Source organism: Brassica napus, chromosome C4 (genome assembly GCF_020379485.1).
Source record: "Brassica napus cultivar Da-Ae chromosome C4, Da-Ae, whole genome shotgun sequence".
NCBI classification, from domain to species: Eukaryota; Viridiplantae; Streptophyta; class Magnoliopsida; order Brassicales; family Brassicaceae; genus Brassica; species Brassica napus.
This window is the reverse complement of record NC_063447.1, coordinates 59086894-59607526: the sequence shown is the minus strand read 5'-3', so window position 1 is coordinate 59607526 and position 520633 is coordinate 59086894. Positions and strand designations below refer to the sequence as shown.

Below are 520633 nucleotides of genomic sequence, written 5' to 3'. Positions count from 1 at the left end.
ATAAAATAACATATTTATCTCAACTCACAAATTTATCTTAAACATAAAAAATTATATATATATATATATATATATATATATACATATTATTTAAATTAAATATTTAAATGATGTCACATACATGTATATAATGATAATATTTATCACTAAGTTTATTTCTGTTCTACAAATAAATATTAGTCTTGAATATTAATCTCTTAAAATTAGTATATCTAAATTTATAAATTTTTAAATATCAGTTAGAATTGGATGAAAAACTGTTATTACTAAAAAAATCTTTTTACATCGCATCCTTAAGAAAAAGGCACATCTTTCATTTAAGTTCGATATCTACAAAATCTTTCAAAAAAGTGAATTAAAGTTGGGACATTTTGAATATAATAAGAGAGTGCGAGGAATAAATCATACATACTGATCAAAGGAGGTTTGTGGTTTAATTTTTCATTCATACTACTATGTTAATTGTTTTTGTTTGAGTTTGTATATAGTTTCTTGAAATATTGTGTAGTTATATTTTTATCAGGTTTAATTGAGTATTTTATAAAAAAATAATTTGCTTGATGGTTGTTGTAAATATTAAATATTAATTTTTAATTTTTCTCTTTAGAACATATTGTAGGTTATTATAAAGTATGCATACAATTTTTGAATCAAAATATAAGTAGCAAAATTAACACACTAAAGATGAAATTATTTGGTATTTTTTTTAATGTTGCAATCCATTTTTCCTATTATTAGGTGTGACGCAGAATTGTTTTTATATATTCTAATTTTCCTTAAATTTCCCTTTAGAGTTTCTAATAATGTTTTATAGATTATTGTGGTATTTTATTGAGGGTGATTAGTTTTCCTACAGTCTTTGAATAGTTTTAAAGTACATCATACATGGTTAATTTAAGCTGGTTTATTTAATCTTTATATTCTGAAATGGATCTTTGTGACCCAAGTTTTACAAACATTATCAGCCCATACATGGTTAATTTAAGCTGGTTTATTTAATCTTTATATTCTGAAATGGATCTTTGTGACCCAAGTTTTACAAACATTATCAGCGTTTTAGGTTTCAACCCTTGAGTCGAATTTGTATATACAATTCGAGCGCATGGTTGTGGGTTGTTTAAAGTGCATGGTTTTGTTATGGAGCGCAACCGTTAGGATTATCGTCGGTGATCATTCCAAAAAGCGTTTCATGTTACGATGAGTACAACACCTAATTTTCACTCACGTAATTATATCCTAAACTTGGATTACAACTCTGACTTCTTATCGGATAAGTCTGACCTTCACAATATTTTAAGAACCTATATTACATCTTATTCACCATCGTCACAAGAGCACCTCTTCCCAGGCCGCCACCTTACTTCTCACCGTGTCCGGCTTCTTTCTTTTTCTCTCTGCCATCTCCAACATCTTTCGTTTTCTATCTTCTCTGTCGTCAAAAACTTCTTCCTTCTTCTTGCCACCCTCTGTTTTCTTCTCTCAAACTTCACTTCAATCTTTCCCTCTTAGTTCCTGTAGCCGGGACTTCTTTTTTTTACGGCGAGAGGGGTGGCACTGTCATCTATTTGACCGGAAGAAAAGGTTGATGGTCCGTTTGAGCTATTGGCGAGAAAAGGCACAAGTTCTTTAACATCCATCGTTCCTTTGACAGTTACCATGTCTTTGGCTGCATCATAGCCACCGTTTCGACCCCTGGCTCACATATGTAATAATAGTTTATTAGCATTAAAAGTTACTTTTAGCTTTAACTTGGATAAGAAATAAACAAACAATCAACTCTCATTTACACAACATATACAATTCAGACACATATGTTGTCGATATGTTTTGATGGCACGTTCAAGAAAGAAAACCATGAAACAAAAATAACAGCATACAAAAAGAAAAATAGGTCAACCATATTAAACTTTTGTAGCTGAGAAAACTAAATAATTAAGTGTAAGCTTAGATATAGGATGATAAACGACAATTCGGACTTTCCTACAAAAAAGTTTGAAAATGATACTCACCATGTACTTTTGTCGATCAGGAAGCATTCCCATTTTAATTTGTCAGTTTTGATGCATCACAATGCTCCTTCAGCCAATCTCTTGAATCCGGATTGCTGTGACAAACTGCTTTCACAGTAAATACTGTCAGGAATTTGAGCAGCCTTCATGATTAGAACCAACGCTTTCTTATCTTCCTCAGAAAGTTCTGTCAACTGCATAGTCAAGTATCTCAAAATGCAAATACGAAATGTAATACTTGAGTTTTTGGTATAGTTTAAAACAAAGAAATCAAAGTAATGTGACAAAATTATAACCTTTGTTTCGAGGGTGAAAATTATAACATTAACTACGGCCTTGGTGTTCACTTGACATCGTCAACAAAAAATAAACACTCTTTTGTAAGATAAGAAGTTTATATAAAAAAAACCTTGGCTTAGCAATGGACATGTCACAAATTTCTCATTTTTGTTGTTAATCAATATATCATGGATTACATAAGAGATGACCCGAAATTAAAAAGAAATAACTGATAAAAAAACCAATAAAATATATTGTACATCTGCCTTATTATGTCAAATCGAGTAGTGTGGTTTTCTAGATTAGAGAAACCAAATTAGCTTCAAGATGTGCAAAGCTCTTCCAATTTCAATGTATGATTTGGACCAAAAAAAAGAATCCTGTCACTGAAAAATTATGTACCTATAAACACACAAATTCCAGAGAAAATCACCTTTTCAAATAGGATGACTTGACATACTTCCCGTAGCCAGTAGCAAGCTTAAGAATCTAGCTTGAACCTGAGCATCTGAGGAGGATCAAAGAGAGAACAACTTTTATTGAACTAAATGAATAGAGAGCCTAGACTTGTAAAAGAAGCTAGAGAAGGATCCAAATGGGAAAATGATAAGTTACCTAGAAAAGTAGTCATGTACCAAACGTCAAGACCATTGGAATTGAAATATGCCATTGACTCTTCTACTGAGGTGGACGGTGACGGTAGTACCACACCGTCAGCATTAAACGCCCACCGTCCCTTCTTCCAGTAAGCACATGATAAGAAGGTGCTCATGCCTATTCATTAGTTCATCCAATCTATCAAGACAACACCAGCCAGTAAAAATCATTACAAATCCACAATAATCGAAAAAACTTAAATAAGACAACAATTAGTTGATCCTAATTGGATCACATTTATGTATTATGATATTATCTATTCATATTCCAAAAAGAGACAACTATAACTCTAGAAGGAGCATTGAATTATTCAGAAGACTCATATAAGACGTACCGAAGCAAGAATCAGAATTGTGAAGAAGTTGAGGTATTGTGAGGGACTAAGTGTGATAATAAACAGTCTTTGATCTGATATACATGTTTAGCAATGAATCTATTATCATCACCAAACATGTCTCCAGTTCTTCCATTTTTCTGGCAGAGAGACTGGCTGCATAGAGACAGCAATTAGCAATCTCTTGCTGCTAAAGTGTCCACATCAAATTGAATAATCCACCAATCAGAAAGACTTAATTAGCCACGTCACAAGAGCTTTCTCCTTAAAACAAAAATTAGTCTTTTTTTGGGCTCAGTTTACATTTTTAAATGTCTCAATTCAAGCCCAAGCTTACTTTAGTCCCGAAAGCGTTGGTTTTCATCTTCTCCGACTCTTCCATCTGCACTTCGCCGTTCTGCCGTTACGGTAACCCTACTTCTTTACTGGTTTCGTTCCACCTCCCCCTCTTATCCTTTTATATAAAGCGCTTCATCTGATCTATACTCCAACCCTAATTGAAAATCTCCACCGAAGAAAGCTACAGCCACAGAGCGCCATGAAATCCCTGGAAGTCTCCCGTCTCCACCGACAAGTCTCCTATCGCTGTGTATATCAACGACGTCCCGGGAACAGCCGATTGCAAAAGGTGGGACATTTAGTCTATACCAATGTCCCTAACCGCTGATTAAAGTTTTCCATTTCAACATACATTTTTTTTCTTGACGCACAGAAGCCCAAAATCCAAGACAACTGGGAGCGTCGATCATGGACGTTCATGTTCATGCTCATGCTCCATCGCGGATTTACTAATGATGTAACTCTGTAAGTCATGAGTTTGAGATTACCATTTACTTCCACCGTTCCACGTATTGTACAACCTGACGTCCTTAGTTTACATGAAGGTTATTTCGTTAGAGGACACAAAACATCGGCATCTTCCCAGATCAAACCAGTCACATATGGTTCACAATAGTACATAAGTTTAAGCTTCACAGCATCGCCAATTGGTCTAGGTAAGAATATGTTTACCACCCTCGAGGACAATTTGCATCAATTATCTTTTTTCATAGTTTGTGTCGATCTTTTAGCTAGAGAGAAACACTGACGGAATGATTTTTATCACATGTCTTAACTTTTGGATGAATCCTGACCTATTTTTATTTTCTCCTTTACTGATTACTCTAGAATCTGGTTTACATACGTTTGTTCTATATTTGGGTCCTGATGTTGCTTTATTCACCATAAAACCAAATGACATGCATGCGAGTAGATTTAAAAAGTGTTATATATGTCACAATTCATTTAAAGAGAAGTCCTTCGTGGCTTAATAAACCTAGCATATTGCCACAGGGTCAGATAGAAACCATCCTTTGGGGTTTAGAAACAGCTTATGGAAAACTCCATCTTTACTGTATCTCAAAGGCAGCTAAAAATTCCATTTGCCCAACTTTTTACGGATAATTCAAACTTATTTGATGTTTGCTAACAAATCTTCTTCCTGTTTTTGCTTTATTTAGGTGGGAGTTAACTAACGGAGTGTAGATTTCGGAATAACTCTGACACATAGAGAAAAAACAATTTAGCAGCAGGAGATTGCTAATTGCTGTCTCTATGCAGTCAGTCTCTCTGCCCGAAAAATGGAAGAACTGGAGACATGTTTGGTGATGATAATAGATTCATTGCTAAACATGTATATCAGATCAAAGGCTGTTTATTATCACACTTAGTCACTCACAATACCTCAACTTCTTCACAATTCTGATTCTTGCTTCGGTACGTCTTATATGAGTCTTCTGAATAATTCAATGCTCCTTCCAGAGTTATAGTTGTCTCTTTTTGGAATATGAATAGATAATATCATAGTACATAAATGTGATCCAATTAGGATCAACTAATTGTTGTCTTATTTAAGTTTTTTCGATTATTGTGGATTTGTAATGATTTTTACAGGAAGAAGATTTGTTAGCAAACATCAAATAAGTTTGAATTATCCGTAAAAAGTTGGGCAAATGGAATTTTTAGCTGCCTTTGAGATACAGTAAAGATGGAGTTTTCCATAAGCTGTTTCTAAACCCCAAAGGATGGTTTCTATCTGACCCTGTGGCAATATGCTAGGTTTATTAAGACACGAAGGACTTCTCTTTAAATGAATTGTGACATATATAACACTTTTTAAATCTACTCGCATGCATGTCATTTGGTTTTATGGTGAATAAAGCAACATCAAGACCCAAATATAGAACAAACGTATGTAAACTAGATTCTAGAGTAATCAGTAAAGGAGAAAATAAAAATAGGTCAGGATTCATCCAAAAGTTAAGACATGTGATAAAAATCATTCCGTCAGTGTTTCTCTCTAGCTAGAAGATCGACACAAACTATGAAAAAAGATAATTGATGCAAATTGTCCTCGAGGGTGGTAAACATATTCTTACCTAGACCAATTGGCGATGCTGTGAAGCTTAAACCTATGTGCTATTGTGAACCATATGTGACTGGTTTGATCTGGGAAGATGCCGATGTTTTGTGTCCTCTAAAGAAATAACCTTCATGTAAACTAAGGACGTCAGGTTGTACAATACGTGGAACGGTACGGTGGAAGTAAATGGTAATCTCAAACTCATGACTTACAGAGTTACATCATTAGTAAATCCGCGATGGAGCATGAGCATGAGCATGAGCATGAACATGAACGTCCATGATCGACGCTCCCAGTTGTCTTGGATTTTGGGCTTCTGTGCGTCAAGAAAAAAAATGTATGTTGAAATGGAAAACTTTAATCAGCGGTTAGGGACATTGGTATAGACTAAATGTCCCACCTTTTGCAATCGGCTGTTCCCGGGACGTCGTTGATATACACAGCGATAGGAGATTTGTCGGTGGAGACGGGAGACTTCCAGGGATTTCATGGCGCTCTGTGGCTGTAGCTTTCTTCGGTGGAGATTTTCAATTAAGGTTGGAGTATCGATCAGATGAAGCGCTTTATATAAAAGGAGAAGAGGGGGAGGTGGAACGAAACCAGTAAAGAAGTATTTGAGATCATAACATATTGGTGTGGAAAGAAACCACTACAAATGATTTAAGATCATAACATATTGTTGAAGAGTGGGTTACCGTAACGGCAGAACGGCGAAGTGCAGATGGAAGAGTTGGAGAAGATGAAAACCAACGCTTCTGGGACTAAAGTAAGCTTGGGCTTGAATTGAGACATTTAAAAAAGTAAACTGAGCCCAAAAAAAAGACCAATTTTTGTTTTAAGGAGAAAACTCTTGTGACGTGGCTAATTAAGTCTTTCTGATTGGTGGATTATTTAATCTGATGTGGACACTTTAGCTGTTGAGATTATTCTTCTTTTAGTATTGTATATATATACACACGGGTCCTTATTGATAATAACTGTGATAACATTATACAACTAGTTTTTAGCAACAAAAAAAAAACATTAGACAACTAGTTAGATTAGGCATAAACCTATCTGTTGGTGGAGTCAAGAATGTTTACCCTGTTTCTTTTATTAACGGGTTATGCAGCACTGTGTATTGTTAGTGTTTGGTGTGATTATATTTTACTTGTGCATCAAGAAAAGAAGAGCTGTTAAGCAGAATGACATAGGTGAGACCGTGAGAGCTTAATCTTTTCAAGCTAAAAGATCGGTTATCGATTTCCATCAGCTTTAATCAAACAAGCAACTGATGATTTTGATTAGAGCTTATTTATTGGAGTTGGAGGGTTTGGTCAAGTTTGCAAAGGAGCCTTGAGGGACAAGACAAAGATAGCTGTGAAACGAGGGTCTCCAAATCTTGCCAAGGTCTAGTGGAGTTCAAGACAGAGATCGAAACACTGTCTCAGTTCAGACACATGCATTTGGTTTCTTTGATAGGGTATTTTTTTTGTCAACTTCTTTGATAAGGTATTGCGAAGAAATTGATGAGATGATCATTGTGTATGAGTATATGCACAAGGGAACGCTTAAGGACCATTTGTATGAGTCTGATAACCCTAGATTGAGTTGGAGACAGAGGCTTGAGATGTGCTGGTGCAGCTAGAGGGCTTCATTATCTCCACACAGGCTCCACAAAAGCGGTCATACACCGCAATGTGAAGTCAGCTAACATTCTCTTGGATGAGAATTTCACAGCCAAAGTTGTGGACTTTGGATTGTCAAGACTGGTCCGGATCTTGACCAGACACATGTGAGTACTGCGGTTAAAGGAAGCTTTGGTTATCTTGATCCGGAGTATTTGACCAGACAACAACTGACTGCGAAGTCTGATGTTTACTCTTTTGGTGTCATTGATCATTCTCTTCCGAGAGAGAAAGTGAATTTGATTGAATGGGCGATGAAGTATGTGAAGAAAGGGAAGGTGGAAGAGATCATGGACCCGTTTCTTGATCAAAAGAAACTACTATAGTGTTGTTTGTACATGAGGGAGAAGGATAGACCACAATACTTATTTTTTTCAGACCCATTGTTATATGAAACTGTATACATTGGAAAGTCCTAAACAGATTATTGTACTTTCTATTGTTACATACTATTTATTTGCATAACAGTTCTTTGGTGATTTGTTTAAAATGCTTTAAACTTCACTACATTGTGGAAACCCAAGTATTTCAGTAGGTGTTTAGGGTATGTGTAGCTGCAATATTATCAATTAAGGCATGGATCGTGTGCTACCGTGCCTTACTTTCAAATTTTGGTGAATTTAAGATAATTTATTTCATCAATCGGCGTATTAGTTGAACAGACAGATAAAAACACTAGCTAAATTAAGAAGAAGTAAAAAATAAAGAACACTAGCTATAGAACCTGTTGAAATAGGTCAACTTACAACCTGAATTATCCAGAGGAGTGAAGGTAAATTATAACATGGCCATGATGAATGCATGGTCCAGTTGTAAGAGCATCATGAAAGGTAGAATTGTTGAATTGGATATCTAAATAATAATATATCAATATTTTCTGAAAAATCTTTTAGATAATTAATTTTTTTTTTCTTTGAAAAATGTGTTAATAAAAAAATGATGCTTCGTAGTTTCTAAAATTGTCTATTTTAGAGTTTCTATAATTGAAGTTTTAAGGTGTTCTTTTTCAAAAACAAAACTTCATATTTAACTCAAAACTAGACCCTGATCCGTGCGCCAGCGCGGTTATGAATTTTCGGTTTTTGATTATTTAATTTATTAAATGATCTATTTGTAATATTTGATCATATTATGTTCACTAAATAAATATTTTTTTGCATCTTAAACTATCTATTTTTTGACGAATGTGCGATATCATATAAAAATTAAGTATATAGAGTTAATTAGAAAATTGTAAAAACATAATTTTTTCTTTCGTGTGCGATATCATATAAACAATGACCCGCCCAGTTAACAGAAATCATGATTTTTTTCATGCGTGATTTTTTTTATTTGAATCATTTCGTAAAAAATATATTAATTGTACATATTTTAATTAGAATATTTTAAATATCTTTACTTTTTTATTTGAAATGCAACTCGATATTTTTTAAAAACAATTATAACAAAACCTTTGAAAATATTTTTAGACGTTTTTGAAAAATCTGAAAATTAACATTTTAAATTATAATTATCCTAAAATATGATTAGTTTTGATGTAAAAGAAAACTAAAATTATGTCAAAATAATTATATTCAATGATAATAACAATTTAAATTGAATTTTTTTAAAAAAATATATGTATACAAAAAATATTGTTAGAAAGAAATATTCATTCATCTCTCAAATATAAAATGAAAATATTATAATTAAATAATAAAAATTATAAATAAAAGTCATAAATTTAGCAAATGAAAAATTAGTTATATTATGCTAAAATTTTGTTTAAATTTATACTACCGATAGGAGCAAATACCATATAATTTTTTTAAAAACATATCTATTCTTAAATATTTTTTGAATAAATAATAATTTTTAAATTTAATCAATTGAAAAATTATACTCGTACGATTATGTGGGTTAAAATCTAGTTTTATTGATGCATGTTTTCTTAAATATTTTTTGAATAAATAATAATTTTTAAATTTAATCAATTGAAAAATAATACCCGTACGATTATGTGGGTTAAAATCTAGTTTTATTGATGCATGTTATATATTAGTGCTGCAAGTTTTAGATAACATTTTAATGATGCACGTTTTGAAAAATCTCCATTATTAAAATTATGCACGTAAAGATAACTTATGAGTTTTCACGTAAAGATAACTTATGAGTTTTTTTTTTTGATTAAATGACATTACGTCCAAATTCATTTAATGATATTTTATTAATGTAACTGAAAAAGACAATCAATAAAATAGTTAGTTTAAATTCATTTAAGTATATTTCAGTAATGTAACTAAAAAGAGAAGAAATAAAATAGGTAATTTAAATTCATTTAATGATAATTCATTAATGTAACTGGAAAAGACAAACAAAAAATAGGAAGTTTAATTAATGAAGTAAGGACATTTTCAAATGGGTACTTCTCTTTTAATAATATAGATTATTTGTAATTTATGCTATGGTCCTTATATTTATCATAATTAATATAAATCTATAAAACCTTTATAAATCACTAGCACATATATAAAAATACCATAAAATATTAATTAATAAAATCTTATACTAAAAACATAAAAATAAAAATAGAAATAATTAATTAAATATTTAAGTACAAGAAAAATACCACATTATTACATAAAATTATTTTTGTAATGCTCCATCTTTGGTTACACAAAAAAAATTTGGAAAATATTTTAGAAGTTCTAGAGCAAATTTACTAGACTATTAGTTTTATTGTAATATTCAAATTTGTGTAATAATTATGTCTTCATGTATCTTTTTTTTTTTTAAATTATTAAGTTTATTTTGTAATATTCTTGTTATCTAATTCTAGTTTTAAAATATTATAAATTTGTTTGGACAATATTTTAGAAGTTCTAGAACAAATTTACTAGATTATTAGTGTTGTTGTAATATTCAAATTTGTGTAATAATTATGTTTTCATGTATCTTTTTTAAAAAATTATTAAGTTTATTTTGTAATATTCTTGTTATCTAATTCTAGTTTTAAAATATTTTAAATCTTATTTCAATTTTTTTATTTAATTCTATGTGTAAAATTTAAATTTATAAAAATAAATTTGAAATACTTAAGATATACAAAAGTATTAAAGATTAAAACGATAAATGAAAAAAATATTTAAGAATTATAAATGTGATGTGTAATTAATTATAAAGACCAAATGCAAATAAAAATATGAAATTTCACTACTCAAAACTCTAAATTTGAAGTTTTGAAGTTCATTTTTGGAGAGCGGATAAAATGCCCACCCCTATGAGCCTGTAATTAGTATGTGTACTTTAAACCTAGAAAATATTAAATTGGTAGCAAGTTTGGAAAATTTGTACATTATTTCCCAAAAGCTTGATCTCTTGTTTTCCGAAGTAGGCATTTTGACTATAGATCAATCTATGAATAATCTATAGTTTGCATTTTGAACATTAAAACTTGAATTCTTCTTTAGGGTTTTGTTTTACTTCTGTTTGTTGCTTGGAAGCAAGAACAAGAGGAAGTGATAAAAAGAGAGCCAAATCAAAACATACTTGTATTTTTTCTGTTTGTAATTCCTTTAAATGTAAAATGGTTTTACATTATTGTTTCCTGGATTCCCTTTCAAAGTATTTAAAAATAACAAAGGATTTTCCATATTCACAAAAACGAATTACAAAACATTTGGTCCTCTTCTATCAAAGTAATATAAGACCTAAAATGTCATATACCTGAGGTTATGTTTGGCAAAAGATGACGAGGTGAGAGATGCTTCAATCATCTTCGTTGGTCTCAAAAGATGTGATGAACTTCATTTTCCCCATCAGACTACACAACAGACATTAATCTTTTTTTCATCATGTACGCGTAAAGAAATCATTGACATCTAGATATCGATCTCCATGAGCAACTGCATCTTCGGGTTCTGGCATGAAGAGACTCGTTGATGACGCCTGCACAAGGAAATTAACACAAGTTCAGTCCTCATCCATATCTTGAGAATATGGCTCTGAGCTAGGGCCCATGTTACACCACAACATTACGGTAAATTCAAAAGAAGACTTACCTTGGTATCAAGAACCATATCTCCGTTACTGTCGGCTATGAGGCTAGCACCATGAGCTTTTAGCCATTCAGAACACTCCTCCATACCATCATTCTCCTTTTCACCAGTACCTTCGCTTGAAGTACCAGCAAAGCCCAGCACTTGGGCTAAGTATGAAACCGGGATACTAGGACGACAACTCCGTGAGATAAACGTCACTGCCTTATAACGCATCTTCTCCACATAGAGATCTGCAAACAAAACATAAAAATTATACATCTATCCAATTGTTCAAACATATCAAAATAGTTCTCATAAGTGATATGTCCCCTTACCCATGAGGCAACTGTTCATGTTTGGCGCAGTCTTGTAGAGTCTGAAGAACATAACATAGTTTCCCGATGTAACGGCTGCACGAACTGAGAGAGCATGTCTAACTGCTTCATCACCCTTAGCTTCTTTGGATAATCTACAAAATAGATTCAGATATCACATAATCACTCAATCTCATGCATACAAACCCGATTAAAAGGAGTAATCTCTTCACATTGGTAGGTAGAGAGATGCAAAAGAAAAGTGGAAGCACTAACCTGGACATAGATGATAGCAGTTCTCGATTGTTGTTCGAGTGTAAGGTAATATAGAGTAGACTGTACGCAGCAAATTCCAGAGTGCATCCTTCTATACCTTCCGCATAAAGGATTTTCAGCTGTGACAGGCACTGTAACAACAACAACAAAAAAACAATTAAGTAAGACTACAAATACCCTGAGATTTATGTTAAGTCTCATCAGGAATATACAATAGATGTATCCTACAAGGCTAGATTCCATCAGTGGTTAGAACTCTTTTGATTAGGAGAATAGATACAATTGTTTACAATACCGAATCAGATCTAGACAATCTGAATGGTTACCTGATTATACTCAGTTAAATCCCCAGCTTCCAAAGCAAATCTAGCATGTGTTTCATAGACCTGCAATAGAACATTGATCATAGAAACATCATAAACATGCTCAATGCTCAGCATCATTTGAAACTCAATAGTATACCTTCGCTGTTAGATGATTGTGTATCCGCTGTACTGTGAGGTCCTGGCGAATTGACTTTAGCTGATCACATTTATAAAGATAATTCTTTGGAGAATCCTGAACCATTGACAGAGCTTTCTCCAGTACATCCTCTGGTCTTACCTGCAAAGCACAAATGAGTCGGTTAAAAATATCAGTCAGTGTGTCAAAAAGATTAATAGGTATATAGTGATACTTACGGTGGTAGGATCCGGTGCAGAAGTAAGACGGAGATAACGTTTCTCAATTTCCTGGCAAGTTCCTTTAACGGTTAGTGCATCCCAGTCCATGTCTTCCACAGCTCTGCTGCCACAACTTTCATCTAAAACTTCGCCAAGTCTCAATGCAGTGCCCCTTCTAACATTTGAAATTTTAGGTTTAGGAATATCATTCCCTCGGCTGTGCCCTTGAACTTTCTCAAAACGCTTGGAACGACTATCACGCCGCTTCTTTTCATCGGCAGAACTAGCAAGTGACATTGCGCTGGAATAGTAAGGCGTCAGTTCCTTCTCGCTATCACTAGATTCCTCATCGTCAATGGCACCACCAGCAAAACGCTGTCGCTTCACAGGCCGCTGGAAACTCTTTTTTGCAGAATTTTGCGCAAAGTAAGTGGGCTTGGAGCCAGTGACAGCGTCCACCTTTTGAAAAGTCTCAGAGCTCTGCAAATATTTTTTTTATCAGAACCATTCAGAGAATGCCTAGCAAATAACAAGGAGATAATGTTTACCTTTTTGTTATTTACATTTGGGTGATTCCAACCTCCAAACTTAACACCACTGGTGAAAGTTGAAGCTGGCTTCACAAATGGTTTGGATTCCACTATCGGCTCCCATCTGCTTTTGGGCCGTCTTGTTGGGCTCTTATTTTGTAACGAAGATATAGGAGCGGAGCTCGACCTGCAGCGCAGTGTAAGACTTAGTAGCAAATCATATGAAGTAAATGTTCCAAACATACAATAAAGAAGAACAAAGATCATGCAGGCTGGAGGTAAGGAAGAAAAGTAGGGGCATACTCAGTGTTAGTCACATCTGTGTTCAGGACAGTTGAGAGAGGCTCAATATCCCAGTCCCGGGTATTAATAGTACCATCATTTGTAGCTTGGGTTATGATCTAGAAATATAAAAGAAGTATCAGCATGCAAAGCAACACGAAATTAACATAGTATTGTAATAATAGCAAATTGATTTATTCTTGTTCATGAAAACATCTTTAACCATACTACATTTACCTTCTTCAGGGCGGCCTGGCAAGATGCCTTTTCTTTATCATCTTTGCAGCGTGCAAAAGCTCTCTCGACAAACCCACAAAGAGCTTTTGGGAAGGTTCCAGGCTACAAGCAAACATGATATTATTTACTCAATACACCAATTTACAGTGACCAACATTTAATATCTACGTCACCTGCTAGGTAATCAAAGTTCAAGAATTTAAATGGGGGTATTACCTCAGGCATTGCAGAGGTATGACCTTTCGGATTTGACATTGAAACACTAACATACGCAGGTGTTTGGGTTGCACCGGCTGGTGATCTCTCTTTGTTCATTTTGGTATAACCTGATGGCAAGTTTGAAGCAATTCTAGGGTTAGTTGGAATCTGTATTTTGCTTACCCTTTGAGTATCCACTGACGGTGTAGTCTGAGTAGGCTGGCGATAGCCTAACGGTGCCTGATGAATGGAAGCCTGGGAGTTCAGTTCTTGAGGATATGTAGCCCTCTGATGACCCTGAATAGGGGTCTCATATAAGGGTTTCGTCTCCAGAGGACTCTGGTAATGATTTTGTGGAGGAACAGGATAATGAGCTTGCTGACTTGGTGTTTGATGCATCCAGTAAGCATTATTAGAGGCACTAACCGCTGCAGCAGGCTGAGAGCATAGAAAAAAGACTGCTTAGTATTCTAATAAAAAGAGAGCAATCCGTGACCATGTCTAAAACAATATGCACATAAAATTTCTAGTAACTGACTCAAACTAAGCTTAAGAACACAAATTTGTTATACTCCCTTTTGAAAGTAAATCTGAACCTGCTGAGGTGGCGGCTGGGACGAGTCAGTTTCCTGCCTCCAATTTTGGGCATAAGACGGAGCAGGCTGACCATTTGAAGCAGGCATTTCACTAGCAACACCACCAGCAACTGGAAAGCTCTGACTAAATGCACTAGTGGCAGGCAAGTTTTCCGTGCCCGGGGCACATGGGACTTCTGTTTGACTGTAATAGCCTGGCCACTGTTGGTAGTTCTGTTGATAATGTACAGGTGTTGCGGTTGCAGTAGTGGCGCTATGAATGTTAGCAGCGTCAGGAGTATAGTTTTGATAAGGGTTTGATGTATAGTTTCCCTGGTTTGATGATGTAGGAGTCTGATTGACGTAACCTCCAGCTGTCTGGCTGTTATAAGCTGTACTCTGGTAACCTCCGGTAGTAGTCTGATAATCAGCAGGATTGTAGTAAGTTCCTGAATAACTTGCAGTCCCAGCATAAGATCCTGGATTCTGAAATGAGGAATAAGGAGCACCTGTGTTTTGATACGCCCCTACAGGCTGAGTGTATGGCTGGCTAGGTTGCTGCTGCTGATAGCAGCCACTGTAGTAATTTGTATATCCAGTGTTTGAGTAGTTTTGCAGGTCGGAAGGGGTCTGGTAAGGCGTATAAGCACTGTAATCTTGAGCGACGTTTACAGTCCCAGACGTCGATGAGGATGTCTCTTGCACGTTCCCTGTAGCAGGCACTGGAGGCTGTGGATGGTAATAGTTAGAGTTTGAATAGTTCCCATTCTGCTGCACAACCTGATTATCTACGCTATGTGTTGTCCATGAGGCAGCGTCAGACCCAGTTGAGTATTGATATGGCGATGTCTGCACTTGGCTTCCTTCAACACCATATCGTTTCTGCGGAAAACAAAAACAAAAATAAAAAGCATTAATAGTGGCAAGACTAAATATTTATCCTCCATATGGCAGTTAGAGCTGATTAACCCCGGTCTCTTATTTGGGGTTCTTAACTCATGATTTGATACTTTTTGGCTAACAGACATCTGTTACATCTCATATTTAAGAGACAATTCTTAGTTAAAAACTAAGAAAAAGAGACCGGGGTTAATCATGGCCTAAGTTTCTTTAGTGAAAAGAAACATAGACAAGCAACAAAGAGAAAGGTCATCTTAGACTCAAGACTATATCTAAAACTCAGAGATGTTAAAAGCCTCAAATCTGATAATAAAGTCACATTGCATAAACATACTAATAGGGCCAAAGATTGCCCTAACCGTTACAATTAAATGGAGAACTAACAAACGCAAACTAATGTAACATGGAGGATCAATAAAGCCTATATAGAGTAGCAAACAATCACCAAATCCAATTCAGGCAGCAACATTAGTAGCCTAATGCATGTAAAGGAATGATCTTTAATTGGAAAAAGGTAAAGCTTTTTTAATACCTCAATGGGGTTAGGGTCAAGTGGAGCCACGGTCTGAGTGTTCCCTCCTTGATTCATTACACAACCCTCCTGCATCATATCCCCATTCAATCAAACTCACAATACATGCATACAACAAACAAAAAAAAAAAAAAAAAACTAATTTATGAACGATTTGTACCAGTGAAGAATCGATTTGTGTCTTCTTCGTTCGCCGGGGGAAGAATCGAGTATATGTAGAGCAGGTGATTTGAGATTTAAACGAAAACAAGATAACGAATTGAACCAGAAAAAAAAAACAAAACGAAAAAGCAAGAGCACACGGCAAAGAGAGAGAGAGAGATGAGATTTCGAATCTATGGAGATTACAGAACACGGAGAGATAATCGAGGGATCTTGCCGAAAAGAAAATTAATATGTTTCTGCTGGAGAGACGATGGTTAATCAATTTTTAACGATAGCTTAGCGCTGTCAGGTCGGGTCGGGTCTTTTTATTATGCCTCAAATTTGGAAGTATATCTTTTTTTAAAATGGGAAAAAATCATTATTAGTCAAAAAAATATGATTTTGCCATTTTTTTATTAAAAGAAAACAATGAATATAGACGATATTGATGTACAGTATACAGTTAATTTATATATTTTTATAAGATTTTCTAGTAAATGTTAGGTTAAATATTACTGATGAAGTTTAGACAAATCACTTAAGGGTATGATGAATCTTGTAGTAACACACATCTAATTAATTAAGTCTAGATAAATTAATTAATGTGCATATAATAGTTCATTTTTGGTCTAACGAACAGATTATAGAGGTGTTTAGATCTCCTATAAGCTTTATGAAAGACTGACCAATAACATGATAAATGGATATTAAAAAAAATTGTTTTGTAGGAGATTTTAGCCGATAGTTTCTCGGCTCTATGTTTAGAAAGACCCAAAGCCCTTTGTTAAGATTTATTTAATCTATATCTTTAAATGAAAAAACAGCTCAAACTCATAATGAAAAAAGTGTTCTAATCAAAACTTACATTTTACGACTTTTTGATGAGAGGATTCACCAACCTCGAATCCACCCTTCAACTCGTAGAGCTAGAGAGTCTTGTAGACGATTGAGATCCATGGTCGTCTTCTACGTAACTAACCTTCGACGATCTTAAAGAACAAACCAGGGCCGTCTAATACGTGCATGTGGAGCGGTTGAATAGGGTCCGAATATAAGAATAAAATTTTTAAAGAAATTTTCAACAATCTTATTATATAAAGTTTGGTTCTTCAAAATTACTAATTAACATGACGATGACACATGGCAATTAAAAATTTAAGATGATGACACTAATAATATAAATATAATAAGATAATAACACAAAAGAATTATTTAATAGTAATTTTTCTTTTTTTTAAATACTAAACAAAGATAATAATAGCAAAAGATTATTTGATGGTTTTTAGTTGACAATAATTTCCTTTTTCTAATTTTTTTCCCTTTTTACAATTCCTAAACAAAAAATATGTATAATAATTTACTTAATACTAATTTTCGTTTTGTAAAATCATTTTTAAAATACTAAATAAAGATAACAACAAAAGATTATTTGATAGTTTTTTTAGTTGACAATAATTTCATTTTCATAATTTTGTTTTCCTTTTTACAATTCCTAAAAAAATATGTATAATAATTTACTTAATACTAATTTTCGTTTTCTAAAATAAAAAAAAAATATAATTGTGAAAATTTGGTTTGATAGTAATTATCCGTTTATAAAATCTTCTACAAAAGAAAATTGTTAAAGAGTGCTTAATTGTAGTTTTCTTTTTTTTTCTTCAAATCTGAAAAAAGTAAAATAAGTATTTCAAATATTTTCAATAAGACTATTTTTGAAAAAAATATATTTACTATTTTATAACTGAAATTTTTATTTAATTTGCTATCATGCATTATCAAGAAAACAATGAATTCAGAAGGTTATTTAACACTAAATCAGTTAAAAATATTAAAAGGTAAGAAATTTGAAAAAATAATAATGAACTTTTAGGAAGGAATATCTCATACTTAATAAAGGTAATTTAAAAAAAAATCTTTTATAACTTTTTATTCAAATTGATTTTTTATTATATAGGAAAATACAATCAAGGTTGTGTGCTTCATTCTCTTCTTGAAAAGCTTGGAGATGAACTATGTGAAGGAATTATTATCGACATCTTCTATTTATAATGTGCAAGATTGGAGTAAGAACTATAAAGTCTCCGATCATAAATTTCAAATAAGAGTGATTGAGAGAACAACAACTGCATATGTGTGAAACAACCATTACCTCAAATACTCTGTGAAAAAATCTTTTATAACTTTTTATTCAAATTGATTTTTTATTATATAGGAAAATACAATCAAAGTTGTGTGCTTCATTCTCTTCTTGAAAAGTTTGGAGATGAACTATCTGAATGAATTATTATCGATATCTTCTATTTATAATGTGCAAGATTGCAGTAAGAACTATAAAGTCTCTGATCATAAATTTCAAATAAGAGTGATTGAGAAAACAACAACTGCATATGTGTGAAACAATCATTACCTCAAATACTCTGTGAAATTTTTTTGACTTCAACTACAAAGATTTTGCTCAACTTAAAGATACAAGAAACTATTAATTAGATGATAATATTCATGCATTTATATAAATATATATAACTTTTTTGTTACAAATGTGTAATTAGTATATCAATAATATGAAAAAGCTGATGTTCAAATAGTTACTCTAACTTAATTGTTAAGGAGGTATTTTTCTATAAATAACTGCAACACTTTTCTCTATGAATTATTAATCCAATTCTATTAAGCAATTTCAGTTTTTTTTTTTTTTTTTTCTACAAAAACTCTATTCTATATAGTGAAATTGAAATACAAGCAACATTGTGAGCTGGACAAGTAGAACTATTTGAAGGTATATATCGCTGTGAAATGTGATAATATTGTTATTATCATGAAAGTCTTTTATCAAGAGATATCAAGGTGTAATTTTTTTATCAGCATCTTCTGAACTAAATTCTAATAAAAAATTTGGATGTTTATTTTAATAGTTAACTCTAATTAGTTGAAAAAATTTAATATACAATTTTTTATTATTTCTATTAGTTTCAGCTATGATGATGGTTGTTTGGTTAATCTTGGCCATATGATTGAAAATCCTTAAATGAATAATGAAGTTTATGAAGCTCGATATTAGTTAACATATATATATTTATGTTAACTTATATGAGTTAACTATATTTAGTTAACATAAATTTTTTTTTAAAATTAATTATTTATTTATATATTTATTAGAGTCCTAAATTCCATATTCATAAAAGCTACCACACCTCCTCAATTTTAAACTCTTAGTCTAGATTAGTTAACCTTAGGATTATAAGTGTTTTTTTTCTTTTTAAAAGTGAGAATAAAAGTGGAATTAAGAATAAAGTATTTTTGGTAATTTCCCGTATAATATTGTCACTAACTAGATTGACCTTATTTAGCTTTCAATTTTTTTCATTTTAATTTTTACTTTGGTTGAGTTTGGTTTAAATTTTTAGGTATGAGTGTTTTCTCTAGCCTTAAATACAAAGTTGATAACAATTTACCTATTCACCATGATTATAAATACAAATACAAATAGGAATTTATGTGTGTAAATGGGTTTGTAATTATAAAATAAATATCTCACAGCTTATGCAAACAAAAAAAATCCTCAATCTATAATAAAATGATTTATTATTTTTATGTTTTTACTAAAACATCAAACAAAACTCGTTGCAACGCACGGGCCTTATCTAGTATATACATAAATTATAGTCTAAAACTTCAAAATTTAAATACAGTACAGACTAATTTAGAGTTTATAATTTATAAAAAAAATGTTAAACATATATAAATAGAACTATTAATTTCTAAAGCTATTTCATTATGCTTTAAATATATCGTTACTATTTTTGAACATGGTCCAAAAAATAATTGAGACGGCCTGGAACAAACTCATGATGGCATTACATATACAGACAATTGAGATCTACGAATACGATCTGGAGATTTTTTTAGAAGACTAGTTTGAACCTTAAACCATAATCTTCTCTTTGATTTGGAACTAGCTTTTGTTAAATACAAAATGGCATAAAATATTCTTCATATCATGGCTCAAATTATGAGCACAATATAATTAACCCATGCGTTTAACTATTAGCCTAGACATCGATCGGTGGTACTCCTGAAGTTTTAAAAGTAATATGTACATGATCGTATGATAATACAACCAATCTTTTCACCAAATTATTATCCACCAAGAGATTTAAGAGGTACATCATGATCACTTAAAAGGAGAATTTGCATAGTTATACTCTTTTGTTTTTTTTATTGAATTTTTACTAGTTTTTTAATAAATAATTTAAACAGATTAACATTTTAATAAGACAATTGTTTTCAAAGAAGAGTATTATAAAACCAGAAACATTCAACAAAACAAATTCACATAAAATGCATATAAGTAGATAAATATCATTTGTTTACAGAAATAATATTTTTTTATTTTTTTTTCTTTCTCATCTCTTTCTTTTTATTTTCAATATTTTTTGTGTATATAAAAATTTGTTATTATTTATATTTATATTTATTTCTATTATAATTATATTTATATTTATTTCTATTATAATTATATTTATTATTATAACGATATCTTAAGCTGGTTATGGACTCCTATTAAAAGCAATTATTGTTGACAGTCCTTCGTGAGTCGTGAAACATGTGTTGGTTGCAAACTTGCAATTAACGAGCAGAGTCCATAAATACACACATGTCACCAACGATACGATTCATCGCCTTTATTCTCAAATCAGATCCCAAGACTTTACCGGTTATCTCTCTCTCGCTCATTCTTTTTGTTCTTCTTACATCCTCTTTCTCTCTCTCTTTTTTTTTTTCCATTTTTAATTGCCCACGTATGATTGTAAGAAGATTTGTTTTGTTTTGTTTCTGCAAACTAATCTACATATATATAGTACACTTTTACTTTTGTAAACTCTTTTTGAGCAACACTTTTCTAAATTTTTACAAAAAAAGGACCTTTCTTGCTAACCATTAACACTCTAATTTCATCATTATCATGGTATATGTGATTATCTTGGACCATTTTGGTGTTCTTGCTATGTATTAAAATAGGCAATAATGTTATCATGATATTAGTGTACTGCCAATAAAGCTTGACACATTTCATTGGATTTGGATATATATTGTGAGGCTGATGTTTGAGACTTATTTGTTATCACCGTTTTTCTTTTCATCATTTATGATTTCTTTAGTTTATATTTAAATTGGTAGCAATTATATTATTTTAAGATGAATTTTGACTTTTTTAATCAATTGAATATCTTTTAAGATATTGTATTGATATATAAAAATATATTAATTTACTTTCCTCTTTTTATTATAGGATTTAAAAATTCGAAATGGGAAAGATGTACCGGAAGCTGGCACTTCGCGGTGGTGAAGGGGGGCGTGAATGGGACGACGATGTATACGAGGGTGTAAAGAAAGTGTATGTTGGGCAAGATCTCTCACGTATCACTTACATCAAATTCGAGTACGTGAAGGAAGACGGTGAAGTGGTAACACGTGAATATGGGACAATAACTCAAGACCCTAGAGAGGTTCTCTAGTGCATTTACTCTTCATTCTTCACATTCTTAGTTTTCTACATCAATAGTTTTAAAGAAATACCATATAATAGCACTAAAATATATTTCTATTCTAAAAAATATTACATAAAGAGAAAAATTCTCAAATAGTATCAATTAAAGTTAATGTGCATCTGGAGTTATAACATGAAAGTAAGTAAGTAACAATAGTATAAACGCATTTTCACGTGCAGTTTATAATTGAGTATCCGGATGAACACATCACAGCAGTGGAGGGAAGCTACAACAAAGTGGCTCTTATAGCCACGGAGGTGATCACGTCTCTCGTCTTCAAGACCTCAAAGGGTAGAACGTCTCCAACGTTTGGTCCAAACTTGTTCGGAGTTGTTAATGGTACAAAGTTCAAGTTTGAGGACGAGGGAAAGAAGATCGTAGGTTTCCATGGACGGTCGGATAATGCTATTGACGCTCTAGGAGTTTACCTTGTACTAGACTCTCTGACCACGCCTTTCCCTCTTTACAAGTTGGATGCTCAAGGTGGTACAGAGGGACGTGTTTGGGACGATGGCTCTTTCGATGGCGTTAGGGCAGTGCGCGTTTGTCAAGATGATCATCGTATCACTTACTTAGAGTTCGAGTATGACAAAGGTGGGAAGTCAGAGAAACTTCACCATGGGGTGAAAGGAGGAACATCATCTGAGGTAATTTCTATTAGTTCTTTTACACGATTGGTTCAATAATCTCAAAAAGCTATATATTTATATGTGAAAATGTAAAACCACAAATATTAAGTACCAAATAGTTGGTGATCTAGTGATTCTGAAAATTTATCATACAGTTTCTCAAAATTAAAATAAATAAAAATAATTAAAAAAAGGAAGAAAAAGAGTAGAGATTATATAGTCTTTTGATATAAAAAAAAAAACTCATATGCCATGTTTCACTTAGTTAATGTGTTAATTCTTAATTCTGTAAAAAATAATTAAATATGATTGCATGCTCAAATATAACTATTTTCATTTTTTAAGAAGCCCACATTAACTAAGTTAGTTGCTTGTTGCCTCAGACCAATTTGAGAGAGATGATTTACACCATAAATATTTACTTACTTAAGTTTTGATTCTTGTTCCAGTTTGTGCTTGATTGCCCGAATGAATACATCAAGTCGGTGGAAGTAACCTATGATGAGCCAAAACTTTTCCAAAATACCGTCATCACGTCACTTACCTTCCAAACATCAAGTGGGAGAACATCATTCTTTGGGTATAAAGTGGGTAAGAAGTTTGTTCTTGAGCAAAAGGATCATCGACTTGTTGGATTCCATGGAAAAGAAGGTGACGCTATTGATGCTCTAGGAGCATATTTTGCACCTATTCAAGCTCCTACTCCTTTGATTCCAACCAAGAAACTACCGTCGGTAGGCGGCAACGGAGGAGTTAAATGGGATGATGGTGTTTTCGACGGTGTAAGGAAGATATCTATAGGACAATGTTACGACGTTGTATCTTATGTCAAGTTTGATTACATTAAGGGAACAGAGTTGGTATCTGGAGATGAACATGGGGAGACATTACCAGAAGCTTCAGAGGTCATTTTTGAAAACAACAAGATTTTTTCTTGTTTAAATTATGCTTCGCTAAATTATATTTACATTTTATCTTTGTTATTCTTGAGTTTGTTCAGTTAGTCCTTGAGGATGATGAATATCTCTTGAGCTTGGGAGGCTACATTGATAAGAGTCGCGGAGCCATTCGTTATATCGATGCAGTCAAGACAAACAAAAGGGACTCAGGTGAGTCTGAATTGAATTACGGTGAGAAGTTCACTCTCGGGGAAAATGGCAACAAGATCGTCGGGTTTTATGGACAAGCTAGTGATGTTCTCCACAGTATTGGAGTCTATGTCGTGCCCATCACCTCCGCCGAGTGAAAAGGCCTTCTATTATCTTAACAAAACAAAACCAGCCAGTTATATTGATTGAATAAAATTGTTAATAAGGCTGGTGTGTGTTTTATTTATTTCGCTACTTTCATTGTTGTTTTATCCCTACAAGTTCCTTTCTGTTCTGCTAGATGAATGAAGAGAAAACTTGAGTAGTGATTGTTCAATTAGAAATAAAAATAAAAGTTGGAAATTTACATCTTCCGAAGCTTCAAAAACTAGAATCAGTCAGTTCTGCCATAGCTGGTATATCCCATAAAATCAAGATTTAGTTGAGAAACTTGCCATATAAGCTATTGATATTGAAATGAGCAACGGTCGATTCGCTGATTACTAAAATTAGTAAACATTTAAACTTTGACTAAACATATATATGAATCTTTTCAAACATAAAGAAAAGTAGAAATCAATTCAAAAATTCGAGAAATAAATGATAATATATGTTATATTATATGTTCTTCAAACTAATTCGTATATACGAGTTATGAATTTTTATTTTTTTTTGACTAAAGGTTTTCAATTAAAAACATAAACGATTACAAGGTAAGGTTACAAAACCTTAGAGTTTGGTAAAGTTTGCATGAAACACATTTCATGATAAGATAAGTCTCAAACCAAATGCTATTAGGCCGAAACTAGACAGAACCAAATAAATGAAAGAGAGTAGCTAATGAGAAGATCCACGACCACGTCGGCCACATTTACCTTTCCCTTGCATTGTCTTCCATTCCAAGTCTTGAAATTTGATAGGAAGTTTTGTCTCTCTCCCACCCCTTGTCAAGCTGAGAGAGTTCATATGCTCTGATTCAACTTCATCCACTTCTTCTAGCACAGTGAAACGAGAAGGACTCTCAAATTCACTAACTTGAAGTGATGTGGTTAAAGGATCAACAATGGATGGTGTTTGGACTTCCTTGTTGATAATGTTTGATGGAATTGAATCCATAATGGCTTCGGTAATGGGAGTAGATTGAGAATCTACTAATGGAGATAAAGTGTTGTTTGATGTACCTTGACAATCCACATAAACATCAGAAGAAACCGTAAAGAGAGGAGGAGCTACCTCCAAATCAGATTGCAAGGGTTGGCTTATTTCAGCGGCTGAAACTACAGAAGGGACATTGAGCTCTTTCATTTGATGAAGTAGAGGAATATCATGTGAAACAGCAGTCATGGAAGCACCATTAATCAATGGGTTGTTTAGATAGGGAGCTGCTGAAGAGGAAGTATCCTTTTCTCTTTTCTGTAAGATGAGATCAATATCCACAACAGGAACCTCATCATTAATTTCATCCTTTTCTTTTTGCTGCAAGTTTGGATCATGTTGAGGCTTAGAAGAGAGAAGACATCTCTTCGCTTTATGGCCTAAGTTTCCACATTTTTCACAAGTTGATGGAATCCACGTATAGTCCACACTAACCAAGAAAATACTGCTCTGTTTATCATCAAGGGCAATAAGCTTCGGAAAAACCTTATCCAACTCCATTTCTACTAACACTTTAGCTTCTCCCATACTAGTAGGATCCAGACGAAGCTTATGGGTAAGAATAGGCTCTCCAAGACCTGAGGCGACGTGGCTTATTCCTAATCTGGAGTAGCAGCAGTCGGGTATGTTCTTCAAGGTGACCCAAACTGGAAGAGTGGAGATTTCTGGAATTTTGAAAGAACCCTCTGGGATCCACGGAAGTACAAAGAGTAAACAATCATCAATATGCCAAACTCCTCTCTGAATGATCCATTGACGAGTGGGTTGGTGAGGGATATGGAACATAAAAGATGAATCCCCAACCTTCTTACAAGTAATCTTACAACTCCTGCCCCAAATCTTGTTTACTACAGCATGTACAAGACCGCCCGGAGGTAAAGAACACCTATGGAACTTTCCTATGATATATTCATCCTTATTCTCAGGTCCTAGTCTAAGCACTTTAGAAGGGATAGATACTTCTGGTGTACCATCAAGTCTGTAAGTTGGCGTAGCTGCCCGATAGAGATTACGCGATTGAGGACTTAGTCTTGCAGCCCACGGGAATCTTAAAGTTCCATCAGCTTTGAGTTAAGGAGGTGGCAGCTTCTCTATCAGAGGCTGCAGAGAACGAGATGATTGCTTGCCCTTCAATGGCTTGTTCAAAATCTCATCATTAAGCGATGGCCACATAGCCGCTAACTGGATCCCAACAATAGCAGGACGGAGTGCTTGGTTCTGGTGGGGTAGCAGGAGGCTTGAAGTAAAGAGGCTTAGCCCATGAACCCAAAGACGGAACAAAACTCACGGGATCCGGAGGAGCAATGGGAGATGAGGAAGACTGAAGCGGGACCGTGATTGACAAAAGAGCATTTGTGCAAACCGTAGAAGCATTTTCCATTGTTGCACTTATGCCAGAGTCATGAGAAGCAGAGGCGGTAGCACCAGTATCAGGAGGAGATTGATTGTCACAGGTCATCACATCACTTCCATGAGGACCTGTACCATTGACACAATCAGAAACGCAAGGAACCGTACCATTGGGACCTTCTGGAACCGTAGACGGAGTACTCACAGGTAATTCCGGCGACGAATAGGGAGGAGATTACGGAGATGACGTAAGGAGAGGAACTGCAACTAAATCCGAAGTGAGAGATGGATTCGTATTTAAGTACTAAATAGTTGGTGATTTAGTGAATCTGAAAGTTTCTTAGTTGCTAGCTAGTTGCCTCGCCCTATTTGAGAGTGATGATTTACACCTTAAATATTTATTTTCTTGAGCTTCGATTCTTGTTTCAGCTTGTGGTTGTTACCCGAATGAATACATCAAGTCGGTGGAAGTTAATGGTGAGCATCATTCCTGAAGGTTCAAGTCATCTATTGCCTCACCAAAGATCAGAAGTGGAGTTGAAGTGGAGTTCACCAGCCATCTAGAACCCACTACAAAGAAACATCAACATGGACAACAACAACTTGGTGTTAGAACAGATGGCCATCATAGATTACTTGACAAGAAAATCAGGTGGAGCTGAGTGGAATGCTATGGATCAGCCCAAGGCGTGGAGTTAGAACAGTTACCTTCTGGTTGGGAAGCTATGGATCAGCTACTATATAGAGTTAGAGCAGTTACCTTCAGTTGGAACAATACCTTCTGGTTTGGAAGCTATGGATCAGCTACTATATGGAGTTAGAACAGATACCTTCAGTTGGGAAGCTTTGAATCAGCCCATAGCATGTGTGCTTGTACCTGGTTGATGAAGTTTAAGGAAGCCAGCAAATGGTGATTTACAATCTGGCCACATATATGCAAGGACACAAGGAGTATTCAACTAGGGATTTTCTTGGCTGAGCAATCACATGATGGTGGCAGATCATGGAGTTGCAACGTCCCCCTACATGTTGAAAGCTTAGAGAGTGACAATGCACAGACTGGTTGAGAAGCAGCTGGTGTGAGGGATTCAAGTGTTCAGTACTCCTCACCAGCATTCCAGAAATGTTTACAAGGTACCTATTGAGCTCATGAGAAAAGGCAGGCTTGGATTCAACCCTAAATGGAAGCAAGAAGCTAGAAAAAAGGGGGAGACAAGCTCTGGTCATAAGAAGAAGCTCAAAGGCTGTTTTAAGTGTGAAGCAAGGAAGGCATTGGAGTCTGCTTGCCATTGAAGTAAGGCCATGATCCAGAGTTTATGAGTCCCTCAACATCATCATAAGGCTCATAAACTCACTGGCCAATCCCTAGGCTGAGAAGCTTGTACTCTTTTCCTAAGTGTGGTTTTATCCCAAAGGGTTTTCTATGCTTAGGTTTTTAATGAGGCAAGTACTCTCAGTTCCAAGCTTGCCCAAAGATCTCCTATGGTCAAGTTTGAGGGGAGTGTTGACATGAAGCAGAATTAAGCTAAAGACTTATAAGGTTTTATAAGGCTTTATAAGGCTTTATAAGGATTATCCAGACTTGAGAATTAAGCTGCCAGACTTGAGAAGTAAGCTACCAGACTTGAGACTTGAGTGTCAGACTTGAGTGCCTAAGAGTGAAATTCATGCAACTTCAACTTGAGAGGCAAATTTGAATTCAAATTAGGTTCTGACCTTTGGAGAGAGATGCTGGACAAGTGGGGATTAAAATAACATGTTGGAGGGAAGAGAGATGGTTGTTAGGAGCTGTCACTATCACATTGGAAGCTCTCATGCATCTCAGCCATCCAATTCAAATTAATTCAGATCCTCTCATCCCAACCATTCATTTTGAATCCAGATCTATCTATCTTTGTCTTCTTCCTCTCATTTGTCTATTGTGTGTGTTAGCTATAAAGAGCTCTCATTGTAATCAATTATAATCTAAGCTGAAAGAGGGGAGTTCCCCTTTCTTCTTCACCATTCCCTTCTCTCTTGGTTACTGTCAATCTCTATAATCTCTTGATACTCATACTCTCTTATTCTCAACTTAATTTACTCTTCATCACTTATCTCTTTGTTTACTCTGTTCCTCATTGTCTTTTACTCTCATATTAATCATCTTTTCTTACATGGTATCAGAACTTTAAGCTCCTGAACCTCACAAAAGCTTCCGCAAATCTAATTCATTCTCAGTTCATCTTCATCTGAGTCTGGTACAACCTTTTGTCCAGCGGTCCAAAGGTTTTCCAAGAAGGAAGAACCCACAACCAGCTCTAAGGCAAGGTGTATACAAGTTTCTAAGCCTCAAGAACCCTCATCAAGCTCAACCAGTTCAGTCTACCACTCATTTGTCTTGAAGATTCTTGAGCACACTCTTTTATCCAGCGGTCTATTGTTTTCCAAAGTTTCCAATCTCTTTTCCCCTGTCAAATATGGTGAAGAAACCACTTGAAAGCAAAAGTTTATGGAGTAGTTTGCCTAGCAAAGCTTCAAAACTACCTTGTACAAGTGGTTCTCTTTCTCTATCCAAGAAGAGAGCTTCCAAGAAGGTGGCGACTCTCAAGCATGAAGAAAGGAGGAGACTTTGGTGTGATGGATACAAGAAGGAGGTCATGTACTTAAAGAGAATGAGTTGGAGTTCAACTCAACATCTCAGATCCAACAAATTGTCATGACCCATGTGTATTGGAGGTTCATTGAACCAACTCAGGTTCCTTGGTTGTAAGTTAAACCTCTCCTTCTTGATATGAGTTTGGGATAATGGTTCTGGTTGTGTTGAGTGGTGTGTTTAGTATACTTGGGACATGTTCAAGTTGCTAGAGTTGTTGAACCTAGTTCATGTCTCAAGATACTTAAGTTGTGTAAGGTCTAGGCGAGTTGTCTAGAACATATTTTGTGTCTTGTTGCATTGCTAGAAGTCTAGGAGAGTTTCATGGTCTTGTAATGCATCTATATGTTGTTTCTAGTCTTGTTTGCATCCATATGTTGTTTCTGGTTCTGTGATGCATTCATGAACTGCTTGGGATGATTAGATGAGTTATCTAGTCCATGTTTTGACATTTAATTAATCATGTTGTTACATAAATGGTCATTAAAAATAGCCTAAATGCCTTGTAATTGATGAGTTATCATACCTGAGCATTTAGTGAATAGTTTGCATGAATTTGAACTGAATGAGTTGTTTAAATTCTATCTATTGCATTTTCTTAAAATATTGGGATCAGGATTGGTGAGTTACCAAGGTCTGATCCTAGTGCGTGTGGTCTGATTCTTGCTGGAGTTTGAATGATGTTTCAGGTACACAAGTGTTGTTCTCTGTCCACCATCAAATCAAGACAAAGACGAAGACTTTGCCCATGCTGTTCAGAGCCTACACATGTGTACATTCCTGTATGATCCAGAGCCTACACAGTGTGTATATTCCTGACCATAGAGAGATTGTTTGTGTGAGGAGTCCAGATGGTAATAAGTCGTGGCTGAGATAGAATATGGCTGAGCTTTGAAGATACTTCAGGAAGGAGTATTGATGGAGAGGCAGACCAGTGTTTGATCAGCCATCCACCAGGCTGAATCTCCTCATGAATTGCAAGAACCGGTTGACTTAAGCGCAGACCGTTTGGTTATTGAGCTCCTGGTTCAAAAGACTTACAAGAGGCAGGGGAGAAGAGATCAAGGGAGGAACCAGTAAGCTTAAGCGCAGCTGTTAGGGTGATGCGCTCCTGGTTTCAAGACTCAGTGTTGCTCACTTCCAAGCTTGGTCCTTCACTCATTTTCTCCAGATCAAGCTTGAGGAGGGGTAATGGTGAGCAATCCTGAAGGTCCAAGTCATATGTTGCCTTAGTTACCTCTAAAGGCATTGGAGCAGAGACCAAGGGTGGATCAGTTGGCTTAAGCGCATGTGTTGGTACTGTTGTGCTCCTGGTTTAGGTTCAATATTGCGCACTTTCCAAGCTTGGTCCTTCACTTATACTCTCTGGAGCAAGCTTGAGGAGGGGTAATGGTGAGCATCATTCCTGAAGGTTCAAGTCGTCCATTGCCTCACCAGAGATTAGAAGTGGAGTTGAAGTGGAGTTCACCAGCCATCTAGAACCCACTACAAAGAAACATCAACATGGACATCAACAACTTGGTGTTAGAACAGATGGCCATCATAGACTACTTGACAAGAAAATCAGGTGGAGCTGAGTGGAATGCTATGGATCAGCCCAAGGCGTGGAGTTAGAACAGTTACCTTCTGGTTGGGAAGCTATGGATCAGCTACTATATAGAGTTAGAGTAGTTACCTTCAGTTGGAACAATACCTTCTGGTTGGGAAGCTATGGATCAGCTACTATATGGAATTAGAACAGATACCTTCAGTTGGGAAGCTTTGAATCAGCCCATAGCATTGTGCTTGTACCTGGTTGATGAAGTTTAAGGAAGCCAGCAAATGGTGATTTACAATCTGGCCACATATATGCAAGGACACAAGGAGTATTCAACTAGGGATTTTCTTGGCTGAGCAATCACATGATGGTGGCAGATCATGGAGTTGCAACGTCCCCTACATGTTGAAAGCTTCAAGAGTGACAATGCACAGACTGGTTGAGAAGCAGCTGGTGTGAGGGATTCAAGTGTTCAGTACTCCTCACCAGCATTCCAGAAATGTTTACAAGGTACCTATTGAGCTCATGAGAAAAGGCAGGCTTGGATTCAACCCTAAATGGAAGCAAGAAGCTAGAAGAAAGGGGGAGACAAGCTCTGGTCATAAGAAGAAGCTCAAAGGCTGTTTTAAGTGTGAAGCAAGGAAGGCATTGGAGTCTGCTTGCCATTGAAGTAAGGCCATGATCCAGAGTTTATGAGTCCCTCAACATCATCATAAGGCTCATAAACTCACTGGCTAATCCTTAGGCTAAGAGGCTTGTACTCTTTTCCAAAGTGTGGTTTTATCCCAAAGGGTTTTCTATGCTTAGGTTTTTAGTGAGACAAGTACTCTCAGTTCCAAGCTTGCCCAAAGATCTCCTATGGTCAAGTTTGAGGGGAGTGTTGACATGAAGCAGAATTAAGCTAAAGACTTATAAGGTTTTATAAGGTTTTATAAGGCTTTATAAGGATTATCCAGACTTGAGAATTAAGCTGCCAGACTTGAGAAGTAAGCTACCAGACTTGAGAAGTAAGCTGCCAGACTTGAGATTTGAGTGCCAGACTTGAGTGCCTAAGAGTGAAATTCGTGCAACTTTAACTTGAGAGGCAAATTTGAATTCAAATTAGGTTCTGGCCTTTGGAGAGAGATGCTGGACAAGTGGGGATTAAAATAACATGTTGGAGGGAACAGAGATGGTTGTTAGGAGCTGTCACTATCACATTGGAAGCTTTCATGCATCTCGGCCATCTAATTCAAATTAATTCAGATCCTCTCATCCCAACCATTCATTTTGAATCCAGATCTATCTATCTTTGTCTTCTTCCTCTCATTTGTCTATTGTGTGTGTTAGCTATAAAGAGCTCTCATTGTAATCAATTATAATCTAAGCTGAAAGAGAGGAGTTCCCCTTTCTTCTTCACCATTCTCTTCTCTCTTGGTTACTGTCAATCTCTATAATCTCTTGATACTCATACTCTCTTATTCTCAACTTAATTTACTCTTCATCATTTATCTCTCTGTTTATTCTGTTCACTCTGTTCCTCATTGTCTTTTACTCTCATATTAATCATCTTTTCTTACAGAAGTAACCTATGATAAGCCAAACTTTTTTCAAAATACCGTCATCACGTCACTTACCTTCCAAACATCAAGTGGGAGAACATCATTCTTTGGGTATAAAGTGGGTAAAAAGTTTGTCCTGGAACAAAAGGATCTTAGACTTGTGGGATTCCATGGAAGAGAAGGCGACGCTATTGATGCTCTTGGAGCCTATTTTGCACCTATTCCTACTCCTGTTCCTGTGATTCCAGCCACAAAACTACCAGCGGTAGGTGGAAATGGAGGAGTTGCATGGGATGATGGTGTTTATGACGGTGTAAAGAAGATATACGTAGGACAAGGTAACGATGGTGTGTCCTTTGTCAAGTTTGAGTATGTTAAAGGGACAAACTTGGTATCTGGAGATGACCATGGGAAGAAGACAATACTCGGAGCTGAAGAGGTCATTTCCATAACCAATCAAGAGAAATTTTATTTTAACTACTTACACTAAGTTTTTCACACTTAACTTTGTTATTTTTGAGCACTTTCAGTTTGTGTTAGAAGATGGTGAATACCTCACGGTTTTGGAAGGCTGCTACGATAAGATCTTTGGAGTGGAGGAACCCATGATTATCTCTCTTCAGTTCAAGACAAACAAAAGGGAATCAGTTCAGTTTGGAATGGATGCCGGTGAGAAGTTCTCACTCGGGGAGAAAGGCCACAAGATTGTCGGATTCCATGGACAAGCTAGTGATGTTCTTCACAGTGTTGGAGTCACTATTGTGCCCATCACCACCAACAAGTGAAATATCTATTTTATGAGTAAAACTGAATGAACTTTTAATCAGATTGTCCTGTGTTCCCTTGATGCTGCTACTCTCATTGTACTTTTAAGGGTAGTTACTTTAAATAATAATCCTACCGGTTCTTTTCTATTCCGCAAGATGAATGGAGAGAAAATGTTTACAAACATGAACCTGTAGTTCATTATGAAGCTCTATAAATGATTTTCTGATCAAATTAAGGTTATATATATACAGTTTATATTTCAGGGAAAAAAAGAAATTCTATGGGGGACTTACATATTTTGCAATGGGTTAGAAAGAAAAATAAATAAAAGAATTTAGTTTATTGTCTTGAATTTCCAAAACTCTATCGAAGGCGTGTATTATATTGGTTGAAAGGAACCGTTTAGATTAGGTTTTTGGAATTATATTGTTACATTAACCTTAAACATACAAGAGTACTGGGTGTTTTGCACGGGCATAATCATCTTACGAATACTTATTATTTTATGTCTTATTAATCCAAAAATCGGCATTATAAAACTCTAATTGGTGAACATGTTGAAGGAAGAAAATTATGGTGAATTCTTTGTTATTTAAAATTTATACCAATTATGTTGAAATTTTAGTCAAATTATTGAAAGGTAGATCCCATTTTTTTCTTCTAAATTCTTCTAAATTCCCCATGGAGGTATGAATTTATAAGAAAAAAATCTCCCTATGCAATTTTGATAAGAAACAAATTGAACAAAAATTCATATTTTTTTTTTATTTTTTCAATTCCTCAAATGAAAATTTTATTTTATTTTATTTTTATTTTTTTCATTCTTCTAGTGGTCACCAACTGAAACTATAGTGTTTCAAGGATTAAACTTAAATTGGTTTAAAGTAAAAGTAAGAAAATTTGTTTTGAACTCAGTCACAAGTTAAAATATTATTTATGATTTTAAATAGTTAAATCAAACATCAAATCTATACTATTATTTATGAAGTGATTTAGCTTATTTGTCATGATTTCTATGATTTTAGGTAATTTTGCTTATTTGTCATGTTTTAATTAAGTTTAAGCTGAGTCATTAATTTATTAATAGTTTTTAGTTGAGTCCATAATTTATTAATACTATTTTATTGACGTGTTGTTAGAGATAGTTATATTATATAAATTAATAAATTATGAACTCAACTAAAAACTATTAATAAATTAATGACTCAGCTTAAACCTAATTAAAACATGACAAAATAAGCAAAATTACCTAAAATCATGAAAATCATGACAAATAAGCTAAATCACTTCATAAATAATAGTATAGATACACAACTAGTAAACCTATCTCAACTAGGAATTGGAATGTATCTGTAATGGCTTTATACTTATTTTTATCTATATATATATCCTTATCTCTAACATTTACAGTACTAAAATCAGGAGTAATTGAAGTGAAGATTTGGAAAATTCATTCAAGTTGTTAACTTTGTTTCCGTTTGATGATTAGTGTCTCGAATCCATCGATGTTAATCGAATCAGTGTCCCTTTTGTCAGGTGTTTCTTCTTATTTGTAAGATATTTTCCTTCAGCATGAAATTCATTCTCGCCTTCTTGCTTTAAATGACATTGAACTCTTCTTATACTCTTCCTTAGAACTTCTGCTTCAAATGCTCTCTGATAACTTTTTCAAAGGAAAGCTCTCTAATTAGGATTCATTGACCTCAAACTGACCTACTCATGAGTTCGCCTTGTAGACAAGCCAGTTCCACAACCACGTGTAAAGGATATCAAAGAAGATCGCCACATTCCTACAATCATGCCTCAATCCCTATAATTAACTCTATCATTAGTTTTAATATTTTTTAATTTTGATAAACTCGATACGCCTATACCGACCGCCCACTCCTAACGCAATTCTTAAAATGAGTTTTAATATTCTGTAATTACCACCATAATATTCTCTTATAATTAATTAGGATATTGCCCAACTATATATATGTACCATATGGACATTGAATAAGATATATAAGTACAATAATTCTTCCAAGCTATCTCTCATCACATTATTGGAAGATCCACTTTTCCTTTCAATCTTTCTAGAGTTGTTCTACTCTAGCGGCATGAAATCTTTAAAGACACCACACGTGTTTGTCAGTTTTAATCGTCCCTTATGTAGTGGGTGTGTTTATTTGTAATATTTAGGAGTGGACAAACGTAAGTTTCGATGAAAAATAAAGGGTTCCCATAACTATAACTAGCTATTGTCTATTTTATTTAGGGCATGATTAACCTCGGTCTCTTATCTGGAATTTTAACTTATGATTTGATACTTTTTTTTTTTTAACATTTTTCGACTAAGAGACGGTTCTTATATCTCTTATTTAAGAGACGTTTCTTAACTTTCTTAGTTAAAATCTAAAAAACAAATTAATAACCTTGTCTTACCCGAAGCTAAGAATCTCAGTTCAGTTCGATGGTGTAAAGTTATCTACTCTTTTTTTTGGTTTGTTCATAAGTTGGGATTCAATCATTCATGAAAGAAGCTTGTTTAATTAAAAACTTTACCCAACTATAATATATATATCAGAACATTTCCATTAGAAAGATGATTGATAACATCTCCAAACTATAATAATAACAGAAAGTGAATATCTAAAAATTTGAAAAACAAATCTAATCGTTTTTATTTCAAATATTTTTAGATAATTAATATATCTAATGGTTTTTAAAAATTTCTCACTCGTTACCTTGCAACCGATCTTCTCTTGGGAAATCAATCACTCAAAAAATAGTGGATTAGTTGAGCAACGAGTGAAAAATCATTATTTAATAGTTGTCTTTTTATTTTGAAACACGATTATTTAATAGTTGTCAATATCAGATATTTGTGGCCACATCTTCAAATCGCGATACTGATTCATCGAACAATATAAAATAAAATAAAAAATATATATATCTGAGGTTAGTAAACTGACACATCCGATCCTATCAATCAATAAAGATCAAACGGAGCTAATTATTTTATATAATGACAACGTTGTTTTTTTTTGCTGCGAAAAAAAAAACGACAACGTTGTATGAGTTTTTCAAATTAAGAAAGGATTTCAAAAGTGATAATTGTTGAATACGAGTTTGGTAGATCGAATGATAATGAAATGAACTCGATTTTGTGGGTCTTAGACGTTTTATTCACAATATGAGATAAACGAACGAGATTACAAAGAGATTAAGGAAAGATGGAAAGGTCGGAGCTTTGTTGAAAGACTCCGACGGAAACACTAAGCTGAGCGATCGATCGTAAACCCTAGATCTTGCCGTCAGTGTCTTAGCGTCTGTTTTCGGATACCTTCTCTTTCCCTTTTCTTGTTCTTTTATAGCCCTCGTGTGCTTTTCCTCCATTCGCCCTAAGACTCGTTCGTCCTAGAGGTAAAGGTCCGGGCCCATAACTTGACGAGCCTTTGGGCCGGAAAAAACCTGCCGCGTTGAGCTCAGCCGGTCGAACGATCGTTTCAGCCGATTGAGTCGACCGCTAAACTGATCTTTGTCGTACGGTCGACAGTGATGGGCCAAATCTTTATTATTCAGTGGGTCTTGTAGAGAGATGCAACCTATTAGTTTACAAAATCATTACTCACTGTTATGTTTAAAATCCATGTCTATAACATTAGATGTGGCATTTACAAGATCTGAAAGTTATATCATATGATCATTTGAGAAGAGAAATTGTGTGGTTATTCTCTAGCTTTTTATTAGACTTTAACTTTTCACTGGATTTTTTGTTAGAAAACTTTTTAACAGAGCAATAAAGATGTTTGAGAAAAGCAACAGACAATAACACGGATTTTCAAAAAGTCTTATGAAATCCTGAAACACACAACATCGAAAGCCACATCAAATGCATAGTAAAGTTATAAACCCTTTATCATTAGAGATAATTTGCGTTCCTATATACAGACATAACCATAATTAGCGATCTACTAAGACGGTGACCAAAATAATTTCATTTACAATTTTACCCCTCTAGCCTATAACATGATTCATGTGCACTGTCTGTTAAGTGTCAGTCTAGGAAGTCGCAAATCATGTATTTATCTAGCAAATGAACCAATTGATTTAACTCTTCTATTTTCTCTAAAAAACGTAAACATTAGGTAAATAAATCATGCTAATAATTTAAATTTGATATCAACCGATTTAAAAATATACTCCCTCCGGATTTGAATATATGATGTTTAAGGTTGTGCACACATATTAAGAGAAATTAAATACTTACTTATATCAAATACTTTTTGGTTTTACTTTTAGTTAGTTTAAAGATTTATTTGAATCCCAATAAAATTCAACCACTTAAATTTTTTACATTTTATTTTAAAAGCAAAATGCATTAATGAAAAGTAGAACATCATACATTTATATACAAGAAAAAAAAACTAAAACATCATATATTCAAATCCGGAGGGAGTAATATTTAAATCTTCACTATTAAATCTGTTAAGAACATAATAATAAAATTTAACGTGTTACATTGATAGATAACTGATAATCAATTACTACATCCAAATTATTTTATGTTCTGATGTAGAATTAACATGTAATATATATGTTACCGTGTAAAACAAAATATTATATCTATGTTAATATGTATGTTTATTATATGTGTTACATGAGAAGTAACAGTTAATGCATATGTTAACAGCTACTCTACTTTTTAAATGATACATCAAATATTAACAACCTACAATAACGATTATTGCATGTTAACTTTGATGTTTTATTCATTAATTTAAATTTTAGTAACTAACTTATCTATTACAGGTTAAATAATATATTAGATTAATAACTAATACTAAATTATAAAGATTGTTATTATGTTATTGATTGTTTAACACGCTACAGATACCACTTACCTCGATAATCAAATAAGTATCTTACCAGATATTATATAGTGTTAACATTTTTTTAATTTTATCACATTTCTATAAATATATGATAATACATGTGTTCTAACTATGATTCACAACAAATTCAAACATAAGAAAATTACTGACCTTCACCATCAAGGGAATCATTATCATGAAATTCACTGGTTTTTATCAAGATCTGGTGTTTAATCATCTTTGAATTTTGCTAGATTTTAAGAAAATTAACATCTAAAATTTTATGTATTATTAAAAAATGAAAATATTTGAGAGAGCGAGAAAGTGAATAGGAAAAAGAAATAAAAAAAAAAAAAAACAATGAGAATCAGAAGAAAAAAGTGAAGATAAAAAGAAAGGAAAGAAAGAGATGAAGAAAAAAAACGAAAGAGATATAGATTAGACCATCTCCAATGTATTATGCTATTTTCACCTCTAAAATAGAGGAACTCTATAATAGAGATGAAATATGCTCCAATGTATTCCTCTAGAATAGCAATCTCTAAATATAGAGTAAAAAATAGAGGAATGCTATTTCTTCTTCTATAAATAGAGGAAAAAATATAAATCTCTATTATAGAGGAAGAAATAGAGGTGAATTGTAGCAATTTTACCTTTAAATGCTACTAGAACCTGATCCGCACGCCAGCGCGGATATGAATTTTCAGTAAATTTTTTTTTGCATCTTATATTCATTAAGTAAATTTTTTTTTTGCATCTTAAACTATCTATTTTTTTACGAATGTGTAATATGATATTAAAAAATGAGAATAGAGTTAATTAGATAATTTTAAAAACAGAAATTTTTCTTTCGTGTGCGATATCATATAAATAATGATCCGCCCAGTTAACAAAAATCATGATTATTTTATGTGTATTTTTTTTTTGACCATTTCCTTAAAACTATATTAAATTTTACATATTTTAATTAGAATATTTTTAATATCTTTACCTTTTTATTTGAAATGCAACTCAATATTTTTTTAACAATTATAACAAAATATTTAAAAAACTATTTTTAGAATTTGTTTGAAAAATATGAAAATTACATTTTAAATTAAAATTATCCTAAAATATGATAAGTTTTGATGTAAACGAAAACTCAAATTATGTCAAAAATAATGATATTCAATGATAATAACAATTTTAATTGATTATTTTTTAAAAAATACATTTACAAAAATATTGTTTGAAAGAAAATTCATTTATCTTTCAAATATAAAATGAAAATATTATAATTAAATAATAAAAATATAAATAAAAACCATAAATTTAGCAAATGACAACTGAGTTATATTATGCTAAAATTTTCTTTCTGACAATTTATCAAATGACAAATGAGTTATGAGTAAATAATACCATATAATTTTTAAAAACATAGCTGTTCTTAAATATTTTTTGAATAAATAATTATTTTTAAATTTAATCAACTGAAAATAATATCTGTACAATTGTGTGAGTCAAATTCTAGTTTTATTGATGCATGTTATATATTAGTGTTGCATGTTTTAGGTAACATTTTAATGATGAACGTTTTTAAAAATCTCCATTATTAAAATTATGCACGTAAGGATAACTCATGAGTTTTTTTGGTTGATTAAATGACATTATGTCCAAATTTATTTAAGGATATTTCATTAAGGTAACTGAAAAAGACAAACAATAAAATAGGAAGTTTAAATTCATTTAAGCATATTTCATTAATGTAACTGAAAAGACAAGTAATAAATTAGGGAGTTTTATTCGTTTTAGGATATTTCATTAATGCAACTGAAAAAGACAAGCAAAAAAAAAGAAGTTTAATTAATGAAGTAAGAACATTTTCAAATGGGTACTTCTCTTTTAATAATATAGATTATAGAGGTGAAAATAGCAATGGGTTGGAGATGCTCTTAGAACAAAAAGAAAAAGAGTAGAGATGAAATGAAATGAGTGGAGCGGAAGCCATCCAGCTGGCAACTTACAACCTCCAATGCCTCTCTCCTCGCCTGACACGTTTTTCTACTCCATGTTGCGACAGTGTACGGAACTGGAACATTCATCATCACGCCGGAGTATAATCGTCTTTTCGTGTGTAAAATGGTATGAATCAAACCTTAGTGTCAATCAATGTCTAGTTCACTAATATGGACCTCATTTGGGTATATATAGTTAATTGTCTCTAACACGAATATAATTATTTTTTATTTTTTCTCTTTCTTCTTAAAAGAAAACTTATCTCTTTCTTTCTATTTTTAGTATTTTTGTGGATATAAACTTTTTGTTCTTATTTATATTTATACAATAAATTCTATTTATTATTGTAGCAATATATTGAGCTGGTTTTGGAGTATGGACTCCTAGCAAAAGCAATCACTGCAATTGTGACAGTCCTTCGTAATCGTGAACCATGTGGTAGTTGCAATTCACGAGAACTGTAGAAAAATACACACATTTGAATATACATAAGGTTCAGGGTTCATTGCCTTTCGTTCTCAATGAGATCTCAAGGATTTACACACTTACACATATTTCAATATATTTTACTTGTTATGGACTCTTATCAAAAACAATTATTGCAATTGTTGACAGTCCTTCGTGAGTCGTGAAACATGTGTTGGTTGCAAGTCACGAGAAGGGTCAATAAATACACACATGTAATCAACCATAAGGTTCATCGCCTTCATTCTCAATCAGATCTCAAGAATTTACCGGTGATCTCTCTCGCTCTCTCTCTTTCTTTTTGTACTTCATGTAGCTGACATCCTCTCTCTCTCTTTTTTCTTTTTTTCTTTTTCCATTTTTGGTAGTCCGCTTATGATTACCATTAACATCAAATACCATTAGTCTTATCTTATACTAATAATTAACTACATAACCTTACCTGTGTAAAACGTTTACAAGAATATCACTGAATATCTTGAGATCGTTTCACCGAAAATTTAAGAGAAGTGGGAGGAGTGTTTAGTGCAGGATATATATCTCAACAAATAGTGAGAAGCCTGTAATGCGTTTTCTTTTTTGAATGAAGAAGATAGATTAATGTGTTTAGCCGTTTGGACAACTGTGAATACGCATTTTCAGTCAGCTATGTGGGGGCTTTGTTCGATACTATTATTCAACTTCATCGTTATTAAGCTTATAAAATCACACTATATATAAATATTAGAATATGCTACAATGTTATCATGATATTACTGTACTACCAAAAAAAATTGGCATACTTTACTTTTTATCACCGTTATTTCCTCGGTATATGTATGATTTCATTTGTCTATGTTAACATTGGTAGGCATTAGTAGAGGTTTTTAAATGAATTTTGGATTATTATTTAAATCATACTTTAACATTTTCTAAAACATTAAATCGATATAATAATCTATCTTCCTCATTTTATTACAGGATTTGAAGATTCAAAATGGGGAGGATGTACCAGAAGATGGCTCTTTGCGGTGGTGAAGGTGGGAGTGAATGGGACGACGGTGTATACGAGGGTGTAAAGAAAGTGTATGTTGGGCAAGATCTCTCACGTATCACTTACGTCAAATTCGAATACGTGAAGGAAGACGGCGAAGTTGTAACACGTGAATATGGGAAAACAACTCAAGACGCTAAAGAGGTTCTCCACTGCATTTACTCTCCATTTTTCACATTCTTAGTTTCTTTTTCGTGTATTTAATTTCTTGATTGAACAAATAACATTTTCAAGTGCAGTTTGTAATTGAATATCCGGATGAACACATCACAGCGGTGGAGGGAAGCCACAACAAAGTGGCTCTGATAGCCACGGAAGTGATCACGTCCCTTGTCTTCAAGACATCAAAGGGTAGAACGTCTCCAACGTTTGGTCCAAACTTGTTTGGAGTTGTCAATGGTACAAAGTTCAATTTCGAGGACGAGGGAAAGAAGATTGTAGGTTTCCACGGACGGTCGGATAAAGCTGTCGACGCTCTTGGAGTTTACCTTGAACTAGACTCTCTGACCACGCCTTTCCCTATTTACAAGCTGGAAGCCCAAGGTGGTAAAGAGGGGAGTGTTTGGGACGATGGTTGTTTCGACGGTGTTAGGAAGGTGCGTGTTGGTCAAGATGATTGTCGTATCACTTATTTGGAGTTTGAGTACGTGAAAGGTGCGAGGTTTGAGACACGACACCATGGGGTGAAAGGAGAAACCCAATCTGAGGTATTCTCTACTAGGAATTATATACATGATTGGCCTAATAATTTTCAAAAAAGAAGTTATAGGTCATGTTAGATCGATGTTAATTCGGGTTATTTGTGAAATAGTATAACAACCAAAAGTTTAGTACCAATAAGTTGGTGATCTAGTAGTTCTGAAAATTCACATGGTTGTTAGTTTGGAAATGATGATTGATATAATACTATTAGTGAGTATGAAGTATCTCCCTCATACTTCCAAAGCAGGTTCTATTTTTGGGATAATTCATTTATCGATAATTAGTTTTAAGTTGTAAACCATAAGAGTTAATATGATATTAGAGTTTCTAAATCTAGGGACCTGTAACATTAATTTCAATTGATATGAAGTTGAAGGTCTATAAAACTTGAAATTTCCCAGCTTCATAATGATTCATGGTTTACAAAATAAAAGTGATAAATATTAAATTGTAAATTTCAAAAAATAATTATGTTTATTAAATTTCTATTGGCTTAAAGTCACTGAAAAATAGTTAATCACAAAATATATAATAAAAATTTAATATTTTTTTTAATGGGTGAAAACTTTAAACCATGAATCATTTTGAAACTGATGAGTATATTGTAGTTAGATCCGTGTGTTTGGATTTCTTAAGATAAAATCCTTTTGAATTTTGCTTCTTGTTGCAGTTTTTTTTTTTTTTTTTTGTCATCAACTTATACAGTCTCTTGTTGCAGTTTGTGGTAAATTTTATAAATGAACACATCACATTGGTGGAAGCAACCTATGATAACCCGAAGCTTTTCCGCAATACCGTCATTACCTCACTTAAGTTTGAAACATCAACGGGCAGAACAGCAATCTTTGGGTATGAAGTTGGTAAGAAGTTTGTGCTGGGGCAAAATGGGGGTAGGCTTCTCGGATTCCATGGTAAGGAAGGTGAAGCTATCGATGCTCTTGGAGCTTACTTTGAAGACATTCCTGTTCCCACTCCCCCTCCAGTGATAGGAGATTCATGGGGTGATTATGGTATCTACGATGGTGTGAAGAAGATAAAAATAGGACTCTATGAGGAAGGTATAGCCTTTGTCAAGTTTGTGTACATTAAAGGCAATGGCCTTGTAACTGGTGATGACCATGGGAAGATAACTTCACTTGGAGCTGAAGAGGTCATTTTCTAAAACAACAACTAGAGTTTTGTTTCAAATATACTTTACCTTTAACATTTTCACTTACTATCTTTGTTTAACCATTGAGCCTTTTGCAGATTGTGCTTGAGAATGGTGAATATCTCACAGGCATAGAAGGCTACTATAGACCTATACCTCGTGCACCATTTGGAAAGACTGTGTCTATTAAGTTCAAGACGAACAAAAGGGAGACACCTCTCTATGGATTGGATTCTGGTGAGAAGTACTCGTTTGAGGAGAAAGGCCACAAGATCACAGCGTTCCATGGACGAGCTACCACCGATGTTATCTACAGTATCGAAGCCGTTTCCAGGCCAATCTAACTGATAATCTGCTAGTCACATCTACTGAATTTCAGTAAGAGATTGGTGTCTGTGTTTCCCCGTTATGAATAAATAAATTTCAGTGAAGAGATTGACATGTGTCTCTTTATGAATAATAATATTACTTTCAATATGTTGGTGTGTAAACTCAATAATTTTGCTATTCTTGTTTCTTTTGAAACCCTTAAAATATAATTTACCTATACTTTGTGTAGTCTTTGTTGACTCTTTTATTAAAGAACAAACACTAATTATTTTGTTACAGAAATATCACACAAAATTATCCATATTCTGTGTACAATAATCTTTATTCTCTTTTAATAAAAGAGCAAACACTAAAAAGTTTTTGTAACAAAAACATCATACAAGAACTTTTTTTTAATAAAACAGAAGTATACTTATAAAATAACCTTTAGTTTTCCAATTTATTTACAGTCATATGCCACAGAGAATTTAATTAGTTTCACCATAAAATAATTTGTCTTTTCCACATTCCCTAAAATAACTCTACGACCTACAAATAAGGATTCCACATCGATTTATTTTTTTTTGAGTGACCATTATATTAAAAAACAAAGAAAAGCCTTAGACATCGATTTTGTTTTTTTTTTGAACGACCACATCGATTTTGTTAATTCAACTACACCATGTTTTCCTTTACCACCATAGTTTCCCTGCAATATAAAAAAAATAAGTTCAGTTCAAAAAAAAAAAATAAAAAAAATAAGCACAATCATAACGTCTATTTGAAAACAAATTTTTTAATTTTTTTAAAAAAATTCACCATCATCTAATGTCTAATGATTTTATATATGCAATTCATAAAGACATTCCAATCTAAAAACAAAGATATAATTATAATTAGTTTATAAATCCAATTTCACAACGAATAAAAACAGAATACATTTAAATTCAAAACGAACAACAAAATTCAGCAAATCTGCAAATTTCCCTATTTATTTGGTACAAATCAAAATATCATAAACAAAATCATCAATTTAGAATCCAGTATATTATAATTTCCCTATAACTAATAACATTTACGCCTATTATAAAGTAGATAAGCACAAAATTGTTTCCTTTTTACGCATACACTTGTAGAACAAGCACGAGATCTTATCATTTCTTTTTTCAAATCATAACCACTAAGTATTTAATTTAGAGAAAACTGAATATATGATGGCACCCAAAATTCAAACTAACACTAATAAAATCTTAGTCTATCCTATATTATGGACTTTTAACGTTAAAACAGAATCAACAAAATATTTTTTTCATTTATTTTGGCATAATCTGATTGTCTTTATTGTAACCGTCTTTCTCACAGAGAAAGATGGAGATCGGGATGTTTTTGTTTAAATTTTCTTTTCTATTTTTTTCATAATACAAACGGTCTTTTCCATGTAAAAAAAAAGATTTGGATTAGTGGGCCATTTGAACAGATATTTTAAAAAATTTAATTAGATCAATACAAATATGGCTCAGCTTAAATTACCTTATCTAAGTTGGGTTTTTAATTTTTTTCAAAAGTTTAGCTCACATATATTTATGAAATGACTCAATATTGTTGTCATAGTGTAATCAAATGCAAGTTTGCTTTTTTTTTTCTAAAGCAAAAACTATTAGAGAAATTATGTTACAGAAATAGAAATATTTTTATTATGTGCAGTATTTTTGTCATCATTTTATTATAATTTTTCTAGCTTATATAATGGTGCAAAAAAAAAATTAATTACATTAAGTAAACAAAAGAAAACACCCGCCCGGTCGGGCGGGTCTAGCTCAAGTTATTCATTAAACAATAATCTGCTAACATATTCTCAAACTACTGCAACTGCTTCATTTCTACCTGCTGTTCAATCAAACAGCATATTCAAATCTTGTGCTCCCTGTACAGACTATGACTGAGACACTCTCCAACAATGCGTATATGCAAATCTACTTTATTAAAACAGATAGTTTTCCAATTTATTTATAGTCATATGCCACTGAGAATTTAATTAGTTTCACCATAAAATAGTTTGTCTTTTCCACATTTTCTAAAATAACTCTACGACCTACAAATAAGGATTCCACATCGATTTGTTTTTTTTAGCGACCATTATATTAAAAAACGAAGAAAAGCCTTAGACATCGATTTTGTTTTTTTTTTGAACGATCACATCGATTTTGTTAATTCAACTACACCATGTTTTCCTTTACCACCATAGTTCCCCTGCAATATAAAAAAATAAGCACAATCATAACGTCTGTTTGAAAACAAATTATTTAATTTTTTAAAAAAAATTCACCACCATCTAACGTCTAATGATTTTATATATGCAATTCATAAAGACATTTCAATCTAAAAACAAAGATATAATTATAATTAGTTTATAAATCCAATTTCACAACAAATAAAAACAGAATACATTTAAATTCAAAACGACCAACAAAATCCAGCAAATCTGCAAATTTCCCTATTTATTTGGTACAAATCAAAATATCATAAACAAAATCATCAATTTAGAATCCAGTATATTATAATTTCCCTATAACTAATAACATTTACGCCTATTATAAAGTAGATAAGCACAAAATTGTTTCCTTTTTACGCCTACACTTGTAGAACAAGCACGAGATCTTATCATTTCTTTTTTCAAATCATAACCACTAAGTATTTAAAGAAAACTGAATATATGATGGCACCCAAAATTCAAACTAACACTAATAAAATCTTAGTCTATCCTATATTATGGACTTTTAACGTTAAAACAGAATCAACAAAATGTTTTTTTCATTTATTTCGGCATAATCTGATTGTCTCCATTGTGACCGCCTTTCTCACAGAGAAAGATGGAGATCGGGATGTTTTTTTTTAAATTTCCTTTTCTATTTTTTTCATAATACAAACGGTCTTTTCCATGTAAAAAAAAAGATTTGGATTAGTTGGGCCATTTGAACAGATATTTTAAAAAAATTAATTAGATCAATACAAATATGGCTCAGCTTAAATTACCTTATCTAAGTTGGGTTTTTAATTTTTTTCAAAAATTTAGCTCACATATATTTATGAAATGACTCAATATTGTTGTCATAGTGTAATCAAATGCACGTTTGCTTTTTTTTTAAAAAAAAAACAAAAACTATTAGAGAAATTATGTTACAGAAATAGAAATATTTTTATTATGTGCAAAATTTTTGTCATCATTTTATTATAATTTTTCTAGCTTATATAATGGTGCAAAAAAAAAATTAATTACATTAAGTAAACAAAAGAAAACACCCGTCCGGTCGGGCGGGTCTAGCTCTAGTTATTCATTAAACAATAATCTGCTAACATATTCTCAAACTACTACAACTGCTTCATTTCTACCTGCTGTTCAATCAAACAGCATATTCAAATCTTGTGCTCCTTGTACAGACTATGACTGAGACACTCTCCAACAATGCGTATATGCAAATGCAGGTTTAAAAGCAAAACAAAACCGATAGATAGATAGATTACAACCTACATCAGTAGTACTTTCGATATCTTCCTCACATAAACGACTAAAGACTAAACCGATAGTCCTGCTGATACATAAACCAACCCAGCACCGGAAGCTACGAGCCATCCAACACTGCTGTCCCGGCTTGCGAGAAGTATGGTTAGTGCTGTCATCTGCGTGGTGGTTTTCCACTTTCCCAAGTTGTTAACCGCAACGGCCTGTGAGCATCAAACAAACACACAAAAAAAGCTCTTACATACTACAATACTAGAGATAGATGCCGGTGGTCTAACATTACCTCTAAAAGCTTTCCATTTTGAGATGCAGCCCATTCTCTCACTGCGGACATTGTAATCTACATAAAGACAAATGCATCATACAGTTAAGGATATGCCATTTACTACTATTAAGGAGAAAACAATCAATTTTCTCTGCAAAAGAATATTAAAGAGAATACAATCCAATTTTCTAACCTCTCTACCAATGATTGCAATAGACGGTACCGTTAGTAACCATGGGAGTGGTCCTAACACAGCAACGTCGATAGGTTTTGTACACAGTAAGATGAGTGTAGCTGCGACCATAAGCTGAAGACACACGATATAAATCAGAATCTAACAATAAACCTCACGTCCACTAAAAACAAAGCTTGTGATTAGAAAAGACCTTATCTGCAACAGGATCCAAAAACGCTCCAAACGCAGAACCTAACTTAATCTGAAACGCACACCGTCAAGATTGCAACTTAAACACAGAGACAAAAAAAAAAAAAAAAAAAAAAGAAGTGCCTTGCGTGCAAGATAGCCGTCATGCCCGTCAGTAACGGCTGCTGCAACGAAGATGCTTGTGGTGGCAGTTGCTCCCCACCAACCACCAACCATCAACGTAAAACGCTAAAAGCAACAACAACAACACAAAGGTCAACACTTTAACATGAAAACACAATCCCAAAAAGAGCTTACAACAAGACAAAGGTGAAAACTTTAACATGAAAAAACACAATCCCAAAAGAACTAGACAACAAAAAGGTGAAGACTTTAACATGAAAAACACAATCAATCCCGAAAAGACTACAACTTTAGAAGTGTAGAGAGGCCTACTTGCGACTAGAAGCGGGACGGCAGCTACACGACAAATGGTTAAGATGGTGGGCAATGTAAGAACTTTGGAGGAAGAGTTGTCGTCACTGAAACTGTTCTGACCCGCCGTGACTGCGTCGTCTTGACCCACGAGGGCTGATCGGGTAGGGGGCGATGGTGGGTGTTTCTCTGATGAAGAGGAGGAATAAAGAGGGTGTTACGCGGTGGTGGTGACGACATCGCTGAACCCTAAAAAGGTTAGAGCTTTATGGGAGGAGGAGGAGTAACGGGGAGCGAAAACGCGGCGTGAGGAAGCAAGGCTGGATCTGAGCATTGGCTGGATTTGAGCTTTTTGATTTTTGGTTCAGTAATTTTGGCTCAAAGGTTAATATCGAAGAAGCTAAAATAGATAAAACTATGCACTGTTTTGAAAATCAGACTGACTCGACCGACACTAACCGGTTCAACCAGGTTTTCTATTTTTTTCTAGCTAATTAAAAATATTAATATAAAATTCTATAACTGATTAATATAAATAATAATAAAAATTTATATTAGATAATTATCAAAAGATTAATATGATTTGTTATACTAAAATCTCAGGGAAAAAATATTTTTCACTTGAATTTCTTAAAACTAGAGTTCGCGAACCGGACTATTGATTTTAACGAGTTTTACTGGTTTTGATGGTTTACTATAAAAATCTAACTTTTGAAATACTTGAAACCGACGAGATAAATGAGTTACGGTTCAATCGGTTCAATCAAATATTTCGGTTCGGTTTTCAAAACATTAATATTGATAAAACCTATATTTTCACCCAAAAATACAGATATTTTATATAAAAAATATAAAGTTCGTTTTGAAAAGAAAAACTAATTTTATTATTTTCTTAGTGAATTCGAAAATAATTTTTGTTTGGCTATAGGAACAATTAAAAATCTTGCCTTTTTCTCTCTCTCTCTCTCTCTCTCTCTCTCTCTCTCTCTGAGTCTTCACACTGTAACTTCATCTTCATCTCCAAACTTTCAATCGCGTAATGATGATCAAGCAAGTTAAGTAGCCTAGCTTACTAATACTACTCCACCGGATCTCACGACCGTTTTTTCAACTCTCACCGGAGAGATCTCGTCCTCCGTCTCATTAACGATGATCACAGACGCCGTGAATCCTCTCTCCGCATCCGACCACAAAAGGTATCTTCTTCTTCTCCGTAGCTACTACATTGCCTAGATGATGACCTTGATTAGTTATCTCTGTGGTGTAATCCCTTAGTAAAGCCATCAACTTTTTAATGTCTCAATGGATTGTTGTAATAAAAGCTAACAAAAAAACTAACGGAGATTCTTGTCTGAATTTATGTTAGTTTGATTTTTGATTGGGTTTTTATTAAACAGGGATGCTTATGGATTTTCTGTGAGGCCTCAGCATGTGCAAAGATACCGAGAACATGTCAAAATCTACCAGGTTCTTGTATCTCCACGTCTTTTTTAATTTTCTACTCTAGATACCTTCTTACTTACACATGTTTTAGTTCATACATTATCCTTGTCTTAAATTTTGGTGATCCCATATTATAAGTTGTGAAAGATATCAGAAAACTTAAATTTTAGTAATCTCAAATTGCTTGAGATGTCTAAAGGCTCACACTATGTAGTAGTAGTGATAAGTCATTTTTGGTTTCTTTTTTTTTTTTAATTGGTGGAAGCACTTTGTCTTTCCTTGATTTTGTTTCACCTTGAATCTCTAACGCAGGAGGAAGAAGAGGAGAGGTCGGACAGGTGGAACAGTTTCCTCGAAGATCATGGATCATCTGAAGAAAAATATCTGTCACCAGGTCCTGATTTAACTCCCGGAGATGAGAAGAAAGTGCTGAGATCTCAGATATGGACTGAGGTCAGGCCATCTCTTCGAGCAATTGAGGGCTTGATGAGTGCTCGTGTAAAAAAGAAAGACCATTCTTCAAATGGCGAGCGAGGAGCTCAAAGATCGAATCCAGTTCAGGATGATTCTTCAGATAGCACATGTGTCTCCTCCAGCATGCCTGCTGCTGATGCAAAGTCCCAAGTATCTGCATTCCCTTGGAAAGAAGAACTCCAAGTACTTGTTCGCGGTGGTGCTCCTATGGCTCTGAGGGGTGAGGTAATACTTTCTTTTTTCATTCTGCACTCTTGTCATGATATTTAATTATTTCATGCTCAACAAAGTGTGTATACAAAATTTCCAGCTCTGGCAAGCATTTGCGGGAGTTAAGAAACGCCGGGTCGAGAACTATTACCAAAGTCTGCTAGCTGCTGATGGTCTAGGAAAGGACATAGAGCTGCAGGATGAGAAAAGTTCAAGTGCAGACCCACTCGCTGCTGTGGAGAAATGGAAAGGACAGATAGAGAAGGTTAGCAACTATATTATCCTCTTGTGGACTCCTGTTGGTGTTGGTTCTTTTTTCTCAAGTGGTTGTTTGTTTCAAGTACAGGATTTACCTCGGACATTTCCAGGGCATCCTGCCCTAGATGATGATGGGAGAAATGCTCTGAGGAGATTGCTAACTGCTTATGCTAGGCATAATCCCTCTGTTGGATACTGTCAGGTATGTATATTCTAAGTTTGGTGACATGCTTACAAAATGATCATCTACCTGTAATGTATTGTCTTGAAATTAAAAAAAAAAAAACATGTGCAGGCTATGAATTTCTTTGCTGGACTTTTATTACTTCTGATGCCCGAAGAGAATGCTTTTTGGTATGTTCAGAAACTACTCTGCGACTATTAATACTGTGTGAAGTGTAAGCTAACTAAGCATTACTTTTAATGTTGAGGTCGCTGATAGGAATCATTGATGACTACTTCAATCATTATTACTCTGAAGAGATGATCGAGTCACAGGTAAGAATACTAGCTGAATGTTTTTTTGCACAATGCTGTCTTATCTTTGGGTTGTTCATTGTTCCTAGATTCTTTCTTATTTTAGGTTGACCAACGAGTTCTGGAGGAGTTGGTTCGAGAGAGATTTCCTAAAATGGGTTAAGTTTCTTCATTGTCTTGTTTTCATCTTATACCAAAGATGGTCGCAGGTTGGTTGCTAATGCTCTTTGTTATATACTTAAATTTGCAGTTCAACATCTAGATTATCTTGGAGTGCAGGTGGCTTGTGTTACAGCGCCATGGTTTCTTTCCATCTTCATCAATATGCTTCCATGGGAAAGTGGTCAGGTTCCAAACCTTGATCTTGCCAGATTTTTTATTGATCATTATGAAAGATTTTGTTTGTTTTAACAGTTCTCAGAGTGTGGGATGTGCTTCTGTTTGAAGGAAACCGTGTAATGCTTTTCAGAACAGCACTTGCATTGATGGAGTTTTATGGTACTCGGTTAAACCTCAGTCAGTGTCCATAAATGTGATTTAAGTCTTATGTGACTTACTAAACATAACCAGTAAACACAGGTCCTACACTAATTACAACCAAGGACGCTGGAGATGCGATTACTCTGCTTCAATCAATGACTGGCTCAACGTTTGATAGCAGTCAGCTCGTCTTCACTGCTTGCATGGGTTACCAAGATGTAAACGAATGTAGGTTGCAGGAGTTAAGAAGCAAGCACAGGCCAGCTGTGATGGCTGCATTTGAGGAAAGATTAAAGGGGCTTCAAGCTTGGAGGGATTCGAAAGACCTCCTCGCAAGCAAATTATATAATTCTAAGCAAGATCCAAAATCAGTTTTGTTAAATTTCAGCAAAGCCTCGCTGTCTCGTTCTGAATCAGGATCCAGCAGTAACGCAGACGATGTCTTGATTTGTCTGACTGGGGATGGAGAGATTGATTATTTTCAAGACCTTCAAGGACAGGTAACTTTGTGTCATTCTTTATGTTTAACTTATAATTAATGATAACATTTCTCCCACCTTTTAATGTTTTTCACTTGAAAGAGTTTCAACAACTTCTCTAGGTTCTTCGGTTGAAGGGTGAACTCTGCAATTTGGTTGAGGAGAAACGATCTGCTTTACTAAGGTTAGTATATGACTTTGGAGATTCAAATCACGCCTGAACTTTTATATTTATCTCCTCATTATTCCTCTGATCACTTCATATGTAATGGTAGAGCTGAAGAGTTGGAGGTTGCTCTCATGGAGATGGTCAAACAAGACAATCGGCGTCACCTGAATGCTAAGGTATTCTCTCATTTTTTATTTATTTATTTATTTAAAAACTATGCTGTCATGAATAAGGACAATGCTTGCTCCTTGTATTTTTTGGTTTGGGGGGTAGATTGAGCAGTTAGAGCAAGGGGTGAGAGAGCTTCGAAAGCTTGTTTCTGATAAGAAGGATCAAGAAGCTGCTATGATACAGGTTTGCATTTCAGATTAATATGTGCTCTCTTCTAGCTAGCGCAAATTCAATGTATGATGCTGACCACTTGAGAGAATAATAATGAAGGTGTTGATGGGGATGGAGCAAGAACATAAGGTAACGGAAGGTGCACGGAGAGCTGCTGAGCAGGATGCAGCAGCGCAGAGACATGCTGCCCAAGTGCTTCAGGTAAAATGGCTTTGACTAGTATTCCATTTTTGCTCAAGTCTGATAACCCAACAACAATGGTGTTAGGACAAATATGAGGAAGCTGTTGCTGGGCTTGCTGAGATGGAGGAGAGGGCAGTAATGGCAGAGTCAATGTTGGAGGCGACTTTGCAGTATCATAAAGCACAACCTTCACCACGGTATGTTTTATCATACACCTACAAATATTAATTATATTTAATTTCTAAAAGCGTGGAATCCCAGACAAAACATTAAGAAATAATATATATATGCAAATCGTCATTATCGATCCAATCATCAACTAAACATAAGCTCTTTATGCCTCTCTTACTGTTTTTATTTATGGGAATAATGTTTGGGGTTTCCTAGCTCTTGCCCTTGCAAAAGAATACTCTCTCCGTTTTTTAATATAAGTCGTTTTAGAAAAACTTTTATGTTTCAAATTATATGACGTTTTCGGTATTTTATGTAAAATTTATTAACACTTAATATTATACGACCAATGATAATATACCTTTTATTTTATTATTGGTTGATTTGTGGTTAGATAAATAATTAAAGATGTTTTTGTTTAGAAAATATAAAAAATTAATGATTTTCTTAATCTATGTGCATAGTTCTAAAACGACCTATATTAAAAATGGGAGGGAATATATTATTTAGGTAGAGGCCCTTCATCTGGTTGCTGAATGAAATATTATCATCACATCACCGAGCGTCAATGATTGACATGGTGATTTTGTTAACTGTGCAAGCTTCATCTTCACTCTGAGTATCATGAGAACTTCCGCTGGCTACACAGTAACCTGGCCGTTTAGGTTGAGGTATAAATACTGCTTCACTTCCGAGCATCAAAACTACTGACGACATCATTGGTCTATCCTCTACATGTTCTTGAACACACAAGAGGCCAATTTGTAAGCATCTTAAGATTTCACGTGGCCTGAACGTTGGTGATGAAGAATCTACGGCCGTGTCTAGTATCCCCAGACGTTGATTTTCATTCCATTGCCTCCACACCTGGTTCGTTCGGATCTTAATTTTCTTATTAATATGGGGTCAGAAAATCGAATAAGACGAGTGGTGTTTCAAAAGCTTACGTACATATCCCAGAAGATTAAGATTACCATCCGAGTGGCAGAAGCCTTTATTCCTCTTGCCACTTATAATTTCAAGAAGCAAGACCCCAAAACTGAACACATCTGACTTCATCGAGAATGTCCCGTTCATCGCATATTCTGGAGACATGTAGCCACTGCATAACAATTATATATAAAAAGCTATCAGGTAGCTCTTTTGTTTCAAAAATATATATATATGTACTATATATGATGCTTTTAAGTGCTTACTAAGTTCCGACCACCTTCCTCGTGTTAGCTTCCGTCTCATCCCGTCCAAAGATCCTAGCCATTCCGAAGTCTGAAATTTTTGGAACCATATCTTTGTCAAGCAAGACATTGCTTGCTTTCAAATCCCTATGGATGATTCTAAACCGTGAGTCTTGGTGAAGATACAGAAGCCCTCGGGCAATACCATTGATGATATCAAATCTCATTTGCCAATTTAACATACAGCTTCTGGTTTTATCTGCACTTCGTTCACAAACATTAACATATTTCCGAAAGACATCAACGGTATAAACTATAAGTCGTGACACTAACCAAAGATATGAGAATCGAGGCTTAGATTCTCCAAGTACTCGTATATTAATATTTTTTCGCCCGCGTAAACGCAACAGCCAAGAAGTCTCACAAGGTTGACATGCTGAAGCCTTGCTATTAGCCTAACTTCGTTCATGAACTCATCGGTACCTTGAGCTGACATTTCCGATAGTCTCTTCACCGCAATTTCTTGCCCGTCACTTAACCTTCCCTGCAGGTGACATATTTAAATTATCACTTATACAAAACCAACAGAGCAAAGAAGAAACTGTTCTAGTTAGGCTATTGATTTCAAATAAAACGTAGGAGCGTATTTAAGAGTACTTTTTATTTTATTTTATAACTAGATTTGGACCCGTGTGTTGCAACGGGCTTTATTTGATATTTTAATTTAATAAAAAATATTAAAAAATTAATTTTTTTTTAAATTGTTTTTTCATATGTTATGTGAAATTTATTTTATAGTTAAGAACTCGTTTACACACATAAGTTTCAGTTAATATTTGTTAGAGTTAGAAAAAACATCCAAACGTAGAAATTTAAACCGGATCCAACCCAAAATAATAATTATAATGAAATAAAAAGGAATTTAGAAGTTAAATAATGCCAAGAAGCAATGACAACATTATACACTTTCTTATGTACTAATTTAATGTTTTATTAAACTTATCTGATGTTAAATAATTTTCTTGATTCATTATTTATTAATGATATATTTTCATAATTACATTTTAATTTAAATGAATTATGAACTAATGCATATCAAACATGTGTTTGATTTTCGTATAACCAAACACATAAATACCAATCACGACAACATCCTAAGTTTTGATTTTTTTTTAAATTTAATAGCTTTAACATCATACTCGTTATCAAATTATTATTTTTTAAATACTATTAAGTAGGTATGTTTACTTTTGTTAGGATTTTTTAAAAAGGAAAAAAAATATTTTCTAAATCTTGTTTTTATTTAAAATTAAAAAAAGAAAAACTATCAAATACTTTTTTATATTTTTTTAGGATTATAGAAAAGGAAAAGTACTATCATATAAACTTTTACAATTATCTTATGTTTTGAATTTCAGAAAAATCTTATTGCTATCAAATAATTATTTCTAGTTATTATTAAATAATTTTAAATTATGATTTTTACGGTTCATATCAATACTATTTTTACACTTCATTTTTAATTAAATAATTTTTAGTATCATGTTCATCATCAAATTTTCTATACTATCAAATAACTTCTTACAATTCTCTTATGGTTAGGAATTAAAAAATAAGATACAAATCTCTTTTGTTTAGAATTTTCTTTTTAAAGGAAAAGAACTATCAAATATATTTTTTACAGTTTTAGGGTGTTAGAAAAGAAAATTAAAACTACATAATCTGTTATAATTATTTTTTTCTAGGATTTAGAAAATAAAAATACTATCAAATAATTATTTCCAGCAAATATTAACTATTTTTAAAAGTTGCTATTTTCAAAACTCGTTTTCTCAATATCACTAATATTTTAAATTAAATATTTTCAGTATCATATTATTTTCAAAATTCGTTTTCTAAATATCACTAATATTTTAATTAGATATTTCAGTATCATATTTATCATTAAATTTAAAAAGTAAAAATTAATTTTACAATTCTATTTGGTCAGGATTTAAAAGGAAAAAAAATCTTATTTGGTTAAGATTAAAAGAGGAAAAAATTATTTTTCAAATTTCTTTTATTTAGGATTTTAGGAAAAAAAATTATTTTCACATAATGATAGAATTTTATTAATACATACACAATGTTTTTTTTGTACAAATATTACAATCATATCGGGTAAAATATTTGAAGTTATTTTTGGTTTATAATTTTAAACACAAATTATCTATTAAAAATAAAAGTTAGTTATTTATAAGAAATGAGTTACTTTAAATTTTTTTAAAAAGGAAAATTCCAACTATAATTTGTTCTTGTTTTTTAAGAGTTTTATACAACTTATTTTTAGTTAATTATATTTTGTCTTATACATACAAACATATATTTCTCATATTTACACATACGTATGTACGATAAAAACATAATAATAAAAAAAAACTTGTGTTAGCGTCATAACATGTAAAAATGATGATAAAAAAAATTGAGTTGTTTAGAGAAATTAAAAGAAAATACTCAGATAATATTTTTATTGTCAATACTATTTTTTGTGAAAATAATATGAGGAACTTTAAACCTAAATATAGATGTGAAAATAATATTTATTTTGGTTTATATTTTTGTAGCATACATTTATCGGTTAAAAAGGAAAGTTAGTTATTTATATGAAAATAATAAGAGTACTTTTACATTTTTTTACTTAAGTTTTAAAAAAAGGAATATCACTTATTTTATAGTTATTTTTTCTATTTGATTTTTATTAAATAATTTCTTGTACTTGTAAGTTTTTATAATTCGTTTTTATTTAAAATTTTTTTAAAAAACTTAATATTTTATCTTATAATATCTTTCTTTAGTATCTTTAAAGATGAAAATATACAAAATATTTAAAAAGAAAAAAATACTTTCAAATAGCTTTTTACAATTATTCTTTTTTTATAGAATTTTCAAAAATTAAATTTACTATCAAATATTTTTAAAATATTATAAAAAGAGCCATTCAAATATAATTGTAAAAGGCTATGTAATAGTAATTTTTATTTTCTTAACTCCTAAAAAGAATAATAAACTATATTTTTGTAATAATTTTCTTTTTCTAATATCCAAAAAAATGTAATAATAATTTTTTTTTCTACATCTTTTTAAATCCTAATAAAAGAGAATTGTAACATATTTTTGACACATGTCACATTCTTAATAAATTAATTGACACATGTCGCAATCATGTTAATTAGCAACTTTGAAAAACCAAGCTTTATATAATAAGATGTGTTAACTTTCTTTTAAATTTATCCACAAAACTAATCCAAGTTAACTATTTTTTTAAACAAAATTAACATTTTCTTTGTATAAACTTGTTTATATTTAAATTAACCTAATTTATCTCTTATTGACTTCTTATTTGATAATCAGTTTTTTTTTCTCGTTTATATTTATTTATTTTTAAATTAATTCTACATATTTTTATCTAAAGTACCGACATTTTGTAGGTCCTAGTTTTATATACATTTATATTATTGTAGTATTTCGTGAATATAAATCGGTTTCTTTCTTCCTCTTTTTTTGAAAAAATTGTGTTTACTTATATTGCAAAATGTTTTGGTTATAGATCATATTCATTATTTATACCTTGTAGACAACACCAAAACCACCTTTTCCAACTTTGTTAGAATCGGAGAAATGTTCCGTGGCTGCGACAACAACATCAAACTCCATCAATGGAAGTTCCAAATCTTCTATTTCGTCCTCTCCAGACAAATTTATCTTCCGTCTTGGTAACACCACCTCGTTCATTAGAACTTGGTTTCCCACTATTGGAACACAAAAAAAAAGGGATCAGAAGAAAGAAAACGAGTATACAGAAAAACAAAAACGCATTTATTTACCAATAATAGTTGCTGCAGCATCTGCTTTTGCTTGCTTCTGTCTCCTCTTCCAAAAGCAGAAGACGATAACAATCAGAATAAGCATAAGGCTGACCCCACCGATACTCCAACCTATGATTCCGTCTCTCTTCTCACCCGAGGAAAAATCTGCAAGGATATTCGTGTCAAAAAAAGGTTTGAAAAAGCCAATTAAGCTGACCAACTCGGCATGTTAAGATTCACCTAGATCATCAGCAGCAGGCACTTTAATATAAAGAACAAGGCCGCCTTGGAGGTAAGTCCGTATATCAAAGAGGTCTCCGGTCCAAGTCACACAACCCAGTCCATCATTTCCAAACGCAAACGAGGTACAGTTACAATCGCTAAGACACCTATCTTCACATCGAATCCACAGACGCCGTCTTAGTATCCGGCAACTTGGTGTTGTTAAGCTGCAAAAACCCATGATATTCTTCACAGTTAAGCTGCGTCTTCCTAAATGCCTATCCTCTCACCCCGCTCGGCCCATTCAGTGGCGTTTCGTGGTAGGAAGCCTCTGATACAGTTACAGTGAGGTGACGTGTTTAGGTCACAGTAAGTGTTTGGCCCACCACATACAGAGTAAACATCGCAGATTCCCTGGAGTATAAAATGCAGGGACCGCTCCCATGCCCATGATGGCGGGCTCCACGTGAATCGCATGAGTATCTGGTCTCTCATTATCAATCTCGAGTAGATGCTACTGCTGGTCATTCGGAAACGGTACGAGACCTCCTCGCTGTTCTCCGTATAATTATAAACCATGTAATCCGATCTTTGCATCTCTGGTATGCCACTAAACTCGATTCCATCCCAGGGACCGCTCCTTTGCAATATCAAATCTTGATACATGATTAAAAACTCTGGCAATCCCCTTTGAATGTCGAGTTTGAACGTGAAATTCCCGCTCGTCGGATCATCCTGAGCTCTCCATTCTGTAAGGAACCTGTTGCGCCTTGTTTTGAGGTCGTAACCTAGTTTCATCTCCGGAAGTAAAGTATCTGTCGGAAAATCGAAACTCTGCCACAATAATTTACTTGGGTCGTCGTGTCTCAGGACGAAGTTTCCATTGGAGAGAAGCTCGGCTATCACCGGCGCATCGCCGATAGGAAGACTCGTCGACCAAACAGTTTTATTCGACTGACCTATCAGGACGAGATTGTTGCGAGAGATTTCGAGCGTTCCAGTGGAAGTAAGAAGTGGGTTGTCTCTGTTGGCGACCCATCCGTAGGTTTTCTCTGTGACTTTCTTATACCATATTCCGAGATACCAACGCGAACGTGCCGAGGGTTTGAAAAAACCAAGCTCGAAGACTCCACCGGGAGATACAAGTGTTCTGTTGCTTGAGATTGTCAGAGACTCTGATGACGACAACGTGCTGATGTCCATCGAGCGGGCCGGACGAAACAGAATGAAGACTAGCACTAAGAATGATAAGGTGTAAGAATTGTGGTAAATGTTCTGTACCACCCCTCTCATCTCTCTCGCACCACTTTCTTTCTTTCTAAACGTTTTTGAAACACTTCCTTTAGCAGGAAATTTCGAAATTTAAATTATTATCATCACCAACATAGCACAGGCACTACAAGAAAACATCAAGGATTCTGAGGGAAAAAATCGTCGGAATTTCGTCGGAATATCGTTATTCCGACGCAATTCCGACGAAACACGTCGTCGGAAATAATTCCTCGGAATTTCTTTTTTCCTCTGAAATCCCTCGGAATTTTCCGACGTAATTCCGAGGAAATAAATTTCCGAGGAAATTCCGAGGATCCCTTGTTTGTCGGAAAAGTCCTCGGAATATACCGAGGTAGAACTTCGTCGGGATAATTCCTCGGAAGTTCATCGATCGATGCGTGTTTGGACATATATACATCGATCGATAGGAGTATACCGACGGACTTTTTCCTCGGTTTATTCCGAGGAACTATTCCCTCGGTATATTCCGAGGGATCCGTTCCTCGGAATTTTCCGAGGGAGTTGTCCCTCGGAAAATTCCGAGGGAAATGTCCCTCGCTATATTTTTTTAAAAAAACGGATCGATCGATGTAGTGAAAAATATAATTAATTTCCTCGGAATGTAAAAAATATTAATTTTTTTGAAAAAATAAAATTTCTGAAATTTAAATTCGAAAATATGAAATTAAAAGTAAAATTGAAATCATACTAATTAATATTCAAAGTTTCACAAATAAAAATAAAACATTCCGAGATTGGGGAAAAAAAAACTACGGGTCTGGCACGTCCGGGAACACCTCGTTCGGGTACATCCTCTGCATCATCTCCATCATTTGCTGGTTCAGCCTCCTCTGTGCCTCATAGCCCGCCTGTTGAGCCGCCATCTGGGTCTCCAACAAAGATATTCGATCATCTTTGTCCTTCAACTGAGCCGTAAGTACTTCTGGATCAACAAAGGGCGGTGGTGCAGAAGAAGGAGGAACCGACCGGGTGCGACGACCCAAACCGAACAAACGTCCCTTCTTCTTTGGAACCGACTGAATAGAAAAAAGCCAAATTTAGAAATTTAAACCAAGAAATAAATGAATTGAACTTAAAAAAAAAAGAACTTACGGATTCAACGATTTCGTTGATTCGAAACCGGGACAAGTTGGTCGAAGCCGTCGAAGCGTCATCCTCGGTTTGAAGCTGAGACACTTCGTCTACCACCTGAGTTTGGACCAGGTCGACCACGTCCCTCACAAGACCGTCATCAATCTGGCCGGTCTTCTTGTTGGTATACGCCCTCCTCATTAGGGCGAGATCATCGACCGGCTCGCCATCATTTTCTTCCGCCTTGAAAAAAAACATAAAATTAAAGAAACATTAGAAATTAGAAGAAATGCACAATAAATTTAAATTCTGAAACTCAAATAATTGAAGAAAAAGCGGTTGAACTTACCATGCGATCTCCGAGAGTGGCAATAGATTGAGCACCCAAGTTATGCTTGTAGATGCCCTTCCCTTTACGGTCGCTCCTGCGGTTGGTGGAGTTGGTGGAAGAAGTTTCTTTCGTCTCCTCCTTATCCCAATGCGCACACAACTCCTTCCAGACCGTGTCGTTCATCGACTTTGGGACCTTTTAATTAAAAAAAAAAGAAAAAGTTTAATAAATTAAAAAATAGTTTAATAAATTAAAAAATTGTTTAATAAATTAAATCGAACCTTATTGATTTCCCACTTCTTCTTCCACTCGTGGATCTGCTTCCCATAGTTGTCCATTACTTTATGGACGAAGTGGTGATAGATAAAGAGCGTCTCATCGGAATTCCAGTTGAACTCTTGCTGAAAAAAAAACACAATTAGTAGAAAATTTATATTAAAGATTAAAAATATAAGTAAAAAATTAGAATACTTACCGCAAACTGACGAAACCACAGAACCTGCTTGTCGGTTGGGAAGTGAGTGAAAGTCGGATGTCCACTGTCGAGGGCCGAGTACATCATACGGTTGATCCATGCGCTGATCCCGTTCCCGGATCGGTTGAACCTTATTAAAAGAACAAATGGTTAATAATGAATCCAAATTTAAAGAAAAAAAAATGTTTAATTATCATGTTTGACCCCGTCCATGTGGATACGGAGTGAGATACGGAAGATGGTCACGACCGGGCTGTTGAACCAACTCCGCAACCCTCATCACTCCCGGAGGACCCGGAGGAACATGAGCGGATGCAGCAGCGGGAGCGAGAGGAGCATGAGCGGGTGCAGCAGAGGAAGGAGAATCCTGAAAATGGCTGGAATCCCGAGACTGGCTCCCCGTACCACCACGACCACGACGCTGTCGAGGCCGGGTCTGATCATCATGAGACCTGTAAATTAAAAAAATATATTTAATAAATACAGAAATATATAAATTAATTTTTTTTATTAAAAAAAAATCTCAAATAATTTAATCACAGAAAAAGATTTATATATATTAAATTTTTTTAATAAATATATAAAAATAACTATAATAAACAAAAAATAGTTTTAATAAATAAAAATTGTTTAATAATTAAAATGTTTTGTAAAATCCAAAAAATCGAATTTATATAGAATTTTTTTTTTGTAAAATCCAAAAAATCGAATTTATATAGAAAAATCGTTTTGTAAAATACAAAAATCGATTTTATATACAAAAATCGATTTTATAAATACAAAAAATAAAAAAATTATAAAAAAATTCTAAATCAATTCAACAAAACAAATTATTCAACCAAATCACAATTCTAAACCTATTATACAACCAAATCACAATCCTAACCAATCACCCTAACAAAAATCTATCAAAACTACACAAAAACCTAACAAATAGAACCTAAGAGAGTGGGATAGGGTCCTTACATGATTTGTGTAAGAGAAGAGGGAGATCGCCGGAGATATCGTCGGATTTCAGGGGGAAATCGCCGGAGAGAAAGAGAGGAGTCGCGCAGAGGAAGAAGAGAGAAATGGGGAAGAAGAAGGGGCTCGTGGTTATAAAACCTAGGGTCCGACGGACATTATCCGTCGGAATTCCGTCGGAATTCTAATTTCAATTTTCGCGAAATATTTGCCCGGTAAAATGAAAATATTCCGAGGAAATTCCGACAGATAGTAAAATATCCGTCGGAATTTCCTCGGAATATTCCGAGGAAATACCGAGGAACTAGTGTTTGGGGTTTCAAAACATCAATTTTTTTTGCCGTATTTCATTTCTTATACAATTGTAATGCATACCATTGAGGATTCTTTGTATACATGAGCATAAACCATGAAATAACAAATTTCAAAACTAATTGAAAGTATTCCCTTTACCGTTCGTTAAAAGGTATAAGTGTTTCTCTTATGTTGCGAGATTTCGTTCATACAATCGGAAAAGTGTTAATTATACGGTAAGGAACAAATTTTTGACTTCATAATGAACGTAAGACACTTAATAAGGGTTATATAGGTGTTATTCAAACGGCAAAACGTTGTTTTCGGTTTAAAAACCCTATTTCCTCGGAATTTCCTCGGATTATTCCGAGGGAACTCCGACGAAACCCTCTTCTTCCTCGAAATTTCCTCGGAATATTCCGAGGAAATTCCGACGAACTAGTGTTTGGGGTTTCAAAACGTAATTTTTTTTTAAAAAAACGCATCGATCGATGCGTTTTTGAACAAAAACAAATCGATCGATTACTAAGATGGCCCGGGCCGTAAGATTGTGATCGATCGATGAGAGTATCCCATCGATCTATCGACAATCTGAATTGTTCCTCGGAATTTCCTCGGAAAATCTTGTATGTTTTTTTAAAAATGCATCGATCGATGCGTTATAGAACAAAAACGCATCGATCGATTACTAGGATGGACCGGGCCGTAAGATTGTGATCGATCGATGAGATTAACCCATCGATCTATCGACAATCTGAATTGTTCCTCGGAATTTCATCGGAAAATCTTGTATGTTTTTTAAAAATGCATCGATCGATGCGTTATAGAACAAAAACGCATCGATCGATTACTAGGATGGACGGGGCCGTAAGATTGTGATCGATCGATGAGAGTAACCCATCGATCTATCGACAATCTGAATTGTTCCTCGGAATTTCCTCGGAAAATCTTGTATGTTTTTTTAAAAATGCATCGATCGATGCGTTATAGAACAAAAACGCATCGATCGATTACTAGGATGGACCGGGCCGTAAGATTGTGATCGATCGATGAGAGTATCCCATCGATCGATCGACAATCTGAATTGTTCCTCGGAATTTCCTCGGAAAATCTTGTATGTTTTTTTAAAAACGCATCGATCGATGCGTTATAGAACAAAAACGCATCGATCGATTACCAAGATGGCCCGGGCCGTAAGAATGTGATCGATCGATGCGTTATAGAAACAAAACGCATCGATCGATGCGTGTTCGGAAAACAGAATTATAAGGCAAAACCCGACCTTTTTTGGATCTAAACCTTAGAACTCTCATCCCCTCCGATTTCCCCTATAATTCGCCCCCCCTTTCTCTCTCTATAATCATCCGATTTGAACAATTTTGGGCTCTATTCCACTTGATTTTTCGAGCTCTACCTGATTCCTACACTCGTCTTCACCCTAAGACAGGTATACTCCGCGAATCTCCACATTCTGAAATCGTGTTCTTGAGCAATTTTTTGGGTTTTGTGAATTTCTTATTTCCGTGTTGATTCCTTGATCAAATATGCATGAAACAGATGTTTAAACATGGAATAGAACACAATTGTCTGTGATCAACGAGTTTGGAACATGATTTGAGATGATTTAGGGATAGAGAATTTTTTTCAATTTCGTTTTTTTTTATCACAACTCGATTTCGCTTTTCATTTTCATGTTCAGCTTTGCCTTCTTAATTGATTATAACCATGTTGAGAGCAATGATTCTATTTTGTAGAGAATGAAGCGCACGAAAACATCAGCAAAGAAAAACACACAAGAAGCGGGTTCGTCACAGCTGGAGAAGCAAAGGCCAAAGAAGTGGGATAAGTCTGATACCACCCACTACAACAACATGAAGAAGGTAGCCGTTCCGGCTACACAACTAGCATGTCCTGAGACGATGACAATATTGGGAATCAAAGCAGACATTGAAGGACTGTTCCAGAACATGGGTCTAGGCCAACTATGCAACCTCAAGGAACCCACTTATCCGGAGTTGGTACGCCAGTTCATAGCATCCGCATACGTCACCCGTCCCGATGATAGCCATCAGGAAGGTTTTCTGGCATTCGTAGTGCAGAAAGTATACTATGAGGTATCTTTCACAGACCTCTGCGGACTATTTGGATTGAGTGCGGGGGAGAGGACATATGGTCTTTATTGGACTTCAGAGCTGTTGAACTTCTGGGAAACGATTGGCACAGGGGTTTATAGATCTTCTCAGGCAAAGGAGTCACTTATCCGGAGCCCAGTACTGAGATATGCGACACGCCTCATTGGCTCATTGCTATACGGGACAACCACAGCCGCATCAGTCACGCAATGGGAGTTGTGCCTCCTGTACCAAGGTGTGAGGCATTTGCTACCGGCATTTGGAAACTCTACATTCCCACCTGCTACTGCCTTCAACATGGGAGCGGTGCTGGCCGCAAACTTAGCAGGATACAAGGGGAAAGTAACCAAATCCAAGAGCAATGCATGTGGATTTGGTGCAGTGATTACTCGGATCCTTAGACATGTGGGTGTAGACTGTGAGAACCACCAGGTAGCACTGGACAGATCGAACAACATTGCTTGGAACTACCTGGATGTCATTTCTCTAGTAAGTAAGGAGTTCATAGCTGGTCCCCACTCGAGGATCGATCGGGATGGTCCTTACGTCTACGTATTCCAGGACCGAGCGAAGAAAACACTCTACTGCCACCTGCCTCAGATCGGCCTGACTGCTCTACTTTCAGAGGCTGCAGTTGAGTTCCTACCCCCTGCTACCGCACTAGTAGACAAGCCATCCTTCTTCACGCCAAAATATCAGACCAAAGGCAAGGGCGTGGTTGATGAAGAAGGACAAGATGAGGCTGCACAAGCCATTCCAGATGATTCACAACCCCATCAGCTACTCCCATCAGACTCCAGCCAGTACAAGCTGCAAGAGCTTCCACCGAACGCCACTTCGCGCCAGCAACAACATTGGAGAGATCAGAGCATAAAGACAAACAACGACATGCTACACAAGATCTGGGCTGCCATTTCACGTATCAGGCCGTGTCGTTGCCAAAAGGATGATGTAGTTCATCGGGACAACTCTCCATCCAGCTCTGGTTCGGGTTCGAGTGGTACACACAGGGTAAGAAAGAGGTCCAAGAGACCCAACGATGCAGGAACATCTGGAGCAGGAGACGAGGAGTAGGAGCTATCACCGGCTATTTTATTTTCTTTTTATTCTAACGTTTTATGGTCTTATTTTCTGTTAATTTTGAACTGAGTTTTTTTTTAGGTTTCTTAATTATGAGTTCGTATTTCTTTTACATGGTTTCTTTGTTTTATTTGGTTGTGTTTTGTGTAGCTTTTAATTCGTATTCAGCTTTGCCTTGCTAGATAAACCAAATAACTATTATCCGAGGAAAGAGGTTATATCAAGTGTTCCTCGGAATTTCCTCGGTATTTCTTAAAAAAAAAAAAAAATAAGTTCAATGGTAGTCTGTTTCCGAGTCATCATCACCAGATGAATCTGAATCTGGATCTTGGTGAAACTCTCCAATTACTGGTTCATCCTCTACGTGAACGACGGCTTCCTCTCCAAAGTCGGTTAAATCGACTACAAGGCCAACTCCAGCTAAATCTTCTGCTGCACTACAGTTGCCGGATGTGCTTGGTTGTAGTGGGTCTTCCAGCTCAGAACTTCCCTGAACTCGGCCTCTCGGGTTGAGTCTTGTAACAGTAACCCATGGATCATCTCTGTTCCTTACCCGGGGGTACTTGATATAACAAACCTGTAACATTTAGAAAAATTATAAATTAATACACATGATGATGAATCATTCTGAATAATTAACATTTAATTACCTGATCGGCCTGGGAAGCAAGAATGAAAGGATCATAATATTGCAGCTTTCGCCTCGAATTTACTGATGTAACACCAAATGCATCTGTTCTCACACCTCGATCTGGGGTGTTGTCGTGCCAATCACAATAGAAAACAGTACAGCGCAATCCAACCATGCCCAAATACTTGATTTCCAAAATCTCATGTATGTGTCCGTAGTATACATCATCTCCTGATGCAGAACAAACGCCAGCATCATAAGTCGTACTCGAACGTCTCCTCTTCTGAGTTGTGAATGCATATCCTCGAGTACAAAATCTCGGATATGACTTCACAACAAAGTTTGGTCCAACGACCATCTCACGTATCCAATCGTCAAATGTTTCACCTCTGGCCAAACCAGCAGACACCTATTAATAGCACATATATATATATATATATCAATAAATGTGAATTAGTATAAATATGTGATAAAATATATTTTAATTTGTTTAAAGCACTCACATAAGTAAACATCCATCCAGTAAATTCTCTCTGCTTCATTTCTTCTAGTTCGTCCTCTGTGGCGTATCTATACTCGAACCGCTTTTCTGCCATGAAAATCCTGTATATGATGACAATAATGTAATTAATTAAGATTTAAATTTCAACTTGTTAAAATAAAAATTTGTAAGCTCATTTATTTACCTCTCATATTGAAGAACGTCTTCGCAGTTGGTGAGCAAATATGTTTGCAAATGACTGCGCTCCTGCTCAGTAAGTCGACGGTCCTTTGGTTTTCCGCTAAGTCGTCCAACGTCTGTGAAAATGTCTGGAACCGTAACATGATATGTTGCCCGTTCGCCTCTATCATCATGCCGAGCAGGTCTTCTGTTTTTGGTCTGAACTTCTGCTGGAAAGTAGTACTCGGCAAAGTTTGAAGTTTCTTCATTGATCATCTGTGCGACTATAGAACCTTCCACCCTACTTAAATTTTTCACCATCTTCTTCAAATGGAACATATACCGCTCATACAGATACATCCATCTATACTGCACAGGACCACCAAGTTCCAATTCTCTTGCCAGGTGAATAACAAGATGCTCCATAACATCAAAAAATGAGGGAGGAAATATCTTCTCAAGGTTGCACTGAATCACGGCTATGTTAGTCTTCAAATTTTCAATACCTTCAAGAGTCACTGATCTCGTGCATAAATCGCGGAAGAAACCACTTATCCCTGCAATTGCTTCATGAACATTTCGTGGTAATATTTCCTTGAAGGCGAACGGAAGGAGGCGCTGCATCATTACATGGCAATCGTGGCTTTTCAAGCCAGTAAACTTTCCTTCCTTTCTGTCGATACAGTTACGCAAATTTGATGCGTAACCGTCTGGAAATTCCACATCGTTTGAAATCCAATCAAAGAACGCATCTTTTCCCGCTGCATCAAGTCGGTATATGGGAAAAGGAGCCCTACCATTCTCATCAACATGAAGTTCTGAACGAGCACATATATCGACTAAATCCAGTCTTGACTTCAAATTATCCTTTGTTTTACCTTGAACATTAAGGATCGTGTTCATGAGATTGTCAAAAAAGTTCTTCTCAATATGCATGACATCTAAATTATGCCTTAGCAGATGATCCTCCCAGTATGGCAGATCCCAGAAAATACTTTTTTTGTGCCAGTTATGTAGTTCTCCAACAGCATCTACCGGAAAACGCTCATGTCCACCGACTTCTGGCGTCCTTTCTGCACCAAAATCTCTTAGTTGTATCTTCAAATCTTTCCCACAAATTTCCGGAGGTGGACTGTCAAACACCCTCTTGTTCTTCGTAAACAAATTCCTACTCCTACGATATGGATGATCAGGTGGTAGGAATCTCCTGTGACAGTCAAACCAACACGTTTTCCTTCCGTGCTTTAGTTGGAAAGCATCAGTGTTATCTTGACAATATGGACATGATAGCCTTCCATGCGTTGTCCATCCAGACAACATACCATATGCTGGAAAATCACTTATTGTCCACATTAGTACTGCCCGCATTTGAAAGTTTTCTTTACACGAAACATCGTATGTTTCAGCACCTTGAGCCCATAGTTGTTGCAACTCATATATTAGTGGCTGAAGAAACACATCAAGTGATCTCTTAGGATGCTCTGGTCCGGGAACGAGAATCGAGAGAAACAAAAACTCTCGTCGCAAGCACAAGTTTGGGGGGAGGTTGTATGGTGTAAGAATGACGGGCCATAGAGAATACTGTCTTCCACTCTTGCCAAACGGACTGAAACCATCAGTACATAATCCAAGGTAGACATTTCTTCTCTCATACGCAAAGTCGGGATACTTTGATTGGAAATGCTTCCACGCTTTTGCATCTGAAGGATGTCTGATCTCACCATCTGTTGAGTGCTCCGCATGCCATCTCATTGGTTGCGCTGTGCGTTCAGACAGATACAACCTCTGCAACCTTTCCGTCAAAGGTAAATACCACATCCTTTTATATGGCACTGGAACTCTTCCAATTGTATCTTTATAACGAGGCTTTCCACAAAATTTGCATGTAACCCGCTGTTCATCCACCCTCCAATAAATCATGCAGTTGTCGCTGCATACATCTATTACCTGATACGATAAACCAAGACCAGCTACGAGTTTCTGAACCTCGTAGTATGAACCAGGAGCTACATTATCCTCGGGTAGAATACCTTTTACAAAATCAGCAATCGCATCCACACAGTCTTCAGCCAAATTATAATCTGTTTTAATGCCCATCAATCTTGTAGCAGATGATAAAGCTGAATGACCATCTCTGCAACCTTCGTACAATGGTTGCTTTCCAGCATCCAACATATCATAAAATCTCCTAGCTTCTGCATTGGGTAAATCTTCCCCTCTAAAATGATCATTTACCATCTGCTCAGTACCTACACCATAATCTACATCCGTTCTAATTGGTTCTTCTAATCTAACCGCTGGCTGAGGTTCACTAGTACTACCATGTTCATAATCAGTTTCCCCATGATGATACCAAATTTTGTAACTTCGTGTAAACCCACTCAAATATAGATGAGTCCAAACATCCCACTCTTTAATAACCTTTCTATTTTTACAATTAGAGCAAGGACATCTTAACATACCTGTTTTTGCTTCCGGTTGTCGGTGAACTAACCCCATGAATTCAGTTATACCTCGTTGGTATTCTTCCGTAAGCAATCTCGTGTTCGGATCCAAATGAGGTCGATCGATCCAAGAACGAAAATAATTTGAAGAAGACATATTTTTTATGAATCAAATTCGTGTGTAAATAGAGTAAGAGGGAGGATGAAGATATGAAGTGACTGAAGAGGAAGAGGAGTGCTTGTATTTATAGTTTAAATCCTGCCGACATACCGAGGAAATTCCGACGGAATTCCGACGGACAAAACTAGTTCGTCGGAATTTCCTCGGAATTTTGTAAAATCCCCCAACGGCTCTCCAACGGCTATAATATTTCCTCGGAATTCATCGGTTTTTTCCGAGGAACAGAGTTTTCCTCGGAATTTCCTCGGAATATTCCGACAGACTGTAGTTTCCTCGGAATTCCGTCGGTATATTCCGAGGAAATTCCGAGGAAACCCAATTTTGTGTTTCCTCGGAATTTCCTCGGAATATATCCTCGGAAATTCCTTGGTATATTCCGAGGATTTCATTTTCCGTCGGAATGTCCGTCAGAATATTGCTGTTTTCTTGTAGTGAGGCAAGCAAAATAATTCGTCAAAACTACTTTTATATCTACACGTCATTAGTTCTTGAAAAGATAATCTACACGTGATCGTCGTGGTGCTGTCTTCTAACGATTTAATGGGAAGATTAAATGATCTTTTGACTTGAGGAAACGAATCAACTAGAGCTTATACGTTGTTGGTTCTTAACCAAAAGAAAAGAGTAGAGTTTGGTTTTAACTTGACCAAAACTTCTGTCGCCGCCGGTCTACATTACATTTACCTTATTTTTTCCATTAGTTATTAGAAACTGTTAATTTTCATTTTAAATTGTTTTCAAAGTTTACCAATGATATATGATTAAGTGTCTCTTCTCATGCTTACCTTCTTTTATACATTCATCATGTTCAGTTTATGCAGACGTATCATGTTTTATATTAGGATTGTGGCATCTAGGCGTATCTCCTTTACGCAAAATGTGACATATGGAGAGAGAGTTAAAACTGCTGTTGGTGTCTTTGCTAAAAAAAATGCAATGGGTTTGCTACTTCTGCTTCTCTTTCAATGACTGTCTGTTTGTATAGTGCTTTTATGATGTTAGCAAGAGGTGCTGGATTATTTTTTCCGTGTCAGGAAGGTTATCATTCTTCTGGAAACTTGTGGACACTACTTCGATCGAGGTTCTTCAAAGAAAAGACTTGATCAGTTCTTGATACGTTTCCAGAGATACGTACTGAGCAAGGGTCATCTTCCCCTGGATATTGAATTTGACTTGCAGGTTAGTCTTTTAACATGAGATTACAAGTCGATCCTATGTTCCCTTGACCCGTTACGCGACTATTGATGAGGTGAACGCAGCTATACTGCAGCTGGAAGAGCGTGAACATGCTTATGCAGCAGACACAACGCGTCCAGGCATCTCTTCTAACGGTAAAGGTGCGGTAATAGATGGTGAAGCTCACAAACAACAAACGAAACAGATGCTGATCCCGAGTGATTGCTCGCTTGTGCAGAGCACAAAACAGAAAGAAGCTGCGGATTTGGAAGAGAAACAAGACATAAAGAGGTTAGTACTAGCTCGAGTACAATGAGAGAGACGAAGAGGAAGCTAATGGGTTAGGGACACAAGTACTGAATTGGGCACCTGGAGGAGGCAGAGGATCCCGTCACCGGTTTGTTTACCATCAACGAGGTGGTGGTTCGTATCATTCTCGAAGAAAGTTAGTTGAGGTTCGGTGAATTGCTTTCGTGGCATATGTATATGGGACGAATTATTAAAAATATAAAATAGAACTAATCAATGTGAACGTTTCTTGAATACTTTAGTACAGTTTCTAGTGATTTATTAGTGAGATTAGTAAGCACACCATCATCAAAAGCAACAATTCTTACCAAACATATTTGAACTAGGATAACACATGCGCTTTGCGCAGGATGAATTTATTTATATATATTATTGATAGTTTCTTTTATATATTTGATCATTTTATTTATATATATAAAATATTTTTTGTTGTTATTATATAATTTCTTTCCAATGGATCGGATCAATTTTTATTAAAAATAATGGAACAAAACTATAATTAATACATCATGGGTTGATCGGATTGGACATTAAACAAATTATGACATAAAAACCTTATTTTTTCTATCGAACACATTCTTGAAAAAAGTGAACAGTATTGTTTTCACAGTTGAATTATTTTGACTTTTATCTTCCATATGGTTTTGAAAGCTTTCAAATCAACCATCGAATTGATACATGTCATTTTAATGTTTTTAGTCGTATACTTAAGGAAAACTTACATTTTTGTAATTTAAAGTCGTTTTAAAAAATTCAAAATATAACATATAAGAAAAAATCTAACATATAAGAAAAATATAACATATAAGGTGTCCTCATTTTTGTATTATAAAGTCGTTTAAAAAAACATATAAGGTTTCCTCATTTTTGTAATTTAAAGTCATTTTAAAAAATTCAAATATAACATATAAGAAAAAATCTAACTTTTTTATTATATGGTTAATGTGATTGTTTATTTTTTTTTTAATAATATAAAATTAAACAAAATGAAGAAAGATGCAAAAATTGTTATCAAATCTTTATTATTTATAATCATTAATTGTCATATATATGTAAATCATATTAGGTAATTTCGTAGTTTTTATTTAGGGAAATAATACACACTTCTTATATTTTAGGTTAATATAATGTTCTCTAGTGTACATTAAACAAATTATGACATAAAAACCTTATTTTTTCCCTCGAACACATTCTTGAAAAAGTGAACAGTATTGTTTTCACAGTTAAATTATTTTGACATTTATCTTACATATGGTTTTGAAAGCTTTCAAATAAACCATCAAACTGATACATGTCATTTTAATGTTTTTAGTCGTATACTTAAAAAAACTTACATTTTTGTAATTTAAAGTCGTTTTAAAAAATTCAAAATATAACATATAAGAAAAAATCTAACATATAAGAAAAAATCTAACATATAAGAAAAATATAACATATAAGGTGTCCTCATTTTTGTATTTTAAAGTCGTTTTAAAAAAAAATATAACATATAAGGTTTCCTCATTTTTGTAATTTAAAGTCATTTTAAAAAATTCAAAATATAACATATAAGAAAAAATCTAATTTTTTTTATTATATGGTTAATGTGATTGTTTATTTTTTAATAATATAAAATTAAACAAAAATGAAGAAGGATGCAAAAATTGTTATCAAATATTTATTATTCATAATCATTAATTGTCACATATATGTAAATCATATTAGGTAATTCTGTAGCTTTTATTTAAGGAAATAATACAAACTTCTTACATTTTAGGTTAATATAATGTTTTCTAGTGGACATTAAACAAATTATGACATAAAAACCTTATTTTTTTCATCGAACACATTCTTGAAAAAAAGTGAACGGTATTGTTTCCACAGTTAAATTATTTTGACTTTTATCTTCCATATGGTTTTGAAAGCTTTCAAATCAACCATCGAATTGATACATGTCATTTTGATGTTTTTAGTCATATACTTAAGGAAAACTTACATTTTTGTAATTTAAAGTCGTTTTAAAAAAATTCAAAATATAACATATAAGAAAATTCTAACATATAAGAAAAAATATACCAAATAAGATGTCCTCATTTTTGTATTTTAAAGTCGTTTTAAAAAAAATATAACATATAAGGTTTCCTCATTTTTGTAATTTTAAAGTCATTTTAAAAAATTCAAAATATAACATATAAGAAAATATCTAATTTTTTTATTATATGGTTAATGTGATTGTTTAATTTTTTTTCATAATATAAATTTAAACAAAAATGAAGAAGGATGCAAAAATTGTTATCAAATCTTTATTATTCATAATCATTAATTGCCATATATATGTAAATCATATTAGGTAATTCGGTAGCTTTTATTTAAGGAAATAATACACACTTCCTATATTTTAGGTTAATATAATGTTCTCTAGTATTATATAATTATGGAATAATGTGACACCATTAGATTAAACTATACTTTATATTAGATGCTTTAGAATTCTTTGAAATGGAATTTAGAAGGCATTTAGTGTGCCACCTATGATTTAAGATTTTTTTTAATTATTACAAAATTAAGGTTCTAATTTTTCAAATGCTTCTCAATTAATATATAGGGGATTATCAAACTTAAAAATGTAAAAACAAAATCAAATATAAGGGCATCTGCAATCCTTCTTTGCTAAAACCATTGTTTTCTTTTTTGGCACATTCATCTCTACATTGGATAATATTACATTTTCCAGTTTTGTTTGTGGTTTTGGTGGTGATACTCCTTTATGAGCAGTTTTACTCTTGTTATTATAATAGTCAAAACATAATATTAGTTTTAATATTAAAAATATAAAATTAAGGTTTTTGGTAAAACATTTGGTTAGAGTTTTTTTTTTTTGCATATTTATAGGTAACAAAACTTAATAATAAAAAACAACAAAATCGTTTTTATCAGTGAGATTCCTCCACAGTAAAAATTAAAAAATTTCATATTTTTCATTCAAATTTATATGAAATAAGTACTAATTATAATAATATAATTTTTTTTATTTCACACTACCGAAGAAAAACAGTAAAAGACGAACAATATATTATTATTTGTTATTTGTTATTTATATTGGTAACATAATACATTTTGTTATGCCACAAACGCTAACAACAATTAATAATATTATTATTTTTCCTTTGGATGTATTATTATAAATATTATTTGAGTTCCAATGGAGATAAAAAATCAGGGTAAACAACTATTCTTTTTATTCTTTTGATAAAAGCAAAAGCAACGCTCAAATCCCATCATCCCCCCGCATGAACCAATTCCATTCCTTTTTCTGGCACATTCAGCTATACAATCCTCCTTGTTACATTTTCCATTTTTCTGTTTGTAGTCTTCGAAGCAAGGATGTGGTACTCCTTTCTGACCAATCGTCGTTGCTCCTGTTACTATAATAGTTAAAACATAATTTTAGTGTTTGTATTTACGATAGAAAATTAATGTTTTTGGTAAAACATATGCTTAAAAAGTGTCTTTTTTTGCATATTTATAGGGAAAAAAAAAATTAAAGTATAAACATTTTCTTTTTTTAATCATTGATTATTCTGGAAACTTTGCTAAACTCAACATTACATAATTCAGTATACAAATTATATCAGTATATAAAATAATATGCTATCAGAATAACTTTAATTTTAAATGATTATTGAATATAATAATAAAATTGTAAATATAAATACCAACCTAACAGAGTAACGGTGAGCATAATGAGCCCAATAAGCGAAGGTTGAAAAGCATTTTTCATCTTAGATAATGAACTAAGGGTGTTTTAAAATTATAAAGACAGAGAAGTATATTTATAGATGAATAAAAAATTAAAACATATCTAATTTAAGCTATGTATCTTCTAAAATTACGATATAAAAAGATCTAATTTGACCAAGACTCTTTTTCAAAATTTCTAGTTTTTTTTTTAGAAATAAATTTTTTTGACTTGGTCATTTTAAATTTATTTAAAATATTTTTCGCTATATAATTAAAAAAAAAATTAGATACACTTTTTGTCTTTGTTATTACTTCCAGAGTTACTTTCCACTTCAAGCACATTTTTGCCTCGTGAAAAGTCTACTATGTCCTCCAACTTAGCTATCTTTCTCGACTCTCGATCCATTACCAGAAAAAGAATCAATTTTTAACACGATTTTCCCAAAACTCAAAATTCCAATCTCGGAATCCCTAACCTAATCCAGCTTAAATCTATTTTTTTTTTATCTCCTCCACTACTGGCAATGGTTCTTGTCGAAAAGATCTGGATTTGTTTTCCTCTTCTCCTTTTTGTGGAACTGATCTTTTCTAGATATGAATTTGATAACGATTGAGTGAAGAAGGAGAGGCAAACAATTTCAGTGAGAAGGTGAAAGCAGCGAAAGATGAGATTTAGGTGATGGAGAATGAGCTGAAGACTGTGACTGAAAAGATGGACAAAGCTTACTCAATCATTTGTGATAGGAAGCAAAGGTCACATTACAAATACACATACTTTTGAGCATGTTCTTGTGATGGATTTCTTGGGATATAGCAAACATTTTTGTTGTTCATACAGAACCCGTGATTTTACCAAGGCTGTAATGTCTTGAGAAAAAGTTAGAGACTTGGCTACATAAAAGAACATAGAAGAGCTTGAGGCGCTCCGATGCCGTGGTTGTGAGTATCGACGTCAACACCTCGTCTGTCCACAACAGATATCAGTGTGTCCACAACTCTGAAGTCTCTGTCCAGCACCCTTTCGTCTACATCAGCACCACATATCTTCATCTTGTGTAAGTTTTCTTCGCCTATGGTTCTTTGTAACATTTTTTGTTCTTGGAACAACATTTTAACTGTTTTATTTTCTTTCAATCCAACCAATTTTGTGAACATATATGTACATACCCTTCCATCCACATATTCTTTGTCCATGTTTCTCATGTCCAACGTTAATCCATTCATGTTTTTTATATCTGTGTTTTTTGTATCAATGTTAAAATATAAAATATACTTTATAATGGATGTTAAAATATAGAAAATAAAAAATTATAGTTAATTGTATTATCAAAAAAATTATAATATCTTGATATAAAAAAATGCAAAATAAACATAAAAGGGTAAAATAAAAAATTTAAGGGTAAAATAGTCATAAAATCTTCTCAAAAATAGAAAATGTGTTACTCAAGCGGAAAGTGTCTTTAGATATTAAGAAAAAGATAAAAATGCCTTATAGTGTAATAAACTCTGTTCTTTGGAATATCATTTTGCCACATTGATGTTTTCCATATGTATGCAGAAGTCATTTTCATAATCATACATTATTTTATCACATGTTATCCTAATAGGAAATGGTAAGCATCAGTGCTTTCTCCTGTAGATTGTAATTGGCTTTGTAATGTTCTTTTTGAAATTATTTTCTTATGTTTGGTACTTTAACAAAGAGAGCATGACCGCCTTCGAAGTAAGTTCGGATATCAACGAGGTCTCCGGTCCAAGTCACACAACCCAGTCCATCTTTTCCAAACGCAAACGAAGTACAGTTACAATCGCTAAGACACCTCTCTTTACATGTCTTCACATCAATTCTCCGATCCACAGTCGCTGTCTTAGTATCCGGCCACTTCGTATTGTTTAGCGCAAAAAAACCATGCTCACCTTCACAGTTAAGCTGCTTCTTCCTCACACACCCAAATATTGAACTGCCTATCCTCTCATCCCGCTCTGCCCATTCTGTGTCGTTATTTGGAACAAACCCTCTAAGACAGTTACAGTGAGGTAACGTGTTTAGGTCGCAGTAAGTATTCGGCCCACCACAAGCAGTGTAAACATCGCAGATACCCGTGAATAAAAAATCCACGGACCGCTTCCATTCCGATGATGTCGAGGTCCACGTGACTCGCTCGAGCATCCAGTCTCGTAGATGCTATGGTTGGTCATACGGAAGCTGTAAGCGTTATCCGTAAAATTGGAAACCATGTAATCTGATCCTCGCATCGCTAGTATGCCGCTAAACTCGATTCCATTCCAGGGACCGCTCCTTGCCTCTACCCATCCATGATTCATACGAAGAATAAATTCAGGCAATCCCCATTGAGTTTCGAGGTTGAACGTGAAGTTCCCGCTCGCCGGATCATCCGAACTTCTCCATTCTGTAAGGAACCAGTTGCGCTCCTTTTTGTGGTCGATACCTAGCTTCATCTCCGGAAGTAAAGTATCTGTAGGAAAATCGAAACTCTGCCACAAGAATTCACTAGGGTCGTCGTTGTCGGAGTGTCTCAGTACAAAGTTTCCGTTGGGAAGAACCTCTGCCGTCACCGGCGCATCTCCGCTAGTAAGATTCGTCGACCAAACAGTTTTATTGAACTGATCTAGCAGGTGAAGATTGTTACCAGAGATTTTGAGGGTACCAATGGATGTAGAGAGAGGGTTGTCTCTGTTGGCGACCCATGCGTACGTCTTCTCTGAGACTTTCTTATACCTTATTCCGAGATAGCAACGCGGAAGTGCCGAGGGTTTGAAGAAACCAAGCTCGAAGGCTCCGCCGGGAGATACAAGTGTTCTGTTGCTTGAGATTGTGAGAGACTCTGAAGACGACAATCTATTGGCGGCACTGATCGAGAGTGCCGGACGAAACAGAATCAGGACAAAAAATACGAGCAAGGACGAGACGCTGTAAGCATCGTTGTAAATGTTTTCTACACCTTTCATCTTTCTTTCTTTCTTTTTTTCTTTCTTTCTTTCTTTTTATATTTATAAACTTAAGATCTTATGAACCTAGCACATGCAAGCGACATATCACTATTTGTTAAGCGACTTTCATCCCATCAATTAATTCATTTCCACAAACTTGTATTATTCGTCGTCAACTACTTTTATATCTACACGTTATTAGTTCCCAACATAGCATGCGAAAACAAAAAACATAGCATGCGGTGTTCTTGAAAAGATATCTACACGTTATGGTGGTGTTGTCTCATTCGATACATTCAAAGTATAACGACAAGTTTCGGAAATTTTCTTCTAACGATCTATGGGAAGATTAAATATGATCATTGGACTAGAGGAAACGAACCAACTAGAGTTTACGTTGGTTCTTTTTTCTTTTAACACTGAATATTTCATTATGGTGGAGTCCAATTGGACAAAAGTGAGGGAGAACCCCTAAGTTACATGACATAGAATTTAAAGGAAAGCAAATAAGACTATGAAAGAAACGAAACAAAAACCGAAATGAGCTGGAGTACCAGTAGGTACTTGGAAGAGTTCAACACAGATAACTCAGAATAAGGTTATGAAATGACTTGAGGTGTAAGTCAGTAACCTTTTACGCAAAACGGGTGTTAAGTGTTTCTCGTTGATTATTCTGGAAAACTTTGCTAAACTCAACATTATAGAATTTGATATAAAAATTAGATCAGTACATTACATAATATGATATCAGAATAAATTTAATTTTAAACTATTATTGAATATAGTAATAAAATTGTAAATATAAATACAAACCGAACAGAAGAACTGTGACCATAATGAAACCAATAAGCGAAGGTTGAAAAGCATTTTTCATCTTAGCTAATGAACTAAATGTGTTTTTAAACTACATAGACAAAGAAATATATTTATAGATGAATAAAAAATTGAAACATATCTAATTTAAGCTACGTATCTCCTAAAATTCCGATATAAAAGGATTGAATTTGACCAAAACTCTTTTTCAAAATTTCTAGTTTTTTTTATAGATAAATTTATTTAAAATATTTCTCGATATACACATAAAAACAACCAATCGTCAAAGCTATGTGAGGAGCTATACACAAAGTGTGAAGACGACATGGACCACTTACAAGCTCTCCGACTCCCTTCCATGGCTAAATTCAGTGCACTATGAGCAGAGGTTAACCAAGGTAATAATATATACACACCAAAATCAGATTTGGAAAAACAAGTATTTGAGGATTTTACATCAAACAGTTAATGCTACTTGTGTGCAGATGATGGGCAAAGCACGGTCTTTGTTCATCAAATAATACAATAACAGGCTGTTCAACTGGCTGGTTGCGTTCTCTTTAGTAAAGGTAGTGGTGGAACGGTTCATTATAAAGTTCATTTTGTTAGAAATGGCGGCATGGATACTCTTATATTCTTGAGACATTACCAAGTATGTTCTGTACAGCAGAATCTCTTTTCTACAACCCAGTATGGCATTTCATTGTTGGGACTTGGGATACTGTTGTGTATAGTCATGTTCTCGACTTAGATAGGTAACAACAAATTTTGACTACAAACCCGGTGGATTGGCTAACATTCGCGACATAGATCGAGGTGTTCTAGAGATTACATAAGGATTTTGAGGATGTGAGCATGTCTCATATTCTTCGAAGTAGGAATGATCGGACGGACGCGTTAGCAAAAACATTATCTTGTTTTTCTTTATCACAATTAAAAATTCAATTCAGTTATTTGGGTAGTGGGGCCTTCTTAACCGTTTGGGCTGAATACGTTTTCTTTTTAATTAATCAAATCGTTCAAATGGTTGAATATGATGGTTGGGCACAATTAGATGTTGGACTTCATTTTAGCGGTCATCTTTTTATGATAAAGTTTTGATGATGTTCAAATCGGCAATTCTTCCAGTGACGAAGCTATTAGCGACAATTCATTGAACAACTCAAATACACATGATTTCTCACGTCAAACAACAAAAATAGGATCATGAGTAAATGATAAAAGTATTAAAAATATAATGAAGTGATAGATAGATAGATAATATAATAAAACTTTATTATTTTTTCTTTTAAATAATAAGTACTAATTATAATATAATAGTTTTTAATTTATGCTACCGAAGAAAAAAAGGTGAAAAACGACCGTCATATCAATATTTGTTACTTTTATTTATATTTGGTAACAAAATACATTTTATTATGCCACAAACACTAACACCAATTAATAATATTTTTTTGTCATTTGGTAAAGGCGTGTATTATTATAAATATTATTTGCGTTCCAATGTAGATAAGAAATCAGAGTGAACAAGGATTCCTTTTATTCTTCGGTTGGTAAGTGCAAATGCAACTCTCCTGTTCTAGGGCGCCCGCGCATAGACCATGCCCATTCCTTTTTCTGGTACATTCAGCTTTACAATCGTCTTTATTACAATTTCCAATTTTCTCTCTGTATTCCTCTAGACAATAAGGAGGTAATTTATCTGGTGGTCCTCCTTTCTGAGCAATCGTCATTATTCCTGTTATTATAATAGTTAAAACATAACTTTAGTCTTCGTATTTAAAATAGAAAATTAATTTTTTTGGGCATATTTATAGGAAAAAACTTAAAGTATGAACATCTTCTTTCTTAATCATTGATTATTCTGGAAAACTTTGCTAAACTCAACATTATAGAATTCAATATAAAAAATATATCAGTACATTACATAATATGATATCAGAATAAATTTAATTTTAAACTATTATTGAATATAGTAATAAAATTGTAAATATAAATACAAACCGATCAGAAGAACTGTGACCATAATGAAAGCAATAAGATACAACTAGGCTCCTGTTGCAGTTTGGCGGAATCTCTTGATATGCAACCTCCTGTTTTGCCAGAGGATGGTACAACTAGGCTCACAGCAGGGGATGAAGCCTCATCATCTACTGCCGTAAAAGATACATCTGTCCCCGAGCCTATTTGGGACGACGAAGACACCAAGACATTTTATGAGTGCTTGCCTGATCTGAGGTCAATTCTTGTTTATGGTCTAAATTTTCTAGTTCATTACAACGTTTACTCTTCTTTTTCAGTTTTCAATTTGTCATATGCCCTTGTTCTCTAGGGCATTTGTTTCTGCAGTCTTGTTGGGAGAAGCAGAGACTAAATCAAGTGAGCAATCTTCAAATGCAAAAGAGAAATTATCTGTGAGTAGATTTCAAACTACATCTTATTCTCACTCCTCTCTTAGGATATAAGAAGACATTTACTGTTGCTTCTATGTGAGAACGTGGATGGTGTTTCTTTCTAATAGACGATGAATTAATTAAGTGCACTTGGTCGATAATGCATGGTTCAATTGTCTATCACAGAATGGAATGCTTTGCTCTTGAAAGATTTCGTGCTGCATATTTGGGCATTTTGAAAAACTAAAATGCATAGTTTTATTGTATAAATCCCTACACTTATGAGTTCATGCTTTTTATTGTGATTGATCGTAGGAGTCTAGCTCTGAAGTTGTCAAACAACTGAAGACACAGCTGAAGTTCTTGATGATTCTGGTACTATGCCTGATGGATTGAACATTGAGCAGCCAAAAGAGAAGGACGAAGTAGATAAAGAAAAGGCTAAGAGCATCTTTATCGGGCGTATGTAGGGGGTTTCCTATGTTTTAAAAAAAATCAAAAATACAAATAAATGGAAAACACGTCTCTTATTTTGGCTTAACAAGAGACGTTTCTAGGGAACACGTGTAGGCAAAATGAGAGGAGAGAGGGGGAGCGTGTTCTCGTTTCGTCATTTCTCTCTCTCGAAACGTCTCCATTTTCGTATCGGAGGAGATCGGAGAAGACGATTGGCGAGTCAACACTCCTCGAAAGCGGAAGCTGAGATCCGATTCCGCCGCGGAGGTTGCAGTAACCGAGGTCTCGACGCGATGAAATGGAAATCTCATCGACGATGTGCTGTTTCAAGCCCAAGGACGCCTATAACGGTAATTTCTAGCGATTAAGACTTGTTTAGTTACGAATGGAATCAATCCGATTGAAGTTCTTATTGGATGTATCATCATCATTAGATCGAATTATTGCTGGAATTTTATAATTTGATTTATTACTGATTATACGATTGCAGGAGGTTGAGAAAGAATCTAATGGAAAGCTATTTGATTGTTTAGATGTTAAATCGAAGTGGAATCCTAGAGGTATACATGAAACTTCAGTGTCGTAATTATTTCAATGCTCTCAGTTTTGTTGATGTACAAGTGTAATGCACAGATGATGATCAAATGAAAGCTGTGAAGGAGGCATTGCACGTTTCCAAGGCACCATCAACTGTTGTTTTCCGTGAGGACGAGCAAAGACTGTTTTAGAGTTTGTAAAAGCTTGCACGGAACAGAAGAAGGCTGGGAGTTTGTACATATGTGGCTGCCCTGGAACTGGGAAGTCATTGTCGATGGAGAAAGTTAGACAACAGACTCAAGACTGGGCAAAGCAGGTGATCAATCTTGTCTCTTTATCTTATGGACTTGTGAATCTATATATCAACATAAAAGACTGATGTTCGTTTATGAGTTATTTTAGGAAGGCTTGCCTTGCTTGGAAACAGTGTCTGTTAATTGCACGTCATTGACCAAAACAATAGATATATTCTCAAGGTAAGACCTTATGCAATTGATTTACATCCAAGTTCTTGGTTTCATATCGGTATAGTTGTTTATTGGGTTGTTTTGGATTCAGATACTTGGTGAAAACGAGACAGGGAAGAAAGCTATTGCCTCCTCTTCACCTCTACAACAACTTCAGATTATGTTTTCTCAAAAGCAACAATCACCTAGCTCAAAGATGATGTAGGTTCTTTTTCATTTATGTGGTTGCTGCGATCTGATCACCTGCTCAGATTGTTGTTTTTGCTGTTCTATAATTTTTTCTAAGAACCCATAGTTAAGAAACTTGCAATAAACCACCTAAATATTCAAATCTCTTTCTAAGTCTCTTAACTCACTTTTACACTTTAAAAACTATTAAAAATTAACTAAGAGACCCTTTAAAGGGTTTAGGATAATGATGCTCTTAAGGATGCTAAGAAGGAAAAAAGGGAAAGAAAAGGATAGTGAGAAGGAGAAAGGCGAGAGCCTTGACGTGGCTAACTTCGAAAGATTGTTACAGCGACTTCCTGGTTGCGTAAGCCGTGATCTTATTGACCAATTAACGGTAAGGGCCCTTGAAATGGTTTGATCTTTGATGCTGTTTTGGTTGAACGTCTTTTTGCTCCGTTGTTTACATCCACGGTTTTATTTCCAGGTGGAATATTGTTATTTGAATTCCAAGACAAACTGAAAAAAACTTGTCAAAGCGTTATTTAATGTCCCTAGGACATCTCTGGAGTTGATAGCATACTATTCGCGTATGGTTGCAACACTAGCAACGTGCATCTATTCACCTGAATCCACTTATCGGACCCACCCCATAAAAAATGTTCACTTCCCAATTTCTTTTGCAGGCTTGCTTAGATGATTTTTCTCATCATAACATTGATGTTGCTTGCAATCTTTTGGAGACATGTGGCCGTTTCCTCTATCGGTCTCCTGAAACCACACTCAGGATGACTAATATGCCTGAAAAATGTCAAGAACTTAGATCCTCGCCAAAGCACTCTTGTGGAAAATGCCTACTACCTTTGTAAACTACCTGAAAGATCAGCACGAATTTCTAATGTTCGTCCACCATTGCATCACGTATTTACTAATCTCCAGCGACATCGTCCGTTAATTTCGAATAGTATTCCCTTGTTTAATTGTATTGGCGACTTTGTTTTTTCTAATACTTTCATTCAAAATTCTGCAGTATATATATTCGGAAATTGCTATTCTCAGATCTTGATAAAGATTCAATTACGAATGTACTGAAGCAACTGCGGAAGCTTCAATGGAGTGAATGTGAGCAATACATCTTAAGAGTGCTTTATGAAAGTTTATAAGGGAGAGTATGGTCAGATTCACTTAATTGCTTCTCTGACTTCTGGTCTGAGTCGCCATCATGAGGAGTTTGCGGTGGCTATTGTTGATGAGGTATGTTCTGTCCACTGTATCTAATAGGCTAATACATATTGATTTTCTTTCTGTGCTATCCGGATCTCTTACTCCTGCAAGTTCTTAAAATTCAGAAATCTTTTTGAGTTTTACTGGAGGAAAGTACTCTGTGGGGGATATTTATAAAAATTGGTTTCCAACTATTACTTTAGATGGTGTTGCATAAATGGTTTCTCCCTGATTGCATGGTTAGTATGACATCTGTTTTTTTGAAGTAACGTGCTACATTGAAGGTACTGGAGTTGAATGACTATGGGGCACAACAGAAGCGACTGGCCTATTTGAGATTCTTAGGGGAGCTGTACAACTACGAGCACGTAGACTCATCTGTGATATTCGAGACGCTTTAGTTGATTCTTTCATATGGTTGAGGTAAGTTAGCCACAGGCTCTTTCAGAGTTCAACCCTATAAGAAATTCTAAATGCTCGTCTTGTGTCTTGTGTGTGAAGGATAATAATCATAAGTGCATGCTTGCTTTCTTTTATACATCCCTCATGTTCAGTTTTATATTAGGATTGTGGTATCTAGGCGTATCTCATTTACGCAAATGTGACATATGGAGAGAGAGTTAAAACTGTTGTTGGTGTCTTTGCTAAAAAAATGCAACGGGTTTGCTACTTCTGCTCTTCTCTTTCAATGATTGACTGTTGTATAATGCTTTTATGATGTCAGCAGAAGATTTTTTTTCCGTGTCAGGATGGTTATCATTCTTCTGGAAACTTGTGGACACTACTTCGATCGAGGTTCTTCAAAGAAAAGGCTTGATCAGTTCTTGATACATTTCCAGAGATACGTACTGAGCAAGGGTCATCTTCCCCTGGATATTGAATTTGACTTGCAGGTTAGTCTTTTAACATGAGATCACAAGTCCATCCTATATTCCCTTGGGGGGTCTGACAAATTAATGTGTCTTCTTGAGTAATGATTTTCGTGTAAGGCAGAAGGTGGTAACCGTAGATCCTGAGGAACAAGCCGACTTTGATCAAGAACTCAAGGCTTTACTTCAGGCAAGTGCAGATTTTTTGACCTTTTTTTTTATTGATGCATCTGAAAGGTGAAGCAAGACATGTGAATCTATAATGTGAACATGTTTAAAATGTTTTTGTGGGTGTGTTAGGAGAACATAGAGCAAAGAAAGCTAGAACTACGTGGTAGACCTCCATTGAACATGACGATACCGATGAGTGTTTTCGAAGGATCTGGAAAAGACCACCATCATTTTATAGGTGAAAACGGTGAGGAATGGAGAGCCAAGGGAAGTTCAAGTGAAGGGAGGAAACAAACAACAAACAAAACAGATGCTGATCCCGAGTGATTGCTCGAGCACAAGACATAAAGAAGCTGCTGATTTGGAAGAGAAGCAAGATATAAAGAGGTTATTACTCGAGTACAATGAGAGAGACGAAGAGGAAGCTAATGGGTTAGGGACACAAGTACAGAAGTTTTTCTTTTGTTTTTCAAATGTACTGGCGTGACTTCAAGGAAAAAAAAAAGCATTTATATGGTTTGGAGTTCGACCATGAAGATTCTTCTATCATATTTTCATATGTGACATAATTTTGGTAACTTTGACCAATTCTCTTCTTCTACTTGGGTCACAAAACAATAATGCAAAGAAAGCATTACTTGCTTATGACGTACACACCATCGTTTCTAACTCACAAGCCCATGTTTTGATCTAGCTCATGTACTTAAATTATCTTAGCAAGCGTATTCATATATATAAGTAATAGTCTATTCGAAAAAAATCCAAAATCAATGCATTAAAAGTCAATATGTTCCAACTGCAAGGGAGTCCTTAAATGTACGTCATATCATAGTCATTATTTTAGAGCTACTATTCTGCTGGTCTTCAGTTTTTTAATTGTGGTCATGAACGAAAGAGACCTAATGGATGAAGAAATAAGGAGAATCCAATAATATACATTGACTTGACTATTCAGTGAAAGAAAAATTCAGTTATTATACCAAAATCTTCATCAAGCATTGACAATCTGAGATCAGACGAATCAATTAGTAATTCATACTCATATTAGACGAATCAATTAGTAATTCATACTTGTAATATGAGATGGTCCTGCAGTTTTGCTGGCTGATTATATTATTTAAAGATTATGTCTTAGTTTTCTAATATTGACCATATAATTAAATTAAATAAGTTTCGTGTCAGATTATAAGCAGAAATAAAAATTATTTATTACATAGTTTTAAAATGTGGTGTGATTGATTAATGTAGTTATACAGGTTTGTTCGTGATTACAAAAAGGTTTTTATTCGAGCTAGTTGTTGGCAATGGCAACACTATTTCAAGTTTTACATATTAAACTTGTATTATTTGTTATGATTATTCGAAACTAGCTATATTATTTTAATCAAGTTGTTACAAACCAACCTTGAAAATTTGGTCTAAATTATACATAAATTTCAATTTTTTAAAAACTACCTTTAAATATTGGAAAATCGATGGTCTTGTCCTGTTTATTGGAATTCCGCTATGCTTTTGATATACACCATCCCGAGCCACAGCAGAATGTGTTTCTAACCTTTAATAAATTCATCTTTTAACAGGTTTATTTTTACCAATTTGTAAGTATTTCTCAAATATGGGTTTGCTTTTTTCTATAGTTGGATTTGTCTTTGTCTATGCATGGATTTGTCTTTACGCTGCGGCCTCTAAAGGTGGGTATGTAGTCCTCAATGGATTAATTTTCGATAATTAATATAAGCAAATTGTTGACAGAAAAATAAACAAAATGCAAGACAAAGTGTGAAATTATAAGAGTAGTTGCCATTCATTCAGCATTACGTATTACGAGTTTTGCTTTTTGCCACCCTACTTGTTAAGAATCGAAACGAACTGATAAGACGAAGAAAGATGTTCCCAGATATATTCTTTGACTCTTTTTGTTTTTCATTAGTCTTACTCTAAATACAGGACACTGCGTAGAAAAAAAAGAAAAATTGAAAAAAATAGACATTCTCAACTTTTGTTTATCCATTTAGGACTTTTGATATTTTTGGTCATTTTGTAGATGTTTTATTCTTCTGTAAAAAAAAATAGTAAACTAAAATTAAAAAAAAAAAAAATGAAAACTATTGAAACAAAAAACTGCGTCATTGAAAGTTAAACTGACATACTGTAAAAGTCAAATTAAGGGAAAAAGAAATATTCGATAATTCATTTCCCACATTGATCAAGTTGTAGACAAGTACAACTAACGCCGATATTAATTTTCATCCCGGCTACTGTACTATAGTTTTTAAATTGTGGGACGATGTCATTATCGTGGGAGATTCACCAGATTTATGAGAAGGAATCCTGTAGTTTTTGTGACAACCTGTATAAACTTTCCCAAACTAATATAGTATTTGAATTAGCGGTTGAAATAAACAATAAATCTGAAATATAAGAATTTTAGAGAATTTGATCAAGTATTTGTGTTTGAATTTTATTTCTTATTAAAAATAATAATATATAAGCTATAATTTATATATTAGAGGTACATTATCTTATTTTCAATCAAACATCATTTACTACCAAAAAATGTAAAGTAAGTATATATATGATTAACAAATACAACCTCATTTAGGTTTGGAACAATCAAACTATTAAGTATGTGAAGCTATAAACACCTTATTTCATGAAAATTTTGGTACCTTAAGAACTCATATTCAATAACTTATAAGGTGATTCCAACTTCTACACCTAATTGTCTGTTGTATATGCCTTTTTGGTTAACACCTATTACCCTACTTCGGTTTACTATGTTTATTGGGAAAAACCTACTCTGGTTTGCAATGTGAATGCTTGTCCAAAATAATTGATAGGTGCTAGTTGCATTCATCAATAATTCATATGACTAACGTCAACCGAATCCATTCATCAATCACTATTCATATGGTGTCTTTTACACCTAGATATTGTATAAACAGATTGTGACTTAAACAGTCTGTTTACATAACTAATTACTACTCTTACAAAATGTCGACAAAACAAATTTACGACTAAGTTTATAAAATAAAGGTCCTGATGATAGGCTAATCGCTTTTTAGTGTTAATTTATCTGATAAGCTCATAATTGTTATTAATACATTGTAGATTCTCTTAGACATTTAAATTTGTTAATATGTTAAAAATTACCTTATATCTGTATTTTTCAGTCAACCCTTCTAACCGTAGTCCCCACCCACCTATATATTTTCTATATGATTCCATAAATGTAAAAGTTTTACCTTTCTTTTCTTCTCCATCCTAATATAGTCAACATCCTTTCAAAATTTTCTACGTCATGTTTCTAGGTATTAAATTCTTTAGCAGGATAATCATCCACTCCATGCATTGAATTAATTGCCATTTCCATAATATAAAATCTATATAAATATTTGTAAAAAGATAAAGCATAGCTTCTACGTCCAACCTTCCCCGCTCTAACTCTATTTACTCTACAAGTCAACGTCAACAACAACAACAACGTTCTTTGCCCTCTCTCTCTCTCTCTCTCTCTCTCTCTCTCTCTCTCTCTCTCTCTCTCTCTCTCTCTCTCTCTCTCTCTCTCCTTCTTTCACGCACACTTCGTGGCTAATATATTCCAACCAGAAGCAACCCTCTCGAACACACACTTCTCTCCTAAAACACACAAAAAATGGTGGCTGCAACTCCCGGCGGCTCAATGAAGAGCTTAACCATCCAAATCCTAACCGGAAGATGGTTTATGTTCTTTGGGAGTCTCTGGATCATGTCGGCGGCTGGAGCCACTTACATGTTCAGTCTCTATTCAGGCGATATCAAGAAAACCTTAGGCTACGACCAAACCACACTTAACCTCCTCAGTTTCTTCAAAGATCTAGGAGCCAACGTTGGAGTCCTAGCAGGTCTAATCAACGAGGTGACTCCTCCTTGGTTCATCCTCATAATAGGAGCTGTACTTAACTTCTTTGGCTACTTCATGATTTGGCTAGCCGTCACAAAACGAATCTCGAAGCCTCAAGTTTGGCATATGTGTCTCTATATCTGCGTTGGAGCCAACTCACAGTCGTTTGCTAATACTGGATCGCTTGTCACGTGCGTTAAGAACTTCCCGGAGTCACGTGGTGTTGTCTTGGGGATTCTTAAGGGGTATGTTGGTCTTAGTGGCGCCATTATTACACAGCTCTACCATGCCTTTTATGGAGAAGACACCAAATCTCTCATCTTGATGATTGGTAAGTACAACTTTTAAATAAATTTATCAAACGATGTGGTTAATCATATGAAACAGATAAAAACAGAGTTCAATGATTATTATCAATGTTCCAAAAATTGTTAAGCTGTAATTAGATGATTTATAAAACATTAGTTCCTAGACGAGCGTTCATATTTAGAAAAATCATTTTATTTATGACTGATTTACTGATTATTTAAGAGTTTAAACACTATACAGATTTTTTTTAAACACTGGATATTATTATACGCTCTTGATTAACCCATTGGATAGAATATGATTTGAAGAAAAGGGAAAAACAGAAACTAAGAAACTTTTTTTTTTTTGAATAATGAATAAATCCTTGTATTGAAAACCAGACTAATTGTACGAGTTATTGTATTATATATAGGTTGGTTACCTGCAGCAGTCTCGTTTGCTTTCTTGAGGACAATAAGGAATATGAAAGTGGTGAGACAGACAAATGAGCTAAAGGTGTTTTATAACTTCCTCTACATATCTCTCGGGCTCGCCACATTTCTCATGGTGGCCATCATCACCGACAAACTCTCCGGCTTTACACGGAGTGAGTATGGAGGCAGCGCAGCCGTGGTGATCATCTTGCTTGTTTTACCGATCATAGTTGTCGTATGGGAAGAAAAGAAGCTTTGGTCGGATAAACAAGTCGCCTTAAACGATCCAGCACCGATCAATATCGTCACGGAGAAACCAAACCTAGACTCATCCGAAGTCAAAGATGATAATGAAAGGCCAACGGAGGCGGAGAGTGTTAAAACGGCGTCGTGTTGGACGACTATGTTTATCCCACCGGAGAGAGGAGATGACTATACTATCTTGCAAGCGTTGTTTAGTGTGGACATGTTGATTTTGTTCTTAGCGACCATTTGTGGCGTGGGAGGGACTTTGACGGCTATAGACAACTTGGGTCAAATTGGAGGCTCATTGGGTTATCCAAAGAGAAGTGTAAGCACGTTTGTGTCACTCGTAAGCATATGGAACTACTTTGGTCGTGTAGTTTCAGGTGTGGTCTCTGAGATCTTCTTGATCAAATATAGATTCCCAAGGCCTTTGATGCTCACACTGATCCTCCTCTTGTCCTGCGCCGGTCACCTTCTTATTGCTTTTAACGTCCCTGGTGGACTCTACGTCGCATCGGTCATCATAGGGTTTTGTTTTGGTGCGCAATGGCCGTTACTATTTGCTATCATCTCCGAGATTTTCGGGCTTAAGTACTACTCTACATTGTATAACTTCGGTTCGGTCGCAAGCCCGATCGGGTCTTACTTGCTAAACGTACGGGTGGCGGGTTATTTGTACGATGTGGAGGCCGAGAAGCAGAACAATGCGTTAAAGATACCTAGAATTGATGGGAGAGATTTGACTTGCACAGGCACAGCTTGTTTTAAATTGTCTTTTATTATAATTACTACGGTAACTTTGTTTGGTGTATTGGTCTCGATGATTTTGGTGATCCGGACCAGGAAGTTCTACAAGAGTGATATCTACAAGAAGTTTAGAGAAAAAGCGTTGGCCACCGAGATGGAAATGGCGGCGGCGGCGCCAGCAAGATCGACGGTGGAGGAAGCAAAAAAAGGATAATGTTAATAGCAAAGTCTTAGGCAAAGAAAAAAAAACGTCTTAGGCAAAGGAGGGGAAAGTTTTTAAGTAGATGATTGTTAAAGGTATGCTCGATAAGAAAATATGGTTAAGTGGTTTCTAAAACATATTATATGTTCAGTACTATGTAAGGCTTTTGGAAAGCAGTACTTTATTCATCGTTTTGTGTGTTTTAGGAGATTTGGATAGTAGTGAAAGGATAAAATTTGGAGATAGGTAATGGTCATGGGTCAACTAATGAGTTAGACTTATGAGTTTGTGAGCCACAAGTGACATATTTGAATAAATCATTAAAGGATAAAGAACTAAATTATTGCAAGTGGTTGTTGGCTCACCTGTGTTTATACGACTTGGACTTTATTGTCGGTCTACACTTGCGTGATGTAAATCTAGAACGAGTGCGTCGCATTGATTTGTGAAGAGTTAAAAAGTAAGCGAGACCAATTTTTTTTTAAAACGTCCAACATTTCTAGAATTTTATATATTCAAATGTTAGAACTCTCGAAACGTTAAGTTAGTGGTTACTGGAACTTTTCCAATACTATACATACATCAAGGTATTTTACGGGAACTTAAATACCTAAATTCCAAAATAAGAGGTAGGCGAAGTAGTACCTTCTCACTACAATAAAACACAAGCTTAACGACGAAAATTAACGAGGAACAGTAATCCTCGTAGAATTATGTTGAGTTTACGAAAAAATTACGTGGAAAAGTAAAATCAGCGTTATATCCTCGCAAAGTTACGACGAAACCGTTTCGTCGTAAAGTCGGTGTAAAGTGACGTGGCTTTTACGAGGAAATACACTTTTCTCGTAAATTCGATGTAAAATTAGCATGTTCTTTACGAGAAAATAATTTACGTGTACTTAGCGAGGAAATTTTAGTTGTAACACGTTTTTTTCGGCCACCTAACTAATTTTTGTCGTAAATTCCTAGGAAAATTACAACTACCAGATTCGAAAGTTTCCTATAAATATGGACGTTTTAACATCATTTTAAACACACCAAAAAACAAAACGTGAAAGAAAAAATGGCGGGCTCCAGGAATATTTTCGAGTTGCGGAAGTGGATGTAAATGCATAAAGATGCTAACGGGAGAGTGACGAAAGAATACCTTGAGGGGCTGGAGACATTTATGCATCAAGCAGATTCAACACCGCTCGCCCAAGAAAGTGGTAAGATGTTATGTCCTTGTCGAAAATGCAACAATTCGAAATTGGCAAACCGTGAAAATGTTTGGAAGCATTTAATAAATAGAGGTTTCACGCCAAATTACTATATCTGGTTTCAACATGGAGAAGGTTATAATTATGATCAGAATGAAGCTAGTAGTAAAAATAGCAATTTCCAGGAAGAACCGGTTGATCATCATTTGCATAATGAACATAGTTACCATCAGGAGGAGATGGTAGATTATGATAGGGTTCATGATATGGTAGCTGATGCATTCGTAGCTAATGATGAAGATGAAGAACCTAATATAGATGCAAAAAAGTTTTATGAAATGTTAAACGCGGCGAATCAGCCACTTTACAGTGGTTGTAGAGAAGGTCTCTCTAAATTGTCGTTGGCTGCTAGAATGATGAATATTAAAACTGATCACAATCTACCTGAAAGTTGCATGAATGAATGGGCAGACTTGTTTAAAGAGTATTTACCGGAAGATAATGTGTCTGCTGATTCTTATTATGAGATTCAGAAACTGGTTTATAGTCTTGGGTTGCCTTCGGAGATGATAGATGTTTGCATCGACAACTGCATGATCTACTGGGGAGATGATGAAAAGTTAGAAGAATGTCGATTCTGCAAAAAGCCACGATTCAAGCCGCAAGGACGGGGATGTAATAGGGTACCGTACCAAAGGATGTGGTACCTACTAATTACAGACAGATTGAAAAGATTGTACCAATCAGAGCAGACTGCTGGAAAGATGAGATGGCATGCCGAGCATACTCAGACAGATGGTGAGATGACTCATCCATCAGATGCAAGAGCCTGGAAACATTTTAACAAAGTACATCCGGATTTCGCTAGCAATAGCCGGAATGTGTATCTCGGATTATGCACAGATGGATTTAGTCCATTCGGAATGTCAGGGAGATAATATTCATTGTGGCCAGTCTTTCTTACGCCATACAACCTGCCATCGGAGCTGTGCATGCAACGGGAGTTGCTATTCTTGACCATATTAATACCTGGTCTGAACCATCCAAAAAGGTCTCTGGATGTTTTCCTACAACCATTGATAAAAGAGTTGAAGGATTTGTGGTCAACAGGGGTGAGGACGTATGACTGCTCAACGAAGACGAATTTTACGATGCGAGCGATGCTTTTGTGGACCATAAGTGACTTTCCTGCCTATGGGAGGTTGTCTGGATGGACTACACATGGGAGATTAGCTTGTCCTATTGTAATGTAACGACAGATGCGTTTCAACTGAAGAATGGTAGGAAGACAAGTTAGTTCGATTGTCACCGTCGATTTCTTCCCATTGGCCATCCGTACCGAAGAAAAAAGAATTTGTTTACGCACAAAAGGGTTGTGAGAGACACTCCTCCTCCATATCTAACTGGAGAACAAATTGAAGCGCAAATTGACTACTACGGAGCTAACGAAACAGTTCGTTGTGGTGGTAATTAGCATGTCCCTCGTAATATGCCTGATTCTTACGGTGTTCATCACAACTGGCACAAGAAGAGTATATTTTGGAAGTTGCCATATTGGAAGGATCTTCTTCTGCACCACAACCTCGATGTGATGCATATAGAGAAGAATTTCTTTGAGAACATCATGAATACAATATTGAATGTCCCAGGGAAGACAAAAGACAACATAAAATCGAGGTTGGACTTGCCGGATATTTGCTCAAGAAGTGAGTTACATATAAAAAGCAATGGACAAGTTCCCGTTCCGATATTCAGATTATCTTCAGAAAAAAAGTCGGTATTGTTCAAGTGGGTGGCATCAGAAGTGAACTTCCCCGATAGGTATGTTTCAAATCTCTCTAGATGTGTTGAAAAGGATCAAAAGTTCTTCGGGATGAAGAGTCATGATTGTCATGTCTTTATGCAATGACTACTGCCCTTTGCATTTGCAGAGCTACTTCTAACAAACGTACATGAAGCACTTGCAGGTAGTATATTATAGCGCAGTAATTTTATAATGGTTTAGTTTGCAATAATATATGACTAAAGAAGAAGTTGTGGAACAGCTTCAGGAGAACATTCCCATCTTATTGTGTCAAAAGTACGTACCCGGAGAAGAGCTCCAAGAAGATATGATGACGGTGGTGTTGCGCCAACATATGCAGTTGCTGGTGTTTCAGACATCTTTAGCCAGATTGGGCGACTTGGTAGGAAATCAAAAGAGGTTTGGTGGTCGAGTGAACAAGACGCTCATAGTGCACACACCTATATTCTACTCAATTGCGAGGATCCATTGATGCGTTATTTTGAAAGGTAACATATATGGACACTTCTAAACACATATAAGAATGTAATTGCGAAAGATTAATTAATATAAAATGTGATTTATAAGCCTATTTGTTTCTCAAGTCGAAGAAACATTTTCAGGTATATCCACAAGTGACGTAGACAAAAGGAAAGATCAACACTTTATTAAGTGGTTGAAGAATCAAGTATTAACTCAAACTCTTAATTTTTTTCTGGTCGATCAAACTCTTTTTCATACATGATCTGTATTTCAACATTCTCTTTATTTTTGCAGGTTGATTATGACGACGATGCAGATTACCATAAGTGGTTACACGAAGTAATTCAATCTCCACTTGTAAAGGTCACCACATCACAGATGTATTTCACACGAGACTATACTTTTCACACATATGAGTATGGTAGACAGCGGACAACCAATAACTATGGAATATGTGTGAAAGAGGAAACAGATTTCTACGGGATCTTGACAGAGATTATTGAATTCAAATTCCCAGGGATATTGAAGCTGAAATGCGTCCTCTTCAAATGTGAATGGTTCAACCCCGTCGTCAACAGAGGCGTTCGGTTTAACAAATTCGGTGTAGTTGATGTCAACGGTGGACGAAGGTACAACAAATTCGAGCCTTTCATCTTAGCTTCACAAGCAGACCAAGTTAGCTTCCTTCCATACCCTCGGATGAGAGATTTTGGCATAAATTGGTTAGCCGTGATCAAAGTTACACCTCGAGGATGAATCATCAGTGGAGAAGAACCACCATTGCTAGAAAAACAGATAAATGAAGTCGAAGAACCTGAACAAGAAATTGATGACATCCTTCTCATTGATCCGTATAATCACGAGTACGAAGATCTTACCGACGATGCCATGGACGAAGCTGTTGAAGACGAGTTTAATAAAAATGATGATGTTTCTAGTGATGACGAGAATGTCGATGTATCCGATTGATGTATTTGATTTTCTGTAAGGTAATGGGTGTTTGTTTTAGAAATAAGATATATTGAGATTATAAGTTAAGGAATTGTGGTTTTAGAATTTGGGGTTTGGAATGGAAAGCATAGATTGAGGTTAAAGAATAGATTGAGGTTAAAGGTAAGATGGGTTTGGGGTTTGGAATATATGAAGTAGAAGATAAGGAAGATGGGGTTTGGGGTTTTGGGTTTTGGATTTTAGGGATTTAAACATAATCCTCGTTATTTCCTCGTATACTAACGAGGAACTTACGACGAACCTTAAAAATAAAGAACGCGGGACTTGTTAATTCCACGTAAGGAGAAATCATCGTAAACAACTCGTAAGCTAACAAGGAAATAACGACGAAATAAAAAAATAAAGAACGCGGTGCTCGGTAATTCCACGTAAGAGGGAATCGTCGTAAATACTTCGTAATCGTGGCCTTGCTAATTCCTCGTAGAATAAAAACTAGAAAAAAAAGAGAAGAGAAGAAAGATATTGGAATCACATGTGGCGAGACCTACGTAAGTCTAGCTCACATGTGTTCCAATATCTTTCTTCCACTCTTTATTTCGTCACAAATTCCTCTCCACTTCCTCTCGATTTCGTAGCAATGGTAAGTCTCTCTAATTCCTCTCTAATTTGATTAGTTTAGGATATATTAGGTGGTTAGTGTATGGAATTTAGATAATTATAGGTTTACGGATTTTATGTTAATTAGTGTTGATTAGGTGGTTAGTGTAGGGAATTTAGATAGGTTTATAGAATTTGTTAATTACTGTTGATGTTAATTTTAAAAATTAAAATTTTTTTTCCAGACGATTCGAAAGAACAGACTTACTCCCCATTACAGAGAGATGTTCGGTGAGCCTGGTAGTCGTTTAGACCCGTCTTCTTCAGCTCCCGGTTCTTCGGGTCCGGAGACTGTCCCCGAGAGTCAGTCTTCTCAGAGATCCTCTCGGTCGCCTTCTTCTAGTGCACCTCATGTGCCTCTTCCAATGGCTCCTCCGACGATGCCTCCTCATGTGCCTCCTCCGATGGCTCCTCCGATGCCCGCCGAGATTCATCCCGATTTGATGGTGCCTCCGAGTGCTCCTTACTCGCAGTACACTGTCGAGGACCTTCTCCGTCAGCCAGGCAGAGAAGGTTTACCAGTCATAGACCCCGACCGACCAGACGAAACTTTGTCGTATGTTACATTAATTTTTTTTCAATTTTTTTCAATTCTTTTATAACACTAATAAATAATTTATACTTTTAATTTGTTTTTTCAGGTTTGGGGTTGACAATTGTCTTGCATCAGACGTAACCGACACGATCAAAGATTACTTCTCCATGCCACATCCGAACTGGAGAAAGACGCCGATCTACGTCAGAAAGACGTGGTTCAAAATTTACGCTGTAAGTTACTTTTAATTAATTATATGTACTTTTATTTTTTCATGATTTATATTTTTTTTAAACTAATTATGAATTTAATTTTTTTTTGCAGCAAAAATATCATTGGTCCATGGGGGTCACTGAGAGGGTGAGGAAACAGTTTTACGCGAAGGCGAAAGTTCGCTTGTTGGACACGGTCTCCAACTGAAAGGGTGACTGGATCGTGAAGGGATATGAGCGTGGCAAACCCGCTGAGCTCACCACAGATGTGTGGGATGGTCTCATCCGTTATTGGCGGGATCTTGAGTCCATCAGAATCACCTATTCTTGCTCTGCCTCCCGTAACACGGTAGATGAGCACGGCGACGGGCCGATGCTTCACTCTACGGGCCGAAAACCCCACGCTGGTGTCCGTTTGGAAATGGAAATTAAATATTTTATTTAATTAAATTTTTAATATATATATATATATATATTAAAAATCTTCAAGAGAGGATCCACAAGAATAAAGCGGGCCAATTTCTAGATGGCAAGTCCGAGCAAATCTTCAACGACTTGGTTGCTCAGGTTGACGACCGCCAGACCCAGCTGCCCCAGCAGTCCACCGACGGATTACCCGTCATTTTTTCCACACATGAAGTGGATAAAATTTACGAGGAGGCAAATTTTTTTAATTTTTAATTTTTTTTATTATTCATTTAATTTAACTTTAAATTTTTACAAACAATATTTATTTTTTTGTTTTTTAGGTTGTCCCTAAGAAAAATGGACGTACGTTGGGGATTGGTTCCGTCAACGATGTTCCGAGAGCGACATCGTCTTATGCTCAGACACAGGAAGATGAAGTCACTGCGCTGCGTAGAGAGTCCGAGCAGCTGCGTAGAGAGTCCGCTCAGCTGCGTAATGAGATGGACTCGACGCGATCTGCGTTCACAGCTCGTATGGGTGGACTCGAGGGCTTCTTGAACGTTGTAGCGGCCACAAATCCGGAATGGGAGTCATTGTTGAGGAACTTGCGACGACAAAATCTCATTCCAGGCGAGTCATCATCCGACACACATCCCGAGGCGGATGTAGAGAGGAGTGATGAATTCTATCGGGCGATGAACGACTCTTAGTTTTTTTTCGGTTGTTGAAATATAAATTCAAAACTTATTTCTATATAAAATATTTTGGTATTAATTTTTTTTTTAAATTTTAATTTAATTAATAAATTAAATAATTTTAATTATTTTTTAAATTATATTTTGAAATTCTGTAAAATAAAAAAATGAAGTAAATTCGTAGCTAATTTACGACCTATTTACGTGGAAACTTTACGAGGAAATGACGAGAAACAATAAACGAGTATTTTACGAGGAAACGTTAACGAGGATATGACGAGGAAAGATAAACGAGCACTTTACGAGGAAATACTTTCGTGGTTGTTACGTGCACTTTACGAGGAAAATCTTTCGAGATATTTATGTGTAGTTTACGAGGAACACGTTTCGAGGTATTTACGAGGAATCTAGCGACCTCCTTACGTGGAATATTTACGTGGTCTTTACGACGAAATGATTACTTCGTCTTTACGATGAAATATTTTTCTCGCTAATTTACGACGAATTGGCGAGGAAATATGTGTTACAACGAACGAGTAACGACGAAACGTGTTTACTCGCTAATTCTTCGTAAAGCCTCTTTTACGACGAACTCACGAAGAAAACCGCCCTCGTTAAACTTATGTTTTCTTGTAGTGTCTTAAAGACATTTTTTTTTGCTTACAAATACCCAACACTGTTTTGTTAATAATTAGTTTTAACATCCTATGTGGAAAATCATTTATAAAAGATGCTACTTTTACAAGTGTCCCTGAAATATTGACATTTATAATTACAATTTGTCGACAAGAAAGAAAAACTATATGAAATGTAAGCTACAAAACTGGAAGCATTCATTGCAATGCGAGAATTGGGGCGTTCCAAGAAACTCCAGCTGGAATAACAGGGGGCAGAAAGCAACGATGCATATCGTATCCAAATTAAATAAAAAAAACTACTACAAGAAATCTAACTTCTATAAAACAGCCATGGCTAAAATAAGAGATGCCAGCTATGCATTGGTCTCTGAATCTCTGATTGTTATTAAAGTTTGAGTTTGACTCTTTAAACATGGCGTTTACATAATTCATATTCTTACATTTCTATTAAAAATCCGTTAACTCTACAACATTCATCTTATCGTATATTAAAATTTGAATGTACGGCTAGACCAATTCAATAATATGAACTAGGTGATAATCCGCACACCATGTGCGGGATAAAATTTATCTTTAAATTATTATCTTATATACATTTATTAATTTATATTAGCATAATATAATATATATTTTCTCTAACTGCGTAATTATAAAACAATTTTTCTAAAGTATAGCATATTTATATTTCAAATTTCTTAGGTATTATAAAAATAATATTTTCAGTGTTAAATTATATAACAAAGTAGCGTATGTGTTACATATTTATATTTATATAATTAGAATTAGTATTGGACATGCAAATTATAAATCAAATAATTATATTTTTAAAAGTATAACCATATTTATAGATAATATATGAACTACAAATATATGGGTTACAGGTTTGTTTTAAATTAGACCCTATATGTGAAATTAGATAAGTTGTTAGCATGCTTACTCTAAACGTTAAGAGTGATGTACGTAAGCACAAAACTTGTTACCTAATCTATATAGAACCACATCAATAGATCATAGAGAACAAATTAGCTGATAAGTTTATAATGAGAAAACAATTGAAAAGTTTAACGAACGATGTATACTGAAAATAATTTAGTAGGAGATGAAAATATACTGGTATATTGTTCAATACCTTTCCAGTTTGTAGATTGTAGATTATGATTTATGAATGTCTACTAGGGAAAGTAACGGTCTACTTGGAAGAGTAAGGACTATGATATTCGTCGATTCAATGCTTTGGTAAGATTAGATATTTTCATGAGTTTGGAAAAATAATAAATGCAAATGTTTAAAAATTGGGCCGGAAACTTAAATCTTTTTTTTGTCAACGGCCGGGAAACTTAACCAGATTACTATTTATGTTAGTTTAGTACTCCCTACGTTCTATCATTATTGTCGTTTTAAACTTGAACACATAAGGTGCAATTGGATTAGCATTTTTTGGAATATAACTGTTTGGAATACCTTATTCTTTAACATTCCAAAATAAAACTACTATTTACCTGGAATAGAAAATAAACTTCATTCCATTAATTCTCGTGGAATAAATGGAAACAAGTAGAATGTAGTTGTAAAAGATTCAGGATAAAAAATGATCGTGAATGATATGGAATGGAATTAATACAAATAAATCAATAATTATTTTAGTTTAGTTAAGATGTTATATGTTCGCAAAATGTAGATTTATTAAGATTTTAAAATTCAAAACTCTTGTAGATTTTTATGCACAAAATAATAGCAACCTCTTATTTCCTATTTAACACCAAATCGTATGTTCTAACATCATATCGTATGTTCATTATGAAACCAACTAATAAAAAGTATCTCTCTCTTACGGGCATGTCTCTGTTCATCATTGTTATATTATATATATTTTTTTTTTTTGAAAATATACGAAACACTGTAAAAGGTTGTTTTATATATATATCATATATTAGTAGGCTAGTTTTATTTCATATATTAAGAATACTCTTAATAATTTGATCTAAATTCTAGTTACTTTCATTCCATTATGTTCCTCTGAAAGGTTACCATTTATGTTGCAAAATGTTTTCCATCGACTACTCATTCCATTTAGTAACTTCCTTCATTCCAGTTGTTGACGTTCCACTTTATTTAATTCCTTTGGTTCAGGGTATTCCTAAATTCTGTAACCAGTTACAGCCACAGATTAAGAAAATATTAAGTTTTGTATATTTAATAGATAAAAACATCATTACCAATACACTTAATCACATTTCAACCAATAGAAAAATAGATTGAAATATATATCAATAAATTTTATATTGAAATTATAAAACGATATCTATTTTGAAACAAAAGATTTACCATACAATGACAACTAATCTGAAACTGAGAGATTATATTCTAAGGCTGCTACTGGATTGACTATTTTTGGAATGGAATTCTTTGGAAATGATCAATTCAATAAAAAAATTTTACCATTTAACATGAATGAAATGGAATGCTCATTCCATGAATTCCAAAAAAAATTAACCAAAATACAAAGCAAAACATTCCAAAACAATTTTGATAAGGATTAAATGGAATGAATCCATTCCATTTTTCTACTGCATTTCATTCATCTTATTCAATTCATCTTATTCCATTCCTCTCTATTCCATGTATTCTTTTTTTGATATGTCAGTTACAGCCTAACTGAATCATTTTTTCTTAAAAAAAAAATATTATTTCAAGTGTGATTTATTATGATATTACATATATAAATTTTTTACATAAAAAATTCTACCACCGACAATACTATCTGTTTTATGAAGATCCACGTCTGACGGCATTATCTAAATCGCCATATAAAAATCTACACCCAACCAAGTTTACATGCTCTTGTAAGATTTTCTTCTATTAATATTGTTTTAACAAATCACCTTTCCTGAGATTTGAAATCCAAATTTTTTGATGTAAAAGTGAACTTTCAATCAAACTACTAGATTAAATAGCTTCCAAAGATATATTTATTAAATGTCCAATTTGAAATTTTTTGGGTTTGACAAGAGTTTAAGACCCAACCCAACCACATATCCGGTTAGACTTAGCAATGGTAAATGCCCAACATGGAAAACCTAAATCAGGGAGAATAGGCTTTGTTATTTCTACCTGAGACCAATAACGGTTAGCTAAACAAAAATGGATTACGGATCTGACTGGTTTTCCGTTGTCAACATTTTACAACAATTGTACAAAACCGTACAAATCGTTTTACACCGCTTCAAATCTCTCAAAATCAAAAGATGGTTCCAGCTAGTGTTTGCGGTTGCAGGAGATTACGGAAAGGTAAATTTTTTCTTATTTTCTTTAAAATTATGTAAATATAAAATAGATAGTTATAAATATTTTTTATAAATACTAATATATAATTTTAATACTATGATTTTGTATATAATTTTTATTTTAGTATAGTAATATGATTTATAAATATAATTTTTATATTTATTATAATAATATGATTTATAAATATAATTTTTATATTTATTATAATAATATGATTTATAAATATAATTTTTATATTTACTATTTCATTATTGAGTTTTAAAATTATCACTTTGTAATTAATTTTTTTTGTTTATTAAGTAATTTTTTATTAATTTATTTTTGCATATGTGGGTAAACAAGTCAAAAGTGACCCACAACACAACAATTTTTTCGAACATTGTATCAGTCATGTGAAACACTTTTAATAACGCTTGAACTACAACCATCCGCTTACGTAAACTCTTGCACCCGTAATCACTGCGTTTGAACCAGCCAGACCCTAAGTATAGCAAAATAGAAACACGTTGGTCATAATCCTCTATATGTGTAATGTGTTCGTGTGTGTGAAATAGCTGGTATGTTTAGATAAAAAACTTTATAAGTTGCATTAAATTTTGTTATCTAAGAGTAGCAAAAAAATAGCAAAAGGATAGTGTATAAAAAAAATTATATTCATTATCACTGTTACACTCGTCTAAGAAACAGTATATTGGGTTTTATTGGATATCACTAGAGTAATATGGAGTAAAATAAATAGGTGAAAAATAGAGAAAAACAAAAAGGTGGAAAAAAAAGAGAGAAAAAGCGTAAATGAGAGGAAAGTTATTACTCTAGCAAAATGTAGAGTAAAAATGTGTGTATATTTCTCACCATCTAAATAGTATCTAGAGTAAAAATGTAAAAGTGATTTTCCACCTGATTGGTAAACTTTGAGTGGACTTTGGAGTAAATTAAATTTTAGAGTAATAATTTACTCTAAAAATACTTTCCAGTCACACACATTATTTTCGCGTACAGAGGTGAAAGCCATACTTTTCTTTTACTGGATGCAAGATAATTAATATTAATAAAAGTAATGAATAAAACTTAGAAAGGTAGAGCATCGAACCTATGTCCTTCGGAAAAGAAGGTTTTTTTTTCGGTAAAATGTTAAACATTATACCAATTTTCAAATTTTTGACAGAAGTTACAAAGAGAAGAACTAGTAACAGAAAACTGAAAATAAACTAAACAGCACAACTACAAGGGTAAAGACAAAGCCAAAAAACGATAGAAGAACAAAGCCTATTGACTAGCTAAACAACGAGACGAGCTAAGACCAAAGAAACCGAGCCAGATCGAGGTCGAGTACCGGGCACCACGAGCTACCGAGAGAAAGGTGCCCTCAAACCTTGATGCAACGGCTCCTGCATCTTCCGAAAACACTACCCAAACCTGAAACGGACAGAGAATCCAAGCACGAAAACACATCCAAACCACCCGACAGAGATACCTCCGACAGCACGAGAGAGAACCGCCTAGCGACGATGCTGTCGTTCGGAGGGACAATCTGAAGTTTGCCATCTCCATCTCATCCCGCCGTGAACGGTTCGATTTTCAAACTGCCGCTTCGCCAAAACAGCAAGATCCACACCACCAAATGGGCTTTGAATAATAACCCGCTTACCTTATTTAGAGTGAAGAGCATGAGCGGCACCTCGGACACAAGAAGTAGCAAAAACCGGTGACCCGGAGTTACTGCGCTGAAACGCAGAGAGAAGAGAATCAGACCAGCTACATGCGCCGCCACACGCGCCGCCATGCCCACGCACGTTGCCACAGAGCAAGCCGGAGCCGGAGAGACCAACACCGTCGCGCCCACACGCGCCCACCATCGATCACTAGCAGAAGGAGGAAATAAAGAGCTCGAGATCCGCGAATCCTCGAGCCCAACATGACACTGACCCACCGTTACACCACCACCACCGCGCAACCAAACCGATGGAGCACACCACGAGTAGATCGGGTTTCTCAAGGCCGCTACGCTATCACTCAACCCAACGCGCATCCAAGCAGGAAAACTTCATCTGGATAGAGGCTTACCCTAGCCTTAGAGAACACAACAGAGGAGGAGCAGCACCGTCCTCTAACGCTGCCACACACCACAAACTGACCTAGGTGAAGGGAAGACTCCAGATCTACGCCAGACGCGAAGCTTGGACACGCCTCAGAAGCCGGAGAACGCCAAGGACCGACGAAGAGGGAGAGACGGAGAAAAAAAATGAAAAAGAAGGCCGCCTGGAGAGGCACGACGACCGCCGGAAAACGAAGGAGGAGCGGCGGCTTGACCTAGTTTTAAGGAGATAGGTTAGAGAGAAATTTAATGAGAGAGAAAGTCCCTCGTGTATTAATTTTTTTTTTTTTTTTTTTTTTTAAGAAGTTGTAGGTGCAACATAGCTAATAAGCCAATTCAAGCTCATATGTCCAATCTTAAAGGTTAACTTTCTGAGTATGATTAACTTTCTGAAGACTACTAATATAAAATGCCATAAAATCTATAAAATAACATCATATTCAAAAATTATACTAGTTTTTATATGTCCAAGCAATTGCCTATACAAATCTTTCATGTCCTAATTTTAAATCTGGAAGTAGCGTCATATTGTTGTAATGTTTATACATCCGGACTCAAAAATATTTTTAGTATATTCAAAACTTTAGTTATAAAATTATTTAAATAAACAATTAAATAAATAAAACACAAATAGATAAAATAATATTATATTATAGTGTATATATTTTGTTTGTTTTATTTTTCGTTTTTATTGAGACATCACTGACAAAACTACAACAGACAATCACAGATTAAAAAAAAAAATTGTATAATAAAACAATTGTCAGGAAAAGCATAATCGTGTTAAATAATAGTTTCCGTTAGTAATTTTTTTTTTTTTGTCAAATTGAAATATCATTCAAAGTTCAAAGTCAAAAGACTTAGGATCCACGTAAACTGAAAAAAAGCACACCAATAGGTGCAAGAGAAATAAAAAACCAATAAAACTCCCAAGGGAGCATAACGTAAAGCTTGACGACCATAAGACAGTGATGACGTCAAGTTCTCCCTTTCTAGTGATGCTGAACCAGAGATGTTATCTAGTTGATGATGCCTCCATGAGAATACGAGCTTCAAGCCACGCCGGACCTCTGTAAGCAACATATGATTGTGATCTAGAGTCCCTTGTCAATTTGGCTTCGAATCATGACTTATTCTTGTTCTGTTTTTTTCATGTATAGTTCGACTTTGACGCTTCATGTAAGCCAAAACTTTCTTAACTAAGCACGTTTAATTAGGATCGTTAAAAAGGAAACTTCAATGAGCATTTTCTTGTCCTAAATAAGAAATTTTACATAAATTTTATACATTTGTCTTCAAGGAAACTTATACGACAGTCGAACAGGTATAACATCTAAATTATGAAATTGTCAAGTCGTATTACTTAATCTGGAGTCTAGCTAAGACTACGTAAATACAATTCTAGTTTTTGTCAAAATAAAAATACAATTCTAGTTACGTAAGAAGAATTGTAAACTATTTGTTGAAATATTGAATATTATTTATTTTTATTAATTTGTCCAACTTGCAGAAAATTAGATCTGCTAATCTATGTAAATGCATGTACAAATTAAATCTCAATTTAATTGAAAGTTAAATCTGAATATTATTTATTGTTCTTTGTCCAACTTGCAGAAAAAACAAGGCAGCGTCACGTTTTTGGAGATGACTGGCAATCATTTTAAATTGGATGATGATGTGGATAAGTAATACAAAATCCAAAGAAGAAACCATTTGGGATTTTATGATTGAAAAATTGCAACTACGGGTCAAAGCAAAGATGGACACATGATTTTACACCACAACCTTACCAGAGAGGGTCAATGCATAGGAACTTAAGATCGATATGGAATGGCAAAGTCAATATGATTTGAGTTGACTCCAATTATCGATCTCTAATATATAATGCATTCATTTTATCAATTGTCTATGAAACGGTTTAAGTATAATTTTATTTAATCTGAAAGAGTAAAAAGTTTTTACTAAAAACCACTGTTCCTTTGAAGTTCCAACTCGTAAGAGAGAGAAATTTAAGATTTTTTTTTAAGGTAAACAAAGAATATAACATATTAAAAAGAATAGTGTATGCTAAAAGCCAAAATCCATAACATGAAAAGAAAAAAAATACCCTAAAGCTATATACACTTGTAATAGAAAATCAAGGTTTGGTAATGAATTTACTGTGTGATGTTTACATTATATCGCTTACGTTAAAAATAATTACTATGTCGAAAACCGCCGTCGAAAACCAATAAAGTTTTATTACTAACATTAGTCTTCTTTTTTATGTTTAGTTATTATTAACATTAGTCTAAAGGCATCTTTATCAATGACATTTTGCCAAAATTTTCAATGTAGAATAATAAAGTTTGAAAAAGAAGAGAGAAAAAATGGGAAGAAATATTTATCTTTTGATAAACTCTACAAAAATGATAAAAGATTTGAAAGTCATATACATTACTAGATTAGGATGATATAAACTAGTATAAAGTTTCTCCGATTCAACTCTCCAATACTAAATTAAAATTGAATTGTACGAGGCATTACCGTATTGGCTATATTCATAAAGTATTGTTTGTTGCTTATAAAAAGAAAATTGATTAGAATAAGAGTAAGTACTAATTGTCGGACCGTCACTTTAAGTCATATCGAAATTGACAATCAGGGCCATTGTACCAGTATGGTGCTTTTTCCATCAAAAATGGAAGTAACGCAAAATATTTTTTAATCAACTTATAAAGCTTAAATACCGTTAGTGTCGTCACTTTTTTAGTCACGTTGGGTGTCCAATCCATTCGACACAACCCACTGATCATATCTATACTTTTTTGAAGTATTTTTTTTATTCGAGTTTTCACGTTAAAAGTTTTTGTTAATATCGTTTATATTCTAAATGCATTTTTATATATATTTTATTACACAATTAAAGATGAATATTATATTAATAATATCTTTTTTTTAAAGAAAAAAATATTTTTTATATATTGTGTTGTTATCTTAATGATTTTGTGTATATATTTTATTATATAATTAAAAACGAATTTCAATAATATCATATTTTTAGAAAAGAAGCTAATTTTTATATATTGTGTTGTTATCTTGAAATAATATTTTTCTATTATAAAATTTTAAAATTAAGATATACAACAGTTCATAAACAAATATTAGTTAAGCAAAAACATTTGCATAAATAAATTTTCTAAAATATTTTTAATATGTGAGTGTGTTTAATGATAAACTTTGTCATATATAAATAGTTTGATGTTTGATTTATTTTTTTGAAAACATAAATAATCACTTACCATACTAATTTGATTTAAACTAATAAATTATAGTAAGAAGATTATGTCCGTATACGCGGACAAAACACCTAATTTTATATATTAACCAAAGAAAGGAGGTCACATTTGTTTCAAAAAAAGTCTTGTCCTAGTCAAACAAACGTACTTCTTTCAGTACTGGTTAAGTTTAAGTTCATAATTTAGATCGGATTTAAAGTACTTCCAAATTTATTTTTTGAATAAAATTTTAATATCCTGAAATAGATCAAACTGATTCCCTTAAAAAAATGTAGAAAATATTTTGATTTCATTAGGTCGTATGAACTGAAGAAAGCATAACACTTTCATTAGTTCCTTAAACTGTCGTAAATTGTTAGTAAATATCTAAATGCAAATCTGAACGTTTTGAATTGCGACAATTTTGCTGGTTTCCAAAACCCAAAAATAAAATCCAAACTTTTTCATTTAAATGGGTATATATATATATATTAGAATGTAAAGCATATTGCCGAAAAGGAGAAAATATAAAAAAAAATCACATATTAAAAACACCCATATAAGTATAAAACGTTGAACTATATAAATCAACATTATTCGTAAATGATTAATCAAACTAGTTTGGGTTATAAAAATATTTTTATTCCTACAGCCTCTTGTCAAAATCTACAATTCTTAATCATCTAGATAAGAAATATTACATTTACGCAATGAAGATGTGTAGGAAATGTTAAGAGGATAGTTTTTTTGTTTTGATAAATATGTGAATTTATCATTAGAAATGAAGCTGATTTGTACCAAAAAAAAGTTATGTAGATAAGCCGATCGATTGGTGCCAAAAAAGATAAAAACATTAAAGGACTTTCATGTTGGGATACGAGATCAGTAGATCACCTACCACTACTAAAAATTGCTATAGCTGGCTGCCCAGCTCCTTTCATAGTACACACGATTAAACATATAGAAAAATTTCAATTACAACCCCAAACAAAAATATTTGTTTTCACGTCAAATAACTCATTTTGTAAGCGGTCATCGATCAGGATTAGGGACGGACCGAGAGTTTTATTTTTCATGGGCACTTAGTGTAATATATATCTAGTTAAGGGACATATAAATAAAATTTGGACTAATTGCTTAAGGAAAAATAAAAAAAAAAGAAGGTGGGGCATGTGTCACACCTTTGTTCAACCTACTTACGCGCCCCTGATCAGGGATTAAGTAGTTTTATTTTTCTTGAGAAAGGATTGATTAGTTTTTTGGGTCAACAAGAATTGTGTAACTTATTTGCTTATATAATTGTATACGTAATACGGAGGTGATATTATTATAAACCCATATGACCAGTTCAGATTTCATTCCCGTTAATGCGTGGCCACTTTTTTTTTTAATGCGTGGCCACTTTTTCTTATTGCCAAAAGTATCCATGTTTCGTTAATTAATTACGCCAGAAGTTATGAAGGAACTGTCAAGAATAATAACAGACTTCCGTAAGTGTGGTAAGATTTTTTTCCTAGCCTTGATTCACAAAACGTTATCTACCAGTCGAACAATATCATTGGACTATACCACTTCGTTTATTTCTCTTTTTGAAATAATATCTTTCTTTAGATAAAAAAGAAAAAGAAATAATATCTTTAAAAAAAATATTTACTTCTATTAATCAACCCAATAATCAAAAATATAAATGTCGATTACAAGCTTAAATTGAATAACACAATACTAATTCAAACAATATTAGCATAAAAAGGAATTCATTCTGCATGTATATTATAATATGTTGGAAGATAATATTTGGTTAGTTATAAACATTGACATTCGTAATAACAGCCAAAAAATCATTATCTGCTCATTGTAAAAAGTCATAACGATATGCAATAATGATGAATGCGGCCTCATCACCAAACTTTCGGTCTTTTTCATAACGACCGAACATTTTATTTGATTTTTGTAATTGAATTTTAAGGTATGCGATTAGAAATGGTCGTTCACACGGCGCTACAAGTCCCACAAAGCCTATTCATCTCAATTCTTTTTTTTAACTCACCACAAGTCTTAACCTTTGAATTAGTCAAAAGTCTTCGTTTCCCTGAGTTCTTAATAATTAATTACGGCTTACACTTGTTTGACTTTCTTTTGTATTCTTTGCGAAGAAATAACAGCGCATGTATATATTTATTTTGTTTTATTTTATTGCAACATGTGTATATATATAGACAGAACAGGAACAAAAGCCATATCACTTTCTTCTCATTTTCCCCTTATAGAGATAAGACTTGTGAAACCCTAAAAGCTGATATACATATCAGAAACTTAAAGAGGTTTAGCTAGTGAAAGTAATTAATGGCAATAAAAGAGAGATCATTAGAGGAGACACCAACATGGGCTGTTGCTGTTGTTTGCTTCGTTATTCTTTTCATCTCCATCTTGATCGAATATTTCTTGCACTTTATTGGTCATGTACGTATATTTCTTCTTCTCTTTTCCGTCTTTATATTGTCCAAATCTTCATTTTTTTTTCTTTTTTTCTCTTCTCCAGATTATAAGAAAATATACAATAATTTCATTATAGAAGGCCTCCAAAGCTTATTACATAATTCTTTTATCTTAGAAAATCAAAATTTAGTTGGACGTTGCTCGTATAATCTCAACTTTTTCTTTTATCATTGTAGTGGTTTAAGAAGAAGCATAAGAAAGCTTTGTGTGAAGCTCTTGAAAAGGTTAAAGCAGGCAAGTTTAGTTATTCTTCTATAAAGATTATTATAATGAATTCGGATATGTCATTTTATATCACAATCTGATCAATCTTTCCCTATTTGTTTTTCAAACTAACTTTTTTTTTTTGGTTTGCGATGAAAATAGAACTGATGCTACTGGGATTCATATCTCTTCTACTTGTTGTGTTACAAACACCAGTCTCCGAAATTTGCATCCCAAATAGAGCTGCTGCGACTTGGCATCCTTGTAGTAGGGCACAAGAGCTGGCTAAATATGGTCAAGATTATATCGACGATGGTCGCAAAATTCTTGAAGACTATGACTCCAACGACTTTTATAGTCCTCGTCGAAGTTTAGCCACCAAGGGTTATGACAAATGCGCAGAAAAGGCATGTTTTAATTACTGATTATTTTGTATCTTTTTAACGTTTCCTCCTTTTATTTAACAACTACTATCGGAATCTTATTATTATTTTATTGGTTTTGAATTATTATTTTCAGGGGAAAGTAGCATTAGTATCCGCGTACGGTATCCACCAGCTGCATATATTCATCTTTGTGCTCGCTGTTTTTCATGTTCTCTACTGTATTACAACCTATGCTTTGGGGAAGACCAAGGTGCATGATCTTTTCATACATTTTCACAAGTGCATATACACAAGTGCATATAATGTACTTATGCGTTTAGTTTTGTGATATGTAAATATGTAATATGCAGATGAAGAAATGGAAATCATGGGAGAAAGAGACCAAAACAATTGAATACCAATATGCCAATGGTATGTTTAGCCATTAATTATCTCATCGCCATAGAGTTTCTTTTGGCAGTAATATCCAAAGGAAATAAAAGCAAAACTCAGTCTATAAAGAAAATGAATATTGGTCGGATAAAATATGTTCGTGGGTGCTTGACTTTGGCAACTTACATGATCAAGTTGGTTTATTTAATTGATTAGTTGTTTTTTATTGACTTAATAATCGGACTTATCAGTGGAATATTCCGATGACACAACTTTTGTTTGACTCATGAATAAACAATTTAACGAAAGAAAGTACCCTCACTTTTTAAATTAACCATATATATGTGTACTGTCCTCTAGTATTTAACTGATTGATTAAATATTGTAGATCCAGAGAGGTTCAGATTTGCAAGAGATACATCGTTTGGACGTAGACATTTGAATGTATGGAGCAAGTCTTCTGTTACCCTCTGGATGGTAAGTTTTCAATTTATATATTTTATTTTTAAAAGTTCTATATTATTTTTTGCATTTTAAATTTGGTTAACAATAATAACAAAACTTATGGATAAATGGGGGGTATGCAGACTTGTTTCTTCAGACAGTTCTTTGGATCAGTGACAAAGGTCGATTATCTTACACTAAGACATGGGTTTATCATGGTAAATAATATTACTAATTACTATATATATTATATATTGTTTAATTCCATAATCGAATTTTTAATTGAAAAAAACATATTAATCGAGTAAGGGATGATTGGTGCAGGCACATTTGCCAGCAGGAAGTGAAGCTCGTTTCGATTTCCAAAAATACATTCAAAGATCTTTGGAAGAAGATTTCAAGGTTGTTGTCGGTATAAGGTCAGTTTCTCTATATAAATTCATTAATATTTTTTTCAATAATCTAGTTTTCCATAATATTATAAATATCTGATTAAATTACTTGTTAACAACATCTTTGTGTGTGAATGAAAATGCAGCCCACTGATATGGTGCATCGCTGTCCTGTTCATATTGACTAATACACATGGTTGGTCCTAAATCTTTATCATTTCATTGAACTAATCATACAAATTATATGTCGACGAAAATGACATATATTAACTTTCATTTCTTTTTGGAAATTATAATAGGATGGGCTTCCTATCTTTGGCTGCCTTTCATCCCTTTGCTTGTAAGTAATTATATACACATTACTTCAAATTCAAAATTTTGAACTGGTGTATTATGCTCAGTTGGTTTTGTTTGGCAGTTGTGATTGTGAACATATATTAATGATATTGATTAAATGGTTGGTATGTTTAATGAATTGAAGGTGATATTAGTAGTAGGAGCAAAACTTCAAGTAATAATATCAAAATTAGGACTAAGGATTCAAGATAAAGGAGATGTGGTTAAAGGAGCTCCTGTGGTTGAACCGGGTGATGATCTCTTTTGGTTTGGTCGTCCTCGTTTCATTCTCTTCCTCATTCACTTGGTTCTTTTCACGGTATAATTGGTTTACCCACCCATATGTATTTATTTATATATGTATTTCCTCTTTCTTTTAATTATAATTTTCCTAAAAACAATTGTTTTGCGTATTTTTTTACAGAATGCATTTCAACTGGCTTTCTTCGTTTGGAGCACTGTGAGCAACAATCCATCTCTTTTCAAATAACCAAATAAAATTCATGTTAAAAAGGTGTTTTCATTAAATTAATTGATGGCGGTTTTGTTATTAATTTTGCAGTACGAGTTCACACTTAAAAATTGCTTCCACCACAAAACGGAAGATATTACAATCAGGATCGTCATGGGGTCTGTTAATTTCCCCAACTAGCTATTTATAATATATACAACACTAATATATATTAAGTATGTTTTGTACCTTTACACTAAACTTTTCTTGTTGCATACGACAGGGTGTTAATACAAGTTCTATGCAGCTACATCACTCTACCTCTCTATGCTCTCGTGACTCAGGTATAGTCTAAGTTTCTAAACGTTTTGTTTGATACAGTTATGTACAACATATATTGCTAAACGTGACTCAGATAGCTAAATTGCTAAACGTAGTAGTATGCAAATATTCATATGATTGCTTTCTTCTCATAAAAACTACTCCCTCCGTTTTTTAAAGATTGATGTTTTGATTTTTCACACATATTAAAAAAACACATTAATCATGCATTGTTTTTAAAATTTATCAAATTTCAATGCTTTTTAACCAATAGTTTTTTCAATAAGTTCAATTAATTTTATTGAAATTTGCAATTTTTGTATAAGAAACATAGAAAAATTATCTTTGTGAAACAAATGCTTTTTCTACAACTTATATCTTAATTAAACAGAGGGAGTAACTTTTAGCAATGAGTGGTTAAATTCAATCTAATATATTCTCTCCGTTTATGAATAAGTGTCACTTTGACATTTTTAACACATATTAAGAAAATGACGAAAATATATGTAAGTTGTTATTAATTATACCTCTCTGACCAATATTATTTGAGATAAATAAAATTATTTATAAAATCAATGCAGTTTTCAATTAATTTTTATCTGAAAGTAAGTATAATTTGCATTAGAATTGTAAAGTGACACTTTTTTTAACAAGAAAAAAAATTAAAATGACACTTATTATGAAACATAAGGAGTATATAAGATCATTAGGGCATAACTTATTTTCAGTGTGGCCTTTCTGATCTGCCATTTGAATTTTGATATAATGTCAACATTTTAGACGTTTTCTTACTCCAAATTATTGTCGATAGTAGATTGATACTTGTTCAATTCTCATATATTTTATTATTACATATCAACTTGATATACGATTCTCTAACACTAAACCGTGATTACAGATGGGAACTTCAATGAGGCCGACTATTTTCAACGACAGGGTAGCCAATGCATTGAAAAAATGGCACAACACGGCCAAGAAACATACCAAACATGGACATTCTGGGTCCAACACACCTAGCCGCCCTACCACGCCAACACATGACATGTCACCAGTGCATCTCCTACACAACTACCATAACCGCAGCCTTGACCAGCAAACTAGCTTCACTGCCTCTCCTTCTCCTCCTAGATTCTCTGATTACGGCGGCCAAGGCCATCAACGTTTCTTTGATCCTGAATCTCAGAGTGTCTCTTGCCAACATGAGATCACAGATTCCGAAAACACCAATAGTCAGCATCCACATGCTGACACCACAAGTCCTGTTAGAGAAGAGAGAGAGCATGTCAGGGTTGATCTGCCAGAGTTTACTTTCAAGAAATGATATGAGTTATATACTTTACTTGCTGTTTACTCTTTGTAAATGATTTAAAGTTTCGAATGGCATCTTCTCTCTCTTTTCTTGTTTATATGATCAATTTTGATGTCAGCATTTGAATAATATTAAAACGTTTCATATTCATATTAACAGACAATTTATCACCAAATTTTCTAAACTTTCTTAGAACATTTTGGGTTTTGGATGTAGCCCAATTCTTCTCCATTAACCTGATCAAGCTAGAGCAAACAATTTCAAACAGAAGTTAGAAAACAATTAAGCAGTGATATTGTAACCAGAATTCAAGGGCTTCAAGCACACAACAACTAAATGGGCCAACATTAACTAATATCTACATAAAAGATATGGACATCTTAAGCCCGTCATGTCTTTGTATTGAGGCAAGCACATGTCTTTTATAGTTCTATGTAAAATTCTCACATATCATATCACATCACATAGATCGCTAACGGCCTGACTATATTCGAATTAGTAACGGTTGGAATTAACTATTGTTAAAATGCCGAGCGTGGCTCTCGGTTGTTGAAAATACTTTGACTGACATATCAGACAACTACATTCATCATTCCCTAATGTCCAATCACAAGCGAAACAGAGACTAGTGTGGTCCATCTTCTTTAGTGATTATTACAAATATTTGTTCATAATTAATAAAGTTGATTCCCAGAGCAAAAAATAAAACATTATTTCTCTCTCTATTTCCTTTTTAGTTTTCGTAATTAATTTCTTTTAGATGAAATTTCAAATTTATTCATCCTTATAGGGAGCTAACATTTCAAGAAAGAATGGTATGACTATTTTACTCTATTAGACTATGATCGGTAAAGAAAGAGACTAAAAAAAGGTGCCAAAACTAAAATGTGTGAGAAAACCACTGCTGTAAGAGACATGCATACTTGTGACCGGGCTTGTACTTGAGTGATGAGATTCGATTTCGCATGGCCTTGTCAATTACAGTGCACATAGAATTTGTTGTCATCCAACTTGTATGGTTTTCATAATTACTTTTTTTTTTTTTTCATAATTACTTTACCACCCAAGATTTTATTAAAATGGATAGATGTTCAACGAAGTGGTATGATTTTTCTACAAGTCTATATAAAGTATATTTTGAGAGTAGAAAGAGTATAATTGCTCGTTTCAGAAAACATATGACTTTTATAGTTAAATTATTTTCTTTGCACTTCTATGAATGAACACGTATATGCTTATTGATACGTATATACGCTGTTTTATATTAAGAAGAGAAAATTTTCTTTACAAAAAGAAAAAGTTCAGGCTATATACATAATACATTGCAATGTGATTGTGTCATACAGTCTCGCACGTGGTTGGATGTATGCTTGGAATAGTCAAAGGCGCTGCAGGCTAAACTTTTCCTAGGGTTTCTTCCTCCTAGTATTTAATAACTACATTTCTGTTTTAATATGCATTTCCTATTTCTCAGATGTTATATCATCCATGATTAGTTAATTAGTCAGAGATATAATAGTAGTTGAATATCTCAGTGATCACGACAAACAACTAAGTTAACTAATGAAGCCCCTTCATGTTTGTATTGTAGTACTATTTTTCATTAATTCAATTCTCTAAAAGTATCATTTTCCTTACAACTAATCAAAGTCATTTTGTAATTAATAAGGTTTTTTTTTTTGGTCAAGTAATTAATAAGATCTTTAAAAGATAAACGGTACCTGCAAAGTCTATTTTTGCAACATGTATTAATCTTTGGCAATTAAAACACGAAGAATCAAACGACTGTGTGATTGATTTTGTATCTTTTTACATTATATATGGCTTAATACTAATGGCTAGAATTAGTATTATGTGTATCGTACATGTGATTAAAAAAATTTGATAAGTGTTTTTTTTTGTCAAGTATGTGAATTTACTTGTGAAAGAAATAACAAGGAGATACAAGATAAACTTGAATCTAGTACTGCTAATGAAGCACAATCTACTTAAGGATCCCAAACAGATAAAAAGACCCTTAAGTACAAGATTAGGTCTAATCTAATTCCTAAGAAAGAGATTAAAGCTAAATGAGTCGGTAGATATTGCAGAAAGAGTTTTGGCCACCCGTAATAAGCTATAACGCCGGGATATCAATTGCTACGCAGTCATTGGAACAGTTTGAACGGAAAGGTCCCGAGGGACACTCGACCACACGACAGGCGGAAGCGGTTGGCTTCCCGGCCCGGCCATTAGAGGATACGACCAGTCAAACCAAACCAGAGGCATGGAAGGAGGCGACTGTGACTCCCAAAAGATGTAGAATCCACTAGCGCTGATGAACAAAGACTCTTGAAGATGCAGACAGCAAGATACCTGTGATAAATTGTTAATAAATTTACATATATATGGCTTATGTACGATTGTTCAAAAATGAAAATTAAGGCTTATTTACGTATTACCGGCTAGAACTTGATATTATATGTATATGGTTAGGGCTGGACATTTTATCCGTTAATTTGATTCGATTCGTTATTCATCTCGATTCGATCCGAAAATTCCGGATATCCATAAACTTTCGAAGCACAGCAAATACTAAAAATCAATATCCGTTAAAATCGAAACAAATCACAAATATTAATTTTTTGGGAAGCGGATATCCGATCCGATCCGGAAATATATATAAATACATTTATATCTTGATTATATTTAAAGTTTTTAATGTAGAAAATTATATAATTATTATTCTAACATATGATTTGATAAATTCTATTCACATTACTTATATAAAAGTATTACAAAAAAGGAAGAAAACACATTTATGACAATTATAATTTTTTTCTTAAGTTTTTTATTATTATAATTGTTAACTAAGTTCAAAAAAATTTACAAAATATGTAGATTCACTACTTCTTTTAATTTTTATCATATATATCATGCAAAAAAAATATTTTACAAAACAAATTTATATCAAAATTTTAAGATTATTTGTATTAATCAAAACATATGAGATATCCATAAGTATTCGTAAATATCCGCAAATATCTATTTATTTTCCGGATATCCGTTTTTCCGAATACTCGTATTTTTCCGAAGTAAAGCAAATTGAAAAATTAGATATCCGTGACATACGAATTAAATCACAAATACCTTCAAAAACTCGGATATCCGATCCGTGCCTAGGCCTATATAGGGTACATGCATGTGACGTACTTTCCTTTTGATTTATTAAAGCTATTTAAATAGTATTAAGTCAGTTCAAAGAGCTTTAATACTTGATATTATGTATATTTTTTTGGGTCAAACATACTTGATATTATGTATATCGGACGCTTTACTGAGATTTTATTTATATTTAAATAGTATTTATAATTTAAATCTGTTCCAATAGCTTTACTTGTTTGAATGGTTTGTTTGATTATAATAATTCTCACTCAGATAACTATGATTAATTTCAGTGGATTTCAAGGGATATAAATCTAGGTTGTCTAGAATTAAAATGATGGGAATAAGGAACTTAGCCTATTTATAATTAACAAAAAAAAATTCACAAGTAAATATAGACCAAAATAGTACTCTATTTGTAGTTATTAAATTCCAAATTCTTGAACCTTAATTGATTATATTATCTCTACCTAATTAGTCTATATCTTTATTAAAACCTATAATGTGGCAATTTTCAAAGTGAGATCAACAAACCAGATGCAATCATTGCAGCACATCACGGAATCAAATTCAGAAATGTGTGATGCATTTTCGTGCATTTTTACAATTGTGCGATTGAACCACAATTTATAAGTACAAAATAAGTCATAAGGGTAAGTCACAAGTTTATATTCTACATTTACATATTACAAAAACGATATGATTGAGAGATACAAAAGAATCTGAACCGTACGGGAATGTAATAATTAGCTATCGATATAATTTAACAATTTCATAGCCAACTAAACTACATTGATGTGAATACAGAAGGGATCCTCGTAAGAAATGCTGTGATAAGACAAACATTTGTACTAGAAAATACGAATCGAAAGACTAGATCGGAATCAGAGGGTCACCTAAATATCTATCAGTGGAAATGTGGAATATACTGAAGACCACAAGAAGCATATGTCTCTATACAGTTTCATCAGCTACCTTGTAATCTTCTGCACATGATTGGATGGAGCAATTAACAGCGACTTCTAAAAAACAAGCTCAACACAATTTAATTAACTGGTACTAAAACATAAGTATATATATACTAGATTTTGATGCTTGCTTGGAAAGTGCGAAAGTTATTTCTTCAAAAAAAATTTATAAGAAGCAAAAATTTGATAATTATAAAATTATGTGTTTAAAGTTTGTAACTTATAATACATTTATTGTTGTGTTGACCTGACCCGTATCTATATGATATTCGCTAAATCCGGTGATCCGTATATAAACCACCACTATTTAAGAATTCGATAAATTTTGGATTAAATCCAAAACCCGTTATTAACCTATCACCTAGCACTGATTGACTCATGAAAACTAAGATATATCTAATGATATATAAAAAACATTAATTAAATAAACTATTTAATTTATGATTTTTTATTTTAAAATTTTATTACTATAAATCATTAAAAATACAGAAGACCAAAATATATTGATTGGTTTTCATTATTGATAATTTATTATAAATTTATCCTTTTAATTTTAATAGAAAAGATGGCACCAAGAAACAATAAAATTTTGTTTTTTTTTTTTTTTTTTTTTTTTTTTTTTTGTCAGCACAATAAAATTTTGTTTATTGGGATAAATCATTACTATTTTGATCATCAGATTCATGAAACACGGTTAGAGAAAATGATATGTTAGTATAATATATTTATATGAAAATATGCTTGGCTCCTCATACACCATCCACGGAGATCCTCGAGATGTAGATGTAGATATATATATATATATATATATATATATATGAAAAAATTTTAAATAGATTTTTAGGATGATTTCTTTTTAATAATGTAGATATATATATATATATGAAAATATGCTTGGCTCCTCATATGCCATCCACGGAGATCCTCGAGATGGTCGATGAGCTTAGTGTATGGCATACAGGGAGCCAGGCATATATATAAATACATCAACATGTGCTTCTATGTATATACATATCATGATGCATAAACGTGTATGTATTGAAACTAATTGCCTACAAGAGATCGTTGTCTAGTTCTATTTTTAAGTAAAGCTATCTCCACCTGAACATGCATGAACATATACAAGTAATAATATGGAGGTATATAAACAAGCTAAAACATGGACTGTGATGATTTGCATGTACGGAAATGGAATTGAAGAGATCTTTTGCTCTCTCTCTAGATCTCTCTCTCTCTCGCACTATTTCTCTATCAGGAGGAATTAAGGTTAGGGTTCTTAAAAGAGACAATAAGAATCAACAAACAAAATATATGGGGTGAGATTGGAGATGCAGAGAGAAAAAGATGGAAGCAATAGATGTTGAAGGTGATTTAGAGAGGAGGAGAAAAGGTTTATATGAAATAATTAAGACTGAGGTGGCGAGATAGACAAGAGGAAAGCAAATTAAAAGAGAGGTGTTTGGGTCAAAAAAAGAAGATAAAAATAACAGATGAAAATGAAAAAAAAAAGTAAAAAAGCAAAGGGAAAAAGACAGACCCACAAGAAACCCTAAGGAAAGGGCAAGAATGAAGGGATAAAGGCAAAATGCTAAAATTAGGGCATAAATATTTATTTTTTGGTTAATTTGTTTAGTCTTTTGAGAGTGAAACAAGGATTACATGTGGGGTTGCTTCAGCATCTCATCCTCTCACCACCTCTCTAAATATAGACATCCATGACAGTCATACACATCACCATCCAGATCACACATGCATGAGCCTAAGAGTGGCATCATGGTGGTAGGTATGATTAAGTTAGGGAGGAAATTTCGCAGGACATGATTAAAGGGAGAGGAGAGAGATAAATATAAGAACCCTAAAAGAGGAGAGAGTGTGTTTGAAATCTCATTTTCTGAGTCTGGTGGTCTTAGAAAAGCTAAAGGTTGCTTTTCTATTCTCTGAAGCTCATTTTGTCTGCAAGTGTTTGGATACACATGGATTCCTCTATCTCCTTCACTTTTTTCCAAACTCCAATTTTTATTATTATTATCATTTCGACTCCGAATATTATTCGTTTTGTTATTAGCTATCTCTTCTCTATTTACATGTCTTTCATATATTGGCTATATTCATATTCTTACATATAAAGGGCTATTATTAACCGGGGAATATGGTACACCGCATATCTGTTGTCAATGTAATAATGTAACAACAAACCATGAAAAGAAATTAAGGGACACGACCCATAATCTTGCAACTAATTAATATTTGTTATAATATATACAACTATTTAATCAGAGGACATTGCCTATAAGAAAGTATAGAGAGAAGTGAAGTAATTGTTTAAACTTTAAACTAAGATTCTCTCTTTGACTCTTCTGTTTAGACTAAGGAACAAATCCATAGTGTTTACTACACAATCCTTGCTGTACTTTTGCCTACCCACCAATTATCACATGTCTATCTAAATAAATGCATGCGCAAGCACCCTTGTATTATATATTTTCTTAGTTGTTGTGTGTCTATGTCTGAGTTGTACGTAGATTTATTCGCTCACACGTATCTATGGAATGAATAGTGGTAAGTTTGTGGACCATTTGCATCATGTGCATTATGTGAATCTTTCTCAAATATTTGGGTTTAGTAGATACGTTGCATTCAAACAAAAAGAGAGAGTTGCATTCATGTTAGAAGTCAAGTACTAGTGTGTGTACACCATTCTACAAAGACTTGGGAATAACATAAGATTTTGTACGAACCAGAAAATGTTTCTCCTCGAAATGTTAATTTGTTTTCAGTAATTGTTCAAAATACAAGTATTGGTGTTTTACAGGTTCGCGTAATTGATTTTGTAATGTCATGATGTGAATGGCGACCGCATTAAGTTTGATTGTTATTAGCTATCGCATTAATCCTGCAACGCTTAATAAATGTATCTACAAACGAAAGAATGTTTTTATTATTGTTCGGCGGCTGCGTCTGTGTTGTTCTATGCTAATTACTTATGGCGTCATGGCAGACGCATGGACTAGCCGCGTGCCACACGCTTGTTCTTAGTATAAAAATCCTATATATTATGAACCTAAAATGATATGACCTAACATTCGAAGTAAAAAAAAATGTTTTAATTTAATACATGGGAAGAACATATACGTATGCGTCATTTGTCCGTGATTATTTTCTTAGATAATATTTAAAGAGATAGTAGAAGTAGTTTTGTTTTGTGGTTACGCATTAATGATTATTTCTCGTACATACGATGCGTTTAATTTTCTTTAACTATGTTGTTTAAGCCAATAGATATAAGCGTAGGAGATGGTGAGTCTGTCAAATAGTCAGACCACTTCAGTAGTATATAAAACAGTCATCTCGAGATTAAAGACAAGAGTAGGTGCAATTCTTTTTTATGACCCTAGCTAGCTCGTGCTTTAACTTTATTTTGACCCCTTTGATCTTTTGTTGGCCCATGAGGCAATGTTCATTTCTTTTGGTCGACATGACTATTTAAATTTTCATTCATGTTTAACATAATGTTCTTTTTTTCCTCTTTTTGAGGTTTTTCATAATGTGTTAACTCTATTTTTGAGTTTAATGCATTGAGAGCTAATGATGAGTGAAACCCCCGCCAATTTTGATGATTCGCTTTTATATTGTTTAAATTTTTTTTTTTTGAAAATATCTAATCTATTAAAACAGGAGTACAAATAGTATTTAACCCTGAGTTTTCCTCAATAATTACAGGAGAATGCCACTAAAATTAAAACAGAATCGTTTCATATACAATCATTAATAACCCTTTCCTTCGGTGGCCAATCCATTGTGCTAATCCAATTCGTTCGCCAGCCCATCAATTTGCCAACTTTGTTACCAATAAATTAGTTTAGGTTAGGCTTATTATAACTTTATGGCCCAGATAATATTGACTATTTATAAAATTCAAAACCAAATCAACAAAACATATGACCAATTTTTTATCTGTTAGCTAACTCATCACAAATGAAACGATTGATCTAAGTTTACGAAAACATGAAATTTGTAATTGATATGAGATTATGTGTTTTCAGTAACCAATACATGAGTAGTCGATTTCTTAACATTATTTATATCGTTTTTGATTTATGAAGACCAACATTGGGTAGCTGATTTAATGGTTTAGGTATTTTATGGTTTAGCTGAATTCTGATATGATTATATTTAATGAGTATAAAATCGAAACTAACCATAATTTTTTCCTTGCAAAACTCAACATCTTTCAAAACATCATTCCTGCTTCTACGCAATATCAATTAGCTGGAGAATATCATAACTAAATATTCCTTTTTGAAAAACAAAACAATATGACGATTTTGTTTTCTACGCAGTCGCGCATATCAATTAACTACTGAGATCATTATATTATGTGTTTAACAAAGTATATAGGAAAAAGTGAATGGATCTGTAATCATTTAAAAACATATATTTGGTTGGATTTTGCGAGTAAATCATAACTAACCAAATCATTTTTAGTTACTCGAATTTAACATGCCCTTTCCAGTCCCAAGTATATATATATCTCTTATATGTATTGTCAAACGCATCACAAAAAAAAAAATCTCAACCTAAACATGTCTATTGTGACGGCTTTTACTCCTCTCACAAAATGTTATGTGCATATGTAAAAAAATATGTAATATGATAAATGTAACATTAAATATACTAGGTCTTTTAACCGCGCTACGCGCGGTTTACACTCTTAATTTATATATTTTACACATGTAAAAAATATTTTATTTTGATAATAAACGTATAACTTTTCAAGTTTCCAATAACTTTTGACAATAATATTTTAATAAAAATATTCTTAAAATTTGTAACTTATACTATTAAAACTGAAATACAAATAGAACTATCTTTCTTTTCAACAAACTATTACATTAATTATATTTCTATTTTTCACTCAGTTTAATAATTTCATTAATTATAGAAGAATTTTCATGTTTACCACTTTCTTGGTATCATTATTCATGCTACCACCACTAAATAGACATTTTTTAAAATATTTTTTTCATTAAGTAGCAAAAGACTTTTCTACCTTTGTTTTATATATATATATATTTAACAAATAATTATTTAAATAAATAATAATAAAAATAAACTTTTAATATTTTCGAGTTATACTTTTTCAAATTCAAATTTTATATATAAAAAATGATATTTTTCAAAATTTCTTTTTGAAAATCAAAAATTATTTTTGAAACTATTTTTTAAATTTTTTTTATTTGTTAAATATTTATTTATATATTTATTAGAATCCTAAATTTCACATTCCAAAAATCCTACCCCACCCCTCCATTTTAAAACCTAAGTCTAGATTAGTTAACCCTAGGGTTATAATATTTTTATTAGTTTACATAACTCAAACACATGTTTATGTGAATAAAATAATAGCTTAAATAAAAGTAATAAATATGTAATACAATTATTGTCACTTAATTTTTCACTCCAATTAACTATTTTACTAAATAAAAAATTCTTTATATTTCACTTAATTTAGTGAAACATATAAAAAATCTTTTTATTAGTTTACAAATCAGTAAGGCATGAACATTGGATACCCATTCAGATACGGGATATTCCTTCTCGGTATGTTTTTTTAATTTGGAATTAGATCCCGCTTGGATATTTTAAATTTATGTGTGGTTTCCAGTTGGGTCCTTCCGGGTCTGGATAAGTTCGGTTTTAATGTATAGAAGAAACTTAAAAATATTTAAATAACCAATGTATCTAAAACGGGTTTAGATATTTGTATCAAAACTAACTATATTACTTGATTTAATTCAGATCTTTTGAATACAATTAGTTATATGCCGATACATTTAAAATATATAACACCAGTTATGAATAACAAATATCAATGTATACAAAAGTAAGAACCAATATATAACACCAGTTGTGAATAACAAATATCAATGTATACAAAAGTAAGAACCAATATCAGAATGGCCGTGCGGATCAAGCTCTAGTATATTATTATTAGCTAATTAAAATGCTTAGAAAACTTGAAATATGTATCTTTTGACACAAACTTTTCTAAAAACACATATATTTCTGAAACAAAAGAGTTAACTCAAAACATATATCTTACGATTACAACTGGTTTTTCCAAAAAAAAACTTATATTGATTCAAAGTTAACACATATTAAAATTTTAAGTATATATTTTATACAAATATACTATTGTTAGGTCCTCTTAGATGAAGAACCTGTGATTGTGATGCTCTTACGCTTTTTTAACAGCTTTAGAATTGCTGATGAAGCACGTTTGTTGATGTTTCATTGCTTCCTTTTTTCAACTATCTCTATCTCTTGATTGATTTGTAACTCCATTAGCTCATCCAATAAATTTGTTTGCCAGACTCTATTACTGAAACATGGAAATTGTATGGGACAACGCCCAGAAGAATAAAGAGAAATGCAGCACCTGCAAGCATTTCCTGAAGATGTCTAGATTAGACGCATTGACGGATTTGATACTTTCTTGTGATTTTTTTTCATCACGTTAACATCAAGAAATTGTTTTTTGAAAAAAAGAGAACAATAACCCAGACTTGCCTAGAACTAACGCTTGGATCTACCGTTTGAATATGGCTTTTCGAAAGTAAAACACCGTGTAGCACCCTTCCATCAATGATGGTTTCTATAGTGCAACCTAAAGCGACGTTCTCACTAACCATGGCTTGAAAATCAATTTCATTGATCAATCTAGCCTATGCTCAAAGGGATATTCTCTCTTTCCTGCAATAAAACTATATACAACAACTGAGTGATTCCAATTCCGGCTTAAGAGTTCCGTGTTAACACACTTTGATCAAGGCTAGCTCTGGCAACACTGACGTGACCAGATCGAGGTGCTTCCCTGAAGTTTCCAATTTCTTCCATACAAACCTATCTGGAAAACATGACCAGAAACTATATGAAGACATAGATACGAACACGTTAAAGAAGATGTGACTCAAGAATGCTTTTCGGACCTGTATCAAGGATGTGAACACATGAAAGGTAATAGTTATCCAATATGAACACTGCAGGAGAGATAATAGTTATCAATATGAACACCAGAGGTTTCATGTAAAGCGAGTTTATTGAAACAACATGTCAACAATAAAGACATAGACTTTTAATAATTTGAGTTCTATATTCAAATATATCCAATAACGTAAAAGTTTAAGGAAAAAACACCAAATAAATGCAATAAGAGGCGCCCTCGTAACCATACCTGAGTGCAAAGAACATGGAAACCATTGGAATCTACCATCTCCCTCCCACTTACATCTCTTTCATCAAATGCTTGAACTATCTTTACTTCCACTTTAATGATCAGTTTGTTCATCTCAAAAAAGCCATTTTCATGAACCTTTTTGAGAGACTCAGCCGTTGGCCTTCCCCATGATAGGGCATGAACGAAAACTAATTGGGCACAATTCTGTAAAACTTATGTAAGAAAAATTAATTTAAACAATCAGATATATAAGATATTTACCATGTGTTCTTAGGATTTTTTTGGCTGATTGGTTTAACAAAATGAAGGCAAGAACAACGCATCAAGACAGGTTTTCTAAGATTACATACCTATGCAGATGTAGTTCGGAGAAAGTAACCTTTGCAGATGTAGGATCAATATAATTGATGAAAGAAAATATGAACATAAATCCAAAAGGTCAAAAAGAGTCAATAAACCAAACCAAATATATGAAAAGATACTTAATCTCGCCACCATCATCTTCGGCAACCTTGTTGTCTGACACATCCCGTCACTGCCGCTCAAAAGCCTACATTATCTATCTTTAGCCGAGAACAAATTCACGGGCGAGATCTTGGAGCTCTTCTCCGGAGCTTGTGATTCTAAGAGTTTTGCTTGGGAAAAAAAATTAATTTGATGGTTTATAGATGATCCAGGAAGATGCAATATACATACAGTTACAATAAAGAAGGGAATTAAAAACGTAGATGAAACAATTAAAGAGACGGAATGAGATGAGACGAAGGAGGAAGCGAAAAGGCCAGAAGTTGTATACTTTACTGCGATAAAAACTGAAGAAAGAAGGAGGCTTTTGGAGATGGGACAGCTGGCTATTTACTATTGGTCTGAATTTCCAATCCTACGTGGACGCGCTTAGAAGGCTTGATATCCTGCTTTTAGTATTGTTAGATGTTTTATATTGAACAAAATTACATCCGCGCGGATGCGCGGATCAAAGGCTAGTATTGTTTAAAATTGCAATTTCATATTATGATGTATTTGACATACTTATGTTTTTTGTTTCTTTTCAAAATTTAACAACATATTTGAAAAGTTATTTTCATATTAGTTTTTTTTTGGTGAACACATCTCATTTAATATTCTAGTGTCCATTGTCTATAAAATTTGAATCATCCATCCAATGTACGGTTAATTATGTTCTCCTCTCATCATTTTGTTGCGAGATTGAAGATTCAAAATCCTGGTCCGATCAGTTGGCCCGATTAAGACCAGTAATTCAATAAGGCCAACATCCGGCCCACTTTCAAATGATTGATGCAAACGTAGACCCACCTAACCCCTTTAATTAATTATACGAGGGTTATAAGTTACATTTAAAAACAAAAGGACAATATTGTTAACTGTATAGAAATTAGAGGATTGTTTTGCAGTTTCAATGGTTTTGTTGAATCAGACAAACAATTACTATCCATCCATACGTGCGAGCTAGGAGACAGGCACGTGTGAACGATGACGTGAACACAAAACATAGAGAAACTTAGAGCGTCCGCAACGGGGGTTCATCCCGAATCCTTAACGCTAAAGCATATGTTAGTTTTAATATAATAATAATATTTAGGCTAATAAACGTAAGGATTGGTCCGTAATTAGGAGGTTTAAGGACTTGATCCTTGTGGTACGTGGCCGAATTTGAGTGGATCGATCGTTAAAGCTGGAGATTTATTAGTTCTTTAGAATCAGTCTTCTTCTTTCCCTCAGCGATCGTCGGAGAGATATTTTCCCGTCGAAGAAAATGAAGATTGACGATAACGAAGGCGTCTCAGCTTCCAGCTAGCACCTGGTCTTCGCTTACTACGTCACTGGACACGGCTTCGGTCACACCACCCGCGTCGTCGAGGTTTTCCTTCTCACCCTCTCTCTCTCTGCATCATTCTTATCTGTGACTACTGCGTTAGTTCGATCGTGGCTAATTTGTGGCAATTCAGGTTGTCCCGTCACTTGATCGCGGCCGGGCACGACGTTCATGTCGTCACCGGCGCGCCTGATTTCCGAGATTCAGTCTCCTAGGCTTAAGATTCGAAAGGTTTCTATCGATCATTTACTTGCTTACTCTTTCAATTGTTTACTGGAAACATAAGGATATATTGATTAATTGGCGATTGTTAGGTTCTTTTGGACTGTGGAGCTGTGCAAGCTGATGCTCTGACTGTAGATCGCCATGCCTCCTTAGAAAAGGTTTTAACTAATGTGATCACATGTAAATGATTATTGGTCTTATCTTGATTGCAATTTCCAGTTTATGAGCTTTACACTTTTTTTGTGATGCTGCCACTTCCACAGTATGTGGAAACAACTGTGGTTCCTCGAGCTGAAATCTTGAAAACAGAAGTGGAGTGGCTTCATTCTATCAAAACTGATTTCGTGGTAATTAACTTTTTCTTTTCATACAATCTCTCGGCCCATCGTTAACTTATCTTGGACTTTTGCTTTGTAAAATTCACCTGGAGAATTTTTCACGTTTGTTAAACACAGGTGTCTGATGTTGTCTCCGTAGCGTGCCGTGCAGCGGCTGATGCTGGCATACGTTCTGTCTGTGTCACCAATTTCAGGTGACGATTTTTAATATCCTACTTTCAGTTTTGGTGTATCTTGTTTGGCCTCCTGAGGTCTTGAGCGTGTTGTAGTCCACGTTCACAACCTAGCTTTTGTTATCAAGTGTTCAACTCCCCTGTTTTAGAAGAAAATGTTTATAGTAAAAATATAGTTACAAATTGATTTTCTGCCATGATCGAATTGAATAGCGCAAATTGGTTTCATACTCAGCTTGATCTTTGAAGTTAGACTTTCCATTGATTCATGATTGACCAAAAATTTGATGCTGAATGGTTGAGCTAGGATTCAATGTAGGTGACACCATTGCACACATCAATTTTAATTACAATCCTTAACTATTCAAAAAGTAAAAAAACAAAAAAAATTAATATTCTAATCCTAAGGATTCGACCTCCCAGCCTCACCGTTGCGCATGCTCTTATTGTCTTCCTCTTCTTCTTCTTTTGGTCTGCACCTTTAGTAGCGTGAGAGCTCAAGAGGAAAAAAAAAAGATGGCTTTTTGAATCAAATGAGAGGAGGAAGGAACACATCAGGAGAGACCCAATTCGTTATTGACGAGAGATCAATCACCGATTCGCCTCCGTCTTCATATAGGGAGGGTCCTATGAGCTCCTCTGTTTCTTATACTCTGTTTTGGTATTGTGAGGTGCTTATGAAATCAAAGTTTTGATCTTCTTAGGTGTTTAATTGTTTCGCTTAATTGTATTATAGATTCATTTATCGTGAGACACTTCTGCATACACAAGACTTGGGTGCTTCCATAGCCATGGTGAGGTCAATGAAAGAGTGCGGCTCGCCTATCGCTGATGAGATGATGGGAGACATCAAGAGCTCCTTAGGGGTGATCCTAAACTCCCGGAGCCCTTGGAGCAGATCCGGTAGTGCAACAACTGCAACAACTACGCGTGGTGACAGCAGCAGCTATTTTACGACGGTGTTCAAGTCCGCTAAGGAGAAAGCCAGTAACATCAAATGGCCGCAGCTTGACTTCAAGGTGGAGTCTAGCCCCAATGTGGAAGAAGAAGAAGAAGAAGAAGTCTTGAGTAAAGGTGAACATATGGTGGAGATTGGAGAATGCAATGTTTGTGGAGTTTAAGGCTGGTAAAGAAGAGAGTCTCAAGGCATGGCTTGGAGATGTGGATGTTGGTGGAACTGCTGCTGAGAGGATTTAGACTAAAGTATTGGAATTTTGTAGCCCCTTAATGGATTCAACTTGAACAATATATACTTCTCCCAAACTATCTCTGCTGGGCTTTGAAGTCGGGTTTTGTGGTGTCAAGGACCGTGCTTAACCAACTCCGCTACCAATTCTTTACTGTTTTTCTATGTAAAACATATTTTTAACATGTTTTGTGTGGTGTCAGGTGACCCCACTCCTCTTCAAGTGGGTCCGCCCCTGCCTTCGCACCATAGACACTAGGCCTGGGCAAAATAACTGGAACCGAAGAACCGAACCGGAACTGAACCGAAATACCCGAAACCGGAACCGAACCAATACCCGAACGGTTCCTATATTTTTATATCCGAAATAACCGAACCGAACCGGAACCGAACCGAGAACCGAACGGGTACCCAAATATATAAAAATATTAATTATATATACATATAACATCATTAAATATATATTTAAAATTTAAAATTCTATTAAAAGTATCTGAAAATAGTTGATGATAACTAAATTATTATAAAGTATCCAAACTACCCGAAAGTATCCGAAAGTATCCGGATAGTTTTATCCGAAATATCCAAAGTAATCCAAAATATCCAAATTTTTTATGTAAATCATCTTAATTATTTGATATTTTACCCTAAATAACTGATATTTTATCCAAATTATCTGAACTACCCGAACTATCCGAACCCGAACCGGATCCAAATGAGAACCGCACTTTTTCCGGATATTTTCCGGTTCCTACATTTACTATCCGAACCGAACCGAACCCGAAACTATCCGAACCGAACCGAACCGAAAATAGGTCAAGTACTAAATGGATCCTCTAGCCCCTATCCGAACTACCCGAAACCCGAAATACCCGAACCGAACCGAACCGATACCCGAAATGCCCAGGCCTAATAGACACATCAATGTTGTGCTTAGTGGCAATCTATGTCCCGAACAAAATCATCCCTAGAAGACAAAATATAGGATGATAACGAGTTGTAAACAGATAATTCATACAAAAGAGGCAAAACACAGTACACTGAACTGAATCAATGATCAATGTATCGTATCCCTCTATACAAAATGTTTGTGAGACAAAAAAAACAACAGCAAACCATGTGGAAATTGAGGTATATGTCGATGGAAGCGGAGAATCAACGAAGGGAGATCAAATGTGCACATGCTCCTGAGTTATTGATCTTGCACGTGATGTGATTCTGTTCTTGCGACTGTGAGATGTTTTCTTTGAATACTATACGTACAGTTATTTCAACGTCAAATCAGCAATACCAAAAATATTACTCTCATGCTAAATCTTAGTTATTTTTCATGACCATAACAAGAAAAGATCTCATTCTAATTCCTATGTAACATATTTTTGGTTAGTTTTCCTTCCGGAAATAGATAAACAGATCCCTCAAACTGAGTATTTTGTTTGTTTTAAATTTAAAAACATACACATGATCCGAGTCAGTGCTGAGATATTGCATTAATAATTTAAATTATCTCGGTAAGCAAAATATGGGTTGCCTACCAAAAATAAACAAAATCAAAATCAGTTTTTTATTTGAACTGCCAAAAAACGACCCTTTGATTCTGCTAATGAGCCATAATTTTTATATTTGGCGTAAATTAATGACATATTCTTCTCAAAAAGTAAGGACGAAACAATCAAATTATAAATTTAAAAATTGGTATCGAGCCAAAAATTTAAAATAGTGTGTTAAAAAGAAAACAAAATATAATTATGGTGCTTAACCTCAACCAAGTTATGATACCATAGTAACATCATTATTTCGAACCATTAGAGTAGAACACATGCCAAATATAGTAATTATATGTAAGTTTGAAAAATTATATACTAGTATTTAAGAAAAGATTACCTTATATAAAAAAAATTATTGTTAATAATTCAAAGCTGACTTGTAAAATTGAAAAGGTATACAGAGGAGAAAAAGCCGCTCTGTCTCCCTCCTTCCCCCTTGTTCGTTCTCTTCCACTCATCCTCTCTATATCCTCCACATCTCTCTCGTTATCTCTCTCATGACTCTCTTCTGATCTTGAGGCTCATTATCATTTGGATCCAAGGCAACATCTTCAGGTAACACCAAAGTCTAAGAACTATAAATTGTCACGTTTATGATTTTATTACAAGGTAAAGAGATCATGTTTGAACATAGAACATATATAGACTGTTTACTCTAGAGGTTGATTGTTTCTCATTTCCGTTTTTTATATATATATATATATTTTCTTGCATGAATCATTCAGATTTCATTAGGAAAAAATGAATCACGTACCTTCTGATCAGAGCTTTTACATTGAAAGCGAGGATGAAGACGACAGGAAAGATTACGCAGAAGAAGAAGAAGATGGTCACAGCCATTCTGATTCCTCTGATGCTAATGATGAACATCACACGCAGAATAAGCCTAACTCATACACTACGGCTTGGCCACAGAGTTACAGGTCTATCTCTATCCTAACATGCAGATTCTTGGTTGATTTTGTAACAAAAAGGGTTATTAATTAATGTGCATTATTTATTTTGATGTTTTGTGTGTTCTTGTTAATGTTTTGTAGGCAGTCCATTGATCTTTACAGTAGTGTACCGTCTCCAAGTATCGGTTTTCTTGGGAACAACTCGATGACGAGATTCGGAAGCTCTTTCTTGTCTTCTTCCCTGATAAGAAGACACACTCCTGAATCTCTACCTGTTGTTACAAAGCCTCTGCTCGAAGCAGAAGAACAAGCACCACCACCACCTAAACACAGGCTTAGCTCTCATGGCTTGCTCCCTCCTGTTCCTTCTAGGAGAAGTTCCATGCGAAAGGAAGAGAGAGTGTCTCATGAAGTTCCCATGTCACGCAATAGCTCATATGGACAAGCTGTTATGAATGGTGAGTTTCTTTTTTAGCAAATATAATTAATGCTTGTGTGTTATTGGAATATGAAATATATTCGGATACTCTTTGTTTAGATTCTTTCACACTCTGATATGTGTGTATGTGCCTAAGACCTTTGTCTTTTCAAAATTAGAGAAAAGTACAAAACACCAGCCACCTCTGTTGTCCTATAGCACATGGAAGCACATGAACGAAACTGTTAAGACCAAAAACGTCTAGGTTCAAATTAAAAACATGTATGATTGTAATCACTCTTTAATAAACTGATGACATCATCTTGTGTAACATGTGGGTCATGTGCTTACAGGATTGAATGTTCTATGTGGAGTTGGGATACTCTCAACGCCTTATGCTGCTAAAGAAGGAGGATGGTTAGGATTAGGGATACTGTTTATATATGGTCTTCTTTCTTTCTACACTGGAATCCTCCTGCGTTATTGCCTTGACAGTGAGTCTGACCTTGAGACATATCCTGATATTGGCCAAGCTGCGTTTGGTACCACTGGTCGTATCTTTGTCTCGGTAAGTGGCTAAAACCTTTTTTTATTAATATATCCTATGAATTTATAACATGTTTCGTCAAGTATAGCAATAAAATACTCCTTTGCGATGAAGAGTTAATTAAAGTTGAGATTATTAGGTAGCTTACCACTTCAATAGTGGAATTTGGTATCATTATTTTTCATTTTATAATAATTTTTTTCTTTTTCTTTTATTGCAGATAGTACTCTACTTGGAGCTATATGTAAGTGCTTTCATTTGTCCAGCAAATGGGGCTATAATTTATACATAGAAATCACTAGACTCTCTTTTTTTTTTTTGTCAAGAAACGTACATAATCAAAGAGATTCCAAGTGGTGTCTACGTATGCAGAATCCATGACCCCATGTTGTGAAACACGTTAGCACAGGGCCCCATAGATTTCTCCCACTAGCTCGTTCTAGATTTGGCACTACCTGAAACTTTTTAAAACTTTTCTCTTTGATTTCTATTTGTTCCTTCTTAAAGTTGCTTTTGACGTCACTAAAGCAGCAAAAGTATTTATATTTTAGATTGAATGGTCCTCAAAAGGTACTAGTGAGAAATGATTAGTTCAGTAGTATTTTTTTCTGACAGTTTAGTTTAGAAGTAAACTAGTTCTGCTCTGGTAACTGCTTATAGATTCTTTCATAATATTTTTGTTGCACCATAAAAGGTAAATGTGATATCATAAAACTCACCTTTTACTTCAATGGAAGTGAGTATATAACGTTGAACATCTGCAGAGTTACATCTTGCTGTTCTGTGTGGAATATATAATATTATATTATTGTACTGTTATTGCAGGCGTGTTGTGTGGAATATATAATATTGGAGAGTGATAATTTGTCTTCATTATATCCAAATGCTGCTTTGAGTATTGGAGGATTTGAGTTAGATGCCCGCCATCTATTTGCATTGCTGACCACTATAGCTGTTCTCCCCACCGTTTGGCTCAGAGATCTCAGCTTACTAAGTTATATCTCAGGTAGAGCTTAGGAGATACTTATAGTCACGTCTAGAGATGTTTTTGACCTTATGATTCTATTAAATCTTGCAGCTGGAGGGGTGATTGCATCGGTGCTAGTGGTTTTAAGTTTGTTTTGGATCGGTTTGGTAGATGACGTTGGAATCCACAGCAAAGGAACTACACTGAACTTGTCAACTTTACCTGTAGCTATAGGGCTCTATGGTTACTGCTACTCAGGACATGCTGTTTTCCCCAATATTTATACTTCTATGGCCAATCCAAATCAATACCCTTCTGCTCTCTTGACATGGTAAGCCTTATGACACTTTTAATAAGTTCTTAACAATCCATTTTATGTCACATATGCAAGCATTTTGGTGATACCACAATGATTTGATAATTGTTTTTGCAGCTTTACTATTTGTACTCTGATGTATGCTGGTGTTGCTTTTATGGGTTATACAATGTTTGGAGAAGCAACAGAATCACAGTTTACTCTCAACTTGCCTCAAGATTTGGTTGCAACTAAGATAGCTGTGTGGACTACGGTAAGTAGTACTTATTCTACGTTGGTTATGATCACATGAGAGCTAAAACTGTTTTGTCTTAACTGTTTCACAGGTGGTCAATCCATTTACTAAATATCCTTTGCAAGATAAATTACTCAGCTATAATTTTATTTTATTGTCTAAAAAACTGACCATCTTTTTGTGCCCCCTTAACAAAAGGAAAGCACATATGCTTTGACCTTATCTCCAGTAGCACTGAGTCTGGAGGAACTGATACCATCAAGGCATAACAAGTCACATTGGTACGCCATTGCCATTAGAACCGCATTGGTCTTCTCTACTCTTCTTGTTGGTCTTGCAATACCTTTCTTTGGTAAGATCCTCTCCACCATTTTGATTGTAATGCTCATATACATCGGAATCAAGTTGACAATGAAACATCTTGCAGGTCTTGTCATGTCATTGATTGGATCATTGTTGACAATGCTTGTCGTAAGCTATCTTTCCCTTCTCTGCTGGTTTGACTACAAGTGAAAATCTTAAGTTTTTTGTATACATATTTTGTTTTCTGCAGACGCTAATACTTCCACCGGCTTGTTTCTTGAGCATAGTACGGAGAAAAGTTACCAGGACACAGGTAATAATGTTCTTAGCAATTCTGAATTTATACCAGCTTATCATAACACCATTGTTTTGTGGATCCATTGACGCTGTTTTATTTTGTTTTGTAGATGATGCTATGTGTCTTAATCATCGTAGTAGGAGCAATATCTTCTGTCATTGGCTCATATTCAGCTCTCTCTCAGATCATTGAGAAACTAAGCAGCTGAACATAGTCTCTATTCTTTTTTCCAACAAACTCTTATACCCACTTTTGTCTTTTGTTTTCCATATAGCAAACTCATTCTTGCATACACATGGTTTGAAAAGAATACATTAATGATGTATTTGATTAATAAAGATTTGGCTACTTTTAAATTATGTCTCAATATACAAAACTAACTCTTCTATGTAAAATCTTTTTGCTTAGCCATCAAAATCCAAATCCAAATCTTTCTCTACAACACCATCATTTGAAAACCTGCAACTAGTCCTTCTACTCTTGAGAATCAACTCCGAACTCTTCATCAACTGAATATACTTCTTCCTCACAGCCAACACGGGATGCGGCTCCACGCTAGCTTTGTCTCTATAAGGCTCTCTGAGAATAGCTGTACAAGTCTTGTTCTTCATAGACAAGTAAAAGATCTGCGGATGCCTCTCAAAGGCCTTGTGAACCTTCTGAGGCAACCCAAACCACTTCTTGAGGCACAAAAGCTTCTTCCTCTCTGCGGAATGATCGACGAAGAGGCAGAGCAGCTCATGAAGAAACCCAACGACTCTCTTCTCAGCAACGTCACTGCTCGGATCCAAACGAGAGTAATCATCGTACGGTGATACGTAAGGAAGCCGTTGAAACTCTTTTAGCCAATCTTCGATCTTGACTCTCAATCTACAACCTTTTGACGGAAACAGAGGAAACTCAATCTCAGAACAGAGTAGTCCTCTGTTCTCAGAACAGAGTAGTCCTCTGTTCTCAGAACAGAGTAGTCCTCTGTTCTTGATTGCGTTCTTCTGTAAAAAAGACAGAACCTTTTCTCCGTTACTACACTCCACGGATAAACCCTTAACTCCGTCTTCCATATCAACAAACCTAAACGAAGAATCAAGACACATCATGTAATCATCAGGCAAACCAAGATACCATTTCATCCCTTGAACAATACTCAAAGGCAAGGCATTGTCTTTACTCATCAGAATCAGCTTCCTCAACCTACCACGCAAGTCCTCAGCTGAGTCTTGGTACACTCGTCTCTCTTCCCTGTCGAGCTCAGCAGCTTCTGGCGTCAATCTAAACCAGGGGAGGTTGTGCTCGGGACCAACGAACTCCTCGAAGACACTAGGAAACTGTCGTAAGAACTTTGTGACTTTGGTTGATAGGTCGAACTGGTGGGTCTTCTTGGAGACGGAGGAGATTGGGATGCAGCTGTTGGGGTCGCTGGTGATGCAGTTCTTGAGAGCGATGACGGATTTGAGCTGAGGGGAACGGAGGATGTGCTCTATGTTGTCGAAGTAGTGGTCTTTCTTCCATTTCATGTAGACATCGACGTAGGTGCGGATCTGTGTGGAGGAGGAAGGTAGGGTTTTGAGGGTTTGGGCACGGCGGCTGATGAAGAGCATTGGGGAAGAAAGGTAGTTTTGGCGACTTGTCGAATGTGAAACCAGTTAAAACCACTAGTTTAAAAAGCTTGTCCTAATGAAATGTGTTGTTGTAATAAACCCTAACTATTACTACCATTTTTTTTTTGGATTTTTTCGGATTTAATTTCGTAATCTCATTCGGGTTTTAAATATTTGAATCGACTTTATTAGTAAATAATATCTTAATTTTATATATTTTAGAATGTTTAAAAACTATATTTTATGCAAACTCGAAGTTTGGTTCAGTTATTTTAAGAGTTAAATCAAAATAAACATAAAATAAGTATTTGAATTTAATTTCTGGAAAGTTAATTTAAATATTAATTCATATCTTTAGGTGTTATTGGATATTAAAAATTCTAAAAAAACTGAAACTCCTAGTTAAAAAAAAAAACGAATCTAAAAAACTACTTATTAAGATTTTGAAAAGTTATCTCAATTACTAATTCATATCTGTTTTTTTTTTTCTTACAAATCAGATAAAATAACTCGTAATACTAGAAAACCCCATTTTACAAAATCCATTCCATTTTCTTTATAACTTGTATTAGATACAGATACAGATACAGATACAGATTTGTTTTGATCCGGATCTTGTGTTCAGTTACAAACGCATCTCTACTGAAAAGATTATAATGGCAGTGTAATAAAATATTAGGCATATAACACACACGTTTTGAATTTGAGTTGTTTGTTCTCTACTTCTCTATCAAGAATCAAAGAGAAGTAACAAGTTTAGGAGACCAAGTAGGCAGATTAGGACAACCATTAACCCCAATTAAAACTTCAACAAATCTTCTCTTAACCCTCTCTCTCCTTGTCGCCTCAAACGCATCTTTAGGCGCCAAGCTCTTCATCAACGGCACATCACTAGAAACCTCCTCCTCCGAACTCTCCACTATCCTCTCTAACATCTCTGAAACCTCACTCATCGTTGGCCTAGACTTCGGCTTCACCATCAAACACCGGTTCGCAACCGCAGCTAGCTTCAAAGCAGATTTGAGGTAGTAGTTTCCTTCTAGCCTTGGGTCGATGATCATCTTGAACTTCTTGATATCAGCCAAGTGCGGTCTGATCCAGTCCAAGATGTTCTGCTCGTTTCTTGGTCGGTTTCTGTCGAACGGCCGTCTCCCTGTGATGAGCTCGTACAGGAAGATTCCGTAGCTCCACACGTCGCTCTTGGCCGTGAGGTGTCCTGTTTGGATGTACTCCGGAGCTGCATAACCAATGGTCCCTACAACCTGATGGTGGATTGTTTTGAACAATCAGATACTAAAACGCAAACAAACATGTCAAGGCTTTACTTACCGCGGTTGAGACATGACTGATTCCATCAGAAGGTCCCATTCTAGCTAGTCCGAAGTCAGATAGCTTTGCGTTCCAATTCTCATCAAGAAGAATGTTTGAAGATTTGAAGTCTCTAAAGATAATCTGCATTATAAGATGAATATAGCTTATAAGAAAAGAAAGATTAATTTAAAGGGCGTGTGTGATCAAAGAGACCTGAAACTCCAAGCCGTGATGAAGATAAGCGAGTCCACGAGCAGTGTCTTGAGCAATCTTCATTCTAGTAGACCAAGGGAGAGGAGTGAGTACAAAACGGTTAGATAAATGGTCTTGAACGCTTCTGTTCGGTACGTATTCGTAAACAAGCAGCCGTTGGATCCCTCTCTCATCGTCTTCAGCGCAGTAACCGATCAGCTTCACGAGATTCGGATGCTCCGCTACTCCCAACACGTTCACTTCTGTCACCCATTCTTTATGCCCCTGTAAGCCTCTTCTGCTGAGCTGTTTCACTGCGATTTCGATCTTTTTACGAGGGTCTTCAGGGCTTTGAATGATGCCGCGGAACACGCCACCAAAGCCGCCTTCGCCGATCATCAAGGACCTGCTGAAGTTGTTGGTAGCGGTTTTGAGGTCATCGAGGGGGAATGCTTTGAGGTTGTTAATGTGTGTCTCAGAGAGGACGTGTAAGGAAGTAGTAGTAGTGGTAGTACTTGTTTGTGAGTTAAACTCAGACCCCCCTGATCCTCCTCTGGCGATGGAAGAAGATTGTATTGAATCACATTTTTTAGTCTTGACTTCATCCTGAGATTTGTCTTTGCTGAAGTGGAAACATTTCATTGTCTTTGAGGAAACCAATCGCCTCACTGTAATGATAAAAGACACACGAAACCAAGTCAACAATGAAAGACACGTTGAGAAATGATCTAACGAAGAAGACAATAGCAAATCAAGCAAGTTGAGTTCCTATGTTCCAACACAAATCCAAACCATGTTGAGAAAGAAACCTGATGTAGAAGTATTCATGAGGAGGAATGGAATGTTGTGATTGGGATCTTCATGTTCATGATTGAGAGATCTTTAAAGCAACTTTTAGAGAGAGAGAGAAGAAAGAAGAAGAAGAAGAAGACGAGCTCACCATGATCTCATAGGGAAGTCAAATAGGCATTGGCAGCTGGATTTGCCGCTTACCAACCCATATACGCTTTTTTATTTTTTTTGTCTTCAAGCCTCTTGCTTGCTCACCATTGTAATAGTGAAATTCGATAACACGTTGTTTCCTTCATTTTTTTTGGTTATTTATTCACACCCCATAACCTCTAGTCGTAGCCGTTAAGGTAAGGGCTTAAATGATAACTTAATGACATCTCCGTTTCTTATTCTATTTCAAAGAAGCTTCCTTCTGGGCCGGCCGTAACGTACATTCGTTATAGTTCTAAACTACACGTCATACACGCACTATACCATATCTGAATGATACAATGACATCATTAGTAAAAACAATTGTTGATGTAACGACTCAAAATAGTTACCTTTTGAATTAATGTAGTTGGAACAAGGTGGTGGTCCTCCAAAGCTAAAAAAACATTGATGAGGTGAGGAAAAGCGTTACATTTCAATAACATTGGAGGGTGAGAAGAGACATACATTTAACTAAAGTTTTCTTCCGACTAAGTGTCAGTCAGTCATCTATTTGAGAATCCACCCAACAGATAAAGAAGAGACCACTCACACACCTAAACTTGCAATCATCTTAACATCTTCCTACCTACTCTATATCCCTTGGCGACCTTACACTTGTTCTTCAACTTCCAAGACAACAACAGTGTCATCATAAGTCTTTCTATATATACTTCATATGGCAAGAGCGTAATCCTTAGTTATCTGCATACAAATACATAATATTGAAATCTCAAAACCAGTTTCTACAGCCAGAGAATAAAGTGAAACTGGGTTTCATACAGATTCGGTTAGCATCCCAAACAATTCATTTACCTCTTTTTTACTGCCATCACTTTCACTACTCCACCTCACTGTACTCAACTACTGCATCGTATGTTTCCATCGTGAGGCTACTCTCAGCGAAACATCTGAAAAATAATTGTAAAACGTTCTCATCAGAAATGAACGTCAAACCAAAAGGTATCAGTTCCATAATCAAACGCCGGTTATACTGACAAGCCACTGCCCTTCTAGATTGCTCTACTCCAGTATGTAGCCCCTATGTGTTTTTGTTTACTACAACTCAATCCGTAGTTACTTGATCCTTACCTCAGTTCATGCCAAAAGGTATCCTCCTTATCACCCAAGAATATTCCAAGAGAGGAGGAGACTTGGTCTTCCACTAGTATCCCTCCTCCCTGCCCTGATTGTCCATTATTCTCTCTCTCAAGCCTTTTGATGAAAAGGGCAGATGCAAAATGAACAATGATTGAAGGATCAGGATCTCCAAGGACTGCCTGAAGCTCTCTTCTCATCCACGGTTCGATTCTTTCAGTTATCCTTGCCTTAGTGTGATCATCATTCACCTGCACAATTACAAAGATTACACACCAAGAGTGCAATCATCGACCATAGCACATAGAAACTTACCACTAGTAAGCTTGACCTAGAATGCAAGCGAGCAGCTCGTAGTTGTCTATCGTATATGCTGCATTAGAGCAAAACGAAACTAGTTAGAAACTCGAAAACAAACTGAACACAATTGCGAGAAGTAAATATCAAACCAACCTAGCTCGCCAGCGAAGCTTCCTCTCCAAGATAACATGATCAGGAACCGAACCAGGCCGTCCAAAAGATCTCCTCCACGGCAATGGCCTTGACCTTCTCGAGCTAGAGCTCTCCAACACATCCGTTGACCTAGGAATCGTCCTAACAAACAAGCAAATCAAAAAGATGCAAACTTTGAGATGATCACAGAGAGAGAGAGAACAGAAACCTCCGGCGACCGGAAGGGATGATATTCCGACGATGATAAGTCACTGTCTGGCGATCACGGAGAAGCGGTAAGCGCTCCTCGCGGAATGTTCTAGAAGCGAGATCGTTAACGACGAGCCAGGAGTCGAAACGAGCGTTGCAGAGAGGGCAGGTTCTCTTGACGCCGCTCCACTTGCGGATGCAACCGAGGCAGTACCCGTGCCTGCACGACGGGATCACGGCGGCGCGTCGGTGGGTTAGGTTTTCAAGGCATATCGAACATGATTGCTCTTTTAAGGCGGCGAGGATTGCTCTTTCCGGGAAGTTCTGACCGATTCTAGGAAGAGAGTTCCTTTTCTCGATGGAACGTGACGGTGAGGTCGTCGGCGTTGGGGACGGAGGTGGAGGCGGGTTCCGCATGACCACCGGTGAGTTTCTCTTTTTGCTCCCGTGATTTGGGTTTGTTCGGCTCTAAAGGGATTTGGATTCAGTTAGATAACCGGTTTATTTCGGTTCGCTTTGACGACAAGATTGCTTGTTGTTGTTACAAAATGAAAAGAGATTTTGGGGCCTTTTTGTAAATTCCGACCCGATTCGGATTCCGGTAGATAACCGGTTTATTCCGGTTCGTTTTGTTGACAGGATTGCTTTGTTAGACCATCTCCATCCATTAGGACCCATTAGAGGTCCTAATGCTTAAATTAAGAATATATAATGTGACTTACAAGTTTAGGACCTTACTTAGGGGAGATAATTTTCTTTTCCTCCATTGGGAGAATCCCTATGGGGTTCTTAAAAAAAATTTTAAATAAAATGATTTAAAATAAAAATATACATAAAACTTTTAAAAGAAATTACATAAAAGTATATTAAAAATACAAATACAAATCGTAAACGAGAAAACGCTGATTAGTTGAAATCTTGATTTGTTCCAAATTTTTGCCAGATATTCTCTACCAAATCAGCTTTCAATCGTTGATGTATTTTGTTATCACGTATTTGATTCCGACTGCTCATCATATTCATCACAATACAAAATCCTTTTGCTTGATCTCCCACATGTTCTGAAAGTCAACACACAACTTCCCTTCTGCTTCAGAAGTCTTACCCTTACTCACAGCCGCTTTACTTTTGCCCTTCGCAGCTTTGACACCAGCAGGCCGAGCCGTTGGTTCATCTCCTCCAAGGCTACATGGCACTGACGTTGATGACTGTGGTGATTGATCATCAAGCTTTCTTCTCTTAGAGCTCACATTCTCTTTACTCGCCAGACCTCCACACCATTTTTGATCATGCCTCAACTCCAACCATGCATGCTCAAGTGTGAATTTGCTCTTATAATCATTGAAGAAAATGTCATGAGCCATCTTCAGTACATCATCCTCACTCTGGCCACTCGATTTTTGTTTGGTTGCAGCATCATAGCAACCAACAAACTTGCACACGCCCTCATTAATCTTTGATATCTTGCATATTTCCATTATCTTATCCATTCATCCATGTGCATTTTGATCATATAGACTAGGATTTAGCCATGTTTAGGTTACATTTTGCATACATGAGTCTCTATCAGGTGTTGGAGTGCCACATGGAGTTCTTGGGGCTATTTGGATGCATTTAGAGCTCAAATGAGGTGAAATATGTGATCATTGGACGAGCAGAGCAGGGGAGCGAGGTTCCGCAGCGACGTCATGAGGTCGCTCCAAAGCACCTCTCAGAACGACCTAGCTGGAGCGACCCCGTGAAGTCGCTCGCCATATTCACCCCGTGAAGCAACTTGCCCAGAGCGACACGCCGAGGTCGCTCGCATCTCACACCCCTCTCGGAGCGACCTCCCAAAGCGACACCCCGAGGTCGCTCGCGTCTCTATGGCGAGATGACACGAAGCGAAGCCCGGAGCGACCTCTCAGAGCGACCCACTGAGGTCGCTCCCGAAGGCCAGAGCGACCTCTCGGAGCGACATGCCGAGGTCGCTCCGCGTCTGTTGTTGGGTCGATTTTCTATTTTACTTAAGGGCCTTTTGGTCATTTCATTATGCACGTTTTTATTTTCTAAACCTATGTTTTAATACTCTGGAAGCCACCAGGAGGGATCTATCTTTTGATCTGTTGAGAAATACACAAAAACTCTCTTGAGAAGTTCATCTCTTGGATTTTGATTGTTATGTTCTTGTGTTATTGTTGATTTCTTATCTATTTCTCTACATGATTTATCTTAAATCCAATATGGGTTTAAGAAGAATCATGGAGATTAGTGTGTAATCACCTTTTGAATTCATGGGTTAGGGAGATTAAGGGTGATTAGGTTAGTTCTAGGATGTTTTACTGTAGATCATTCTTGTTCCTTGCTAGTAGAGTATTCATAATGCATCTTCTGAGTTGGTCACTCAAAAGTTGATCAATAGACATTTTCCACCCAAAAGGTGTTTGATGAAATGTCTGAGACAACTCTCCTAGGCTTTTAGTATACTTTGCCAAAGACATTTGTTGTTAAAGATGCTAAGATAGCTAATAGACTTGTTAGTAATGATTGCTTTCATATTATTCAACCAAAGACATTTGATGTTTGAGATATGTTAGCAAATGAGCATTCATCTAGACATAGAGTTTGCTTAGAATTGTGTCTAGGCTTAATGTTGATAGTTTGATTGATCATTTGTCATCCTTAGTTCGATACTTGATCACCCAAGGTCTAATCCCTATGCTCATGAGTTCTCTTTTCCCTTAGTCAAGAAAGTATCATTCTGTTATTGTTTTCTAGTATTAGTAGTAGTTTAAAACCCATCTAAATCATTGGTTGCACTTAGATTAAGTGAGTACTTGCATTCTCAGTGCTTTGATATCCCTCAGAACAGGTTCGACAATCATTTATACTACAACATTTGTCTTAGGAGCCTTGAAAACTCCTAACATCAATCTTCCCCCACCTCGATTTACAGCAAGTTGTGTCTCTCTTTTGGTAACCGGCAAGCTGTGGACTTGAACCAAAATAAGCAGCAATTCGTTTCCAAAACGCAATTGCTTTCTGCTCATTTCCCACGACAGGATCTTTGGACGTGTTTAACCAAGCAGAAATGAGCACCTTGTCTTCAGTTGGTGACCATTTCCGCCTTTCTTTACGGCCAGACAAGATGACTTCATCTTCGTTTGCATCTTCAGGCCATCCAGAGACTTCAATACTTGGTTCACGGGAGAGATAGGAGAAGGAGGGGTTTGGTTGTTGACTGTTTAGGAGATTTTGAAAGCCACAAGGTTCACTAAATGGATCCATAGCGAAGGAGGAGAAACTAAAAAAAAAGAAATATAGCTTCTTCTGATAATAGAAGAGATATGAATTCCACAGAAATGAAAGAAATATGAATTGAGAAAGGGAAAGTTAGTCACTTTTTAAAGCAAACTTAATGAGAGTATGAGATTTATTCGTGTAAATGCTCATCAATGTATCTACCTAATTATAAAACAACCAAAACACCTCAAAAATCCATTTAATTCTAACGTAAACAATGCCAATAAATGTATCTACTCCTAAAGACCATTTAATTCCAACCTAAACAATGTCTAACACTCATTAAAGGATTGTCTCTACTTACCTATGAACTTAAAGATAGATGGTTTGACGTCTTTGTGTGACCTCTGTATCTTGCTGCTCCCTGCAAGACCTTTGTCTTCCACGCTCTCATTTACTGTCTCTTTGCTCTCATTTACTGTCTCCCACGCAGCTCCAACTGTGTTTAAAATCAAAACACAAGACACTTCTTAGTTCACAATTAAGACAATGAAGATTTTAATCAATCAACTGTTTTGAATCAACACAAAAATCTACTCAAACTTCTAACTCAAGAAAAACTCTTATAAAATTTTAAATCATCAAATAAAACAGCGTAAAGGAATGACCTTTGTCGGATTGGACCACCAATACCGTATCCACAGTTGTCGGAAGATACTCTCTTCATCATCATAGTCCGTTCCTCGCGACTTCAAACCACCACTTCCCCATCAATATTTCCTGATAGACAGAGGCAAATCTCATAATCCAAACAAAATTTTGGAAAATAATCGACAAAGGGATTCAATTCACATAAACAAAAATAAAAAAGAAACCGAACCTTTGTGCTGATTGGATGGATGAGTCCGGAGGAGAACATCGACGAAGTGGGTGAAACGAATCAAACGTTTTCTCCGTTGGAGATTTTGACAGAATCGACGAGGAAGGAAGACCCAGTGATAGGAGACGATATCACACAAGAAAACGACATAATCACAGACAAAAAAAACGGATCAATCATGGTCAAGGAAATTTCGAGAGAGAGAAGAGGAAAAGATGTCGATGACATCGAAGATGAAAAATAAAAATAAAAGACAAACCGTAAACGAGACCTTTCGTCTTAATGACCCAACCAACCCCTTGCTGCCACGTCTGGGATCTTTACCACTCCTTAAATCACCTAATAAAGGAGCGCTCCTACCTAATAAAACCATTTATGATTTAATTTTTTCCCTTAATTACTTTAGTGCCTCCTCTAAGATCTACTGATGGAGTTGCTCTTACGGTCTTGTATCTTCTTGGTTTTGCACTTCCTTAAAAATGATTTGCTTTTTTTTTCTAGGTGAGGTTCAAAGCCTGCGATTCCTGAGGTATTTAGTCTCTTCTCTCTTCTCTCTTCTTCTTCTTCATCTCTTTGTATGCTTATTTACTCTTCTAGTCTAGATTTGTTGGTCCACAACCAATTGGTAAAGAGAGAGAGAGAGAAAATTGTGTTATGAGACGGCAAATGAGGGACTTCTATGCTTGGCAGGATTATACATTGGGTTTCGGCCTTAGATTCTGGCTATTTTACTTTATTGCCAGTGTTTCAGTTAGTGTAATTTCCTTCAAATAAACATTACAAAACGATTCTTTGCTTCCAACACTGCTTGTGGGTATTTAGGGTTGGTTTGGAGAATTATAATGTAACTGTTTCTTTCTTTTCCAGATGGAATCTGTCAAAGACAAAAGGAGCTTGGAGATGAATATATTTGATCTAAATTTCTGCATATAACTGTGGCAGTATCCCAATGTACTTGAAGCTGTCATTAGGTTTAGGAGTTGTTTTTTATAGGCCATTAGATAGGCCGGCCCATGAGTTGGTGCATATATATTTTACAAGTCGGAAGGAAAACCCTAATAAAGCTAAGCTAGAGATCGAGATCGAGAACTTGAGCTTGTAAAAAAAAAAGGGTATAAATGATGAGTAAGGCGGCGCCTGAGTATGCGAATGCTAAAACGGCGGTGTGGTGGGAAATGCACATCCTCACGTCCTGCAAGGCCTCTCTTCCACTGGAATCTTTCTTCAACACACCAGTTTGTTATTAATCCTCCTGAATTTATTTATTTTATAAAGAGTTTGGTTTCTTCAACTGTCCCTTGCCTTTATTCATACAGGGAGGGTAGGCATATGTATTTATATGGATTTGACGCTTTTCAGAGTGCGTAATCCACCACCAGCTACATTAATGCTCATATCTGATGAACTGGAACACACGTCTCCCTTCCTTTCTGCAGATCAACAAAGGTGTTACTACAACCTTGTTCTGGCACGTACATATACTCCTCCGAGTATGTCATGTCTGTACCATACTGCAGAGTGGCTCTGGCAAACCCTACTGGCTAGGTCTCAGGCGATAACAAGTTATGATCTTCGCAAGTGCACTGCTTCGGGTGACTCTGCCTCGTCGTTTCTTTGCGATGCATGCTACTTTACTGACCTAAGCGTTACAGATTTCACCAGACATCTCTCCTCTGAAGAACATAAACGACGAGTAAGTTCATCCCTCATCAACTCTCTTGCTTGATTGATTGATTCTATCAGTTTGCATTTTTCATTGTCTAACTATTTGAGAGTTTCTCAACATGAGATTTGTAACATCCCGAGTTGTGATATGTGAAAATGCTTAAGAGAATTGATTTGACTACCTATATCACCAAAGTTGACTTACCTTTTCCGGAACACATCCTGAAAGAACTCCAAAGTTAAGCGTGCTTGAGCTGGAGTAGTGGAAGGATGGGTGACCTATCGGGAAGTGATTCGCGATAGCGTGCGAGTGAGGCCAAAGCATGGGAAAAGGCCGGGTGGTGATTGCAGGGTCAGTAAACAATGATTTCGAGCGTTTGGAAAATTAACGGACCAACCGTCAGATGGGATGGGGCTCACGGGCCAAGAGAGCGGGCGTGGGTGGCCCCTTAACCGTGGGCGGGTCGGAGCGTTACAAGATTCTTACTATCAAGTCTAGTCCCCACGACGAGGACGAGGATTCATTGGCAAAGGCAAGTTTTAATCGATGAAAATTGGTTTTAATTGGTTTTCACAGTCCAAGACATCATGTCTCCAAAATACTCATTTCTTCAATACACATGTTGCAGATTTCAAAGCGAAAACGTTCGAGGAAAGCATTCCGGACGACTCATGTACTTCTTTTTAATAGGCGTCCCTCCCGGCGTGGCCGCCGATGATAGTGTTAAGCCTTCAACAAAGAGAAATTGTTGCACAAATGATAGAAATCGTTATTTATTTATTTATTTACCTTTGTTCGAGAGATGATGGAGGACTCTTTGAAGTAATTTTAATTTGGTTTGCAATGGATAATATATGTATATAAAATAACTGATTGATAAATTACACCTCAATTTCTTGGAATGGTTTGCCCTAATGATACAAACTGTTCAACAGTGGTCTGGTTTTTTTTTTTTTTGAAACACACAGTGGTCTGGTTCTGTCAAAGAAGGATACTTGGAACTGGACCTTCTGGTGAGAACTTTTGACTTTTTGAGCGAAAATAGCTTCTGCAAAAGAAAACAATATGTCCAAAAATACCTTCCTATAAATCCTGATATGCAGGTTCTTTTGGCAGAATATTTTTCATGGGGAACAGGTTCAGCCAAGGATAATACCTAGTTTCTCTTCGCTCTGCTCTAAAGTAGGGATGGCAATCAAGGACCTGGACCGCGGACCTGGCCCGTAAAGGCTTGCTGCGGGGCGGGATTGGGCCTCCATTTGGTAAGCCCGCAAAATTACGGGCCTCGCGGGACGGGTTCAAAGCGGGACGGGTCGAAAGCGGGATGGGTCGAAAGCGGGATGGGTCGAAAGCGGGATGGGTCAAAAGCGGGATGGGCTTAACCTGCGGGATTTTGAAGACCCGAACCCTAAGTCCCCATTTTTGTTTTCGCCTAAAACATTGTGAGAGAGAGAGAGAGAGAGAGAGAGAGAGAGAGAGAGAGAGAGAGAGAGAGAGAGAGAGAGAGAGAGAGAGAGAGAGAGAGAGAGAGCGATTCGACGTTATGTAGCTCTGGTGATGGTGGTTTCAGGGTCGATGATGCTTCCGGTCTCCCAAGCGCCTTCGATCTGCACCGGTGGATCTTCTTCGAGTCATCATAAGAAGTTTGGAAACTAACTTTCCACCGAAGAAGAATATCTAGTTCTCGCCATGGGTTCTTCATAGTTTTGCCTATATGTATTTGTTCACATTATCATACATTTTGGAGTTTTAGGTTTCAATATATCTTTAACTGACTTCTATTATTCTTATTTGCAGAAGATGAAGTTGATGGTGAAGAAGAGAAATTTCCATCTTTTTGTCGCTTGTTGGTAATAAAGATTAAGAACAAGAAGTGTGATTGGTGTTTTCTTTTTATTTGTTTTTGGGATTAGCATCTTTGATTTAGTGTTGGTTTTATTTAATTTTGGATCTAGAAAACTAAAGCATTTGTTATGAACTTATGAGTTATAATATTTAGATTTAGCAACTAAAGTATTGTTTATTTTTAAAATGTATGGAGTCTAACAAAAGTAAATAAACTAGTGTTTTGATCCAACTAAAATCTTAAACTAACAAGTGTATTGCCTTATCCAGTTCAATCCTCGACTAAACTCACTTACTGATGAGTCAAGAAACTGATAAAGCGTCCTGAATCATGTCTTGAAGCGTTTAGGAGCCATATGTCCGTTTGTAATTTTATGTCCCGCGGGCCGATCCGCAAAGGCCTACATGTTTTGCGGTACGGGTTTGGTCAGCCATTTTGAGGACCGCAGCCCGCGCGGGCCTGATCCGCCGTGACCCGCTCGAAGACGAGCCCGCTGCGGTACAGGACGGGACGGGACGGATCAACCTGTTTGACATTCCTACTCTAAAGGAAACGCGGATATTTTTTGTAAATCCGAACCGGTTGGATTCTAGTGAACCGTTTTGGTTTAAGCCAGATAACCGTTTAATTTCGGTTCGGTTCGGCAAAACATGTGAGTTTGCTCTAAGAGAAAAGCGGATCCTTTTTTGGGCTTTTAGTAAACCCGAGCCGACTTGATTCAGCTAAATAACCGGATGATTTCTGTTCGGTTCGGCAAAACATGTGAGTTTGCTCTAAGAGAAAATTGGATCCTTTTTGGGCTTTTAGTAAACCCGAGCCGACTTGATTCAGCTAAATAACTGGATGATTTCGGTTCGGTTCGGCAAAACATGTGAGTTTGCTCTAAGAGAAAAGCGGGTCTCTTTTTGGGCTTTTAGTAAACCCGAGCCGACTTGATTCAGCTAAATAACCGGATGATTTCGTTCGGTTTGTTCGGTTCAATTGCTTGTTTGCTTTGATGGAGAAGCTCATACTTTTCTCTAAGGTGAGATTCAAAATTGATTCAACTCATTTTGCTCTTAATGAAAACAATGCTACAGTTGCTGAGGTACGTCTATTGTTGTCTTCTTCTTCATCTCATTTAGTTTTCTAGATTTGTTTTTTCTTTGGGTCAAAATGTTAAAATTTATAACTATTTTCTGAGTTTTACATGTTGCAAGACCAACTTATTACAATAGGAAGTAAGAAAACTGAAAAATAACATTAGCTAAACGGTCAATAAACCAGATAGCACCAGCATAAGAACACTCAAAGAAGAGATGCTGGTGAGATTCAACTTGAGAAGAACACAACACACACATATCAGGAACAACTGGTCCCCCAAGAGATTAATCTCAATCTTTAGTGGGAAGTCTCCTTAACATAGACAACCAGGTGATAAAGGAGCAGCGGGAAATTTCTTCCCTGAACCAGACTACTTCATGCCACTCAACCGTTGGAGAGCGTTGACGCAATATGTTCCAAGTGACTAAAGAAGAAAAAGTGGCACTGAATCCACCTGTATGAAACCTCCACAAGTAAGTGTATGTGGCTGATGGAACCACTCTAGTTGATAGCACAATTTGCAGTGTCACTGCATTATCACTTCTCACACAAACATTGGTAAATAGAAGAAGAAAAAACGAAATTTATTTTACTAGCTGCTTTATTTTTCACCATTTATTTTCAATGTGTGTTTGCATCTATTTCTATCCCATTTTTGCAATTCCCTTTATGTAACATTCATGCTACTATGTGATTTGTTACATCGTTGATTAAATCATATATTTCTTTTTGATTAAAAAAAATTTCCGATTTCTTAAGTGTGGAAAATCTAATAGAATATGAGGAGGACATAAATTAAATACACGAATTTGAATAAAAAGATTTCACCTTGAATGTATTATGAACCAATAATCCAAAGTATCATCATGAATGTGGAATGTATTAAACACACGAATTTGAACCATGAAATTCAACCTTCAACGAGCCTTTGATCGTTTAGAATGTTATCACAAGTGAAAGAAAATAAATTATATATATGAAAATGAACAACCAAATTCCCAATACACTCATAAAAAAGTCTGATAAATATCTAATCTATCATAATAATATTTCACTACAAAAATTTGTTGGAAATTATTTGTCATTTGTGTTCCTTTATTGTAAAAATGATGGTTTTGGGTTTTTGAACTCTAAGATATTCACAAGTTTGTGACTAACCCATTATTGCTAATATTAAACAAGTTATCTTGAAATGTAAGGTTTTGTCAAGATTCTAAGCTGACAAATCTAAACAATCTTTTTAATCAAGTGGAGATAACATAATGATAGAAATGAAATTTGGAAACCGTAAACGTATTAGCTTGGATTTAAATCTTGTCATGAACTAAATTTGTACACCAAATTTGTCATGACCTCATCATTGCTTATGTTAAACGTAACAGTTCACTCGTGAACATGCACAATGGACCCAACGAGAGTTTCATGATGACGAATACAAGGCAAAGGCGAGTCCCCAGAAGACCACAGTGACCAAAGGTATGCTCATATTTTCTTATAACTTGATGCCACTTATCACAACTCATCTTGTCCTGGGTGTGTGAACTTGAGGTAAATTTAAGATAATATATTCTTTCTATTATTATTATAATCCTATTGACTGTAATATTTGTATTTTTTTGGGGTGATTGAAGGATAACCAAGAAGTTACTGGAACTCCCACAGATCGAGCTCTATTTAAATGGGCCATACATGTTATATTTCTAATTTGTTCTTTCATTGTATATAAGTTGTATTAACAACTAATTATTATGAAACCTCGCAGCTGGAAAAGGATATGAATTCCACTTACAGCCGGTCCAACTCTAAGATCATAAAAGGCCCATGCAACAAAAAGGGTTTCTAAAAGGCTAAATATCCTTCTCTAGAATCTAAAGGGATAGTTCGAGCCCATGGCGGTGCGTTAGACAGTGTATGTATTTCATTTTTATCATTCTACTTTTTGAGTTCTGTTTTTTTTTTCTGGATCTACCTGTAATAAACTTTATATTTCTTTCTTAGGGACATGGCATTAAGATTCATTGGAAGGGTAAAGCTGAGTTTATTTTGGATAAATGCACACTATATCAATTGTTTATAAGAAAACTAACCTTTTTCTTTTGATCTCACATGAAAACGTCTTCCGAAGAACAAGAATTTGAGAAGCTTACTCGAGAGGCTGAAATCCTATAAAGTTGAGATCCTTATGTAATTAAGGAGGATGATAAAGAAGAAGATACTTAATTAGTAACTCATTGAGTCTTGGGGATGTTAATTAAAGCATTAAGTCTTGAGAGTTTTTTTAGTTGTACTACATTTGAAAGTGTAAGATATGCTGAAAGAGTTGAAATCTTTTTGGAGTTCAAAACAATAGAAAAATGTCGTCTCTTGTTATGCAGTGTTTACGTTCCAATTGATCCTCATATTTTTAGTGGTAAGTCTATCATTGCATAAATTATCAATATATATGATCGATTGTTAGATACAACAACAATTAGCATGTTCTTGTTTGAATCTCAATACTGGATTGTGAGGTATGATTTTCTAGCCAAGCCACTGCATTACATCCATCATGTTCTTTCGCCATCTTAGAAGGGAGGAGCAAGTGTATTCCTTGTGCATTGTAAAAACGTTCGTTGTCTTTTTTTTTGTTAAGATCTTTATTTGTGTGTTAAAATAAGATAAGTGTTAATCATGTATCATGGCGAAATATCTCTAAGAAAAATGGTGTTGAAAGAGAAGGAACTTAAGAAAGTTCAATCGCTAGTGGTAATAATTTTCATTTTTTCGTGGGTTCATCAAATTGTATTGTTTATTTTATAAGAAAATATGTATCTTTTTCTTTCGATCTTAAAGAAAAAATATGTTGCCAAGGAGGAGATGTTGAGAAGCTTAGCTTTGGAATCTTCAATGCTCAATTCCATTTTTCTCTAGGTCCAAATTCGTAGGATTTCTTTATAATTCTTTACAACGTGATCATGTAATATGTAGTATAATGCCATATGTAAATGAATTGTTTATCCCTTATATTTTCATACAATAAAAAATGGTTCTTTCATTTCAGTACAACATTTTGACAAAAAACTATACCTACACTATATTATGCATTTGAAAATCAAATGATTCTTTTCTTTTTCATGGTGTATATATTACTTTTTTTTTCTTTACATGTAACAATAAATAGATAGATAACGAGTTAGTTGTTAAAAAAAAGGAGAAATGACCTCAAATTACGTGTTCTCGTTCCCAAACTAGCTCACAGGGGTACAACCATTTCAGTTCCATATGATTTGTGCATGAATCCAGTTGAAACTTATAGGAGCCTACACAGTTGGTGATGCTAGAAGATGGTAGTTGGTGTTGACATCATGATGATAGTATGATTTTATTGGTGGAACCGAGATAAACCGGATAAAAAGATTATTATATAGATTACCAGTGACGATTTAGCCGGTTGAACCGGCCGGTTTGTTGTTTCCAAAAGAGAGAGGGTTGGGCGAGAGTAGGAGGCGGAAGGGAGAAAAAAAAAAATGCGGAGCACACCACCGTTGGCGACGACGGAGATATCTCCAGCGGCTTTGATCAACTACAACCGCTTCTCCTCCTCCTCTTCAGGAATCTCTCACTTCTCTCCTCCGAGAAACCACTCGTCTCTCTTCCTCCTCTCCCCGACGGGCTCTGTTTCTCACACTCCGTCTTCAAAATCAGGTTTCTGATCCACTTTTAGGCTTTGAGAACTCAAGAGTTGGACCCACCATTCAAAGTAGGGAACTTTTTGATGTTTTTGATTCAAAGTTGCTCTCTTTATGTATATGTTTGTATGGTCTTTTTTTTTTAATTAGGAGTAAAGGTTTGATTTTTCATCAGTGGATGATAAAGTTATATTCTTTATGGATATGTTTGTGTATTAGGAGAACATGATTGGGTTTTGATTCATAAAGTTGCTCTCTTTGTGTGTGTAGTAGGAGTATGCAATGCAAGTCAAATAGCTGATCTTTTCCCAGCGGTTTCACCTGAGATCGTTGTACGGGAAGCGAGGTTGGAGGATTGCTGGGAAGTGGCTGAGACTCATTGCAGCTCCTTCTTCCCTGGATACTCGTTCCCTCTTGATATTGTCCTGAGAGTCGATAGGTTGATGGCGATGATAATGGGGTTCTCTGTTCCACCAGGGTGCCAGAGGATCTGCTTAGTCGCTGTGATAGGTAGCTCGGTTGATGAAACCATCTGCATCGGTAGCCAAGGTTTCAAGATTGGTGCTTTCGATGCAAAGATTAGTCTTAGCAAAGGCTATGTAGCTGGGATCTTGACTGTTGATACCGTCGCGGATTACCTTCCAAGGAAAGGTCCTCTCCGCCAGAGAAGGTTTGCTTGGTGGTGGTGGTTGGAACGGTTGGTTGATACTCTTGGTTTTGTTCATTCATATATTGCCCCTTTGTGTTTCAGGACGGGGATTGCTTACATATCGAACGTGGCGGTTAGAGAGAGTTTTCGGCGCAAGGGGATAGCAAAGAGACTCATATGGAAAGCAGAGGCTTTAGCTAAGAGCTGGGGGTGTCGAGCTGTTGGACTTCACTGTGAGCTCAGCAACTTAGGAGCCACTAAACTTTATAAAGATCAAGGTTACAGAAGCATCAAGATCCCTGAAGGAGCGAGTTGGCCACAGCCAAAGACATCTCCTGACACCAGGTTTAACTTCATGATGAAGCTTTTGAACAACAACACTGCCCAGACTCTTGAACAGTTCCGGTAATAGGGATAAACAAACAACAATGCTCTCATTATGTAAATATGTTGGTGGGTCTTAAGTTTTGGAAGTCTTGCAGTCACTGTCTATAATACTTTCCAGCAAATTAAATACGCTTTTTAAAGTTATAATACGCTTTTGAAATGTACAGAGTTTTTCTTCAAAATTTCTTAAGTCGTGGCAGTCATTTTGTTACATTTACATACAATACATCAGTTACTAACTTGAACAAACAGAAATTAAAAGTTTTCTAGAAAGAGATCCACCAAAGACACGTTTCAGTAGAACTTATCTACATGAAAAAAATACAAAAAGTAGTTAAGCTCATATTAATCCAAAACCACTACAAATTATATAGAACTAGTAGGTTATATATGTATATATATTGAAGTTCTAGTATTGTATTTGTTCTTAACAAACACAATTTTTCATACCCACCAAAAGTCACAGATGCGATTGCAATATAAATTTTATTCGATACGTTGTTCTACAAGAACAAGAGATGAGAAATTGCCGTTAAAACAAAACAAAACAAAAACTCTAAATTCCACTTCATTTGAGGATTATGACCACTTATACTCTAACTTGGGAGTTTCTTTACCATGTGTAAAGTAAATTCCATCTTCTCTAGCATCCCAAAAATTCTTCTTGCCGTAATGAACTATGAAACCACCACCTTCATATGCTCTAAAGCTTGCCTGATGAATGAAACCCTGTCCCTGCGCTAAGGTACAATCGAATTTGGTCTTGAAGATACTGTCATTAAAACTAAAATCAAAGGTTTGTCCAGGCTTCAAATCGTGGACGCCTAGAAAGTCATCTTTTGATGAACAATCGACCCTGAGAATATTGTTGGGACCAAGAGAGTTTTTGACGTGTACGGAGTTTTTCTCCATCAATCCCGCATTATTTAACCCCACGCACAATGTAATGATAAGCAAAAAGCACCAGAGACGACTCATGTTTCCGTAGTATCTTTTTTATGCAATTGAAAGATAAAATGTGCCAGTTTATAGAGACCATGGGCTGTCATTTAAAGTAGTAAATATATTATGGTTATTAATTTGTGTCGTAACTGTAGTGTATCCATTTTTCTGGTCAAAGAATCCAAATAGAAATGGAATTTTGTTATATAAAATTATACGTTCTGGTCAGAGTCTTACATGTTCATTTTTCCTAAATAAAACTTCCTTTTATTTGTATTATTTGATCAGGAAGAAAGAATATAATAATACTCTTTCTATTTCAAAAGATGTATACTTTTGAGTTTTTACACATGTATATTAATAAAATATATTGAATTTATTACAATTTTTTTTGTTGTGAAATTTTGAAAACGGAGGGAGTACAATTAAAAAATACATAGTTTCTATTTGTTATGAAATATATTAGTAGTTGACAAAAAAAAACGAAATATATTAGTAGTATAATCTTTCATTAAATACCATATTTGATCTTAAAATATTTATGATTCATCTCTAATAGACTGGTAAAAAAAATTGGCTGACATTTTTGTTCTTTTTTGTAAAATGAATCTTGAGAATTAAAGTGGTATCTTGACATGTGATTCAAAAAAAAAAAAAGTGGTCTCTTGACAAGGAGGCGATTTGATTTCTCCCAAAAGAATTATCAGTGATATGTGACAAAGAAGAAATGAGCTAAGACAAGCTTCCTTTTGTATACTTCTCCATAATCTTAGGTTAAAACACTTTCTTCTACATTTCTTACAACCACATTGGCCTAAATAAACTCTGTTATTGAAGCTTCTAGTGCTCTGTTTTATTGAAAAAACTTGCGATCGCATTTATGTAGTTTTACTTCAAATTACCATCTTTCCCAATAAAATAGAATGCGTATATGTCACAAAATGTATATATCTTTATCATCAAGACTTGATACCAAGAATGCCAACAGGAAAAGTATATACAGTATTCCAAAACCAATCAAAGTTCAGATTTGCCAAAAAAAAATTCATATCATACATCTAATATTGGCCTTCCATGCTCATGAACATGAATGGATCGTCAAAAAAAAAAAAGAACATGAATGGATCAGTTCAAGTTGTTCAGAAACCTAGTGCAAATGCTTCGAGAACAGAGTGTTCTAGGCATTATATATATACTTCCTTATCCTCTAGCTTAAAACGAGGGATATTAATCTAGGAGATTTGACAGAATGAATAAAACTGAAGTGATGGTAAAAGTCAAATCCAATTTTCTTCCAGTTTACTCTTTGATTTTTCATCATATATTTTCCTTAAAAACTCTACAGAATTGTTAAAATTATTAACCATTTAGACATGACATCAGCAGATGACACGAAGAACAACTCGAGTTGCTATATTAAGACAAAGAAGAGAAGAAGATAAGTTTTCACAAAAGGGGTATTATCATCTAAACTATTGGGACCGTTCTACTATCGCTGTTGCTGTTCTCATTCTCCTCATTTTCACCGGACATTTCCTCAAGTGACTTCCCTTTAGATTCAGGCACCAAGAAAGTAAACAGAATGCCCAAGAAGTTAACCACACCTAACACGATAAGAGAGTTCTTGACCCCAATCCCTGGAGGGTATCCTGCGTCCGTCTTGGCCTTGTCTGGACTTTGTGCCAAGTACAAGAACCCGAAAGCACCAACCATCGCACCTAACTTTCCTGATGCTGCAGAGATACCATGGCACGTGGATCTGAACCGGGCCGGGAAGATCTCGGCCGGTACAACGAAGGTTGTAGCATTAGGTCCAAAGTTGGCGAAAAAGAATGTTAATGAGTACATGACAACGAATCCGATTCGGTTCTCCTTGTGAGTCCAGTGGTTGTAAGGAATAGCCAGAGCAAACATAAAGACCGTCATGAAGAAGAATCCCATTAGCTGAATGGCAAATCTTCCAATGACGTCGATGAAAGCAACTGTGAACCAGTAGCCTGGTACCGTGCTGCACAAGGCAATTAGGGTTTGAGCACGCGCGATCTTGAACACTTCTTGAATCGCGTTCATGGTTTGCGCCGGAGGGATCCATCCGATTGCGCTGAAAATATCTTTTTGAAATAGGTTTTGACTGTAGAAAGCGATGTCGAGGAGGAACCAGGTTGATGTTGTGCCTAGCAAATGAAGTCCATGGCGTTTCATGAATTCAAAGGCTTTGGACTTGTCCTTTGAGATCTCTTCTACTTTCTGTTGTTCTGCCTCTATCTCAACTTGGAGAACCCTAGACATGTCTGAAGCAGCTTGCTTTGCGTCTTTAGCAACCAAAGCTGTGTACCTTGCTGTCTCCGGCATCTTTGACCTAGAATAATAAGTCATTGCAGCTGGGATAGCACCAACCATCAAGATTATACGCCACACAAAATCTGCTTGGGATACCGTGGACCCCAAGGCATCATCCGCATAGGCCGGGGCAGGGAACTTAGCTTCAAAAGCAGAGGAGATAATAATAGCGAAGATTCCACCAGCCATGATCCCAAACCCTTGCATGGCGAAAACCGCAGCGATAAACGCCCCACGAGTCTTCTTGTTAGCGTATTCAGACATGATCGTTGCAGACAAAGGGTAGTCACCACCAATCCCAAACCCTAGCCAAAACCTAAAAAAGCAGAGCGTGGCCATCACTGCTTTTGGCTCGTGTCCGAAAGAGAGACCGGATGCTATAGAGCAGATGACCATGACCATCAACGTCATACCATAAACTTTCTTCCTCCCGAGCTTGTCACCAAGCCACCCAAAGAAGAGCTGGCCAGCGAGGGTTCCACAGAAGGCAACGCCGTTAACGGCAGCAGCAACGTTTGGAGGGAGAGTTCCAGGCTTCGGGGAGCCTGGTACGTGGTAGTATATGCGGCCGAGGAGCTTCGTCACAAGAGAGATGCAGAAGAGGTCGTAAGCATCGGTGAAGAATCCCATTCCGGCAATTATAATCGCCGTAAAGTGGTACCATTGTGTCTTCGCTACATCAAGTGCATTCAGCACTTGTAATTGATCCCTTGCCATTATTCTTCACCTCTGTAATTTCATCATCAAAAACTTAATATTAGTAACATATTTGGGCGTTATAAGATCGACTTATGAATCATATAGAACGATTGTACGAAACATGTGGGATATATGTCTAACTTAGAAAGAAACCGTTCTGAATGTAGTACCAAATTTTTGTTTTTTATCAATTATAAAAACCACTTGACCAAAATATTTTAAATATTACCATACTAAAGGTAATCATATATATAATTGAATGATTGTAGATTTTCAAATAGTAGTATAAATATATCTTTCATTTACTTGTATGTCCAAAACAAGAAAGAGTTTGTTACAAACATTAAAGCATTTACCTAACTTGGAACTACGTTAGGCAATTTGAAAAGCAAATAGAATGAAACAGTTAAACCCGCTTGAATTTCATGTAAGATTAAAATTACTATGGATTTTATTTTGGCTTTTTCATATCGTTGATATTCACAATTACAAGCCATAAAGTATGTTGACGTCGATCGAGTCAGATAGAAAAAGTAAGGTGTGTTGACCAAAAGTGAGGTAACTTGCAATTTTAAGGCATTAGCATAGCAAACTACATGTTTATATTTTGCTAGAAAAGTTATGAAGTAACGTCAAGTAATTTTTATATAGACGTACTTTTAAGCATTTATAAAATATAAAAACAAATAAAAGAAAATTAAGTGATATTTAAGTCAAAAGTGTTTTAAAGGTGTAAACGATATTATATGGACATGAATATAATTTTGTGTAACTTGTATTCAAATAATTGATTCCTAATTTATCAACTCTAAAAAAAATTCAAAATAATAATTCATTTCCTATTATTTTTGTTTCTTGACGTCGACATAATCTATATTTCGGTCTATATATGAATTTTCAACGAATTCTATTTTGTATTTATTCTAGTTACCCACAAACGTTGACTTGTGATATCTGAATCTGAACAAGAGGAGACAAACATGGATGTGAGAGTAGGATAGCGAGTTGTATTAATTGCGGACACACTTATATTTTTTCTCTTATTGAAAAAATCTTTTTAAAATTTTATTTTTGTTATTAGTTTGTTAGTGAATAATTTGATCCATGCATTAAAAATATCTTCTGTTCATGAGGGAAAAAATCCGGCAAATACTTTTCAAGAAAACGTATCCTAAATATATTTTTTTTCGTAAAAACGTATCCTAATTAATGATCCAAGATAATTGGAAAGACACAATTTTATTTAAAAAATCTATAATAAGAGAAAACACAAACAAATGAAATTAAGATTGTACTAAAATCACTACTGACAAAAGACCAAACCGAGATAGAAGAGGCAGAGGGAGACAACAACATAACCAAAAACAATATCGTCCTAACTCCTAACTAACATCATTTTGCATCCATACAAGAAAATATAATAAAATAGGAGTTCATCAAACTATACATAAACATCCAGAAATATAATTGGAAAGAAAGACTTACATGATGAGTATACAACAATCTTCTTTCTGTGTAGGTGGGATTTGATCTGCTCAAGTGTTTGAAGTATATACCAGAAGAGTATAGAGAAAGAGAGGTTCTTAAGTTCTCTTTATTTCAGGGAGATGTAGAGAGAGATGGAGAGGAAGTGAAACGAGCGCTGAAGCTGCCAATGAACACGGACAGAGTGCATACGTTTTGAAACGCATTTATAAGCGACTCTATACGAGATATTCCATTTTCTGTTTCGGTATATTCTCTATCCAACGACGCCGTTTCGGTTATCTTCAAGAGTCTTCATTTCTTTTTTTACCAACTTTTATTTTACTTTCGTTTTTTTGGGGTCAATGTTTTAGTTTTACTTCGTTTAATTATTAGGACAGGCTGCTTATGTGTTTGCTGTAATTATTCTTTTATTAACTAAAAACAGCTGTTCCATTATACTCTCTCTGTTCCATATTATAGGTAGTTTTAGTTAAAAACACTAATATTAAAAAATTGTTGCTTTTGTAAAAAAAAATAATTAATAAATTCAACATATTATAAAAAAGCTAGCATTATTTAATTGGTTACACAATATCCAATAAAGAAAAAATGTACATTGAAATATGAAAATTACTTATATTGTGAAACAAATATTTTTTTTGCTAAAACTACTTATAATATAAAACAGAGGGAGTAATAAATAGCAAGTTTTTGTTTCCTTACACGTAGTTGACCATGACTTGTTTTTACATATACGGAGCTTTAAAATGCTTGGAAAACGGAAATAATTTAAATTTTGGGCTCATCGCCACCATTTAATGCAATCACTAGCTACATATTCCCTTGCATACGGTATAGGCAGATATAAATTTCAAGTACAAATAAACTAGTCAAATCAGGTAAATAAAAACAAAATGGATACAATAATTAGTATAATAAAATGGATCCAATTAGCAGCGTGGTCAAAGTTTGATAACTTGTTAAAAATGTATATTATGCTTGTCAAATTCGAGATTACCAATTAATTGAAACATAAACTATTATCAAAAAAATAACACGCTATCTTAAAAGATTTTAATAATATATTTGATTTAAATAAAAATAAACCAAGTGACGTGACCAGAATAATTTAGAAGAAGAAGACAAGATTGACACAACAGTTGCAATCTTCGCAACTTATACCCACAGAAAATTGTGGGAAATTGTTTAGTGACTTTTTGATATGTACGCAACTTTTAGTACAAGCGAAGAAGCAGTAACTGCATCATATGTATATCTACAGACACAGACTCCAATGTCAATAGTATTTAATAGTGTAATATTATTGGGTGTCAGGGTAAGGCTCACGACTTGTGGCATGGTCTGTTTTTTTCTTTTTTTTTCGTAGTCTGATAAGTAAGAGACTTTAATGCACTTCCAGGAATATAAAGTGTATCTTGCTTTAGCCCAGCGAGTTAGTTTCTTTTCCGTGATCCAACAAGTCCTTTTTATGGCATATATCAATTTCCATCAAGAGGCAGAATTCTCCGATGTTAGTTTGGTCATTGGAATCACGTAGCTAATCCCTTTCGATTACGTAGCAAAAAACAAAAACTAGGTTGAAATTGTAACGCATACTAAATTTTATGTCAGAAGATCATATAAACACAACAAATTACCTACAAATGTGTGAGCTACATATTTTGTTTGTGCTACAGATTTTCAAGATTCTTTTCTGGCGTTTTTTTACACTAAATAAGTTGTTTTGTGTATTTTTTTTAATCCGACTGAGCCGGGACTTAACCAGCAATCTTATAGTAGGCATGATTAAGAAATCAAACTGATAAAGGAATTAGTACAAAATAGAAAAAAATAAGGAAATCTGGAACTAGAAACCAAAACAACCTGATAGACGAAACTTTAGCGGTCGACGATCCAAGACCACCGCATCCGCTGAAAATAAGCGGCCGCAGTAAAACTCCGTGTCACAAAAACCATCACCAGAGTCTATCAAGTAAAAGTTACGTACATGCATCTCTCTCACGGTAAAAAATGATATCTATATTCAAATTTTGTAAAAAAAAGAAGTGTTCGATTAATGATTGTGAGCCCAAAGACAAAAACATGTTTACGAAACGAACAAATGTATGTTCATTACCTTGTTTATTGCTTATAAATTATTAGTAATATTTTAGACATTTGGTGAAAATTCATTTCAATTAATTTAATTTTGACAGTGATATATTAGTAGCCTAGTAGGACCCGACGATAGTATTGTATCCTTCGTTTTCCTTCCCGCTAAAGACGTGACAACGAAAACAAAATTTAAAATTGATAGCTTGACGTACATCACATAGTTTACAAATCAAATGGTGATGTCTTTGGTATTGACATCCTACGTCCATTTGTTGAAATGTCATTGCTTGTAAAGCTGACTTCTAAGTCCACAATTCCATCGCTCACATTGGACGGATCCTTTATTAAGAAAGGTTTAATCAGTTAATCACACTATTATTTTTATGACTAAATTAATCACACATTATTATGTCAATTATATGTCTGTTAGATTTTTTAAATGTAATAATTATTTATTTATCTGCAAACACACATGGACACCTTGTAAGCGAATCTTAGTTACTCTAGGAATTATCAAAAAAAGGAGAAATAAGAAAAACTGATAAAAGTTTGTTTAAAAAAAACTGATAGAAGTAAAGATAAGAAGGAAAAAATAAATTTTATGTGAGTTTTAATTTAGTCCACACCTAAATTATCTGAATTGCTGATAACTTTTCTAAATTTTAATGTCAGGTTACAGCAATAATAGAGTTGACGGGGATATGGTCAACTCTTTATGGCCCATATAACTAGGAGAGAAGGCGGATGCGTGCATGTGGTGATATTAATGACAAATTTATAGGGAATATTTCAATTTAGTAATTTGAAAATTTGGAAAGATTTATTTTAATTAATTTTAAATTATTTTAAATGAATTATACATGTTGCTGCGATTTAGTGACAACAATTATTTTTGAACAATGATCATAAGTCATAACCAGTTAATTTTGTTTAAGTCCAAATAATCTTTGTTTTGTAATGTAGACATAGTGGATCACTGATGACAAAATGTTTTTGTTCTGGAGACATAGTAAATCACTGATGACAAAATAGTTTTGTTCTGGAGACATAGTGAATCACTGATGACAAAACCTTCAAGTAAATAATTATAATTATTTGGTAAAGTGTTGACTCAAACGTTATTTTGTACTACTGGACAATGGCAAAAGGATTACCAAGCCCATTTTTCAAAGCCTAAACAAAATAATACTTGTACAACTATTGTTAAACGTGTAAAGGGAAAACATCTCAATCCCTACCAGTTAGTCCATTTAGATGATGTTCAAACAAGTACTGAGAATTTTATTTTTGAGAAGAGAAAAAAACTTTTTTTTTCTAAAATAAAGTAAAAATAAAAATAAAGTAAAAATACTTTAACTCTATTCTATTTTTCATTCTATAATGGATGATGAACAAAAAAAAATAGATTACTCCATTTAAGGAGTAAACATTTAAGGAGTAAACTCTATTATGCAATGAGATTTGAAGTTGGTTTGGAGAAATCCTTACTCTATTTTCACTTTTACTCAATTTTAAAGGAAAAAAATGGAATAAGATTGGAAATGCCTTCAGCTTATCACGTTTGGCGTGTCTTCCTCCTATGTTTTTCATAGAGCAGTAACTTTCTCCTTTGGAATTATGGCATCTCCAACGACTAACATCATTTTAGTGTCAAAACCACACTATTTTAGTGTAATTTCAATACTAAAATCAAGGTCTTTTCCAACCATAACACTAAACTTCACACTAAAACTATTTTATAATATTATGTGTATTAAGTTTTTTATTTATCATTTATTTAGTAATAAAATAAATGAATAGTATTTTGGTGGGATGAATACTGTTTTAGTGTGGTGAATAGTGTAACACCAAATTTAGTGTCAAATTTTAGTGTTGCACTAAAATAGTGTAATTTTTGCAGTTTCATTGAAAATGATTTGGTGCAAAAATCACACTAAAATAGTGTTTTGGAGTTCCATTGAAAATGGCCTTAAATTGCTTTATGATACAATATACGTTGGGAAACTCGTCACGTACCTATGCAGCATATGTGCGAAGAATGATGGTCTCTTTGCTCTAAGCCTCTAACATGGCGTAAAACTTTACCTCACGCAAACTTGGCATATAATATCAATACCAAACTCACGAAAATTCTTACTAAATTTTAGTTTTTGAATCCAAATGAATAAAAAGACTTGGAATTCAAAATGTTCTGTAATAGTAAACTGAAAGGCAGAGAAATCGTTGTGTGAATATTAAGGGCGACGAAAATGACTGATAGAGGCGGAAAAGTTGACAGTATTATGGTTGGGAGTTATTGTTCGACGTTTTTAACAAGAATAATACTTAAACTTTATAATATATATGCATATACGATTATGTACGAGACCATCTCCGATGAGACTTCTATTTTTTCTTCTATGATTTATACCAAAATAGAATAACTTTTTTATAGTGTAATTTTTGCTTTAATGGTGTTACTTTATAATAGAGTTACTCTATAATAGAATGAAATATATATCATAGAGTGAAGTATAGAGAAATGTCACTTTCTCATTTTAAATATAGAGTAAAATATGACATTTCTCTATAATATAGTAATTTTATTATAGGATAATACTATTGGAGAAAAAATTACACTATAAGAAAAAATAGACTGCCACTGTAGATGTCCTGAGGTTGGCGAAAAAGCCCGATAGTTCAGTTTACACACCCAACTTTTTCTTAGCGTATAGAACCTTACTTTTTGCTTAAACTCAAAATTGCTTATTCATCGACCGTTCATGGCATCAAAAAGGTGACGTGACGGAGTCGAAATTTCACGTATAATAGTTATTCGGCCTCCTGATTTTTTTTTTTTTTTTTTTTTTTTGATAATCCAGGGGTTCTCCGCTTCGCGGGTCAGTCTCCTGGGCCCGGTCAGGCAGCGGTCCACCTCACCCGGGAGAGCTTTACCTAGGCTGGATCGAACCCAGTACCGCTTTGGTGTCCAGAAGAAGCAGAGTAGTTTCCGCATGGGAGGAATCGAACCCGGATAGTGGTTGTCACCACAGGCCCGTCCTGCCACTTGGACTACTTCGTCCGGACGGCCTCCTGATTTTGCAATGTTTTATAAGTTTGTTTTTGGGAGAAGTAGCCTAAATAGAACTAGTGAAACTTTTTTTTGAACTGCAGAACTAGTGAAAACTACTTAAAATTTGTACCACTAAACAAAAAAAAGAAGAGAAGGCATATATAGTGTTTCAGAAAAAAAAGAAGAACAAGAGAAGGCATAGATATACAATCGTTTTTCGTTTTGTTAAATTGCTTTATCTAAAACGTGGAAACACCCATGAAAAATTGGAAAAAAAAATACACCTGCGTGGAACCTGACCAAACATAGAGATCCAACTTTGTCAAGTAATTCAACTTAGCTTCAAACGAAGTGACTGGATTTGATTTCGGACCAACCTATCACTAAGAGTAGGAGAGGAGATGGAGTTATAAATGATTTGAAGGTTTGATTTCTCCAAATATTGTTAATAGCAAACTGCCATGCTATGAGGACGAGAGTCCGAGTAGTATGTAACAGCATATCTAATATAAGTACTATAGAATATAAAACACAAACTTTTCTATAAAGAATACTTATATTTTCTATATTATTTTAGTTCTTTAATTTGTTGAGACTCACGAGTATGTAATTTCCGTCTTCCTAAGTTACAATAACTTTAGTTTTCAACAATATAATTTTGAATACTTAAATTTTTTTTCATAAATACATTAAATAATACTGTATGTTCTTATTAATTATTTAACTTTCTTATAGTTATAATTTTATCCCACATGGCGCTGAATACATTATCGACATAATACAATATACATGCCATAATGTTTTCGTCAAAATGTAATGTCATCATTGAAACTTAGTATTAAATATGATCTTTTAGCCTCCCATGATTCCAAAGTCCGAAACCCGCTCATGTTGGCATCCATGTGATTGCAGGGGAATAAAGAAAAGCCCAATTTTGTTTATCTATCTATTTATTTTGTTATTAGTGGAACTTCCAATACCAAAGGCCATTGTTTAAAGAAAAGGTTCGTTTAACATAAATAAAAGTAAAGTGGAGGCTTCATGATTCTTCCAAACATCTCATAGCCTCAATACTTTTACAGTTTTATATAGAAAGACATGTTGTTACAGCAAAGTGAAAAGACATGGAATATTGCTTTCCTTGAAACTTCATTCATACTCTTGTTGAATTTTCTTTATATCATGTTAAGTATACCAGTACGTGGGTTCACAGTAGAAAGGCATTCTTAAACTTCATCAAGTGGCAAAACTTTAGTGCGACAAAATTGAATATTTGACAAAATTAACTTTTGTTCTTGAGAAACGCATGCTTGGACTTCATCAACTAACAATAGCAAAACTTTAGTCTGTAGTGGGACAAAATTGAATATTTGACATCATTAAGTTTTGTTTTTGAGAATTCTAATGTGTCGACTAGCCACCAGTATGGTATTAAAAACAACGTTTCTTCACAATAAATACACTATACTCCCCCTTTTCATAAATTATGTTATTTTTACATATTTACTTCAATGAATAAAATGATTAAAATATATTTATTTCTTAATAATTATAACTATTTAGCCAAGAATGTTTGAAATAAATAAAATTTTATTGTCACCATTTAAAACCAAAATATATCACTAATGTTTGAATATGTGATATAAAACGGTTGGATACAAATGAAACTGGGAAATATCAATGGAATTGATCTCTCCTTTAATACTTTAAGAAATAACAAGAAGATTTATTAACTCAAATAAATTTCAGAGACTCGATATTAATAGGAAATTAATTAATCTTAAAGTTATATGTCCTCAGTAAAATATCATGTTTGGATCCGTTAACACCGAGTAAACAAATTGGACAATATTGTGCACATCCAATTCGTTAGAGGCTCAGAGCATTAAAACAACCTCTATTGGTGTCTCTTAAGGCAGGTTCTAAAGAAAAAAAGAAAAAAAAAAAAAATGAAAAAGGATAAAGGATAAAAGAGCAAGAACCAGTGTCTGTTTTAGGATTTTTATAAGTGTTAAAAACCCTTATGTGACCGTGTCACGTTCTTATTCGACCTCCCATTTATGTCTTTCTCTTTCCTCCTCCAATCTAGATCACTCCATTTTCTCACACGTAATTGGCATGCCGTTTAAAACGAAACTATTGATGTGGTAACCAGAGCAACTTTGCTTTTAGATTTGTCGTATAACAAAACCCTAAAAATAACATTGAAAAAGCGTAAAAAGACCCTAATAATAGGAAGTCCAATGGCAATGAATTTCAAAGTGACTTTAATCGGAAGAGCTTTTTTCTTCCTCAGCCAGCTAGCCTCTCGATCTTTTCATGACTCTGGTGTTGTAATTAATCACCCGAAAATATCTCTTCTTTTATCGTGACAAAAGGTAATTAATTAACTGGCTTCGAAATATCTAGATCTCCTTTTCCCGTGACGATTTTTTTCTTAATCCTTTTAAGCAATAGTTAATTTGTATTGAGAAGATGAAGTTTGGAGAGACGTTCACGGAATATCTACATGGAGAAGAGGAGTGGTTCCTAGAAAAATATCGTTATGTTGAATATAAGAAACTCAAGAAAGTACTAAAGAAATGCAAGACATGTAACTCCACAAGATCTGATGATGAACACATCATCTCATCGGCTACCTCTTTGTCTGATTCATGCCAATACCAATCTTGTCCTTGTATGTATAACTTCTCTCTCTTTGCCCTCTCTTGTCGTAAAAAAAAACAATTTATAATGGGTTGTTTTCACTCATATCTAGTCTGTTAGAATACTCTACGATAATGGAAATGGAAGTGTATGATTTAAATATTTTAAAATATATTGCATATTAATATAGATCAAGGTTTATGATGGGTTGTTTCCACTCTTATCTAGTCTTAGTGTCGAGTGTTTTTTTCCTATAATTATTTGGGTGCATGGTTAATGTAAAAGGTGATATGTTCCAATTCAGGGTGTGATCAGATGTTCTTTGAGGAACTGATGAAGGAAGCTTACGACATAGCAGGATGCTTCAAGTCAAGAGTCAGGCATCTTCTCCATCTTCATGTAGCCACTGGGATGCAAAGATACATGATGCGTCTACGCCGATGCTTCACGGACGAAAAACAAGCTTTAATCCATGAGGGTCATATCTTGATTCAATACATAACAATGAATGCTATCGCCATCCGTAAAATCCTAAAGAAATATGACAAGGTTACCATTATTGCATAAATGAAAAATGTATTTTAGAAAAAAGACATGATCGTGAAACAGGTTTAAAATGATTTTTCAGGTGCATGGCTCAGAGAATGGGAAGAATTTTAAGTTGAAAATGCGAGCAGAGCGCATAGAGCTCTTGCACTCACCCTGGCTTATAGAACTTGGAGCCTTTTATCTCAACTCTGGTCTTGACAAAGTTGGAAACTTCAAGAACTCTTTTGGCCGCGTCTCATGTGAAAATATAAACGAAGATCAACCAGTGATGAAACTCATGCTGCCTAACTCAATAGAGCTTGAGTTTGATCTAGTTTGCGCAATATGTCTGGTAACAAAGAAAATAATACTAATAGTTTTACATGTTTGAATCATTTTCTCACTTTGAGCTGAATCATAAATATATTTTTGTGGACTGATTTGGCAGGAAACGGTTTTCAATCCCTATGCTTTGAAGTGCGGTCACATATTTTGTAAAGCGTGTGCATGCTCGTCTGCTTCTGTAATGATTTTCCAAGGCGTTAAGGCAGCACCACAATGTTCCAAATGTCCTATATGCAGAGAGGTTTGTTAATATATATTCTTCCAACATTAAACATTTTCTTCTCTCAAGCTTTTGTTTCCATTATCTATACTTAGAAATTGATTGTTACATGTGGTATGCAGGTTGGAGTTTATGCGGAAGCGGTTCACATGATCGAGCTCCACCTTCTGTTAAAGATACGGTGAGACAAATCTCTAATTTAGATAGCACCAAACCAGTAACTAAACAAATGACAGTATTAGTTTTTTTTTTTTTTTTTTTTGTAAAGACAGTATTAGTTTCTATTAATTAATATGAGTATTGACAAATTTGTGTTCTCTGTACATAATATTTTTGTAGAAGCAAAGAGTATTGGAAGGAGAGGATGATGGGGGAACGGTCTGAGATGGTGAAGCAGTCGAAGATGTTTTGGAACGAGCAGACGATGCAAATGATTGGTTTCTAGTTGTTTACTTCCACAATAATCATAACATATTCAAAAGTTAATTATAAAAAATGGTGATGAGAAAAAGAGCTAAGAAAATTATTCTTCTAAAGACGTTAATTATAGTTTGAAGTTTTTTTTTTCCTTTGATAAGATTTAAATGAAGTTGTATTTGATTTTTTTATGATGTTATTAGATACTTTATGATAATTTATGCCTAATAAATTAACCAAACATGAATAACTTTTACATATAAGTTGAGTTTTTTGGAGTTTACTTTTGACATTTGTACCAAATTTCGAGTTTAAGTGCTGTAAATAAGAAAAGATTAGGAAAAAAAAACGAACCAAACTTAGGACTTGGTTGGTAGAGCATTATCATTATCATTATGTTCTATATTATCCAATCAATAAATTTTAGAAAAACATTTAGAGAAGCACCTACTAAATGCTAATGCTTTTCAAATGCTCTCTGGCCAATGTTCTCATATGAAACTTTTAGAAGAGCATTTGAATTTATAATTTATAAAATTAAGAAAAATATATAATTAATTCATGTAATTTATTTAATAATATCATAAAATTATATTTATATCCAGAAAATAGAAATTTGATTTCTAAAATTAATTTGCAATAAAAATATTTTTTTTAAAAATAATGTTTCACATTTAAAATAAATTAAATTATATAAATTATATTTTAATTAAATGTGAAATACTATTTTTAAAAATAGATATTTTAATTATAAAATTTATTTTAAAATAATATTTTCGATATAAACATATTTTTAATTATTAAATAAAATAAATAAATTTTATATATTTTTAATTTTATATGTTAATATATTTATATTTATATATACTAGAAATATATTAATTAAAAATAAATATATTATATATATTATATACTAATTTTTATAATAATTTTAAATAATATACTCATGCTGCTATATCAATCATCTTATTAAACAATTTAGTAAAATCATACAGTTCCAGCATATTGGTTATATAGCATACTGCTACTGCTAATGCTAATGGTCTATACCAATCAAGGCGTTAAACGGCAAGAGGAATCATATCAAAGAGGGGCTGCTAACTAATACAAGAGAGATAAAACTGAAGCTTCTGTTATAAAAAGGTCCAAACTAATGTTGCAGAAAGTAAAACCTGTATAATTACAAAAGAACCTTCATATTTGTCTTAAATCCCCGATTGTCATCCATAGCTTTTTCTTCATCGTCATTCCCCCCACCCCCATTTTTTTTTTTCTTTTTTTTGATTACCAAAAAAAAAAAATTCAAGATTTTTCACAAGAATCTATAGGATCAACACAGTTCATGTGGACATATCACGTTTCTTCGAGCTGTGTCGAGTTAATGGCCCTGTTTAGTGGTTTATGTTTTCGTTGTCGGCATGAAACATAGAGAAACAGAGACAAGAAGGAACATCAAAACTAATTTTTTAAATTAGGCAAAAAAAAAACATTTTGAATGGGAAACACATGCTCTGGTCCGAATCTGAACCCTAATGGATTCCTTCAGTCCGTTAGTGCCGCTGTTTGACGGAACAATAAACCAGACGAGAGCCTTAAGAGCAGCCAGGACGAAAGCAGCAAGAAGAAGAGCGTTAACGGCGGCAGACAACGACGCTTCTTCCGCCTTGGATCCAGCTCCACCGGCGGTACAAACTCCTAGAACACCACCTCCTCCGGTGAAAATGGCCAGCAAAGAAGCACCAAATAGTGACGTGAAGCCGAAGAAAGAGGCGCACATGAAACGCATGGAGAGCGCGGGTCTACAGATAGACTCAGTGCTCGGGAGAAAAACAGAGAATCTCAAGGAAATCTATAGCGTGGGAAGGAAGTTAGGTCAAGGACAATTCGGGACCACGTTTCTTTTGCGTGGACAAGAAGTCAGGTCAAGAACTCGCTTGCAAAACGATCGCCAAGAGGAAACTGACGACCCCTGAGGACGTTGAAGACGTTAGAAGAGAGATTCAGATAATGCATCACTTGTCTGGACACCCTAACGTGATTCAGATCGTTGGCGCGTATGAAGACGCAGTAGCAGTTCATGTCGTGATGGAGATTTGTGCAGGTGGAGAGCTCTTCGACAGGATTAGACAGAGAGGTCACTACACAGAGAGAAAAGCTGCTGAGCTTGCAAGGGCCATTGTTGGTGTTATCGAAGCTTGTCACTCACTAGGTGTGATGCATCGTGATCTCAAAACTTTTGATTTTGGTCTCTCTGTCTTCTTTAAACCAGGTCTATGCCTAATGCCTAATGCCTAATATCCTTCCTTTAGGTTTAGTATCTAAATCTCATGTGTCTGATTCTTTGTCATAACAGGAGAAACATTCACTGATGTAGTTGGGAGCCCTTATTATGTGGCTCCAGAAGTTTTGAATAAGAAGCGTTTTTATTAGTCATGAATGTGATGTTTGGAGTGCTGGGGTTATTATATACATCTTACTAAGTGGTGTCCCTCCGTTTTGGGATGGTAAGAGAGTTTGTGATTCATGCTTGAAGTATTTTCAAATGGTACTATATACTGATTGAACTGTTATGATATGTCAGAAATGGAACAAGGCATCTTTGAGCAAGTTTTGAAAGGTGGCCTTGACTTTGTATCAGAACCATGGCCTAGTGTATCAGAAAGCGCAAAAGATTTGGTCCGTAGGATGCTGATCAGAGACCCTAAGAAACGAATGAAAGTTGGGGGCTAAGACAAATGTTTCATCCGATCTTGTCTAAAACCTATCCTTGTTAATTAGCACATAGATACTTACAAATACTGTAATGATAATTATGTTGCAGGTCATCCTTGGGCCAGAGTGGATGGTGTGGCTCTTGATAAACCTATTGATTCTGCTGTCCTCACTCGTTTGACACAGTTTTCAGCCATGAACAAGCTCAATAAAATTGCTGTCAAGGTGAACAACTGAGAACATTTCTATATGCCAGGACTTAATATTTTTACCAGTTTATCTTGACGTCAGAGCCGATTTTGGTATAACCAACTGAAACATTAGCTTTTGACCCCCAAATTTTTTTTGATATAATATATATGAATATAAGCCTCCAAATTGTCAGAATTTGTTTTGCCTAAATTCTTACTAAATTGTTTTAAGGCTTCAAAATCTCAGAGCCAACCTTGCTTGACGTGACTTCTTGTGATGTTTATATTGATCAGGTGATAGCAGAAAGTTTGTCAGAGGAGGAGATAGCGGGATTGAAAGAAATGTTTAAGATGATAGATGCAGACAATAGTGGACACATCACTCCAGAAGAACTCAAGAAAGGTTTAGATAGAGTTGGCGCTAACCTTAAAGATTCAGAAATATTATGACTAATGCAAGCAGTAAGCTCTACTCGCCTTAGACTATATGATGTACAAAACTATCAAATAATATGGAGAATACATTTTCAGGCGGATATAGATAATAGTGGTACTATAGACTATGGAGAGTTTATAGCAGCGATGGTGCAATTAAACAAAATAGAGAAAGAAGACCATATGTTCACTGCTTTCTCTTAATTTGATCAAGATGGAAGTGGTTATATAACTAGAGACGAGCTCCAGCAAGCTTGCAGGCAATTCGGCTTAGCGGATGTTCATCTTGACGACATTTTAAGTGAAGTTGATAAAGATAATGTAAGTAAAAGATTTGGTCTTGCTTTCAGTAATCACTTAGAACCACCGTTGTTGTTTAAATGGTTCCATAATTGAATGTGTGTGTTGGTTTTTGGTCAGGATGGAAGAATAGACTACAGTGAGTTCGTGGAGATGATGCAAGACACTGGATTTGGCAAAATGGGTTTAGTGGTGAGTTGAAGAAAAAAAAAACATCTCAATTTCCACCATTTTTTATAAGCTTTTTAATTTGATTTAAGCATAACTATTTGTGGATATATGTATGGGCTTAGCATTAATTAGTTTTCTTGAGCAGATTCTTCCTTCTTTCATATTTCTTATTCTCCCACGAGTTAACTAGGAGAAAGCTATAGAAATTTCATATTCATTTTCTGTGTTATATTCTTAGTAGGTCAATGTAATTTATGTAAATCTACTCTAGAAAATCTTTAACGTATAATGTTCACTATGTTACAATCAGATTATAATACATGTTTTAAAATTTTGTTGCTGTTGCATGTTTTCATGCCAGACAAAGAAAATTTGGAAATTTTTGTTATTATGACAAAGTTATTGAAGTGAAAACATGATGAACCAACTCGGAATTGAGTGATCCAACAAAGGTTATGGCATGTCCGACTGTCTAATGTTTGTATAACGCCCCGACCCGCCCACAGCTAATGGGCCACCCACGCCCGCTCTCTCGGCCTGTGGGCCCCATCCCGTCTGACGGTCGATCCGTTAATTTTCCAAGGCTTGGAATCATTGTTTACTGACCCTGCAATCACCACCCGACCTTTCCCCGTGCTTTGGTCTCACTCGCACGCTATTGCGAATCACTTCCCGATAGGTCACCCATCCTTCCACTACTCCAGCTCAAGCACGCTTAACTCTAGAGTTCTTTCAGGATGTGCTCCGGAAAAGGTAAGTCAACTTTGGTGACATAGATAGCCAAATCAATTCTCTTAAGTCTTTCCATATACCACAACTCGGGATGTTACAATTCACCCCCTCTCAAAGAACGCAACGTCCTCGTAGCACCCCACGACAGGTCTCAAGACGCCTCTCGGGTCAGAACCGAGATGACTAACCAGCTCTGATACCACTTATAACGCCCCGACCCGCCCACGGCTAATGGGCCATCCACGCCCGCTCTCTCGGCCCGTGGGCCCCATTCCGTCTGACGGTCGGTCCGTTAATTTTTCAAGGCTTGGAATCATTGTTTACTGACCCTACAATCACCACCCGACCTTTCCCCGTGCTTTGGCCTCACTCGCACGCTATTGCGAATCACTTCCCGATAGGTCACCCATCCTTCCACTACTCCAGCTCAAGCACGCTTAACTTTACAGTTATTTCAGGATATACTCCGGAAAAGGTAAGTCAACTTTGGTGACATAGGTAGCCAAATCAATTCTCTTAACCCTTTCCATATACCACAACTCGGGATGTTACAGTTTGTCCCACCTTGGAGTTCTTTGGAAACCATTTTTCTGCTCGGTTCATGTTTGGCTCACTCTCAAGAACATTCCAAATTAACGGTTCTCTTTGAAGCGACTAGAATATAATTTTACATACAGTATAATCAATACCTTATTTACATAGTGAACCGATAATAATTAACAGACTGGAGTTAAGCATAAGAAGCTACCATTCATACTTATAAAAAATTAATACCTCTTCTAGGTCAAATAAATAAATAATCTCCTCTTATTTTTGACATTGAAAATAATAAATGTTATCTTTAAGATCCCGTCTAAGTAGTGAAAGCAGCTATGAAGTAAGCAGATACTTTGACGTGTTCCGTCTTTTAGTTTCAACTGGAAAAGGTCGCAACACATATTTAGGCCACATTGTTATGGGTGCATCTCCAAAACATCACACGTGGTACATGATACACTGCAAGAACCACACGTGTCAAATAACCATCTCTTTATTTACTGACCTTCACTTCTTCCTAATCAACCCTTCTCTCTCCTTTTCTTCTTCAAGAATCCAAAAAACAAATGGGCTCAGAGACTTTCCTGGAAGTGATTCTAGCGATTCTTCTCCCTCCCGTCGGCGTTTTCCTCCGATATGGTTGTGGGGTAAGCAGTAATATTCTAATTGCACTCATTAGTTTAATTACTATCTTGTTTCTCGTAATTAATTACTAAATGATCTAATGAATGTAGGTAGAGTTCTGGATATGTTTGCTGTTGACTGTGTTGGGTTACATCCCTGGGATCATTTATGCTATCTACGTTCTTGTGGTATGATCACCAAATGAATTATCTTCGTGTACAGTTTTCATATGAGTTAGCCTTTGCGGTTTCTCATCACTCTTGTAATAAAACCTCTTGCCTTCTCCCTAAATAATAAATTCTATTGTTTTCCTTCTCTCTCTTTTTTTTTTGTTATGGCTTTTTCTTATAAGATCTGCAATGTATCTACTGTTATGAGCTTCGGATTGGTCTAGCAAATCTTATTCTTAACATTTCTCGATTTGATTTAATCATATAATAGCCAATTGTATGCTCTAATTCCCTATAATGTACAAAATGTACAAGTAGTGGCAGTGTACATAGCAAAAATTTGCTAACAACTGAAGTAACAAGAGAATGTGAAAAGATTTAATTCCAGGCCAACTTGAAATCCTTATCAATAATTTAAAGATGTTATTACTTTTTATAGCAACTTATATATCGTAATTTTAAACTTCAATAACAAAAAATTTGTCATTTTCCTTAGATAAAATATTTGTAACAAATCACCGCCTGCAACTTTTGACTTATCCCCTACAAGAAACACTGACTCACTAGTCTAATGCCCCCGATTCCTTGCAACTCACTCAATACCAAAACATCTCATTATTACACGTTTCACTTTCTCGTGTTCTCAAGTCTCGACTTGTATCTTCTACTTCTCTTTGCAGCATTTGGGGTTTGTATTTCTCTTTATCTCCGTCTTTCTCCTGCTGTAACAATAAGTTAGCTTCTCCTTCATCACCCGAGGATATACTTGCTAAGTTTTGTATAAACATATTTTCTTTCGAAGCATACCGAGTCGAAGGTAACCTCAAACCAGATGATGCTGATGATGTCGTATTCTTACCTGTATATCCTGAATACAATGACTTCGTGATAGATTTTGATCCAGATCTCTTCAAAACCCATTATTTTTTTGTGTGTTTACCTTGCTTCTCCCTTCAAAATCAAACAAGAAGATGTAAAACTTTTTGAGGCCATTGATCTTTCCCCTCCTGAAGAGAATATGAAGAATGAAATCATGTTCCCACAGAGTTCAGTCGCAACAAGTTTCTTCTCAGGTTTAGCTTGTCGAGGAGGAGTCCAAGATTTGGAGATTGAAGATGAAGGATGATACACTTGTGGTTGAGGCATGCAAAGAGGACTTCCCTAAGAGAATTTAAGGAGAAAAAAATGTTTTGCCGTTATTTAAGCTTTTAATTACTCAATTGATTTTGGATAATATTCTTCAGTATATTTAAAAACAAATCAACTGCCTTGAATGTAATTTATGCACCATTGTTTCTAATACATAATGATGCATATGGACAATTGTAACAGTGGAGATCAAAGTGATGAGAAAAAAGTCTGTTACCATTCGAGTTTTTAAAATTCATAAAGAAGCTTTGATGACAAAACTTTCTTCCTTCTTTCAAATAGTGTGTTATCATATCTAACATGAACCGATTACAACCAACTAAACTGGAAATAAATAACCGAAGTTCAAACTAACACAACTGAAAAGACCCAATCAGTTCTCTGTCATGTCGAGTACCAACAACAACTACTAATGTATTTGAGTTATAAAAGCTTTGAAAAAGGTGAGGTGAAGAAGTGAATGCAGCTTCAAGGGTTCCAGGAAGGTAATCCTCAAATCCTAATGTTTTGTCACTACCCACAACAAATCCTCACCATTCACAGTTTTCCTCTTCTCTTTCTGGCACTTATCACTCGCCCTGATTATCACAAAAAAAAAAAAACATATAACATCCACTTATCAAACACAAGACCAGCAAAAGAGTCGAAAGCACAGAGTTTGTGCATTTAAAAAAAAACTTCAGATAGCAAAAATGGAGCTAAAGCCAAAGCTTTATCTAGACCATGACAAACGATGTCGTGATAAAAAACCATACTCTTTTATGTCTTAAAATAAAACAAAACAGATTCGAAAGATTCTATCTTCCTTATCCACCTAAGATGGTAATAAATCCCAAAATTCAGACAAAGTTGAAGACTTTCTAACCTAAAACCAATCAGAGAATCCAAATTCAAAACTTTGATGTGCGTTTATAAGAAAGATTCAAAGGAGAAGAAAGAAAGAAACATACTCGCTGGTGATGAACTCAGAGACGCATTCCTGGACAGTGTCTTTAGCGTCTTCTTTACCGATTTCCGTTGGGGAGGCAACGCCCTCTTCATGATCCTGCTTATATTAGCTATTGGAAGGTATTGTCCTGCTCCTTAACCCAGCCGCCGCTTTCTCCGCCTGCCGAGACTCGAAGGCGGATCCGCCATTTACTTTGCAGAGAGGGGCCCTTGGGATAGTGGAAAGAAACCCTAGTAGACCTTTAGGGCTTTATTAGGAAGAAGTTTGGTTTCTTGAAGTGAAAATTATCATTACACACTTCCAATGGTTCATGTATATTTCATTACAAAAAAAAAAAAAAACACACTTAATAATGTGGAATTAACACAAGCAATTCGATCACGTGGGATTTTTATTGTGTACAGTAATTTGTAGTATAAAAAAGTTAAACAATTATTTAACGTCAATTGAGGAAAAATAACGAAAATGGATACGATTTTTTTTGTTTCTCTTAAAAATACGCAGAAAATAATATATATTGAGTTTGTAAAGATATGTAAACGATTAACATCTTATATAGTTAGTTTTTCTTGTTGTTTTTGTTGATAGAGTTTTTTTTCTTAACTTTGCTGATCGTATCCATTATCAAAAGAATCTGTGATCTAATATGTTTTATCCGAATCACACATCTCTAATTTTGTTTAATGTGTGAATACTGTAAAATTATGGTAATTCACTAAAAAATAAATATTAAAAATTTTGTTGTTTTATACGACATAACAATGAAACAATTAAATTAGGGTTGGGCTAATAAACCGAATCCGAAAACCTGAACCGAATCCGATCCGATAAAAATGAATCCGAACCGATCCGAACCCGACATAAATACTGAATGTATCTTGTTTTGTGGTATTTCGGGTTATGGATATTATCTGAACCGAACCCGAATCTAAATGGATATCCGATAGAACCCGAAACATTCAAAACTTTGAAAAGATCTTGTACCAAACATGATCTCAATTTTTAATATGTATCCAGAATACACTAAGAAATATTGAACATCTAAAATACTTATCTGTTACATGAAGGTTGGTGGTTCTATTACATGAAGGTTGGTGGTCGAAGATGGCCGTAGAATCTTGAAGTATTTAGATTTAGATTTTATTTTCGTTAAACAATGTTTTTCATTTCATGAGAACTTGGTTTTCGTTTTATGTTTTTATTTATTTGGTTTTTTTTATCAGTAAATATGTTTACTTTTCGTTTGATTTTGAATGATCACGGTTGATGTTCCTTATTTTTGAATCGATTTTACTTAAGTTTTGGTTACAAAATAAGTACAAATCAGGTATTTTAAAACTGAAGAACCGATTTTACTCATGTTTTGGTTATAAAATAGGTAAAAATCAGGTACTTTTAACCGAAAAACCGATTGGGACCCGAACCCGAAAGTATATTGGGTTGTACCGGTTTTTTGAAGATTTACTAACCCCGACCCGAATCCGATAGAACCTGAACCGGTCCCGAACCAAACTTTCATATAATCCGAATGGGGCTGATTTTGATAAATCCGAAAACCAAAACTCAATTGGATAAAACCGAAATTCGATTGGGATCCCGAATGTCCAGACCTAAATTAAATAATAAAAATATTGATCAAAACAGAAGTTCGGATCACAAATATTTTTAAAATCTCGGATATTCTACGTAGTAGCGAAACAAATTAAATAACAAAAAATTGATTAAAACAACAGCTATGGTATATTAAGACTCAGATTATGGAAAACAAGCATAGCTAGCAAACATTGTCACTAGTATATACAGAAACAAAAAGGGAAGAAAAATGGTATCTAATAATTGTCCTTACATTGGTATTCTCTACGCTTTTGAATTCTGATCTAATTGTCAATATGAGGAAATTATTCAAAAGTAAAATTACTTGTAAAAACATTAATCCAGATAAGCATCAGGAACCGTTACTCTCCATCCATTATGATATATGGTTCTACTGGTACTGATGATGGTCTACTTTTATCGTTGTCAAAGCTTGAATATCGACTATAAAAATTTCAAGAAAAACGGTATAACTTGTCAAAGCTTATCCATAGTTTTATAAATGTCGAAGGGGTGTATTTCAAACCCGTTAGTCAAGGTTTTCGACTTTGAATTTGCAAGCGTTCACCGACTACACCGACTCTACAAATTGGACTCGGATTCCTAAAGATGAGCATATCAAATATATCACAACACTGCAAAGGTAGAAAGGGGAAGCAAAATGTCGTCCGAATGTCCTGGTAAAATTTTAAATTGTTACGGCTTTACTTAAGCAGACTAACCGCTCCTTTTGCACCATGCGCGTGTAACAAAAAATGGTACACCTAACTCAATAGACACCACGGTGTGCTTTGAGACTAAAACGTTATTTTTGCCTCTTTGTTAATTAGTAGAAACCAAGTCCATGTAATATGAAAATACCAACGATTAATCTAATTATGCTCTTAAGTTGGACAAATTCGATAAGACGTCTGGCTGTTTCTTATTCGAAGTTTAAATAACGATTTTTTGTTCAAAAAAAAAATAACGATTTATTTGTTTTCATTCTTCTAGAAAATAATTAAGTTTATGATATAAATCTTGAGGACAATAAGAATTTGAAGTCTCTTCTATGAAATCGGTTTATATAGAGATATATTGTATGGCCAAGCCATATTGGTGATTTTTCCCCTCTCCATGTTGATGTTTCATTTATAATTTCAACTAGATTTTGACCAGCGCTTCGAAAGCGCGGGTTCTTCTTTGGATTATAAACAAAATTTGTGAATTAGTATTTTAGAATTGGCGTACATTATTCTCTTACAAAGTCATTATATCGAAGAAGGGCACTTGTTTAAAATTATATAATTCGTGAATTTGTTTATATAATATTTTGTATGTACACTATTATATAACTCTTTTTAGTCTTAGATGTTTCACCGGATCCGAAAAACCATACCAAAATCAACAAAAAAATATAGTTGGGTTTGGATCAAGGGCAAAGTACATATTTGATTTTTTCTCCGACTTGCGGTCTTTGTTCGATTCCTAGTTCTATCTGAGATCCATTTGGGTATTCAAAATATATTAGTTTATATAATATTTGTATGTACACTATTGTATAATTCTTTTTAGTCTTAGATATTTCACCGGGTCCGAAAAACCAAACCAAAATCAATCAAGAAATATAGTTGTGGTTTGGGTTTGGATTTAGGGCAAAGTACATATTTGATTTTTTCGTCGACTTGCGGTCTTTATTCGATTCCTAGTCCTATCCGAGACCCAGTTGGGTATTCAAAGTATATTAAATGTTTTAAGTATATTAGGTATATTTGATTTTTTCATATATGTATTTGGTATTTCGATTGTGTTTTCAGTATTATGAATATTTTTTTAAGTTTCAGATCCAGATTTCCGATTATAGTTTCGGGTAAAATTCAAGTTTTTTTGGGTATGAAGAAATGTTTTTAGGTATCTTAGGTTCCTCATGTCATATTTACCGTAAAATTTGGGTTTTTTTAGGAATTTAAATATTTTTCAGGTATTTATTTGTGTTTTCGGATTTTTTTTGTGTTTCAGTATTTTTTTAATTTTTGGGTACTTCGAATATTTTTCGAGTCCTAAAAACCCCAAGCCAATTTGGACCGTTACGTACCCAAAAACTATAGGTATTTTGTAGGTATTTGAATTATGGACTTTGATCCCAAAGAAATCGACCCGAATCCGAACCAGAAAATTTTAAATACTTAGATCAAAAGGAACCGATCCGTACCCAACCAAAAGACCCGATGCCCATACCTACTCTCTCACGTTATATTTTGTGTGCATTTTATAAGAGTTACATTTGTTGAACTTGTGAGCCTTAAGATTTACTTGGTTGATTTTGGCTAATTTAGTAGTATAGATTTGTAAATTTTTTAATAATTTTTAATTAGATATATTTTGGCTAATTTAGTTCAGTTATAATAATTTTTTAAGCGCGGATCAAAATTCTGATAACTGAACTAGATTTTGGCTAATTTAGTAGTATACAATGTTCATATCTCTTAAGTTGGACAAATTCGATAAGACGTCTGGCTGTTTCTTATTCGAAGTTTAAATAACGATTTTTTGTTCAAAAAAAAAAATAACGATTTATTTGTTTTCATTCTTCTAGAAAATAATTAAGTTTATGATATAAATCTTGAGGACAATAAGAATTTGAAGTCTCTTCTATGAAATCGGTTTATATAGAGATATATTGTATCCATATTGGTGATTTTTCCCCTCTCCATGTTGATGTTTCATTTATAATTTCAATAGGTTACTTTTACCTAATATAACCTGGGAGGCGTGGTCTAGGGGCATATTATTTTGATTAATTCAATAAAAATCGAGAGATTGACTTATTTAGCTCTAAAATATCAAATGTAAGTTACAAACCGATCTATCTAATGTGGTTGCTTTGAGTGCTTGCAGTTGCAGGGAAGAACTCATGGCCGGAGCTTGTGTTGGAATATACTCCGAGATTATAGGAGCTAAGGTTGGGTTGTTGAGTTCTGTTACGATTGTATAGGGACTTAGTTGATAAGAGATCCTTCTCTACTTGTATATATACATGTAATGTGACTCAACGTGATATACATAAATATTCTCAGCATTTGCTTTCTTCTCTGTTCCTCTATATGGTATCAGAGCACGAACCTTTTTTTTTTTCTAAAGAACCCTAAACCGAATCGACAATGTCGACAACCCCGACTGGATCTCCTCCCACGAACCCGATAACAACGGTAGTGAGGAGGACGATTTCACCATACGACTTGCACTCTGCGGACAATTCTGGAGCTGTGATTTCACATCCTCTGTTGGTCACGATGTAATTTCTCGTTTCCGTGAATAATTTCGGTTCTCGTTACCCGAACGGTTACTAATGTCTAAAGTTATAATTAAATAAATGTTTGTATAACGTAATAGTTGCAAGTAAATAAAATTCATTCATTCCTATTTATAGTACTTAAGAAAGTTTGGGTACTTGGGATCAACAATTGATGTTATATCTAATATCATCTAGTTGCTTCATTTACCATCATATATGATAAATATTGATGTGTAGTGCCTTAAAACAGCTAACGGCTACCATTGATGTTATATGCGGGATTCAGTGATCAAAAGAGAGAATTCAGGTGTCAATGTAGTCGTGATTTTGGATGGAAGTCCAGTGACTGGAGACCTCAGGTGCGACCGCGTAAGGGTTTGTGTTGATGGAAATCGTATCGTCGTCCAAGTCCCTACCGCTGGCTAGAATTGTATACGAACATTATGTGTAATATAGACTTAAGTATGTAGACAATGTGTAGCTGGTTGGTACGATAATAATGTAGTTTGCATCACCTGCTTAAATAGTTTGGGTGTTTGTTTCACTCAGTATTACTTATGACTTATGTCTCAGTTATATCTGTAAACCAAGTAATTTCGGTGTTCGTTCACCAAATATTACTTACGTCCCAAAGTTATATCTATAAAGCAAGTGATCTGATATCCTATGAAAATCAATAATGTAATATTCTTCTAGTATTAAGTCTTAGGGTGAGCAGAGGGTTAATTAAAACGCTAAATCATCCTCAAGTCCTGCTGCGCTCATCGAGATGAAAGAGAACGAAAAAATATTGTGGAAGATGATTTTAGAGAATATATTTATATGAATGATTGATTAAAAGAAATGTTTTTTTTTTTTCGGTAACCGCGGGTTTCCGGCGACCGTGGTCAACCGACTATTCCCGCGAGGCCCACGGCACTCCACGTATTCTTGGGATTTAATCTTAGCTCGGGTGGCCAACGCGAGTCGAACCTGCGGGAAACATATTGTTTCTGGGCCTCAACTACCTCTAGGCCAATCGCGTTGGTTATTAAAAGAAATGTTCAAAATGTATAAGCGTTTCTTCTGAGAAAATTTACAAAATTATAAACTTTAGCTATGTAAACAGAATCCATTAAGCATTGGGAATATTCTCTTCACCTAATTCTTTTTCTTTCAACATTATCTATGCTTTTGAAATTTTAACTTGTTGTCGATGGATATGCTTAGAGAAATTTTCAAAATAAAATTACTTGTAAGAACATTAATCAAGATAAGCTAGCATCAGGAACCGGTGACTGTCCATCCAATATAATATATGGTTCTACCAGTACTGATATAATATATCGACAATTTTTAAGAAAACGGTATAACTTTCAAAGCTTATAGGTTTATAAATGTCAAAGGACTGTATTTCAAACCCGTTAGTCAAGGTTTTCGACTTTGAATACACAAGCACTCACCTACTACACCGACACTGACATTGACGTCTCTGATTCTATAAATTGGACTCAGATTCCTAAAGACGAGCATAACAAATACATCACAGCACTGCAAAGATAAAAAAAAAGGGGTAGCAACATGTCGTCCGAATGTGCTGGTAATTTTGGTTATTGTATATAATTTGATAGTGTTACGGCTTTAAATCAATTCTCTTTTATATTGCTTATTCCCGGCCCATTCAAATCAAGTCGAAAATCATTTCCGGATTTATCTCCTTTTGATACTAACCTAATTGTCTATAGGTTGAGCAGACTAACCGTACCCTTTTAACCTTTCTCACCATGCACGTGTAACAAGGAATGGTCGACCTAACTCAATAGACAAAACCATGTGCATTGAAACTAAAACGTTACTTGTTCTTCTTGCTAAATAGTAGAAACCAATTCCATGCAATATTTACCAACGATTAATCTAGTTGGCCAAATTCAAATGGACGTCATGTCTATTCGCTTCTTAGTAGAAGTTTAAACAAAATTTCTTTGTTTTCAATCGTCTAGAAAATAATTAAATTTATCATAAATGTCGTAGGAGCTGATACAAATCTTGAGAATAATATGAATTTGAAGTCTCTTCTATAAAATCCGTTAATATATAGATATTGTATGGCCAAGCCATGCTGATTTTTTTTTCCCCTCGCCATGCATGTTGGTGTTTCATTTATAACTTCAAAATGTTACTTTTACCGAATATGACCTGGGAGGCATCAGGCATGGTCTAGGGATCATATTGTTTTAATTAGTTCCACGGAAATCAATCTTGAGATGGACTTATTGATCTCTAAAATGCAAATAAATTACTAGACGATCTATATATCTAATGTGGTTGCTTTGAGTGCGTACAGGGAAGAACTCATGGCCAGAGCTTTTGGGAACAAATGGAGACTATGCGGCTTCCGTGATAGAAAGAGAGAACTCGAGAGTCGATGCAATGGTGATCTTGGATGGAACTCCAGTGACTGGAGACTTCAGGTGCGACCGGGTCAGGGTTAGGGTTAATAGAAACCGTATCGTCGTCCAGGTCCCTACGACCGGCTAGACTTGTCTTGTTTACCGACCACGCTGTTATTATGTCTATTTAGTATCAGTAAAATAAAACTATATATGTAATTTCTCGTTTACATGAATAATTTGGGTTTTCGTTACCCGAGAGGTTACCGTTGTTCAAAATTATAAATAAATCTCTGTATAACGTAATGGTTTAAAGTGAATAAAATGCATGTCCTATTTGTTTCAAATTTTTATTTTATACCATGTTGATGATGAAATATTCATATAGTTAAAAATTTATTTATATATTTTCAAAAGTTTCACAAAACTAAATCTTTATGATAAAATAGTCCTTGTTTCTTTCATATTTTTTCCCTCCTTTCACTTTTGTAAAACCATCTCTAGTGGCACTTCATGTTTTTACCTTTTTCATATTTTTATTTCAATAATATTTCTTTGAATTTTATTTTTTTGAATTTTGAAGAATGGAACATTAGGAGTGATTGGTAGTTGCGTAGGTGCTGTCCACAACCCTATTTATTTCTACAACACCAAATTTCACAAATCAAACTGATTCAATCACTAGTGTTCTGAAAAAGATGATAATTTTCTTTGGACCATCGTCAACAAGTCTCCACGAGGCTTAAAACATGATAAATGTAATTCTATGTAAATGGTACAGATTGCAGTGAATATAGGCATCAAAGCAAAACCAACATGGATCAATCAAATCATCATCTCTATTCTTTCTTCACTTGTTAACTGAAATTCTTCTTCTGCGTCCAAAAAAATTGGTTGTAACGGGCAGAGAGCTTCCGATGACAAAAGCAAGGAGCATGCCCGAGAAGATGCTATATAAGTTATAAGGGTGTAAGGAAGGAGGAGCAATGTGTTTTACTCTGACCGTTCCCTGCTCCGACCATTCTTGTTGTACATCGGAAGAAGCCAACTAGACCCGTGTTTCCTCTTTCCATAACACCGCCAATAAAGCACACACAATGCAATAATGCAGACTATAGGAATCGCCCATCTATTCACCCAAAAAAACAACACAGAATTAGACAAGCAGAGAGGTTGAGAGAAGTTTTGTGAGGACTTGTTTGTTACCTGTCCAAGTCGAGAACGGGACTATACACAACAGTCTCCCAAGTCCCAACGATGAAATGCCAGACCGGGTTGTAGAAAAGAGATTCCGCTGTCCAGAACATCCTTGTGTACGTCTCCAAGAATATGAAGAGTATCCATGCCGCCATTTCCAACAAAATGAACTTTATAATGAACCGTCCCACCACTACCGTTACCAGAGAGAACGCAACCAGCCAGTTGAACAGCCTGTTATTGTATTCTTTGATGAACAATGACCGTGCCTTCCCCATCATCTGCAACACATACCGTTCAAATGTAAAAATCCTCACCTACTTGTTCTTTCCAAATCTGATTACGGTGTGTGTTTGTATAACTAACTATTACTACCTTGGTTAACCTCTGCTCATAGCTTTGTTTCGAAGGACCGACACATTGGTGTTCAAAACTCTGGTTGCAGTACACGAAACCTGCGTTGAATTTCGCCATGGAAGGGAGCCGGAGAGCTTGCAAGTGGTCCATGTCGTCTTCACACTTTGTGTACAGCGCCTCGCAGAGCTTTGACGATTGGTATTCATTTGCAAGAACAAAATTCTTATATACCTGCAGTGGGGTACAAAGATTGATTGTTCAGGAATCATCCTTTTCGTCTCATTCTCATCCATCCACTAAGGATTTTGATTCATCATACCTCTTGCATCTGTTCATCCAACTGATCCACAGATTTCTTCGCATGCTGTCTTCCGAAATGCTGAGCGTCAAACGCTTTGATAGCTTCGTTATGTGCTGTTTCATGTGCACTTTGGAGATACTCTTCGGACATAGGTAGCCGCAGTTTCACCATCCTCTCATTGTACAGCTTCACACATCTCTCAACGATATCTTTATTGAATATCTCAACTAGTGACCCTGTTGATGGAATCTCTCCTTTATTTAGCGCATCCAGTATCTGCAAATTAGAGAGAAAATTAAAACTGGAACCATAAAAGTGACATACATGTAACAAGTGTGAATCTCAAAGACACACACACACACACACACCTGTTCCAGGAAAGAAATAAACTCCTTTCCATTTAATGCTTTCCCCTGCACTATCTTTGGGCGGAGGATACTAGCAACGAGCTTTTTCAATTGGTCACGCCTTGCCACATAGGTAGGGTCCAGTTCCTCATCCTTCAGATCACACAGCTTCGTCCGCATGAGGTGAGGCTACATAACAAATACAAGGAGAAAAGTTATATTGCAAAGTACTTTTAGAGATAACAACAATACTTTCAAACATGTAAATGATTTTTTTAACCTGTGGTAAGCTGAAGGCAGTGCTGTTGTCACCCATAATCGCCAAGGAATCCCGGATCCGGTTAACCTGAACAAAGGGTGGATAACTTCTGAGACACTAATGATGATTACTACTACTGGCACAACGCAGAAGAAATAAGAACACACCTGATCAATGTTTTTGTTACCTGAAAAAAACATAACAAACAAAAAACAATCAGTTACGCTGCTGCCTGAGAAATGGTTTCAGTTAAAAAGAATGGAAAAGGAACTCTGACCATCTTCATTAGGGACGTGTTTGAGAGCTTCATCCACCATTTCCTTCACCGACTTACCTTCTGCATGAAGTTGGAGTAGCGTTAATCATGACAAGCTCACATTGAAATGGAAACAAAATACATAGAGTTATGCATGTTTTCACACAGTGCACTCACGCAGAAAATCACGCTGGATAAGCCACAGGAGCTTTGACGGTTCAAAAGCAACGTCTTGTCCCTACATGATACAGCAGATCAGAAACAAAAGTTTTGAAGAAGATTAAGAGTAACAGAATCAGCGTTAAGGAAAGTACCTTTACTCTAATCAATCGAGTAGCATGAGCCAATGGAAATAGAAGCTTAGTCAGTCAGTATCCATAAAGACATTATTATTATTATTAAGAAAAGAGGAAGTGCAGAGTACTATTAACCAAACCTTCCGTAAAATTCTTCTGCTAACTCAACAGCAAAGGAGAGCCTAGAAATATCAGCTTCGCGGATCTGATGAGAACTAATATCAGAAAAAGACAAATGTATATGAACTTATTTAAAACACTAGTTACTACTCTATGTTACACAATCCTTATTTGTACACTTTCAGAAATTAAATGATTGTATCTATGATTGCTACCTAGTCTATAGATCATTACGTATAATGTTTCTAGAATCATAAGCAATCTGAACAAAGACAGAGGCAGGACAAACTTACGGTTTCAGGCAGATTATAGATAAGCACAGAACTCATAACTGTTGCCAGAGCAAATATTCTGAAAAAAAAATTGATTAAATATTCAGAGCTTCATCAAACAAATGTCTAAATTTTCGAGAGAAAAAAAATGAAATGAAAGGGTACCGATCGTCATAAACATTTGACTTTCCAACACTTTCAAATCCTTCAGTGTCAAGGTAAATAATTGAAGTTTTAACTCCGTCAATCTCTAGCTCTAGTGGTGTTCCCCACACCCAGATACCTGTTTACAAAACAATTAAGTTGGATCCCAACAAAAAAAAAAAAAGTTAAAACCTTTCAATAGCAAACAAAGCATATACCTTTTGTTTTTGTATCACGCATGTGTCCAACACCAAAACCTGTTTAATAAATGAAAGTAATGCAAGTTAAATTTGCAAAAAAAAAAAAAATGATTATTCACAATGTCACACAAGTGTTTGAGATAAGAAGCACCTTCATAACAAGAAAGGGAAAGAAGCTGATTGAGTAGAAAAGATTTTCCAGAACGGTATGGGCCAATCACCTAATGTTTTGAAAAAAAAAAACAGATTAGATTCAGAAAAAAAAAGTAATATAGACAAGCAGTCAAACAAACATCAGACTCTCTGACGTACCGCAACAGCAGCAATAGGAGTAGTGATTCTGCTAATTGCTTCCAAACCTTCTCTACTAAGCCGAAGCTTTGTATGATTCGGATCAGGCTCCACTATAGGAAAACTGCATTAGGCAGCAACGAACCAGTTGGTATTAATCACTGATAATCAATCAAAAGCTATGTAAAAAATATATATATATTTTGCTGACAATGAACTGCTACTAGTCTACACAAAGGATAACAATGTCTTGCAGCAATGTGGCCAAAACAGACCTAACACTACTAGTAGCAATGGACAAAAAGAGGAAAATAAAATTAAATAGATTATCAACAGGACACAAACAAAAAAAAAACATTTATTTCCATCAGATTGCAATGAAAAAGAAAAAAAAACCATACGACAGATCCAAAGGTTCCATTCATTCCGACCAAAGAACAATGCGGTCGGATAATCCAGAAACCGAACAAAGCTAGGAACTTTAACACGTTATCACATATACAAATCTAAGAGAGGAGATGACACACTTACGCCTGGTGAAAATTCTCAATCGAGAGAGACGTTTGCAACAAGAGGCAGAGAGACAGTAAGAAAACAAACGCCCGATCCATGATCTTTGACCCGATTACAGAACACGACCCGTTATTTAAATAAACCCAATTGCTGGCTGTTTCAATTCAAACTCGTGGGGGAAGGGATCTCGGAGGAGGGGGGAGATGGGTGTACGTTAAGAACCCGTGCACTCGCAGCAGAGACAGGAGGGAAACAGGTTGCACCAGATCTTAGTTTAGGTTGTGGAACACTAGATTAATACTTTTTAGATATGATGATTTATATGCCTAGTTAGTTTACGGTTTTACCCTTTTATGTCCAAGTTGTGCTGACTTCGATTCGGAGGGTTAAATCGTAGTTTCGTAGACATGCTTACGTAAATAATACTTTATACGCTAATGTTTAAAAGTCCATTAATTTTGTATTACTGTGTTCGTGTTATCAACTCGAATTAAAACTAGCACAATGTTTATAGCAACATGAACAATTGTTACTTGCCTTATATCCGCTTGATCCGTACTCGCCTCGATTTTTTAGTACTTGTCGTTGCCACGTCAAATATCAAATCGTTGAGTTTTGCTATTTGCAAGTACAAACCAAGTAACAAGTATCACCAAAAAAATTACGATTTACCTTGATATTACTCATTACTTGTTTTACGACCGAAAAAATAATAACTAAACCATAAAAACCAAAACTCTAAACAAATATTTCTTTGTTGTAAGAAGTAAACAATACTTTCTTATCGAATTCCATCTTTTTTTTATATTAGGTGCAAATATTTTATCTAAAATAATTCTCGTGTTTTTACCGAGTCAAGTAAATAAAACAAACTTTCATAACCTTTTCTCGTAAAATATTATCTATCAAGTAATTTTTAGAAACTTAGAAATATATCCAAATAAATAATAAATATTTGTAAGTAACAAGTAATCGAACAAGACAAATAACTTGCAAGTAACATATTTTTAGACAAGTACTCGAAATAACAAGTTCTCGTTTCCGACAAATCAAGTACAAGTCCAAAAATTCATTACTCGTTCAATGCCAGCCAAATATCAAATATACTTAAGAAAGTAAGTACCCGTCTTGCGTCCATCCCTACTAGCAAGTTGATGTCAACTATGAATCTATGATAATAAATTTTCAAGAATAGTTTTTGTGAGGCAACTAAAAAGTCATCACCAGTTTACAGTAATCCAGAATTGGATAAGTATGAAATATGTGTTTCAAAAAAAAAAGGATAAGTATGAAATAATGTTAACATCATCAAAATATGATTATTCTGTTCCTTTTTGGACTTTATTATTGTAACGGGGAATATGAATATAAAAATTATATCAAAATATGTTTGCACTTTCCCATACATATTAAATTTTATTATAAATATATTATTTTTTACTTCTTTAAATTTTAAATTAATATTAAAAATGTGTTTTGAAAATTTATGATTTATAACTAAAAATGCATAGAAGACTTATAACAGATTATTCTTGGAAATACAAAACAATACTATGAATGTAACGGAAAATTTGATTAATTAGTTATATGAATATGAAGACCTATCCATGTTCTGATAGCATTAGCGAACAGAGAACACAGTAGTATATTGGTTTTGTAACATACGTGCCAAGACTGCACTTGGGACCATATGTTATGTACTATTTAAGCGTCTCGAAGTTCACGTAAAATCAATAATATTCAAGAAATCTTTAGGTTAGATGTTTTATAAGAGTCTAGTGATTAGGCGGGCACCTAAACCATTTTTTAGTACCTAGACTGATTTTTAAAAATCATTTCGTTTAGGTTGATTTACCGAATAGACGGAGGATAAACCGATCTTTTATAACACTGGGTAAATATATATGAATGTAAGGGAAGATTAAAAGATGAAATCCAAAAAGACTCATTTTAGTATATATTTACATATATAGGTGATGATGCCTCGAGAAGAACTGTTCTCTAGCCAAGACTCTAACATGCTTCAGATACGAACCAATCTCCATCTCTCCCCTTCTACTAGCTTCTTCCAAATTACACAGCACATCTTCAATAGCCTTATCTGCCGCCAAGCTCTCCACCAACAGTTTCTTCTCTTCTTCCATTTCAAACATCTCTTCGACTCCCACGTCCTTGGACGTCGCTTTCATCAGCTTGGGATAGTTCCTCTCCACCCATATAGCCAACACATCTGTGTCCTCTTCTAGCTTCAGAACATTCTCTTTAAGTGTCTCCCTCTCTGTCTCAAGGTCGCTGATGATCGTTCTAACCGATTCTGATCTTTGCTTCACTTCCTTCTGGAGTCTCCAGAGGCTTTCAATCTCTTCCTCTGATATTGACATGATTGCCAACACGTCGTAGTGGAGACTCGTGACTAACCTGTCTAGAGCTTCGGGTCTTGAAACCGACCGAGTCTTGGTCGGGATAGAGTCTGTCTGAACAAACGGGTGGTCATTAGCAAGAACTCTCCTGAGGTTTCGAACGAAGTTGAGGAGATTGCACGGTGGGTACTCCCAAGTCTCGATGTAGTTAGAGTTTGTGTAACCAGAGGAGCTGACGAATGGGTGGTTGGTCCGAACCGGAGTCATCGAATCAGGAGGGATCACAAAGACAAGAGGAGGAGTCAACGGGTAGTTCTCGTGAACCCAAATGGTCAACTGTACAGCTGTGCTTTGCTGAGGAGTACGTAGAGAGCCATCCAGACGAAAGAGTTGAACTGTGGTTCCGTTGTTGTGGTTGAAAGTATCAGTAGAGAGGTCGAAGTTTGAGAAGTCTTGGAGGAACGAAGTTAGATGCTTTCTTATGACCCATTTCTGGTCTGGATCGGTGTAGGACAGAGCAAATGGACCAGTTGCAAGAAGAGCCTTCTCTATGAATTTTAGTGGAGAAGATGATGATGATGATGATGCCATTGAGGCCAAAGATGGGTTGGTTCTTGCTATTTTATGATGTTCTTGAGTTCCTGAGTTTTATTGTTTTATATTATGAAAATTACTTCAGATTTTGTTGGTTGGTCAAAGCTTAGAGAACAAGGGATAGTGATTGTTGTGTTGTTTCTTGGAAGTTTACTTTGGTCTTTATCCTTTGTTTTCTTAGATTATATCTCTGTCACTGAATCAGTCATGTGTTTAGTTTATTCTATATATTGGCTTGGTCCACCTTTTGTAATTAAATTCTAACAACAATCATTTTAGAATCACTTGACGTTGACTATATAGCTGAAGATTGCCAAGTCTTTTATGTATTTTTAAAGAACGTTAGTTATTTTTGTTCAAACCAAGCTACAGTCACAGCAGTGAAACTATGAAGATGAAATTATATATTACATCCGATAATGGTAAGTTATATCATTCACCATCTTGATATATTCAGCCTCAGGATATGCACCTATCCTCATCTCATGCTTTTCCTTATTCCGGAGCATGTGTTTCTTTTCTTCGTCCCATTGTCCAGATAGGTGGTCCTTTTTCTTCCACAGATGCTTCACTTTTCGTTTGGAATCGCTATATAGATCCCTTGCGCATTGCCTAATCTGCAGTTTGTCTTCCCAGTCTTTTTGAATCTCTCTGATCAGCTTCTTTAGAATCTAGGTAGTTTGCAGACATTTTCTCATTGGTTAGTCTATTGAAATTATGTAGAGATTAATAAGGCTTAATCTCTAAAAATAGTGCACGTGGGGAGTTTCAATAAAACTAAGTAATATATAAAAGATTTAGGTCAATTTATGGTCAATTGGTTTTAGGTTGGATGTCTCAAATGAAACTTGGGATATTCTTACTTTTATTTCCAGCTCCACAGATTTTCTCAAATTGTCACAACTTGTAGGGTTACAAACCAGTGTACAAGTTAAAACAGCTTTGTCTTTACACTTGTTTTTCTCTTTAACCTCATTTAGGAGACCCTGTATAGATCTTCTGCTCTCACTCCTTGGCATTTTTCTTTGAATGTAGTAGAGCTAATGATATGGAAAGACAAAATATTAAAAGGCCACTTATGATACTTGTAAGCACACAATAGTACTAGTAGTACCTCACGGCTAACTTCTCTGAAATCACGTATTGCTTCACAGTCCAGCTTCTGGCATTGTTCATCTTCCAAGCTTTCAACGCTGTTGGACATCGAGAATTGTACGCTCTAAATGTCCAAAGCAAGTGTAAGGAAAAAGTGTGTTAGTTATATGACTGATTTGTGTTATAATGACATTTGTTTATTTGGAGTATCATTACATGATCAATGGTTTCTTCTGTTGTAGGTATCTTGTCAAGAGCCTCATGTAGTTTCTTTACCAGATTGTTGCACCAGTCAGTGAAAGCTTCAGCCGAGGAACAGAGACTGTCGGCACGCCTTCTCTCATTGTATAGGCTCTGAAACTGTGACTGGCCGCACAAAAAGATAAAGCATTTTTAATGTTTTTGGTGGTATGTTTCAGGGCTTACATGTCTTGAAAACTTACATCTGATTCTGTGTACTTTTGGCTTGTGTGGAGATAATCTTGTTCCACCTTCTTGAGTCGTTTCTCAGCTTCTAAGTTATGTTTCTTCAGTTTGTTGCCTGTATAATCCATAGCCTCTTTTCTGTTTGTCGTGTTTGTGAATGCTATTAACAAAAAGTCTCTTTGATAGTATCTTTACTTTGCAAGTATTATGTTCTTATATAATCACATTATCTGAGTATTAAACGGATTAATGAGGATCTTGCTCCCCACGCCAAGGAAGTATATAATTTCGTCAACGAAACTATTAATAATTTCTATACATATGCAAAGTACGTGACATTATAGGTTTACTTCTTTAATAATGTAGTAACAACAACTCAATAGAAGCCAGCTCATTCTCTTCTCAAATGATATTATGAGTGTCTCAAAAACATATAATAATGACTAAAGTAATGTTTAACCCCACAAAGCAACCAACTAGTTGGATCAGACTTTCTGTCTTTCTGATAAGTCATTTCTGATCTGGATCAGTGTAGGCCTGGGCAAAAAGACCAGTGGGCTGATGATGTTGATGTTGATGTTGATGATGATGATTTTGAGGATAAATCTGGTTGTGCTATTTGTGATGTTCTTGGTTTTAAACTTCATTTTATTGTTTTCACAATGAAAGGACTTGAGATATGTTGAGTCAAGCTTAGGGAATAACGGATAGTGACTGTTCTGTATTATTGTGTGGAAGTTTATGTTTTTGGAAGAATGGTCTAACTACATTGTCTTTATTACTTAATCTAAAGCTAAAAGATTATTGTGAACTAGATGAAATGGACCACATTGTTAGCTAGGTGGTCCAGTTTTACGAACTCTGATAATGTGCTTCTCTAGATTCCTCTTTTTTTTTTTTTCTATATCAGCTTTATGCCTCGCCATTACATTTGAATTGTCTTCGCTTTGGTATTTTCTCATTTCAGCTTTTTCCTCTACAAATCTTTATCATCTTTCATTTGTGAAAACCTAAAAAAAAATAGACAATTTCCATGCAAGGCCATTAGCTGTGACAAGAATTTTCATTGTTTTTCCTCTGCTAAGACTTGAGACTGTACAATAAGCAGTGAAACTATATGCAGGTGAAATATTGGTGAACTATTTAGGAAAAGGTGAAAAACTCCTAGCACCAGATTAAAATATTACAACCCATCATTGTAAATAATGATGTATTTAGCCTCATGATGTTACCTAACCTCTTCTTTCTATGTTCATATACTCTCAGTTCCTATAAGCTAAACTTCTTCTTGAGCCTCCCATACTAGATCAGCAAATCAAATATATAGGAGCATTTTATCTTCTCAAAGGATTCTGAATGTCTTATTAAAAACAATAGGTGCAACAATTATTGTTTAATTATTATAATCCATTAGTCTCACAAAAGCAAAGACAGTCACCGAGTCTGATCACAGTCTCCTTTACACCAAAAAGACAAGGGGAGACACACTGTGATTCACCAGTTCATACCCTTAAATATCAAAAAAACTATTAAGGGGCTCAGAACACTCCTATCTCTCACAACACCTCTCTTAGAGGCTTTTTATGTAATTATAACAAAAGCTTCCACACAATCTTCAAACACCAAAGACTATGGAACCACCTACCGATGCACTCAACATATCTACCGTTTCCTGCTTCTCCTCTCCACGAACATAAGTAGACAGCCACTTTGATTTAACATACTCAGCTCTCCTCCACGGTGGCACATGAAGTCCTTTCTTCTTCAAACTCTGCTTTGCCGCTTTAGATAGAAGCATGATGATCCTCTGCAACCGATCCGCTTTGCCTACAAAAATACAAGGAATAGTTTGCAGGATCGACTTGTAGGTCTTGGTCGCACGAGCAATCTCGAAGTTGGACTTGAAATCAATGTCGATCAACAGTCTTTCGCTTTCCATAATCACATCCACATACTCATACTCCCCTGTAGGATAGGAAGGAGTCTTCTCCCAACGAGATTTGCATATAGCCGCATCGTAACCTAACCTCACCAACACACTGACCAGGTTCTTCAAGCAAGATTGGTCTTTACGGTTACTTGTCTCCACAATCTTGGTCACGTCAGCCATTACATTCCTCTCGCTGATGCTCGTACATAGAACCAAACTCTACAAAAACGAATCTGGATCCATCAGGTTTCTGCTTTACCCTTTATTAAGCAAAAACCTAGAGAACATACCTTGAGCCTCACGCAAGCTTCACCAGACGAACACTTGACATCATCCGACCATTCGGATTCATCGCCGGAGCTCTCTGTTCCACTCCCGGTAAAGCAGCTACACCGGCTACGACCGCACCTCTGTTTCTCCTCCTCCTCCTTGTTATCCTCGATGAAGTTCACAACCATCTTCGCCAAGCAGACGGAACTAGGCTCGAAATCTCCGGAGTTGCCTCTAGAAAGCGGCGGCGCGTCGAACTCGCCGACGGTGGCGTTCTTGATACTGAACTGACGCTCGAAGAGACGCTTCAAACGCGACTTCGGCATTTGCTTCATCGTCGGTAGATCTTCCGACAAGTCGATCGGTTGGATCTTCGTGTGAAACGGCATTACTATGGTTTCGAACTTGAGCCAAAATATAAATATATAAGAAAAAGAGGAGAAAGATTGCTTTATTCTGAAGTCTTTAGATACGGTAATAAAGTCTCCGAGATACGCGACGACGCGAGAACGTTAGAGCTTTATGCTTTTTGTGATCATTAGTTTTGAAGAAAAACTGAATTTTCGAAAACGGAAAAAAAAAACAGAACAAAATCTTTCTGATCTGAAACTAACGAAGAAGAAGACAAAGGATAAGGCTTTGTGTTCGGTTTTTATAAAGAGGAAGGATATAGTTCACACGTGGTTGTCCTACGTGTCAAAATTAGTAACTTTGAGACGGTCAGGAGCACGTGTCGTGAGATTAAGGGAGTTGGTTCTTCGTAAGTGACAAAGATCCGGACGTGTCTGCGACTCCACTTGTGCCGGAGTCTGTTAACGGATCCATCCGGAATAAGTTGATGAGAAGATGACGGAAATGCCCCTCCGTAGTTTTAGTACGTACTTTTTGCTCTGTACGAAAGTATATTCGCCTATTTTTAGTACAGTATATCCGTATACCGTAACTTGTCGTAGGGGTTGCTAATCTCATCGTTTAATTTTCTTTTCAATCTAGAAGCTTAAACGAGATACTAATTAGTTGAAAAAAAAAACGATATACTAAGGTGATCATTGTTTCAATTAGTTTCTGGTTTTAGTTCTTCATTTTTAGATTTTGGTTTTTGGTTTTTACCTTTTTGATTTTCAGCTTTTGGTTTTGGTTTTGGTTTTTGGTTTTTAGATTTAGGTTTCGCTATATTCTTAGTTTTTTTTTATAAAATAAGCAATACATTGTTTTAAAATAATAATTTAAAAAAAAATACCATTAAAATTTATTAAAATATAGTGGCTGTTATTTAAAATAAAAAATTACCATGTTTTAAATTATTATGTTTTTAAGTGTTATACTTAAATATAATTAATAAAATATCTATAAATTATCAAATTAAATATTTTAAAATTTTGAAAATATTTATAAATTTTATTACATGAAATATTTTTCGTTTTTTAGAACTTGAATGGCTATTTTTCAAATTAATATAATATATTTTATTAATAAAATATTTTAAATTTTATAATTTTTAGTTGTCGTTTAGTATGTATATTAAATTATTCAATAATTTATATATAGATATTAATAATTAATTGGTTACAACTAATACTAAAATTATCTATATTTATTTACATATATGGAACACAAAAATTATTTTACATTAATGTTAAATGATAAAAAAATTGTATGGAAATTTTATCTTTTTGAAAATATTATTTACTTAATTATTAATTAATTAAAATATAGTATTTTATACAAAGTAAACAAAATTCGTTTTTATATTAAAAACTCACAAAAGTTAGTTTTTGGCTTTTCTTCACAAAATGGTTGAAATTTTGAAAAACTAGTTTCCCTAAATTTTAGGGAAACTATTTGTTAAAAAACTTGATTGGCAAGTGAAATGATTTTTATAAAAACAAAAATTTAAAACTAAAACTTGATTGGATAAAAAATGGTTTTTACAAAAGCAAAAACCAAAAACTAAAACAAAAACTACGAACAATCAACCTCTAATTGATACGCAATCAAACACATTTATTTTCTCGTCAAAAAGGTATGTAACAATTAATTATAGTCAGGTTTATTTTTTAATATTAAAAGAAGGAATAAAGCAATGCAGTTAAATGAAGAAAACAAAAAAGTGTCAAATAAAAATGTTCAAACGATTGTTGTATTTTATTTTCTCTTTTTTTAAGAAAATTATTTTCTCTTTTGCTCCTTGATTTTTATCCATTTGACAAAAAAAATGTTTTATCCTTAAACACACAGATTTTCTTAAAATATATTCCCTAAACATTATTTGTGAAGTGATTTTACACATGTCATTTCTACAATCATTTTCACTAAACAAATATGACATGACATACTAAAATTGATGACATGACATATAATTAAAAATGACATAGACAACTTCATTTAATGTCAACTTCAATTTTTGGTAACTTTTGATAATAAGGTAATAACTCATAAATCATCATTAAAATAAATTTATTCATTAAATAATACGATAAAGGAAATATAAAATATTTTTAAATTTCGAAATATTATTAAAATATTTTTATAATAATAATTTTTTATTATTAAATAATATTTTCAAAATTTTATACATTCTTTTTTTTAAAAAAAAATTAAAATTTTAATTGTAGTATCATTTGTTTTTTTGATATCTACAAATCTAAGAAATTCCTTTTAGTTTTATATTTTTATAATTATAAAAAAACTTATATCAATTTTACTTTACACAATTTAATTTAATATATCTTAACCAAAATAAATAAATTAAAATCTATCTAAATTATAATTTTAAATATAACTTAAATATAATTTTAAATAAATAAAATTATTTATTTTATCTTAATTCTACGTTTAATTAAATTAGTATTTAGTATTTATATTAAAATATTATTTTAAATATAATAAAATCTAAAATATTAACAAATTTTTATTTTTAAATAAATTTAAATTTAAAACTTTATCGCTGCACATGGTGCAGGAAAACATCTAGTTAAACTTAAATAAATAAAAACCTGGGCTCTTAACTTGTAAGAAAAAAGTCAAAAAGCATCTCGCCTTTCCTTTTTTTTTCTATAATCATCCCTTGACCTGCATAAAGGTTTTCATAAGTAGATACCAAGCTAACTTGTATAAGTAAACCTAGCTACCATTTTATATCGTCAGTATATTCAGTTTCAGCGCTAATCTAAGACCCAATAAGCATTGGGCTTTTAAGTTTTAACAATACCTATAGCTCAAATATCGGCCCAGGCCCATCTGCCCGTAAACTAACTCACTCGGGTCGGGTCGGTCTACGTCGACGAGTCTCGTCTCTCCTCCGCGACGCTTTAAGCCCTAAAAGTCAACTCCCACTTCACTATCATCCTCTCCATTTCCCTTTCTGTATGCTTAGAGAATGACGAAGGTCTACGGAACAGGCGCGTACGACTTCAAGCGCCACAGAGTCGCCGAGTACCCGCTCGAGTCCACCACTCTCCCGAGCTCCTCGATCACCCTATCCGAGATCCAGCAGGAAAGATTAACGAAGATCGCCGAGGAGAGCTGGACCAGGACCGGAGGAGGCAAACCGTTCGATCCGGATGTCGTCAAGGAGATTTACGCGGCGGAGCTGAAGGTCGCCGGCGGCGGAAGGAAGCCCGTTCCGCTGCAGCGGGTGATGGTTCTCGAGGTGAGCCAGTACTTGGAGAACTACCTGTGGCCTAATTTCGATCCCGAGGCGGCCTCTTTCGAGCATGTTATGTCGATGATTCTTATGATTAACGAGAAGGTAGTAAGGCTTTTTTTTTGGCTCTCTCGCTGATTGCTGATGATGAGAACTTTAACTTGCGATTTGTATAGTTCAGGGAGAATGTGGCGGCTTGGATTTGCTTTCATGATCGTGAAGATCTTTTCAAGAAGTTTCTTCAGAAGGTTCTTCGACTTAAAGAGGTTTGAGATCTTCTTCTTTACAATGTGGGGCTTTGTTGTAGATTATTTGTATATTCATATTGTTTTTTGGCTTACTATTGTAGGGGAGAGGGTTGACTATTGCTGAGAAGACAAATTATTTGGTCTTCATGATCAATGCTTTTCAGGTTTGTTTCTGTTTCTTGAATTTTCTTTCTTTTTTTTTCAATATAGGTAGGAAGTATTTTAGATTGATGCTGCACATGGCTCAAGTCGTATTTCACGCGGGCTATATATTGTTTTGACGTTTATTTTTAATATCTGTAACTTCGTGATGTTGCAGAGTTTGGAAGATGGGGTGGTTAATAAGACTGTTCTAAGTCTAGCAGGATTACAGTCTTGGCACAGTTTGTCTTATGGACGTTTCCAGGTAGGGGATTGGTTCAGGCAAATTTTGTTAAGGATGATTGTGTATTTTTGTAGTTGCTTTGATGTCATTATTTGATTCTCGCAATTGTAGATGGACCTCTGCCTTCAACCGGATCTAATAAAAAAGTGGAAGAGGTCATCGAAGAAATGGGCAGCTGAGGCTATGTCAAAGGGGGAGCAGTTTGATCCATCTTCATCACCTGAAGCAAATTTTGTTCGAGGCCTAATAGAAGAATTCGTCGAGGTAAGAAGCATGTTGTTATTAGGCTGAAGTTGTTTATGTTTACCAATTATTTTCGCATAGTTGTGAAAAATTCATGATTTTTTTTTTTCATCCAGGTGCTTGATCACGGTGTTTTTGCGGATGAGATTGATGATACTGCTGTTTCTCAATTGGTCGATGATTCTTCCGTCTTATACTGCGAGAGATTCATGGAATTTCTCATTGATATGCTGAACCAACTTCCAACAAGAAGGTATTAATATTTCGCACCAGGGCCTCTATGTAGTAGGTCAAAACCTGTATTCTGCATTCTAGGTGTTTTTGTTTGGTCCTGATGATATCTCCGTTATTAATCTTGATACGCTGTGTCCATTTCTGTATCATTCAGTTACTGGACCTTATTTTTTCTTACTCCATCTCGTCGTCTTGATTTTTACAGATACTTAAGACCTCTTGTGGCGGATATAGCAGTTGTTGCCAAGTGTCGACTGAGTGTCCTATACAAACATGAAAAGGGGAAGCTTTTCGCCCAATTAGTTGACTTGTTACAGTTTTACGAAAAGTTTGAGATTAAGGATCATGATGGAACACAATTAACTGATGATGAAGCACTTCAATTTCATTACGATCTTTTTATGGCGTTTCAGCTACTTGCCTTTAAGAAAATACCTAAGGTATTTCCTGGTATCCATGGTTAATTAGATAGATAGTTTTGCTTACTATGTTACTGATGGAATTCGAAGCCTTCAATCTGCTGTCTTCTTTGTTCTCTAATAATAATTGGGTTGTCTTCTCCATGTTCTCAGTTTTTTGTTATATTGTTTGTTTCAGTTGCGAGATGTGTCTTTGGCTAACATTGGTTCGGTTCACAAGAGTTCTGATCTTAGGAGGAGATTGTCTGCGCTTTCTCTTGAAGATTTAAGGGATGTTGTCTGCTCAAAGGTATTATATCTGGAAGGCTTATTCTTGTAGGTTCACTTGTGAAATTAATCATTATGGAATCTTGCTGCTGGTGGCTTTAGTTTACTTTTTCATACATTTATGTTCCTTTACAATTTAACTTACGACCTCGCCACCTAAATCGTTCTCATTTTCGTATGCTTTTGTACAGCTCAAACTGGTTTCAAGACATGATCCTTGGGCAGATAGTAAGGATTTTCTGACTGAGGTCGTGGTCTCCTCTTTTGAGAAGCAACAGTCTCAGAAAGAAGCCATAAACGCTCTGCCTTTGTACCCAAATGAGCAAATCATGTGAGACGAAAGTGTTATTCCAAGCATTAACTATTCTGGGGAAGGTTGCCTTGCTCTTCCAAAGCTTAATCTTCAGTTTCTAACACTCCATGATTACCTCCTTAGAAACGTCAATCTCTTCCGTCTAGAATCTACTTACGAGATTCGTGAAGATATACAGGAAGCTGTACCACATCTACTTGCACACATAAATAACGAGGGAGAAACTGCTTTTCGTGGTTGGTCACGAATGGCCGTCCCGATTAACGGATTCAAAATCGCTCAGGTGAAACAGCCTAATATTGGAGAAGAGAAGCCAGCTTCTGTGACTGCAGAAGTTACCTTCAGCATCAAGAGTTACAGAACACAGATAAGATCTGAGTGGAATTCCATTAAAGAGCATGATGTACTGTTTTTGCTTTGTATACGCCCTTCATTTGAGCCGTTAGGTGTAGAGGAAGCTGCTAAAGCTACAGTACCGCAGAGACTCGGGCTTCAGTATGTTCGTGGTTGTGAAGTCATCGATATCCGTGACGAGGAAGGCAATCTGATGAATGATTTTTCTGGAAAAGTTAAACGGGATGAATGGAAGCCCCCAAAAGGTGATATGAGGACTGTGACTGTCGCTTTAGATGCTGCACAGTAGCACATAGATGTTACAGAGATTGCTGAAAAAGGTGCTGAGGATGTGTATGGCACATTTAATGTGCTAATGAGGAGGAAACCAAAAGAGAACAACTTCAAGGCTATTCTGGAATCTATCAGAGATCTCATGAATGAATATTGTATTGTACCGGATTGGTTGCATAACGTTTTTCTTGGGTATGGCAACCCTTCTGCTGCACAGTGGCCTAATATGCCAAACCTCTTGAAAACCGTGGACTTCAAAGATACTTTCCTTGATGCAAATCATCTCAGTGAAAGTTTTCCAGATTATGAGGTTAGTAATTATTTTCTGTGGTATACGATGTGATCTAGAACAGCCTCTTTTTCCATGTCTCTCACAAGTCGTGCACCGCAGGTATCTTTCGTAAATGCTGATGGTGCTGAAGTTCTGGATCCAAGGCCTCCGTTTCGAATCACTCTTCCAAAGACACTAAAAGGGAATGCTTATGCTCTTTCTGGAAATAAGATATCTGAAGTAAATCCATCAGAAAATGTTGATATGGTGGATGTGTCCCCGAAGGAGAAACTTATTGTCGAGGCATACACCCCACCAGACCCAGGGCCTTATCCTCAGGACCAGCCGAAGCAGAACTCAGTTAAATTCACACCTACGCAGGTACTACTAATTTCTATATCCTCAGCAGTACACCTATTTGATTAGGACCATTTGGTTACTATGTAATTGTGCTGGCTATGCTCATCAGCTTTGTTATTCGTGACATATTTTTAATATTGAGAAAATTGATCACTGTAGAATTCACATATATTACAGAACAATCAAGTCAAATAGAATGCTACTCATCATCTTTATGCGGCCTCATTGTGTTTTATATCTGAAATTTATTAACCTGTATAAACTTTTGTGCATTCTCGTTCGAATGAATAGTAAAGCATTTGGCTTAGTCTCGTCTCTTTGATCTAGTTAAGAATCACATGATATTCTATTTTAATCGGAGAAAGTTTTACCTGAAGTTCCAAAAGTATTTTTATCACCTCAATGGTGGGACCTTTTCTCTCTACTGGTTGATAAAATATTCCAAAACATATGGCTTGGATTCAAGATGAATAGTTTTTAGTTGCAATTTTTAATCAAACCATACTTATTATTGTCCTGTAGGTTGGAGCGATCATTTCTGGTATTCAGCCTGGGCTCACTATGGTGGTTGGTCCACCGGGTACCGGAAAGACTGATACAGCTGTGCAAATCTTAAATGTGCTATATCATAACTGTCCTTCACAAAGGACCTTAATTATCACTCATTCAAATCAGGCTTTGAATGATCTTTTCGAGAAGATAATGGAGGTACATTGGCGTCTCTGTTTTTTTTTTGTTATATGGAGTAATGGTTTAACAGGTTCTGACCGACAAATGTTACATGGGTTTGTTTTTTCAGAGGGATGTGCCAGCGCGGTATCTACTCCGTCTAGGTCAAGGTGAACAAGAGCTTGCCACCGATCTTGACTTTAGCAGACAAGGCCGTGTCAATGCCATGCTTGTTCGACGTTTAGAACTGCTCAGCGAGGTTGAAAGATTAGCAAGATCACTTCAACTTCCAGAGGATGTAGGTTATACATGTGAAACAGCTGGGTATTTCTGGTTGCTTCATGTCTACTCGCGTTGGGAGCTATTTCTTGCTGCTTGTGGTGGAAATGAAAACAACCCATCGTTTGTTCAAGATCGCTTCCCGTTCAAAGAATTCTTCTCAGACGCGCCTAAACCTGTTTTTAGCGGGGAGTCATTTGAGAAAGACATGAGGGCAGCTAAAGGTTGTTTCACTCATCTCAAGACCGTGTTCCATGAGCTAGAAGAGTGTAGGGCCTTCGAACTACTCAAATCAACTGCTGATAGAGCAAATTACCTGATGACCAAACAAGCAAAGATTGTAGCAATGACGTGTACTCATGCGGCATTAAAGAGGAGAGATTTTCTTAAGCTGGGATTCAAGTATGATAACTTACTGATGGAAGAAAGTGCTCAGATTTTGGAAATCGAGACTTTCATACCAATGTTACTTCAGAGGCAAGAAGATGGCCATTCACGACTCAAGCGCTGTATATTGATTGGTGATCACCACCAGCTGCCTCCCGTGGTGAAGAACATGGCTTTCCAGAAATACAGTCACATGGATCAGAGTCTGTTTACGAGGTTTGTTCGTTTTGGTATTCCATATATCGAGCTTAATGCTCAAGGAAGAGCGAGGCCAAGCTTAGCCAAACTCTACAACTGGAGATACAGAGACTTGGGAGACCTTTCCATTGTTAAGGAAGCACCCATCTTTCATAGAGCAAATGCTGGTTTCTCATATGAGTATCAGTTGATTAATGTGCCTGACTACGAAGGGAAAGGAGAGTCAACACCATCTCCATGGTTTTATCAAAATCAAGGAGAAGCTGAATATATCGTCAGTGTCTATATATACATGAGATTGCTAGGATATCCTGCTAATAAGATATCGATATTGACGACGTATAATGGGCAGAAGCTCTTAATCCGTGATGTTATCAACCGTCGCTGTGTTCCTTATTCTTTCATCGGCCCGCCTAGCAAGGTAAACTATCCTTCTCGTGTGTTAATGCATTGTGTGTGTGCAATGCTTCCATATCTATTTTGGTGTTTTGATCGTCTTGGTTTTGTTGTTTCCTCAGGTGACTACAGTGGATAAGTTCCAAGGACAACAGAATGACTTTATTTTGCTGTCTCTTGTACGGACACGCTTTGTTGGACATCTACGTGACGTAAGAAGGTTGGTAGTTGCAATGTCACGTGTTCTGCCGCCGCTCTCTGTTTGAACAATGCTATGAGCTGCAACCAACGTTTCAGCTTCTTCTGAGAAGACCCGATAGGCTCGGGCTCAACCTGAGTGAGAACACATCAGCGTATACAGATCGTGCGGTGGAGGAAGTTGGAAATCCTTACCTCGTTCATGATGTTGAAGAGATGGCACACATAGTTCACGATAGGATGAACGAGTTCTACAAGGTAACCGACGCAAAACTTGCTTGGATAACTAATTTTTGTTTGTTTGGAAAGTCGTTTGCTTCATGTTTGTGTGTGTTTTTTTCTGTTGGGGACAGGCACAAGGGGTGTACGAGCAATACCAGAATCACACGCCACAAATTGAAGACGGTAATCACATGGAGAGTGATACAGTTGTTAGCGAAGATGGTGAATCTGAGAAGAAGATGCAGCCAGAGGTAGATGGTGTAGTTGACGAATCATCAAAGGAGACGGTTAGCATGGAGGTGGACAATGGAGTTAGCAGTGAGAATGGGAAAGCTTGATGAGAATTAGAGCAGATCAAACCTTGAGTTTTCCTTTCACGTAACTGGTAAAATCACTAAACACCTCGAATGCATACTGATTTCTATTTCTCTATATATAGAGGATCAATCTACGATAATGTTTTGTTGGTGATGAGATAGAGCATTATAAATTTTATGGATATGGAGTCACTGAGCGGTATATCACAGTCGTTGCTTAGAAACTCGTATAGAATCTGATAGACATGTTTAAATGTTGAGACAAGGATGAAATCAAGCTTCTCGCCTGTCATCCAAGCCAGTTTAAGAGTTGTGTTATTGCTCAAGTCTTGGGACTAACTTGGCAAGCCCAAAACAAACGAAAAATTTGACCACGGATTCAACATGCGCGCCCTTGTTTGTCCTTTTTAACACAGATCTTGGTTTATCTCTTTCAATCAAACACAAGGGAGCATCATGTCTATAAACATTACAATCCCATAGACACAAATAGCTTTTCACTCTTTGAAGTCATCCTTGTCATCTTCCGGAATCGGTTGGTTTCTCCAGAACACAGCTAATCCACTCCCACCGAGCTGCATAATGCAATGGACCATGGTTACAACAATGCCACTAAACATAAACTACACATTGGTTCAAAGAACAATGCCTATGAAGACTTACCGCCATACAGACAACACTCACTGCAGAAGGAACAGCGACCAGAGGATTTTTGAAATGCTTTTGTGCAAGCAAGAACCCCAGCGCTGAACTCTGCAGTTATGCACAAAACAATAAAAGTTTCTTAAATAAGGAGCTTCTAACCAAAACAAACGGCAATATATTACATTGGTGTATAAGAATTTAACTTACTTGCATTCCACATTCTATAGAAATGGTGCGGGAAGTGGACTCGCCGAAAGAGAACTTTGAAATCCAATAGCCAATAGCAAAGGCTGCAGCATGAAGGAGTGCTACTGGGAGTATGAGCTGACCTCCTTGCGTTTTCAAAACCTCTGAAACTTGTCCAATCTTTTTTCACAAGAGTCAAATACTACTTTCACTCCTAAAACATTCAATTTTGTAGTTATATGGAATTTTACTTACAGGGCTAGCACAGAGAAGAGTGGTGAGAATGACTCCTATTAGAGGTGTCACTGTTATAATCTTCGACGTAAACTTAGGAAAGAACTCATTAGCCAGAACTGTCACACAATGCATACAAAAAAGACTTTAGTCCCTAAGGAATCATAGGCAAATTCATTGTTCTAGAAACACTGAGCTCAATACTTTACCTCCAACTATAGTAGGCACCAACACTACTTGAAAAGTGCTAAGAGCTAGTCCCTAATGTCAAAAAATCCTTTGTTATGGCAGGATGCAACTATCTTGTTATACAATTCTACTTTGCTAATTTCTAGTCACAAAGAAAAACTCACGGCAGCATCAACGGGAACAAGCTGGCCAGCAAGAAGCTTAGTGAGAAGAGGAGTCATTATAATAGCTCCGATTGTTGAACACCTATAAAATTAGAGAACATATTATTGAGAGTCCTTTCAAGAACTAAAAAAACAAGTGAAGAAAAAGAGTATACGTTGTCATGAGTACAGAGAGTGCTACGTTGCCCTTGGAAATGTAGGTGGCAACGTTTGACGCCTGTCCTCCAGGGCAGCATGAGACCAGGATAAGACCAGTTGCAAGAGGTGCTGAAAGCTTAAGATTCTACTATGATAAAAGGTTTAGTATTAGGTGGCTCCTCAACAATCATCAACAAACAAAAAAAAGGGAAGCAATACCATTGCAATGAGGAAACCTAACACTGGCTTGATCATATACTGTGCAAGAAAACCAACACCCACCTGCAAGAGGAGTCCAAATGTTAACATAAAGAGAGTAGATACACAGTTGGTCATAGGGTCTCACCGTCCAGGGGTTACGTAAACATCTTCTGAAATCTTCAAAGGTAAGCGTTAATCCCATGGACAGCATGAGAAATCCAAGACCAAGAGTGAAGAGGTCTGTTTCCAACCATGTAACCTACATAAAAGACACTTAATCTAATTAGATTGACATAAAGATTAAACAAAAATAAGAAGCATGGAAGAAAGCATACCAAAGATGGCTTGAAGATGCCAACAAGTGTTCCCAAAATAACCTGCACACCAACAAACAAAAGAAAGCATCACAGTCACTCCACCATTTTGAGATATCAAACGCATATAGAGTTTCATCAAAAGGTACCCAAAGTGGGAAAAGGGTGGTCAAAAGCTCAATAGTCTTCTCGTACTGGCTAATCTCCTTAGGAGTGCTTTCAGGTGCATCACCTGACAAATCTGCAGCAGCATTGCAAACAACTCGGCTGCTCCTGTAAAGTTTACAACGAACATGTTAAACAAGAAGCTAACTTGAACTTGACGCACATCTAACCAGGGCCGTCCCTGAGCCATGCTATGTGAAAGGCCCCAAAAAGAAAAATTTTAGACCTTCGAATTTGTAAAAAAAAAATTTTTACATAGACACAGACACACATGTTCCTAAAATCTTAGAGCCGGCCCATCTAACTAAAAAAATTACATCAATGGATGAACTTTATTTAGTCCCCAATAAAGTACCTGGAGGAAGCTGACTCGAGAGCAAAGACAGAGCGTAACGGTCTACAACTGTTCTGAATCCTTAAACTTACTCCAGCTTTACCAACGGGAAACAACTTGAGAGAATCTGAAATAAACACAGAGAAATGGATTCATCAGCAACAAAAAAAGCCAGAGACTTTGTGTTAGATTAAAGAATCTCTGATGTTATTATATACCAGGTGAAGTTTGAGCTCTCCTCATAAGAGTTACAGGAACCCATGATGTGCAATGACTTAATCTGCCATCTGTTGGCAGAATTCTGGAGATAGAGGCCATGGAGAGGGTTTAAGGATCACAGAGAAAGAGAAGAAAATGAAATAAAGAAGATGACTCCAAAGAAGCAGGAGGAAAATGTTTTTTTTTTTTGGAGCCTTGTGTGATTTGGTGGAAGATGACAAGAGCCACACATTTTTTTTTAACTCAATCTGCACAAAATATCTCAAGAAAAATATTTAAATCTTTTACCATATTGGGATTAACGAAGAGTGTGCTTGTCACATCGGAGTTGTCTGCCTTCCCGCCGGACTTTATGCCGTTTTGGAGATGACACGTAAGATGATTATCATTTACCAATCACCCCCAATCTGGTCTGTATTAAATTAGCATTTGAAATGATTATTCACAATAATAAATAAATATATTCAAATATTAGTTTTTTTGAAAAAAAATTCAAAATATTATTAACCGAATCCAAAATGAATTTGCATTTAAAATGATTTTTTTTAGAAAATTATTTTTAAAAAAATTTCCTAATAAAAAATATGATTAACCAAACCTAACTCGAACATATATCAATCCAATCCAAATATAACCCGAACGTCCATGTGAACTACACTTTGGCGTGGCAGCCCTGATTTGTATTTGGCTCTACCTACATTTTTTTAGTTTCAGTTCCTTTTTCAAATATATACAACATATATCAGAAGAAAATTCAACAACCAAGAGTAGTTTGATTATTTTTATAACATTTGTTCAAACTGGAGAGTGAAAATGAAGTTTTTGTTACAAGTCACACAAATCACAAGCCAATAATATTAAAAAAAAAAAACAAAGATCAGATGTTGGAACCAAGCAAAGTGAGGAGAAAGTCCTTGTAGTCACCGGAAACATCACCAATAATAGCGTTATCCATGCTTGTATTGTACATATTGAAGTACTCTCCTCTTGCTTTCATCAGATCAATCTCTGCACGCGTCACAATCCCTCTCGTCAACGAATCTTCATCTGTTCCAAACCCTTCAATGGAGTCTCTTACAACCTGTAAAACATAAACAAAAACAACACAAAAGTCAAAAAGGAAAGAAGATAAACGCCTTTGTTGTCTACTTGAGTAACATCTGCTCAAATGTTTTTGAAGTACCTTTGCAAAGTGTTTCTCAGGGAACTCAATGCACAAGATCACCATCTGTAATAGACTTTTCAGATCAGCATCTCCCGGACATCCATCAACATCCTGTCCATATAACAACACAACATCAAGCATCAAGTAAAGAATTAAATATAACATCTTTAAAAACAATAACCAAGAGATTCGGGGCCGAAACCCGTAATCCTCCCAGTGCCGTAACCACAACATGTAATATTAGTTTTGTTCCAACAGTCGAACTTCCGACACAATGGCTAGGGTCCTTTTCAGTCGAGATAACATATACACGTAACATAAATGAAAGCCAAACTCACCTTATCTAATGTGTTCTCATAACTCTGCTTGTAAGCAACAAAGGTTGCTCTAAGCTGGTAGATACTGCGAGTTCCTAATATGTAGAGGACATGATCATGATCTAGTTTCTTCGCTGTGATCGCTTCACGCAGCATACCGGCCTCAATAGTAGCTACTTCTGTATCAGCCATATCTTTGTCATATCTAAAAGAAGTTGCCAAGGTCACCAGTACCTGTGCTCATGTTTTACCATGCAGACCATCAAGACTTTAGCTTCTCATGACAACAATCAAAACTCAAAAGAAGGTATACCTTTGCAAGAGGGAAAGGAACAGAGGAAGCAATGTGTTCTTCAAGAGATAAGTCGAAGAGAGAACAGTAAGCTTTCCTCACAGCAATCAAATGGTTAGGAGAAGTTGTGCAAGAGATCTCTACGATGATCTTAAGTTTCTCTATGCTTTTCTTCTTCCCGTTCAAGACGTTGTTAGCAAGCCTTGCGTCTCTCTCTGCTGGATCATAAGTCCATAAAACCACAGCTTTCTGCAAATAAATCACAAGCTTTCATGTTATAGAAGACACAATCAATCTTTAATCACAATGTTATTGAATGTTTTTTCAAAAAAAAAAAAAATGTTATTGAATGTTTTAGTACCATGAAATCACCAGAGAGCTCAGAGGTGAGAACATCGATAAGATCTTTGCCGTAAATCTCTCTGTAACTCTCTCTGATTCTCTTTCTTTGGCTCTTGTTTCTTTTTCCTAAGACGCGTATGATCGCCTTCTCGTCTGTTCCCCATCCTACAAAGACAGACAATACATATTGTTTTGAGATAGCCGCACACGCAAAACGCAGAGACTGACGGTAACGTACCGCGGAAAGCTTGGTTGAGAGTTTCGGAATCTTGAGCTGCGGAAGGAACTTCGTCTGGTACTCTAATGGTGGCCATTTGAGAGATGTTTCTCTGGTTTTCTCTTTTAGTTTCTTTATCTCTCTTGTTTTGTCTGAATCCGTTATTTACTTCGGTGTAATTATGTAATAAGGGAATCTTGCTGGACGAAAATACCCCCGAGGACGTTACTGTAATAATAGCTTTTGTTTGTTCTGTTTGAACTGTGAACTGTAACAATATTTCGAACTTCGAAAAAGACGTTGAATACGAGGGTCCAGTATTAATTATATATTACTTAGTAGTCACTATTTCTATAACTATTTTCATAATCTATCTATTACTTACCAGTTACCACTTAACCCACAAAGGAGCTCCTTAAGATAATGTTTTGATTATGAACAATTTCTTAGTCTAATAATCTAATTAATGATTCGTTAATGTTTGTAATTAAAGTTTGAATCCATAAAATATCATTTATCATCATTTATATAGATTAATGAAAATAAAATTACTAAAAGTTGATTTAGTGCAACTAATTATATAGTGAAATTATCTTCGAATCGTCCATTGCAAAATAGTGTGCTGTAAATATTTTATTCTCATGCAATTTAAATATGAAAGCCAGTTAAAAAAAAATCGTTGATTTTGGTTTATACATTTAAATATAAAGCCATAAAAAATTGTGATTTAATCATTTACATAAAGTATAACTAAATAATTAATTTTTAAAAAAATCTATTAAATTTTCACTTTAGTGTAAATTTAATATAAGCCCAATGTGTATGCACATTCATCAGAAAGAAAATATGGATATTTTGTGTTTGTATAAACTATGTTCTCCTTGTTTTTATCTTCTTCCATTTTGCCACCAAACACTTAGATTAGATAGGCTATAATGTCTAACCTAAATTTTTCATATTTAATGATATTCACATTCCGGCCAAAAAAACTAATCTTACCGTTTCATAATAGTTGATGTTTTAGAAGATGGTTGTTGTTTCAAAATAGATGAAGTTTTGGTATATTTATATTATTTTTAATTTTATTAAAAAATGTGTAACTAACTAGATTTTGCAGTCAATTTTTTTAATTGGTTGAACGATTTTAAAATTATATTTGTAAAGTTATTTTTTGGAGGAAAATAAATTTCTTAATTTTATGAATCAAAACATTATGTATTTGTGAAAAAAAAATGGAGTATGTTGTAAGTCAACAACACGTCTGTCTCTGTGACATATGCGTATATAACTAAAAGATTTAAGAAGATAGAAATGACGGGATCATATGACTGACGAATAAGTTTAACCAAATCAAATCAAAAGAGATAGCGAAACGCAAATCATATATAGACACTGCTGTTCTGTCCCCTCTAAATTATTGCGAAGTCGTCTCTTCGTGTTAAACGTGATCTTTTTTATGGGCACGTCTGCAAACGACACACCATGTCTTTAGCTATATATTTGGTTGACCAAATATTTCTTTTGAGATAGGGACACATGAAGGTATGACAAAAATAATGTAATTGTAATTTGTACAACCCCGATGACAGGCATGCAGCAATAACTTTTTATTTTATTTTATTTTAAACACCATGTGACTGTATGATGCTTGTTGGAGTACATTAAAAACGTAATCACTTACTAGTCTCGCCAAGGAAACGTGATGGAGGCTTCTTATCTACTCCTTTGAATCGTTGAGAGACAGTCTGGACATAATGAGAACGCATCAAACTTTTGTTAAAGAATACATTAATATTAGTTTAAGAGACCTGTGCGTACTGCAATTCCCCTGATCATGCTCTACCTCACTGTCCAAAGAAGGTTAGGCAGGAGGACCAAGGAAAAAAGACTAGGCGTAGAAGATCAAAAGACAAAAGGACTGAGGCAGGTGTTAGTTACAACTCTATTTCGCCTCATTCTGCCCCTCCAAAAAATCAGGAGCAGCCTCGAGTTCAGAAGTCTTTGGGCGGTGGAGGTGAGCTCAAGTGGATCCCAACGAACTCCCCTGCCAACCAAGCCATTACTTCAGGTTCTCTACAGGTGGAGGTTGCTACGAACTCCAAGCTCGGAACAGCAACTGATAGGGTAATTGGCGAGACTAGGCACTATTCCGATTGCGCAAAGAGAGCTGCCAAGGAGTAGCTCCCGCTCTGATCAGTCTGACGTCCAACCGGACTCCTCAGACGTGGAGTCCTCTGACTCAGAACTTGAAGAAGGCGAGTTCAGCAAGCATGAACCAGATTTTGAAGTCGTGCGGAACAGGAAAAGATTCTCAGATCAGAAAGGGAAATGGGCAAGGGGTCCCAAAATCAATTAATTTATGTCGACAGACATTTTTTGCTGGAATGTACGCGGTCTTAATAAATTCAATCACCGCAACGGATTACGTAAATGGTTTCGGAAAAATAATCCTCTTTTTGGTGGTCTGCTCGAGACTCATGTCAAGCAGCCTAAAATGCAAAAATTTGTTTTGGATATCTTCCCGGGGTGGTCTTCTGTTGATAACTACGTTTTTTCGCCTCTGGGTAAAATTTGGCTAATATGGCACCCGTCTATTTTGGTCACAGTTATTTTGAAATCTCTTCAGATGGTCACTGTTGATGTTACTTGGCCCTCTCTTCAATCAAACCTCATCATTTCGATCATCTACGCTTCGAATGATGCGGCAGAAAGGACCTTGCTATGGTCTGAACTTCTGGATCTCGCTACTACCCACGGACTGGGCTCCAAGGCATGGTTAATTCTTGGAGATTTTAACCAGATAAGAGACCCTCTTGAACACTCGATCCCTGCGACTCTAAATATGGATAAGAGGATAAGAGATTTCAACCAATGCTTGTTTGATATAAATGTGGAGGACCAGAACTTCAGAGGAAACACTTTCACTTGGTGGAATAAGCGCAAGAGCTATCCAATAGCTATAAAGCTAGACCGCTGCCTTGTAAATGGAGAGTGGCACTCAGTTTTCCCTGCTTCGGTTGCTCTCTTCGGTAATCCTGATTTCTCGGACCATGCAGTCATTACAGTCTCTCTTGAGCCTGGTCAGCAAAGGGATAAGAAGCCGTTTAGATTCTACAACTTTCTCATCCAGAGCCCAGACTTCCTCGACATGATCGCTGAGTACTGTACTCTTTCAACGTCATAGGTTCTGCGATGTTCAAAGTCTCTAGAAATCTCAAACTACTAAAGCAAAGCATCGGAACCTATAGTCATCAAAACTTCTCTGGTATTGAAAAAAAGACAGCTGCTGCGCACGAGATTCTTTTGGGGGCTCAATCAGCCATGCTTGCTGATCCAACAACAGATAATGCTTCCTTTGAGCTCCAAGCTCTGAGTGCTTGGGAAGAACTATCGGCTACAGAGACGGCGTTCTTTTATCAACGGTCCCGCATCACTTGGTTATCTCTTAGTGATGGGAACTCTCGTCTATTTCATAGGTATGCTGCTTCTCGTCAAGCTCTTAACCATATTCACTACTTAATCTCTGATTCAGGGAAGCGTATTGAGTCTCAAGAGGGTATTCAACAGCTCTGCGTAAACTACTTCTCTGATCTCCTTGGTAGCCCGGTCTCTGCCCTGATGTTTATCCAAAGTGACCTCGGCCTCCTGTTTGACTTCAAGTGGTCAAGCAGATTAAGATTTTTGAAAAAAAATTCTCCGGTGAGGACGTCAGGAACGCTTTCTTCTCTCTGTCGAGAAATAAAACCGGTGGCCCTGATGGTTACTCCTCTGAATTCTTCACAGCAATATGGTCTGTTATTGATCCCGGAGTTACTGAGGCAGTCCTCAAATTCTTCAGCTCTGGAACGCTCCTCAAGCAGTGGAACTCAACCTCTTTGGTTCTTATACCGAAGAAACTGAATGCCTCGACAACTGCTGATTTCAGACCTATATCTTGTCTCAATACGGTCTACAAAGTAATTTCTAAAATGTTGGCTTCTAGACTCAAGGAAATTCTCCCTCTGATGATTTCAAAATCTCAGTTGGCGTTCATTCCCGGTTGTCTTCTAGCGGAGAATGTTTTGCTGGCCACGAATCTTGTGAATGGCTATGACAGCCGTTCCCTATCACCCCGTGGTATGCTTAAAATCGACCTGAGGAAGGCTTTTGACTGCGTCAGGTGGGATTTCACCCTAGCATCACTACGAGCCTTAGCTATCCCGGAGAGTTACATTCAACTGATCTCAGAATGCCTCACCTCGCCCTCCTTTTTTGTCTCCGTCAATGGGGTTTCAGGGGGGTTCTTTAAAAGCACCAAGGGGATCCGGCAGGGTGATCCCCTATCACCGTATCTCTTTGTCTTGGCTATGGAATGTCTGTCTCGGCTTCTCATGTCTCGCTACGAGATTGGTTGCTATTGGCTATCACCCCGGAACTGAGAATCTAAAGATCTCACATTTTATGTTTGCGGATGATGTCATGGTTTTCTTTAACGGGAGCAGCGACAGCTTGCATGGGATCTCGGAGTGTCTTTGATGACTTTGCTTCCTGGTCGGGACTGGAAATGAACCCTTCTAAAACTGAGCTCTTTACGTCGGGTCTCGATCAAGGCGAATCAATAGCTATCTCCAGATATGGATTCACCTCCAGTGCTCTCCCCATCCGGTATCTTGGGCTGCCACTGATGAGCCGAAAGCTTAAGATTGGGGAGTATGCGCCGTTGATTAACAAGATAACCCTCAGCTTTCAATCATGGTCAGTTAAGTTCCTATCCTTTGCTAAAAGACTGCAATTACTGAAAACAGTTATATTTGGGACTGTAAATTTTTGGGCCTCTGCTTTCATGCTACGGAAGGGCTGTATAAAGCAGATTAAGACATTATGCTTCCGGTTTCTATGGTCGGGAAACATTGAAAAGCGTGGATTAGCAAAAATTTCTTGGACCACGGTTTGCTTGCCAAAAACAAAGGGAGGCTTAGGCGTAAGAAGCTTTTTGGAGTGGAACAAAGTCTTGTGCTTAAAGTTCATCTGGATCCTCCTGTCAAAAACCCCTTCTCTTTGGTCTGATTGGCATTGGAACAAGCACCTGCAGGAACGCTCCTTTTGGACCATCGAGAGCCGTCAACTATAGACTCTTGGGCTTGGAGAAGGCTACTGAAGCTCCGCGATCTGGCTCTTCAGTTTTGCAAAGTGTCGCTAGGTAACGGGAAGGGCGCAAGTTTTTGGTTCGATGCTTGGTCTCCTCTCGGTCAGCTCATTACACACATCGGACCGCAAGCCCTAGAGCTCTACGGTTGAGACGGGACGCTGTAGTAGCATATGCGCTTCAAGACTCAACTTGGATTCTTCCACAACCAAGATCACAACAGGAAGTGGACCTTCACTCTTATCTTACAATCATTTCTCTGCCTCTGTCCCCTGATATTGATGATAGCTATGAATGGATTGCTAGTGATTCTCCTTTGTGTGCTTTCAGGTCCTCAACGACATGGAACATTTTAAGGCCAAGACAAGAGGAAGTGGACTGGCATGATGTTGTATGGTTCAAGGGAGCGATACCCAAGCACTCTTTCACGATGTGGGTGGCCAACTACGACAGACTGCTTACTAGGAGCAGGCTAGCGGCTTGGGGAATGGCCATCGCTATGGACTGCCCCTTCTGTTCGAGGAGCATAGAAACCAGAGATCACTTGTTCCTGCGATGTGAGTACAACCTTGATGTTTGGAGAGAGGTCTTCATCAGATGTCATCCTCCGGTGTCTAACCTTTACGGATTGGTCAGAACTCTTATCTTGGATAAGAGCTGCTGGGGCCTGCAAAGCTGAAACTCATGCAGAAGCTTGCTACTCAAACGGTCATCTTTCATCTTTGGAAACAAAGAAACAATTTGATCCATAACCAAATCTCACTCCCGCCTGCATCAGTGTTCTATTTTGTTGATAAGGAGATGAGAAACATTATTTCAGCTAGGAAGCATAGGAAGCAATTCCAATCGCTCATGGCCTCCTGGCTGAAATAATCATTTAGGTGTTAATGTTATTATCAAATATTGATTCATCTTGTTTTTTATTTTTTTTTGGCAAGATGAAACAAACTTAAGATTTTGCTCTCGTAAAATCTTCTTTTCATTATAATGATATTTATAATTTTGAAAAAAAATATTAGTTTAAGAGAAGAAGAGCTTGCCATGATCTTCGAACCCTGTTTTGTTCATTTATGTGAAAGATTTTATGCTCTTTAAAACTTTGTCCCACGTGTACCAAATGATTCAATATTTATTCTCTGTCTTAATTTTTTTTTCCAGGAATCATAATATAACAAACGAAGCTAACTCATGAATGCTGGTTTGATCACTCTTTTCTGATTTAACATCCAATAACGTTATACATGCAAACTCTACAAAATAATCGTTTCATCTGTTTATTCATTAATTGTAATTGTTATCTGATGTTCGTTTAAGATGGAGTGAATCGCACGTAGTTGACTTTTACTAGTCTTATATTATTGATTATCTGAGATTCGACCGATTCAAAATCACATGGATCTTAACCTTCTGTATCGTATCTTATATTATCTGCCAGAACTTATGCAGATATCACTTATGATTAGTTAATGTTGTAACTTTCCTAATGCAAGTTTAGATCACGATGCATAAAATATGTAGTCTAGTGTTGTGTGATAATGTAATCACTGAGGTGCAATACAAACTCAATCTAGTACATTGTTTTGACAAAAAAATAAATAAATAAAAAATATACCTCTCCCAGGTATAGAAGACAATACATACAAATGAAAACAGTTAAAACTTCATCCTCTTTTTCAAAACCCCGTTTGGTATTTTACATAGCAAAATAAAGTTATTCAAAGATAAATCGTAAGAATGTGTCACGTTTTACCTAACTTCTTAAATCTATTTTTTAATTCAAACTGTTCATACTACATAAAACATATGTATCTCTATTCTCTAACTATTTTATATAATATAGTAAAGTATTATTTTAATTTTTTTTTTGAAATGACTATAGATTTTAGATAAAAAAAACATATTATATTTTACTACATTAGTTTGAAACGCAAAGAAAATACTTAATTATAGATATAATGATATATGTATATACTTAAGACCGTTTTATGTAATGGTCAAACTTAAAAGAATCAGTTAAAACAAAAAGAAAACAGTAAGTTTTAATTTGTCTTGGACTACTGTAATTCAATTTATGCTTGCAAAACAGTTGTTAAAACTTAAAAGATGTAAATAATAAATTTCGTGGGCGTTACTTCTTGTTGCAACAATGCACCTAGCGTTTGTCTTAAATCTGAACACAAAACTATTAAACTAAACAAATACTTATTGTTGTACCGAAAACACCCTTGTCTCTCTAATCCGCATCATATAAAATTACTTGTGTCTCTTCAATAGCTCTCCACAAAAACCAAATCAAAGCTACAGAAATAACATCAAGATAAATGGCTCACACTCTCGATCTCGAAAGCATTGTTGAAGCATTCTCAGGTACTTTTTAAAAATCAGTTTTAGTAAACCAGTGGATGTCAAAATTGTGAGAAAACCAAGAAAGATTTTGAGGTTTAATTACTTATTTTGGATATCATCATATAGGAAAAAATGTAGGAATGGGAGTTGATGAGAAGGCATTGATAAGTACACTGGGGAATTCACACAAGGATCATCGAAAGTTGTTTAGGAAAGCAAGCAAAAGTTTCTTTGTGGAAGATGAAGAAAGAGCTTTTGAGAAGTGCCATGATCAATTTGTCAAACATCTCAAGCTTGAGTTCTCTCGCTTCAATGTCAGTTTCTTCAATCCTTTACATCTTTCATTTTCTGGCTTTTCTATTTATATTAACATTTTGTTACTATATATATTCTAGTTTTTGTTTTGGCAAAAGTTATTACTATTACTATTATAATTTGGTGAAAAGGTTATTACTATTTAAATCTATTTAGTTTTGTTTTCTTAACCATTTCTACTTGTTTTGTATCCAGTAACAAATTAATCATTGTTTTATCTAATTAAACAAACCATTTGTTCAGTTTAATTATAGACTAACTTTTTTAAAAAAAAATTGTCAAATTTACCTAAATATTAATTAGTATTTTTTCATTTGTATTGACTGATATTCTGTGAAGAAACTATTTAGTGTGTGATTGGTTAGAGATGTAGATGTTTGTTACTTGATGAAGAAGTTATCCCTTTACTCTCAAGAACTTTGATCAAATACTCTGTGAAGTGTCATATACTTTGATCTCAAGATCTATTGGCAATGATATTTGATCAACTATTAGTATTTGTCCTTTCACGTTTCCTAAGGAAGTCCTAAGACACTCCTTATGAAGAAAAAAAGGTAAACCTTATCACTCGATGGAAACGATGAACGTTTAGTCTATGATATGTAGAATGCGGTGGTCATGTGGTCGATGCATCCATGGGAGAGAGACGCGAGGGTGGTGAAGAAAGCACTAAAGAAAGGAGATGAATGTTACAGCCTCATCGTGGAGGTGGCATGCACTCGCTCCTCTGAGGATCTCCTAGGCGCACGCAAAGCTTATCACTCACTCTTCGACCAGTCAATGGAAGAAGACATTGCCTCTAACATCCACGGCTCTCGCCGCAAGGTCAGTAGTAACATTCTTTCTTACCATACACCCTCCCACACCTGATCTCTCTTCTTACTCACTGTCTCTTTGTGTGTGTTGTGCAGCTGCTTGTAGGCCTCGTGAGTGCTTACAGATACGAAGGGAACAAGGTGAAGGATGATTCAGCCAAATCTGACGCTAAGATTCTGGCCGAGGCGGTGGCTTCTCCTGGAGAGAAAGCTATAGAGAATGATGAGGTTGTTAGGATTCTGAGCACAAGAAGCAAACTTCATCTCCAACAACTCTACAAACACTTTAACCAAATCAAAGGCTCTGATCTTCTTGTGGTAACATACATATGACTCCTTACACTTATTATAATATTTATAATTTATGTAACAACATGTATAAATTTTCTAATGGGTCAAGAAAATCTTGTCGCTTGATCATTAGGGTGTATCTGACTCTTCACTCCTCAATGATGCATTGCTTTGTTTGCTCAAACCCTCTGTGTACTTCAGCAAGGTAATAAACTTATATGTTTTTTTTTTTGTAACACGATAAACTTATTTGGTTACACATGTACTTTCATATATAAGCTTCTAATATTCCTTTTTAATAACGATAAAATAGTGTTTAAATAAAGTCTCTCTTCTTTGGTGTTAGATTTTGAATGCGTCTTTGAACAAAGATGCGGACAAGGGTACCAAGAAATGGTTGACAAGAGTGTTCGTTACGAGAGCGGATCATAGTGATGAGATGAAGGATATCGCAGAAGAGTACAATCAGCGCTACGGTGAGACCTTAGCCCAAAATATTCAAGAGAAGATTAGAGGAAACTACAGAGATTTCTTGCTGACACTGCTATCCAAATCGAACTGATCTCGGTCGAGAAAGTATTCTCAAGACTTTTTGTTACTAATCTTGTGATTTCCTTTTGGTTTTGTGTTTCTATTCCAACATTTACGTTTTCTATACCCTTTTGATTTGATAATAAAGAGTTCTTGTCGTTGGTGGCATGATTCAGTGAGAGAAGAAGAGTGTGTTCATGTTAAACTCAGTTTTCATGTCTTATGTTCACATTTCCAATATATGAAAACATAACACTTTTATGCACATGAATATCTGTTAAAAAATGGTTAGAGACAAAACATAGATTGGTTTTGCACCCCTAAAACGATCATGAGTAACACATGTTGGGGAAAAAAACATCATGAGTTGCAGAATATTAAAAACTTGTGAAGTGTCTAATCATTGTATAAAAGAAAATATGTTATATAGGAGAACACTTTTGAGGGCATCCAAAATGACATATGAAGGGTGATAAATAGTCTGATCGCATTTACAATTTGTATCTCCAACCAATAATAAAGTTACAATCTTATTTTTTTTATTATATAAAAGCTATATCTAAATAATCATACAATTTCTTTTTTATAAATTTTCGATAGAAATAAAAAATTGTCTATATAGAATTTCTTACAGCCCACATACTATTTTGGTTACTGTACTAAAATAGAAATTCATATATATATTTTCCTAAAATATACTACATGATCATGTTATCAGACCGGCTCTCCTAGGCATGGGCGTTCGGTACCCGTTCGGGTTCGGGTCGAGTGCTTCGGGTTTTTGGATGGAGAGCTACATAACCTGTTCGGATAATTTTATACTTCGGATCGGGTTCGAGTTTTTAAGGTTCGAGTTCAAATTATTTCGGGTATAACCGAACTGTGTAACAAATAAAAAAAATTCTATGTATCCTTGATTTGACTTTGTAAGACCAGAAACAATATTGTTGAAGTTAGAAGATTGAACAACTTATAAGATTTATGATCTTTCTGATTTGTTATTACGTTGAGGAACATGAGTCTGTATTTTTTCGTGTAATTTCTATTTGTATTATCTTGAATAAATCAAAATAAGAAATATCAAAATCAAACAAATCAAACATGAATAATCATGAATGTTTGAGCTCATGCATGTGTAAAGAGCAAAGAGAAAACAAATCGCAAATCCTATTTGTAATCAAACATAAATCAAAATCGCAAAGTATATTGATGATTCATATATGTAATCGGTCATAAAATGAGTTTAAGTATGCAATGAACATATACGTTGAAAAAGAAGAAAACAGAAAGATGAATGAGATTGAAAGATGTAAGTTTAGGGTTAGTACTATATATATTCGGGTACTTCGGGTAATTGGTTCGGGTATCGGATATAACCAATCGGATACGAGTATCCGGACTGGTTGAATCCTAAACCCGTTCGTTTTTTTTTAACTTCGGTTTGGTTTTCGGTTCGGGTTCGGGTTTCGGTTAATATGCCCACGCCTAGGCTCTCCAACCAAATGCCTAATAATTTCAAATGAATTATGTAAACCGGATGACGGTATGAATTCTGGTTTACAGTTTTGGCATAATGCGTTCGTCAAAAGATACAAAAGGCACCACGTGGTGAATAAAAGTCCCCCACCGAATCTTCCTCTGACGTGCACGAAATGATTCCCATTTTGTACCTTTTTTATATTCTCTAAAACTTTCTCTCAAAAGCCATTGGTGTCTTCTCTGCAATCAATCACAGATCCGTTTTGTTTCTTACATCATCAAAATGAATGGCTTCTCTGATCTCACTCCTTCCGACAGGTACACTTTTTAATGTTTCTTGATCCTACTTTCACTCAATGATAACTTATATATCTAGGCATGATCTGTGTCTTGTGTCTTGGTCTCCAAGATTGAGCTATTACCACTTTTCTCCTAATATTATCAAGACCAAACTGAAAGCTAGATGATAGATATAACAATGGTTGTAATTATTTTTTCTGCAAATTTTGTCAATCCTTTTTAAAATTTGATATCCAAAGTTTGATCCTTATGATGAGATCTCTCAGGGGTTTTGATCTATATGTTGTTATTTTGTTCAACTTTGTTGTGAAGCAGCAAACCATCGCTTGCACATCTTGCTCCTTTAGAAGCCATTCTGTTTGACGTTGATGGAACACTCTGTGACTCTGATCCCATCCACCTTATCGCCTTCCAAGAACTGCTCCAACAGGTTATTAATTCCTTTTTGAATAATATCTTCAGCTTTGGAACCTTTATTATATAATACTTACTTACACTCAAGTTCTTGTCTCAAAATGTTGCTTTCTTGAATCACTCGCAGATTGGTTTTAACAATGGTGTCCCAATCGAGGAGAAGTTCTTTATTGCCAACATTGCTGGAAAACACAACTCTGAGATTGCTCTCGTTCTCTTCCCTGATGATGTTGCTAAAGGGTTAAAGTTTTGTGAGGACAAGGAAGCTCTCTTCCGCAAGTAAGTCACGTTTCTGTCTTAAAAATTGCTTCACTATTGATATGGGTGGTCGGTGGTCCTAAGGTGCTAAAGGGTTAAAGTCTAATCATGGGTGCATAATTGTACTAAATTAAATAAATGGCAAATTGGTTATTTAACCCGAGAACATTATAGGTGAAACATAGGCCAATAGCTTTCAAAATTTTGAAATTAATTTACATAGAAATAGGTCTCTAAATTTGTAAAAAAAATATTTTATAAAAACTTTTACTAAATTGTTTATAGCTCCCAAAAATCACTCGGAATGTCCTTGACTATAAGTTAACTTTGTTTTTGGTTTAGACTAGTAGCAGAAAAGGTAAAGCCACTTGACGGACTTCTAAAACTTACCAAATGGATCGAAGACCGTGGACTGAAACGAGCTGCTGTCACAAACGCTCCAAAAGAAAACGCAGAGCTCATCATATCGAAACTTGGTCTAACTGATTTCTTCCAGGCAGTGATTCTCGGCTCTGAGTGTGAGTTTCCCAAACCACACCCGGGGCCTTACTTGAAGGCCCTCGAAGTGCTTAACGTGTCCAAGGAGCATACGCTAGTGTTCGAGGACTCGGTCTCTGGGATCAAAGCTGGAGTTGAGGCTGGTATGCCTGTGGTTGGACTTACTACAGGTAATCCAGCAAGCGTGCTGGTGCAAGCTAAACCTGCTTTTCTTATAGAGAACTATGCGGATACGAAACTGTGGGGTGTGTTGGATGAGCTTGATAACAAGGGGAGTTCTCAAAAGTCTTGAGGAATGAGTGAGTGAGGGAGCTTGTTGTTGTCTCACTTGTCTAGCTCATGAAGCGTACGCACGCATGAGCAGACCTTTTTATCTTTTGTTGATTATTGTTGAATATTCTTTTGGGGATTTAAGACAATGGGAGGAGCTTCCAAGCTATCTGATTATAGCCAGGGCTGTCTTTTTCTATTTTCTTTTGACGTATGTAACTCTTTTCATGCTCAATAATACTAAATTTGAACACCAACACATGGAATGATCTAGTGTTTTGTATGGTAACACATATATACATTTTGTCAATGGAAGAAAATTAAAACCTCTGTTTTTTATTTTGTTACGTGACAATTGAAGATGTATATAAGGTCTAATAGGGCTATTCAACATGTGTTTCTATGTTTAAATCTAGTGGTAAGAAAATGTAGAAATATTGTGACATTTCTAGAGCATTAAGGTCTCTTACTATCTGATCCAAAGATAGAACTAAATGATGAATGAATGCAGTCACAGTCAAGTGTTTGAGTTGTCTTCTTACACCTTAATCTTGTAGAATTTTCATGATATGTCAAAGATATAAACTTCATATGTACGATGGGAGGGTTTATAATATCACAATGTTTTTTTTTTTTGTGTGACCGAGGGCTAGTTTTTCATGATATGTCAAAGATATAAACTTGTGTGTACGATTGGAGACCACTTACTCGGCCCATTAAGACGATTAGGCGGCCCAGTAAACCGATTAGGCGGCCCAATGTAGGCTTTTTGAAAGTAAAAGATAGATTTATAAAGACGAAACAAATTCGAGGGGTTTCTTGTAACTTTGACCACTTAAATTCCAAAGCCCATGTAGTTTTATTGTGAGTCGGTGTGGGTTAGCTTGTAATTTTAAAAGTAAAAAGGTAATAGTGAAAATAAATAGAAAGTTCAAGCGGTTTCTTGAAACTTTCACCACTTAAATCCCAAGCAGGCGAGAGAGAGAGAGAGCAGAACGGAGAAGAAAGTATCTTTTTTTTTTTGTCTCGAAGTCAGAGAAAGAGAGAAGAGAAGAAAGTTTCGAGCTTCGATGAGTTCCGGAGGTGGAATCGTGGCTGGACCAACACCAGCATCAGCATCAGCTCATTCGAGCGGCGGTGGAAACGTGGAGTGGCACGTGAGACCACCGAACCCTAAAAACCCAGTCGTCTTCTTCGACGTCTCTATAGGTGGCATCCCCGCGGGTCGTATCAAGATGGAGCTTTTCGCCGACATTGCCCCCAAAACCGCCGAGAACTTCAGGCAGTTCTGTACTGGTGAACTCAGGTACCTTCGGTGAGATGTGGGCATGTTTCAAAATCTTGTCTTGATGATAATTGAGAGAGATGGAGTTTGGACAGCTCTGAGTTATTGTCTTGCTTTTAAAAAAAAAAGCTAACCTTTTTTTTCTTATCTGAATGTAAAAAATGCAGAAAGGCAGGGAAGCCTCTGGGTTACAAGGAGTGTCAGTTTCACAGGGTCATCAAGGACTTTATGATTCAGAGTGGTGATTTCCTTAAGGTCAGCTTCATTGTTCTGTTTGGTTACTAGTAACTCTTTGTTTCTTCTCTTCTTGCTTGCTAAATGCTCATAATGTTTGAACTCTTGCAGAATGACGGTGGTGGATGCATGTCCATTTATGGCCACAAGTTCGATGATGAGAGTTTTACTGCCAAACATACCGGACCTGGACTGCTCTCGATGGTATGCAATAGTTTAAACTATGTCTTTACTCATGACTTTGATTACTAATATTGCTCATCTCGTTGTTCTTTTGTTGTAGGCAAACAGTGGGCCAGACACAAATGGGTGCCAGGTAATTTTCTGTCTCCATATAATTGCCTTTACTTACATGTGACATGAGATGTTTTAGTTGCTTGGTTGGCCATATAAATGTTTATCATTTAAGGCTATAATTAACTTTACTCTTTTGCATTGCAGTTCTTCATCAGTTGTGCAAAATGCGACTGGCTTGACAACAAGCATGTTGTCTTTGGGGTATGTCCTCTTTTCCACATACACGTGTAATTGCATATGATTGAACCAAGAAGCTCTTCAATTTTCTCACTTTGTGGTTATAACTGAGACTGTCTTAGTAGGAAAAACTTTATAACCATATATTAGTTGAGGCAGAGAAGCATTGAGTAAACTGGTTGTAGTGTTGTTATGACTTACAGATTCTTCTTTTTGATGTACAGAGAGTGCTTGGAGATGGTTTGCTGGTGGTGCGGAAGATTGAGAACGTTGCTGTTGGACCAAACAACAGGCCTAAGCTTGCCGTTGTAATCACAGAGTGTGGGGAGATGTGACAAGCTTTTTTCACCCAAAACACTTCTTGAAAAACTTATCTTCTGGAGTAATGTAGGGAGAACCTTGAGCTTATTAGTTGTAATCCTTATGCATTGTGACAGATCCTAAATCCCAGTATGGTTTTCGAATTGACATCATTTCCATAAGCAAAGCCTGTTTTAAACTTTGGTTTGGATATCAACTGCTTATGAGTAAAAATGTGACACTTCATATTCATACCAACTTATATCTGAAAACATCATTAGCAAAAGGAACTAGAAACCAAAAAGGAATCACATAAGAAAGACATCAGCTCATCAACATGTGATGTAGCTTATGTAAAACTCTAATCCCCTTTCTAGTATCTATCAATCAATCTTCTTTCTGAAGAGCGACATAGTTCAGCGGTATCGCCGTGGCATTGCCTCTGCCGCTTTCTCTATAATCTTTGACACCGGACCTTCCAGGTGTAGTCCCAACCCTACGACCAAGTGGTGTTTTTGTCACATTGTCTGTGTTAAGACTCTGTCCCAATGGCTTCTTCTTTGCAGACTTTGAACCATATTTTGCTTCTTTCTCAGTAGCAAGCTGACCTTGTAGCCGTTTCTGCTCCTGTTTACGCAAAACAAAACAAAGAGCTTTGTTTTGTTAGTTCAAGACCACAGTGATTGTCTACAAATCCTTGTTTTGATTAACACACGTACTCGGAACTGACGCTTTTCCTCCTCTCTTTGAGCACGCAAAACAATTTCTTCTTCCAGTGTTTGTAACAACGGGAGCTGGATTGAAAAAGCATACTTCACATAAGCTGAATCAAAGCATAAAAAGGACAGTTGAGTAAATGTACAGTTAGTTACCTTATCACACAAGAAGGGGACTCCTCTTTCTTTCTCCCAGGCCTTCACTCTGGTGGTCAGACCATCGATCATTGCTTACAAAATAACCACAAGAGGTTAATGTCATCTTAAGACCGATCAGTTTGACAACAGGTTTTTGTATCAACATCAACTAAGTTTAAAGAATGAACAAGCAGCACAGAAACTCTACAAAAACGTCAGTTGATTTGAATCAGGCATTGTCTGTTACTATCTTCAAACACTATTTACCCTAACAAGTGCAAGGAAAAACAGATAAACTCTAAACATCTAACAATGAGTTTTCGAGTTTCAGCTGGAAGGAACTGACCTCTAGGTGAGCTGTTAATAATAAGAATCTAGGAATGAAAAGAAAAGTGATTATTGAAAACTAATCCAAGGGGATATCTAGTTACAGAGTATTGTTTCTAGAAAGCATCATACTGAAGTCAGGCTTACTTGCATTAACCAAGTAGTGCATGTATAAAAAGACTCACCAGGAATTTTGCTGATAAGGCTCCTAGCTTTCTCCGCGCGTTTTAAATTTTTGTGCGCTCCTCTTACAGCACTGAAGCGGTTCTCATCCTGTTAAGAAGGCAAATTAGAAGAAACAATCAATATCACATACGTATACAAAGCTAGGTTGCAGGAAATTCACACAAACTTAGATTCTCTATAACATTAAAACTACACAAAACAATCTCTAGAGATAGGTGTGATTCTCTCTAGTAGTTGCAGGCTGCAGTTAACACTAAGACTTGAAATATTTTCATCAGACAAATGCTGACAGTCAGCTTCAAGCCTCCAAGGTCTACAAATCTTCTCTTGACCTACTTTAATAAAAGAGAAATTTAAAACAGTATGTGGGTGGTATTCACCTTTTCATAATCATCAAGCCATTTTTCTTCTTCCTTTGCGTGCTTCAACTTTTCAACTTTGTCTAAAATTTCCTTTCTGCTTGAAGCTTCTTCTTTTGCCTTCTCGATCTGCTCATCTAGGCTTTCCAGAATATCAGACAGATCAGCATCACCTGCAAAGGAAACCTTCGTCACTGCACACCCAACGAAATATATAATTTTAAACCATCGTACTTTCACATTAGTCAGAAAATAATTTGTACTTAATTAATTAGTCAGCCTACTCTAGAGGAATATGTATGGTACCAGAATCAATGACGTCGATAAGACTCTGTCTTGCAGCATCGCTGTTGAAATCCATATGAACCTCTCTGCAGATTTCTTCTAGTTCATAATGCCTCTTCAGAACCAACTCCTTCATCTTGCTGGACTTCAGGGCATTCAGTCTTTTCACTTCATCTTCAGCCTATGACCAAAATGTTAAAGAGTTAAGAAAAAGTTTGATACTCGCTGACTCAGACAGATGAGAACAAATGAATATGATCACATTACCTCTCGGACAATGTCAAGACCGAGGCATCCTTTTCCCAAGGCATCATCAGCTTGAACAGAAAGCAACACACTCAAATTGTCAAATCTTCTCCTCTCATCCGTAGTTGTTTCCATCAGACTCCACAGCTCTTGCATGGTTCTTCCCAAACCTTGTAGCTGAAATAAACAAGAATCTCTCAAGGCATCAATCCCTACTAGTTTTTCCAAACAGTTGGGAAAGTATTGTTTTGCTTCACCTTAAGCAGCCTCTGACGCTTCTCTTTCTTCAGAGACTCTACAAGCTCTGTCAATCTAGCAAGCGTATCATTACTAATGCTTTTCGAAGCCCCGGTAAGGCTTTTATGGACATTACCCAACGCCTTAGAGAAATCGAATGAAAGAATCTCCGACAACTCGTGGACAGCACTGATATAAGAGTTCACTTTCTTCAGCCGAACAGCCTGAAAATCGAAAAAAAAAGAAAAATGATAAACACACATAAATCATAAAACTCTTTGTAACATATAAAGTATAAAAACACCTTTTCATTGCGAAGATCCTGAAGATGTGCTCTAAGCTCATCCAACTTTCTTTTAGTCAAGTCGCTTCCATCAACTTCTAAACCAGAGCTAAGAGGAGAATCATTCCCAGCGATGTTACAAGAGATCTCTGCTATCTGAGTCACTATCTCAGACACTTGTCTCCATCTCAGATCCTTTTTCACCATCAGTTCTTCCAACACAGGCTTCACAGAAGAGATCTGCTCCTTCAAAGAGCCTTCTTTCTTCGAGAACGAGGCTTGTTCACCGAGCGCAGACATGAGGGTGGCGATCTCAGCTTCAGACTGAGCTAAGGATCGTTGCAGCTCAGCTCTGTGCTTGCGAGTCTTGTCAACTTTCTTGTTGTATATGTCGAGACACTCTTGCTCGAGTTCAAGCAGCATCTCGTCTCTCTCGCTGTAACCTTCGCCAATCTCATCCCATATGATCTGCATTAAAAAAAAAAAAACAAATCTTTCTTGCTCAATTGAATCTGATCAGAAGCGTGAACCCTACGGAAAAATTCGAAATTGGGATTCGATTGCGTTATCAAATGAATCGTCGGAATCAAATGAGGACCTGTAGTTCTTGGAGGAGGGAAGTGCAAGTGGTGGTGTTGGTGGTTGAAGAAAGAGACATTTTCTTCTTTTTCCGCCGGCGCCGCCGCGTAGAAGGGAGTTTTGACGAGGCTGGGAAACCCTAGAAAGGATTAAGGGGTGAAGATCCCGAGAGAGATTGTGTGTTTGAAGGAGGAGACAGGAGAGCAAGTGTTTTTGGAAAGAAATGTTTTTGGCGGTAGTTTAGAATTTTTTTGTATCCCTCTCGATATTTGTGCACTAGAAACTCCAAATTTTAAATGTATATATATATATATATATTTAAAATAGAGAATATATATTCAAATCTCAACATTTTGGATAGGCCGGGCCAGGTCGGGTTCCCACCGGTTCCTTTGGGATCCTAAACATTTAGACCTAATAAGCACTAAGAAATTTTTGGTTCAGGTTTGAACCGGTTCTTCTCGGGTCCGGATCTATAATTAAAATATCCATAAAATACCCATAATTTTTCGGATCCATATCGGATCCGGACCAGGTTCGGGTATTTAGGATCTAAAAAAGACTTGACATACTCAACTTCATCAAATTTAGTCGATATTTGTCATATACATCTAAAATTTTACAAAATAACCTAAATGAAACAATCAATAATTAAAATAAACCATATTTATACTGTAAATTTTACATTATAAAGCTTCATGTTAAAAAAATTTTACAAAATAATAACAAATGTTATTAACAAAAGATATTCCAACTAAATCATAAAATAATATATATAAAATAGAACACAAAAATCATAGTTTTGGACATACATGTTTTTAAGTCGAGTACAAATCGGTTCTTATCTGGTTGAGTCTTTTCGGATCGGTTCTTTTCGGGTCTGGGTCTATTCGGATCGGTTCTTTTCGGTTTTTTTTAGTAAAAGAAATTAAGACCCAAAAGGTACTTGTAAATTTTTGGTTCGAGATTTTTAAGCCGGTTCCGGTTCGGATTTTCGGGTCCAGGTTAAAATGTCCATGCCTAATTTTGGAGAACCAAACTTGATTTTATTTTATTTTAAAAAGCATAAATTTTTATGTACATTTAAATATAAAAATAATATTTGAAATAACTCTATTTGATAAAAAATAGCATGTTATTGGGCTCAAGTGTTATTCTGGATACTGGGGCCTAGTGTTATGTTTGGATAATGGGCCCAAGTATTAAAGTCCATTATATAAAAGAGTTATTAAAGTCCTCTTTGAGAAAAAGACAACACCAACCAAAACAAATTGTCAGTGTGTTAAAGAAAAGCTTTGCTTCTGAAACGTAAACACACTATTAACCAAATTCACCACCGATCTTCGATTCTTTTTTGCGCTTTCTTCAGGTTTTCTCCGCCGCTCTCTCGTGTTGGTTATGCTCTCCCCCCCCCACCCAATTGATTTCCCTAGCTGTTTGATTCTCAATTCTTCTTACAGATCTCTCTATTAACTAGAGTTCGTGTCTTTCATATTGAAAAAGCGATCAGTTTCTTTACTCCGATCTTAATCGTAACTTGTCGACCGACCACCGCTATTCAATTTTACATATCATTATTATTATTAGTGTAGTTTTCCTCTGATAATGCTTATATTATTCTCTGTGTAATTCGATTTTTTGAGTTTTAGCAGAAAGTCTGTCTTTTTTTTTTTTTTTTTTGCGGGAAAATCAAGCTTATATAAGTCCACAATGTTGTATTCTTATTCGGCTGTTTATGATTTTATAAGCGTAAAATGATTTTTTGATAATTCAGGTTCACACTATACTACTTGCTAATTTTGTTTTCCTTCTTGTCTCTTCAAAAAGCACAACAATGGCGTCGGCGAACAGAGAGATGGCTGTGTACTGTTTCGACACTTTGGTCTCTCACTACAACGATGAAGACTCTCCTCCACCTGCCTTTGACGACGCCAATCAGTAACTTCCTTCTTTTGTACCCATTCCATTTTTTTATGTCCTGTATTGACTATTTATGTCAACATTCCCTTTTCTTTTCTTACTCATAGTCCAGTGGTTGTTTTTCCTTGTAGCCCATTGTTTGTCACCTGGAAGAAAATTGTGAATGGTGGGGAGCCTCGTTTGCGTGGATGTATTGGTACGCTTGAAGCACGCCGCTTGATCAGTGGCTTCAAGGACTACGCCTTGACCAGGTAACTTACTTACTACTTCTCACACATTTTGATATTCTTTGGCGTTTGCCCATTAGCTTAATCTACCTCTCTTCTTTTTTTTTCTGTACAATGTCATTGGTTATAAATGTACCTTTTTGATTTATGTCAATATCACAGTGCCCTGAGGGATCGTAGGTTCCCACCAATCCAACCCAAAGAACTGCCGTTTCTGCAATGCACGGTGTCTGTCCTCACTGATTATGAAGATGCAGAGGATTATCTTGATTGGGAGGTACTGTCTTCACTCTTCATCTTAGTCTCATGTTTCTAAACATAAATTAAGAATATGGTCGGCCAACAAGTAGTAGCATGCTAGTCATTCCACACATCTGATAAACCTTCTCCTGTCACATCCCTCATGTTGATATTTGCACTCACTTAGTTTTGTCTGATTTGACTATGAAGGTGGGAACGCATGGTATAATCATTGAATTCACTGAACCTGTGACCAATATAAAGCGAAACGCCACATATCTCCCTGAGGTGCCAGCTCATGAAGGTACCAGTTTTGCTTAGGAGTTTGTAACTTGAACCTATATGCAGCGTTGATCTCTCTGTATGCTACCCCTTTTTTTTTTGGCAGGCTGGACAAAGATAGAGGCAATAGACTCGCTGGTGCGTAAAGCTGGATACAATGGGGAAATAACTGAGGCAGTGCGTAGGCGAATCCAGCTAACAAGATACCAGAGCACATTATTCAGCATGCGTTATAGTGAATACCTTTCATACGTGAAGGCCACAAGAGGCCTTGTCCCGGCTATTAATGGGACCAGCAAGCCCTTTTCCTGATTTGCACCACCAAACTCCTGCCAATGGGTGCGAGATTGGTCCTGTTTGGGACCTCTCCTAATTTATCATTGTATTTGTGATTCGAAACTGTAATGCTCTCTCTGATTTCATCTTCAAAGAGACAAGATTTGGCTGTTTCACCATTGTCTGAAACGCAACCTCATTTACCATTTCTAATGAAGTTCATCGTTTTATCTTCAGATAGTGATAAATACAATCCTAATACAATCCTAACATATTTGCAGTACGCAGAAACGAAAGTAGAAAGTAAGATGAAACATCCCAAACGTGAAGAAAATAAAAGAAGCATTTGGTACTAAAATCATCAATGCCCTTTTTATGTAAAGTAAAAACTAGAGAACAAAATGTAATACTATATAGAGCATTGGCGTATCATCCAGAAACATCCTACTATAGCCAATACAGAGATATAAGATAAGGATAAAAACTGATTCGCATCCTGAAGATGTTCTTACAAAGCTTTCAAGATTCTATCAGTCGCCAGTCACAAAAGCCTTCTGCTCGTAGTACTTCTTCTCACTAGCTTCCTTTTTCAAGTTACGTTTCTAAAAAAAAAATGCAGAACGATTTTGAAGTTAGAGATTGGTCAGAGTGATGCAATAAGAAGATGAATGAGGTAGAAGAAAAGCAACTTGCCTGATAAGCTTCATGGTTGTTCACAATCCTCTTGATTATGGTGGAAGTTGTGATATCAAGAGGGCTTTCCAGGATTTGGAATATGCCCATGCTTATTGGTACAGCATACGGATTACCTTCCTCCTGTGTTAAATCATCAAACCACATTCTGTGAATATCCACCTCTTTGTATTAAACCTTGTTTTCAAAATCCATCTGAAACTGGTTTTTTACCTTTTGAAAATCATCGCTCTCGGCTACTGTCCCATGAACCACCAACGAAATATCAAATGTCGTGATCTGCATCATCCAAATCAGTGTCAAAGATAGCTCTTCATGAAAGTCATTTGTGTATTATCATTAAGTAAAGAGCAGAGGAGCTCACCGTGTCTTTTGAAACTTCCGATGGAGCACCAATTATCACCTCATCTACATAGCGGCATGCCAGAACACTTAAGCTTCTTTCATGGAGATTCATGATTGGGTGACGCGCTCCACTTCTAGCACTGCTCATCAACGTATAACATGCACTTTTTGGTCAGACGAATTTAAGCAGGGATGCAGTTATGCACATCTAATCCAAAATGGGGACAAGAGCTATATATTTATGCATAAAAATGACGAAATAAGAACTGAGAAAAATCACTATAAAGAAAACAGCCAAAGTTGAGCTTTCTTGAACCTGACAGTCTGGTCGTTATGTATCCCAACAAGAAGAAAGTCTCCAAGCTCTCGAGCACGCCTCAGAATCTGTACCAATTGAATAATCAAGAAAAGAAAAAAAAGAATTAACAACATTGGCATAATAAAACTGGATGGTCCCTCAATAATATTTAGGGAATTCTAGTTGGACTAGTCGACAAACATAGTTAACATGGCTAAATTGTCTTTACCAAATGAACGTACTATACCTCAACATGGCCAGCATGGAAAAGATCAAAAGCACCATCAATGTAAATTATGCGTGCATCAGGTCCTGGCCCCTGTCACCATAATCATGTACTCATAATCCACCCCAGATAAAAAAATGAGGAGGAGAAAAGTGAATCAACCAAAGAGTGTAATCTTAAGTTTAATCTAGCGTGCATGAATGAACATAGGCAATAAAACGAGATGTGAAGCAACTTTTTGTCACTCAATAGGTAAATTATAGATAAACACATAAAGAGTATCCAGTGGACCGGTGATCGGTGAAGTGGTCAAAGACAGGGTGAACTAGTGATGTTTCAGAAGGTAAGAACCAAGACTCAACCAGACAGTGTTCCCATAACGATGATGAAAGCTGATACCCGTTCTCTTTAATAATTATAACAACTAAAAAACGAGAGTCAGAACTTGCATAGCTATTAGAAATTAAGAGTCATGTACAGTACCTACCTGATCAACCTACTAGATCATTAAGAAATACATAGAGATATACACAATTTCAAACATCTAAGTTATGGTAGAAACAAAAAATATGCAACAGCTAAACTTGAGAAGAGGACACTCTTTAAGACTTGCGTACCTTGCCATTGGAGAACTGAACGATCCTGCGGGAAGTAGGAAGAAAATGTGAGACGCGAGTACCAGCTGAAGAACCTCCGTCATCAAACTTTGGGCTATTATGTCCATGGCTAAACTGCCTTTGCAGAGAAGAATGACTATGACTGTTCGATCTTTCTCTTACACAGAGCAGCATGCGACCTGCAAAGATTTATAAACTTGAATGTAATTACACAAGATCTAAGCTATCATGGCACTTGATTACATAAAACATGATGCAGTTCGTATCTCCCCTTAACATGAAAAAGCAAGACACTTTACTCTAAGCATCCTGAACTGACGAACAAATACAGCTGATACGAGCTAAAATGAATCAGATGTAAGTTATACCAACGATATCAGTGCTGGAAACTCCTTCAGTACGCTTGATCTGCTTGTACCTCCCAGCCTTCTTAGCCAATGCATAAGCATCAGTTCCATCAGGAAGAACACAAGGATCATCCCCATGGATGATGTAATCGATCTGGTACTCATCAAACAACCTCTTCATGAAATCCTCAGTGATGGCGTAAGGAGCATCAGATATGACTTCATCCACCCACTTCACCGCCTTCACCATCACCATCCTAAGATAACAAAATAAAAAAATAAACATACTACACAACTAAATACACAAGGCAGAGCGTTCTTGGAAAGATGAATCATTCGCCTCTCGAGCCATATAGTTAATATGTATACATCATTGACCCCCAAATTATTTAAGAAAAATATATATTGATCATTTAGTTCTAATCCGTAATTGTCACTGTTATACAAGGCAAAGCCAGCTTTGGACATAATGAGATGAAACATTCGCCTCAGTCTTGGCTTATTTATATATACACATTATTTATTAGTGTTCTAAAAATTGGTCTAGACTTTGTTTATGTGCCCGTTTAGACCAAAGATTGGACCTACATGAAACAATTTAAAAATCAGTGTGGGCATCAAAAAAGTTTTTTTATGCGCCCGCCTAATCAATAATCCCCTATAAAACGCCTAATTACTGTGTAATTGAACATTGTTATTCACCATTTGTTACCGTCCCCTTAAATCTCAGGACCGACCTTTAAAAATCAGTGTGGGCATCAAAAAAGTATGTTTATGCGCCCGACTAATCAATAATCCCCTATAAAACGCCTAATTCCTGTGTAATTGAACATTGTTATTCACCATTTGTTACCGCCCCCTTAAATGTCAGGACCGACCTTTAAAAATCAGTGTGGGCATCAAAAAAGTATGTTTATGCGCCCGACTAATCAATAATCCTCTATAAAACGCCTAATTACTGTGTAATTGAACATTGTTATTCACCATTTGTCACCACCCCCTTGAATCTCAAGACCGACCTTTAAAAATCAGTGTGGGCATCAAAAAAATATGTTTATGCGCCCGCCTAATCAATAATCCCCTATAAAACGCCTAATTACTAGGTATTGAACATTGTTATTCACCGTTTGTTACTGCCCCTTAAATCTCAGGACCTGCCTTTAAAAATCAGTGTGGGCATCAAAAAAGTCTGTTTATGTGCCGGCCTAGTCAATAATTCCCTATAAAACGCTTAATTACTCTAACGGTTCGTTGAACATTGTTTGTTATTCACCATTTGTTACACCGCCCTTTAAATCTCAGGACCTGCCTTAACAAATGAATTGAGATCGAGAGAGAGAGAGAGAGAGACCTTTCATGAAGAGGAGTAACGGGAGGTCCTTTATTAGCTATGATCTCTTCGTCGCTAACAACACCAACGACCAATTGGTCACCGAGAGCACGCGCCTGACGCAGCGCGTTGCAGTGGCCGTAGTGCATCATGTCGAAGCAACCGTCCATGTAGACGCGAACGGGCCTCCGTTTTCTGAACGAGACCAAACGCGCGCCTAGCCCTAGGCCCAAAGGAAGCTCGCCTTTGAGGAAGAGGTGGAGGAACGTAGCTCCGACGGCGAACGTGGCTCCTCCGATTATACAGCTTCCGACGATCTTCTCCTTCTCCCACACCATTGTTTGTTTTCAGAGGAAAATGCTTTTTCGCTCTCGGATCGTTTTATCGTTTTGTTTTCCTTCACGTTGTTCGCAAAGATCGCTATCTCGGAGAGGGATGTTTGTTTCTTCTCTTTGGAACTTGAGACTCGGAATCGGAATCCTATTTATGCTTTTCGCATTTTAGTTTTTTTTTTTCTCTGGAGATGGATGATGACAGCTAAACCGAAATGAAATTTGATGGTTTGGGCTGGTTCGGTGATTATAAATAACCGGTTCTGTTGTAAATTATTCGGTTTTAATTCGGTTTGATTGACAAACAACTACTATTTTTGGCTCGTAAACAAAATGTAATCTGAGATTTAGAAAATAATGAATTAATACTTTTGTAGATAAAAAAAGAAGAATAATTAATATATTTTTTTACCAAAATCTGATAATTTTAAGGTTTCATTAACTATAAAGTTATTTTTATAAAATTGAATAACTCAGATTTATAACTAAAAAGTAATGATTTTTCAGTATATAATTGAATAACTCAGATTTATAACTAAAAAGTAATGATTTTTCAGTATAAAATTGAATAACTCAGATTTATAACTAAAAAGTAATGGGTTTTTTCAATATATGTTCCAAATACAGAAGCTGTTTAAACTAATGAGAAAATCTAGATGAGGTTGCTTTATATTTGTGAGTAACTCCAACTCCACTATATTTTTCAGTTTAAGATAGAGTTTAGTTTAGAGTAAAAATACTCCAATGATATTATATTTCTCATTCTATAATAGAGTAAGAGTAACTTAATATTAATAAAAAATAGGTTTAGTCCAAATATAGAGTAATTTAATATTTTTTTGTTCATCACTCTATTTTCTATTATTGGAGCAAACTCAAACTATATTATAGAGTTACTCTAGTTTAGAGTAAAAAATAGAATAAGTTATGAGAGGTGAATTTAAATTAATTTTTATTTGGTGTCAACTTATGCACAGCAGATGAAACCCAAACTGAATTAAAGGGAAAGAATATGTGTCATCAAGATTCTTATTTCACACTTTAAGAATCACGTGCAAGCATTTCTTTCGTGATCTTTCATGTGACAACTCTTGCTTTCACTCATCCATCAACCTTGATGTCACATGCAACTACTACTCATAATCCAAAATGGATTATCCAACAACTACCACATCCAACAACTACCACATGCATAACTACCATGGCTTCCTCATCTTGTAAACGCCAATGAAACATAAACATTCCACTGTTATCTAGCAACCAGGTACTACAACAAAATCATTAAACTCTACTCTGACAAAGAGCTTTATATCAGACATCAACCATTGTCTGTAACAACATGATAATTCAAAATTCAAAATTCAAAAGGGATTGTCAATTTGTGATCAATCCCCCCCAACAACATGGACTCTTTAGTTATAAGACAGAGATAACCATATTTATCACAAGGATGTCCGCTTGGCAGCATCCAAGGTGTTGCATAGTAACATGGCAATGGTCATGGGTCCGACTCCTCCAGGTACAGGAGTGATAGCTGAGGCTACACCTAACGCTTCCTCGTAGCATACATCCCCAACAAGACGATAACCTTGCTCACAGCTACTATCCTGCCAATACCCAAGAACAGACATTTGGTCTCTTTATTTAGGCTCTAACCTAAGGTTTTCTGTAGCAGAATTAGTTTTTTTTTTTTTTTTTTTTACCTCAACAGGACATGTTCCGACATCGATGACAACTGCTCCAGGCTTCAGCCAGCTTCCACGTACCAGATTAGGCACACCCGCGGCTGCAACCACAATATCAGCTTCCTTGGTAATGTGCTCTGGATCCTTTGAAAATGCATGCACCGTGCTTACTGTAGCGTCATACCTCTACCCAATAATGTCAGCAAAGACATATAAATGCTCACACATAAGAACCTTATTGTAGTAACTACAAAAAGCCTAATAATACCTGCAATAGTAAAGACATTGGGAGGCCAACGATGTTGCTTCTTCCAATCACCACAGCGTTTTTTCCTGCTAGCTCAACACCCGCTCTGATCAACAACTCCACACAGCCCTTAGGGGTGCAAGATACGAACAGCGGCTCCCTCCCTCTCATCGCAAGATTCCCCATGTTCAATGGATGAAACCCATCAACATCTTTCTCCAACCTCACCATATTCAATATCTTTGCTTCATCAAGATGCTGCACACAATATACTTCATTACATGATAGTTGAAAATAACAGTTAAAAAAGATTCTCAATGGCATAACATATGAACTAATCTTTGATACCAACAACAATATATAACACACAAAAGCAATGTGAAACACACCTGGGGCAAAGGAAGCTGCACGAGAACTCCGTGAATAGATGTGTCTTCATTGAATTTTTTTAATACACTGATTATTTCTCCTTCTGTACAGTCCTCAGGCAACTCAGCCAAAACAGATTTAATCCCAGTTTCTTCGCAAGCTTTAATCTTGTTCCGCACATAAGTCTGAGAGTCTCTTTGTTCGCCGACCAACACAACCGCAAGACCAGGGACTTTGCCAACATCGTTTTTCATCTTCCACACTTCACTAACAATCTTCGTTCTGATCTCCTCTGCAATAGCTTTGCCATCAATCACCACAGTTTTATGTTCACCCTCTGTAGTAAACACAGAACAAAAGGTGTACAACTAAGATTGCAGAAGTCAATGCACTACACTAGAGGAGGGAGGGAGAGAGAGAGAGAGTTACCGAAGGCAACAGGGGATGGAGGATGAGAGTAAGGAACCCAATTTTCAGGCAAGTCAAGAGACACGAGAGGAGGAGAGGCTAAGATGGAGCTTAAGCAGTGCACTTCCCTCGTCGTTAAACGAATAGTCTTGTTATGCGCCAAGGCCAAAGCTTTCCTCGCGACTAATAACATGCTCGAAAACGAAAAGTAGCAGTAGTCACTGAATCAAATGAAAAGAAAAAAAAAAACACCATTGAAAGAAAACTAATTAGAACAAATAGACAAGACAAGAGAATCTTACACAGATAATGCTTAAAACAAGGCATATGAACATAAAGGTTTAATCTTTAATGATTTGATCTTTTTTAACTCATCTCCTTCGTTACATTCACACAAACAGACAAGACAAGAGAATCTTAGACAGAGAAGCATTAAACAATGCATATGAAACATAAAGGCTCAATCTTTTGATGACTCGATCGTCTTAACTCATCTCCTTCGTTACATCCACATAAACAAATAATACAGAGCAGATTAAACCCACAAAAAAAAAAGTGAGAGACTTTAAGAGAACTGTCATATGCTTACACAATCAATTCTCTTTAGTACGGAGGAGTGGGAGGAAGAGAGATTACCAAGTGTATAAGCTGTCAATGGCGTTGACGGTGGTGACGAATGTCGCTAGGCCTGCTCGGAGTTTTTGGATTTACCGGCGAGACTATTAAAAACGAACTAAAAAATAATAATAGTAATATTCACCACACGTGTGAAAAGTACACGTGTCGTGATCGGGAGATAGATCGTGCAAGTGGGTTGGGATAATCAAACGGCAGAGACAGTTCCACACGTGCGAGGAAAGTGTTGGGTGTGTGCGTCTCTCTCTCTCTCTCTCTTCCTTCTTCCTTCCAACTTAACAAGCAAACACGCAAGGGGGGAAAGGGATGATGCGATCAGGGGCATAGTGGCAGCACTTGAGTGTTGTATCGAGGAGATAAAACGCCGTCGTTTTAGGGATCCAATGCGGTTCGTAATCTGAAAAAAGGCATTGATTGATTGAAATCTAAATCGGAAAAAAAACATGAAAGGCGGAGGAGGAGGAGGTGGAGGGAAGCGGCGGTGGAAAGTTCTGGTTATAGGAGTAATGGTTCTTGTGATCCTATCAATGCTGGTTCCTCTAGCTTTCTTGCTCGGCCTTCACAACAGCTTCCACTCTCCTGGTAATCTCTCTCTTCTTTCTCTCTTCGATCTCTGTTTTTCAGATCTATTCTCATCTCTCTACGTTTATTTTTTTGCTCCAGGCCTCGTCGTCACTCTCCAACCATCTACTCCTGTAAGCATTGCGTTTTCTAATTTTTTGATTTTTTTTATTTTGGTTCTAAGTTCTAACTAACTTTCTTTGGATTCAGTATGAGAGCTTTAGCAGAATCAATGCTACTAAACATTCACAGGTAAATTGTTAAACACACTCTCTGTCGTTTTGATTGGTTTCAAAATCGTTTAGCTTGCTTTTCTTGATCTTCCTTGCAGAGAGATGTATCCGATAGAGTTGATCAGGTTCTTCAAAAACTCAACCCAGTGCTGCTTCCAAAGGTTGGTTCTTTATAGTGTCTTCATGAAAAAAAAAATGAGTGAATTTGATTTAATTTATTTGACTGTGTTATGTGTCTGGAAAGTTGAAATACATACATTCATGAATTAGGTTGCTTCATGTATTCATGATATGGTTAATTAAAGTGTTTTATTTTCCTCTTGTTTCACATGCGCTAGAAAAGGGACATAAACGGTGGTTCCAGAGATATGAATAAGACAAGCATCAGTGGTTCTAAGAAGAAAGGTTCACTTTCTAAAAATTCCTCCCACAGTGTTTTATTTTTTGATTCTGATCTCTCAATTGATCTGCAGGAGTACCAGTGTCTCCAGCTGTTGTTGCCAACCCAAGCCCTGCAAATGTATTAAGTGGTTTCTGTAGTATACATTTTTTTTCTTGGTTACTATCGCCAATTCGTCTTAAAGTTTTATTCTGTGAACAGAAAACAAAAATTGAAGTCTCGTACAAAGGTGTTCACCGGGCGGTAGTTAGTGTTGATGAAAGTCAGAGAACTTGCCAAGTGAAATACGGGAGCTACTGTCTCTGGAGGGAGGAAAATAAGGAACCGATGAAAGATGCTAAGGTGAAGCACATGAAGGACCTGCTGTTTGTGGCTAGAGCGTACTACCCAAGTATTGCTAAAATGCCTTCTCAAAGCAAGTTGACTCGGGATATGAAACAGAACATCCAAGAGTTTGAGCGTATTCTCAGTGAAAGTTCAGCTGATGGTGACCTTCCACCACAGTAAGACCCTTACCAGTTTGGGGGTATGTGTAGATCCTCTGCTAATTTCCTTAAATCTTACTTATTGTGCGTCTCTTTCAACTGTTCCACCAGAGTTGATAAAAAGTTTGAGAAGATGGAAGGTGTAATTTCAAAGGCCAAGTCTTTTCCGGTTGACTGTAACAATGTTGACAAGAAACTGAGACAGATCCTGGATTTGACTGAGGATGAAGCAAGTTTCCACATGAAGCAGAGTGTGTTCCTCTACCAGCTTGCAGTGCAGACAATGCCTAAGAGTCTTCATTGCTTGTCAATGAGGCTAACTGTGGAACATTTCAAGTCGGCTTCAGTTGATATTGAGGATAGTGAGAAATTTTCAGATCCCTCGTTGCTTCACTTTGTTATCATCTCCGATAATATTCTTGCATCTTCCGTTGTGATCAACTCAACGGTTGTACACGCAAGGGTATGTGTTAAATCCAGCTTACTTTACTGAGGTCATAGGAGCCCTTATATCTAATTCTTGGTTGATTGTTGATGTTTCAGGAAAGTAAAAACTTTGTTTTCCATGTACTGACAGACGAGCAGAACTACTTTGCGATGAAACAATGGTTCATCAGGAATCCCTGCAAACAAGCAGCTATTCAAGTATTGAACATTGAGAAAATGGAGGTTGATCATTCTGATATGAAACTGTCTTTGCCTACAGAGTTCCGTGTCTCCTTCCCAAGTGGTGACAATAGAACAGACTACTTATCAATTTTCTCTCCATCTCACTATCTTCTTCCAAAAATATTTCGAAAGTTGAGAAAGGTTGTGGTTCTGGATCATGACGTTGTAGTCCAGCGAGACTTGTCTCCCCTTTGGGATCTTGATATGGATGGGAAAGTGAACGGCGCAGTGAAGTCGTGCTCTGTGAGATTGGGTCAGATAAAGAGTCTCAAGAGAGGAAGTTTTGATGCTAATGCTTGTCTCTGGATGTCTGGATTGAATGTCATTAATCTTGCTAGATGGAGGGAGCTGGGAGTTTCAGAAACATACCAGAAATTTTACAAACAGGTCAGTTTTCTGAAAAAAAACCTGAAAGAGAAATTGTGTGATTCTTTATGCTTATTTCTTGTTTTGGTGTGTGGCAGATGAGTAGTGAAGGTGAGCCAAGAGAGGCAATTGCATTGAAAGCAAGCTTGCTTACGTTTCAAGACAAAGTATATGCTCTTGACGACAAATGGGCTCTATCAGGGCTTGGTTATGACTACTATATCAAACCCCAAACGATAAAGAACGCAGCGACTTTGCACTACAATGGGAACATGAAGCCGTGGCTAGAGATGGGAATCCCACAGTACAAAAGCTATTGGAGAAAGCATCTGAATAGGGAAGATGGATTCTTGAGTGACTGTAACGTGAATCCTTGACGAGAGAGAGAGAGTAAGTAGAAGAAATTACACGGGGACAATGCTGTAGAAGCAAGTCACACACGCAAAGAAAAAGATTTAGAGTGGCATCTCATTTTTTTTGTGGGGGGTAAATAAACCCGAATGCATTGCAGAAGAAATGCTGAGGGGGTGAAGAAGCTAGCAAAAGTGGGTTATAAAATGATTTTTTTAAGAGAATGTGATGAAGATGATTGCAAAATCAGCTTTGATATTATGATTTTGAAAAGAAACTTGGATGTTGTATATGATTTTTGGTAAAGAGAGGTGTGACATCATTCTTTTACTCACGTTATTTTCCATTTGTCGTTGTGTAAGTTTTTTTTCATTATTAACAATGTAGAAGACGAGAAGAATGATATCTATTACTCCTTCCGTTTTATAAAGTTACAAATTCTATAAAAAAATTTTATTTTAAAAAGTTCTATTTTTTACATTTTCAATGCATGTTTTATTAACTAATTGCAAATTTTAAAAAACTTAATTGCATTTATTGAATTTTTATTGGTTTAAAATTATGGAAAAATAATCACTAAAAATATGCAAATTTAATATGTTTTATTAAAATGTGTGAAAAATCTAAAGTATGTAACATTTTGAAACGGAAGTAGTACGTACCAGGTTACATAGATTTGCTCAAACAACTACATTCACTTATAGCATATATATATCTAATGTATTATTCCTATAACGGATTTGAGTTTTATTTTATTCATATTCTATTTTGAAGTAAAAAATGAAACAACTAACAATAAAATAAATACATTATTCCATTTATAAACTGGCTTCATTTTTTACTTTGTTATATGAAAATAGAATAGAATTGAAGCATTTCAAATTTCAAAGAATGAAAAGTTGATTAGAGCTAAAGATGCTCTTAATACCCATTTGATAATGACGGACTATGTAGTAGGATGCAAAATGATCATATAATACAAAACACACACACTAAGGTACAGCTACTAAGGTGAGGAATCAGATTTGGTAGGAGAAACAACGTAGGTTGTATTCACACCAATATACACTATACATGAAAGCAAAGAGAAACATATATTGTTCCAAGTTCAGAACGTAGTTATCAATCACTTCACTTGGTGAAAAGTGGGACGTGTCTTTCTTACCTCTAGGTCGTAATCACTTTTTGTGGGCATATGACGCATAAACCGCAATCTTTTTGTTTATAAACAAACGATAGATAACGAAATGAATACAAAAATGTAAGAGAGATGTCAACGTAAGTGGGACATTTTGTTATAACAATGGACGTAGGAAAAATATCACAAGGAAAATATTATATTAAACTTTTAAAATAAAATAATTGGTGGAATTTTGTTGGGATGGCTTTGTCTTCTCTCTTCCACCGCTGATCGCTTCTCAGCCACATAATTTTATTCTCAAGCTTTGATTATTCATCATACATCATATTAAAACCAAGGATTGGTTCAAAACTCGATTTCTTAACTCGTTTCTATGTCATGTCCTTGTTTCAAACTTTAAAATTGCTTTTTGTTTATTTATATATATTTGAACTTTGCTTTCCACCCGTTCTTATCCTCCCACTAGATTATGTTTTTCACTTTGCTCAAAATGTCCATGGTAATTATTCAAAGCTTGATAATATATATATATATATATATAATATATTAATGAAACATAATTGGTCTTATCGAGCCAATAACCAGGTTTGGGGATTTGGAACATGCTACAAGTTGATCCACATAGAGAAGATATATCATATGTTACTTTGGCCTATGGGTTCAAATTTTCGAGAATAATGCGTTAATCCAGCAGAAATCCTTATTAATGCAAAAAGTTGGAAGTATATTTCATATAGAAACTCGTCTTTTCATTGTAAAAAGATGCACTCGAAATGGCGATGGATTATGGCCCGTAGGTTTTTCATGGTATAGATTCTTTTCCTTTTCTTTTGAGACAATAATATTCTCTATCAGTGATCATAACAAAAATGTACACACAAATATAGAGAGAAAGATTGTACAAATGTATGACGTGTAAATAATATTTTTCTATAAATTATAAAAACGTATATAGAAGAGAAAATAAGATGCATGAAAGAATCGTTAATAAATGATGATAAAAACATTTTTTAAACATTTTTTTTTAAATTTGCCTTGAACAATTAGTTAGTTTATCAATATTTAAAAACGCCATGCAGTTACCAACAATATACAGTATATATATTAATCGGTTCATTTGGTAAAGTTCTCTAAAATATCGACCAAATGAATTAGAAAAACTAGAGTTAGTGATGAATTATTTTCTTTTATATATAACAAGAACTTTAGATTAAATATTAGCATAATCTACGTGAAACCATACGTTATTTTGTAGGGACAAAATACAAGGTTTCTAAATGATATTTTGCTGGAGTTTAGGTGAGATTAAAGCTGGTACAATTAATAATATTTGATTATTGCAAGGAATCAATTAATTTACATAAATATATATTTTTAAACAAGTACCTAAATTTGCGACTAGTAGATATCTTATAGTAATAGACTGACAACGATATCTCTCTAGTGGACAACAAGAAGATGACACCATTTTTTTCATTTAAGCATCACATTCTTTCTCACTTTCTACAATAGTATTTATAAACACGCAACGACCTCTTATCATTTGTCCAACAAACAAAGATCAACTCATCTACTCCAACAACAATCATCAGAACTCACCAAACGAAAACAAGACAAAAACAAAGAAAATAGATGACAAAAGTTCACCCAAAGTTCCCAAACACTTGCGAGGAGAGCTTGTGCGATAGTAAAGCAGCAGCCGTTTTAACGGTGTGGAAGAAGTCCCTTCTCTTCAACTGTGATGGATTCACAGTTTACAACTCTAGTGGAGATCTTGTCTTTAGGGTTGACAATTACATGAACTCTACTAAAGACAAGATCGTCCTTATGGACGCTTCCGGCTTACCTCTCCTCTCCATCCGCCGCAAGGTACATGTTCTCTCTTTGTTTCTATATTCCGTTTGATAACCTAAGTCTTGAACGATATATTCTTGTTATTTTAATCATCCAAAATGGTCAACTATTATAACATGATAGATCCACATAATGAATCTTTACCATGTTTGTTTTTTCAAAGTATATATAACCATATTATTATGAAACTAATCTTGAATTTTCCTTTCTAAATTTATGTATTTAGAAACTGAGCCTGGGAGATTGCTGGATGGTGTACGATGGAGAAACACAAAGAGACCCAATATTCACAGCGAGAAAAAACGTTAGTATAATGACAAACCGGAGGAGCTTGGCGTGGGTTAGCACCAAGAAGACATTACTATACGAGATAGAAGGATCATTCGGCCAAAGAAGCTGCAAAATATTGGACGAGAGGATGAACAAGAAGAAAGCAGCTGAGATCAAGAGGAAAGAGGCAATGGTCGGAGGAGTTGCATTTGGAAAAGATGTTTTTAAACTTATAGTTGAATCGGAGATGGAGCCTCGTGTGGCCATGGCATTTACCATCATTCTCGACCAAATGTTTAGATATTGAATTTTCTTTTTTAAGCTTTGTAAGTAATATTAGTTCTTTGTTATTGTGTAATTTATGCATGTGTTTTTCTTATATGTTACACAAGAACGAGCCAAGTTTTGGTGTCAGTTTTTTTTCTTCGCCTTGATAGTACATAAGTTCGGTCAATTATTGATGCAACTTTTGTGGGACGGTTCAGCAAAAGGAGTCGTCGTTGAGGCTGGTGATAAGCCTGCTATTTGTCGGTTATGAAAGTTTGATGTTGAGTACAAAGAAAACAAAACAAAAACAAGAAGTTTAATGTTTTACCTATATACCGCAAATGTATAAAACAACTCGTTACAAAGCAATTCCAAATTATCAATGGATATGCTATAAACTTTTATGTTCCCTTCTAGCTACACTTTACTATTGTCTAATGTCAACATTTATGTCTGAAAATAAATTACAAATATTGTGCACATGTGAGGTACATTCAGATCGTACTTATCAGTCAACGCTTTGTCTAAATCCTGATGATTCTCTTGTTTTCTGTTTCAGTCTCTCATCTTATTTGATTCAGATTCTCTCTATCTCTTGTTTTGCAGATTCACGGAGAGATTCGTGGATAATTTTCTTGGTTCCAGAGCTTTGATGAATGCTAACCTCCATGTTGCTGCTGACATCGCTAATGTAAGTCACTCTGATTCACACGATTTGGTATACCTAATCGATCGCTAGATGTTATTATGTATGTTATTATGAATTTGTGACTAGTTCAGCTACGTTCAGTACTTGAACTCTTGTTGCCCACAACTCTTTATGTCTGAAGAGAAGCTTTTGAAGGCTAAAGAGGAGCTTCTGATGGCTGAAGAAGCCAGATTGGAGGCTGAAGAAAATGCCAAAAAAGACAAGGAAAGAAAGAAAGCAGAGAAGTTGGCGAGGAAAGAAAGGAGGATTGACACAGAAATTAGCATCTCTCCAACGCAACCAGAAACTCTGGCTATGTTCCACCTTACTGAAGAAGACTCAATTTAGACGCACTATCCTCTGTCTTTACACGCACTCGATCATTTACTATCCCTCGGGATTTTATGTTTGATTTGATAACTCTTCATCTCATTATCTAGAGTAAAAAACTTACCTTATAGAAAGAAATTCTTTTATTGCAACTATTTTGTAAATTTCTTCAGCGTCGTATATAACCAAATCAAACCGAAACATCACAGTCAACCAAACCGAACCGAAAATCAAGCAAATAATTAGAGAGGTTTTTTTGTTATGGGAAATCATTGGGCCTAACTAGATCCACCGTATGGACCAGTGAGTTAAATAGCCCAAACCAAAGTGCTATCTTACAAAAACCAAATTGAACATTAATTTATCGGTTTACTTGCTTACATAAAGTAATGACTTCAACTTCTCCAAAGTAAGTGCGTCTCTTGGGAATTAATAATGCCACGTCTCTCGATATTAACGTCCACATTTACATTATTACTGTCGGTCGATACCTATGATAGAACATGATCAAGGCTGGAAGCCTGGAACCATATACAACCAGAAAATAGTCTAGGTAATTTGTTGATATATTTTTTTTTTAGGTTAAGAAGTTCCATGTGGTTCTCCCTCATGGGTAGATCGGGTTTCACTAGGCAAAAACTTAATCTTAAAAACCTTCAGGTAGTGAGAATCAGAAGGCAGCATTTTATAACCGTTACATGTATACTTCTTGAGTGTCTTTTGTTTTAATAGAGATCCTTGTTGGCGGATATAAACGAATATATTTTGATAGAAGCTGGAATGATCATATCAAATGTTAAGTTAACTATTCTGGATGGCCTTGCTTCGATGCTTGTTAATGCGTGTAAGTTATAATGATTATTTTCCATCATGCAAAATTTAGATTTTCGGTCTTAATTATAATGTGTCTATAAAACTGAAAACAAATAAGTCACACAGTTTAAGCCACCATTTGGTACTTACTTGGGTTCACTTTAAGAAAAATATCAATTTCAGTCGAAAACTGAGTTTGATTGGTAACTGAAGAAACATTATTCTTTTGGTACAGGCTTAGCTGGAGTCCGAGGTTGAAACTTTGTGTAATCATGGGGCACAGACATATTCTTGGTTGATCAAGCCTGGAACCATGTTCACCCAGATAAGAGTCTAGATTTTATACATCACATTTTCATTCATAGGAATCGATCTTTCAACCTCGTTGTCCATTCATAGAGATTAATATCCAACTTTTGTATGAGCTATTGGGTCGATAATGCAGCTTCTTTTAGGTTTAGATGTTCCATGTGGTGGTAATTGGTAAATGGGGTTCACTTGGCTAAAGTAGAATCTTGGTAAGTAGATACCCTCATGTAATGAGAACTGGGAGGACATATATCCTCTCTTTAAGTTCAGATTAATATAATTATCCTCCATTGTTGTTATTATCAAGAAACGTCATCAGGTGCACTGGATTCATTAAGTTCTCTAGTGTAACCTTGTCTCATAGTGATGTTTTCATGATCTAGTTCATATTGCACGAGCTTGATGACAAGTTTCCTTCTGAAGAAGTGAGAGACATCTGAACCAGCTACTTCAGGCGTTCAAGTTCCTGAAGCCAACACAGAAGATTGTGTAGAAAGTAGAAAGATAAGCTACTTCACTAGAAACCCCACTTTTTATATGAACTGAAATTCCAAGTTTGCTAAACCCTTTTAGCGTTTTGCTTTTGCTCCTATTGCTTCTGGGCATCTGATCAACTTCCAGCTCGGCTACCAACATTTCATGCAAGGTAATTCGGATCTGATTTAGTTTTGCTCACTACTTCAGAAAGTGAATATAGAAACCCCCATGCAGTGTTATCTTCAATTATTTTGTAAAGAAGTTGGATACATATATTGTTCGTGGCCCATGGCATGCATGATGCATGTGTGTGACCGGTTACTGACACTCTCACTCTTCTTCTTCTGGCTGGGATGGGTTGGATCGTGAGGAATAATTCTGGTGATGCCATGTTACACAGTAGAAGAGCTTTCAATGGAGTGCCTTCCCTGCTTGAGGCTAAGCGGCTGGGTCTGATTTGGGCAGTGGAGAGTATGGTGTCTCATCGAGTGCCTAATGTGAGTTTTGAGATAGAAGCTTCAGAATTAGTGGGGTCTTTAAACAGACCAAACGCTTGGCCGGCGTTTCGTGCGTATAGTATGGAGATAACGGAAGTTCTGAGGAAGGTAACCGATTGGAAGGTGGATCTTGTGACGAGCGAAACGAGCGAAAGTGCTTTCTTGATTGCTAGGAGTGTAACGAAGGAGAGGAGACTTCATTCGTATGTAGCCCAAGGTAGTCCATTTAGGTTACGTGAAGTGCTCGACGAGGAAGTTTTGAGGAGTCTTTCATAACAGGATGAAACTTAAGGTGGGAGAATATTTGAAGTGCTGTTGCTGTTGGGAGGTTCGTGTTTTAGGCACTGATCCTCTTCGGTTTACTTTGAACAATTCTTTTTGATAAAATCTTTGAACCTAACTAACGTTTGATAATTAGATAAATGTGTCCAAAACCACAGAAGGGCATCAAAGAAAAGCAAACAAACGTTTGATAATTAGATAAATGTGTCCAAAACCTAATAACAAACTTTAACAGTAGATAAAAAAATAGGAACCTAAATTAGTTATGTTTAAGTTTGAACAGAAAATGAAATGCTATTGAACCTTAGGAATATAGCATTCAGCCTCTTCATTTTTTTCTTTTTGTTTTTAAGTTTGGACCTCAAGGAGATTGTGACAGTCTTTAAACACTTGGAAGTTTCTAGGATGTATTCCACCAATTCTTTCTCTTCTATTCTTCCTCCATAGTCTATCAGTTCAAACTTCTCCAGACTTGATGACAAGCATTCTGGACGAGGGAACCGTAGCATCCATGAAGCAGAGGCGTCAGGAGGTTCATCGGTTAAACTCTGAGAATTAATAATTACTTGCAGCCGTGAGAATTTGATGGTGCTAGCTACAATAAGAATTTTCATTAGTTAAGAGGATACTTACATAGTCAACAGTAAATTTTTTTAGTTTAGGAGTATTCCGAAGAAAAAAAATGAGTGAATCCATCCAGTCTGAGTTGCATGGTGATATGGTACACTGTATCAGCTGTGGGAATTCGATGGTGCTACAATACACAGCCTGCAATGATGAAGAAAAGACATAAGTAGATGCAACAATGGGATCAAAGATCGATAGGAGAGAGTTACCAATTCATCTGTCAAATCCAACTCAAGAGACGTGACTGCATAAGCAGATTTTAACAACTTGCATGTATCATGGAAACTCTGACCACTAATAGAAGCATTCAGGAGACAAGGCATACTCTTGATCGACCAAGAGTCTCCTGAATGGTCACCAATATAAAAGTGTTTTAATGCAGGAGTATCCACAACTAAAGACCTACCGGGATCTACTACATCATTCTCATCTGGTGACATGGCATTAAAATACACTAAGACCCGTAAAGAAGGCACTTTTACAGTGAACTTGGCAACGTTGTCATCCTCTTTACGCATCACAGACAGTAACTCAAGAACTGGGCAGCTAGATAAGAGCGCATCAAGAGAAGCCTCGTCTTTATACACCACATAGTAAAGTTCGAGTTTTTCCAGGGATGGGAGGCAAGAAGAAGTAGGAAAATCCACGAGAATCTTGTGGGAGAGTTTTAGATGCAAGAGAGTTTTGCATGTGTTAAGCCTCTTAGGCAATCTGGTTGGATCTGCGGACCATTGTAGCGTGAAAAATAGCTCTCTCACGCCACGATTAACAGCGTTTTCAACCCACTTTCCGACATCAGCATCAGTAGGACAACGTCGACCTAGTTGGATAGACAAGTTATGTAGGACAGGTGCTTTGTGCAATTCCATTGACTTGTTAAGAAACCACCAAACACTTATTTTGCTTTTGCTTTCTTGGTACGCAAGTATGGGCAGCATCGTCCAGACAAAACGCCATCGCTTAGACAGAATCATGGTAGAAATAGCATCTTTTGTCGGGATAGACGAAAGTATCCTCACAAGTAAATCATCCGGCAAGGCACTGATCCTATCTTCACAACCTATCTCTTCAACTCTACCACCACGATTTTCAGTAATTTCTGCCATCTTCGACAGATTAAACCCTAGGAGAATCGGCAGTTGATTAATTCGGTGAAAAAAAAGAAGAACAAATCTTCTCTTGATTCATACGGTCGTCCTGATCAGATATATATATATATATATATATATATAACTTTAGTATTTCCTTTTTAGTCTCTAATAAATATAAATATAGTATTTCCTTTTTAGTCTCTAATAAATATAAAAAATATATATATATATATATTGTATATTTATTCATTAGGCTTTATATTAATACGTAACTAGTCCCATATACATATAAGCTTATCCATCCCCCAATAAAAACGAAAAAGGAAACTACAAAAATCGATATACAACCCGTCGGCCATATATGACCAAAGACTAAAATTAAGTTTTGGTCCTTGTTTTGGTTCAATGGTATAAGAAAAACTATTTACTAATTTGAATACTAAATAACCCTTGTTGGTTGCTCATGGGTTTAAGCAACGAAGTCAGACAATAACTGAGCCACACACAAAAGAAGATTTTCGTTTCTATGAAATAAACGTTAGAATATTAAGAGGCAAATTCAAGTATGGGAATGTTTATGACATTGTATACCTTTTCAAACGGATGAGTAAAGAAAAACAACGTTTAAAATGATGCTTCTTGCTCCACAAACATGGACCATCATGACTTTCAACGTCTCCATGAATATGTTTTGCATGGTTCTGATTTGGTTTGAACAAAAACCATCATGATTGCTCCACAAACACGGACCATCATGATTTTAATATTGATATTTATTAAAGATTTTTTTTCTGCTCAAATTTTTTTTTGATCATTTATATCTTCTTATAATAAAAACTTTGAATCACTGATAACAAAATTTTTCATTGTGTGATGTTTATTAGTTTTTGCTATTTATAATTGGGCAATTGTCAATAATAGCACCTTTTGAGTTTTTGTCTCAAAAATAACACTAGAAGGAGAAAGTCACAAAAATGACATTCATTAAAGGATAAAATATTCATAATACCCTTGGTTTAAAATTTAATAAACAAACAAAAATAAATAAAAACAAATAAAATAAAAATAAAAAATGAAAAAAATAATTTTTTTTTTATAGTTTCAGATTATATGTTTTCAGATTCGAAATTTTTTATAATTTTTTTTTCTGAAATTTTTTTTTCAAATTTTTTTTTTATTTTTTTTTTCAAATTTTCTTTTTATAATTCAAAAATACTTTTTGAAACTGTTTTTTCAATTTTTATTTTCAATTTTTTAGTATTTATTTTTTATTTTATAAAATTTTAAACTCTAATTCCAAAACTCCACCCCTTAATTCTAAACCCTAAGGTTTTGATTAATTAACCCAAGGAGTATAAGTGTATATTTACTTCTTTAATGAAACATATTTTTGTGACTTTGAGCCTTGAGTGCTAGTTTGGGAACAAAAACTTGGTTTGGTGATATCCTAGTTTTTTTCTCTTTATAATTTAAAACAAAAAAATCAATGCAAAATTTAAAATTTAACTATTAAGTCGTCAATATTTGTTCATAACTTTTATCAAAAAAAAATGTTCAAATAAAATTTTAAAATTAAAATATTTGTGTATTTAATATGGTATATAGTTAATTTTAACGATATTAATATATATATATATATATATATATATATATATTTGACTGGTTTTCTTCATAAGGAGTGTCGTAGGACTTCCTTAGGAAACGTGAAAGGAGCAGTACTAATAGTTGGTCAAAGTTCTTGAGAGTATAGGGATAAATTCTTCACCAAGTAAAAACAACTATATCTTAACCAATTACACACTAGATAGTTGAATAACAGAAAACCAGTCAATACATTATTACTCATGTGACTATCTATTGTATAATGGAGAAGATCATACATTATTACTCATCTACGACGTATAATGTTTGGTCGATGTATTGTATTTTATTAATTTTGTATATGGCTGTCTGTTGAAACATTCGCACACATTGTTTTGCTTTGCATAATTTCAAAAGAAGGGATAAAAGATTGAAGTAGTAAATTTTTTTTTTTTTTTTGCATGTTCTATAATATATTACATAGATCCATCCCAACTGGGGCCGAGAATTAAGTGGAAATCAGGAGAGAGAGAGGAAAAGAAAAACAATTTATATTACTAGCTAGGCCATTGTTTATTACCAAACCAAACTGAGATTGGCGTTTGGAAACCCTAAATACCTTTGAAATTATGTTATTGATTTTTAAGGGAACTATACAGGTTATATTCCTATCAATCGAAGATGGCGGGCGCGATTGTCTAGTTCTTCTGTCCTTGCATCACCGAATCAAGAAAGCTGATTTCATTGAACGATTCAACGAAAAGCTTTGTAATAAAGCAGCTAGAGAACTAGAATTGAGAATCTCCAAAATTATAGATGTGATCGGAGGCTTTATTTTTTTTTTCATTTGTGAGGCATGAGGTTCAGAATGAGACATTTGCTTCGTTCGCATACATCATATGTGAATATAGAGATCAAGAGCATATATCTCTTTGTCAAATAAGTTCTCTTGAATTTTTTTTTTTATGTTTGAATATTGAAAGACAAGAGAATGACTTGAATGATAACTTGTTATTTACTTCGTATTACGTTACATCATATATATACTTCACGATCCTAATATCTTCTCATATCTGCTTGGACTTATCTATAACAGTATGTTCTTATCTCTTATATAGATTCGGATCTAGAACCCTCTAGATCCTAACACTCCCCCTCAAGTTGGAGCGTGTAAATCGCACACGCCAAACTTGGACAACAAGTAACTAAATGCAGAACTTCCCAACGCCTTTGTTAATATATCATCCAGTTGCTCAGTCGTCCTCACATGTCTCGTAGCAATGAGCTTAGCTTTAACTCCATCTCTTACACTATGGCAGTTCTTTTCAACGCGTTTAGTACGCTCATGGAACACTGGGTTTGCTGCAATGTAAATGGCTGACTTGCTGTCACAGAACAAGTCCATAGGTGCATTGTGCTGAACTCCAAGGTCTGCTAACAGCCTCTTCAACCACTGAAGTTCCTTCAAGGCGTCTGACATAGCCCTATACTCTGCCTTCGCCGACGAATGCGACACCGTGTCCTGCTTCTTCGTCTTCCAGGCTATCGGTGAGGTTCCCAACATCACCATATATGCAGATAGAGATCTTCTAGTTCGCGGACATGAGGCCCAATCGGAGTCACAATATGCTCGTATATGCAAGTCACAATCTGCTTTCAACATTATACCTTGACCCGGAGAACCTTTGAGATATCTTATAACTCTCATTGCTGTGTCCCAATGTGCTTCCCTTGGCGCATGCATAACCTGAGAAAGAACATGAACTGAATAACACAAGTCTGGTCTAGTGATTGTCAAGTACACCAGGCGTCTAACCACTCTCCGAAACTGCGCTGGATTCTTACACAACGGACTCTTATTTCTCAGAAGTTGATGATTCACTTCCATTGGTGTGGCCACCGGCTTGCTCCCCAACAGACCAGCTTCATTGATAATATCCAATGCATATTTTCTTTGAGACAGATACATTCCCAAAGGTCCTCTTGCAAATCTCTATGCCAAGAAAGTACTTCGCCTTACCAAGATCCTTCATGTGAAAAATCTCACTCAACTTCTTCTTGAACTTTTTGATCAGTTCAAGATCATTCCGTGCCACAATTAAGTCATCCACATAGACCAGAACTCTTATACTCTTCTCTCCCTTCACGTAATAGAACAATGAATAATCCTCATAAGACTGCACAAATCCAAGCCTCTCAAGCGCCTTTGATAACTTATCAAACCAACACCTTGGCGCCTGTTTTAACCCGTACAAGGACTTTCGCAGCTTACAAACCTTGTTCGGATCATCTGACTGAAATCCCGGTGGCAATCTCATGTACACTTCTTTTTCCAAGTCTTCGTGCAAGAACGCGTTGTGAACATCCATTTGATGCACCTCCCAGTTCTTTGCTGCAGCAACTTCCAGCAGTGTGCGCACGGTATCCATCTTTGCAACAGGTGCGAAGGTCTCTTCATAATCTTCTCCTTCAGTTTGCTGGTTGCCACAACAAACCAGTCTCGCTTTGTATCTTTCTATTGTTCCATCCGCATTGTACTTAATAGTGAACACCCATTTGCATCCTATAGCTTTCTTTCCTGCAGGAAGGTCAACCACATCCCATGTCCTGCTAAGCTCAAGCGCAGTTACTTCTCCTTTCACTGCTTTGTTCCATCTCTTATCTCTAAACGCTTCTTTGTAATTTTTCGGTATCACACCTGCACTGACCGCTGCAAGAATCGCTTGATGGTGGTCTGAGAAGAAATCATCAGTCACATAATCTGTGATAGGATACAAGGATTGTTTCTTACCTGACCAGTTTGTAGAGGCCTCTGACTGCAGACCGGTGACGGTGTTATGTTTATCGGGGCACACTTGAGCATTATATGTAACGTAGTCGCGCAGCTTGACTGATGGGATCGATCTCCTATGTCCACGACCCAAGAGTTCTTCACTCTCCCCCTGATTACTCTGTTTCTCAACTTCACTGCCTACCGTTTCTGCAGTCTTCTCGGTAACCTCATACACAATAGGTTCACTGCCTACCGCTATTTGGTCAGTAACTTCAGAACTTCTCTCCAAGTCACCTATCACCTCGCCCTGCTCTTCCTCATCGTAATGTTCACGCCCCACCCGAGGCACCACTGGTGTTGTAGGCATTGCTCTCTTCTCAGCATAAGGATACACTTCCTCATCGAACACCACATCCCTTGAGACAAAGAACTCATCCCTGTCTAGATCATACAACTTCCAACCCTTCTTTGCGTAAGGATATCCCACAAACACACACCTCGCACTGCGTACTCCAAACTTATCCTTATATCTCCTTGATTTGTGCGCAAAGCACAAGCACCCAAATATTTTAATATCATCATACGAAGGAGGTTTTCCGTACAAACATTCATATGGTGTTTTACCTTTGAGCAACTTTGTTGCCGTTCTATTTATAAGATGAGCTGCCGTCAACACACTCTCTCCCCAAAACTTTACAGGAAGATTAGCCTGAAACAAGATCGATCTTGCCACATTCAAAATGTGACGATGCTTTCTCTCCACACGTCCATTTTGCTGGGGCGTCGCCACGCATGAAGTCTGATGCACGTTCCCTGCCTCTGTGAAATACTTAGACAGGCACATGAACTCACTCCCATTATCACTTCTCACGATCTTAACTGTCTTGCCAAACTGACGAGTTGCAAGAGCAATGAAGTTCAGAAGAACTGTTTTGACTTCGCTTTTCTCTAGCAGGAGATGAATCCAAACATCTCTGGAGAAGTCATCCACAATCGTAAGAAAGTAGACGGCTCCACACGAAGATGGTACTCTATAAGGACCCCAAAGATCTACATGAATCAACTCAAATGATGAAGAACTTTTATTAAGACTTTCAGAAAACATTTCTCTTGTTTGTTTGGATTGAAAGCAAATGTCGCAGCCACCAAACTTATTCAAAACATCTTTAACACTAGAAACAAAAGGTAAAAAACTCAAAACACCATAAGCAGGATGTCCCAGACGATGATGCCACACAGCCTGATCCTCTGAAGCTTTAACTCTGTGTCCTCTCGCGACCGTGACATCCCGATAAACATAAACACCATTTTTGACTTCACCGGCTCCAATCAGAGTCCTCGTAAAACGGTCCTGCAAAATACACAATGTATCTGTAAATACGGCTAAACAACCTGTCTGTCTAAGCAACTTCGCCACAGACAACAGAGTACAATTCAAATTTGGGACAAAAAGAACATTCTGCAAAGTCAGTTTCACCGACAACCGCAAACTACCACTCTTGGTCGCCATCACATGACTTCCATCAGCGAAGCTCACAGGACAGGGTATAATACTTCGGACATTGCTCAATAAGAACACATCCCCTGTCATGTGATGCGATGCCCCAGTGTCAATGATAACTTCACCAGTTTGTACCGTACCGGTTAACCTGTCTGGAATAGGTGTTGGCTTCTGGCTTTCAAGCAACGAGGCGAGAGATACCCACTGCTCTGCACTCAGCTGTGTCACTTGTGATCCTTGATTACCAGACGAAGACGCACTCGGTGTTTGCACTGCTTTAGCTCTCGACGAGTTCATTCTTCCTCGTCCTCTGCCTCTGCCACCTCTTCCATTCGCCTAATTCCTCTCAGTAAACCACTCCGGAAAGCCTATAATTTGCCAACACTCCTTCTTCTCGTGTCCGGTGCGACCACAATTCCCACAGATGATAGAGTTACGACCTCTGGCCACACCTTCATCTCCTTCTCTCTGCATTGTCTTTGCTACGAACCCCACTGGTGCCTCCTTAGTTTCAAGACGCGCTCCCCCAAGTCTCTTCTCTTCTCGAACTACTCTTTGATATGTCGAGTTAAGATCAGGGAGCACCTCCAAACCAATAATGTTAGCACAGACATTGCTAAACCTTGTTTCATCTAGACCCATAAGAAATTGGTGAACCTTCTCTTCTTCATATTCCTTGACATACACGTCAGCCGCATCACACATGAAAAAATGAAATCATAAACTATAACTATTAAAAAATAAAGAAAAAAATTTAGTAAATCATATATTAAAATTATTAAAATAATAAAGAATAAGCAACAATAATGAAATTATTATAGTATACTTCTAAAAAGGTCTACTATGTTATAGTAAAATCTACTCCAAAATTTTAATTTTATTAGACTTCAAAAGAAGTCTACAGCATCGTAAATTTTAACCTAGTTACATTTTTGTCTCCCTATATAAACAAAATTAATACAGTCTCTCTCTAAAGTGGCTGCACAAGTTTTTAAAACCCTCTCCCTTCTCTCTAAAACTCTCTTCCTTCTCCCTAAAATTCTCTCAATTCTTTCAAAAACTCTCTCATTTCTCTTCTTTCTCTCTAAAATTTTCTCAAGTCTTTCTCACAATGTTATCTTGTCATTTTAGATATTATGATTCATGGTTTTCATCTTCATCTCCTTTAAAAAATGTAAGTTTTAGATCTATAGATTTTAAATGTGTATTTTTATGTTATTTATTTCTAACAATATTATCTTTTTTTGTAGGTATTATCACTCATGGATTTCATTTCTCCTCTAAAAATGTAAGTTTTAGATTAATAGATTTTAAATATGTATTTATATGTTTATATTCAAATAAATTTATAGATCAAGCTCTGTGCATTAATTTGCTACTAGTTTATCTTATAAATTCTATTTTGAAAAGTATTTTCAGATTTAAAATTATTTTCAAATTTCAAAATGTATAGATTTTTTCAGATCTGAAAATTATCAGACAGTGTAGACTTCCAAAGAAGTTTACTAAAGCTAGTAGACTTCATTTGAAGTTTACTAAACCACAAAGTTTAAGCAGACTTCATTGGAAGGCTACAAAAATATGACTTTAATTATTTTCTATGTTTTTTAATAATTTTATCTTGTTTTGCAGTTATTTTTTTCTATAGTTGTTTTCTTCTCCTCCCAAAAATGTAAGGTTTACATCTATAGATTTTAAATATGTGTTCTAGTATTTATATTAAAATAAAGTTACATATTCAAATTCTATGTCTTTAATTATTACTATTTTATCTATTAAATTATATTTTTAAAACTTTTTTAGAATTTAACTTATTTCAGATCTATTTTTTTTATATAGAGTAGACTTGAAGTCTACTTAAAAGTTAGGGTTGGTAGACTTGAAAAGAAGTCTACAAGCCTTGAATTTTAAGCATATTTCATTAGAAGCTTACTCAAGATATGATTTTAATTTTTAATCTTTTTTTGCAGGTATTCTCTTCCAAAGTTTTAAAATCATCTTCCCAAAAATGTAAGCTTTACATATATTTATTATACGATATTTTGTGTTTATAATGAACTAAATTTAAAGATTCATACTTTATGTTTTTGCTTTGTTACAAGGATGACAAAAAAAACTATTTTTGAAATATCTTTGAGAACAGAATATTTTCAAATTTTCTAATGTACACTTTTAAATATGAAAACTTTAGTCAGTGTAAACTTCAACTAAAGTCTACTAAACAATAACTTTACGTAGACTTAATAAAAAGTCTACTAAAATATGATTTATTTTTTTATCTTATGTTTTTCTCATAACTCTATCTTATTTTGCAGGTACTTTTTCCAGACTTTATTTGAGACATCAAGATTAGGAAAAATCAAACATACTCAAGAATACTTTTTAATATATTGCTCTTTTTTAATATATTGCTCTGTAATAATTTTTCATAATAAAATATTAATTTTTAAGTAATTGTTTAATGCATAATCTTCATTGTTTAGTTTGATCCAAATGTGGTGTCTTCTCCATGGATCCAATGTTCTTTCCCTGCTCCTTCATCTCCTCCATGTATACATCTCTTCCACCATCGGCTTCCATTGCCGAACTCTCACGTTTATAAACCAGTTCGCTCGCGACACCTAATAAAAAGAAAATCGACAGTATAAAAAATTAGTAAAAATAAACACAAAAATAAAGAAAGATCTAAAAAGATCGAGATGAATTATACAGAATCTGAAAAATAAAGAAAAATAGAAAATTAACATTTATCTACATATATACTCATTTTATGTAAATTACTTTAGAAAATTAGATTGTTTCTACTACTGTAAGCATGCATATGCATACTGTAACTCTAATAGTATTCTTTCCGAACACTTTTGTGTTATTTACTCGCATTAATTAACACAAGAGTCATTTGAAGCGTACCTGTTTGCTTGGCTATCATGTGCTTGTCCTAATCCTTACGATTCTATCTATAATGTAAACAAAGCCAAGACTTTGTTTGTTTATAAGTGAAAAGTAGTAGTAGATGTTGTGAGGGTTACTTACGGATGAAGAAAGTGTTCGAAGAGCCAAGCACAGAGGACTGAGACGGTTCGTTCGGGGAGACCACGTTGAGGTCTCCAAACATTATTGGAAGGATGTTGAATCATTTTCCAAGTTGCTGAAGAACTCTCTGCTGTCTCAAGTGATGGAGGTCCACGAACTTGAGCCTCGACCCACGACCCTTCAAGCCTCCCAACACCAGAAACAGAATCTTCCTCTCCAAGGCTCTTATTGGCCGCTTTTAGCTGACCAGCGATCGCCTCTTTCAAGCACCGGAACTGTCTTGATATGGTCTTCAGTGCGAGCGACGTGTATGACTTCGCCCTATTCCTGCTGCTTTCTCGAATGACGAGATCACCATCTGAATATGGTATCTATCTCTGCACCACCTATTCCCAAACAATAACGTCACATGAGGCTGATGAATTATGGTAACTGATGTGGTTCTCCCTCATGGGTAGATCGGGTTTCACTAGGCAAAAACTTAATCTTAAAAACCTTCAGGTAGTGAGAATCAGAAGGCAGCATTTTATAACCGTTACATGTATACTTCTTGAGTGTCTTTTGTTTTAATAGAGATCCTTGTTGGCGGATATAAACGAATATATTTTGATAGAAGCTGGAATGATCATATCAAATGTTAAGTTAACTATTCTGGATGGCCTTGCTTCGATGCTTGTTAATGCGTGTAAGTTATAATGATTATTTTCCATCATGCAAAATTTAGATTTTCGGTCTTAATTATAATGTGTCTATAAAACTGAAAACAAATAAGTCACACAGTTTAAGCCACCATTTGGTACTTACTTGGGTTCACTTTAAGAAAAATATCAATTTCAGTCGAAAACTGAGTTTGATTGGTAACTGAAGAAACATTATTCTTTTGGTACAGGCTTAGCTGGAGTCCGAGGTTGAAACTTTGTGTAATCATGGGGCACAGACATATTCTTGGTTGATCAAGCCTGGAACCATGTTCACCCAGATAAGAGTCTAGATTTTATACATCACATTTTCATTCATAGGAATCGATCTTTCAACCTCGTTGTCCATTCATAGAGATTAATATCCAACTTTTGTATGAGCTATTGGGTCGATAATGCAGCTTCTTTTAGGTTTAGATGTTCCATGTGGTGGTAATTGGTAAATGGGGTTCACTTGGCTAAAGTAGAATCTTGGTAAGTAGATACCCTCATGTAATGAGAACTGGGAGGACATATATCATCTCTTTAAGTTCAGGTTAATATAATTATCCTCCATTGTTATTATTATCAAGAAACGTCAGGTGCACTGGATTCATTAAGTTCTTTAGTGTAACCTTGTCTCCACGTTAAATGTATTTAGTGATGTTTTCATGATCTAGTTCATATTGCAGGAGCTTGATGACAAGTTTCCTTCTGAAGAAGTAAGAGACATCTGAACCAGCTACTTCAGGCGTTCAAGTTCCTGAAGCCAACACAGAAGATTGTGTAAAAAGTAGAAAGACAAGCTACTTCACTAGGTATTCTCTTTTCCCCCACTTTTTATATGAACTGAAATTCCAAGTTTGCTAAACCCTTTTAGCGTTTTTCTTTTGCTCCTATTGGACTAGTGCTGCTTCTGGCCATCTGATCAACTTCCAGCTCGACTACCAACATTTCATTACAACTAATAAGTTTCAGACTCTCACTACATTCCTCCTCCCCACATCTATTCTATTAAAAGGGAATCAGTCTTGAGAAATCTACCTATGAAAGTTGTTTGGACCTTTTCCTTTTATTATATTTTGGTCTTCCCCTATATATAAGGTTGTTGGACCTATCTATAACAAGTTATTATATTTTTAGTTATACAATTAATTATTCTAACTATATGTGATTAATAACTAACTATGCATATTTTTTTTTCTGTTACCATAAAAAAATTAAAACCCTAATATAGTGGGATCACGATTATTGTGATAAAGAAATCAAAAGAATATGTAGCGACTTCTTAAACTATACGAGAATACTATATTTAACAAGATCAATCATATTTAATCCAACTATGATTACCAAATCTGATGACTCTTAAATATACTAACAACTACAAAAATATAAGTTAACAAATAATACCTTTTGAAACACTAACAAATAATACCTATAATATTATTTTTCTTCTTTTAATGAAAATGACTATTTTACAAAATGTTCTTAAAATTACAAAAAAAAAATAATTCTCATTGATGAAAATTTGGTATTTTGGGTTTTGGGATAAAGACTATACTACATACCCATTAATTAATTTAATTCTTTGCATTCATGATCTATTAAAAATTTCTCATTGTATCAATCTTAATTTTAATTTTATTAATAGGTGTAAACCCATTGTATGCTTCTAAACAAAATAAATAAACAATATACATTTAAATTGTAATAGTATTGATCAATACAAAAATTATAAATTAAAATGCATAACATAAATACAATAAATTTATTTATATGACAAATAAAATAGTTTATTCAGTTTTTTGTAGTATTGTAAAGTATATGAAATGTTTAAAAGGTATTAAAATTATGGTTTTACCGGGTTAATCGGTGTCGGTCCACGGATTAATAGCGAATTTTTTGGTTTTATTGGATTTTAATTAATAAGTTTTCATTGAATACAAATTTTGTGGAAACATATGAGTTTGTAAAAAAATCTGACAGAATGCTACATGAAAAACATAAACCAGTCCGGGTTATATACGACCACTATATTTACCAGTTCGATCATAGATCTGGATCGGATATAAAAATATTTCTTATATCTTAATTCGTTTATAAATCATATATGTACTCCACTAAAAAGAGTTCAATAATTTTAAAAAAGAAATTTCTTCTCACCATTTAAATGGTATTGATGCATTATTAGTCATGATCATTAATATTTGTGAATATATAATTTGTACTTTAAATATTCCGGTACCCATTCAGTTTTTGGTTTGATTTTAATTTTGGGTTCTAAAGATATATGATCTGCTCGGTTCTTTTTTTCAGTTTGATACAATTCGATTTGAGATTTCGAATAAATGTACTTAAACTTATACTCTTATATAGAAATTCATCAAAAATTTATATTTAATTTCGAAAACAAACCCGCGCTTGGAAGCGCGGGTCAAAATCTAGTTGTTATTATAACGACAAATCTTAGTGCCTGTTGTTTGGTCCAACAGCCAAGTTCTCAACCATCCGCACCACCAATAAACCGTCTCCAATCACTCTCTGTACATCAAAACGAAGAATCTGTAGTGAGAGTCATAACAACACATACCAATATCTTGGTTCAATCATATAACCAAAGACTAAAATTAAGTTTTGTTCTTTGTTTTGGTTCAATGGTATAAGAAAAACTATATACTAATTTGAATACTCAATAACCTTTGTTGGTTGGTCATGGGTTTAAGCAACGAAGTCAGAGAATAACTGAGCCACATATCTCTGAAGACGATCTTCATATAATCTGGTATGTGTGAATTGGATCTCATCTTCGCACACATTTTGGGTGATCTATATATTGACAACATCTCAATTTACTTTACATTCGTAAATCCCATAGGATACTTTATGCATCAAATTCTTAAGAACTAAGTAAATTGAAATGATGTAAAATGAAGCTGCTTGCTCCACAAACAAAAGAAGATTTTTTTTTTTTTGTTTCTATGAAATAAAGGTTAGAATATTAAGAGTCAAATTCAAGTATAGAATGTTTATAACAACATTGTATACCTTTCCAAACGGATGAGCAAAGAAAATAAACGTTTAAAATGATGCTTCTTGCTCCACAAGCACGCAGCATCATGACTTTCAACGTCTCCATGAATATGCTTTAACATATACTAGTAGTATTCCGGCGCTACGCGCCGGATTCGTATGTTTTGTTCGAATGTGAAATATTTTTATGCGGCTTAGGGAAATATCATTATTGTAAGAACCTACTAAAGCTGAATTCTGCATATATTTTGTCAATTTTGATTTGCCAACTTTTTACTGTAAATTAATTTGAATAAAAAAAATATGATTAAAATGAAATCATAGAAAAATATAAGCTATTCCGCTTGATTTTCATGGGATTGTAGTTCTATTAGTCACCTTGTCAAGGGCAAAGCTGCAGCTTGAACCCCATCAGTTTGGTGGATTTAATAAAAAATCTTTGTTTTGATTGTATATATTATTTTGGTTTCCACAATTTTCTTTTTAATTCTCTTTAACTTATGTTTAGTAGTAAAAAGGCCAGTGTAGTTCATTGTAATATTTTTTATTTGTGAAATATGAAAGCAATATAAAATTTAAATTTCCTACTTTTTTGTTTTTATGCATTTTTTCTTTTATTCTGAAAATTTATATACTTTGAGTTATCTTTTATTTTTATTTTTATTGTTTATTTTTTATATTATATATTTTTATTATGTATTAATCTTTAACTATGGTTATTAACCTTTTTCTTGTTAATTCCTTAATTCCTTTAACCTTGATTTTGCTTACCGAATGAACATTTTTTTCATGCGATTCATTTTTTTTTATTGATTTGGATTTTATAAAACATGTTAAGCAATATTATAAATGAATTTCTCTTCTTTTAGTTTTTATTGGTTTCATATTTATTTTATTAAGTATTTTGTCTAAATTTATTATTTTTTAACTAAGCTTTTCACCAAGCTCAAGTTTTGTCACAAAATAATCATTTTTGTTTGTTCTATTTTGTTATTTTTATTTTCAAAACAAAACTAAAATGTTTTGATTGTGTATTAATATTTAATTATTATTTTCTTTCTCTTTTTATAATTATCTTCTCCACATCGCCAACCTGAGTCAGTAAAAGTAAGTTAATGCATGCAAACTCACGTTTGGTTTTGTATACAACTAAAAGAGTAAGGTGTCCTATATTTGTTGTTTAATCAAAAGAGAAGCTACATCTACTATTCCAAAAATTTATGATGATGAATCAAGTATTGGAAATTAAAAAAATTAAACAATTTTAGGAATATGTAATAGCTAGAGCCGTAAAAGATTCCTACAGTAATGAGATCAACGTATTCATATATGATATAAGAATATAACCAAGCAAACTAAAAAGACGACAATCTATATAATGTAGAAAAATTATTGACTCAAACTTAGCACGTTCAGTGTGGAATTGGTTCTTCACCTATATTAATATTGTCATGGATCTCTATGGTTGGAGATCTCAGGCTCTGTGGTATCTTTTCCGGTGCTAAAAAGGCATCAGGTTGAGCAGGTAGTACTGTTGACTCAGCCATGCTTCCTTCAAAAATTGGAGCAGTGTTACTTCATGTGGTATTATGTGAACCACTGCTCCTCATCACATGAGAGGGTTAATAGTGAGAGTCACAGCATCCAGAATATCATTTCCAGGGTAGTCACCACCTCCTTGTAAGCAAAGCTTTGATGATGAAGCATTGGTCCATCAGTTTTCTCACTGTCATCGACTTGGCCAGTGCAGTGGAATTCTATCGTACCGCCTTTGCGTCCACAGATGAAAAAAAAATAGAATGCATCATATAAGATTAGAAAACATAGCCTAATAAATGCAGTCTAACTAAGTTAAGAGTACATACCTGAGGTGGTGAATTCACGACACAGACAATAAACTCCACAATTGTTGCTAACTCAATTTTCTGTACACCGCCATGCTTGGAAGGAGTGGAGGAGCTACCAATGTCAGATCCACAAAACCTTGCAGAATTGTGTTGTACAGGGTATAAGTACGCAAGTAGGAAGCAAGTTTTGTCAAAAGTTTTAGTTTGAATATACTTAGTCTTGCAGAAAGCTCTGGCTGATTACACTTTCTTGGTAAAAGTAGAAATGTGTTCCGGAGGTTGCATTGAGGAAAAGGCGGCCTGCAATGCTGTGTAAGGTTAGCATGAAAGCTGTTATGATAATGTAATTGGAAATAGACAAATATTAATTTTGGTTTTATGTTCGTTGCAACAAAGACCTTAGGCTCCACAACACTACACACTTATGTCTCATGGAACAGACTAACAATGATATCAAACACACTTACGCACACAGTGGTTGCTCTGCAGAGTTGGTTGAGGTTCATTATAGTACCAGTTAAAACCAAGTAACGTAAAACACCATAACTTAAATCAAAAGAAATATTTTTAGCAGAGATTTTCAACCTGAAAATTTAAGTGGTAAACCATTATAAGTTTGAACAGTCTGGTTCTCATTATTAAAGGTGGTTTTGATGCCTTTTATTTTCCCACAAATTGTCTCAGCGAAACAGTGGAAACAATGGTAGAGAAAGAATGTGTGAGAGAAACAGTGAAATTAATATAGGTAATACTTGAAAAGGATGGAAATGAAATCAGACCTAGAAAAAAAATCTGTGTTTGTGTTGGCCAATACCATAAGATGTTCGTAATTGCAAAACCCAAAACTCTCCACTGGAATCGGTTTCAGCGACCTCAACAAACACGGTTTGCTCCGTAAATCTAATAGAAACATGGATTTCTCCAAACCGGAAGTAAGGGTTGCTCCTTCATATGAAATACAAAACATTAAGCTAGATACTTCATTTTTTTTTAAGGTGTTGAATAGTTGCACATTAATTGATTTCTGGATTTGTCTATCCTGAGAAGAAAAAAGAATATAACATTGATTTACTGCAAATAAAAATAGGAACCATCATAAGCATATCAATACCCATCAGCTCACCTCTTTTCATTACTTTATTGGCTTCCGAGAAACACATAGGAATCTTGCCTGAACTGACTGTTTATAACCGCCTGACTCAAATCAGAGAAATAAAACTGAGAAATTGCCAACTATCGTCCATTAAAAGAGAACATGAGCGATATATTTTTAGGTTTTATGAAAGTAAGGGAATTGCAGGGGGCTCTCAGAAGGTGTAGATATACACAAAATTAAGCTTTAAAATGTGTAATTAAAGAAGCAATGAAGAGGGGGTGGTTGTGAGTTTAGTGGGATAACGTGATTGAAGGTCATAACTACATCGTTACATCGCCGGAGAAGGTGAAAGAGAATCGGTAGGCCTACAGTTTCTAAGAGATGAAAAGGATTATGGTTAAACCGGGCTACAACTTAAAAGCCTAGTTAAAATTAGTATAACAGTAATATAAAGACAAATTAAACGAAGTCCAAACGAAAAATAAATCTATATTAAAACAAAGACAAAACAATAGGCCCAGCCCGCTAGAAATAACAAAAGCATTCAAAATCAGAAAATACTTAAGGTGCCACGTGGCAGAAAATGCCTCTCCCTCCTTGCTGATGTGGACACCATAAGGAGAGACAAAAGTCTCCTTTATTGTATAAGATATGTTTAAGTTTGAACAAAAAATGAGATGCTACTGAACCTTACGAATATAGCTTTCAGCGTCTCCATTATTGTCTCTTTGTCTTTAAGATTGGACCTCAAGGAGATTGTGACAGTCCTTAAACACTTAGAGGTTCCTAGGATGTACTCCACCAATTCTTTCTCTTCTTTTTTCCTACATAGTCTTTCAGCTCAAACTTCTTCAGACTTGATGACAAGCATTCCGGATCAGGGAACCGTAGCATCCATGAAGCAGAGGCGACAGGAGGTTCATAGGTTAAACTCTGAGAAGCAACAATTGCTATCAGCTGTGAGAATTTGATGGTGCTACAATAAGATTTTTTTTTATTAGTTAGAAAGGATACTTACATAGTCAACAGTAAGTTCTTTTAGTTTAGGAGTATTTCCAAGAAAAAGAATGAGTGAATCCATCCAGTTTGAGTTGCATGGTGATATGGTACACTGTATCAGCTGTGGGAATTCGATGGTGCTACAATACACAGCCTGCAATGGTGAAGGAAACCACATAAGTAGATGCAACAATGAGATCACAGATCTATAGAGAGAGAGTTACCAATTCATCTGTCAAATGCAAACCAAGATACGAGACCGCAGAAGCAGATCTTAACAACTTGCTCATATCATGGAAGCTCTGACCAATAATAAAAACATCCTGGAGACAATGCATACTCTTGATCGACCAAGAGTCTCCTGAATGGTCACCAATGTAAAAGTGTTTTAATGCAGGAGTATCCACAACTAAAGACCTACCGGGATCTACTACATCATTCTCATCTGGTGACATGGCATTAAAATACAATAAGACCCGTAAACAAGGCACTTTCACACTAAACTTGGCAACGTTGTCATCCTCATTACGCATCACATACAGTAACTCAAGAACGGGGCAGCTAGATAAGAGCGCAACTAGAGAAGCCTCGTCTTTATACACCACATAGTAAAGTTGGAGTCTTTCCAGGGAAGGGAGGCAAGAAGAAGTAGGAAAATCCACTAGGATCTTGTGGGAGAGTCTTAGATGCAAGAGAGTTTTGCATGTGTTAAGGCTCTTAGGCAATCTGGTTGGATCTGCGGACCATTGTAGCGTGAAAAATAGCTCTCTCACGCCACGATTAACAGCGTTTTCAACCCACTCCCCGACATCAGCATCGGTAGGACAATGTGGACCTAGTCGGATAGACAGTATTTGGAGGACAGGTGCTTTGTGCAATTCCATTGACTTGTTAAGAAACAACCAAAACACTTACTTTCCTTTCTTGATACGTAAGTACGGGCAGCATCGTCCAGATAAAACGCCATCTCTTAGACAAAATCCTGATCAAATATATAACTTTAGTATTTCAATTTAGTTGTATATATTTTGTATTTATTCATTAATCATTAAGCTTTATATCGAGGCCATAATATATTACTAGGCTATTGTTTATTACCAATCAAGGCTGAGATGGGCCTTTGGAAACCCTAAATACCTTCGGATAATGTTTTCACGAGAGCCTTCTATCAGTCAAAGATGGGACGGTTCTCACGTCCTTCAATCACATGATTAACCGAAACAAGAAAGTTGATTTCATCAAACAATTCAACGAAAAGCTTTTGGTTAAGCAAGATAACGAGAATCTCCAAATTCTTGGCGCGAGTGATACATTCTTGGTATAAAACGCTTAAATATATATATTTATGTGTGTTTTATGTTTCTGCTGATAGAGTTTGTGTTCACGAAAGGCCCATAACGCTGAGCTGATAGAAGTTAGCAGAACTGTTTTGGTCGGTGCAACGGGGTCGATCAATGTAAGCACCATCTTGACTGGCAAATGCTTAGCAAAAATTAAAGCAAGCAATGGCTTTCCAAAGGAAGAGGAGTATATATACTAGTAGTTTGGGGAAGTTCAAGCAAAGAAAAACAACTGAGGTTGCTGAGGCTTTGAAAGACATAACTGCTCTGTTCTATGAAGAAGAGCGTAATGGAATCTACTCATGTCTTTCTCCATGTCTGGTCTGATTGAATCTACTCATCATTTGTTTGTGTAGGATTACCTTTAGAGAAAAAAAAATAACATTTGTGGTTGTAATGAAGCAGGAACTATTTGGGGGATATCAGCTCTCACTTATGATTTGTTTCTTTGAATCCTAAGTTGTTCAGAAGTATCTTTCAAGATTGTCATTGCTTTTTGGGAGTTAATAGTGTATGCACTCTCGTCTTAATAAATTGAATGACGGCGAAATATAAAATAAAGATTTTTTTATAAGTTTTTTTCAATCTTTATTTATTCCATTTTTATGAACTAAATAAAAAATTGTGGTATTCAAATAATAAAAATAAAAATAAGTTTGTGTGTATAAGTTATATTTTGTTAATAGAAAAATTGAAAATGGTGTAAGTTAATTTTTTGTTCTTATTGTATTTAAATTATATTTAATTAATAGATATTTTTATTGTAATTTTACCAACTAATTGATATTTAACAAATAAAAATATATTTTTTTAATTAGTAAAATAACATAAAAAAATTTGGACCTATGGACCCATGGCAATTGGCAAGCTCTGCACCTTTGACACCTGCTCTTTAAAATCCGAGTTTGCTTCCATGCTTTCTGATATGTATCTTCATCACCATCTAGATCACTCTTCTCTTTCCCCACCTCAACAATGAGAGCTGTGTTGTAGCTCCGTATGGTGTTCAACTAGGAAGCAAAGAAGATGACTCAAACGGCGTCGTAATTTTTGGAAAATACCTAAGTAAAGTGAGTGGGCCTTAAATTAATATATATCGATGGGCTTGGACAACTTTACAGAAGTAGTAGCAATCTTCTTACTCCCAAACCGGCCAGCTGGAACCTTGACAACAGTTCAATTTCTTTTTGGTAAATTAGAAGAATCAATTTTAAAAATTTTGACATGATAACTATAGTTACGAATTAATGGTATAGTTCTGGTAAAATTTACATATTTAATAAGTATACAAAATTAAATTATATACATCATTAGACTACCATCTATCTACCAATCACAGTAATTAATTACAGCTTGCAGAAGCATAAAGTGAAGCATTTATTGTCAGAATCTAACAAAATTCTCTGTGATGGTGATTGAGAAATGCAGATACAACAAACACCTCATTGCCTATAATTTTCTATTAATTTACACGTGTACATATTAATATGTATTATCATTAATCAAACAAAAAAAGTGTATTATGATTAGAGTGAATGTCTGGAATATATCCAATTCATGTCCAAATTAGGTGAATGCCCGTAATTATGGATAATCCAAAAATGAGTAACTTTTTGATACTGTGCGGACGAAAATACCCTCATGCTTTATCGAAAACAAATAACTCTAGATTTATCAGCTAAATATTTACATAGCATGTAACAATCTACATATCAACTAACATATCAGCTAATAATTTTAGTATCATCTAACAATCTATGTATGAAACAAATGTATCGACTAACAAATCATATATCAGTTAATGAAACTTTTAACAATTAATTAGTTATCTATCAAATAGCCCCAAAACTATTTGTAACAGCTAACACTTCATGTATCGATTAAAAATTCATTAAAATCTAAATATTAGCAGGTAACTAATAAAATACCTACTAACGTATATATTATCTAAAAGTTGATTGTGACTCGAAATTAGAAACATTGGAATTGGGGTGAGATAATAAGATTAGCATTATGGATGTCAAATGAATCAGAATAAAAAAATAAAGATTTGTGTTGAATTAGAAGATGATTTGAAGAATCTATACGAGAGATAAAGAGATTAGAACACATAAAAAGAAAAAATGAGAGAGATAGAGATAAGGATATTATAGTCATAAAAAATATTAAAAAAAAAACAAAGATGTATGGCAAATTATATGAGTTTTTGGGTGCATTCTTATCGATTACTCTTATCATTAAGGGTTCATATGTTGCATTCTCTCATGCTTTCAATACTATGCTCTTCATTTAGCTTGCATGACAATTTTTTCAAAAAAGTTTTATTTTAAATGAAAAACTTTGAAATCGATCAAACGTAAATTTTCTGTTAATTCAACCGAAATATTGGAGATTTTTTTAGTATAATAATAAATCTTTTATGTGATCTCTAAATAAATTAAAAAGCAAATAAATAAAAAAGTTTAACTTTATATACTTAATAATAAATATTTATGTTTTTTCTCCCGACGGATACACACGAGAAGATGTCGGTTTGTCTGTCCTCCCGAACCATGGAGTGCATGTAAAAGGTTCGTCATTATGTGAAAGAGAATGAGTACTGATGCATGATAAAATTAAATGGCAGGACAAATGGGTAGAATTGTATCACTGTCGATTGCCTACCATGCAATTAATTAGCTTTGGCTTACATGTCCGTCACTTCGTCGCCCCACTTACATTTCGACTCTTATGTTGGTAAAAATATGTAGGTTTTACTTTTACTAGTACAATTCACTACATCTTATCGGGAACATTCAAGATTTTAGACAAGGTAATTCTTATATTAAAGGTAGTACGTGCCTTTGATAATAGAAAGTTTTTTTTTTTTTTTGCTAACTTTGATAATAGAAAGTTACTAATCCACGCATAGGTTATCTGACCGATGAACTTTGTGTCGACGTACGTTGTCCTGCTGCGGCTTGATCGGCCAATAAAACACCAGAACGATACTTCTTTGCTTTCCGCAACATGCCATGGATCTCCACATAAAAGTCTCCAAATACAAACAAAATGAATCATAAACTCCTAATATACATCACTATCACGGACGATAGAAGATATGAAAAACAAAAGAAACCTAAGAAAACAAAAAATATCACCAAGCCATCATTAGACATGTCAATTAGGGCCGAAGCCCGTAGCCCGAACCCGCCCAGCCCTAAAAATTACCGGGCTTGGGCTTAGCTTTATAAGCCCAAAAAAAATTGGGCCTTTCGGGCTAAGCCCATTTGGGCTTTGGGTATTTTGGGCTTAAGTCCGTTTGGGCTAGGGCCGGCCCGAAAACCCGAAATTTATACTTTAGCGTAAATATTATCCTTCTTTCTTGTAATCGAAACTATTATTAGTATTGATATATTATTTTAATATTTTTATCTAAACTCTAATAAAGCAAATATAAAAGTTTTTAATGCACTTTATTGTTTCATCATTACAAGTGTTACATTTTAAATTTTACAAAAGTACATTCTTCTTTCATGTACAACATGTTTTTATTTTCAAAATATAAAGTATAAAACGTTTGACCATGTTTATCATAAATTTTGTTCTCTTATATTTTTTGTTTTAATTGATATTTGATTATTTAAATCTTATTAAATTTGGTTTGTGTATAAAATGTTTTTAAAACATACGAAAAATAAAAAATTTGTGATAGACAAGAAAATTTTAAACTCACTTTATACTTTTTTTATTTTTTAAAAATGAAACTCTTTTTTTAATGAAAATTCACATGTATTAAAACGATGGAAGTGACAATGACAAATTATTTTTCGAAAAGCTCACAAAAGCCCGAAAAGCCCTGTAGCCCTATAAGGGCCGGACCGGGCTTTGAATTCTATGCCCAAATTATTTTCGGGCCGGGCCGGGCTCAAATATTTACGGGCTTAGCGGGTTTGGGCCGGACCGGGCCGGGCCAGCCCGAATTGACACCCCTAGCCATCATCACATAGTTATAACTTATATTCAAAATAAATTATTGACATCAATGTAACATCCACAATAACTGGATACGGTTTGCAGAAGGAGAAGTTAAACATTTAAAGCATAATCTTATTACAACATTCCTCGTAAGCTAATGGAGGAATACAGATACAACAAACACTTCAAATACGATTTTTTTACATGTATACGTCCATAGCTTAGTTTCTTTTTTCAAATGATTGATAATAAAACTGTAGTTAACAGTTAACACTGAGAGTATCCCATTATTATTTTTTTTTTATATATTAAGGCTTCGTGAAGAGGCGGTACAACATGGAAGAATATAAACTTCAAATCTGAATTTCATATAACGTTGTTCGATAACATAGTACAAACGACCAGTTCATAGGAATATATGATATTGATCGCCATATTAAAAAAGAAAAGAAATTAGAAAACATTTTTAAAACATCCATTCGAACATTTCTTATTTAATATTCTGATCCATATTATAATATTAGGAACGTCCCCTAAAGCTTCATCACACTGTCGCTCATTTCACGCTGCAACCACGCCCAATCAAACATAACATCGTTAATATAGTATATGAGAACCTCAAATTTCTACTAAACAAACCTTTTTATGTATACTTGTTGAATCATTATAAAAACTCAAAATTTCCTTTATAACATTGTTAGACCGGGAAGATTTTCTTTACATTAAAAAACTATTAAAACATAAAACCGTTAATATAAGAGTTCAAGAGCGAGTGTTAGAGTTCATCAAATTAATATACGTACTTGTTGCAGTTGGTGTTGGTGCTGATTGGGAAAGGAACACTGACTCCACATGCCTTGGGAATTCCAGCTGCACGGCCAGCGTTGAGATTAGGGCCTAAGGCGCTAGCAGCAGTTTTAAGGCAACGACAAGCTTGCTGACGGTCCGGGGTTGTACGGGCCATGCTGTTAAGCTTACTAACACCGGTGCAGCACGCTCTGGGAAGGGGTCCACCTTGGGTTATGTAGCCAATGCACGGTGCCACGTTGCTGTTAACGGTGCCACAGGTCAGAGCTGCGTTCGCTGTGATGGGACCTGCCACAATCATGCAGGCCAAGACCAAGCATGCCAACTTCATCACCCCGGCCATTTTTCTATTAGTGTTTCTGTTGGTTTGCAAAAGAAAATGTGTTTAAGTAAGATATTTGGGTGGTGAAGAGAGTCGAGGGAGTGAGTGTTTATATAGAGAATGAAAGTTTATGTTTTGAGAATGTGAATGCGATTAGAAGAAAGGATTAGTTAGTTGGCCGTTGGTTACATTTAATGTAGAATACCTATTTATGTAGTAGTACCAAATACCAATTACCTCTCATCTGTTTTGATTGACATTTTATTTAATTTTATATTCTGAAAAGTGAAACCAAAAATACATTTTTCCCTTTTATCAACGTACATGTACTCCTTTTCTGTAAGACTTTTAAACTATATACGGATAAAAATAGTTATTTGTATAAAGTAATTAAATAGTATATATTTTATTTATTGTAGCATTATGTGTTCAAGAATCATATGAGATCGATAGCTCGTGCCAAACTAATCATCTGCTAATAAGATCGAGCAGATTTAAAATATAATGATTGGCGGATTCAACAAAATACTCACGTGAAAGCTTGTTAACGAGGGGACATTTGCTAAAAACAACCTAAATATTGAAGTTAAACCTAAAAATATACTCCATCTTCAGTCAAATGCAAAGCTAACCTAAAGTGATAGTAAAAATATTATTTAACCCTTATGACCAAACAAAAAAACAGAAATATATTTTACGTTTTTATCCTTCGAAAGTCTACATGTAATAAAAGAAGTCAACATATATGTAGACTTCCTTATAGACTTATTTTGGAGTCTAATTTGATCTAATAATTTAATTTTGAAAATATATAAAAATAATTATTGTGATATTTTTAACTAATCATCAATATAATGGATAATATGAAGTAAATAAATTAAAATTTCATACAATTGAACAATTTTGAAGAATATATACTAATTTGGTTATCATGTGTTAGACAATATTCATAGCTTAGAAACAAAAGGTTCTAACATGTTATGTCTTTTAGTGGTTGATTTCATAGGGTTAGATTTTAGATTTTGTTTTGATTTTGTTTTATTAACTTAAATCTGCATATTAATGTTTAGTAGTTTATATTTTGTATAATTGAGACTTTTTGATTATCAAGCAAAACATTTAGGGTTTGAAATTTGTGGTTTAGGGTATCGTAGACCTACAATAAAGTCTATTTATTTGAAGACGTCTTTTTACTCTATATTTTTCAAATTTTTTTACAAAAAAACATTATATTTAAACTAAGTTAAGTTCCTTAAAAATAAAAAAATGAAATCATAAACTACAACTATTAAAAAATAAAGAAAAAAATTTAGTAAATCATATATTAAAATTATTAAAATAATAAAGAATAAGTAACAATAATGAAATTATTATAGTAGACTTCTAAAAAGGTCTACTATGTTATAGTAAAATCTACTCCAAAATTTTAATTTTATTAGACTTCAAAAGAAGTCTACAGCATCGTAAATTTTAACCTAGTTACATTTTTGTCTCCCTATATAAACAAAATTAATACAGTCTCTCTCTAAAGTGGCTGCACAAGTATTTAAAACTCTCTCACTTCTCTCTAAAACTCTCCTCTTTCTCCCTAAAATTCTTTTAATTCTTTCAAAAACTCTCTCATTTCTCTTCTTTCTCTCTAAAATTTTCTCAAGTCTTTCTCACAATGTTATCTTGTCATTTTAGATATTATGATTCATGGTTTTCATCTTCTTCTTTAAAAAATGTAAGTTTTAGATCTATAGATTTTAAATGTGTATTTTTATGTTATTTATTTCTAACAATATTATCTTTTTTTGTAGGTATTATCACTCATGGATTTCATTTCTCCTCTAAAAAATGTAAGTTTTAGATTAATAGATTTTAAATATGTATTTATATGTTTATATTCAAATAAATTTATAGATCAAGCTCTGTGCATTAATTTACTACTAGTTTATCATATAAATTCTATTTTGAAAGTATTTTCAGATTTAAAATTATTTTCAAATTTCAAAATGTATAGATTTTTTCAGATCTGAAAATTATCAGACAGTGTAGACTTCCAAAGAAGTTTACTAAAGCTAGTAGACTTCATATGAATTTTACTAAACCACAAAGTTTAAGCAGACTTCATTGGAAGCCTACAAAATATGACTTTAATTATTTTCTATGTTTTTTTAATAATTTTATCTTGTTTTGCAGTTATTTTTTTCCATAGTTGTTTTCTTCTCCTCCTAAAAATGTAAGGTTTACATCTATAGATTTTAAATATGTGTTCTAGTATTTATATTAAAATAAAGTTACATATTCAAATTCTATGTCTTTAATTATTACTATTTTATCTATTAAATTATATTTTTTTAAAAAAATTAGAATTTAACTTATTTCAGATCTAATTTTTTTTTTTGATAGAGTAGACTTGAAGTCTACTTAAAAGTTTGGGCTGGTAGACTTGAAAAGAAGTCTACAAGCCTTGAATTTTAAGCATATTTCATTAGAAGCTTACTAAAAATATGATTTTAATTTTTAATCTTTTTTTGCAGGTATTCTCTTCCAAAGTTTTAAAAACATCTTCCCAAAAATGTAAGCTTTACATATATTCATTATAAGATATTTTGTGTTTATAATGAACTAAATTTAAAGATTCATACTTTATGTTTTTGCTTTGTTACAAAGATGACAAAAAAAACTATTTTTGAAATATCTTTGAGAACAGAATATTTTCAAATTTTCTAAATGTACACTTTTAAATATGAAAACTTTAGTCAGTGTAGACTTCAACTAAAGTCTACTAAACAATAACTTTACGTAGACTTAATAAAAAGTCAACTAAAATATGATTTATTTTTTTATCTTATGTTTTTCTCATAACTCTATCTTATTTTGCAGGTACTTTGTTCAAGACTTTTTTTGAGGCATCAAGATTATGAAAAATCAAACATACTCAAGAATACTTTTTAATATATTGCTCTGTAATAATTTCTCATAATAAAATATTAATTTTTAAACAATTGTTTAATGCATAATCTATAAAGTTTGTATTCATTTTTAGTTGTGTTTCACTTGTATGATATTATTAATTTTTTGTTAGATATCAATTTTTTCACAAGATCTAATCAACCAAAAAGTAAAACCACCATAGGCTAAAATAATAACTAACACACATGTGAGAAGAAGAAAATCTATACAAAATTCTCAAAAAGTTTCAAGAGTAAAACTAATCAAATTTTTTTTGCAATAAGTTCCAAGTGTATAATTATAACACATTAACTTTTGAAATTCACCCAAGACCATTAAATTACTAACATACACTGTAAAATAATTAAATCATGAAAAAAATATGATGCATAATACACAATTGCACTTTTAATAGAATTTACTACGTAGACTTCAACTGCAGTCTACCTTTGTAGATTTACAAAGATGTCTACACTTATTATCTAACACCAAAAATTTCTAGTTGGCTCTGACTTGATACACAAAGGCGTACAAAGTGTGTCTTAGCTAACTCGATCAAGTTCCGTACTTGTTTATCATTCATGACATGCATAGGAGGAGTATCCGGAGCCATTTGTTGTAAAATGACGTCTGGTAAGGAATATGTTAGCACCACCTTTTCGATTTTATTGTCCAGACCATAATCTTCTAGTGCCATTTCAAGAAGTTCACCATGTGTAAAACCACCCGACATAAGAAACATTCTCCCTCATTTCCGATTATTGACCACAAACTCCCGCAAAGAGCCTTTCACCACCCATTCTCCGTACACAACAGGTATCTGAGCCATTTACTGCAAAAAAATATAGGTTTACATAATCAGCAAAGAAATATTTCATGTTTCATAAAACTATAAATGAAGACTTACAAATACGTCTACAATTATTAGCTAACAATATTGTCAAATCAAATGAATTACACTTTCATAATTATAAAACATTTTCTTTTCAAAATCACTCAAACCCATTAGGATTAACTAACACACTGTCAAACAAAAAAAAACTAAAAAAAACTTAATGAATAATACACAAATTCACATTTTTATAGATTTTTCTATGCAGACTTAATATTCAGTCTCTGAAGATCTAGACGTTCGTTTCAGTTTACAGACGTAGACTGTCAAATAGGTCTACTCTTTGGGTTGGTTTTTGCAATTGACCATTTTACGGGTTGCTTTCTATAGTTGAAAAAAAGCTGTGATTTTGTACATGTAGACTTTCATTTCAGTCTACAATTTAAAAAGGTTAGTTTTTGCAATTGACCAGAATTCATCCAAGATTTGACTTTCAGAACCAGACTTCATATGCAGTCTACATGTTTGAATTTTTTTGAAAGATGTTAGTTTTGCTATTGACCAAGTTTGACTTCCAATCAGTAGATTGAAATGAACGTCTACGGGTGTGTAGACTTCTTGTGAAGTCTACTCTCAAATCCGACGGGTTGGTTTTGTATTTGACCAAAATTAAAAAAGTAGACTTTATATGCAGTCTACATTTTTTTTCTAAGATAAGAAGACTGCATATAAAGTCTACAATTTACTAAATTTTTGATTGCTTTTTAAACTTTTTGGTAAAACACAAAACTAACCTATTCAATGAAGTCAAAGTTTTGGTCAAATGCTGAAATGGCCTTTTATAGACTTTGTTGGCAGTCTACATTTTGTAGACTTCCGTTGAAGTCTATTTTGAAAAGTCAAAAGTTCGGTCAAATGAAAAACTAACCTCTTTTAGGTAGACGTCTTAGTAAGTCTACCGAAAGTTTTATTTTTGTTGTCAAAGGTAAAGACGGAGACTACTGGGGAAGTCTGCGTTAGAAAAAAAAATTGTTTAGTCAATTGCAAAACTAACTCGTGCGTTGACAAAAATAGACTGCATCGTAAGTCTCCACGGAGGCGTAGACATACAAAACAATCTACCGTCGCAACACAGATATGAAAAAGAACGAAAACTATGTAAATAGTTACCTTTTTCCTGTGTAAAGCTCGTTTCCAACCTTTTCAACCGTCTAAACTCCAAATATGAGCAAAAAAGAAACATCTTTGACTATTCACTAATGAAGAAACTCGAAAATATGAAGTTTGTGATTATGAAAATGAAAGTTATGTAGAGGAGATGAGAGGAAATGAAATTTTTTGGGTTAGAATGAGAAAAAAAATGGTTGAAAATTGAATTCTTGAGCTTTAGAGCTCAAAAATGGTGGTTCATGGTGGTTGAAAAAATTGATGATGATGACATTTTTGTAAATAAGAATAAATGGTTAGGGTGTATTTGTTTTTTTGTTAATTTCGAAATTAATAAAAAAATTAAATAAAAATGGCAATTTTGTGAATAACTCAAAAACATAAAGATAGTATGAAAATTTTATTGATGAATAGTAATGACAAAAAAAAATAGGTTGGTTTTGGGTTTGACTAGAAATTGTGGGTTGGTTTTGAAAAATACCCGTTAATGAGATGATCGGCCCAACACGAAAACAAAATAATATAAAAAAAGTATGATAAACTCTCAGTTCCAACAATTATATTTGCTGCGGAGCCATACAAATTACATGCGGGGATCATTATATTTTTTGGGCTTCGTTTGAACTTAAATTTGATAGAGGTCATATTTATGTTTTGATGGAGTCAAGTTTAAGTATTTAATAAAAACTAAACTAATTTATATGACTCTGTAGGGTAAATTAACCCTCTCCGAATACACTTATTTTGAAGTTCATTTTTTGGAGATAAAAAAACTCTATAATTATATAATTTTTTTTGTAGATGCAAGTCTATCAGATGCGTGTGTCTAGACTTTTGGTACCCGTATGCATTTTGAAAGAATTTTGACATTTTTTCTTTCTCTAGGAAAATTTCAAAAGAAGGTATATCTGAAAAAATTAGCGATCAAGGATGAAAAGATAACAAAAAATATCAATAGAAATCTTATTCTTAGTGTGCATTCTATTTGGTTGTCCAAAATCCAAATCGCCATCTTATAAGTCATAAGTCTAAAATCTACCTCAATTTTTTTTAAAAGACACCACATATTTAATACAGCCCTACTTGACGACAAAAAAAAAGTAGGGCCCTAAATCAGGGGATTCCATGGTTCCTTAAAGCAGTCCATCATTCTCTCAACTATATTAATTCTCAAGTATGAACATGTAGAATACTTTAAGAATGTCCCGTTACTTCATCTAATCTATTAAAATTGAAGTACAAGAATTAACCCTTACTTTACAATTATAATTACATCTTCTGCCATTGATATTAAAAAGTACTTATTTACTAAACAATTCCCAGGCTTTTTCATGTTTATTACCAAAGCCCAACTCAGTGGACATTTACGATAAAGTCTCATAGATAGAAAATAAATGATTAATATTTCAAAAATATTTCATTCCTTTTACGATGTTCCTATTTATTCGGCTGGTATCGTGATAAGGAGACTGACATAACAATTATTATATGCTTTAAACCATCTCATAATCTAAGGTTGTGACAAATCTTAATATCTAAGCTTAACAGGTATATTCCTTCCAAGTTCTTGCAAAACACGTTTTCAGTAATTTTCAGTTTTAGATTTTTTTTAAAAAAATCTTCACACGAGCCATCAATATATAGAATATTCCTTCTATCATACCACAAACACAACATAAGTCTTTTTAATGTTACAAATCTAAAAATATAATTGCAACTAACCAAATCAGTTTTTGGTAAGAAATGTGTAAAAAATTATAATAAAAATATCATTATACCTATTTATATATCTTATTAAGAACTACAAATGTTGCTACTAATAAATAATGAAATATTATAAAAAATATATATAAACAAACAAATTATTTCTTTTAGTTAATTCACATTTATTGTTATATATATATATATATCTATGTTTCATTGCTAAACCATCGTGATATATATATATATATATATATATATACACGTCTATATTTATGTATATATATATATGTATATACAATTGAATAAAATAATTCGACTGTTTAAAACAATTAATAAAATTATTGCATATAAAATATAAAATCATATTATACATAATGGGTCTATATTAGTTAGTCGTAAGAAAAATATATACGATCAAACACGTAAGAAAAATATATACGATCAAACATGGAAGAATAATTATGAACTATATAAAAATTAAAAAACATCCGCACAGGCGTGCGGGTCAGAATCTAGTTTTCTTTAAAATTAAAATGTTCCGTTCCTTCTCAACTGCATTGCATATTAGTGATTGTTTTATTTCTTTTAATGTTTAATTATTAATTTTTCATATCAGTGAAACTAACTAAACTTTGTTTTAGTAATTAAGAATATAGAATAACGTAAACCTTGGATATGAACTTCATATAGCGGACGTTGATTACGAACATAGTACATAGGACCAAAGTAAAGGAACGACACAACAGAAGAGAAAACATGAAATTTTAAAACACTAGAAAAACAACCATTCGAACATCTTATTTAGTACTCTCTCATACATTATATTAGATTCGTACGTCCGCTTGAGTTTCTTCATCCGACCGCTGCTCATCTAACGCTGCAACCACATACAGATAAACATTACACCGTTATAAAGTACTCAAATATGCATTCAAACAACTTTTAATGTATATTCATCGGTATAAAACTCAAAACTTCCATTAGAACATGGTTAAACCGGGAAGTAAACAGTTATTACAAAACTTATACTTTTTATTTAACAATAAAATAATCTTAAAATGTAAATCATCATAATAATGTTTGTTATATACTTCTTGTTCTAAAATAACTTTTAATTTCATATATATCAGAGAGAGATTACGACATACCTGTTGCAGTTGGTGCTTTTGCTGATTTTGTAAGGAATATTGACTCCACATGCCTTAGGAAGTCCAGCAGCACGGGCAGCGTTGAGAGTAGGGAAGGAGTTAGCGGCTCCTACAAGGCAACGGCAAGCTTGCTGACGGTCCGGGGTTGTACGGGCCATGTTGTTTAGATTAGTAACGCCAGTGCAGCACCCTCTTGGAAGAGGCCCATTTTGGGTTAAGTAGCCAATGCATGCTGCCAAGTTACCGCTAACGGTTCCACAGCTTAGAGCCGCGTTCGTTGCTATTGGACCGGCCACAATCATGCAGGCCAAGACCAAGCATGCCAACTTCACTAGACCAGCCATTTTTTCTTAGTTTTAGGGGCTTTTGACTGTTTGCAAAATGAGAAGTGTGTAGTGATGAGTGATGGAGAGAGTTGGGGAAGTGATGAGTGTTTATATAGAGAAGGAAAGTTTATGTTATGAATGTGAATGCGATTTAGAGGAAAGGGAGTAGTTTGTTGATTGTTGGTGTTATTTAATGTAGAGGTCCCTAGTTACGTAGGAACTCTCGTCTACTTTCGTTTGACATTTTAATCAAATTTTCATTTTCATTTTGAAATCTCTTCTTTTTTCATTTTTTCATTTTTTTTTGGTAATCCGGATAGTCCAGACCTAAAGACCCAACTAACTCCAAAACCAGAAATTAAACCATGTAAAATAGCTTTGTTTCTATATGTGCATAGTTTATCTAAATGGCAAATTTCAAAGTCAATGCGTTTAGCGCATTTCTAAGCCCGACGCGCCATCTAACCATGTCCGTGTGAGTAAAGAAGCGATAACAAATTAACGTGCTAAGAAGGAAAAAATGGAAATATAGATGTGGATAACATTTTTTATTGAGTTTCCATAACTTTTAGAAATCCGCAGTTAAATATTAAAATTTAGATATATATTACATATATATATGTGCACTGAGAAAGTTTTGATAAGAATATTCATTGGTAGGCCTGAGATTTTTATCCGAAATCAGGATTCGATCCGAAAATCCGGATATCCGGATTCGTAAGTTTTATTAATAAATATTTCAAAATAGTAATATCTATATATAAAAATTAATTTTATTTAATATATTCTTAATTTTATAATAGTATATATAAATTTTATGTAAATTTTGTAATATTATACATAGAAATAATTAAAGACATTATATATATTTTTATTTTTAAATTATTGTTAATATTTTATATATATTAATATTATTTTTTATTTATTTTAAAGATCCAAATCCAGATCCGGATATCCGTCGGATATTACAATTTTTAGAAAGATATCCGACACCCGGATATCCGAGAACTCCGGATCCGAATAATGATAGTAAAATTATGGATTCGTTGGATAAGGATCCGGATCCGGATACTTTAAAATTGTCCGGATATCCGATCCGTCTGAGGCCTACTCATTGGTGGTGTTCATAGAGACCAACTCTTCAAAATCTTTAATGTAACTATAATCGTGACATACATTGATTGTTTTAGAACCCTATTATTAGAGATATATTTTATTTGATAAGAATACATCTCTCTCTCAGCTAGGAGATGTCCAACTCTTCTCCAGTTTTTACTCTAAAATAGAGTAAAATAAAATATGAATAAAATGCTTCAATCTATTTCATATCTCATTAGAAGAGGGCATAAAAACCTCAAATTGAGATTCTAAGCCATAAATTATTATTATTTATTCACCTTATCAACTGATTAAACTTTAATTTTAAAAGAAAAGAATCTGTAAACAATGAAAAGAAGAAAAGTTAAGAAAATGAAGTTCTAATTAGTTCTAAAACTTTATAAAAAGAGATACATTTGTTTAGTGTCTTGTCAGCTTTTTTTTAATATAATATAATAATGAGTAGGATTCCTTCATCATCCGCTGTTGGGATGTTTTTTCCATTTATAGAGTAATCTATTTTTGTTTGTTCTTTACTCTATTATGGAATGAAAAAATAGAGTTGGATTAGAACATTTTTTACTCTATATTCTATTTTATTTTATTTTGAAGAAAAAAATAAAATTTTACATCGGAGATCTTTCTTAACTCATATAAAACTTTTTTTCCAAACAACAAGAGAAAACCCAAATGAGTTTAACCCACCCCCTCCCCCCAACATCTATCTCATTTTATTTGTTAAAACAAACAATAACTTTTCAAAGATGTTACATTTTGAGAGCTACAGGTCGAAGAGCATATTTTGTAAATATTCAAATAAATAAGTAAAAATTATGTCTAATGCTTATTTTAATAGAAATAATCTTTTTAAAAAAAATTATGGTTAAGTTACGGTTTATTACTGTTCAAATAAATAAGTAAGAATTATGTTAGTCTAACACATACTTTAATAGAAGAATCTTAGAGGTTGGTTGTTTCTAGTTTTTGAACTAATTTTGGGCTTTTGTTTTTCTGAAAACCATTTTTTAGACAATCAAGCTTTTAGAAAAATAGATTTTCTATAATCTAAGGAAGCTAGTTTTTTCAAATATCTGTCTTTTATAAAGAAAAACTAAAATCCAAGTTTTTATGGTTTCTTCCAAATCTAACCACAGTTTTTCAATTTTTTTATTTTAATTAAATTTTTGCTATATTTATGCTTTAATACAGGAAAACAAATAGAAAATAAAAACTAGAAACAAATCAGATTTAACAAAAATCATCTATTTAATATATATAATACAAAAATAAACTAATAAGAACATTTCTAAAATTTGTCAATAAAATTAACTTAAGTATTTAAATTTACTTTAATGTAGAGTTTACATGTTTTGTTAATAATCTATTGGTATTATTTATTGATTTTTTTAATATATTCTTTTGGTAATTTAAGTTTGGTTTTTAAAATCAATCTATAAGTTAGAAAATTTTAAAATAAAAGAAAACATTAATAAAATTTATAAAAACAAAAGTATTTTGAAAAAATAAAAATTAATAAATAAATAAAATCTAAAACCAAAACCCGAAATCCAAAATCCAATATTTTCTAGTTTGTTGTTTAAAACAAAATTTCATTTATTTTTAGTACACATAAAAAATTCATGATCCAACTTACATAAGTTTTTTTTAACTAATTAACACATATTAATTGTGGATAATAGTATTTCATTTTTTATTTTTTTCAGAATAAACATTTTACTATTATTAATATTTTTTTTTTATTAATATTAAAAACAGAAACCAAAATCTAGAACAACCATTCATGTTTTTCAAAAAACTAGAATCTACTGCAAAAACAAAAACCAAAAGCTAAAAACCAAAATCTAAAAACTAAAATTTAAAAGCCAAAAACTAAAAACCAAAATCTAAAAACTAGCAAAATAATCATCACCTTATTATCCAAAAAAATGACGGACAAGAAATAACCACTAAATTTTGGCAAGCGAACATCCAAATATATCCGATGGTCTAAATCTTATAATTCAACATAAAAGCTACATGAGTTTAGTCTAAATCTTATAATTCAACATAAAAGCAACATGAGTTTAAACTGATTAAAAACACATTTGGAGTTTTTTGTTTTTGATATATAGACTTTAGCTTTTTAGACATCTCCAGATCAAAAGATTAAAAATGTTTTCACAAAATATTTTATTTCCTTTACATATAAAATTCACCGTATGTACCCGAAAAGATGTCGGTTTGTCCGTGCATCCCACACCTAGAATGTAAACGGTTCGTCGCTATGTGAAAAATCTGATTGATACATAACAAAATTGAATGCAGTTCAACACATGGGTAGGATGGGGTCAGTGTCGGTTGCTTTTTCAAGGCCACCACTTTGATCTCTCCCCCCCCCCCCCCCCCCCCCCCCCCCCCCCCTAATACTATTTCTAGTCTTATTTTGGTAAAACTAGGTGCTTTTACTTGTACAACTCACTAGACTTTTACGAGGTAGAGTTTAATCTATAACGATTTATTGAAATTGATTATTTAAAATGTAGTATGTGCTTTTGATAATAAGAAACAACACAACGTGTCAAAAATTTCAAAACAACGTTAACATTTGTAAGGCTTTTATATCATTTTTTTTTTTTTTTTACAATGAATAAATGAAATAATTTTCTTTTTAAACTTGAAAAATAAAACTGAACCAAACACAAAAATTGGTTGCTAAGAGCATCTCCAAAAAGAAACTCTATTTTGAAGTTTCTAAAACTCTATATTTGAAGTTTAAAATTGTTTTTCTCCAAAAGCAAAATTTCAAATTCAACTTTAAAACTATTTGTATTTTATAATATAGTTCTTATATTTATAATAACTAATTTGAATTCATAAAACTTTTGTAAATAACTAGCACATATATAAACATATTACAACAATATTAATTAATAAAATATTATATTAAAATATAAAATTTAAAACAAAATAACTTAATTAATATTAAACTTCAATCAAAATACCGGATTATTCTATAAATTTATTTTCGTAATGCATATATGATCTATTAGTGCGCTTTGAAGTAAAAATGGCTATCCTCATTTTTAATTTGTAGATTAGAGATAAAAATTGCTGAAATCGGGTGATATTAATAATTGTAAATACATTTGACAAGAACAAGAAAGTAAAAGAGAAACATAAAATATTGCTAAAAGACTAACTTTTATCGATGATATTAATAATCGTGAATATATTCAATATAAAAAAAAGAATTGTACCAAAAGACATCATCAACAACAACAACAACCATCTTCAGAAATTTGGACAATATTTAGAAATTTTGAAGGTTCCGGTTCAAACTTACTGACTATTAGTGTTGTTGTAATATTTAAATTTGTGTAATATTTATGTCTTCATGTAACTTTTTAAAAGTTTTTTTGTATATTTTTGTTATCTAAATCTAGTTTAAAATACTTTAAATCTTATTTTAAAGTTTTATTTTATTTTATGTATAAACTTAAATTTTGTAAACAAAACTTAAAATATTTATGAGATATAATTTTTATAAGGATTAAAACAATAAACAAGAAAATATTTATGAATCATAAATCTGATGTGTAATTGTAGAGACCAAAATGCAAATAAAAATATGAAACTTCAAATTTGAAGTTTTGAGTAGTGAAACTTCAAATATAGAGTTTCACTCCTCAAAACTTTAAATTTGAAGTTTTGAAGTTCATTTTTTGAGAGCAAAAAACTTCGTATTTGAAGTTATAGAGTGTCTTTTGGAGATGTTCTAAATCGGAAGAAGACATAAAATCTTAATCAATGACAAATAGGATAAAAGAAGAAAAAACTGCCATCAAATGAAATCTACCGATTTTTTTTCTTTCTGAAGAAGTGCCATATTGACTGTGGTTTATCGTGTAAAACCAAAAAATCAATGTAAAAAGCTGAAGATAGAACAACAATTCTGTCAAAAGTTACTTTGAAAAGCAAGAGAGAACAAAAAACACCACCACACAAGAAAATATCACTAACTAGTTGCCATATCAGAAATTGCAATCACCAACTAACCAAAATCATATTTTCTCTTATCTATTTTCGCAGCTTTTTCTATTCTTTTTAAATATAAATTTTTTTTATTCAAAAATAACACTTACCATATTTTCCAAACAAATAAACAAACTTCACCATTAGAAATTTTAACTAAAATATATTAAAATGAAATTATTTAGCCATGCAAAGTTTTTAACTGAGGATAGTAAATTGCTTTAGTTTTATTGGCGAACATAGCAAAACATTATTTTAGGATGATAAATTTGCTATTTTATTGGCTTTATAAAATATCAACCATGAGAATGATACATTTTAAAATTCATATATTGGTGCTAGATAAATTGGATCAGTGATACATTTTATATTTTACTTACATATATTATAGCTTATATAGACTCTCATTCAAATGACACTAAGAAAAATGAAATCGTTTATTTTTTGTTATCTACATTCCTACTGTAGAATAATGATCATTTTTTCTGTGAAAGAATTATATGATAACAAACTACACCATTTATTATCCTAACGTATTCATATATTTTTTAGTTAACTTAAAAAGTTTACACTTATATATGACCATATTTCGTGAATATATAATACAATCGATTTTAAACTATTAAATTGGTAGAAAATTTAAAATTTTTTGTATTTATTCATCGATTTATGTCTAACAAATTTAAAATAATTTGAACTCACAATTTGTTGTTTCTTATTACTGGAAATCACATATAGGATGATAAGTAGGATGAGTAAAAACTAACTAAACCTAGTTATGATTTAAATATATTTTTTAGTTTTGTATAAAACAATTGTAAAATTTATAATTCGTTTAAACTTTATTTTGACTTTAAAATCACTGAGTTCTTTCTTTTTGTCATCAACTTAACAGACTCAATTTTTTTTTTGAACACAACTTAACAGACTCAACTAATCATTGAATTATAATATCAACTTGAACAGTTTTATAATAGAAATAAAATTGAATCAAAAATTGATCTACACGTACAAATAATATCTTTGTCCACACCAAACCAAACTATAGAACAAAGTTTTTACACAAATCTACCCGAATTTAATATTTAAATCATACAAACCAACAATGGCTCTAAACTAAGAATTTTGGCCTCTTCTCAAAAATATTAGTCTTTTCTTTTATGGAACCTCATAGAATACATAAAAATAATCTTCCAATTGCACTTTTGGTCATTACTCATTACAATTTTTTTCATTGAATATTGATGCATATGAAAACAGATAAAGAAAATAAAATTATTCATCCACATGTGTCAGGTAGTTCCAAAAACACAAAATTCCAGAACATAAACTTTCTAGTGTTATAAATCCATGATATGGATATGTGGATTGCCATTAACCATCAAAGAGGTTTACATCCGACCAGACTATCCGGTCCGTCTACACCCGTCTCCGGTCCGTCTCATCCGACCAAGACTAGTCAAGATGAAGACTCATTCAACCGGAGCATTTATGAGCTTTGACCAAGACTATATCTTTGTGGTCAATATGTAATAAATGTGTAGATTCTCTCCTTTGTTGTAAACCCTTGGAACCTCCACTATATATTGATAGTGAGAGCTAATGAGAAAGACACAACTTTCAAAAGCAACACTTCTCTCATATTTCTAACATCTAGAACATAAACTTTCATCAAAAGACGAAGCAATCTCATCGGTATGTTCGATTGGAAAAGGCAAACGCTGACATGGCACAACATAATATCCTGATTGGTTGATTTTTAATGCTTACGTGGCATAGCTAAAAAGGTTTCTTTTGCTCCTTTTAGTATAGTTTTGATTCTTCTTTTTTTTTTAATTATTCTTCATTTAGCTATGTTTAAAACTGCAATAAAATTATAGTATTTTCTTAACTATTGTTTTAGGCCTGGGCATCCGGGTCTTCGGGTCGGGTTCGGGTCGGGTATTATCGGGTCCGGGTCCTTCGGGTCCTACCAATTTAGATCCATATAGGTACCTATAACTTTTCGGGTCGGTTCCGGGTCGGGTCTTGTCGGGTCCGGGTCGGTTCGGGTCTATAATTTCAATACCCGTAAAATACCCAAAATTTTCGGGTATATTTCGGATCCGGGTCGGTTCGGGTATTTAGGATCCGAAATAGACCCGAAGTACCCGAACTGGACCCGAAAACTCTAAAAATACCCGAAGAACCGCAAAAATACCCAAAAATTTATCCAAAATCAGACCCGAAAACTCAAAACATACCCGAATTTTACCCGAATACCCGAATTATATTTTCTAAAAATCTAAAATTTTACCAAAAACCTACAATTATACTCGAAAATCCAAACCCGGAACTTTTAAAAAAATCTGAAATACCAAAAATATACTCAATTACCCAAATATACCTAGTATATACAATTATTTACGGGTACTTCGGGTACCCGAACGGGTCTCGGGTAGGACCCGGACCCGAACCGAGACCCGCGGATCCAAAAAAAAAGACCCAATAAGTACTTAGCATGGACCCGGACCCGGACCCGAACCTGTATTTTCGGGTCGGTTCCGGTTCGGGTCTTCGGGTCCGGGTAAAATTCCCGGGCCTATATTGTTTCCTTGGGTCAGGTGATGCGTTAATTATTCTCTATATGTCTATGGATATATAGGCCTATTGCCTATAGGAACACGGCAAAATAAATTTTCTGTAGTTTTCATTCATGTGCAGTCTTATTTACTGTTTAAGAGGAAGAATTCAAAAACGTACAACTAATTCAAAAACGTCGGTGCCTACGGGGCTACATGATTTATGTCTTCTTTTTTTTTTGTTTTCGGTGAAAATTTGAGAATTAGGCACCGAAATGCTGCATGCAACATATTGTATGTGAGCACAACACGTGCAAGCTTAAAGTATATTGCTGTAAATACATATGGCCCAGCTTAAAGTATATTGCTGTAAATACATATGGCCCAAATAGTTACTACGCATGCTCAGATTCCATACGTGTAATGCGTTAGGAGTTTCAATAAATTTCGTGAAACATCTTTTGATCAATTTTACATTGGGGTATAGAAATACTGACCAATTTATCTTATACTAGTTAATGTTTAAGTTGAAAGTTTATAAATTCAACGTCATCATACCAGAATCCGATTTGACCCAAGCAAAAAATGATCCATCTATATTGAGATTCAAGTAAAGGAGAATTGAAATAGCATCATTTCGATCGAAGAACTATGTAAGAAATTTAAATTTAAATAATATATGTATTTATTTATTCATTGCTATTTAACTCTGGATTATAAAACTATGAAACAAACATCATATAGTTACATTTTATGTCATTTCCGCAATCGGCTGGTTTCCTAGTATTTTGATGTCACTTGGATTTATCCCTTTCGAGTTGTGAAATGTGAACATGATTATTATTTTAGGATTTATATCCGAGTTCGATGTATTTAGGGATATGGTTTGATGATTTATCGTCTTTTGAATTTTACACGTTGTATATCGACGCAGACAACTATTTAGGTTTAAATCGAATGAAATGGTGTTGCATCCAAGTAATTTTGGCAATGGGTTTTAGTAACACTGGTCATGCAACATTGAAAAGCGCGTTTTGTGCGTTGGTATCGATTATAACAACCTCAACGGTGACACTATAGCAGCGAGAGGGAACGTGTCGTCGTTGGAGGAGGACATGATGGTGGTATGAGAGAAAGGTTTTGTATTTTAGGTTGAAAGAAACTACTGGAAGGAGATTCAAAAAAGAGGAAGATGTTTTTAGGTTTCAAGAATATTAAACTCAGAGATCATATACACATACATATGTCAATCCAAATCGTCCCGCCATGGAGCGGGTTAGGGATATGAATCCGCATATTATTTATTTTACGTTCCTAGCAAACAGTCCTAGCTATGCAAGATATAGGCGGCTACTTTCGGCAAGTGTGTACCGTGCAACATATATAATATATGATTGGGTTGGGCTGGGCTGGGATAGTCGGCCTTATTGTTTGTTGTATACATTATTCAGAGGCATTCAGATGAATCAATCTATTAGAACAGAAATATACATAATACTTAATCCTTAATTTTTTTAATATTTACAAATGAATGCCACGGCATTTAAAACAAATTATTAATTTAAATTGCAACTACTACATTAATCATTTAGATTTTACCAAAAGTTCGCTTACCAAAAACTTAACATTTAGGTTTAATGTTTTATACACTGTAATTTTATATCTTACTACATTAATTATTTGAATTAAAATTTATCAAGACCCGAAACCGGTCTAGTTTTAATGGTAAATTTATCAAAAATCAGTTATCAAAAATGTTCAATAACCACAGCTTTATTAAATGGTAAATTTATAAATAAATACAATATAAAAATAATCCATGAAGGAAAAATGATCAAATTTATTTAGATGTCATTTTGATTAATTTAGCATCTAACCACAATTTAAATAGCCAACACGTTTATAATTATTTATAATCTATTTGTAAATCAAACTAAATCATAATATTATCTATTAAATAAATAAAAAAACATCTGTGCGGACGCACAATCAAGATTTAGTAAATCATTTAAACTTCGTCACAACTATTTCTTCACTACATACTTCAGAGTTTTGAGTTGACTTTACATAAAGAGCCATATGAAAACTTGTTAATAAATAACCAATAAACTAGCTTACATGTTAACAAAACTTAGCTCAACCAATTAAATGGTACTTATGACTCTCTTACCAAGATATTGGCTATAGCAATTTGGATGCAAATCTATCTTGAGTATTTTATTTTGCACCCAAAGAAAAAACAACCCTATATATAATTAACAATCCGTTAAAATTTCCGACTGAAAATTTTAAACAACTCTAAATTAGTCATTTGTGTTTTGTAATAAACCCGTCTCTAAATCATCATCATTTTCGACTTCGGTACGGATGGTTTCTTCTTCCGAACGACTTCTATCAGCTGCGGCGGCGGTAAGTGCCTCCGCTCGTTTCACCTGATGTTCCCAGTCCGTACGAACCAACGTACAAAGCATCATAACCAAACATGTGATCTGCGCAGCTAGCATTCCGTACCAAAGCCCACAAAACCCAACTTTAAACCCAAACGTGGACGTGACTGCCACAGGCAAGCCCACGATGTAAAACGCGCATAGGTTAACACGTGCTCCATCTTTAGGCCTCGCCGTGCCCGTCAAGACTCCGCAAGCCGCCGTCTGCGGCGAGTTTCCGATCTCGCAAAGCCCTAAGATCGGAAGCGCCGACGAAATCAACCCAAGAATCTCCGGTTCGTCTGTGAACATCTTTCCCCAAACCGACCTAAGTGCGGTCACAAAGACAGCAGCTGATAAACCGTACGCTACTGCGAGTATCAGACCGATAACGGTTGTACATTGCGCCCGTGTAGGATGGCCGCCACCAAGCGCATGTCCTACACGAGTCGCAATGGCCGTGCTTATAGCGAATGGGACTACGTAGAGTAGCCCCGTTGTCTGAATCATTATCCCCATGGCCGACACACTTGCTTTAGGGTTACCGAGAAGCCCACAAAGAAAAAGCATTATCTCATACCACCAATACTCCAAACACACCGAGATAGCGCTTGGTGCGGCTAGAGAAAGCAGCGGCCACCAGCCGCGAAAAAGCGACCGCAAAGCAAGTCCTTCCCACGGTTTGATTAGAGAGTCCGAAAAACACGTGTAAACGAGCAGTCCCACGTTGATGTTCATAGTGTTGAAAGCCATCGCTACCGCCACGCCTTCAACACCTAAACGCATACGCACGACGAAGACGTAGTTAAATAGAGGATGTAGAAGAATGGATATGATCGCTGATATGGTCAACGGTGACGTTAAGCCTTGCGTTCTGAGGAACGTTCGGAGCGGGTGGAGCATGGCCTGAGCTAGTAACTCAGGGACGAAGAAGACCATGTAACTCTTAGCGACACGGGTTATGTCGGGGTCCTGACCCAACCTGAGAAATATGGGTTCGATGTTGAGCCATGCAACGGCTATTGGTATAGAAACGGCTGTTAAGAGACAGAACATTTTCTGAAACGTGTGGCTAAGTACGGTCCAACGTTTGGCTCCAAAGGCTTGGCCACAGATTGGGTCCATACCAACGGAAAGACCTTTGAGTACGGAGACTCCAGTGATGTTTCCGAAGCCCATGGCGAGTGCACCGCCAGCGAGTTCAACTTTCCCGAGGTGACTTAGAAACCACATTGAGATTAATGATCTGGAGAAAATGAGGAGTGATGTCATCACGATCGGGCATGCTATTTTTGTTAGCGATGCCATCTCCTCTCCCACCTGCATGGAAAAAAAGTTGTGACATTTTCGTTAGTTTTTTCAATTATTGAACAACTATTTATTATTTTACTGTTCTAGACTTACAGCAAAACGCATTCAAGAAAATATTATATATAAAGATGCAAGAGATAATTATATTGACATTAACAAAAAAAAAAAACTAGTTATTTTTCCTTTATGTTATTTAATCTCTATCTTTGTGCATCGTTAATATGATACATCACTCATATTTATATTCTACCTCTAATTTCTATGTTTACTTGTAACTTGCCCCCAACAAAAAAATTGGCTACATCCGCCACTGACTCGGGGGTCGGAAGCCCAAAATACTAAATGGTAACAAAAATGTTGAAAAATGACTTGAGAACTGAACCATTCACCTCTCATGATATTTGCAGGTTATTATCCAACTGAGCTACAAGAGATTCTGTTAAATTTGCGGACGAATATTTATTTATCGTAAACAAGGCTGGAAACACATACTTCTATAATTCTATGGCTTCCCCTCAGGACTGGTACTGTATATACCCACTCATTAGTACTCGTTCTATAAACAAAACTAAACAAGTGTTGAGAAAAAATTTAATAAATTTCCAATTTACGAATTGTATAATATAGTATTTGACTATTTTTTTACATTTCAAGTACAAAACGCTCTTTGTATTAAAAAAAGTAGGCTTAAAGAAAATTGTTATTGTGATCAACAGAACGATATTACATATACTACGAAAATAATATTTATCATTAAAAATTATGAGCAATTTGGAAGCACGAGGAAGATGGTCGCATCACATGGCCACTGGGACTGGAAGGAGAAAGTTCAAAAAGAAGAGAAAAAGGTTTAAATTCTATAACTTTTAGAACTGAATAATCAAATTCACTAGTGACAGAAAAGCGAATGACTAACTGTACCAACATTCTAGGATCTTTTTTAATAAAAGTCATCATGGGTTCTAAAAAACGCACCTTTTATTTTCTTTTTGAAAACAAATCAGCTTAGATATCTTTTTTTTTTTTTTTTTTGTAACACTAAGCTTAGATATCTTTCATTTTATGATTTTCACTAGAAATATCAATACTTTACAAACACAAAATCGTCTAAGAATTCATATATCATAAAAATATAATGAACTATAATTGAGATATCAAAAAGAAAATGAGTTAAGAGTTTTCAAGAAAGTAAATGAAAAGTAAGTAGATTATATTTAAAATGGAACTAATAAGATAATAAAGTACTTTGTGCTAACTAAATGAGCTAATAAAAATATACTCCCTTAGTTTCATTATAAGTGTCGTTTTAGGTTTCGGCACACGGATTAAGAAAACAATTAATTTTGTATAAAAAAACACTATTACCTATACACCTAACCATATTTCAACCAATAGAAAAATAAATTTTGCATAAAATTAATAAATTTTGCATTGAAAATCGAAAACGACACTTATTTTGTAATGAAAAAAATTCTCTAAAACGACACTTAATATGAAACGGAAGGAGTATATAATGAGGAAACATATATAGAAAACTTTTCTTAGTAAGTACAACCCCGAAACAAAGCATATATCTCAATCCATGAAACTGAGAGCATGTTTATTGCAGGTCTCTTAGGTTGGGATTCTTAGCGTAACATAAGATACAGTTTCTTAGCTTTTAATTAAAAAAGCTAAGAAATTGTATCTTATATTACGTTAAGAACACCTACCTAAGAGACCCGCAATAAACATGCTCCGAAGATGCATATCATACTAGTGACGCTTTATTCATATATATAAATATCAACACACACACATTCATACATCATATATACATAGACAATAGTTACATATAATGGATGTCAATATACTTGTTAACTAAGTGAAAATATTGAAGTTTTCTTCAAACTGATTCTAAAAGAGATACATTACTTTCCATTAAATTGCTATTAAAACAGTCAAAAGCAGGCATTCAGTCCAGTCTAAGATCAAGTTCCAAGAATTCCATATAATTTACACCCCAAAACCTGAAAAAGTGACCGAAAATGTATAGTATAAAAAACGTAGATAACGTATCTATATTATGTGAATAAGATCTTGAATCACGAAAACTAGTTTTCACCAATGAAAACACACGAGAAGTATGAATCAAACAGTAAGCATTGTCCAACCTAATCAAAAAATACTTTGTGGACGAAAACGTAAACAAGAAGGAGATAGAAACAAGCCTCGTTGAAAGGGATGCGACGGAGACCAGCGGAGAATTTGGCGTTGCCACTAGTTTCTTCTTTTACGGACGTTGAAATATCGCATTCTCCGTTTACAATCTCTCCAGACTCACTGCTTTTCATGTTCGATCTGCACATGCTCATTTATATTGATGTTTGTATATTATATTTATCACACTTCACTTAACAAAAAGATATGTTAGTAACTACGAAAACTGGAACGAATGTGTGTCTGGGAGTGTGAGAGACAAGGAGAATGTTTATGTTCCTTCCCCTCGTATTTATGTTCACTTCCATTAGTCCACCACAATTATTCTCAATTACTTTACAATTTTACTCGCCTTTTCCATTAAAAAATATGTATGTATGTGTAGGACTATTTTTTTCTTCCCGGAACCTGTTTCTTCGTATGTATGTATAGACATGAGTTAAATCTTCTTAATATATACACTTCCACACAGTTATCTTAGACAGAAGTCACTGAACCAATTAACTAAAGTGTTTCCTTTATACTTTATTTTCTACTTATAGAAATGCTTGACAAAAAAGAAAAGAAAGGCTTACACTTATAGTAAAAAATCAAATATAATATGACTTCACTTTGGTGCATAAAATATTTGCCAACTCTTGCCTTTAATTATATTCGTCTCTTTTAGATTAGTGTTTGAATATTTCTTTCCTATATAACTTTTGACAAGTATAGTTTACTTCCTTCGTTTCATTAAGACTTGTAGTTAATACATTTTAAACCAAATTTTGTTAGATATTCAATTCTGGCAATGAAGAGAGACAACAAAGCAGTTATGATCACCTATATTTCTCAAAAAGAAGCAGTTAACTTATATATATATATATATATATGTGTGTGTGTGTGTGTGTGTGTGATTAAAATGCTCAAGGGCCTATCAGATGAGAATGCCACCGATGATGAAAGTGGAGAAGTAAAAAGCTTTGGGAACTCTCTATGTATATCATCTCTAGATAAACCATGCTTGGGTTTAATTATTATTATCTATTGCTACACCTAATTTAACTTCGTATAATAATGAATGGATAAAACTCCAGTCAAGAACTAGTTTCACAAAAATCTAAGACTAATAATTGTATATCATCGATACACATGTTTGAAGTTTTAGTTTCACGTTCTCCCAACATATAGATAGTGAAGAAGATTTTTTCTGGTTCGGTGCATAGGAAAATGAGAAGTGTGATTGACACATGGTACTTGACGCTTTGATGCAGCTGATGTACTTGTTGACGTTCTGAGTTCCTCAAGACTGACGAGAGTTAGATTGATCGTATTGGATATATCTTGGTTTCAAAATTTGAAGATCATTTGATGGGTTTGTCTCTTGGTAAAACCGTGAAACTTATTCTCAACAGGGTTTTTTCGCCTAATTATTGCTTTATGTAACCAACAAGAACAAGAGTTAGAGCAATATGATTTTGTTAGATAGTTTGGCTAGATCACGAGAGTTGGTTGTTAGAATATTAGATGTATAGATTCTCCACCATCCATAGACACCATCATCATATATCTTACTTATCATTAGATGTACATACGTTAGTTTTTACGTATATGATATATGGGTTCTTATAGAATAAAATTTTACATTGCGTGTTCTTATACCTACATTTTGGTCTCTTTCACAAAATAATTTCACTTTTATTTATTGGAATATATGTATATAGTTATTCTTATTTTTCTTAACCAAAAAATATCAATTTACATATACAAGAGTTAAATTTTTTTAAAAAATTATTTTGATCACTTTTCCACAATATTTACATAAGGATAAACATCATAATTATCATTACATCGTAGAAAGGGATTAAGGGCGTCTAGTTGCAATTTACATTTTATAAATATAAATTTCTTTGATAATGTAAAAGATACAAAATCAATGATGGTGTCATCTTAAAGGCATTTTAGCTGCAATTCTCTAACATAAAAGTTAATATCTTCGATAAAGTGAAGAATTTTGAAATAACAAAATCATTAGCGGCGGTGTGGGATTGTCTACTCAGACCCATACATATGAGTTAGTAAGCTATTTGATACTTTCATTACATCTTCTTTGATAGCGACAGCTTCGATGTCACCAAAACTTGTTCCATGTCTCCCTATTGCCAAACCTACATACAATTATATCGTCTGTAATAAACAACTGTTTTCAATGTATTAAGTTTAATAAAAGAATATCCTTCCTAGTTCCTATAGCTCTGCTTTCTATTCGTGTTGATAGTGTAACTTGTCATCTTATATATTGCCCAAAATCTCATGGGACAAATTATAAAATCAAATGGGGACCATTAGCGAAGCTTACTAACGTACGGAAGATGCTATGACTAACCAATTAGTGTATAATCACATGCATGCCCTTCAACTTCAATAATGCACACTCACCACACTTGTGATCAACTTTTCTTTGCAAAGTAAAAAATGTAGAATTTACACTTGTTAACTTAGTTGGTCCACTTATCTTAAACTTTTAAAACGAAACTTGGTTGGTACAGAGATTTATATTTTAATCACTCCAGGAAAACAAGATGGAACTCAGAGACATCCAATAGCTATAATGATATACCCTTGTAATACATATCTATTTGAAATAACGACCCTTCGATTAGGTTGGGGTTGTTATCAACTAATTTTGTAGTGTTTGTTTCTGTTATGTTTGATCATTCATGTCAACGTCGGGCTACATGTTATATTGTTCTTTCCATATATATGATTCTTTTTTGTTGGAAAATCATAGTTTATGGGGGTTAATTATCTTTAATACATCTAAAAGTGAATATTAAAATACTTGATCCAATCACATGTTTTTACATTTTCAATATTACTTTTGTATTGTTTAATTCTTACCATACACTGATACACTCAACAACCTAAATACATTTTAAGAAAATTAGATTAATAGGAGGTTTGTTCCTTCTTTGAGAGACTAATTTTTCTTCAATGTTTGAATTCAGTAATGTCGATGTCAAAGATTTTATTTTTCTTTTTCAAAAACAAATATTTTTTTTTAAAACAAATAGCCTGTCCGTAAAAAACTATAGTTTGTTTTCGATGCTTATTTTTAGTCGAATATAGCTATTTATATGGTTTAGGTTTAATACTTTCAAATTTATTCAAAAGTTATTAGAGCACAATTATCGGGAGTTACAAGGGGGTTTTTAAAGTGATGGCCCCATATTTCGAGTAAAAATCGGTAACAAAGAAGATGAAATAAGGATCGCTTTTGTTCTGATCCTTGTACTGTCTGCGGACCCCACTGACACGTGGCGGCCCGTAATTGATTCCTTTTTTAATTTTTTTTAAAGAAAAAATAAATAAATAATAAGAAACTTAAAAACCAGTTATACGGATAATCAAGGTCTTACACCAGGTTTCACTAATTAAAGCTTAACCCATTTGAAGTAAAGCTCAGGTTTGTCTCATGCTTGAGATCATTTTGCAACTTCGAAGCAGAACAAGTAGACCGGGTCAAAATCAAACGCGGCCCACATGTTAGCCCAAATCCAAGCTGGCAACATCTTCAACTTCTCAAAGCTTTCCCATCTGACATTCGAATCTTCGCAGCGGAAAAGAAGTTAGAGAACCATATGAGTATATGATCATTCAATGGCTCTGATGCGAACCAGGAGCCAGTTAAACGAATCTTAATTGACTCCACTACCACCACCTCCTCCTCGCCGTGATCATAAAGAGATCAATCAAGGTTCTAGACCTCACGCTCCCCGAGTCTCATTCCTGAGGTGAACCTTGCGGTTCACGTCATATAATCCCAGCGGATATTGATTTCAGGCTATTGGCGTGGAGGAGAGAAGGGTTGGTGGATCGGTTGGTGCAATGGCCGAGGGGATTCGGGGGATTTCGTGTGAGCTACCATGGGCTAGCGAGCGAGGAGCTGAGATCGCTGGTGAGGGAATCGGGTCGAGTATTCAGAGTATCTCGGACATGAAATATAGTGTTGTTTCTGGTATTGGGCCGTTATTGGGCTTCATTTTAAATAATATTGGAACCGGTTTTGTTATCAATTCCACCCACTTTTCGTTGATTGTGTTTTGTTTAAACAAGATAGAATTTGGTTAAAGCGTAAGCAAACTCACTAAACAAAACTTTAGAAACCGATTCATAAAAGTGATTGAATGATTCATTTGAGAGTTGGGGGACAGGCCGGTTTCGATCGATGTCTGAAATAACAAGAAAACTTGATTCTTCACATGATCTAGTGATATTTGAGACGAAATTAACATTACATACTCTTTGACCCATCAAACTTTTGTTGCATTACTTCTACTCTTATTCTTTCACTCATTTTTTGGATCTGTGGATCCCATATGGCTTCTTAGAATCTTCATATATCACTTTTCGTTAGTTTCACTAACATATCAATGAGATAGTAAAATGAGTTAGTAAAAGACTTTGTAGTTTACCAAACATATGGCAATTATATGAAGAATATTGATCATTGTTGTGTTAGGTAAATCAAAGGAAATGTATTGAGAAACGCGTTTAAAAAAATCTAGGGTTATGTTAAACAATCAAAATAGAACAAAACAATTCTAACCACCGAAAAAGAATTTTTTGTAAGTTCGACACAACAATTAGCCATCTCTCCAACGCAACCAGAAACTCTGGCTATGTTCCACCTTACTGATGAAGACTCATAGTCAGACTTGAGGACGCCACTGAGGTAATGACTCTCTCCCACGCTCTCAGAACCCTTTTATCAAAACTTACATACCTTTTATCATATTTTGTATAATCAAAACACTCTCTCTCTCAAAAAAAAGGGGAAAGAATAATTAATCAAATTTAAACTATATCATCTAAAAAGAATTGAATTGGAATAAAAAATTATTTTAATTTTTTTTGTAGTTCGGCAATTTTATGTGATATCTACTAAGCAGATTTAATGTTGTGGTTATGGTCAATGGAGTAATTTATATCACCATATTACATACTAATGTTCTCAAAATCATTGGTTGCAATATCTTAAAACAAAATACATAAATGATAAGTAGAGAAGGTTAAGGAAACATATACTTAATATTGGTTTTCATCATTTGACTTTGATCATGTTACGGATGTGTGGTAGACTTAGTCAAGGTCTTGTGTTCAATATCTAACCATGACAAGAGGTTAATTCATCATTAAATCCTTTAAAAACTAAGAAATTGACTTATTTTCTATTAAACTATAAGTTGTTCAACGATTGTACATGTTAACTTTAATTCATTGTTGTGAGTTTGGAACTAATTTAACTCCCTCACAAAGTAGTTGTTTAGTATTATGTGTCGAGAAGACCATTGATCATTGACAAGAAAAACATGTATTTTGTTCTAACTAGTAACTTTGAAAATGTAATTTTCTTTTGAAAACTTCTTGGGAGATTTCCAAACAACATACGAAAGTACAAATTGCTATATTTTTTTTCTTAGAGATTATACATATTACTGAAAGACTGTAAATGGTATATTCTACATATTGCGGAAATGATTAACATTAATGTAAACAATAAAAGAAAGTTCAACAAGATATTGTCATTGGTAATTAGAATGCCATAGATATATGTCTCAATTAGCCAAAAAGAAATCTAACACATAAAATGTGACATAATTTCACAAAATAACATGTTGAATAATGGACTTATCAAAATCGTTTGTTTCGTGCTCATAAACAAACCTCTTTCTAATTATTTAGTCAATTTTATTGATGAATTGTTTTTTTTCTATTTTGATTGTTTAACATAACACTAGATTTTTTTAAACGCGTTTCTCAATTCATTTCTTTTGATTTACCTAACACGACAATGATCAATATTCTTCATATAAAAGAAACACATTCTCCAAATACTTCTTTTGAGAAAGGTTTACAATCTCCAAATGATTCTTGAAACTCTCCAATCAAACTTTGATATACCAAATTTTGGATTAATTTGGTAGATATATAATTATATTGTGAGAGTTAATAAAGTAAATAATTCCACAAAACAATGGTTGCTGCTGGTTGTCAAAAAAAAAAAAAACAATGGTTGCTGCAAAAATCATTTACTTGGGTGCTACTTCTCATATAATTAATTGAGTGTTTTTATCCCCCAAAATCATAATTTATTTATCTAATTAAATTTTATAAACTTTCTAAACTATATTCTTGAACTTGTGGAACAGTCTTCTCAAATGATATCGTAGCAAAAATATAGTATTATTTTAACCAAGAGCTCTTGGCCTAGTGGTATTGGAACTCCGGCTGGAGTGTCCGCCCTGGGTTCGAGTCGCCGTGGCCACCTTCCCGCCTATAACCGTGCGTGCCCGGATGGAAGGCCTCGTGGGGATTAGTCTAGAGTTACCGCCTGGGAACTCCACGGTCAGCAAAACAAAAAAAAAAAATATATAGTATTACAAATTAATAACATTAAACTTTCAGTACAAACCAACATTTAAAAATTACCTTCAGAGTACATTATGGTCAAAATATAATCTCATTCAAGCTTTAACGACTTAATTTACATGGTTTCAATGCTTTCTTCTTTTAAAAATGTTAATTAAAAACAATAAATATAAGTCACAAATCCCAAAATAAATAATAACTAGGATAAGACCCGCGCCTTGCGCGGAATTAAGTTATTATTTTTATTATATTTTGGAGAATGAAACAATAGTTTGGCTTCATTTGGATTAGGGGTGTTCAATCCAGATATCGGGTTGGTTTCGATTCGGTTCGGTTTTTTCGGTATTTTGGTTAGTAAAATATAACTACTATTCTAAATCCATATTTACTTTGACTTTAGTCTTTCACATACTTTTGAAAGATTTCAACTGGACAACTAAATTGATCAGCCAATCTTGTTGCTTTAAATCATTAGTATATATATATATATATATATATATATATATTATTTAGTTTGAATATTTATTAAATAAAAATTCATATGCGTTATATTTTATGATCATTTGTAACTTATTATAACAAAAAAAATAATCTATTGATCACAAAATTTTCAGAGTGAGAATCTTCAAATTTCTAATAATATATAGACGTTTTGAAAAATTCAAAATATAACATATAAGAAAAAATATAAATGTTTTTATTATATATTTAATGTGATTTTTTTAATATCTTTTAATAATATAAAATTAAAAAAAAACTAAGATACCAAAATTGTTATCAAATATTTATTATTCATAATAATTAATTTTCATATATACGTTAATCATATTAGGTAATTTCGTAGCTTCTAATTAAGGAAAGTGCAAAAACAATATTTGGTAGATTATTTATCAATTCGAATATTCGATAGTTAGTTTAATAAAAAATATAATGTAAGTTAAGATGGACCAACCTATTTTTTTAAGAATAGTATATTTTATATAGTCATTTATTAAATGAGAATTTATAATCATACACTTCTATGATCATTCATATCGTTTTATAACTGAATATTTAAATCATCGATAACAAAATTTTCAATGTGAAATCTTTAATAAGTTTATAATTTATAAATGTTTTTGAAAATTCATTGAAAGTTTTAATATTAAAATATTTATGTAATCTTATGGTATATAGTTTAATATATATATATATATATGTTTTATTATTAAATGATATTTTTTACTCATATGGTTTTAAAATCATGTGTATCTTCTTATAATATTAAATAAAAGTTCATATTAATACAATTTTATGATCATTTGTAACTTATTATGACAAAAAAAATAATCTATTGATCACAAAATTTTAAGAGTGGTGATCTTCAAATTTCTAATAATTTATAGACGTTTTGAAAAATTCAAAATATAACATATAAAAAAATATAAATATTTTTATTATATATTTAATGTGATTTTTAATATCTTTTAATAATATAAATTTTTTTTAAAAAGAACTAAGATACAAAAATTGTTATCAAATATTTATTATTCATAATAATTAATTTTCACATATATGTTAATCATATTAGGTAATTTCGTAGCTTTTATTTAAGGAAAGTGCAAAACATTTTTTGGTACGTTATTTATCAATTCGATAGTTAGTTTAATAAAAAGTGTAATATAAGTTAAGATGGACCAACCTATTTTTCTAAGAATAGTATATTTTATATAGTTATTTATTAAATAAGAATTTATAATCATACGGTTCTATGATCATTCATATCATTTTATAACAAAATATTTAAATCATCGATAACAAAATTTTCAATCTGAAATCTTTAATAAGTTTATAATTTATAAATGTTCTTGAAAATTCATTGAAACTTTTAATATTAAAATATTTATGTAATCCTATGGTATATAGTGTTTAATCTATATATATATATATATATATATATATATATTTATTTATTATTAAATGATATTTTTTACTCATATGGTTTTAAAATCATGTGTATCTTCTTATAATAAAAATGTTAAACCATTGATCATTAATTTTTAACATAATAATTTTAATAGTTTTAGTCATTTATTGTCGTTTTTAAAAATTCAAAATATAACATATACGAAAAAATCTAAATTTTACTTTTATAGCTAATTTGATTGTTTAATTTATTTTAATAATATAAAATTAAACAAAAAATGATGGAGGAGATATAAATTGTTATCAAATCTTTATTATTAAAATCATTAATTGTCATATATATATTAGTCATTTATGGTAATTCCGTAGGCTTGATTTAAGGAAAGAAAATAACATATCATATCATTATATCATATAGTTTGACCAACTTATGTATCTAACAACATATAAAAATCGAATGTGGACCTACTTATTTTTCAATTGAATGTAATTGACTACCTAATTGAGTGCCACTTATGCATTGAGACCTATTTTAATTAATACAAAATTGAGGTTACATTTTTTCAAATGTTCCTCAATTAATATATACAGGGGATTTCAGTCCACCAATGACAGCCCCAGACTTCGCTGTCTGTACCAATCAACAAACTGCAAGCCACGTATTTAACTTCTAAGCATTGTATTATCACGCGCCGTGCGCCACACATCGCGCGTCTGGTTAACTTAAACAACTGTCAACCACATTAATTACCTTAATCACTCCCGCCATTACACGACCCCGACAACCTTAACTACATGTCCTAATAAAACCGAATTTATAGTTTACTTTTCTTCCAAGTTTGTTATTCCTTCCCCCATTTCTTCGCATTTAAAGAAGGTGAAACCATAATCGATTCCGATCGAGAAGTTTTTTTTTTGGAGATCGAATCGGTATGACGAATCCCGACAAACAGAATCCCGTTGAAGCTTCCGACGTGGAGGCGGCGGCGAAGACGGAGACGACGCAGGGGTCTGGAACGTCGTCGTTTTCTGCGATTACTCAGAGATGGAAGAGGGAGGATTTGGTGAAGAAAGCGTCTCCGATCACGAGAGGGTTGTGTCTTCTGTTCTCTCTCCTTGCTTTCATCATCATGGTCTCTAACAAACATGGATACGGTAGAAACTTCGACGACTATGAAGAGTACAAGTGAGATTCTATTGATTCTAAAATTCACTTAGATTACGAATATGAAACTGTGTTCTTGAAAGTTTCTTGTTTCCTTCAGATACGTTTTGGCGATTGCGATCATCTCAACGGTGTACACTGCGTGGCAAACGTTTGTATATCTCTCGAAAAGAGAGTTCTTCGATCGCCGGACTTCAATGTTGGTCGATTTCTCCGGCGATCAGGTAACAGAGAAAGACTATTTGTAAAATTATGGATTTTAACCAAGCCATGGTAGCACAGTGGTAAAATCGAGTTCTGCCATAAACTAATATTATCATGCTTTAGGCCTCGTTAGAAAACCAAGGAATAGACTATTCAAATGTTGATAAGAAAAATATTATGATCTTTTGGTGCAAAAATGTTGTAACGAATCTTTCATTGTGATTGCAGATTGTAGCTTATCTTCTCATATCAGCTGCATCATCTGCTATACCATTAACCAACAGATTCAGAGAAGGTCAAGATAACATATTCACTGACTCTGCTGCTTCAGCTATCAGCATGGCTGTCTTCGCCTTCGTCTCTTTAGCTCTCTCTGCTCTCTTCTCCGGTTACAAACTATCCACTCATTCTTTTATCTGAATCTATGTGCTTCAGTCGTTTTTTATACCGTGTTGATGTTTGCCATACGTGTAAATGTCATTCATTCTTTTACGTCCTGTTATGTTGGGTCTGTGACTGTGTATGTTCTTTGATGATACATTGTATGAAGTGAAAACATGTGAACATTGATTGATTGGTTTTATTATACCTTTTATCTATTTCTATGGTACAAAGAAAAAAACTAAAGATATTATTACATTACAGGCGTGTGAAAGCTCTCGCATGAGCCATGAAAAAAAAACAACAAATGAAATAATTTTCTCTAAGGACTATATAGTTTTAGTAGAGTATCAGCATGATCACTAGTAAGTAGTTAAACCCTTGTCTTCAGGACAAAAACGAATCGAAAAAGGAGGAGGAAGACTCCTCGTTTGGTTCTTCTTTTGCTATAGAGAACCCACCCCCAACAAAGTTGTTTTGTTGCGTTTGAATGTTGTTGTTCATAGCGTAACCAAAAGGCCCAGCATTAGTGTTGTTGTTGTGCTGCAGCATCTGAGGTGTATATGGTGCTTGAGAAGAAGTAGTGTAATGAGAGTGACCAGCAATAGCATTTGGTCTAATTGGTGCTGAAGAAGGATCTTGTGCCAGTCTGTTTGTAGAGTAACCGCTACCACGAGCTGCAGGTACGTCGTGGTTGTGTTTCCCTTCGTAGGTTGTGATCACCGCTCGCATATCGTGTGATGCTCTCTCAACATGTTTTCTCACTGGACAACCGGTCGTTGTGCACTTGTAGTAGCTCCTATTAAGTAAAAAAAAAACATAAAAATGTCAGATTCTTAGAACCTTAAGTGTTCTAAAACCCGGTATAGGTGGTGTTTACAAAGCAAATCGGTCATAAACAAAATAATTTTACTAATTTCCTATAAAACGCCTAATTATCGCCTAACCATTTATTATCCACACATGTTTACGTCTTATTATTACCTTGGATTTGGGTTCCCCTTGACGACTTTCTGACCATACTTTCTCCATCTGTAACCATCATCAAGAATGTCTATGTCACTTGTTGTCTGCACAACAATCCTCGGCTCTCTCACTGTCTTGCTTCCATTACCACTCCCACCGTTTGTCTCGTTCTCTCCTTTCCTGAAACACACACATAGACAAACATATTAGAACCTTCTTATTCAAGTTTGGTCAAAGAGAGTGATGATGATGATCTTACCATCTCTTTGCTTCAGGTTCACTCCCATAATCTTCCTCCTCTCTGCTGATAACCGATAACTCATCGTCTCCAAGAGAACCAGAAGTAGCGTTATCTTCTTGCTGGATAGCAAATGAATCAGAAGAACCATGATGATCAAGTCCACCTGAGTGAAATGTTGAAAAAGAAGATGATGATCTTCTAGTGGATTGAGGTTTAGGATGGTTATGGCTTCCTTTATACACAATCTCCGTGATCTGACCATCCAAAGACATTTCCACTTTCTTCTTCGTTGGACAACTCGGGTAAGTACACTTATAGTAACTCCTGGGATTCTCACTCCCTTTAACCTGTTTCTGTCCGTACTTTCTCCAGTTGTAACCATCCTCTCCTTTCCTTTGCTCCCTTCCGTTGTAAGGTACAGCTTGATGAGTGTTGTTGTTTGGACGAGTATCTGTTTGGCTCCATTGTAAGACAGAACTGTTTGTTGTTGTTGTAGGAGCAGAAACTCCTGATGGTTGTGTCTGAAATGAGAAATCAAAGAGGCTAAGGCTGTTGTTGTTGTTGTTAGTCTTCTCTTCCTCAGTTATACTTTTATGGTCACTTTCGTTTGTGATCAGAGCTCCTGTGGTTGGAGAAGCAAGAACCTACAAAACAGAATCAAGAATGATTAGAATAGAATTGGAATCAAAAACAGAGTTTAAAACAGAGAGGCTAACGTTAGCAGAAGAGGAGACAAAAGCAGGGGAATCTAGGAAAACAGAGGGGCTGAAACAAGTGGAAGGAGAGGTTGAGATTGAAGAAGGAGCAAAAGATCTGAACTTTGGTGGGATCTCAAGATCTTCTAAAGATGCTGGTGATGCTCTTGAGGTTTGTTGTGACCAATTAACAGAACCATTCATGTTTTGTCTGGTTCTGTTATTGTCCATAGTAAGAAGAGAAGAAGCAGCCATACATAAAATAATTTATGAAAGACTAGTTTCAGATATTTATAGAAAGTGGTTAGTTAGGAAAGCTTGGGAGAAGGGGGAGCGAAGACGAGGAAAAAGAGATGTTATGTATATGTTTGTTTGTGTCTGAATATATAAAACATATTGAACAGTCTGATTGGTGAATTTTCCTATTTATTTATTTTTCAGTTAATGGAACAGATGAAATAAAGTGTAGTTTCTGAGAAGGTGTAAAATGTTTGACCGTTGAAAAGATTAGAAGATGGAGATGGTCAGACCTTGTGGCCTTGACTTTGAACGAGGCGGCTTGCTTTCATCATTCTTTAGGATGCCTTTCTCACTGCCTCGTGTAAATTTTTTGTTGTTCAGTTAACTTGGATGAAAATTCGATTTGTAAAACATTTTTGGAGAATCTTGGAATTTTTTTGACTGTTTTAGTAGGTAGTAGACAAGGTCCTCTCTTTCTTTTAAGCAGTACAAATTAGGAGTGAATAATTTGGAGTATATGATTAGCAAAACCAATTTAAGTCTATATTAAATCCATGTGTGGCCACTTGGTTTCAAACTAATCTATTTGCTTGTACCAACTCTCAAACGTTATTAAATTGTATCATTTTGTTTTTCTGAAAATTTTAAAACAGTTTGTAGGTTTATGTGTTTATCAATTACTTAAATGATGATTTAAACTCTTATAGTAGTGTATCTAGTGTGGGACCAAGTAGGATCTTAGGATTGTGACTAATCACTTTTATTAATTTTACCAAAAAAAAAATTTCATTAACATTTAACACCTTTGATTACTGTTTATTATTTGTTCAAAAAAAGATTACTGTTTATTCATTGTGTGCTTTAACAAGATTAGGGGGCTTATTGTACTAAGGATATGGGGGAATTCCGGTTTTTGTTCAAATCTCTCCTTATTGTATCTAGTATTATAAAAGTTCTATCAAATCCACCCATATTGAATTAATCATTTATTCAAACTCTTTCAAATCCCCCCTTATTGGAAAACAAGGATTTCACTCCTAATATTTACCAAGAGTTATTTGGAATTATTAGGTAATTGGTTTTATAGACAAAATTCACCGGAAACAAATACCATCTAATGAGAATAAGTTGTAAAAGAGTTATTTCGTATGCATTTTGTTTAATGTTAGTTTTAAATTCACCGGAAACAAAAAAAAAAATAAGTTGTGCTTGGAACAACCAAAATGATTGATGAGCCCACATCTTGTTGCTTCTCAATCACTTATATACTTTCATATAATAAAAAACCTTCTTTTCTTATATTTTGAATTATCCTGAAACCTATGTTATATGCGTATATTATTTGTTTGTTAATGTTTCTTATACCATATGGAAGCTACTAAGGATTTGTTTTGATTTCTTTTGTATCTTAATTGATATGAACAACCATTTAGGAGTGTAGAAATTTTTGTATATGGATGTTTACTAGCATACTATATACCGTTCATACTAATACAATGCAATATTTGTTTGTAAAAATCACGGTGTGGTTACTTGTTTTTTTTTTCTCTTCGTTAGCGCAAATCATTACATGTTTGATTCGTAAGCCTCCACTAACTTCGTTACTAGTGGCAATGAGTTAAGTAGCACTACAAATAATGCACTATACCATGGTTTAAGAGTTATAACTTAGAAACCGTTTCTTATTAAGATTTCGGTGTGAACAATCGTTTTCGTAGCTGCTGATTGTTGAGCGTTATGTTGTTGCCCAAAAAGTGCACCACACCGTGATTTTTATAACGTTAGGAAAGTTGACACTCATGTTCATCACTCAGCTTGCATGAACCAGAAACACCTCTTGAGGTTTATCAAGTCAAAGCTCCGGAATTAGATCACAAACATATAATTATATCTATCACAATTTAAATCTAGTAATACAAGATATAAAAAACTTAGATTTCTAATAAAAAGTTTTAGTGGCAAAGTTTTTAAACAAAAGAAAAAAAATTGCTACATAAATATATAGCATATCGAAAAGCCCAACAATAATTCACAAAGTTGTTAAATTTGAAAGATAGTAAAATATAAAGACTTCGAAAATCCAATAAAAAATCCACTAAAATATTAAATAAAAGACACAAGCTTATCTCTAAAATATCCCACATCGATACATCGGGGAAGTAATGAACATCGATACATCGGGGAAGTAATGAACGTGTACTGACACTATATATATAATCATGTTCTCCCCCTTTGTTGAAGTCACTCAGGAATAATTTAATTTGGGTTCATTTTTGTTGGACTTAACTTTTTAAAGTTAAATAAATTGGTGATTAATTGGATTAACGGCGTCTAATGTGATTAAGCGGCCGATTATTAAACTGCCGTTTTTTTTTACCGAATTGGCCTAAATTGAAACGCTATGCTTGCGAGTAGCGTTTGCGGCTACGCGGAAGCGTTTTCGAATAATGATAAAAACATTAGTGAACTCTACCGACAATTAGTGCTGAGTGGATCAAGTGATCAGTCTCTTGCAATATGATCCGATCCGACCACAATTTGAGCCCAAAAGCCCAAGAGTAAAATAAAATACCTCTTGCTTTTAATACACGTCCATAGTATCTACAGCCAACACGTACAAAAAACGTGGCTATGTTTGCTTCCTGAATCATTTATGTTAAAGAATCTCTAGCACAGAGAAAGCAAGTGAGATAGACATCTCTTATAGCCCAAGCTTTCAAAATCTCTCACTCTATAAACGTCAGCGTTAATAAGGTCCCGACGCAAGAGGCCAAACCATCGCGACGGTTGTCGGAGTCTCTGATGGATAGGGTGAAGACGAGCTGTTTATCCATGGCATTCACGTTTCAAGAAGGGCTTAGCTACGTCAAAGCTTTTTTGTAGGCCAGGTACGTGGTTCAAGCCACTGAAACATGCGGTTCAGAGACTCATGGGTCTTGATTCTTGAATCATGATCATGTGACGTGTTTGGTTAGCTCATGTATAATGCTTAATTGATTAAGTACTTCGTATTGTAATAGATATTTTTATTAATCATTTAAATATTCATGTAAATAGTTTCGTATTGTTAATGTCAAAAGCTAGAACATGTTCAGAGCATTTTATTTAGGTTTTGAGTAAAATATTTTGATTAACAAAATTTTTGGTTTGGAAGACAAAGAGGTTAACTGCCAAGAACGAGCAAGAAGCTACGGAAGCTCATTTAACAGAGACAAAAATGCAAGTTGAAGCAACTGATGAAGCAGAGAATGCCAAGAAGAGGGTTCATCATCAATCTTCTTAATGTTTAGTGATTAAATATGTTTTTTCTTGCTAATTCTAATGTCTTCGTAATATTGATTTTATTTGTGTATTTATTTGAATCAATGCTGCTCACTTTTCTCATTTATTGAGTTTACATTCTATGATGGTAGTTTTCCTTAGGATTAGGCCTCCGCAATTTCAGTATTTGGGGGAAAAAAACTCTAAACCTGAATTGTAGCAAATGTAACAAAGAAACAACAACACATTGAGTACGAAAATATGTAAATGCACATGAAACCAAGCTAACTTCCACTATTACCTTGGTTTCGATTAGAACCAATTGACCTAATACTACAAAAGCAAGGATCAAATGGACATCGATTAGAAAAGAATGGTGAGTGATCGGTCTAGCACAGTAATAGTAATGCCTTCTCTATGAAAGTGAAGTCATAACTTCAAGCTGTTGTACACGAGCCATTAGAGCGTGGCTTCTAGAAGCCGTAGCTATTACTTGTTAGTGCTGTTGAATTTTCTCACTTTCCTTTTTACTGCATGATGCTGTGTTTTTGGTACATTAATGTTTCTAAGTTTTTTTTCTGGTTGTGAATGATTGAAGATGTGCTAATGGGTTTCTCTTTTACTTTCCACTGCTTTTGTTGGTCCAATAATAATGCTCTTTTTCTCAATTATGATTCCGTCGTACAAGTCAAACATTAAAAGAAAGATTGACATGTGCTATTATGGCCATCGAAACCAAGACAATTTACCGATGAGTCCTTTGTTAAGGCAAAAAGTCTGTTGGAGTTGGATGACTTTATACTCGTAAGAACTTTCTGCAGAGAACATTGGCAAGACACTGAGTGGAAGAAAGGTAGGATTCTCCTCCTCCTCCCCTTAAGATCTTCTAAGCTTGTCGCTTCTTTGGATCTATCTTGTGGTCGTTTCTGTAATTTTCAAGATGTGATTTCTACTGAGTAATCATTGTTCTTGAAATCTTGTTTCTTTTGTTGTGTTTCAGACTTTCAGGTGTAGACATGTCTTATATTCCTCCACATAAGCGACACTCTAAGGATCCAAACAGACCCTCGCCTGTTCCAGATTCTCTTGTAACAAAACTCAAGAACAACCATGACTTCAAGAGTAGCAGTGATAAAATCAACCGTGTTACATGTTCAGAAAATTTCATTTCCAAATGGCTTCTGGTTGGTTCAAATGGCATCAAGGATGAGCTTCCTGCATCTGTTGATCTTGTGCCCTTTTCCTCGGATTCTGTCGAATGCGTAAATGGAGAAAGGCCTTTGGTACTGATGAACAACGACTTCCAAAAAGGTTTGTGTCTTAACGAAGAATCTACACTTTTGGCTAAGTGTTTTTGTTAGTGCCTATTTTTGTTAGTATGGTCATCTAAATTCTGTAACGTACAACACTGAAGCGAGCGAGCAAGAAGAGAGAGCTCAGTGGCTGTTAATAGCAGAGAAGGTGGAAGAGGATCTTGTGTTGTCATACGAGCGAGCCAAGACTTCAGTAGAGGAGAATCAACATGTATTGAGATTGGTTGCTAGGTTTGGTAAAATTCTCCTCTACAAGTAAGCGATTCAGGGTCTAATCTACATCTTGTTGTGTACAAAAAATTTATTTTTTCTGACATAAAACCAGGAGGAAACCTGGTCCTCTAGCTGAATTCTCACAGAAAAACTTGAAGAAGATGTTCTCTACAGATGTCCCAACTTCTAACTTGCAACACATAATGTCTAAGGTCGTACCAAGCCATGACTTCTCTATTGACTTGGAAAAGGAAACATACACTGTGAAGGTACTTGTTTTGTTTTCTTAGATGTATTCATGTTAAATTCAGATTTATTACGTGGGTTCAATTTAAAACCAACTGACAATAAGTAAAATGGTATCATTCATTTATATATTAGTTAATTATTTCTCCGACTACCGATGTGGCCGACTTCATTAACATCATTGGTGTATGATTTGTGTATCTGGCTTTTATTCTCAGGTATCGCATAACAGTCGCCCCACTGAAACAATCAACTGTAAGTGTACAGTTAAGGAAGATGGACGGCTCAGTATGTACAAGGCCGAGCTTGATGTTGTACGGCATTTTGTTGTTGATATGTCATGCATTGATACGAGTGTCGACTTGAGGCTGATGCTAGCTGCCAAAAGGAAAATGACTGCTCTCACCGTGAGTTGAACTTGATATTTATGGATATACCATATATGCCTCTCTTGGACTTATATATGATGTGTGATCTTTCTATGGTTGGCAGGAGAAGGAGATAAGTGACATTAAGGGGCTGCTGGATTCAGCAACTGTTGATCCAAACGTGAAAGGCGGTTTAAGGTGGCCGTTTGGTAAATCTTCATCTGGAGATGGATACAGAATATTTGAGGTTTGTCACGTTAGAGCTACTATCTACAAAAACCAGACTCTCAGGCTTAGGGTTAGAGAGACTGATAGATTCAATGAGAGGACTGGAACAGGAGCAGTCAAGAGGGAGGTGACCTTGATACTTAAAGATGTCAACACTAAGTTACAGGTACATTATCATGCTTTTGTATTGATGCATCTCTTTTGGAAGTGAGACTTATAGGGATTAGTACATTTGTTGTCTGCAGGAGCAGAACATTGTGAGGGGTTCTGTTATGGAAATGCTTCGCGATGCTCTTGGAACCATATGGGACTTTATGCATTGTGATGCCTCCTCTCTTACGTAACTAAGAAGGCGTGTGATGTTGCTAATACTATTGGTTTTCTCTTTTACTTTGTCCTGATTTTAGTACAATAACAATGTTAAGGGGGTTGAACTTGCGTGTGAAAGAAGAAGTTTTGTGTTTGTTGCACCTAATTTCATGGATGCATGATTCAGTTTCAAACTACAAACAAATATTGCATTGTATTAGTATGAACGGTATATAGTATGCTAGTAAACATCCATATACAAAAATTTCTACACTCCTAAATGGTTGTTCATATCAATTAAGATACCAAAGAAATCAAAACAAATCCTTAGTAGCTTCCATATGGTATAAGAAATATTAACAAACAAATAATATACGCATATAACATAGGTTTCAGGACGATTCAAAATATAAGAAAAGAAGGTTTTTTATTATATGAAAGTATATAAGTGATTGAGAAGCAACAAGATGTGGGCTCATCAATCATTTTGGTTGTTCCAAGCACAACTTATTAATCTGCCATTTTAATAGTGTGTTTTCTTCACATCCTGGACATTGAGTAGTCCATAGCTTCCACGAGATAATCTGCGTCGTCCTTAGTGAAGCAGAGAGGTGGTGTGATTCTAAAAACGTTTCCAAAGTAGCCTCCTTTACCGACCAACACACCCAGTTCTGTAAGAACATCATAGTAAACAAATAAAATCAAAAATAATTTCACCTGAGACAATAAAAGTAGAGAAAACTCAACCAACCAACCAACCTTTCATTTGATCCATGATGTGCAAAGTCTCTGCGGTTGCAGGAGTCTTAAGATTGCGATCACTCACCAGCTCTACTCCAAGCATCAGCCCTCTTCCCCGAACATCCCCAATAACTACATTAGAGAAGGAACCATATCCATAAACAAAATGTTATAACGAGAGAGCATGAGAGAGATAAGAGACAGAGAAGTTTAATTACTTTCATGTTTCTCTTTAAGCTGACTGAGTCTTCCCTTGAGGTAAGACCCAACCATGGACGCATTCACCTGAAGCTTGTCTTTCTCAATCACATTCAGAACAGCTAGACCAGCTGTAGCAGCCACAGCGTTCCCACCAAAGGTGTTGAAGTAGCATCTGCGTGTCAACACTCCTGCAATCTCCGGAGTTGTCACAACAGCTCCCAAAGGAAACCCATTCCCAATCCCCTATCATCATAGAAAAACACAAATCAGTTTTCTGTTGCTTTTTTCGCAAGTAAGGTGGGGACAACTCTTAACCTTAGCCATGGTAACAATGTCAGGGACAACATTGTGAGCCTCAAACCCCCAGAAATCGCCAGTGCGAGCGAATCCAGACTGAACTTCATCCGCAATGAACAGTCCTCCAGCTTTCTTCACAATATCATAAGCTGCTGATAGATAGCCTGGTGCTAGCTCCACAATCCCTCCAACTCCCTATTCAATAATAGAATCATTCACTCTTGATCATGCTATGAGTATAAATGAATTATTACCTGTATAACTTCACAAATAAAACCAGCTATGTGTCCTGAAGTGCCATATTGAATGAGATCTTGCACATCTCTTGCATACTTCTCACCATCAGAACCAAACACACCTCGGTATGGATCCGGGTTTAAAGCGTGATGAGTTCCAGTCTTCCACCAATAAAAACATAAGTCAGAACATTATATATCTCATCCACCAAACCTGAGTAACACCAAATTCAATTCTAGTACCTGAACCACGTTGTTGAACTTCCACGTGCTATGAGCAGTAGCCCCCATAGTCCCAGCCGCATTCCCATGATACCCATTTCGAACCGACACAATGTCTTGACATCCAGTGTACAACTTAGCCATCATGAGTGCTAGTTCATTAGCCTCCGTACCAGAGTTAGTGAAGAACACCACCTATTCCAACAACCAAACCTCATGAAATAATCTACTTTCAGGGCAACATCTGAGATTTCGTGGGCTATAACATTTATGTTTATTTAAACATAATAAACATAATTTTAAAAACATTAAATATTTTTTTTTTTGTGATTTGGGGGTCTATTCTTCTTATATAAAAAAAAATTCAAAATTTTTGGGGGGGCCAAAGCCAATGTTTTTGACCAGATCCGGCCATGCAACGTTGGAACAAAACATGCATGTTCTTTTTGTCTATATCATTACCTTGAGATCACCAGGGAGTTTAGAAGCGAGAGCCTCAGAGAACTCAGCAATGGCATGGTTAAGGTACATAACAGTAGGATGCTGTAGCTTCTTGATTTGGTTAATAACAGGCTCAACCACACTAGGGTGACAATGCCCACAGTTCACAACCGCAATACCAGCAAATGCATCCAAGTATCTCCTCCCACTCTCGTCGAAAAGATACTGCATCCTCCCATCCACTATGTTCAACTAAAAGGAGAGATTTTTATCATCAGAAAAAAAAAAGATAAGTTTTTATTATCACAGTGATCGGAAAGTTACTGGTTTTTTTTTTTTAAGTTACCGGGTTTTTGTAGAGGCAGAACATGGAATTGGAAGGACTGAGAAACTCTTTCCTTGTGTTAATGATGGCGTCGGCGGAGGGGCCTGTGTACGGCGGCGGTGTGTAACCGAACGGCGGAAGCTTACCGAGAAACTCGTCGACGGGAGCTGCCGTTGCCGTCTGAGACGTGGAGGAGGAGAAGGAGATGCATCGTCGCGAGAGGGAAAGGGAAACGTTGTGGACTGTTCTTTTAGCCGTGAGTCTCTGCATCTTCTCTCCTTTTTTTTCTCGTGGTGATGTAATGGTTGCAGAGACTACACAACACTCTTTCGATGGTTAACGATGATGTTGTGAGAGACATGAGGCTGGTTTATATAGAGGCTCGGCGAAGCTATATGATTAATACTGACGTGTCGCTATGATTAGTACTGACATTGATATAACGTTTTGTTAATTAGAATTAGGTGTTTTCATTTAACCGAGTTTTGCTATTTACATCATTTTTTTGTTTTTGTCAAACATTTTGCTTCAATAATCAGTTTTGATTACTTACAAAACAAAAACTACATAAAAGATGAAGGTTTTAATCCATTTTTTGGTTACAAATTTCATACATTTTAAGATAAAATTAACGATTAAAATAGCAAACCCACGTCCCAACTAATTTTCCTCACGAGTCAGGATGGAGAAAATATAAAGTGTATAAGTAATTGTTTATACAGAAGTTGTTTCGTAACTGAACCGATTTTAGATCAAGTTGTGTGTATAATTAAATCTCAAATCATTCATTGGTCGAGTGTGTTTGGTATAGTACCTATAAAAAGGTAATGTATTTGCCTATTTGGTAAATGAGGGATGGGATGTCAATCATGACATTGGTCATCTACGGATCTACGGTCGACAACAATAATTTACAATACTATGATATGTTTTCATGATAGCTACAAAATTTAAATGGGTTTAAGACACATAATCGTCTTACCGCGACCCGCATGCTACAAGTCCCGAAATCGTAGGCATTAAACTATTTAAAGGTTTGCTCTTAAGAAAAAAACCACTATATAAAAAGACAATGCATGGAGGGGCGATATGTGTGCATGGGGGCACGTGCTCTGCGCAAGCTAGTGGAACTGCTGATTTGTTTGTTAGTCCCAATGAAGAAACCAACTAGTGTCGTCAAATTGTAATCGATGCGACGATGCGTCGTCTAATCTCTCAATAAAGAAATGCATTCTTAATAGATATTCTCTGATGAGGCGATGAGCATCGAAGTTATGGATTGTCTCCTTATCACTTTTTTTTTTATATTTTCTCGTTTAGTGAAAATTGAGACTATAGACTTGGTTCAATAATTTGTTTCCTGCCAGGTTTAATTCTGAATAGACTAAAATACATCTAAAATATCAAACTTCACGATAAAGAGAATATGTTAAATTGGATCAAACTGTTAACATCTATTTTAAATTGGGCTTTGTGTAGTTTTTCGGTTGGGCTTTTGTTTCCTTACAAAATTATAAACTCTTATTTCTTTTTGATTCCTTTGTTTTAGTTTGAAGTACACTCTCAAGACGAGTCATTGCATTACGACAAACAACTTTTTAGTAATCAGAAAATAGAAATCAAACGAGAATTTAAAATGTTAAAACAAGACCAACTTTCATTATTATTTAATACAACACTCCTTAGAAATATTTATTTAGTCCAAATACTTATATAGTTCCCCACACATTGTATACTTTCTTACCTATCCATATCCTTGACATAATCAAATCGAGCTCACGATTCCATCATCCTCATTCGCCACATCCCTAGTTCTGGAGTTCACAACCCTACAATTAAGTCTTACCTCACCTTGAGTTCCAGTCAAAGGTTTAAGTTTTCCCATCCGAACCATTGATTTAGCAAATGCTTTAAAGAACTCGAACGTGTTTTTGCTGTATAGTTCCACCAGTGGAATTGTGTCGGCTCCTGGAGTCGAGAAGAGTTCTTGATCGCTCTGAATTACACCTTTCCCTTGACGAAGATTGGTGTAGTAATGACTATCGAAAGTATTTGGAGTCGCCAGGTCAAAGTTGGCTAGAACTGTCGGGTTCCCGTTTTCAGGGCACAGATTACGGAGTTGGGTGAGGAAAGTTGGGTTTATACTCGGGTCTGGTTTATTGGTACCGTTGAAGTTGTAGAGACGAGGTGTGATTACTATACATTGTGCTCTTCCAAATGTATGAGCACCTATACAATTTTGACAAAAATGATTAGATAGATTTTCATGTATCAAAGATGAGCCACGTTTTGTCTTTTACCATATACAAAAAGGATATATATGTATATATATATATACTAATTTGGTTAGGGTATCATGTATTTCAAGCAAATGTTTTTTTTTTCGAATTATACTTTATTCATCTTTTCTTATTTAAATTATAGTATTGAGTGTATTGACCAATTCTTATGACTTAAAAACACATTTTAATATTACTAAATATCTTGTTATGATTCAAACTTCAAAACCTTGTATAAGAAAGTCATCACAACTCAATATACGAGTTGTCATTATTAAATTAATCGTATAAACCAAAAGACTTTTCATCACAAAAGTACAAATTTACCAGAAAGAGCAACTAGATCTGAGGTGCGGTTTAGACCAGCGTCACTAAAAACTGTTTTAAGTTCAGCAAGGGTGGCAAATGGAGAAGGAAGAGCTGTATTAGATAGATCGAAGAAAGCTTGTGAGCCGTCTCTTCTCCCCAATGATACCGGCCACCATGGACCTCCCGACTATATATAACATAAAACACAAACGTCAAAGTTTATAACATTTTTGATTAATTCATATCCATATAAGTCATAATCATGTAGATATTACATACCAAAAGCACTGATATTTGAGCGGCGATGGCGAGAACATCTGCACAAGACACTGTTCTTGGACAAGCTCTCTCAATCTCCGCTTTCATTTTATCTACAACACCAAACCCTCTTGCCGAGTTTAAGTTCGGAAGAGCATCTTTCTCGGTCCTGAATGACGTGGAATTGTCGAGTAGGACCGATGCATCACAACCCTACAAAATCATATTACATTAGGTGACCATGTTATATAATAATTCAAAAACTTCTCAGACTTTTATTTATATAAAAGGGATAAATATTGAGTAAGTCTTTATACGTTAACAAAACAGTCATGGAAATGAAGGCGAAGGAGGCTAGCAGCAATACGAGGATCACTCCCCAATTCTTCGACGATGACTTTCCCAACGATAAGGAAAACACCCGGGCATGTCCTGAAATAGAAATCAGGCCTCAGCTGAGCATTAGAGTTTGATGCTTGAAGGAGAAGGCAACCCAATATTAGGGCTCCCATAGCACTACAAGAAAATGAACGAGAAACCCCCATTTTATGCTCAAGGAGGAAGACAAAAGATGATTAAAGTGGTGAGGGTTGATGATGATGAATTAGCTAAGCCGTAGAAGGAGTATTATATAGAGAAGCCCGAGTGTTTTCTTCTATTATATTAGACTACTAGGAATTATTTTAAGGACAATTTTTAATATTTGATTAGAGAACGGGAAAATAATAATTTGTTTTTAATACTAGGACTCAAAAAAACCTTCGGAAATCCTAGGAAGAACTGTGGCGTATGTATATATCACATGAATATTTGTTTTTATAATCTTAGTATTTAGCAAGATACTATATTTACCATTACCGGTTTTTTTGGATAAGCATACACTATATATTGAAAATCATAGGCACAAATTAACAAAAAAAAAAATGCATGAAATACATACAGTTAAAAGACATTAATGCTATATGGATGCAATTGTCAGTAAAAAGGTGCAAATGATTTTAAAAAGAAGCAACAATAGAAGCAGTTGTTTCTCAGAAATTATATATTTGATAGAAAGTATAATGGAAGACCACACAACTCATCAAATAATAAAATAAAAAATATATATAATTATAAAAGATGTGATTTATTTTATGTCATGTTCGGAACTACGCTAGGGGCTAGTCGGGCGGTAACCCCGGACCTGGCGAGTTACCGAAAAATCAAGGAGTACTCGGAAATTACGTGGGGCTTAGTTTTAAATACAATTTAATATATTTATAATATATTTAGCTAATTTTAAACATGATGACACAAGTTCTTAGACATAATTATATAATATTTTATATATAATTTTAAACAGTTTTTTTATTCGTCGAACATTTAGATTATGGTGTATTTGGTACGGAAAAAATCTCTAAATGTAGTATGTATATGTTTGTTTTGGATTTGATAGCTAATTTTAATTAATTAGTAATGAATAATTACAAAAGTTATGTTAATAATGAGTAAAAAATAATCACCCGTGTTTCAACTTTACTCGAACAGAAAAAAAAAAACTTAGGCGGTCAACGCGGAAATTAGGCGGTCAACGCGGAAATTAGACGTTCCATCGCGGATCAACGCTTAGCTACACCGATTTGGACATATTCGTCGCGGTCAACCTCCGCACAGCGCCTAAGCACCGTCTAGGCGGCTAGACGGCCGTGTTTTCGAACAGGGATTATATGATACAAGTAAATATAAAAAAGAATATTTATGACCTGCATGGTTATAAATTATAATAGATCAATTACAAATTCACTTTTTTATAATATGTTAATAAGTATATAAAGTAATCAACTCAAAAATACAATTATATTATTTTAAATAACTCCAAGCACTTGTATTGTAGCTGTTACTCCCTACAAATTCACTTACAGAGAGATAGCTTTTAACGCCGCTTTTAAACTTTTTAATTTATTTGAAAACATAAAATGTTTGCAGAGTTCAAAGAAAAGACATACATGTTTGCTCCTGAGAATTGAATTCGAAATTATTGAGTGTTGATGTGATCTTTTTCCACAGAATTTATAAATAAACGACACAAATGTCAAGTCACGTATGGATTTAAAATTGCATAATGCTGAAATTAAATTGTGATTTAAAATTGCATGATGCTAAAGTATATGGTTGTACTTGTTGATAATATCAAACACAATTTACTATGTCTTTTACCAAAAACAAACATTTACTATGTCTTTCACAAAAAAATAAACAATTATATCTATAAAACATGTTTTACTATTAACGTGTTTCTATTTATTTCTAAATTTTTAAGGAAGAGAAAAACGTTAGAAATTACAAATTATTAGTGAGTTGTTATTGACTTGCATTTTATATAGATTCTAACATAAATTTAGACTGTAATACATCAATATAAGAATATTTTTTTCTTAATTATTTATGCATCTAAAAATATGAAAAAATAATGTATTTCTTCGTTCACATGGATACGCAGTTACTAATGTAGTTTACGGAATCAACATGAGTTTTAAGTTGATAACCAAAAAAAGGATTTATAAATTAAAAAGATATATAATAAAAGGTAACTAACGGATAAAAGTTAAGAACTATCAGATAAAAAATTATAAATTTATATAATACACAATATATGAATTAGAATAATAACACTATATATACAACAAGGTAAGTAATATTATATAGATACGATTTTAATAATGAAATAATAATCTGAAAATATATATATAGAAGAAGATACAAATACATGTGAAAGTTTGAAACAATCTATTCAATGAAAAAATATACCGTAAACTTATTATGTTTTAAAAATTGATAGACACATATATATTATAATATATACCAATTTAGAATTAAAAACAAAATATTTATATTAAAATAAATGAAAACAAAAATTCGCGCGGTTGCGCTGATCGAAATCTAGTTAATTGCTATAGTAGGTTTGTTTTTTAAACCTCTCATTGATTTACATGGATTTTTTTCCAATACAAAAATTGAGTTTTTTTAACTAAAATTGAGATTAAAATTGAGTTTCTTGATTAAAGTGGATTTCTTGATTATGTTTTTACTTAACATACTAGTTGAATAATTATATATGGATTTTAATCTGGAAACTAATTTTATAGGTCATAATTATTTATATTATCAATTTTGAGCTCAACTTTTTGTAAAAATATTTATTCTAGATATGTGTATCTATATGTTACATGAATACTAATATAAAACTTATAATTCAGTCAAAGAAAACTTTTAAAAAAAAACCAAAACTCGTAAGCCATAAAGCAAAAAATTAAAATTTACTGTAAAATCAAAAATTTAAATTTAAAAGCTAAAATCTAAAAACTAAAAACCAGAAACCAAAAGCTAGAAACTAGTAAAATAATCATCGCCTAAAACTAAAACCACCGAGACATCAAACTCTAAACTAAAAATCTAAAACCACCAACGACTTTTATCATCACCATTATCGTTGTCTCCACTATCTTTGTCTAATATTTCTTATAGGACCAAATCCGTAACTTGACCAGTATTTGCCGTGAAAACCAAACACTTGCAATTGATCAAGACAAGAAATAAAAGTACTAAAATTTTACAAAATTGCAACTACAAATTTAAAATACCAAAAACAGAAGTTAATTACTTAGTTTTGTTTGACCCGGTACTTTATTTTCTAAGCAACTAACTAATTAAATTTATTAAAATTTATATTCATTTAATGTTTTCAGACATTGAAAATTACTTATTATATAGAAGGTATTAATCGACATCACCGTTTACCGGATGAGAACAGAAACAAACATCCTAATAATAGTTTCAATCTAATCCAAATTTTGTTCATCTCTTAGATTCAGAAGAGTTATCAGTAAATATGATCTTGAAACTTTAAAGTTTCAAATTCCTTACGATTTTGGCTTTCTTTCTTTTTTATATTAACATTTTCTACAACAAAATTAGATTTGTAAGAAAAACCTCACAAAATATAAAAACGCCAACATACCACCATCTCTACGTCATACATCTAAAATATTCACCAAATTTAGCCACTATGAAAAGATGTAAATTACATACAAATATTAATATTCGATTTGTAAATTAACACAACCATATGAATTTAAATTATATAGCTCCGGGCCTCCGGCGTTATAGAAGTCGCCGAAACTGTTAGCCAAATATATATATATTTTTTTTCTCTTTTCCAATGGCCGCTAGAGCTTCCCCAACATGACTAAAAAGATTCATGGTGATGATATTAATTTAATATAGTCAACACTTTTAATCTTTTTTTTTTGTCATCTATTATATTAAAATACGGTCATCCACATCAACATTCTTATACAAAAGCCATAAAACAGACTTTAACAACCTACCCCCAGGACTAACGAACACAGAAGCTAACTAGTCAACACTTTTAATCTATGAGGAGAGTCTTCATGAAAGATAAAGCTTTTATAAGGGGGATGCATCATGCCTATCTATCATACACAAACTAGTGACGGGCAAATTATCCGTAATATTCGAATTGTTTCTATTTGATCCAAAAATTCTGAATATTCGTAAAATTTCGAATCGAAACAAATAGCAAAATGTGATATCCGTAATAAAACGAAGCAAGTCACAAATATTATTTTTTGGAAAGCCGGATATCCGATTCGAACCATATATTTATAGATATGTGATGCAATTGTAAATACAAACTATTGTATCTATACATATTTTATGATATAATTTGGTTAATCTTTTATTTTAAGTTGTTTTTTCAATTTTTTATTTTGGTTATTGCATATCTAATTTAATTTTTATATTTAGTCAAATATTAACATATGAGTTTTCTTATTAGACTTGTTAATATTGAATTTTTCTATACAATTTATGTTAAAAATGTTAGTTTGTTAGTATGATATTAATATTTTTCATTTTAAATTGATATTTTAAAAGTTTTTTATTTGATTTTAATGTTATATATTATTTTATATTTTTTAATTTTTTTTAATATAATTGGCGGATCGAATCAAATAATCCGTGAATATTAAAAAACTCTAAATATCCAGAAAAATCGAATCTAATCATAAATGTAGATATTCATCTGAGACGGAACAAATCATAATACTGTGAATTTTCCGAATATCCGCTTTGTACCCAGACTTAACACAAACAATGTGAGATAAGGAGGATGCGTAAGTCATGCCTATCTGTCATACACAGGCAATGTGAGATTAAAAAAAAAACATCTCTCACTTTTGACCAACATTAGTCTCAACTGTCAGGCTTGAAGAGGACTGGATTTTTTCTTTATAAATAGGTATGTCATTAACTTTGTAAACGAGGGGGTACTAAACATGGTGGATTTTAATGGTTAGATTTATCCGTTTTAACATCCCTACTTACAACATCGTCTACATAGACTTTATTAGATTGTAAAGATTTGGAATCCAAGTTTTATTGGAGCCAAATGGGTCACAAATATAGTGGATAACCCGCATGTATGTTGATTTTAGGCAGGTATTTAGTTGACCAAGTATATGTTAGACACAGGTCCGATCCGGAGCACAAGCAAAGGAACCGGCCGTTTAGGGCATCCCAATTATTTTACAAAAGTTTAGTTGTATATAGGGCATTATAAAAAAATTATATGAAGAATGAGGGCATAAATTTGTATTTTTGAGTAGGGCATTACAAGTTTTTTTTCTGTCCTGGTTAGACACAAGTAAATTTATTTGGTACCCACTTGCAGTTGGGACGGATCACGGTATACCCAAAAACGGGTTGCTCAAGGCACATTTTAAGACCAGATATCATATCATAGTAATCTCATAACTGGTGTGAACATTTATTTAGTCGAAATACATATGTTGTTCCCCACTCATTTTTATATTTTTCTTACATATTCATATCCCCAGCATGATCAAATCGAACTCACAACACCATGATCTTCATTCTTCACACTCCTGATCCTTGAGTTCACAACCCTACAGTTCTGTCTTATCTCACCTTGAGTTCCAGTCAAAGGTTTAAGATTTCCCATCCGAATCATTGCTTCAGCGAATGCTTGAAAGAACACGAACCTGTTATTGCTGTATTGCTCCACTAGTGGAATCGTGTCTGCTCTTGGAGTCGAGAACAGTTCTTGATCACTCTGAATCAGTCCTTTCCCTTGACGAAGATTGGTGTAGTATTGTTGATCAAAACCATCTGGAGTCACAGGATCGAAGTTGACCAGAACAGTGCCATTTCCGTTTTGAGGGCACAATCGACGGAGTTGGTCGCGGTACGTTGGGTTTAGACTCGGGTCGGGCCTATTGGTACCATTGAAGTTGTAGAGACGAGGTGTCACAAATTGACATTGTGCCCTTCCAAATGTGTGACCACCTATACAATTTTGACAAGACTTGTTTAGATACATTTTATATGTTTAATCAAAGATGATGGGTCACTTTTCTCGTTTTACAAACTCATCTTATTATTCAAATTCACGTGCTAGAAAATAGCTGTTTGAAGATGGTACTTTGTTTGTATCTATTCCTTTGTCATAAGATTTTTAGTAATGTATTCCAAGCAAATAGGTTTCCATACTTAACTCATATTGACTAATTCCTATGCCTAGAAATATTCCTTTTTGAATACTAAATACCTTGTGACGTCAAAAAAAAAAAGAATACTAAATACCTTGTTGACAAAAACAAATCAGAAAATTTTAAGTTAAGATTCGACTTTGACACTTTGTACAACTATTTCACTATACAGTATTAGTATTATAGAATGTAATAAGCACAAATTAGCTCTACCAGATTTCTGTTGTATTAAAACGTTTTAAAACATATTAGGAGGAAAATACCCAATCAAAATTTATCAAATGACTATATATATTTTAGTATTTAGTATTTTATTTGTTGCATACGCAATTCTCTGGTTACTTATCTATAAATTTACCAGAAAGAGCGACTAGATCTGAGGGGCGATTCAGGCCAACATCAGCAAAACTTTTTTTAAGTTGATCAAGAGTGAAAAATGGAGAAGGGAGAGCTGTATTCGCCAGATCGAAGAAAGCTCGTAAGCTGTCTCTCCTTCCCAATGGAACTGGCCACCATGGACCTCCCGACTATATATGACAGAAAACACTAACATCAGCATTCATAACATTTTCGACTAATTCATCCATATAAGTCATGATGTAGGTATGCACATACCAAAAGAACTGATATTTGAGAAGCGATGGTGAGAATATCTGCACAAGACACTGTTCTTGGGCACGCTAACTCAATCTCGTCTTTCATTCTATCGATGACATTAAACCCTCTAGCCGAATTTGCGTTTGGAGCAGCATCTTTCTCTGTCCTGAACGATGTGGAATTGTCTAGCAGGATCGATGCATCACAGCCCTATAAAAGCATAGTACATTACATGAACATTGTATAAATTAATTCAAAACATTCTTTTAGATTTTACTCTATCTGTAACTGTAAATGGTTACGTAAAAGTACTTTTGTCCATGAGGACGTCATGAATACTGTATATTAAAAGATAATTAAGTTGAGTACTAACTACTAAGTCCCTTACATTAACAAAACAGTCATGGAAGTGAAGGCGAAGGAGGCTAGCGGCAATACGAGGATCAGAGCTCAATTCATCAACGATGACATTCCCAATGATATCGAAAACTTGCCGGCATGTTCTGAAATAGAAATCAGGCCTCAGCTGAGCATTAGAGTTTGATGCTTGAAGCAGAAGGCAACCCAAGATTAGGGCTCCCATGGCACTACAAGAAAATGAATGAGAAAACCTCATTTTCCTAAGTTGATTTGAGTTCTGACTTCTGAGTATCGATGATGGTGAATTAGCCTAAGCGAGAAAGAGCATTATATAGAGAAGCCTAAGTGTTTTCTTCTATCGTTTTATTAGTTTTTTCGGATCAAGGGATTAGGTATTTAAGGCCACAAATAATCTATTTACCAGAGTGGTTGAAAGAGAAATAATAGTTATTTTAAAAATTAAAATTCACCGGTTCTTTTGACGGTGCTCAAATTCTTTGCACATATTACTTGATTAGTTTTTGGTTGCATTTGTCGCTGTGATTAATCAACCTTCAGACTGATCATATTTCACTTCAATTGTATATTCTAGTATAATTTACAACGATTGTATATTTTAGTATAGTTTTATTTTGAACTAACTCCGTATATTCATTTTCATTGCGGATATTGACTTCTTACTAATTAACTACAAATCGTGTATAATTCTATAAAGAAAAGGTTCTCAACATATATTAATTGTATATCTATTTCAAGGAATAAATAATTTATGAACGACAGTAAATGTCAACTGTACATAGTACAAAAATAATGGTATGATACTGAAATCAAATATGAAATTATGAAGAAAAGAAAAACAATTTGGATTCAGGTAAGGCCGCAAGATATATGAGCGTTAATACATAAATTACAACTGTATGTAGAAATCATAATATCAATATGTCATCATGTGATAAACATTTCTAATACGATATCTATTTTTCAGGAAAAGAACTCAACAAAAATGATTCAAAACGTAAAATTGTCACCCCCTCCCCCTCCATAAATTTTATGGATTTTTTCCATTTTCTCTGTTAAGGTTTGATAATCATATAAAATCAATGTTACTATTTCCTTATTAGCAAATACTATTTTTTAGAACCTTCCTAACTAGAGTTGTTTCCTAATTAGCAATTACCATTTTCTAATTTTTAATGACGGAATGCAAATCACTTGTGGTTTATCCTTCGCATTCCCGTGAATAACGCGAATAGAGCCTCAGATCAGAGGCCACCTTCACACATCGGTAAACAATTGGAGGTGATTGGTTGGGCTGTAACTATAAAAAATTTACTTTAGAATTTAGTCTGTATAATTTTTTGATTTAGTTTTAAGGGATGTAGCTTTAAAATTTCCTACAGCTAAAAAAATGGGGCTTTAGAAAATAAGATTTTTACAACCATTTTTTATATGTTTTTGCTGTAACTTTAGTTTTTTGGTTATAGATTTAAAAACTAAGATAAAGCATGATTGGTAGTATTTAAGGTTGTAGATGAAAATTAAAGTTAAAGTCACTTACTACCACCCAACCAATCACCCACAATAATTTAATCTGACATAACAAATTTACCTAATACATATATCAGTTCCATACGAGTCCATATGATAGTCTTAATTATGGTTAACCTAATCTAAAACTTTTGCTCCTTGTCTTTTCTTCTCCTTTACAAGAGTCCGAAGGGGACAAATGGTTTAAGCTTATCACCGGTATTTAATTTAAAACAATTTATTTCATAGAGTAGGAAGGGAAATAAAAAACATAAGAATGCTTATAGTCCTTCCTGAAATCAAGATGAAATCGAAGACAGCATAGCTAGAAACAAAATAAAAATATTATTTTTATGGTTTGGACAAAAGGAAGAAAAACCAAACAAGAAGGTGGACAAATAATTGGCGAGAAGACATAGATTACCGTATTATCATGAACCGCGAGTAAAGATAATCTTTTAGGTGAGAAAAATTAAAAAGTAAGCATTGACGCATTAGTTATTGATTTAAAATGTAGTGGAGGTTCTTCCGGAAGGAACAAATATCTATGACAGGCGAAAGAGGTCGGATAATACCGGAACTTAACCAAAGATTTTTGGTTAAAGAAATATGAAGAGAGCCTTTGAATTTTCCGGATCCTTTACATTAGAAGTATGGAGGATTATGTATTGGGATTGGGGAAAACATAAGCCACGTTTAGTAAACGGGGTCTCGAATGTGATCCCAAAGCAAGCTAAACTTGTGTGTTCAAATGATTGATAAAACAGAAACCTAAGATAGCTCAAGAAGAGTATTAGTAGGTGCAAAATACAAAGGAAAATAGCATCTTTAGTTTTTTTCGCGAAGATCGAAAGTATGTTGTAATATCATAAATGTTGGAGGAGGAAAGTTACTTTGAGACAAATCTCTAGGTTATATTCATTGATGTTTCATAAGACATACATACATAATATATGCGAAACACTTGCTAGAAAACTAACTATCCCGTACATACTTTCGGCAAATAGCTTATGATATTATGAAACACTTGAGGGCAAATGATTTCTTTAGTCATAGTGCTGCTAAATATATATAGCTTATGTACCACATTATTAAATCTATCAGGAGAGGACATTGTTTGACATGGCAACACTTTTTTTTATAAGTGCATGTTTTATGTTTGGTCGGCTTGCTCTAGTGAGAAAGATTAGAAATCTTTGAACTAAAACTTTTGAAATACAGAAGAAAGATAAATAAATCTTTGAACTAAAACTTTTGAATAAGACTATACGATGGGTCTGATTGGTTGCAGCTGTGATTTTAGTTTTTTGCTGTAGAATTTATGCTGTGTATTTTTTTGCTGTAGCTGTAAGATTTTTGCTGTGATTTTGTATGTTATAAAACTCACAGATTTATTAATAAGTTTTTAAAGCACTGTTATTTTGCTGTGGAAATATTACTGTATACAACCAAAAGAAAAGGAAAAAAAAGAAACGAAGCTGTAGGTTTCAAAAATCAAAGCAAAGCTTGATTGTTAAATATTGTGGCTGTAGAAATATTTTTTGCTGTCCACAGCAACCAAAGCACAAACCAATCAACCTCAATAAACCGTTTTAATTCATTCAGTATAACAATCGATCATTAACCCAAATTTTACAAATTGACTAACTTTATTCCACACTTTTTGATTATTTCACGGATGGTCCGATTCTAGTAGAGTCGGAATCAAGAAGAGACGAAACTCAACTGAAGAAAAAAAAAACTAAAAAAAATTAAAGCTAACTCGAACAGATACACATAAATGGGCATGTTCGTTTACCTGTCGCGCGATCTGTTATCTATGACATGCGACTAGTCGTAGGTTGTTGTTCGTTTTAATGTAGCACGGTTGATCGCACGACCAGTCGTAGGTTCCGATTCAAGTCGCCCGAAAAAACAGCGACTAAAACTTATAAAAATTTTGATCGTGCGACTGGTCATAGGTCGCAGATTGCAGGTCGTGCGACACGTAAACGAATAGTCGCGGGTTTAGTCGCATGTCGCATGTCGCAAGTCGCATGTCGCGCCACGTAAACGAACATAATCTTAATCGCATGTCGCAAGTCGCACGACACCTAAACGAACATAATTTTAATCGCAGGTCGCGACCTGCAACCTGGGACGGGTGAACGAACAATGCCATTGTTTTTTTTTTTCCTCTCTGTACATGACAAATACGACGACCGTGGCGTGTCGTTTCGTCAGGTCTTAGTCACATTTCAAACACACAAACAGTATCAAATCCAAAAGCAAGGAGTCTTTTGGTTCCTTCTCCTTCTCTCTATTCCCACTTCACTCTCTGGCCTTGTTAATCCTACGATTTGTCTTCTCCCGTAACTCTTTCTAATTTCTATGTCCGAATCCTCACCATCGGACTCGCATCCGTCTCTCACTGCGAATGTCCGTGCAGAAATCGACTCTTCGTCACGGTTCGTTTCAGTCAGAGAGGCGGCCACTCGCTTCGGCGGCTTCGGTTTCTGGAGACCCCACAGCTCTGAATCCCTTCAGGTTTCTCCCTCACTTTTTGTCCGAATAAAAGTTATGATTTTTAGGGTTCTCTGTTGCTAAATTGATTAGCAATGGCTGTTGTCTGAAACCAACATTGATTTTTGATCATGTCTGGTTTGTGAATAAAGAGAGAGAGAGAGAGAGAGAGAGAGAGAGAGAGAAACACAGCTTAGTTTATTATTTAACCTTAGTTTCTTCACATTACAAGACTGCTTATTTATACAACTTAGAGAACGACATGATGATGATGATGATGATATGTAAAAGTAATGTTTTTTTTTCTGATTTTTGTGGTAGGATAATGCCAAAGAAGGAGATATCATTGAACTCAAGAGACAGACTGCTGAGCTACAGAACTATCTAATGGTCAAAGAGTGTGAGACGCTTGATGTGCTGAAGGAGCTTGAGTTGACTAAAGCCAGGATTATAAATCTCAACTCAAAGCTACAGCAGAAGAAGAAGAAGAATAAGGAGTCGTTAACAGAAGAAGTTCACTGTCATATCAAGCCTGCAGGTATGGTACTTCAAGATTTAAACAAGGCAAAGATGAATCTGTGCAAGAGGACGGTAGATCTCGCGCGTTTGCGCCGTTCTGTTGAGGTCTTGAGCAAGCAACTGAAGGAGGAAAAGGATGCACTTGAGAAGACCCGCGAGAGACTTATGCACAAGTCTTTGAAGGTGATATCTCTAGAGGAAGAAGAAGAAGCTAAGAAGGGTGAAACCAGCGAGAAAGATCTTGAGAATAACGCGTTGAGAATGATTAACGAGGTGCGGAGACTCAGCTGCGAAGCTCAGGAGTACAAGAAGACAGGAGAGAAGGCAATGGCGGAGATTAAACACACGAGAGAGAAGATCAAAACGGTGGAGATAAAGTTGGTGGCTGCTAGAAAGATGAAGGAAGCGGCTAGAGCAGCTGCTGAGGCGGTTGCAATCGCAGAGATTAAGGCTGTTGCAGGAAGTGAAAACACTGTGACTATCTCTGCTGAAGAGTACGCTAAGCTGACTCTTGACGCTAGAGACGCAGAGGAAGAGGCGTGGAAGAGAGTGGAAGATGCAATGTCCACAGTCGAAGAAGCGAATGTTTCAGAGATGGATACTCTGAAGAGAGCAGACGAAGCGGCGCAAGAAGTTGAAGCCAGCAAGAGGGCATTTGAGGAAGCTGTGGAGAGAGAAAACACTGCAAACGCTACAAAACTCGAAGCAGAAGAGGCGCTGAGAAACTTGAAGTCAGAGAAAGGACAGAGGAGAAGATCATCAGTGAACAACACTGCCAAGTTCAAGACCAGAAGAGAGACAATAACAAATAGTCTGATGGATGTAAACGGTCTGCATCTGACGTATGATTTTGTTCCTGGTCCATCATCATCTTCGGTCCCTGTCTTGAAGCCAACGATGTCAATAGGGCAAATACTCAGCAAGAAGCTACTAGTTGCAGAGGATTCAGACATGAGTGTTGTTAAGGAGAGAAGTAAAATGTCTTTGGGTCAGATGCTGGCAAAGAATAGCAATGGTGATGGAACTCTGAGCAAGAAGAGTGAAGGGAAGGAGAATGAGAAAAGATCAGTGAAGAGAAAGAATCTCGGATTTGCTAAGATCGTTTTGTTGTTAAACAAAGAGAGCAAGAACAATAAGAAGAACAAGAAGATTGGTTTGAACTTGAGGTGATACAATGATTCAGTGGTTTTAACTTCTTACTTTGTGATCAGTAAATTTAGGAACAGTTCAAAGTATCCGAGTTCTAAACTTCTCGTCTCATCTTGTGTCTCGTCTTTTAATGGGCTTTTTATTGGGCTTTTGTGTTCTTTCATTGGTTCCTTGTCACTTTGTGACCGTAACTCTCTTATGTGTATCATGAGTTTATTTCTTGTACACACAACTTAGACGATTCATTTTCATGACTTCTGTTTTTGCATAGGCTTTGTATTGGTTGTATCAGCCTATTTATACTCACTACGGGGTTTTCCGGGCTACGCCCGGATTTTTTCCTATAATATTAATTTAGTTTAATTTTTATATTTATTCTATAAATAAACAATATGATATATATTGGAACTGGTTATAGAATTATAAAAGTAAATGCAAATTTAAAACTACTTGACATAATTTCTTGTTTTATTGAAATTTTATTTAGGGTATTAGTAAAATTAATAAAAAGTTAACTAAATTATTAGTTAAGATTATATATTCTTTATCTTGAAATTTTCACTATTCAAAATTTGTTATTTTATTATTGTAAATTATATCACCTGATGAATAAACATATTAAAATGATTTAAAATTTGTTTAATTTGAATATATTTATTTTTTTATTGAATAATTATATTTATTACCACACGTATTTAAGTTTACGTAAAATAAATTTTAAATTAACAGCATTTTTAAAAAAAATTTGTTAATGTTTATTTTGGCTTAAAACCCAATAATTTATAACTTTTAAGGATATTAGGACATTTATCTTTTTATTTATTTTGTCACATGCTAATACATTATATATAACTGGAGTTTCCTCCTCAAATAATCTACGAAATAGGCTTGCATGATCATTATATCATCCATCTATTACAAATGCTTCTTGTTTTTATGTTTATTGTCATCAACCTAGAAGAGCAAAGCATTAACATCCGTTTTATTTTTATGCTTACTCACACTACAAGAAAACATATTTTTTACTAGGACAGTATTCGTTGTAAATTCGTCGTAAACGGGGTGTTACGACGAATTAACGTCGAAAGACGTTTCGTTGTTAAACGTCCGTCGTAACAGAGGTTTCGTCGTAAACAACTCGTTACGTTTACGACGAAATATATTCCTCGTAAAGCACATGGAAAGGATTCGTCGTAAACGCCACGTAAGACTTCGTCGTAAAGCCCACGTAATTATTTCGACGTAAAGCACACGTAAATACTTTCGTTGTAAATCACTCGTAAACATTTCGATGTAAAACCCTCGTAAATATTTCGATGTTAATCACTCGTAAACATTCTATGTAAACTCCATGTAATGTTTACGAGGAGTTTACATCGTTTCTTATTATATTATTATTAATTAGTATATAATAGATTTTAATTTATATTTAATATTCAGAATTTAAAATAATTTAAATTTTAAAACGAAATATGAAATTGCAAAACATATTTTAAAAAGTCATACAATAATATTTAAATTCATAATACAAACAGAAAAATAAAAAAAACTACATATTGTCGAAGTAGTTGGTGGGGTTGCTCGGCTGTTGACGGGTTGGATCAGACTCTTGGGGATCTCGTGGTGGCATTCCAAGAGCGGCTCGTCTCTCACTCAACATTCTCTGCATAACCGAGTTTCCCACGGCCATCACGTCTAGCAAATCCCCAAGAGAGTCTAAACGAACCTGCTGGCTATCCATTTGAGCCTTCTGGCTATCCATTTGAGCCTTCATCTGAGTAGTCTCTTCATCCCGTCTCGAAGTGTATGACGAAGTTGCCCTTGCAACTTCGTTAACAGAGCCTATACCGACTATCCGTCCCTTCTTTTTAGGAGCCACCTATAAAATCAAAACATATATTAATATAGATAATTAAGTTAAAATATTTAAAATAATGTAAACAAAAATTTTAAGTTACCTCTTCGAAGATTCTGTCGACCTCTTGGGTGGACAATGTGACTGGTAATCCATCGGGAGACTGCTGGATTAGTTGCGTCTCCCGTTCTTCAATCCGACCAGCCACTGTTCGGAAGAGTTTCTCAGATGCAGGATCCATGAAAACTCCGTCGGATGTGGCATGAGTCATCTTGAATAGGTCAGACAGAGAAGGTAAGACTCCCGTCTTCTCGAACTACAAAAAAAAATTAAATTAAATATTATAAATTATATTAATTGAATATTTTAAAATTTATATTTAAAACAAAACTTACAGCTTCTAGACGGACTCCTGCATGAGGTTTTTGTCCGGTTCTGTGAAGCATGGGCAAATGACCATCTTTATCCTTCGTCCTTCGAGAAGCCGAGCACGAATTGGCCTTTTTGATCGAAGAGGGGTGCTCCCAATAGGCGATGAGGCCATCCCACACATCCGTCGTGAGCTCAGTGGGCTTTCCGTCATACCCGTAGATCTCCCACTTGTCCTTCCAATCAGAGACTGTGTTGCAGAGGCGTATCTTTGCCTTTGCAACGAATTCCGCCTTCACCCTCTCGGTGATTCCCAAAGACCAATGCCACTTTTGCTGAAACATAAAAATTTTGAAAAAATTACAATTAATAATAAATATTAAAAATATATATATATATATATATTTAAAAGTGAAAATTTAATTAAATTTAAAAATTTTACCGCAAAACATTTAAACCACGTGATCTAAACGTGATTTGGTGTCTTGCTCCAGTTCGGGTATGCCCCGTCGTAGTAACCCTTAATCGTCGCCGAAACGCTCCGGCTAACACGGTTGTTAGCCCCATACCTGAAAAAAAACAATTTAACCGTTACAAAATAAAAATTAATTAAATTTTAAAGTAATAAAAATTAATAACTTACCAATAAGTTCCTCGGGGTCTATCGGGGTCTAGAACATCCAAACCCTCCCGTCCAGGCTGGGCAAGCAAATCCTCCACCGTATATCTCGCGAAGGGAGCATATGAAGGCACACGCAAATCCGGATGAACTGCACCTTCTGGGACAGGCTCAGGTGCAGCCGCTGGAGGAGGAGGTGGAGGCATCTGCGGTGGAAGAGGAGGACTCGAAAAAACTCTCTGAGAAGTCTGAAAGTCTGGAACTGCATCGGAAGACGATGGACCGGAAGAAGATGTATCGGAACCATCGCCAAACAACTGGGCATAAGTAGGAGCTGCTGGTTTCCTTCTAGGAGCCATCTAAAAAAAATTTAAATAAATTTAATCAATTATGACAATATAATTAAAAAATTATTCTGTTACCTAACTAATCACCTAAACTATAGGATTCCGTCATCTAACTAATCACCTAAACTAATTATCTAAATAATCACCTAATCTAATTACCTAACTAATTAATAACCTAAACTAACTTAAAAAAAAAAAAGAGGAAAGAGAATGTACCTTAGAGGGAGAGGAGAGGAGTTTGGGAGGAATGGACGAGGCAGCCTCGTCTCGGCGTCCCAATATATAGAAAATGTTTCGTCGTAAACGCAACGTAAATTTACGACGAAGTTACCAGGCCCGCGTTTTTTCATTTATGACGAAGTTACCAGGCCCGCGTTTTTCGATTTACGACGAAATTACGTCGAAACATCGGTTTACGACGAATTTACAAGGCCCACGTTTACGACGAAGTTCCAGGCCCGCGTTTTTCCATTTACGACGAAATTACGTGGAATAGATAAACATTTACGACGATTTTACAACGCTTAACCCTAAACACCGAGAATGAAATCCCTAAACCCCAAAGTCACATATCATCTACCATCATATCTCTTCTCTACTACTTTGTGCTCTTTCTCCAACTTAAACTCTAAAACCCTAAAACTCCAAATAATTTTTTTAAAATTAACACAAATACATATTATATAAAACAACATTTGTTACACATACATTAGGATGGTAAAAAACAATATTTCTTTAAACATACGTTACAATAGAGAAATACAACATCAGAGACATATATTACATCACTTTAAATCGTTTTCGTTCTCATCAATAGTACATCACTCTAAATCGTTTTCGTTCTCATCACTATCATTACAATCATCATCGTCGCTTCTCTCGAACTCGTCTTCACGTGCTTCATCTGTCGCATCTTCGGGAATATCTTCATATTGAAAGTTTTGCGGGTCGATCAAAAGGATTTCATCAGTTGGTTGTTCTGGTACCTCAACTTCATTGATAGCGTCTTCTTCTTGCAAGGGCGGTTCTTCTCCAGCGACAATGCGTCCACGAGGTGTAATTTTGATAGCAGCTAACCAGTTTATCCCGGAAGTTCGAAGCCGAGGATAAGGAAGGAAGCTTACTTGCTCGGCTTGTGAAGCTAAAATGAAAGGCTCAAATTTGTTGTATCTTCTCCCAAAATTGACATCCACAACACCAAATTTGTTATACCGAATCCCTCGGTTCACAACAGGATCGAACCATTCACATTTGAAGAGGACGCATTTTAGCTTCAATAACCCCGGAAATTCCACTTCAATAATCTCCTGCAAGATCCCGTAAAAGTCCGTTTCACCTTTCACACATATTCCGTAGTTACTCGTTGCCCGATGTCTCCCATACTCGTATGTGTGAAAGGTAAATCCTCGTGTGAAATACATAGGTGATGTGGTGACCTTTGCAACTGGACCTTGAACCAATTCGTGAAACCATACGGGATAATAAGGATCGTCATAATCAACCTGCAAAAAGCAGTTATTCTTAATTAATATTGAAGTATCAAAACACTTACTTAATTAATCAATGTATGAGATATATTACGTACCTGTGATTTTAACCACTTGACAAAGTGCTTATCTTTACGTGTGTCCACATCAGTTGCAGATATTCCTGGTATTGCTTCTTCAACTTGAGATACAAACATGCTGCAAATTAAACAAATAATCAAGTCATACATAATTAACTGCAATTCATATAATTAACATTCACAAAAATATTTACCTTTCAAAGTAACGGGTCACTGCATCCTCGCAGTTGAGCAGAATATAAGTGTGGGCACTATGTTTATCCTCTTCACATGACCACCATACTTCTTTCGTTTTACCACCAAACCGTGCAATTTCGCAGAAAATGTCAGGAACACCATCAATTGGATATGATGTCGGTACTCCACCATCATCATATCTTCTAGGAACTCTTTTCCTCGTACGAACAGTTGGAGCAAAGTAGTATGATGTGAAGTTAGATGTTTCGGCTGTCAAACTTCCCGCAACTATTGAACCTTCCACCTTTGCAAGATTTCTTGCTTTCCCCTTCAAATGTTTCATCTGTCGCTCATACGGATACATCCATCCGTTGTGAACAGGTCCACGAAGCAATACTTCATACGGTAGGTGGACAACTAGATGCTCCATGACGTCAAAATATGAAGGAAGAAATATCTTCTCCAGGTTGCAAAATATGATCGGAATGTTATGATGAAGTTGTTCGATGACTTCTTCCTTGAACGTACGTGTGCTGAGATCTCTGAAAAAAGCGCCGATGGCTGTATATTGCAAAAGTAATCAAATTAATAACATTTCATAACATATGTATATATATTAACGTTTTATAATTACCTGCAAGTGCTTCATGGACATTTGCTGGAAGGAGCTCGGCAAAAGCAAATGGAAGTAGTCGTTGCATAAACACATGACAATCATGACTCTTCATTCCGGAGAACTTTTGACCTCGTTCAACACATCTTGACAGATTTGAAACATAACCATCAGGAAACTTAACTTCTGATGCAACCCAGTCAAACAAGGTTGTTTTGGCTTCTGATGACAACCGGAAGATGGGAACAGAAACGTTTCCATTGCTCTTGATATGTAACTCACTTCTTGAGAAAATATCAGGTAAGTCCATCCTTGACTTTTTGTTATCTTTTTTCTTCCCAGGGACGTTAAGTAATGTATTCATGATGTTCTCAAAAAAGTTCTTCTCAATATGCATGACATCCAGATTGTGGCGTAAGAGAAGATCCTTCCAATGGGGTAGCTCCCAAAATATACTCTTCTTATGCCAATTGTGAGACACACCATACCCATCAGGCATATTTCCAGGAACATGCCAATTTCCTCCAACTTTAACTGTTTCCTGAGCTCCGTAATAATCAATGTCTGCTTCGATCTGCTGGCCGGTGAGATATGGAGGAGGACCGTCTCTGACAATTTTTTTGTGCCGAAACAATGTCTTATTTCTTCTGTACGGATGGGCAAGTGGAAGAAAGCGACGATGACAATCAAACCAACAACTCTTCCTACCATTCTTCAGTTGAAAAGCATCCGTCGATCCAAGACAATATGGACAAGATAATCTTCCATGTGTTGTCCAGCCAGACAACATCCCATAAGCAGGGAAATCACTTATCGTCCACAGCAGAACTGCTCGCATCGTAAAATTGTTTTTCAAGGAACAATCGTACGTCCTCACCCCTTCTGACCACAATTGCTTTAGCTCTTCTATCAACGGTTGAAGAAAAACATCAAGAGACCGTTTTGGATGCTTCGGCCCAGGGATTAATATGGTCAAAAATAGAAATTCTTGTTCCATGCACATATCCGGCGGTAAATTTTACGGCGTAAGAATGACTGGCCACAAAGAATATTGTCTACCAGACATTCCAAATGGACTAAATCCATCGGTGCATAACCCAAGATAGACATTTCGAATATTTGTAGCAAAATCTGCGTGTACCTTGTTGAAATGTTTCCACGCTCTTGCATCTGATGGATGTGCAACCTCACCATCTCTCTGGACATGTTCCGCATGCCACCTCATCGATGCAGCAGTCCTCTCAGATTGATATAATCTTTTCAATCTGTCTGTAATTGGTAGGTACCACATCCTTAGGTACGGTACCCTATTCCTCCCACGGCCTTGCGGTTTGAATCGTGGTTTTTTGCAGAATCGACACTCTTCTAACTTGTCATCTTCTTTCCAGTAGATCATGCAGTTGTCGATGCAAACATCAATCATCTCCGAAGGCAACCCAAGACTATAAACCAATTTCTGAATCTCATAATAAGATTCAGCAGACACGTTGTCTTCTGGCAAATACTCTTTAAACAACTCTGCCCATGCATCCATGCAATTCTCAGGTAAATTATGATCCGTTTTAATATTCATCATCCTAGCTGCTAGAGACAATTTAGAGAGACCTTCTCTACAACCAGTGTAGAGAAGGTTCTTCTACATTTCCAGTTCCATCAGCTATTGTTGTAGTTGTTTCTAAAAATGCATCACTAATCATATCTTGAACCCTATCATGATCTACCATCTGCTCATGATCTTGATGATAATTATATTCATTATGCAAATGATTCGGTTCTTCACTATGATGACCATCCTCAAAATTATTATTACTACTACTAGCTTCATTTCCCCCATAACCCTCTCCATGTTGATACCAAATGTAGTACTGTGGTGTAAATCCTCTGTTTACTAAATGCTTCCATACAGTTTCACTACGTGCAAATTTTGAATTCTTGCATTTCCGACAGGGGAAGAACATCTTACCGCTTTCCTGTGTGATCGGTGTACAGCCCGCCTGGTGCATGAATGTCTCTAGCCCGCTCAGAAATGCGTTCGTCACCCTCCCGTCGGAATCTTTGTGCAAAATACATCCAACTCCGTAACTCGTAAATACTACCGCCACCGGCCATTTTTTTCTTAGATTTTTTTTTGAAATCTTTTTTTTTCTGATTTTTTTTCGGATTTTTTTTTCTCCCGTTTGTGTGTTGTGAGGAAGAGAGTTGTGGGAAATGACATATATATAGAGAAATTTTCGAGTTGGGTAGTTGAAATATAACAACGATTTTACAAGGAATATTTTACATGGATTTTACATGGTTTTAACATATTATTTACAACGACTTTACGACGAAATTAGGTAAGTTAAAGCACATTGAATACACGTTTTCACCTAAATATAACGGTAACATGCTTCGTTGTAATGTCGATGTAATGATTACGACGTATTTCTCATTCCACGTACATTCGTCGTAAACTTACATGGAGTTTACGACGAAATCTATTCGTCGTAAATTTACATGGCGTTTACGACGAAAGTTAGATTCCTCGTAATTTCGTTTTAAACACCATGTAAATTTACGACGAAATATTTTCGTCGTAAATGTTCGTTGTTATGGGCACGTTTTCTTGTAGTGTCAAGTGTATTCTTAAGAATGTTAATTAATTACTAACTAATAGCTCTTATAGTCACTCTTGTGTCTTTTGTTTTTTCATAAACCCTCTGCTCACATCTCGGTCATCCAACCTCTAACTTTACTGAAATATGTATATAACATGGTGGCCTTGGCATAACCAAAATATTATGACTGTAAGTTAAAAACAATTCCATATTTTTAATCAAGATGAATCATGTAGACATAAGCTGAATCACAAAATAGGTTGTTTGCCCGCATGTAACTTATTAGTTTATACTACGAGCATAGCCATTGTTCAGAGCTTGATGAGTTGTTTCAGGCCATTGCGAAACTTTATTATATATAACTTATACAATATTTAAGTTACAGCAAACAATAAACAATATTTAAAGTACGTTGAAACTGAAATACAATAATTAAAATAAAAAAGTGAGGCCCAGTCATTATTCAATCAAACACTTGTCTCTTATTTGAAAATTTTACAAACAAAACCAAAAAGACAGTTCAAACGATTAGAAGACAAAGCATAGCAAACAACCCGATTAGTCCAGCAGATTTAAAGTAATCAGTAAACATAAATATAAAGACAGAAGTGATTATAAAAAAGTAGTTCAAAGATTAAAAGACAAAGTCTGAAAGGGAAAGAAACAATGCACTGTCTTTAGATAAACCAAAATAGTACTTAAACTGAAGCAAACTTAAGAAAAACCAAGTCTATGCTTGAACTATATAGCAAAGACTTAAACATACATGAACCGAAGCTTAATCATCACGTCTTGGGCGTTTGGCTTTCTCTGGATCAGCACTGTCAAACGTCCTCTTACTCTCCTCATCTGCAGAATCACCACGGGTTTTGAAAGGCTAACAAACTTCATTCTCAGTCTGCACTGTCTCCCCGGACGTGGCAGCAATGTTGCTTCCAACAGAGGCTTCTGTGGGTGGTGGTGTGTCTAGAGAGAGGATCTTGGTGACAGTTATGGCTCGGGTATCGCCAGAGAAGTTGTGTTGTGTAACTTTCACACAAAACTTATGTGTCTGTCCGATGGTGCTGATTAGAGCTTCCGGGACAGGCACCAAATGGTCAGCTCCTTCACTCCCATTAGCCTATAATGTGAGAAGAACAGTGTGAGATTTGATCAAAAAAGAAAAAAAAAAGAACAGTGTGAGATTAAATTATATGAGAGTATTAATTGATGAATATTTACCTCAAAGTAGCTGTTAACTAACTCTGATGCGTGCCTTCCGGTTAACACACGACCAGCATCACCTAGTAGGACAAAAATGGCTTGGTCACTGTTGTCATAAACAGATATCTTTGCACGGTACCTGTTAAAAAAGATTCAGAAGGAAACGTCACCAATGTAATAAACAGAAGCAAATAACAGAGAAAGAATAATTAAATGTTCAGGCGAGAGACCATACTGAGGGACACCAGCTGTGTTGATCTTCTCACATTTCGTGTTTGTACAAACCAAAGATGTTGCGCCTTTGGTAGCCTTAGCATGGCATCCACTGCATCCAATATAGTACCAAGCTGAGCCATGAACAACATCATCGATAGTAGCAGTGCATTCAAAAAAGGCATCCTGCGACATTTTATAAGCATTTGATATAAAAATCTTAGTGTTTCAAACTGAGTAAGAAGTATATAACTTTATTTTTACCTTTGCAGATTCTTGCTTCATGTAACTGAATATATCTGCTATAGTCAGTGTCTCACGCTTGGTGACGACGTCTGCACTAACTTGCTTAATTAGCAATCTCCGGGTTTGAGCCGAGCCTAACACATAATAAAAACATTGATTCAGTCATTCACTTCAATATGTTTAACTGTGCGCTTCACATGAACCTGTATAGAATAAATACTAAAGATGAAGATACATACCAGTTGAAATAATCTATGGTTGGCTGGACATCATAGTCCATGAAAACCCGTGAGGGAGACATAGAGGTCAGTGCAAGGGTACCTGTTCAATAACGGAAGAAACATCAAAAATGATTGAGTGAGAAATTAAAGGCCAGAGTCAAAAAAAAAATGTTTTGGAATAGATAACAATAATCAACCAATGACAAAACAATAAACGTTTATGGAATAAGAAAATGTCAATGACAAATAAGAAAACGTTTATGGAATAAAAATGATTTTAGTATCACGTAAGCGAACAATGAAACTATCTTTTTCGAAACATGTCACAATTATCAATGAAATATGAGTCCAAAGAGATAATTGATTACCTCCGAGACGTTTGGTGTTAACAGCTGTGACCAAAAGCAGTGTGGGAGTGTTGTCATATGAGTTAAACTTCTTGCAGAAGTCTGCTGCAGCCTGGTCCCAAAGGTAGAGCTTCATGACAGGTCCGCTGCAAACAATAAGCTCTTAGGTATTTAGCAACTACCGAGAAATGGTGACTTGAAAATGGAAGAACACACTAACTCATGCGATTGCACATGAACCATAATGTGTCGAGTGGTATCGATCTTCACTTCATCAGGTGTGGGACGCTCAATAAGAGTATGTCCATTGACCAGCTTCATGTGGCCCACAACATCTAAAACATTTTTATGAAGAGTGTAATTTAGATGGTTAATATAAAAATCTAGAAACCGAATACTTGAACTGATTAGTTAACCCAACAAAATTCTAGATTTCTTTACCAAAGCAGGAAGATAAACTAAAACTACAACAAAACATAAAGCAATGTAACTGAGATATGATTTTTAAAATTAGTATGCTTACCGTAGAGGTCACCTTTGATATCACAGTTAGCTTCAAAATCTTCATATGAATGAAACCTGAAACGGTCTTCATCGAAACAGGTTGGAATCTCGTGAAGGACCGACAATTCAGAATTCCATGTGAAAGACACGGTTGCGATATGATCAGCCACCCGATACATAGGTTTGTTTTTCGACCCGTAGAAGTTGTTGAGCCTATAAACTGACCCTTGCTTCAAATCAGGCAAGTACTTCTTGATACGTCCTGGTGGGATGAATCCCTGAATGACAGTTCCCTGTTGTCGGAAAAAATAACAACTCATGAAATGAGAACAAAACCTCTGAATAAAAACAAATCTGAAACTAAACCCTACTTTAACTAATGAATCAATATTATAACAAAACGTCAAAAATACTAATCAAAACACTAGATTCTTCTAACTAAACTCTATTTTAACTAACAAAACGTCATAAATCAAAACCGTAGATTCTACTTAAAAGTTTAAAGAAACTTCTAACTAAACTCTATTCTAACTAATGGATCAATCGTATAACAAAACGAACCGTAGATTCTACTTAAAAGTTTAAAGAAACTTCTAACTAAACTCTATTTTAACTAATGAATCAATCGTATAACAAAACTTCATAAATCAAAACCCTAGATTCTACTTAAAATTTTTAAAAAACGTCAAAAAAGCCACGGGAAAACATAGAACTGCGTTCTGAAAACATTTTTTTAAGAGAATCGAGGTACCTGCTCGTCGATGAGGAGCATTTCCAGGCCAATAATTGTCTTCTTCACCGGATTTCGAGCCTCCCAGAAATGGATGAGCCGGAAGCGCAATTGAGTTTCATGAGGACCTAGAGAGACATCTTTGAAGAACATGAATTTTTCGTCAGTGTCGGATGAGACTGGAGACTTTCCATTTCGCTTCATCGCCATGGTTTGAGATCTGAGTGGTTCTAGGGTTTTAGTTAGTACGAAGAAAAGAAGAACAGCATATAAAGGAGGAGGAAGAGAGGGAGGTGAAACGAAATCATTTAAGGAGGTATTGATTGATTGGTACGAAAGTATTGAATGTGGATCACTTAGTTATCGTTGATTTTGATCGGAGAAGACGAAGAGGGACGGGTGAGAAGAATCGCCATCTTCGACGGCTAGGTATAATTGTGTGATCTGCGTCGGATGGGGCAAAGTCGAGCAGTCTAACGTGTGGGCTTCGTGCTTCGTATTTGGGCTTCGTGCTGCGTCGGATGGGGCAAAGAAATAAAACCCCAAGGCCCGTGAGTTTAAACGAAAGCAATCCGTGAGGCCATCTGACGTGGCAAAAAGCATGTTTCTGATTGGTCCGAATAAACTGTCCTACGTGTCATAGCTCTCTGCTCAGTATATCGAGCTTTTAGTAGTGTAAGATTCAATCCGATTGTTTTTGTTGAGTTAGTCACCAAGTGAAACTTCCTTGGGGTATGATCATCCAAAGCTTTGACCTAGTTCATAAACTTATGTCCATCCTTGTGAGGTTCTCCTCCCAACTGCTTCAACTCAAGCCTTGAATCTCACCGGTCTTGGACGCAAATCCCGCTTTTCTTGTGAATTTAAACAAAACTTTGGTTTGGTTTTATTAATAGTTTATAGGTGTGAATGTGCATTACATTTTTGTAGATTGTAGCCATATTACAAACTTTAGTTCGTATTATAATGCTAGAAATCTTAGCTTGCTTTCAATTTCTGAGTATATGTATGTATAAGAAGTCTCTCATGTTGTCTTAAACCTAGATCATTTTTTTAGAGAAATATATAACTATGGACTTGAGTAACAATGATCCCCTGAAATGGTTGGAAACTATTTTATTTTATCAAAGGTCCCATTAATGAACCCTTTGAGACGGTATAATATGTTAATATAGATTTAACTGAATGGTAGCAAAAACTCATTGCAAGACGAACTAAATAGTTATATAAGGTTTAAACAAGTGAAATGTTGAAATATATAAAAGGAATTCTGAAAACTTAAACTGATAGAGAAACAAACATGGAATTTAAATTACAAACTAAATTTGCTTAATTACCAGTGTTCTCTTTTACTTGAATAGTACAACTCTAAATGCAATAAAGATACAAATATAGTAATATATGTGTGAATAAGGGAGTGAAAACGTGGAAGAAGAACCATCAAGGGCCAATGAAATAATATAAGTTCGAAATATGATGAAAATATTGAAACTTCAACTTTTGAGGAAAATAAATGTAACTGTGTATATGCATGTTCATCCACGTGGTTCATGCAGCACAGCATATCTGTTCCCCACTTAGCCTGGCCCAACCACAGGCACAAGCACTATAAAGATAAGTAAATCCTAACAAATCCGAAAGGGAAAAGAAAAGAGAAAATACAATACTTATGATATTGCAACTTTTTTCTTGCAACTCTAGCAAATGGAAGATTATTTGTATTTTAATTGATTGGGGTTTCACCTTCTTCCAAAATAATTGGTTTAGAAAGTTTGACCCCACATTAATCAATCATTTTTACCAAAACGGTAATAACAACACTAATTGTAATGAATAGGATACAGTGAAACCTACCCGTCGGTGGCTGACATTACCGGAGAAAGAGACTAAAGACGAGATCTTCTTTTCTTTTCTCTTCATGATTTATGTTAGAGACTAATTAATTTGTTAAACCAAAAAAGAAAGGAATTAAATAGGATAGTTTTTTTATTTTTTCGTTGTAGTGGCGATATGAAGAGAGCTAACATGAGAGCCAAGGAAATTATTTTTGAAGTTTTGAGGTGTATGTTTATGCCTTTAATATTGTAGTAAGAAGAGCCAATGAAACTCAGGATGGACAGCGCCAAAAATATCGATGTCTGTGATCATGATGGCGCTATCCCTCCTGAGCTTTACAGATTCTTCTCTACTTTATCTCCTGTTTATATTAAAAAGTGACGAGGAGATTTAGAGAGGAAGGTGAAGGTAAGATGAAGGGAGTGAGAAAGAAGGAGAAGAGAAAGTGTTATTTATAGATAGAGAATGCGAGTTTAAGAACTTGGGTTCAATGGAACACACGTCATCGTCTCTTCTTAGAACGTGATTCTACCAAAAAAATATCATTAAGAACTATTTTCCTGAATTTCTTGGCATTTTTTGTTGGGAAAGTAGTCATACTTATACTACCTCCGTTCCCGAAAATAAAATGTTTTAGGTTTTTTTCTTGTTTCACAAAGATATATTTTCTATATTGTTAAGGTATTTTTTTATACTTTTGAAGAACATTAATTGAGAATATTTGAACTGATTAAATTTCATTGGTGGAAAGTTATTGGAAAGTGTATAATAAAGTAAAAAATAAATTAAATTATAAACATTTATTAAATTCTTAATAAGCGTGCATACTCTAAAAAATCTTAATTTCAGGAACGGAGGGAGTACTATATAGTCCAGATGTGATTTATTGGATCCCGTATAGTTTGTTTGACTTTCTATGTCTCAGGTCATTTCATACACAAGACTTAATTCAAATACATTATTAATGCTATTGGAAAATCAATTATGAGTGCATCTATTGATTCTTTTCTAATACTATATGATAGTATATCTCATACTATCCCGGATTTTAAGTAAATGAATTATATATGTATACAATAATAATTGAAGGAAATTTTCAGAGACCCAAAAATTTGTGTATAGTATGGAAAAGTAATGGTCCAGTAAAACCTATGAAAAGCTTAATACCGCTGTTGTCTTTTATTTTGGAAAAACGTAATTTATACTACATGCATTTCTTCAATAAGTATAATTTATTTACCACATTTGCAAACTACGAGACTCCACAAGTTCACAGTATATATATACTGTGGGTTACAATGTATAAAATATGATTATTTTGAAATATGCAGATTAATTATTTTTATAATACTAGAAACTACTGAAAACAATAATAAAGATGTAAAGAGTGATGTTAGATGTGTAAATATAAAATGTCGGAGGTGCAATTTTTGCCAAAATAGGTAAATTTCTGGCAAATGACGGTGAAGTGTCTTTCCCATATATGTTTACCAATATGATTAGATTAATGAATGTCAAGACTTCTTTTTCTTATTTTTGCTTGAGAAAAGTGAGTGCCAATACTTTTTACTTTTCGTTTTTAGTTATTTGTTTTTTTCATGCATCCCTGTCGAGTGCCGACTACGGTAGTTTGTCAAATACGTATTTAATTACTTAGTTCCAACTTTCAAAAGATATATGAATGCGATCGATGCTTGACGGTCAAGAAGACCTTACAAATTAATTTAGTATTCTAATATATCGACGTAAAAAAAAATATAATTGGTTAGAGTCTAATCGGAACTGTTTTTATCATATTTGATACAGAACATATAATTTTTTTATTGTTAACGGGTGTATTGGATGTTCAAACATTTGTATAGTTGCTAGGTTCACATGCTGCTGAAGTTTGATTGTGTGGTTAGAAGAACATATCAAAAGTTTCGATGGTTTTCTATTTCATGTCCAAAGTTTTGATGGTTATAAATGAACCTCCTTTAAAACAAAGAAAAAAGGGTTGTATTGGTTCTTTTCAAATGATGATTATTATGTTCCCCATTGCGCATCTACGCTTTAAACAAATATCACTTTTAAAGATACATTTTCTTATAAAAGTGAATCTGGGTGTTATTAGTTACTATGTTTACATCAACCTCACATCATGCGCTGTAGTCAATACTTGCAACAGTCCTCCCATATCTCTCATCGCTACATTCTTCTCAAAAACAGAAAAATATCGGCTTAGTTTTTCCCATAAAAATGAGGTTTTGGCCACCAATTCCATTAAGGGGACTCCATGATTAATTCAGAAACGAAATAAAGGATTAATCAGTGGCGGAGGCAAGAATGTCTTTTATAGGGATCAATTTAGTAACATATGTATTTTGCAAGGGTGACAAACCTAAATTCATCAGAATTTTCTTTGAAAATACAAGTAATTTTTTTTTTCAACAACAATTCACATGGGTCATTTTACTCCATGATTAATTCAGAAACGAAATAAAGGATTAATCAGTGGCGGAGGCAAGAATGTCTTTTATAGGGATCAATTTAGTAACATATGTATTTTGCAAGGGTGACAAACCTAAATTCATCAGAATTTTCTTTGAAAATACAAGTAATTTTTTTTTTCAACAACAATTCACATGGGTCATTTTACCCTCTTGTTATAACACTGGCTCCGCCACTGGGATTAATTCACCAAATTGTTTAACAGTTAACATACCCAGTTGATAAACTTCCCAGAAATATAGAGCATCAGTAATTCAGTTAATAAACTATCAAAAATATCTAACATGGGCCATGTTCCGTTTTTTATAACTTAAACAAAGCATCCCTTTCATTCGATCAATTTATTTGATTTATTTTTAGTCTATGCATTAAAGAAGTCTAGAGATGTCAATAGGGTGATCAAGCCCATTAGAATTTTCCTTTTTGCAAACTTTAATAGACTCTTATGTTACAATTTATGAATCGTAGCATATATAGTTCATAGTTTAATTTATTATTCATAATTATTCTGAACTATCATGTATGAATTAAAATTATTAGCATAGTTTCTTCATTAGTTTTTTCTTCATTAGTTTAACCATAACTAATTAACTAATCAGGTATACAGTTATTTAGTTTTATAGTTAAATGTGTTATATTTGAATTTTTGCTAACGCTTGGTGGATTATTTCAAAATATAGTCAACTATTATGGCCATCACAAAGAATACGAGAATATAGTTACTTTTACGATATGCTCATATGCAGTGGTTACGTAGAAGAAAATGTTAGAGCATCTCTAACCTACGGTAAGTCATTTAGTCTTTACATTCAAGGGATCAAATGAGGGGTCCCTTTTCGGGGCAAGGTGCATGTGTTCTACGTAGCTGGAGAACTTCCAAATATGAGAAAACAAAAACAAAATTCACACAGGAATTATATATATATATATCTTTTATTGACTGAGAATTTAGAAACATTCAATCTGACATGATTCAATTTAATTTGGGTAAGCTTTCGTGAGGTCATTGTCATAGGCAACAGCGCTAAATCAATAGCCTGATACATTAATGTTTAAAAAGATTTTGAAATCACATAAATAAAAGAAGAAGAACGAATATAAGTTTTTTTTTTTTTGTAAATAAAAGAACGAATATAAGTTGGATTATATTATTCATTCAAAAAAAAAAAAAGTTGGATTATTTTGCTACTAATATACATGGAACTCTATAGGAGCGAGGGACTTTACTCTGTATTGCCCCAGTAACTCATGTGTTCATTCTATTTTATCCCACCAATTAAAAACAATATAATTTTTAATATATTTTAATCAGAAACGTGGTGAAAATCGAAATTGCCCTTAAAACCAAATATTTACAGGATCCAACCTAAACTATTTGACTCGACCCACTATTAGCCGGATCCTTAACCAGATCCGCGCGTTCCTTTCTCTTTTCTCTTCCTTTGTCGTCTCTCACTCTCTTCTAAACCTTCTAAACCTGAAAATTGAAAAAGAATCCTAGAACCGACGAAAACGATGAAGCTCACCGCATTGACTGCTTCCTTCACTGCTTCTTCTCTGATCTTCCCTTAGTCCCTCGTGCCTTTCCTTGTTACTCTGATTTCATCATTTCCCCAAATCAGTCTGTAACCCTAGATTTGACGAAATCAATTGAAAAAATTGATCGAATCAACTGCTCCTGCGGCGTATTCTATTCTCCCGCTCCTTCTGTCGGCGACGCAATCGACGGAACCCTAGACTTCATCTCCCATCTCCTATTTTCGTTCTCGTCTCTTTCGTGTAAAAGGTATGTTCTCTCTCCAATTTTTGATTGATTTTGTTGTTGGTTTGAAAGTCCGTTTGAAAGTATTGTGGTTGAAAATCGGTTAGGTTCAGATTTTTTTCAGAATGAGGATTACAGAGACTGAAACTTTGACACGTTTGGTTTTGAGGTTATAGAGATTGAAAGTTTGGTTTCAGACTTGAGATAAGTCTAGTGATTATTGAAGACTAACTGTTTTGGTGATAGAATGTCCTAGACTGTTTGATATGTGAAACCGAGTTGAGTGATTGATTAATTGTGATGTAGTGATCGAATTGATTGGTTGGATTTTTATTATTGAATGAATGATTTAGGGTTTTGAGATCAGACAGCTATAAGAATCAATGATTTATTTTGTAGATATTTCATTGAATGGGTTTGTTAGCGTTGGTGGTTATTGAACGTTTATTGTGTATGTATATATTCAGGGGATCAAGATATTGAGAGGCTATAGATAATGGCAGGCCAAGGTCGAGGGAGAAAAAAATCTCAGCAGAAAAAGTCCACAAAAAGAAACAGTGCTCCTGTAGAAGAGCAGCATGTAGAAGAACTTTCAACAGAGAATGATAGTGATGATCTATCAGCACACGGAATTAAGTCTGATAATCAGGGAACCGATAATCAGTCTGCATCATCTCAGGTAAATTATTCCCAAATGCTAATAAACAGACTAGTAAGAAACAAATGCTAATATAATTTTTATTTGGTTTACAGGAGTGCCAACCACTGCCACCTGATGAGCTATGTTTCAAGAACACCGAGTTCACCCAGACGTGTAAGATACAGAGCAAGTGTTATGTGACCGAGACGGTGAAGTTTCTGAAGAAGGATAGGTTTGAAAACCACCCTTAGTTTTGCCATTTTTTCCACATGCCCGATGAACCAAACTTGAAGCTGCAGGGTATGTGGATGCTTCTACTGCGCATTGTTCCTTTACATGAGTCAGAGGACACATCTTGGTTTGCTGTTAATGGAGTGCCCATTCGGTATTCAATGAGAGAGCATGCTCTCATCTCGGGATTGGACTGCCATGACTACCCGGCTAAGTATAAGAAGATTGGAAGCTTTGCGTTTGTAGACAGGCATTTCAAATCACATAAGGAGATCACTATGCTATCTGTGAGAGAGAAGTTGTTGAGTATGAGTGCGTGTGGGGATCGACTCAAAATGGCAGTGCTTTACTTCTTAGGCACGATTATCAGAGCGAGGGGAAGGTATAATGCCCCGTTCGACCCTTTCGTATTAAGAATCGTCAACGATGTGGAGGTTTGTAAAACCTTTCCTTGGGGTCGGTTGACGTTTGAAGATGCTCTCCGGTCCATCACTCACGTGATGAAGCATCTGAAAGGGAAACCTAAGAATAATGTCAACTTTCCCGGGTTCATAATTCCTTTGGAGGTAAATTTGATTTATCCTTATGATTTTTTCGAGTGTATTTTTTTTCTTATGATTTTTTTTTCTTTTGACAATCAGATCCTGGCATTTGAGTGTATTCCAGCTCTGAAAGCACGATTTAGAGAAGGTGTAGAAGGCTGTATGAGTAAGTGTCCGAGGATGTGTAAAAAGCGGTTCCAAAGTAACAGCATGAAGGGTTATCCTCTTGAGGATTTGTACGACACACTAGGAGAAATTAAGGTATGTGTTACGTGTTGTTTTGTTTTTATTAAGTGAGTGGAATACAATGTTTTGATATTTTGTTTGGTATAAATTTTCAGGTTATTGAAAGTGTTCTTGTTCCTACTGTTGATGAGGAACCTCTCATGGCACGCTTAATGGATGGGGAGCCAGACTATGAAAATGAAGAAGGCGTGAGTAATTTGTGGAGCACGTGGTTGACTGTTAAGGAGAAGCCTATCTTTTGGCAAGAACTCTATGAGTTAGATGTGGCTGCAAGGGAGTTTCCTTAGAAGAAAGATAAAAGGAAAGTGCATGAAGAAGCATCCTCCTCTAATACAAGTTTGGAGGACGTTTTGAAAGGGTTTGAAGAGAGGTTGATGACAAGTTTTAGTGAAGTGAATGGGAAGGTGGAAAAAATGAACAAGAGACTTGGGAAGATTGAACGTTGCCAAGTTGTTTTAAAAAAGAGGTGTAAAAGGATGAAGGCAATGGAGAAGAAGCTTGAGAAGATTGAAGATTGCCAATATTATTTAAAAAAGAAGGCCAAGAAGGTGGAGAAAGAAATGAAGGAAATGAAAGAGAAGGAGGAGGATAAGGAGAACAATGACGGTTTCGACTATCAAGGCATGGATTATGACTGGGGTGGACAGCGGAATGACAGCAATGGAGCGGACGCAACAACCAAAGAACCTGTAGATGAAGATATGGTTGAAAATACAGAGGTGGTAGAAGAGAAAGAGAGTGAAGAAGACGCTCAGAAGGACGATAGAGGTTCTGAGGAAGAGACAGAACCTGAACCTGAAGCAGAAGCAGAAGCTGAAGAAGACAAAGAAAAAGAGGATGAGGAAGAGAGTGAAGAAGAGGCTCAGAAGGAACCTGATGAGGTTCAAGATGAGGTTGAGATGAATGAAGCCAATGAGATTGAAGAAGAGGTTGAAACAGAGGCTCGGGTTGAAGTTGAAACCGAGAAAACTGCTACACCACCACGTGGTAGGACTAAGGCAGCAGCCGCGAGGAGACAAATCCTAACAACACCAGAGAAGTTGTTCGGAAAGGCTGAAAAAATGGTGGAGGAAGAGATGAAAGAACCTGAGGAAGAGGGTGAAAAAATGGTGGAGGAAGAGGTGGAAGAACCTGAGGAAGAGGGTGAAAAAATGGTGGAGGAAGAAGTGGTAGAGCCTGAGGAAGAGGCTGGAAAAATGGTGGAGGAAGAGGTGGAAGAACCTGAGGAAGAGGCTGGAAAAATGGTTGTCTACGAAGGCAGTACTTGTGAAACGAAGGAAGCTGACAAGGGAGCAGCCAAGCCTTCTGGAACTGGGGTCAAGCATAGGCCAAAACAAATGGCATTGAGGAAGCACGCTACTAAGCAGGCTCCTAAGCCGAGGGGTAGACCGAGAAAGGATACTGAACCAAAGAAGTTCACAACGCCAGAACAGACAAAAAGGATACGTTCACGTTCACAGTGGGTTTCCACTCCTTTCACTGAAGCTAACACTGATGAGATTGAAGGGCGCAAGAAGAAGCCTAGAACAAAGGCGTAGAAGACAAGAAGCTTAAAATATTTTGGGTGTTAAGTATTTATCTCGGATTTGTTGTGAACTTATGTAAGAAGTTATGTTTTGTTGCTTGCTGGTCTGTAAAACTTGAATGATATCTCTTATGTAGGATGCTCTGTGTTGTGTGATTGTCTTGCAGCAGGTTTGGCCCAATTGAGGACAAAACGATCTAAGTCTTAAGAAAACACATTTGTACTACTAGGTTTATTATGTATTACTAAGACAAACAAAATTTGTCAACAATAAGAAAAAAAAATATAAGAAAAAAAATGGCACATGTATAAAACGTGTAAAACGTGTAAAATATAAGAAAAAAAAATAGCACATGTCTAAAACGTGTAAAATATAATATTAAACAAAACATGTTTGAATACTCTTAGTAGTACTCAAGGAAGTAGTAATATTTCATTCTTCATAGTAATATTTTTGTAAATCAGAACATTTTTTAGTAATACAACCTGAAGAAATTAAATTTATTAGTAATACAAATGTATTTAGACAATTTTAGATTATATATAACACACTGACATAATTTTTTTAAATAAAATGCGTATTTTCTGAATTTCATCCCATTATGGCCTTCACATCAAGACATTAGTATAGAAGTAGAAGGATGTTTTCTATAGAAATGAGAGGTTTTCAACTAATTTCAGAATTTAAGAGTATTTTATGTCTAATTTGGCAAATAAACACACAATATGACCATATAATCTCGTAATATATGAGATATTTTTTACTAAAAATAAATAATAAGACGAAAACAAAAGTTCTTTGAAACATGCATACTACATAGTAATTCAAAGTAGTTCAAAGTAGTTCAAGGTAGTCCAAAGTAGTACCTAGTAGTCCATATTACACATAGTAGTTCGCAGTAGTACCGAGTAGTCCATATTACACATAGTAGTTCACAGTAATACCGAGTAGTGCAGTGTTACCTAGTACAAGAGTTCCATGTTACTCAGTGGGGGAAAAAGTACTTCCACATTCAAAATACTCATGCAAACGTCCGCCTCTCCTTCCCCTGCCCATGCCTCTTCCCCTTCCGCGTCCTCTTCTCCGTCCACGAGATTCTCCGGCTGATGGAAACCTTTGCTTTTGAGTGGGTCCTTTCTTTTTTTCGTATACCGGGGGAAGAGCTTTAAGTGCTCGAATCTCATCAGGTATGACCCATTCAGACATATGAGGAACTGGATAAATCGTCCTACAGTATGCCAATGCCCACAACTCCACCAAATAGTATTTTGAACAAAACTCTTGTAGATGAAGATCTCTTCCTACGCTCAAGAACTTGGCAGCAGCAGCAGCATGAACACATGGGATTTTGTCTAGATCAAAACACCTGCAGGTGCACATTTTTCTTGCCAAATCAACATAAATCTTTCCGTCACTACCATTGACATTGTACTCAAGGTGGAAGCTGTTTATCTCAACAACATCTAAACACCTCGCTTCCAAACATCTTTTTGACAACTCCTTTTCCACTGTTGGCACAAGCTTCTTTGTGACTGGTATTTCAGCTGCCTTCTTCCTATGTTTGTTAAACCATTCAGTCATTTTCTTGATGATAACATCAATCATCGGTAGCATGAAGAATTTCCTCGCTTCCCGAAGAACACCATTAATGGATTCTGCTGCATTAGTTGTGTTAACATTGTATCTGTCTCTTTCAAAGTAACATCTTGCCCATTTTCTCACTTCAACACTTTTCTCCAGATACGCCGCAGCAGAAGGATACCTTCTGGAAAAGGCATCGTAGAGATCATCGAACTCAGCCACTGTATAAGCATGTGCACACTCTGTAAACTTGCTTGCGCAAGCGTCTCTATTGTTGAAAACATGTCCTTTGACATTTTGAGACAAATGCCAGATACAATACCCATGTGCAGCCATTGGGAACACCTCACGTATTGACTTGATCAAGCTCGCATTTCTATCCGAAAGAAACACCAATTCGCCTTCATCTGCTATCACTGACCTCAACTTATTCATAAACCACATCCAGCTTTCGTCTTTCTCACCATCAACTACACCAAATGCGATAGGGTAGTGGTGACGATCCGGATCTTGAGCCGTCGCAACAAGCAGAACTCCACCATAAACATGCTTAAGATGTGTTCCATCCACAATGATAACTTTCCTCATCGCTGTGAATCCTTCTATGGAAGCTCCAAATGCGAAAAATAGATACTTAAATCTTTTTGCCGCATCCACTTCAACATAACTTACTAAGTCAGGATTCTTCAACTTAAGCATGTACATGTAGGAGTGTATCATAGAAAAACTCTCTTCCGGAGTACCTCGGACTTCATTAGCAGCCATCCTTTTTCCTCTCCATGTTGTGGCATACGACACATCAACACCAACCTTGTGGGTAACCATACTGATCAGATCAGCTGGTGTTGGTGTGTCATATCTACCGGGATATTCTTCACTCAAAACAGATGCGACAACATGTGGTGTGTATCTCCTTCTGTTTCTAAGGGTGCTTGTAGTTACTACTGAGCATGTATGAGACTTGTTGTAAGTTCTAACCGTCCAAAGATCTGAATTCTTAAGCTTTACTACACGCAAATACCACTTGCAACCTTCTTTGGCTCCTCGACATTTTGCCACAAATCTCACAGTATCGGACTTCAATGTTTCATACTCAAAACCATTCTTATGTGCACCCCTCTGAACTAGAACTTGCATGGCTACCTTAGTTCTGAATTCTTGACCCTTAACCAAATCGAGACCATCATCCCATTCTTCTTCTACTGCAGCCGTGGCTTCAACTCCTCCTCTTGCAGCTTCAACTTCCGCTCCTCCAGCTTCTTCTTCCACTCTTACTTCTGCTCCTTCATACCCATGCTCTAAATTCTCATGCATCTCAATGTCTTCATGTTGTTCGGGTGTGTAAAGCGCGACCACACCATCCATCTCATGATCCTGATCAGTTCCATCTTGCTCAGTGTCATCTTCCTCGGTCCCATCAGAAAGACCAACATAGCTATCATCAGTTTCATCATCATCTTCATCAGAAAGACCAACATAGCTATCATCAGTCTCATCATCATCTCCTAAAAGTGACATACCACCATATGTATCATCCATGTCGCTGCTGATCTCCACATGTAAAACACTTCTACATTTATCATGATTTACTTGCATGAAATAACCCAAAACGTCTTCATCACACCAAATATATGATGGCTTGTTCGAATACAATACCATTGGAAAGTAACTAATCTTCAACATCCCATCTCTATTTGCCTTAATCTTTCTGCATATACTTTCAACCAATTCAGAATACGTAATCTCTTCCACAGCTGTCTTCATCACTAGAGTGTGAATTTCATCTTCTCCCGAGATCCATCTTCTCTCACCCCCATCTTTGATTTAACTTCCTCCGTAATCAAAACATATGATTGTAATAGGTGAGGCCATAGATTTCCTGAAACAAAAATTATGATGAGTTAACCGTTTAAAGAATCTAAGTTGTCCAAGATCTTTGGTACATACTCTATTTAGTAATACAAGTAATACAAGTAATACAGATTGTAGCTTAGTAGTACTAGTAATTCCAGTATTTTCTATAAATTTTTATTTTTGTTGATTTAACCATTTTAACTAACCCAGGGGGTATTATACAACCCACAATATCGTCTACCAATATTGTAATGTATTATTTTGGTTTAAAACAGTGAAAAACAAGTAGAAATATACAAAATAGTCCTAAAAAAAACATCATTTTCATACCAATATACCTAAAACTTTAATCTTTCATCGGTTTAAGTATGTTTAATCAACAAATAACATGTTACAAAACTCACATTATCGTCTAACACCATTTTTATGTTTTTTCCTATCAAACTCGTGTTAAAAGAATCGTGTTAAAAGAAGAGAACCTTCTTCAAATTTTATTTTCATTTTTCTTTGAAAATTTTTACGATTTTTAGAGCTAAGTTTTTATTTTTTTCGTTACCCATAACACATAGAACATAAGTAGTATATTAGTATGAAAATTTCATGAAAAAATCGTACCAATTTTCGTCAAAATAACCTCCAAAAAACGCCAATGGAGCTTGAAGGGGAAGAAGAATTCGCAGGTGGTTGGAAAAAAGGGAGCAGGATCTGAAAAAAAAGAACAGATGGACACCTGTGGGAAGGAGAGAGGTAGATGGAGTGTGGGGTCGCTTGTTAGGTGTCCATTAATTATGGACTTTATGTGGGAGGATGAGGGGTCGGCTTTCTATTTTTAAAATTAGAAAGTATTTCAAAATTAGAAAGTAAGATGTGAGGTCAGCAAGAAATAGATAATAATATAATAGCTGAGGGTAATAAAGAGAAGAGAAATATGGTAGGGTAGTTTGAAAAGAAGTGGGGTATTGAGAATACAAAATTTCCAACTGGGTCAATATAGATTACTTTCCAACTCTATAGTTTGTATCTTCTGATATCTTTACAATCATACTCCCTCCGTTTTTTAATATAAATTGTTTTACAATCGTGTACGTATTTAATTACTGTCACTATTGTCTTTATGTGAAATATTGTATTTCTAGGATTACATATAATAAAGAAGTTAAACACTCAAACTTGAGATATCAACTTGTACTATCATCAAGTTTTGTTTCTAAGAAACTATTTAAATTTTATACGAATCGACATTCATAGAGTCCGAGCAGTGGGAAGCCTCCAAGTAAAAGAAACCAATAAACATTCAAAACCACCAAATTTTAGCAAAAAAAAATAATAGCCTGAAAGTTTGCAACGACATTCATTCTGACAAATTCAACTCCATTTGAACAGCTTTTCGTTAAAATGGTCATCATCCACACAGTCCTCAATCAATGGGGGGTCTATCACCACTTTATATATGTCAGAAAGAAAAAGAACAATGAATGAAATACGAAGAACGAGTTTCTTCGAAAAATCCAAAAAACGGATGATTGAAATTTAAGTATTTTAGGTTTCTTTTTAAAACTTATTTTAGGTTTTCGAGAAAATAAGAAATAGTATAGTGGAGGAAATTCTGGGAAGAAATCAAAACAATTATTGGAGCGTTACTTCAGGGCGGCTTTATGATTCTCTCCTGCCAACTTTGCAGTTACTCCACCTTCAACTTCGTGACACTGAATTTAATGCACACAGCTTTTCATGCACATTTTTCTATAGGGTTAGGAAATAAAACCATAACTTAACAAAGCGATTGCAGACAAAAGAAAAAACAAAAATGGCTAGACTCAATCAATAAGCCGGTTAAATTTAAATAGGTGGTTGAATTAACCCTATTTCTATGTCCTTTACACATACATAAGAACCGAGAAGGAGCGAGAAAGTTTGTCCAGTGCATATATCAATCCTAATTCATCGCAGGCATGATTCGTAGCATAAAGGACTAAACCTATCATGACTAAAATTACAAACCACACATATAAGGGTTTTAAAATATAGTTATTAATTAATTCGTGTAGTTCTATGATTTTAGGCATTTTAATCAATTATATATAGGGCTTATTTGCCAAATAACAAAAGATAAAAAAAATGATATTTAGAATTTTAGTGACAGGTTAGAAAAAGATAGAAAGATAAATGAATAGAGATGAGGTGTCTTTTGGTTAGATAGTGAATTTGCATTTTTTAATGTATATAGGGAACAATTTTCTTTATATATAATCTTTGTAGAGACCAGAGATTAAAAATGGTCTCAGAGATAACATAGTAGAAATAGCCAAATTTTCATCTAGCGTATATAGAATTATCAATTATACATGTATCCCTGAATACCGATCCAACTTTTTTAAATTTATTCAAGGCCCAAAGCCAAAATTTGGCCCATAGCTTCTAATTAATTACTTTATAAGATCATATTCCCATCCGTATTTTTAATGATGTTTTAGCATTTTGTTTGTATTTTAAATTGATATTTCATATTTTAATCATGAATTTTATTTTAAAGTTTAAATATAAACTAAATGTAAAATATTAATTTAATACTAAACATCAATCTTTCAAATAAAGAATAAGTATGTTAGGAATTATTGTTTATGAAATTTAATGGAATGTAATCAACTTTCCACTTATTCCAAAACATTTTTGATTTGGAATAATTTTTCAAACCAAAGTTCATTTTTTTCTGAACAATATGAAATGTTATGGAATGAAATTGAATGCTCTTTCCATTTTTCATTGTACATGTGAATAATTTTTGAAATACAAAGGAATTAATGATTCAGGAAAAAATGCATTCAAGTTACATCATATTCTCTCCGTTTCATAAAGATAGACTTTTTAGCATTTTCACATATATTAAGAAAATATTTTAAATCACTATAATAAATGTATCGTTTTCTGCAATTTTCAGTTTTCAATATCTTTTAACCAATAGTAATTCAATAAAATCATTTTTTTTTTAAGTTTATAATTTTTTCATAGAAAGCACAAAATATTTATCTTTATGAAACAAATATTTTTTTAAAACATTTATCTTTTTGAAACGCAGAGAGTATATAATATTTGATTACTCTTGACACTCCTTTGACAGAAAAGAAAACAAAATTATAGTTTATGCTCGTAACTAGAAATAGTGTTTAAGATATTTTTGCTTTAAAGAAAATCAAACAAAGAAAGACAGGTGGAAAAGATGACAAAAGATTTATTGAAGGTAAAGTGAATCAGCTGTACAATTGAAGTGGAATATAGGAAAGAAACAAAAAAAAGGTGTAAGAACAATTTTCAAGTAGAGTGGTGATCCTCAACAATATAAGCATAAAGGAGCTGATTCCATACATCAGGAACTCCAGGCAAACACCAATGTATACAATCTGAGTAACTACTTGGATCCAAGACTTGGCTTTCCTTCAGTGGCTCCCATTGTTTTCTGTATATTGAAGGGTGTCCATCCTTTCTATACTCTGATAATTGTGTTATGTTTATCATCTGTATATTCAATCCTCGCCTTTTTAGCTCGTCAAGTACATTTTCGACGACTCTCATCATTTTTGGGTCCGACCCTTTTCCATGATATCCTTTTTTTTCTATCAGACTAGTTTCTCCGTAACAGTTCTGTTTAGTTTTTCCTCTCCATTCTTCGGCCCTGCATAGATGCATTTCTGTTACTTGCAATCTAGTATAACAATGTTGACAAAATAATAATAAGATTATGACAATCTCAGTGTGTCATTACCGAGTATATGCATCATGCATTATACTCATTAACCACATCATGCAACAATATTATTGACCATCATAAATAAAAGATAGAATACTCAGCTACGTAAATCAATATTAAAGACCGATTGTATTTGTTTCAAATATTTTAAAAGCTCCTTCCTTCCTTCTTTAGATTTTCTTAGTTTGTTTCCAATACGGTTTTTTCCTTTTATTGATGCTTATAACTTTTTTAAAATGTTTGATAAAAGAAGTTATGTTCTATTTTAAAACATACAAAAAAGTTTGATACGTGAATGAAAAGCACACGTGAAAAACAAGGGCCTTTTATAATTATATTTGTATCTAACATCAAATAAAGTGTTTTTTTTTTGAACATTCACATCAAAATAAAGTTCAACTAGAGAAAATTGCACGCTCACTCTAAATATCATTTGGTACATTGTAGGAATAACATATTGACAAAAAAGAGAGTAAAGAACGAAGATACGAATCCACGAGAAAGAAATAAAGAGATAAAATGCATTATTATGTATATTGAAAAGAGTAAGAGAGAGTACCTTTCATGGGTGGGAGACATGGACATGAAAAAAAGTTTGGTAAGATTGGAGTTAACGTGAACTTCCAACCACTGAGACATTGTTTGCAAAGCCATCTCATAGACTCTAACCATCTCCACTTCTTTGTATATTCCATTTAACTTCTCAAACGACCCCCACCTTTTTCACATATTACCCATCTATTGAGATAATATATATAGAGGGATCTTATTGATTTTTTTTTTTTGATCTTAACTATAAGTAAATTAAGAAACTTACAGTGTCTTCATATGAGGCCTTAACCACCACAAATAAGAGTTTAAGACAATGATATCAGATTCAGTCCAATGCCTCGCATGTTTCTCTATCGATTGGATCCGAACTATCCGTTCAGGTAACCTGTGGTTTGTTGGATCGTCCGAGTTGGATTCCACCATCAAGGGAGCCCAATAAAAATCTATTGTCGCATTGTATTCCTGATTATTCATCCACAATGAACTTACAGATTATTTGACGATCGAGTGTAAATGTATATATCTAATGAAAAGATGATACAAATGCACTAGATGAGTTTAAATGTTTTGGATGACTTACGAGCGATTTGAAAGTGATGAGATTAGAGCTGTTGCTGTGAAAATACATCATCCTTGGATTTGTAATCACAGAACTAGCCATACATACCATTGATACCCATTGGCCTCTGTTCAAGGAGTCTCCTACGTACACCATCCTCTTATTTCTCAGCCGCTCCAGCAACTTCGTCCCATTAAATCTTTTTACGTACATTAAGACATTTTTCATACGTACATTAAAAATTTTGAATGATGATAATATTAGTAATTTGGTATAAATTTTTGGTAACAACCATTAACTGTCTTAAATTGCAATCTTTATATTTCAATTCATTTAGTTTTGTTCAATACCGAATTGGTGATGATTTGAGACCAAAAGGAAAAACAGTAAAGGCCCAAATTAGACCCAACAACTTGTAATTCACTTTCTTTTTTTTTGCTTTGCATGGGGACTACAAATGGTATTACCAAAAAGTAGGGAAAGTATATTTCTATCTTCTAGGTAATTCTCATCAACTGACTGAAATAGAATTATGGCACAAAGGGTTTTGCTATGTTGCATACATGATGATACAACCAAATATCTCAATCAAATAGTTAAGTGAAATCATTTCAGTCTGGGGAGATCACACAAGCGAGATAATGAAAGATGTATATACTAACTGCAACAAATAAAGAAACAAAGAAAGAAAGATGTAAAGAGTCAAGTGGAAAAATAAAGAAGAAAATTAACCTGGGGAGATCACACTTGTGAGGTTGCCACCTCCAGTATTGGTAACTCGAATCTTTTCTTCCAAACTTCCCACAAGCCAGCTGATCGGACATGAACTTACACTCTTCTTCTTTATAAATAGGCTTTGACTCGTTATCAAACACCCATTTTCCTTCGAAAATATTACACTCTCTGTCACTGCCCTCGCCTTCTTCCACGTTCGAAACACCAATGCTTTGAGGAGTTTCTTTTCGCATACCGTTTCGGGACAAAAACACGGCAGTGAATATTACTCCGGCCACAAGCACGGCGGCGAGAGTGTGGAAGCTCGCTCTAATTCCTAGCATCAATAGTTGTCGCTTTGCCATTAGTTTTGTGCTGTTATTGTTATGATGTTTTGTTTTAGGTTATATTGATGTGTCTATCTCTAACTTGCCTTTTAACTTCAGCCTTCCAGAAGTTTTTTATTTGTAATTTGGTGGCCAATCAAATTTTAGTAGCTGTATATATCTGAATGTTTTTCTAATAATTAGTACAATTAAATTTTTTTGATAGTTTCTCAAGCAATGCCCACTTGCAGCAAAAATAAATAATTTTCTAGTTTATGAGTGCATAGTGGAAACTTCTTTCCCAACTTCCATGATACTTTTCAAGGCTAAGTTGATTTGAGCTTTGAGATCTAACTTTGCATTGTTGTGCTTTGGTCTGCGAATCATACACAAAGTGATTCTAATTTTATTAAGTTACTATAACGGAAATAAGAAATTACTTATTGCAACTCATAAACTACTTGAGGAAATGTTTCAAGGTGAAGCTGAATCTACATTTATAGTTCAAACACACATATTTACATTTTAAATGATAGGATTGTACTTGCTTGCTTTTGAATTCATTGTAGAAAAATATCGTTCGAGATGGTCAAATCATATATAATAATATATAAAGGTAACTAGGTACGTTAAGTTGTTGACGTTTCCACATTCATACTATTCGTTGGCTTCAAGTTACCTCAAGTTATATATGGATTTGCACTAATCATATATTGACTGGGCCCAATTGGATATAGAGACGGATACGGTCGGGCCTTGGGTTTTGATTTTTCCCACCAAATTCATCTGCAGACTAGTCATGCTCATGGTGCTTAGGTCGTCATAGACATTGATCTTGTCATGCATTTTATTTTGCCTAGCTATGAGTAGCACCTCACATCCTCGCTCTTCTTTCCATTACAACCCCCATTGTCAATTTTCTTCGTGTTCTCAACTAAGGGCATCATAGGTTTCTTAGCCGGGGTTCTTAACTCATTATTTGATTTTTTTTTTACACTTTTCGGCTAGGAGACAGTTCTTAGAACAACCTTATTGGGGGTTTCTTGCTCCTATGTTCTTAAAATACATGTATGTGTATGTATATATTATATATGCGTATGTAATTGTGGGGTTCTAAGCTTTACAGTAAACTCAACCGAAAGTTTCTTAAGAGCAAGAAACCCCCAACGAAGTTGCTCTTATATATATCTTATTTAAGAGACGGTTTTTAGCTTTTCTTAGTTAAAATCTAAAAAAAATTAAGAACTGTCTCTTAACCGAAACTAAGAACTCAATTTAAGAGACTGAGATTAATCATGGTCTAAGTTCTCAAACCACTTGGCCGAGTCCTAATCTAATACTTCTTGTTATTCATATTAAAAATAAACGAATAGTTTCTGTAACAAAAATTGTGGTGATCTAACCTTTTTCTCCCCATAGATGCTTTAAGTTAGCTTCTCTAAAAGGAAAAAAAAAACTAGAAACACAGTGTGGAAAATGTTCTATTTGATGTATAGTAATGAATGATTTGCAAATAAAGGATCTTAAAGTATCTTCGACTCACACTATTTTTAATTTCAAATGCTATTATGGAAAAAATCTACTCTAGCACATTCTTTCCAAATAATTTTAATATGTATATAAATAAATAAAAATGCTATTTTAAAACATATTTGAGTATATCTTACAATATTTATCATATAATTACTCTACTTTAGAGAAAAAAGAATAAAACATTAGAGAGATGGTTTTACTTATGTTTAGTTATATAAACTCACTAAGTAGATTGATATTAACTCACTTCAAATATAGATGGTAGGACTCAATTATATTAGCAAAGTTGATTGATCTAAAGTATTTCTGCCACGAATCATTTTGATGATTGGGTTAAAGATCTTCCATATTCCTTAGGACCTTCTAAATAATGTTTATTATCAAAATAAATAAAAAGGAAAAAGTACACATGATAATGAACCCACCTTAACCCGACCCAGAAGTTGTGCTATTGTATTAAGGCCGTAGGTTCATATTGATGTCTCGTTTTATAAACATGGCGCGATCCCTCTTCTTCGTAAAGTGAGTTACGTAAATTATATTGATTTATTTTGTATTCGATTTTTTCATTTTGTTACTTAATTTCCTTCACTCGAACGAGCAGAAACTTGGTCAGAGGTCCAATCAAACTAGAGGAAGGAAACTGTGGCGTGAAGGATCTCAAAAGGATAATTTTTATTTTCTTCAGTCAGAAGAGAATAAAAATTTAATTTGCAAACCATAAATTTATATGTTTTGCCCAACTTGCAAAATATTTCAGCTATTCAGTCCCACTTGCACCGCCAACTTGTTTAGCACTGGTTTTATTTTTACACATTTCTTGGCCACATATGTATGCATCTTATGATTAGTAAGCTATACTATAATTGTCGATATTTGACGAGCACAAGAAATAGTAAATGAAAGTACGAAACCTTATTTTCTTTAATGTTTCGATTTCATTGTTTGGTTATGTCGTATTCATTTTGGTGTTTGTTTATGCTATTTACGATATTGATAAAAGAATATAATCATATTGGATTCAAGATCGAAATCCAAACTAATCCCAAAGCTATTATCATTTTAAAAAGAACATAGTTTGAATTCTACTTTTTTGTGTCCATTGATAAATTTCCCAATCAACGTACGGCCATGAATCAATTATATAATTCTGAAAACAAGGATTTATAGTTATTGCAAAGCATCAAAATATAACAACTGGACTTTTTCTGAATCTTGCGGATAGAAAGAAATGTATGGTTTAAAATTTCAAACCCACTTGAATATATAAAACAAATGAAATAAGTTTAAAATATTTTATATTCTTTAGAAGCTCCAACGAAACATATCGTGACTCTCGTGATGTAAAAGGACATGCAACTTGCCCATCTTCTCCATTCTATATTGTTTTATTATGATTCAAAATTTAATATTATACCTTTCCAATTGGGAAGAAGCATGATAAACAAGTTACAACTTGCATTCCTTTTTATTAAACAGCTTGGCTTGTTGTGTTATCATTCAAAACATTTTCCCACTTGCAATTTCTTATTTCTTTTTATTCCATCAACATGTTCACATCTATTTTATATTCAAATGTATGTATGCATGTATCTTGTTAAAATATTTACCCTTCACCTTGAAGCCTAAATATTTCAACAAATTCCACTCTTTAATTTTATTTTCTATCAAACATATCACAAATAAATGTTTTGGCTAATGAAAAGTTAATTTAACTATTTGTTGTACACATTTTCTGATTATATATATATATAAAGCTTAAATATCAATTTTTTTTAATCATAATGAAATAATACGAAAGTAAAAAAGTTTGAGGAACGATTTAAAATTTAAACCATCAGGAAAAGGAATGCATTGTATTTCATGCCCAAGTTTAACGTTGCCCTTTAGTCATCGAATTCCCAAAAGCGTATACGTAAGTTTTACGGTCGAAATGAAGATGGTCATAGTCAGTAAATACTAACTATTAAAGTAAAAACAATATTTCAACTTGAAAAATCATATACCTTGAACGGACGAGGCATCTAAGAGCACTTCCAATGGGGATTCTTCACATTGGAGTTCTTGAAATATGAATCATAGGCATAAGAAGAACCCCGTTGGAAGTGTTCTAATATCTCCGGTATTAGTTTTTATTATCTTTTGGTGGTGAAAGCCGGAATAGGGCTTATCCGAATCGGTTCTTTATGGATATAAAATACAAAAAGAAGTAAATAATAATAGAACATTATGCATGAGAGATTAATTAATTTACTAATGTATTTTCTTTTTTCACACAATAAGCCGGCAAAAAAACATAGATCACACGACGGCTAAAAAAACCTAGAAACGACGTCGGATCTTAACGCAACTATTCAGACAACGTAAACACATATCACATGGACGTCTTCTTGTTCCCCTCCGCCGCAGATATCTCAGCTATCTTAGCAAGAGACTGAAGATTGCATCGTACAATAACGTCAACGAAGTCACAAGTCTCTTCCTTAGTGTTCCCCGGAGGCACATCAACGACGTAAGACTCAACAACGACCGTCCCGGAGACCGGAGAAGAGTGAAGAGTCGTGACGGATCTATAGTTAGAGAGCCTATGGTCACCACCAACGACGCTGAAGCTAATGACGTGCCTCTCGTCGTCTAGTATGTCAAGACGCTCGGTGGAGCTAGCAGCGGGGAGGCCGGAGACGACGTGGACTTGGCGCAGGCTACCAACGTTCCCACCATCTCCGTCGATGACGCTGCAGCTTTTGAGAAAGTGTTTGTAAGCTTGCGGGTTGTCAAAGCGTCTGACGACGGACCATACGGTGGATATAGGGGCTGAGATCTCTTGTATCACGGCGGAGCAACACTGGTTAGGACCGACCTCGTGCGTGTGGAAACGAGCCGCGGTTGCGTCGCATGAGAGTGAAGGGAAACGTTTTTGAACCATCGTTGGAATCTGGACGGTGTCTCCGTCTGATACGGCGGAGGAAGGGCGGTGCACGGCAAGCATGTTCTTGTGTTTTATATAGAATCTTGATGGATCTTTGATGGAGTTGTTTAGGGTTTAGATGGAGAAGATGGTGGAGGATTCAAAAAGAAGATGTTAAAGAGGAGAAGAAGATGTGTGTATATAAAAAAGGAGCAAAATCAACTTTACAGCGACTTACGAAAAAGTTGGGCTGTGCCTTTCGATTTGATGGAGAAAGAGTTTTTAATGCAGAGTTCATGTGAGTGGTAATAACGAAAACAAAACCAGCAACTTAAACTTTGCTAATTTACGTTTATACCCTTTTGTTGACCTGACTGTTTCGGTATGATTTATAAATTGGCTAGTAGTGTCCATAATTCTCCTGTATTGTTTATTAGGAGTACTAGAGACGGTCCCAGGCTACGCCCGAGTTATTTTCAAAAGTGTAATTTAATTTAAACTCTTATTTCATATATACTGTGCATATTATAATTTTATATAAAGAATTGTCAAAGTTTAAAATAGAACTCAAAATTAGTTTTTTCTTAATATTAGAATGTACATTATGCAAAAAAGATAAAAAGTTAATGAAACTTGTTTATGATTGTTATTCCTTTATTTCTATTTTGGTATCCTTTGAATTTTTAAGCTACTAATTTTTTTGGTAATATACACAATGTTTCTTGAATGATTGTTTGAGGTTCATTAGACTTTGGTCTCTTTCGCCTTAAGACCTTCCTTTGAATATTCTCAATGTTCTCTCCATTATCACCAATCTTTCTCTTTACTACATGTTCTTTCTCCATTTTTTTTGCCTCTTGCTCTACACCTAACTTCTTTCTTTAGCCTTCTTAGCCTTCTCAGTTGCTTCTGCGAGTGTCTCCATTTTCCTAACCCTATCTTTGTTTATTTATTCCAACCTCTCTTTGCTTATTTTCTCTGTTTCTTTGGCTACCTCGATCTCAGAATTTCTGCAACCCTTGTGTTGGCTTTTTCTTCAGCCTCATGAGTACACTTGCTAAGCTCATATTACTCTGTTAGTGACAATGTTAGGCTTGACGGACAATCAACATTGTTTTACTTGAAAGCATGTTCGCTCTCGAAAACCTTGATGGCAGCTAATGCAAACCTCTAAAAAGCTTTAGCAGCCTCAATTTCTTCTTAGCTGCAAATAAACTGCTCTACATTGTACCTTGTCGAGCCTTTTCTTCCTTTGCCTCTTCTCAAAACATTCGCATCTTTTCACAAGCAAGGCCAGGATGATCTCGCTTCATCAGCTTCTTGAGTTGCTTGCTGCAACTGCTTCAGTAGCTCCACCATTTCCTTGCTGGCTTCCTTTCATTGGACTCAGCAAGAACGACTTTTATCTCGTTCTCATCTTCTAGAGTAGTTATCTCTATAGATTCCATTCCTTTTCTTTTTTTGATTGAGTCAAATACTGATTTTCCTTTCTCAAGTTCCAATCCCAAGAAAGACGATTCTACCTTTAACCATTTCACTTCAGATGTTATTTTCTCGATTTTCACATTGACTTCTTCGCGTTCCTTTTATTTTGCTCAAGGAACAGTTGTTTCCGTATTTGTATGGAACTTGTTCTGTAATGAGATATCCCTCCTTCGGCTTGTATGTTTCAATATGATCATTCAAACATCAAGGATATACGTCACAAAAGATGAAACTGGCACCAATCTATATCACCAGAGATCTCTGATCTCTTATGAACCTAAATGAGAGGTATTGTTAAAATTGTTAGTGGTTAGATCAAAAATCTTAATAACTCTGCTTTTCACTTGCATTACCATAATAATGAGTGCCAGTTGTGTATATACACAGCATCAAAGTAGATTCCAAGCTTAAGCCCTTTGCTATGAACATAACCTGATAAAGCTTTGATAATCGTAACCAGGTTTCCCTGTCAGATATATCAGAAACACATCTCATTTTCATTCTTAAATTGTCAAAACATCTCAGTAAAAAAACAAACAAAATCAGATATAGAAACACTAAAAGAGATAAGTAAAACAAAGTAACGAACACCGAACACGCCGTATTTGTTATACGTATGTTGATATACTTGCTACCTATTGCAGAGAGACCACTTGAAACAAATGCATCAGTTGCTGAGAAACTCATATTATTGTTAAATATAATGATGATTAATCTATCAATCTTGTATCAGATTGCTTTTCTTAATAATAGAATCAATAATCACGGGTTTGTTTGATATGAGAGTTCGTTGATGTTACGCTGAAAGTGATTCTAGCTTATTCTATCTGATAAGAAAGTAATGTTTTCCTCATTTATGCAATATGCCTCAAAAACTCAATGGAAACTACACTAATAGCAAAAACATATATAAATTTTCGCAGTTGTAAAATCACAAAGAAACAAACATTTATAATTAAGCGTAAGACAAAGATATTAGATCAGTGTGAGGTTCAATGTTCCAAATACACACTGTTTGATCAAAAGAACCATAAGCAGGCTTTGTCCCCTTGGATATTAGATAAGAATTAGCGCTGAGATCTGCCTCAGACTTCTTTCTGATCCTCACGACTCATATCCTCTACGGTTGAAGCCTTCCCTCTTCCTTTCCCTTGGATTATGTATATCCGATTTGGCTAATCCAAAGGGTCTATGCTCTACATCTAATTGACAATAGGGAAAGAAATTAAAGTCACTGTTTTTTCGTAAAAAAAACTTGAAATATGATACAAAAAAGTAAGCACCTACCGAATATAAAAATGTACACGCTTGTTTGGTAGATACTTTTATATCAACATATTTTCCTCCAGTTCAACGCAACATCTTAAAATCCTCATGAGAGTCCTCAGCTTGACCTCATTCTTAAACGCTACCGTTCCTTGGCCCGAGTTTGTTGGCAACCTCTTCACATCTATCTCCATTCCGTTCTCCAACACGCCCTGAATAAAAACAAACAGATTGCTCCTAAGTATCACTTCACTGAACTTAAGATAATGATTTCTATTATATTCTATGCATCGCGGTTGATGTTTTTCTCTTCTTCCTTACCTTCTAACCGGATAAAACCCATATGATTCAAGCTTGTAATGAAAATAGAAGTTGTGCGTTGCTGCAGCGCTTGTGGTACAACTCAAAGATGGCTACTCCCGAAATCTTGCCTTGACATTAGCATCACTTTCTCATACGTCTAAGAATGATAAAATCAGTAGATCGTGATCGTCCTGAGTTGAGTAAAACTAATCAAAAACCTTGTGAAACAATATGCGAGGGAAAAAAGGAAGTGGTAGACTCACATAACAGTTCTCTGATATCTTGACCTCGCGACCGATCGTGAGTCATTCAAAGCAGCTTCACCCGATGGATATTTGAGTAATAATTAGGGCTGCCATGGAAGTGTCGAGCAACATTTATATAGAGCGCAGAAAAATCTGAAGCGAGGGTCAACACTTTGTTGAATGGGTCAGTTACGGAATTGAATGAGTGAGAGTGGATCGGGATAAACGTTGAATCGCAGAAATCAGTAACGATGCCAGTGAAGGGGAAGAGATGAAATGATATCGAAGAACATTGTGATAAGAAGAGAGTTCGGCTGATAATGGGCCACGTCCAAATATTAACAGCCCACATGAGTATGCTTTCGAAAAATCTGTATAGACTAAAAGCGGGTGTGATGTGGCATAATAAAACCTCGTGATTGGATGAATTTCCAATCCGACGTGGACACCCTAAAAAGGCTAGCTCAAGCCCTTTTAGTATAGTATAGACTACAGAACTTTTTTTTTTTTTTTTGGCATCTCATTTTATTAAAAGCTCATGAAAAGCTATAAGAAAACACATATACACAAAGAGGCATAAGGAAAAGCCCAAACTTTAAAAACCCAAAAGGAGAAAAGGACAAAGTCCAAGCTAGATCATGTCCACGTGTAGGGCTGCTACGAAAGTAAAGACACACGGCATAGAGGACCTTCTCCTTCCTCCACCGGCCTGAAACCTGACGCTATGATTTTCTGATACCGGAAATCGACAGGGACCAAGGCAAATCGGATAACCAATTCCAGAACGGTTGAGTCATTCCGAACCATCGACTCAAAGCTTGAATCCACTTGTATCACGAACATGATAACTTCAGAGATAGGTTAAATCCATCTAATTCAGCCCAGATCATCTTTAAAGATAAAAATAAGCCTGAAGATGAAGAACCCGTAAAACGGGAATAGGATAAAGCTATCTAATTGATAAACGTAACACAATTGAATAAAAAAAACAGAGAATCGAGGTCAAACCAAAAGAAAAAAAGAAATAAACAAACAAAACCGAATATAAATCCGGTAAGAACTAGACTAAATCATCAGAGAGCCACAATGATTTGCTAGTGATAGTGCCGACAAACATGGTGCTAAACAAGCCACTAGTTTCCAGAGTCGAAGCCCGACAACCGGGAGTTATAAGCCTATGAGAATCCGGTGAATCGATGAAGAAACTCATCAACCGTCCCGTTGATTCCTTCCGGCAAAAGACGAAGTACACTCTCTCTGAAATCCATATCTTCTCTCTGAATGATTTTTTATGGATAAGAGAAAAAGAGAGAATCTCCTCTCTCTAGAGAGAAGAGAGAGTCAAATACGAGCCATTTGATTTTACTCTGGCCTTTACAGAACATTTTCAGTATTCAAGTACAGATAGCAATCGGTTTTAGTTATTTTTACAGATTTTTAAACTAGGGATTAACAAGATATGCTAAATAAAATCTGGAGAAAATGGTTTGACGATGTGGGGGACGGTTTAATCTGAATAATAAAGACGGCTGTATCCAAATAATATATATATATATACCAAATAAATAGATAGACTGATATGGGGAATATTTTTGGATATATTAATCTTATAAATAGATAGATCTTTAAATTCAAGTTTAGTAAGTATTAATATTTATTTTCAAATGTGGTAGTAGTACTTTTAAAATATGGTTAAATTTGAAATATATCTATAACTATTGTTTACTTACGTTTTAATGTAGTTTTATGAAAATATACGAAACGAACTTACAAAGTACACTATTCTGAATTAGGTAGGATACTTATGCTTTCAACTCATGTCTAGATAGTTAATTATCAGATCTGAATATCCAAAAATTCAATAATCTTCATAACCATATTGATGAACAAGAAGATGGAACAGGTCTTTCTGAGAAAATCCTTGTATTGCTTTTACCAAAAAAAAAAAAAATCCCTTGTATTGCTTTGATTATGTTATACTGATATGCAATATACACAGTGCCGGACCAACCTTTTATATTGCCCCAATCAAAATTTAAAACTATGTCCTCATACATGTTTTATCAAAATCACAAAACAGTATAAAAACATAATTTAAATTTTCATTAAAAAAATCAAATTTCATAATATGTTCATAAAAAACATTGATATAAAAACACTTATTGCTGAAATATAGATCTTCTTGCATTTTCCCTGCAAAATCATCCATTAAACTCCTATAGTCAAGTTTTTCGACCATAGCAGTCTCAATTGTTATGTTTCTATTTTAGAATTACGGTTTTAACTATTATCTAAAATATAAATTTACTAATATATTTAAAAAGTTTGACAAATATTATTATAACTAAATATGCTCAATAGATAATATTTTAACAAAATAATCTACAGATTTTCTTTTTATGTATATACTAATAATTTTTTTTTTAAATATGTCCCACTAATTTGGATGCCCTAATCCTTGGCTTGGGTGGCTTCCCCTCAAGGCTACAAAGCCAATGCCTCGCAACTATTATCAGGTCCAAATATTCTAGAATTCAAGAATATTCATTCATAACCATATTGATGAACAAGTTGTATTGCTTTGATTATGATATACCGATACGCAATTATAAAGCAAATCTCTTTCGTCCATTTTACGGTCACGAGAAGGATATGCGCATTCACATCCAATATACATCATGTGATGCACAAAAAATATGGAAAGAGTTCGTCAAAGTGTTTGCTAATTGAAGATGATTGAGATGTGGCAAGAGCAACTTTTTGGTAATCGTATCATGTTTCATATGGTTATTAATGTGACCACGATGGATGAGTTTTTGCTTTGTGCAAAGCCTAAAGAATTGATGCAATGCAGAACGAGAGATTTTAATAAGAAACTTCAGTCCATAAAGTCAGCTATTCAGATCGTTAATTTAACCCCGAATCGAGGCAGATTCACCGTAACTAATACTAGAATAATGTATACGCCGTGGAAACTTCAAATTTATGAAAATCATAAATTAATATTTGGAGGGAAGAATAGCTACTGGACAGAAATTTGTTGGTTTTTTTTTTAATTGCAAGTAAGACTATTATTGGTGGAAAATGGTATTATTGTTTAGTAAAGGTTATAGCTTATAACTATGAGATTGCTACATATATTTTGTGACTACCGGTTCAAAGAATAAATTTCAGTAACATGTTTATTTTCCAAATATTTTTGATAAAATGATGAGATTAGTAGAAAAAAACGAACAAAAAAGAATCGAACTGGGCTGAATATCTGAATTTCATAAATACATAAACGATATACACACTTTTATATCCAAGATACTCGAATCAGTGTCCAGTTTCATGCCTAACAAAAACCAAACTCTTTAAAACGTGATTAAGGCGTTCTTTAAACTCTTTTTTTAATGCGGTAATTGTCAAGTTGACAAAGAGGGTCTTTGACTATTTCTTTAATTAACGACAAAGGTACACGACATTTCAAACAATACGGCAAGGTTTGAAACTCGTGTCGTTTCAATTACTAAAAGACGAACGTTGTGCCGTTTACGTGTTCTGTGTTACAGTTGTTATCTTACGGGGTGAGACAATGGAAGAAACATTCTTTTCGTACGCAGCGAAGTAGAAGAACGTCAAAGAGAGCCATCGTCTTCTCTCTCTTTAGGCGGATTGTTACATGCAGGAGAGATGGATCAAATAATGAACAAGGTGGGCTCTTATTGGTTAGGACAAAAGGCAAACAAAGAGTTCAACTCCGTTGGTGACGACTTTAATGTATCTTTCCCTATCTCTTTCTCTGGTTTGTTGCTTTTAATAGTCTCAGCTTACCAATTTAATCGTTCAGTAATTGATTTAGAGATTCTTGATTGCTATTTATGCTTTGGAAATGAGTTTTGTTTGTAACAAGTTTGTAACTTTTGGGGTTAATAAAGAAACTTGTTGTGTGTTTACTGAAAACTTCGCTGCTTTTTTAAATAAGAATGGATTAACATTTGTTGTTGTTACAATTTGTACTTACCTCTAAAATTTTTTTTATTGCTTTTGGTTTCCTAATAATACACAAAGTGACATTTGTGTTCTTGTTTTTGCAGTCATTGTCTAGTAGTATTGAAGGAGGTACCAAGTGGTTGGTCAACAAACTCAAAGGTTTGATTTTTTTTTTACTTCTTCCTGTTCTTGTATAATTATGTCAATATCCTTTACTTTATGTGCATCTTTGTTCTGTATAGGAAAAATGCAGAAACCATTGGCTGAGCTGCTAAAAGAGTTTGGTTTACCGGTTGGGATCTTTCCACAGGACGCCACAAACTATGAGTTCAACGAAGAGACGGGTAAGTTGACTGTCTTCATCCCTGAGGCCTGTGAGGTTGGGTACAAGGACTCATCGGTCCTGCGGTTTTCAACAACGGTAACTGGTTACCTGGAGAAAGGGAAGCTAGCAGAAGTGGAAGGTTTGAAAACAAAGGTGATGATTTGGGTGAAAGTGAGTTGTATCTCAGCAGATGTATCAAAGGTATATTTCACGGCTGGGATGAAGAAAAGCAGGAGCAGAGATGCTTATGAGGTTATACGGCCTGGTGTTGCTGTTGATAAATTCTAACTTATGGATGCTTTGCCCAAGTTGGTTTTTTGTATGCTTTTAACTCCTTGTGTCAAAAGTAAGCTCTGATGAAGCAAACCTTTTACTTGTTAATGTATAATTTTTAGTTTCTTAATAAAAATTTAAAAGACACAAACTATGCCAAATCTCTCTACTGTCATGTTCTATTACCAAACCGATGTGTTGCAGTTGGACGCTTCTTTTGTTGTTGGTTGCTTAGGTCTCATGCTTCGAACCTTTATCTACAACCGCTATCTGACAAATATGACTTTACACAAGTCTCTTTTGTTTGCTCACATTGGGCTGTCAATAACTATACTCCTCGATTTGGTCTGTGTCGAGCAAATGTGGGTTATGGAGTATCAGACAAGACAATGGTTCTCGTCGGATCAGCTAGCTGATGCTATCAATCAACTCAGATTCATGTCGTTCTTGATCTTGTCTGGTCGTCTATGTCCTCATGGGATTGAAGGAACACTCTTTGCGCTATTTAAAAAACATTTCTTTGCGCTGTTTATGTCGATAAATAACCTTGGGAACACAGTTTGGTCATTCATGGGAGCATGATTTGCTTCACTACTTGGAATCTTGTCAGGGTTTTGAGAATATGTTTGTGGGCTTAGCCATTCAAGTATTCTGCACTTGTATACCTGCATTGATTTTCTTGATACCCAAGGAAGCTATAAGATTATCAGCTTCATAGGCTAGGGAGAAAATATAGTTCCTCTTCGTTTGTTATTGCTATATAATTTTTCTCTGTGTCTCTTGAGAAAGATTTCAGTTTCTTAAAAAATCTTTCACTCCTACATTCTTAACATCTTATTAAGATTTAGTAAACATGATGATTTTTTTCAGGTATGAGTGATTACATCACTTACACAGATACTCAACTCATGGAAAAGATTTTGACCAAGATAATGTCCATGTTTGTTGGGCTATTGCCTTAAACATACATCTCTTAGCTCTCCTGAAACTTTGTAGAGTTCTAAATATGGATGCTCAGCTCTCAGTTCAATATCTCATCAACGAAGTAGGATTTTCTCTTTACAATAGACAACTTCCAAGGCACTGTGATGGAATGATTAGTTATTTTGAACAAGCAACACGCTTTCTGCTTGAATGAGGGTCTGTATTACTAAATGTATGTCCTCTCACCTATGACTTACAGTCTACAAATTCAATAGATATGTTTGGTGGCATCCACAATTCAAAGCGACAATGATTATAGTCCGCTGATTTGGACAATTAAAAGTATGTTTCCTTTGTAAATTTATATCTAAATTTATAAAATTTTATTTTCTAATTATTTATTTTATTGTAGCTGAAACTGATTTTTGAATCAAATTTGAATCACTGCTTTTTAACTTCACTTGTTGCAGCAACAGTTAAAAGTTATTCTTCTTTTGGGTGTATTACTGAGAACGTAAACTTGATCTTAGAAATTACTGTATATTTTTATTGTTTCCTTTATTATATTAATGACTCATTTTTTATTTATAGATAATTTATACCCCAAATCTTAGTGATCGTAATCTACCCACACATAAACATGCTATGTTTTATGTAGCTCTAGCACAGATGAATTTGGGGTTCCTTATTGAAATTCCAAGATTCCTATATCATAAGAAGAGAAATCGTTATATATGAACAAATAGTGCACCGAATTGAAGATTAAGCAATTATTTTATCTCTTCTTAAAATGTATTTATTCTTACTCATAAACTTTCTTTTCTAAGCTTTTATTCCACTTTACTTTTCAGTTGAAGCTGATTTTGAAGATGAATTGATTCCATGTGAAGCTCGAACGGATTGAAGATGAATGATTTCATCTTTCAAACAACAACAAAATTTCTATGTCTACAAATCCATCGTTTATTAGAAAGACACGCTACAATGCATTTGAGATCATTAAACAGATGTTTGCCCACGTAATTCATTAAACACTTTTCATATCTTTTTCCTTATTTACCAACTATTATTTGTTTTAATTTCAGAAATGAGTGATTATATATCTCATAGAGTTACAAAACTCATCGTGGACAAGGTGCTCCATCAACAAGAGGTGGATGTCTGTTGGGCCATTGCATTGACAAGACAGCTCCAAGCTCTCTTGAGATTACATGGAGTTATTGCTGCTGATGCTGAGCTCTCGATACAATATCTTATAAATGAGGTGGGATCTTCAATGAGTACTGACGATCGAAGGACTTAGGAAGGAGGGATTCAAGATTTCGAAACAGTAAGAAGATTATTTACTGAGGGTGGGCCTGTATTAAAACACGATTGTCCGCTTACCTATGACCTACATGCTACCAATCCATGTTTTGATGGAAAACGACGTTACAGTGAGGTTGAGATCAAAGTCCACTACATTGATGACTATGATAATAAGCAGCTTTTCCTAATCTTTTCATTTAAAAAATAATTTTCAAAGCGACAATGATTATAGTCCACTGATTTGGACAATTAAAAGTATGATTCCTTTGTAAATTTATATCTAAATTTATAAAAATTTATTTTCTAATTATTTATTTTATTGTAGCTGAAACTGATTTTTGAAGCAAATTTGAATCATTGTTTTTTTAACTTCACTTGTTGCAGCAACAATTAAAAGTTATTCTTCTTTTGACTGTATTACTGAGAACGTAAACTTGATCTTAGAAATTACTGTATATTTTTATTGTTTCCTTTATTATTTTAATGACTCATTTTTTATTTATAGAAAATTTATACCACAATCTTAGTGAGCGTAATCTACCCACACATAAACATGCTATGTTCTATGTAGCTCTAGCATAGATGAATTTGGGGTTCCTTATTGGAATTTCAAGATTCCTATAGCATAAGAAGAGAGATCGTTATTTATGAACAAATAGTGCAGCGAATTGAAGATTAAGTAATTATTTTATCTCTTGAAGAGGAATGATTTCTTCTTTCAAAACAGCAACACAATTTCTGAGTCAGGGAGGACTTGTATTAGATCATGAGTTGTCATGTGAATCTCATTTTGAAAAGGATTTGATGCGTTGTCTTTCAACATCGTTTGTTGCAGTCGCAATCAACAGCTGGCTATCCCTCTTTATCGCAAATTGACGATGTAAGTTTGTTTAAAATATTTTTGTATATACTTATTATTATTGTTTCGAGTTCCATTGTTACATTATCGGCTAATTTATTTATTTTCAGACTATTTATGTGCCAACCCTAAGGGAAATGATTAGTGAACGTCGAGAAAACCTAGAGCATCTTATATTGCTATGTGGTTCTAACACAGACGAGAATGAGATTCCCTATTTAAGAATTCCAAGACTCATCTAGGCTAACAAGAAAAGTTGGTGGTTACCGTAAGGGTTATTGGTTATACTATTTTCATGGATTTAGAAGGAAAAAAATTGGATTTAGAAATCTTTGACAAATCATTAGATTTCAAAATCAAGCAAATAGATTTTAGAATCCATGATACAGATTTCAAAATGAAAATTTATGGATTATCATAAATCAGATAACTGGATTTGAAGTTCTCATTATTGCTTCTTCATTCATATACTCTCACGGAAAATTAATAGCACCAATTAGTAATACAACATCTAATGCATCGTCTTTAATTCTATAAGATATATTTCTTTTTCTAAAATGTTTTGTTGTCCAAGAAATTATGGATTCATATTTGATAGTGTATAAATTTGATTAATAAAATCTTAAGAACCTATCGAAACAAGCATGACCACATTGCCAAGTTTGATAAAATCCAATTTTCTTGTTTCATTTGATAGTGTTTCATCTTTATTTGTGATTGCTTCTGTTATGTGAATCACAATAATATGATAACTAACTCAATATGTTGTATGAAAGACATGTTTCGTTTCCAACTCTTTTGAAATTAGTAGGGGTTATTGGTTCTACACTTTTACTATTTTCATGGATTTAGAAAAAAAATTGGATTTAGAAATCTTTGAGAAATCATCTGATTTCAAAATCAAGCAAATAGATTTTAGAATTCATGATATAGATTTCAAAATGAAAATTTGTGGATTATTATAGATCAAATAATAATGGATTTGAAGTTCTCATTATCGCTTCTCCAAACATATACACTCACAGAAAATTAATAGCACCAATTAGTAATACGGCATCTAATGCATCGTCTTTAGGCTATAAGATATTTTTTTTTCTGAAATTTTTTGTTGTCCAAGAAATTATGGATTCATGTTTGGTAATGTATAAATTTGATTAATAAAATCTTAAGAACCTATTGAAACAAGCCTGACCACATTGCCAAGTTTGATAAAATCCAATTTTCTTGTTTCATTTGATAGTGTTTCATCTTTATTTGTGATTGCTTCTGTTATGTGAATCACAATAATATGATAACCAACTCAATATGTTGTATGAAAGACATGTTTCGTTTCTAACTCTTTTGAAATTAGTAGGGGTTATTGGTTCTACACTTCTACTATTTTCATGGATTTAGAAAAAAAATTGGATTTAGAAATCTTTGACAAATCATTTGATTTCAAAATCAAGCAAATAGATTTTAGAATCCATGATACTGATTTCAAAATGAAAATTTGTGGATTATTATAAATCAAATAAATAGATTTAAAGTTCTCATTATCGCTTCTCCAAACCTATACTCTCACAGAAAATTAATAGCATCAATTAGTAATACGGCATCTAATGCATCGTCTTTATGCTATAAGATATATTTCTTTTTTTCTGAAATATTTTATTGTCCAAGAAATTATGGATTCATGTTTGATAATGTATTAATTTGATTAAAAAAAGCATAAGAACCTATCAAAACAAGCATGACCACATTGCCAAGTTTGATAAAACCCAATTTTCTTGTTTCATTTGATAATGTTTCTTCTTGATTTGTGACTGCTTCTGTTATGTGAATCACAATAATATGATAACTAACTCAATACGTTGTATGAAAGACACGTTTCGTTTCTTTAGTAGGTGTTATTGGTTCTACTAGTTTCATGGATTTAGGAAAAAAATTTGGATTTAGAAATCTTTGACAAATCATTTGATTTCAGAATCAATCAAATAGATTTTAGAATCCATGATATAGATTTCAAAATGAAAATTTGTGGATTATTATAAATCAAATAAATGAATTTGAAGTTCTCATTATCGATTCTCCAAACATATACTCTCACAGAAAATTAATAGCACCAATTAGTAATACAACATTTAATGCATCGTCTTATATATTTCTTTTTCTGAAATTTATTATGGATCCATGTTTGATAATGTATAAATTGTATTTAAAAAAAACTTAAAAACCTATCGAAACTAGCATGACCATATTGCCAAGTTTAATAAAATCCAATTTTCTTGTTTCATTTGATGGTGCTGAACTGCACAAAAAGTGAACTCTTATATCGGTGCTGTTCATGAGTTGTCGGGGATTCTGTCATCCGATTTCTCTAAGGCTTTGAGTAGTGTCCACAAAAGCTTGACTGAGGTTTCCAAGACTCAATTGAAAACCATTAGTAATGACACTCTTGATAGATTAACAGAACTTGTAGAGTCTCTTAAGAAGGAGAAACGTCAGAGGCTGCTTAGGAGCATCTCCAAAAGAAACTCTATAACTTCAAATATAGAGTTTTTAATTTCCAAAAAAGAACTTCAAAACTTCAAATTTAGAGTTTTAAGAAGTAAAACTTCATATTTGGAGTTTCACTACTCAAAACTCTAAATTTGAAGATTCATCTTTTTATTTGCATCTTGATCTTTATAATTAATTATACATTATATTTATGATTCAGAAGTATTTTCTCATTCATCTTTTTAATCTTCAAAACTTTTGTATATCTTAAATATTTCAAATTTATTTTCTATAAATTTAAATTTTACACATAATTTTTTTTTAAAAAAAATAAAATAAGATTTATAATATTTTAAAAGTAGAATTAGACAACAAGAATATTATTAAAAAAAACTTAACCATTTTTTTTAAAAGATACATGAAGACATAATTATTACACAAATTTTAATATTACAACAACACTAATATTCTAGTAAATTTGCTCCGGAACTTCTAAAATATTGTCCAAATAAATTTTGTGTAACCGAAAATAGAGCATTAAAAATAATTTTATGTAATAATGTGGTATTGTGCTTGTAGTTTAATATTTAATTATGTATTTCTATTTATAATTTTATATTTTAGTGTAATATTTTATTAATTAATATATATTACTATAATATTTTTATATATGTGCTAATTATTTATAAATGTTTTATGGATTTATATTTATTATGATAATTGTAAAGAACATAGTGTAAATTACAAATAATTTTGAAATTAAATTTAAACTTTTGCTTTTGGAAAATAACACATTGAAACTTCAAATATAGAGTTTTGCAAACTCTATAATAGAAAGTCTTTTTGGAGATGCTCTAAGGTGAAGCAAATAATAGAAAGTCTTTTTGGAGATGCTCTAAGGTGAAGCAAATAATACTTCCAAACTGTTTGGAAATATGTTTTCGCAATATATGTTATGAATTTTGATAGACTGCACATCTGAGCTATAACTAGTACGAGATTGATACCTTGAGATTTTTGGAGATGCTCTAAGGTGAAGCAAATAATACTTCCAAACTGTTTGGAAATATGTTTTCGCAATATACGTTATGAATTTTGATAGACTGCACATCTGAGCTATAGTACGAGATTGATACCTTGAGATTTTTGGAGATGCTCTAAGGTGAAGCAAATAATACTTCCAAACTGTTTGGTAATATGTTTTCGCAATATACGTTATGAATTTTGATAGACTGCACATCTGAGCTATAACTAGTACGAGATTGATACCTTGAGATTCTTATTTATTTCAGCTACAAGGTCTGGGAAGAACCATACAAGTGCTGTGGAAATTAATGGAAACACCTACGGATGAGAGGAGAAGATTTGACAAGTTAAGTAGTTTACTTTCTGTTCAAGCTGATGATGCCTTGGGAAAAGGGTGCCTCGGTCTAGACATTGTCTGAGAGGTAATGTCATCATATAATTTAATTACATATCATATCCATTTGTTCTCATCTGTCTGAGTCAGCGAGTATCAAACTTTTTCTTAACTCTTTAACATTTTGGTTATAGGCTGAAGATGAAGTGAAAAGCCTCTTAACAGCTCTGCTGATAGTTGTTACTCCTATGTTTGACGAAATTTAGCATGTTCATGTCCATTTCCTGTTTGTTCTCTTTCATTTAACGTATGGTTTATTTCCTTTGCAGAAGATGCTGATATGGGTGAAAGTGAGTTGTATCTCAGCAGATGCATCAAAGGTATATTTCACCGCTGGGATGAAGAAAAGGAGCATAGATGCTTATGAGGTTATAAAGCCATACTAGAGTTTGACCCGCAGATCCGTGAGGATTTTTATTTATTTTATAAATGTAAGACTTTGATATTACTGTAAACATTTTAAACATATAATTTACATTTTAGTGTTATATATTGTGTAACTTTATAATCTCATTATTTATCTTTCTTATCTAACATTATTTTATAATAGTGCATTAATTTTGTTACTAAACTAATGCACTACTGTATAAAAAATAGTTGATTTTTTTTGGTAAATATTTTTTTTATATTTTTCAATCTATTTATTATAATTAAAAACATTAAAAATTATAGTTAAATTGATTTGTTATTAATATTTTAAATGAATTACTAAATTTTAGAGTTTTCTAATAGCATATTTGTGAATAACACATGAATTAAAGGTCAGTAATATAATTTATATTTTTTATAATCATTTTAATAATTGAATATTTTTTTGAGTCTCAAAAAAATATAATATATAATTTTAGATATGAAAGTTTAACAAATGTTGACAATTTTATTATTTATAAAAAATGTACAAATTTTAACACTTATTTAACAGTGAATGATATTTACTTATTTATTTAAATGAAAGCATTTAAAAAAAAATAAAAATAGGTTAATTTACCAATTTAATACAAATTTTTATATTTATTTCATATAGTAATTCTATTTTAATATCAATAAACTATAATTATAAAATCTATAAAAAATAGCATATAATTTTATTCTTGTTTCTTAAATTTTACTTAAAATTAATTTATAATAGTATTAATAGTATTAATTACGAAATTAAATAATGCATTATTTTATAAAAACATTGAAAACTTTTAATTAAATTTTCCTCAACTGATTTTGTTTGAACTAAAATTGTCCTACTATGACTTTGCTTGATTTAAAAAATGATATATATTTGCTTGATTAAAATAAATAATCAAAAATGTCATAATAATAAATCAATGAAATGGTTCTACTATGACTTTTGCCTAGTGGATTTTTTTGTGCTTCTCTTTTAATAGAGAAGATATGTTGATAAATTCTAACTTATGGATAAGTTTTGCCAAGTTGGTTTTTGTATGTATGTACATATGTATGCTTTTAACTCCCTGTGTCAAAAGTAAGCCCTGATGCTTGTGTTTTTTTTCTTCATTAAGGGTCTAACTGGTGACCTTAATAGAAACATTAGAAATGAGTTGGGTAAAAATGCAGAGGAACAAAATTATATGAATGAAAAAAATATTATTTTTCATCAATTTTAGCGAGGAACAAATTTGTTTTATATTCCTCTAAAATAAAAAGAATGAAAAGAAATGAAAAAGAAAAATTATTTCTTATAAATGGTAAAAAAGAGTAGTAATAGTAAAAAATGCATTATTCATTTCACCAGTTAGGTCGTAAGTCATTATGAATTTCATGCCAACACTATTAATGTTTTATTTGTGAGTCTGGAACGGTACTGTGAGGCAGTGAGGAGATTATGTACCTAACCAAATCGGCTAATAATACTAAGATAATTATTGTTAAGATTATGTTTATCATCCATACACACAAAACAAACGGCTCATAAAGAAGGTTGCATTGTATTTGTATCTTATCAATAAACACCAAAGAGCTTCTTAGAGCATCAACATCCCGAGGTTCTTAAAGAGTTTTTGACAAAATGTGGATCCCACTGACGCGTGGATCCCACAAAAATTTTAAAAACAACTTCCAGAAATCACCAAATAAAGATTGGTAATTGGGGGGTTTTGGCACTGTTTGCGGGCCCCCACCGACACGTGGCGACCCGCGATTGGCTTATTTTTAATTTTTTTTTATATAAGCAAAAAAAAAAACCTAAGGACCGCTTATGCGATAATCATGGTCTTAGTTTCTTGAGAGAGAAATTTATTACATCAACATCCTCTCCATCTCATAGGGACCCTTCTCCCTCCTCGCCTTGACCCTCACTTAGTCATATAATCATTGAGCTTCTCCTCGTTCTCGCGGGCAAACTCGATAAAATGAGCTGCATAAACAATAAAGACGAATTCATGAGAAGATTAATTAACCTTGAAAATAAAGAATCAAGAAAAAGATTTGATGTACCTGGGATACTATAGCCAATACGAGTTTCACCGGGGGCAAGGGGAGGGTTACTTCTGACTGTGGCAACGCGCATGGTAGTTATTTTGAATCCGCCCACTTCACTTCCATTAAGATCCAGGGCACTAGCTTCACCTTCTTCTTTGGAAAAATAGATATTAGTACACTCGTCGAGAGGACAAACGAAAACATGTGTTATCTTCCCACAAGATGAGAAATTTGCTGTCAACTTGCTCTCGATTTCATCTTCAGGAAGGCTAGTGTCATACCCCAAAACGGCAATGCCAAACAAACTGCAGTAATTTGTTGCATGCTATCAACAACACAACATTTTTTTACAGATGCAAAAAAAAAAAAAGAGTATTCAACTTACAATCTTTTGTCATCGCGCAGGGCGTTAAACAGAGATTCTTTATAACGTCATGCCATCTGGTATTCCTCCTCTTCTTCCTCGGGTGCAACCTTAACAAGGGCATTCCAATCTCCGATGTCACTCCCATTAAGTTGCAACGCCTTCTCTTCTGCGCCATGTCCAAGAAGAATAACAAAAGCACGTCTGTAACAAAGAACAATTGTTTTTAGCTAAGAAATTCACAACACAAATATTATTATGTCAAAAACATTAAGACACAAACCTGTCGACAATAAAGTCTGTGGGAACAATAACCCTAAAGACTTCGCCACATGATAGCTGGAATAATAATGTTAATGCAGACTGTGTTTTAACTTTTATGCAACAATCATCAGCTAGAGACAAAAGAGCATCTCTTCCTCACCTGTCAATACACTAAAAAAATCTGGGAGGATCTCACCAGGGGAATTATGATGGATGAGTTTACTACAAACTGGACAGATATAGTTGCTCAAATATCCGATGCAAGGCTAGAAAAGATGAATGGTTTTGTCTTGAGATATGTTTTTCAGGCCATAGTTGTGAAAGTTGTTGAAGAAGCTGGAATGTGGTCTCTAGCTCAACAAGTAGACGAGGAAGAGAAACCAGAACAGTCAGCTCTGGTGGTAAAGGGGTTGCGGCTGTAACTTCCGCCACCCGGGTTTGATTCGCGCCGGGAGAGACTATTTACATTGCTTGGGTTCCCGGCAAAGACGTGAAAACACTTTTGTTTTTTTGCCAAAAAAAAAAGTAGACGAGGAAGATGTGGAGATTGAAAGAAGTCAGTGCAGTAGAAACATTGCTTGGATTGAGCAAAGTGAGCAAGGAGTTGGGGGCAGCCTGGATTGATCGGGATTGGGAAGGAAGAGTCATTCTCCACAGTATAAGTTAAAAGACTTTTTCTTGATGTGGAGAAAGCATGAAAAGTCATAGATTTTGAGAAAGTGGAATTTGCTTGTGGTTTCAATGACTTTGTTCAAGCTGTTCAAAATCCTGATGAATATCCTTCACTGCAGTACCAGGTTATGGAAGTGAATCTGTACCTTGATGATTGGTGGCTCGTGTTTTTTTTTTTTTTGGTAAAATTGGTGGCTCGTGTTTGAACATTCGTCAGCAAACAAAGTGATTAGGCCTGGGCGTTCGGGTACCTGTTGGCATTCGGGTCGGGTTTTTCGGGTTTTCGGATTTTGAGTTACATTCATTGATCAAAGTGCTTTTAAGGGGGCTCTCAAGTCTGGCTGTCAGGTTGCTTGAGGATGAACGTCTCTCTTCCTCTGTTAGTTTGGTAGCTGGTGTGAAAATCTTTGTAAATGATGTTTCAAACGTTTTGGTTTATAAATATAATCCAGTCGAAAAAAAAACAATAACAACTGTTCTATTCCAACACTAAAAATGTTTATAATAACAGCTGTTTTATTCCAAAACTAAAAATGTTAATTCGCGATTATGCTTCTGCTCTACCTTAAGCAAATCGGATAATAATACTAAGATAACTAATATTAAATTAAAGTTTTTTTTTTTGACAATTATTAGAGTTATGTTTAGAAATATGTTTACCATCCACACACACACAAACAAAAGGGTCATCATACATTGAGCTTTAGATGGCGCCAAGTGATAAAATAAAGAAAGGCTGCATTGATCAAAGAGCTTCTTAGTCTTTTTGAGAGAGAATGAGCCTCCTCTCCTTCATAAAAGTCCTGACCTTGTCTTCAAGGTCCTCTTCATCCTCTTAAAAGCCATGACCTTCTTCATGGTCCTCTTAATCCTCTTAAAAGCCATGACCTTGCGCCGTATCTCGGGGGCAAACTCAATCAGATGAGCTACAACACACAATAAAGACAGAAGTCATGAGAAGTTGAACCGTTAAAAATCAAAGAATCAAGAAAAACATTTGATGTACCTGGGGCGGTATAGCCAATACGACGAGTTTGACCGGGGGCAAGGAGAGGGTTACTTCTGACTGTGGCTAAGCGCCTAGTAGTTATTCTGAATCCTCTCACTTCACTTCCATGAAGACCCAGCGCCAAAGCTTCTCCTTCTTCTTCGGAAAAATAGATATTAGCACGGTTGTTGGGAGTAGAAATGTAAACATGTGTTATCTCTCCACAAGAAGAGAAATGTGTTCTCAAAACACTCTCGACTTCATCTGCAGGAAGGGAAGTGTCATACCCCTTAACCATAATGCCAAACCTACTGCAGTAATTTTTTTGCATGTTATCAACAAGAACATTTTTACAGATTAAAAAAAAAAGGAAAAATAAAATTATCAACTTACAATTTTTTGTCCTTGAGTAGGGCGTCAAACAGAGATTCTTTATAACGTGATACCATCAGGTATTCCTCCTCTTATTCCTCGGGTGCAACCTTAACAAGGGCATTCCAATCTCCGATGTCACTTCCATTAAGTTGCAACGCTTTCTCTTCTGCGCCATGTCCAAGAAGAATAACAAAAGCACGTCCGTTGTAACAAAGACCAATTATTTTTAGCTCACAACACAAATATTATATTATGTCACAAAAATTAAGCCACAAACCTGTCGACAATGGGGTCTGCTGGAACAATAACCCTAAAGTCTTCGCCACATGATTCGAAGTGATTAACCAATTCTCTCTTGATTTCATCCTCAGGTCGGTAAGGGTTGAATCCTTCAACAGACATCCTAACCCTAATTCGCATCAGATACCAAAAAAAAATAATTATCAGCAATTAACAACACATACAAATATCTTCAAACAAAATAAATAAAGCAATCAATTACCGGGGCCTTGAGCTCTTCTCGATGAAGGCCTCCAGAGCAGCCTCACTTTCGAACCTTATCGGCCCCTAAAATACAAACATAAGTAGTCAGATATTCTTCTTAATTTCCGAATAACGAACCTTTAATAGAAAAAAGAAATCCGAGTAGGACGAATTCCCATGGAGAAGAAGATTACCTTGGCGACGGATCTATTCTGGCTAGAGTACATGTCCATGGAGAAGTTGAGAACAGACAATAAGTCAATAACCCTAATAAGCTGCCCCCACCTTGCGCGGAATAAAAATTATATATAAAAATTATTTTATGTATTATATGTTCTTACATATTATAAAATAATAAATATATATTGAATAATTAAAAATCAGTAACTATTACATATATAATTAAATTGGTGCGAACGTATAAATCAATTTTATTAATCCAAACAATTTTATAAAATTTTTTTATAGAATATGTAATTAAATTTAAATGATATTAACATACATAGTATATTTTTAATATTAATGTCTATTTTTTTTTTAAATGATGCTTTCTACTCATATGTTTTTTTGATCATGTGTATCTTTAATAGCAAAAACTTTAAATTACTGATAACAAAATTTTTATTGTGGGATTAATAATTTTAGTAATTGATAATTTAAAAAAATTTATCAATGTTAGTTCAAAACTTTTATCAAAAAAAATTATTCAAAGTAAATTTTGAAACTAAAATATTTATTTATTCAATATGGTTTATAGTTTAATTTAGAATGATATATATACATATATATTTTAAATCTTAATGATTAATTAAATTAGACTTTTACTTATATGATTTTGTAATTATTTGTATTTTGTCATAACAAAAATTTTGAACCATGGATCGCAAAATTTGAATGTGAGACTTTTAACAGTTTTAGTAATTTATAGTCATTTTTTAAAATTCAAAATATAAAATATACAGAAAAATCTAAATTTTTATAATATGGTTATTGTGTTTTTTAAAAGTTATTTTAATAGTTTTAAATTAAACAAATTTGATAGAAGATACATTTTTTTATCAGATCTTTATTATTCAAAATCATTAATTGTCATATATACTTTATCCACATTAGGCAATTCCGTAATTTTTATTTAAGGAAATAATAAATGACATTAATAATGAATTTATGGTTAGTTTAATAAAAAAATTATTATATAATTAGATGGACCAACCTATTTCTCTAGTAATTCTAAGAATCATTCTAATGATGACATGTGGCTACAAAAAGAAGTTGTAATGTTTCACAAATAATATATAGGGGATCTTACCAACATATTAGATTTTATTTTTGAACATAAATATTTTATACTTACGAAAATAAAATATATAAAATATATAAATTTAATACTACTACAATTTTATTATATTTAGCTCAATATAGTAGTTTTCTTTTAATATGATTGATTATGATTATATAATTGATAGAATATGATATAATTTTTTATTTTTTATTTTATAAATGATAACTAAATATATTAATGTAAAATAATTAATTTCGAAATTAGTGAAAATATTTGAATATAATTTCGAAAATGAAGATCTTGTAAAAATCTTTTAAAACAGATTTGTTAGAATTTTAAAGTAAACATATTTATATTTAAAATGAAAAGATATCAAAAGATATTATGATTAAAGTATTTTAAAGATTCTATGTATTATTAGTTTTAATAAAATACATTTAATAAGATTTTTAACTTTTATTTTAATATATAAGATTTGTGCTCGCAGGTTTTAATGGGTATTTAGAAAGTTGTGTTTTAAGAAACTTTCATATTTTTCTTTCCTACACTTAGTTATTTTTATCTTTTAAATATGTTAGATATGCTATTAGAAACCACTGTTGAGATTGTATACTCTCTCATATTTCTCTTTCCTACATTTACATTATTTTTATCCTTTAAATATGTTAGATATCCTATTAGAAAACTGTCCAATTAAAAATATACATTACTGGTTCCCATGACTATATAAAAATTTGTGTACAGTCAATGGATTCGAAGAATATTGGTATGCATCTCCAATAGTTTATTGCAAAAATTGTATTCTATAATGATACGGTGGTGCTTATATGATATCGATATGAAATGGACGTCGTTGATAATATATAACGTTGATACTGTTGTTTAATTGAATCTATATAAACCTTCGACATACCAAGCACGACGTTCGGGCCAGTATCAAATTTGATTTACAAACAAACAAATGAATCTTTGCTTCTTAAACATTCGATGTGTTACTTGGTCAACTTCTTCGGTATTAAACATGGCCGCACGATCAAAATTGAGGAACAAGCCCAAATTATGAAATCGTATGTATAATCTCATACTTGTACGGATTGATTTTTTGGGTGCAGTACGTAACCACATGAATTTCGCAACAGCTAATTAAAGAGAAAATATGCATCAAGAGAAAGTATCTTTAAATCTTAATGGTAAGGGGTGGTACACTTTTGATCTCATTATGTATCTCGAATGTCATTTTATATGAATTTAAATATTTTCAAAATATATGTAACCGAAAAGTTTTGTTAAATTACTTGGCGAAGATTTTATCAGTCACTTGTTTCAACGACTGAATTTGAAAAAATATAAATTTGTCAGCCTCGTACAATCAATTTCAAAATAAATCATATTTATTCAACGATAACTTCAAAAATATGAAGGAATTGTTTCTCGTTTCTTATATATAGAAGCCCCTTGGAGAAGAAAAAGTTCTCTAACATTCTAAATTCTTTTTTTTTCAATATATATCATTTCTCTTAACTCTTTTAAAATACTAAAAATAGTTAAGAACTTATGATTTATGATGATAAATAATCAAGTCCACTCCACATCTATCTATTTATATTACCTGGTAATTATGTGACGCGATAATTGTGAAAGTAGACAAAGCAAGAAGAAGCTACTTTGAAAAACATCCTGATGCTAATTGAAGAATGAGAAACATATCAGTCTATCTCCGAAGACTTTTCTCCTCCAGAGACTGTTCAATATAACACCACTTGTGACTTGTCTACATTATTATATTAAAGGTTTTCACACCTACAATTTCATGCTGACTATAAAACATCTGAAACCTCCCAAAAAGTCATCAGGATCATCATCAACTCCGTGAAAGAGGACGAGATAGACATGGCCGGAGCTTACGGTTCAGACTTACCAAAGGTTCCTGAATGGCTCAACAAAGGAGACAACGCGTGGCAGCTCACGGCGGCTACTCTTGTCGGTCTACAGAGCATGCCAGGTCTGGTCATCCTCTACGCCTCCATCGTCAAGAAGAAATGGGCCGTGAACTCCGCTTTCATGGCTCTCTACGCCTTCGCAGCCGTCCTCCTCTGTTGGGTCCTCCTCTGTTACAAAATGGCTTTCGGAGATGAGCTTTTGCCTTTCTGGGGTAGAGGTGGTCCCGCCTTCGACCAAGGATACCTCAAAGACAGAGCCACGGTCTTGAAATCAGTTTATGTCCACAAAGTGATATTGTCTGAATGAGATAAATATCTTTGGTTGACTCTTTTGTTTTTTTCTTGTCTTTGTAGATCCCATCAACGGTCAAGAAGTTTGGGAACGGGACGATAGAGAGAGAAGCGGTGACGCCGTTGTTTCCGATGGCGACTTTGGTGTATTTTCAGTTCACTTTTGCGGCGATAACGACGATACTTGTGGCCGGGTCGGTGTTGGGGAGGATGAATATTAAAGCGTGGATGGCTTTTGTGCCGTTGTGGCTGATCTTTAGCTACACCGTCGGAGCTTATAGTATATGGGGCGGAGGGTTTCTTTACCATTGGGGAGTTATTGATTACTCCGGTGGTTATGTGATTCATCTCTCCTCTGGTGTGGCCGGCTTCGTCGCCGCGTATTGGGTATGTATTTAAATATTAAATATCCCATCAATGTTTTCTTTATGTGTCTTTCCACCAATTGCATTCAATTACATTAACCGAATTTTCCTCCCATTCGTCACCAAAATAAATGCAGACTTGTTTTAGACAGAGGGATTTTCTTTTTGTTTTTATTACCACTGAATATTCACTGTTACCCATAATTTATAATATAATTTGTATAAGTAAAAATTAAGGTTAAGAAATTTACAAATCTTCAAAAAATTAACATATAGATTAGATGTAAGTCAACTAACTATTAAAGTTTTGTAAACTTTATGTTGGTTATTAAGTATCCAATAATAAAAAAACTGTATTTAAATATAAAAATAATTTATATTTCAAAATACAAGTGATTTAGACCAACTTATATAGTATATTATATGAGTATATAGTTTGAGGTTAGTTTATTTAGTTAGTCAAATCATGTTGGTATTAAATTGTCAGGCTAAATTTTGTTTTTATTACAAGAAAAGATCATAAATTTGGGATTCTATAAAAAATAATGATAAACATTGAAGACTATGTGGTAAATGTTCCGTAGACGACATGGTCATAGACTTAGAAAACTTCTAAGAAAGTATATTTTGATGTAGACGCGTTCCGATTTAACAAGTTTTGTTTTGCTTTCTGTTAAGTGATTACGTATTCAATTTTTTTTTTTTTTTTGGTAACAGTACGTATTCAAATTTCAGGATTCTTAGTTTATTTATAGATCAGTTTAATGATTAGGTCCACTAACAAAAAAGTAATTAATTTGCAAGTCATAGCTAAGCTAAATCGATGTCCAAAAAAAAAAAGCTAAGCTAAATAAAATCATTTTAGGATTTTCCACCCGATATTAATTTATACTATAGTATAAATATAATCATCTCAGATAAAATTTAATTAGACAAGAGTAATAACTTTATTTTTATGAAGTACTTCATTTGTTTTCCCTGTATTCTGCATTTTGTCGCACATAGAAGTCAAGTCAATTCCACATGATACTACCTATAATAAGTCTATATAATAATAATACGATTATAGAAAAGAAAAATAAAAATGTCTAGCTAAAAAGCAAACACTAGTTGGGAAAAGAGTCGTACTAGACTTCATTACTTCCATGATGAATTATTGACATTGCATTGATATAAAAATTTAAACTAAATTAATTTGGATATGTGTGACATGTTGTAGGTGGGACCTAGGCCTCAAGCTGACAGAGAAAGATTTCCACCGAACAATGTTCTTTTAATGCTTGCCGGAGCTGGGCTACTATGGATGGGATGGTCCGGTTTTAACGGCGGAGCTCCATACGCGGCCAACTTAACCTCCTCAATCGCGGTGCTCAACACCAACCTCTCCGCTGCCACAAGCCTCCTAGTATGGACCACACTCGATGTTATCTTCTTTGGCAAACCGTCTGTCATAGGAGCCATTCAAGGCATGGTCACTGGTCTCGCCGGCGTTACTCCCGGAGCAGGTCTCATTATACTTTTAATCATGTTTAGTATTGGTTTAGCCATAAAGAAATATGGGAACTAATTGTAATTTACTATGTTGCAGGGTTGATCCAAACATGGGCAGCTATAATAATTGGAATATTCTCAGGATCAGTTCCATGGGCCTCTATGATGATCCTTCACAAGAAATCCAGTCTCCTCCAACAGGTGAATTATCTCCACCCTTCAAACTTTTTATTTAACTTGTGTTTCATGAAATTTTATATGTATTTCTTATATCATTATTAGATAAATGTATTAATATATATTTTTGTGAGGAATTCCATATTTTAATCTTAATATATCAATTCTTGAATTAATGTGCATTTTAATCAAACAAAACTCTGAAATGTGATATTCAGGTGGATGATACATTAGCGGTATTCTACACACACGCAGTAGCCGGGATACTAGGTGGAACAATGACCGGCTTATTTGCACATCCTGATCTCTGCAAGTTGTCACTTCCTAACCCAACCAATGGAGCTTTCTACGGCGGCAATGGGGGCAAACAGCTTTTGAAACAGTGGGCCGGAGCTGTCTTCATTGCTGTATGGAATCTGGTGTCGACGACTCTCATACTTCTTGTTATCAAGATGTTTATACCATTGAGAATGGCTGAGGAAGAGCTTGGGATTGGAGATGATGCTGCTCATGGAGAAGAAGCTTATGCTCTTTGGGGAGATGGAGAGAAGTTCGATGCCACAAGGCATGCCACACAGATGCAACAGTTTGAGAGAGATCAAGAAGCTGCTCATCCTTCTTATGTTCATGGTGCTAGAGGTGTTACCATTGTTTTATAAAAAACCTCTTTTTGTGCTTTCATTTAATTTTTGTCTCTCTTTTTCTTTTGGTGTTGTAGTGACCAGGGGAGGTCCCAGTGTATTTGAGGGTGTGGCATGTGCCCCACCCTAATTTTTTTTGTTCATTGACATCTAGTGTTAAATTTAGTTAAGTACACTTACATATTAAGCTTTTAGTTATAGAAATGGTTAAATGTCCCATACTTAAAACTATCTTGGATCCGCCCTGGCAGTGACATGAAAGAGTGATATGTTTTGTATTAGGTAAAAACTCCAGTATTCAATTTCTTCTACTGTAACTGCAGTTAACAACCATTTATTATGTTGTTAAAATGATCCTGTGCAATTTAAACTCATGCTTAGGAGTCGTTTGTATTTGGATATATTTTCTTCATGTTTTCTTTATGCCAATAACAATTTTATATTCGCCAAAAAACTTTGCAACTTTATGATGTTAGAACAGAACCACCACTATATTTAACTACTTATGACCACCACATCACTGTTTCTAGTCTTTTAGGTCTAGACTTTATAGTTTTTGACTAATGTGTCAGTGGTAATGTGTTAAACCAAAGTTCACTCTGGATTAGAATCGACTCTTTCTTTAAGATAAAGTCGGACATGTAACTCTTAAATCAAGATTATCTTAGGATCATGGGTGACGTATCTGGTGGTAAACCTCACATAAAAAATTAGTGTTTTGAAAAAATTGAACACTAATAAAAAATTTGTTTATAGCTGTCTCTATGGTTGTGTCATCGCTTTCTATTTGTTTTATTGATTTTTAATAATTAGCTGAATGCCCGTAATTATTGATAACCCAAAAAAGAGTAACTTTTTGACACTGTGCAGATGAAAATACCCTCATGATTTATCGAAAACAAGTAACTCTAGATTTATCAGCTAAATATTTACATAGCAGGTAACAATCTACATATCAACTAATATATCAACTAATAATTTCAGTATCATCTAACAATCTATGTATCAAACAAATGTATCGACTAACAAATCATATATCAGTTAATGAAACTATTAACAATTAATTAGTTATCTATCAAATAGCCCCAAAACTATTTGTAACAGCTAACACTTCATGTATCGATTAAAAATCCATTAAAATCTAAATAATAGCAGGTAAGTAATAAAATACCTACTAACATATATATTATCTAAAAGTTTACTGTGAGTCGAAATTAGAAACATTGGAATTGAGGTGAGATAATAAGATTAGCATTATGGATGTTAAAAGAATCAGAATAAAAAATAAAGATTTATGTTGAATTAGAAGAAAATTTGAAGAATCTATACGAGAGATAAAGAGATTAAAACACATAAAAGGGAAAAACGAGAGAGATAGAGATAAGAGTATTATAGTCATAAAAAATATTAAAAAAAAACAAAGATATATGGCAAATTATATGAGCTTTTGGGTGCATTCTTACCAATTACTCTTAAAAAAAACATATTCCTATTTTATGTACTTTGAGAATATGTCAAACAAAAATAAAAATATTAGTGTTTTAAATATAATCTAGTTACTTAATTATTTTTTAATTTGAAATTAAAAGATCAAACTAATATATAAATTTTTCAAAAAAAATTTTTATTGGATAACGCCATCTTATTATTTTCTTTTATAAAGATAACTTTTATGAAAATCTTTTAATAGAAATGTTTTAAACGCGATTTTATTCAAAGACCGAAAAGCCTGGCAGGTTACATTTAAGGGCAAATCTTCAAAATAACATCTTTCTAAATTTATATCACAAAAATAGCACTCAAAAACTAAAATGACCAAAATAGCACCTTTCTAAGTTTATCCTTTGAAAATTTTAATTTTTTTATTTTTCAAAATTTGAAATCTTATCTCCAAAACCTCATTTCTCAACCCTAAACCCTTTAACTCTAAACCCTACGTCTGTGACTTTTGATAAAACATTAAGTGCTATTTTTGTGACTTTTGACCTTGAGTGCTAGTTTGTGAACAAAAACTTGATTTAGTGCTATTTTTGTCCTTCTCTCTGCATTTAATGGGCCTGCCTATAAATAACAAAGCTAAAAACCTTTTCTTCTATCTTCGCCACTCAGACCAAAACTCCTAGCTTACTGTCTCTAACCTGCTCACTCTCAATGGAACCGAACATTTACCAACTCGCCCTCGCGGCCCTCTTCGGAGCTTCCTTCGTTGCCGTTTCAGGGTTCTTCATGCACTTCAAGGCCCTGAATCTCGTCCTCGAGCGTGGCAGAGAGAAGAAAGACAACACCGCCGAAGAAGGAGACTCTCCGCAGCATCAAAGTCAAACCCTTTCGAGGCGGCGGAGCCAAGTCAAAAGGAAAGGACACACCCCCGCTTCTCTTCCAGACGCCACGCCGTTCACCGATGATGCGGGACGCAGCAACGGACACGTGTGTGTGGATGAGATCCCTCCTGGTTTGCCCAGGCTTCATACTCCATCTGAAGGTATTGGTAATGGGAAAGTCTCTGTTTTTAAGTGTGTGAATCGGATAAAGATTCGATTTTTATTGATGGGTTTGTGTCTTTTGGTATGTTCTGATGTTATAGGGAGATCTTCAGTACATGGGAGTAGTGGTAGTAGTATAAGGAAAGCTGGAAGCTTTGTGAGACCCATCTCTCCCAAGTCCCCTGTTGCTAGTGGTAGTGCCTTTGAGAGTATGGGGGAATCAGATGATGATGATGATAATGTCACAGATACTGCAGAGTTGGATGCTTCCTACTTGCAAACCAATGGGGACTTGGTGAGTGTTTTGTTTTGTTTATTGAATTGAATGCGTAAGCAAAAGGCTTATTAGTAAGCTTTTTTTTTTATGTAGCCTGCAGATGCTACTGAAGAGCAAGTATCTATGGCTGCTTCAAGCATGATTCGTTCACACAGTATGTCTGGTGACTTACATGGAGTTCAGCCTGATCCTATTGCTGCTGATATTCTTCGTAAAGAGCCGGAGCAAGAGACCTTTGTCCGTCTTGATGTTCCTCTTGGTAAAGAATGGTTACTTGTTTTTTTCTCTCTTCCTGTTAGCGCAAATCATGACATGTTTAATTCGTAAGCCTCCACTAGTTTAAGTTCTTTACCAGTGGCAATGAGTTAAGTAGCACTATACTCTATTAGCTTTGAGCCTTTGAATCTCTAAACCATGGTTTAAGAGTTTGAAACAGTTTCTTATTAAGATTATTACACATGATCTGTTCAGAGGCCCCAACGTCCGATGAAGTTGATGCCTACAAATGTCTGCAAGAATGTCTTGAGTTAAGGAAGAGGTATGTCTTCCAAGAAACAGTTGCGCCGTGGGAGAAGGAAGTCATATCTGATCCTAGTACTCCGAAGCCTAACTTAGAGCCGTTTGCACACTATCCTCAGGGAAAGACTGATGTGAGTTTTTTTCTCCTTAGTTTTGTTCTTCATAGAACGCCACGCATTTGATGAATCTAACTTCAATAATTGTATGTGTTTGACAGCATTATTTTGAGATGCAAGATGGAGTAGTCCATGTGTTTCCAAACAAAGATGGTAAGAGCACAAGTACTATGGTTTATTTGCTTTTTCAAATAAGATGACTCATGTTCTGTTTTGCTACTCCCAGCAAAGGAAGAGCTCTTCCCTGTAGCTGACGCCACAACGTTCTTCACCGACTTGCATCACGTGCTCAAAGTCACAGCTGCAGGAAATATCAGGACATTGTGCCACCGCCGTCTAGTGCTCCTAGAACAGGCAAGAGTTTTAGTTTAGAGAATAATTAATCTCAATAAGCAAGTTTCATCTTGTTAATTAACATTATGTTTTTTGTGTGTATCAGAAATTTAATCTGCATTTGATGCTTAATGCGGATAAAGAGTTCCTCGCCCAAAAAAGTGCACCACACCGTGATTTTTATAACGTTAGGAAAGTGGACACTCATGTTCATCACTCAGCTTGCATGAACCAGAAACACCTCTTGAGGTTTATCAAGTCAAAGCTCCGGAAAGAACCTGATGAGGTAACAACAATTGTAACCATTTTGTCTTAGATTAGTATTCAGGTATGATTAATTTTTTTTGGCTCTATACAGGTTGTCATCTTCCGGGATGGAACGTATTTAACCTTGAAAGAAGTCTTTGAGAGCTTGGATCTGACTGGGTAATCATACATTTCCAATTTTTAAATGCAAGACTTGTTGTTATGTAGATTATCTGTTTTACTTTTTCTTTTTTCCTAATTTGACGGTTATGCTGATGAAATAAAACTTCTTCCCTGTGTTTGAACTTTGCACAGATATGACCTGAACGTGGACCTTATGGATGTTCATGCAGACAAGAGTACATTTCATCGCTTTGATAAGTTCAATCTCAAGTACAATCCCTGTGGTCAAAGTAGGCTTAGGGAAATTTTCCTTAAACAGGATAATCTCATCCAAGGTATTTAAATACTTTTTGTCACTCTTAGCACCATTTTTAGTTCAGTTAATGTGTCAGTTATGCATTTGCTTACTTTTCCTTCTACATATTGTGTACCTCACCATGTGATGTGAACTTGTGATTGCAATACTTTTGAGTTTCTGACGTTCCTTTTGTTTTTGGTTTCAGGTCGTTTTCTTGGTGAGATAACAAAACAAGTTTTCTCCGACCTTGAAGCTAGCAAATATCAGGTAAGACTCCACGTGCACCTGCAGTAGTCTTATGCATTTAGAATGAACATGATAATAGAAGAACACTGTTACAGTAAAATCTATAATAACTAAGCTTTTTATATAATAATCTGCTGGAAATACAAAAGAGACTTAGGATTTGATAATGGATCTTAACCCAAGGCCAGATAAAATCTCAACCACTCTTCCATTTCTTGTTGCATATGCTATATAGACAGAGAACATATAACTACAGGAGCCTTAACTAATTTTACTATACTATACCGTATGAAACACTCAGTTTCTTTCTTATTCCTAAAGTTAACTTTCTTCATGCTAATGTGCTCTACACAGACTTTTCTTGAAACATTCTTCTTGGCACTGTGCTCAATTTTCTGTGTTAAGAAAACTTCTTGTCAAAACAGATTCATAATTGCTCTTTATTGTTTTTGTCCCAAACATTGCAGATGGCTGAATACAGAATATCTATATACGGCAGAAAAATGAGCGAGTGGGACCAACTGGCTAGTTGGATTGTGAACAATGATCTATACAGTGAGAACGTTGTCTGGTTAATTCAGGTTCGCTATCTTTTTGATTCTTATGTGTGTGTGTCTGTCACATGACTTCTAACTGACCGATACTTCCCTCGTTTTATATTCTGTCTGCTCACCAGCTCCCACGCCTTTACAACATCTACAAGGACATGGGTATTGTGACATCGTTCCAGAATATCCTTGACAACATATTCATTCCTCTGTTTGAAGCCACGGTAGATCCCGATTCGCATCCCCAGCTCCATGTCTTTTTGAAGCAGGTTAGCATCTATTTCTACAAAGAATCTCCAATCCAAATGTCTTGGAACTATTAAAAGTTGGTTGCTGTTTCTTTATCTGCATAACAGGTTGTTGGATTTGATTTGGTTGATGATGAAAGCAAACCTGAAAGACGTCCCACGAAACACATGCCCACTCCAGCTCAATGGACCAACGCATTTAATCCTGCATTTTCTTACTATGTCTACTACTGTTATGCTAACCTCTATGTGTTAAACAAGGTAACCATTTCTTCTGATCTCTTCTGCAACTAACTTGATGTTGTTAGAACTGTGGTAATATGTTGTAATTTTTCAAGCTTCGGGAGTCAAAAGGCATGACTACCATCACGCTACGGCCACACTCTGGGGAGGTACTTTATTTCTTATTTTGTGCTATAGTTTTCACTTTTATGCTCAATGGATCTTTAAGATGTTTACAAATTTCAGGCTGGTGACATTGACCACTTGGCTGCTACGTTTCTCACATGCCATAGCATCGCACACGGAATCAATCTACGGAAGTCTCCTGTGCTTCAGTATCTCTACTACCTCGCTCAGGTTTGCGGAGAGACTCTGCTTGTATTAATGTGTCTGATCTTAAAAAATATATCTGACTGGACATTTTTTTTCCTTTTGGGACAAGATTGGTCTGGCCATGTCTCCACTGAGCAACAACTCTCTGTTTCTAGATTACCACAGAAACCCATTTCCTGTGTTTTTCTTAAGAGGTCTCAATGTCTCCCTGTCTACTGATGATCCTCTTCAGATTCACTTAACTAAAGAACCTCTCGTTGAAGAGTACAGCATTGCTGCCTCAGTAAGTCCTTGATTCCTCCATTATGATTTCATCTCACAAATCATATAGTAGTAATGTATTTACTTAAATAACTGGATTTTTCAGGTTTGGAAGCTGAGTGCTTGTGACTTGTGCGAGATAGCTCGTAACTCAGTGTACCAGTCAGGTTTCTCACATGCTCTGAAGGTACTTGTTATATCAAACATATCCTTATAGACAACAGTATAGATTAACATGATGCAAGTTCTTTTGGGATGATCTCGCTCTGATAATACTAACTCTTTTGAAATGTTTTTTATAGTCGCACTGGATTGGGAAAGACTACTACAAAAGAGGACCTGATGGAAACGACATTCACAAAACAAATGTGCCTCGCATAAGGGTGGAGTTCAGGGACACGGTAAGGGAACAAAATGTTGATATCAATATATACACAGTTTAAGTCCCTTGTCTGTAGGAAGAAAAATTAATATATAGAAGTTGATGCAGATTTGGAAAGAGGAGATGCAACAGGTCTATCTGGGCAAGGCATCTATCTCAGATGTAGTTGTTCCATGAAATAAAAATGCAATCAGAAATGGCAAACATGTAAGGATCCAACTTGGTGTATGTACAATGATCTCTACCACTTTTGTTGCAACAGTTTCTTATGATGTCTCTGTCATGATTTAACTTTAGGGGAACAGAGAGATGAGTTTATTACACCAAGCGAAGAATCTTCACAGGTACACGGAGTGACGGAGCATGAAGTAGATAGGGTAATAATATGAGTGGCTATGTTGTGCCCTTATGAAGGCTGCCAAATCTATTGTTTACAATTTTTTTCTTTTTAAGAATTGTCCCCTTATTTTTATTTATATAGAGCGGACTTTAAAGAGCTGCTAATTAAGATATAAAAACAAAAAAAAAAAAACTCTCGAGTTTTGTTACCGAACAAGTCTATGAAACCAGATATCAAATGGATTAATGTTCGTTTGCATGGTGTTCCTACGTCAAGGTAGTGAGCTCACCTCTATAGAGTAGCAAGAGAATTGGAATCAGTTCACACGTCTCTCTGTCTGAGTCCTGATTGATTGATTGGAACATAGTACTTCATTGTTTTGTGATTGGCTTTGACTTGGTACTACATGTTCGGAGATCGACAAGTGTCTTGAAGACTCTCTTTAGTTCTACATCCTTTTACTCTTAATCTTTCTTCATTTCACATGTTTGAAGGACATGATGAATGAATATTGGCAAGTTTAGGTATTATTGATACTGACATTTGGTCTGAATGGCTGCTCATCATTGATTGCTTAAGTTGGTATACTGACATTTGGTCTGAAGGACATGATGAATGAATATTGGCAAGTTTAGGTATTATTAAAACGGTTTTAAGATGAGCATAGAAATCATGGACCAACGCATGAGAATTGCGAACTTTGCAATGTGTTGAATTAGCTTCATCCCATTTTCTGTCTCTACTTCTAACCCAAAAAACATTTTGTACGTAGTTCAGAATTCTAATAAACGATTGGTATCTCTTCTATATCCTCTCTCTTGCAGATGCATTTATATAGCTCAAGAATACTGGTAGTTCAGAATTCTAATAAACTGGAGTTTGAGAAGTTGTTACTTGTGAGTTGTGATGATCCAACTTAAGAATACTTGTTATGATCAAACTAGGGAAGTCTTTCTTTAGAGTTCAACAGAAATCATACAAATCAAGCAATAATTAATTAAAATCTAAAGCACAAATAAGTAAAAGAAGAGATTTTATATCAAACATGATTTTTTTGATTATTATATGGATAAATTAGTACACACTTGTTTTATTCTGAATTTATTTCCCACAATTTATAAAATTGAATTGCTTGCATTTCATAAAGCGCTTTATCTTAGCATAATCTTTAGACTTCTCAGAGCTATATATTAAATATGGTGATAAAATATATAACAGCAAAAATGACTTTTAATTTGTTCCATTTGATAGCTTTAATATATGATAAAATATATAACAGCAAAAATGACTTTTAATTTGTTCCATTTGATAGCTTTAATATCAAATTAAATTTTTTCTCTCAAAGAAAAAAAACTTGACCATGTAAATTTAGGATTAACATCAACGTAAATTTTTAATGGTCAACTTTTAATCTTTAATTTGAGTCTTAGTCAACTAAGAGTTTTAAAACATTTTTTCCTAAGCAATTTTTGAATAATAAAATTGTTGACTACAAATAGTAAACTAGATTTCTACTTTCGATTTGAATATATATATACTATTCCTTCTGTTTCATTATAAGTGTCGTTCTAGGTTTCGACACACGGATTAATGAAACAATTAATTTTGTACATTTCCTATAAAAAAACACTATTACCTATACACCTAACCATATTTCAACCAATAGAAAAATAAATTTTGTATAAAATTAATAAATTTTGCATTGAAAATCGAAAACGACACTTATTTTGTAACGAAATTTTTTTTCTCAAAACGATACTTAATATGAAACGGAGGGAGTACTATTTATCAAAAGTACAAACGTTTCTCTTCACATGTGCGTTTAGTAGCCAGTAGCTTAGTTGTCACACCTATTGTTTTTACCTTTTTCTTCTATTGGAAATCGGGTGAGATAACACCGAAAAAAACATAATTCGCTGTCAAATTAAAATCTCGACCTTTCTCTTATTTTCTCTTCCTATCTCTCTCTATTTTCTCTCTACGAAACTAATTTTCATTTTTTTTCTTAGTTATTTCACAAATAAACCCCTTCTTCTATTTTTGTTTTGTTTTCTAAACAATCATGAATTTGTTTTAGTTTGGAGTTATTTTAAACTTATAGAAAGATTCAGATTAATCTCAAGAGATAAAGTCTACTCTTTTTTGATAGTCAAATAAATTCTAAATTTGATAGTCAAATAAATTCTAAGCAATTTGTTTATATATTTACGTAGCCACATGATAAAGTGCAGATGAGTTAAAGAGGCAGTAAAAGCACATCCAACACAGTTCTAGAAAAGTTTTAAATATTTAAGAAAAAATAAATAGGAAAGAAAATGGGCAAAAATTCTAATATTAGAGTTTCTCAAGAAGATGTATTCAAATGAGAGTTTCAGGTGATTTGTATTAAAATGACAAATTCACTGTTATTGAAACATGAATTTTAAAAACTCATTTAAAATTTTATGTTATTGAATTTGACATTTCTTAAAGTATTCTGAAATCCACTGTTATTGAAAATATTTTAAGTTGTGGAGTTTTAAAGTTTCAGGTGATTTTAGGGTGTTTGGGTAGAATTTCTTAGTTAAAAAAATTAAAATCCAAATCCCATAGTTTTAGGTGATATTCTAGAGTAGTTTAACAAAAATCACTTAAATCTCTGCAACTTATTGAAATCATCTAAAACTCCATTAAAAATCAAATCACATCAAATGTTAAATTGAATATATCCCCGGAAACTGCTACACCAACAAAACAAATATTCACAGAAGAGTAATTAATGCTTTTATTTCTTTAAAAATAATTAAAAAAATCAAGTAACTAGAATAATAAAAAAAAAATTTATAGAAAGATTCAGACTAATCTGAGAAGATAAAGTCTATGGATAAATACTTTCTTTAATAGTCAAATAAATTCTAAGCAATTTGTTTATACGTAGCCACATGATAAAGTGCATATGAGTTAAATGTACACTAAAAACACCTCCAACAACAAGTTCTGTAAGAGTTGTAAACATTAAAAAAAAGAGAAAAAATAGCCAGAGTTTTTTAGAAACTGCTACACCAACAAAACAAATGTCATTTACCGAAAAAAATTAGTGCTTTTATTTCTTTAAGTTTTTTTTTAACCATTGGAATTGCTCTAAGCATTTTTCGTCATTATTGCACATATTAAATACGTTCAGAATATTCAACATATTCTTCTTCTTTTTTGCCAACATATACAACATATTCGGTGCACAATTTTTTTGTTAAGATCACGATCTTAGTTTTCTTTGCAACGCTTCTCCATCTAGTTAAGTAATTATCACCAACATGTTATGAGATTTTTTTTTTGAAAAAATGTTTTTGTATAAAATGTTGACGGCAACATGCAAACACGTTTAAGTCATGTTCAAAATATGGCATTTTTTTTTCTTTTGAATAAGCTGGGTATCCAGAACTGCGGAAGAGCATAGACTAATTTCTAAATAGAAGTGTAATCTATAGATAGACTCTCTTTCAGGATATTTAAATGGACCAAAATAAAAAATCATATCCATGTGGTATCTAAGATAATGTGACTTAGTTTCGTGCAACATTGTTGTGACACCCGTCACCTCCAATCCGGAGAACAGCGGACCACCAACAATATCTCGTATAATAAAAGTCCATATACCCAATTACACTCACCCAAAGCCCAAATAAAAATCCGAATAAAAAGCTCAGTAGCACCAATCCGTCCAAATATCATATACTCGTCAGTCTCACCTGAAATGGGGAAGAGAGAGGGGTGAGTAACGGAGAAGTCACTCAGTGAAGTATGGGATACTACACCCGAAGTCCATGGACCCGGAAAGACCACTCCGAGTAAATATAATTTAATCCTAACACGTTGCAAACACAGTACCTAAAGTACCCAGAGATCAAACAATGGTCCTAGCGAGGTGCACACTCGCTGCCCACTATTAGGCCAAAAACACCACCGAATATGTGCTCGGTAACACACGCCCGTAGACGATTTATCGACCTCGAAGCCTTGGCACAACAGGTCGACTAAGCTGTGCCGCAACATACACCATACCCAATGTACTGGTCTCCAGCCGACACACGGAATTACGTCTCCATGGTCGGCTAACACCCAAATCACCTCAATATGCTATATACATATATATTATCAATTATAAATGAACAAGCACTGTTGAACCATCTAACACCCTAGTTCCGGTTTAAGCAAAGAGCCTAAAACTAAACAAGCAATGACAGACTCGATTTCACACAGACGGAACACATTAGAAACAAATTATACTTATTCGAGGTCCTAAGCCGTGTAAGAGAAGTTCGGAAAAAGACCCTCACCTTGGCCACTATCGGAAATGGATCAAAAAATGCTCTAAGCTTCCAAAAGAGTAACTTATCAAACAAGTCAACCTTAAAGTCCACCATTGTTTCTACGCATGAACCAATAAGGATTTAAGATATTTAGATCACTTGCACCGCAAGTAATAAATAATATCATTTGGTTAATACGTGATAATGAAGGTGGGGAAACTAACACATATGGTTCTACGTTAACATAACAAGCTTCTCCCATGGCTCCAAGCTTACAACGTTGTAGATCCAATCGGTGCCGCGGAGGTGAGACGGTGGCTCCGTCTTAACTTGTTTTCTCCTCACGTCATATTCTTCTCGGATCAATAGCATGCGTTCCATAATGCAATGATGGTTGATCTTTGATGACAAGCCCATGTCTTAAACGTTACATGGTGGTTCCGACATAACAAGCAAAGAAGGTGACATCCGGATGGTGGTGATCAGCATTTGTTGCGCGATGGCTCCGCGTACGTGTGTTGCTTCTCCACATCAAAGCCTCTCGGATCCGGCGACAATGAGGGAGGGGCGATGGATATTTGACAGAGGCGGCATGCGTCACAGCTCCGTCAATGATGCTCCACTGCCGGTGTGATGAAGCTTCTCTCATATCAGCGCACTATAAGGTCGTTTTGTGGTGACGGCACAAACGTACGCACAAGCCCGAGATGAAGACGGCTAGGTTAACATGAGAAAGGAGATGCATACGGGCTTATATATCGCTTTGGTTTTGTTATTAGTTTGGTTTACTCCAATTAAATAATCAAACCAATTTCAATACCGGTGTAGTGAAAACCGGGTCGTAACAATTGTCTCGTAAGATATTAAGAGATTTGTCAATAGTATTTTAAATAATATCTAATACTTAAAAAGATAAATACTATCCAATCTTGCAAACTGGAGGACAAGACCTATTTTCTATCTTATTACAAAAAGATAGGTATATGATGAAATTAATTTTAATATCACAACGGAATATTCGATAATATAAATATATGCGAAAATAATCACGAAGAAGTATTGTCCATGACGTGAATAAAATTTTCAGTCGGATAACACGAAATAGGCAATGCATTTTCACTTTCGTGATCAAACTAATCTCCCACATAATTTTTAATTTCTCGTGGTATATATGGTATTTTTCACTTAACTAAATAGTCATTAAAGAAAATAAATAAACGTTGGCTTGATTGATAATATATACTAGGATAATATCAGCGCCTTGCGCGGAATTAAGTTACTATTTTTATTATATTTTGGAGAATGAAACAATAGTTTGGCTTCATTTGGATTAGGGGTGTTCAATCCAGATATCGGGTTGGTTTCGATTCGGTTCGGTTTTTTTCGGTATTTTGGTTAGTAAAATATAACTACTATTCTAAATCCATATTTACTTTGACTTTAGTCTTTCACATACTTTTGAAAGATTTCAACTGGACAACTAAATTGATCAGCCAATCTTTTTGCTTTAAATCATTAGTATATATATATATATATTATTTAGTTTGAATATTTATTAAATAAAAATTCATATGCGTTATATTTTATGATCATTTGTAACTTATTATAACAAAAAAAATAATCTATTGATCACAAAATTTTCAGAGTGAGAATCTTCAAATTTCTAATAATATATAGACGTTTTGAAAAATTCAAAATATAACATATAAGAAAAAAATAAATGTTTTTATTATATATTTAATGTGATTTTTTTAATATATTTTAATAATATAAAATTAAAAAAAGAACTAAGATACCAAAATTGTTATCAAATATTTATTATTCCTAATAATTAATTTACATATATACGTTAATCATATTAGGTAATTTCGTAGCTTCTAATTAAGGAAAGTGCAAAAACAATATTTGGTAGATTATTTATCAATTCGAATATTCGATAGCTAGTTTAATAAAAAATATAATGTAAGTTAAGATGAACCAACCTATTTTTTTTAAGAATAGTATATTTTATATAGTCATTTATTAAATGAGAATTTATAATCATACACTTCTATGATCAGTCATATCGTTTTATAACTGAATATTTAAATAATCGATAACAAAATTTTCAATGTGAAATCTTTAATAAGTTTATAATTTATAAATGTTTTTGAAAATTCATTGAAAGTTTTAATATTAAAATATTTATGTAATCTTATGGTATATAGTTTAATATATATATATATATATATGTTTTATTATTAAATGATATTTTTTACTCATATGGTTTTAAAATCATGTGTATCTTCTTATAATATTAAATAAAAGTTCATATTAATACAATTTTATGATCATTTGTAACTTATTATGACAAAAAAAAAATATATTGATCACAAAATTTTAAGAGTGGTGATCTTCAAATTTCTAATAATTTATAGACGTTTTGAAAAATTCAAAATATAACATATAAAAAAATATAAATGTTTTTATTATATATTTAATGTGATTTTTAATATCTTTTAATAATATAAAATTTTTAAAAAGAACTAAGATACAAAATTGTTATCAAATATTTATTATTCATAATAATTAATTTTCACATATATGTTAATCATATTAGGTAATTTCGTAGCTTTTATTTAAGGAAAGTGCAAAGCATTTTTTGGTACGTTATTTATCAATTCGATAGTTAGTTTAATAAAAAGTGTAATATAAGTTAAGATAGACCAACCTATTTTTCTAAGAATAGTATATTTTATATAGTTATTTATTAAATAAGAATTTATAATCATACGGTTCTATGATCATTCATATCATTTTATAACAAAATATTTAAATCATCGATAACAAAATTTTCAATCTGAAATCTTTAATAAGTTTATAATTTATAAATGTTCTTGAAAATTCATTGAAACTTTTAATATTAAAATATTTATGTAATCCTATGGTATATAGTGTTTAATCTATATATATATATTTATTTTATTATTAAATGATATTTTTTACTCATATGGTTTTAAAATCATGTGTATCTTCTTATAATAAAAATGTTAAACCATTGATCATTAATTTTTAACATAATAATTTTAATAGTTTTAGTCATTTATTGTTGTTTTTAAAAATTCAAAATATAACATATACAAAAAAAATCTAAATTTTACTTTTATAGCTAATTTGATTGTTTAATTTATTTTAATAATATAAAATTAAACAAAAAATGATGGAGGAGATATAAATTGTTATCAAATCTTTATTATTAAAATCATTAATTGTCATATATATATATTAGTCATTTATGGTAATTCAGTAGGTTTGATTTAAGGAAAGAAAATAACATATCATATCATTATATCATATAGTTTGACCAACTTATGTATTTAACAACATATAAAAATCGAATGTGGACCTACTTATTTTTCAATTGAATGTAATTGACTACCTAATTGAGTGTCACCTATGCATTGGGACTTATTTTAATTAATACAAAATTGAGGTTACATCTTTTAAAATGTTCATCAATTAATATACAGGGTATGTATGCAAGGTTAGCACTATCATTCGCAACGATGAGTCATAGCACTGATGATTCAGCCGATATGAAACCCTTAATGTATTCAGCCGATTTTAAATAAGACATGTGATACATAATCATCAATATACATTGCTTCTTCTCTACTGTATGGTCCCGTTATTCGCAATAATATTTCAAAGAAAGAGACTTTTGTCCAACAACTAAACATATGGTTGAAAAGTGTTTAATTTCCTTTTTGAAAATTGCGATCTGTATTGTTTTTAACTAAAATTTCAAAATGCGATCGGTATTGATCAGTAAAAGAGGTTAATAATATTTTACAAGTGGATGTGGTTTCAACGTGATTACATGAGGTATTCTGAATAATCATGTTTATTCACTATGTCAAATGTTTACTTTTCAAGTGCCTGTGCTCCAGTTTTACGTTGTCAGGTTCTGAAAACACGATTTTCCAGCTTTTTATATTTGGTATAGACTATGAATGGGCTTATATAAATACAATGAAAAGTTGAAAACGAGACGATCACTATGAATTAGCTTTTTTTGTTTATTGTTGACAATGTGGAGTTCATCCAACCTATGAGATTTATACAATCTCGTTCTTCTGAACTCATGGTGTTTGAGACCATGAATTTTGTTTCATTTTAACTATATTGAAATAGAATACTTGTAAATTAGTTATATATAGTAGACAATATATTGGCATATCATTTCGTGTAAATACATCTATGTATTGTACAAAAAGAGGCAAAAAAAAACTATATTATTAAGTCTGTTCATTCAAGTGTCATTTTAATTTGAAGATTGTATCCTAAGATTAATGTAACTGAGGAAAGACTTCAGTAGGAGACCACAGCTAAACACGTGATGATAACGTGTTATCTTTTGGTCTCTCCCATATAGCTCTTAACTAATTAATTAATGAGTTGCAAACCATCGCACGGCGCCGACATTCGTTCTCCATCTCCCTAACTTCAAAAGTCAATAAGAAAAAAAATGAAATATTGTCGGCATCTATCCACAACTCTACAAAAACGTGTCTTATTATGTTTTTTTTTTCCATCCAATTAGCTCAACATGCAAAGTATATTAGGTCGAACTAGAAATTCAATTAAAAAAATACAGTGAATCAAAAAAATACCGTCTCATTAATTGTTTCACGTTTCATTTCGGTTTATTTTCCTGTATTTATACCCCTACTCGTCCTCGCTTCCTTCTACCATCTAAAACTTTCATTCTTCCCTTTACATCTCTTTTCTTGAGTGTCTTCTAATACAACACAATTCACAAAAGAAAAAAAATGGTTGCAAGCTGGCCAGAGCCGATTGTTTCCGTTCAAACCTTGTCCCAAGCCGGCATATCCACCGTCCCAAACCGCTATGTTAAACCGGTTCATCAGAGACCGGTCTACAACTCCGACCAATCCGGTCTTGACATGGAAGTACCCGTGCTAGACATGAGAGACGTGTGGAGGAAGCCGGAGGGGCTGAGGCGCGTGAGGAATGCGTGTGAGGAGTGGGGTTTCTTCCAAGTGGTGAACCATGGTGTAGACCATGCGCTGATGGAGAGTGTGAGGGGAGCGTGGCGAGAGTTCTTTGATTTACCCGTAGAGGTGAAACGAAAGTACGCAAACTCACCAGACACATATGAAGGCTATGGAAGCAGGGTTGGGGTTGTGAAAGATGCTAAGTTAGATTGGAGTGATTATTTCTTTCTCAATTACTTGCCTTCTTCCATTAGAAACCCTTCCAAGTGGCCATCTCAGCCTCCTAAGATAAGGTATTTAGTATATACATATGCAGAATACCAATCAAACCTGTTATTCTATATACGTCCATGACATAAGTTTCTTGACATCTGCGTCTAAGGTATAGGTGTAGTTGATATATGTACATTATAATTCTCATGTGTTTATGTTCTTAAAGAAACCCTCTACTTAAAAAAGATATGTTTACTAAGTGGATGTTTGCATGGGGACACACGTTTCGTGTGTGTGTTTTGATTTATAGCTGTTGATGCATCTTGATTACGTGAAGTACAACTTGTAAATACGTACACACATGGCCGTCTGGTCAATATGTTTATTTAGGCACGTGTCCATGTATGAACACGTTTCATGTGGTCACACACCACATGAATCATGACTATTACATATATACATATAAGAGATACATAACATTCGCAATTAACTTTGTATTGTGTGTTAATTGTCTTAAAACTTTTAACGATTGTTTTTCTCTCTTATTTTTAGTGACTGTAAGATCACAAAATTTAGTAGTAAACATATTTCACAAACAATTTGTCTACAATCAAGCAGTACACGTATTATATTAATATTAAAAACATACTTTTTCACCGATGCAGAGAATTGATCGAAGAGTACGGAGAAGAAGTGAGAAAACTGTGTGAGAGGCTAGTGGAGACATTGTCAGAGAGTTTAGGTTTAGAACCAAACCATCTCATGAAGGCCTTTGGAGGAGAAGACAAAGTTGGAGCTAATCTGAGAGCAAACTTTTACCCAAAATGCCCTCAGCCACACCTAACTTTAGGTCTCTCTTCTCATTCTGACCCGGGTGGCATCACCATTGTCCTCCCCGACGAGGAGGTCGCTGGCCTCCAGGTCCGTCGTGGTGACTGCTGGGTCACCATTAAATCCGTGCCCAATGCTTTGATCGTTAACATTGGAGATCAAGTTCAGGTACTGGTTCTTAATTATATTTTACCTTTTTGAACATTTTAAACTACTGATAACCTGGAGAACAAAATAGACATCGCCATATATATGGTTTTAGAGACTTTATTGTTCATTTACATATAATACTGAAACTCTACATGGAGCATGCAAAATAAAATTTAAAGCCCTAGATCTGTCGTAGCAAAAACCAATAAGATTTTATGTCCTAGGCTCATATGTTATATAGAAAGTCTCCATTCTGCGGAATATATAAAAGTAATAGTGTTTCTATAACGATATTATTTTTAGCAAATTCATATAACCAAACAATATGTTGGGATCAAATTGTAGATACTTAGCAACGGAATTTACAAAAGCGTGGAGCATCAGGTGGTCGTTAATTCCGGTATGGATCGAGTCTCCTTGGCACTCTTCTACAACCCGAGAAGTGATATCCCGATCGGACCGGTTAAAGCACTATTAACCAAAGACCGACCTGCTCTTTATAAACCGATCAGGTTCGACGAGTACCGCCTTCTGATTCGACAAAAGGGTCCTAGTGGGAAAAACCAAGTTGATTCACTGTTGGCAAGCACATGAGAATTGAGATATATCCCGAGAAAAGTCAGTTACTCCTACGTACTTATATAATCGTACCTAAATAATATGTAAACTGTAACCTTACACTATGTAAGAAAGAATAATCTCATGATGATTGGCATCAAACCATATCTGTTCATGTTTACTTTTTAATAGTTTGTTTAGCGTATTGTGTTAGCACAAAGAGTACGGAAAGTATTCTTGATCTTTCCTGAGGCTGGATATGCATACTCATAGTTGGTTCATTGATAAGAAAAGTATTAAAAACTGCCCTACTCATCTTTCAGTAGTTTAAGCTTATTCAAGTCAAACATTCAAAAACGATGCGCTGATCGTACATAAGTTTTTTTTAATATTCTTTTACTGTAAAGCCATGAATCATATTAAAGGTTTAAAATTAAATAGTTAGATTTAAAAGGAAAAACAAAATTTTAAATAGAGAAAAACAATTATAGGACATGAGAACAACAAAAAAAAACAATTTTTTTGAATAGTTTACATATCTTAGCTTCAGGTCTCTCTCATAATAGGCTTTCTATTATAAATGTGCAAAATGTTTTATAAAATTTATCTTGACTATATAAAATATCATTAATATAATTAAGTCAACCAATAAAATGTAATACATGTATGTAACTGAAAAATATTAAATTAAATTTTGTCTAATATATTGAAAACTTAATTTCTTATAAAAACCATTTTAGTTAAACATTAAACAAAGTGAAACATAAAAAAAGAAAAATTAGTTGCAAACTGCCGTAGGGTGCGGAAATTTGTTCTCCATCTCCTCAATTTCTAAGAGCAATATTAATGGAATAGTGACATAGTCTCTTAAGTTAGTATTTCATCTGACTAATATTAGTATAATTTTACGGCAATTTTCTCAGATAACATTTTTTAAGTTTTTGTCACAAAATAGCTCTCAAGAAAGAAAATAACCAAAATAATCCATTTTTATTTTGAAAAATTTAATATTTATTTTTTATTTTAAAAAATTTGAAACTCTATCCCCAAAACTCCACCCCTTAACTCTAAACCCTAAGTCTAAATTAGTTAACCCTATATTTTTACTTTTTAAAAAAACTTATTTTGGTCATTTCATGAAGGACTATTTTTGTGACAAAAACTTAAAAATGGTTATCCTAGAAAATTTCTCTAATTTTATTACGTAATTAAATTTAAATATAAAAATATGACGAGTAATATATATATATATATATATATATATATTTTTTTTTTTTTTGTAACTGAAAAAAACAATTATAGATAGATTGACGAGTAATATATTGATACATGTATTTTGGTTATTTACCAATGTTGGAGATGTTTATCAAAGAAGAACATTCCTTCTATTTTCTACATTTTTTCTTTTTGAGAGAGTACTAAAAAAACCCCAATGCATGTAAAGTCACCAAAGAAACATTTTTTTGGGCAAATACAAATAATCCACAAGTTTAAAACGTGTCTAGTTTATGTTTGTCAGTTGTCATTCAACTAGCTCAACATGCAAAGTTTATTAAGTCGACTTCAAAATGATCAATAAAGAAAAGGTAGAATATGTTGGTCAAAGAATATCGTACGTGTCGTATTATGCTTATCATCCACTGGTCCAAGTAAAGTTGCATGAAATGTTTACTGTGTAAACCTCAAATTCAATAAAGAAAATGTAAAAAAAGTAAAAGGATATCACCGTATCATTAATTGTTTAACATAGTACCAGTCCAAACTTCTACTATGTTGTTGAAAATAGACTGAAAATATTTGTGTTTTTAAAGGCTGTATACACTTTTGCTTTCTTCCAGGGCCGGGCACTGATCCCACCCGTCCTCGCTTCCTCCATCGTAAACATTTCAAACTTTTAAGCTTATATATATATATCTCCTTGAAGAAAGGATTCAATATCATCGGCCACAAAAGATCATTAGACGAACCCATAATCAAAACTCTTCCTAATCAATCATTTGTAACCAATGATACGGATAAGGAAGAGTTTATGGTTAACGAAGTTGAAATAAGTAACAACATTATGACAATCAATTTCATGTGCCATTTTGTTTTCATGTTTTAAAAGCTAGCTCATTGTTAAAATAGGCGAGTACTTCAAAACTGAAAGAAACAAGACATAACTGAATTATAATAACAAAGCCCAGTGGGACCCAAACATGACATATAGCTCACGAATGCGAGCGAATCCCAATCTTACATATTCATAACCAATTTAAACCGAAATAAAAACATTTGAATTCTGTGATTGGTTCACTCAGACCGGTTCGCGAACCTCTCAACCTTATCATCCAAATTGATACCAACCATAGCTTCACCCAACCCACAGCTCACCTCCGCCAACACCGCCGCGTCTCTATAATTCGTAACCGCCTGCACAATCGCCTTCGCACGCTTCGCCGGATCTCCACTCTTGAAAATACCCGACCCAACGAACACTCCATCACACCCCAGCTGCATCATCAGCGCCGCGTCCGCCGGCGTCGCGACCCCTCCGGCGGCGAACTGAACCACCGGTAACCTCCCGAGCTGCTTCGTCTGCATAACCAACTCATAAGGCGCAGCGATCTTCTTCGCGTAAGCGAACACCTCGTCGTCATCCATGCCTCTCAGCAACCTTATCGCTCCCATCACGCTCCTCACGTGCCTAACGGCCTCCACGACGTTCCCCGTCCCGGCCTCTCCTTTGGTCCTTATCATCGCGGCTCCTTCGCGGATCCGCCGCAAGGCTTCCCCGAGGTTCCTGCATCCACAAACGAACGGTATCTTGAAGTTGTGCTTGTTGATGTGGTTGTCCTCGTCGGCGAGAGTGAGGACTTCACTCTCGTCGACGTAATCGACTCCGATGGACTCGAGGATCTGCGCCTCGACGAAGTGGCCGATTCGAGCTTTGGCCATGACCGGAATCGTAACCGCCTGTTTGATCTCTTTGATCATCTCCGGATCGCTCATCCTCGCGACGCCACCTTGCGCTCTGATATCGGCGGGAACGCGCTCGAGAGCCATGACGGCGCAGGCGCCGGCTTCTTCGGCGATTCGCGCTTGCTCGGCGTTGACGACGTCCATGATCACGCCGCCGCGGAGCATCTGAGCGAGGCCGACCTTGACGGAGAAGGGAGATTGCTGCTTCGTCTCGGTCATGGATCCTTCGCCGTAAACCGCCACCACTCCGGCTGATTCCGCCATTTTTCTAGGGTTTAGATAGAGTGTGGAGGGAGGACGATAAGAGATTTGTATTTATGGAGTGAGGCGCGAATTGAGATTAAGCAATCTGATTGGGAGAAGAAAGTCAAAGTAAGCTCATCGGACGGTATAGGATGAAGGAGCACGTGGAATACAGTGGAGTTGAGTGTAGGGAGGAGAAGCAATGTTTGGATAGCAAGAAGTTTGACCACAGATTTCATTCTATCAATGTAAATGTAGAATCCCGAAGAGATATGTCTGCTGACGTGGAGCTCAGTTTCCTGTATTGTCGTGTATGTTGAACGACCATTCAAATTAATTCAGATATATTTGTTGTTGTGTTTTTTTTTTTTGTGGTAACAAATATCTTCGGGTTATGAGACAACTTGAACGAAAATGATGCGTTAAGTCTGAAGGTCTGAACTCGTGAAATGTTGTAAAGTTAACATATTCAATCTACTTCATGGAGATTATGATAATGATTTCATCATCACAATATACGTCGTAATCTCTATAAATTAATAAGTTCGCCTGTGTGTTATTTTATTAGAAAATTCTATGTAAATTTATGGTATCTTTAGAATTGTAAATTAATAATGTATATGTTTACATATTTTATATAAGTAAGAACCTATTATTATATTGTTTATTTTATATTCACAATCTAATTATATTTATATTTTCTTTAACACTTAATATAAATCTGTATTTGATGACAAAAAAAAAAACACTTAATATAATTTTGATGAGATTTAGTAATATTATATCTAAAATCACATTTAAGTTATATGCAATATATATTATATACACAATAGAATATAATAAAAATTAATACAAATGTCAAATTTCAAAAAAATAACAATAATATATATACACTAAAATCAAATATTTTTCTTATCTTTGAATATGTTACAATAAGAAATCTAAATAAGGAATTTTTTGTAAATTAATATCTCTATAAATTAATAAAATTTAAAAGTCCCAACATTATTAATTTATAGAGGTTCTACTGTACATTGTACACGATCATTAAAACCCCCGAATTTTCAAATTAAAACCAAAAAACCTCAAACTAATGCTTTAGCTAAAAAAATCTTCAATTTTTATATATTGGCCGTTTTAACTTTCATTTTTTTGTTGATTCGGACATTTTAAAAAAAAACTCAAACAGTTGATTGTTAACTGAATAAAAGTCGTTATACTCAATACGACGGTGTTTTAAAAATTATTTTGTCTAAGAAAATTCCAAAATTGAGTTCATCTTTCTCACTCAAAAACCTAATTTCCAATTCGATTTCATCTTCCCTGGATCAATTTCAAAGGCAATCTCTGATTAAAAGAAGCAGTGATGATTTCTCAGGTGATAGATAATGGTTCTCATCAATTTGATAAAGTCGAATTGTCACTCTTAACTATTTGTCGGGTTTTAGGTGACGAAAGCTAAGTTTCGATTTCTTATCGAGTTTTATGGTTTTATTTTAACAGTTGACGATTCAATTTTTTTAAATGGTCGAATCGATAAAAATTGAGAGTTAAAACGACTAATATTTAAAAGTTAATGAACTTTTTGGCTCAAACACGAGATGGAGATTTGTTTGGCTTTAATTTGTAAACTCAAAGTTTTAATGGCCATTTTCTCATGGAAAAACTTAATGAACTTTCCCTTATCGAAGTCAGCAAACTTTGTGTATTTGTAACAAAGTTTGCCTTGACTTAGAAACTTTCTCGTATTGTGATAGTCTGGTAGGTCTATCTGACACCTAGAGTACTATAACAAACTCATTTGTGAACTTGCATGATAGCCTTAGGGTTCAAAAACATGGATGAGTGCCGACCATCATTGTTCACCAAACGAAAACAGAGTTTCTAGCCCTTGTTTTTTTTTAAAAAGAACAGTTTCTAGATTCAGTTCAAATACATCTTTTTCTGAATATCAAGATACAAACAAACTGTGAAACTGGTACACCTATCAAAATGTCAACGTGTAACCATATGATATCTCTAACTGCTAAGTTGTTTTACAAACGGGCCATACCAGGCCCAGGTGGTGGCTCCAACTTCTTGTTTCTGGTTAACTCTAAATCACTGTCTAAGGGAGTTTGGTAGACCAGAATCAAATGGAAACTCAACCGGTAATGACTTCCTGTGAAGACTCAGTTTCTAATCCGCTTCCCTCACTACCTTCGGTATCTCCTTCACGACAATCTCGCCTGCCTTCAGCCGTGAAATGGATCCCACCACTATTAAAGCAACAAAACAACCTAAAAAGTTAGTTTGATGGAGAGTCGTTTTTAATGTATCATGTAAAGGTTCAGTAGCTCACGTGAAGCAAATGTTTAACCAGTCATCTTGTTGCTGTATTGGGCTCCAAAGATCTATTTCTTTTCACATTGATCTCTCTGCATAGATTCAACAACGCTTCTGCGTATGGACGGCACAGCTCGTTACTCCGGCCTCTCATTGCATCTCTAGTACATGAATTTAGACAATGATACTGATCAAACTTTCAAAAATAATAACCAACTTTTAAATGGTTTTCTAAGATATGTACCCAAACACTAGTTGGATTTGTCTCTCAGTCATTGGTGGGGGGAGTGAGAAAAATGACATGGGTCTTGTCCGAAAGGCTCTGGTAAGAAGATATCATGAGTTAGCAACACACTAAGACAGAAAAAGTCTAAAAATTTGGAAAGGGCAATGCTACCGAAAGATGCTCGCCCATCTTCCTCATGTTTTCAGTGAATTCAGATAGAGGAACATGAGGTCCTTGTCCTGATGGTCTGATGGATGAGGAGGCATTGAATCATTCCCACAGAAATAGACTATCACCAAAGAAGGTTGTAATACAGCATCCTAAGTATTCCATTTTGAAATATATCTATATGCCGTCTATTTAACAACACGACAGCAAAGTATATGTAAGTTCCATCTGTTTTTTTAAGCTCCATATTCTTCAATGTTTATAAACCTTATGAGATATCCATACAACACTTAACCCACAGCCATCATCTTATACATATTGTTCTTAGAAGTTAGAATCCACAAGTAACAAACACACATATAGCTCTTGAGTGAGATATTCAAATAAATGGGTTAGTAAAACTAAACGTAAGAATGTTTAGAATTTATAGTATGTATAATGAGTTTATTCAAACGACAATCCACAAGTAATGTTTAGGCTAATTTTTCTTATTTAAACGACAAAAACCAAATATATGTCTTTGTGGGTTGGGTATTATTTGACAAGTAACAAGATACATATAGCTATCCGATTTGTCTTTTGTTATATGGTGTAAACCATATAGACATCAATTTTTAATATCCAAAAGTTTATTTCTTGAATGTGAAGCTTAAATTGATGTTCCAGATGATGGCTAGAAAGACAAAACTACAGAGATATCATTTTGGTACTATCCAAAACTTCATTTCTAACAATTCTGTTAAGTATAGGAACATAAGATTATATTCATTTATAAAAATGTGAAGCTGCTATCAAAGTTTTGGTTGGGATGACACACACATGATTGTATATATGTATAACTCCGTATATTTTTTTGGGATAAATTAACGATTAGAATGACACCCACATGATTATATATATGTATATATGACTCCATATTTTTTCACCAACTTCGTGATTTTTTTGTTAAATGAACAAAAATATTTCAAACAAGTACGGTTTGTCTCATATACCTAACTGATAGCAATTGATATATGATTCATGCGTGACATTTGACCGATACGAATATAGCTATCGAAGATTTAATAAGCAAACGTGCATGATTTACAAGTATATGGACCATATCATAGATTTCATAAAATTTGTTGAATAAGAAATTTGTGATAAATTATGAATATGTTATTACTTGACGAGACGGTATCCCTTATTTATTACGTTAGCACTATATGGAAAGATTTCTTATAACATCTTAAGTTGACACATGAGCCTTAATTATTGGTAAAACATCGAACTGAATATTGTGTCCCATATTGGGTAAAATAATTTAATAATTACCAAATTAAGAATCTTGGTGCGAATTTAGGCTGAATTAGCAAGACTCGACATACACAATATTCGTGTTTTAATTTTCAAGTGCGTAATCGTTAGTCGATGGGCTATATATTAGCTTCTAAACTCAATTGTACTGCACCACTACCAACCTAATATTGTGCACTAGCTATGCAATCAAACAAAAAATATTGCACTACGCAATCACTACACGTTGTAATAATAGGGTAAACAAAGTGTCTCTTTTTCGATCAATATAAATTATATTTAGCACATTTGTTCATTCCCCTCAGGAAGGCAGCTTCCGGGAAGTTTCCTTTAACCACAAGTACAGTTTAATGTGTTTTTGCCTTTTCATCGTTGTGAGTTTGTGACCCGATCGAGCGCCTTTTGTCCATTGTTGCCCATGCGTATGTCGACGGACAAGACAGCGTCTTTCGGCTGTGTTTGTCTCTTTATTTACCCACTTGGGTTCCACTTTGATTATCAATTTAATTGATTGTTTGATTAGTTTAGATTCACGGACTCAATCGTTATCAATGAACGAGAACTATAAATAGAGCATTAACTAACTTCAATTCTTTGGGACTTATAATGAAACTTTATATACTGAAAAAACGATTTTGTCATAGCAAAACTAAAAAGAATATTAAGTTCAAAAAAAACTAAAAAAATATTGACCTAAAATTTATGATCATAAAAATAAATAAATAAATATATATATATATATATATATATATATATATCAGAATCTCTTGCAATCATGGGATCTCTTGGGGAAGAATTAAGAAAAAACATCTCCATTCCAAAACCTATATAAAAAGAAAAATGGACAGAAACTTTGTGTTATTATATATATATAAACTGCTAGTCTATAGATGCCCTACGTTCATGTACAACTGGAAGAACATATATAAGATAATATAGGCGCTTTTATTCCGTTTCGATTTTAATAAAAGAAACACCATGCAACCTTTTTTTCAAAAAAAAAAAAGACACTATGCAACCTTAAACGTTTTCCCCATAGTCTCTATCTTCAAGAAATATTTGTGGACGAGAAATACACTTCAAAAAGGCAGGAGCCACTTCCAACCTTTTATTAAGCTACCTCCTGGTCCTCCTCGTTAAGCAAATAAAGACACATCAAAATAAACAGCTTCGCTTTCAAACTACACCGACCAGAGCCTCCTCGTTAAGCAAATAAAGACACATCAAAATAAACAGCTTCGTTTTCAAACTACACCGACCAGAGCCATGCCACCTAAAGAAAATTTTAGACATTGGTTTAGGGCATCATCTTTTATTTAGAATTAAAAGGCCATCTTTACCAAAAATATAGTTGTATATGGTTTTGTTGGTAATTTTATTTGATAGTTTTCTAACTTGAATTATTGCATAACTGTTTGTGTAATTTTATTGTAAAACATTTTTGTAAAATATAAGTATTATATTTATTTAGCCTATGGCATTAAAAATTGTTGTCACGGACGGCTCTGACACCGACTTCCACCCAATATTCGACCCCACAAAAATCAGATACCTCCTCGTTAAGCAAATGGTATGACTATGAGGGCGACTGTAATGAATTTTTAGAGTACCTTTTTACTCTTACTTTTTTATTTACTACAGCTACCAATAAAAATATACTAATCAGATGGAACTTATTTTGTTATTTTTACTCCATTTACTATTTAAAAAATGGAAACACACTTAATTTTACTCTGTATTATGTTAGAGTAATAGTGTTTTCACTAAATTTTTTTCTTTTCTTTCTGGTTTTTCACCAATTTTATTTTTCACCTATTTCCACCTTTTTATTTACTCTTTTTTTATTCTAGTTGTATCCAATCACACTCTATATGGTAAACTTAGAGTAAATTAAAGTAGGTGGACATTATTTCATCCAATTTATTCTACTTTTATCCAATCAAGTGGAATATGATTTCCTCATTTACTCTAAAAAGTGAAAAAAACAGTAAAAATAGAATAAATCATACCTCAACTATTAATGAAATGAAAAAGTTTACTCCAACTTTATTATTTTCTCTCTCTCTCATTTTCACCATATTTTCCATCATTTTACTCTAACTGATAACCAATCGCACTTAAAATCACAAAAATCTAGTTATCAATATATATACTAGTAGCCCTATATACTATTATTTAAGAATTGATTTTTCTTTTTTGTATCTATAATATTGTTTAAACATGATTTTGCTATTTTGTCATGGTTTACATAATTTTAGGTGTTGAGATATTAATTTTAATAAAACTTAGTAAATAATAGTATGGCTAACAGTATGGATTATATTTAAGATAATTGATTAATAAATATATTTCAATAATTTTTATCAACAATATCATAGTTATATTTGCCTTATATTTAAGAGATGCGATTGGTTTTAATAACTTCAATGCCTATTTTTCAACCCACAATTAAAAGAAGTGTATTATTTCAAATTCAGATTACCTAGTGATGATTTTTTTTTTTAATTATTAAAGAACATCTTGATCCAGAATTGATGCTCCTAAATAAAAAATGAAATACAAACAGAATTTAATACATCAATTATCAATATTGAAATTAGATATATTGAGTCTATATAGTTTTAAAATAAAAATATGAAACAAGACCACAATTTAGTACATCAATTGTTGATACGAATATCGAAATTAGATAAATATTAATATTAATTTAAAATTATTATCTAATTTAATAATTTACATTTAAATAAACTACTAATTTATAATATTTATTAGTCTACAAAAAGCGTGGAACCTCACCTATTTTAATATTAATAAAATAATATAAAATTCATAATAAACATGTCGCACAATGCAAATATGCAAGATATCAGTCGCCTATGTAAAGGAGCAAATAGACTTTAGCTCCATCTTTAGACTCCTTTCTGTACACACAATGATCAAACTCACTTCTTCTAAACCTTTGATCAACTACAAATTGATTGAAGCCCTTGTTCCACTGCCTTGGTGCTTGTTTAAGCCCGTACAATGCCTTCTCAAGTTTGCACACATAACTCTCTTTTCTTTTAACAACACACCCCTCAGGCTACTCCATATAGATCTCTTCTTCAATAAATCCATGAAGAAATGCAGTCTTAACGTCAAGCTGCTCCAACTCAATCTCTTCATTCACCGGAAAGGCAAGAAGCAACCTTATAGAGATGTGTTTTACAACCGGTAAGAATACCTCTAGGTAGTCTATTCCTTCTTTCTGCGAATATCCCTTAGCAACAAGTCTTGATTTATGACGGGGCTTCTCTATTCCTGGTATTCGAGGCTTTTTTCTGTAAACCCATTTACAGCCAATCACATTTCTATCCTTAGGTCTCTTGACTAACTTCCAGGTTTCATTCGTTCGAGAGAGCTCATTTCTTCATCCATCCCTCTATTCCAGAGGTCCATGTCTCTGCTTCTCATCGCTTCTTGATAATCTCTTGGCTCATCCTGACTAACTTCAATAGCCGCAATTAAAGCAAATGCAGCTAAGTCATAATCACCATACTTTGCTGGAGGTATTATTTCTCTTCTTGGTATATCTCTGGCTATGTTGTAGTCTTCATGAGTCTCTGTAGCAGCACCACTACTGTCACCTTTCTCATTGTCAGAATCAATTAACTTCTTCCTCTTGAGTCTCTGAAGATACAACCGCTTTTGTAGCTTTTCTTTTATCTCCAGTCTCAATATCAAGTGTTACAGAACTTCTTGTCTTTGTATCTCTAGTAACGTCTTCTCTATTTAGACGTTTCACTTCATCATTGTAAACTTTGTCTTCGGCGAAGATTACGTTTCTACTGATCACGCACTTCTTCTCTTCTAGAAGCCATACTTTATACCATTGGACTCCAATAGGATAGCTGAGAATCACTCCTTTAACTGATCTAGGATTCAACTTCCCTTGATCCTTATGCACATAAGCTACTAAACCAAATAATCCAGCTTCTTTCCCATCCATAACTCCTTCGGGATATTATTATCAATTGCTGATGATGGACTTCTGTTAATTTGGTAAACGGCTATAGAGACAGCTTCAGTCCAAAACTCTTCTTCTAGTCCAGACTCATCCAGTAAACACCTCACCTTCTCTATTAGGGTTCAGTTCATGCGCTCTGCAACATCGTTTTGTTGTGGTGTGTAGGCACATGTCTGATGCCTCTCTATCCCATGTCTTCTGCGTAACTCATCAAACTCATGATTACAAAAATAGTATTTTTGTAAAACCATTTTTTCACATTACTTTTTTCTATACAGAACAAAAGTAGTATTACATTAGAAAATAAAAGGAATAATGATAAGTTAATAGACAACTTTTAGCAAAAAAATAAAAGAGAAAGCCTTAATGGAAGGATACAATTAAGACAAGATCACTAGCACCACATAAAATCACCAACTTTTGTTTAGATAAGATAAGAGAATAAAACTTAAAAGAATAACGGGTTGATTGGAAAAGATTTATAAATGCTAGAGACATTTTTTTTTTGTGGAATCCACTGGTTTAGTAGTTTGACTAGATGTTTACTAGTGATTTTACATCATGAAGTTTGGATTTCGAATCTAAAAAAATAGAAATTAATAGAAAAACAATCATAAGAAATCTTCAGCATGGAGGAAAGAGTATCATTAACCATGGATCTCATAAGAACGATCCAGAATGTTACAGTCAAACATGAATTTCATAAAATAGGTAGAGTTATCGGTGTTGAATCATCTATAACATTTTATGTAGCCTCTAATAGCATAATTATTTATTTTATTTTTTTTAAATCTATTTTAATTTTTTTTTAAACAATCAGGCTTTAATTTTAAAAATAAATCTACAGTAAATAAAAAGTTATAAAAAATAACTTACTTATGAATATTAATTTCTATAACTTTTATTTAATGCTTGTAATGTTTTTGAAAATAAATCAACAGCAAAACAAATTAAAATCATAGCTAAAAAATCTTACTGTCTAAATTTTTTTTTTTTTTTTTTTTAAAAACTTAAACTTACAGTACCAACTAGTCGGACAATAAGAGCACATTTATCCCACGTTTCTAGGGTGGGTTTTTAACAAAAAAGTGGGTGTGGGCCCCACTGAAACCAGAGAAAACGTCTCCGGAAATCGTGAAATAGGAGACGTATGTTGAACTGTTCGCGAGCCCCACTGACACGTGACGGTCCGCGATTGGTTTAATTTTAATTTTTTTTTAAATCAGAAAAAAAAAAAAATAAGAAACGTATATGCGATAAAGATGTTATAAGGTCACCATCATCCCTTATAAATAGAGAGGTCCATAGGCTTAATTCATTCCTCACAGTACCCATTCATTAGAAAGTTAAACACATCTTTGATCCAGAAAAAGAAAGAAAGTAAACACATCATGGGCTTCAAGTCTTTTGCTTCTAGCATTGTCAAGTTTATCGTTGCCGTTGCTGTTACCGTTCTTTTAATAGGTGAGTACCGGTAGTGTGCTCGTATGAATAAAAAAGTTTTAAATTTTTCGTATTCTGATTATTTTGATAATTAACCATGATTAAATATATATGTATGTGCAGAAGCACAACCAGTGGCGATGCCAAGAGGTTATGCAAACTATAACGCGGGCGGGAATCCGGGAGGTTATGCAAACTATAACACGGGCGGGAATCCCCGAGGTTATGCAAACAATAACGCGGGCAGGAACCGTGATCCGCGGGCACGACGGGGATCTTGCAACATATGTGGCAACCCTCCTCAGATATGTATCTGCGTCTCCATATGATTATAACCAAAATTTCTGGTGCTTGTGAGTTTATTTGTCTTTTCTCTTCTGCTTATTTATATTAAATAAGTTTTGTCACTTCTCGTGAGTGTAAGCTTATGGCATGTAAACTTTTATGTGCGACCTATTCCGAGCAGTGTGTGTTTGGCATGCTGAAAATATTAAAAAATGTGTCTAAATGGAATCGTGGGCATCACATATGAGGCTATAATTTGGAGTCCCAACTATATACGTTCAACGTGTAATTTTGTATATTAGTTCTTTATTTTGTATATTACTCCCAACACTACAAGAAAACGAAATGACACCGCAGAGCCGTATTAAATGGAAGGTTGTCGGAAACATGTGTTTCCGATCGTTTCCCAGGATCAAATTTTTGCCGGAGTTAGCGTCTCGGAAACACTCGTTTCTCGATAATTCTATAACAAAAAGAATTAAAACAAAACAAAAAACTGGTCTATTATCATCCGTGTGGAGTGAGCGACAATGGAAATAGTGTAGAGGGAGCTGCGGCGGTGGTGGAGCAAAAATTTCACGGTGGTTTCTTTTGTACTGCAAAAAATAAATCTGAAAAACGGAGAAAAGAGATGATGCTGGTGAATATTCTTAACCACTTGTTTGTAAATAAGATTTATCGTGATATAGAAAAGTGCTCTTAATTGGTAATGATGCTGGTAAGTGGTAAATATTTTTAACCACTTGTCAATTGGTAAGAGCATGTTCAATGGGAAAGACCCTATTAGGTCTCTTAAATGTATTTAATTATTAAATTTTTGTTAAGAGATCTTGTTAAAGTATTTTTATTTTCTTTGTTCCAATGGTAAAATCCCTATTAGGGGTTCTTAAAAAAGCACTTGTGCATGTGTGTGTATCTGTGAATGTTTCCTTTGAATGAAACAAAAGCACCAAAGTGATGTTAGATTGCACACCCTGCTTAACAGATGAGTTCTCCAAAGAATCAAGATACAAGTTGTGTTTTTCTTTTGTCCAGCCACCACATTCATCCTGCAGAAACAGTTTTACAAAACAAAAACAATATTGATGAGTATTAATCATCCTGCCGGTGAAACTCAAGATGAAAACTTGTCAATAAAACTAAACCATTACGACCCAACGATCAGGTGTCCTCATACACATTGATAAGCCTGAGCCAAAGCATTGCAACCACTGAACACAAACTCCAATTGCTCAAAACAGTTTAAAAGATATGACTTTTCGATTTGGTAAATGGTTATGAATAATTAGTTAAAGATCTCAACATCAGCATCATTGCATCAAAACAAAAATAGAAAATATATACACACAAACAATAGCCTCAATATAAAACTGAAATCCAATGACAACTAATCCAAACACTCTTCAAATTGAGATTGTTATCACACAACAAACAATTAGCCTCTAGTTTCAAGATAATCCAATTCCAAAGAACCAAAAGAAAGCATCAGAGATATAGTAAATATACCTCTCGTTTACACCAACAGATAAAGCATCACCACCCCCACCAAGAACCCAACCAAAAACCTCCACCAATCTTCTTCCTTTCCCTCCACCACCATTACCAGATGAAAGAGTATGAGTTTCCCTTGAGTGTTTGAGTTGTATTCACGTCAATATTTAAAGTACAGAGGGATAGCTACAAGTTAGGGATCTTCCCATCAGTTACGTAACAGTCGTATAACAAACTAGAGAATATTCAGAAGAATATTATCAAGTATCTTTCAACCTCCCGAAGTTGCAGCGTCGGGTTCTGAGACGCCTAAACTGGACCTGAAGTTGGTGAAGATTGATGAAGGAAGTCCCTTTGTAAATATATCCGCGTACTGTAATGACGAAGGCAAATGAATGACACGAACTTGCCCCATTTGTACCTTTTCTCGTACGAAATGGATGTCGATCTCTATGTGTTTGGTCCGCTGATGCTGTACCGGATTTGAGGACAAGTAGACTGCACTAATGTTGTCACAATAGATGATCGAAGCTTGTTTGAGCGGGAAGTCCATTTCGAAGAGTAGGTTTCGTATGCCGCAAGTCTCTGCAACTGCATTGGCGACTCCTTTATACTCTGCTTCTGCGCTTGACCGTGAAACTGTTGGTTGTCGTTTGGCGGACCAGGAGATTAGATTGTCTCCTAGGAAGACGCAGAAGCCTGACGTGGAGCGCCTGGTGGTTGGACAGCCTGCCCAGTCGGCATCAGTGTACGCTACCAAAGACAGCCCTTGATGCTTGAGTAGTTGGAGACCATGGTGGGATGTGCCTTGTATGTACCGAAGAATTCGTCGGAGTGCTTTCATATGAGGCTCTCGAGGGTCGTGCATAAAGAGGCAAATCTGTTGTACCGCGTAAGATATGTCAGGCCTGGTGAAAGTGAGGTATTGGAGAGATCCAGCCAAGCTTCTATACTCTGTTGGATTAGACAGCGGTGAGCCTTCTTTATCCGAGAGTTTTGATTGCATATCTACTGGTGTGGTGCAGGGCTTACAGTCTTTCATACCTGCTCGTTCTATGATTTCTTCAGCATATCTAGATTGATTCAGAAATAGACCTTTGTTGTTGAAGATTGCTGAGACGCCGAGGAAGGAGCTGATTTGTCCCAAGTCTGTCATCGGGAACTCATTTTTAAGCGCGTCTATGGTTCTGTCTCGAAGTGTTGGTGAGGAAGCTGTCACGATGATGTCGTCGACATACAGCAAGAGATATGCGCGATCTGCTCCTTTCCTGTAGATGAACAAGCTTGTGTCGCTTTTAGATTGGTTAAACCCATGTTGAGTTATAAAAGCAACAAACCGAGCATTCCAAGCTCTTGGCGCTTGTTTGAGACCATATATGGATCGCTTAAGTGTGCAGACATGTTTCGGCTTTGTTTCATCAACAAAACCGGGGGGTTGAAACATGTAGACGGTCTCGTCAAGGTTGCCATGAAGAAAAGCATTCTGGACGTCAAGTTGGTTGATTGGCCAAGATTTAGCTAGTGCGAGATGTAGCACCAGACGGATCGTGGCAGGCTTGACGACGGGGCTGTAAGTCTCAGTGAAATCTATGCCCTCCTCCTGTGATTTCCCATTTGCAACCAGCCTCGATTTGTGTTTCTTAAAAGTGCCATCTGCATTGTATTTATGCATATGTAGCCACATTGAACGCACGATGTTAGTGTTAGGTGGTCTCGGAACAAGATCAAAAGTATCACTTTTAATAATAGCATCGTACTCGTCATTCATAGACGGGTTCCAATTTGGATCTTTGAGAGCATCAAGATAGCTTTTTGGTAGAGGTGATTTGGATTCTGATAAGAGGGAGACAGTCTGTTTAGGCTTTTTAATACCATGTTTTGATCTTGTTGTCATGGTGTGCCTTGGAGCCTCATTAGTTGGTGGTACAACTTGAGTTGGCTGCGGTGATACAGTGGGTATCACAGCTGGAGTAGGAGGGGTAGTGGAGGACTGATTTTGAAGAATTGCACGAAACAGAGGAGAGGGTCCTGTGTCTTTGTCGAGGAAGTCATAAGTTGGCGACTTCTCGGTTTTTGAAGAAGGATAAGGGAAGCACGTTTCATCAAAGTTAACGTGTCTGGAGATGATGATCTTTTTGGTAGTAAGATCGAAGCAACGGTACCCTTTTTGGTTAAGGGGGTAACCGAGGAAGATGCAAGGAGAGGATCGAGGTGATAATTTTGGTGTATGGGAATGGTTTATGTTAGGGTAGCAAAGACACCCAAACGTGCGAAGGTGAGTGTAGGAGGGAGCTTTGGAGAAAAGTTTGGTACAAGGTGTTTTGTTTTTGATAGCTTTTGAGGGAAGGATATTTAAGATATGAACAACGGTATGCATAGCTTCAACCCAGAAAGTAGGTGGTAGTTGAGCTTGGAACAGTAGGCTTCGGATACCGTTGTTGATAGTGCGGATCATCCTCTCAGATCGGCCGTTTTGTTGTGATGTATAGGGACAAGAGAAGCGAAATTGAATGCCATGAGCGGCAAAGTAATCATGGAACTTGGCATTGTCATATTCTTTGCCGTTGTCACATTGGAAGGATTTGATTCCTCTGTTGAATTGAGTTTGAACATATGCAACAAAATGCAGGAACTTAGAGAAGGCTTCCGACTTTGATCTGAGAGGATAAACCCATAAGAAATGTGAGAATTCATCCAAAAACAGAATGTAATAGTTAATTCCGCTTAAGCTTTGGACAGGTGATGTCCATAAGTCTGAATGAATAACATCAAAAGGTGCAGTGACAGTAGAAGTAGAAGTTGAAAAGGGAAGTTTTATTTGCTTTCCAAGCTGACAAGAGTTGCAGAGATTTGTGAGGTCTCTTTTATTACACGGTAAAGTAGAGTTTGAGAGAAGAGAATTTAAAGTGTGGGTGCTCGGGTGAGCAAGACGACAGTGCCAGATGGTGGAGGTAGTTGCCGAAAGGGCTGAATGCTGGCCTGTAGCTTTATTGAGAGAAGGGACTAAGGGATATAGATCACCAGTACTGTCACTGCGGAGAATCATCTCCTTGCTCATTAGATCCTTCACAGAGAAACCACATGGATCAAATTCAATCGAGCAAGAGTTATCACGAGTAAATTGTCTTACAGAAATTAGGTTTTTGATAATAGATGGAGTAACCAACACGTTTGAGAGAGAGAGAGGACGAGTGTGAGTTGAAAAAGAAATTGAACCGGCTTTTTGTATAGGAATGCTCGAACCATTTGCAACCGTAACGGACTTTCCAGTGCTAAGATCAAAAGTGTACTTTAGATTACCTGTCGAGTTGGACAAATGTGCAGTAGCACCTGAATCCATGTACCATTGCGCGTCGCTAGGATCCACCAGTGTCATTGTGTTGAATGCTGTCGCGAAATCAACAGTTGTCTCGGGTTTTTGACCTCCGTTGTTTGGACCTTGGATCTGCATAGCTGGTCGTGGACCTAGGATCCCTTGTTGGAAGTACTGTCGTTGGGGACCTTGAAACCATGGTGGTAGCTGTTGTTGTTGTGGCCAGAACTGGTAACCGTTAGTCCAGAAAGGGGCGTTCCATTGTTGAACCAGAGGGCGAGGCTGATTGTTGAATCCTCTGCCACGACCTCTGTGATTGTTTCTGCCACGTCCTCTGTTCTGAGTTGAGCGTTTGTTGTTGTGATGCTGATGTTGATGTGGAGAGCTTTTGCGGTCAGTGGTTGTTTCTGAGGTGGTGAGTATCTTGTCTGATGATGCTGAATCCTTGTGGTGGAGTGATTGTTTGTTCAGCATTAGCATGTTCCTAGCCTCATTGAACGAGGGGAAGGGCTGCCTGTGAATGATGACATTGATGATGTGATCGTATTTGTGAGAGAGACCATTCAGCATGTAGGTTACCAAAGTACGTTCAGTCACTGCAGCATCAACGTTCCTGAGCAAATCCGAGATTTGTTTCATTTCTTGACAGTAATCGTGGATTGAGAGATCGCCTTGTTCCTTGGTGCGAAGTTTGTTGTCGAGTTGAATAGCTCGAGCTTCTTTGTTGTTCTTGAAGAAGTTTTCGATTCGGATCCAAGCTTCACGAGATGTTCCACCAGTTTGGAACGTGCTCCGGAACAGATTCTTAGATAGAGTCCCTTAGAGCCAAAGCTTAACGAGACCATCCTTCTTCTGCCAAGCAGCATCATTGTCATTCTGTGGGAGCAGAGTACCATCAAGGTGGCCTGAGACGTCGAAGCTTTGACAATGGAGAAGAAAGAGTTCACGCCACGCATCGTAATTGTGGTCGTTGATGTCAAGGAGAATGGGAATGTGGGATTTGATATTTGTTACGCCATAGGCCGGGTCAAGAAAAGCTTGTACTGCGGCCATTGAAGCGCAGAAGAGAAGAAGTAGAAAAGTAAGGAGAAGAAAACGAAACGGAAGATTGGGTTAGAGGTATCGAGAACCCTCTGATACCATGAAAGAGTATGAGTTTCCCTTGAGTGTTTGAGTTGTATTCACGTCAATATTTAAAGTACAGAGGGATAGCTACAAGTTAGGGATCTTCCCATCAGTTACGTAACAGTCGTATAACAAACTAGAGAATATTCAGAAGAATATTATCAAGTATCTTTCACCCGAGAACTCAAAACCTCCACCAATCTTCTTCCTTTCCTCCACCACCACCATCTTCGTCCCACCACCGCTCCTCAAATGCGCCAACAAACCTTTCAAGAACATCTCGCTATACAGCAACGTCTCGTCGACTTCGCAATCAATCCCGGAGCTAGGCCACCCGGTCTCCGCCACAATCAGGGAAAGATTCTCGTATCCCATCACAGCCATGGACGTTCTGCATCGCACGGAGGGGGAACGGGGAGACGTCGGGGGAGTACCAGCTCATCGCGGAACCACCGAGAGAGATTGAGATAAACGAATCTCGACTCCACAGTTCCCCCAATAGCATAGTGACACGTCGCATTAAGAGCCGTGCCTTGGAGCACTTAATTAGGAGACGTGCCTTCACTTTAATTCATTTTTTTTTTTTCTTTTTTTGATAATTACCCTAAGGAACGGGTTTAAGAGCTCGCGGTAAACGTGGCTTATTGTAGTTTTGCTTTTAATTTATTTCTTTGGTTAAGTTATATTATTATGAGTATTTATATAGAAGTAGGAGCTTTTAGGAAAAGACCCGGCATGTTTAATGGAGTTCTTAGCAGAACATAAGAACCTCACCCTAAGAACCCCTATTAAACATGCTTAACATCCTCCTTTGAGTCAGTTATGTTTCTCCACCTTGTGTATCCATCACTTTCATCTCTAATAGCATCTTGTGAGTAGTGCCTTGTTTTGTTGTGTGCATAGATCCTCAAATGGGGCCTATTCTCTTTTGCGGAAATGACCTAGTTTCCTTGCTAAGCTTTTGTATCAATAACTTCAAAGCTTTGGGTTTTATTGAGAATATATACATAGCTAATGTAGAGTGAAATAGCTTTTCAGTTTGCCAAAAATGATTCCAACATCCGTAAAAACTTTGGCATACTTTCAACTTTGAGTACTTGAATAGACATTTTCCGCTAAACCCTCTGGAGTAGCTTTGTTCTTCCATTTTGAAGAGTATGGTCTTAAGGTTCAGAAACTTGGCTGAGTTTTTGTAGCCCTTGTTTTAAAGAAGAACAAAATTTCTAGATTCGAATGCATCTCTTTCTGAATACCAAGATGCAAACAAACGGTTAAACTGGTAGACCATCAAGATGTCAATGTATAAGCATGATACGTCTAAGTCCTGAGTTGTTTTACAATCGGGCCATACGAGGCTCCAACTTCTTGTTTCTAGTTAATTCTAGATCACTATGTCTTGGGGAGTTTGGTAGACCAGAATCAAATGGAAACTCAACCGGTAATGACTTCCTGTCAAGACTCGGTTTCCAATCAGCTTCTCTCACTACTTTCAATATCTCCTTCACCACAATCTCGCTCGCCTTGGCCGTGAAATGGATACCGTCACTACAAAGCAAAAAAGAACACAAGAAGTTTAAGATGGAGAATCGTTTTCAAATGTATCATGTAAAGGTTCAGTAGCTCACGTGAAGCAAGTGTGTAACCAATCATCTTGTTGCTGTATTGCGTTCCAAAGATCGATACCTTTCACATTGATCTCTCTGCATAGATTCAACAACGCTTCTGCGTATGGACGACACAGCTCGTTACTCCGGCCTCTCATTGCATCTCTAGCACATGAGTCACACAACAATATTGATCAAACATGGAATGATAATAACTAAGATGAGGGATGAAACATGGAATGATAATACCCAAACACTAGTTGGATTTGTCTCTCGTTCATTGGTGGGGGAGTGAGAAAAATGACACGGGTCTTGTCCGAGAGGCTCTGGTAAGAAGATGTATCATGAGTTAGCAATATACTAAGAAAGAAAAAGTATCAAACTTTGAAAAAGGGCAAAGCTACCAAAAGATGCTCTCCGATCTTCCTCATGTTCTCAGTGAATTCAGAGAGAGGAACATGAGGTCCTTGCCCTGATGGATGAGGAGGCATTGAATCATTCCCTCCGAAATAGACTATCACCAAAGAAGGTTGTATAACAGCATCCTATCAGTTAAAAGCAAAGACGTCAAAGAAAGCTAATTCATTTGCAAGAACCATACATAAAGAGTGTCACTTTCACTAGTGACAACAATCTAACTTCATTGTTCATTGAATATATGCATTTCAATAAGCCCACTTCCTCAAAACAGAGTATACCTTTGGGAACACTTTGGTCTAACACCTTCCAGGCAAAGCTAATTCATTTGCAGAACATGTAACTCAAGAAAAAGAGTGTAACTTTCACTTAAGTTAAAACAATATAAACTGTTGACTTAACATATATGTACTTTCTAATAAGCCCAATTCCTCAAAACAGAGTGAATGTCCCACATTTGGGAACACTTGGTCTAAACACCTTCAAGGCAATGTTAATTCATTTTGCAAGAACATGTCATTTAAACAATCATACATAAAGAGTGTCACTTTCACTTATGATGAAACAATACAACTTAACATATGTATTTTCTAATAAGCCCACTTCCTGAAAACAGAGTGTGTGTACCTTTGGGAACACTTGGTTTAACACCTTCAAGGCAGATCTGGAGTTCCAACCAGCATACCCACGAAGGATTACGTCAGCCTGCGAAATTCATCAAAAAGATTGAAACTTTAAGTGTTACAGTTATGTTCCTCAATCATTAGCTTGTGACACTGACAAGAGTGAAAGCTGTCCACTTGCAAGGAAGAAGATCTGTGAGAGAGAGAGGATCACAAACCGTGCGAGAGTAGATGTTAGCGAGAGTGGCTCCCCATCCACCATCGCTGAAGCTGTATTGAACGATTGATGAACCGAAGAGGACGATTTGAGGTCTTCCTGGTCCAACCATTGGCTTCTTCTGGTCCGATTGAAAAGTGTATTCTACCAGTAATGCCTTTGTGTTCCACTGACACATCGACCAATATTCCTTTTTAATACATTAGAAAAAAATATATTAAGCAGTATACTTTGAAAAACAAGTTGTACCGGTTAATTGGGAGTTTGGGGTTGATTCGGTTAGGTTAGCAGCAACCGTCGATTTTTTTTTTTGTTTTTTGTTTTGTGTTCTTAATCAGTTTATATAAGGTTAATCTTAACAAATTATACTTTTGTTGTTTCATATGAGAATCAAACAATCAAAAATTAAGTAGAACGCAGTTGTAATGATCAAGACTTGAGATTCACAATCTTTCAGCTTGAATTTCCGCTTTTAAGATTGTCAAGATCATTATTTGTAGCTTGATCATGTGTAACTTACACCGTGTAATAACCCCAAAATCTAAAGTTGTAGACGATATAAATATTGATTGCTAACCGTTAAATCCGCAGCTTTAATTTTCATTTACGATTAGGATTCTTTGTGTGAAGATATGATTTTTTTTTTCCATTCGAGAAGGTATGACTATGAATTCCGTTTAAGAAGTTGTGATGTCTCTTGTAAGAAGATAAGAATTTGTAATAGAATTCTCTTGTTCCGTACACATCAAGGGACCAGTTCTTCAAATGATCTGTGGCCGAAAATTATATAAAAAAACTGCTAGTGGTCTATAGATACCCTAACATGTAAAACTGGAAGAACTTACAAAAATGTAGACGCTTTTATGTTCCATATAATTTTAAAACCTTATAAACAGACAAAAGATACTATCGTATCTTTCTATCAAAGAAGAGTGGGTCGATATCAACATCTTCCACATGTATGTGAGAAGTGTATAGACGTGTCCTCAAGATTCAAGAAGACAGCTTCCGGGAAGTTTCCTTTATCATCAAGTAGAGTTTGATTGTTTTGGCTTTTTCATCGTTGTGAGTTTGTGACGCCAACGCTTGGCTTTTTCATCGTTGTGAGTTTGTGACGCCAACGCCTTTCGTTCATTGTTGCCCATAGGTATGTCGACGAACTCAAACAAGAAATCAATGGAACTTACGAAATCAACAAAGATTTGTGGGGGCATTTCAAGAATAATTACGTTGTGATGTGTTTCGGACAAGACAAATGCGTCTTTCAGCTGTGTTTCTCTTTATTTACCCACTTGGATTCCCCTTATTTCTCTGATTGATATTTTGATTAGTTTAGACTCAATCGCTATCAGTGAACGAGAACTACATATAAATAGAGCATTTGCTTATAATAAAACTTTAATTCTTTGGGACTAGTATGGCGCTACAATTTAAGAATCACGCCATTGAGTTGAATGGAAAGGAAAAAAAAATGAATATTTGGTTGTAGAATATGGATAAGTACATGAAATCATTTTTGAAATTTTTTATTCAAGAGTTACTATATACGCAAGACCGGCCATGGGCTAAAGTTCACGAAAGTTTTTTACGCTAACAAGTTAATAAAAATTTAAGTAGATCAAAATTTTGAATGTTGTTGTAGTATAATGGTTAAGTTCATGTTGTTATAGCATAGTGATTGATTTTATATTTTCTTTAGTGTTGTTGTTCATGTTTTTTATCGTGCAAAAGGGCATATCGTTTTACAGTACAAAAAGGTACGGACCTTGCCTTTATATACGCTACCAAGTTTGACTTCATCACTCCAAGATTTATGAATTTTTTACAAGGAGACACTTTGGCACTTTTCAATTACATCCAAAATCACAATGCACTTGAAAGACACTTTCTTATGGGACATACAAAGAGAATATATATATTTGCCCTTAATGAAAAGAAAATGAGATTTTTCTTATACCAGAGGAAAGAGAAAATGTGTTTCTTTATTATTGTTTACTTTACTTCTTAATATTTTGTTTTTGTTTATTTTGAAATTAAAAATACATATAGCAAATTTTGTTGATATAATAAATTATATTTTTTTATTCTCTATAATTTGATATCCATTTTGATATATTTTTTTGTTATATTTTAAAATCTATACTTGTACGCATATTGAATGATTGTGTTATGGATGAGTGATATGTGAATGTTTGAAAAACATGGATAACTACATGTAGAATATAAGCATGGAACAACACATGTGGATGGGTGTGGGAAGATAAACGTGGACGGGTAAATATGGACGAGTATTTGTGGACGAGTAAAATTATGATTAAAATTCAGCATACTACATATCTCATGGTGGAGGACTGTGACAAGCTCGAACCACCGCAGCTTCACTGAGCTCATCCACGACGATGTTGAGCTCGGAATCCATGGTGTGGCTCACCGGGAAGAGGAGCTGACTCGTTTTGACTGGGGGTTTTGGAGGATGAGATGACTCGTTTTAACTTTTTGGTTTGTTTAGCTTTGTTTTCATCACTCAAGTTTTTTTCTCGACATGTACGTTGTAGTTATTGGTTTGAAGTTATTAATTTGTTCATCCTTGAAGTTACTACTCTATCCACCACATCAAGTTTCAATTCCTTATCCACAAATTTAAGAGATCTCTCTTGTTCTTTATTCATGGTTATGTTAGCGTCAATATCCACAATATAATCAAAATCTTCTCGTCCCCGTCCACAGACAAACATTGTTGTTGGATTTGTGTCCTTAAGTTCAACTATTGTGGAGCTTACTCTGATGAAGCTTCTGGAATTTTTACATTCATTTCCGTCCACGTATCATCCGTCCACGCATTGAATGTCTATTAAGGGCAAAGTTGTCCACTGTTTATTGTTGGTCCACAATAAAATGTCTCACATGTAGGAAGTGATTCTCAGTATAAAAAAAAGTTAAAAAGTGGCTTAGAGAGTAATCAACTCTAGATTTATTGATGAAATCTTTCTAGCATGTGTGGCAGTAAAGGCATCAAAGTGTACCAGAGCTTGATGGACTTTAAATAATTTTATTTTCTCAAAATCTAAGAGCATCTTTATCGCTCTTTTTTGAGCATCTCTTAGGGAGGAAGGCCCACGGTTCAGAAAAAAACGGTGTGTTATGTGTGCAAAATAGAAATGATGGTTGTGTGTTTATTGCACTGTTTGCGGGCCCCACCAACACGTGGCGGCCCGCGGTTGGTACGCTTTTTAATTTTTTTTTTTATCAGAAACCCTTAGTGGGGTATAGGGATAAAGATGCTCTAGACCATGATTAACCCGGGGTTCTTAGAGTTGGGTTCTTAGAGGAAGTTATCTTAACTTCCGCTAAGAACTACATCCTAAGAACCCCAGATTAATCATGCTCTAAGGTTCTACTTAAATATCCCCTATTTTTATTTTCCAAATACGAGTTAATAAGTGAAAATATTAATATTGTGAAGTACCCCCTTAATAACATTAAACATCAGATAAGACTGGAACCATATAGAAAACATTGTTTACCTCACTGGAAGCTATATATTGGTTTTAAACTGTGAACTCGGTTGAACCGTTGGAGTGTGATTGACCTGTGACCTAGAAAGTTTGTGGATCACCATTTAGTTTTCAAAAATAATGTCGTGCACTTGGAGAGAGTACAATATTTTATAGATTTCGGAATGAATTGGTGCCGGCAGATTAGCATCACTATCCTCAGTATAATCAAAAGTAATGTTTACTTGTTGCACGTCTCTCTTTAATATCTACGATTTTTCATTTTAAGTATCGAGTTCTTCTTCTATTTCTTGAGGGTTTCAAACTGAGCCACGTATCTCAATTGACTGAGCCACCTCTAATTCTGAGGTGAATTTTTTATAATGCTTTTTTTGAAATGTATCGAAAAACATCAGCTAGAAGTTAACCTTAATATATAGAGGACAAAAGCTAGGAGCTATTAGTGTATATCCATACTGAAGATAATGATCGTAGACATGAAGTTCATGCGCTTCAAGTAGAGCTTGAACTTGAAGTCTCCACGTGATGAAGTTGGCGGAGGTTAGTTTTGTGATCCCGTTCATGTTGAGCGAGATGATGGACGATTTCATGTCCGAGGGGTTGAAGACAAGAGTCATCTCGGCTGAGGCATTGCCTGAGTTTGACATTTAGATTGCGGTAGGAAGAAGGAAAAAAAAAAAAAAAAAAATTAGGTCAGAGGTTAATCGTTTGCTCTAATACCATGTAAGATAGGTTTGAATGTATATATTATTGATAACGTGATAGCTTATTTATACATGATATACAAGATCTTTGATAAGATCAAATCTATAGATAAGTACTAACGTATTATCTACGATCATTATCTTCAGTATGGATATACACTAATAGGAGCTACTTCCAACCTTTTATTAAGCTACCTCCTCGTTAAGCAAAAAGACATACTAGCAAACTCAGCAGCGCTTCGTTTTCAAACTACACGACACAATTTTGGGCCCTTGGAGTCCTCCAAAGAACGCTCTGACAGCACCACGTGTCATACTGATGCTAATCTTTATTCTCTTCTTATGTGAATTACATTTAGAATTAGTGGCGGAACCAGAAAATTTTTGTACCGGAATCGGAAAAAAATCAAAAAAATAATTTATAAACCAGAAAAAACTACATATACTCTAGGCACACTCCCTTTACCGTTGAATGTAAGAATTAATTCAAACCAATAAACATTTGTACAATGACCGCTTCTTTGTTTAGAGTGTTATGTATTTTTAAAGTTTTCAAGAAAAAACATAGCAACAATGAATAAAAACATAGCTCTATCTCTATCTTTAAAATCTTTTAAGACCGAACCACACGATTATAGCAATTCTACTCAACGCACACTCATAGCTTGAAACTTTTTTATGACAATTTTATTGGCTAAAGATATAGAAAACCAACCTAAAATTGAACCAAAAATAAATATAGAACACGAGTTAGGAGTCCGCCGTAATCTTCTGTTCCCGTTCACGAGTTAAAAATATAGTTTTCTTTTCTTTTTTATGTTTACTTGTTTTATAATATTTTATATTGTAAATTAGTTGGACCTAATACAACTTGGACTTAAACTAACATATTACTAAAGGTTAAAATAACAAAATGTGTTTAGGGATTTTATATTTTTGGATAATTATCGAAAAATGAGGTTCAAACTAATATAACTCCAAAGTTTCAATGATAAAAAGTATAATTATTTTAGTTGTACAATTAAATTTTATCTCTGATGTTTAGTAATTATTTTTTGGGGTCAAAATTATTTTTTTTAGTGGGGTCAACACAAATTCTGTTTAAAAAAATCAATTTTTTTTTAAAAAGTAGTGGGGTCAACTGACCCCCCTCCTCATATGGTGCTTCCGCGCCTGTTTAGAATACAACTGCGCCATTTATTCACTATAGAGAGTTTCGAGAGAACTTCTCATACTAGAGTACATATGGGTGGCACGACCACTTATTCCAAATTGGTTTCCGTACATACTGGTACAGAAGTTAAAAGCTATTGTACAGATGATTGACTTGTGAAAAGGCTTTAAGGTATGACAGGTTCAAACGCAACGGTTGCGGTTGTGGGAGTCTGCGGATGCGGATGGTTGCGGTTTCTAGCGGTTTTAAGAGATTTGTACGATTGGTATTGCGGTTAGAAATTGGTGTGTTTGCGGGATACTAATGACTGGTTAACTACGAAATGCAGCCGTGGTTAAATAATAAATTAACAATATTTACATTTTATATAATAATAAAAATATCAAAAATCATAATATTATAATAAATATAAAAATTATATTTAAAAATTTATAGTTTTAAATTTTTAAAAATTATAGAAAATACTTTTATTTTAAAAATTTATAATATTAATTAAAATATAATAGATATATTTTAGTATTTTTATAATTCCAATTTTAAAATTTTTATTGAATATTTTTATTTTTGTATTTATATTATTTATAAAAAAAAAGTTTACCTTCACACAACCGTCCGCAACCACTGATGCTAGTTGAAACTAGCTTTTAAATTTAAGAGGTTTTAAGCGGTTCGAAGCAGTTTAGAACGGTTTGAGTGATTGTTATAAAACGACAACAACCGTTATCAACCGCAAAAGCTGCGTTTGCAGGTGATAGCGAGAAAATCAGTCATAGTCATGCCCGTAATATACTTTGAAGATATGTAAAAATTGCGGTTACATTAAATGTATTAAAATTTAGTAGTGGTGTTTCACGAGAGGAACGAAGTCAAAGATAGTCTTTTATGTTTCTTATTTTGGGTATTTTTGTTAGATTAGATATACTAAAATTTATTTACTAATGTTGTTTTACGAGAGGAACGAAGTCAAAATAGTCTATTTTTTTAGTCTCAAGAAGTAAAGCCCGGTCTGTTATAGACCCTTGTTAGGGAAGTGAATTACTGTTATATTGGCCATAATATCTTTGCCGGAGAGACCATGAAAGCTACACACGTGTCTCAAGACAATCTGACGTTAAGCCCAGACGTTTTTATATGCGCGAGGGATCTCAGGTAGTAAACCCAGACTAATCCCCACGAGGCCTTCCATCGGGATATGTACGGTTATAGGCGAGAAGGTGGCCAAGACGACCCGAACCCAGGGCGGACACTCCAGCTGGAGTTCCATTACCACTAGGCCAAAAGCTCTTGGTTACGTTTCTTAATTTTTGGGATTTTGCTTTCATGTTTTCTAAAGAGATTGGTGATTTATGATATACTATTTATTTTTTTTGTCTTCAGTGTAAACCGACTCTTTGAAAATTATGCTAACCTAACAAAGGATTTCATGTCAATAAAAACTAAATAGGGAGATTAACTACGAGTATTTCGCGTAAGATTATATGTCCTTGTATTTTGAAACATTGAAACATAAATGATTTGGATTGTTGTGAAACATTCAGTCAATAGTTGGATTTTTTCTAAGTATGTTATAAACGATGACCATTTTTGTTATGAAATTATCTTCACCAACTAAAAACAATTTGTTGCAAATGTGACATGTAATTATATTAGATTTTTTCATACATTTCATTGCCCAAATGAAAACTTAAAGAAAACATATACTACTATTTGCTTATATATTCACTTTTTGACGATGTGATTCCATTATTTTGTACATTTTATAATCCATATTATTCATCGAATATATGTTTTAACGTTGTAGCAAAATTATTATGCCATGTACAACTAACTTATTAAAAATATAAGTAAAAACATGATAAATTATAAATAAATATATATATATATATTTGTATTATGTAATTCAAATTTCCCCAAAGTTGTTGTTATGTTATTTTGATATCTGTCTGATATATCTGTCAGATTTATTATTTTTAATGTTTTTGTTCAACAAAGACTTTTACTCATTCAGAAAAGAAAATATTATGTAAATAAATTTGCTTAAACTATAAAGTAGTTTTGAGAATCCTAATATATAATGATTTTTAAGTCATTAGCTTGGTCGTCTCATTTTAGAATACTTCTTTGCTAAAAGATAATGTTTTAAAACTGGACTAAAAAACTAAACTGAATAACAATTTAGACTATTATTTAATATGGTCCAACCAAGTCGAATCTAGTTCACAGATTTTATATATATATACATTTAAATATATAAATTAATAAAAAAATGGTGAATATGATATATACAGCTAGAATATGTATGTATATATAATATAGAACATTAGAAATATTAAATTATATAGATTTTTGAAATAATCGACATAGTTAGATCTTATTTTATTTAAAACAAAATATATTAAATAAGTACTAAAAATATTAAACAATATGTAACAATTTATTAGCATTTAATATGAATTATAGTTTATTATGTTATATGTATTTAAATAAAAACTTAACATTTTGTTGTTTTAAATAACTTTATAATTTATAACATACACAAAAAGTAAAAAGTAAAAAAAAAAGAAAAAGAAAAATATAACTATGTTCAAAATTTTAAAATGTTTATTGAATGTGGATTAATTAGTTTTTTCACGAGATTCATAAATCTTTGATGGTTTTAATAAAATTTTCTTCGGTTGATTAGTTTTATAATCCAATCTAGCTACTTGTCCGATCCGGTTCACAGTCGAATTTAGTTTGGTTCATGATTGAATCTAGTCCAATAACTGAATCGGCCTGGTTTTGAAAACAATGCTAAAAATCCTTTTAATGGTAAAATCAAATTTCGATTTGGAACATATTGCTTACTTAATAAAGATTAAAATTTTGGCCAACACCTTTTTTTTAGATTCTGCAATTAAATTAAAACATTATTGACCCAACTTAGTTTCCTAACATCTTGCTTTGAATCATAGTGGTAATTCCCCAAAATAGAGATTTCCTAGCCATGTGTTTACAAATTTCATCTACACATATACTTTACCATTTTTAATATTTGTTACCAAATATAATAAAGCATAAAATCCCAAAAACTAATAATAGATAAATCAAACGAAACTTCCTCGAAGTTGCCTCTGATGTAGATCCATATACTACTACTGTTCACTATTTAAGCACCTGTGACGCCATTTTATATAAACATGGCATAAGAGTCAGCAACGCAAAATATTATAATACCAAGAGCGCCCCCAAAAACATAGCTTTCATTTTTAATCAGTGTAGAAATGGCGGGGATCGTGCAGGAACAATGGTCAGCAGCGGAGAACGGGAACGCAACCATGACCACGAAAGGATCAAGCAGAGAGCTGAGACATGGAGGAAGAACAGCTCACAGCATGTCTTCTTCTTCGTTGAGGAAGAAGTCTGACCTCCGAGTAATCCAGAAGGTTCCATACAAAGGTCTTAAAGATTTTCTCTCTAATCTCCAAGAAGTCATTCTCGGCACAAAGCTAGCCATTCTTTTTCCGGCCATACCTGCCGCCATTATCGGAACTTATTGCGGCTTCAGTCAGGTGAGAGTTGTTTACACTCTTTCATAATCATCGGTTTCTTATAGAGCTTATACTACTAAACATTCAAACATTACTAAACAGAATAGCATTCAAAATATTACACTTAGATATTGATACTCTTACGTGTCTGAATACAATCATTTAGTTTATTTTAAACAATCAATTCTCTAAAACTGTTCAAAATTAATTGGGGGAATTGGTGATTAATTTTTAATATATTTTGGCACTATTCGCGTATTCAGTGGAAGATTATAATTGATATGTTTCGGTGGAAGAATTTAATTTATTAGATTTGCAATCATTAACGTTTTGAAATCAATTATTTGGTGTGTATTGCGTAATTGATAACACCCTCAATAAGAAGAAGACGGGTGATACATAACAAACTTTCATCATCATCTTCTTCTTCTTCTTGCTTGGTCTTGAAGTTTGAATTAATCGTTGAATGAAAGTAATACATACTTAACATTAATTTAAAATGGTTAATATTTACAGCCGTGGATATTTGGACTGAGTTTGCTAGGCCTCACACCTTTGGCTGAGCGAGTCAGCTTTCTGACAGAGTAAGTATTCACATTCATTTCATCCTCATCCAAAACTGGCATTATATTATTTATTTGAATTATTCACCTCACGCCATTTTCTTTTCGATCAAAACAAGATTTAGCCAACTGTCGATGAAATGAAATCGTATCAATATATCTGTAGATAAAATATCACGTTAAATAAAAAAAAGTATTGTATGTCTCTTTCTAGATTTAGCCCATTGCAACTTTGTCAGCACATTATTTGAATTTGAGGGGTTATCACTTGAACCTGACATTAGTTCGGTCCGAATCCACCGTACATTTGTTCCTATATTACATGGCTTTTGAAATAAATGGACCAATAGTCTCTCGGGATTCGTCATTGCATGATTGGGTTTCACCTACCGCACACAATGACTGTCCACTCATATGTCGACGTGAAAGCATACTACAATCTGGAATCGTTTTGAAATAAATTGTCTCTCTCAGTGATTTATAATATTTATTTTATTTTATGTGGTAACTTTGTAATAAAATCTCTCGTGCATCCAATGCAGGCAACTAGCTTTCTACACCGGTCCTACATGTAACGTCTACCAACCTATTCGTTTTTATTTATAATCTACAGTTTCAGTGACAGTAATTTCTTATTTTACTCAATGCTTGTGTGTTTTGAACGGCAGTGGGTGGTCTATTGAACGCAACGTGTGGAAACGCAACTGAACTGATCATCGCGATTCTGGCATTGACTAATCACAAGGTCGCAGTGGTGAAATACTCGTTGCTTGGTTCGATTTTGTCGAACCTTCTATTGGTTCTCGGGACTTCGCTCTTCTGTGGTGGAATTGCTAATCTCCGAAGGGAGCAACGGTTCGACCGGGTATAGCCTCATTATCTAAAGTCAACAAATCCAATAGTATTTTCTATTTTTCTTTGAGTTTAAGATAACTGAACCGGAGTTTAATGAAATAGGTTTGGTACTATTAGTCTTGACCCTGTATTGTTAGGGTACATAAATGGTATATTTATCTTCTATCTTAATAAACGATCAAGTGGTAGTAGTATTTAGTCCGGTTAATATTTAAGTAATGGACTTGAGGAACCACATTAATTTGATTTTGTGGTGTCTTTTTTTTGTTATTGTTGCAGAAACAAGCCGATGTGAACTTCTTTTTACTCCTAATGGGACTGTTGTGTCACTTGCTGCCAATGTTGTTCGGATACGTTGGAAACGGAGAGACCTCTGCTGATTTAATTGCTGACATGTCCCTGAATCTTTCACGAGCCAGCAGTATTGTTATGTTGATCAGTTACATCGCATATCTCGTTTTTCAGCTTTGGACTCATCGCCAATTGTTCGACGCACAAGATCAGGTATAAACAGATAAACGTAAGGAATTTGAATTTTTCGTGTTTGAACAAACTTTAAAACGAACTTTGGTTTAGGAGGACGAGTTTGATGACAATGTTGAGGAAGAAACAGCTGTGATTGGATTTTGGAGTGGATTTGTGTGGCTGGTTGGGATGACACTAGTCATCGCATTGCTATCAGAGTATGTTGTGGCCACCATTGAGGTAACTTTTGCTAAGTTTCATGACCTTTTTTGAAATCTTAATGAACTATATGTACGTTGTTCTACAAAATCGGTTTAGACCGTGCCTAAACGGTCACCTTGGTAGCAAATCAATCATAAGTAAAATGATTTTTCTAAACGGTCTTAGCAATTTCTTGAACATTTATATATATACATACAAATAAACTTAACTAAGCTTTATCATTGGTTAGGAAGCATCGGAATCATGGGGACTATCAGTGAGTTTCATAAGTATCATATTGCTTCCTATTGTTGGAAACGCAGCTGAACACGCTGGAGCCATCATTTTCGCTTTTAAGAACAAGCTTGTGAGTTCCATTTTAGCATCAATATCCCTTTATAACAAACTTGTGAATTAACCAAAAAAATGATACAATGCATGACTCACATAATGCAAATATTTCGTAGGACATATCTTTGGGAGTCGCCTTAGGCTCTGCAACTCAGATTGGCTTATTCGTTGTCCCCTTGACCATCATCGTGGCGTGGATTCTAGGAATTAATATGGATCTCAACTTCAATCTCCTCGAAACCGGTTCTCTTGCTCTTTCCATTATCATCACAGCCTTCACATTACAGGTTAAACATTCTTCAACACCTTACAAATATTATATAATCTATTGGGATATCTAGAATATCGACATAATCCAATGATCAATATCATGATATACATCAAAATATTAGAATAGAAAACTTATCATTATTTATTATATACTATTTCATATTAGTTTTGGAAATTAGGTTGATTTATTTTTATTTTTTTCAAAATATTAGATTAATTTATTCTCTATATAAACTATGCATATTGTAATATTATTTTCATGAGAGTCTAATAATATTCTTTGTAAACAACTTTGTGTGATTTACTCTCATCTATTTGTCATAATCCCATTATACAAATCAAAGGATTATTCAAAAATCAAGTATCAAATGCTTAAATATTGTGTTATGTTTTGTGGTTCTTTAGGATGGTACTTCGCACTACATGAAGGGATTGGTTCTCTTGCTTTGCTACATCATCATTGCCATTTGTTTCTTCGTCGACAAACTTCCTCAGAGTGAGTTAAATTTCATATTTTAATATTTTTTTATACACGTTACTAGATGGACAACAATGGTTACGGAAATGTTTATTTCAGAACAACCAAATGCTATTCACTTGGGACATCAACTTATGAACAATGTTGCCGCTGCTGTCGGCGAAGGAGTTTTCTCATCTTAAATCTGGAATAGTGCCAATGTGTTGAAACAAAACTCTCAAAGGAACAGTGAAGAAGAAAAATTTGCCCAATTTCTTGATTCATTTTCAAATACAAAAACTTGTCAGAGAGGTTTCTAAGATTCAATGAGTGTAATGTATTCTCACATTATGCTTTGTGTTGTGGTCTTGACGAAGATGAGTTTTGAGAAGTTTTTCTGATGTTCATGTGTGGGTTTTAGATGGACTATATTCTATATATCTATTAATATTTTATGTCTAATGTTCTATCTCATTATTTTATGATTAATCATTCTTCTTAGCAGTTAGTATGAGATTATTAGTTTTTCCTTCATAATGATTAACAACTAGGAATATCAGATTAGCCATTGAGAATGTGTTCAGAAATGAACTGCTACTAAACACTCCCCTAAACAATATCAAACCAAAAGATGTGCATGGTTTTGGTTTGATATTGGAATCACGGTAGCTAAACCATGCATGCATACATTTTGGTTTGATACAGCTTAGACTTGGAGTCGGTTGATCGGTACATATATTTCTCTGTACCGGTTCTTCGTGGGCTTCAATGGATCAAAAGGCCCAATAAATTAGCTACTGGGCCTATTAGATGTACAGTAGTAGAACAAAAACAAATTAAAAAAAACCCAGGTCGTGAGGAGTTTGAATCACACGATATACGAGGCTGCTTCATTGGTCACTCCATTCAAATACCAACCGTCCAATCACTCATCGCCGTTATACATCGAACGGTTGAGATCTAATATATGCAGTCAAAGGGACCTACATCAATTACATCGATGCCCCCACCTCCAACGCTCCACCTCCTGCAAAAGAGTAGAGTACCTGACAAACAGAATAGTGGTAGTTTCGTAAAAAAGAATCTTTCGTTTACTCATCGCCAACATAAGATCAGCTGAAAGCGATAGTGTGAAGAAGAAGAAAGAGGTTTTCGATAATGGCGAACGTTGTGGCTCGAGACGTAGATGAAGAGCTATCCCTGTTCCTGGAGATGCGAAGGCGCGAGAAGGTTCAAGGCGTTTCTTCTCTCTCAGAGCCTGGTTAGTTATCGGATTGATCTCTGAGCTCACGGAACTTGAATCTAAGAATCGGACTAGGAAGATTGTGATGAATCTCTGCTGAGTTTGATTCGATTGTATATTTGAAGTAGCTACTTGTTTCCGTATCGATAGTGTTGTTTGCTCAGCTCTTGAATCTCGTTAGTTGTTCATGTGGTGACTGGATCTACGAGAAGCCTGGTGGATCTCTAGTATTGATCTGTTAGCTGATTTTGCTGAATCTCTGCTTAGTTGATACGGTTATGCATTTGAAATCGTTCGCGTTTACATTATCTTCGTGCTTTTGAATTTCAGTTAGCTGCTCATGGTGATTGCTTGACCTCTAGTATTGATCGGTTAGCTAAGTTTGCTGTCGATATCTTGAATGTATGTATCGTATTGTTGGATTTTTTTCGCAGGAACAAAGAGTGTTGAGGAGACTACCACAGAGAGCTTAGAGTCAACAACAACGAGATATGTTCATCTGCGTAGGAGCGCTATTGAGAAGTTCTTGGACTCTGAGAACAACAAATCTGATTATGAGTGGTACTTCTTTTGAGATGTATCTGTGCTATCTCTCGTATTAGTGTTTGTAAATGAGATTCTGGTTGATGTTTGCTTCTGTTAGATAGAATGTAGATGCCTCAATGGGGTTATAGATTCAACTACCTTTTTTTGTTGAAGACATTAACGTTTAGAGATGATAATTTCTCAGGTTACTTGCGGCTCCAGAGACAGGAGGTGAGGAAGAAGCGCAAGAGAACTCTATGGTTAAACTCAAGCAGTCTAAAGCAGCTAGGTCTACTGCTCTAAAACCACGGGTGAGAATCAATTACAAAACTTTCAAGTGATAATTTCCAGCTCTTCAAGGTTTTGGCCAGTCTATGTAACATACTAACATCTCTCCTTGTCCTAAGCAATTATGGTTCACTTCATTGTGGAATGTAATCATTCACGCTTAATGATTGCTCGTGCTGATTCATGTTAAGTTTTTGTTTTGAAGGTTGAAAACATTATGCAAGAAGCTGTGACGTTGAGCGTTAAGGCTTCCAAGAAAACCACAAGGTTGGATTCTTCAACAGCTGTGAGCAAACAGTCCAACACCATTGCAGAACCAGAAACAAAAAGTAAGCCTTCAAGACAAGCTACACCAACTCAACGAACCACATTATCTTCGGCAAGACCAACCAACCCTGCTCCTAGAGCCTCGTCAATCAAATCAAACCCACGAGCAGCTGCGTTTACCCGTTCATCTTCTGTGGGGAAGTCAGTTCCTACTGCTGCTAAGTCCACATCTTTAACAATCCGTGAAATACCGGCTCGACCAGTCTCAACTTCAAGAACTAGAGTCTACAGTTCTGGTCGCAGATCAACGGGACGGTCGTCCAAGATTAGCGATGATGTGAATCCTGTTTTGATGGGGACTCAAATGGTGGAAAGAGTGGTGAACATGAGGAAACTGCCACCTCCAAAACATGATGACAACAACATGAACTCGGGATTCGGGAGAACTCTCTCTAGGTCGTCTCTTGATATGGCCATGAGGCACATGGTACAGTTCCTTGTTTTGAAGCTACTCGGTTGTATCTTGCAAGCTTCTTCTTAACTTCTTACAAAACTGTATGTTTTTTTTTTCTGTGCAGAACATAAAGCCTAGTGTTCCGGGGAATCTCCGGGTGTCAAGCAATGCAACAAACTCAATGGACAAGAACAAGTCATCGCCATCCTCTTACTGCCCTAATATGCCAGCATTCTAGTTAATGAAATTCTCTGTTGATTTTTGTAGCAACAATCTTATGAAAACTACCTTATTCTTAGCATATAGACGTTACATATCATATTGTGAACTTATTTTTTGGGTTACTTGCCATTTACGTCATTACTTATCATCGTCAAAAAATTGCTAATCCAACAAGTTAGTGGTACGCACACGTACTGTCTCTAACAATACGCCACCGTTCAAACAAACGTGCCTTTCCCCATGAGTTGTAGTAGTAGAAGCAGTTTCTATGTCGTGAGCTCGGATGACAAAGAAAAGGAGGAGTTAGATCCGTTGGAACCTCCTCTTAATGCTACCAAGAGCGAGAGAATCAACTGGTTCAGAAGCAAGCTACCTGAGCTTTGTGGGAACCGAAATTCGCACTGTCGATTTACATTTAAATCATGAAACTAGGAAAACCTTAATTTTCCAGTGGTCCCGGATCTCTGCGAGAGCCAACGACAAGTGACCAAGTAGATGCGGAAATCATGAAGAGATAACAAACGAGTTTAGAGAAAACATTAGATCTTATTTCGAATCCGCGTAAGAGCTTTGCGATCATTACAAGAGATCATAAAAGCTTTGGCCGCAAAGGCTGTCAGCGGGTTACCTAGCTCTAGCGGCCTAAAAGCTCAAACCTAGTTGAGTCGCAGCTCGATAACAAAAGACGAAAAAGATACATAAAAGGTTTTTGATTGATTTCGAACTGAACCTTGTTAAAGGCTGCCTACGTACCCCTTTCGAGGATCAAGCCAAATGTAGTTCAATTGATAGAGCTGGACAAGAGATCGAACTACCTGGGCGAGTTCGTATAGTAATTGAGTGCCAGTCATAGAAACCGAACTTGTCGAGAATAAAGCCTAAAGTTTTTAAGTGCAGAGAATTCTGAGTCTAAAAAGTTCTCCTTGGTGCCTCTCGCCTAGGACTCCTTGTATACTTGCTCCTAGGTCGGTTTACGCTTTTCTCCTTCTGCCTTTAAGCCGTCATAGCTTAAAAATGGAGATATTCCGTTTTTCCCGATCTTCGTGATTATCTTCGGAAACTTCACATTTATCCGCGGAAACTTGACATTTATCTCGCCTTACGAACCAAGCATAAACCGTCATACGGCTTATGGACTTTTGGTTAAGAAATCGTAAGTGGGCTTCGAGCTTCGTCTTAGGTCTCTTTGGGCCGTCTTTGGCTCAAAACGTTTATTACGATTTCTTCGATAAAAGCAAACTTCCCGCGGTTTTTATCGTAAAGTTTGACTGATGACTTCGCGTGACGGGAAACATAGAATGATTTAGCCACAATCTATGAGAGATAGCATTTAAAGAGTAGACGAGAATGCATGGAGAGCCCGATCGTTACGTAACGACCAAGCCGTGTACGTGCTCGGTCGATAGGTAGCGACCGAGCTTTGGCTCGAGCTCGGTCTCTACGTAGCGACCGAGCTTGGCTTGTCCGTGGTCCGATTGCCATACTCGAGCTTGCCCGTGGTCGGTTCGATTACGTGTCCATTCCCTTGGACAATCGGTATTTGGTTCGATTTGAGATTTGAACAAGATTTTACCGCGAGACTCTTCGTAAAGAATCTTTTTACGAAGTATAACTTTCGTGAAAAATGTTCATGCTGATTTTTATGGAAATTTGGATGTTAACTTCGTCGTGACCGTTTTTGACCCTAACAAACTTGACATACTCAACTCCACTCGCAAGAGCAAGAGACTCCACGTAAGAGTTTCCGAGTTACACAACAAGAACTGCTCAGCTCATTTCTTTAATCACATACAAGTTGAAAGTCAAGATGTTTAGATAAGAGGTGGCATAAGTGTAGGGTTTCGTTATCTAATGTTGCTAGAGACAATTAGTTGTCCTTAATTGGGCTATTGGGCTAATTTGAGCCCAAATATATTGGGTTGAGGGCTTATTAACATTGAAATGTTCTCGTTCGACGGAGGTTTAGGTCTTATATACGATTTGGGAGAGTCCAAAGTGAGAGAGAAAACACAAATGTCCAAATCAATTTGGTAAAGAAATGGTTGGGACGGTTGGGACAAACCCCTACTACAAGCTACCATGTTAAACGATGCCTGATTAGGTTTGGACATAAGATAGTAAACAAACTTTGCATACCCTGTTGTAGGAATGCTATCAAATATTTATCTTCTACAAGTACCCTTATTGAAAATACAACTTGCTAGTATCCATGTTAACAAGATTTTAAGTTTCCAAAATACTCCATCTTTCTTTTTTTTTTGAAGAAAAAAAATTAAACCCGGATCTATTAAAAACACAGACCTAACTCTCAGGTGGGAGGTGCAGCCTACGACAGGCCCTCTCCCGGATTTTCATACGGACATATCCGCAGCCATGGTGAACAGAAGAATGTGACTTAGTTTTCGCACCACGAGGATTGAATCCATAATGTGTTTGCATCTTAGGTCCGTCTACTACCACTAGACCTACCACAAGGCCCGCTCAAATACTCCATCTTTCACTAATTGAAGTCTGTATTAAAACAAAGAAAAAAAATCTTCTAACAAAGTTCACATGGCCTAAAATCAGAACAAATTGAAGATGATTCACATCTCGCCACATTTGTTAGGATTCATGACTATTTGACCCACTCAGTAACCAGCATTACTTCGACCCCTCGTAGCGAGTCCCGGCTGCACTTCTCAAACGCAAATCACTCACATTCACATTATGGTGCTGCATTCATATCTTTCTTTTGTTTTTTCTACAAAAATGATTATTCGCTATTAGACTAAACATTTTCCCAAGGCGCTTTACTTTTTTTTTACATACCAATTTTTTAAAAAAGGTCAAATTGAGAGTACAGAATGAGAATACTAGTAAATATTATATAGTTTCTTTTCATCCAAAGTACATGTGAAACCAGAGCGTATGATATGGGTAAAGATTGAGTAATGATATGAACACATGTCATATTTAATAAGAGAGACAGGAACGGTCCTCTGATCCATTCCTTCAAACTTCAAAGTGTCTGAACAGAGAGAAAGAGTGATAAGTCAATAATGGCACGTGACTCAGATGAAGAAGCCACGTGCGGTCCCTCCCCACACCCATGTGCTCCCATAAAGAAACGACCGGCTCCGTCGCTCCAACTTGTCCATTGCTCTCTGTCCCTATTTATTTCCCAATTAAGTAAACTTGCAAAAAATAAATATCCTTTTCCACTAGATCTGTTTTATAAATGCCACCACATTCCGGTATTTATGCATGTTTTCTTACATTTATAACATTTAGTTTATTACATACTAATTAGTATAAAAATGTTAGAGAAATCTATTTTCTAAAGACAAATTCATTAAATAATTCAAATTAGCACGGCAACAATGAATATATGATAATAAGAATTATTATGTGTTATGTGTTTCCCACAAGCAAAAAAAAAAAGAGCAGAGAAGTCAATACATTTTTAGCCTATTGTTTTAACAATACCACCAAATTAACAAATCACACACTACTATATTATCGACCTAATTAACGAGTGAAAAATACAACACCCAAAACAAACTAAGAGCTTAACAACACGCATTCAAAGGGGATGTGTAATAAGTACACTATTTTGGTGACCTTTTTTACTCCCACACGTATACAAATACAAAACATGAAAATAAGAACAAATAACTTTTTAATAAGCTCCACAAAAGCATTAGATCTCTCAAAGGCGGTGGTGTAAAGCGGAGACCGGGGCATGAGCCGCGCCAGCTGGAACCGGTGATTTACATTGGTAACACTTAGCAAAGAGACCAAAAGTGTCGACTTGACGAACAAAGTTGGTTACACTCGCCCATCCACCAAACCCGAACCCGACTATTAAAACCCAAATTACCACGAAAGCGTTCAACACGTACATCGCCGTCCAGCTTGGCATGAAGAACGGTGGCTTCTCCGCCGCATTCTACAAGAAAAGTCCAAAAGATTAATTAAGAAAAATCAAGAACTATTGAAGAGAGATAATAAGTGACTGTATGTGTTTGTCGTATGGTAATGGACAAAAGCCAAAGCTGTGTTGACCCATGAATGAGAAAGAGAGAGGGAGGTACAGTTATGAACTTATGATTTGTTATACTCAGACATTCACTTTTATATTAATGTTAGGCAGACGGTCTCTATTGTACAGCTCCTGACTCTTACCTATTTTCTTCTCTCCCTTATTTTCCTCGACACTATCCCTTTTCTAACTTCTTTTTTCTTTTTTTCTTTTCTATTGTTAGTAATATAATATACACGAGTTTGAAACAGAGGAAAAGAAATTCATGGTCAATTACTAATTCTAACCTAACCAGAAAACATGACATGATTTTTTTTTTTACTTTTTAAAAAGCATAATAAAAAAATAAGAGCTTTGAAACCAACTCAAATAAATATTTGGAGGGGACGGAAGTAAGGAATGTGGGTGATGATCCCATCCTCCGTTAAGATACGGAACACTGACCCCAATTTATCCTTCTGAATAAGACCTTTATCCCTCCAGTGCCAATAATCTATTCACAACCCTACCCATAAGGGCCATAACTATAGAATTATTCAATAATCCCACATCATTAGGAGAATTATAATGATTATAGGTAACATCTGTAAACCTAAACCATTGTTTTAAATCAAGCTACGAGATAATGTTTTGCGTATGCATGTTATAATGTCTTAATCATGTCTAGCGCAAAATATAAACCATTTGTAGTCTCGATATTTAAATCTGAGTTTTATTGCGCTAGTAAAAGAGAGGGAGTTTGTAAAAGCAAACCTGACGAGCGGAGGCAGATCGGTAAGTGAGCATGTGAGCGAGGGCAGGGATGATATAGACGGTGAAGCTAACCAGAAGAGCACCAACCGCTGAATTGATTGGACCGAAGAACGGGAATATAATAGCTAAAAACCATATCGGTATAACCACAGGCAATCTAGCTAAAGCCCTCAAGAAAATGCTCTTTGTATCATGCATCCCTATCACTTTCTCCCACACAAAGTAGAGCGGGGTACACGCGAATCCAAACGTTATAAACTGCATCAACACATTGCATTAAGCTTCATTATTAACCTTATGGTAAAAATAATACATGTTTATATAATACTTAAGGTTTATTATAATTTACTTGGTGAATGAGCATGAGGATAACGGCGGCGTCACGCCACCCGTTCTTGGGGAGAAGAGAGAAAGCGTTGGAGTGGTTGAGAAGTGCGTCTCCGAAGGCCCAGTAAACGGCGGAAGCTGACGGAATCGTTAGTGTGAAAACGTATAATGTCGCCATCAAGTAAATGTACTTAAACTTTTGTGGTTTCCACATTGCATGCATTATCTCACTGCATAATTATACTTAACTGTTAATCCCCATAATTAATCATAAATGTTCAGATAAGCATAAGGGTGTATTTGACATTTTTTAGACGAGAAGTACATGTGCGCAGTTCTCCTGGAATTTTTAAAAATGTAAATGGCAACACAAAAACAGTTCTTTTGTCCAAGTGTACCAAGTATTACTGTCCACTTTTCCATTCAAACATTAATACTAGAAGCGGCATTCAACGGTTTAGGGATAAGAATATTAATTATTATTTTTTATTTTAGTTTTATAGTCTCTTACTATTTGTTAAAGGCTATACATGTTTTTGTAACATTTTATAACTACTACTTTAAGGATAGAAAAATAATTAACGATAATCATCATGATATTACACCTTATTTGCCGGCAAAAGCTGCAATAGAAGCGGCGAAAAACGATACAGCCAGAATTTAATACTGAAATTTATCATATACTTTTACTGCCATTTGAGCTTTAACTTAAATAGTATTCAACTATATCTGACAGAATTTAATAAAAAGAATTATTACCGTATCAAATATAGATGGAAATAGTAGTAAGAAAAAACTTACACAGTAACCGCGTGACCACCAAAGGTATACAAGATATTGGTAGCTCCGGTAAAATAAAGCACCAGCTTCGTTGGACCTGTGTGCTTCACACCTTCCGTCTAAAAGTTGAAAATTAACAAGAAACCAAAACACAAATCTTAAACAGTGATTTGATCTTGATAAAAAAAAAAACAGTGATTTGATCAAGAGAATATCAAAACATTTCTATAATTGCCTGGTCATAGAAGCAAAAATAAATACAAATTTGCGTCTAGATGCATAGAATAATCCAATTCTTTTCCCCTAATCTTAAAAGAGAAATTCGAATATTATTTCTTTTTTAATCAAGGGCATATACTGTCACCTCTTTGCAAAGCATAAATATATGAAAACGACAATGTATTTATCTGTGTTATTATATTTTGTAAAAATCTATATATATTTAATATAATACCTGGCCGTGGATAATGGAGGCGATGGCCATGTACCAGGCCGTGTAGGTGGTCATACCCAAGCCGAGGAATGACCAGATTCGGTAATTATGGAACGACGGTATGAACACAGTGGTTGCACAGCACGCGCCGAATATGTAAGTCCATGTTCTCTTGTCCAAGTGATCGTTTATGTAATAAATGTTACTGCAACCAATCAATCATCAATTTATATTAATCATCGATTAATAATTAAAAAGAGAGAGAGAGAGAGATCATTAAAAGTGAGATTAAAGAGACCTGGCACAAGCAATGAGTTGGATTACAGATCCAAACAAGAGGAAAGTGCAGTTAAATGCAAGTCCTACTGCTTTCCAGTAGGTGCCGAGTAGCCCATCAAGTACTTCAAACCACTGTTATTAAAATGATTTAGGTGAGAGTTAACTACAATTAGTGAGTGATTGGTAATGATAATTATATACCTGAATAACGTGGTTTTTGAAGTTTTTGCCTTCTTTCTCTTTACGAGCTCGATACTCAACGTAGAGAACACTGATGAGATAAGCAGTCCAGCTTCCGAGTAGTCCATAGAAGATCTGAAGTACTATTCCTGATAACATTCCTAGTTGACTGAACGAGTACGGTAGTGTCAGAAGCACTTGGGCCACCTGAAAAGGTAACAAAGCAAGATTTTTTGAGGATTCTCGAAATCAAGATTTTCTTGTTTTTACAAATGTTTCAAAAAAACAGATTTTCTTGTTTTTTTTCTCAATTTATGAGGGTTCTTGAATCTCGTACCTGGTTAGATGCGCAGCTGAACCAAGCGTCCCAGACGGAGCCACCGTGCCAGAGGAAGTTGCTTAGTGCAGAACCGGTGGATGGGTCGTATTCGTCGGTTTTTCCGGTGTGGTTTCCGTTGGTCTGATCTCCTTCGTTGTCATTTCCGCTAGCTACTATTGCTTCTTCTCCCGCCGACATATTTTTTGCTTTCTATATGTTTTGCCTTTAGTAGATCTGAGAGTAAAATATGACGAAGAAGAATCAAAAACTAAGTGAACAAGGAACATAGACAAGAAAGAGAGAGAGAGAGAGAGAGAGAGAGAGAGAGAGAGAGAGAGAGAGAGATATCAGACTTGGTAGATGATTCAGGTGTGATTAAAGCAGAGGAAACGGTTACGAGGATAAGTTAAAGCAGAGTGTAAAATTATTATTCTTTGTTCACGTTTTCTCTTATTTAGAGGAAAAAAAACAGAGAAAAATAAAGAGAGTTACTTACATCAGAGAAGAGAAGAAGAAGGTGAGAACGAAGCAGAAGCAAACAAAGACCAAAACTGATTATGTTCTTTAGTTACACTTGTTCTTCTTTTTCTCTTTCGATGAGGAATAGCTACTCTCTCTCTGTCTTTGGCAGAGAAGAAAACGCAGAAGATGGCAGAGAAGAGAGAGATAGAGAGTTCTTTGATCAGAGCAAAAGAAGGAATGAAAGCTAAAATAACTTATAAGATAGCTTCGAACTTCACCCCCTCTCCTTTTTATATACCCCCAAATCTCTTCTCTCTTTTTTATATATTTATTTATTTTTAATAAAAACATAAATAGATTACACAGCTGCTGTAAAATCATACCATTAACTTTTTTTTAGGTAACGGCAGACTGGGTAACGGTAGCATCTAACTTTTTTACGTTTTCGCATTAGTATGTAGTGTGACTATTGACATCCAGAATTTCCGGGTTCTATTAAAAAAATAGAATAAAAGCTAAATTGTTAAGCCACGTGGGTTTAAAATACATAAATCGTATATAAGCAAAAGGGTATACATCTTTTCCATCTACCAGATCATTAGTTCTACTTGTATGACTCACAAAATATTCTTTTTTTTTATCAAAGACTCACAAAATTTTCATTGATTCAAACTAAGACATGATTGAGAAAAAACAATGTAACACAAACACATCAAAGTTGGCGATTTATTGAATTAGCATCTAGAGTTAGAGATCTATTTTTTCAACAGCTATATACGGTTAGATATCTTTAAATATACAACTTCCTCTATTTCATAATATAAGTTACTTTATAAATATTTTTGTTTCAAAATATAAATTATTTATGATACATGTGTTATTTCAAGAAAAATGGGATATTTATAGTTTTTTCACAAAACATATGTTATTTCAAGAAAAAATTGGATATTTATAGTTTTTCATAATACATGTGTTATTTCAAGAAAAAAAATTGAATATTTTATCCTTGATGTCAAAGGTAAGGTCGACACTGAGAGCATGATTATTGGAAGTTGTTAGAGTGTGGTTCTTAGCGAAATATAAGAACCAATCTTTTAACTTTTAACTAAAAAAATTAAGAATCGGTTCTTAAAACTCTTATTTAAGAACTGGTTCTTAGTTTTTTTAGTTAAAAGTTAAAAGACAGGTTCTTATATTCCGCTAAAAACTCCACCATAAGAACCCCTAATAATCATGCTCTAATGGTCTAAACTAAAGAGTTTTACAGAAAATTTTATATTATAAACATCTCGTCTGTTAATTAATTGTATTATGATACCTTTTTTATAAAAATGAAAATTATAATATTGATGTGCAATGCACGAATATGCAGTTATTATCAATATTAATATGGCAATCTTAGCAATCTTTGGTTCTACGTTTTGTAAGTAACTTGCTTGCGCAGCTGCTAAAAAGGTCTAAACCCCGTGATCCCTCTCGGAGTTCTCATACTGAAATGTTGGATAGTTTAAATATTGTATAACATGTTCCCACTCTTAAGCAACGGTTTAATTATTTGTAGACAACGAAAGTTGACTATGTTTTGAAACTTTATAAATTTAACCAACTTGCATAGTATTCCCTCTGTTTCTCAGAGAATGTCAATTTAACTTTTTTTCTTGTTACATAAAAAGTGTCGTTTTAGATTTTCAATACTGTTTTTACTTACTTTCTTCTGAATATTAATTGTAAAATACATTGATCTAATAAATAAACTTATTTATCTCAAATATCATTAGTCAATTAGATCGTAATTAATAAAAATATAAATGCATTTCAATCATTTTTTAATATGTGTGAAAAATGTCTAAGTGATATTTATAACGAAACGGAGGGAATATCATAAACAAATATACATGACTGCAAAGAACCTATTACCTATGTGTGTATTGAGAGTGTATTTATGTAAAGGCGGCAATGTTGCAGGTTTTCTTTAATTTGGTGCAGAAACTGCAGATTTTACCCAACGAGTTTCTTGTTTTTGCTTGTGTTTCACGCAATATTAATATAGTAAACCTGTAATTCATCACCACATTTGAGAAAACGCATATTTGTAAATTATTTGACGATTACATATGGTAAGGTTTCAAAATTAAATTAAATGATAATGAATATATTATCCTTTTCTATATGTTTTCTAATCGGATTCCACTAAAGAAGTTGACAACATACTATATTTACATTATTCTCATACTTTTATACAGTATTGCTTTTATATCATGTTGATAACTTCTAGACTACATATTTTATTGAGTTATATTTGATATGAAATCTAGACGTAAGTACACATGCATAGACTAGTGTGACATTTAGGGCTGGACAAAATATCTGTAAATATTAATTTGATTCGTTATCCGTTTCGATTCGAACCAAAAAATCCATATATCCGTTACTTTACGAATCAAAGCAAATATTAAAATGTAATATTCGTAAAAAACGAAGTAAATCACAAATAATAATATTTTTAGGAACGAATATCTGATCCGATCTGTTACATATATATACATATATTTAAATAATTATGTATATAAGTTGTATAAATATTATATTGTATATAAATTTTATAGTATTTTTATTTACTAAATTTATTAAATTATTTATATTAGAATTTTAAAAAGTAAATAAATTTTTATTTTTGTAATAAAATATTATTATTTTATATTATTTTTTGAATTTTTTATTTATTTTTACGGATCGAATCGGATATCCGGTCAAAAATCTTAAATTTCCGGATATCCAGATGGCTACAGATCGAATCAGATCGGATAATTGATTATTCTGACAAAACGGATCGGATCACGAAACCTCCAAAAACCCGGATATCCGATTTCGTGGCCACCCCTGGTGAGATTAACATTACAACCTACATAATGTAAATTTTCATCATATTACTCATAACACTAAAAAGGTAAAACCAACATAAAATTATATTTGTCCAACAATAATACCGGAGGTATATGACATATTCTTCGATTTACACACATGTGAATGTTTTGGACCAGACTCTTTCCTATTTATATATATTTTTCTCTATGTTATTATGGATCAAACTCTTTCCCACTACAACCGAATTGTTCTTTAAGTTCGAATTTCCATTGCTTGAGGAACGATATATATACTCTAACTATACTATCAAAGACTAGTCGTTGCTCAAAGAAAAGAAGACTAGTTTTAAGCCAAGAAGGAGATAATTATTTGCACACTCCAGATAGAATTACAAATAGGTGTATCAGGTCTGGGAATAGTTAGATCTCGAAAATGCTAAGTCTGAAACCGAAGAGCTCTTGTCATCCTTAGACTGGGAGCCGAAACAGTTAACGCTGTGAAACACATACGACTATGAATATGAGCCAAGAAACTCCATAGTTGAGACAAACAGGAAACGGACCTTCCACGAAAACTTGCACGCTTGAGGCTTTACAAAAGAAACATGCGCACAATGAATAGTTAACAGGATGCTTTACAAAGCCGCCGCCGTTTCATCATTTATAAATATGCTTTTTTACTATCGGACGATTGTGCCATAGATCCCCTTATTGGCTAGTGGGTCCATTTCCTTTTTGACAATTTGCCTTCAGGACAATTTGTGACAAAATTTTATAAAATTTCGCGTTGTAACAAAATCATATCGCAGGTTTGGTAAGCCCTTGTGAACGCACTCTATCATATCATACCTTTTTTTCTATATATGTTCTATGTACATATGAAGTTGTCATAAATAAATAGGTTATTTTATTAGATTACAAAAACGTGTCACTGTGTTTTATAAATAGTCTATGAGACCTGCATTTAAAAAAAAATATAATATTCTATTTTGAACCGGTTAATATTAATCTTTTTGACAATGTAGCTATCAAATCGATTGGGTCCATTACTCATGTAGTAGACATATCTCCCGAATCTTTGCTCTTGTTTAATTATATAAAATCCTTAAATTTTTGTTAGTGATGTTTCTTTTTTTTTTTAAATCGAATATTATTAAATAATTAGTTTTTGATGGATCAACACCATAATCGTATCATTGTACACATGGAGAAGACTGCATTCGTAATAAAAGACCAACTGGTGGAGCCACCTCGCCACCAACACTATATAATTATTTCTAATATCTACGAATTAATTGACTAAAATATATACTCACTATGTTTCATATTAGATATATTTTTACATTTTTCATACTTATCAAATATGGTTAAATATTCAGTTTTACTCTTATTTAACTATACATTTATTGCATTTATTATTTTAATTATATAGGGGTAAGGAAATACAATAATTAAAAATTGCATTAAATCGACACTTTTTTATAACAAAAAGCTCTATCCATGGACATCTATCTGAGTTGTTTTAAACCCATCTAACTATAATCCAATTTTTCTGAAAAAACTATAATCCAATATTTTTGGGTTTCATAGTTTTTATATAATAGTTAGACTTTTATGAATATTATTATAGTTTAATGTGCCATCAAGTACGATAATATATATGTAAGAGAGATACTATAAAGATCTCCTCTCAACTATAGTATATACACATTCTTCTGTTTTAGGAAATGTTAGTTATTATCTAACTTAGTCTCCAAGACTAAACTCTGTATATAAACCTCTATTGTACATTAAGTTTAATGTATCAAAATACATTTCCTATATGGTATCAAAAGCAAATCGATAACCTTAAATTTTTTTTTCCAGCCGTCATCCCCATCTTCTTCTTCTTCTTCTTCTTCTCTCCCTTCTCTCGAGCTTTTCCTTCACACACCCATGGCTACTAAGGCTGAAATCGTTGATACAACAAAAGCCTTTTTCAACCTTAACATGGTTAATGTTACCAAATTAAGATCAACCAACTTCATGACATGGGGCCTTCAGATCCAGGCTCTACTCGATGGCTATGATCTGGCTGGTTACCTTGACGGCACGACCATAGCTCCTCCCCAAACCGTCACTCTCGATGATCAACCAGTCGTCAACCCTGACTACTCCAAATGGCGCCGTCAAGATCGCTTGATATATAACGGTCTCATCGGCACTCTGTCTCCATCCATTCAGTCACTCGTCACCAACACCAAGACCTCCCACGAGGTCTGGAAATCCCTCAGTGCAACCTATGCTACTCCAACCCGCGGCCACATTCAACAACTTTGTCTGCAACTGAAGCATTACACCAAAGGTGACAAGAGCATTGATGACTACATGAGAGAACTCACCAGCCACTTTGACCAACTTGCTCTCCTTAGAAAACCATTGGACCATGAAGACAAGATAGAGTACATCGTTGATGGGCTCCCGGAGGACTACAAAACTGTTGTTGATCAGATAGAAGGGAGCGACACTACTCCCTCCATTGTGAAAATCCATGAGAAGCTTATCAACAGAGAGGCAAAGCTTTTGGCAGTCACCACGCACACCTCTGCTTCCGTATCGATCACGGCTAATATGGCTACCTCCCGGCCTAAGCAACAACAACATCGTGGCAACAACTGGAACAACAATTACAAGCCGAACCAGTACAACCCGCAGAAACAAGAGAACAAAACCACAAAAGGATATCAAGGCCGGTGCCAAATCTGCAGTATCTTTGGTCACAGTGAAAGGAGATGCCCTAAGATGTAACAACAACAAGTCAACCTCACGGGCTCACCGTTTCATCCGTGGCAACCTAGAGCTAATGTAGTTGTCGCCGCTCAACACCCGTCAACTGCTTGGCTTATGGACTCCGGTGCTACACACCACCTGACTAGTGATCTGCACAACATGTCTCTGCAACAGCCATACCTTGGTGATGACTCAGTGATGATAAGCGATGGCTCAGGCTTACCAATCACACACACTGGTTCAATATCTCTTCCTTCTATTGCACGAAACTTATTTCTGAATAATGTTCTATGCGTGCCAAACATTAAAAAGAACCTTATATCTGTTTATCGCTTATGTAATGCTAACAAAATATCTGTTGAATTTTTCCCTGCTCACTTTCAGGTGAAGGATCTCAGTTCGGGGGTCCCGTTAATCCAAGACAAGACCAAGGATGAGCTCTATGAGTGGCCAGTCAACCCATCTACCTTTCAATCCTTTTTTGCTTCATCTACCCCTAAAATAAGTTTGTCCGACTGGCATTTTAGGTCACATGTCTGCTTCTATTCTCAAAAATGTTGTTTCTCATTTTTCTTTACCCTACAAACAGTCTATAACCCAAAACACTTTGTGCTCAGATTGTGCTATCAATAAATCTCATAAATTACCCTTTCATCAAACTTCCATTACCTCTAGTCGCCCACTTCAATATATTTTTACCGATCTATGGAGTTCTCCAGTTGTCTCCAAAGACAATTATAAGTACTACCTTGTGTTAATAGACCACTACAGCCGATATACCCTGCTCTACCCATTAAAACTTAAGTAGCAAGTCAAGGAGACATTTCAAGCTTTCAAAGCGCCGTCGAGAACTTCTTCTCTACAAAAATCGGCACATTATACTCAGACAATGGAGGAGAATTCATAGCTCTTCGCAAAATCTTATCCGAAGCAGGCATCTCTCATCTCACTTCCCCACCTTACACTCCGGAGCACAATGAAATCTCAGAAAGAAAGCACGGACATGTGGTTGAAACAGGACTAACACTGCTCACTCATGCTTCCATGCCCAAGTCTTACTGGTCCTATGCTTTCGCCACAACAACCTACCTCATAAACCGCCTACCAACTCCTATTCTTCAGATGGATTCACCATTCCACAAATTGTTTGGTACTCAGCCAAACTATGCCAAAACTCGCGTCTACAGTTGTCTTTGCTTTCCTTGGTTGCGGACCTATACACACCACAAACTAGAAGATCGCTCTATGCCTTGCGTCCTCATTGGCTACTCTCCCACTCAGAGCGCTTATCTATGCCTTCAGCCCCACACCGGTTGAATCTACGTTTCAAGACATGTACGTTTTGACGAAGCAACCTTCCCTTTCAAAACAAACCTCAAACCTACCATGACCTCGACTACACCCACCGAAACACCTCCTCCTCCTTATCCCCTCGCTACAATAATACCTATACCTCTTCAGCCCCAACCACCACCTAATCCCACTCAACCTGCTCCACTCGTAGAGCAAACGGGCACTCCAAGCTTGGACCCTCACCCGTCAGTTCAGGTACAACCTTCAACACTTACTTTAAGCATTACTAACAGTTACAATGGTGGTGCAGCGTTAACTTCAGGTGCAGCATTATCATCTCCTTCCACGAATCAGAACATCGCATCTTCTCCAATCGTAGCGGGTTCCTCTGCTGAATCTCCCGCACCGGCTCTCTCAACTACGATGGCTTCCTCTGTCTCTCAACCTCCGCCATCGCCAATACCACCACCTCCAGCATTGAGCAATAACCACCCAATGGTGACTCGACGGAAGAAACTGATCATAAAACCAAGTAAAAAGTACAACTACTCTGCCGCTCTAGTGTCTGCTATCCCAGCTGAACCAAACACCATCACTCAAGCTCTCAAGGAAAAAATATGGAGAGATTCAATGTCGACGGAAATATATGCTTTCGTGCGCAACGGCACCTTCACTCTGGTCCCACGCAAACCGGGTTTCAATGTTGTTGGCTGTCGCTGGCTCTACAAAAATAAGTTCAACTCCGATGGTACTCTTCGTTGTCCAAAGTCAAGACTGATCTCTAAGGGATACAAGCAAGAGTTTGGCAGGGACTATGTTGAGACATTTAGCCCCGTTGTCAAGTCAACAACACTCACATTGGTTCTAGATGTTGCGATCAGTAACTCTTGGCCAGTAAAACAACTAGACGTAAACAATGCTTTTCTTCAGGGAACACTGGCGGATGAGGTATATATGGAACAACCGCCTGGGTTCATCGACACAGACAGACCAGACTATGTGTGTAGACTGCATAAGGCTGTCTACGGGCTCAAACAAGCTCCCCGAGCTTGGTACATGGAGCTTCGCACCTTCCTCCTTAGTCTGGGTTTCACGAACTCTCTAGCGGACACATCGCTCTTTGTTCTACACTACGGAGGCCATCATATCTATCTACTGGTTTGTGTCGATGACATTCTGATAACCGGCAACACCACCACTGGTATTCAACGCGTTTTAACCCTCCTTGCGGAAAGATTTTCAGTAAAAGATGCAGAGGACTTGAACTACTTCCTCGGAATCGAAGCTCATCGTACACCGAGCGGTCTCCATCTATGCCAACGAAAATACATATTGGACTTGCTCCATAAGTATGACATGATGAACACAAAGCCAGTAACCACGCGGATGGCTTCATCTCCAAAAATCACTCTCAACTCCGGTGTCTCACTCTCAGACCCTACCAAATATCAAAGTCTAATAGGGAGTCTCCAATATCTTCAGTTTACGCGTCTTGACATAGCATATGCGGTTAACCGTCTATCACAGTTCATGCACAAGCCAACTGAAGACCATTGGCAGGCTGCAAAATGCATTATACGCTATCTAGCTGGAACTCCGACACACGGTGTTTTTTACTCTGCCAAGAACAAAATAGTACTTCGAGCTTACTCAGATGCCGACTGGGCTGGTGATAGTGATAACTATATCTCCACAAACTCTTATGTCATCTACCTCGGCCAACATCCCATATCCTGGTCTTCAAAGAAACAAAATGGTGTGGCGAGATCATCTACAGAAGCGGAGTATCGTGCAGTTGCAAACACAACATCAGAAATTATATGGATTTGCAGTCTTCTCTCTGAGCTTGGGGTATCGCTTCCATCAGCTCTAGTCGTCTTCTGCGACAATGTAGGAGCAACATTCCTCTGTGCTAATCCGATATTTCATTCTCGCATGAAACACATCGCCATTGACTATCAATTTGTTCGGGGACAAGTACAACGCGGAGCTCTAACTGTTTCACATGTCAACACTCGTGATCAGTTAGCGGATGCATTAACGAAACCACTCACTCGAGCTCGCTTCTTGGAACTGCGAAACAAGCTTGGCGTGACACCCACGCTGCAGCTTGAAGGGGCGTGTAAGAGAGATACTATAAAGATCTCCTCTCAACTATAGTATATACACATTCCTCTGTTTTAGGAAATGTTAGTTATTATCTAACTTAGTCTAAACTCTGTATATAAACTTCTATTGTACATTACGTTTAATATATCAAAATACATTTCCTATAATATATACTCATTGTATCAAGTAATGTTTCAGAATAAAATTGAGAAAATTAGATAATATTATGCATGTGTTTAGATAAATAATAAATGATGTTTTGTTTTTTTCTTTAAAAAAAAATAAGCATGTAAAACATAAAACATCACTTATTCTGATATAAAAAGAGTATCAAACACATCGATCTTCGATTAGTATTTTGTAAAACTATCCGAGTGTTTTCTTCCACAAGATCCTTCTTTCTATAATGGACCATGGTTAACGTCAAAATACCATATGTTTTTTGTGAGTGGAACGGAACGATAATGATGTTACGAATTATAGTTACACTATTTTCTGTGATCAATAACTCGACCGTAAATTTGCATTACGAACGTTACTCCCCGTTTTGCATATTACCAAACAAGCCTACATCTCCCTCGTAGGCAAAACTTACATTTTTTACCAAAAAAAAAAAACTTACATTTGGACGAATAATGGAAAAACGAGTGGTGGAAAAATTAAACACAGGCACAAGTTTTATGAAACTTGCCAACTAGGGACCACTGATGTGTTTTTACCATTCTATCACTGAGTTCACAAATTTTATGTTAACCACTGATGTGTTTTTACCATTCTATCATCAAATGTTTCAGTTATTTCTTTGTTTTATTAAGGCGAGTCTATATAGTCATGTAATACACTTTCTTTCGCAAAATTGTTAATAGAAAATGATAATCAAACTAGTGTTGTTTTGTGCTTGTATACAACTTTTTAAATGATAACAGAATAATTTTGTTCGGTGTGATGAATTAAAGAAGAAATTTGTAATACTAGTAAATAATTACGCAAGATGTTAAGAAAATGAGAGGAAAAAAGATGGGGAAGAGTAGAGAAGTAATGATGAGAAGAAGGATATGGAGAGCAGAGATTGGTCTTTCCAACGGGGATCAAGTTTTGGACCTTGTTCCCTTCTGTTCCCTTCACTTGGCCCTACCTTTTTTCTGCGGCCTTTCCATTATTCATCTTTTTAAAAATGTCAACTATTTTTTACTTATGATTCCATGTGCTTAGCTTAATAACCTTTTCTTTGTTTCTTTTTAAAAGTGATTTAATCGAATTTTCCTCCATTTTTAAGCTTATCCCACTAAAAATGTTGCGAATGGACTCTACTGTTATTGATAAATAAAAAAATCAAAGATGTGTATTACTAGTAGATCTATAGTTTTTTGTTCCTTCGATGAATTTCTTACACTGGATAAAAAAGACTAATGAATTTTAACTGTTTCTAGCATAAGAGTTTTTTTTAATCCAGTGTAACAAAAAATACTTATGCGAACACCTAAAAATATTGGTAATTAGTGTAAGAATAATAAACGTGGGATTAACTAAGAAGAGCCAAATGGCTGTATGTTTTTTCTTTTATATCAGCGTCGTTCGTATCATTTATGTGCAATGGTATCTGATTGTAATACGAAATCCTTAGTGATTCCACTTCAGCAATATTGACTTTTTTTTCCGATAACCATGAAGATCCAGTCAATGTCAACCGACTAATCCCACGAAATTCATAGTACTCCATGTATTCTCGCCATCTAAGGCGGTCCGGATAGACAGCAAAGATTGAAACAAGGTTTCACCGTATTAAATTTATTTTCCTTTAAACGCCGTAGAACTACCACCACTAATTTTCAGCAATATCGATGGCAACAGTTTTTTGAAGACTAGTAATTGTAATAGTCATATAGTTCTAATATTTTAGTTGAAAAATCAAGGGTTTTTCTTTTAATGCAGAGAGTGTAAGAAACGTGGATAGTTTAAAAACATTTTTTCATAAATTTCCTTTAGTAATTCAGACTAGTAGCTCTATGCCGTTGGAAAATAAAGTAGTTTGTCGACAAGGAAGAGTGCAAGGAAATTATTTGAGTTTGGAAATTTAATTTTTGTGCATGTGATTATCTAACACGACACCAATATACAAACATCTTATCATTTTCTCTTGCTTTATGGATCACAGAATTGGCTTTTGAGTGGTTTTAATGATTTTTTTTTTGTCAACAAAACCTATGAATTTATCGTAGATTCTCCACGGCGCACCTGGTACTGTGAGTAATGGGGCTACAACATGATACATTTAAACTTACAATGATTTTCTAAAATCTCAAATGATGTTACTTTAATAGTCTTTGACCGATTATTAATCTCTAATTTATTTGACCAACGAATTCAGTAGACCAACTGCATGCTTTAATATATTATTAAGATGTCAATTAGATTATATATATATTTTCTTCCTTATATACCGTGATCAAGACCTTAATTTAAAATCTAGATAATTATGTAAAATAAATAAATATTTCTTAGCAATAAGTAACAATAAATAAGAATGTAATGTTTAAAAAAAAGAATGTAATGTTTTAATGATGTTAATTAATCGATATAATTATTTATATGTATAATTTTTAATTACGTTTGATTGGTCATTAAAATATTGATGGTCAACTTGAATGTTTTTCTCAGATTAAAGGATTTTTTTTTTTATGATATTTTTTTAAGAAAATTAGATTTTAATGTTTTAATTTATTTTGTTTTAGTTTATATTTAACCGCTTAATTATTTTAATATATTATTTTAATTTACTTTCAAGAGCTATTTCCCAACTATGAAATAATACATATCATATTCAAAATAAAAAGTAATAATTATCATGCTAATTTCTATTTATAGAATTTTATATTGAATAATGTTCGTAACACCATTATTGATTTGTTAAGACAATCCACAAATAAGCTAAAGACAAAACTTTGTAAACTGATGTAAAACAAGTGGAACAAGAAAGTGAGAGTGATTCGCTAAATTCCTAGAAGATTTTTCAACGTTATAGTCAAAATCTATCAGGTGCGAAAATGACACCAGCATGACGTCATCAGGCCAACTATTCAATAGTCAAGTATTCGGTTTTTGTTTTTAAATCAGTTTTTGGTTTTTGTTTTTCAAAAACTACATTTTTGTCCAATCAAGATTTTTCTAAAAGTGATTCCCTACGATTTAGGAAAACTAAAACTGATTTTGCTGCCAATCAAGATTTTGACAAAAGAGTTTTCCTATAAAATAGGGAAACTAGATTTTAGATGTTTAACCAAGTTTTCAATGAAAACCTAAAATCCATGTTCTGTTGGTTTTTAAAAATATGCACGACTACCTTTTTTAAATATATAAATATAATATAACAACACTAGTTAAATACATATGTTTGTTAAACTCCTTACTTACGAACTTTTCTTTTATTATTTATATATATTAATATTTTACAATTTTAGTAAAATTCTTTCTTAAAAAAATCACTAATTGGAAAATAAGTTAATGTATTTTAATTTCTTTTTAACAAACATAATGTTTTAATAAAATTATATATATTTTGAAAAAATTAATTGTAACAATATAATTTTCACATATTTTATTAATTATTAATTTTTTAAAACCATTTTTCATCCAATGAAGATTTAATAACTAACAACACATGCAGAAAATAATATTTCTATAGCTTTAAACACTAAAAAAAAAATTATATAAGAAATTTTTCTAAATAGATTCCAATTTTTAAATATTTAATTTTTTGTAACTTATATATATATATATATTATGATTTATACTTTACTATAATATATTTTTTTATAAAAAAAATAATTAAAAACATGTTACTTTATTTTATATTTAAATAATAATTATAATATTTTTAAAAAATTTAATGGTAAATTCTAAATATGTTATTGCTATTTTGATGTATTATTATAAGCTAATGTATTAATTATTTTCTGAAAAACTAAAAATACAGCAAAACCAAAAATCAAAATCAAAATCTAAAAACCGAAAGCTAAAACCAAAAACTAAAAATCAAAAACAAAAACTTGAAAATCAAAAACTAAAATCTAAAAACTCGAATCTAAAAATAAAAAACTAAAACTAAAAACTAATGAAACAATCATCACCTAAATACTGTGACAAAAAAGAGAGAGTAAAGACTAAATACAAGAATTCCCCGTTATTCGGCCATATATATCAAGCAAACCGCCAATTATAGTTTTTATTTGTTTAAGGGTTAACTACTAACAATTCTAGATGGGATGGAGCAGGTGTGGGATGAAAATAGTAATATCAGGCGTTTTCGATTATTTATTTCGCTTATAGTATTATTCTTATTCCTCTACGGTCTACACTCCATCGAATTTGGACTATAATATATGTTCTACAGACATCTGTCCAATGAATTCGAAACGATTGAAAACCTATAGTATGTTGTATGATTTTCCCTCGTATTGGCTTCAGTTTTTGATTTTGACTAGTACCATTTTGGCGAGACAAAATTTATAGCTAGCCATCCTATAAAATATGTTATAACCAAACAATCATTACAGAAATATGTTATTTTTATTCATGTTATTTCATTAAAAAAAATGTTTTGTAGTCAAGCTGAGTGGTTATTGGTTAATATATGGAATTGGTTCTTTTGTGCCGTAAGTTTTGTCTTTTTGTAAATAATAATATTTTCGAGAATATTCAATTTGAGTGGTTAGTGTAAAGAATTCTTTCTATCGTGGTTAGCAATTAATATAGTCTTTATGCATTTTCGGTCAAACAATGTATTTCACTAGTTTGTCGCAAATAACATGTGCTTAACTGTTAGACGCATAGTAGAAAAGTTCATATAATTGTCAACGGATTCTGAGATGTAAATAAGTGTTGTAATATGGTGGCAAACCTTTTTGGTTAAGGAACCAGAGACGCGGCTGCGATCCCGTTGCCGGCATAACGTTCTCGATATGCTCCCATCTTGTTTCTCACAAACGAGAGAGTTTCCACACCAGTAAATTGCATTCAAATTAAGAATAATCTGTAGTTAATTAGACAAACGCTTTGGATATAAACTTTTATCTATCCATATATGTTAGTCCCTTAAAAACATGTTTCAAAACGAGGTGAAGATTCAGATTATATTGTCTGATATGTTGGAAAATGGATGAGGATTCAGAAACATGTTTAGTTCAAAGGGGCTCCATGGTCCACTGCATTAACATGAAACTAAAGTGGCAAAATAAAATCATGAGTTTCCATGATAATATCTTTAGACCAAGCATGAAGCATTTGTGATTATTGTACATTACAGCTTTAGGAATCTCACCTTTACCTTAGCCCTCCCCCCCCTCCTTTTACGTATATGTTGGTGAAGAAATTAGCATAATGTAATGTAACTTAGTACCCATTTTTACTATTTATAGCATCAGTAAACATTCATATATAACAATAATCATTTTGTCAAAAATAAATAACTATTCCTAGATGCAAATTATTGTTGACTAAAAGTACAGGGGAACATTGGTAAGCTTCTGTGCTGGAGAAATAAGAACAAGTGATCATTGAAGTATTACGTAAATGAAGGGGTTCTTAATCTTTCTTTCTTGGTATAAATTTTTAGGTATTCGTAAGGCAGTATAAATCTTTTTGACTTTTTTCACTTCTGGGTTGCGTAGATTTTGACGTTTGTGTTTGTTGACCCTGCGATATCCCTACCAAAACTTACATAATGTTACCGACGTCAAATATGGCAGCGTCTCAATTGTTAAGTTTTTGAACAAATATGGGACGCATTGTCACTATTTACACAGTAATTTCCACTTTTTAATCTCTATATGAACGATTGTTTCGATCGTTTATAAGACACCATCTCAAAACACAATATATTCTCCCTTCTCTCTCTATTTCAGTGTTATCTTCTTTGTACAGGTATAAAATTTTGCTTTGTTTAAATTCCCGCGATACAATAAAATTTCAGTTCTTTTTATAACACGTTATCAGCACGATCACTCTGCGATTCGGTAAAATTTATTTGTATCATTTATACCCTGTTATAATGGTCGGTATACCGCCTCTACTATTATTTATATCAAGTTATAATGGCCGGAATACCGCCTATATTATTTACTAGTAATTTAATTTATTTATTGGTCGGCCGAGCCGCCTTATATTCTGTTTATTATTTATTGGTCGGCCGAGCCGCCTTATATTCTGTTTATTATTTATTAGTCGGCTGAGCGGCCTTATATTCTGTTTATTATTTATTGGTCGGCCGAGCCGCCTTATATTCTGTTTATTATTAATTGGTCGGCCGAGCCGCCGTATGATTTATTTATTACTCTGCATTGATCGGCTGAGCTGTCGCATGATTTGTTGTCATAACATAAATATTTCATTGTCATAATTTTTTTTACTTTTATGAAATTTTATAGATTTGATTGACCGTTTAATACGATATTTTCAGACTAATTTTTGGTGCACTCGATTTAACCCCAACGGTCACAAAGAAAAATTTTCAAAAATTTCCCCTTTCTCCAACGGTCATGAACAGTGATTTTCATCTATAAATACAACTCATTTTCACTCCATTTCATCATCCAAAACATTTCATCTTCTCTCAAAAATTTCAAATCGCTCTCCTCCGATTTTTCATTTCAAGAAAGATGATTCGCGCATTTTTGATTTTATGTGCAATTTTTATTTGTGTTTCTGTTTACTGTTTATTCGTTGGAGAATTTACTCCGGGTGAATTTAAGATGAATATCGGTTTACTTTTCTTTACATCGCTTCTCCTTGTAATTGCTTGTATGATTAATGTAAACGGTTTTTAAATTATGAAGTTCTAATAAAATTATTATTTTGTGTTTTAGAAATACAAATGACAAATATCGAAAAACTCCAGTTCCCGGCTCTGAAAGTAACCGGCGAAAACTATGTCAGATGGGTCACAAATGTGAAACCTTATCTTGTAATAAAAAAGATAACCGAAGCTATAAAAGTCGGTAACAAATCGCCACCCGAGCATATAGCCGAGACGATAATCTTCCTGAAGAAGCACTTAGATGAGAATCTAACTCACGACTATGGAGACGTTGAGGACCCAGCCGTACTATGGCAAGCCTTGAAAGACAGATTCGATAATCAAAAGGAAATCAATCTCCCTCACGCTCTTGAAGAGTGGAAAACCCTGAGGTTTCAGGATTTCCAAAGGGTTAGAGATTACAATTCCACTATCTTGAGGATAGTTGCACAATTAAAATATTGTGGTAACCCTGTCACCGAAGCAGAAATGCTACATACAATACTTTCCACAAAGAACACACCGTCTTATCCCGAATTTACAGAAAATGTGGGTACACCAAATTTTCTGAATTGATGGTAACACTCATGTTGGCTGAAAAGAACGATGAGTTACTAATCAAAAACCATAATTCCCGACCTACGGGAGCCAAGGCATTTCCCGAAGTGAATGCTACGGCGGTAGAATATTCGGGAAGGAGAAACCAGACCAACCGAGGTCGTGGTCGGCGTTTCAACAACAAACATGGAAAGCCTTACTATCCTAAAAATATTAGATCTAACAAATGGGTTAGATCTGAACAACCTCATAAAGGCAAAGAAACCGAAGAGGATACCACAAAGAAAAGTGAGACTGTATGTTACAGATGTGGATGTAAAGGACATTGGTCCCGTACCTGTCGTACTCCCCCACATTTGTGCAAGTTATATCAAGAGTCCATAAAAAGAAAGGCTAAAGAGGTGAATCTCACGGAAAACGTTGAAGGGACCTCATACCTTGAATCCTCTGATTTCGCAAATGAGCTGGACTAGAATACTCTTGAAGAGTACGGAAATGTTTCTAATAAGACTACTGAATAGTCCCCATTTGTAATGTATAATAATTATGTTTTTCAAAGAATAATGTTGTTTTAACAACAATATATGTATAATTATTGTGTGTTTTCTTTATATAATCAATGAATAAATTTCACGTTTCACTGTTGTTTAATGTTTATGATAATTTCAGAAATAGATCAAAACGCAAATGGAACAAAATCTAAGAAAGAGATTCAAGAGATATGTATACTAGATAGTGGAACAACGCACACTATCTTGAGAAAAAAATATATATTTCTCAGATATAAAACCAAAAAGAATTACTGTCAATACAATATCAGGTCCTGCAGACGTGATTGAAGGAAATGGTAAAGCAAACCTTACATTGCGAAATGGAACAAAAATTTTCATAAATAATGCACTATATGCTCCAAATTCCAGAAGAAATTTGTTGAGTTTTAAAGACATATATCGTCAAGGATATGATACTCAGTCTGTAACTGAAAATGGAAAGAAGTGTATATATATAACTTCTGATAAATTTGGCAAAAGACACATATTGGAAAAATTTCCAGAACTTCCTTCGGGATTACACCATACTTATATCAATGCAATCAAATCAAATTTTATGGTAAAACAAAATCCAGAAGGTTTTAATTTATGGCATGATCACCTCGGTCACCCGGGCACTACAATGATGCGTAGAATCATAGAGAGCTCGCATGGTCATTCACTGAAAATCCAGGAGATTTCTCAAGGGAATAAAATGACATATGTTGCATGTTCTCTAGGAAAATTGATCGTAAGGCCATCGCCAACCAAAATCGATAAAGAATCACCAAAGTTCCTTGAAAGAATTCAAGGTGATATATGTGGACCGATACATCCACCATGTGGACCATTCCACTATTTTATGGTATTAATTGACGCATCCAGTAGATGGTCACACGTTTGTCTATTATCATCTCGAAACATGGCATTTGCGAGATTTCTAACTTGATAATCAAACTGCGGACACTGTTCCCTGATTATAATATTAAAAAAGTTAGATTAGACAACGCTAGTGAACTCACATCCCAAGCATTCAATGATTATTGTATGGTAACGGGAATTAAAGTTGAACATTCTGTGGCTCATGCTCATACGCAAAATGGTTTGGCTGAATCTTTAATTAAGCGTCTGCAACTGATTGCAAGACCATTGATCATGAGATCAAAACTTCCAACCTCTGTATGGGGACATGCTATTTTGCACGCAGAAACACTCATTCGAATCAGACCGAGTGCATACCACAAGTATTCCCCACTACAATTAGCGTTTGGTCGAGAACCAAATATTTCCCATTTAAGAATCTTTGGTTGTGCAGTATATGTGCCTGTAGCACCACCACAACGAACAAAGATGGGACCACAAAGAAGGTTGGGAATATATGTTGGTTGTGACTCTCCATCAATTATAAGATACCTAGAACCATAGACTGGTGACGTCTTTACAGCATGTTTTGCTGATTGTCATTTTGACGAAAATGTATTCCCAGTTCTAGGGGGAGAAAACAAAAATGTTGGAAGTGATATAAAATGGAGTGTACCATCATTGTTATATCTTGATCCTCCTACTAAAGAGTCAGAACTAGAAGTTCGACGAATTATGCATTTACAGAGTATAGCTAACCAGCTGCCTGATGCATTTGCGGATGCCAAAACGGTAACTAAATCTCATATACCAGCTGCAAATGCTCCTGCTCGTATCAAAATGCCAAATGAACAAGAAAAGGAGGATGACACACGAGAGCCAAAAACACGCCTGAAGCGTGGTAGACCTGTTGGTTCTAAGGATAAGAATCCTAGGAAACAGAAGAAAGCTGAAATATGTGATGCACCCAAAATAGCAGAAAATATTTTGGAAGAAATAAATGATAAGGACTCTAATGAATCAGAGCACCATGAATCGAAAGATAATCATGAGATTTCTATTAATTACATCCATAACAAAAAGATATGGAAAATGAATGAAAATGATGACATTGGTGATGTTTTCTCATATCTTATGTCAAATGAGGTAAGTGAAGATACCGATGATCCAGAACCGAAATCAATATATATGAATGTCAAAAGAGACATGATTGAAATAAATGGAAAGAAGTAATACAAATCGAACTTGATTCGCTTAACAAACGAAAAGTGTTTGGATCTATTGTACTCACACCTGAAGATGTGAGACCAGTTGGGTACATATGGATTTTTGTTCGAAAACGAAATGAGAAAAATGAGATTACAAGGTATAAAGCTCGCCTTGTAGCCCAAGGATTTTCTCAAAGACCTGGTATTGATTATGAGGAAACATATTCTCCTGTAATGGATGCGATCACATTTAGATTCCTGATGAGTCTAGCCGCTGATAAAAATCTTGAGATGCGTCTCATGGATGTTGTTACAGCTTATCTATACAGATCATTAAATACTGATATCTACATGAAAATCCCTGATGGATTTAAAATGCCAGAAGCATTAAGTTCCAAACCTAAAGAGTTATGTGCAATAAAATTGCAAAGATCACTATATGAGTTAAAGCAATCTGGACGTATGTGGTATAATCGTCTCAGAGATCATTTAATAAAAGAAGGATATGTGAATGATCCTATATGCCTATGTGTTTTCATCAAGAAAACAATATCCGGATTTGTAATAATCGCGGTATATATTGATGATCTTAACATTATCGGAACTCAAAAGGAAATACAAAAGGCATCAGACTATCTCAAAGGAGAATTTGAGATGAAAGATCTAGGACAGACACATTATTGTCTTGGCCTACAAATAGAACATTCACAAAATGGTATATTTGTGCATCAATCCACATACACTAAAAGAGTGTTGAAACAATTTAACATGGATAAATCAACTCCTCTTAGCACCCCGATGGTCGTTAGGTCACTTAATATTGAAAGTGATCCATTTCGACCACCTGAGGAGAAAGAAGAGATACTTGGTCCGGAAGTACCATATCTAAGTGCAATTGGAGCGCTGATGTACCTTGCAAATTGTACACGGCCTGATATATCATTTGCTGTGAATCTTTTGGCAAGATTCAGCTCATATCCAACTCGAAGACATTGGAATGGGATTAAACATGTTTTTCGTTACCTCCAAGGGACCATTGATTTAGGCTTGTTTTATCCTAAAAGTTCAAAAGGTCAAATGGTTGGTTTTGCAGATGCAGGATATCTTTCAGATCCACACAAAGCCCGATCGCAAACAAGATACGTTTTTACGATCGGAGGCACTGCTATATCTTGGCGTTCTCAGAAACAAACGCTCGTGGCTACTTCTTCAAATCATGCTGAGATCATTGCACTCCATGAAGCAAGTAGAGAATGTGTATGGCTGAGATCAATGAGCCGACACATCTGTTCAAGCAGCGGGATTGGCGAAAATACGGAGCCAACTATTCTATATGAAGATAATGCAGCATGTGTTGCTCAAACAAAGGACGGATATATTAAAAGCAATAGAACGAAACATATTCACCCGAAGTTCTTCTCATATGCTCAAGAACTCGTGAAGAAGAAATAGATTGAAGTAAAATATGTCCAATCATGCGACAATGCAGCTGACCTCTTCACAAAATCACTTCCGACTTCAGCATTCAGAAAACATATCCATAACATTGGAATGCGCCATCAGAAGGATCTATGACTGCTCATTCGAGGGGGAGCTTACGTAGTTGTACTCTTTTTACCTTTCTATGGTTTTTCCCATTGAGTTTTCCTAGAAAGGTTTTTAACGAGGCAACATAGACGTTAAGCAAAAGACGATAGTGACACCGGTCCCCAAGGGGGAGTGTTACAAACGTCAAATATGGCAGCGCCTCAATTGTTGAGTTTGTGAACAAATATGGGGCCCACTGTCACTATTTATACAGTAACTTCCACTTTTTAATCTATATATAAACGATCGTTTCGATCGTTTATAAGACACCATCTCAAAACACAATATCTTCTCCCTTATAATAAAATCTCTCTCTATTCCAGTGTTATCTTCTTCGTACGGGTATAAAATTTTACTTTGTTTAAATTCCCGCGATATAATAAAATTTCAGTTCTTTTTATAACACATAACATTTTCTGAATTAATAAAATTAGTTTTCTTTATCGCACCCAAGATAATACGCTCCTTGCAAATAAACAAAACCACTACCAATAAAATGAACAAGGATTAACCATAAGAAAAATAAAGAAGAAAAGAACTGCAGAAACTAATGCCCACAGATGAGACTAAAACTCTAAACACAATAGTGCAGGATATGAATACATATTTTGTGTTATTAATGTCAGATGCCTAACTTTACGGATACAACACCACGTGAGATATGTCTGGATTCACTTCACCGTTTGTCCACTCTTCATTACATGCAGGTGTAGCCAACCAAAATAAATGAGTCGAAATCTTTTTTTACTCCTCTAGTTTGTAGATGTTTTCTTTGTCAATCATTATTCTTTGGTAAAACGGACAGATAGTAATAGCAGTAAATGCTATATTTGTAGAAAGGATGGCGAGTAAAATCGTAAGTAAGACCGAGTGAGTGGTATTTAGTGGTAGCGTTTGGTACCCGCAAATGTCAGTTGTGCCTTGCGGCTTGGTTTCGACTCGGGACAAAGAGTTAATATTCTGACAAAACATCAGCCATTTACTTCTGTAGTGCCCTTCAGAGATATTTTATCCACAAAACAAAGCCTTTTTTTCTCAAAATCACCATTTTGTTATAATGGATCAAAACACTCCTCTTGACCCCAGACAAGGATTTTCAAACTTACATGGGGAAAACGCAAAACTCGCACTCTTGCTCTTTTTGCAAGGCAATTAGCACAGATATTACAATTTCGAGGAACATATCTAACAAAGAAAAAGGTAAAATTCCTTAAGATATTTGAAGTCCTCTAGTTCTGAAGCAAACAACCGGCCATTCTGATGGGTCGTCAACCATATCAATAAAATTTGTGCAATATTAGATGCAAAACTAATCTCAGTCATAGCTAGCGTTTTTAAATATTTCATTGTTCATATGCAGAGCCGTGCCTCTATTCACCAAAATGAAACATTGGCTTAGGGCATTATTATTATTATTATTATTTTTTGACAAAGGGCATAGAGCATCATTTCTTCAAAAAAAAACACTTAATAACTAATTAGTCTTAAGTAATAATATATACTTATATGGGTTAAACATTAAAACTTTGTAATATTAGTAAGCAGAAATATGAACCACAACAAAGAAAGACATTTATTAATCCACTATTAGTTCACAAATTAAATATCAAATTTACTTTTAAAAGCTTAAAGATTTTTTTTTGAAAATTTTACAGAAATGAGGGTAACGAAACAACTTCACGTACATGTCCTCAAACTTAAAGATCATGTTAACAAAGTAGGTTCATCTCATTTTTTTTCTTACAAATCACTTTAATTAAAGAATTTTAGTGACTAACTTTTTAAAATATTTTTTTTTTTACAAATGAGGGCATACACTACAAGAAATAGTTCAATTTTTTATCATCAATTTCGTTATAAAATGGTCAAAAACACTCTGTTTTGACTACTTTCTGACCATATTAAATTGTCAAAAATACTCCGTCAGAAATTGATTATGGTCATAAAGTGGTCATAAATTTTTGACCATACTAAGGGTTAGAAATTTCGTCAAAAAAAATTGTCAGTAAATGGTCAAAAATAATTAGCAATTTCTGATAAATTTATGACCACTTTTTGTGTTGATTTTTGACTACTATTTATTAATTGCTCAGAATATTGTAAATAAATAATAATTGTATAACATTATGGAAATAGTGAAATTTAATGAAATATGAATAAATTTCAAATAATTGTTATTTTAAATAAAACAATTGATGTTTAGCGACATAAGAATACACATATTGAAAATAACTAAAAACGAAATAGGACACTCGTCATGGATCCACCATATCTTAATTCCTCGTTCTTCTTGGTCTTGTCTTTTTCCATTGTCTCAACGAATCCTTTCCTAGTTATGTTTTGACAAAAATGATAAGATAAATTAAGTAGTTTAAAAATGTCACACCTTAAAGTATTCTTTTTCTGTAAACAAATTTTCATACCGAAGCTTCTGTAAAAAAACTAAATTAATAAACGTGTAAGTTAGAAATAAAGTTTGAAATAAAAAACAAAACCAAACAACTGTAATCCAGATTTTGGTATAATCAAGTTCGGATATCTAAAAGACACTGATTAAATATCATTCATTTAAGCAAAAAACATTGATCTAACCTTGCAAGAGCAGAGGAATGTTGACTGAAGCAAGGCTGAGTAGAAGTAACAAGCTTCCCAAACTTGACCTGCAACGAAGAAAAGAGAGAGGTTACAATGATGGAGTGACAGAGAAGAAGAAGGAAATTAGAAAAAAAAAAAAGGAGAAATAGAGAAAGGAAGCTCAGTGGCGCCGCTTGAGAAGAAAACTGAACTGATGAGAATGTGAAAATAAAATTTCAGATCTAGGTTAATGAGGAAATTGTTAGAAAGTGGTAAGAATATGGTCAATTTTGTGACTACTTTTTGACTATATGTTTTGGTTAAAACATTTTTACCATTTTCTGACCATTTTTTTCATTCATCACAAAGTGATCAGAACATGGACATAATTATTTGTGACCATATATGCTGGTCGGAAACTTGGTCAAAATGTGATATATTTGCTGACCATTTTCTGACCATATGTTTTGGTTAAAAATTTCTAATCATTTTCTGACCATTTTTCGTATTCATCACAAAATGGTTAAAATTAGGTGATAATTATTTTTGATCATTTTTCCTGGTCAAAAAAGTGGTCACAATGTGATATGTTTACTCGTGGTGATATATCTTTTGATCGCTTATGTATGCTATTATTGCTCGCACAGATATGAATCATATGAGAGATTTTCCAATTCAGCGTGTAGAGTTGACAACCTTTTTCTTCGTCCGTCCATCAGTTTGACAAATTAGAATATCTGAGGGGATCGGAGATAAGATGTCATGATATATCCTTGAACCTCAAACAAAACCCTTTTAACGCTGTAAATGTAACTAGACCAGCCATCTTATAACAACAACCTCTACACCTGCTTTCTTGTGTAAAATTTTCATTGGTTTTTTTAAGAAAAATGAATTTCAATGGCTCCGAAAGACCCTTTGAACTATTAGTTGGATTCATGTGAGGATCAGGCCGCCATCTTTCGTTTCTAATAAATTCCTATCTAACTCACAAAAATCATGTATTTACGCTAAATTTTGAAACACAAAGTTTTTCTTAATGTTTCTGCCGCTGTTATACTCCCTCCGTTTCAAAAAAATATATGTTTTAGAAAAAAAAATTGTTTCACAAAGATAGATATTTTGTGTTTTCTATGCAAAAATTGCAAACTTCAAGAAAATTAATTGATTTTATTGAATTACTATTGGTTAAAAGATATTGAAAATTGAAAATTGCAGAAAACGATACATTTATTATAGTGATTTAATGTGTTTTATTAATATATATGTAAAGACTATAAAGTCTATCTTTGTGGAACGGAGGAAGTATTACGTAAGGTCTATCTGTACATGTGTATGCTGAGATTAAGAAAAAAAACTAACCACAGACTTTTTTTCCAAAGTTTTTTTTATATAAAAATTCATTCTCCAAATATTCGTAAACAAATTGTGCTTTTTCAAAAAAAAAAAAATATATTCGTAAACAAATTGTTCACAAGCCTATTTTAGGTTTTTTAAAGATCCAATAAACGAAGGACCATTAACACAAAGTGATGTTGTGAGTAATGTGCTCTTTATCTTTTAGTAGTAGGTGGGGACTACGTACTTAGTACTTATGTTCAAAGTTTTAGTACAAATAATTTGAGCCCTTTTTCATTATTGTTTGGGAAGCTTTGAGATAAAGCTTAAGTTACTAAATCTATAGAAAATTCATATCACAAGGTTCAGATCTAAATTAACAATAACACAAATAAAAGCTTATTATACCAAGTAGTTTTTGGTAATTAAACGGTGTACCCTAATAATAAAAGATTCAAAACATGTTATAAATTATCCTTTTCATAAGTTCGTTTTGCACTGGAATTCTTTCATTTCCCACTTGGTCAATGAAAATAGTGTCACATTTTGTATCTAACTAGAAATTATGTACTAATCGACAACCACATTCACACCTAAAATTATTTAAATAGTAAAAATTAAAATACCTTTTAACTAGGAAAACTACCATGCTTCAAATTTCTACACAAAATTTGATTATGATGCAGTTTTCAGTGTTATTCAGTTTTATAAATGTTAATATAGATATAATGAATTCAATGCATTCTTTGTATTATTTTCGAGTTGCTAGGTAAGCTCATCAATTAATACTCTACATTGTACCTTATAGGAAATTATTATTATTTTAAGAATTTATACCTTATCTTCTCTTTGGAATCTATATATTTGACGTTATTCCAAATTGACCCACTAAAAACTACAAGTAACTGTTGAGGACCCATTTGACTATAACACAACAAATGATTCGACATCAGCAATTACATAATCTTTTTTTTTGAGACTTCGTGGATAGACTTTAACGACTTGAGAAGAACAAAGGCAACCATTCAAAGTCTATATAATTGAGATTATGGTTGCCTTAGTAAAAATTCTGTAATTGAGATTATGGTTGCCTTAGTAACAATTCGATATGTAATTGAGATTATGGTTGCCATAGTAAACATATTTTATATAGACTTTGAATGGTTCGTTATGTAATTGAGATTATGGTTGCCTTAGTAAAAAAATTTTATATAGACTTTGAATGGTTGCCTTAGTAAAAATTCTGTCGCTTTGTATTTAATGAGGGTTCCTTAAATATTTTATCATCATGTACATTCATCCCGGTTTTGGTTTTAGTATGATTCTGAATTTTGGTTAGAAAGCTGGTACTACTTACCAGTTTAGTGACATTTTATTTATTGCTTCTTGTATGTTGAGCGATTCTTTTTTTTTGTACAGCTGTAGATGACTCGAATACTAACTGGAAAGCAAATAGAATTACAGAAGGCAACAAACGGTTCAAAACTTCTTACAACAAACGTGTATAAAGAGTCCATATATATTCTACTTTCTTATAAAATCAAACTAAAAGTGTCACCGTGTAAACACTCAATTTCACCATATTCCATCGCCGGACAAATCCATTCTCATTAACAATTGGTTGAATCCCCTATATATTAATCATGGAGCATTACAACATGTTTTTGTAGCTACGTGTCATTACAAAAACGATTTTTAGAATTGTTAGAAAAATAAGTTGGTCCATATAAACATATACTATACTTTTTATTAAACTAACTATCAAATTAATTAATAAAGTACAAAAGAATATTTGTTCTTTCCTTAAATAAAAGCTACGTAATTACCTAATATGGTTAACATATATATGATAATTAATGATTATGAATAATACATATTTGATAACAATTTTTCTAAAATCTCTCTTTTTTATTTAATTTTATACTATTAAAATAAATTAAACAATCACATTAAGCATATAATAATAAAATTTAGATTTTTTTCTTATATGTTATATTTTGAATTTTTAAAAACAACTATAAATTACTAAAAATGGTAAAAGTCTCACATTGAAAATTTTGTGATCAATGGTTTAACTTTTTTTTGTTCAAGCAAGATACAAATGATCATATATCGTAGGGGTGGGCTTTCGGATACATGTTCGAGTTCGTATCGGATATTTCAGTATAAAGGTATAGAACACGTTTGGGTATTTTTACACTTCGAGTCGGCTTTGGGTATTTTTTGTTCGGGTTCGGATATTTTGGGTCGAGCTTGGATATTTAAATTTTGAAGAAAAAATAAATAAATTATTCATTTTTTAAGTTTATGTATTTAAAATATATTTAACTTAACCGGTTTTCTAATTTTTAAAAGATTAAACTATTAAAAAGTTTGGAGATAAAACTTTAAAAATAGAAAGACACTAATTTAGTTGTTGTTTTGAAATTTTAGATGCAACTTTTGTTAATGCAAGAAACAAGAGCTTGATATGTATTTTAAATGAGTAGCAAATGATTTTGTCCATAATTATATGTATATTATCTAATTTTGAGCAATAAACATCATTAATATAAATATTTTGAGTAAAATGAGAGAAGTAAACTAGAAATATAGGGTTAAATATACTTATGTTTGGTTATCTTCGGATATCCATTCGGGTTCGGATATTACCCGTTTGGATTCAGATATTACATGAACTGGTGAAATAAGTAATTTGTTTTGTTGTTTTAGAATTAGATGATTTTTAGACTGAGCTGGTGAATTTGTACTAGACAGACGTTTATATTTCGAATCTGCACGTATATTCTATAACAGCTTGACATATTAGATTTGAACACAGTTTGCCGGTGATTTTTTTTTCAAAATTTTGATTCTTAGAAATGTATCTTGAATGAAACTAATTTATACATATGTCCTTTTTAAAATTGACACTTATGTAATTCACTAAATTCGTAGAATAAGTTAAAAAAAAAACTTAACTCATATAAGTGAAATAAAGACCAGAACGAAAGCACAATTTTATAGATGTAGAAAATGAAATCACTTATAGAGAGTAAATAGTAAACAAATTGGGAGAAGAAAACCTAATCATCTTTCGTCATTATACAATCGATGTTGCCTATTTGGTTTCGGTGATTTGAATCAGCTGCAAATCTTAATTTTTTTTTTGTGCGTATGAAGTCTTAAAAATAATTAAAATGAGATTCAACAACGATGATATATTTAAGAGACCAACATTTGTATTGGTCATTTTATAATCGATAAAGATTATAGTGTTACAAAATGTTAAAACCATTTAATAAACAAATATTATTATAAAAACTCACCCCGCGCATATCATCTAGTTTAAATTATTAGTCACAACAACAAAAAATATAAAACTATTCATTACAAATTGGTAACGAGAAATGACCATATATCAAAAAATTTAAATAAAAAATTTCAAAAATAGAATTGTACAATTTATATAAAAGATAGTTCTCATTTTACAATACTCAATTACTCATCTTTTACTTAAAACAAATTACTATCTTCAAATTATAGATTAAATTATAAAGAATTTTATTTTAAAAACCAGCAAAGTGGCTTCCAAAATAGTATTTACATTAACCTAGAAAAAAATTATTACTATTTTTAGTTATAGATTACGTTATAAGGTGGGATTATTGGGAGATTAATTCTTGAAGAAGTTTTGAATTTTAAAATTTATGTGGATTATGAAAATGTATATGTATATATGTTTACTTCAAAAATTTGATCATAACTTTTTAGATTGCTACAGATTTTCATGAAGTTGTATTACATTTTTAAAATAACAAGACTTTTTGTTGAAATATGAGTATTTTTTAGAAGTTTTGATTAGTAGTTTATATTTTTAAAATAAACTTTAATAAATGCTATTTTCGTAAAGTTCTCATTTTTTATAGAGAAATATTGTAGATTTGAGATTCTGATTTAAAATTAGGATAACAAGAATTTTTGTTGATATATCAGTATTCTTTTAGAATTTTTGATAAATATGTTATATTTTTAAAATAAACTTTTTTAAAACTACTATTTTTGAAAAGTTATCATTTTTATAGAAAACTATTGTAGATTTGAGATTCTGATTTAGAAATTATGATAACAAGAATTTTTGTTGATATATGAGCATTCTTTTAGAAATTTTGATCAATATGTTGTATTTTTAAAATAAACATTTCAAAAACTGCTATTTTGGAAACTTATCATTTTATTGAGAACTATTGCATATTTGAGATTCTGGTATAATAATTAGGATAACAATATCTTTTGTTAATATATGAGTATTCTTTCAGAAGTTTTGATCAATATATTGTATTTTTAAATTAAAATTTTAAAACTGCTATTTTTCGAAAGTTACCATTTTTATAGAGAACGATTGTAGATTTTGGATTCAAATTTAGAAGTTAGGATAACAAATTTTTTTTGTTGATATATGCGCTTTCTTTTAGAAAATTTGATCAATATGTTTTTTTTTTTAAATAAAATTTTTCAAAAACTGCTATTTTGGAAAGTTATCATTTTTGTAAAGAACTGTTGTATATTTGAGATTCTGATTTAGAAATTAGGATAACAAATTTTTTGTTGATAGATGAGTATTCTTTTTGAATCTTTGATCAATATGTTGTATTTTAAAAATAAAATTTAAAAAACCTGCTATTTTTGAAAAGTTATCATTTTTATAGAGAACTGTTGTTGATTTGAGATTCTAATTTAGAAATTAGGCTAATAAGAATTTTTGTTGATAGATAAGTAATCTTTCTGAATCTTTGATCAATATGTTGTACTGTTAAAATAAAATTTTTAAATCTTGCTATTTTCGGAAAGTTATCAATTTATTGAGAACTATTGTAGATTTGAGATTCTAATTTAGAAATTAGGGTAATAAGAATTTTTGTTGATAGATGAGTAATCTTTCTGAATCTTTGATCAATATGTTGTATTTTTAAAATAAACTTTTTAAAACCTGCTATTTTCGGAAAGTTATCATTTTATTGAGAACTATTGTAGATTTGAGATTATGATTTAGAAATTAGGGTAACACGAAGTTTTGTTGATAGATGAGTATTTTTTCTGAATCTTTGATCAAAATGTTGTATTTTTAAATAAATTTTTTAAAAACTGTTATTTTTAAAAAGTTATCATTTTTGTAGAAAACTATTGTAGATTTGAGATTCTGATTTAGAAATTACGATAACAAAGAATTATTGTTGATATATGAGCATTCTTTTAGATTTTTTGATCAATATGTTGTATCTTTAAAATAAACATTTCAAAAACTTTTATTTTGGAAACTTATCATTTTATAGAGAACTATTGCATATTTCGGATTCTGATTTAAAAATTAGGATAACAATAATTTTTGTTGATATATGAGTATTGTTTCATAAGTTTTGATCAATAGGTTGTATTTTTAAATAAAAATTTTAAAATTGTTATTTTTTTAAAGTTATCATTTTTATGCAGAACTATTGTAGATTTGAGATTCTAATGTAGAAGTTAGGATAACAAAAAAAAATTGTTGATATATGCGCCTTTTTTTTTAGAAATTTTGATCAATATGTTGTATTTTTTAAATAAACTTTTTCAAAAACTGTTATTTTGGAAAGTTTTCACTTTTATAAAGAATTGTTCTAGATTTGAAATTATGATTTAGAAATTAGGATAACAATCAATTTTTTGATAGATGAATATTCTTTTTGAATCTTTGATCAATATGTTGTATTTTTTAAATAAAATTTTAAAAACTTGCTATTTTTGGAAAGTTATCATTTTTATAGAGAACTTTTGTAGATTTGAGATTCTAATTTAGAAATTAGGATAACATGAATTTTTGTTGATAGATGAGTATTCTTTCTGAATATTCGATCAATATGTTGTATTTTTAAAATAAACTTTTTAAAACCTACTATTTTTGGAAAATTATCATTTTTATAGAGGATTATTGTAGATTTGGGATTATGATTTAGAAATTAAGATAACAAGAAATTTTGTTGATAGATGAGTATTCTTTCTGAATCTTTGCACAATATGTTGTATTTTTAAATAAACTTTTAAAACCTGCTAATTTTAGAAAGTTATCATTTTTATAGAGAACGGTTGTAAATTTTGTATTCTGATTTAGAAATTAGGATAACAAGAATTTTTGTTGCTAGAAGAGTATTCCTTCAGGAGTTTTGATCAATTTTTTTGAATAAAATTTTAAAAACGGTTATTTTTGGAAAGTTATCATTTTTATAAAGACTTATTGTAGATTTGAGATTCTGATTTAGAAATTAGGATAACAAATATAGGAGTATTATTTTAGAATTTTTGATCAATAAGTTGTAGTTTTTAAATAAATTTGTTAAACTATTTTTTTGGAAATTTATCATTTTTAAAGAGACCTATTGTAGATTTGAGATTCTGATTTAGAAATTACAATAACAATGATATTTTTGATATATGAGTATTCTTTCAGAATCTTTGATCAATAAATTGTATTTTCTAAATAAACTTTTTAAAAGCTATTATTTTTGGAAATTTATCATTTTTATAGAGAAATGTTGTAGATTTGAGATTCTGATTTAGAAATTAGGATAACAAGAATTTTTGTTGATAGATAAATATTCTTTCAGAAGTTTTGACCAATATGTTGTATTTTAAAAATTGCTATTTTTGGAAAGTTATCATTTTTATAGAGAACTATTGTAGCTTTAGGATTATGATTTAGAAATTAGGATAACAATATTTTTTGTTGATATTTAGTATCTTATAGAATTTTTGATCAATATGTTGTATTTTTTAAAAATAAACTTTTAAAAGCTGATAGTTTTGGAAAGTTATCATTTAGATGGAGAACTGTTGTAGATTTTGGATTTTGATTTAAAAATTAGGATAACAAGAATTTTTGTTGATAGATGAGTATTCTTTCTAAATCTTCGATCAATAGGTTCTGTTTTTTAAATAAAATTTTAAAAACTGCTATTTTTGGAAAGTTATCATTTTATAAAGAACTATTGTGGATTTGAGATTCTGAGTTAGAAATTAGGATAAAAATAATTTTGTTGATATATGAGTATTCTTTTAGAACTTGTGATTAATATGTTGTATTTTAAAAAACTGCTATTTTTGAAAGTCATCATTTTATAGAGAAATATTGTAGATTTGAGCTTTTAATTTAGAAATTAAAATAACAATATTTTTTATTGATATATGATATTCCTTTAGAATTTTGATCAGTAAGTTGTAGTTTTTTAAATAAATTTTTTAAAATCTGCTATTTTTAGAAAGTTATCATTTTTTATAGAGTAATACCGTAGATTTGGGATTATGATTTTAAAATTAGGACAACAAAAAATTTCAAATTTAACAAGGCCGAGCTATGGCCTCATGGCTGTCCAAATGTTTCATAGCGACAATACCTTCCTCAAAGTTAATTTATTGCGGTGAAAATTATCATCTTGCCGTCTATCTGAAGCAATCAGTTAGCTGAAGTTGAGTATGGGAATCACGTTAGCAATGGGTCTAACCTATTAGCTATATATCAGCGGGTCTCGATAACGGATAGATAGTAATCAGCGATATTGTCCTAACCTTCGAATGTTCAGAGGGAGATGGGTGCAAAGTCTTAGGTGATAGTATTCGAGCTGTTTCTTATTCCTAATGGACATACCATGTATTGTGCGTATCAAAGCTCTGGCCCTAAACTATCGGACGCTTAAATCACTATGAGAAACTTTGAAACTTTTGAGAAAAGGAACTTATGATTTTATCTGCCATCAACATCACATTTTCGATGATTAAAAGCAAAGATAATTTATTGATAACTTAACCTTTTGTTAGAATTGACAATAGAATTTATGTTCTTCCTGAAGGGAAATTGTTTTTTAGATAGGTTAAACTTACGATAGGTTTTGGATAGGTCAATCTAGGTTAGCTTAGATTGATAGTTTAGTTTAATTTCTTGCATTTTCTGCTTTTTGTATCCTCTGTATTTCTGTCTAAAACTTGAAAATGATAATAAAGCTTTAACATTGTTACAAAAAAAAATGATACTATTAACGTGTAATCTAAAATCCACGAAGATCTATAGATTTCTGTTCCAAAATTTTAAATTATATGAAATAGTATCTTTATATGACACAAGTAATTATGTGAATAACCTTAAAAGAGCCATAACAATATATTTCACTATATATATGTTCGAAAATATTTTTCACTTTTTTTTACTTTTTGTGGTCAGAATGATACATTTATTTTTTGGCAACCAAATTCTTTATCTTGAAAAAGAGTCAGCTATATATGTTTTAGTAATCGACTTTAGGTATTTCTATTTTGATTTTTTTTTTACTTCAACTATTTGATACGGTAGTATTTTATAAAAGATACCTTTGAATACCTTTTAGATGGTTTGTTACAATTACAAATACTTTTTTTGTTGACAAAAGATAAATGTTATGTTAATTTTCATCTCTTTTTAAGAAGAGACTACGATATTATCCGCGTTAAAACGCGGATTAATCTTTTTACAGTTTAAAAGATTTGACTAAATGTTTTACTGTAAACGTTAATAGATACAATTGCAGTAAGTGTAATTTTAACTTAGGCATGGATTTCACATTTATTGTAGTCATCAACCTATTGTTACACAGGTAATAATTCCATTAACTCCATTATTATTTGGGTTTAATATTTAGATATCTTTCATTACTACGTGGATAAACCTGTTAAAAACAAAGTACGTTCAACAAACGCATTGAAGAGAAAATTACCTAATTTATCATTATATGAACATGTTTTGGTGAGAATTAATAATTAATTAGATATGTATGATTTCATTTGAGTTCAAAACTATTAAGTTTCGCGTGTTTTATTTTATTTGGAAGTTGTTCCATATTAGTACATATTTAGCCGTATATGGCTTGTGGGGATAATATATTGTATAGTTTTCGTTTATAATATATATGCTTTCATATGACATTGTACACTTTTAAAGTCTATTTATATTGTGGGTGATTGGTTGGGCTTTATCTCCTTACTTTAACATTATTTTTTTTAGAGCACTTAATTTTACCAATCATGTTGTAGCTTTATTTTTGAAAGTTAAAACCTACAACAAATTTCTATTAAGTTTTACCGGTCATTCTTTAACTTTAATTTTAAGGCTACATCAAAAAAATTAAAGCAATTTTTTTTCTTATGTATTTTAGGCTAAACAACCTACATTTTATTTTATAGGCTATAGAAACCGTACAATGAAAAAAAACTATCTATAATATCAAATAAATTAGATAATCATAATAAAACATCTATAAATATTTTAGTTTAATTCTGTGTGTTTTAAAATTATCAAAAAAATTAAATAACATAAATATTATTTACATATCACATTTTAAATAACAATAAACTTTGATAATTTATAAAAATCACTAATATAAATTATTTTAGCTGACAAAAAATAATTATTTTATATATACATCACATATTTTATTTTGAAATATCTATAGCTTACAACTATAACAAATTTAACTAAAACAAAAGTCTCTGCAAGAAAATCTACAGTAACAACTTTACAGTTACAACCAACTTACCTATAGCTAAATTTTACAGCTAAATTCTTATCGTCACGGTCGAACCAATCATCACCATTATATGTTTGATAGACAACACATAATAGTATATTTAAATCATTTCTAATAACGTTTGATGTCAATTTAGTTTTTATGTAAATTAATTAGATTGACTATCTAATATCATTTTGATATTCGGTTAACTAACCTAGATTTTCTAAATTTTATTAAAATTAATTTAAAATACTAACTATATATCATGTATTAGATTCTTATGTGCATATGTAAGTACATATACTAACTATATATATAGAAATTCTTATAAAATTGTTTCGTCATTAATATAACAAATTAGATCCTATAAAAGATTTTTAGCAATGATAACAGTGTTTAAACTGAATATCCAATAAATATTAAATAATTTATGTATTGTAACATAATAATCTGATTTGCATATATATTTTAATCTATTAATAAAAAATAAATAGATCCAAAATTTAAACCACAACATTTATAAGTAGATAAAAAATAGGAGTCTAAATTAATAAATTAGAAGTATAAATACACACCAACATAAAAGAGTAAATGGCTAAATGCAACCAACTATAATGCATTTGGGTTGGTATATTATATGGAGGCCACATCAATGTTCCATGTGGTATCACTTAGTTTAGGTATATACTAATGTAACGGGAAATAATAAATACATGAGTCTAGTCTATAAATCTATTTGTTTTTCCATACGTGTTAAGAAAACTTTTCTTAGCTGCACTTTAAAAATGTTAGTTTTCCATCATTTTCAGAAGCATCTTATACAGATATGGTCCTGAAATTTGGAAACCCTATGCGAAACTAATATATATATATATATATATGTATTAAAATAGTTGAAATTATTTATTTTATTTGAAGAAAAATCAAAATTGTTAGTTTTAATAACATAAAATACATTTCTATTTTATTGTACTATTAAACTTTTTTTTTTTTGACAACATTTTATTTAAATTATAATTACAAAAATCACCTTGATATATATATATATATATATATATACATGTGAGAGTCCACAAAGTAGAAGGCCTAATTGAAATGTTTCATAACAATGCCCGGTTCTAATCTTATACTGAAGATGCTATAGCAAATAACACACATCTAATGCTCTCCTCTCTACAACATCCCCTATATATTATTTGTGAAACATTACAACTTCTTTTTGTAGCTACATGTCATCACTAAGATGATTCTTAGAATTATTAGAGAAATAGGTTGGTCCATCTAATTATATAATAAATTTTTTATTACACTAACCATAAATTCATTATTAATGTCATTTATTATTTCCTTAAATAAAGATTACGGAATTGCCTAATGTGGATAAAGTATATATGACAATTAATGATTTTGAATAATAAAGATCCGATAAAAAAATGTATCTTCTATCAAATTTGTTTAATTTAAAACTATTAAAATAATTTTTTTAAAAACACAATAACCATATTATAAAAATTTAGATTTTTCTGTATATTTTATATTTTGAATTTTAAAAAATGACTATAAATTACTAAAACTGTTAAAAGTCTCACATTCAAATTTTGCGATCCATGGTTTAAAATTTTTGTTATGACAAAATACAAATGATTACAAAATCATATAAATAAAAGTCTAATTTAATTAATCATTAAGATTTAAAATATATATGTATATATATCATTCTAAATTAAACTATAAACCATATTGAATAAATAAATATTTTAGTTTCAAAATTTACTTTGAATAAATTTTTTTTGATAAAAGTTTTGAACTAACATTGATAATTTTTTTAAATTATCAATTACTAAAATTATTAATCCCACAATGAAAATTTTGTTATTAGTAATTTAAAGTTTTTGCTATTAAAAATACACATGATAAAAAAAACATATGAGTAGAAAGCATCATTTAAAAAAAAATATACATTAATATTAAAATATACTATGTATGTTAATATCATTTAAATTTAATTACATATCCTATCAATTTTTTTAAAAAATATGTTTGGATTAATAAAATTGATTTATACGTTCGCACCAATTTAATTATATATGTAATAGTTACTGACTTTTAATTATTCAATATATATTTATTATTTCATAATATGTAAAAACATATAATACATAAAATAATATATATATATATATATATATAATGTTTATCCCGCGCAAGGCGCGAGTTTATTTGATTATAAAAGTCACTTAAATCTCGGTGCACTAATAAATAAATAAAAATATTGGGTATCTATCCCCTATATATTATTTGTGAAACATTACAACTTATTTTTGTAACCACGTGTCATCACTAGGATGATTCTTAGAATTATTAGAGAAATATGTTGGTCCATCTAATTATATAATAAGCTTTTTATTAAACTAACCATAAATTCATTATTAATATCATTTATTATTTTCTTAAATAAAAATTACGGAATTGCCTAATGTGGCTAAAGGATATATGACAATTAATGATTTTGAATAATAAAGATCTGATAAAAAAAATAATGTATCTTCTATCAAAATTGTTTAATTTTAAACTATTAAAATAATATAAAAAAATCACAATAACCATATTATAAAAATTAAAATTTTCTGTATATGTTATATTTTGAATTTTAAAAAACGACTGTAAATTACTAAAACTGTTAAAAGTGTCACATTCAAATTTTTGTGATCCATGGTTTAAAATTTTTGTTATGACAAAATACAAATGATTAAAAATCATATAAATAAAATTCTAATTTAATTAATCATTAATATTTAATATATATATATATGTACATATATCATTCTAAATTAAACTATAAACCATATTGAATAAATAAATATTTTAATTTCATAATTTACTTTGAATAATTTTTTTTTGATAAAAGTTTTGAACTAACATGATAATTTTTTTTTAATTATAAATTACTAAAATTATTAATCTCACAATGAAAATTTTGTTATCGGTAATTTAAAGTTTTTGCTATTAATATCATTTAAATTTTTCTTTATATGTTATATTTTGAATTTTAAAAAACGACTATAAATTACTAAAACTGTTAAAAGTTTCACATTCAAATTTTTGTGATCCATGGTTTAAAATTTATGTTGTGACAAAATACAAATGATTAAAAAATCATATAAATAAAAGTCTAATTTAATTAATCATTAATATTTAAAAAATATATATGTATATATATCATTCTAAATTAAACTATAAACCATATTGAATAAATAAATATTTTAATTTCAAAATTTACTTTGAATAATTTTTTTTGATAAAAGTTTTGAACTAACATTGCTAAATTTTTTTAAATTATAAATTACTAAAATTATTAATCTCACAATGAAAATTTTGTTATCGGTAATTTAAAGTTTTTGCTATTAAAGATACTCATGATCAAAAAAACATATGAGTAGAAAACATCATTTAATAGACATTAATATTAAAAATATACTATGTATGTTAATATCATTTAAATTTTATTACATATCCTATCAAATTTTTAAAAAAATTGTTTGGATTAATAAAATTGATTTATACGTTCGCACCAATTTAATTATATATGTAATAGTTACTGACTTTTAATTATTCAATATATATTTATTATTTCATAATATGTAAGAACATATAATACATAAAATAATTTATATATATAATGTTTATTCCACGCAAGGCGCGGATCTTAATCTAGTCATTTAGATGATGATGTTTTGTTAGTATCTCAATATGCTCGGCAATGTTAACTGAACAAAAACTATATTAAACCCTTGTCAAAAAAACACAAATAGTTTTACCAGTTCATATGCGAGCTTTTGAGGAATGGCCACAAAGAAACCGTTGGTAATACAAGCGGAAATTTGTATGTTAAACTTACGTACCTAATATAAAATTTTATATAGTTCTTTATGTTGCCTCATTGGAATTAAATTCTCACTTATAAACGGAAACGCCAAACTACTTAAGAGTTAAGACGAGGTTGAGAGATATGGAAATGACATATATCAATTTAGCATTTAAAGACAAAATAAAAGGCCCTCTTCCGTTATTCGCCTTTGGAAACTGTCTAATAGAGGATAGTCTGTCTAATAGAGGATAGTTTTCAGAGTGCAATTGATTTTATGATCAGAGAAAATGATGACAGAACAGAGTTGTGTATTTTATTCCCTCCCCTCCCCCCGCCCCCCCAGAATGAATTATTCTGAAACTTTTCGACGATGAAAACACACAAATACTTTTTTTTTTCTTTTATCAATTCTGACTGAAACATTAGCTGAGAACAAATTTGAAAGAAACTATTCGCCTACAAAATTTAAGAGGAATGAGTCCAACAAACTCTATCATTTCCATTCTACTCATGTTAAGACTTCATCTAATGCTTACCATTTCCAAATTTTCAGAAAGAACTTCTTAAACTTGCACGAAAATTTGCAAGATCTCATTTGTCTATTGTAAATTCTTAAAAACATGGATACGTGTTATTAACTTTTGCAACTCTTTCTAAGTATAACCAAAGAGTATGAAAACTTACAGAAGAAAAAAAAATTAATTTTTGGGTTTATTTAAAAAAAAATCCAAGATTAAACAGTTATTTTGTTAACAGAAAATCATATAATACTATTTCAGAAAAACAGATATTTTGCAAACCCCTGAACTATTTCACTTGTAAATATTTACTATATCTTTTTCTCTTTCCCACTTTTATTTTTCTCTTTTTTCATCTATTTATATTTCTCCCATTTACTCTAAAAGTAACCAATCACACTCTAAATGTTTTCTTGAACATTAAATAATGATATAGTATAAAAATTAAGTTTTTTAGAGATATGTCCATTGAAATATTAAGGAAAAATGACTGTTGACTACATGAAGTATTGGTCATCGCATGGCTAATCATGCAAAGCATACTAATGTATACCTAGCTACATGAAGTATATGTTATGCATAGCAAGATCCCTCAACTTAATGATGTTATGTAGTTAACATCACGAGTTTAATTTCATTCATCCAAAAACTGATGTAGATGTCAGAGACCATTTAAATATCTCGTTTCATCAATTAAAATATAACCTACCCGACTGTAATTTAACTAAAATTAGATTTTAACCCATGTTTTAAAAGAATATTTTTTTTATACATATCTTATATACAAAATCAATATCTAATAATATTTTTTATATGTAGTGTTTTAACATTTTTATCTTAGTGTATTTAAAAACTATAGAATTATATTATTTTATTTATATTAAATATGAAAGTTATATAAGATATTATGTAATTTTTTTATTATTTTAATATGTTTTCTTATCCACTTTTAATAAAATTTCTATAATTCTTTTAATAAATTGTGTGATATATAATTATTTGATAAATTTTAATTATAAACGTATTTGATGTCAATCTATTGACTCTTACATTTTATTTTCTTAAAAATTATTTGATGTTAATTTAAACCAAACATAATTTCGCGTATATAATTATTAATTATATACTTTAGAGAATAAAATAATCTGAGAATAAAAATATAATATGAAAGTTTTACTAAGTTTAAATAAATGCAATTTTTGTTTATGAAAATATAAACAAAATTATTCATCAATTTAATTAATTTTATATTAAAAATAAGATGTTAGAGTCAATAAATTGATCTCAAATACTTTTTATAATAAAAATTGATCAAATATATATCATGCAATTAATCAAAAATTACATATATTTTATTAAAATTTAATTACAAAACAGATTAAAATAATTAAAACAAAATTAAATAATACCCTATATAACTTTAATATTTAATATAAATAAAATAGTATAACTTTAAAACACTACTTATCAAAATTTTATATAATATATATTGATTTTATAAATTAGATTTTGTTAAAAATATTTTTATGCTTTTAAAACTCGGATCAAAGTATAAATTTTGTTAAATTATCGTTAGATACGCCATATTTTAATTGATAAAACGAAATATTTAAACGGTCTATGACATCCATAACACTTTTTGGATGAATGAAATTAAACTCGTGATGTTAACTATATAACATAATTAAGTTGAGAGATGTTTCTATGCATAACATATACTTCATGTAGCTAGATATACATTAGTATACTTTGCATGGTTAACCATGTGATGGCCAATACTTCATGTAGTCAGCAATCATTTTTCCTAATATTAAGGGTGAATTCGTGAGATAGCAATATTGAGGGAAAATATTCACCAAGTAACCATATATTAAAGTAAGGTTCGGATGTGACAATTTTGCACATAAGTATACCAAATGATCCTTCTCTGTGCATGGTCATGCATCAAGAGCGATTTTCAAATTTATACTATACTATATTTAGTACACAAATAATATAGAACAATTGCTTCTGGTTGTTGTTACATGAAGCTGAAAAAATGAACGGTGAAAAGATAGGGAGATGATCAGAGTCGGGCCTGAGGGGAAGAATGTGAAACATTTGAATGGGCCCCCATTTTGTGGGGCCCAATTTTTTTAAAAAAAATCATTTGTTTATATATAAATCTGTGTAATTATAATTATATATAATCATTTATTATTATTCTTATAGTTTATAAGAATAATAATAAGATATCAAGCATATTTTAGGTTTCTATAATTTAAATATGAATAAATTTTATAATAAAACTACTAATATAAGGAAGACCAAATTTTGATTTTTTTTCTAAAGGGAATGAAAACCAAGTTTTGATAAAAATAAAATAAAATAAAAAAATAATTTTAATATTTAGATATAATTAAATACATATTTTGTTTCAGATAGGGCCCCCAAATTCTCGGGATCAGCTCTGGAGATGATGGATGGCGATGGTGGTTGTGGAAAAAAATACGGTACAATGATGAAGAATTGGTAGTAGTGATGGTGCTAATGTTACAGGTAGGATAAATCCAAACACAACACATATTTTTTTACTAGTCTATTATGTATGTATATTCTATTTGTTACAAGGCAAAAATGTAGAACATATTATATTATGCACATCTTTTTCTTCTTCTTACATAATACAATCCCTAATTATCAACCGCATTAGTCAATCAAAGTAAAAGAAAACACCCAACCCACATAATACAATAAGAGCCAAAACATATTACAATTACGTTATCAACTGCACTTGTCAACTCAAACAAATGAAAAATACCCAACCCACATAACACAATAATTAGGGCCAAAACATATTACAAACCTCTATTATTAACTGCCCTAGTCAACCAAGCAAAAGAATAAAAGAAGAAGAGGAGTGAAAAGGACAAGGAGAAAACCTATAACATACTATAATATATTTATAAAATATCTACAATATTCTATAAAAGATTACATCTTGATTGTTGGAGAACAACAATAAAGTAAGATGTGTGTTGTATTGGATCTTGAGTTTTGTCCTGAAAAATCTATACAAGTTAATGCAGTGTTTATATTAATATGAAGTATGGTTTCTATTCTATTTATTACAAACCAAAAGTATAGAATAGATTATATCGTGAATATTGTTCATCTTCTCCAATTCACTCCATGTTAATAACTCGTATCTTGTACCTTCGCGATTTCCAATCCTTTCTTCTTCTTCTTATTCTTATTTGTGATTTGTTTTAGATTTTGCACTTACACATACTTTCTACATTTATTGAAGCACACATTGTACAATAATCATTGACATTAAACTCCGACGAGCTCCGACGATCTCTCTATTGGTGTTGAAAGTTTACATCACCGACTAAAACACATGTGAATCAAGCATCTGAGCGTGAAAATAACATAAAGATATTTTCGTCCAAAATACCATTCATATATAACAACATATCATAGCACTTGTGATGCTATGTCCATAGAATGGATTATAGTTTTTTTATGGTTATTCCATGCAATTTTCCTAATATTAAGGAACTGACGTGTATAGATCACGTGACAGTGTTGACAAGAAAAACTATTTATTTTTAGTGGATTTTTAGTGACTTCCATAAAATCAATATGACAGAACTGAAATTTTCAGGAGAGAGTAGAGAGAGAAAGTAGATCTAAGATTGGATCCGACGAGCGGCCGGCGCGTGAGTGTGCATGCCGTCGCCGGAACCCCTCGAGCAACCGTAAAGATGTTGGCCTTTCGCTTCTCTTTCGTTTCCTCTGTCCTCCGGCTTGTCTGAGCTCTGGTTCTGGTCCCATCCCCGGCGGATCTGCTTCTGGATTAAAGGCGCGGTCGTGTGGAGGTTAGGCGCGGTGAAGCTAGTCGTTTTGCCTTTTGATGTTTCGTTTCCGGGAGGTGAAGGCTCCTACAGCTCCGTCGCCGCCGGCCCTTGTCTCCGGGAGGTGCAGGCTTCTTCAGTTTCGCCGTCGTCGGTTTTGTCTCCGGGGGATGAAGGCTCTCTCAGTCTTGCGTCGCCGGCTTTAGGTGTTTCAGTTCGTTGGATCGGTTTTGGATCCCGCTTGTGGCTTGTCTTGGTTCTGGGTTCGTGGTTCACGGCTTTGTTCAGTCGGATGAGCTCTCGACTGGATCGATGAAGCTCTCCGAAGTGAAGACAAAGCGTGGAAGTGAAGAGATATGGTTTCGATGGAGGCTCTCCGGTAATCTGAGCTCAAGGTTTGCGGTGGTAGCTCCGGCGACGTTTCGAGGCGGTGACGGTCAAGTTGAGGCGGAAGCGACGCGTGTCGTCCTGATGGTGTTTTATGCTTACACGTGTCCGGCCTCCTTGACGCGTGGGTCTACCGAAGTCGTCCGGTTTCTTTTGTTTTGGGCCGCAGACCCTTTAACTTATCTTATTTGCCCCGTAGGGTTTTGGACTTCTTGATGTTTGTCTTGTTGGGCCTCGGGCCGTGTAGTTGGGCTTGATCCCGTTTTATTAATATTAAAAAACTTGGCGGAAAAAAAAAGAACTGAAATCTCCGTGAAAGACCTACTATATACAAATATATATATTAATGCTAATCTATTTCTTTTATTTTGCAATTCAATTTCATCACCTACCATCTTTTCTCTTAGAAACAAATAATGCATGTTGTATTTTTGAACCAAATTTCAATTAAAATTCAGGTAGACGATCATAACATAACTAAAATACAAAGTTCAAAACAATTCAAAAGAACTGAACTAAAATGAGAAAATCTGAGCAAAAATGATACGTTGTGTACTTGCAATATACATAGCTGAACCAGGAACTTCCAGAGGCCACAAGAAACCGCAGGTAACCACAATCAGACTCATTGATAAAACATGGTAGAGACTGACACTCACAGCATACCAAAAACAAACTTAAATAATAAGAGGCAAAGATGGAGATCAAAGCCTCTAACTATAAACCGGCGGCGCGTAGGCCTTCAAGAACATAAAAAATTCTCCATAGTTGTTTTGATAATCAATAGATTGGTTTCGGTCTTCACCAACTTTAACTCTCATTCTATTTCACACGTCTCAAACCACTCATTCTTCGCAATTAACTATCTTCCCTAATTAATCAAAAATTGATATCCACATTTTGGCTATTATTTTATTCAAATCACTTCCTTGCGTATTCGGAAGATCGACTAATTAATTTATGTAACGGCAGTAGTCATACTGATATTGTTATCTATTATACACAGTCTGTTCTTTTTCTTTCTCTAACCGTTGAAAAATCAAAAGCATATATTTCTTTGGTATACTAATATCAACCACCTCAACAACAAAATCATGCCCATTCTCTTTCGCTTCTCACTATATAAACAACACTCCTAAAAAGTATTCACCAATCCATACTCATTCTCACCTTCCAAATTTCCCACCTCTCTCTCTCTTCTCTTCTTGTCTGATGGGGGCTCAGGAGAAGCGGCGTCGTTTCCAGCCAATAACAAGCTATGAGATTAAGGACCGGTCGAACCAAACCGTGACTGCTGATCTCGATGGGACGTTACTAATCTCTCGTAGCGCATTTCCTTACTATTTCCTCGTGGCCCTCGAAGCAGGGAGCTTGCTCCGCGCTTTGATCCTACTTGCGTCCGTACCATTCGTCTACCTCACGTACCTCTCCGTCTCCGAGACACTAGCCATCAACATTTTCATCTTTATCACCTTCGCTGGTCTCAAGATCCGAGACGTTGAGCTCGTGGTCCGTTCCGTCCTACCGAGGTTTTACGCGGAGGACGTGAGACCTGACGCGTGGAGTATCTTCAACACCTTCGGGAAGCGGTATATAGTAACAGCTAGTCCACGGGTCATGGTTGAGCCGTTCGTGAAGACATACCTAGGAGTCAATAAAGTTCTTGGAACGGAACTCGAAGTCTCCAAATCGGGTCGTGCAACCGGTTTTGTTAGAAGACCAGGTGTTCTCGTTGGTCAACACAAACGCGACGCCATTTTGAGAGAGTTCGGTGGCGTTGCGTCCGGTTTACCTGATTTGGGGCTTGGCGATAGTAAGACGGACCACGATTTCATGTCAATTTGCAAGGTTATTTCCGTCACCTATCTTCCTCTTTTTTGTATGATATGTTATTTTCGTATCTTTTTATTACTGATGTCTAACTCAATAAATACGTTATTCACGACATTATGAGTATATAATTACTCCATCAGTTATTAAACATAAGATGTTTTAAAGAATTTTGATGTTCTAATATATAAGATGTTTTTTATTTTTCTAGGTAATTTTTTATTTATTAAAAACTGTGTAACCAATTAGAGCATCATTATCCCATTTAGGGTTTCTTAATTTTTTTTTTTTATTTTTTCGAATTTAGAAAAAAAAAATTAAAAACGAACCAATCGCGGACCGCCACGTGTCAGTGGGGCCCGCGAACAGTGTAAAAAACCCTTAAGGACCGACTACTATTTGGTAGTTTTGGTAACCGGTTTCTTAAAAAAAAAAGGGTCCTACGCGGGACCCACACGCTAAGAACCCCTCTAGTATTCTCTTATATTTGATAATCTATTTTGTAATTGGATGAATAACATTAATTTATGATTTTAATGATACTTTCTAGACAAAAAATGATTTTTTTTATATTCGTGTTTTTACCTAAACATCTTATATTTAGGAACGGAGAGAGTATATGTCAATGAAATTTGGACGTAGGTGCAGCTTTTTCGGTTGAGTAGTTATTGTGTTGTCCTATGGTGTTCACTGTTTAGTGTGTACAGCCCTTCTTAGAGCATCAGCATCGCAGAAACCCAGTTCCGTTTCTTAAATTTTTTTTTTTTTGTTTTATCTGTTTTTTTTTTTTAAAAGAACCAATCACGGGCCGCCACGTGTTATGGAGCCCGTAAAACAGTGGAAAAAACCCATAACAAAATCTCTTATTTAGCGACAGGAAACTACCTTTCTTCTCATTTTGTAGGACCAATCCCATCTTTTCCTCTAAAAATCCTCCTAAATACTCCGATAAAGATGATCTTATTCATTTTGGCCAATCATATAATTTTTTTATAATGTCTAGTTGCACTAAATGAGGATAAAATTAGGTAAATAATTAAAGAAACTTTTGTTCTTTTATAATTCTTTTAAAGAAACTAAAGTCATTTTACGTGCTTAAACTTTCTTAGACCTTACGTATCTACCCAATAGACTATTTTAGAATTTTGTTTTAGACTTTACGAGTGAATTCTTAAACTCTGTGATAGAATCAGTAACTTTTAGGTTCTTTCATACACGAACCACTGTTTTTTTTTTGTCATGTAAAAGCCATGATCATATTTGTTTTGTTCTTCTTCACTCTCATCTCGTAAACTGCTAAATAATTAAGTCAAAAATATAATTTGGTCAAAAAAAATTATCCTAGGTAATTATATAAATTACTTACACATGTAAGATGTATTACATGCATGTTTTTTCTAATCACTAATAATTTTGATAGTACATATGTCTCTCTCATGAGTACTATGGTATCGCATTATATAATTCGACCCCAAAAAAATCAAAAGTGCATGCTACCAGACAATTACGTACAAATCACAAGTACTTTTCAGCTTCAGTTAATATAACAATTTTTTTAATTGACTGCAGGAGGGTTACATGGTGCCACGTACAAAATGCGAACCATTACCAAGAAATAAACTCTTAAACCCTATAATATTCCACGAGGGCAGATTAGTCCAACGACCAACTCCGTTAGTTGCATTGTTAACTCTCCTCTGGCTTCCCGTCGGTTTTCTAGTCTCTCTCATCCGCGTCTACACGAATATTCCGTTACCGGAACGCATCGCCCGTTACAACTACAAGCTCACAGGGATCAAACTAGTCGTCAACGGCAACCCTCCTCCGCCACCTAAACCCGGCCAACCAGGCCACCTCTTGGTCTGCAACCACCGGACCGTCCTCGACCCCGTGGTGACAGCTGTCGCGCTCGGTCGGAAAATTAGCTGCGTCACGTACAGTATCAGCAAATTCTCTGAGCTAATCTCTCCAATAAAAGCCGTTGCGTTGACTCGTCAGCGCGAGAAAGACGCAGCGAACATCAAGCGTCTCTTAGAGGAAGGTGATCTCGTGATATGTCCGGAGGGAACCACTTGCCGTGAGCCTTTCCTTCTCCGGTTTAGTGCACTCTTTGCCGAGCTTACGGATAGGATCGTTCCCGTGGCGATTAATACGAAACAAAGCGTGTTTAATGGTACAACCACACGTGGCTACAAGTTTCTTGATCCTTACTTCGCGTTCATGAACCCGGTTCCGACGTTCGAGATCACGTTCCTTAAACAGCTTCCGGCTGAGCTGACGTGTAAAGGAGGCAAGTCGCCGATAGAGGTGGCGAATTACATACAGAGGGTTTTAGCAGGAACCTTAGGGTTTGAGTGCACCAACTTCACAAGAAAGGATAAGTACGCAATGCTAGCTGGTACCGACGGTAGGGTTCCGGTGAAGAAGGAGAAGATATGATTATATTTGATTGGAGGAAAGAGATGATGAAGAAATAATACAAATATTTAAATCTTTTTTTTTTCATTTAGCAAGAATTGGTAAGTTTGTTAATTTATTTGTCTTCTATGCTTCGATAATTGTTTCTTTGCAAGTTTTTTCGTGATATTTTCAAGTTTTACTTTTAGTATAATAACGATTTAAGAAAGAAAACCTTGGTGTGATCATTTGCTTGATTGTATATAATATTGTCTTTTTAATCGAATGTAAATTAATTCTGACCCAAAAATCTGTTTTACATTAAGCTCATCTTAAGCATGTTATACAAATATTTGTCAATAGTGTAAACAGGTTATAAAACATATAATGGACACATATTTTCTAATATGACGGTATGTGACATTTCGTACATCTAACAATAATATATGATTATAACCACTACAAAGATCCAACGTACTGTCATAACCACTGAAGATCAAATGTACTTCTGAATGTCATAAGTCATATATTCTATTAAAACATTAAGACTATCTATATAAGTGTGGTCCAACTATTTTAATACAATTATTAAAACTTCTTATTAATCATTTAAGAAAAATATTATAAAAAAACACAAATATGGCTAAAAAGCACAAATCTAAAAATTAAATTTCTAAAAAAAGTGTAAAACAAAAAATATATCCGCTCTTAAAGTTAATATTCCCTCTATTTTTTTATTGTAAGTAGTTTAAGTAAAACTTATTTGTTTCAAAATATAAGTAGTTTTCATAATTTTAAGTAATTTTTATTTGTGTTGGGTATAGTGTGACCAATCAAATAATATATACTTATTTATGATTGATTTAACTACACCTAATTTATATATCAAATGCTAATTTTGGAAAAATTAATAATTTTTTTAATATTTATACATTAATCTAAAACTACCTACATAAAAAAAAACAGATGGGGTATTAAATTTGCATTTATTTTATGTATAGTAGCTGATGTACCTGATCATCATCATGTCAGGAATATACAAGTATACAACCATGAGTGAATTCACAAATTGATCTACAGACTACAGTATAAACCGATCAAACAATTGTGTAAGACATAAAAATTCATCTGTCCCACACAAAAAGATTTGTTTTGACAGGTAAGAAAGTTATTGCACCACATGCAGAAACACGGTGAAAAGTCTCGTTTAAACGTCCGAAAAGTGTTTCTCCATTTTTATTTTATTCGGAAGTTAAACAACTTAAGACCAGGATACATGTTGAAGAAATGTAAAATGAAAAGATGGAATTTGACAGTTGTGTTGTACGCTGTACCAGTCATGACTTTTGACTATAACTTTTTGTGCATGGAGCTCTGTGTGCTGGTGACGTAGAGTTGTGCCAACTATAGAAAACCAGTCCAACTAGAAATATAAAATTCAAGATTATGGTCATAACTAATGTTGTAGAAATCCCTTCTTTAAGTCAAAACTGTGATTCATATTTTAACGCTGACCCAAAACTTTATGCCAAATCACAAAATCAAAAGAAATTGTTACAATAAAAAAGAATGTTATTATAGCTAGTACTTTATTGAAACACTCACTTGGATGATTATTTGATAATTGCCAGATACAGAAGAGTAACAACATAACTCAATTATACAGTTTTGTCCGTTTTCTAACTTTAGCTTCTTTTTGATGTTAGATTTAAATCAAGCCTAAATTGACACACTCCTGTCGTGTGTACAATGAATTTCCGTTGTTTTTAGTATTTGGTTGACTGATAATCTATGTAGTCTACCAAGAAAACACATCAATGTAAATGACCGATCTAGTTAGGTGGATCATTAGTACGATATTTAGGTCTTATCATATGTCCGTCCAAGAACATCTATTTAATCACGGGTTTATATTAGATACTAGCCCTGTTCAGAAATTCGCTAGGCGCTACGCGTGCGCTCGGGTTGGGCCTAGCGATTTATGAAAAAATCGGAGATTAATCGAGGATTAATCGGGAATTAGTTTTAGGGCATTTATATAAACATGAGAGTTAAATATAAAACATGTCTATATAACCCGAAGATTATTCATGGTCTAGTGGGTAGATCGGTTTTGTAAGTCCCAATTAACCCGGGTTCGAACAGCTGTTGGGCCTTTTTTTGTTTTTTTTTTTCAGTGCTAGGTTAAATGAATGGGAAAAGACTAAAATAACCCCATCTTCAACCTAAGAGCTCTGCGATTTTTTGCTGCCGTTTTCATTTTTTTCCTTTCGATTTATAGCTTTTTCTTGTTAATATTGTGGATTGTAACACAAATTGACCAGATCTATAGCCTAACATGTGATTTCGAACAACAAATCTACAAAACAAAGGGATTTTCTATTTTTTTCGATGGACAACCGAATTAGAGCAAAACGCCACGGTGTGTCACCGTTTCACGCGTTTCCGGCGAGTATACGGCCGCCTAAGACGCGTTTTCGAACAAGGGATACTAGCAACATATTATACGATTGAGTTGCTACATCTTATAAATAGAATAATGAAAAGATAATCAAAGACAATGTCCAGTGTTGGGTCTACTATTGTCGTCTGATTATGACTCGGCCATTAATATTCGTCACAAGGGTATCTACTTAGGCAGCGTCTTAAATATTTGAACAATCATTGGTCTCGGTGACAACCTCTCCCTTCTGCGAATATTTATTTACCCAAATTACCTTTTTATTTGTAAGTTTCAACTCAATCGGTTCCAATTAGTTTGCGATCTGGACTTTCAATTATTACCTTCCGATCTTATGGAGCAATCGTAGATTGAATTGGGTGGGGGCCGATCTTATTCCTCCTATATCGGGGGGGGGGGTGGGGGGGGGGGTGGGGGCTGGGGTCCACTTGGACCACTCGAACCATAGTTGCTTAATTTTATTGGAAATTTTGACAATATAGAGATAAAGAGCTAGGATTCTAAGATTGGGTTACTCTGGGCTCGAAGGCCCATTAAGTGATCCACAAGACAGAAATCATACCCGAGTGAAAAATGACCGATAAGTAATTCATTTTGATGTACATGTGTATCCAAGATTTAATTTGTCTATATGATAATCCCCATGAGCTATAGATGAGGTGATTATGTTGTGTGGCTTTGAGAAAAGCAAACGGCATGGTATATGTTGCTCAAAGTTGTCTAAACGACATGATATATGAATAGTTGACAAGTAATTTCTCTATTTTTTTCTATCTTCTTGATACAAAGAAATACAGTATAGGCAACTAAACTAATCTTCTTGGTTCACATATAAAATTTAAGATTTAACATTAAAGTTAACCCATAAAACCTCTGGTGATTTTTAAGAACAAAACAAAGTGCGTTATGACTTAACATGTGGAAAAGAAAAACAAATCTAATATTGTGGAAGTGAGATTTACGAGAATTATTAGGTCATCTCCAACAAAACATCAAATTTGGTGTAATTTCATCTCTAACAAGATATCAAAATTGACACCATCACACAAGATCTTTAAAATCATATTTTAATAAGTTTTATTTAATAATATAATGTAATTACTATCAAATTTTAAGCATAACTACATTGTATTATTTGTATTTTATATTTATTTTCACATAGTTATAAAATTAATTTTTTTTATTTTTTCTCAAAATAAATTATTATATGACTATTATCATTTATCACTTACAAATAATAAAATATAAATAATAATTTTGATGTGATAAAAGAGTTATTTATCGGTTACAAATAATAAAAATTTAAAAAATTTAAAATTCAAATATCAAATAATATCTAATATTAGTTTGGTTAAAATTTGGTATCATTGTTGGAAATGACAAAAAAAAAAATTGATATCAAAACACCAAATTTGATGTAATTTCAACACCAAATTTAGTGTAATTGTCGGAGATACTCTTAGGAATCAACCGTCGACCTTCAAAGTCAAATTTGCAATCATGTGGAGATACTTATGTATTACTCTCACAATTGCATCAAAATGGAAATACACCAAACATCAATTTAAAGAACAAATTCACCAACTTTTTTTAAAAAAATGATAATATTAAAAAGGATTTAAAGGCATCTATACTTTTATTTGTTATGCATTAGGTTTTTAATATCGATATATTCGTCTTGGAATATACACAATATTGTTACTTTGTTGCTATAATTTTCACATAGGGACATACAATAATCTATAAAATATAAATCAGTTCACTTATTATTAGTTAATTTGAGTTTTTTTTTTGTCAAAGTTAATTTGAGTTAAAAGTCTAATAGTTTTGACATAGTATCAGATTTCAGTTCGAAACATATATGATTGATCTCGTTTCGAAAAAAACATATATGATTGATCTAAATATAAATTATCGCAAAAGTATTCTTCTTTATCAATAGCAAAATTATTATTTCTATCAAAATACATGTGTTATAAATCTAAAATCAGATTCTGAAGACATGAATTAATCCATTCTACTACCAATTTACTTATAAGTCAGGAAGTTTATGATTATTCACATGAAGCCTGAAGATAAAAGCTACTAAAAAATTGGCAACTTGATATAATGGCATGGAACAAAAACATATCAATCATTATGGCTTTTTGTTTGTGGTCTTTCTTTAGGCTCGCCATAGATTCTCATTATACTGTCACATTCGAACTTCAGAAAGTCATATTGAATAAAATATTTGGGAAAGTAGAGTAATTATAAACTAATAGAGAGCTATGTTTCGATTACAGATTTATCACCACAACAAGTTGTGATATATCTTAGATTACAAAATGGAAAACCTCAATTTACATAATATTTTTTTTAGCTTCGTATTCATAAATATATAATTCACTTTAAACTAGGACACCTCATTTAAGACTTTTTGGCATCAGCTGATTTATTCATTTTTACATTTAAATTGTACAAATTAGATTATAAAGAGAAAACGGGAATGTTGCAAAATATCTAACAAAGAGCAACAGTAATAATTAGTAGTATTTGGTAATTGAAAATTCATCAATAAGGAAAAAAAATTGTAATAAAAGCCTACATGACTCAACATAAAGTATAACAACTAATTTGAGCTCAAAAGAGTTTCAAATCACACAAACATAACAACAAACTTAAATACTCGGCAATTAAAATAATTAATTTGCTGAAAACTCATTAAAATTAACCACAAAAACACAGGATAAAACAAATAAATATCTCTTAAAAAGTAGCAGCTATTTTCTCTTTTTGTATATGCAAGCGAATAAATAAAAACAAAAGAGTACATTTTATTAAATAATTAACAACTCGTAATTCCAGATCTTCATCTTGTGCTACATTTGGAGATATGCATTATACAATTCGAACTGCGATGCGTTTAGGAAACTCTGTTCCTGCAGTTTTGTTATGTACGGCGTTGACGACATTCCAAGTAGCGTTTCTTGAAACGCGTTTTGATTGTAAAACGTACCCGCTGTTTCGTCGTATACAGTTTGACCTTCCGACTGACCCGACCCCTCCCGCTGGCTTCCTCCTAGTGACGGTGGTGAGCATGGAGCGTTTGTGGTTGCGGTATCAGCCGCTGCGGCATCAAGAGAATCATGGATGTTGACGGTGGTGATATCATGGATGCTTGATCGGCGTTTGTCTTTACCGCCGTTGACTTGCCTTATGAAATACTTTTGAGCGTGACTCGCGACTTGCGTAGGCGTCCGTGTGGTCACGAAGTTGCGAGCTATGTTTCTCCAGTCGCCTTTTCCATATTTTTTCAGACCCATCAGAAACTGTCTGCACATTCATCAAACCGTACGGAAATCAAACTAATTAGATACCAATCATCAATGTCATACAAGAAATAAATTTTGTTTTCTGTCAAAAGTACATTCTACCATAAATAGTTTGAAATCGCGACAAGACTAATACTAACTAATTATATTATGTCCTGGTTAAAGAAATAATAAAAAATTACTTGCCTTGTTTTATACCAAAGTTTCATGTGCTATTATCTCCATGCCTAATGACCAGCGTGCATGTCAAATAATTAACCGCACCAAGACCCAATCAAATGCATACAAGAAAGAAGCAAATGACCGATGGGGTTTTATAAACTCGCTACATCAGAGAAAAAACAAAATATATTCTCTTTAAAAAAGAAGAATAATTTTGATTTTATAAAGAAATACATGCATCTACTACGTTATAGTGGATGTGTGTTTAAGAGCATCTTTGACAGCATCCCAATTCTTTGTTCTATTTGAAATACAACTTTCTCCAGTTTTACTTATTACTTCGTTTTCACTTTAAAATAGAGTATTATTAGAATATTAAGCTGTATTTTGAAAAAGAAAAGATTAATACATTGGAGATGTTGTAAGTTGTAACCCATACGTACCTAACATAGAGAAGCATTGAAAATGCAATTTGATTTGGTGGGCGACTGTATTGTCTTGATTAACTATGGAATATATGTATTTATACGATCAGATATACGTATACGTATACATAAATATGTTTTCAAGATTAAGACGTACGTATATTTTTTTTTCTAAAGAAAGTGTCCAACTCTAGAGAAGAAAGCATTGACGTATAGAAAAGGAAAGTAGGTTTGTTACCTGTGTTCTTCTTCTGTCCATGGAACACCTTTCTTCCTTTCATGTTCCGCTGCTCTCGCGGCGGATCCTCTCTTTCCTCCCACGGCGGCGAAATAATATCCGTTCATGTTAAACCCATTGTTTCCAGCATCGTATCCTCCCCAATCGAGCGTGAATGAATCAGAGGCGTAGCCAGGGATCGGGATAAGACCAGCTTCGATGTCGCTGACGTCTTCCTCAAGCTCTCTGTACTGTTTGATCACATCTCCGACTGTCTTGCCGGGGAGCATAGCTGCGACTTTGAACCATCTGTCGGAAGTGTCTTTGTCGTAAAAGGCTAAAGCGTTTTCGAACTTCTTGTTTTCTTCAGCTGTCCATTTGGTTTCTCTGTTCTCTTGGAACAACCAGTTTGATGATGTCTCTAAGTATGTTGCTGGTGACATGACTTCGGTTCCTCTGTTCATCTTCTAGTCTTTCGATCTTGTGCCTCTGAGCCTCGCTTTAATAACTCAAAGAGAGAGAGAAAGATTGGGACTTTAATCTATCAAAATGGCATCAAGAGAGATGATAAGCATCAAAGGTATGAGAATCTTAAGGACAAGAAGAAGAAAAAGATTCCATATGTTTGAGCTTTGTTGTCTGAACGATAAAACCCTTTTACCAAACCAGTTTTCTTATTGCTAGATCCGAATCCACAGAAAGATTAAAAGGACATTCGGAGGAACAAAAGTTACAAAACAGAGGAGGCCCATGAAGGAAGGAAAAGCAAAGGATCTTGAATTTATAAACTGACAAAAGAAAAGTGATGAGGTTAGAACAAATCTCACATGAGAGCAATGGAGAGAAACTCAGGTGGGTTCAGAAACTTGAAGCTGATAAAGTGAACAAAACCCAACCTTCTTCTTTCTCCCAATCTCTCAAGTTGAAAAGGGAAGAGAGAGAGAGAAAGAGAGAGATAAAGATGTATATGAAACAGGAATGATCTGAGAGTGAGAGGTGAGTTAAAAAGCTGTTGAGCTGTGATTGTCTGTCTATGAGTATATATTAGTGTCAAGATCTACGAGTTTTTTTTAACTTTTTATTTTTGTATTTCTTGATCACGTTAAGCTAGCTACTAATTAGGCTTCCCTTCGAAAATACTACTACTAAACGTTCTTGAGATAAATAAATAAAATTTACACACATTGAAAAATATTATAATTAGTAATTTTCAGTGATATGACAACTTTGTTACTATATTTCAAAATTATTTTAACTAAACTCCAATGTAATAGGATAAATTTAATGGTATATATCTAAACATGCGTGTAACGAATGATAATTTTCATAATTGTATATTTCATATAAGAATTATAAGAGTGCAATAAAACATATATCAAGTCAGCCCAAATAGAAACGGAATCAACACATGCTTAGTGTAACATATTTCTATAAGATAGTAACATTTCTTTAATTTTATTAGGTAAGTATTCCACATCAACATAGTACAATAAGCCATAGTATAATTAGATTGAAATTAAAAAGGTTTTATTTCAAAGTAAGATTAGTTAACATATCAAACATTCTTTTAATATGTATTTTCAGAGGACCTTTTTGATTCAATCAACCAATAAACACTCGTACTTGTATAGTTTGTGATAGGCTTTCCCATAAAAATAAGTAAAAGACATGTGTCGTCTTTGAATAGGTTTCACACGTGTTGTAGTCTCATTTGTATTCAATGAACTTTATTTATTTGTATGCTTTTCAAGGACCGTTGATTTAATCTTTTTCTGTTGTTGTTTTGCGGATGAAAATAATAATAATACTCCATGACTTAAGTACTTTTTTTTTTTGACTTAAGTACTTAACTAATGGGAGAGGGTATTTGCGGCTCCAATGTTGCCTAATTATTGCCCAAAGACGTTTTGGTCGAGCCAATCACAGGAGCAACCCTCATTGGCTAGCAAGGTCGGTTCTTAGGGTACTTCCGTAATTTCGACTATCATGTTGACATTTAACCTTTTGAGCACATGAGTTGTTTTGTTTGTATTTATATCGAGATGCTTTTTTATTTTATTTTGTGGGTAAATAATTATTTGGTGACTTTAAAAAGCTTAGCATACTTTTGGACCACAATTTCGATAACAAAGAAAATTGGAGAATGTGTTTAATTAAGTGTATATATTTTATAAAAAATTAGCATGCTAGGAAATGGGGAAACAGCATATTCTGCCACAAACTATGCTTATCTACGAAGATATGTACAAATCTGAATCAGTAATCTAATATTGCTAATAAACTAAATAACAACGCAGTGGTCATTACTTTGTTAGTCAAGATCGAAAAATCAATTTCTGGATGCTTTTTGTAGCCATTACAAAATTTATGTGGTGATTATGTATTTGGAAGATTACCGTTAGTTTCAGTATGAAATATTTTGGTTTAGAAAGTAATTGCATGATTTGACCCCAAAAAAAAAAAAGTAATTGCATGAGAAATGGCAATAATTCTTTTAAGGCCCTACTATTTGCTAAACTAATCTTGGAAAACTATCAGTGAAGATATTTTACAAACAATGATGATACCTTGCTTAGTTTCTTGGTCTAACCACAACCAATTTAGTAACACCAAGGAAGTTATCAAATAGAATAGTAAATGTGTTAATGTCATAATTGCGTGTCTTAAGATAACAAGCTCGTAAAATGAAGTTTAGCTAGAGATCGAACTTCAATTAGTCATGACAGTATTCTAACATCTAAAAGTCCAAATATAATGGTAAATCAATTAAGGTCTATGAAATAATTAAGGATGTATCCTAATTTACTAGAAGATTATTCTAAAAAAAATCAAATTAGCCTTTTTAAGATTTTTTATTTCCATTTTGAATTAGAGTTCCCTTACAAAAACTTTGCAACGAGCTGATGGGTGTTGGCTGTGAGTGCTCTACATAAGTATAATTCTCTCTAAAGCAATAAAATCAAAGCAATTAAGTTTTATTAATAAAAACTAAAGTTAGAGTCCAAAATCTTTAAAAAGAAATATAATGGCTCTAGAAATCAATTTTTCTACAGCTTTAGGTTTAGTGTTTTTAAAACTTTGAAATAAACCTACAGCAATAAAATTTAAAGTTAAAGCCACAAAATCTACGGCTTAAATTTTAAAGCAAAAAATCTAAAGCTACAGCCTCTACCAATCAACCCTAGCTAATTTCATTAGGTTTGATGTTACATATGATTTCATTTTACTCTGGTTTGGGTTCTACTTTGTTTAAGATAGCTTAAAATATGTATAATCGTTAACGAATCCTATTCAAATAGTGAATAATCGCATTGTCCAGACCATCAGCTACTTAAGTAAGTCCCAACATAAAGAACATAAGAAAATTTGCCAGCATAGAAGATTGTGGAAAGCTACTCTCCATTGTACGGTATACACTGATATTTTAAAAGTTTATAACTATTCGTTCATGTAACTAACAAAAAAGAACTTCTAGAAAAAAAACGTATTATTATCCTTTGTTTCATCCATTTGGAAATGATCCATATTTACAGTATTCATACATGTTAATAAATATATTAAAAATATGATTAAAAATATATTATTTTATAATTAAAATTTTCAAAAAATTTAACCAATAAAATTTAATAATATATTATTAAATTTTTTGAGATTTACAATTTACCTTTGTTATCTAATAAAAATATATTAAAATAGAAATGTATCTTTCAAAAAAAATATCTAAAAGATAGATCATTTTAAAGCTGATGAATAATTTTATTTTATTTATGTCTCAAGACTTTATATAAATTTAGAATATACTAATCATATTTTAAAGATTTATATGATAAAAACCTCTTCGGAAAATATTTATTTTTTTGTATTTTACGGATAAATTATTTTATTTTATTTATGCCTTAAGACTTTAATTCTAGCTCATAACTTCGAATTATGAGACAATTAATAATAACAATTTTATTTTATTTATATGTATTTGTTATTATTAAAACTAAACTGTAATTTTTCCGCAGTTGTTTCACCTTGAATATTATCCACTGCGTTTTGTGTTGGTGATTGACTGATTGTAGATATGATACTACAGTTTGTAGTAAACCATGTAAACAAAAACAACAATCAAATTCATAGTAAATCGAATTTAATTATACTAAGTATAAAATACGTGTTTAGGAATAATGATTATAGTCTAATAATATCACCTTAGTTTCTCTCAGTTAAATATTTTAAATAAAATTTATATCTGTTAACCAAACTATCTTATAGGATGAAAACAAGAGTGTTGTTATAAGTCAAACTCTATCATTACTAAAAGTTCAATAAATGTTTTTGCAACTCCTTCAGAACACTTTAATTGTCAATCAGATTTGTTTTAGGCTAATTGGATTATATTCATCTAGAAGTTATTTGATGAGATGATGATTTTTGTTTCAAAATACAAAAGTAAAAACAACAATAATGATACTAATAATATTTCTTTACGTTTTTGGAATTAATTGAACTTTAAATCTCGAGATGGCCTTACAAGATTTGGGAGTTTTTTGAAATGATAATTTTTTTTTGAGAGTTTCTTCTATATATTCTTCTATTTAGAGCTGGAAATTTTAATCATTGCCCGCGGGCTCCGCCCCGTTTGACCCGTCGCGGGGCGGGTGCGGGTCGAACCATTTGAAATTTTTAAATCGCGGGTGTGGGTCGAGATTATTTTGAGCGGGGCGGGTGCGGGTCAGCCGAATTTGAATCGCGGGTACCCGCCAACCCGCAAATTAAAAAAAAAAAAAATTTTGAAAAAAAAAAACATTTTTCGTAAAATATATAAAAACAATAAATATTTGTATAATATTAATTATAAATATATTTTTTTAATAGTATTTTTAAAAAATAACTATTATATAAATAAAAAAATAATTATTTTTAAATAAAATAATTATTATATAATTAGAAAATAACCATTTTTAATTAAAATAACTATTTTTAATATAATTAATATTACCCGCGGGTTTGACGAGTTACCCGCGGGTTTTGGCGGGGCGGTGCGGATATAAAAGTTTTTGTTTGCGGGTTATGCGGGTCGAGTTTTTGAATCGAAAAAATGATTCGACCCGCGGCGGGTCGGGGCGGGTCGGGGCGGGTTGACCCGCGAACCCAGCACTACTTCTATTGCCTTACTTCATGTGTTAAACAGAGGAATATCGACTAAAATCCATGTGCATTTAAACTTTGGATGACCATATCCATATCTTAGACCTAGTTGTGTATTAAATAATGGACAAACTTAAAAAATCTACATTATTCGATTGTTTGAAGAAAATATATATATTTTTGTTTTGAACACATAAAATATTTTATTTAAGCTGGATCTAATTACTGGTCGCCAACTAGCTTATTTGCCTACGCATGGTTCATACAATCTTATATATTAAAACCGAAGTTACAACTTTGATTCATGTGTAATTTTTTAAAAATGGATTTAATGTTGGATTTAATGGACTTTATTCCTAGAAAGTCATGTTACATTTAATCTTTAATATTATCATTTAAATTTTGGGTCTATCAGAAATTTTTATTGGGCTATCAATAATTGAATTTCAACAATAGATGATCCATTGGATTTATAGATATTATAAATTAAATAGATATAATTTAATGTTGTAATACTATACCTCCATATGTTAAATATTTGTCGATGTTAACTTTTAAAATTATAAAGATTTTTTTTTAAATAACAAAAATTATATTATCTAACAATGATTAATCTTTACTACCTTAAACCAATGAAAACAAATTTTAAACTATATTGTTTATTTTAAAAATTAAAAAAAAAACTAAATGTTTAATTATTTACTCGATAATATAAATCTATAAAGTGAAAAGTTTAATTTTTTAAAAACTTTCTAAATTTGTGAAATGTTACAATATCTTTGAATATGACAATAAAACAATATTTTACTAATCCTTATATATATATTTACTATTTTAATAATGAAATAATAATCCGAAAATAAATATATAGAAGAAGATACAAATACATGTGAAAGTTTGAAATAATCTATTCAATGAAAAAAATATAACGTAAACTTATTATGTTTTAAAAATTGATAGATACATATATATTATAATATATACCAATTTAGAATTGAAAACAAAATGTTTATATAAAATCAAATGAAAACAAAAACCCGCGCAACAAAATCCGCGCGGTTGCGCGGGTCGAGATCTAGTGTTTGATTAAAATATTATTCACGTCCAAGTAATTATTTTAAATAAAAATGTTTCCTTTTCCTTTTTATTTGTTTGTATGTTTTATTTCGTATAAATCATTGGTTTGTCATTTTTCATAATAAATAATTCATTTAAATTAAATTTGTAAATAACTGTGATATTAATATATGAAGATATATTTTACAATACAACCACATGCTCAACAAATTAAAATATTTAAGAAAACATGTATTCAACATAAATTTATCAAGAACTTACAATAGAGAGCGATTTCTACAGTCATGTATCTATCTATCTATATATATAAACTAGACTTTGTTCTCTTCTTATAACATGTGGAAGAGGAGTTTGTTGACATGTGGAAGAGGTTTTTGTTGACATGTGTCCACTTGTTTTTTCTTTTTGTATTTTAAATCCTTTTTCTTTTAGATTATTACAATTTGTCCCATCACTTTCAAATTGTGCATTATCTAATCTTTCTCACATTAAGTATCATTATTGTTTGAGAATCTATTTTATTGGTCACTAAAATTTCAAAAAATAAGTAAAATAATATAAATATATTTTAAATATTTAATTTATTCACAACTAAAAATAACATAAACTTTCATCATTTTATTATTTTTACTATTTTCTATTATTTCTTTTATAAATTATATATTTATTTTACTATTAAAGTTATAAAATAACCAAACTAAAAATAAGAAACTAGAGCACACCACAAAATTTAAACCTAAAACCTCCATTATCACTGGGAAAACAAAATAGCTTAGTAACACTAATTCAATAGAGGTCAAGAGCTGAAAGAAGATCAAGAACGAAGACTAACTTACCTCATTGTACCATAAAGTGTACAAAAAAAGGATAGAAAGATAAAATCTAAAACAAAGCAATCCCCCGAACAAAAATAAGTGCGATCAAGCACCAACGCAAAGAACCAAGAAAGCGGATCAGAGGAAGAATAATAATCGGAAGGCCAAAGTCACCAAGAAGCAGAAAGATACATGCCTAAAGTACTAGAAGCACAACCACTAGCAAAAAAGGTAAAAAAAACACCTCACAAACTAAACAAGACAGCCAAGGCGCTCATGCAAGTGAAGAAACACAAAGCTCTGGATAGAAGGGACCAAAGCTCCAAGAAACTAACTCCGCACACCTATACCAAATGAAACATGGGAAGAAGAAACAACATGAAGAATGGATAATAGAAACCAACCACCGCGAAATCAGAGAATAAGCTTGAGACCAGAAATAACCTTCAAAGCCCACATAGCATACACACGAACGAAAACATTATCCAAACCTGGAATGGTAAGCATGGTGAAAGGGAGAGCTACAAAAGATGAGAGCAGCAATGAAAGCTGCAACGAGATGAGAAAACAGAGAGGGAAAGGGAGACAAAACAAAATCAGCAAACTGTGGAGTTGTGCTTGAGCTATGAAAGAGAGCATAGAAGTCAGATCCCCAAAAACTAGATCTTGAAAACCAAGACGAGCAAGGACTATTGACGGTAAGCCAACGACGAGGAAGACAACATCAAACACGACTAAAATCTGACCAAACCCAAGGAGATGCAGTTCCTAACATCAGCTGAAATATAAGGAAGAAGAGGAGCAACCAATATTAACTGGAAAAGCCTACAACGTTGTGAGAAACAACCACACAACTGGGAACTCATAAAGTCGATTTACAACAAATTCCGTATAATCTCACAGACGAAGAAGGCGAGGGAGAACAAGAGCAGGAGGTGAGTATTTTTCCGGTGATGGTGAGAAGCACCGCACACTAGAAAGGCAAACGAAAAACAGAGATGGTGACGGCTCAAAGTCAAAATATGGGGAGAGGAAAAACACATCTTAAAAGTTATAAGGTTCAAATATGAAAAAAATAAAATGCAATTTTGACGTTGAAACCATTAATCTTAAAATCGACAAATGCCTAAATGCAAAGTTATTGAAATTCAATATGCTTTTACATTAAAAACACTAAATAATATTCTTAACAAATAAAAACGACCACAAAATTACATTATCCAAAAAGTCATACTCTTAATAACAATAAAATAAAATAATTGTGGACTATCTAATATTTTTTGCACTAACTATTATTATATGAAGTTTGATAATCTATATTATTGTACACTAAAATTCAAGATGAATAAAGAAATAAATAAAATAATAGAAATATATTTTAAATATTTAATTTATTCACAACTAATGATAACATAAATTTTTATTATTTTATAATTTTACTATTTTATTTACAAATTATATATTTATTTTATTCTAGAGTGAATTTATTTAGTAAACTTATTTACATAAAATACAAAACATAGGTATTGTGAAATTGTAACTAATAATTGCTAGGTTTTGGACGAAACAAATACTAAAAAACCATATTGATATTTCATATTATATTATTAACCATCCATTCTTCGGTTTGCATTATATTTACATTTGACTTATTTAAAAAAATTAATATTATTTAAATATGATTTAAATCTAATAATATCAACTTTACAAAACGACCAATTTAGTGAATTCGTAATTGTAGCATTTATTGATAGTGTACGATACCACCTTTAATAAAAATGACATTAAAATGGCAAAATGGCACCCATAAAAATAAAATAAAAACATTTTTCAAGTAAAATAATTATCAATAATTCCGCGCGTAGCGCGGACACCCCCTAGTGCTAAATAAAGATATAACTAATTTCACAACAATCTCACATTGGAAACATGAAAACTCATGATAAAAATATGTAAGTGATATCATGCATTATTGCAATTTTAATAAAGTCTAATTGTGATATCATGCATTATTGCAATTAATTTTGATAAACATGGACTTGCCACCATTTCATACACCGCCAAACTGTCAGAAATCGGAATTTAAATGGATTTCCCAAAGAGAAATTAGGACACACACCAAAGAACTTACGAGTATTTAGCGATTTGCCAAATTTCACTGTTTGCCTTTTGATTGTGTAATTTATGGACTATTCTATCCCTATGTTGGATAGTGTCAAAACCTACGGCTACATGTAGACAAAATCGAGTAAAAAGATCTCATAAGATCTTTACAAATTTCATTGTTTTCTTAAAAAAACTTTGAAATTCAAAATTTTTTCCTATCTTCTTCCTCTTTCATCTCTATACTTCTAGTTAAACCCCGACCATTTCATCTTTACTAATAATTTTGGCACTCAATTTCTTCTGATTAGAAACATGGATTACAATTGTCTATCCTCTGAAAATGGAAGGAATTGACGAGGTAGCACCACCGTCCGCTACCGGAGAAGATTTTTCCATGGAGAAGAAACAGTGGGTGTTAGGGCAACACCGTACCAGAAACCTTGTCGTATTAGACAAATACTTTAACGCTCTTGACGTCGATAATTTATGTGTTTCCCCCTTTGGTAAATTGGTCAAAATTTCCGAGAAGCTGTCAAAAGCATTAGATAAAAGTATTCTTGGAGAGGAAGTGGAGGAAGATGAGATGTTAATGGTGTTACAAATCACCATTATCTGCCTTTCTGGTAAACTAGCCTTCAAGTGATGAGCTTGTCCACATGCTTACACAACTGCACAACTTTTTGGCCTAATGTTTTTGCACCAAACCTAAGCGAAATTCATGTTTTTCTACAATCTACTTTTTACTAAACGCATGTGAATTTAATTGGTGTATTGCAGATTGTTCCCAAGCTTGATACCAATAACTGTGGTAATGCCAACAATGGAATCAAAGAAACCATAGAGGACCTTTCCTTGAGGATCTCTCGCTAAAGTCAAGCCAAGCCGAGGAACCTGCAACATATCTGTTTCAATAATTAAATTAATTATTACCAGCTCGTAAAATTGTTAACCGTAAACTTTATTTAATTGATAGTCAGAACATTTCGTGTACCATAACATTGAATTCTGGATAATTGAAAGTTAGGTTTCTCATTACCACTAACAAGCTATCAAACAAGTTACACATACAACTACAAAATTAACAAGCAATCTTATATCATAGACTGTAGGAGGTTTATGGTTTCGATTTATGGTCAACACTATAGAATGTAAGGGTATGATAATTTATAGCTAATCTTATTGTTGATATGTTCATTAATTGTGTTAGCCATCCAAAATGTTGTAGCTATCCAAGAGGAAAGTTGGACATCTAATAATTGACTTATATTTCTTCTCCATCTACTAGGTTTTAGGGTTAATGAAATGTTCATGGATAGTCAAAAAATGTTGTAACTATCCAAGAGGAAAATTTGACATCTAATAATTTGATCACTTACATGTCTTCTCCATATTTGTGCACATATTTTTTTCAATCTTCTTGAGTTCTTGTATTGTGTGAAAATCACTTAGTCTGACCGGTTGTATTGTCACATGAAATACATATATACAACTAAACTTGTACATATTAAGTTAATATGTTACGTACACGGTTACAAGAAAGTTTAACCATGCAGAACAATCTCAGACCACACTAAAATCTCTAATAACCATCTTCCCAAACCCAAGAAAACAACAGTAACTGATGTCCACCCACCATCAACGGTTACAAAAAGTTTTAGCCTCCCAAAAACAAACTAAACCCAAGTTAAATTTTACAATAATGGTCTTCCACGATCCGAAAACATTGGTGGATTGGCATTGGTAGACAGCTCAAGTTTGGATAGTTAGAAGTCCAATCCCTACAGAGAATAAGAAAAAGAAATGCAATGAACATAACTTACAATATGTAAGTTTTTTTAGGTAAATAACGCATAACAAAATTTTTCCTTCTAAATTTATATTTTCATGGATATTTTTTTATTAACTGTCCAATAGTATCACTTAGATAATAGATACCAATCGCACCGCCTTTGACGTACCAATCTACCAACCTCCTGAGATCAAAAGAAAATTAATACAATTAGGTTTTATGAATATCTTATAGTGTCACCATACTTCTTAAGTTTTGAACAAACTAAAAGGCTATACTACTATGCGAAAGAACATATATTACATAGTACAAAAGTAAGAGAAATCATTCTATTCTTTGTAGATGCAAACATATACACCAATAATTATCCTTCACCATGTATGTAATGCAACCCCAGTCACCAATAAATATACATAGGTAAATTGTCAAAACTATTGTTCAGCTAATATATATTGTACTTGGTTTAAAAAAATTGTTATCTGGCTACTATTATATTTACACTTCTAACTAATTATTTCACACTAACAAAAAAGATTACCTCCTTGGCTTTGTGGTTAATTTCCCCCACCATCGTTTCACATTCCAAGGTTTGATTTATAGCCCTATCTCGGTAAGAATATGAGGTATGAATCCGGCTCATGTTGACCCTGCAACAACAAACTCATACACACCCACACACAAAGGGGGAAATATTAGTTCTAAGATCAAATTACGCCATTGACACACGTTGAGGAGCATATAAGTAATTTGAGAAGGAGATTCTCTAGGTCATTGTTTACCATATTCTAATAGATATCAGTTGACATAGAAGATCCAACCCACCATAACTTCCCAGTTCCATCACGTGAGGAAGAAGAAGATTTCAATTAAAGAGATGTATATAAATTTACCCAAAGCTTGAAGCTTTTGCCTTTTGCTAGAACCAGTGGGTCATCCTCTCAACTTATTGACAGTAGGTGAGGTTCCCCCTTCACCGGAGCCCCCACCTCATGAACTCATGGAGAAAGAACCAGATGAACTCATGAATTATTTAGAATTCATGATCTACTTTATTTTTGTTTAGATTCAATAAAAAAAAGAACAGAGAAAGAAGTTGAAGAAAAAATGACAGCGGCAATGAAAGAAGATGTGGTTTTGGGTTGAACAATCCACGGCACTGTACCTTTTCGTTTACAAAGATAAGTTTAGCAAATCTAACCCAAATCTTTTTATTATCTTTCCAAATCTACATAAATCTTGTTGTCAGCTTATATGTGTACATCATCTAGGTTCTGGAAGTGGCTTCGTCGAATATAAAGGATAGTTGTGTCTTTCACCATAGCGATTGACCTCACGCGCAGTAAACTTTTACTATTATTGGCAAATCCCTAATTTCACCATCTTCCTTTGGTTTTAAGCAAATTAGCTCATTCCCAAAATATACACTTTTTCAGAACGTGCGGTAAGTAATGAAGCGAACTCTCTTGAAGACAAGTGGATTCCCTCAGAAAAATCAATATCATAAATTAAAAGGGTGGACAAATGTCTGAACTATGACTATTTTATTGAAAATATATGTCTCACTTGTGGGCTTTAAACTCCTTTTAATTAATGAAATTATGGTTTGAACAAAAAAAAAATATGTCTCACTTATTAAAATTGCTGCAAAAAATATATACATAATATAAGTATTTGATAGGGAAAACACCAGAGTCTTGACTACGGTTTTGTATGCCATATACCAAATTAAATAAATATTTCTAACTTGTAATAAATTGTTTTGCAGTGAAATAATACAAGCATATTTTCTGTAAAATAAGTTTCATAAATAGTCTACTCCTCAGTAGTACTTATTATTTATGTTAACTTGTAAAAAAACTATAACTCGCCAAATTTTTAATATAAATAATATTAGTGACATATTTCAGTCACAAATATCATTTTATAATTTTAGGATACATAATATTACTTCTGTTCCATGAAGATTATAGTTTTGGTATTTTTATTTGTTTCACAAAGATAAAAAAGAATATCGAAAGATATTAGTAGTGATTTCGATTAAAAAATT

General features: G+C 34.2%; 65 protein-coding genes, 7 long non-coding RNA genes and 8 pseudogenes across 101 annotated transcripts; 38 read left to right on the top strand and 42 right to left on the bottom strand.

Annotated features, from left to right (window-relative positions):
• The first annotated feature begins 6401 nt into the window (after positions 1-6401).
• On the top strand, positions 6402-8634 carry LOC125586229 (annotated as a pseudogene).
• A 2230-nt stretch (positions 8635-10864) lies between these two features.
• LOC106447703 (SAC3 family protein A-like) lies at positions 10865-16310 on the bottom strand. The gene is made up of 14 exons (XM_013889689.3): positions 16033-16310; positions 15873-15941; positions 14462-15322; positions 13884-14303; positions 13668-13769; positions 13452-13549; positions 13167-13335; positions 12637-13098; positions 12419-12559; positions 12283-12342; positions 11957-12087; positions 11702-11835; positions 11388-11617; positions 10865-11274 (listed from the first exon to the last, which is right to left on the bottom strand). The coding sequence occupies exons 2-14, from the start codon at positions 15927-15929 to the stop codon at positions 11179-11181; spliced, it is 2961 nt and encodes a 986-aa protein (XP_013745143.2). The 5' UTR covers positions 15930-15941; positions 16033-16310; the 3' UTR covers positions 10865-11178.
• Positions 16311-20569: 4259 nt separating this feature from the next.
• On the top strand, positions 20570-23607 carry LOC106447701 (jacalin-related lectin 22). 2 transcript variants are annotated; one of them, XM_013889688.3, is made up of 5 exons: positions 20570-20730; positions 21307-21523; positions 21745-22212; positions 22644-23099; positions 23195-23607. In XM_013889688.3, exons 2-5 carry the CDS (start codon positions 21323-21325, stop codon positions 23438-23440), a joined length of 1371 nt encoding a protein of 456 aa, XP_013745142.1. In that variant the 5' UTR covers positions 20570-20730; positions 21307-21322; the 3' UTR covers positions 23441-23607. The 2 variants fall into 2 exon arrangements, with proteins under 2 accessions (XP_013745142.1, XP_048611098.1); XM_048755141.1 differs by lacking the exon at positions 20570-20730 and adding an exon at positions 20750-20823.
• Positions 23608-28243: 4636 nt separating this feature from the next.
• LOC106449008 (jacalin-related lectin 23-like) lies at positions 28244-32304 on the top strand. The gene is made up of 5 exons (XM_048756086.1): positions 28244-28425; positions 29109-29191; positions 29455-29613; positions 31518-31936; positions 32028-32304. Exons 1-5 carry the CDS (start codon positions 28244-28246, stop codon positions 32280-32282), a joined length of 1098 nt encoding a protein of 365 aa, XP_048612043.1. The 3' UTR covers positions 32283-32304.
• A 7320-nt stretch (positions 32305-39624) lies between these two features.
• LOC106447702 (jacalin-related lectin 22-like) lies at positions 39625-43030 on the top strand. Of its 2 annotated transcripts, none has more exons than XM_048755142.1 (5): positions 39625-39856; positions 40545-40761; positions 40857-41324; positions 42038-42469; positions 42568-43030. In XM_048755142.1, the coding sequence occupies exons 2-5, from the start codon at positions 40561-40563 to the stop codon at positions 42811-42813; spliced, it is 1347 nt and encodes a 448-aa protein (XP_048611099.1). In that variant the 5' UTR covers positions 39625-39856; positions 40545-40560; the 3' UTR covers positions 42814-43030. The 2 variants fall into 2 exon arrangements, with proteins under 2 accessions (XP_048611099.1, XP_048611100.1); XM_048755143.1 differs by lacking the exon at positions 39625-39856 and adding an exon at positions 40058-40135.
• Positions 43031-46061: 3031 nt separating this feature from the next.
• LOC106450371 lies at positions 46062-47567 on the bottom strand (annotated as a pseudogene).
• Positions 47568-48283: 716 nt separating this feature from the next.
• LOC106447700 (TBC1 domain family member 10B) lies at positions 48284-53462 on the top strand. 6 transcript variants are annotated; one of them, XR_007322663.1, is made up of 18 exons: positions 48285-48558; positions 48760-48829; positions 49118-49504; positions 49590-49754; positions 49836-49949; positions 50043-50101; positions 50179-50245; positions 50331-50382; positions 50475-50567; positions 50639-50722; positions 50795-51204; positions 51306-51367; positions 51459-51528; positions 51626-51706; positions 51794-51895; positions 51962-52074; positions 52651-53182; positions 53273-53462. XR_007322663.1 is itself a non-coding variant. In XM_022701493.2 (17 exons), exons 1-17 carry the CDS (start codon positions 48512-48514, stop codon positions 52757-52759), a joined length of 2043 nt encoding a protein of 680 aa, XP_022557214.1. In that variant the 5' UTR covers positions 48284-48511; the 3' UTR covers positions 52760-53257. The 6 variants fall into 6 exon arrangements, 5 of the variants coding, with proteins under 5 accessions (XP_022557214.1, XP_022557213.1, XP_013745139.1 ...); XM_022701493.2 differs by lacking the exon at positions 53273-53462 and having other exon boundaries at positions 48284-48558; positions 50672-50722; positions 50804-51204; positions 52651-53257; XM_022701492.2 differs by lacking the exon at positions 53273-53462 and having other exon boundaries at positions 48284-48558; positions 50672-50722; positions 52651-53257.
• An 89-nt stretch (positions 53463-53551) lies between these two features.
• LOC106447699 lies at positions 53552-58583 on the bottom strand (annotated as a pseudogene).
• A 16842-nt stretch (positions 58584-75425) lies between these two features.
• LOC106449007 lies at positions 75426-77058 on the bottom strand (annotated as a pseudogene).
• Positions 77059-78435: 1377 nt separating this feature from the next.
• Positions 78436-84743, top strand: LOC106394337 (annotated as a pseudogene).
• Positions 80956-81352, top strand: LOC111209835. The gene is made up of 3 exons (XR_002661222.2): positions 80956-81015; positions 81156-81225; positions 81299-81352. It is a non-coding gene; the product is annotated as an uncharacterized LOC111209835 (long non-coding RNA).
• A 2784-nt stretch (positions 84744-87527) lies between the features above and the next one.
• LOC106392306 (protein NUCLEAR FUSION DEFECTIVE 4) lies at positions 87528-90089 on the top strand. Its single transcript, XM_013833120.3, has 2 exons — positions 87528-88315; positions 88706-90089. Exons 1-2 carry the CDS (start codon positions 87757-87759, stop codon positions 89911-89913), a joined length of 1767 nt encoding a protein of 588 aa, XP_013688574.1. The 5' UTR covers positions 87528-87756; the 3' UTR covers positions 89914-90089.
• Positions 90090-108354: 18265 nt separating this feature from the next.
• On the top strand, positions 108355-112964 carry LOC106392304 (MLO-like protein 12). Its single transcript, XM_013833118.3, has 15 exons — positions 108355-108559; positions 108772-108829; positions 108962-109206; positions 109319-109435; positions 109536-109596; positions 109946-110034; positions 110145-110219; positions 110326-110420; positions 110540-110589; positions 110693-110733; positions 110875-111048; positions 111154-111189; positions 111292-111359; positions 111464-111524; positions 112400-112964. The coding sequence occupies exons 1-15, from the start codon at positions 108443-108445 to the stop codon at positions 112820-112822; spliced, it is 1710 nt and encodes a 569-aa protein (XP_013688572.1). The 5' UTR covers positions 108355-108442; the 3' UTR covers positions 112823-112964.
• Positions 112965-123542: 10578 nt separating this feature from the next.
• LOC111198939 lies at positions 123543-125068 on the bottom strand. The gene is made up of 3 exons (XR_002653070.2): positions 124157-125068; positions 123912-123962; positions 123543-123829 (listed from the first exon to the last, which is right to left on the bottom strand). It is a non-coding gene; the product is annotated as an uncharacterized LOC111198939 (long non-coding RNA).
• A 1096-nt stretch (positions 125069-126164) lies between these two features.
• On the top strand, positions 126165-128147 carry LOC106404909 (annotated as a pseudogene).
• Positions 128148-129408: 1261 nt separating this feature from the next.
• Positions 129409-133801, top strand: LOC106402868 (amino acid transporter AVT1C-like). Its single transcript, XM_013843681.3, has 13 exons — positions 129409-130017; positions 130188-130385; positions 130500-130816; positions 131130-131344; positions 131544-131567; positions 132149-132329; positions 132402-132621; positions 132724-132859; positions 132933-132952; positions 133048-133193; positions 133269-133312; positions 133395-133457; positions 133552-133801. The coding sequence occupies exons 2-13, from the start codon at positions 130204-130206 to the stop codon at positions 133648-133650; spliced, it is 1647 nt and encodes a 548-aa protein (XP_013699135.2). The 5' UTR covers positions 129409-130017; positions 130188-130203; the 3' UTR covers positions 133651-133801.
• On the bottom strand, positions 133742-135113 carry LOC106402869 (protein WHAT'S THIS FACTOR 9, mitochondrial-like). The gene has a single exon (XM_013843682.3). The coding sequence runs from the start codon at positions 135038-135040 to the stop codon at positions 133847-133849; it is 1194 nt and encodes a 397-aa protein (XP_013699136.2). The 5' UTR covers positions 135041-135113; the 3' UTR covers positions 133742-133846.
• A 567-nt stretch (positions 135114-135680) lies between these two features.
• On the bottom strand, positions 135681-138215 carry LOC106402466 (serine/threonine-protein kinase PCRK1). 3 transcript variants are annotated; one of them, XM_048755138.1, is made up of 6 exons: positions 137993-138215; positions 137878-137921; positions 137353-137814; positions 136565-137211; positions 136370-136492; positions 135681-136302 (listed from the first exon to the last, which is right to left on the bottom strand). In XM_048755138.1, the coding sequence occupies exons 3-6, from the start codon at positions 137369-137371 to the stop codon at positions 135778-135780; spliced, it is 1314 nt and encodes a 437-aa protein (XP_048611095.1). In that variant the 5' UTR covers positions 137372-137814; positions 137878-137921; positions 137993-138215; the 3' UTR covers positions 135681-135777. The 3 variants fall into 3 exon arrangements, with proteins under 3 accessions (XP_048611095.1, XP_048611094.1, XP_048611096.1); XM_048755137.1 differs by having other exon boundaries at positions 137878-138029; XM_048755139.1 differs by lacking the exons at positions 137878-137921; positions 137993-138215 and having other exon boundaries at positions 137353-137400; positions 137484-137830.
• On the bottom strand, positions 137909-139797 carry LOC106402467 (E3 ubiquitin-protein ligase Topors-like). 2 transcript variants are annotated; one of them, XM_022701475.2, is made up of 6 exons: positions 139284-139797; positions 139076-139216; positions 138938-138995; positions 138617-138873; positions 138341-138435; positions 137909-138229 (listed from the first exon to the last, which is right to left on the bottom strand). In XM_022701475.2, exons 1-5 carry the CDS (start codon positions 139679-139681, stop codon positions 138366-138368), a joined length of 924 nt encoding a protein of 307 aa, XP_022557196.1. In that variant the 5' UTR covers positions 139682-139797; the 3' UTR covers positions 137909-138229; positions 138341-138365. The 2 variants fall into 2 exon arrangements, with proteins under 2 accessions (XP_022557196.1, XP_022557197.1); XM_022701476.2 differs by having other exon boundaries at positions 139076-139204; positions 139284-139793.
• A 489-nt stretch (positions 139798-140286) lies between these two features.
• On the bottom strand, positions 140287-142531 carry LOC106403313 (glutathione S-transferase T3-like). The gene is made up of 2 exons (XM_013844155.2): positions 142178-142531; positions 140287-140718 (listed from the first exon to the last, which is right to left on the bottom strand). The coding sequence occupies exons 1-2, from the start codon at positions 142529-142531 to the stop codon at positions 140287-140289; spliced, it is 786 nt and encodes a 261-aa protein (XP_013699609.2).
• An 8856-nt stretch (positions 142532-151387) lies between these two features.
• Positions 151388-152868, top strand: LOC106406746. 3 transcript variants are annotated; one of them, XM_048755136.1, is made up of 4 exons: positions 151419-151645; positions 151702-151705; positions 151898-152299; positions 152381-152868. In XM_048755136.1, exons 1-4 carry the CDS (start codon positions 151468-151470, stop codon positions 152685-152687), a joined length of 891 nt encoding a protein of 296 aa, XP_048611093.1. In that variant the 5' UTR covers positions 151419-151467; the 3' UTR covers positions 152688-152868. The 3 variants fall into 3 exon arrangements, with proteins under 3 accessions (XP_013702920.1, XP_013702921.1, XP_048611093.1); XM_013847466.3 differs by lacking the exon at positions 151702-151705 and having other exon boundaries at positions 151388-151645; positions 151900-152299; XM_013847467.3 differs by lacking the exon at positions 151702-151705 and having other exon boundaries at positions 151389-151645; positions 151903-152299.
• Positions 152869-152955: 87 nt separating this feature from the next.
• LOC106405452 (S-protein homolog 9-like) lies at positions 152956-153644 on the bottom strand. Its single transcript, XM_013845992.2, has one exon. The coding sequence runs from the start codon at positions 153641-153643 to the stop codon at positions 153245-153247; it is 399 nt and encodes a 132-aa protein (XP_013701446.1). The 5' UTR covers position 153644; the 3' UTR covers positions 152956-153244.
• A 1310-nt stretch (positions 153645-154954) lies between these two features.
• Positions 154955-158480, bottom strand: LOC106406370 (inorganic phosphate transporter 1-4). 2 transcript variants are annotated; one of them, XM_048755134.1, is made up of 2 exons: positions 158132-158480; positions 154955-156676 (listed from the first exon to the last, which is right to left on the bottom strand). In XM_048755134.1, the coding sequence occupies exon 2, from the start codon at positions 156662-156664 to the stop codon at positions 155075-155077; it is 1590 nt and encodes a 529-aa protein (XP_048611091.1). In that variant the 5' UTR covers positions 156665-156676; positions 158132-158480; the 3' UTR covers positions 154955-155074. The 2 variants fall into 2 exon arrangements, with proteins under 2 accessions (XP_048611091.1, XP_048611092.1); XM_048755135.1 differs by having other exon boundaries at positions 158135-158318.
• Positions 158481-165406: 6926 nt separating this feature from the next.
• On the top strand, positions 165407-167694 carry LOC106402713 (probable E3 ubiquitin-protein ligase BAH1-like). Of its 3 annotated transcripts, none has more exons than XM_022701472.2 (7): positions 165407-165658; positions 165756-165957; positions 166231-166475; positions 166555-166806; positions 166903-167040; positions 167142-167200; positions 167359-167694. In XM_022701472.2, the coding sequence occupies exons 2-7, from the start codon at positions 165756-165758 to the stop codon at positions 167462-167464; spliced, it is 1002 nt and encodes a 333-aa protein (XP_022557193.1). In that variant the 5' UTR covers positions 165407-165658; the 3' UTR covers positions 167465-167694. The 3 variants fall into 3 exon arrangements, with proteins under 3 accessions (XP_022557193.1, XP_013698955.1, XP_022557192.1); XM_013843501.3 differs by having other exon boundaries at positions 165738-165957; XM_022701471.2 differs by having other exon boundaries at positions 165732-165957.
• Positions 167695-168773: 1079 nt separating this feature from the next.
• LOC106405255 lies at positions 168774-171275 on the top strand (annotated as a pseudogene).
• A 1739-nt stretch (positions 171276-173014) lies between these two features.
• On the top strand, positions 173015-173461 carry LOC106405053 (salt stress-induced hydrophobic peptide ESI3). Its single transcript, XM_013845668.3, has 2 exons — positions 173015-173161; positions 173249-173461. The coding sequence occupies exons 1-2, from the start codon at positions 173081-173083 to the stop codon at positions 173330-173332; spliced, it is 165 nt and encodes a 54-aa protein (XP_013701122.1). The 5' UTR covers positions 173015-173080; the 3' UTR covers positions 173333-173461.
• A 1308-nt stretch (positions 173462-174769) lies between these two features.
• On the bottom strand, positions 174770-175713 carry LOC125585670. The gene is made up of 2 exons (XR_007322660.1): positions 175408-175713; positions 174770-175035 (listed from the first exon to the last, which is right to left on the bottom strand). It is a non-coding gene; the product is annotated as an uncharacterized LOC125585670 (long non-coding RNA).
• A 1237-nt stretch (positions 175714-176950) lies between these two features.
• Positions 176951-180875, top strand: LOC106405103 (protease inhibitor HPI-like). Its single transcript, XM_013845706.3, has 2 exons — positions 176951-180273; positions 180524-180875. Exon 2 carries the CDS (start codon positions 180547-180549, stop codon positions 180697-180699), a length of 153 nt encoding a protein of 50 aa, XP_013701160.1. The 5' UTR covers positions 176951-180273; positions 180524-180546; the 3' UTR covers positions 180700-180875.
• Positions 180876-181754: 879 nt separating this feature from the next.
• On the top strand, positions 181755-182989 carry LOC106403119 (protease inhibitor HPI). Its single transcript, XM_013843966.3, has 2 exons — positions 181755-181852; positions 182597-182989. The coding sequence occupies exons 1-2, from the start codon at positions 181834-181836 to the stop codon at positions 182788-182790; spliced, it is 213 nt and encodes a 70-aa protein (XP_013699420.1). The 5' UTR covers positions 181755-181833; the 3' UTR covers positions 182791-182989.
• Positions 182990-183297: 308 nt separating this feature from the next.
• LOC106406801 (guanylate-binding protein 4) lies at positions 183298-187492 on the bottom strand. The gene is made up of 17 exons (XM_013847537.3): positions 187214-187492; positions 186704-186806; positions 186543-186612; positions 186410-186448; positions 186213-186330; positions 186069-186126; positions 185796-185860; positions 185674-185680; positions 185537-185597; positions 185381-185440; positions 185271-185290; positions 185125-185190; positions 184866-185033; positions 184516-184773; positions 184215-184427; positions 183849-184120; positions 183298-183771 (listed from the first exon to the last, which is right to left on the bottom strand). The coding sequence occupies exons 1-17, from the start codon at positions 187291-187293 to the stop codon at positions 183636-183638; spliced, it is 1794 nt and encodes a 597-aa protein (XP_013702991.1). The 5' UTR covers positions 187294-187492; the 3' UTR covers positions 183298-183635.
• Positions 187493-189014: 1522 nt separating this feature from the next.
• On the bottom strand, positions 189015-191998 carry LOC106450363 (protein ELC-like). The gene is made up of 5 exons (XM_013892014.3): positions 191688-191998; positions 191461-191610; positions 191264-191368; positions 191013-191189; positions 189015-190820 (listed from the first exon to the last, which is right to left on the bottom strand). The coding sequence occupies exon 5, from the start codon at positions 190144-190146 to the stop codon at positions 189157-189159; it is 990 nt and encodes a 329-aa protein (XP_013747468.3). The 5' UTR covers positions 190147-190820; positions 191013-191189; positions 191264-191368; positions 191461-191610; positions 191688-191998; the 3' UTR covers positions 189015-189156.
• Positions 190557-191798, bottom strand: LOC125575172. The gene is made up of 5 exons (XM_048756085.1): positions 191688-191798; positions 191461-191610; positions 191264-191368; positions 191070-191189; positions 190557-190820 (listed from the first exon to the last, which is right to left on the bottom strand). The coding sequence occupies exons 1-5, from the start codon at positions 191796-191798 to the stop codon at positions 190557-190559; spliced, it is 750 nt and encodes a 249-aa protein (XP_048612042.1).
• A 988-nt stretch (positions 191999-192986) lies between the features above and the next one.
• Positions 192987-194644, bottom strand: LOC106450362. Its single transcript, XM_013892013.3, has 2 exons — positions 193891-194644; positions 192987-193819 (listed from the first exon to the last, which is right to left on the bottom strand). The coding sequence occupies exons 1-2, from the start codon at positions 194257-194259 to the stop codon at positions 193286-193288; spliced, it is 903 nt and encodes a 300-aa protein (XP_013747467.2). The 5' UTR covers positions 194260-194644; the 3' UTR covers positions 192987-193285.
• Positions 194645-197151: 2507 nt separating this feature from the next.
• On the top strand, positions 197152-203751 carry LOC106403309 (annotated as a pseudogene).
• An 11-nt stretch (positions 203752-203762) lies between these two features.
• On the bottom strand, positions 203763-206536 carry LOC106405955 (sodium/pyruvate cotransporter BASS2, chloroplastic-like). 2 transcript variants are annotated; one of them, XM_013846523.3, is made up of 13 exons: positions 206338-206536; positions 206141-206246; positions 205770-205893; positions 205642-205683; positions 205452-205565; positions 205325-205387; positions 205123-205250; positions 204968-205049; positions 204824-204875; positions 204636-204733; positions 204402-204560; positions 204213-204302; positions 203763-204124 (listed from the first exon to the last, which is right to left on the bottom strand). In XM_013846523.3, exons 1-13 carry the CDS (start codon positions 206435-206437, stop codon positions 204047-204049), a joined length of 1236 nt encoding a protein of 411 aa, XP_013701977.1. In that variant the 5' UTR covers positions 206438-206536; the 3' UTR covers positions 203763-204046. The 2 variants fall into 2 exon arrangements, with proteins under 2 accessions (XP_013701977.1, XP_048611088.1); XM_048755131.1 differs by lacking the exon at positions 205325-205387.
• LOC125585669 lies at positions 205793-207229 on the top strand. Its single transcript, XR_007322659.1, has 2 exons — positions 205793-206340; positions 206417-207229. It is a non-coding gene; the product is annotated as an uncharacterized LOC125585669 (long non-coding RNA).
• Positions 207092-208847, bottom strand: LOC106402933 (annexin D3). Its single transcript, XM_048755132.1, has 6 exons — positions 208693-208847; positions 208474-208619; positions 208134-208361; positions 207842-208054; positions 207522-207614; positions 207092-207419 (listed from the first exon to the last, which is right to left on the bottom strand). Exons 1-6 carry the CDS (start codon positions 208766-208768, stop codon positions 207216-207218), a joined length of 960 nt encoding a protein of 319 aa, XP_048611089.1. The 5' UTR covers positions 208769-208847; the 3' UTR covers positions 207092-207215.
• A 4277-nt stretch (positions 208848-213124) lies between these two features.
• LOC106403308 lies at positions 213125-214475 on the top strand. The gene is made up of 3 exons (XM_013844152.1): positions 213125-213405; positions 213743-213850; positions 214127-214475. The coding sequence occupies exons 1-3, from the start codon at positions 213125-213127 to the stop codon at positions 214473-214475; spliced, it is 738 nt and encodes a 245-aa protein (XP_013699606.1).
• Positions 214476-214564: 89 nt separating this feature from the next.
• On the top strand, positions 214565-218618 carry LOC125585668 (annexin D4-like). The gene is made up of 6 exons (XM_048755127.1): positions 214565-216163; positions 216269-216456; positions 217064-217282; positions 217369-217590; positions 217697-217768; positions 217910-218618. Exons 1-6 carry the CDS (start codon positions 216118-216120, stop codon positions 218123-218125), a joined length of 963 nt encoding a protein of 320 aa, XP_048611084.1. The 5' UTR covers positions 214565-216117; the 3' UTR covers positions 218126-218618.
• A 1093-nt stretch (positions 218619-219711) lies between these two features.
• LOC106402737 (haloacid dehalogenase-like hydrolase domain-containing protein Sgpp) lies at positions 219712-221572 on the top strand. 2 transcript variants are annotated; one of them, XM_048755130.1, is made up of 4 exons: positions 219712-219891; positions 220189-220303; positions 220415-220566; positions 220888-221572. In XM_048755130.1, the coding sequence occupies exons 1-4, from the start codon at positions 219857-219859 to the stop codon at positions 221333-221335; spliced, it is 750 nt and encodes a 249-aa protein (XP_048611087.1). In that variant the 5' UTR covers positions 219712-219856; the 3' UTR covers positions 221336-221572. The 2 variants fall into 2 exon arrangements, with proteins under 2 accessions (XP_048611087.1, XP_048611086.1); XM_048755129.1 differs by having other exon boundaries at positions 219729-219891; positions 220186-220303.
• Positions 221573-222266: 694 nt separating this feature from the next.
• Positions 222267-223807, top strand: LOC106402580 (peptidyl-prolyl cis-trans isomerase CYP22-like). Its single transcript, XM_013843352.3, has 6 exons — positions 222267-222619; positions 222766-222853; positions 222944-223036; positions 223116-223148; positions 223274-223330; positions 223531-223807. Exons 1-6 carry the CDS (start codon positions 222384-222386, stop codon positions 223639-223641), a joined length of 618 nt encoding a protein of 205 aa, XP_013698806.1. The 5' UTR covers positions 222267-222383; the 3' UTR covers positions 223642-223807.
• A 4-nt stretch (positions 223808-223811) lies between these two features.
• On the bottom strand, positions 223812-227235 carry LOC106402579 (65-kDa microtubule-associated protein 5-like). 2 transcript variants are annotated; one of them, XM_013843350.3, is made up of 10 exons: positions 226982-227235; positions 226405-226851; positions 226121-226324; positions 225885-226040; positions 225639-225798; positions 225354-225526; positions 224973-225060; positions 224479-224552; positions 224326-224400; positions 223812-224233 (listed from the first exon to the last, which is right to left on the bottom strand). In XM_013843350.3, exons 1-10 carry the CDS (start codon positions 227039-227041, stop codon positions 223994-223996), a joined length of 1677 nt encoding a protein of 558 aa, XP_013698804.1. In that variant the 5' UTR covers positions 227042-227235; the 3' UTR covers positions 223812-223993. The 2 variants fall into 2 exon arrangements, with proteins under 2 accessions (XP_013698804.1, XP_013698805.1); XM_013843351.3 differs by having other exon boundaries at positions 225354-225505.
• Positions 227236-228196: 961 nt separating this feature from the next.
• Positions 228197-230143, top strand: LOC106406539 (uncharacterized protein At2g38710). Of its 2 annotated transcripts, none has more exons than XM_013847227.3 (6): positions 228197-228331; positions 228790-228900; positions 229014-229133; positions 229272-229386; positions 229560-229653; positions 229738-230143. In XM_013847227.3, exons 2-6 carry the CDS (start codon positions 228797-228799, stop codon positions 229941-229943), a joined length of 639 nt encoding a protein of 212 aa, XP_013702681.1. In that variant the 5' UTR covers positions 228197-228331; positions 228790-228796; the 3' UTR covers positions 229944-230143. The 2 variants fall into 2 exon arrangements, with proteins under 2 accessions (XP_013702681.1, XP_013702682.1); XM_013847228.3 differs by having other exon boundaries at positions 228217-228353.
• Positions 230144-230297: 154 nt separating this feature from the next.
• Positions 230298-234231, bottom strand: LOC106406538 (ethanolamine-phosphate cytidylyltransferase). Its single transcript, XM_013847226.3, has 9 exons — positions 233785-234231; positions 232455-232690; positions 232087-232265; positions 231491-231562; positions 231262-231329; positions 230965-231085; positions 230814-230879; positions 230601-230723; positions 230298-230509 (listed from the first exon to the last, which is right to left on the bottom strand). Exons 1-9 carry the CDS (start codon positions 234099-234101, stop codon positions 230438-230440), a joined length of 1254 nt encoding a protein of 417 aa, XP_013702680.1. The 5' UTR covers positions 234102-234231; the 3' UTR covers positions 230298-230437.
• A 1092-nt stretch (positions 234232-235323) lies between these two features.
• Positions 235324-237542, bottom strand: LOC106402651 (bifunctional protein FolD 1, mitochondrial). Of its 3 annotated transcripts, none has more exons than XM_013843424.3 (6): positions 237441-237542; positions 236826-237025; positions 236417-236733; positions 236049-236285; positions 235799-235966; positions 235324-235702 (listed from the first exon to the last, which is right to left on the bottom strand). In XM_013843424.3, the coding sequence occupies exons 2-6, from the start codon at positions 236995-236997 to the stop codon at positions 235538-235540; spliced, it is 1059 nt and encodes a 352-aa protein (XP_013698878.1). In that variant the 5' UTR covers positions 236998-237025; positions 237441-237542; the 3' UTR covers positions 235324-235537. The 3 variants fall into 3 exon arrangements, with proteins under 3 accessions (XP_013698878.1, XP_048611082.1, XP_022557187.1); XM_048755125.1 differs by having other exon boundaries at positions 236417-236688; XM_022701466.2 differs by having other exon boundaries at positions 237394-237514.
• Positions 237543-237728: 186 nt separating this feature from the next.
• LOC106402353 (probable galacturonosyltransferase 7) lies at positions 237729-240931 on the top strand. The gene is made up of 10 exons (XM_013843065.3): positions 237729-238022; positions 238104-238135; positions 238212-238253; positions 238333-238395; positions 238573-238639; positions 238708-238754; positions 238836-239137; positions 239231-239582; positions 239663-240175; positions 240253-240931. Exons 1-10 carry the CDS (start codon positions 237884-237886, stop codon positions 240529-240531), a joined length of 1836 nt encoding a protein of 611 aa, XP_013698519.1. The 5' UTR covers positions 237729-237883; the 3' UTR covers positions 240532-240931.
• Positions 240932-243171: 2240 nt separating this feature from the next.
• LOC106404725 (protein LURP-one-related 8) lies at positions 243172-244184 on the top strand. Its single transcript, XM_013845410.3, has 2 exons — positions 243172-243515; positions 243727-244184. Exons 1-2 carry the CDS (start codon positions 243279-243281, stop codon positions 244075-244077), a joined length of 588 nt encoding a protein of 195 aa, XP_013700864.1. The 5' UTR covers positions 243172-243278; the 3' UTR covers positions 244078-244184.
• Positions 244185-244301: 117 nt separating this feature from the next.
• Positions 244302-250000, bottom strand: LOC106403307 (putative FBD-associated F-box protein At1g05080). The gene is made up of 3 exons (XM_013844151.3): positions 248270-250000; positions 248067-248201; positions 244302-247981 (listed from the first exon to the last, which is right to left on the bottom strand). The coding sequence occupies exons 1-3, from the start codon at positions 249164-249166 to the stop codon at positions 247703-247705; spliced, it is 1311 nt and encodes a 436-aa protein (XP_013699605.1). The 5' UTR covers positions 249167-250000; the 3' UTR covers positions 244302-247702.
• Positions 250001-262973: 12973 nt separating this feature from the next.
• Positions 262974-263798, bottom strand: LOC106411986. The gene is made up of 2 exons (XR_002656304.2): positions 263612-263798; positions 262974-263515 (listed from the first exon to the last, which is right to left on the bottom strand). It is a non-coding gene; the product is annotated as an uncharacterized LOC106411986 (long non-coding RNA).
• A 1677-nt stretch (positions 263799-265475) lies between these two features.
• On the bottom strand, positions 265476-266572 carry LOC106403304 (putative FBD-associated F-box protein At1g05080). The gene is made up of 3 exons (XM_022702081.1): positions 265913-266572; positions 265708-265842; positions 265476-265622 (listed from the first exon to the last, which is right to left on the bottom strand). Exons 1-3 carry the CDS (start codon positions 266570-266572, stop codon positions 265476-265478), a joined length of 942 nt encoding a protein of 313 aa, XP_022557802.1.
• Positions 266573-271332: 4760 nt separating this feature from the next.
• On the bottom strand, positions 271333-272239 carry LOC106406388 (non-specific lipid-transfer protein A). The gene is made up of 2 exons (XM_013847039.3): positions 271789-272239; positions 271333-271551 (listed from the first exon to the last, which is right to left on the bottom strand). The coding sequence occupies exons 1-2, from the start codon at positions 272133-272135 to the stop codon at positions 271542-271544; spliced, it is 357 nt and encodes a 118-aa protein (XP_013702493.1). The 5' UTR covers positions 272136-272239; the 3' UTR covers positions 271333-271541.
• Positions 272240-279415: 7176 nt separating this feature from the next.
• LOC125585666 (non-specific lipid-transfer protein B) lies at positions 279416-280327 on the bottom strand. The gene is made up of 2 exons (XM_048755124.1): positions 279906-280327; positions 279416-279634 (listed from the first exon to the last, which is right to left on the bottom strand). Exons 1-2 carry the CDS (start codon positions 280247-280249, stop codon positions 279625-279627), a joined length of 354 nt encoding a protein of 117 aa, XP_048611081.1. The 5' UTR covers positions 280250-280327; the 3' UTR covers positions 279416-279624.
• Positions 280328-289739: 9412 nt separating this feature from the next.
• On the bottom strand, positions 289740-294517 carry LOC106450360 (protein DETOXIFICATION 53-like). The gene has a single exon (XM_013892011.2). It carries the CDS (start codon positions 291672-291674, stop codon positions 290226-290228), a length of 1449 nt encoding a protein of 482 aa, XP_013747465.2. The 5' UTR covers positions 291675-294517; the 3' UTR covers positions 289740-290225.
• An 8451-nt stretch (positions 294518-302968) lies between these two features.
• LOC106405882 (CASP-like protein 4B1) lies at positions 302969-304127 on the top strand. The gene is made up of 3 exons (XM_013846436.3): positions 302969-303360; positions 303440-303563; positions 303772-304127. Exons 1-3 carry the CDS (start codon positions 303107-303109, stop codon positions 303961-303963), a joined length of 570 nt encoding a protein of 189 aa, XP_013701890.2. The 5' UTR covers positions 302969-303106; the 3' UTR covers positions 303964-304127.
• On the bottom strand, positions 304089-306220 carry LOC106405881 (probable WRKY transcription factor 33). Its single transcript, XM_013846435.3, has 4 exons — positions 305848-306220; positions 305150-305775; positions 304909-305070; positions 304089-304723 (listed from the first exon to the last, which is right to left on the bottom strand). The coding sequence occupies exons 1-4, from the start codon at positions 306079-306081 to the stop codon at positions 304312-304314; spliced, it is 1434 nt and encodes a 477-aa protein (XP_013701889.2). The 5' UTR covers positions 306082-306220; the 3' UTR covers positions 304089-304311.
• A 3802-nt stretch (positions 306221-310022) lies between these two features.
• Positions 310023-312170, top strand: LOC106405879. 2 transcript variants are annotated; one of them, XM_013846434.3, is made up of 7 exons: positions 310023-310180; positions 310328-310638; positions 310742-310895; positions 310978-311122; positions 311318-311506; positions 311592-311861; positions 311941-312170. In XM_013846434.3, the coding sequence occupies exons 2-7, from the start codon at positions 310344-310346 to the stop codon at positions 312037-312039; spliced, it is 1152 nt and encodes a 383-aa protein (XP_013701888.1). In that variant the 5' UTR covers positions 310023-310180; positions 310328-310343; the 3' UTR covers positions 312040-312170. The 2 variants fall into 2 exon arrangements, with proteins under 2 accessions (XP_013701888.1, XP_013701887.1); XM_013846433.3 differs by having other exon boundaries at positions 310966-311122.
• On the bottom strand, positions 311993-314821 carry LOC106403302 (alanine--glyoxylate aminotransferase 2 homolog 2, mitochondrial-like). The gene is made up of 8 exons (XM_022701465.2): positions 314489-314821; positions 314164-314394; positions 313723-313896; positions 313498-313641; positions 313262-313438; positions 312964-313189; positions 312764-312877; positions 311993-312675 (listed from the first exon to the last, which is right to left on the bottom strand). Exons 1-8 carry the CDS (start codon positions 314735-314737, stop codon positions 312545-312547), a joined length of 1446 nt encoding a protein of 481 aa, XP_022557186.2. The 5' UTR covers positions 314738-314821; the 3' UTR covers positions 311993-312544.
• A 1283-nt stretch (positions 314822-316104) lies between these two features.
• On the bottom strand, positions 316105-317933 carry LOC106402880 (peroxidase C3). The gene is made up of 4 exons (XM_013843691.3): positions 317631-317933; positions 317335-317526; positions 317074-317242; positions 316105-316696 (listed from the first exon to the last, which is right to left on the bottom strand). The coding sequence occupies exons 1-4, from the start codon at positions 317856-317858 to the stop codon at positions 316233-316235; spliced, it is 1053 nt and encodes a 350-aa protein (XP_013699145.1). The 5' UTR covers positions 317859-317933; the 3' UTR covers positions 316105-316232.
• A 5157-nt stretch (positions 317934-323090) lies between these two features.
• Positions 323091-325182, bottom strand: LOC106403148 (peroxidase C3). The gene is made up of 4 exons (XM_013843991.3): positions 324868-325182; positions 324498-324689; positions 324241-324409; positions 323091-323679 (listed from the first exon to the last, which is right to left on the bottom strand). The coding sequence occupies exons 1-4, from the start codon at positions 325093-325095 to the stop codon at positions 323216-323218; spliced, it is 1053 nt and encodes a 350-aa protein (XP_013699445.2). The 5' UTR covers positions 325096-325182; the 3' UTR covers positions 323091-323215.
• A 3304-nt stretch (positions 325183-328486) lies between these two features.
• LOC106403099 (WEB family protein At2g38370-like) lies at positions 328487-330905 on the top strand. The gene is made up of 2 exons (XM_013843948.3): positions 328487-328892; positions 329190-330905. Exons 1-2 carry the CDS (start codon positions 328737-328739, stop codon positions 330555-330557), a joined length of 1524 nt encoding a protein of 507 aa, XP_013699402.1. The 5' UTR covers positions 328487-328736; the 3' UTR covers positions 330558-330905.
• An 8346-nt stretch (positions 330906-339251) lies between these two features.
• LOC106352063 lies at positions 339252-346565 on the bottom strand. Its single transcript, XM_013791750.3, has 9 exons — positions 342166-346565; positions 341434-341707; positions 341131-341245; positions 340932-341056; positions 340582-340663; positions 340361-340476; positions 340119-340282; positions 339902-340022; positions 339252-339800 (listed from the first exon to the last, which is right to left on the bottom strand). Exons 1-6 carry the CDS (start codon positions 342352-342354, stop codon positions 340446-340448), a joined length of 816 nt encoding a protein of 271 aa, XP_013647204.3. The 5' UTR covers positions 342355-346565; the 3' UTR covers positions 339252-339800; positions 339902-340022; positions 340119-340282; positions 340361-340445.
• Positions 346566-346814: 249 nt separating this feature from the next.
• Positions 346815-352141, top strand: LOC106441839 (retinitis pigmentosa 1-like 1 protein). Of its 2 annotated transcripts, XM_048755122.1 has the most exons (4): positions 346815-348911; positions 348986-349669; positions 349745-349906; positions 349987-352141. In XM_048755122.1, the coding sequence occupies exon 4, from the start codon at positions 350266-350268 to the stop codon at positions 351427-351429; it is 1164 nt and encodes a 387-aa protein (XP_048611079.1). In that variant the 5' UTR covers positions 346815-348911; positions 348986-349669; positions 349745-349906; positions 349987-350265; the 3' UTR covers positions 351430-352141. The 2 variants fall into 2 exon arrangements, with proteins under 2 accessions (XP_048611079.1, XP_048611080.1); XM_048755123.1 differs by having other exon boundaries at positions 346815-349669.
• A 257-nt stretch (positions 352142-352398) lies between these two features.
• Positions 352399-354537, bottom strand: LOC106383376 (protein FAR1-RELATED SEQUENCE 5-like). The gene has a single exon (XM_013823490.3). It carries the CDS (start codon positions 354535-354537, stop codon positions 352399-352401), a length of 2139 nt encoding a protein of 712 aa, XP_013678944.3.
• A 3531-nt stretch (positions 354538-358068) lies between these two features.
• Positions 358069-360860, bottom strand: LOC106403060 (protein trichome birefringence-like 34). The gene is made up of 5 exons (XM_013843905.3): positions 360441-360860; positions 359730-359907; positions 359415-359611; positions 359157-359315; positions 358069-358522 (listed from the first exon to the last, which is right to left on the bottom strand). The coding sequence occupies exons 1-5, from the start codon at positions 360785-360787 to the stop codon at positions 358162-358164; spliced, it is 1242 nt and encodes a 413-aa protein (XP_013699359.1). The 5' UTR covers positions 360788-360860; the 3' UTR covers positions 358069-358161.
• A 3655-nt stretch (positions 360861-364515) lies between these two features.
• LOC106402367 (abscisic acid receptor PYL4) lies at positions 364516-365548 on the bottom strand. Its single transcript, XM_013843079.3, has one exon. It carries the CDS (start codon positions 365268-365270, stop codon positions 364656-364658), a length of 615 nt encoding a protein of 204 aa, XP_013698533.1. The 5' UTR covers positions 365271-365548; the 3' UTR covers positions 364516-364655.
• A 6464-nt stretch (positions 365549-372012) lies between these two features.
• On the top strand, positions 372013-373215 carry BNAC04G56540D (uncharacterized protein At5g01610). The gene is made up of 3 exons (XM_013845266.3): positions 372013-372250; positions 372568-372622; positions 372706-373215. Exons 1-3 carry the CDS (start codon positions 372164-372166, stop codon positions 373074-373076), a joined length of 513 nt encoding a protein of 170 aa, XP_013700720.1. The 5' UTR covers positions 372013-372163; the 3' UTR covers positions 373077-373215.
• A 9144-nt stretch (positions 373216-382359) lies between these two features.
• Positions 382360-383762, bottom strand: LOC106405483 (nucleolin 1-like). Its single transcript, XM_022702078.1, has 5 exons — positions 383688-383762; positions 383134-383189; positions 382925-383054; positions 382502-382811; positions 382360-382421 (listed from the first exon to the last, which is right to left on the bottom strand). The coding sequence occupies exons 1-5, from the start codon at positions 383760-383762 to the stop codon at positions 382360-382362; spliced, it is 633 nt and encodes a 210-aa protein (XP_022557799.1).
• Positions 383763-384371: 609 nt separating this feature from the next.
• LOC106405071 lies at positions 384372-385915 on the bottom strand. Of its 2 annotated transcripts, none has more exons than XM_013845680.3 (6): positions 385827-385915; positions 385652-385716; positions 385427-385558; positions 385168-385315; positions 384793-385085; positions 384372-384712 (listed from the first exon to the last, which is right to left on the bottom strand). In XM_013845680.3, exons 4-6 carry the CDS (start codon positions 385221-385223, stop codon positions 384579-384581), a joined length of 483 nt encoding a protein of 160 aa, XP_013701134.2. In that variant the 5' UTR covers positions 385224-385315; positions 385427-385558; positions 385652-385716; positions 385827-385915; the 3' UTR covers positions 384372-384578. The 2 variants fall into 2 exon arrangements, with proteins under 2 accessions (XP_013701134.2, XP_022556045.2); XM_022700324.2 differs by having other exon boundaries at positions 385427-385552.
• Positions 385916-388292: 2377 nt separating this feature from the next.
• Positions 388293-392006, top strand: LOC106406511 (ammonium transporter 2). Its single transcript, XM_013847193.3, has 5 exons — positions 388293-389116; positions 389209-389532; positions 390730-391015; positions 391099-391202; positions 391397-392006. Exons 1-5 carry the CDS (start codon positions 388805-388807, stop codon positions 391835-391837), a joined length of 1467 nt encoding a protein of 488 aa, XP_013702647.1. The 5' UTR covers positions 388293-388804; the 3' UTR covers positions 391838-392006.
• Positions 392007-393900: 1894 nt separating this feature from the next.
• On the top strand, positions 393901-399050 carry LOC106406514 (AMP deaminase). Of its 2 annotated transcripts, none has more exons than XM_013847198.3 (20): positions 393901-394301; positions 394404-394597; positions 394673-394838; positions 395051-395229; positions 395316-395367; positions 395441-395568; positions 395654-395833; positions 395906-395973; positions 396109-396251; positions 396420-396481; positions 396928-397041; positions 397137-397277; positions 397365-397517; positions 397595-397648; positions 397725-397835; positions 397921-398094; positions 398179-398259; positions 398375-398473; positions 398563-398661; positions 398760-399050. In XM_013847198.3, the coding sequence occupies exons 1-19, from the start codon at positions 393971-393973 to the stop codon at positions 398629-398631; spliced, it is 2499 nt and encodes an 832-aa protein (XP_013702652.1). In that variant the 5' UTR covers positions 393901-393970; the 3' UTR covers positions 398632-398661; positions 398760-399050. The 2 variants fall into 2 exon arrangements, with proteins under 2 accessions (XP_013702652.1, XP_013702651.1); XM_013847197.3 differs by having other exon boundaries at positions 398752-399050.
• An 8755-nt stretch (positions 399051-407805) lies between these two features.
• LOC106403014 (jasmonate-induced oxygenase 4) lies at positions 407806-410090 on the top strand. Its single transcript, XM_013843848.3, has 3 exons — positions 407806-408373; positions 408959-409292; positions 409620-410090. The coding sequence occupies exons 1-3, from the start codon at positions 407895-407897 to the stop codon at positions 409866-409868; spliced, it is 1062 nt and encodes a 353-aa protein (XP_013699302.2). The 5' UTR covers positions 407806-407894; the 3' UTR covers positions 409869-410090.
• A 1885-nt stretch (positions 410091-411975) lies between these two features.
• Positions 411976-413464, bottom strand: LOC106405963 (pyridoxal 5'-phosphate synthase subunit PDX1.1). Its single transcript, XM_013846533.3, has one exon. The coding sequence runs from the start codon at positions 413055-413057 to the stop codon at positions 412125-412127; it is 933 nt and encodes a 310-aa protein (XP_013701987.1). The 5' UTR covers positions 413058-413464; the 3' UTR covers positions 411976-412124.
• Positions 413465-422300: 8836 nt separating this feature from the next.
• On the top strand, positions 422301-423013 carry LOC125585665. Its single transcript, XR_007322658.1, has 2 exons — positions 422301-422521; positions 422624-423013. It is a non-coding gene; the product is annotated as an uncharacterized LOC125585665 (long non-coding RNA).
• Positions 423014-429916: 6903 nt separating this feature from the next.
• LOC106406701 (GDSL esterase/lipase At2g38180) lies at positions 429917-435827 on the bottom strand. 4 transcript variants are annotated; one of them, XM_013847415.3, is made up of 8 exons: positions 435498-435664; positions 435100-435171; positions 431577-431744; positions 431363-431440; positions 430723-430863; positions 430568-430644; positions 430340-430483; positions 429917-430259 (listed from the first exon to the last, which is right to left on the bottom strand). In XM_013847415.3, exons 3-8 carry the CDS (start codon positions 431685-431687, stop codon positions 430049-430051), a joined length of 762 nt encoding a protein of 253 aa, XP_013702869.1. In that variant the 5' UTR covers positions 431688-431744; positions 435100-435171; positions 435498-435664; the 3' UTR covers positions 429917-430048. The 4 variants fall into 4 exon arrangements, with proteins under 4 accessions (XP_013702869.1, XP_013702866.1, XP_048611077.1 ...); XM_013847412.3 differs by having other exon boundaries at positions 431577-431765; positions 435498-435661; XM_048755120.1 differs by lacking the exon at positions 435100-435171 and having other exon boundaries at positions 431577-431765; positions 435498-435827.
• Positions 435828-440131: 4304 nt separating this feature from the next.
• Positions 440132-444122, top strand: LOC106406019 (vacuolar cation/proton exchanger 1). The gene is made up of 10 exons (XM_013846600.3): positions 440132-440519; positions 441015-441082; positions 441604-441632; positions 441730-441926; positions 442196-442420; positions 442493-442621; positions 442833-442949; positions 443050-443220; positions 443609-443699; positions 443781-444122. Exons 1-10 carry the CDS (start codon positions 440232-440234, stop codon positions 443861-443863), a joined length of 1398 nt encoding a protein of 465 aa, XP_013702054.1. The 5' UTR covers positions 440132-440231; the 3' UTR covers positions 443864-444122.
• A 226-nt stretch (positions 444123-444348) lies between these two features.
• On the top strand, positions 444349-446811 carry LOC106404758. The gene is made up of 5 exons (XM_013845442.3): positions 444349-444921; positions 445338-445464; positions 445634-445739; positions 445922-446470; positions 446562-446811. The coding sequence occupies exons 1-5, from the start codon at positions 444819-444821 to the stop codon at positions 446673-446675; spliced, it is 999 nt and encodes a 332-aa protein (XP_013700896.2). The 5' UTR covers positions 444349-444818; the 3' UTR covers positions 446676-446811.
• Positions 446812-450082: 3271 nt separating this feature from the next.
• Positions 450083-454486, bottom strand: LOC106406649 (auxin transporter protein 1). The gene is made up of 9 exons (XM_013847345.3): positions 454251-454486; positions 453773-453988; positions 453457-453642; positions 453275-453387; positions 452998-453181; positions 452565-452662; positions 451786-451993; positions 451437-451694; positions 450083-450590 (listed from the first exon to the last, which is right to left on the bottom strand). The coding sequence occupies exons 2-9, from the start codon at positions 453950-453952 to the stop codon at positions 450351-450353; spliced, it is 1467 nt and encodes a 488-aa protein (XP_013702799.2). The 5' UTR covers positions 453953-453988; positions 454251-454486; the 3' UTR covers positions 450083-450350.
• Positions 454487-476918: 22432 nt separating this feature from the next.
• Positions 476919-480476, bottom strand: LOC106405252. The gene is made up of 2 exons (XR_001281309.3): positions 477378-480476; positions 476919-477114 (listed from the first exon to the last, which is right to left on the bottom strand). It is a non-coding gene; the product is annotated as an uncharacterized LOC106405252 (long non-coding RNA).
• A 17411-nt stretch (positions 480477-497887) lies between these two features.
• LOC106405546 (glycerol-3-phosphate 2-O-acyltransferase 6-like) lies at positions 497888-501405 on the top strand. The gene is made up of 2 exons (XM_013846066.3): positions 497888-498705; positions 500257-501405. The coding sequence occupies exons 1-2, from the start codon at positions 498070-498072 to the stop codon at positions 501124-501126; spliced, it is 1506 nt and encodes a 501-aa protein (XP_013701520.1). The 5' UTR covers positions 497888-498069; the 3' UTR covers positions 501127-501405.
• A 4805-nt stretch (positions 501406-506210) lies between these two features.
• On the bottom strand, positions 506211-508677 carry LOC106403045 (transcription factor DIVARICATA). 2 transcript variants are annotated; one of them, XM_022701464.2, is made up of 3 exons: positions 508491-508676; positions 507685-508204; positions 506211-506860 (listed from the first exon to the last, which is right to left on the bottom strand). In XM_022701464.2, exons 2-3 carry the CDS (start codon positions 508125-508127, stop codon positions 506407-506409), a joined length of 897 nt encoding a protein of 298 aa, XP_022557185.1. In that variant the 5' UTR covers positions 508128-508204; positions 508491-508676; the 3' UTR covers positions 506211-506406. The 2 variants fall into 2 exon arrangements, with proteins under 2 accessions (XP_022557185.1, XP_013699341.1); XM_013843887.3 differs by having other exon boundaries at positions 507685-508677.
• Positions 508678-520633: the final 11956 nt, after the last annotated feature.

What these genes read in the sequence shown, in the direction of transcription:
- LOC106403014 (XM_013843848.3), top strand. Translation starts at nt 407,895, where the DNA reads ATGGTTGCAAGCTGGCCAGAGCCGATTGTTTCCGTTCAAACCTTGTCC. An exon ending in TCTCAGCCTCCTAAGATAAG is followed by an intron (nt 408,374 to 408,958) that starts GTATTTAGTATA and finishes TCACCGATGCAG; the next exon opens with AGAATTGATCGAAGAGTACG. An exon ending in ACATTGGAGATCAAGTTCAG is followed by an intron (nt 409,293 to 409,619) that starts GTACTGGTTCTT and finishes ATCAAATTGTAG; the next exon opens with ATACTTAGCAACGGAATTTA.
- LOC106403060 (XM_013843905.3), bottom strand. Translation starts at nt 360,787, where the DNA reads ATGGCAAAGCGACAACTATTGATGCTAGGAATTAGAGCGAGCTTCCAC. An exon ending in CACAAGTGTGATCTCCCCAG is followed by an intron (nt 359,908 to 360,440) that starts GTTAATTTTCTT and finishes GTACGTAAAAAG; the next exon opens with ATTTAATGGGACGAAGTTGC. An exon ending in TCATCACTTTCAAATCGCTC is followed by an intron (nt 359,612 to 359,729) that starts GTAAGTCATCCA and finishes ATGAATAATCAG; the next exon opens with GAATACAATGCGACAATAGA.
- LOC106403307 (XM_013844151.3), bottom strand. Translation starts at nt 249,166, where the DNA reads ATGGCAGAAATTACTGAAAATCGTGGTGGTAGAGTTGAAGAGATAGGT. An exon ending in TGGATTTGACAGATGAATTG is followed by an intron (nt 248,202 to 248,269) that starts GTAACTCTCTCC and finishes TCATCATTGCAG; the next exon opens with GCTGTGTATTGTAGCACCAT. An exon ending in AAAAATTTACTGTTGACTAT is followed by an intron (nt 247,982 to 248,066) that starts GTAAGTATCCTC and finishes ATTAATTCTCAG; the next exon opens with AGTTTAACCGATGAACCTCC.
- LOC106403045 (XM_013843887.3), bottom strand. Translation starts at nt 508,127, where the DNA reads ATGAACAGAGGAACCGAAGTCATGTCACCAGCAACATACTTAGAGACA. An exon ending in TGGACAGAAGAAGAACACAG is followed by an intron (nt 506,861 to 507,684) that starts GTAACAAACCTA and finishes ATGAATGTGCAG; the next exon opens with ACAGTTTCTGATGGGTCTGA.
- LOC106402580 (XM_013843352.3), top strand. Translation starts at nt 222,384, where the DNA reads ATGAGTTCCGGAGGTGGAATCGTGGCTGGACCAACACCAGCATCAGCA. An exon ending in AGAGTGGTGATTTCCTTAAG is followed by an intron (nt 222,854 to 222,943) that starts GTCAGCTTCATT and finishes GAACTCTTGCAG; the next exon opens with AATGACGGTGGTGGATGCAT. An exon ending in ACAAGCATGTTGTCTTTGGG is followed by an intron (nt 223,331 to 223,530) that starts GTATGTCCTCTT and finishes TTTGATGTACAG; the next exon opens with AGAGTGCTTGGAGATGGTTT.
- LOC106403302 (XM_022701465.2), bottom strand. Translation starts at nt 314,737, where the DNA reads ATGCAGAGACTCACGGCTAAAAGAACAGTCCACAACGTTTCCCTTTCC. An exon ending in TTATTTGTGAAGTTATACAG is followed by an intron (nt 313,439 to 313,497) that starts GTAATAATTCAT and finishes ATTATTGAATAG; the next exon opens with GGAGTTGGAGGGATTGTGGA. An exon ending in CATCATGGATCAAATGAAAG is followed by an intron (nt 312,676 to 312,763) that starts GTTGGTTGGTTG and finishes ATGTTCTTACAG; the next exon opens with AACTGGGTGTGTTGGTCGGT.
- LOC106406370 (XM_048755134.1), bottom strand. Translation starts at nt 156,664, where the DNA reads ATGGCAAGGGATCAATTACAAGTGCTGAATGCACTTGATGTAGCGAAG.
- LOC106402367 (XM_013843079.3), bottom strand. Translation starts at nt 365,270, where the DNA reads ATGCTTGCCGTGCACCGCCCTTCCTCCGCCGTATCAGACGGAGACACC.
- LOC125575172 (XM_048756085.1), bottom strand. Translation starts at nt 191,798, where the DNA reads ATGGATTATACAGGCAACAAACTGAAGAAACATAACTTAGAAGCTGAG. An exon ending in AAAAGTACACAGAATCAGAT is followed by an intron (nt 191,611 to 191,687) that starts GTAAGTTTTCAA and finishes TTGTGCGGCCAG; the next exon opens with TCACAGTTTCAGAGCCTATA. An exon ending in TCAGAGAAGTTAGCCGTGAG is followed by an intron (nt 191,190 to 191,263) that starts GTACTACTAGTA and finishes CCATATCATTAG; the next exon opens with CTCTACTACATTCAAAGAAA.
- LOC106405879 (XM_013846433.3), top strand. Translation starts at nt 310,344, where the DNA reads ATGTCTTATATTCCTCCACATAAGCGACACTCTAAGGATCCAAACAGA. An exon ending in AGGAAACATACACTGTGAAG is followed by an intron (nt 311,123 to 311,317) that starts GTACTTGTTTTG and finishes TTTTATTCTCAG; the next exon opens with GTATCGCATAACAGTCGCCC. An exon ending in ATGTCAACACTAAGTTACAG is followed by an intron (nt 311,862 to 311,940) that starts GTACATTATCAT and finishes TGTTGTCTGCAG; the next exon opens with GAGCAGAACATTGTGAGGGG.
- LOC106402869 (XM_013843682.3), bottom strand. Translation starts at nt 135,040, where the DNA reads ATGCTCTTCATCAGCCGCCGTGCCCAAACCCTCAAAACCCTACCTTCC.
- LOC106405053 (XM_013845668.3), top strand. Translation starts at nt 173,081, where the DNA reads ATGGGCTCAGAGACTTTCCTGGAAGTGATTCTAGCGATTCTTCTCCCT. An exon ending in TCCTCCGATATGGTTGTGGG is followed by an intron (nt 173,162 to 173,248) that starts GTAAGCAGTAAT and finishes TAATGAATGTAG; the next exon opens with GTAGAGTTCTGGATATGTTT.
- LOC106406511 (XM_013847193.3), top strand. Translation starts at nt 388,805, where the DNA reads ATGGCCGGAGCTTACGGTTCAGACTTACCAAAGGTTCCTGAATGGCTC. An exon ending in GCTTCGTCGCCGCGTATTGG is followed by an intron (nt 389,533 to 390,729) that starts GTATGTATTTAA and finishes GACATGTTGTAG; the next exon opens with GTGGGACCTAGGCCTCAAGC. An exon ending in AATCCAGTCTCCTCCAACAG is followed by an intron (nt 391,203 to 391,396) that starts GTGAATTATCTC and finishes TGTGATATTCAG; the next exon opens with GTGGATGATACATTAGCGGT.
- LOC106447702 (XM_048755142.1), top strand. Translation starts at nt 40,561, where the DNA reads ATGGGGAGGATGTACCAGAAGATGGCTCTTTGCGGTGGTGAAGGTGGG. An exon ending in CAACTCAAGACGCTAAAGAG is followed by an intron (nt 40,762 to 40,856) that starts GTTCTCCACTGC and finishes TTTCAAGTGCAG; the next exon opens with TTTGTAATTGAATATCCGGA. An exon ending in AAGGAGAAACCCAATCTGAG is followed by an intron (nt 41,325 to 42,037) that starts GTATTCTCTACT and finishes CTCTTGTTGCAG; the next exon opens with TTTGTGGTAAATTTTATAAA.
- LOC106402651 (XM_013843424.3), bottom strand. Translation starts at nt 236,997, where the DNA reads ATGTTATTAGTCGCGAGGAAAGCTTTGGCCTTGGCGCATAACAAGACT. An exon ending in TCCATCCCCTGTTGCCTTCG is followed by an intron (nt 236,734 to 236,825) that starts GTAACTCTCTCT and finishes TGTTTACTACAG; the next exon opens with AGGGTGAACATAAAACTGTG. An exon ending in TCGGAACATGTCCTGTTGAG is followed by an intron (nt 235,703 to 235,798) that starts GTAAAAAAAAAA and finishes GGGTATTGGCAG; the next exon opens with GATAGTAGCTGTGAGCAAGG.
- LOC106405955 (XM_013846523.3), bottom strand. Translation starts at nt 206,437, where the DNA reads ATGGCCTCTATCTCCAGAATTCTGCCAACAGATGGCAGATTAAGTCAT. An exon ending in GAGAGCTCAAACTTCACCTG is followed by an intron (nt 206,247 to 206,337) that starts GTATATAATAAC and finishes TGTTTATTTCAG; the next exon opens with ATTCTCTCAAGTTGTTTCCC. An exon ending in TTGTTCCCGTTGATGCTGCC is followed by an intron (nt 204,876 to 204,967) that starts GTGAGTTTTTCT and finishes TTTTGACATTAG; the next exon opens with GGACTAGCTCTTAGCACTTT.
- LOC106402353 (XM_013843065.3), top strand. Translation starts at nt 237,884, where the DNA reads ATGAAAGGCGGAGGAGGAGGAGGTGGAGGGAAGCGGCGGTGGAAAGTT. An exon ending in CTCTCCAACCATCTACTCCT is followed by an intron (nt 238,136 to 238,211) that starts GTAAGCATTGCG and finishes CTTTGGATTCAG; the next exon opens with TATGAGAGCTTTAGCAGAAT. An exon ending in CAGTGGTTCTAAGAAGAAAG is followed by an intron (nt 238,640 to 238,707) that starts GTTCACTTTCTA and finishes ATTGATCTGCAG; the next exon opens with GAGTACCAGTGTCTCCAGCT.
- LOC106406746 (XM_048755136.1), top strand. Translation starts at nt 151,468, where the DNA reads ATGCGGAGCACACCACCGTTGGCGACGACGGAGATATCTCCAGCGGCT. An exon ending in GGTCCTCTCCGCCAGAGAAG is followed by an intron (nt 152,300 to 152,380) that starts GTTTGCTTGGTG and finishes TTTGTGTTTCAG; the next exon opens with GACGGGGATTGCTTACATAT.
- LOC106406514 (XM_013847198.3), top strand. Translation starts at nt 393,971, where the DNA reads ATGGAACCGAACATTTACCAACTCGCCCTCGCGGCCCTCTTCGGAGCT. An exon ending in CCGTCTTGATGTTCCTCTTG is followed by an intron (nt 394,839 to 395,050) that starts GTAAAGAATGGT and finishes TGATCTGTTCAG; the next exon opens with AGGCCCCAACGTCCGATGAA. An exon ending in ATCCTCAGGGAAAGACTGAT is followed by an intron (nt 395,230 to 395,315) that starts GTGAGTTTTTTT and finishes TGTGTTTGACAG; the next exon opens with CATTATTTTGAGATGCAAGA.
- LOC106402713 (XM_022701472.2), top strand. Translation starts at nt 165,756, where the DNA reads ATGAAGTTTGGAGAGACGTTCACGGAATATCTACATGGAGAAGAGGAG. An exon ending in TCCTAAAGAAATATGACAAG is followed by an intron (nt 166,476 to 166,554) that starts GTTACCATTATT and finishes ATGATTTTTCAG; the next exon opens with GTGCATGGCTCAGAGAATGG. An exon ending in TAGTTTGCGCAATATGTCTG is followed by an intron (nt 166,807 to 166,902) that starts GTAACAAAGAAA and finishes CTGATTTGGCAG; the next exon opens with GAAACGGTTTTCAATCCCTA.
- LOC106402737 (XM_048755129.1), top strand. Translation starts at nt 219,857, where the DNA reads ATGAATGGCTTCTCTGATCTCACTCCTTCCGACAG. An exon ending in GATCTCACTCCTTCCGACAG is followed by an intron (nt 219,892 to 220,185) that starts GTACACTTTTTA and finishes TTTGTTGTGAAG; the next exon opens with CAGCAAACCATCGCTTGCAC. An exon ending in AAGGAAGCTCTCTTCCGCAA is followed by an intron (nt 220,567 to 220,887) that starts GTAAGTCACGTT and finishes TTTTTGGTTTAG; the next exon opens with ACTAGTAGCAGAAAAGGTAA.
- LOC106405881 (XM_013846435.3), bottom strand. Translation starts at nt 306,081, where the DNA reads ATGGCTGCTTCTTCTCTTCTTACTATGGACAATAACAGAACCAGACAA. An exon ending in TTGTCTCCTCTTCTGCTAAC is followed by an intron (nt 305,776 to 305,847) that starts GTTAGCCTCTCT and finishes TCTGTTTTGTAG; the next exon opens with GTTCTTGCTTCTCCAACCAC. An exon ending in GAACCTGAAGCAAAGAGATG is followed by an intron (nt 305,071 to 305,149) that starts GTAAGATCATCA and finishes TGTGTGTTTCAG; the next exon opens with GAAAGGAGAGAACGAGACAA.
- LOC106402579 (XM_013843350.3), bottom strand. Translation starts at nt 227,041, where the DNA reads ATGTCTCTTTCTTCAACCACCAACACCACCACTTGCACTTCCCTCCTC. An exon ending in GTCTTGACATTGTCCGAGAG is followed by an intron (nt 225,799 to 225,884) that starts GTAATGTGATCA and finishes TTTTGGTCATAG; the next exon opens with GCTGAAGATGAAGTGAAAAG. An exon ending in GGCTTGATGATTATGAAAAG is followed by an intron (nt 225,061 to 225,353) that starts GTGAATACCACC and finishes CCTTCTTAACAG; the next exon opens with GATGAGAACCGCTTCAGTGC.
- LOC106403308 (XM_013844152.1), top strand. Translation starts at nt 213,125, where the DNA reads ATGTCATGGTTTTCTTTAACGGGAGCAGCGACAGCTTGCATGGGATCT. An exon ending in ACCCTCAGCTTTCAATCATG is followed by an intron (nt 213,406 to 213,742) that starts GTCAGTTAAGTT and finishes AAGCACCTGCAG; the next exon opens with GAACGCTCCTTTTGGACCAT. An exon ending in GTTTTGCAAAGTGTCGCTAG is followed by an intron (nt 213,851 to 214,126) that starts GTAACGGGAAGG and finishes GTGTGCTTTCAG; the next exon opens with GTCCTCAACGACATGGAACA.
- LOC106450360 (XM_013892011.2), bottom strand. Translation starts at nt 291,674, where the DNA reads ATGCAGGTGGGAGAGGAGATGGCATCGCTAACAAAAATAGCATGCCCG.
- LOC106405963 (XM_013846533.3), bottom strand. Translation starts at nt 413,057, where the DNA reads ATGGCGGAATCAGCCGGAGTGGTGGCGGTTTACGGCGAAGGATCCATG.
- LOC106404758 (XM_013845442.3), top strand. Translation starts at nt 444,819, where the DNA reads ATGGCGAACGTTGTGGCTCGAGACGTAGATGAAGAGCTATCCCTGTTC. An exon ending in TTCTTCTCTCTCAGAGCCTG is followed by an intron (nt 444,922 to 445,337) that starts GTTAGTTATCGG and finishes TTTTTTTCGCAG; the next exon opens with GAACAAAGAGTGTTGAGGAG. An exon ending in ATATGGCCATGAGGCACATG is followed by an intron (nt 446,471 to 446,561) that starts GTACAGTTCCTT and finishes TTTTCTGTGCAG; the next exon opens with AACATAAAGCCTAGTGTTCC.
- LOC106450362 (XM_013892013.3), bottom strand. Translation starts at nt 194,259, where the DNA reads ATGCCGTTTCACACGAAGATCCAACCGATCGACTTGTCGGAAGATCTA. An exon ending in AAGCTTGCGTGAGGCTCAAG is followed by an intron (nt 193,820 to 193,890) that starts GTATGTTCTCTA and finishes TCGTTTTTGTAG; the next exon opens with AGTTTGGTTCTATGTACGAG.
- BNAC04G56540D (XM_013845266.3), top strand. Translation starts at nt 372,164, where the DNA reads ATGGATCAAATAATGAACAAGGTGGGCTCTTATTGGTTAGGACAAAAG. An exon ending in CCGTTGGTGACGACTTTAAT is followed by an intron (nt 372,251 to 372,567) that starts GTATCTTTCCCT and finishes TTGTTTTTGCAG; the next exon opens with TCATTGTCTAGTAGTATTGA. An exon ending in GTTGGTCAACAAACTCAAAG is followed by an intron (nt 372,623 to 372,705) that starts GTTTGATTTTTT and finishes TGTTCTGTATAG; the next exon opens with GAAAAATGCAGAAACCATTG.
- LOC125585668 (XM_048755127.1), top strand. Translation starts at nt 216,118, where the DNA reads ATGGCTCACACTCTCGATCTCGAAAGCATTGTTGAAGCATTCTCAG. An exon ending in CATTGTTGAAGCATTCTCAG is followed by an intron (nt 216,164 to 216,268) that starts GTACTTTTTAAA and finishes ATCATCATATAG; the next exon opens with GAAAAAATGTAGGAATGGGA. An exon ending in CCTCTGTGTACTTCAGCAAG is followed by an intron (nt 217,769 to 217,909) that starts GTAATAAACTTA and finishes CTTTGGTGTTAG; the next exon opens with ATTTTGAATGCGTCTTTGAA.
- LOC106402467 (XM_022701475.2), bottom strand. Translation starts at nt 139,681, where the DNA reads ATGCGGAACCCGCCTCCACCTCCGTCCCCAACGCCGACGACCTCACCG. An exon ending in ATCCCTTCCGGTCGCCGGAG is followed by an intron (nt 139,217 to 139,283) that starts GTTTCTGTTCTC and finishes CTTGTTTGTTAG; the next exon opens with GACGATTCCTAGGTCAACGG. An exon ending in CTAGGTCAAGCTTACTAGTG is followed by an intron (nt 138,874 to 138,937) that starts GTAAGTTTCTAT and finishes GTAATTGTGCAG; the next exon opens with GTGAATGATGATCACACTAA.
- LOC106405452 (XM_013845992.2), bottom strand. Translation starts at nt 153,643, where the DNA reads ATGAGTCGTCTCTGGTGCTTTTTGCTTATCATTACATTGTGCGTGGGG.
- LOC106383376 (XM_013823490.3), bottom strand. Translation starts at nt 354,537, where the DNA reads ATGGATGATACATATGGTGGTATGTCACTTTTAGGAGATGATGATGAG.
- LOC106402880 (XM_013843691.3), bottom strand. Translation starts at nt 317,858, where the DNA reads ATGGGGGTTTCTCGTTCATTTTCTTGTAGTGCTATGGGAGCCCTAATA. An exon ending in TCCATGACTGTTTTGTTAAC is followed by an intron (nt 317,527 to 317,630) that starts GTATAAAGACTT and finishes ATGATTTTGTAG; the next exon opens with GGTTGTGATGCATCGGTCCT. An exon ending in CTCAAATATCAGTGCTTTTG is followed by an intron (nt 317,243 to 317,334) that starts GTATGTAATATC and finishes TGTTATATATAG; the next exon opens with TCGGGAGGTCCATGGTGGCC.
- LOC106405103 (XM_013845706.3), top strand. Translation starts at nt 180,547, where the DNA reads ATGCGGGATTCAGTGATCAAAAGAGAGAATTCAGGTGTCAATGTAGTC.
- LOC106449008 (XM_048756086.1), top strand. Translation starts at nt 28,244, where the DNA reads ATGGTGAAGAAACCACTTGAAAGCAAAAGTTTATGGAGTAGTTTGCCT. An exon ending in TGTTCAGAGCCTACACATGT is followed by an intron (nt 29,192 to 29,454) that starts GTACATTCCTGT and finishes CTGGTTCAAAAG; the next exon opens with ACTTACAAGAGGCAGGGGAG. An exon ending in AAGCTTGAGGAGGGGTAATG is followed by an intron (nt 29,614 to 31,517) that starts GTGAGCAATCCT and finishes CTTTTCTTACAG; the next exon opens with AAGTAACCTATGATAAGCCA.
- LOC106441839 (XM_048755122.1), top strand. Translation starts at nt 350,266, where the DNA reads ATGACAAGTTTTAGTGAAGTGAATGGGAAGGTGGAAAAAATGAACAAG.
- LOC106406538 (XM_013847226.3), bottom strand. Translation starts at nt 234,101, where the DNA reads ATGGTGTGGGAGAAGGAGAAGATCGTCGGAAGCTGTATAATCGGAGGA. An exon ending in CGGAAGTTTCAAAAGACACG is followed by an intron (nt 230,880 to 230,964) that starts GTGAGCTCCTCT and finishes TGGATGATGCAG; the next exon opens with ATCACGACATTTGATATTTC. An exon ending in ACAACCATGAAGCTTATCAG is followed by an intron (nt 230,510 to 230,600) that starts GCAAGTTGCTTT and finishes TTTTTTTTTTAG; the next exon opens with AAACGTAACTTGAAAAAGGA.
- LOC106352063 (XM_013791750.3), bottom strand. Translation starts at nt 342,354, where the DNA reads ATGGCGATGAAGCGAAATGGAAAGTCTCCAGTCTCATCCGACACTGAC. An exon ending in TATCAAAGGTGACCTCTACG is followed by an intron (nt 341,246 to 341,433) that starts GTAAGCATACTA and finishes AAAATGTTTTAG; the next exon opens with ATGTTGTGGGCCACATGAAG. An exon ending in GTTCATGTGCAATCGCATGA is followed by an intron (nt 341,057 to 341,130) that starts GTTAGTGTGTTC and finishes TATTGTTTGCAG; the next exon opens with CGGACCTGTCATGAAGCTCT.
- LOC106405546 (XM_013846066.3), top strand. Translation starts at nt 498,070, where the DNA reads ATGGGGGCTCAGGAGAAGCGGCGTCGTTTCCAGCCAATAACAAGCTAT. An exon ending in ATTTCATGTCAATTTGCAAG is followed by an intron (nt 498,706 to 500,256) that starts GTTATTTCCGTC and finishes AATTGACTGCAG; the next exon opens with GAGGGTTACATGGTGCCACG.
- LOC106403148 (XM_013843991.3), bottom strand. Translation starts at nt 325,095, where the DNA reads ATGAGGTTTTCTCATTCATTTTCTTGTAGTGCCATGGGAGCCCTAATC. An exon ending in TCCATGACTGTTTTGTTAAT is followed by an intron (nt 324,690 to 324,867) that starts GTAAGGGACTTA and finishes ATGCTTTTATAG; the next exon opens with GGCTGTGATGCATCGATCCT. An exon ending in CTCAAATATCAGTTCTTTTG is followed by an intron (nt 324,410 to 324,497) that starts GTATGTGCATAC and finishes TGTCATATATAG; the next exon opens with TCGGGAGGTCCATGGTGGCC.
- LOC106405071 (XM_013845680.3), bottom strand. Translation starts at nt 385,223, where the DNA reads ATGGTATCACGTTATAAAGAATCTCTGTTTGACGCCCTACTCAAGGAC. An exon ending in CTACTCAAGGACAAAAAATT is followed by an intron (nt 385,086 to 385,167) that starts GTAAGTTGATAA and finishes AAATTACTGCAG; the next exon opens with TAGGTTTGGCATTATGGTTA. An exon ending in TATTGGCTATACCGCCCCAG is followed by an intron (nt 384,713 to 384,792) that starts GTACATCAAATG and finishes TGTGTGTTGTAG; the next exon opens with CTCATCTGATTGAGTTTGCC.
- LOC106402466 (XM_048755138.1), bottom strand. An exon ending in ATCACGGCTTGGAGTTTCAG is followed by an intron (nt 136,493 to 136,564) that starts GTCTCTTTGATC and finishes CTTATAATGCAG; the next exon opens with ATTATCTTTAGAGACTTCAA. An exon ending in TCAGTCATGTCTCAACCGCG is followed by an intron (nt 136,303 to 136,369) that starts GTAAGTAAAGCC and finishes ATCCACCATCAG; the next exon opens with GTTGTAGGGACCATTGGTTA.
- LOC106392304 (XM_013833118.3), top strand. Translation starts at nt 108,443, where the DNA reads ATGGCAATAAAAGAGAGATCATTAGAGGAGACACCAACATGGGCTGTT. An exon ending in ATGCTTTGGGGAAGACCAAG is followed by an intron (nt 109,436 to 109,535) that starts GTGCATGATCTT and finishes TGTAATATGCAG; the next exon opens with ATGAAGAAATGGAAATCATG. An exon ending in CTTTCTTCGTTTGGAGCACT is followed by an intron (nt 111,190 to 111,291) that starts GTGAGCAACAAT and finishes TTAATTTTGCAG; the next exon opens with TACGAGTTCACACTTAAAAA.
- LOC106403099 (XM_013843948.3), top strand. Translation starts at nt 328,737, where the DNA reads ATGTCCGAATCCTCACCATCGGACTCGCATCCGTCTCTCACTGCGAAT. An exon ending in ACAGCTCTGAATCCCTTCAG is followed by an intron (nt 328,893 to 329,189) that starts GTTTCTCCCTCA and finishes TTTTTGTGGTAG; the next exon opens with GATAATGCCAAAGAAGGAGA.
- LOC106447701 (XM_013889688.3), top strand. Translation starts at nt 21,323, where the DNA reads ATGGGAAAGATGTACCGGAAGCTGGCACTTCGCGGTGGTGAAGGGGGG. An exon ending in TAACTCAAGACCCTAGAGAG is followed by an intron (nt 21,524 to 21,744) that starts GTTCTCTAGTGC and finishes TTTCACGTGCAG; the next exon opens with TTTATAATTGAGTATCCGGA. An exon ending in AAGGAGGAACATCATCTGAG is followed by an intron (nt 22,213 to 22,643) that starts GTAATTTCTATT and finishes TTCTTGTTCCAG; the next exon opens with TTTGTGCTTGATTGCCCGAA.
- LOC106406388 (XM_013847039.3), bottom strand. Translation starts at nt 272,135, where the DNA reads ATGGCCGGGGTGATGAAGTTGGCATGCTTGGTCTTGGCCTGCATGATT.
- LOC106406701 (XM_048755120.1), bottom strand. Translation starts at nt 435,737, where the DNA reads ATGTCAAACTCAGGCAATGCCTCAGCCGAGATGACTCTTGTCTTCAAC. An exon ending in AGATCGGAGAGCATCTTTTG is followed by an intron (nt 430,645 to 430,722) that starts GTAGCTTTGCCC and finishes TCTTCTTACCAG; the next exon opens with AGCCTCTCGGACAAGACCCG. An exon ending in CAAATCCAACTAGTGTTTGG is followed by an intron (nt 430,484 to 430,567) that starts GTATTATCATTC and finishes CTCATGTGCTAG; the next exon opens with AGATGCAATGAGAGGCCGGA.
- LOC106403304 (XM_022702081.1), bottom strand. Translation starts at nt 266,572, where the DNA reads ATGGAATTGCACAAAGCACCTGTCCTCCAAATACTGTCTATCCGACTA. An exon ending in TGCATTTGACAGATGAATTG is followed by an intron (nt 265,843 to 265,912) that starts GTAACTCTCTCT and finishes TCACCATTGCAG; the next exon opens with GCTGTGTATTGTAGCACCAT. An exon ending in AAGAACTTACTGTTGACTAT is followed by an intron (nt 265,623 to 265,707) that starts GTAAGTATCCTT and finishes GTTGCTTCTCAG; the next exon opens with AGTTTAACCTATGAACCTCC.
- LOC106406801 (XM_013847537.3), bottom strand. Translation starts at nt 187,293, where the DNA reads ATGGATCGGGCGTTTGTTTTCTTACTGTCTCTCTGCCTCTTGTTGCAA. An exon ending in TATCCAGCGTGATTTTCTGC is followed by an intron (nt 185,441 to 185,536) that starts GTGAGTGCACTG and finishes AACTTCATGCAG; the next exon opens with AAGGTAAGTCGGTGAAGGAA. An exon ending in CTGCCTTCAGCTTACCACAG is followed by an intron (nt 185,034 to 185,124) that starts GTTAAAAAAATC and finishes TTTGTTATGTAG; the next exon opens with CCTCACCTCATGCGGACGAA.
- LOC106402868 (XM_013843681.3), top strand. Translation starts at nt 130,204, where the DNA reads ATGAATCACGTACCTTCTGATCAGAGCTTTTACATTGAAAGCGAGGAT. An exon ending in GTGGTCAATCCATTTACTAA is followed by an intron (nt 132,953 to 133,047) that starts ATATCCTTTGCA and finishes AAAGGAAAGCAC; the next exon opens with ATATGCTTTGACCTTATCTC. An exon ending in TCTTGCAATACCTTTCTTTG is followed by an intron (nt 133,194 to 133,268) that starts GTAAGATCCTCT and finishes AACATCTTGCAG; the next exon opens with GTCTTGTCATGTCATTGATT.
- LOC106406539 (XM_013847227.3), top strand. Translation starts at nt 228,797, where the DNA reads ATGGCGTCGGCGAACAGAGAGATGGCTGTGTACTGTTTCGACACTTTG. An exon ending in GCCTTTGACGACGCCAATCA is followed by an intron (nt 228,901 to 229,013) that starts GTAACTTCCTTC and finishes TTTTCCTTGTAG; the next exon opens with CCCATTGTTTGTCACCTGGA. An exon ending in AAGGACTACGCCTTGACCAG is followed by an intron (nt 229,134 to 229,271) that starts GTAACTTACTTA and finishes TCAATATCACAG; the next exon opens with TGCCCTGAGGGATCGTAGGT.
- LOC106406649 (XM_013847345.3), bottom strand. Translation starts at nt 453,952, where the DNA reads ATGTCGGCGGGAGAAGAAGCAATAGTAGCTAGCGGAAATGACAACGAA. An exon ending in TCAGCTGCGCATCTAACCAG is followed by an intron (nt 453,643 to 453,772) that starts GTACGAGATTCA and finishes TTACCTTTTCAG; the next exon opens with GTGGCCCAAGTGCTTCTGAC. An exon ending in GGTGGTCACGCGGTTACTGT is followed by an intron (nt 451,994 to 452,564) that starts GTAAGTTTTTTC and finishes ATAATTATGCAG; the next exon opens with TGAGATAATGCATGCAATGT.
- LOC106450363 (XM_013892014.3), bottom strand. Translation starts at nt 190,146, where the DNA reads ATGGCATCATCATCATCATCATCTTCTCCACTAAAATTCATAGAGAAG.
- LOC106404725 (XM_013845410.3), top strand. Translation starts at nt 243,279, where the DNA reads ATGACAAAAGTTCACCCAAAGTTCCCAAACACTTGCGAGGAGAGCTTG. An exon ending in TCCTCTCCATCCGCCGCAAG is followed by an intron (nt 243,516 to 243,726) that starts GTACATGTTCTC and finishes TTATGTATTTAG; the next exon opens with AAACTGAGCCTGGGAGATTG.
- LOC125585666 (XM_048755124.1), bottom strand. Translation starts at nt 280,249, where the DNA reads ATGGCTGGTCTAGTGAAGTTGGCATGCTTGGTCTTGGCCTGCATGATT.
- LOC106403313 (XM_013844155.2), bottom strand. Translation starts at nt 142,531, where the DNA reads ATGGATCCATTTAGTGAACCTTGTGGCTTTCAAAATCTCCTAAACAGT. An exon ending in GTAAATCGAGGTGGGGGAAG is followed by an intron (nt 140,719 to 142,177) that starts ATTGATGTTAGG and finishes AAGATATCAAAG; the next exon opens with ATTAATGAGGGCGTGTGCAA.
- LOC106392306 (XM_013833120.3), top strand. Translation starts at nt 87,757, where the DNA reads ATGGTGGCTGCAACTCCCGGCGGCTCAATGAAGAGCTTAACCATCCAA. An exon ending in ATCTCTCATCTTGATGATTG is followed by an intron (nt 88,316 to 88,705) that starts GTAAGTACAACT and finishes TATTATATATAG; the next exon opens with GTTGGTTACCTGCAGCAGTC.
- LOC106402933 (XM_048755132.1), bottom strand. Translation starts at nt 208,768, where the DNA reads ATGGCCACCATTAGAGTACCAGACGAAGTTCCTTCCGCAGCTCAAGAT. An exon ending in AGCTCTCTGGTGATTTCATG is followed by an intron (nt 208,362 to 208,473) that starts GTACTAAAACAT and finishes ATTTATTTGCAG; the next exon opens with AAAGCTGTGGTTTTATGGAC. An exon ending in ATGAGAACACATTAGATAAG is followed by an intron (nt 207,615 to 207,841) that starts GTGAGTTTGGCT and finishes TTATATGGACAG; the next exon opens with GATGTTGATGGATGTCCGGG.
- LOC106405483 (XM_022702078.1), bottom strand. Translation starts at nt 383,762, where the DNA reads ATGACTCTTCCTTCCCAATCCCGATCAATCCAGGCTGCCCCCAACTCC. An exon ending in ACAGACTTTATTGTCGACAG is followed by an intron (nt 383,055 to 383,133) that starts GTTTGTGTCTTA and finishes TCTTTGTTACAG; the next exon opens with ACGTGCTTTTGTTATTCTTC. An exon ending in AAGAGGAGGAATACCAGATG is followed by an intron (nt 382,812 to 382,924) that starts GCATGACGTTAT and finishes TGTTGTTGATAG; the next exon opens with CATGCAACAAATTACTGCAG.
- LOC106405882 (XM_013846436.3), top strand. Translation starts at nt 303,107, where the DNA reads ATGACGAATCCCGACAAACAGAATCCCGTTGAAGCTTCCGACGTGGAG. An exon ending in GACGACTATGAAGAGTACAA is followed by an intron (nt 303,361 to 303,439) that starts GTGAGATTCTAT and finishes TGTTTCCTTCAG; the next exon opens with ATACGTTTTGGCGATTGCGA. An exon ending in TCGATTTCTCCGGCGATCAG is followed by an intron (nt 303,564 to 303,771) that starts GTAACAGAGAAA and finishes TTGTGATTGCAG; the next exon opens with ATTGTAGCTTATCTTCTCAT.
- LOC106447700 (XM_013889685.3), top strand. Translation starts at nt 48,512, where the DNA reads ATGATCACAGACGCCGTGAATCCTCTCTCCGCATCCGACCACAAAAG. An exon ending in CTATGGCTCTGAGGGGTGAG is followed by an intron (nt 49,505 to 49,589) that starts GTAATACTTTCT and finishes CAAAATTTCCAG; the next exon opens with CTCTGGCAAGCATTTGCGGG. An exon ending in GGCGTCACCTGAATGCTAAG is followed by an intron (nt 51,529 to 51,625) that starts GTATTCTCTCAT and finishes TTTGGGGGGTAG; the next exon opens with ATTGAGCAGTTAGAGCAAGG.
- LOC106447703 (XM_013889689.3), bottom strand. Translation starts at nt 15,929, where the DNA reads ATGAATCAAGGAGGGAACACTCAGACCGTGGCTCCACTTGACCCTAAC. An exon ending in CCCAGCCGCCACCTCAGCAG is followed by an intron (nt 14,304 to 14,461) that starts GTTCAGATTTAC and finishes CTATGCTCTCAG; the next exon opens with CCTGCTGCAGCGGTTAGTGC. An exon ending in ACAGATGTGACTAACACTGA is followed by an intron (nt 13,336 to 13,451) that starts GTATGCCCCTAC and finishes ACTGCGCTGCAG; the next exon opens with GTCGAGCTCCGCTCCTATAT.
- LOC106406019 (XM_013846600.3), top strand. Translation starts at nt 440,232, where the DNA reads ATGGCGGGGATCGTGCAGGAACAATGGTCAGCAGCGGAGAACGGGAAC. An exon ending in TGTTCGACGCACAAGATCAG is followed by an intron (nt 442,421 to 442,492) that starts GTATAAACAGAT and finishes ACTTTGGTTTAG; the next exon opens with GAGGACGAGTTTGATGACAA. An exon ending in TCGCTTTTAAGAACAAGCTT is followed by an intron (nt 442,950 to 443,049) that starts GTGAGTTCCATT and finishes AATATTTCGTAG; the next exon opens with GACATATCTTTGGGAGTCGC.